This window comes from Lepisosteus oculatus, chromosome 19, assembly GCF_040954835.1.
Source record: "Lepisosteus oculatus isolate fLepOcu1 chromosome 19, fLepOcu1.hap2, whole genome shotgun sequence".
Taxonomy (NCBI): Eukaryota; Metazoa; Chordata; class Actinopteri; order Semionotiformes; family Lepisosteidae; genus Lepisosteus; species Lepisosteus oculatus.
In genome coordinates, this window is record NC_090714.1 from 16,184,640 (window position 1) to 16,729,815 (window position 545,176).

Below are 545,176 nucleotides of genomic sequence, written 5' to 3' on the forward strand. Positions count from 1 at the left end.
CTCTTTGGCCTGGGAGACGAGTGAGGAAAACAGCGAGAATCGGGAGCACCTGTTCCTCAGCATGCCTGCTGCTTTTTGCATTTCACTTGCAAAACTACCCGATAATATGAAGAGTCAATACCCAGTGTGCACAGTTCTCATTTTCCACCTCTTCTGTTTAAAATATGCATGAGCTCAGCCCCGTTTCCTGTACCTTAGCAACACAACAAACAACTGATTCATCATCAGAAGAAGCATTGCAATACACAATACTACACAATGTGTCAGAAACCCAGTGACACAGGCGCGGACATCGCATGCTACATCTTCCGTAATTAATACCAAAGACAGAATGGTCACAGACTTGTTTTAATACTGTAAACAGCAGATGCATCATCCAGTGTTGCAACACAATTTGAAATTAAATTCCTGCTGTTTCTCAAAGAAGGCTGCTGAATCTCAGAATAACACCACCTACTACCTACAGTACATCATCATTAATCAGAAGTCAATCAGCTGTTCCCAGCTGTAACTGTAACAGGACACGGTTGGTTTTCTAACGGTAACACACAAGTACCTGAAAACTCACATCCGCAAATCAATCTCTGCTCAAGTTTCATTATTACGGCTTGTTCTGGGTTTGGTTAATCTAGTTAAAGCTATTTTACGAGTTTCTGAAATCCATCCGATGAGACTTTGCATTCTTTGTGCTGCAAGACAAATTTCTGTCTTGTAACAGATGTGAGGCCACCGAGCCTCTCAGTGCCCGCAGCCCTGAAGTACCAGAGCAGGAGTGTGCAGGAGCCTCTCGTGTGTTTGACATGCTTACCGAGTTATTCTTATTCTTTGTCCACGCTCACTGTTCACACACTGGGACTTCTGTAGCACTTCATAGCACGATTCTTAAATCACATATTCACCCTAAAGGGCTGCTGAGCACTATATTGCAAAACTTCATACATCAACAGTATTAACGAGGGCATTATTACAGGGGGCATTACAGTGTCTTTGATCTTCTTGGGTGAAAAAGGAATAATCTCACCACAGAGAAAGAGGGTGGAGGGCAGTGTTGTGCACAATGTCCTAAAGGTGACATGGTTAAGTGAAGCAAGGACCTGGTGTCTTTCAGACTGGTTTTCTGTACAGATCAAAAGTCCCTAAAATCATCACCTCATACAGAGTTAATGTTAAGAATGGTAGCTGTTGATTGCAGTAGGGGGTTGGGTTAATGCAGATAATCTGTAATGTGAATTTCATCGAGAGGGTTTTGTAGCAACCAGGTTCATCCTGCCGTATATTAACTAAGTTAAGCAGCAGTTTAGTTACTGTATTCACAGCAGTGCAGAACATATAAATTGATGTCCTTCATTTTAATTTCCACAGTTGGCCCATCTTTTTTTAAGATCAGTAAGTGCCAGCAGTGGTCTGTCAAGAGTCTATGATGATTGTCCATGAACAGGCCCCTCCTTTGTGAAGACAGCAAGGCCACGTGGCCTTGTGACGTATCGATTTCTAGATGTTGGCGAGACGAGGACAAAGCCTGCAGGATCTCCTCTTCAGTTTCACCTTTGTGGGTGGAACAGCAAGCCCAGTGCAATCCCATCTCACTCTGGTGCTAGCTGATGGCTATAACTGTGAGGCTGCCTGTCCGCTAGACATCTCTGTCATTTAGGTTCAGTAGCGTTGGTTAACATTCGTTGACCTGAGAAATCTCAGCAGGACACAATTTCCACATCCCTCCAGGAAAGTAGGACTGCCTCTCCCCTGCGCATGTCAGCAATGTCCCCTGTGTCATCACCCTTCCAGCCACAGCGCCGCTAGCAGGCTCCAGCATTGGCAGCCAGGGGTCAGCAAAGGGCAGGGATGTGGGCAGGCTGCTGGCATGACATTCGGGGCGCCGGCTGGCAGAGTCATGGCCACCTCAGTCCAGGGGTGACTGGAACAGGGAGATGATGGGGTCCTCGTGGTTGGTGACCACCAGCACGCTGCGGAACTTGTCGAAGAGGGTCTTGAGCTGGGAGCGCCGCATGTTCTCGTTGTACATGATCTCCTCCAGGTGGTGCCGCCCCCGGAAGTAATGCAGCAGCCTGGGGGGTGGGGGGGACGACATCACAAAATTCATACCGCCGCCGTCCCTCAAACCCAGAACCGCCAACCCCCGGACACAAGCTCACCACCAGCCCCGCGGGCGAGACTCCTTCACCAAGATCTCGATTTCACCCGCTCAACTCTACACCCCCCAAAAATCTCCGAGGTTTCTCTTGGATATGCGCTTGACATAAGAAGATCAGGGTGAAGGAACCAGAAGAGCTAAAGAGCAGTACACACCTTCACCGCTAGTCCTGGAAAAAAACCTGGTGCACCTTTGGCGCTGGCACAGGGTGTAGTGAACGTGCACTCACTGTACATTTTCCTACAGGCTGCCTATAGCACCCATATGGAATTCCTCAGCTGTGTACCACTAAAGTAGACGTTTACAGTTTTCCTACAAGAGGGTTTACGGTTAAGAAACACCAGCGGAGGCTTTGACCACTTTCACTCCAGCAACCCATGAGCCTTTGCTCTCCCAATGTCCTGAACCCCAAGAACGTGCCCCGGAGTTAGGAAGCAGGAACCAAGTGACTAACAAACCCCAGGGAAGCGGCGTCAACCTCTCCAACGCTGGAGGTTCAAGCAGACAGGGCTAGTGCATGAGCGACTTGCACCCTGGGCCGGTGGCCGCGGTGTTGGCAGAGCAGCGAGCGGGCCGGGCGGGTTAGCTCTGCAGCGGCCTGTGCGGTCAGAGGGGGCGGGGGCGGGAGCGGCGCACCTGGCGAACATGCGCAGGTCTTCCGGGCTCTGGGCGGCCGGGATGCTGAGGATGACCTGCCGCTCGTGCTCCGTCAGGCTGGCCAGCAAGGTCTCCGTCATCCTCTTGTTGAGGGGGGAGTCCCCCCCCGGGGCCAGCTCGGCGCTGGAGTTGTCCATGCTGGGGCTCGTCAGGGTCATGTCGTCGCTGCTGGCTGGCGGGGTCGGGGGGGGGAGGCAAGCGACAGTCAGCTCTGAGAAACCACAGACCTACACTGGGGTGTCCAGAGAGGCCACGTCAAACTACCGCTGCCTGAAACCCGAATGCCAGGATGTCACCTAACCCAAAAAAAGAAAATGGGCACAGACTTCCACCTCCACACTTGGCTGAGCAGAACAACCGTATCCCCAGAGGAGACCGCCAGGGGTGGGAGTTCACAGCAGGTGCCAAATCATTTTGTTTCCCCTTCTGGGTCAAGAGCAGAGCTGCGGTCGAGGACTCGCTTTGACGTCCGACAGCGAGCTTCCCTTGAACCCCGTAACTCCTGCCAGCTGAGCTATGTTCTTCCACATTGTCCTATTACACTAAATCAGCCACCACCTGTTACCTCAATAACGCCACTGGCCGGAAGAGCTAAGCTCACAGGACAAACGGGCTAGATGGACCAACCGGCCTCTGCTCGTTTGGAACCATTCCCATGTTTCAGAGGGGGGGGTGCACGCGTTTTCACCGGAGCATCGGAGCTCTGAAAAGCCCGTGTGGGGGCGGCGGCGGCGGCAGCAACGTGACGTACTTGGGGAGCCGAAGCTCAGGGCACTGGGGGTGCTGAGACTGCGCCCCCCCACGCGGGCCGCCAGGGGCAGCTCCTCGTCCCGCGGGCGCTGCTCCTCCTCGCTGGGGGGCACCAGCAGGCAGACATAGGTGTGCAGCTGGATCAGGAGACGATGCTGCAGCATCCAGATCACCATCTGGATCAGGTTGGCCTGCCACCAGGGGGGGACACAGCACAGGAGAGTCAGAGAGCGAAGGAGCAGCAAGGATTTGACCTTTAACCTTAATGTGCGCAAACACCACACGGCTTCACCCCGCATCTCTCACAGATCTCTCCTGATGTGGGTTTGTCGCGGGCCAATTCAAGTATTCGAGATCGTCAAGAGGAAACTATGTGGAAACGCATTTAGGACTAAGACCAGGAGGTATCTTGAAGCAAAAGGGTTTTGCGCGGCTGAAATGAGCTACCCGGCCACGCTTTCAAAGCCAACCCCCTGGCTTCTTTCAAGAAATGGCGATGTGAGATGCTCAGATCAATTACCTGGCTTCATCAGTAATTCTGACTCAGTCCTGGGAATTAAGCCCTGCAAAGCTGGACACTAAATCCTAATATGTTAGGGGAGTTATATTCTTTATCATACTGCGCTGCTGACTCATAAAAACTTATTACAATCCACCCCAGCAGACCTAGTCTCGCTACAGCACTGCAGATAAATCACCTCTATGCTCTGAACGTTAGCCAAGCAAAAATATAATAGAAAATAAGACAGCAAGGGTCTCATAACTCTTTCTTCTCTTCTTATACAGATGGTGGAGTAGCTCTAAAAATACTTCCCCGTTTTTCTTTTATTTAGGTCAGAGACAGGACTCTTCCAGAAGGCCCACTGGGAGCTGAACACCTCTCAGATCCTTCCCTTCTGCTGGGTATCTACGGGAGGAGCCACCGCTGTGTCCCTTCCGACCCTGAGCCTAAGAGCTACATCACCATTCTACCACGTCTTGCGCTTTTAGTTCGTCGGTGCGGCCTTACCGCCATCGTGAGGGTCGGATGCAGGAAAATGCGAGGAAAGGGAGTAAGTGAAGAATGAGATCAGAACCGCCTTTGAGTTCTCGGCAATACACAGCTGCAGTATCGATAAATGCTTCCCGCTTGTCTCTAACCACTTGCCAGGCCTGTGGTGTACTTGTACAGAAGCCCCGAGCAGCTGCCGAGTCGACGAAGCTGGGGCGAGACATGGCAGGCAAGCCAAGGCCACTCGCTATCAGAGAGCCAGAATGAAAAAGACACCCCTCTCTGGCCTTGGTCTGACAAGCGCAGATCCGCTTATTAGCTTTGGAAGGCTCTGCTACTCTCACTTCATCTGCTCTTTAATATACAGGCTGGCCCGGGCCGTTTCATTTCACCATATGTGGGTTTTTGTAAAAAAAAAAAAACAGTTGATGAAATGTTTTCTGATTCACTATATTTTTTCAAAGGCAGACACTGGCTTCAAGACACATAAAAATGATGCCATTTAGTGCAAACGCTGGACTTTAAGGTGCTTTGTGAGCGGTACTTCAGTACAGGTTTCGCGATTCGTTTCCCTTCTGTCCTACTGTACGTGTTCAAGGTGGGTCTGAGCAGTGTTGGCGCAGCAGGAATGCCTGTTTCTCAGCACACCTCTGCAGAGAAGATCCGCAATACTCAGATGGACACAGAACAACACACAAAGGACAAACAAAACGTATCCGGCGTCTCCTAAGGATCCAAAAATACCTAGCACAGAAACTGGAAGAAACCTGAAAGCAAGAAGATATTTTGTTTCAAAGCCGTTTTCTAACGCTCTCCAGAGGTGCAAACAATCAGGCCTCTTTCACGCCAACTCTTACGGAGATCGGAAATTTGCCACTTTCAGATTCTTATGACATGAGGGTAATTAAAGATCTGGCTTTGCTTTTCCGGTGGGTGCGTATCCTGACCTCCTCCACCGGAGGGTCCAGAGGGTTCCGGAACTCCGACAGGGACACAGGCAGGGAAAACTTGGCCAGCATGGAGGGCAGGTCGTGGCCCGGAAACTGCTGTGCAAAGTGTTCAGCCAACGGGGAGTAGCTAGGAGAGGAAACACAGGGAGTGTTACTACCGTCTGTCTGTCCGGCAGGCCTCTGACACAACACCAGACACGCCACTCACCCGACTGTTGAACACTGACTTGACACTGCAACTTCACTTCACTACAGTGCAGCCAGCACCTGGATGGGAGACCTCCTGGGAAAGCTGAGGCTGCTGCTGGAAGAGGTGTTAGTGTGGCCAACAGGGGGCGCTCACCCTGCTGCCTGTGTGGGTCCTAATGCCGCATTATAGTGATGGGGACACTATACCGTTCACTGGCTACATTTTCCTCTGGCCTTTTCTGATCCTGGCCTCCTAATAATCCCCATCTCTGAACTGGCTTAATCACTCTGCTCTCCTCCCCACTGAGAGCTGGTGTGTGGGGAGCGGACTGGTGCATCATCCAGGTGGGGCTGCACACTGGTGGTGGTGGAGGGGATCCCCATTACCTGTACAGCGCTTTGAGCGGAGTGTCCAGAAAAGCGCTATATATAAGTGTAAGGATTATTTATATCTATTTATTACTTTGCCATAACTCGACATAAAGAAAGAAAAAAAAGTTATTATTTTAATGGGGGGAATCAGAAAGGCGAGGAAGCGTTCTGAATAAAAACTGATCCGCGACACAAGGAGAAACCCTGACTAACTGGTGCCAGCAGGGGCCCCTGCATGCCTCCCTGCAAGCGGCTGTGGGCAGAGTGGGCGGGAGGGGGGCCAGACCAGTGGCGACAAGGCGAGCACGCTGCCCCGCCCCCTCCCCTCCGCCTGCCCTGTCCTGCGATAGGACAGCCAAGCCACAGGAGGCCAGCGCGGGACACAGCCAGGCCGGCGCAGCAGCTGCCAGCACGCTCCTCTGGCGCTTCGTCCTTCTGTTTGTCTTGAATTAGTTACAGTCGGGACCCGACTCCCTGCTTCCGAGGGGAGCTTTTCTCCTTTCTGCCTCTGCGCACGAACCTCAGTGCTTTTTCCCCTCTGCCTCCATGGGCGCCCAAATCAATGTGCCTTCTAACTAATTCCCTCTTACTGTGGGGTACCAGCCATCCCCAACAACTGTTTTGTTGCTTTGTTTTTTTTCTAAGATAATTAAAATAGCCAAACATGCAAACAGAGACAATAAAGAAAAGGCTTAGAAAGAAGGGGAAAACACTGTCAGTGAATAATCAACATCCTCCAATCCATCCTGCCAGAGGAAAAAAAAATCAATTCTCCTTCTCTGCTGTAACAGAACCGACTCAAGAACAGTACTTTACTTCACCTCTGTTTGCCATTAAATTCAGCTGGGGGAGAGAAGCTCCGCTGACCGAGGCAGCTGGAAAACCTCTGGCTTTGTGCTCTGTCTCGGAGGGGGGAGTGTGTTCACAGCTGATCCTGCCCGAGCTAATAAAAGGTCTGGCTGAGCAAGGAATTCATTACCTCCCAGGAGGGATGGGCGGCTCACTTTGATGCTTCAGCTCCAATACAATACCTTGGACACAATTACTCTGTCCGCAAAAAAGCCTGTCTTGGTGCAGGAACACACGGGTATAGAAAGCCATGGGGGCCTGACTCTGCAATCTGATTTGGTTCATCTGCAGAAGACTGTTTATTCCCCTACGGCTCAGAGTGCAAATCGAGAGCGTGCCAGTAAATGAGCAAGGGAAGTTGGGCTGGAGAACCTCCTGACAGCTGGACAACATCTCTCCCACTGCGATGAAAGAAACCTACAGCGTTACTGTACACTGTAGAGGCTTGCTAATAACGGCTTAATAAGTTTGCACACATGCTTAACTGCGTACGTCTATGTAAAACCCTAATTATTTAGGCAGCAAAGCTTTTCTAACAATGAAACAGACGGCACAAAGCTGCCCTTTGCATACGTGCACTTAGACCCCACCCTGCGCACAGGGTGTAAACAGTAAAGCGTGCCACAGGACAGCCCAGCCATGGGACTAAGACATGCATCTTTCAGCACACCGGAGATGTCCACCGGGTGAGAACCACAAGGGCGTTTGGCAGGGAAAGGAAAAGTGAATCTTTCTTTTTTTTTTTTTGACGCAAACAAGACTTACAGACAAATGTTGGCATGAGGGGAGAGCATGTATACGTTGTTCTCGCACAGGGGGTAGATGATGATGGCCTTGCCCCAGTACACCAGGTGTGCTGCAAGCTGAAACACCTGCAAGAGAGCAGAGAGGAGGACACTGCAGATGTGTAACAAGACACTTCCTGCCAGACTCCATTATTTCCACTGCAGTGGAGGACGCCTTTTGAATGCTAGAACTCGCCAGTCCCACATGTGGGGTGACCAAAAAGGTTTGGAAAGAACCCCAATCCCCCAGGCCCTCTCCCTTGAGCTGATCATCCCACCCACCAGTCGGGACTCAAATCTGAAACAGGCTTCACTTTGTTAAGCTTAGTTTCTATAGAACAGCCCCCTTTCCTGCTCCAGGACACTCTGTGGTGGCTGGTGTGTATCCTGTTGGTCCCAGATGTTGGCGTGAATAATGCACATTTTTCTGTTTTTCCTGTATGACACAGATTCTTATTTCAAAAAGAGAAGAACTTTTGGTGTGACTGGTTAAGAGGAGGGAGAGAAGAAGAAAAATAGATAGATAGTACTTTATTAATCCCGTAGGGAAATTGATGTAAAGAAGACCAGGGCAAAGCTGGACAAAGAGCTGCTTTTAAAAATAAATCCCCACCAGCTAAGTTCCACAGATGACAGTGAAGTGTCTGAACCCAGTGCAAAAACAATTGCCTTACTCACCAGAGAAAAGGGCATTTCTAGTTCAATGTGCTGAATATCTGCACCCCTGATGTTTAAATGCTAGGAATACAATTTGTAACACATGCAGGAAGATGACGTTATTGTTTGCACTATTCCAATTAGTTTTCCTGTGCCATATATAAATTAGTTAAAAGGAAAATTAAGAAATAAAACCAAAATGATACCGTAGAATAGTTAAAGTGCAGTACTTAGTTTCTCCACGAGGTGTCAGTGTTACCCAACCTAAACCAGCCTTACTAAAGAAGTGATAAATCACCACTAAAATCCAGTTTACAAGTGGGAGTCTTATTCAGTACACATACCAAAACATCTCAATTTTTTTTGAATGATTATAAAAGCAAAGGTGCTCTACTACAATTCAAAAATTGGCAAGTCGGGAGATTTAGGCCCCGGGATAAACTAGGAAGTTTAATTAAAGCTTAAAACTACGTCTGCAGAGTTGAAAAAAGAAGGCAAGATCTAAAAATCGCCATGTGCACTCTCTCCAGAAAGCCACACAGAACTGCAGTTAAAGTATCTCTGCAAGTGTAACTGCTGTGAGCAGGTCTCTCCCTTTTCACCATCCAGAATGAGCAGCGAGTTTCACTCGGCCCGAGTTTCCTGTGAAACTCAAGAGTTTCACGGGAAACTACGCGGAGAACAGGAAGCACATCTTTACCCCGAGGGTGGCGGGAGTCTGGAACAAGCCACCCAGCTGTGCTGCTGAAGCCGAGACCCGTGATTATTTACGTACATGTCTGGTTGGGATCCTTCTATCGATCCGCTTCAGTATTATTCACCAATGAAAGGGCTGGAAGGGCGGAATGGTCTCTCCTGTGTGCATCTGTGCTTTTGTTCCGTTCATTTTACAGCCCTCTCAGAACTGGTGTCCTTAGGGACCCAGGGTTTTCTGCACGGATCAGCTCCCCCTTCTCGAGCCTCTGGGAAGAGCAGGGAAGGGACCACAGCAGCGCTGTGTGTGCGTGCGTGCGTGCGTGCGTGCGCGTGTGCGTGTGCGTGTGCGCGTCCGTGCAGGTGTACCTGCAGCAGAGCCAGGTCCGCGTCCTGAGCCAGCTGCTGCAGGTTCTTGACCGCGGAGCAGGTCTTGATGACGCGCACCAGGGCGGGGGAGCAGTCCAGGGGCAGCTGGCTCAGCAGGGCCCTCTCGCTGTCCAGCAGCAGCAGCGCATGGTAGGGGCTGCAGGGACACACAGGGTCACCTGCAGCTCGCACTCCCAACAGACACTGAACTCTCAAATAAGTCATGTAGGAACAGATATACTGGGGGAGGACTGTGGCCCTGCAAGGCTTAAAACAGTTACTTTTACCCAAGAGCCTGATCTTTCCACTTCCCTGGAGACCTTGGTGAAGAGCTAGTAACTAGGTGACAAACAACAGCAGACCCATAGCCAGGGATGAGAGCTGTGCTACACTAAGTCAATTTCTGGGCCTCGGGGTCTCTTTTTTAAGTGCTATTCATTTTGTTCTTAAGCACTTCGGTGTTCCTTCATTTTTTTTACGCTCTGGTTTCATTTAATATAGAATCTGTCATGATAAAATGTGAAAACAGGGGAGCCTCCTTGTAACGTTATAGACCTGTGCTCAATGAAGCTACAGTGACAAAGAATAATTTACTATAATTTGTTTGCTTATGATTGAGAAGGGGTTCCAAACAGTGGGAAAAAAAGTAGGTCTTCTGACCACTAGGGGGCAGTGAAACCTCATTGGTTGCCAGCGCAAGTTTATCTACTGTAAACCTAAAGGCTAAAGGCTGATTAAGCATGTGCAGGAGAGAAGGGAACAGTTTCTTTCAAGACCCTATGTCCTGAGAATCCCAAGACACTTATGCTTTTCATCAGGCACACCTCACCCAGCCAGTCATATCCTTACAATATGAATGAATATCTTATATTGGGAACATGCTGCCCTTATTCAGTTGAAGGACAGCCAAGACAGCACTGAAACTAAAGGGGAGGGTAAAGTTTCCATAGGCTCACCGGATAGCCTTCAGACTTCGCTCCAGGGCCTCGGGGGGAATGTGGTTGCCCCCAACTCTGTGGATCTTGTGAGGCAGGCAGAAACTCACCTCCAGCCAGTTGTTGATGTGCAGTCGAACTGCTCCGGTGGTACAGAGACTGCAAGACACCAGCAAACACCTTGCATTCCTTTCCGATTCTCCTGCAGCTGCTTGCCAGTGTCATAAACAGTCCTAGAAATAATCTTTCGCATGAGTCTAGTATGTTTCACACACACGTTAACAACACTACACACGCCTCCCGTCTTTTATGGGCAAGGAGACTGCTGTTTTAGTGCAAGGACGCCAAAAGTGTAATGAATTATAAAGCAGGTTTGTGTGTGAGCTGGATGTATTACCTCAACTGGTACCAATTTCACCCTTTAAACCAGTTGAAAAGGCTACCCACCTGTCATAAGCCTCCTTTAAGTCTTGGGCCAGCTTGCATTTGGGCAGGATCTGCCAGAAGGGGGACTGCAGGCCTCCGTCTGCTACACACAATGGGATACATGAAGGGAGAATGCAGATGAAGAGGAAGACGAGGCAGTGGCCATACAGTGACAGGGCATGGACAGACGGCGCTCTTTCCTCCTCTCGGCTCTTGAACAGGCTGAAGTGCGAGAGAATCAGAAGCCCAGCCGGGCTGAAAGAAACATCCCCCCCCCCCCACCGCGAGTTCCACGCGCGCGGGTCACAGCAGCCCCGCCCTCGCTCGGCTCGGCACGGGGGGGAGGGGGAGCACGGGGCGCACTCACCCTCCGCCATGGCGGTGGCCTCGTCCTGCAGGGCCAGCATCAGCTTGGCCTCCCGGGTGAGGTACTGGCAGCGGCGCTCCTCGTGCTGCAGTGCGATGGCCACGCGGCGCGACAGGTTGTGCATGCAGCTGATCACCGAGGGGTCGGCGTTGGCCTGCGGGGAGACAGCGGGGGCTCAGCGCTCCACCTTTTCCCTGGACTTCGCAACGTGCAGCTTAACACTCAGCATAGCTGTGGCCACCATCCCCAACACCCAGGCCACAGCTATGCTGACATCCGTCCCTGGCAGGGCTAACCACGGTGCAAGACCACTGTGGAAGCCACTCTGCTTTTTAAATGGTAACGCTGAACGTACAGTGCTCAGTGTGTGCTGCTTTAAAGTTACATCGCTACAGTGAAGGATAGTTTTTCCCGAGACTCCAAAACTCAAATTACAAGGACGAGAACCTGCACCTAACTCACTGCAATTGGAGACTTTCTTATTCATTGCCTACAGAGTCAGCTGAATTCCAGTTCCTATTTCCTTCAGCCGGCTGGAGGACCAGCTCAGGAGACAAGTGCAGAAAGCTGTACAACCCTCTGGTCTGAAGAGAAACTTAAATGGCAAGACGTCACACAGAATTCCGCGTCAGCTTTAAGTATAAACAGAAAGCTCCAATTTAAGAAAGGAATTAAACACTTTGCACATAACATATACTTATGACTACTGTGGTGAGTATTTGCACAAACATAGCAAAAATATAAGGGGCTTGTATCGCAGAATCCAAATTAAATATGGATTCCCTTGTAAAGTGGAATCAAAATGTTATTAAAAACTAGAGATCAGTTTGCAGAATTTACAATAACACAAATTTCCAGATGCCTGTGTTCATTTTTAAACAGCATTACCTTTATGAAATAATTGCACAGAATTAAGGTCATGTCATGCTGGGCAGCTTATGGGCGGTAGTGAACGCCTGTTTTTTTGCTGACTACACCTTGTGAAGATAAACCTAACAGACACTGAGGCAGATAGGCACCCCTGTCTTATAAACTGTGACTCAGCACTTTGTGAAAATGAGTCCTTTTGCTGAGTCACTTAAAAATACATCATAGCCTAGGGCAGGGCAGGCTGCAGAGGCTGATTACCATGATGTGCAGCCTGCGCGCCTGCCCAGCCCAGTGCATGCACAGGAGAGATGACCTGTCCCATTGCTTATCACAGCAGGCGGGAGCTGCCCCCTCCCTGTTCCATGCCCTGACCCTGCACGCTGACGACCGGGCGGGGGGGGGGCACCTAGTCTCTCGCTGTCTGCTAAAAGTCCCCTTCCATAAAGTCATTTCCTTCATTCCCAATGCAAAAAAACCCCCCAAAAACTCAATGATCTTCGGCATAAATCTATAAAAACAAGCACCTGCAAATATAATTTCTTCAGTTGCTTTTCATTTTGCTGTTAGAAAGGACAGGTACATTTTGTTTTATAATAGCATGCTTGCTTAGGTCAGGTGTCAAGTCCTTTATTTCCTTGACTTGCCATTTATACTGGTCCAGTCATCCAGCAATCAGAATGCCAGCAAGTGTCGTCTGTGTCGAAGAGGCCCAACATTAACTGTGTTATAGACAGCAGACATCTTCATGCCACAACCGTCATACAGAAAAACAATTTTAAAATACAGCTGTATTATTAAAATACCCAGTTCTTTTAAATAACAATAAAAAATCCCTCTTACATCTGAACTGCATTAAGAGGAAGCAAAAGAAAGGAAACATGAAACACTGAGAAAAGACAAACAAACACCTTTCTAAAATACAGTAAAAGCACACAAATCGTACGGATGAAATACCACAAAAAAAACAGTTTGTGCAGCAATGTGCAGGTGTCTTTAAACATGTGGGCCGCTCATTCTTTAGGGCAAGCTATCATACAGCGTGTTCCAGGCTGGGCTCACTCTTCGGGTGCCCATTCCTGAACCGTTCCAGCTCCAGTTCCCTGCCAAGCACAAGCTCGGCTGGAAAAGGACTCGACAAAGTACGGAGGTGGAGTGGGAACAGAGAAAGGACGTCTTAGGGCACCATACTATAAAAACGGGAACTGTCAACAGGACAGGAGCTCGTGCCCTGGGATGTATAGATGGGCAGAGCGGTGGCACTGTGGCTGAGGACCTGCGCCTGTGGCTGGAAGGTTTGCCGGTTCAAATCCCGCGGCCAGCAGAGGAATCCTACTCCGCTGGGCCCCTGAGCAAGGCCCTTCACCCCAGCTGCTCCAGGGGCGCCGTATAAATGTCTGACCCTGCGCTCTGACCCCCAGCTTTTCTCCCTGTCTGTGTGTCTCATGGAGACATGAGAGCAAGCTGGGGTATGCGAAAAGAAAAAGTCCTAATGCAAGAAATTGTATAGGGCCAATAAAGTGATCTTATCCCATCTTAGAGAATTAAACACATTTCCTACCCGCAGAGCAAAGACGACATTGAAGAGAATCATAGTGGGAATCTCCCTCTTGGGCGAAGGGTCCGTTTTCGACACCTGGACAGAGAAGAAAACACACGGGCTGATCTGCAGAGTCACAATACAAACATGGGGAAACGTACACGGCTAGCATTCCTCACAACTGTGAATCAACCACTGTTAAATGCTACAAGCTGCTCTTTAGAACACAGTCTAATACTTTACACAAAAACAAGTGTTGCACTTGAAATTAAAAATTCAAGTGAATGTTATTTTGGGGCACATCATGTTCAAGCTATGGACTATACAGTGACAATGGGCAGCAGGAAATAGCAGTTCATATTAATTAAAAAACAAACATGATTGTATTATTCATTAACTGCCTAAAATACGAGTAACCTAAATGTTCCTCTGGAAGGGGGAAGAAATCAATAGAAAAATAAAAAATAAACTTGAAGCACAAAGCCACACACCGCGGTCATCAAGTATGTGAAAAACAAGGTACTACAGCATCCAGAAGCAAGTAATTACAGACTTGCAGTTCTGTTCGGTATCTATCCAGCCCCTGTGGATTGATTCACTTTGGGAATGTGGTTTCAAGGAAGACTGTAGAGAACAACAGTCCTGTGGGTGCATAGCTAGAAACACCACCGCAGGAAAAAAATGCAGAGATCTGTCTCTGCCCACCATACAGTCTGGCTTGTGTGCTTGGAGAGGGAACGATAATCTTACAGTTAACCACTGACTGAGAAGACAAAACAAACGCCGCCACTAGGTGGAGCTACAGACCTTTGCACAGAAAAGAGCAACAGACCCCACAATACAAAGGATGTTGGGAGCACTGAAGTGCAGGCTATGGCAACTGCCCTGGTTATTATGCAATTGAAAGTTTTCGGATAACAATCACATTCATGTGTGAGCGACAAGCGACAAGGCACTGAGCAGCAGTGCTGGCACTAGGGCCCTGGGGACAGAGAGCCTCACCTGGAGAGTGTGGGTGTGCTGGAGGAGAGTGGGGTGCCCCACGAAGCGCACGTTGTCAATTTTCAGCTCAAACTTCTTCCCGCACATGTCGGACTTGGTGGCCAGGATTGTGGCCAGGATGATGTCGGAAAACCTTTCGGGGGAAAACAGGATGAGGCAGGGAAGCCGTAAGGCTATCAATCCAGGGAAAGGGGGGGGGGGGGAGGGCGGGATTGAGGAGGGAAACATTTTATTCTGGACCTTCAAATTAAGCACTTCGTCTCCGTTTTGCAGAAAGGTTAGAACTGAATTGCATTCCGATCATTTTCATACGACAGGCGTTGGAATGGATGTGTTCTCAAGGAGAAGATGGTGTCAGAGGCAGGTGTGCCGAAGAAGGAAAGCGTCAGGCACGTGTCTGTTTGGATAGCGCATGCTGCAGACTTCAATTAGAAACACAATGACACAGGGAATCAGCACACCCGTGATCAACAGTGTGAGAAGCCATTGGCCTCCTGACACCTTCACCGCGATTTTGAAAGCGTTTTTTCTCTGTGGGGGGGGGGGAAAAGAATGAGGAAAGAAAAGTGTCTGTATGCAGGAGCACTGACAAAACACAAGAACAAAATCAACATCTGTAACGTGCAGGGCAGTCCAGATCACCGTCCTCGGTGGTGTTATCAATGTACAGACAGCTGTTTCACAGACAGACGTTGGTGTCCCACTGCAGGACTTCATCAATTAGCTCAAGTGACTGATTAGCAATTTCTCATTTACACTGACGAATCAAAACTAGTCAGGAAGCTGGGCACCAACAGCAGAACTGATGGCCTGTTGTGACTTACAAAGTAAATGATTACAATTTACTGCCAATATGCGATTAAACACGCAGCTGTGCTTTTAAAACACTCAATACTGTAAAGCTACAGTGTTAAAGTATATGTCATGTGTAATAATGTAAAGTTTAAAGCCAAGTTGCTTGAGTAAATAGTGAAAACCACTGCTCAGCAACATGTGTTTTTGCTTTGCAGCATTATCACACTAAAGTGCGGTACTTTCTGTGTTCTGTGGGGTTGGAGAGGGGAGCTGTATCAGCCTGTGTTGGCTGCAAAGGAACATGTAGAGGTTAGCTCCACAGCCTAAACGTTTGCTCTCCCTACTTTTCAGAGCTGAATTAGCCATTACTCGTTCTTCTGTGTTCTGTTTTTGACATCAGACGTCTCCTCCTCGGTGGCAAAACACTTACAGTTTGTCTGCTCAACCCTCTCACCTGCAACTGCGTAGAGACACGGAGTAACGGCATTACCACCACTGACACTGACACCTGCTGTGTTCAAATCCAATCATTTCACACCAGCAAATCAGATCGAGCATATTTCTACCTACAGTACACTGTCAATGGATGTATATGCATACAGACACAACAGTTAGGGAAAGTAAAAGGTTACAGGGGTGTTCTAGACAGAGGAGAGTGGTTTAGAAGTATTAAGTCTTACCCTGCTACCAACTGTTCATCAGTTAGTGGAGTTTGCTCTCTGAAATGGGAATAGGCATAAAAACCAAAAAGCAAGAGGCAAACAAAAAGAAAGAAAATGCAGCAAACAATCTAAACACAGTGAACGACAGGATAATAAAAAAAAACAAAATCAGCATTACAATGACATAAGAATGACTTAAAAGCAACCAGAGCTTGGAGACAGCTCCTTTTAAAAACATATTAAAAAAACCATACTGCATCGATGACAACCGTAAAGACTCGTGCCACATGAAGGGCTGGCGAATGTGATTTTGGAACTTTTCTCTTTGATTTGCTAATGGCGTGAAATCTGTCCGTCCTGTAATTTCAGCTGCTGTTAACAGCTCAGACACTGGAAACAGGCAGGTGTGGAGGTAACCAAGGCGACGGGTGCCAAGCAGACTGCTGGGAAGGCCAGAGGAGCTCAGCCCACCAGAGGCAGGTGTCAAGGAAGCTGCCAGAGGAACAGGCTGTACAGACAGGCAGCAGGACTGAGCCTCTACCCTCACAGGACAAGTGAAGGGGAATCTCCACAGAAGCCAGTCTTCAACATTTCCAAGGGGGATATCCACAGAATGTTTGAAGACTCCTTTGCTTAAGCACACACTTCTCTATGGAAGTGTAACTGCTGTTTTCCGAGGATACAGGAGCTAAATTAGAGTCTGTCAACCTTTATTGTGTGCACCAAATCAAAACAATGGACTGTTGTCTCCCCTCTGAGGACACGTTAATGAAACAAACGGGACAGATAACACAAATAGTAACTGGGGAAAAAAAAGGAATGGTGTGCAAAATGGCAGTTTTTAAGTCACTCTTAAATAAAAACACAAAAATTAAACACCAAAACCAGACAAACATCTCTCATTGCAATATAAGCAGAAAGCTTAAAAGGTAAATATATGTATTGCTTGGATATACATATATTTGGTGTATTTCATGGCAAATGTTTAAACCGCTGAGCACTGAAAAAAGTTTAAAACAAAGAAAGTGTCTGATGGAATCAATATATATTTGAATTTAAACAACAGCTACTCAATCTAAAAGATGTGCCGAAGTTTGGCCAAACATCAATATACCAGCTTCATAGTTCACAATCTTGTCAGGTTTGTTATAATGTCATTTTATCAAAATGCTGAAATGCTGCCCTTCAGCCCAGACTAAACTGGGCTCTCGTGACAGATGTGACAGTATTCCTGAACTGAGAGTATTACTGGGCAGGAGCAGCCTGAGTTGGCACACAAAGACACACGCAGCGCAGCACAGACGCAGACCAGACCGTCCGTTCCAGGCTCTAAAACCATCACCTGCATCTACTCCCAGCTCAGAGGGATCGTAAAAAAAAGTGTTTTTTTATCCACTACAAAGCAATGGGTTTGAAATTCAAGACTGGAGCCCAGCTTATGGTTTAGGTTTCATCTATCCATCCTTCCATCTTCTGTTTTACCAGTAGAGGGAGGCGGAGCAGCCACCGCCTATCCCAGCAAGCACCAGGCCCGAGGCTGTCCACACTGCAGGCCGAGATTTAATACAGAGCAGGAAACAGAGGTATCACGAGATACCTCGAGAGAGGCACCGTGAAGCAGCTCAGTTCTTGCAACAGGCGCCAGACCACTAACCTTCAACCTGAAAAACCTGAGATGAAATATCCTGTGGTGCCTCGGTGAAATAAAAAAAAATAACTTGGCACTACTCATTTTTTTTAAGTGGGTACGGCTTCAGAGAAAAAAAAAATCCCTGCAAAAAAAATGCTCAGAGGCCTCTTCAAAAAAGAAGGCAGCCTTGCAAATCTCGCGCAAACCTGTTTCACGCAGGAGAACCAGCAGTTACAACAGGGTGGAGCCATGCTCTTTCTGTGGGCATTCTGCCCAACTTATTCACAGGTTATGAATTTGGCAGCTCATTCGCAAAATGGGAACATTAGAGGCTAAATTACATTTTAATATTGCGTTTACTGTATGAAAGGAAATTACAGAGTGAAACATCCGGAGGTGCAGTGAATTGATCCCCATTTGATCAGTGTGATGGGTAACAAAACTACTGCTATCCTGCTGAGTGAGGCTGCCATTGGGCTGAAGCCATTGCAATCATTTTTTTTTTCCTAGAATGGATGTGTTAATGTACTATGTACCATTCTTCTGGAAAAAAGAAGGGCTCTTATTTCCCACATCTTACACACATCATAAGTTTAAAAGCATATGTTTTAAGGGTGCTTTTGACACCTCTGAAAGCCAGAATGAAATATACACAGCAACTCTTCAGCTAAATCTGGGACAACTGGAGTATGATCAAGTTCAATACAGCCCCTAATAAGGATATTCAGTACATTCTGACATGTTACCTGTTCTGTATCTCATGTAATTATCTTTTTCACAATTGTATTTTGGAATTTCAGTGACTGTTTGGCCACTGTTTAACAAATAAATAAAGCTGCGTGTGTTTATTCAGAAACGAATCATGTCTGACATCATTGTGACACTCATGAACAGTGCTTGCTTGCAGTACCTTGAATCTCCATCCTGGTCTTCAGGGAGGTCAGCCACAGTGTTCAGAGCATATGGGTTTCGCTGCTTATCTTAAAGGGATAAAGATAAGACAGTGTTAAAACTGAATAATTCCAATAACCCCCAACTGTAAAATGTCTTGGAGGGTTATGCAGTAGATGTAGTGGGGTCTGCTGCCTCTCAACTCTTGCAGTCCAGGGCCCAGAGACACGTCCCCGTGCGTGCCGGGTGAGGGGTAGGTGTCCAAGCAGGGTGCTTCTGGGATAGACTCCAGATTGCTGTGACTCTTGCCAGCACAAAGCAGCTCTCCGATGATGTACTGTAACTAGCTTGGCAGCTCAAACACAAAACAAGCGTTTGTGTCTTCTGGATTGAATGCATTCTTAGCAACATGGATCACTTATCAGACTGCTACTCTGCTTCACTGTGACTTCAGCCACCAACATTACTTTCATTTACGGTCCCTTCACTCCTGTTCATACTAGCTGTGCTCACAAGGTATCTTGATCAACACCTTCTGGAGCATGACTGTGATCATTATATTGCAGGGCAGTTGCCAGCAAAGCTCACTTACTTGTTTGAGAAGATCTGCTCTCCGCGGCTTTTTGAAAGGGGTATCGGAACAGGAGTTTATTGCCCCGACTGCCAGAGCTCACCAGTATGACACTGATGGGGCTGGTCTTCTCGCTGCTTTTGGCCAGGGTCGTTTCCGACTGCGTGTACATGCTGTAATCTTCTTCAATTCGTTAATCCGCCGACGCAGTTTAAAGAAAGGAAATCTCGTATAAAAACCTGTCGTTCCTCCCACAAGCAGAGACCGCTTGTGACCATTTCCTCCGGCTTTCGTTTTCACTGGACTAAATACCTGCTGCACATTATCAACGCTAAAAAATAAGAAAGCGAGGAAAATAATCATAAACACTGAGAGTGCAAATCAAATTCTCGCGGATTCAAATGTTCTGTACTTATCATTTAACTCGTCATCATCACTCTATTAAAAAAAAGGGTCTAACTACAGTCCCAATTGTTTTAGTTACGTACATAATTTATTTACAATTTACACCTTACAAAAAGCCTGGCAGCCTCCACTTATTTTGTGTAACATTGATAAGGAACCGGCTGTATACAAAGCTCCTGCGTATAAATGGTTCCGTTTGAAAATGTTTTATAATAAAGGAACCTACGAACCTAAGAAAATTTACACATGATGATTCTGTCGATCTGTATTTTCCTCCAAGCACCAGTAACTATTTAAATGGATGCCAGGGCATTGCTTGTATAAAACTCTTTTCTAAAAGCATCTTCTTATTTTCAGTTTCAAACGCAATTCCTCTCAATTTCAACGGTTTCCAAGTGACCTTGTTTGACTTTGTATACTGAAGCAGCCAGTTTAGGGTTTTCACCTGGCAATATCATTTCCCGGACACATTCAACACAAAAGATGTTTTGAAAATTGCCCCGAAAGTGAGTTAATATGTTAATTGAAATCGTATTTTTAATACATTCATATTGTTGCTAATTTGCCATGTGAGAGTTGACATGAGTCTTACATGATTTTTTAAAGAATATAAAAAAAACATCTTTAATATTGTTTTAGTTTCCAAAGAAAAATGACCAGGCACATTTGACACGTATAGGAATGCCCTTCACTTATATGCTAAAGGATATAAATCTTTATCGTCTTGATCAGAGAAAACTATCAGGGGATCAGATTAACATATTTCCAATCTTGATGGAATGGACAAAGAACATAGGTTGACACTAAGCCAAAGTACATTGGAAACTGAGAATAGGAAGCACTTCTTTACACAAAGTGTTGTAGGAGGCAGGAACGGCTGGCACTTTGTTGAAGTCAATACTCTGGTTTTCTCAAGAAATGACTAGAGGGCATTTTCAGATCAATCATCTTCTAGCAATTAGACTATGTTGAATGGCTTGTTGTCATTTGTAGCCTTTCTTTAAGTCTTGTGCTTTGTGCAATTGGCCAGATGAATGTAGTTCTTACAATGACAAAAATCCCTTGCAGGTTTATTGTAAAAAGATACATATTGTCCATTATAGATTTTGGAATTAAATAGCAGAAAGTGCTCCATTTCGTCCTTAATCTAATCCTTAATCCAGTGTGATTACACCGGATCCTATACAAATCTGCAAAACTGTGGGCACTTCAATAGTCTTCTGAAACCCTTTTCTTGTGAATTCAGTATATAGTGTTAGACAGCCTTTTATTATTTCACATAGTGTCATCAGTTAAGCAAATACAAAATAAACCTTTAGAATAGGTCTAGAGAGCCCACTGTTATATAAATGTTTATTCTTTTTAAGCCTAAATATCTCTACCTACCTCATGAAGAATTTAATGCCTGAAGTTGTTGCTTACACAAAAATATTATATTAGCTCTTTATGAATGGCACTTCATAAACTTTAACTGTCTTCAAATCCTTTTAGCTCCTCAGACTGACCTCCTTTATTCTAGCCTGGGGGTGACTTAATATACATTTCCCTGTAGTTGTGATCATAGAGTTTGTCATGAATTGACGGCATAATATTTACACTTCTATTCACGTTCCATATGGTTTATAGGTTATTTTATTTTTAACGAATATATCGAATAATGCTGCAAGTAATCGACCTTCAGAAAAATCAGATATGTGTCTTACTAAGAAATGTATTAGGTCGACTTCTCAAGCTAAAATAATACCCCTTAGACGCTTGACCAAAACTGGGAATCGAGGTTCAAAAGAGATCGTTAATATTACTACTATTCCAAGCGAGGACAACAATGCTTCGGCCACTAAATAAGTACGTAATGCTTTTCTTACAAGAGCAATTTTAACACGACTTAATAGTTGGCGGTTTCACCAGTTACGGGACGCTGTAATCTTCAGCCGAGCAGGGGGACAGCGTCCGAATCCGAGCGGTCAGATAAGACAGGCAAATGAGCCACCGGGCGCCAGTCCCCTGACCAATAAGGTTGGCTTCTTCCCAAGAGTTGGTCCAGTCTGGCTTCTATAAAAACAGCGGCGCTCACAGGGCTAAAGCATCGCAGATCCCAGCGCAGTCCAGCTGTCCAAACGCAGAAACACGCCTGCTCCCAGCTCCAAGATGACCACCGCCAGCGAGAAAGCCCTCGTCTCTTCCATCTGGAAGAAGGCCGCAGACTTTACAGAGGAGTGGGGCGAAGACGCATTGCTAAGGTATCAATCCTTTTGTTGCTAGTTTTTTTTTATGTTACATGTAAAAGCAAAACCTTTTGAAAGCGCCAAGTGCGTTTTGAAGTGTTCTTCCCGACTTGTATTTTAATTTTAACTCACGTTAAACAAGATGCATCAATCAGTACATTTATGATGTACAGTTACGGTTTCTCCTGTGAAAATAAAAGACCTCAGCTTTTTCCACAGTGATGTTTTATTGCATTACAAGAAAACTACTTCAGGATTGTAATGGACCCTGACCTAAAGTAAGCAGGCACCTCAGCGCTGTCAAAGTTCAGTCTGAGCGAGCGGTGTTTCCGATTGTTTCTCCACTGCAGGCTGCTGACGGTCTTCCCTCAGACCAAGACCTACTTCACCAACGTGGACATCACCCCTGGCTCGGCCAAGCTGCGGGCGCACGGAGGCAAGGTGATGACGGCCCTGGCCCAGGCCGCGGCCGACATCGACAACATATCCTCCGTGCTCAGCAGCCTCAGCGACCTGCACGCCTACATCCTCAGGGTCGACCCCGTCAACTTCAAGGTAAGCGCGCCGAGGCGACGGGTCCGAACGACCCATGGCGTCTGTCTGCCATCCGGCCGGGCGTGCCAACGCAGCCCCCCTGAACCTCGAATGAGCCCATCGGCCTTTTCGCTTCGAGTCGGCTCAGGTGTGAAATCGCCGAGCTGCTGAGCTTTCGGAGATGGCCGATTCCAGCGTCCTTTTATTTCATCTGGCCATTGCAAGTCTTGGTGTGCATAGCTCTTCACTAATCCATTATTATTTTTTAAAATCTAAAAGCTCCTCGCAAACGGCCAACTCTTAAGAATCCGTCGCTGAGGCCCAGGGGGGTGGTATCTTCTTCTCTGCAGCGGTCCCGGAGGTGATGCAACATGGCTCATTGTCATCCTTTGCCCCCGCAGCTGCTGGCCCACTGCATCCTGGTCGTCCTCGCCAACCGCCTGCCCGCCGAGTTCACCCCGGAGGCGCACGTGGCCTGCGACAAGTTCCTGGTCCGCGTGGCCGAGGTGCTCTCCCAGAAGTACCGGTGAGCCGCGAGCCACCTGGAGCTCTGAGGGTGCCTGGGGGGACCCCCCCCCCCCCCCCGATTCCGAGCCAGCAGGGGGGGCGAAGCTGGGACACATCACCGCGTCCGAGAGCCTGGACTTTGAATGGTTGATGCCGCTGTTTGATCCTCTTGTGCTGTGCCATCATGTGCAAAAAAAAAAAAACATCCTTTTTTAAAAATGTCTAACTGTTTTCAGGCACCCTGAAACCTAATCTTGGAGCTTTACAATAAAAACATTTTTTTTAAATAATATATACGGTGTACTCGTATTTCTTGTGACCTCTGTGCTCAATACGGAGCGCTCAGTCGGATGATTTCACGGGTTCAACATGTCACACATCTGTACAATAAGCAGACACTGCCGGCATTTTCTTTTTAAAAAAACCTCTATTGGCTTGAAGACGATTGAAAATAATAGTCTTTCCAAATAAAGGTTTTGCGTAACATGCAATATTCATATTCGAATAAAAGTACTTTTAAGACAAGGTGTCACCTGGGTCACCTTTGTGAGCTCCCTCTACGAACTGATTTAATAAATACAAGAGTATGTGCACATTGTCTTCTTTATGAATTGTACTTATATGCTCTTATCAGAAAAGTGCAAAATGTTTTCTCAACTGAAACTGCTCTTGCATTCTCACAGGGGATAAAACACGCTAAAAGCACCGATCTGTAAAAATAAAACCGGGATCAGCACGCAACAAGCTTACGATAAACGCATGTGGGTCATTTACACAGCGCGAAATGGGAAACAATCATACAATTAAGAAATGAAGGCCATTCATAAAAACAAACACCTGGCAGTTCGCTTTGCTGGGATCTCGTTGAAAACATAGACAAAAGAGTCTAAATGAACTGACGTGTATTCGTAGGCATTGAGTTCCAATGCTGAAAAAATAGTTCAGTTATGCTTTTTAAATGTAATATGATCAGTACATGCGCTGCCTCGTCAGGACAGCCCCTTAACATGAAATGAACATAATCCGGGTCGACAAAAAATGCGAGTGAAATAATTAAAAACATTAAGGGAACAGATAAGAATAGACTAAATTCTCATTCTGCTGAATTGTCTATTTGCAAATTTGCATTGTAATATGATGGCCGTGTAATGTCGTTTGTACTTAAAATGGTTTTATATGTTCTCTAAAATAAAACAAAATAGTCTCAAATTACGGAAAATATGTGTTTAACAAGGTTTAGGGCTGTACTCAAAAGACCTTTCCTGGAGCGCTAAGGCTCTCAAGGAAGAGCTCATAAAGCTGCAGATCCATAAAATAATATAAACTTAATCCATATTGCTTTCTGGGTTAGCATCCACAAGACGGATGGAGCACTGGTCAGTTTCCGTGTGTTCTCAGTGATCTCAGCTGCTGAAAACACAGACAGCAGATTATGTGAACAATTTTGAACGAACACCAGCCTTTAGACGGAACAGGGTTAATATCAATAACTTTTCCACATTTTGTTCGACTGCTTACTGTTTAGTAGACAGTGCGTTAATAAGGGTCACTGAAGTGCGTTCTTCACATCTCGCCTTACTTTGCATTTCAGACTAGCAGTAACGTTACTTTCAGCAAAATAAATTGCTGCACATCTTAAGACATTACAGGATAGATTTGCGTCGCATTTATCTTTAACTCGTTTAAAGATGAGGACTTAAAAACCTTTTCTAAATAGCCCGTTCCCACCTCTGAAACATTTGCGCTCTATTTTCGGATAAACGTCTTTGCTGGAATGGTCTTCGTTCTCGTGTTTCTTAGCGGAAATTCCCTCGTGTGTGCCCTTCTTCTGCTTCTGAAGGCTTTCTTCAGAATGTCTTGCGTGACTTCGTTTCTCTTAAACAATTAAATGCATGTTGTACACACACAAACACGATACCGGTTTTTCTTACTGTTTTGCTTTACGGTTTTGTTTTGTCTTTCCTCACAGCAAAAACGAAATTAATAATAGTCAATAATCAATACGATTAAAATCAATTCAACATTCCAAAATTCGAAATACGGTGAAAGGGACCACAGAACTGTGAATTATTTGTGAAATATTGCTGTTCTTTCATATTGCGAAGCTTTATCTTTATTATTTTCTTTATTATTATTATTATGATTATGATTAAGATTATTATTGTATTGTATGTATTGTATTATTGTATAATTTCGTTACACTCTGCTGTGTTGACTGTGTTACGCTGCTGTTGCACTGCAATTTCCCTCACGGGATCAATAAAGTATCTATAATTATAATTATTATTATTATTATTATTATTATTATTATTATTATTATTATTATTATTATTATTATTATTATTATTATTATTATGGCAGTATAAATAATTGCAACACATGTGCAATAGGTATTGGGTACATTTAGAAGATGTGCTATATTCTAGAGTACCAGCCCTGGTCCTGGAAGTAAGCAGAGAGTCCACTTCAACACATTCTCCAAATTACTCATTAAATATATTGATTGACTGAAGGGGAGAAATATTTTCACGTTTTACGGGTGACCTGTCTACCCTCCAAGGTAAGAGCACTTATTGCACCAGTGGTATACCTGTGTCGTTGAAATAGCGGCGTGCATTTCTTGCATTAAATGAAGGCAACAAGAGCCGTTAATGTATTTCTACACCCAGGGAGAATGCAAGTTTAAGCGCAGTTTTACATGTGTAAAAATACGTCTATGAATGTAGAACTGTTGGATGAAGTGCGCTTGGAAGTAAACTACAGATAAGAAGCAAATTTGTCTTTCTAATCTTGAGCACATAGCAGTTTCTGTGGCCGGGCCTGGCCGCGTAGCGCAGTCAAGCCAAGATAAGATGACCTCGATTCCACTGAAGATCCAATTTCCAAGATGTGCCTTCGCCCCTCTGTTTTCTGAGATAATTAGCTTGTCAGTTTTTGGCGTAAACAATTTTACTTTTTTTTTGTTCATTCTTGTTTGATTTGTTTTAATGACAGTTCGACGAGAGACGTGAGATTGGATAAAGTCGTTAAGAGATTCCAATACTATTAATAAATTCTCATTCAACCATAAAAAACAGATTCAGTGCCTTTAGCAGTTTCGTTATTTTTTGTAGATATTTTTACGTGTTCGTGGTTCATGTGAAGCTTTTTCTTTTTTTTGCCAGATGTACAAAACACGCCTGAGATATCGAAATAATTTAATTACAAGATCATGGTATACCAGAACGACAGATTTATTACGCAATGGGGACAAAATAGTTAAAACTGAAAAGCTGCCTTCCCTAATTTCCCACTAAATTGCGCAGTATCCAAAGACAGGTTCCTAAACTCTCTTTCAAAGTTAGTTCACACAAAAATAATTCGTTGCTTATTATTCTTTAGCTTTGATATGACCTGTCAGAGTTATGTTTCTACGTTACACCCCTGTTGTGTGCGTGAAACCCCTCTGAATGATATATTACACATTTCCTAAATATTCCCAGTACGTCGTATATTCGTAGGCAACGATTTTGCAACTGTTTTATGCTGGAAAAGGTATTGTGCTCATTCCATCGTTCAGGGAAAAATAATCGAACGAATAAATATTCAATATAGCTATGTTCCGCCCTTTAGACAAAATGAAACTTTTTAATGACTTTTATACTGTATGTAACGGTATTTATATGCTTTTTTTCCTATTGATCAATATATGTCTGTGCACGATCTTAGCAAAGTATGACGTTATTAATTCAATTCGATTCAATTCAAGGTGCTTTATTAACATGACCGATGGGTACGATCAGTGTTGCCAAAGCAAATACAAATAATGAAATTCACATGAAACAAAACAAAAAATAAACGGAAAATAAAATCTACAGGCATATTACCACATTATGAACTGATTGAACGAACTAACATTTTCGAGTGACTTTCTTGGTAATCTTAGCGACTGCGAGGAGATTACACTTGTCACCAAGCCAAGTTTGCACAACATGACGCGGCAGTTGGCACGAATTCATTAATCAGTGATTTGTCATTGAGAGACTCCTCTGCGAAACTGCGCTCAGGATATCCCCGGACCTCTCCGTGCTCTGAGCTCCGCCCGGGAAACTACGTCCTTTCCAATATTTAACAATATTAAGCTTCGCGATTAAAAAGCGTGCTGGTCTCTCGCGTGCTGTGTCGCCGAGCAGGGCTTTTAAACCAAGTTCGTTTTCACAAGGAGCTCGCTGACTTTGTTTTTAACGCACACACAAAATCCGTTTGGTCAGGCTCAATTACTGGCTGGCTGAAGCTGAATTCACCGAGGATCCAACCATAAAAACCCTTTTAATGAAGTACAAAGTCTCAACCGTTCAAATGCACCGGTAATAAGGTGTATATATATATGCTCTGGGGGGATGTTTTTACATTAGCGTCTGTGTTGAGTTTCAAGGTGCTGACTGTATTTCTGGCATTGTCATTTTGACAATATTACTTCAGACGCTAAAACTGTAGTTGAAAACCTACGAAGAGACTTTATTCAGTCTATAAAAAAAGAGTAAGGTTAAGTACGAGAAAGTCCAAAATAATAAACGTTGCATAATAATATACTACTACTACTACTACTACTAATAATAATAATAATAATTCCCCTTCTTTGGCTAGGCGATAGATACTTACATTTACCCCACTATTAAAAGAGTAATATTATGGAAGTTAAAGGGTTTATAAAATATAACTTTAAAATATTCACTTAATCGATGTTCTGTTTTACATAACGGGGATGCGGGGCGCTCGAGAGAGGGAAAGGGGAGATCCGACCCCCCGATCTCAGGGGCGGGGCCTGTTGGCTCGACCAATGGGGGACGGCCGTCTGTCTCGCCCCGGGACCTGCGCTCTCTTTAAAAAGGGCCCCGAGCCGCTGTCAGGACATGGGCCTTCCTGCTTCCTCCTGAGCAACTCAGAAAGCACCAGCCGCCGCAGCCACCATGTCTCTCTCCACCGCCGATAAGGACAACATCACCAAGACCTGGGCAAAGGTCTCCCCTAAGGCTGCCCAGATCGGCGCCGAAGCCTTCGGCAGGTGAGCGGACAACACTTCAGCTCTCCATGTACCACTGTCAGCTCCTGCATCCTGCAGCTGCAGCTGTTACACCTCCTCGAGCGGTGCGTTTGTTGGCATTGTCCGCTGCAGCATTTCCACAAATGTCTGTTGTGCTTTCTCCCCCCCTGCAGGCTGCTGATCGTCTTCCCCCAGACCAAGATCTACTTCACCCACTTCGCTGACCTGAGCCCCAGCTCTGCCCAGGTCAAGGCACATGGAGCCAAGGTCATGGGGGCGATCGCACAGGCCGTTAGCCACCTCGACAACCTGAGCGAAGCCCTGAGCAAGCTGAGCGAGCTTCACGCCTACAACCTGCGGGTGGATCCAGTCAACTTCAAGGTGACTGCGGCTCTACCGCCCTGCCATCTCCCAGCGGCCAGCTCTCAGTTTCACGGGCCTAGTGCACGCAGGGCAGCGGATGAATATCACTGCACCTGAGTTAGAGTGTAATATGCTTGCAGACAGTTTTACAGATTTAAATCCAGAAACGATTTCCTGCCAGTTCTTCTCCTCTTGCCCTGTTTATTGAAGATGGAGCCTGGTTTTGAGAGCACAGGCCTACAGGCCTGGTGTTTAGTCTCTCTCAGCCTGTGTACTGCTGTACTCCTATTGATTGTCCGGTGATGTTAACCTGTGGCTTTCGGTTCTCAGCTCCTGGGCCACACCCTGCTGGTGTCTCTCTCGGCTAGTCTGGGCGCTGACTTCACACCGGAGGCCCACGTCGCCTGGGACAAGTTCCTGGCCAACATCGCCCTGGTCCTGGCTGAGAAATACCGCTAAGGGACTTGAAGTGGCACAGGAGGGGGGAGAGACAGCTAACCAACCCTGACCACACGCACGATCTGCCTCCTGTGTTTTGCAATTTGTTTAAAGAGAAAATGTGACTGTGTTCCCCCCCTGAATGTTTTGCCAATAAACCGAATTTCAATACATTCCCTTTGTTGTGCCTTTTCAATCCTTGTACCCTTTGCATGCCCGCCTGATCTGTTTATGATCAGACCACGGTGTGGGGGAGGTGGGGTACCTGCTGGCTGGTGCCTACTGTGCCATTCGGTCACCTGGGAGGTGCAGCAGGTACCATCCAGCCTGCTCCAATCATACCACCTCCCACTGACAGCGGCCCATTCAGTGGTCTGACTCCAAACCCGTCAGCAGGTGTGCCACCGGGAAAATTACAAAAGATAGTCTTGACCTGCACCTTGAAGTCCAGGTATTAAAAAATCAATCTCGTTCAATTATTTATGGGTGCCTTTCAATACTCATTTTCTATTGCGCAAGAATATACAGAAAAACAGATGGGTTCCTGAAATATTCTCTAGACCGTAAGGCATATGAACACTTCAGCATGCCAATCACATGTTGCTTTAGTCTGTACACTGAAGAGGTAATATTCCGCTGTCCATTGAGTTCTGGGTATGCGCTTGAGCCTGATCGCGAGTTGCAGAACTTGCAAGCAGTATTTATGATGGTCTCATGATTCAAGCATGGTGATGTTAGTTCAGGTTTCTTCTTAGATTGCAAAACTACCCTATAATATTTCAAGCAAATATGATCATTTAACAGAAGAACAGTCCAAAGGGCTTTGAACACAGCAGACCTTTGCTGTCATTTGTAATTTTCCTTTCATTTAACATTGATGAGCACACTGTGAATACAAACGCCATTTTGAATAATATCTGATGGGCATTCTGTTCCTTTTAGCGAAATAAGGAACTTGAGGGAACGTTTTACTGAATGTAATCTGCGGTTCTGCTCTTTTTGCTTCACATTATCAATCTTTTGGGTTCTCTTTATTTCTTAAAAAACATGAAGCAATGTGCAGTTTCTTTAATATGGCAAGCTAATCGCTGACACCACCATGGAATGGCTGTTCAAAACGGAAACTCATCTCCTTATTAGACTCTAAGGCTCAGGGGGGAAACAATTTTTGTTTTTTACGTGTGGTGTCTGTACAAAGGCGAATTACAGAAGACGCATTGTGAGTCATATCCATCATTTCATTGAAGGGCTCTTCTTGAAGTTCTTTTTAAATGATAAAGGATCCAAGTTACTTTCACGAGCACACCATCGCCACACCAGGGACAACAACACCCAAGACCCGAGAGCCTGGTGAAGGTCTGGAATACTTGGTTAGACAGGTTTGGTTGAACCCGTTTGGTCAATGGGCAGCCCCCTGGCCTGAGGACGAGGAGACTCGAGCCCCCTTCAGACTGAGTGACCCAAGGGGCATCTGCCAGGTGGAGATGGGTTCTTAGAGGGATGCCTGTGACGAATGCGAAGCGAGTCGTTTGTTTTCGACGCCCATTCATTTTAGTAACGATCGGGATTAGGGACAGGGCATGTCATTGCGAACCTCATTTAATCACCTCCACGCCATGAGAAAACGACAACGAGATCGTGGCCGGCCACGCTGACATCACGCCGTGTAGTGGGGCCCCCGGAGAGAGAGCCCAGCTGGCTGCTGGAGAGACAGGCACAGGCAGGGAGTTCCGCGTCCTCGCCTCTTATCGCAGAAAGCAGCGCGCTCGGCAGCGCCGCAGTTTGGCGAGGGACTTTCACCGGTGCAGCCATGCTGAGCCAAGAGGAGAAAGACCTCCTGGTCAGCATCTGGGAAAGCATCGCGCCGGACGCCGAAGAAATTGGCGCCGAGGCTCTGCTAAGGTAAACCGGGAGTGTGTAGGGATTTGCAATAAAAATAGTAGCACTATCCTTGCTGTGGTGCACCTTCGCTCCACCGTCAGGAAAAAAAAGGCATTTCTGATCAACAGAAGAGCTCTTAATGTCCTCGTAGTCCATGCACTGACGTAAATACTTCAACGCATTTAAATAGAGAAAGTTATCATTATGTTAAATGTTTTATTGTGTTAGCTATAGAGGGGCTTCTATTCAACAGCTAACAGGCTATAATCGTGTGCGATATTTCATACGGGTAGGTCTATTTCAAGTTAAAAGAAAAAAGAAACAGCGAAAAATAGAGTCGAGTCTGCCGTGTGGAAAACGATACACACACGCATCATCCCTTTTTGTTTTAAGAAGCGATGGTTAACACCCCCAGACAAATTCCGGCTGTATCCCCAAAAAGAGGAAAAAACAGGATATTCTGTACAGTGTACTATATTGATTCTGTGTAGAAACGTCTTCGAGTTGAGCTATAGATACCCGTTTGCCTTTAAATCGCGCAGCCGAGGCGCAAAGACCTAGCAATGGGACAGCATTTTTTTCCACAACTACACTTACCCCCCCCAAAACAAAAAAAAACAACAACCGGGGGCGCTGTGAAAGGGAATTGCTCTTTTTAATTGCACGGCGGATACGGTTTCCCCACCGCGACAATGTACGGTAACAGGAACTGCAATAACACGGTTTCCCCTGTTGCGTTCTCCGGTAGGATGTTCACGTGCTTTCCTAAAACCAAGACGTACTTTGCCCACCTAGACATCAGCCCCGGATCCGCCCACCTGCGGACCCACGGCAAAAAGATCATCATGGCGGTCGGGGACGGAGTGAAGAACATCAGTACCCTGGCTACCACGCTGGCGCCTCTTAGCCTGCTACACGCCTACCAGCTGATGATACATCCCAGCAACTTCAAGGTGTGTGTGTGTGTGCTGTGCCCCCTGTCTTAACCGTTCCCTCCCTTCTGCCCCCGTCTGCAGAGATGAAATATCTCAGGCGTTGGGAAAATCAATCAATCGACTGATTTTCGATTCTGTTCGGACTTCATCGGGCTCAACATTCAAAAATTCGAAACCCAACTCTTGCCAAGTATGGAGGACGGGATCTCGAAGTGGTGCAATCGCCAATTATTTAAAAACCTGTATATATATATATTCTGCCTGTCAGTGGTGTGTAGTACAAGCTGGCCTGTGTGTAACCACCGGGTCAGACCCTAACCCTTAAACTCTTAGGTGGAAAACGTGCACATCAACAGCCAACTGTCTGGTTGCCATGATCCAAAATCCTTCAGCATCAAGAGCACTTTATTGCCAACCCTGTTAACCGGCACGTGATTATGTATCATTTTGATTTTCTTGTTACACATTCATCCCATTTTCTAAGCTCCTTATCTAACAAAGGGTCGAGGGGAAGTCAGGGCCTGTCCTTCTTAAAATATATCCCTCTTTACAGCGCCACGGTTTTCTTCGGTATAGCACCGAGGGAAGTATCCAAGTATAACGTTATTGAAAATGGCTTGACCTGTGTGACCCCTGGTGTGTTGCAGCTCCTGTCTCACTGTATCCTGGTGACGCTGTCGTGCCGCAGACCGCAGGAGTTCACCCCCGTCGCGCACGGGGCCTGGGACAAGCTGCTGTCGGCCGTGTCCGCCGTGCTGGCTGAGAAATACCGATAACCAGCCCCGTCCAGAGGGTTCTGATTCGCCGACGTGTTGCAGGACTGTTGTGTTGTTTTTGTTGTTGTTGCTCCCCAAATAAAAATGCAATTACGATTCTGCTTCTGCTGCTCTCTCTGTTAGCGCCAGCTGTTGGAAACACAAGCTTGAAGGTCAGCAGTCTTGAACAAAAAGAGGAGTAACGGAAAAGTGACTTTTAAATTCGATTTAAGTAAGCTTGCCACCTGGACTTTTGTTTCCCATAATGCCCTTTGACCGTCAATGTTGACTTCTTTTTCAACCTCCTAAAGGTCGTAGTGGAACAGATAATAATAATAATAATTGCTTACACTTATATAGCGCTTTTCTGGACACTCCACTCAAAGCGCTTTACAGATAATGGGGATCCCCTCCACCACCACCAGTGTGCAGCCCCCATCTGGATGATGCAATGACAGCCATAGTGCCTCAGTACACTCCCCACACACCAGCTCTCAGTGGGGAGGAGAGCAGAGTAATGAAGCCAATTCATAGAGGGGGATTATTAGGAGGCCATGATTGGTAAGGCCCAATGGGAAATCTGGCCAGGACACCGGGGTTACACCCCTACTCTTTTCGAGAAACACCCTGGGATTTTTAATGACCACAGAGAGTCAGGACCTCAGTTTTACATCTCATCCAAAGGACGGCGCCTGTTTACAGTATAGTGTCCCCGTCACTATACTGGGGCATTAGGGACCCACATGGACCGCAGCATGAGCACCCCCTGCTGGCCCCACTAACACCTCTTCAGCTTTCCCAGGAGGTCTCCCATCCAGGTACTGGCCAGGCTCTCACCTGCTGAGCTCCAGTGGGCTGCCAGTTGTGAGTTGCAGAGTGATATGGCTGCTGGTTATGCTGACATGGCAGATGACATTATCATTCATAATTTCTTGGATCCCACTAGTTTAAGTTCCCTTGAATAGATAATTAGGATTAAAACCATATTCCATGATTCTGCAGAGCAGGGGTCCCCAGCTCTGGGCGCGGACAAGAGCAGTATACTTTTTCAGGCCAGCCTAAACGGGCTGTTTCTATCAACACCACCTCCATGTTCACCAAGGGCAGAAGTATATCAATCCCCTTTCTTTCTGCAATTGATCTCTGAGTTGCCTAATGTTGCAGATCGCACGGTGATTTGCTCACGCTTCAGTTAGACTCTTTGAGAGCTGACGATTGATTCCTTTTAAGAACCTGCTGAACTGGAGTTCTCAGGGCTGGTTGATGATTCCTGCTGAAGTCTGCGTAGTCCCAGCTGAGACGTGTGGCCAGTTCAAATTAAACTTCTTCCTCACTTGGCAGGTTGTGTGTTTACGCCGGATTTATTTCTGATCTTTTTACCCTCCAGGAAAAGTACATGAATCAGTGCGTGTGACCTTCCCTCTTCCCAGATACTGAGCTACTGCTGAAAGTATTATAAAGGGAGATTAAGCTTTACATGGCTTGGCACCTCAATACCTGTCTGAACTTTTATCGCCCTACTCCCCACCTCGCAACCTCCGCTCTTCAAATTCTGCCCTCCTTACTGTCCCCCAAGCCCGTCTACATTGTATGGGCGACAGGGCCTTCTCCTGCTATGCCCCCAAGCTCTGGAACTCTTTGCCCAAGGATATTAGAGAGTCACCTTCTCTAAACTCCTTCAAATCCAGACTCAAAACCTTCTTCTTCAGAAAAGCCTTTGCTTAACTGGTTCCATTCTTCACCCCTCTGCTCTTCTTAATACCACCTTCCATGGTCTCCTCTATTGTTATTGTTGTATTGTTGTAATTATAATTGTGTCCTGTCTTGTGAAATTTTCTTATTTATTGTTGTAGTCTTCTTATTTATTGTTATTGTCATCCTGTAAAGCGCTTTGAGAAGCCACCTTTAAAGGCGCTATATAAAATAAAGTTTATTATTATTATTATTATTATTATTTCTTCTGCTCGCTCTTAGGCGAATAGCGTCTATCCCCCTCTACAGGATGAAAGATGCTACTGCAGACCTTTAAAGATTTCAGAACTTGAACCAGCGAACCGGTTCCCCTGCAGCTGCGCCACCATCGCTCTGAAAAGCACAATTCTGTATTTACCATAATGTACTTACTGTAAATCAATTCGTAAAGAAGACACCTGTAATGCTATTTTTTTCCCCTCGGCACAGTTACTTTTAACGTTTATTTTAAGTTAAAATAATTTTATTTTGCGTGAGTGACGCTCTGTGCCAAAAAGAAAATTCATAGAAGACGTACTTGTGCTAAAAAGTACACCAAAAAAACAACAACATCAGTTTCTCCTTTCCGCTTGGAAATGGTTAAAGTAGGAGTTAACACTCGAACCAAGTCCTAATGTTATCTCAGCGAATACACAATCATAGTCTTACATTAAAACAACAACAGCATTGCATTTGCTTAGAATGTACCATGGCACGATCCCAATCCGCAAAGAGTTTAATAGTAATCGGCTAATATTCATCTTTTCTCAAAAAGAAATAAAATACATACGAAAACTAAAAAGCAGAATGACTCGTCACGCTGTGTGAAAGCACCCAGGTGTCCTCTGGGCCTGCTCATCCGGTCATATAGACGTCACACCTTCTAGACTCCGTCCTGTAGATGGCGCTAGAGACCACAATACGAGTCCAGCTCCTAACGGTGGCTGTTGGGCAATGCTTCAGTGGGTTCTATGGCGCACCTGATTTCAATTACGGTTTGAGTTTCCTCGCACAAAGAGTCAATTTATCCCTTTTGGACGTGAAGATGGGTTAAAGGTGGAGGTGTATTTAAAAAAAAAACACACAAGTAAAGTTGTACTTTGAATGAAACGCCAACCCCTCGTTAGGCCTTGTATGTCAACTTGCTGCCTTTCCACACCGTGCCAGATACACCGACAGCGGAGAGGAGATGAAAACACTCGAGTAAACCTTTTTGTGCACGACGAAAAGAAGTCAAAGGCTACCCTTGTCGTTGTTGTTACGGTGAGAAAGTCAGGGGCGCTTATGCTTCCTGGTACAACAACAATGCACAAAACCGTGAAGCACCAAAAGCTTCCGAATAAAAGAAAAACGTCTTATTATACCACCAAGTCAACAACAGTTTTCAACACTAATAACTTTATAGAAATATTATATAAAGAAATCATCTAGAATCTGTTTTAAGTGTTGTTATACTTTTAATAACATTTAAAAAATAAAAACTGCCTTTATATAGCGCCTTTAATTTTGATCCCAAAGCACTTTACATCTGAAAGCCTGCCTCTGAATTGTCATCCCTCCCTGTATATTCAACAACAATACCGGAATTTCACTGAACACGGCCGGACCGGTACGTGCGGGAAGAGAACGGCTGATTCTTGATGAGGGGGGGCGTTGTGCTGTGTTAACTGTGCTCCTGTAATTCAGCGCCTCCTACTCTATCTGCCAGAATGATGTGCGGAATGTCATTGAGCAAACATATTTGCAGTTGTCAAGTCCATATAAAACTATATATTGCTGCTCTGGAATCCGTGATAGACAAGAGCAAATATAAAACCGGGGACAGGAGACACTTCTTTACCTGCAGGGTGGTGGGAGTGGGGAACAAGCCGCCCAGCCGGCCGATACCCTGGCGATTTTCAAGAAACGGACGCGCTTCTCGGATCAATAAGCTCCTGGCTGCCAGACGGGTTGGACTTGGCGAGTGGCCCCCCCCCTGCCCGCTCTTACCCTCTTTCTGTCCCGTGACAAAGGGCTTATTTTCCACCTGCTGCTTCTCCCTCAGCAGAAGCCAAGGCGGCTCCCACGAGTTCCTCCGGCTGCCGATGGCGGTGATGACAATGAAATGCTGCACATCAAGGCGACAGCGATAGCCGCGTGGATTATTGTGTAGCTGCCGGGTATGCACAACAAGCACACTAAGCATTCTGATCACCACTTAGTTCAACACAGCCAGAGAAACCGTGCATAAACCAAGCCTTCTGCTAACACTTCTGTCCCAACTTGAATTTCGCAAAAGTTGCACATTTTTGGAACTTTATCTCCCATTAAACATACTGCACTATCTGGGGAAAATGTATGTTGAGCACAAACTTTCGACGTTGCGGCAAACAAACAAAAAAGACCAAAAATAAGGCTATCTTCCTCTTGTGCAGGTGGCTCTAGAAAAGTCGCAACAGCCCAGCCCCAGCTTGCTTAGCGCTACCAGGTGTGTTCAGGGTGCTCTGGGCTCGGCGCTGCCGAGAGCACGCACTGTTTAATTGCGCCTTGTGTGCTCCGATTCATGACCAGGGTCCTGAAACAGGTCTCAGGATCCTTCACTCAAACGGAAATACATCTCATATCAATTTTTGAGGAATTTACTTGCGGTTTAGCACTCTTATGTCGCAGTGTTTTGCACTCTTTTCGTATTGAGCAATTCAAGTTTACCAGAAAACATGGATTATCACCGCAATCCTCTTCAATAATCTTTTGTATCCTCCCTACTCAGTACACCTCTGTGTATCTCTTACTGTAGACAACCAGGGGGAGGAAAAAAAAAACACAGAAACGCGTCGTAAAGCTTTTGATATTTTATTTGGTTTATTAAATCGTACAAGCGGGTGTTCGGCTCCACAGGTGACCCACAGCGGGTTTAACTTTGGACACGGCTCGGCCGTGCGGCTGTGGTTCCGGCGAGAGTCTGGACCCCCGCGGTCTCGTCTGTGGCTCTAGTGGTACTGCTTGCGCAGGGCGGCGATGACCACGTCCAGGAACTTCTGGAAGGCGGCGTTGAGCTCGACGGTGAAGCCGGTGCCGAGCTGGGCGGCCAGGACAATGGTGATGCAGTCGCCCAGCAGCTGCGAGAGAAACCGACAGGAGAGAAGTTAGAGCCGAAAATACTTGTTAATGCACAAGTCCCGGGAGAGGCGCCAGCCGTCCCGACTCACCCTGAAGTTGTCGGGGTCCACATGCAGTTTGGTGGAGTGCAGCTCGCTCAGGCTGGCGTAGTTCGCCGTGATGTGCTCCGGGTCTTGCACCGCCTTGTCCAGCGCGCCCAGCACGACTTTGCCGTGATGCGCCACCTTGGCGTTCCCGAGGATGGCGGCGGCATTGGTGAGGTTCCCAAAGGCGCCGAAGTAGCGCTGAGTCCAGGGGTACACGATCAGCAGCCTGATGAAAACCATCAATAAATCGATAGGAAAGGAAGACGGCCATTTTCAAATATCGAAAGAGACTTACACCTTTATTACACCCCGGTTAGGCAAAAGGAAACGTACAGGACCACTTGCGCATGCATAAGTAGTTACCAAGCGTATAGTGTTTATGTCCGTCCCCTTAATTACTTCGTTTCCGCGCAAGGCTGTGTATTTAGCGAACACTCTTTAAACTGCATGCACGTAGCAAAGGACATCATGGCGGTTTACCTGGCCAGAGCCTGAGGTCCGACTATGTCGACGTTAACTTTCCCCCAGACGGTCTTGATGGCTTTTGCTTCGGCATCTGTGAAGTGAACCATGGTGGCGGCGTTTTGGGGGGGGTCTCCGGGCTTCTAGCGACAGATTATCCAGACAGAATCCCGTGCTGGCAGGCAGGCGGCACGCGCCGCACCTTTATGGGCACCGAGCGGCCCCGCCCACAGACATGCCGGGCAGTGTGATTGGACGACGGGCGCCTCACCGGAGGCTCCGTGCCAGAACCCGGCACGATCTCACAAACCAGGGGTGCCCCGGCAAACACAGTTACAGCGAAAGAATATAATTACATTCAACGAAAGGAAAAAAACAGGCTGAAAAAAGGGGCTGACCCTTGATGTTTGTATTAGCCTTCGATTAAAAAAAGCGATTGGACCCACCGAGTCCATGAACACATGGTATACTTACTTCAAAATGTTGTGATTCTTAGATATAAAATGCATATATCCGACTGTGAGGCTTTGACATTTCACATCTTTCCACTATTGTGAAGTTTTACCTTCTATACAGAAATGTTATGGTCATCTTCCTACGAGCTTTCTGCTATTTTGTTTTAAGATAACAGGTATCTCTTATAGATCCATATTTTATAGTATCAAAATGAGCCCCGTAGCTAAATGCATTTGTAGAGAGAAACTCTCTTAATGACGAGGAACACCTGAGTCAGTTATGGATTTTATTGGCAACTACGACGGCATATTGACGGATATTCTGATCGATGTGATATAAAACTATTCGTGCGAGTAGTGTACTGTGTACAACGATGAGTATTATTGACTTGCTTTTCTGGCGCCTCTAGGGCACGTCTTTCCTGGGAAGACGCAAATTTTCTTTAACATTATTTAAAATTATTTAAAATAAATAAAATACACCAGTTGACACAAGGTCACTAAGTAGTCGCGATGGCAGATGAATGCGGAAACGCCTTGTACTCCAGATAGTTCATTAATCTTTAGTGTGTTTGACGGGCGTACTTAGTGGAATCGTGCCAGAGACTATCTACACTTCCCGATCAGCTCCACCCGATAATTCTGTCCGTTTCTTTTAAAATATATATATATATTTTGTTATTCATTACCACCCGCAGTGGATGAGTTTAGAGGTTGCCCCTGTTTATTTTTTGTTCAAATTCTAGAGGAAACGGGAAAAACGGCGTGCTTTTATTACGGATTATTAGATTTATTTATTTAATAATTATTATTAATTAATAATTAATCCCTATTAATAATTTTGATGTTATCACTGCTCACACACAAGAACAGCTTTGCACGGCATAGCCCAGCTCAAGCATAGGTTGCATCAATACATTGACATGTGTATATCATTCTATTGGGCATCTGCATAGAGCTATCAGAAACCATTGAGCTCTGAAAAACAGAAAAGACAAGACCTTACGCAAAGGGTTCTGGGAGTCCTGGGCAAGCAGCAAAGCCACGTGTTTGAGGCTAATACGTCGGGCTTCGGGCTCTTTCAAATGAAGTGAAAGGATGAGATCCTTACATTTGTGTTCTTAAAAGGTCTTTAGAGATGCTGAGAACCGCTTTATCTTGCTTATATCTGTCAGTTTTTTATTTATTTTTATTTTGCTCTGGAGAAGAAGTACCTCGGGAGGTTCAAAGTGTCAAAAATAAATAATCGATTTTCACTTGTTTCTGGATTCAAATAAAAAGTGCTGTAAGCAATGTATGTATGTTGCTCAAAAATGGTCTAATGCTGTCCCCTCTTGGTTACTGTAGCTCTTAGTTCTTTAGTTCTGTAAATTCTAGATATGAATACTGCTTGCTGTTTTAATCATGCTAGGATATATTTATTTTGTATTTTCTCATGCATTCAGCTATTAAATATAATTACGTCTCGCATATATATATATATTGGTTTACACCGTAGAAGAGTTACTACTTCGCCTTTGGATGTTCAAACTATTTTTGTGCATTCAGTGTTTGGTGGAATCCGTGGAGTGTAATTCATTCCATTAGATATTTTATCTCTTTTAGTGTCTTTAGTATTTTCCGCGCAAAATGTCTGGCAGCCATTAATTGGTACCGCATTGGTGGGGATATTATTTGACAACTGGATATAACGTCTATTGCTTCTTTTAATACTCATATGATATTTTTAGTGTTTGCTCAAGTACTGAACCATTGTATCCAATACTATTTTGCACAAAGGTAATGTCTTATACCGTAGAGAGTGGATTGAAGAGAGACAGACCATTACGGTTATAACCCGGAACTGTGATTCGTCTGTAAGACGAATTCAGTCTTTGTCATGTTGTCTCCAGTCTTTGCCTAACGATCATCTTTATTTTCACCACTTAAGTTGGGACTTTTGCTGAGAATGAAAACCTTAATACCAGTGCAAAGGCTCCCAACGGAATATACACGTTATGAAACTACCTACGTGTCAGTTGCAGAAAAGTGTTATAAAACTGGGATTTGGTGAGAACCGGGAAAAAAACACACGTAGGCGGAAACTTCATTCACTGCATTGTCTTTATTACTGTTTAGATAACATCTGACTGACAACGTTTGACAGATCCGCAGAATTCTGCCCGATGCTCCTCCGTGTCTGCGCCTTAGCGGTACTTCTCCGCCAGAGCCAGAGACAGAGCGGCCAGGAACTTGTCGAAGGAGACGTGAATCTCGGGGGTGAAGTCCGCAGGGAAGTAAATGGCCAGAGCCACCAGGATGTTGTGGGACAGAATCTGGAAAAAACATTGAGACACACATTTCAGACACGCGGCACACGGGCTTTTCTACGCAGACCGCACAGCATGGACACTTTGGACACTAAAGCATTTTACACGGGCGCACAGCACCTTAAAACGTTAAAACGCGTCCTGCACAGCTGACCTTTACACTTTCAGAAGTATCTGGACACAAGGCACCCAGAAGTGTTAGTATATGAAATCAGACAAAGCCGTCAGACTCACACTTCTCGAGTGTTCCCTCCGTTACGAGCTACAGAAACGGACCCGGCGCTGAGGGGTCACCTACCTTGAAGTTGGCAGGGTCCACACGCAGCTTGTAAGCGTGCAGCTCGCTGAGGTGGCTCAGAAAGCCTTTGAGGTCGCCGAGGTGGCCGACAGCATCGCCGACGGCGGTCATGATGACCTTTCCGTGCTTGCGCACCTGAGCGGACCCGGGGCTCAGGTCACTCCAGTGGGCGAAGTAGGTCTTGGTCTGGGGGTAGACGATGAGCATCCTGGGGAAGAACAGGAGATACACGGTCAGATGCAGTCTACAAAAAGAAAACACTGAAGTGTGTACTTTATCAAAGACAGGAATGAGCCTTACCTGGACAGAGCCTCGTTGCCGATGTCCTCCAGCCTGCCAGAGGCTTTGGACCAAATCGACTGGACATGCTGCTTGTCTTTGTCGGAGAGACTCATGGCTGCGGCTGTTTCGGCTTTTCCACCTGGATCAAAATACGCGGAACGGAACCTGCTGGCCAGGGACCTGCCAGGAGCTCCTTATATTGCGCCAGCAGCGCCGGCTCAACCCCTCTGAGCTAATTTCATTGGCTGCGGGAAGCCTGCCTTGGGCAGGACGCAGGAAAAACCATGACGTGGCGAAATCCGCCAGCTTTTGGGTGATTCCGCCGTCCGCACCAGCACCCCTCGTCCCCTCCACACAAAGAGCACACAAAATGGATGGGGATAGTGTATATATATATATTTCACAAATTGCACACATTTTTTTTCTATTTCCCTAAAGGATCCAAGGTAAAATAAAATTACAGGGCTTTTAATTTACATAATAATAAATATAATTGATGCATGTTCATGGTGGGGGGGTTTAACCGTGAGTTAAACTCCTGTTATGCCCCCAAGCTCTGGAACTCTCTGCCCAAGGATATCAGAGAATCACCTTCTCTAAACTCCTTCAAATCCAGACTCAAAACCCTCTTCTTTAGAAGAGCCTTTACTGAACAGGTTCCATTCTTCACCCCTCTGCTCTTCTTAGTACCACCACCCACGGTCTCCTCTGTATATTGTCATTGTGTTTTATCTTGTGTATTCTTTTTATTTATTGTTGTGGTCATTCTGTAAAGCGCTTTGGGAAGCCACCTTTAAAGGCGCTATTTAAAATAGAGTTTATTATTATTAAGAAGCTTCGAAATTCAGGGCTTCTTATAATAATCCGTACATATACATATACATTCCCTTTATTGTCCACCTAAAGGCGAGAAAGGTACAGTATCCCCAGTGAAGCAGACGGCTGTGAACTACACTGAGATGTAAGGGGAGACCTGGAAGGTTTTCGCGCTGTCAACTGCCACACTCATTGTAAAATAAAATAAAAAATCATGACTTTTTTTTCACAATCCTGTTAACTGTTTTTGCAAGGTTTTGTAGTGCATCAGGGCTACGGTTTATGATACACAGCCCGGTGGAGGGAGGTTTTAGTTTAAATGTACCCTATTGCTTCAGAAAGCTTCGTTTCAAACGGCGCGTCTTCCGTAAAGAGGGTGCGCTACTCTGATTCTGGACAACACCTTTGACACTGGGATTTTTTTTTCCCAGCTGACCTCTCTGACCTTTCTGGACGTCCGGCCCTGCCTTGCGCCCGCGTTTGCCGGGCAGGGTTCCGGCTTTATCCAGCGTGATCAGATCGAGCTTGGAAGGGGGGGTCGCTATCCTGGGGCGAAGGGACGGCAGACCTCATATATCGGTACAGACATAGGCGCCGTGTTCCTGGAGGGCCCGGGTGCGCTCCTCACCCGAACCGCTCCACAGTACGCTATGTACGTGGTTACATGTATACAGGCCTGCTTATTTAAGCAAAGTTGGCTACATCTGTGTTTGTTTTTCACTAAGTTTTAAGGATCAGTTTGTTCTATCATGTTACGGTGCACGGGATTAAAACGTGAAATTCTTCGACATCTCGCACGGACAGGGGCAGATGTTACTTCATACTGACTTCAAGTATTTAAACTTGTATTTCACACAACCAACGTGGCGTTTCCTTCTTATGTTGAAGCTGAAGCTGATTAAAGACTCATTTGCCCCGTATACACTGATTGCATAGTTGCAAAATCTGTAAATGTGTCAAAATGGAGAATGACTGATATATTTCGTACATTAATGTTATTCTTTTCGTTATTATCATTCAGTGGATGGGCGTTACGTAGTGAAATTTGACAAGGCGTTTATCTTCTGTTTCAGATTTGGGTTCCACCCATTTAATCGTTTCACACCCATACAGCGCGCAGGTGCTGGTGTTTCGGAGAGCTACAGTAGATACAGGGGATCATCTCTTCCAGACACGAACTCCAGAGATACACCGGGTTTCTGCTTCATTAGCAGCATCCGAACCTGCCCAAACGTCAGTGCCTTAAAATTCATCCCCCTTCGAATGCTGTGGTATGTTATTGGATGGCAGACGAGGTATACATATTACATATGACATACATGTCTTTAAAGTGAATGTTTCAGTCAAACCTTAAATGCGCAGCCTGAATGGGTGAAATAAATGGGTGAAATAAAGTACATTTGAGCTAAAACTGCGAAGAAATATACTGTACTAAAAAGTGTGTTGACTGAATCCTTAAGTAGCAATTACAGCTCCGAATCCTTTTGGATAAGTTTCAGGCAACTTTGTACGTGGGGAGATTGTAATTTTCACCAATTCTTCTTCCCAGAGTCACTGAAGTTCGTGGTTCCTTGGCTTAGGTGGATGGACAGCAATTTCTTTTTACTGGTTTTCTATCGTGTTCAAGTCACCAGGCCAGATAACACATCCTAGTGAGGGTTGAATACTTTCAGGGGAGTATAAACGACTAAATAAAGACTGAGGGGCAAACGACTGACGTTCACATAGATACATATACAGTATAAGTAGGCTATAAAGGCCCATGGGGGAACAGGGGGCAACGGGGCACCATTTTTCTTGACCATCCGACACTGGAGGTGGAGGTGATGTGGTCAGCATCACGCTCCGGCCGGCCTGTTCCCCCCGGAAGGATCCCCTACCTGGGATTGAACCCGGGACCTTCCAGTCAGGAGCTAGGCACCCTTGCCATCCATAGAGTATAGACACATACGAGTCCAACCGCCATTATAACCCAGATGATAACTCCCGACGATGACAGACAACGGGGTCCCGTCGCGACAGGCCAGTGGGCCCAAACGGCCAGTCGCACTTTAAATGGAGGTGAAAGAAACGAGAAGATGGAATCGAAGATGTGCAGGTCACCTGTCAGCCTGTCCTGTCGTGGAACTCTTTCCCCCTGTGGAGCGGAGAAGATGAGCAGCAGTGTCAGGAGAGCCAATGGCAGGAGGGGCTTGACGGGGCAGTGCTGGCTGTCCTTGTGGAGTTCGCATGTTCTTCTCAGGCTCGCGCAGGTTTCCTGCGGTGCTCCAGCTCGGCTACACAGTCCATAGTGGACATAGTGGGCCGGTGTGTGTGTGTGTCTGACTGTGTGCGTCCTCCAGTCTAGGGTGTACCCCACCTTGCGGCCATGCACCCCAGGGTACACTCTGGGCCGCTGGCACTTGGAATTGGATAAAAACGGGTCCTGAAAACGATGGGGTCTATTAATGAAAGGGCACCAGAGAAGATAAGAACAGAAACGTGTGTTCTATGGGGGCCCAGCGGAAAATATGGCTGAAATATATTTCTTCTAATGTAAAATGTATTATAAAGAGTGTCAGACTCTATAATGTGATTATATGATTTATAACAGGCAATGCAATTGTGTGGGTTACGTACACGGATTCTCAAAACCAAGCATGGAAGCTTGAAAGGCTTCATTTGAAAACCAGTCCTTCACAGTCTTTTAGCAATGAATGCAGAACGCCGCAACTAACAACGGAGCAAATAGATTTTAATTTATTTAAAACATCCCTATTTAGAAATAATGAACAACGAGAGTAATCGTTCTTATATAATATTTGAGTTCACAGAATTGAAACAGTTGGAGCCCTTTGATTACACAGTTGTAATGCTGAGACAAAATGTTTTATAAGTTACACAAGTATTTAAGCAACTAAATATCCTTAGATTTTTGCTTTGAATGATTGAATTTGCTTGGAATAATTTATGTTATTTATACGGAGTTAAAACATGAAACAAGAAAGTTTTTCGAAGAATGCGGTTTATTTTTATTTTTTTTAAATGAAGTACAAGTTATTATTTCCTGTCAAAGTGACAGCGGATTTAAGTTAGTCGGTCGTGCGGCTCCGGCGAGAGTCTGGACCCTCGCGGTATCGTCTGTGGCTCTAGTGGTACTGCTTGCGCAGGGCGGCGATGACCACGTCCAGGAACTTCTGGAATGCGGCGTTGAGCTCGACGGTGAAGCCGGTGCCGAGCTGGGCGGCCAGGACAATGGTGATGCAGTCGCCCAGCACCTGCGAGAGAAACCGACAGGAGAGAAGTTAGAGCCGAAAATACTTGTTAATGCACAAGTCCCGGGAGAGGCGCCAGCCGTCCCGACTCACCCTGAAGTTGTCGGGGTCCACATGCAGTTTGGTGGAGTGCAGCTCGCTCAGGCTGGCGTAGTTCGCCGTGATGTGCTCCGGGTCTTGCACCGCCTTGTCCAGCGCGCCCAGCACGACTTTGCCGTGATGCGCCACCTTGGCGTTCCCGAGGATGGCGGCGGCATTGGTGAGGTTCCCAAAGGCGCCGAAGTAGCGCTGAGTCCAGGGGTACACGATCAGCAGCCTGATGAAAACCATCAATAAATCGATAGGAAAGGAAGACGGCCATTTTCAAATATCGAAAGAGACTTACACCTTTATTACACCCCGGTTAGGCAAAAGGAAACGTACAGGACCACTTGCGCCTGCATAAGTAGTTACCAAGCGTATAGTGTTTATGTCCGTCCCCTTAATTACTTCGTTTCCTCGCAAGGCTGTGTATTTAGCGAACACTCTTTAAACTGCATGCACGTAGCAAAGGACATCATGGCGGTTTACCTGGCCAGAGCCTGAGGTCCGACTATGTCGACGTTAACTTTCCCCCAGACGGTCTTGATGGCTTTTGCTTCGGCATCTGTGAAGTGAACCATGGTGGCGGCGTTTTGGGTCTTTGGGGTTCTACTCCTTCCTCAGAGACTCCCATGCTGCCAGGCTGCGGTGGGGACCTTTTATGGACCGAGAGGCTCCTCCCACCGAACTGCCGAGTTGTGATTGGATGACGGGCGCCAGACTGGCAAGACGGCAGCGCGCCAAAACCTGGCCGAAGCGCACGTGTGAATAGGCTTGGCTGTCGGCCTCTCTGAGAGTAAAGACCGGAATAAAAGCCAGATCAGTCCAGGTGGGCAGCTGCGTCAGCATGCGTAGGCTGCAAAGGAACAAGTAAAGGTCTTTCCCGTGCTGAAAAGAGAAGAAGGGAAACACAACGTTTTCTTCGACACCACGAAGAAGGCTCCACAGCCGAAACGTTGTGGGTTTTTTTCTTCTCTTTTCAGCATGGAATAAACCTATTACTTGTTCCTTAAAAGCCAGAATGCCTAGCAACGCTTGAAACGATTTCTACATGATTGCATTTGAAGAATCTGCCTGTCCTGCAGCTTTCTCTCTGTGAGCGTGTAATGTGCCCCTGGTATTTGTGCGCGACATCCTGCGGCACTGTGTGTGTCGGGTTAGGCTCCAGCTCTCTGCTTCTCTTCACTTGACAAGGGATTTTCGGGTGGATGCCTATGTTCTGACTATTTCAGGGGTTCTGGTCCTGACCCATATACTTGCTGGTTTCTGTTCCAGTCCAGATCTCAGTTACACTGTTGAAACCTCCATTGGCTCAATAATAAGACTGATTTCTGACTGTTTTCAGTTCGTAAACATGCTGCAGGTCGCCCTTTAAATACTGTATGTTGCAAGCAAAGGAAAACCCCACACGTTTGAGTAGAAGACAAACTGTCCCCATCAACCAACTTCTTAGTTCAATTAAGGCTTCAATTAGGCAATTAAGCTGGGTCGGGGTGAAACCCAGGCACTTCAGGAACAGGACTGTGTTCCCCTGATATAGTCAAACACTTATTAAACCAAGCAAATGGGTTGACAGGACTAATCTTACAAAAAGCGTTCAAAAATATACAGGATATTAGACTGTACACTTCTATAGCAAAGGTAGTTTTAAGTATTTCTGACTACAACAGCCTACTAATCTATACTATACTAGCGCCTATGAAAGTGGTTTAACTTTCTGAGTAACGTTACCTGCAATGGTTCGTACACTTGCACGCAATCAATTGAGGGACTTGTTGATTGGGATCGTCCACGTTGACCATCTAACATTCAGAATTAGTCCACCAATGAATCGCTCTCTTCAGTTGAGCATGAAAGTGTTTCGTTGTTGTTTTTTTGGGAGGGGGGTATTTATCTGTTGTGGATGAATCGATCACCGGCTTGTTTAGTTTTAAATATTTAGAATCGGTTTTTATTCTTGTCCGGCTTTCTGGCCACACGGTGCTGACCAACGCCGAGAAAAGAAATTATCACAACACAGTATTGCCGCGCAGTCAGTAAACAGAGCAAAGCGCCGTTTGGACAGCGAGCCTTTCCTGAGCACAAAGCTGTCAGAAATCGGATTTATCTTTAAACCACAGAAGAACGCAAGAGTCCCACTGCACGCGTTATCTGAGCTCGCACCCTTTCTTATCTACCATGCCCTGTTTTTCAAAAGGATTTTACACTTAAGTGTTAACGTGAAACCCCTCCAGTATTAGCCATACGTAAGGAGAGTGTTTTATGAAATTCGTGTAGTGTGTAATTAATTTATTTCGTATTTATATACAATATTTCTGGCAAAATGATATATTAAACTCAACATGTTTTGACCTCTTGATATGTTAAGTGCTGGGTTTACTATAATTATGATCTATGTTTTTATATCTGCTCAAGATACCAATTTTGCACAAGGTTTTACACTGTAAGTAACAAAACACCTGGGCTACCTGTACCTGCACAGTACAGTAAACCTGGAATCGAGTGAAAATGAGCACAAGGATCACACGGTTCTGGAATCTTTATTGTCTGTTTTATTTTGTCATTGTTTAGATAGCATCTTTGTTGATGTTGATGTTTGACAGATCCGCAGAATTCTGCCCGATGCTCCTCCGTGTCTGCGCCTTAGCGGTACTTCTCCGCCAGAGCCAGAGACAGGGCGGCCAGGAACTTGTCGAAGGAGACGTGAATCTCGGGGGTGAAGTCCGCAGGGAAGTACATGGCCAGAGCCACCAGGATGTTGTGGGACAGAATCTGGAAAAAACATTGAGACACACATTTCAGACACGCGGCACACGGGCTTTTCTACGCAGACCGCACAGCATGGACACTTTGGACACTAAAGCATTTTACACAGGTACACAGCAGGAACAATTTAAACGCGTCCTGCACAGCTGACCTTTACACTTTCAGAAGTATCTGGACACAAGACACCCAGAAGTGTTAGTATATGAAATCAGACAAAGCCGTCAGACTCACACTTCTCGAGTGTTCGCTCCGTTACGAGCTACAGAAACGGACCCGGCGCTGAGGGGTCACCTACCTTGAAGTTGGCAGGGTCCACACGCAGCTTGTGGGCGTGCAGGTCGCTGAGGGCGCTCAGAAAGCCTTTGAGGTCGCCGAGGTGGCCGACAGCATCGCCGACGGCGGTCATGATGACCTTTCCGTGCTTGCGCACCTGAGCGGACCCGGGGCTCAGGTCACTCCAGTGGGCGAAGTAGGTCTTGGTCTGGGGGTAGACGACGAGCATTCTGGGGAAGAAAGGAGGTAACACACATAAACACATCAGTTAGCAAATATGTATTTTGATGTAGCTTATACACCAGTATAGATTGCATTAACAGTCAAACTGTTATCCCCCGAGTACGGACTTTATTTATTCCATATCCAATTCAGAGTTTATATCTCGAAAACGATAGCTCTATATACATTTAAGAATAAAGTCTAAACATTAAAAGAGTTCCAATAAAGGTATCTTGCATAGTATTTATTTTTAATCGCACTAATGACAAAATGAGGTCACATTTATATTTCGTTGCAAGTATTTCAATTTTACGCATGTTATTGCGAGCGCGCACGTTATTAAAGAGCGGAACTGAGTTACCTGGACAGAGCCTCATGGCCGATCGTGTCCACCTTAGCAGAGGCTTTGGCCCAGATAGCCTGGACGTGCTTCTTGTCTTTATCGGAGAGACTCATCGCTGCGTCTGTTCGGTCTTTTCCTCCTGTACTGGAACAGAACCTGCGGCGCACAGACAGCGGGGGCTCTTTATACGGTGCCCGCTACGCACACCCACCCCGATAAACACTCCCCCGAACCCCGCCCCCGAATGCAGCTCGCTGGTCGTGTATGCAACAGTTTGGGCTCTCTCCAAAAATACATCTTTCCAATTTTCGGGGCTCTCGACAAACCACAGATAATTTTCTAGGAGGGGTGATTATCAGCCCTGCACATATTAGTCCCCGCTATGTGTGTAATTCTCTGATATGTACTATAAAATATGACATGCAACGTATTGCTACTGTATGTCTCACCGAAATTGTGAATTAGGAATTAACCGCACAAATTAAAGTTAAATTCACTCATGTATAAAGCACAACTTGATTTTTTCCAGCTTAATTAATACATAAGCAAAGCTGAGTGACAGGCATTTTTTAAATTAGTATAAAAGCTGTTTTCCTCCTTAGGTGAGCGTGTCAGATTTAGTAAGCGATTTACTAATAGGGATCGCCTGTTTTCTCGACCACACCGCTACCTTCACCTACGAAATGTTGAAACTTTGACATTGAACTGTCAATTGGAGGGGGGAGTGTTGTTTAATAGTTTATCAACTATAGCTTCAAAAAAAGCTTTTGAAGTCTTCGCAAAAGTCAGGTCCTGTGCGTGAAATATAAACACCTGAAGAAGGCTCCACGGCCGAAACGTTGTGTTCTCTTTCTTCCTTTTTTCAGCAGGAATAAACCTATTACTTGTTCCTTTGTAGCCTACGCATGCTGACGCAGCTCCCCACCTGAACAACTATAAACGCGCAGATGGCGTTTCAGGGTAGTCGGCTCGCGAATTAGAGCACCTTCTCTCGAAACGACCACCTCTAGCTGAAAGGTCCTCAGTTTTAACCAGGGTTACGGTGATCGTTGTCAAGTGCGCGATCGTGGAAAGAGCCGTTGTCGTTTTTGTTGTGGTGGTGGTGCGAACGACAGAAAAAGACGGTGAAATTAAGACGTCCCTAGCTCAGGTGAAAGATTCACAGCAGTACAGAGCCACTTAGGAGGCGCACAGCCTGTTCTGCATAGAGCACTGCCCGGGTTCCTGCGGGCTCTGCTCGGCCACAGGCGATTGCTTTGTGGGGAGGAGATCAAATTCAGCGCGCAGCCTTGTTTCCTCAGCCTGCACAGCTTTCGTGTGGTCTTCCAGACTAGTTGTAGAGCCTACGGACGGTGACCACTAGTGTAAGAGACCCCAGCGAAAACCTCGAGAATGGGTATTGGATCCACTTTAGTGTAATTACAACACACGTTACACCATATCAAATATGAGGTGTGTACCAGTCTCGAAAACGCATTGGGAGTTTGCGAAGAACACGCACCCGAATATGCACCATTTATTGGGCACGTTTTATTATTTTTTCCATCATAATCCATAAATATTCTTACTAAAACCATTACCGACTGAGCATACGGAGGAGCTGGCTGAGAACCAGGTTGAGTTGGAAGGGTGACGGGCGAGACCCGCAAAATGAAGTGGCCCTTCAGCGGAAGAGCTGAAGCTCTTGAATAATCGAGCTGGTTTTGATTTACCCCGGCCTGCTGCTGCAGAGTGTTTCTGCTAATGCAACTGTACAACGATGTCCCCCAAGCATTTTTATAGACTATTCTTTATTTAGAATCACAAAGAAATAATCACCAAAACGTTTTCGTATAATGCTCATAGATTTATTAGATCTTCATTTTATCATACAAGCAGTTATTTCTTCTCACACAGGAGATCCACAGGGAGACGGCTCGGTTTCGCGGCTGTGGTTCCGGCGAGAGTCTGGACCCCCGCGGTCTCGTCTGTGGCTCTAGTGGTACTGCTTGCGCAGGGCGGCGATGACCACGTCCAGGAACTTCTGGAAGGCGGCGTTGACCTCGACGGTGAAGCCGGTGCCGAGCTTGGCGGCCAGGACAATGGTGATGCAGTCGCCCAGCAGCTGCGAGAGAAACCGACGGGAGAGAGGTTAATGGAGCCGAAAACACTTGTTGATGCACAAGTCCCGGGAGAGGCGCCAGCCGTACCGACTCACCCTGAAGTTGTCGGGGTCCACATGCAGTTTGGTGGAGTGCAGCTCGCTCAGGCTGGCGTAGTTCTCAACGATGTGCTCCAGGTCGTGCACCGCCTTGTCCAGCGCGCCCAGCACGACTTTGCCGTGATGCGCCACCTTGGCGTTCCCGAGGATGGCGGCGGCATTGGTGAGGTTCCCAAAGGCGCCGAAGTAGCGCTGAGTCCAGGGGTACACGATCAGAAGCCTAGGGGGAAGCAGAAATGGAAAATAAGCCAATACAATAAAAATAACCTTCAAATGATCATTACCTTTAAAAAATGGGTTACAGAAAATGTCCTGATCCAGACGCTGTTTAATCAAATTCTGGAGAGGTTTAAGCATATTAAAAAAAAGGCTGGTACTGTTCTCTCTGGGTGTGGACCCTGTGGTGTCTGGTATGTTACCTGGCCAGAGCCTGAGGTCCGACTTCATCGACGTGAATCTGGCCCCAGACCTTCTCGATGGCGTGGCGTTCGGCGTCTGTCCAGTGACCCATTGTGAAGGCGAGGTGGTTCTTCTGGATGTTTCAGATAACAATCCTGTGCTCCTGGAGGTCTGAAACCCTGTTTATATCCAAGCGGGACGTCTCCGCCCAAGACGAGAGGTGAGCTGCTATTGGTGGTTTCGTCCCAACCGCCTGCAGACCCAGATCTTCTGCCAAAACGGTTTCAGCCGCGGAAAGAGCTTTCGGAATAGAGTTAATATTTACCACGCGATATTCTGACTTTACCACAAGTGAAGCTGAAACCACACTTCAAATATTGTTGACAAACCAAAATCACGAGTTCAAATTCGCAAGATCCCATTTTCACCATTCCAAATTCAGTCTATTTAATTCATTGGGCACTGCCATTTTTTTTTTCTTCCCAGATGAGCTCTTATCTATGATCATGGTAAATGGTTTATGCCCGTTTCTTACTGACCGCAAGCGTACCTCCGCTGGAACAATTTGCTTTAGAAGTTATAATTCTTGTTTCAGAAGCTCAGTCGCACAAAAAAAAAAAAGTTGGCGAAACAGCATGCCCCTTTACCTGAAAGAAAGTGAAGCGCGTATGTTTCGAGTTTTACATATAGCAATGAACTCCACACGGCAAAATAAGTTACCATTTTCGTCACATAAAAAGGTTGCAAACGAAAACAGGCCGTCAGGATCGGTACGTGTTTCATCCGAGATTCTGACCCCGTCGTGTACCCGCCATAAAACGGCGGGGAGGCTTGTTCCCGATCCCCACAACTCTTTGTGTAAAGACGTGTCTCCTGTTCTTGTTTTTAAATGGATTTCCCCTGCTTCACGTTGTACAGCCCACTCCGAAGAAAGTCATTGAATTGAATTTGTTGATACCTGTGAGGGTTCTGGCTATATCTTAGAAACACATTCGCTTCAATACAATATAGATGAAACACACCCTGGTATATATAATAATTCTCATTATTGCGACTCCGTGTAAACTCTCCGTGGTATATATATATAGAAATTCCCATTATTGCGAAACCACGCAAAAACTCCCTGGTATATATAATAATTATCATTATTGAGGGTGAATATGATGACTTGTTCGATGCAGGCACAACATGAATCGGTAGAAGCAACTTTGGATGCACTTTTTATAATAAAAAGTTAAATGTTGTCAGGTGCAACGGATACATACCGGGTTTTATAACATGCGCAGATGCGCTTTTTAGTTTTTATTTCTCAAACGCAAGTATTCAGTATTCAGTGTTGATTTTACCAGAGGACAGTCATTTGCACGATCACAAAATACTTTTATATAATATAAATGTATTTAAAACACAAAAAAATAAAAAGTGGATATACATTTCTTCACGTGCTATCATCGAGTTACGTTTTCTCAGTTAAATTGTTAAAAAAGATTAATTCCAAACAACTCACTGACGAATGCGTAGTGGTTTCGCGGTTAGGTTAATACAATTTTGAAATTAGAAATTGTAGAAAATGTAGAAATTGCATATATTTTATTGTTGTTTTTCACATGCCGTTGGACAGAAGTTACTGGAACAGCACGGTCTTTATCTTCAATTTCAGACGGGTTCCACCCCTTAATCGCTATGAATTAGTTGTGTTTTTAATTTGATAACCCAGCAGTTGGGGTGCGGGGGCGGCACATTCCTCTGACGTTCTTTTGTGCAAGAGAGAGAGAAAAAAAAATTCTGCTTTGTCGATTTCAAAAATGCATTTGACTCGATTTGGCATGAAGAGTTGTTAAATAAACTACTCCAAAGTGGCATAGGGGGTAAAGTGTATGACACAATTAAATCAATGTATGCAGAGAACAAATGTGCAGTGAAAATTGGAAACAAAAGCACCACATTTTTCACCCAAGGTCGTGAGGTGAGACAGGACTGCAGCCTGGGCCCAACACTGTTCAATATCTAGATCAGCGAATTAGCAGGAATATTGGAAAAGTCTGCAACTCCTGCAACTCACACTACACAACACAGAAATCAAGTTCCTGCTCTGTGCAGATGACTTGGTCCTGCTGTCGCCCACAGAACAGGGGCTGCAGCAGAGCCTGGCACTGCTGGAGCAGGACTGTCAGACCTGGGCACTGCCAGCCCATCTGGACCCAGAACAGGGGCTGCAGCAGAGCCTGGCACTGCTGGAGCAGTACTGTCAGACCTGGGCACTGACAGTCAATCTGGACAAGCCCAGAGTCATGGTTTTCCAGAAGAAAGCTAGACCTCAGGGAAACGGGTACAAATTCACACTTAACTACAACGCATTGAAGAACACATCCAGCTACACATATCTCGGTCTCACCATCAGCTCTTCTGGGAGTTTTCCTCGCCCAGAGAGGACAGGCTGTGCTCCCACTGCCAGCGGAGAGAAATAGAGACAAAGGTCCACATCCTACTGAACTGCGACAAATATTCTGTGATTAGAGAAACATTATTCCCCACATTTACAAATCCCAGAGTTCACACACCTGCCAGAATCACAACAGGTCCCAATCCTACTGGGAGAGGGAAGACAGAACTCAGCTGAACTGGCAGCCCATTATGTGATCTCCCGTCCCAGCCTGAGAAACAGTGAGTGTCCCATAATAATGCTCCATATATCTATATGTTAATGTTTAATGATTGTATCTTTATTGTAAATGTCTGTAGATGTTGTTTTTTTGTTTTATGTTAATTATATGTGTTTTGCTTTGGCAACACTGATTGTACTCATCGGTCATGCCAATAACGCACCTTGAATTGAATTGAGAATTGAAAAGAACTGCCGCCTGAAACGAAGTCTAGTTTTGCGTTTGACACCTCAAAACTGTTGAAAGCCTTATCAAGTCTTTCAGTTCTCTTATCTGCCGAGTATGACTTCAGTTGTCCGGCTTCCACCACACGCTAGGTAGGGGCTGTTTCATTTTCCTTGAAGAAAAGTGAAAATACGCACAATCTCCTCCTGTTGAAGACCTAACTTTCTATTTAGAATTACGAGAACACCGTTTTTTTCACGAGTCGTGTTCAAAATCTGCAGCTCCCCCATTCTTTTGCGGCCGTTTAGTTGGTCGTCGTGTCTGCAATGCACTTGGCGACTCGCGGTTCATAACGCGGGTGTTATCATCGTTATAACCCGATCCGCTTGCGATCAGACGTGGAATGAATTCGCATGCCCGCTTTCACTTCGCACCTGCTCCTCAGGCAGCTGTGTCGTGCGCTGGCTGGGAGGTCTATATACGATACCATTTCAACAGGCCCACGGGCATTGAATTAGGAGAATATTCTCTCCTGCGCCGATGTTAGAATAATGTATGTTGTAAACAATCACCTGATTGCAGTGAATTAAAAATTACACATTAAATTACAATTACAATTAAAAATTACACAGAACTAGTGTTCTGTGCTGCGATCAATCCACAAGGGGGTTCTATTGGAGAGACGTGAGTCTATAGGTTTTTGGTGATTATTGTTGCGGGAGTTTTTTTGCGTTACAGAACATATTCAGTGCTTTGGAACCCGCGTTTCCTGCCGTTGCCTACCAAGCGTTTTCTACGCGAGCTTATGTTCATGCAGGTGAGACACAACAGGGCTTCCTGTTAATGGTGTCACTTACACATTACAGTGAACATTCTCGACGTTCCATGTGAATAAAAAACTTAGGTTGAACTGGACTATTGATGATATAAAATACAGACATAAACTGGGTTTGAGACAAATAACCACACACACGGTTTACTGTAGGTTATTAAATGCAATATTTATTATTGTATTTGTTCATTAGGCAATATTTGGCAAAGCACGTTCGACAGATCCGCAGAATTCTGCCCGATGCTCCTCCGTGTCTGCGCCTTAGCGGTACTTCTCCGCCAGAGCCAGAGACAGAGCGGCCAGGAACTTGTCGAAGGAGACGTGAATCTCGGGGGTGAAGTCCGCAGGGAAGTACATGGCCAGAGCCACCAGGATGTTGTGGGACAGAATCTGGAAAAAACATTGAGACACACATTTCAGACACGCGGCACACGGGCTTTTCTACGCAGACCGCACAGCATGGACACTTTGGACACTAAAGCATTTTACACAGGTACACAGCAGGAACAGTTAAAACGCGTCCTGCACAGCTGACCTTTACACTTTCAGAAGTATCTGGACACATGGCACCCAGAAGTGTTAGTATATGAAATCAGACAAAGCCGTCAGACTCACACTTCTCGAGTGTTCGCTCCGTTACGAGCTACAGAAACGGACCCGGCGCTGAGGGGTCACCTACCTTGAAGTTGGCAGGGTCCACACGCAGCTTGTAAGCGTGCAGCTCGCTGAGGTGGCTCAGAAAGCCTTTGAGGTCGCCGAGGTGGCCGACAGCATCGCCGACGGCGGTCATGATGACCTTTCCGTGCTTGCGCACCTGAGCGGACCCGGGGCTCAGGTCAGCCCAGTGGGAGAAGTAGGTCTTGGTCTGGGGGTAGACGGTGAGCATCCTGGGGAAGAAAGGAGGTAACACACATAAACACATCAGTTAGCAAATATGTATTTTGATGTATCTTATACACCAGTATAGATTGCATTAACAGTCAAACTGTTATCCCCCGAGTACGGACTTTATTTATTCCATATCCAATTCAGAGTTTATATCTCGAAAACGATAGCCTAAACATTAAAAGAGTTCCAATAAAGGTATCCTGCATAGTATTTATTTTTAATCGCACTAATGACAAAATGAGGTCACATTTATATTTCGTTGCAAGTATTTCGATTTTACGCGTGTTATTGCGAGCGCGCACGTTATTAAAGAGCGGAACTGAGTTACCTGGACAGAGCCTCATGGCCGATCGTGTCCACCTTAGCAGAGGCTTTGGCCCAGATAGCCTGGACGTGCTGCTTGTCTTTATCGGAGAGACTCATCGCTGCGTTTGTTCGGTCTTTTCCTCCTGTACTGGAACAGAACCTGCGGCGCACAGACAGCGGGGGCTCTTTATACGGTGCCCGCCACGCACACCCACCCCGATAAACACCCCCCCCTCCCCCGAACCCCGCCCCAGAATTCAGCTCGCTGACTGTGAACTTGACATAGGGAAATGTGCCAAGTTTAACATGTGCCTTTGCTACTGATACTATATCTTACTCCTGCAATAATCGGAGCCCGTTGACGTGTGATGTGTATTACATTCGATAACTGGTAGGTCCTGTCTTGCGCTCACGGTCTGTCGGTTTGGGCTCTGCATTAAAAAACCCGGGCACTGAGAAAGGCTGGATTCTCCGCATCACATGTATATCATGCTCAGTCTACACCAGGGGCAGCTTTAACACGGGGTAAATGGCATGAGTATGCTGCAACGATGAAGTCAATTGAAAACAATACACATTCATTGCCACAAGACAACAGGGGTGCTGTTAATCATGGAGTTAATAGAAATACATCATTCCACATAAAAGACATGATACTTCACACAGGAGTGGATGCATCGGCCCGTGTGTACCTGCAGAAAACAAAAGTGCCTATTGATTATTTGAACTACAGACAGCTAAGGTTTTAATTCAGTGATGAACACACTCCACAATGCTACCAGCTATCACGGATTCTCTGCATGACTGTAACTGCAAGGGGCCCTTGAGTGACTTGCACAATGAGAAGGCTGAATGAGCTCGTTCGTTGACAGAGCTGACTGGACGTGGGGGCTGAGCTGACGCGACCTGCTGAAAAGACCAACCGGGTGGAAGCTCAGACAGAAGCCCAGACGGGAGCCGGTACGCACAGCGCTGACCCAGGGGACGAGGCCTTCGAGCCGCCGGCACGCTGGAGCAGCTCCTCGGGTGGACTGGCCAGCAGTGGGTCCCAGTCCTCCCGAGCAGCGAGCCCAGGCTGCGTGCTGACCGCCCCGATGGGCATCTGCGAGCGTGGGGCTCAAGCGTGGTGCGGAATGGTGGAGTGCTTGTCCAAGCGTGAGAGTCTCACACTCTCCCAACAGAGCACATCAGCCCCCCCCCCCGTCCAGGGTATAATCTCCATATTGGAGAACAACCAGCTGACCACCGCCAGGGTGCCCCTGGACATCACACAGCCGTGGTCCCGGTGATCCCCTGGGAAAGGGCTTGACCCTCGGCACTGCACAGCTCTCGGAAGAGCAGGGTCTGGCCCATCCCCGCTCAGAGATGAGCCCTCTTCACCACCCTGCCTGACGTGATGGGAATGACCACCGCTGCCCACTGTGCCCAGTGTGAGCCAGACCCTTTAGCACAGGTCAGCCAGGCGGTGTCCCTCAAGGACCAGCAAGGTCACACCACCCGTTTCTAAAGCCTTGGTGTCATCAATTACGCAGTGCAATTACATGGCAACAGAAAAGAGATCGGGGAGACTTTTTTTTTGGGAAAAAAAGTGCTTTCAGTGCCAGAAAGTTTTCAAGGACCAGTCTCTGCAACTTTATCAATTCAACATCTTAATGATTTATCATGTATATGACAAATAAGATGATAATTGATCATGCAGAGCAAGAGCAGAGCAAATAAAACGGCTGTCGAGTTAATTTTTGCCATAACAATGTTTAGGTGATGTCAATAATTATGTTATAATTTAATACTGTCAATCGAAATATAGTTTCAATAACAGATTAAACACTACCAAGTACATTTGTCCGTGTTATTCAGAGACTGAATATTCCGAACTCTGTTAACACGGATATTGCGGCTCAATTTTCTTTCGTCTGTGTCACAGATTTTACAGCCTGAGGCTGAGGACTTGCCTTATTCTAAGATATTACAACTGAAATGATATTTCTGGACTTAATTTCTGCATGACGTCACCATATCAGAGGTCTTTTTCTCTGGCGCCACTTCTGCGAAGTGTGTCGCAGAATTATTTGGCGAGGCTCCGATGGGCGGCCTTGTCCATATCAATGAATGTACAATAATGATTTAAATGCAGGCAAGCCTCATTTAATCGGGTGTTAGCGCAATTAGCCGGTTGTAGAGGTGAGGCAGCGGGCTCAATCCTGCTCCTGACACCCCAGAAAGGCGGCGGATCTCGGTGACCAAGGTCAGACGCCGCTGTAGGACACGAAGTGTGTCGCAGAACAAGAAAGAAAATCTCCAAATGTTTCTTTCTTTCCGAGGACAAAGGGGCAGCTAGATTACGTTTGTCATCTCATCCACTCGTCCGCCCAGTGAGAATATCCTACTGGATTTCAAGTTCCCAGCCCTCAGTCCCCCCCTCACAAAGCCGGCAAATACGACCCCCCTGTGAGAGACCCGACGGCCCGCTCGGGGGGACCGGGACCACGCCGTGCTCAGAGCTCTGCTTATTAAAGCGGCCCAGCGTGGTATAATATTAAACACCTTAGTAAAACTGCTTTTAAACTTGCTTTGTATTGCATTGAAAACACATAACAAGCAAGTTAACGTGGTTTTTATATAGAGATTGTATATAGAGATTTTTTATTTATATATACTGCAACCCAAATGGTATAAGATGTCATCCACAAAACAGACCTCCCGAATAAGAGCGCTACCATGCTGCTCGCTTGTGCCAGCGTCTTTGGAGAAGGGACCCGTGTCTCCCTCTTGTGTCTGTTATTTCTAGTGTCTACAGTATTTGAGAATAAACTCCCCGGCAGCGGGCGATGTCACCAGGCTGTGCGGTGTTCCGCTGTGTTGTTCGAATCTCCAGCATCACAGATGTCAGAGCGATTAATACGAACCTCTGAAAATACTATCAATTTTAGCATCGTTTACTTACTGATACAGAATATCGGACAGCGCAGCTTTCTAACCTACATCATATGGGCGCCGGGGGATCTGCGTAAGGCTGACGATTAGTTATACAGAGCTGTTGTTTTCTGTACGATGTTACTTTATCTTTATTACCTGAAAATACGTCAAATCAAGTTCGGCTGCAAATGATGCATATTGAAACATTTAGTAACTTACTCTAAACCAGAGGGGGTTTAGTTAATGGCGTCTCTTCGATTTGATAGTTTTTTATAGAGATTTTATATAAACGCCTGAAGAAGGCTCCACAGGCGAAACGTTGGGTAAAGGGAATAAACCTTTACTCGTTCCTTTGCAGCTACCTACTTGAACTTATCCCTAAAGAATGTCTAAAACGGTCGAAGCTTAATTTCTTTAGGATAATTGTACCACCTAGTGGTAGAATGAGCAAACTACATCCGCCACATCCGCTGAAATTCTACATACTGAATGCTAATTAGTGCTCTCGGCAATGAGAACTTAAAGTTCCCGGCAATGTTTTCTTAAAAGATAACACTTGAAATCGTATTTTTAATGTCTTGTGTTGTATAATTTGTTTCCGTTTGGAAAAAAAAACAAGATGCACAGTCATTACGTCACATTACTGACACGGAAAACAAACCACCCAAGCAGAGTCAACGATTTTTAGCTGCCCGCGTCTGTTCGGGTTTTAGAGTTAGTATCTGCTGCCACCCGGTGGCTAATGTTCCTCGATACCAGTTTCTAGAGCTCGTTATTATTAGAGCCATTATTAGAGACAAATATTACCTCAGAGATCTGGGGAGAGCAGGGAAGGAGGAAGCAGAAAATAGAGGACAGAGGACTGAGTCTCGAAAAACCCAGGGATGTTGATAAATCAAGTTATGAAAAAAATGCTTTGAAAGCAATTCAAAATGTTATGTGAGCTAGTCATAATAATTCCTCACACTTATATACTGCTTTTCTGGACAGTCCACTCAAATCGCTTTACAGGTAATGGGGATCCCCTCCACCACCACCAGTGTGCAGCCCCACCTGGATGATGAGACAGCAGTCACAGTGTGCCAGTCCGCTCCCCACACACCAGCTCAGCTCAGTTTATTGTCAGATGCACAAGTGCAATGAAATGCGTATTTGCATGCATGCTCCAATACAAAGAACAGAAAGACATTAAGGAAACATCACAAACATAAACACAGAACAGTAGTAGCAACAACAACAAGTTAAATAATGTGCGTCTTAGGAAAAAAAACACACCAGTGTGAGTCAGTGGCAGGGGTAGAGTTCAGTAATCTGACAGTTTGTGGGAGGAAATGGTGTCTGAACTTGGACGTATGTGCCTTTATGCTCCTATAACGCTGAGCAGAGGGAAGGGGGTGGAAAGGGAGAAACCAGGATGACTGGTGTCCTTAGCAATACTTCCAGCCTTCCTGAGACAGCGGGTTGTAAAAATGTCTGAAATCAGCTCTCAGTGGGGAGGAGAGCAGAGTGATGAAGCCAGTTCAGAGATGGGGATTATTAGGAGGCCATGACTGGTAAGGGCCAATGGGAAATTTGGCCAGGACACCAGGGTAACTCTTCTCAAGAAACGGCCTGGGATTTTTAATAATCACAGAGAGTCAGGACCTCGGTTTTACATCTCATCCAAAGAACGGCACCTTTTACAGGATAGTGTCCCCATATAGGACCCACACAGACTGCAGGGTGAGCGCCCCCTACTGTTCCCACTAACACCACGTCCAGCAGAAACCTCAGCTCTCCCAGGAGTCTCTCATCCAGCTACTGGCCAGGCTCACACCTGCTGAGCTTCAGTGGGCTGCCAGATGGGAGCTGGAGGGTGATATGGCCGCTGATATAATGGATCAGAACAAATGTAATTATTGTTATGTAACTGTTGTTTTTTTTAAAAAACCTTTATCTAGACGTGTGCACATACAGTATACTGTTTTGTGTATATATATACACGATTGTAAAGTTTTCTTTTTGTGATTCCCCGTATTCGTTTGTGAAAAGAAATGAAGCTCTCAAAAATGGAAATCAGGTTTCTAGAGCTTTATTCATTAGGAAACCGGCGCACCACTGAACGTGAAAAACAAAAGCAGAGCAGCTTATTCATTTCTAAGTTTCAATGTCTGTGTCAGCCTTAGCCCTTCTCATGTCACAGTACTTGCAAGCACCGAAGTCCCCAAATACAGCGAGTATCCCGGAGGATATGGAAGGGACAGCGAGTTTTTGCACTGTGATATAAGAATAAATGTCTGGTTCCTGCAGTGACCATGTCCTCCACTCTGAGGCCTGTGGTGGGGGTTCAATGATGACAGCAGTGTTCCTGCCACTTTCCCCTCCAGGGGAAACCAGGTCGCTGCTGTCAGTGTTGTTGGTGAACCACTAGGTGGCGCTCTTATTCCACAACCAACCCAGAAGTTCCAAGCCCGGGTCCCAGTGAGGTGATCCTGGGGCTCCTGAGGTGTTTACGTAGGGTGAGATATTATTAAACAGAGCTCCTACCTACTCGGGCTTTAAAGGTCCAGGTGAAACAGCTGCCATTACTCCTTGACTTAACAAAGCCTAGACTGTTAGACTGATAGAAAACCTTCCTCCTTACTTTAAGATCTCTTCAGCCTGCAGCTCCCTCGCTGCCGAAAGACACCGGTCTGTAACGTCTGTAATGATTTTGTCCTGCCGCGCGATGCAGGGCCCCTGTTCTTTACTGCTTATTTCGAGAGCGCTGTTGCACAGCACATCGTCCGGTTCTGCTGCCTTTCGCCGTTTCCTTACTTGTGCTTCTGTGGATTGGTTTCGACCCACTCTCGCAGGCCGGGCCCGCTACGTCTCTAAAGAACACCTGGCCGGCTGGACAGCTGCAGTACCGCAGGCGTCCACTAAGGGTCTTATTTACTGGCAGCCCGCTGAAACATCAACACCGAACAGGTGTGGCAGTTCGCTTTTCAGTTCAAGTCTTGGGACAGTTTCAGGTCGACGACAAATTCCACGTGTACGAAACGCTTTTCTGCACGCCGCCAGAGTGTACAGTATTAACAATTTGACTTTTTTCTTTACAAATAAATGGTTGCAATACCCAATTAGGATATGTGAACTACATCTCGGATAAAAACGATCTACTGCTCCAGTGCTGCGGTTTTAATAAGCAATTGCGTTGTACGCGAGCTCGGCTCCTCTATTAGACCAGGTGGGCAGCTGCGTCAGCATGCGTAGGCTGCAAAGGAACAAGTAAGAGGCTGATTCCATGCTGAAAAAAAAAGAAGAAAGAGAACACAACGTTTCGGCCGTGGAGCCTTCTTCAGGTGTCGAAACATAGAAAGGGAAAGGAACATCTTCTCAAGAAGAAGGACACCTGAAGAAGGCTCCACGGCCGAAACGTTGTGTTCTCCTCTATTAGACGACTGGGTGTAAATTCGGGCTCAGGGTTGTATTTTCTGCTCTTGTATAATGTTTTTTTCCCCCACCACCACGGGATTGTTGCGTCCTTCCCAGTTTAAATGCCGACACAGCAGAAACATTCACCGTGGGTCAGCGGGCCTCCGAAACCCAGACTCCAGCTGGTTGAACCTCCCCAGCTCCAGTCTGCTGGACGTCTGGGATTGCAGGGAACGGTGTAATTCAAAGTTTTGCATTGATTAGCACCTGTTGTCTCTCCGGCCTCATCCAATATCACTGAGCACCGCGCCCCATCGCTGCTGCGTATCGCCTTTTGCCGATGTCTCGCTCCCAAATCCATTTCTGCTGTTCGCAACATTTCTGGGTGAAGTCTGGTAACGTCTCTTTACGCACACGGGGCGCAGTGTAAAAAAGTTGAAGTGTAAAAGTAAAACTGGCTACCCGTTTTCCGGAAACATAGAAAGGGAAAGGAACATTTTCTCAAGAAGTTGTTTTAAACGATGATGCACAATTCCGAACAAGGCTCTGCTGAATTTCTCGTGCAGTTCGTCTCGGACACTGACGAGCCGACCGCCAGCGTGGAAGAGCCGAGGAAGAACAGCGTGTCTACCACAATTAAAACACATCAATTAAACTCAAACTATTAAACCACCATCATACTCTCGATATTTGTCTAGAAGTCGAATTCTTTCTGAAATTATAGTTGTCTTTTTCTCGGGTCGTGGCACTGAACCCGAACTGCCGAACAGCGGTGGGGGAATTCAGGTCTGAAGCGTCACTTAACGTCCCGGAGACGCTGACTTCGGGACCCGTCATTCAGACACAGTGGGGAAAGTGGTGTGGACTTCTGCGAAAGGACCCGAAAAAACCCCGATGTTTCGAGTGCACGATCAATACACGACATTTAAAAATAGGAAGTTTCCACAAGGAATGTTCTTAACTGGCGCACAAGTGGGGCCCAATGCGATCTTAATCATACAGCGAATTAGTATTTAAATTATAATTTTATTTATTTTCGACAATAGCCCTTACATATTTGTGCTCCGCAACAACAGCAATATAATATTCCGTGAAAATACGCACGCGCTAAATCCTTTTCTATTGCTATAATCGTGCAGCTTTATTAATTTATTTTTTAATTTAGCGCCTTTCTAAGCGCCGCTGTATCTGGAAAGATTCAGTAGAACTGCGTAATATCTAGATTTTACCATGGAGCAACTCAAATAATAGTTTACAGGCACAATAAACAGGACTGGGTTTAGTATTAATGGGTTTAACATTAATTTTGCTCGTAAAAGATTCATTCGTGTTTTGCGTATTGTGAACTATTTGGAAGAAATCTGAAATCCATGACAAATATTTATTTGTATTACAAGAGGCTGAGCGTCGCAAAAAGCGATCAGTCTAGAAATAAACCTCGGACTTTCTAGATGGTTAGAATTTAAAACTGTTGTTGCATCAGATTTGAAAGGGTCCGACTCAGGACACTGTACAGAAAATCATTCAATGCAACACCTTCCTGCCATTTCATTGCCATTAACGTAAATTTGGAAATTTCCAAATTTCCGGACAGTAAACCTAATTTGGAAGACAGGATTAAAAATCAGTTTCTGGATAATTTGCGGACGCTCTCCGTGAATTATTCTTCACAATTTCGGCATTGCCGCTATTAGTAAATGGCATTTATAATATTGATTTAATTCTTTCGACATTATTGATTCGTACGGTTAAGTTTGGGTTGATGCAGTGTTTCTCATATCGCTGGCACTCTGTGGGCTATCCAAGCCTTGTAGTCTCGATATTGTTATCAGGCATGTAACTCAAAAGCTACTATCTAACGCTTTCGCCTTGAAACGGGCAGAGACGCGCTGCTGCAAGAAAACAGCCCATCAGATTAAAGCGATCGAGCTGTTCAATAAGATCCATTAAGAAATGTTCAAATATTCCTGGATTCATACACCCTAACCCTACAGCTTCCGTTTTGAAATGTGAGTAATTGAGTAAGAACAGGTGATGTCGATGTGGTATGTTTAAATCGTTTTAAGTCTCACTTATAGTCCCTGATGAACTTTTTTGTAATCATTCTAAAATAAAAAGAGACATTTGCAGTGGTTTATTCTAATACACGTGCGGATTTCATGTAATGTACCCTCACCATTGATGCCTTCGAGGTTTTTTTTGTATTTCAGTTGAGTATTTCCTTTTATTACAGATAGAAATGATCAATCGTTTTCATGCGCTTTTAGAATCGAGTAAAACGGCTTTATTCGGTGGTCATTCTGTAAAAGACATTGCCGCTGGCGTTTTGTGTGCTTTGCCAAATACAAATTGGCGAAAATAGTGTACGTTCTTATTGTTTTCTGTTAAACAAGTCTATCAACACGCCGACAAATAACACCCAGTCGCAAAATAAGCATACACCAAAGAATGAAATCAATAATAATTTGATTCCTTTTATATATATTTAAATAAATATATATTTTCTATTTTTACCACAGTAGTATTTCTAAAGATTTACAACGATAACCTTCCTGGGCACATTTCAAATAAATATTTCAATTGACATGCCTCTTCTGAATTAAATAGGAATATCGAGAGTGGTCAATATTGACAAGATGTACTTTCTGTAAATGTTTAGAAGACGTTGTCAAACTTTCCATTAAATCTGCCGCACCTAGCCTGGGTCCAGAGCTTGTGTCTTTTTTGTTTCAAAATCTAATTTTACAGGAATGGAAGTACGGTGTCAAATTAAGACATTCTAAGCCTGGTTTCACAATAGTAATAAGGTTTTAAGGTTGTTGTAGATTAACATTTTCAGGTAGTGTTGGGTGATTTTTAGAAAGTGACTATTCTATTTCTGTAACGGACAGATGCTAACACTTAGTCGGTATTTGTAGAGCAAACGTTTTCATTGATCTGTGGAAAACGATGTAACACTGTTAGTCTCGCAACCTGTCCTTCAAGAGATTCAGTGAAACCACAGATAGGGAAACATTAAATAATGCTGACAGGAAATATCAATATAGTTTATTGCAAGGTGTAGTCCAAGTAGCCAGAGGTCTTGCTCCGTAACCTCAATCATCCTGGAAATATTTAACAGCGAGCCGCCATTAAAAAGCAGACCACACTCCAGTCCACAGTTTTAATAACGCGTTTGGTTTTGATGCGATTTAAAACGGCATCGCTCTTGTTTCATTAGCGCAAGTATCCCTGTCGCAAACCCGCTGCGGCGAATGACGTGTTTCGCTTTGTTACAATGCACCAGGATGGCACGATAACGCGCGGATAAAGTTTATCACTTGGTCAGTCGTTTGGAGAGCCACGGCCCAGAAGTGGACCAATTACCAGCTTGTCGGCCGCAGCTGGAGGTGGAGTCCTGCGGTCACTTTGTCCTTATAAGCCCCGCGGGTGCCGGCGGTGGACATCGCAGTCGAAGCCTCCAGCGCCTCAAGTAGCCCCCCCAGCGATCTCAAAAAAACACTCTCCACAGCCTTCACCATGGTGCACTGGACAGCAGCGGAACGTCAGGCCATCGCCTCCGTCTGGGAGAAAATCAGCCTGGAGTCAGTCGGCAGCCAGGCTCTCGCAAGGTATGCTACACCGCGCCTTCATCTCACGCTTTCCAAAATACATCCCTGTGCTAGAAACACGCGTTGCGCTACAGATGCTGAATATCGCTCGAGGCTCGGCCTCGGTCTAAACGTTAGAATCGCAAGGGTGTTCCGCTCTAAACCGAGTTTGTCTGAAAATTTTACTCAGTTCTACGCAAATGCTATCGTGCAGGGCCCTAAAGGCATTTGGTTCACGTTTTCCCGTTAATCTCTGTGCACCGTAGTCAAGCGAATAAGAATCGGTCTCCTGTGTCTCGGGACACTGGGAAACCTCCTTGTTTCTGCTCAATCGTGTTCACGCGCTTTGCTTCCGCAGGCTCCTGATCGTGTACCCCTGGACCCAGCGGTACTTCAGCTCTTTCGGAAACCTGTCCAGCGCCGCCGCTATCCTGGGCAACCCCAAGGTCAAGCATCACGGCAAGACCGTGCTGACCGCGCTGGGCCAGGCCGTGAAGAACATGGACAACATCAAGGCCACCTTCTCCAAACTGAGCGAGCTGCACTCCGAGAAGCTGCACGTGGACCCCGGCAACTTCCGGGTGGGTGACCCTCCTGTGTCTCGCTCAATAGCTACAAAATGATTTATGGCTACAAACCGTTCTTAAATATATATATATTCATTGAAATATGGTAACTTTTAAGGTTTTGAGAAATAGACCGCATCCCGCTCGCAAAGTGATCCTGATGAGGATAAACGTGTTAACAGGCGCAGAGCGCGGTGGCCCAGGAAATAACTGTCTCTTTCTTCTCCCTCGATGGACAGATGCTGGGAGAGACTCTGATCATTGTCCTGGCCGCGGAGCTCGGCGCTGAATTCACCCCCGAGCTGCAGGCTGCGTGGCAGAAGCTGCTGTCCGTGGTCAGCTCCGCCCTGAGCCGCCAGTACTACTGACCCGGCCCTGGACTGACCGCCCCGGCTCTCCGGCTCGCCGGGCTGCTGCCCACTACTCACCGCCTCAGGGCAACGGCGTGCATACGCGGTTATTCGTAAATACAGTCCCACACTGTCGTGTTTCAGCGATGGAGAGAGGGCGTGTGTCAGAACTTGGAGTTTTCAACTATTGTAATAATAAACATTTACCGTTTCAACCGAAGCTTTGTTGTCTTTCGTCTTTTACATGGTCAAATTAAACAATTAAGGGCTTCTAACTTTAAATACTTTTAAACGTGGGGGGGAGGGCATTCTTAAATGTTTCACTACTGCGATTGCAAATTTTACCAGCATAATTTATATCGCAGCCCTTGACTTGTTATAAGAGCGGTCCACCGACACATGGTTCTCGAGTCGTGCCTACGTGGTCATTAAAAACAGCCCAGGACGTTGCTCTATAGAGTTGGGGTGTGAGCCCCGAAGTCCTGACCAAAGCTCCCTCGGGACTCGGTGCTTGCACAGCCAGGACCTCTTAAAATTCCCCTTTAATCCAACCTCTTTCTCCCTCCCGCATCTAACCTGCTGTGCAGAATAGCTCTGTGTCTCCCAGGTGGGGCTGCAGCTCATGGGTGAATGGAGTGGACCCCCAGTTAGATTTATGGTGCTTTGAGATTTTTTTTTAGAATGAAAAAGCGCTATTAATATACAAATTCATTAAAAGCAAGAAACAGTTCCTAGCGACAGAGCAGATTGTCCTAAATTCCGATGTTATGTCCAGGGATCTCCAGCGGAATTTTGTAGCGCCTGGGTGTACTGATTAAACGCTACACAGTCGAGAGCTGTCTAGAGCGCAAATGAGAATAGCAAACCCGGACCACCTGAGCTAGACTTGAGAACTGACACTTTGAAACAAACGTTTTAATAAACGCCATAGTAGTAATATGCCATTAGTAGTAATATGAATAGGCTTAGTTATCAATGTATCCATACACTTGTTTAGCTCAGTTTCAGAGCACCTTATAATCATCTTCTGTCCTAAGGCAACCTTGTAAGAAAAGCCGTTCCCTGCTTTGGTTGCCAATCGATCCGAATAGCGATACTTGTGAATAGCCTAACCAATGCTGTCTGAAGCAAGAAGCAGTGAAATCCAATCCCAGAATTCCCACACCTGCCAGAATCACACCGCCTCCCACTCCTACTGGGAGAGGGCGGAGGGAACTCAGCTGAACTGGCAGCCAGTGTGTGATCTCCTGTCCCAGCCTGAGGAGCAGTGAGCCTGTCTCTCAATAGTCCCCCATATGTTTGCATGTAACTGAATTATGATGTGCCTGTATTGTAAATGTCTGTAGATTTTTATTCATGTTAATTGTATGTGTTTTGCTTTGGCAACACTGTACTGTACTCATCGGCCATGCCAACAAAGCGTCTTGAATTGAATTGAGTGGAGGTGCCGCGCTCTTGGTACAGCAATGCAAACACAGATATTTTAACAGTCCAACAGAAAACATTATACCGGACCAGCACATCCGCCGGAGCCACCTTAAGAAATAAAAGCTCCAACGAGCCCCATGACCAAGGCGAACGAGCTCTCGCTCGGCTCTAACTCTGCCCGGTAGAGCTCGGTCTCCTTGTCCCTTTAAACTAAGCTGTGAACCAGTGGGTCTTTTCTAGATCCCCACTATTTGCTCATTATAAAACAAGACGAGCTGCTGGTCACTCCACTTCTCACCCTCCTGATTAATTCCTCGAACCCCGTTTCCAGGTGGCGCGGGTCCCTCACCGCTGAGCTCCTTCAGAATTTCAGAGCTGCGGCTGACCAGACGAGGCGTGGGAGTAGGCGTGGGCGTGGGCTGTGGGCTGTGGGTCACATCTGCGTTTCCACAGAGTTTTACCGCTGAATGATGTGCTGTATTTGCTCTACGACGATCGCAGCTCTACTTGTAAAATGCGGTAAATAATTATAAAAACGTCATATGCTGGGATGAGAATCGCCACTTTCCGCTGTATTCGGATCTAAAAGGCAAGCTGGGCTTTAAAGGCAGGGATGGTGTTGTGAAATGTGTCCTACTGATTTGAAAGTATCATAGTTCGATTCTGGAAAATTATTACAGTTATTACAGTTTCTGGTCTGTAAACTACATTTAAAATCTGCTGTGGAGTGGTATCAAATTCTGAATTTCGTACAACAGGCTGCAGAGTGTTGATATATATTATATAGAACAATACAAGATGCAACACTTTTAATTCTAAGCCAGAAAGACAGTGTTAGAATTAAAATATAAACTTATTTTTTTATAAATTCCTTAACATAACGCTGACGTTTGACAATGCATTCATGAAATGCTCACACAAATGGGTAAATTACAAGGCACCCATTAAGACCCGAAACATTTTCAATGATCTCACTTGATACACAGCATGAAATATGCGTATTTTACTCAATTTCTCATTATTGTTTTAAATAATACCATATATATATTCTATATTTTGAGCATTGAAACTGGAATATTGAAAGTGCTATTTCATTTACTATATATCAGCATCCTGGCATAGTTTTAGATGACACGTCCTGAAACAATAAATGTTTTATTCAATAAAACGAGTTTCCCCCCCCTGAAAACCACAGTGTCAGGTTCTAAAACTACGTTTCCTTGTACTTAATACACAGCCGGGAAATATATATTCCAGGATTTGATCCTGTTGCTGCATTTTATACCGCTTTATATTAGGTAGTGCTTCCTGGAAAATATTAAAACAGGAATATAAACAGGAAATTAAAACAAAATAAAAATCTTTTAAAATTATTTAAAGGACGATGCATCTACAGTCTACATATGGACTTTAAGAAAAGATCTTAAAGTTGAAAGAAGAATTTTAAAAACAATTTGATCATAATTTGCTCTCTGTTTCTCTGCGTGAAGGCTTTTATTTTTTATCGTTTTTTTACCGAAGAAACTTTTGCAAGTAAAATAAGAGTAGAACTTTTACATTTTCTTTTTTTTTAACGATTGCACTTTTTTAGAATCGGCCAGCAGAGATAGGGGGTTGGGGGTGAATAGAGAGATATATAAACGTATTCAAGTTTGCATTACAGTAGTTTTGTTATTACGAACAAAACGTTAACATAGAAATATGACTAAATTTCAGAAAGTAAAATAATATTTTAATGATTAACGTTAACGAGGTGAACGACTATTTGCTTATGTAAGTTTCAGGGTAAATGGGACACAATATCAACTCACTGTTCGGACGCAGTTGGCTCTTTAATAAGCTGTTTTATTGTCTTGGTTTCTGTTCTAGTTAGTGAGGGTTTTTCTTCTACACTTTATGTCTTTCTCTGCTGTTTTTAGTGTCCACGACATTTCACATTTCATCAACGAATGTACATTTCGAATCGCATTTATTGATCTATATAGACACAATTAAAAGCTAAAAATAGGGAGGTACGAGAATTTTCATTTTTTAATAACGCTTCGCGGCAAAATTAATACGTTTTGCAGCCTACGCATGCAGCCTACGCATGCTGACGCAGCTACCCACCAAAATTAATACGTACTGGTTATTAGACATCAAATTGGCACCCCTGCTTTCTCGTCGGATGTTCATACGTCATTGCTTCATTCAATTCATTAAATTTGTCAATTAGACTGATTCAAAGCATGAATAAAAAATTAGAACGCACAGTAATGGCTCAGACAAGGATTGTCTTTCATAATGAGCAGGCAAGAAACGTTTCAGTCGGAATGAAATGAAATGATTATAATGCTGCTAATAACAACAATATCAAAACGAATTTTAATTGCAACAGACGTTTCTGGACGCATTGCTCAATGAGTGGTCGGAGCGGTTGATTGAAATCTTTGAGAGTCCGGAATGGTTGCAGGTCTTGAGGACCGTGCTTGCGCCTCTGCCACGGCTCGCGTGGGCACTCCGTGGGTGCGGCTCGCTCCGCCGCAGCCGTGCCAGCCTCGCGCCGGATCCGCGTGGCACATCGCTTCCAGTTGACTCCTCAGACATGATTAAACGCCTATAGATGAAATACCGATTTAATACAGACCTTTAATATCAGTAACCATAATAACCACCGCATGGATTTGTCGGGGTTTCTTTTTTAAATGCTGGCCTTTCGCATGCACTGTGTGACAACTACTATCTTGTCCAAGACATTATAAATATGGGTATACCTGCATATACACAAACTGACGTTTTAAAGTTACTTTTCTTTATGTGAAGTATATTTAACAACGGGGGGATCAAGGCTGAAATATATGTATAATTTGCTCAAATACACGGTTATATGGGAATTTTGGACCTGAGGAAAAAATAACAACTTCGGTTTTTAATAAGTTTTCGTATTTTTTTATAATCAGGCCTGCACTCTTTCAGGGCACAATTTGGGTCATGCAGCCGCAGGGGCTGTATCTGTCCAGACGTCCTCGCCCACGGACGCGTGTTATCAGAGCGAGCCTGGCTCACTTATCTGTCCCGCAAGACGCGGGAGGCCCTGTGTCTCTCGCCCCGTATCAGACCGCACCTGCTCGGCCGAGGACATCCACCCCAACAACTGAATCCCGCTTTCTTTCGACTCCAAATTAAACTCAGACGCAAAATAAAACATTTCCACTATTGCACGGAACACCGCAAGCGGTTCTTTTATACGCTGGTTTAAAAAACATTCACCTTATTTAGAAGAAGAGAAAAGCCTATGAAAAAAAAAACCACACTAAAACAAGACTTGTCAAGTGTCTTTTCAAGACACTATTTACAATGTGGATTAAAGTGTTTCCCTGATCCTCTGCTTAGAAATCCGCCGTCTGCAAAGGACCACACTTTATAATACTCGTTGAGCGAAACGGCAGAGCGGATCAAGAAAGCCACCCGTTCCCTTGTGCTCGGTTATTCAGTGATACAGTTTTGATGCGGCTGACTGAATTAATCCTAGTAAATAAACAAGTAATTAAAGAGTAAACGGCCCCCAAGATTAAAATCAATTTCCGAACATAAAACTGAACAATTCAGTACATTTCCCCGTTAAACACGTCGGGAGCCGATTCTTTGATTTGATGGTCGGAGCATTTCGTGGTTTTCACGCCCGCTGGAGAGATGGATGACTCCAGTGCACAAGGGAACGCCCGAAGGAGCACGATTTCCTTTCTGACAGCTGGCATCGCTCCAATTAAAAAAGGGAGTGAATACAAAACATTGATTTTTTAAAGATTGTATCCCGCTTCGGGCACAAATACTACACCAGCGCAGATTAAAAAAAAAGCTCTGTCGAGTGTAAAAGTATGTGGAAAACATAGGATTAGTGCCCCATATCTATTATTATTATTATTATTATTATTATTATTATTATTATTATTATTATTATTATTATTGTTGTTGTTGTTGTTGTTATTATACTAACAATGATAATACTGTTACAACTAATAATAATAATAATAATAATAATAATAATAATAATAATAATAATAATATGCAGTAGTAGTATCACAATAAATATAACAATAGTACAAACTATTATTAAATGTATACGAATTCTACAAACCTCTAGAATTCTTTAATACCTATAGACAGGCCTAGGGAAGGCAAAATAACGGCACACCATGAGCGGCGGGTACCGTACGGTTTCCAGCAGATGTATTTGTTCTTGTTTTGGCATTAAGACACCGGGGGACACTTCACCCCACGCTCGCGAGTGGATAGCACTGTGTATGTAACACGCGTGCTGCGTCTCGGACAGGTGCAGCGTGGGGTCGGGTCTTTGGCTGCCCAGAAGCCGCAACTTCCCGATTCCGACTTGTGCCGCCGTGTCCTGGGTCAATACCGGGCGGGTGTGAGCCGCAGCTTGATTTCACGTCTGCGGGTTTGGAAACTCTGAGAAACACGCCGCCGGTTTGAGAGGAGGGCGGTGTGGAGCCACTATCACCGCGTCACGATCTCTGTCTCTCCTCTGGGCCTCCGAGCGCGAACGCCCCCCTGCCAGCCGGTTGGCTGCCCGGGAAGGGGGGAGTTCTCTCCCCCGGACTTAAAAACCCCACCGGCACCGCCGAGTGGCACTGAACACCGAACTGCTCGCACAGCTCGTCTCAGCCACCCAGCCACCCAGCTACCCGCCAACGCTCCGAAACCCGTCAGAATGGTCCACTGGTCAGACGAAGAGCGCAAAGCCATCACCTCCATCTGGGGCAAGGTGGACGTGGAGTCCGCCGGCCACCAGGCCCTGGTCAGGTACGGTGCGATTCCGCCTCGAGCTGCACGGGACACCGGATAAATAATTCCTTTTGCTTTAGCAAGTCGGTAAAGCATCGTAAAGGCGTAGTGTAAGTGCGTTTGAAAATCAACGAGGTCATCAACAACTTGCACTGAGTGTTACGTCGTTTTTGTTTTGTTTTTAATTGAGACGCTTAAGGAAATGTCCTACTTATTAACCTGTAAGTCTTCAGCCTACGTGAATGCCTTTGAACGTATAAATCTAGGTCTATGCGTTTACTAGACGTGATTGACGACTTTAAAGCAGCGACCCTCCCTTTAGGGGGCTGGGATAGGGCGTGGTGGCAGCCGTGCCTCGGTACAGGCGTTGAGATTGTGTCTCTCGTTGCTTCTGCAGGCTCCTGATCGTGTACCCCTGGACCCAGCGGTACTTCAGCTCTTTCGGAAACCTGTCCAGCGCCGCCGCTATCCTGGGCAACCCCAAGGTCAAGCATCACGGCAAGACCGTGCTGACCGCGCTGGGCGACGCCGTGAAGAACATGGACAACATCAAGGCCACCTTCTCCAAACTGAGCGAGCTGCACTCCGAGAAGCTGCACGTGGACCCCGAGAACTTCCGGGTACGTGCTGCAAACGCCGCTGGCCAGTGTCCGCCAGAATGAAGCACATAGCCCGAGAAACGCACAGCATGTGTAAATGGGAACAAGTCATAGGTTTGTTCCATGCTGAAAAGAGAAGAAAGAAAACACGTTTCAGCTGTGGAGCCTTCTTCAGGTGTGAAGGCTCCACAGCCGAAACGTTGTGTTTTCTTTTCTTCTCTTTTCAGCAGGAATAAACCTATGACTTGTTCCTTTGCAGCCTACACATGCTGATGCAGTTGACCACCTGCACTACTTCAACATATATATATATAAACTGAGACAAAGCCATGCCATCTGCTAAGCAGATAGAAAAGAACACTTTGGGAGACTAAAGTAAAAACAAGCTTTCTTTTTGGGGACTTTTCCTAACTACCAATTTGACACAGAACCCCCCCACGACAATAGCAATGAGTAGATCAGCTACAGGGGTTTCGGGACGGGCAGCGATCCTGGTCTGAATATGGGTCAGAGCAGCTGCTCGGACGGTGCGGCACCAGATCACACGCCGGGGCCACCCGCCCGGTACCTTTAAACCGCCTCACACCGAGAGTCACGCAGCGAAGAGCCGGGCCTGGCGGCCGCTGTGCTGCGGTGCCCTCCGCCTGAGGACACCCGCAGGCCTCGCTAAACTTCCCGAGCCACTGTCGCGCATTTTAAACGTGCTTCCTACGGCGAGAACGGGCCCTCAGCAGTCGGCTCACCTGCGCTCTTTCCCCTGTTCTTGTCTTCCAGCTCCTGGGCGAGACCCTGGTGATCGTCCTGGCCGGGCAGTTCGGCGCCGAGTTCACGCCGGCCGTGCAGGCGGCCTGGCAGAAGCTGCTGGCCGTGTCCATCTCCGCCCTCAGCAAGCAGTACCACTGAGCACGCGCGCCCCCGCGCGCCCGGCTTGATCCAGCCGCCATGAAATAAAGTGCTTTCTTATTCAGCACGCTCTCTCCCGAGTGATTTTGTTCTTTCAAATGGATTCATGGGGACCGATTGAAAAATCTGCTCTTATTCGAAGTCCATTGCTTGCTGTTCCTATCCTGCCCTTCTAATTAAGAAGCGTCTTACGGGGTTTCTCAAGTCAGGTGATCAGCTTCTGAAATCAGTCCATTCGTGGACAACAGCATCAATTTTTGGTCATGCACTGTAAACACACGTCTGGGACAGGGAACAGGCTAGCCAGTCATGTTGTTGAAGATAATGCCCTGGTTTCTTTCAAGGAGCAGCAGGATGAGATCCCTGGATCAATTAACTACTAAGTACCAAAGAGCCCAGATCTGCTTAATGGCTCCTCTGGTTCGTAACCATTCCTAAGTCTTTTTAGGGCAGTGAATTAAAATCCAGCTGCTTACGTATTGCCCTGACCTGCTAAGTAAACCTCAAACATATTGCCGCAGTGTTAAGAACAGACGTGTTCAAACATCGAGCCTGGCAGCAACATCAGGCCGAGGGATTATGGATTAAAATGTAACTCTCAGGTGTCTGAACACAGCAATGCTGCACACACTGGGTAAAGTGCTGTATGGAGGAATCGGCTACGTCGTGGTGGGGTTACCGGTTCTGCTCCTGGAGAGACCCAATCCAGGTACTGTTACAGGTCACTCTGGGGCGCCCCGGCTTTAAAGAGTAAATCAGTTCGCCGTGTAGTCTGTTTCCTTCAGACAACTCCTGTCTTCGGGATCTGTAGGCTCCTCTTACTTGGGTTTCAAACGATCCCTGAAATAAGCTCTGCAGCGGAGGATGGTTTCATCACGTCTCTCTAAAGGCTGAAGTATGAGTTTATAACCGCAGCACAAGCGTAAAAAACAGTAACAAACGTTATGCTGAGAACAGGTGGCTCAAAATGCACCATACTGTATAGCAAAAGTGTGACTTTTGTTTTTCAGGTGAAAATATGTCATTAATGCAATTAATCACCAAACACTTTTGGAGAAGCCGAGCTTAAAATAACTGTTCTGTTTACTTCAACATTGATAAGCTTAATTGGTCCACAGGTTACAAAAAGCAGAGTGCATTAGTCCTCTCGCTTCCACACAGAGGGTGGAATGAAGGAGTAACTGTTTGGATATGCTGTGTTCTGTCCAGTTTATTACCCAGTGTGAGGAGGGATTGTGTCGGCCCGGTTTGTGTTGGTTAGGCATTGCATGAGTCAGTTGAACTGCCAAGAGAAGCATGCAACGAAACAGGCAGCCTGGGGCACGTTTTAATGTGATGTGATCAAAGATATTCACTGGAGCCCGACTTAGAACTATAAGTGTGTCTTTGAAAAATATGTTTCAGCCCCTGGGACAAAGCATCATCAAGAACAAAGCCAAAGGCACACTATACATTGTTGGGAGACTTCAAATCTTACAAGTATATAAAAATAAATGCTTGATTTTTCCTTTTTAGATTTTCTAACATCCCAGTGACACTACAGGTTAATTACATTCAGATTTCCATGCACATTCGGGGGTTTTATTACAGGTCTACTCATATTACAGCATATTACTACTCATGTGTCAAAGCAAAGCAAAACATTGGGATATATAGTTAGAAGTGTAGCATTCAAATCAAAAGATGCTACCTTAAAAATTAAAGTTGCCCAGTGTGCAAGGAAACCCTTATTTGGAATACTGCATACCTGCTTTTTCACCAAGCTACAAAAACCATAGATCAACAGCAACTACTGTAGATATGTCCCCAGACTCAAATGAGTGTCGTAGAGTGACAGGCTAGAAGAACCGAGTCTTTTTAAGACTACAGATTGACTGGCTTAAACACATAAAAAAGTCTCTAAGTCAACCCTGTGGACTTTTATGGAATCAACAGGTGAAGAGAACCAGAGAACAATAGTGGAAAGTCGGGGAAAATGAGAACAGAAGGAACTTATTTACAACAGCCTGATGTGGGAGTCTGCAACCAGCTGCCCCACCACGCTTTCGAAAGGTTCTTATGGTAAAAGGGCAGATAAAAGAACCAAATGACCACCACTGTTAATCGCATGGATTGCATGGATCCATTTGAATAAGAACGTTAAGATCTAACCAAAACTCCAGAGGCAGGAGGGTAATAAGACACTGACGTGCAATACCACATTCGTCCAGAAGGTGACACTAGAGTGTTTACTCCCAAAACTGACACGGGTACCATTAAGTACTGCGCGCCACATCTATCAGTCTAACCTGGGATCAGATTTCATGGTTTAATTGGTGTTATTTGTGTTGCATTTGCTTGGGTTGTATTCTATCAACATAGATTTGTGTTAATGTTGCATGTAACTTTTGTGATGAGTGATGAGCAGTACAAGAGATGTGGGTAGATCATGCGGTTTGGAGTCCACTTCCTCTGTTTTTGCTGATTTCTATCACTACTGATAGTATGGCCGCGTTCTTAAGGCTGTCCTTGAGTCTAAGCAGTAAAGCATTCACACACATGAAGAGGGTGGGGCTGGAGACAGGCAAATCTAAATTCCAATTGTGAAAAGATCTGGAAGAAAAAATACAAGCAATCCCATTTCATTCTGATGACAGTTTTCAAGCAGCTTCGCCAAGTCCAGTGTTAACTTGTCCAGGTCAAGTTATCCACACGTGTGATAAATGGAGGTTATGAACTGAGGTTTGGGAGGGATAACAATGACATATCAATCTCACACAGCTGTATCTGATCACCACCGTAACAGAAGTTAACTCTGTGGCATTCGTCTAGTGAGCCCCTCTAAGAACCCATCTCCACCTGGCAGCTGCCCCCTGGGTCACTCAGTCTGAAGGGGGTTCGAGTCTGCCCCCCAGTGACCGAGCCAAACCTGTCTCACCAAATATTCCAAACCTTCACCAAGCGCTCCGGTCTCGGGTGTCGTTGTCCACAGTGAAAGAATCTGCTCATAAGAAAGTGATGGGACTTTTTACCCATCGTAGGATTTAAAAAACGCAGCATCTTTGATCATGGGAGTATATAAAAAGGCTGTGTCCTTTCTTGCGGTATTGAATGGAGAATCCTTGCCTATATTCCATTCTTTTAAAGGGGTCTGTCCCAAGTTAGGACTGTTTAATTGTAGGGCATGATCCTGTATAAGAGGACCCAATCCCAGTCCTGGACAGTCGCGGTCCTTCTGGATCTACCAGTCTCTCCAGCCAGCCGCTAAAGACCATCAGCGTATCCGGTCTCAGACTGGGCACTCTGGTCTCATTAGGGCAATCGTGATTCCAATAGGAAACTCCTGAAATAGCCCAGTCGATTACGATAACAAGTTTCACTCTTCTACAGATCTTAGCATATCTAATCCTTCCATAGAGAATGGCTGCGGTCTTGAAAAGCCCTAAATGGGGGGCACACAACAGGACAGCCCCTTTATTACGGGGATTTCGACACCTCCTGGCTTTGCTATTGCCACAGCTGCCCAAACAGTTTGTTTGCAGCAGTCAGCCGATAGCATCAGTGTTGTGCCATGCATGTTGTGGGGTACCGACAGCGCCCAGCGCATCTTGGGTGCACTTGGGTGAGCTCGGGCTGTGACGCCAGGCCCTGAGCCCGGGAAACTATTTCAGGAATTGCCCATTAGAAAACCGGAAGACTGGTTGGTATAAGACCCTGTGGATCTCCAGGACCAGGGCGGGGATACACCTTTTCCAAGACACGGGAGCAAATTCACATCTGCAGATGCTTTGAGCGGCACGGGTGTCCTGCAAGCCTCAGACTATTGAAGTAGAAATTCTGAAAAAACACTGTGCAGGTGCAGGTCCCGCAGTCCTCTTGAGCACGAGGGGCGGTCACGGCTCCGTGCGGCTCGTGTAGACCGACTGCAGGAAGCTGTACAGCAGCTGAAAGACTTTACTCCACGATTCACAGGCCGCATCAGTGAAGGCAGGGCCCAGGGCCTCCCCGTAGACCTTAATGATCACGTCAAACAGCAGCTGTCAGAAAAATCAAACAGGAGCAATTCGTCAGTATTCCTGAGCCAAAAACAACAGTGGGACACTGCACACAGAGAAGGTGAGGTCAAAACCAGTCAATTGCATCATTACAAAAGGACAGTCACAAATTTTATTCAGATAGGACGTATTTACATGGTGCCTCCCAGCCATTAGGTTGCCCTGTTTTCCAATATAATTACCAAGCAGACCTGTGCTTTCTGTTTCCCTGTGCAACAAAGAGCTGCTGCTCACCACGAAACAAAGCAAATGTTAAATGTTGTTTTGTACTACGGTATTGTACTGTTGCTGTATTGCATTACTGTCATATATACATATATGTTTCGAGCTCTTGATGTGCAACACAAATCCCCTCAGGGAAAAGAAAGGTTAATTCAATTCAAGCAATGAGCTGTACATTCAGGGGTGTACAAAAGTTCAAAAGGATCCAGGGCAAATGAAGTGAGTTTTACAAGTTACAAAACAGTTGAGGTCTTTGTATTGCCTTAAAGCTGAAGTTCAGAAAAGTGAAACCAGATTTCAGCTGCTTATTAAAGGCTGTAAAGTGCTCTGTGTTTCTCAGAACAAACCATGCAACCTCTTTGCGGCAATATTTGTCTAGTTCAAAGATCTGTAGGCTTTTATTCTGTGACCCCTACAATACCTCGTTCTGCAGTATAGAATTACTCATAAATACCACATCCTGTCATGCAGGATTTAACCTATCAAGGGAAATTACAGAGGTAGACATTCTCAGACATTTTATGAATTCGAAAGTGCAGATGAAAAACACATCAGTGTTTTCTGTGTGGAAGTGGTTGATTTCTTTAATGAGCGTGCTATTCAGCATTCAGACCTACCTCGCTTGTATGCACTGACTTCACAGTTTTAAAAGACAAAGACAATCCACACTTACTGTCAACAACAGATGCCACTTTCCTGCTGTAGAAATGAACCCTTTTATCCATTTTATCTGCCTTTTTGGGATTAAAAAAAATCATGGCTAAACTGGACACTATTTACCGACTTCTTCAATTTTAGTTTATTTCATTATAGAGGCTTGCTTTAATTGAACAGGCACCTCTGTGGTGGGTGAAGCACTAAAGATAATTAAACACACCAAGCCTTTTTTGCTCTGCAGCCACCGGATTGTGAAAGCTGTGTTTTTTTAGATGTGCCTCAGAATGCATCAGTACACCAGTACTACACATCCTCTCTGTGCGGGTGCTAGCTTGTCTGTGCTCCAGCTCAAACAGCGAGCAGAAGGGCAGCTCAGTCTTGGGAGGGGGAATACCTTGAAGTTGTGGATGTGTATCTTGTGCACGTCTCTGTGCCTCTCAGCCAGCGCGGTGAGAATCTCTTTCACAGCAGCCCAGTCATCCAGGTTGTCTATGACTTGGTTGAGGGTATTCATGACCCTCTTCCCGTGCAGTTTAATCCTTGGGTTTGTCTGCATCTGCTCAAGAGTGTCCAGATTCTTGAACCTTTTGAAGTACTGCTTGGTCTCGGGGTGATCAGTGAACAGCCTGATGATGACAAGAACAAAGTTTCTTTAGACACAGCGCCCTCTTTTTACAGCCCCTGACCTCATTTGACATCGCCATCAAAGAAAATAAACATGCATAAAATGATTGCCATATCACCTTTCTCCCCCCCTTATTGGACCACAAACAGCGGCCACACAGAGACTATATAGTTCCCCCTGGTGTGTAGATAATTACCTGTTTGAGACTTTTTGTGCTGTTTTTGCTCAGACTGACTAACCCATAATTTGGAAAGGAACAGGTAAAGGTTTATTCCTGCTGAAAAGAGAAGAAAGGAAACACAACTTTCCAGCTGTGGAGCCTTCTTCGAGTGTGACTCTTTTCAGCATTTAATAAACCTTTACTTATTCCTCTGCAGAATTCACATGCTGACGCAGGTACCTACTTGAACTAACCCAGAGTTTTGCAGGTAACCCCAGATTGGCATGGGAACATGTCAGTCACAGTCCCAGGCACATCAGAGTTCTGTATATACAAGAGAGATGACTGTGCCTGTTGACATTTAGACAGCAACCCCTAAGGCAAATGCCATTTTCGGATACAAACAAAACCAAGTGGATTTTGCCCCCCCAGAGTCTAGAGTTGAATAACACAGCAGAGTTGGTATGGAGGAACCTGTGTCAGTTTATCTTCATTGTTGACTGTTCTGGTCTCGGACATACTATCTGCAACGACAGATGTTTCTGTCCGCGCTGACACAACACAGTCAGACATCTAATCGAAGGGCTTAAGCAAGGGGCTACAGATTCTCTTTGAACCCAAAGGGTGACTATGGTTTAAACACCAGAGTAAGACAGAGGCAGAAGGAAATTCCACTCATCGACATATACAGCGCAGAACAGTACAAGCTGAGTTTATTGCTACTTTAGCTGAGTCATAGAGCTCACACGCCACGATATTTTAAGATTATACTCGCAGTCTGCGAGGCAAGACGAACCTCGCCCTGTACCGCCCTCTCGCTCACTCACACTCATCGGCCGAGCCCAGTTCAAACTGCGGGTCATTCTTTTCAAAGGGTGCACGGGCAACCGAGGCCATCAAGCGAATCCTAGCTCCGCGGGATTCACAGAAATGAAGTGGTGGCTGGAACATGCTCAAAACAGGCTTCTGTGCTACAGGCTACAGGGTTTGGTAGGCGCTATAAACGACTGATCCCAAGCTGGAACGTTATCAGAAGGTCACGTTCTTATTGCTAAACTGATCAGGTCTAGCAGCCAAGTCACGGCCACGTTGTCCGCAGTTTCAAGAAGACAGCTCGGGTAAAGAGAGAATAGCATCGCGCAAAAAAAAAACACTTTTTGGGGAAAAAAAAATACTGATCTGAAATTGAATACCTTATCACGACCACCGCCCCGTTGCCCTCGGGATCCTTGTACACCATCCCCCAGACGTGCCTGATGTTGTTCTTGTCCTCTGCTGTTAGGGTCACCATAGCTGATGCAGATAAAACCCCCGCCAACTAGAATTAAAAGTAACAGCTCTAAACCTCTCGGCTTAAGCCCGGCAGTCGGAATGACCCCGGAACGCGGTTGCATCCGATTTAATACGAGGACCGCGCAGCTCGGTGCAAACCTGAGCTCCTGAAATGGCCCCTCCCATAACGGGAGGGGTCTTTTTCTCTTCACATTCTGTACACGTTTTTCCCCGGGGACGCGTTGCCACAAGTTGATGTCGTCAGATGTGAACTGAATTGTACAAACTTACAAAGGCGAATTTAAATTGGTTGAAGTCGTGTCGCGTTGCAGCAGGACGGCGGAAAGCCGAGCGAAAAAAAAAGCTTGGCGTAAAAGGTAAAACTCCATACCTTGCGGTAACCCGACTGCACAGAATTACTGCGCGGTTTTCAAGAAGGGCGGAAGGCAGGGACGCGCAGATAAGATCTCTTCTTGTTTTCGCTGTCTTCACGCCGAGTTCGTACATCGTGACCCATTTGCCAGTTTCCTCACTAAAGCTTTGTTTTCCTCACTTTCTTGTGAGAACATGAATAGCGACTGATCCAAACACGCTTCAAGGCTGGAAAGCTTCTGCTGGTGTCATGTCAGTGAAAAAAATCCTCAATCTGTGCGGGTCCTAATGCCCCAGTATAGCGATGGGGACACTTTAATGCAGTAAAGGTGCCGATCTCGACACTCTGGTCTTCAAAAATCCCAGGCCGTTTCTCGAGAAGATTAGGGGTGTTATCCCAGTGTCCCTGCCAGATTCCCCCCTGGCCTTGACCACTCATGGCCTCCTAACAATCCCCCTCTCTGAACTGGCTTCATCACTCTGCTCTCCTCCCCACTGAGAGCTGGAGTGTGGGGAGCGGACTGGCGCATCATCCAGGTGGGGCTGCACACTGGTGGTGGTGGAGGGGATCCCCATTACCTGTACAGCACTTTGAGTGGAGTGTCCAGAAAAGCAGCATACAAGTGTGAGGATATATGTACAGTATATGTAAGTGCTCGTAAATGTGCACTGCCTGCCGACCACGAACTGATAAAATATTAGAAAAAAATAATCTAGTGATCTAGTGAGGCGTAAAAGTGTGAAGGTTTGGGAGTGAAAAACTGTTAAATACTGGTTAAAGTGTTAAATTTAGGAACAGCGTCATTTACATGAACTTGCCTGGCAAGCTGTCTGTCTAGTTTTTGACTATTAAGGAACAGAGATATAATTCCTTAATAAGTCCGGAAACGAAACCCGCTGTGTCATTTACGAGTTAACCCTGTCTTCTGTGTGCTGCAAAGGACGAACTGAACCGGGCAGCCTGAATTGTCCTCTTTTAAAATTGAGCCCTGAGTCAATTATGACGGCAGTCAATAAACCGTGAGATGAGATTAGGTTTATCCGTTTTCTCGCTTTTCGAGGTCTTGAAGTTCGGTTTTGTATTGTTCCGAACAGTCTTTTAAAGTTTTAACAGTCTTTTCTGTTAAAACGGACTTATACCGCACCGCAGGGTGTAGCGTAGTCACGTGTTTTCGAACCGGCCCTTAGGTGGGTAACAGATGTGCTGAGCAGGCAGATGAGGAAGATGAGGAACGGGGCATAGTGTCCGGAAAGAGAAGTCTTGGGGTTTTGCCCCTACACAGTGCGCTGTGGAATTGCCTCGCACAACTCCCGTGATGATCCACAGCGGACATGTGAGTATTTAGGGACAAAATGAACATTGCGCGCCACTGTAGCAACCCGTGACAGACCCTGTTGGTCCTCTGTAGACCGGAAACGTGTGAAACACGTACAGCAAAACACTCATAGACCTCGACGTCTACGGAAAGATGGGTGAAAAATGAAACCAGAGCGCGAATGGAACCTTCCTGTTTCGGGTCCCGGACACTGACAACTGTAACACATCCTCTTCTCCTAAATTCTTCAGAAATTACGGTTCCACTCAGCGTGAACCCAGGTGTCACCAATTCTGGTGGTAAAGCTGAGCTCCTGACTTAAACGAATCCAAAATTGAACTGACAATATACTCAGCTAGAACGCTTGTCATTTTTTTTTATAAGAGAGAGATCACTTTATTACCCATATACGATCTCTTGCATTAGGAATTTGTCTTTTCGCAGACCCCAGCTTGCTCTCCATGAGACACACAGACGGGGAGAGAGAAGCTGGGGTTAAGGGCCTTGCTCAGGGGACCAACGGAGTAGGACTCCTCTGCCGGCCGCAGGATACGAACCAGCAACCTTCCAGCCACAGAGCCACCACTCCGCCCCGGGAATGAGGGATATTTAGAGGATGAGATGGATCTGAAGTTATTTGTGGAATACAGGAGTTAAAAGCCGACAGCCTACTGTACATGTTTAGAAATGGAAAACTAAGGGGGTTCAAATTAAACTTATATGGTCAGTCATCCATTCGATTATTGAATTAAGCGGCCAGGTGGCTCACAGACCTACAGGACCAACAGTGGATGTTAAACCAGGAACATCGCACAGTGGGAGCCACTGCATTTCCAGTACACAAACGATCCTGAAAAAAAGCAACTGCACGTCTTTTCAGCCTGAAAGCTACAAACCCCATCGGGGACAAGAAACCTTTTTATGAAACATAAGCTTCTTGAACTGATTTGATGAAAATAACCCAATCCCTCATGAGAAATTCGAAAAATCTGGGTGTGGCAAAATAACTCCCGTTCTTACATAGGAGGGTACAGATTTATTAACGTACTAGGTAACATGGGGAGATTTTGTCCTTTTTCAGCATGATGTAACAAAAAATGAAAATGTTAGGTTTGCTGCCTGGATGTGTTCTGTGCATTGTTATCTCTATTCCAGTCTCAACTAGATTTGTAAAGCCAGGATGCTGAGTCACCATACATCCGGGAAAACCATTCTAGATCAATCATATAAACTGCCCACAGCTCAGTTCCCCTAACACCCATATCTCTATTTTAAAAAAGAAAGGGAGAATATTGAGACAAATTGCTTCCATTAGAAATACAAGTTTAAACAGATCCTCCAATCTTAACTGGAAACAAAGGGTCTATTAAGAAACACACTCGCAGTAGGAGCCACTGTCTGGTAAATTTCTCAGGTTGTGGAACGCTAAAAACAGTCTTCAGCATGTCAGACTAACAGGTGACAAAATCTACTGAGGTTTTAAAATCCACATTATCCACTTAAACTACATATTACACATAACCGTTGGGTGGGTAAATTAATCAGATGTACCAAGTTAACATTTTTAGGTGCTGTAAAGGCATTTAGAAACTCCTCAAGATCAAAACTCTGAACAGGACACAAAGAAAAAAATCATTTACCGTCTTTGCTTCCTCGGACTCATGCTAAAGTGCAAGATAAAATTACCAGGGATGGTTCAGGGAGGGATAAAGGACTCCAAATGTCAACTTGGGTAACGGAGGACAAGCCAGCTGCCCGAGATCACAGTACATTGAAGTGGGGGCTGAATTAAGGAGAGTACTGTGTCCCATAGACAGCCAAAAGGTTAAGATTCAGATGTTGACTGGCATCATTTAATTTCACACTGATCTGTGCATTGTGAAGTGTTAAGTTTGCTCTTAAAGTCTTCAATAATTAAAGGCTAATGAAGGAAAAGGAACTGTTGTTACCACATGAAAAGCATTAGGTAATATCTCTAAAGGACACCTAAAGGCTGGATTTTAATCCAGAAATAATTGATTTATTTGAAGTGCTTTTAGGAACGTCGGCTATTTAATTTTTTTACAGATAATGACCAAGGTTTGAGAGCATTTTTTAAATTTCCCTTAATTTTTTCCTTACGTTTTCACAGTCCTGAAATTCCTTAACTTGCACCTCTGTTCAGTTCCCATAACGTGAGCCACTCTTGGGACTACATCTGTTTTACGTTTTTCGTGCTTTCTTCAGACCTCAAGGGAGTTCTGCCTTGCCGAGAATAATTTACATTGCGGGGCTAACCGGCAGCCTGACACCACATTCCACTGCAGGAAAGCATTAACAGTTAACACGAGGGACCTCAAAAGGGTAGTCTAACAATTTCTCCAAACCCAAGCGCTGGGAGTCAACCCACATGGATCAAGCAGGGACATGCAAACGCCCTTCAAGTATACGAATCTTTCAAACTTGATTCCAAACAAAGGGAAAAGAGTTTATTAAATAAGTCACGTAACTTTGGAAACAGATTGAGATTTTATTGTGAAATGAGGCACAAAGGAATTAAGTCCAGGAAATGTTGCAAAATTCCTTAGGCATTATTTACAGCAAATCATTTAAGCAAAAAAAAAACTTTGAAGCCACCAATCAGAAGGAGGGAGTGACAATGAACATTTAAACATTTTTGCAATTTCCAAGAAAACCTCAAAATGGCTTGCCTTGATATGCCAATGTTCGCTTAATGCCGAAGTAGCCGGAATCGAAGCCCAGCTGCACCCTTCACTGCAGAAAAACAGATTCTCTGCTGGGTCTGACATGTGCTCCCTGGCTAAACATGTAAATAAATTTAAAAACAGAACAGACATCTTTAAAAAAAGACATTAGTCTCCATTCAAAAGAAGATTGTGCACTGTTAACTCACACTTAACACCATCCATATGCTAATTTGGCAGACCTTAGGAGCACAATACTCCTAAAGCTGCTAAATTAGCCACAGGGAGTATTAATCTTATGCAAATGTGTATTACGAGCATCCACATATCTACCGGTTTATAAGTAAAAAGTCAGCAGTAACCAGCTAGACCTAACAAGAACCCAGTAATTCCATGAGGGCTTAAGAAACAGAGAATGAGAGAAAACCACTGGATACATCTGTAAACTGAATATGTAAAAAAACTACAATGCATTGCAGTGTCTAACTTATTATAGGAGGGATAAACATTCAATGGAAACTGCTGAAGCCGAGTAATATTTTTCTGTAAACTTGTAGGATCATAAAATTGGTTGTTTTAGCGAAAGTCCCCATCGCTGAACTATGTACATTTTCCAAGTGCCGTCCCCTTTAAAGTATAGCTCTTTTGTAACCACCATAAAAATCTAGACCCCAAGCTACACTGTAAACACAGCAAGGAAAGTTAAAAAATCTCTTGCATGAAGTGGGATGGACTGCAGAATTGTTCTCAACCGTACTGCATTTCCAGTATTTATTTTGTTTGCCTTTGTTTACCAGGGGCTGTAGTTGTGAAATAAGCCCCAAAGTACAGGAAACAGAACTCGCATTTCAACAGTCTGAAAAGCTCCCCAGCACGGTCACTTCCGCGAACCGCTGTAGACTTCATAGTGAACCAATTCATTAATTAAAACACCACCACAATACCCTGCAATGGTGTTCTGAAGCTGGTTAAGTTAATTTTAGGATGATACCATTAACATTAAATAATTATACGATTCAAACTGCTACATAATGCTTTCTGAACCTCAGTAGAGCAAAGCAATACTGTACTATTCCGTAGCTTAAAAACTTCCACATTGGGGTTTGGGGTTTCAAAGTGAACTATTCCCAATGTACACTGTGCTAACTGATGCTTAAAATATAGTTGTATAAAGAGAACCAAACTTATAAAGCCGGATGTTTACATGAAGATTGATACAGCTAATGTTTCTAAACACTGCAGTGTTGTTTATACTCCGACATAACATTAGGCAACTTTAATCCAAAATTCCAAAAACCGGACTATATTCTGGCTATTTTGCATTAAATTCCAGAGCTCCCACCCTGAAAATGACATGCCCCCTTGCAAATAACAGATGGAAAACTGCACAAAACAAACTGAGAAGACTCAGGACAGTCTACCTAAAAAAAAACAAAAACCTCACAAAAATACAATTTCCTTTAAAAAAATGCTATATACCCTAGAGAAGCAATAATATCCAGCAGTATTTAATGGGTATGTTAAACTAGGACAGAAAGAGGAGAAAAGGGGTTCTCTTTGAGGGAACGAATGTACAGTGTAACACGGAATAACAGAGGCTCCGTATCCCGTCAGATCTCTCCGGCTTCCCGTTCCTCGGACCTCCGGGAGTCCGATCTTCCATTCATGCTCTCCTGCCTCCGCTCAGAGGAGCTCTTCTCCTTCCGGTCCCGGTCCCGATCCCGCGACCTGTCCCGAGAGGAGCGGTCCCGATCCCTGGAGGACCTGGTGGGGCAGAGCGGGGTTTAAGAAAACGATTCCAACAAAGACTGGCCTGTTTTTAAAACACCTTTGTTGAAGTCCCGAAAGAGGGAGGGGCAGAACAAAAGCAACAAAACGGGTGGTGAAGAAATACTTCTAACAATAATCAGCCAGGTTATTCAACACCGACTGGATCAGAAATTCCAAGGAAGAAATTCTACACTTCTCTGAAAAAGCACGGAGAGAATCATTAATGATATAATCAGGGCTGGTACCTGACGAGAAAACAACACTGGGCGATAAAATTACATCGATGCCGGACAAACGTTGAGACTGGCTCATCGTTTGGATCATCCCTTTTCTGAAAGCCGGCATCGCTGCGCGGCGGACGCAGGCCTTCCCACGACTCCCGGTGGGAAAGGCGCCAGACAGGCAGTTAGCACGCCGAGGTGCTCCCGTGCGTCCCGAGGGGCCTAAGGCCGGGAAGGTGAAAGCCCTCACTTGTGCTTGGCGGCCCTCTCCCGGCTGCGACGGTGGCCCCGGCTGCGCGAGCGGCTCCGGTGCCTGCGCCTCCTGTCGCGGTCCCGGGACCGGGAGCGGGACCTCTTCCTCTCCCGGGAGGACGAGCGGGAGCGGCGCCTCCGGCGTTCCCGGGAGCGGGACCTGCGGGGCACAAGGCAGACAGGGAAGCATGGTGCAGCCGTGGTCACGGCCGCCCGGAGCTCGGAGCAGACGGGGCGACTCATCCTACCCTGCCCTCAGCAGGGAGCAAGGAACCCTGGTTGCAACCAGCTAGTGACAGTACTCAGGCTCGAACCCCCCCCCAATGTGTGGAGCAACTCTGTTCAATCCCAGAGACCCCCTGCAAGGCCAAGAGTTACAGGAAGCGATGCCGATACCCACCTTCGGTGCTCCCTGCTCCGTGACCTGGTCCTGCAAACAAGCAGAACAGCTACATTAACGGAGGGCACAAACAGCCCAAAAGACCAGTCACCTCGCGCATTTGTTCACCAAATGCACTCGTGGGAGATGCAAATATTTAATTTAAAAAAAAAACAAGTGACAGCTACCTTCAGGAGGTCAATTGTAGCTACACTTGTTTCAGTTTTCTTCGAATATCAACTCCCTGCCTGTCTGAACAATACCATTTTTTTTACTGTGAACTTACACGGCAGAAAACTCTGCGGTGTCATTTTGTTTGCGTAACTATGTGTTATCCCTGCAGTGAGAGAGACACTCATGACCTTTAGAAATCCAATTAGGTGGGTGTCCCAGGGGGCACTACGGTCAGGAGTTCAAGCCTGAGTAATATCGCTAGCCGTCTGCAACCGGGCTTCCTTGTGCGCTGCTGAGGGCAGGGTAGGATGAGTCAACCTGTCTGCTCCGAGCTCCGCGCAACAGTGACCGCCGTGAAATCTCGGGCAATCACAGCCATGTAGTGCAGTCAGTGAGGTCAACACCCGTCCTCCAGTCAAGAGCTGAACTGCGGGCACAGGTCTGCCGTATCTCCGACCCCTTAAACATGAGCAAACGCAAAGGCGGAGGGATCGGAGGAGCCTGCTTCTGTGCAGTTGTAGAGATCGAAGCCGCTTGCCAAGACGTGAAAACCAACTGGCGGTTCCTAATCGGAACAGTACCAACTCCTTACATTTAGATAGCGCTTTTCTGGACACTCCACCCAAAGCGCTTTACAGTCCATGGGGATTCCCCTCCACCCACCTGGATAAGACAACGGCAGCCAGAGTGCACCAGTACGCTCACCACACACCAGTTATCATTGGGGAGGACTGCAGAGTGATGAAGCCAGTTCAGAGATGGGGATTATTAGGAGGCCATGACACCAGGGTTACACCCCTACTCTTTTCAAGGAAGCCCTGGGATTTTTAATGACCAGAGTGTCAAGATCTGAGTTTTACATCTCATCCAAAGGATGGCACCTTTATTATATTATAGTGTCCCCATCGCTATACTGGGGCATTAGGACCCAAACAGACTGCAGGGTGAGCTCCCCCTGCTGGTCCCACTAACACCTCTTCCAGCAGCAGCCTCAGCTTTCCCGGGAGGTCTCTCATCCAGGTACTGGCCAGGCTCACACACCTGCTGAGCTCCAGTGGGCTGCCAGCTGTGCGTTGCAAGGTGATAAAGCTGGATAAAGTTTAAAAAACTTCAGAAAACCCTGCTGCCTGGATACCTCAATGAGAGCAACAAAGGTCACTCATGAAGGCAAAGGGAGGTAAGCCCCTCTACAGCCCTCTTGAGAATCGGATCAACAGATGTGTTTAGTAGCATTCCATACCTAGCTACACTTCAGAGGTGTGCACTGCCTGAAGGCCATGTCCTACCTTACCATGCATCTAACAGGAGACGTACAAGAGTAAGAGAGAGTTAGTTACCCTGAGGCAGTTCCCCTAGGCAGTTCTCCTGGGGCATCAGTCAGTGAAGAATCCCCTCTGAAGAGGAGAGTGTAAAAAACAGTTACAATTTAACTGGCGTAAAGGGGCGCGTGCACAAGAGAGACCCCGACACGAAAAAGCCTGCCGGCACAATGACTGCAACGAGTTCCTTTGCTTGCTAGCTGATAAAACATGGAAATGACTTCGCTTGATTATGGCCAATGGCTCATGCATTTGTAAAGCAGTAGACATCTTCACTGTGTTATAATATTTTTTTTTTTTATTTGACAACGAACAAGTGTTTAACATTACAGCTTTCAAAAAGCATAACTTGGAGCCAGCCAAGAGGCCGACTGGAGGTCTCTGGACCCTTTCCAGGATGCATTAAGCTTATCTTCAGTTGCGCCATCACCGTTATGCTCCATTTCGAACAGCCTGCGTTTGATGTAGCCCCGAAGCGAGCTAACTGCAGGCCGGCTCCCTCCCGCTCACCCGCTGGCTGACCGCAGAGAGGCCGGCAATTTCTGCCATTTGCATGAGCAGGCAGCTAACAAGTGAAAAGCAGCTCACCCATCTGGAAATGACCATTCCTGGTGCTGCCTTCAGTTCTCTAAAAAGGAAAAGTTCACCAGCCCAGGAAGGTCCTTCCATCTCCCTGAGCCGAGCCCGAGACAGCTCTCTACGCTCCAAACGTCAAGGTGGACCAAAAGTGCGACCCCCCTTTAAATTAAGCAGGATTTCTCCTTGCGCTTTTTCTACACTTGCTTATGCTGCGCACATATAACCCCAATAAATCCTATAAATTGAGCCATCTATTCATACTATCCTGAAGTGGTGCGCGGGCTGACTCACACCCGCAGGCAGGCGGGTGCGTGTTCGTTTCTCACAACCGCGGGCGGCGCGGATAAAAAAAAAAAAAGCCGACCTGTGCATCACTACTTCCCCGTCTGTTCGAAATAGATGCTCTTTGCTTTTAAAGTTCACCTTCTGTTCACTGCCACAGCCTTACTGCATCTAGACTTGCAAATGAATTCAGAAGATGCAAGAGCTTAAAAAACTCCTCCACATTAAAAGTGCAGCAGAAAGCAACAATCTAAGGGTATTTCATGGGTTTCGGCAGTTCTCCAAGGGAATCAACCAGTCCTGATACAGGGGAGGTGGAAGCAGCAGAGGGTCCCCCTGTTTGCCAGGTATTAACTACAAAGAGACCCAAGGCTGTGTGTACAGCAGACCCTGCCCACTTACAGGGTCTCTCCAGACCCATCTGAGCACCAGTCAGACCCACCTTTTCCTCATTCTCTCCTCCCTCTCTCGTTCTTCTCTCCTCTTCAGACGCTCCTGGTTTCTTTTTTCTTGCTTCTCTGCCACGGTTTTCTAGGGGGCAAAAAAACCCCAAAATCTCAGTAGGTTGCAAAGAAAGATCAGTGAGGCATGGACTACAACTTGCCTACAAAAAAAACTATTTGTGTGGGGAAAAAGCTACTTAGATGTGCCTCCGAATACAAAAAAAAGCTTTCAAATACTGTTAACAAAACCTCCCAGGATATCAGTGCATTCTAATGCTTCAGCTCACAGACTGGTCTTTGTTACCTTTCTTACCGAGTGGTGCCGTGGCTCTGTGGCTCAGGATCTGCGCCTGTGACCGGAAGGCTGCCGATTCGTATCCACTGGCTGTCAGTGGAATCCTACTCTGTTGGGGCCCTGAGCAAGGCCCCTAACCCCAACTGCTCCAGGGGCGCTGTATAAATGGCTGACCCTACGCTCTGACACCAAGCTTCTCTCCCTGTCTGTGTGTCTCATGGAGAGCAAGCTGGGGTATGCGAAAAGACAAAAACCTAATGCAAGAAATTGTATATGGCCAATAAAGTGATCTGATCTTAGTTAACACAGAACTGCACTTCTAAATGAAAGCTCCTTCCTTATGTTGTTATGGTTCGACAAACTGTCAGGACCCAGGGCATGGGGCACTGTGTAGTGGGTAACCACGCTCGAGCCCCACCTTCAGCTGCTCCAGCTTCTCGCGGATCTGGATGAAGCCCAAGTGCAGTTTGCCCCCGAAGTGGTCAGCCAGGCGCCGGTCGTTATCGTGGAGGCCGAGGTAGGCGGAGCAAACCTCGCACACGCGCAGCTTCTGCTGCTGGAAACTGGAGGCGGGCATGGAGTTCCTGTACTCCTCCTGCGAGAGGAACACCACCAGGATGTGTGAGCACTTCAACCTCTTGGGCAATCTTGCACACAACACGCATTCAGCTTTGACAACCAGATTCATACATGATCATACACGATCAGGACTTACTACATCACTGATGCTCAGTCATGGATAAGAGCACACCTAAGAAGTATCCGAAGTTCAATCTTAATGCAAGCCAACTCAAAATTACTTTTGAGCAGATTTCCCTGATTAATATAAGGAATATAAGAATTCCTTTAGTGCAACTTGGCAGCATTTTAAACTTCTCAAACAAAGAATCTGCAAAATGTATAGCAGCCTGAATGATATCACAGTTGACTTAAGCTCAGCTCTGGCACGGGCCGGTGGAGTGCTCTTACCTCTGCTTCACGCTTCCTGCTCCTGACCTTCTCCACCTCCTGCAGGACCTTCTGCGCCTCGTCCACGTTGCCCTCTGCCCCCAGCTGCTCCGCCTTGGCTAGCAGCTTCCCGATCTCCTCATTCAGCTCATGCACCTTCTCGGCCTGAGAACGAGAAGACAGCTGTCTCAATACATGGCCTGTTAACAACAGACGTGCTGATCATGATGCAGTGTCAAGATGCATTGGCACCACTTGGCCCTGTTGAGCAAAAGCAATGTAAATGGTACTGGAATGGATCAAACATATCCTGACTGCATGAACACTGCCATTTACCATTACATTTGGCATAAAAAAAAACTTTCCAGCCTGCAGCACCAGAGAAACATACTAGTAATAATTAATTCCTTACGCTTACACAGTGCTTTTCTGGACACTCCACTCAAAGCGCTTTACAGGTAATGGGGACTCCCCTCCACCACCACCAACGTGCAGCCCCACCTGGATGATGCGACGGCAGCCATAGTGCGCCAGAACGCTCACCACACATCAGCTATCAGAGGGGAGGAGAGCAGAGTGATGAAGCCAATTCATAGATGGGGATTATTAGGAGGCCATGATTGGTAAGGGCCAGGGGGAACTTTGGCCAGGATGCCGGGGTTACACCCCTTCTCTTTTCAAGAAAAGCCCAGGGATTTTTAATGACCAGAGTGACAAGACCTCAGTTTAATGTCTCATCCGAAATGAGGCTGTCGTTAGCAGTTCAAATGCTCATTAAGCCCCCTCACCTTAGCCGCAACCTCCGCGCTGATTTCCTCCTGTGTTTCAGCCAGCCGCTTCTTTGCGAGCTCTGTTCTTCGGTCACAGTCGGCGATGAAAGACTCCAGGTGGTCTACAGCCTAAAAACAGACGCAGAAATGGAAGCACTGTTTCACAATCTTAGGTATGATTTTAAAACCCCCGCAATTCCTGAATGACTGTACTTATTGCACAGAATCAAGCATTTTACAACTGGAAAAAAAATCCCCCTAGCTGTCATAATACTGTTTATAAAGAAATGTGAATAACCAGGGGATTTACGGTTTTTAGTTTCACACACAAGAATTATAAGTGACTTAAACTGTAAAAAAAACAAACTTACTGGCACAAAAAACTGAACCATATTCAATTGTCACCATTAATAAACTACACATCACATTCAACAATACTGTCTGAGAAAGTCCACAGCTTCTTTACAATCACATTTCAAATTATCATAGTGCAAACTCAAGATGGGGGAAGATAAAATTTAATTACCAACTATTATTTAAGAAATATCAGAATATACAATTATGTTTCTCCCATCAAAGATTATTAGACGACATGAGTAAAAAAAATGACAAATCTCATTTACTCACACAACGAGAGGGATCAAATACTCACCCTTATACAATCAACAATGACCACATTCCCTCTTCCTTTGTATACGAATTTAAATTTAGGGCTCTTCCTTTTCGGATTTTTATCCCGACTTTACCTGTTACAATTACGTTGATATGAGATTGCGGCATAATTAGTAGACTTCTAATTTTTCCTACAGTCAGGTGCTTCATGTAATACTTTCAAGTCTACAAAAAAAAATCATGACTTGAGCTCTCGGTAAGGAAGTAATCGAAGAAGTCAAAAAAGTGTTTAGGCTTAATGTCTCAGTCTTACCAGGAGTCAGGGAAAACAATGGATCACAGATAACTGATCCAGTAAGATGATTTTGTGGGTTGAGCTTTTTTTCCCCCCTATTGGCCATCGACCGTTTTTGGAATCTCCAATTCCCTTTACACATCTTTTTCTGATGGAGCCCATGCCTGTGCTCACACGAGCAGAACGAGGAAGTGCAAACAGGTGTCTCACACCTGCCCCACACATCAAGCCATTCACCTTTATGAAGGCGACAGGTAATGCTGAGGCATACAGGTGGTTCAGCGCCAACTGGAGGAGAGGGCCGCCCCTCAGCAGCCGTGCCACAAGCCTGCAGGGGTCCAGAGAGTTACAGGGGACCCCAGAAAGTCACAGAGAACACCCCCAAGCTTGCCCTCAGCCACACTGAGCCAACTGTGCACCGCCTCTAGCCTAAACCGGGTCACACTAGGACAGCGACGCGTCGGTCGTGTTCTAGACTAAATATGCCGTCACGCCAAAAGTGCAGGTTTGACGAATTCCTGAAAAACCCAACTTACATCCAGTTCGAAGAAAAGGTCTCGGTCCTTGGAGGCGATCTCGTAATCCGCCCTGAGGGCCAGGTCGTGTATCTTTGAGCACTCCCCCAGATCCATGCGCTGTGAAGAGAACACGACACTAAACCCAAGGAATACACTCCCACAGTGCTATCCTGAACAATAAGATGTTACTTGACCACAACAACCAAGTCCGATCATACAGGATTGATCAAAGATGCAGGCCGCCAATGATGTTGTTTAAGGAAGAGCTTTGTGCTTGAAAGGCACTGATCTTTGCTGTTTCCTGTATGCACCAAACCATTATTGTGTTCCTTCTGCGGTTTATTTTGCGTTCATCGAGTCTTTCTTCCCTTCTTCCTCACGTGAAGTGGCAAATGTTTTAGGGCCACAGTATTAGTATTAGGCTCCGTCATTTGACTAACATATCTCAAGCATTCACAGCCCATTTTCCATCTCTCTGCGATTGCATACTATTCGTTATTGATGGTTTCTTTTACTCGCGCAAAAAATACACATTAGCTAAAGGAATCGCAAGCCTCCACAACAATTTTAAAATGCTTTGTCCATTACTTCTTTTTTAAAATCAACCTAGACTTTATATAAGTACTTGATATTTTCAGACCAAGGCATGACACTGTGAGATCTGAGAGCTGTGCAATTATGTACCATCTCAGGTGCTGGCTGTTAATTACCTTGTATTGTGTACTACTGCATTACCACAAACAGTATTTCAGAATGGATTCTTGTGTACAATTTTTTTTGGTGCTCACTCATTTGTTTGGCCAGACCACCTGCCTGGTCTGCATACAACTGAGTACAGCTGATTTACCATGAGAATTTCCTAAAATATATTTTAACAAATTGATTTTTATCATGAAAGGCAATACAGCAGAGCAATGTTGTCACGTTTAAATTCACCCCTTTACAAATGCTGGTGTTATGTCTGCGATGGAGCCCAAAATCCAAGGGTTTCTGTATTTAAAATCCAGACCATCGTTACTTACCGTGCCAGCAAGGATGTCATGAGGACAGCAGTTCAGCAGGTGGCTTTTGCAGACGCGTTCGTCTGTGAATTTCACCCTCTGTCGAGTTTCGTCACCTGAAACAGGTTGTAGGAAAAAAAAAAAGAACAAGTCAGAAATGGTCATAGCTCAAACACAGCTTAACATATAGAGAGGATCCAGTGGCAAAAGAGCATAGTTACACTTTTTCTTTTAGGACACTGTGTTAAATTCTATTTTTAGGTGAAATTCACTCAATTTTACGGCAATAAAACTTAACAATAAAAATAAAACTTACAGCAGAAGACATCAGGTAACACCGATGGTGTTCATTATGATTTGCATAAAATCTGGGGAGGGCGATCAGGGCATCCTAACAGCTTACAGAACCAATTTGCTGGAGTGTTAAATCTCCATGTATGTTTGAACAAATTAGTTAGCAGCAGGAAGGCATTTTCAAAGGAGCTTACAGCTGTAAACTCCACTTGACCTTCCTTTGACAATGACATGAGCATGTTTTTGGGGTGCAAGTGGGGAGAGTAGTGGGCAGATCTTAAATTCAGGCACATTACGGTACATACAGAACACAGGTTTTATAACTTGCTGCAGAGATCACACGGGACCTAAAACAACCGATGGATCCACAAACTAATAGACCTCAGGCTCCACAAGCAACAGTGTCGGGGAGATTGTAACACTGTAGACTTGTAGCTTTCAAATCTGGAGTTTATTGTGCAAATGTTTCAGAGAAAAATAACCAAATACTGAAGTGGGATATAAAAGATGGATCTTTCCCAGTAACAGCTGAGACACCAGCATCAGATTAGATTAGATCCAAAAATGTTAAGCACAGTGGGGATGCCGTGTTGAGCCATGTAGTGTCAACCCATTTGAGTTGATATCCCTTAATCTACTGTACATTGGCATCCAGAATGCTGGTTTGATATCAGGGGCATCATTAGAGAAGTGAAGGAGGTGATTCATGGAATGAAAACAATGCATCCTGGTGCTTGATCACTCTGCAGGAGTCAGCCAGTGACTATCCTGGGCACATGGCTGCAAGCTAGGTTTGCCTATGGACTAAGAGCCTCTATCACCCAGGTTGAACTCAGCTGAAACACCGCAAGAGCTGTTAAATTGGCATGGTGTGCGATTCCAAGAGTCTGGACTTTTTGCAAAAAGGCCTGAACTGGGTGCATTTTACTCGGGGAGCGCTTAACAGATGCGACTCAGTAAAAGGTTAAACAAAAAAAAAGGAGGTTAGTTAATACACACTGCGAGCTTCCTCATATACTGTACCCATCTGCATCTTCAAGACCTCAGCTGCAGAATTTTATACCCGCTGTTGAAAAGTATAAAAGGGAAAATCTTTCTTGCCCACACCTGTAGTAAGGAAGTCAGGGGAATGATACACAAAGTACAAAGTGTCAGTTGGTATGTGGCACATTCAGACAGCTCTGCTGTTCTATGACACATGTTGTGCAACTAGTAACACTATACTGCATATACTATTCCATGACTTGCAAGCAACCAGACGAACTCTGTTTATATGCTGCAATAATCCTGAGGTTGGCATTTAACGTTCCTTTTAAATTTACGTTATTAATTTCTTTGACTTAAAAAAAAAGATATTTCTGAAAAGCAAACATGTCTTTCGATATTCATAACAGCTTTAAAAATTATTTGTGACTCACGGCTCGATGAACATGAGGCTTTTCTGCAACTCCCTTGCAGATTGATGTAGGCTGGCAAAGATACACTGAACCTTTATAAATAAAATAAAGGGGCCACAATTGTTCAGTTTGTATGAAACATAGGTATGGGAAGCAATTCAAATTCAGCTTAATTACACATACACACACAGTCTCACTTCACACAAGCAGCACTCATTAAACTGAGGAATGTCAGAACCAACGAGCACGTAAACTTGGTTACCCAGATGTGCTGCTCAACTGACTTTCCACGGTATTACACAAGTAGTTTGCCTTATAATTTTGCGGTCAAGCTCCTTAACTCCTTAAAAAAAGAAAAACGCAGCAGCACCACCAACTACGCATTAACACGTCATCACGTGGTGCTATGAATGAGATGTAATTCTGTTTTCTACCATCCCGCTGCGTTGTCAACAGTCCCTTCTTAACCAAGAAAGAGCGACGTGAAGGAAACTGCCGCTACACAGCTCAACCACGCCAAAAAGCCAAGACTGCACAGCCCTTTACGTCCTTGCAGGTGCGCAGGTTAAACACCGCTGCGAACAGCGGAAAGCAAAAACGCTTAGTCTTTAAAGCGAGGAAGCTCTGCTCCGTCGTGACGATTCGCTTTTCAACAGCGAATCAAAACCGAAAACGCCTCTGGCCCTTAGCAGGTACTGAGCCGCCATTGCTGTCTGAGACGGCACCGTTGTGTCCAGCAGGCCACAGACTGCAATCGACATTTGTAAATAAGGTGGGAATACATCGCGTTTGTTTACTAAATAGCGCTTTCAAGGCGACCTTCCATGTTTTACGTTTCGTTCTGTTCCCTTTAAAATAATTACCGGAGCGGCGTGACATGTCTTATCGTCTCTCTCAAGACAGAAGGCGCCACTTGAGGCCCGTAAATCAGGCCTGGCCTAGAGAGCGCTACCGCCCAGCACACCGCGGCGAAACCCGGATAAACAGTACGAAACCCCCCACCAGATACGACTGACAAAAATCACGATACGACTTCCTATGCGGGGGGGAATGAAAAAAAGAGTAACGTCGGCCTACCAGACAAGGCATTCGTCCGTCCCCTTGGCGGAACACAGGGAGAGACGGCGCGTCCATAATGAAACTGAGCCCCGATACTCACCGTCCCTTGCGGTTCCCATCAGCTGGTCCAGCAAAGCTCTCATCTGAGCCTGGGCCGACATGGCGGTCGCTTATTTGTGTCTTTAACCCCTTATCTAGCCGCACTGTACATAAATCTGCAGCTTCGCTGTTTTTAAAAGAAAACCAGCTTCCTTTTTCCTTGCTCGTCTTCCCGTCTCTCCTCCCTCTCGCAAGCCTGCAGACCCGTGAGAGGCTGGGAGGACGTGACGCGTCCAGAGCGGAAGGCCGCGTCCAATGCATGCCGGGAGTTGCAGTTCCCGAGGTCCCTGCTTGCGAAATGAAATCGCATTTTTACTGGCACAAGTTGGGCAGGTACAGAATGTTTTTTTTTACAAAACGAAACGAAGGGTCCATTGCACACAGATTTCCCCTCAAAGTAAATGTCGTGTAACTACAGATAAAGCTCGATTTGTTTAGCTACAAAAAACCTTTCGCTGGCCCTCGAAAATGAAAGGCAAAGCGGTGTTGTAATTTAAATAAACGACATCTGTTTCTAAACAAACGCAGAGCCGGTGACGTTGGAGGTGATCAGCGTCATGGAAACTTCGGAAACCTGCGATCAGCACAAAATATAGATCATCCCCAAGCGCTTTGCAATAAGAGAGCGCAGTATCCACTCGAGCGATGCGCAGTGGACAGACAACACGCCTGATCAGGTGAAGGTGACAGAAGTGGTTTCGGTTAAATTAAGGGGTGGCAAGGTACCAAGCCTGTTCAGATCAGGAGCGGAATGTAGGCTAAATTTACCCGGAGGTTAACACCCCGTTCTGTCCAGGGTGCTGAGGGGACTGAAGATGAGAATTTGAAGCCGCAAATGTAAACGTCCCGATATCACGGCTCTTCTCTGAGGCGCGCCGATGAAACGCGCAAAGGCTCCGCTAAACTTGGCGGCATCAGATCTTTCACTTTTCTAAAACAATTATCCTTCGTTGTAGGGGTGGTCCGGTGGTTTGCACGGCTGTCTGGCAGCGCTGGGTCCCTGGGGTTAGTCACCGCGGTGCTGTCAGTGTGCAGTGTGCTTGCTCTCCCTGCGCGCGCCAGGATCCCCCCCCCCCCACAGTGGAAAGACCACTGGCTGGCTTCTTTTTTTTAAAAAAAATGTTTTATTTAAACACCAGAAATACAAAAAGAAAAGGAGACAGAATATTAAAATAGATACAGAAATAGACACTTCACAGCCAGGGGAATTCACGACTGTAAAAACTAAAAATGATACTTTTTACATATTCCCATTGCATGTCTTGCCTTTTGATTCTTTAAATTTCTAATAGCATTTAAATAAAAAAAGGAATTCAACTTTAAAAGCATGAATAGAGGGAGCAGTGTTAGACCATTTACTTTTGTGGATGAAGAATTTAGCCAAAACAATTAACAGATTAATAATAAAAACACATCCTTTATCCAAATCAGATCTAACAGAATATAAAATAACATCAAAATCTTTCAATTTAACATTTACCTTAACATGTTTAACGATAACATTTTGCAAATCTATCCAAAACAGTTTTGTAGATATGCAGTCAACAAGCAAATGTTGCAAAGATTCCTTCTCAATATTACAAAACACACAGAAGACATCCTGTTCGTGTTTAAATCAAGAAAGTGTCGATTTAACAGGATAAAATCTATGAACGATCTTATAGGAAATTCTTTAACTTTATCTGTAAGACAGTATCTAGGCTGGCTTGTTTCTGGGGACAGTGGCCCCAAGAGTGACTGTGTCTACCTGTGTCCAGTCATGGGCGCCTGTATCCCGTCCAGGATGTGTCCTGCTCTGCGCCTGTTGCTGGCTGGGATAGGCTCCGGCCCTTTGCTAGATAGAGAGGTTAGTTAGGTACAGTAGGAAATGAGTTATGGAAGATGAGGTAACGCAGGCCTGTAAACTACATCACCCAGGGTACCTCGGGACCGCACCCATGGGCGGGGCTTGAACCTGTAGAAATAAGGCTGTGTTGTTTATCCAGCTGGGTTTGTGTCAGGCAGCCTGGAAACGTCTGCGGGGATCGGAGCCTTTTAACAGTAAGAATCTGTTATTTACGCGTTGAGTCGGTTTAAGTTCCGTTGTTTATCGCGTTCATCGATTGCGAGCTCGTAGCCTTCCGTCGTCTTGTTACCGGTTGCCTTTTTAACTTGTCCTTTCATAATCCGCTGAACAGTAGTTGTAAACGTGTGATTCCTTAGATAACTAGATGTCTAACCAGCTCGGGGTAGGATTGTACACACCGATTTAAAATCTGCTAATATGTCTTTGCTGTCTACGGAAACCACGCGGGTTTTATTTTTATTTTTTTGCACGCTTAGCTGCAATATTTTTTTTTTCATGGCTACTCCGACATCGGAGTCCGGATGCGTGTACAGTTAATCTAAGACAGGAATCACATGCTGAACTTGATCCTTAAATAGCTCGGAACAGAAAACCTGTTTCACACGATTAGTCATTCGAAAGGCTGTGATTGCTCCTCATAAACCTAAAGGAATTCGTTAAAAAACGAACTCATCGGGAACTCTGGTCACACTGTAGGTTTTAAATATGACTTTACGCCCGACAAGAAGTTTATTTTTTTCGCTGGAAACAAAGTTTCTTCATAAAGGCTTCTTAAATTGTAACGATACCTGTCAAGTCAAGCGCGCCCCTATTATTACGCTATTTCTAACGAATAAGACGATAAGTTATAGGTCTAGCTCCTTTTTTGAGTCCTTAGATCACGGCTTTTTTGGATAAGTTTTAATTAAAGTACCCTAGAGAAGTGAGTTCTGGCTTCTGACTTTTTTCATGTTCGATCAATGAAAACACCTGGTATAATGTTATATAATTAAAAAAAATAATAGGTATCCAGATTGAAACCTGCTTTTACACGACTGCTTAAACACAGACAAGCTAGAACTAATTGAGATTTCAAAAAGTAAGGACTTTCAGTTTGATGCCTTGCTATGTAAAAACAATAAAACCGTATGGACCCCCATTTCCACCCCCTGCTAGTTCGATGCACTGTTACAATGAACACGACTTGCATCATTGAGTGATGAAATACCGAACCAAGCACAGCATTAATAAAATCACATGCACATATATATTTAAACTCCCCTCCGCCAGCTGCTTTGGAGTCGTGGTAGCTCAGATGGCAAGGGCGAACCGAGGCCAGCTGTTCCAGAACGGTTCGGGACAGGTCAGCGCCACAGAGATTCAGGGACGGCGGGTCGCCTGGAGAGTGTTGTTTTGCACAAGCGGGCAATGAAGGGGTAGTTCGCTGTCTTGTCTTGCTCCATGACAAGTGCATTGCTGTTAACAGGAGTGTCTGGGGACGTAACCTATTGAGTGTCTCGCAGCAAAGTAAAGCTTAACGTGAAAATTACTGTAGACTAACCAGGGGGGTTGCTTCTGAAAGCGTTCAATACGCAACCTAGTTTACCGTGGACTTAAAATTACTATTAGTCGCCATTCTTATGCTTGGTTCTGCAACGTTTGCAAATTGTGTTGATTTATTTCTGACTGGATAAGTGACGCTCCGATCGGTCAGCGCACACGTCTGTTAGAAACCGATGCAAAACCGGTGCCGTCTGACAGTCCTATCGTGGCTTACAGAATGGGCCGCACGCCAAGTTCTGACACTTCCGCGAAGGTTGATCCCTAGAAAGGGGAAGTGGACTTGACCGGGGTCAGAAAGGCGTTGATAACGACCTGCTTTTCATTGCTCCTATGTTATAAAAAGGTTATAGTGCTATGGCACGCCAGTGTATAGACAGTTTAATATTTATCTGTAGCTTGAATGATTTTTGTAATATTCTCGCCGTCTACTTCGGGAACTGAATCTATAAAAGATGTATACGGTTCGTTTACTTGCCATACATTGGACTGCACATATCTGTGTGAAGCAGGATATAATCTAGTGTTACACAAAATGTGTGTTTTAATTCTCCACTACAGCTCTTATGATGGAATTAAAATCAGGCACAAGCATAGACAGGACGAAATATTTATTAACAAGAAAAGGAAGTACAAGAATATAGCACACGCCTCATACAGATATTTACGATCTGTGGGGTTCCAGAGTCCTATTTACTGCTGACCTAGAGAATTCCTGAATTCAGCTTCTCTGAATACACCACGAAAAACCAGGGCAGGCTGACTAGACAGAACCCACATCCTAAGAAAAATGTTTCTAATCCAGGAGTAAATCGCCCTGTATAAAAAAGACGGGTGCTCAGTAATGAATGAGAGCCAAAATAGGGGAGAACGTTTTTAGCCAGCGGATTCCACAACTTAGGAAATCGGAACTTTCTAAAATAAATAAGACCACAAGCGCTCTTACAATAATGCTCGAGTTGCCTAGATGGATTAGAAAAAGGATTTCTCCCATGGCTCAGCTCCGGAAGAGGAAGAGGAGGATGGCTCCTTCTTTGTTGACTCTTATCTCTTTCTTCATCTTCTCATTTTCTTCCCCTGTGTTTATGCTGTGATCAGTTCTCATGGAGGCTGTCTTCATGACCTCAAAGGGAATGGACCATCACTACTGAATGTTCATTCTGCAGTATGACAGCTTGAATGATTTACAGTTAATTAGCGTAAATCACTTTATCTTTGATTTTCAGGGTCTCTCTCCTCGTTTGCTTGGTACCTGGCCCAAGGACAGCTGGGTAGATGCTGTCAGATGATAGCCATTGTTCTAAACCTTCTGGGTAAGACCATCGAGTCTTACTGGTATGTTAAGATGTTTCCAACTTTCGGTGGAATTCAGCTGACTCCTGCCCCGATCACAACGATATACAAAAAATAGTGCTTAAAATAAAGGCTGCTCTTTGATTGTAGGAAGGGTGATTTAACTTCAGGGCATCTGTTAGGAATATTTCAAGTATTCTCTCAGCACCTAAAGGTTGATATTTAACTACATTATCCATTAGCTGCCTAGGTCCTGTACTGTAGGTGTGAGTAATGTATTCCCCTGTGATAGGAAACTTGCTGTCGCCAGGAGATTTTACAAGGCAATGACCCGTGTGTGCTGCTTCCTTGTGACTCTGGAGAGGAAGCTGGGGGCACCAGTATGAGTCTCGGGCACTGAGGCCGGCGCATGGAAACAGTCACTCAGGCTAATTCAAGGCAATGACTATTCAGCGCCCACTCTCGCCTTCCGTGTTTTCTGCAGTGTCTACAGGGGGGCGACTTGTGAATCCCAAGTGGAAAGCAACCCTCAGGCACATCGTTCGCAGAGACAGACGGTGGAGAAGAATACAAACTGTAGTACCTATCATTACAGCCTCCACAAGCTGAATACTTCCACATGTCATTTGTTCTGGTACTGTAGCGCTTTCCTGAGGTGGGTTAAAAAATTGGTTATGACCAGGGAGACTAAAGTACTAGCTGAGAATAATTGTTGATTTTAGAGCAGAGGTTGGTTGAAATGAAGGGTATTTGTTCTTTACAGGTGATTTCTGTTGACTCAGTAAGCAAAGCTTTATGTAGATACTGTACGAGATGTGATATCGATGTTACTTTCACAGTGGTTTCAGTCTCTGAAGTATTATTTCAAAGTTCTGTTCAGACTCCCCTTTTGGAAGTCTGCTTATTATGTTGGGAATGAGATAATTTAAGGTTGCAGTTGTGTTGATTATGTTGTCGGGAATGAGATAATGTAAAGTTTGAAACTGTGTGTCTGCCAAGTGGCTTGGATTAGCAGCTCACACCACAGCCCTTCTGTTTTGTATAAAGACACAAAGGACATGGGAGGCCCTCACGTTGGTATAAAGGGCAATGCATGGCTTGTAGGGGACTGGAATAGCTGCAGTATTCATCAGGCTTGTCTGGTGTTTTGTTGCCACTCGATCTAAGACTGTGATCCAACCATTTCTTGAAAGAAACCAGGATATATTTTGTAACGTATAAGAAAACAAACACATCTAATGTACTGGATATGTAACAAATATATAATATAAATTGACTATAGATAAATAATATTCTAGATATGCAAGCTTTATTTATGCATCTACTGTATTTCGTAAAATATGTTCTATATGTATAGCAGAATGTACCATAGGAATTAGACAACACATGCTAGGATGTCTGCTATGGCAAATATAGGTGCGTATTTGAATGTTTTCACATTAAAAGAGAGTGAGGATACAGAGCAGGACGTTACCATCCGTGGGGTAGCAATATTCTTGTACTAGCTCGGGTCAGAGTGTGGTGCAGACGAGGTTAATTCTGGGCTGGGTGAAAAGGTGCTGACTGAGGACGAACCAGGCCCTAGCTTCTGTCCTCCAAGCTTTGCTCTTCTCTAGCCATTGCGTCAAGATAACTGTGGACTGTTTATGGGTTGGTGGGGGGGGGAGGGGTCACATTATACCTTATACAGTAGATAAGATGCCTTTGTTTAAGTTGAGGCTAACTGCTGAATCCTAGGGAAACTATGAGGTATCCCTCTCCCCCCCCCCCGGTGTGCGCAGTGGTACAATCCTGTGACTGGGTGGGGATGCCAGCCCCTGCCCACAACATGTGGGAACAATTCAGTAGCAAGTTCACGTCAGGCAAAACGCCTCCGGGACCGCCGGCCGCCGTCTGCTCTGTGGGCAATCTGTTTGTTTGTGTGCTCAGAAGAGTGAGGGAGGCAGGGCGCTCGACTCCAGAGGGCTGAGTGCTGGGTCTCTCTTGTTGCGGTGCCCTGTGCGCTCCGCTGCTCCGCTGCTCCGCTGCTCGGGGCTGGGGGGGATGAAGTACATGTGGTGGTGGGAAGCGAGGAGGAGGCGGATAATTTGGGGTGTCTTGGGGGGGGACGCATTGTGTTTTGCGGCCCGAGCGGCTGCGAGGGTGGAGAATGAGGTCTCGCCATCCCAACAGGGTGGGGAAGGGGAACCCTCGACCCCTAGAGATTCTTTTTCTCCTTACTAAGGAGTTTTTGGTTCCTCTCCTCCATTGTCTTCTGGTCTTTTCTGTTCTGTATCCACATGCTTGGTCACTTGCGTTGTTAAGCCTTGTTGTGAAAGGCACTATATAAAAATCAATTGAATTGAGTTGAAACGTAGCCCTGCTGTGGCTGGTGTCAGCGTCTCTAACAGAGAAAACGGGGGGAGCGTTCGGCACTAACGGCGCAGCCGAGGGCTGGCGAGCTCCTAGCCCCCTGCTAATCGAGGACATCAGTCTTCCTTAGCGCAGGCAGTGCAAGGGTAGGGCCAGACAGACGCGCTGTGACTGAGCCGTGCTGAGAGCTGCAGCCAGTGTTCAAGGAGGCTTTGTTCATCACCCGACCAAGTCTTTTATTCTTATTGGCTGCTTTACTGTTGTGGAAAATTACCAGCTTCGGTCGGCCTCGTCCGTTCCTCGCTGCCTGTGCTCGGGTTTTACGATGTTTTTACTTTTTTTAAAAATAACATCCGCCTGGCAGTTGCATAATTTCCTCCAGCCCAGGGGGCGTGCTGCGTTCCAGGATAGTGGAGGGGCGCAGGAGGGTTTATTGCAGTTTCCAGCTCCCAGGTGCTCTGCGTGCCTGTGCAGTCTTTCTGTTTGCACATTGGTAGGCATGAATGGCTTTGTGCAGAGGCATATTCAGTGTCGGCTTTCTCTTTTCAAGATGGCAAGAGCAATTTGAACCACACCTATCACCTACCTACAGTAATTCCCAGTGGCGCCGCTACCAACAGTAAGCATCTTCTTTCAGCCTCCAGGCCATTTTCCAGCTCTTAAATTGCCAGATCCCCGGGAAGCAAAACCCAGCATCTCCTTTAAAAGGAGATGCAGAACAAGCAGGGCACATGGTTCCTGTCTGCTGCACAAGCTGTCTCTGTCGGCTTTAATCTTAAAGAGCAAGTGTGGAGCTGGAATGTTCCGCCAGCTGGAGACTTGCTCCAGAGCAGAGTGGTGCTCCGGGTGGCTTCAGCCTAGGGAGCTGCAGCTCATTCAGCCCTGAGCTGTGGCACCTGAGGCTGTGCTTTAAATAACACAGGAGCGTCTCGGGCCATCCGACTGAAGAAGGGTAAACAGTACGTATCGGCTGTTCAGTGATAGTCTCAGCACTCCCTTTTCCCCCTTCCACAGACATGCACTGTGGCCGTTTTACCTTTCTAACACCAGGCGTGACGATGAAACACTTTCTCCACTCGAATGCTGTTCAGATCACGCCCTTCCAGCCTTGTGTAATTTTTGTAGGGCAGCTGATTTGCGCTTTGCTGGCCCGGGTTTCAATAAGTGTTGAACGTTATCGCTGCCTGCGCACTTTTGATAGTTCCTGTTGAACTTGATAAAGAACATCATAAAAAAGGGGAGGCACTGTACTTAAAATAGTTGAGCTTGGGAAAACTTAGGTATTGGGGGAAACAGAGATTTTTATTACACGATTATAGATAAAAAATGCTATGACATTGCATCATACAGCCTGAATGCAGAGGGCTCAGTAGCACAGCCTGTGCAGCCTTGATCTGATCTTTACTTATTACGGTAATGATGGGAGATAACACCAGGAGATGCAGTAGTTGGTCACAAGCAGGTTGTAAAACTGTCCGTCATCAACAGCAATCAGTTAATCGGTAAGATCTACATACATTCCTGTCTGATCATTCACCTTACCAGGCTTCAGCTGGAGTAGAAGCTTGTTCTGTTACAGACCTTTGGTTTATACTCAGCTGTATGCGACTGTAGTGATTCCTGGATCAGTTTGTTCAGGCTCTGTTCTGCAAATTTCTGACCTGAAGTTTTCCTTTTTGTGTGTTTCTCATTTGACGACATCTAAAAGACACCAGAGTGCAGTTCCCCTGCCTCAGCTTTCTGTCTGGCACCGGGTTCGGGTCCTGTCTGCCTCACAGGCCGTATTTCGACCCTGATATGGAGAAGGTCCTGTGTTTTTCTTCCTGTGTGCAGGGCTGCTTTCTTTCACACTTGGAAAGGCTGACCTACCACGGACTGGAATTAATCCCTACCTCGCTCAGCTGCCGGGTGTTCTGAGGTGAGTCACAGGGCTGTCTGTGCCAATTCCTCTGCAGGCGTAGGATACTAAACCACCTGACCTGAAATTACACACAGATCCCACAGAGATAATCACTCCTTTGCTGTTTTGCTCCATAATGACAACACGCTGGCTGATCCAAGCATGGCCATGTTCTGGAGTACACAGTAGCTGCACGCTTTAGACAGCAGACACTCTTAAGTACTTCCAGGTGTAAGGAGGAGCATGAAGTGTGATTTCTGCACTGGCGTCCGAATGGGGTCTTCAAGGTGTCTGGAGGTCATGTACAAACGCAGATGCGTCCTGCAAAAGTGGTGCAGGACCTTTGTTTCTTTTCCCCACTGGGAGATATGGGCACACACACCTTAACACCTGCTGTGCCTAGGAATTGTACACAGGGACCAGCAAGGAGGGGTAATGAGGAGACTTTTTTGTGACCATCTTCACAGTTTAAGGGAGGCCGCATCCAGTGGAGAGCAGCCGAGCTGCACACAGGTTGGTCAGGCTGGGGAGAGGGCTGATTTGGCTCTGGATCACAGGACTGAATATTAAAATATTAAAATGAAAAAACAGGGCCGTCAGATCCCAAAGACACTTTCATACATACAGTAGTATTTGTATTCTTGTATACCACCCATGCAGCGGTTTGTCACAAGAAGGAAAATGTGTAATTCCCAAGGCTTGCTGTGTAATTCCCAGCAAGGTGAGGCGGCCTGTACTGTAAGTCCAGCATTTCTGAAGGAGCTCCTGGAATGCAGCTGGGATATGGTACTTCAAAACCTTCTCAGTTACTCCAGGCTCTGTTGAAGCTTAGCTTTGAAAAGTTATTTTTCTGTGTTCTCTGTGCCCGTGTTCCCAGTAGTCCCGTCAAGCACGCGAGGCCGAGACCTGCAGGGGCAGCAGACGGAGCTGTGCCCCCGAGTGCCAGGCTCTCCCCGACGCCCCGCGCGGACCCTGCGGCTGTGATGCGCTGAGAAGATGTCGGACAGCGCCAGCAGCGTGGCCGAGGCCCAGCCCCTGAAGGCGGAGGAGAGGGAGGGCCCGCCAGCCCCCCAGAAGAAGCAGGGGGGCTGCCGGGCCGGCTCGGGCCTCTCGCGCCTGTCCCACTGGCGCACGGCTGCCTTCTTCCTCTCGCTCTTCCTCTGCCTCGCCATCGTCTTCGCCTTCTCCTTCATCATCCCCTGCCCCGTGCGGGCCGTCTCACTGCGGACCTGGAACAGGACCTTCGCCGACGCTGGTGAGCCGCGAGGACAGTGTGCGGATCGCGTGTGCGGATCGCGTGTGCGGATCGCGTGTGCGTGTACGGATCGCGTGTGCGTGTACGGATCGCGTGTGCGGATCGCTGCTGCTCCAGCAGTGGATTCTGCTGGTTGGCATTCTGTGTTGAAAGTGTGCTTGTCCACGTCTGTTGTCTCACTCCTGGTCGTGCATCCCTCAGGTTTCACAGGGGTGTTTAACTGTATATTAAAGATCAAGTGAGCCTAATTGCCTAATTAGGCCACCGATTGGTTCAGTGAGGTCAACATGGCCTGCTGGGACTGAAAGGCTACTCACTGTCGCTCTCCAGAACTGAGCTTAGGTGCTGGTGATTTATGAGAGCCACAGTCTGCTCATGTCATCTTGAGTAGCTTTCTGTGCAAAAGGGGCTTCTTTGTGTTGTTCTCTGTCTGAAACGCATCTTTTTTTTTATCCTTAAACAGGAGCGTACAACTTTCTGGCAATAATGGACGTCAACAGAGACAAAGTTATGGACGTGGTTTTTGCCTACAAGGACTCGACTGGCAGCCTGAATACAACGTGCAGCGATAAGAGTAAGAGAAAAAAAAAACCTTTTCTCTCTCTCTCTGTGAATGTACAACGCAAAACGGGTTGTTTAGATTGGAGCGCTTGCTTGGAATCAGACAGGTCATTTCCGATGTGAGAATGAAGCGAGAGAGGACGCGCAGCCGCTGTGTTTGCAGTCGAATTGTTTAGAACTCTAGTCAATAGAATTGTTCCCACAGCAGTAGACTCCCCGGGGGCCTCCCAGTGCATCAGCAATGTCAGTAAACAGGTGTGTCTGTCTCTGGGCAAAAAAAAAGCACAGTTAAAAATCAGAAAATCAGTAAGCTGTCTTGCCCCCTTTACAAAGTCAGCAGTCATCTGATTCTCCAAGGGATTCCCAGCCGTGGGCATAGAGTATCCCTGTGCCTTCCCTATGCACTGCGAGACCCCAGAATGGAGAGGGCCTGGGTTACTCCAAGCCCAGTACTGTGAGACCCTGTCCTAGAGCCTGGCTCACCCATGAACTCTTTCACTGGCGTATGTACAGTCCATAAGCCACACCACACCAATGCCAGGTGTGGAACAGGAGATGTGGGAAATATCAGTTTCCTCATTTCGCCTCCAAGCTAGCGCCTTCAGCAGGGCGATCGCTAGCCGTGTCAGCTGAGCGGGCGCATCGCGGCTACCGATGTGCCCGCTGCCGGACCGCGCGCTGTCCCTGATCTGTGTTCTGACCACTGCTCCCCTGGTCCTTGTGTGTGTGTGTGTGTGTGTGTGTTGCAGATCTGTCCTCCCCTTGCGTGGTCTTGGCCGCGGCGTCGGGGACAAACGGCAGCCCGCTGTGGGAGCGCCCCCTGGAGGCGGAGCTGCGCTGGGCGCAGTGTGGCGTGGAGGGGCTGGGGGGGCCGGACACGGCAGGCTGCCTGGTTTCGCACTCCAGCTTCCTGACGGCCGTCGACCAGCACCGAGGTAGGGCGCCTGGGCTGCGCTGAGGTCCGCACGGGCAAGGGGGTTCCTCAGTCAGACATTGGACAGCGATGACTTCTCAGTGTAAAAGATTCCTTTTATTTTTCTGGATCGGCTGCTGTCCCTTTCAGCGTAATGTGAGCAGACTGAAACCACACAACCTGCTGATTATGTGATTATTTTGCTTTTAACTCGCTGATCTCGCCTCCTGTGCCCTTCGCGACGCCAGCGGTTCTGTCATTTCCGTCCCGCGGCACGGCGGTCCTGCGCAGCCTTCAACGTGCCCCCGAATGTTTACGCCCGTGCGCCGTTTTCAGCGGGGGGGGTTCACATCATGTTCAAAAGGGTCATAATTTCAGACGCGTCTTTACGCAAAGAGTCCGTGGGGGAGTGTGGAACAAGCTGCCCAGCCAGGTGGTTGAAGTTTCCTCTGGATCCATTTGAGAATCAGCCGTCCGTCGAAGTCGCGAATTAATCCCAGGATCTCAGTGGGAAGGGATCTCCCACTGTGCGCCACTAGAGGTCCCTCTAGCTGTCCCCTCTCTGGCTAATTCCAAGAGAGAAGGTGTATCGGCACCACAACTGCGAGTGGCTACACATGGGCTCTCTACCTCAGCCAGAGGGGCCGAACCTCCGCCGGTGAAAAGGCAGCCAGAACTCCACACTGTTACACTGCCACACAGGCCAGAGGGGCCCCTCGCTTGTAACCTTCGTTTGTGTTCCTAATAAAACCGATGTGTGGGGAGCTCACTGTCCATCGGCATCCGTCTGATCTGTGAGAATAAAGTCAGGAGGACAGACGAGAAGCCTTCCCCTGGCAGCTGTTCCCAGCAGTCTGCAGGGCGCTGAGTGTGCAGGCAGCAGCTCTGGGGCTCAGGGGGGGCCGCGTGAGGAGCAGTGAGCTGCAGGGCAGTGCTGGGGGGGGGACGTGTGGGAGGACGTCGCTGTGTGATGCTGTGTGTTTCTGCTCTCAAGGACAGGTGTTGTGGACCGTGCCCGGGCCTCCAGGGCTGGACCTCCAGCTCCCGGTTCTGACTGCTCCGGACCTGGATGGGGACGCGGTGCAGGACGTGGTCCTGATCGGAGTGACCCAGAACATGGTAATGAAATCGAAGAGAGGCAGGGGATTGGCGAGGGCCAGGAATGAGAGACCAGCAGCTGCTCGGTCCCTCCCTCCTGTTGCTGAAAAGAACCGCGTGGTACCAATAGTGACAAGATTAGCATCCATAGAACAACCGGGCCGGGTCGACACTGTGATAACGTGATCGGTTCTGTTTGCTCAGGGATCGGATGCCCCAGCCAGGGTCTGCAGGTGTCCAATTCAACTGAGCTCTCAGTCATCCGACTCTTCTTCCCCAATGGAACCTGTTAAATTGATTTTGGTCCTGTGGTGTTGGACCTGCGGATTCTTGCAGTTAGTGTAAAATCTCCAGCCGTGTCACAGGTGAAAGCAAGAGTGGTTGTCCCTGCGGTAGCAGAGACGACAGCTGGGGCAACTTGAGTGAGATACTGGGGCTCATGGGGCCCCTGTGAGCAGGGCTGGGGTGTCCTGCCTGAATTGGGCTGACCAGGAGCACGAGTGAAGCCTGGGCACCTCTTGGGGGCGGAGCGATCGTGCTCTGCCCTGTGTGCTGTGTGTTCGGTCTCCAGCTGCCGAGACCTTCTCCTGATTCTCCCTTTCCTTTCCGTGCCCCCGCAGACGAAGGCCATCATTCTGTCGGGTAAAACGGGCAGCGGGATGGGCGCGGAGGTGGTCCTGGAACAGGAAGCAGTATCGGGACACCTCCTACACACGACCGAACGGGGCGCCCCCTACGTGCTTCTCCAGACCGGTGAGCACCCTACTGCGGGGCTGGACTAGTGGCACGGTCACGAGGATCTTGTCACGCCAGCCTTCCTGTTCTCAGACTGAAAAATAAAGCATACCTCGTGTCCGATGATTAGATAAACCACAACCTGGCAGGTATTGATTTAAGGAACAAACACCTTTTGTTTAGGGTTTTTGTATGTGTGTAATTTGTCACCTGTTTCACCCCCTGCTAAAGCTTAGTAGAAAAAAAAAGCTTTGCTTGTGGTGATCAGTTAAAGAATAACCGAGTTATCACAGGCAAGGTGAGTTCTCTCGGCACGACTCCGTGATGATTTCTGACCTTATCGCACGACTGCTTGCTGCCCCGCTCCCTGTGCTGTGTGATAGGATCTGGGGTGCAGGGGTACGCGCTGAGGACCATCGCCGCCCAGGCGGAGGAGGGCAGCGAGACGAGGCTGAAGACGGACTCGCAGTGGGAGGCCAAGGCCGGCCCAGGGGGGCTTGTGCCCGTGGACAGGTGAGGTGTCAGCCAGCGCCGAGGCAGGCTTTCTCCATGATGCTATTTTCCTTTGTGTAGCGGCGTGAAAGGGGCACAGGGAAGGCCGTCTTTGCCCTGATTTATCTGTGTTCCAGTTCCTTTGCCTGCAAAACCTAATACCGTTGTGTGCCTGCATGAAGCCACTGCTTCGTCTTAGATGAAAGAAAGAGAGCAGCAGGATCAAAGCGGACATGACTGCATTGATCTGGGGCGCGGTGATTTGAGAATGCAGTCACTGAAGTGCGAACCTGTGTCGGAGCTCGTCTCCCGCACCCGTTCTGGGGGAGGGGAAATTTCGGAGGCCTCCCCGTACACTGAGCAGCCATTAACGGGCGAAGTGCTGGGTGGCGGATGCATGCTGCTCTATGCATCCTGCTGAGCGGCTCGACACCGCCCCCCTGCAGGTCCAGCTCGGTGCGCTACCTCACGAAGGCGGCGCAGAGGAGTGGGGTCCCGCACTTGCTGGTGGTCACCGCGGAGCAGACCAGGATGATCCACGGGCAGAGCCTGGAGACGCAGTGGACGGTCAACGCCAGCGGCGTGCTGAGGTAGGCGCAGCGCGTGGAACCGGGGAGCCCCTGCTGTTTCGCCCCACCCTCTGCCATGCCTGCGCTGGTGCAGCGCTGCACCCAAGCCACAAAGAGGGACACTGGAGCGCCAGGAACGCCCTTTGCCCTCGGGCGGAGAATATCGGCACTGCACCACCCGCTTGGAGGCCAGGGAGCAAGCCTACCTCGCAGGGAGCTGTTAGTGACACAAGCCTGGCATGTCGGGGCACTGTGGTGTGGTGTGGGGCTTCACTGTGGGCAGCACTGTGGAGCACTGGTCGGGGTCCTGGACTCATAACTGGAGGGTTGTGGGCTCGGCTCCCAGGTGAGACACTGCTGTTGTACCCCTGAGCAAGAATGTGAACCTGAACTGCTCTAGTAAAATACACAGCTGTGTAAACGCATGGATGGGTAATCCTCTTTATAGGTTACTCAGCCAAACACTGTAGGTGGGTAATTAGTAACTAGAAAGTCCGTCCAGCTGGGCACCGTGCTGGGGCTTGGCCACATCGCCTCTGTGAGGGAGTCTCGCATTCATCAGAACAAATTTTCCGCGTCTGCTCCTCCGGATTTCCAGTCTACACATTCCTTTTCTTTTCCTACGTTTCCTTTTTCTAGTGAACCGTCTTTTGGATACTTCAGCCGTGACAGCAGGGATGAGACCCCTGATGTGGTGATTGAAGCGGACGTTGGCCACGGCATGAAGAAGGTCAGTGCCCTGAGACGGAACGAAAGGCGAGGCGATATTGCAAGTCATGCTGAACAGACGTGAATCCGACGGCGCAGGCAGGGCACCTCTTTCGACATCTGCTGGCGAGCTGTGGTATTGCAATCCCTTCCCCCAAACCCCCCCCAGCGCTGCTGGCCTCACCACGGGCCTGTCTCCACCCCTGCCTGTTAAAAATATCCACGCCCGGGCCCTCTGGCGATTTCTGTGGCATGTGATTCTCTGCCAGCTTTTTTTTTCCCATAAAAGGGATTTTTTTGTTGTCGTTATTTGAACCCTTTTTTTTTTGGTCGTCGTGAGAGGTTATTTTTGTCATAACAAACACACTTATATGAGAAGCGAAACGGGAGCCAGTGCGATGAGCTTTCAGATCGTGGGAGGTCTAAAAAGCTTGGAGAAGACACGACAAAGAGACACCTTGTGAGCCAGGTGTGGATTGTGTAGCTGCGGTGTCTTCCGGAAGGACCCGTGTGCCTTGTGCTCGGGCTGCACGCTGGACCCTCAGTCTGACCAGGGCATTGCTGCTGGGCGTGTTCCTGTGTTCCAGGTCCTGATCCTGGATGGGAGTTCAGGGGCCGTGCTGTGGGAAGAGACGATGGTTCACCGGGCCGGCAGCCCCAGACCAGCCTCCGTCAACACGCTCAGCTACAACTCGGTGTTCGTGTTCTGGGGAGCCGCGGCCAGGGGGAACGGCACCTCTGTGAGTACAGCAGCCTGGGCGAGGTGCCCGCCCTGCAGGGGGCAGTACAAACTGACCACTTCCACCTATATAAGAGAGGCTGCCGACAAGAGGAGGCCGTCTTGGAAGAGGTGTTAGTGGGGCCAGCAGGGGGCGCTCACCCTGCGGTCCATGTGGGTCCTAATGCCCCAGTATAGTGACGGGGACACTATACTGTAAACAGGCGCCGTCCTTCGGATGAGACGTAAAACCGAGGTGCTGACTCTCTGTGGTCATTAAAAATCCCAGGGCGTTTCTCGAAAAGAGTAGGGGTGTAACCCCGGCGTCCTGGCCAAATTTCCCGTTGGCCCTTACCAATCATGGCCTCCTAATACTCCCCCTCTATGAACTGGCTTCATCACTCTGCTCTCCTTCCCACTGATAGCTGATGTGTGGGGAGCGTTCTGGCGCACTATGGCTGCCGTCGCACCATCCAGGTGGGGCTGCACATTGGTGGTGGTGGAGGGGAGTCCCCATTACCTGTAAAGTGCTTTGAGTGGAGTGTCCAGAAAAGCGCTATATAAGTGGAAGCAATTAATAATAATAATAATAATTAATAATAATCATATCTTTAAGCCCACCCGCAAGCTCACCCGGATTCTGCTAGGTGGGCCGAGATGAGTCTTAAAAACAAGCCTGTGTGTGAAGGAAGTGGTGGAGAGGGCTTCAGCAGCATGCCAGACGCCTTGTCCCAGACGCCAGCCGCCCTGTGTGTAGAACAGTCGTGTCCTGATCGGAGCAGCTTCCCAGAGGAAGTGTGTCGGCTCCGGCACCCCAGCTGGGTGACTTGTGCCGAGGTCAGGTCAGGGGGCCGTAGGGTCTCATGGCTCTAAGATCCCTTTCCCAGAATCTGCTTCCGGTGCGGAACCTAGTTTGCTCGTTCGCTTTCTGGAAGGGAGCCCCGCCCACAGGGAGCTCATTCTCCGCAGGTGGGCGTGTCCTCTCTCGCGTCCCGGAACGCGACAGCCTCCTTCTTCGGCCCTTGTCTCTCTCTCTCTCTCTCATTCTCACGTGTCACGCTGTGCTCCGTTTCTTTCATCCGACAGGCATCCCCGAAGGAACGCTTCATGTACATGCTACACCCTTCCCAGCCCGACGCGCTCCTGGAGAAGAGCAGCACCCCCGACCCCATCGCGGCCTTCAAGGGTAGGTGTGGCTCCTGGGCCTCTCTCCGCGGTCCGCCTGGCAGCCGCAGATCCGGGCTCCGATCGCGAGGTTTCCCACACACACCCAGCACGTTCATTTAAAAAAAAGAGGCCGGATGGCAGGAATAAGTGTTCCGGAGTATCAAAACATTAGTCGGAGACCAAGGCCAGAGAAACTGGAGAATTACTGAATGCGTGCCTTATCACCCTGGGAAACGTTGCCTGACCCGTATATAAGCTGCTGAAAGACCCATTCAGTACTTCTCTCCTGCAGTGGCTCCTGTGGGTTGTAAACCTGTTAGGTATGAAGACAGCTGGAGGGTGAAAGCCAGCGGAGCTGCCTTTGAGCCAGCTGCTGATAATCAATCCAGATTCGTTCCGTATTCCGATTGTCCCGAGAGTCATCCTTTCACAGCACGTCTACATGTAGTCCCAGAGGTCGCTGCATTTCTGAGTGGCACTGTCTTAACCAATCCTAGACAGCCTTTAGTCTCCTGTCCCCCATTCATCTGCAGTCCTCAGAATACGCACGATACTGAATTCCACTGCCAGTTTGTTTCCTGCGATGGCACGGGCAGGACGTGCCCTGGGTGCCCTGTGAAACTCCCAGACAAAACCGCTTTCCTCACCCGCGATCCCTGGCTCGTTTCAGCGGCGCTGTTCGAGAAGGGCCGGCACGCCTGCCTGGTGCTGCTGACGGGGCCGGAGGGGCAGGGCGCGGCGGGCGAGGTGACGCTGGCCAAGCGCAAGCTGAAGGACGACGTCCCGGAGAGCCGGGTGCTGTGGCTCCGCGGGGGCGGCGGTCCCAGCAGAGACCAGGAAGTCCGGGATTTCTTCAACAACCTGCGCTTCAAGCAAGACCACTGATGAGGAGCGCGGGCCCCCCCAACGCCCATCGCTACCGGGGCCGTCCGAAACACGCCGACGGCCCCCACCGGGGCCAAGCGCAGGTCCCGGGACTTCCCAGCGTCCCCCGATCACAGAGGGCGATGATGTTCAGCTGCCGGGAGCGGCTTTCAATTAACGCTGATTCTTCCTGTCTTCTAGCGAGCTGCAGACGTTTTAAAAGCTGCACGAGCTACTGTGCGTTTTTTTCTTGATGCTGTGTTGTGGACAGGGCGGGGGGCCATCTTGGATCTAAATGGCACAACCGCTGACGGCTGCCGCAAGTCCAGACCTCTGCGGTGGGCTGCGGTGTTGGGAAGTGTGGATATTCTATCCGAGGTGTTGGAAAGGAAACTTTGTAGGAGAAGCATTTGGTGGGGGGAAAAACTAATACCAAAGAAAATTTACCAGCAGAACGAGTTAATCCACTGATTTGCAGATCGGTTGGAGTCTTTTTTTTTTTCAGAACCACAAAGGACTTTTCATCATTTCCTTGGCAATCCTTTTACCTTCACGTTTTTTTTTCCTCTTGAATTTGGATCAAAAAGCTGCTGCGTTGTTTCTAGAGGGAGAGAAATATTCTGCAGTGCTGTTTTCTTGTTGTGTGAGTGTGCTTTGATTGGAGGGGTTTTGTGTGTATGGGCGTGTTGTCTTGGTTTGGCAGATGTACAACCCAGAAACTTGGCGAGGGGATGCAAGGAGCGCTTGGGGTCGCTCTCGGCATGTCTCCTTGAGTCCTGATTCTCCACCCCTGTACCCTGTCAACCAGTCTCTTTCAGACCTGCGTCACTCCAACAGGAATAATCCCAGTGTGGGCCACAGGACATATTGAATGCTATACCCTGCTTATGATGTAGTCAGTCTAACTGTGATTTGTATGGCTGTCTGTACATTAATACAGTACAAAGCTATGAAAATGAAGCAATCTATAAATATTATCTTTGTGCAATACCAAAAAGCTATCAAACAATAAGGATGATGCACAAACTAGCAAAGCCCCCAGCAGATGGGGAATGTGTACTTTTGAAGAAGCAGCGATGGCCTCACAGCAGGTTTTAACTGCATTCCAGAACTGGTTTAGAGAGTACTAGTATGTAAATCCATCTTTAGTCTTTACGGTGTCCTGCTGGCCTCGGACTGTTCCCTGAGCACGGTTCCACTGCATGGCTGTTTGCTGTTATTTATTTTGACATGATGGTTCTGTAAAAGTTTAGAATTTGTTGTAGTCAAGCTGTTGTTTGCTTGATTCAATGAGCAATATAAATACAGCTTTTCAGAGCTGGATTGCTTTAAAATGTATTTAGTTTGCTTCTGAAAATGTCAATATATTGAGTTTCAAAAATGTAGTGGTGTGTAGACTCTGAAAGAGACCAGATGGGGGAATTATATACTGTAAAATTCTTTTTCTGTTTTTTGTTTCCCCCTCTGAAATTGAGAGAAATATTTGTTCTAATAAATTTGAAAAGGGCTTTTTAAAGAGGTGCATTTGCAGTATGTGGCTTGGATGTTATTTCTTTTGTCCTGATGCTTAAAGGTTTTTGTCTAAATATCTAAACTGCACGGTTTCCGGGCCCATCCAGGACTCAGGGGCAGGGTGAATGGTGATGTCTGACCAGCGAACATCAACACTTGGAAGAGTGATTTGTTTTGTACTGTACATCCACCCATTTTCTAACCACTTCTTCCAATTCAGGGTCGAGCAGGCAGTAAGTACAAGGCAGGGTACGCCCTGGATGGGATGCCAGTCCATCAACGGGCACACACAGACATGCTCACCTGAAGGGCCAGTTTTCCCAGATGCCAGTTAACCTACCAGAAAGATTTTGGACCCCCAACCCCATGCAGATAGTACCCCAGGTCTGGAAATGAACCCAGTGCTGCAAGGCAGCACTACTGACCACTGGACCAGTCTTGTACTGTACAGTGCTTTAAAAACAATGCATCTCCGATCTATACATCTGGCACAGGACACTGAATAGGAGAACACTGCATTCTGGAATTCCATTATCCACTCTTTTTCTCCCTCTGCAAATTATCCCAATCTGTAAGGCATTATATTAAAAATTCATAATACTAGAGACCCTTGAGGGCAGCATTTTGAACATAAAACCAATCGATTGATTTTCAGTAAGTAGAATACTGGAGATAACTGTTGGAATTCAGACAGCCAGTTATTCTCAGCATTTACACTGACCTGGTTCTCGGAACATTTTGTCGTACCTACGAAGTCGGACTCTTTGGTTGCTACAGCTGATGAGCTCTTTAGCGACACGGAATTGAGCTTCAGTACTGTGTAGGAATCCGACACGGTACCGATCAGTGGTTCTTCTGCTGTGCCTTGAATCAAAGGCGATAATTCAGGTTGCATATTGAACTTATTTCCTTAGTTATTTGTACTTATATGTAAAGGCTTTGCAGGGTGTTTAAATACAGGTGAATGTTTTTATGAATTTTGAAATAAATCTTAATTTAAGACTTACTGCTTCTATTTTTTTTTCTTCTCATTTGACATTTTTTTAATTGGTTAATATATTTTTTTTTTAGTGCAACACTTGCATTGTATATTTAATCTTCATATGCAGTATATAACTCCTTTTGATCCTGAGCAAGTCACCCCAAGTTCCTTTACAACCCAGTATAACACGGTTAAGGAGGCAGGAGGCACTCAGTTCTAGAGCAGGGCGATCAGGAACCTGCTTGAGAGTCTTGTGTGACTCCTCCTCATGTACAGCACAGACCAGCAGACAGATCAATCATGTTGTAATAAAGGATAAGACAGACAGGGGTTTTGGTACACAATGATCTTGCAAAGTGTTTTGAGACGGGAGCTGTATCCTGTTAGAGCTGAAATGAGAAGGTGGGTACTTGTCAATTGTACACAGAAGTTCAGACAATAATCAATACAGGATCAATTGCAAAAGGATGAATACAGCCTTTAGTAAACGTGTAGAACAAGAGAGAGTTAAAACTGGTCAGGGCCTGAAAGTTACAGCTGGAAAGTGACAGATCTCTGATCCAGATAGATCAATGGACACACGTGTGACAGGCAGGGACACGTTTCTGCAGGAACGTGTGCAATAGGTTTTGACAAAACGTTCTGGACTGTGGCAGCAAAACACAGTTAACAGAATAGTGGCTGAAAGACCTGCACTTAAACTGCTGTGGAAAACACGTTTTTTTCCAGCTGCAGAGCAAGTGTGTCAGAACCAGCAGGTTATTGAGGAAGAATTAAAACTGATCTATATGACATCTACGATGAGAACTTGATGTCAGTCAGTACATTCAAAGCTGGTGAGAATGTCTGTCTGAGACTGGAGTCGGTTGTGTCACTGAGGCTCAGGGCCAGGAGCTGGACTGGATACAGATGGGAATACAATGGAATACGGCTGGAACCTGAAAAGGGCTCCATTGAAACAGCTCTTCATAGACACGTGTAGCAATGTCTCCGCCTGGCGGCCACACTGTGAAATGTCACCGTGAAAACTTGCTTTTGGCATTGCTGCTAGAACTTTACAAACTAAGCTAATTTAGAGGCTCTTAAATTGTTTAATCTTTCGTCATTCAAATAATTACCCTAGAATGTGTGTATGAGATGAATATATGGTAACGTTAAAGACGCTAGTCTTTAGGAGTTTTTCTTGTAAAAAAGTGATTAATATATTTAGGAATCAAAACTGTTATTATTGTTAGCTTTGAATACGTCGATTCCGGAAAAATGTTTGGATATTAAAGTAAAAACGTAAGAAAGCCCGCACGTTAGTGAAATCTTTAGAAACAAAATGAAGCCTATTGATCAAACTACAGTAGGAGGTAACAATTCCGATCAATGTCCGCCAGGCGGCGGTGGTGATACACGAGTCTATGGAGGGCTGGGTTACGGTGCATAAGTGAGGGTCTTGTGTGATGTTAAACACCCAGATCATGTGACTGGGGTCTAAACCCTCTTGTTTATGAATGGGAGGATCCAGAGCCAATCAGATCACTGGGATTGAGTCCAGCGACGTCACGAATGATAATAAACGTTCCAATTTATAGAAGAGTGGGAATTTTAGTTTTGTTGTTGTTCCTCTGCTCCTAAAAACAGAGGGATTTTTAGGAGCAGAGGAACAACAATCGTTGGCATCTTTCATTGTTAAAAATCCGAGGAGGCCGTTTCTCCTGTAGCTGCAAAATGCTGTTTTGTCTCGTACTTGGTCCAACTGGACACGTGAAATCACGGAGGTATTGTACGTTACACGCGTTGCTGTGGAAAATGTAATTCTCCGTTTCAGACACGTCCTGTCTCAATAATCGGGAGCTTTCGTGCAGAAGAAGAAGATGATGATGAAGATGTTAGAAAACGCTGGACCGGTTGCGTTTATTCCACAGCCGAAACGTTGTGTTTCTTTTCCTCAGTTTTCAGCAGGAATAAACCTCTGCTTGTTCCTCTGATTTTACGAGCACGTTGTACTAGCAGAAATCCATCCCTGACAGTTGCACTGTCTCGCAACTGTGACGTGCCTCTAACCTGGATAAGAGATGCTCATGACCGGTATTCTGCGTGGCCGGCCTGGTGGCTCCGCAGGCTGAACCATCGGACACTTCTAAAGTTCGGAGAGCAGATCGACTCCCGGAGAGTCTTGTGAGTTAAAGTCGAGCCCCGAGCCTCCCCGTCAGTCTGAGACCTAAGCCCCGGGTGAAGCTCTCATGCTGTCGGGGTGAGTTTGTAAAGGGGGCTGTTCTCTACCACGCCGGCCGTTTTGGGGGGCTCCATTTTCGGGGCCTTCCAAAACAGGGAAAAAGGGGGGTTTAGGTCCTTTATAAATGCATAGATCGGAATTAAATTCTAAAAAGCAGCCCCTTATACCACTGTGACACCTGCAGGACAGGTGTGGCACTGGCAGTGAAAGAGAGGTGCAGTCCTAACTAGGAGCGACAGGGGTCTCTCTCCAGCACATTTCTCTTGATTCGATCAACCGGCCACAAGCTAAATGAGTCTGGCGAACAGCTTTGTAGGAGAATGTTACTGTATTCGGTTGTCTGAAAATCCTTAGCCGTTATATACTTTATGTACGATTTGGTGAGTTCACGTTTCTATTTATCTTCAGTACCGTGAGTGTTGAGCCCTTGTAACCGAGTGCACAGCTGTCATTCAGGAGCCGAGCCCGCCTCCAGAGTGACCTTCCTCAGCGGACACGCCCCGTCCACCTGTTCCACAGGTGCGCCCGGCAAGATGGCGGCGGGGCGAGTTTCTGCGGCGTGAGGTGCGTTTGCGTTTTATTTCTAATTTTCTTAATTTAAAATACAAAAACTCAATTTTCACTTTGAGGAAAGTTGGACAAAATGAATTGTTGCAACTTTTGTTAATTTAATTTGTTCCTGTTTAATTTGTGTTTTAGGACGCTGAAATGAGTGTACTGTTTGAGCGTGCTCTCGAAGTTTTAGAAGTCTGCGGTCCCATACTATCTTTCATGTAAGTATGTTTTTATAAGATAAGGTTTGTTTCTTTCAACGAAAAAAGGCTGTAGTTAACTTTCAAACATTTGCTTTTTAAAGTTAGTAGCTGTGAAGTCTCCGCTTGTCGGATTCGGGCTATAATAACGGTTTCCGCTCCGAAATAAAACATTGTGAAGGTTTAATTTAATCATTCGTATGTTTTTTTTATTTCTCCAGGTGAGAAAAACATGTCAAGAACGAACCTCCAGTTATGAAAGCGCTTTTCCAAGGTAAGTTCTATTTCTCCCTTGCACTATACTGTTTGAATTTGTGCAACTCGACCAGCGGGTTTATACTAACTATATAACTTCTGCTCCTTTCCTTGTGCTTTTGTTGAATAGAAATTGAAACTCTAAGGCGCTGCTTCTTTTATTTATCTATTGGGTAAAGATGGATAATACCAACATATTTGCACGATAGTTTTCAATGCGTGGAGTTAACTCGAATATGATAAACCCTATGAGTGGTGCTTGATTTAAATTTAGAAGTAGAATTTCAAAAATGGATCTTCTGTAAGGCTGAGCGTATTTTTTTTAATGGAGTAGTGGGACTGGGTTGTATCTGAGATCCACACTAAAAGTTACCTAGTGGCTTGTTAGAGCATTTTAGCATGTTTGTATATTTCTTTATTGGGGCAGTTTATTAAAGTTAATAGACTTCAGAACTTCAAGTGAATCGATTCTCCAAATCCGATATCTTCTTGACTTGATCCTTTTTCTTTTGCCTTCAGTTCTGCGATTCCTGCTGCTCTGCGCTCCGATTATCTCCCTTCCAGCTCCACTCCAGCAACTCGTCGTGCTTTGGCAGGTTCTTCTTGACAATGTGTGCTTTTCCTTGAATTGTATTTTGATACCGATTTATCTTGTTCTTAACCTGCGTATTTCCTGTAGACTGCTGCTATTGTATTTGCTGTGCATTGTGAAATAAGAACTCTTGATTTCACAGGTGCGCCCGGCAAGATGGCGGCGGGATGAGTTTCTGTGGCGTGAGGTGCGTTTGCGTTTTAATGCTACTTTTCTTATTTTAAATGCAAAAAATAAAATTTTACTTTGAGGAAAGTTAGACAAAAATCTATTGTTGTTGCAACTTTTATTAATTGCATTTGTTTCTGTTGAATTTGTGTTTTAGGACGCCGAAATGAGTGTCCTGTCTGTTTGAGCGTGCTCTCGAAGTTTCAAAAGTCTGCATTCAGCGTTCTTATACTACCTTTCATGTAAGTATTTTTTAAAGACATGGTATCTCTAGCTCTATTTCCTTTAACGAAAAAAGCTGTAATTTATATTCAGTCATTTGCTGTATAAAGTTAGTAACTGTCTCTAATTGTAAGTATCTCCGCCTTTCGGAATCGGGCTATAATATCGCTTTCTGTTCCCGAATGATACACCTTAGAAAAGATTAAATGTACTAATTCGTATGTTTTCTTGTTTCTCCAGTTGACAAAGGGATTTCAAAAACCGGCCTCCAGTTAGAAAGTTTTTTTTCCGAGGTACGTTTTATCCTTATCTTACGCTATACTGTTTATATTTGTGTATTAAAGACGACACGTATTTCACAGCTTTTTAACACCAGAACGGTTTTATACTAACGTTATTACTTCTTTTCGTTTAGTTGTGCTTTTGCTGAATACAAATAGGAAACACTAAATCGCTGGTTCTTTTTTATGGATTCCTTTATTCATAATAGGCTGAACCTACTTTCTAAATATTGGAGTAGTGGGACTGGGATGTATCTGTGATTTCTCATGCTGTTACCTATTGGTTTCTTGTTGAATTTGAGCGTGTTTGTATGTTTTTTCATTGGGTCAGTTTATTAAAAATGTTAAGACTTCAGAACTTCAAGTGAATCGATTCTGCAAATCCGGTATCTTGTTAACTTGATCCTTTTTCTTTTGCCTTCAGTTCTGCGGCTCCTGATCCTCTGCGCTCCGTCGATCTCCTTTCCGAAACACTCCAGCAACTCGGCGTGCTTTGGCAGGTTCTTCATGACAATGTGTGATTTTCCTTGAATTGTATTTTGATACCCGTGGCTTGATCTGTAGTGTACCCTTTGTATACCCATTTATGTTATTGTTAACCTGCATGTTTCCTGTTGACTGCTGCTATTGTATGTGCTGCGGCTCCTGGTTCTCTGTGCTCCGACGATCTCCAGCAATTTATTCTCGACAATGTGTGCTTTTTCTTACATTTGATTGTTACCAGTGGCTTGATCTGTAATGTCCCGATTCAGTGCTGTATTTTATTCTTGACCTGCATGTTTTCTGTTGACTGCCGCTAATGTATTTGCTGTGAATTCTGCAATAAAAACTCATTTAATTGTCTGCCTTGTCCTGTATTTTCGAAGGTGTGAAGTGTTGTCTTGCGCGTGCGCCACGCACCGCAAGGCGACACCCCATCGCACTGACCTGGAAAAGTGCGAGGACGCCCGCCTTTTTAGATAGTCTGGGGGGAGGAGAAGGGAGGATAGCTCTAGCCAAGCCCCCTCACTCCCAGCAGGAGGGGAAGGCAGGCTGGAGATGGCCTCGGCCCGAGAGAGAGGAGGCACCCAGGGCGGACTCAGCCTATCAGTCACAGCTTGCAACTGACAGCTTTCTAAGTCCACACACCGGGAGACCTGCCTCTCTGCAGGGACCAAAGCCACCACCAACCTGCCATCCTCTCCTGCCGGGAGCGAGTGGGCTTGGCTAGAGCTGCGGTCAATCAGCCATCCCCCGCCTACCCCTCTCCAATGAGGGGGGGTGGGCGAGGCTCGGCTTGATTGCTACCACACCCCGAGAAAAACCCCAGATACTAAGTTTTTTGGCGGGAAAATCTGGACACGCTTAAAAAGGGGGTAGCCTTTGACCTTTTCAAGTCAAAAAGCGATAGGGTGTCCCCTTGTGGCCACAAACTATTAGCAAAATCTCTCCGCCAAAAAACTCACCACCATCGGGGTTTTTCAGGGCCAAGGGGGGAACAGAACTCTGCACAAGAAATGAAGGAACAAAATCAAGTTTCAATCAACAATTTATTGAACGAATATGGCACACAAAACAAAGCATTACAATACGTCGGATGCACAAGCTTCGAAGTGAAAATTAACACGGATTTCAATTACAAAGTGTCAAAGCACGACAAACATTAACGCCAAATACTGTTACAAGTCAACAGAGTAAGAAAACATTTGCAAGCAACTACATGTTAAAACAGAAACATACAGCACGTTACTGTTTCACCGAGGCTTCTGTCGAGGCAGCGACCGGAATGAAGACTGGAACTTCGTTGCAATTCCTGTAACACAACAGAAATCAGAATTAACTTTCGGTTACAAACAGGATCTCGAAATTATCCCAGACAGATAGATCTTCTGAATCGATTCTTGCGCTCAAAGGATGAAACAGTTTGAAAAGATTTACAGATGCAATAAAGCGATTAGCCTGGTGTAACAGGTACATTTAAAGTGCAAATACTGAAACAATACAGCTAGTGTGGCGATTAGCATATTCGTTTTCTGCAACAATTAATTTAACATACAAAGTTAATCCATATCTTTATAGGCTCCGTTGTTTTAATTGTCGTGATGCAATTTGGAAGCCAAAACGGTTTCTGAATAATCTATTATACACAGCAAAAAACCCGAAATGTATCGTAGTTTAGCAGAAAACGAGTTCTATAAATAGCAGGCCTACAATTTTGTCGGGTCAAAACCATTCCTGCCCGGGAGAAATCTAGTATCTCCTAGTTTGAGTCTTTTTTTGACAAGGTGTATCACATTTCCAACAACAAATGATACGTGTAAACGAATAAAAAGGTTTATACTTACATCGATAATTCCACCAGCTGAGCCAAGTATGTCCTGCCCGCAGACACCGAACTGGAAACACAAGAACACAAGTATTTAGACGATTATTTAAAGATAATTTAAACCAAGGTTGCTTAGTAGCAAACAGCGTTTCACCAGGCTAGATAGCGCAGAAAACATTTCAAAGAAATACGTGTAAAGAAATGAGTAAAACGTTTATACTTACTTGGATAATTGCAGCAGCTGAGCCAAACATGTCCTGCCCGAAGACAAACAAATACAGAATTTAGAGTTTAAAGACCATTAAAACTAACAAGTATTCGTTGCAAGATAGATTTTTATCACTTTTTCCTGCGAGGTTTAGACTACATAATTACATGAGTTAAATTTTATCTATATTCAAATAAAGGAAAAACAGAAAATAATCGTAAAAGACGCGGAACAAACGCACTCAGCTCCGCTCTCTCCAGCAGAACCTGGCGCACAGGTGCGCGGGGCGTGGCCTGCGAGAGATGTCATTCGAGTGGGCGTGGCCACAGTCTGGCGGTGCAGGTCGCTTTTTTTCTTGGCTCCACCTGGAAACTTGTTAAAGAAATCGAGCGTGTTTACAGAAGCCCCCATGAGTTACAAGTTTCAAATCTTTTTTTTTCCCCCATAGCCTACTGGGTAATCACAGTTAGTGCGTTTATTCCTTATTAGTATCTGAAAGCCGCATGATGTGAATGAAACAATGTAGCAATATGCAGGCGAGCTGTGGGCTCTAAAGTTCTCTGCAGGACACTTACTGTTCTATAACCTGATCTGTCTTAACTCTGCACCAAGAAGTCAGATGTTTCATGTGTGAACATTTATCATGCACTCAATTTACCACCTTTCTTCTTCTAATTAGTCATGCAGCGGATCTGTTCATGTAATAAGTTACAAGAACATGAGAAAGGTCAAATGAGAGGACAGTATTTGATCCATGCAGCCCTTTTGGTTACTGCTATCAGTTTGATTGGACAGTCTCATGCAGCCATTGCTTAAAAGTAAAGAGGCTGTTGGCTTCAACAAAATGGCTGGATTGCCTGTGCCACTCTCCCACAACTCTTTGTGTAAATAACCTTTAAATACACTTTCCCATGACATCCCTTCATGCTTATCTTGGGTCATGTCAAAGTTGTGCACACTGTATTACTGCAACTTATTTCTTTTTAACTAGTTAACTGCAGCAACTAATTAAATCATTAGCATAACACTAGTGCACTGTACTGAAGTACGTTATATTCAAATAAACTCAAATTTCTCAGCCTCAGTGCATTCCCATTTCTAAAGTTTCGACCATTCACTAAGCATAATATATGGATAAAAGGTTATACCGCAACCTCAGACACCAGGAGGAGCTGGAGACGATGGCTTCACTCATTAAACCAGTGCTTTTGCAGAGTCAGGACCTACCTGGTGGGAGATGAACCATTTCCTAAGGAGGTCTAGAGCAGGATCAGTGCCAGAGCCAAATGCTGTCCAGTAGAAGACTCCCAAGTACTGTGAGAGCTCAGGCGCAGACTCTGGGAGCTGGTGGTTGCAGCAGGGAGGAAGAACTCAGTCAAGGAAAGCTGGCTGATTGCAAAGAGGTGTATGAGGCCATGGGGGTAGTGGCTGCCACTATGGACATCTCAGGCTCAGAGTCTACAGTTCGCTGATGCCTCTGTCCCCCCTGATCTCCTCTGAGATCATGCCTCAGGTCCCTCACATCACCAGGCTCTTCACTCGTGGTGTCCTGAGCTCAATGAGCTTCACCCCCGGCTCTCACCCTCTGGCTAGTCCTTGTCAGGGAGAAGCAGCGGATCGCCCTCGACTCGACCAATCCAGTTTGACCAGAGCTGCTCTATTGCCTTCTTTGCCTTACTGGCAGGCCGACACGACAGCAACCGAGGCTGCTACTCCTCCAGACCTTCCTGCACCTCAATGACACTTCTCAATCTCTCCAGGAGCCTCCCTGCTCCTCTCCACCCCTCCAGGAGCCTCCTTCTCCCCCCTGTAGCCACTGGTCCTCACATGACCAGCCAGCCCTCGGGCTTCCAGGTCCTCCTCCAGCCCCTGACATCATCTCCTGACACCTCCGGGCCGGGTCTCACACAAACCAGAGTCTCCAGAGTCTCCCTCTCACACTCAGACTCGGCTCACTCATTACACCCAGTCTCCAGCTCCTCACTGTCGGGCTGAGCCTTGACACACTCATGTTAGAACCACACAGCCCCTCAGTGCCTCACTCTCGTGTCCGAGGCTGTGCACACACAGCTTGCCAGCACACCTTTCCTGTGCCCCGTCACCGTCGGGCTTCCAGGTCCTCCTCCAGCCGCTGACATCATCTCCTCCAAAGCAAACTTCTCCTCTGGGACAATAAAGGAAGTGATCTCTTACCGCCCGCGCTGACACAACTGCGGTGGCTTGCAGTCTCCTACAGCCCGGAGATTCAGAACTGTAGCTTGCAGGCACAGCGTGGGCTCTGACCCTATTTGTATGGGACTCTTGTCTTTGAGAGTTTTTTTTCTCGTTAAAAAAGTGATTCATATATTTAGGAATCAAAACTGTTATCATCGTGACTCGCTTCCGGTCACCGTTCCGACAAAAACATAATTTACCTTTGAATATGTCGATTCCGGAAAAATGTTTGGATATTCAAGTAAAAACATAAGAATGCCCGGATTTTATTGAAATCTTTAGAAACAAAATGAAGCCTATTGATCAAACTACCGTAGGAGGTAACAGTTCCGATCAATGTCCGCCAGGCGGCGGTGGTGATACACGAGTCTATGGAGGGCTGGGTTACAGTGCCGTAGTGAGGGTCTTGTGTGACGTTAACACCCGGATCACGTGACTGGGGTCTAAGGCGTTTGGCAAGACAGGACAGAAGTTGTGAGAATTTAGTATTTCACTTCATATTTATTTCACTTTCTCATCATGTATGTTTCTTATTCATGGACTCGTGTTGTATTAAATGTGCAGTGTATTGTGTTGTGTCTTTTATCTGCCTCCAAAGCAAACTTCTCCTCTGGGACAATAAAGGAAGTGATCTCTTACCGCCCGCGCTGACACAACCGCGGTGGCTTGCAGTCTCCTACAGCCCGGAGATTCAGAACTGTAGCTTGCAGGCACAGCGTGGGCTCTGACCCTGTTTGTATGGGTGCTGCTGATGTATGAAACACCTGGGTAATCTGCAGACACACTGACCACTCCAGGACTGGACACCCCCGCTACAGACACACTGACCCATCCAGGACTGGACACCTTACAACGGGAGTAAGGCTTTGATTAAATCACCCAGTTTACTCTTCACCACAGCAGACCCACGAATGCCCTTCCTTGCTCTTTCCCATTTACCTTTTCACTTTCCCGGCACTAATCAGCGTTTCTATCCTTGTACCTGCGACCCCGGGATGATCTCACGGCTATAATGCGCTCTTTTCCCCTCCAGAGGACGCCGGTGACACAGAGCTGCCTGACAGGGGCTCTGCTTGAACACCTGCCTGTAGAACTGCTCGGTCTTGTCGGGGGGTGTGATCTTTTTTTCAGCTGTGCTTATGAATTCTGATTTCCTGCTTCGCCCCAGAGAAGTTGTTGTTGTTTTTTTTCAGTGACAGGGGGGTTAATAAGCGCCACTGCGCTGGATGCCGAGTGTGTCAGAGGAAGGTCTGCATCAGGCCTGCTCTCTGCTCGTGGAGCTGGTCCGCCTCGTGCCGGAGAGCTGCAGATCCGGCTCGCGGCCGGCGGGGGTCACGTAGCGCGTGGCTCATCTCGCCCTCTGCTCCCTGCCTGTGCTTTTACAGAAAGGAAACACACTGCCGAATAAATCCCCTTCTTCCCAAGGGGAATGTAATTAAAAAAAATAGTGATAAAAAAATCAGTCCGTTTCTGTTTCTGACTGTTTATTAAAGCAGGATAGTTGCGCTTCCCGGCTGTCAGTGCAGTGTCCAGTTACCAGTGTCCCCGGACGGTGGACCGTGAACTCTCTGACCGCTCCGGTTTCAGCTATAGGCTGCACTGGGGGGGTCAAACTACTCGAGCAGAGAAATGCAAGCGACGGCACCGCTCTTATCAGGCCCGACACACGGAAAGCAAACATGCAATGAAAAGTTAATAATTATAGAGACACACACACACACAAACACACGCGAGCTGTCAACGTGACCCCCGTCCGCCATGCGACAGCGCCGGAGCCGCACGCCCGCACCCGGCCCGGGCACGAGCACGGGGCACGAGCACGCGCGCGCCCGGGCACCCGCACTGCGTCCGCACGCCCGCCGGCCCGCAGCAGCGAGTAAAAAGCCCGTCTCCCGTCCCGCACTCGGACCATTCAGAGCCTGGCCGGCGCTCACCAGCGAGGTAAGGGCGGCGGGGCGGCCGCTGATCGGCGAGTGGGGGTGGCGGGGGTCGCTGCACAGCCCGCTGGCCGCTGTGTCTGCGGATCGGTGACATTCAGGACCCGAAACAGCGGCGGCCGGATTAATCACCGGCTGCCCGCACTTCCTTGATCGCTCTCTTTCCTTTTAATTGATCCCCCCCCCCGGACCCCCCATGTAACCTCCGTGGTTTTGTTCTGCTGAACAAGGGCAGCACCTGGGCGGCACCTGTTCTGAGCTTCACCTTGCAGTTTGACCTCCACGCCGCAGCTCGGGGCGAGTACCGCCTGAACCCCAGGGGTGCGGGGTGCTGGGGTGGGGGGTGCGGGGGGGGCGGTGTCCGTCAGGGACGGCGTGCGGTGTCCCGGGCGCCTGGGGACGGGTCGTGTCTGCAGGCTCGCCCCAGCCGGCTGTGCGCTACGTGCAGGCGAGGGTAGGAAGCGCCGCGGCACCCTGGCGGAAGGGAGATCGAAACCATTCGTGCGATGGACTACGCGGCAGACCTGTCTGCAGAGATGGCGGCGAGGCCTCTCGGGGCTGGGGCTCACCGGGGGCAGGTGCGCACAGCCAGCGGGGGGAGCTCCCGGCTGGACAGGCCGCCTCGGTGCTTCCCTTCCGACACGGCTTTCCCGAGCTGCCATGAAAGCCTATTAGAAAGCAGTCTGTCTGTATTTCCGTCGCACCAGCGCATTGCTTTGCACCTAATTGTATTCCCGTTGCTCGTCGCCGGAGCCCTCGAGAGTCCAGCCCGGTTTGTTTGAGACGGCCGGGTCCTCCTCCCGGCCCCCCGGTGACCCCATCCCGCCGAGCCGCTCGGTGACTTTCGTTCCCTGTCCCCCCCCCGCAGAACATGGCGGAAGACATCAAGGACAAGCTGGAGCGGTACCGCACGGCGCCGTTCGACGCCCGTTTCCCCAACCAGAACCAGACCAAGAACTGCTGGCAGAACTACCTGGGTAAGCGAGCCGGGTTCGCTGCCCCGCCTGCCTGCAGAGGCGCAGGAGAGGAGGGGTGGTCATGTGTGCTGCCCTGGAGCTGAGCTCTATTAAATTACTGGCTTCTGTCTGCGCGCCTCTCAGCTGCCGCTGGGCTCAGACGATGTACAGTGACACACTGCAGGAATGCCTGTAGCTGCACAGGAGCCGAATACAGCAGGATGGGATGTAGCAAATGGGTGCAAAGGAGCCGCTTCTGAAAAACGTGCCACTTCATTTTTCTGTACCTGCGTAGCTAGATTTAGCTCAACTAGACCGTAATGTTAGCACTAAGTGGAACCAGGGGACACAGGTGGGGAGCTGAGTTTTAGAAACCAAGGACTGGAGGCCCTGCTTCCCACCAAGGGTGGTGGGTGCGTGGAACGACATCGTGGGGTGGGCGACCCTGGCTTCCTTCCTGCGTGAATCCCAGCCGCACGCAAGATGCAAAGCCTGGAGAGAGAGAGAGAGAGAGGATGGGCGCGGCAGCTTCTGCCCGGTTGTGATGCAGGGCTGGGAGGGAGACGTGAGGAAAGGCAGGGTGCCCTCTCCTGCAGACCTGAGCCTCCAGCCTTCGGCCCAGTTTAACCCCGTTTTCTGCCTGTCTCAATTGTAGATTTCCATCGCTGTCAGAAGGCCCTGACGGCCAGAGGGGCTGACATCACTCCATGCGACTGGTACAAGCGAGTGTATAAATCCCTGTGCCCCGTGTCCTGGGTGAGTGCTGTGAGGCTTCCTGGAGTATAACTTCCTCCTAGCAATTACTGACCACCAGTGATTAAGATGTTCATTTTTTTTTAAAGTCTTTCAAGTATTAATTGCCAAGATAATGCTGAGTGGTTCCCCCCCAACCACCTTGCAGGTAACTAAATGGGATGAACAAAGAGAGGAAGGAAACTTCCCAGGAAAGATCTGAGCAGCATTCCATAGGAAGCCGTGTCCAAACCCATCGTGTGGGACAAGGGAATGGGTGCAGACTGGTCCTCCAGAAATTCCGAGCGCCCCTCTTGTGAACGACGGCCATCGAGGATTGTACAGATTCCTTCATTTTTTTGCTTTCCAGCCTTGTAGTCTCAGGCAATAAAATCCTACAGAAATGAAGCTCCGTTTGTTGTGTTGTGCTTTGAACTCTTCAGTTACCATGCAACCGAAAGTCTGGCCCCTTTCCAGAAACCAGCCGTGCAGCAGACAACAAACACGCTGCAGTGGTGTTGGCTAGAACATTTTTATTAACAAAAGTAAAACTACATTTAATATAAATGCTCTTTCGAAGTGATAAACAAAACCTTTTTTTTTTTTACACAAAATGTACAGTTTGTGCAACAAAAATAAAGCTCCCCATTCCTTTCACGCTGCAGGGTTATTCCCAGCAGCCCTCCAGTAAAAACATGCAGAACGACGGCACTTCTCTCAAAAGGGGGTCTGACTTTCCTATATACAGCTAGAAGGATGATTCTCAGATGCTGGGTGTTTTGCAGTCCAGAGAGTAGCTGACAAGAACTGCAAGTTGTTGGCTGTTGACAGAAAACGACCTCCCGTGGGACAAGGAAAAATAAAGCTCTGAAAGATTGGCACGTAAGATTTCTCTCTTCTGGGTGTGTGGATTCTGCAGTAAAATGTTATTTTTTCAGTGAATCTCATTTTAGGACAAACTTTGATAGTACACCTTAAATATGCTAGAATTAACTTCACAAGACTAACCAATGTGTTCATTAATCAGTGATTAGTCTCCCGGTTGTTTTTCTAACTAGTTATTTTTTACCTACCAACTGTCTTATAATATGCATATACTCCACTTGTGTTGAAAGCCTATACATTTTGCTTATGATTTCTGACTTGGTTCCTTATTTAGGGCAAACCCCATTCCAGCACAGTAACCCTGCCTATGGATATTCTAGCTTTAAAAGTACACCGATGGGCTTCACTACTAGTACTGACAGAGCCAGGTCTTCCAACTCTCGTTCCAACAATTCATTCAAACTCGTAGTAAACAGTCTTGCGCTTAAAACAGTGACACTTGTTTCCAGTAAATGAGTTAATTGTAGCAGAGCTTCATGAGAAACTTAATTTGCAGCAAAAGTTTAGATGATTCAGCATTCAGGGACACTCCTCCGTTAAGGCTACTTATTTGCAAATGGAAAGTATTCTAGACCTGCAATAATGAACGCAGCATGTTAGATTTGTTCGCATTAAACCAGGGAATCTCACCAGTTATGTTCGCATAGATAATGTGCAAGCTCTCGTGAATAAACACTCATAATTAAAACATTTCATGGAAATGTATAAACACATGGGGCTGAGTGAAGCTGGCGGAATTTGTATGCGGTTCAAATTTAAGCAGCTCGATTAAGGCTGGCCAATCACAACCAAGCAGGCTTAGGAGGTCATCCTGAAGTAATCCATTTTTAAACACTCTGGATGACCTAGTTCTGATCACTAAATCCAGTGCTTTATCCAATTTGTAGTTTAGAGATCTAGTAAAACAAAAAAACAATGCCTGGTGGCTCTTAAGGAGCACAGCTGTCCGTTCCTGACCCCAGTCAACCAGCCAGTCACGAGTTTCACGTCTTGACGGTTTAGGATCACTTACAAACCCTGATGTAGTGGGAACTGCTGAGCAGCCCTGACAGCTAGAATGGTGATCACTCCCAGTTCAGCCTCAGTTCAAAGCACCTGGAGGATTTCCACTTTCTGGCCAACAAGCTGATGAATTGCAAAGGTCCTTAGAAAGGGCTGTTTTAGGATACAAACAACACTAAAGTATGCAGAGCCAGCTACACATGAGCGCTGTCTGAGCCCCTGAATCAAACCTGATTCTCTGCAGGAGAGACTGCCCGTTTTTGTAAGCGGGTACTCATTTCCCTTAAACTGGCAGTGGTTGCGAATTGAGCTCCACGAGTCCTGCCCTGCACATTTAGTCAAATGGTGCCTCGGACTCTAATCCAGTAACTAAAATCGGAGGAGCTCATAGGGCTGGGGGAGCGTTTACCCTACTCATCTGCACTGGCTCTCCTGCGTCACTGGGCATGATGTCAGGTGTCGCGGGTCACAGGTCACGGAGGCTCTGGTCTGCTGCTGGACGCCGCCCCCGCGGGGTCGCGGTGCCCTTCAGTATCGCCTCTTGCCCATGTGCCCTCGGTCCGTCATGCAGGTCTTCGGCCGCAGTGCTGCAGTCACATTGAAGAACAACGAGGAGGAGAAGACAATATTCAACTGGATGAACACCTCAATCGAAGCACACAGGGGAAAAGGACAGCGTCGATTACAAACAGATAGAACAGTACAGGCGTTGCTAGACACTGGAGCACGCATGCAGTGACGGAAGCAGTCGCCACCCCACTTGTTAAATACCAGATTCAGGATCTTTAGAGCCAAGAGATGCCTTAGCTCCAGGAGCGACATTGAGCAGGAATCAAGAACGATTCCGTCAGGTCTCCCCATGCGTATCTTTTAAGAAGAGCATGTCCTCTGGAGTTTCCCCAAACAGTAAGAGTGTTTGTTCCAAGCACAGGATGAGCTCCGTGATGGAGACGTCTCGGGATCGAGCCCGGGTTACTTCGCTAGCCGAGTGCGACACGGACTCATCCCGCGGCGCTGTGACAGCCAGGACTCTTAAGGAGCAATCCCTGCGACAGCATTTTATATGCTTACAGTTTTGTGAATTTGTCCAAGGACAGAATGTCCTGCAAGGGAGAGTATAAGCAGCTCTCACCTGGATCTGCAGTTGGCTTCTTCTTAGTGTGCTGAACTATTTCATTTTCATTCGTCATCCTCACATCCTGGTCTTCAACATAGTTGCTGCAAAAAAAAAGAAAATAGAGGTTTTACGATTGACCTGATCTCTGAAATTATCTGTGATTACCTAAAACATCAAAGCACAGTTCTACTGACCACTGGGTGGGTGGGGGGGGGGGTGGGTAACAATCAAACTGTGTAAAAAAAAATCACACGATTACAAAGCACATGGAGAGCTAGACTTCAGGCCTCCGCAAGGGGGAAGATGAGGGACATGGGAGCAAGACGAGGTTGATTAGTCTCAGAAAACATTCGGGGGGTGGTGAACATTAGGGAACAGGGCTGGCTGGGACAGAGGGGATTTCAGCTGGCGTAGACTGCGCCCTTTACAAACAGGTCTGCTGCGTTCACTACTTACTCTTCTTCAGTCCTGTTTGGCTGGGGGCTGGAGTGGAGAAAACAGAGCTGATTTCAAGACAGCAGCAAGAAAACAGGCTTTGCCTCAGATGAAGAATCTACAGCAGCTAACCAGCAAAAACACAGCATTACATAGGAGACCCCGTTCGTGGCTGATGAAAGGAAGAAACGGGCTCCGGCCCTCAGTGCAGCCCCATACCTTATGACTGTGTTCCTCTCCCTGTAGGCGATCTTGGCATTGTCAGTGAACAGGATGGTGTGATAGGGGACCACAGGGTCACAGGTGGGTAGGATGCCCCGGGTCACATGGGTCACAGCATCCAGAATGCCATTGTAGACCAGCAAATCATCCACCAGTAACTGGAATAAGAAACTCCAAGTCATCCCATCTCTAGGGAGCAACTTTCAACCTTTGAGAGCTCCTTTCAAACAGGTTTTGTTATTATTCAATCTACTGCTAACTTAAAAAAATACATCTAAATGATAAATCGGCCTACCTACCCCAAATTCTTTCACTCCTCTCTGTGGCGTTTTGGAATAGTTCCACAGTTTTATCATGGATACCGTCACGGGCTTATCAAAAATCACGTACACCCGGTTCACCTGTTCAAAAGAAAATGAAGACGGTCATGAAGATGGCTAGCAGCACATTCCTGGGACTTCCCAAACAAAAACACGCCAACTCTGAGAGTGAGCTACCCGCATTGTGAAAGCAATAACAGCATTTTAGGCCACCGTTTTAAATTATGCAATTTCAAAGAAATGATTCATAAAACAGTGAATGTGCGAGGCAGTAGGTTCTGTGCTCCTCCTTAGGAGGTTGACCCCGAACCACAACACTGGAACAAAATCCAAAAGGCTCCACACCAAGCCAGGCAAGACAGGAGCCAGCCACATGTGTCTCCCGTCGTGAGTGTTGTTCGTCCCATCAATCAGCTTGTCGGGAGTCCGCACGTCTCCGGCAACGCTGTCCAGAACATTCACGCTGTCTGGGAAGGCAGCAATGTCTGAGCATACGAGTCAAGTGTGCTGGCGCAGTTCCGGGCACAGTTTTCCTTCTGATCAGCTTCAATTTCCACACCAACAAGTCTACAGCATCTTAGTTTTTGGAAAACGGCATTGTCTATCACATGTTTGAGGCTTACTCAGAAAGACCAAGGATCAAGGGGAGGTGAAGCCAAGTTTAAAAGCGACAAAGAGTGGAAAGGCAGCACAAAATTCCTCGTCTCTTTTTGGCATCCATAACTAGGCATTCACCTACTGCACACAGACCACACACACGACAGGCTTCCATATTTTCCCATAGGATACTGTTATCTGTGAGAGGAATCCTTTCGTCGCGGTCATTGTAGAACTCCAGGCCGTTCAGGCCAACGTAGTAGGGGTCACCCCAGGTGGTAAGCAACTGCAGCTGGAAAATAACTGGCAGGAATCCGTTAAGGACAGAAACACTTCACACCTGCAAGAGAGGAAACACTGCAGCCCTGAAGTGTGCTCCCTTGGCACCCTGACTGGGTCTGATGGCACGTGGCTTCGGAAAAATGCATTTGCCAAATGGATGAATGGGGAAAAGTGCAGCCATAACTTTCCTAGCTTGTGCCCTCCACAGCAGTTTGGCCAGCATGACACCTGCAGGTCATACAGCAGCGCACCCGTTTCTGATCCCCCAGCTCCAGCCTCAGAGCAGTGAACTCAGCTGCTCCAGGGTGTCCCCCGCATCGTCAAAAGATCCATCTGATGTCAACGGCTTCTTGGATTGTCCACAACTCAGACCCCAGTCAAGACCAGACCGGCTGCGAAGAGCACCGGTGCCAGAATATAAACTCTAAGGCCTGCCTCTAGCCCCCCCTGGTGGGTAGGGCAAGGCGATGCAATCGCATCACTGCACAAAGAGGTTTGAGTAGGGAGCTGCACGCTTAGGCCGTTACGGAACACGGAAAGGTTCATTCCATGCTGAAAGGAAAAGAAACACTGCGTTTCTTTTTTACTTAACAGTATAAGGACGATGGAGGAAACAACAATAAAAAGAACCAAGGGGGTATTAAACCTGTAGACCTCGGTGGACTATGTTAGACCTAACAAGATCACAAGATAGGGGATAGGGGACACCTCTGGTCTTTACCACACGTGCACCGAGACAGTAAAGAGCAGGGGATCGAGCAGGCCTGGGCTCGGGAATGCCACCCCGTATCTGTGATCGGAAAGGAGGCCGTGGGAAGACCTGAAGGATACATCCACAGGGCATCAGGGGAGCTTCATAATCCATGCTGGCCTGTTCCACGGCTTTGGAGCCACTTCTGCGGAAAACAAAACAACAAGGAATGCCACCTGGTCTTTCCGGAAGACGGCCCTACCGTTCCCCACGTATAGCATAGCACTGCTGCTCGCTTCATACCGACACAGCCGAGCAAGGGTCTACTCAAACTACTGTGCACACACGTCTATCCACTCACACGCTTACTGGGCGGTCACCCCAGGCAAGACGCGTGTGACACAACGGAGCATTTTTTCCCCTCTTTTTTTTTTTTTAAACTCCACTGGTCCCCCTTCAGAGAAACCCAAGTGCTATCTAGTTGTTTGAATGCGGCGCTTGCACGGCGGCCTCAGCCGGCGGCCGACACGCCGGGGCTGCGTCAGTGTTCAGGCCCTTTCCTTCTCCTCCGTTCAGTCTGGATCGCGCTTTCAAGTGGCCTTTTCGTTTCCTTTTCTAGTCCCTAGTCTCCCTGTCAAAAGCTGCCTTTTCTTATCCTTGGCCTGGACCTCGCCATAAAGCGGTGAATTTGTTTTCCGTTTTTTTTTTTCCTCCTGGTGCCTCTGCCCCACTCCGACCCCGCGCCGACCCCGCGCCGACCCCGCGCCGACCCCGCGCCGACCCCGCGCCGACCCCGCGCGCGGCCTGCCCTACCCGAGCTGCTGCGAGTGCGGCCGGTCCGCGTGGCCGCCGGCGGGCTGCAGGTAGTCGACGAACAGGATCTCCTGGGCGAAGTCGAAGTGGCAGGTCCCCGGGCCCTTCCGGACCAGGAAGCCCTCGGGGGGCGAGACGCACAGCCCATCCAGGCTCACGTGGATCAGCTTCACCTGCGTTGCAAACGCAAACACACAGGCGAGCTGAGCGGCACGCCATAGCCATCCCAGAAAGAGGAGCAGCCAAAAGACGGTTCACTTCCCACCCGAAGAACAGGCGATACCCTATTAGAGTACATAATGGAAGGCAAAATGGCTCCAAAGATTTGCCTTCCTTTCCCCAAGAGAGCTCAGCAGCCCTCCCGATACCAAAATGTGAGTAGTTTATTGGGCTTCATGCACGAGTGCGATGGGATTGTACCACAGCCCCTGCCGATTATGGAGCAAGCCACTGTGCCAGGCTAAGACTCCATGCAGAGGTTTAATGTGGTCTCATTGACATCCTGCAGCCAGATGTAGGTCACTGCTCTGTGCAGAATCCCGTGGCGACATAACACAGGCTGCCGGCAGCGGGGAAACTCTGGGGCAGGCCTCACCCCTCGGTAGGTGTCCTCCGGCGATTTGTTGTAGTTCCAGATGCGCAGCCCCGCTATCGTCTCGGGCCTCTCGAAGGACACAGTGAGGACGTGCTCGCTCCCACGGGTGAACGGAATCAGCCACATGTGCTCGTCCTCCATCGTGATATTGGTGCCATCAATCAGCCTGCGGGCGGGAAGGGTTCAGAAGCAGGCAAGGCAACCCGCCAGGACGAGCACAGCCAGTGTGTGAAAAGGTGAAAAGGTAGAGTTTGCACAATACTTGTGCCAAACCAACACGAGCAAATGCAATTAAAAACCAGGCACGAACAAGGAATGAGAGCACTTAACGTTACTGAAGACTGATCAGGATTTTCTTCTTCAAATCGTTCCCATTGGAGATTAAAGACCAAAATGGTCCGATTCATGATAAGGGTAAGTGACTAGGCTTACCTTTACAGGGAAAACACACGTTCATACATGTGAGCAGTAGGGCTGAATCATTGAAAGAAAACCACACTTACAATGTGCAATTCTTACACAACAGGGTAAACCTGTGCAGTAGATGTCCGGCACTCACTTGTCTAAGGTCCTGGAGTCCTGGTTGTATTCCGGGAGCTCGTTCAGGTCTCTGGGTCTGGCGTCTATCATGCTCATCGTCAGAGGAAGGCTCTGCCCATCTTTGCCAACCACCTCCAGCCCAGTTACACCCATGTAATGGGAGTCACCCCACGTCATGGCGAAGTTAATTTCAAGGCCTGCAGTATGTTAAACACTCGCATGAGAACAATATGCATTAGCAACAACGCTGTGAGGCATAAACAGTGTTTTAACCATTATAACGATGTGCGGTGCAACAACTGGCTTGCTGGCTTAGCAAAAATACAGAACTGGAATTCATCCCAGTCCCCCCAGAAAGACAGAAGGACGAGATCCTTCAACCCCTTAGCTCCTGCAAGACTAGAGCTGCTGAAGGGCTTCCTCCTGCCGATAGCCTCTGGTGTGTTTCAGGAGCACTTACACTTCCCAGTGTACATCCCTGGAGCCTGCAGCGGGGTCGCTCCAGGCACGCTGCTTGATGGAGAAGGCTGTTCTTCTGGCTGACAAGGAAAACAAACGCGTGCCGATTAACTATGCAACAAGGTGAGGAGCGAAGGCAATTTCTAGAGTGCTCACAAGGTTTAAATGACTAAAGAAAAATTATTTAATATCCCGAAACATTCCCCCCCCTCGCCATCGCTTAAACAGTTTTTGCACACGCTCACGAGGAGCTCCAAACATCGCGAACAAATCCTGCATTAAAAGCGGCGGCCCAACCTGTGGGCTCCCCTCTCTGAAGCCAGCCTGCGTGAAAGGCCTTTCCTCCCCCTCTCCGTCGGCCGTCCTCGGGCGCTTGAGCTCCTCCTCGGACACCAGCGCCTCCGTGCTGTCTCCCTCGCCGGCGAACGTCTCGTCAAAGCGAGACATGGCCTCCAGGATCTCGTCGTCCGTGGTGAACAAGATGGTGTCGCCAAACTGGTCTAGCGCTGGGGGACAGGGGGACGGGGTGGGGATTGTGCAAAGTTATTAAATCTCGGTAACAAAAATAAATACACTGATGGTATCGCAAAATTCAGAATTTAGCACAAAAATGTGAACTTTGTGAAGGTACTGTAAGTCGCCATGTTGTCCGAAACCCCTGGTCCCACCACGGGCGAGAGCAAGAGTTCACAAGAATTGTGACGTGAACCGGCCCTTCCTGCTCACTAGTCACTGTAATGACTAATGTGCTGTGATCTACGAGCGGATAAGTGCAGGTTGGTTTGAAATGAACTCATCAATGCCGATTCTTTCTAACCCTGGAACATAAAAAAAAATCAGCAAACAAGGTTTCGCATTGCAGCCAACTTACTGCAAAAGATTTGCCCTTTTTCGCTTGCGTCTGAACGCCCATACGCGACACAACAGACATAATATAAGTAAAGCCCACTAAAGATATAAATGTAAACCCAAGAACTGGAATCCCAAAGCTCGCACTTGGAAAATGCATCAACAACGCCCGGGGGGGTTACGGAATATCGTACTTCCCACGGGAAGAGCGGATTTACCTCCGGAGAGGGTACCGGACGCCTTGGCGATCTCCCCCCGGAAGATGCACTTCCCGTCCAGGAGCATCTCCACCTCCCTGGCCCCGCGGAAGGAGTGGATGCGGGACTTGTTGTAGTTCCAGATGCGGATCATGGCCACCTGGCAGGGCGAGGGGAAGTCCACGGAGAGGACGTGGGACCTCCCGGGGGTGAAGGGGGCGAGCCAGAGGTGCATGTCGTCCTGGGTGCGGTTGACGCCATCGATGAGGTTGGCGACCACTCGGGGGTCCTTGCCGTAGGCCGGCAGGATGTTGATATCGGGGGGGTCCGCGCGGATGCGGACGGGCACCACCGGCTCCCCGGTGGAGCTGAAGATCTCCAGGCCGTTCAGCCCCACGTAGTGCCTGTCGCCCCAGGTGGACAGGATGTTGATGACCAGGCGCTGCCCCCGGGGCAGGACGGGAATCTCAAACTCCTCGTCCCGCTCCGCCTCGCCCGGGGGCTCGTCCGCCGGCTCCTCGGGGGCAGCCTCCCGCCCGGCCGGCCCGGGGGGCGCGGCCCTGCCGGCCTGGGGGCGCCCCGCCCGCTGCTGCTGCAGGAACTCGTCGAAGACGTCCCCCTCGAAGCCCGTGTTGGAGATGCGCCCGCGCTGCGACTGGTTGAACCGCACCAGCGAGTCCCAGGACTCCAGGAGGGTGTCGTCCTGCTCGCTGCGCCACTTGGCACGAGGGGTACGCTGCGCCCTGCCTCCAACCCCCGAATTCAGGTCATCTGTGCGAGAGTGCAAACATTTTCACTTGATTTCCTTGCTTTCGTACACAGCCATGGGCCGGAAAACAGTCATGTACTGGTCTTATACAAAACATCTGGCCGCAGCATTAGCATCTGGGAGCCCAATCTTCCCAGATCTCAAGAGCAGAGCAGGGCTGTGCCTGGTCAGTACGGGGATAGGAGAGCTTTAAGGAAAACCTGATGATTGCTCCACGGACCAGTAGGGGGTGCTCTTCCCTCTGGCTCACAAATTCTAATCCCATCCCCCTATACGGTGACCGGGGACACCGAGCTGCAGGATGCGCCATCCTTCCAATGACACATTAAACGGAGGTCCTGACTAATTAGACTTTGAAGATCCCATGGATCTGTCTGCAAAACAGATTAAATTCCCAGCTCCAATCCCACTCCGGGATTGCACCATCTGGCCTCACTCAAGCTCCCCTTTAATTCCTCTGGTGAAGCGGCCTCTCTCCGCTCCTCCTGATCTGCAGTATGCGGGCTGCTGGCTCACCACGGCTGCCACATGTCACCCAGCATGGGGCCGCCCTGCGTCACTTACTTGTAATATTTCAGTCACGCAGGGACAGCAGGTTTAAAATGACCGAGTAGCACTCTTATAGAAAAGGACACAATACCTGACAAGATTCCTGCAGAAAAAAAATAGTACAATAAACTCAACGCGCTAAGAGTCTTCCACCTGCAGCAATACTAAAGCAGGATTATTTGGGTGTCTGGGGTGCTCAAGCAGAGCATGATAATCCGATTGCTTTAGACGAAATTGCCTGAGGCTGCCTTAGTCTTGAGGATAAATAGTGCAGAGTGCAGCTGGAGCCCTCAGTCCAATACTGAGCCTTCGCCGGTGTGCAGAGGGCCTGAACTGTACAGTAAATGGGTTCATTCTGAGGGCAGCACATGCAGAACATTACGAAACGTTGACCGTTCGCTTATCGAGAACTCCTGAAATGCGTTCCTGCCGGGCAGTGCCGTGCCTTGAGGAGGAGGCGGTAAATCATTTCAGTGCTGCATGACTGTTTCGAAAAGCAGCGTGGACGATCACTAAACCGCAAATTTATCATCGAGTGCCAAGCTAAGGAGCTCGCTGCCAAACAGAGCAGAAGGGAGCGCGGCCAGAATAACTGCTCTCCGAAAGACGAGTGTGATCTGATGTCAGACTCTTTCTCGAAAGGATGGGGAATTTAAAACTTAACTTAAATTTCAGTTTCTACTCCCACACCCACTGTGATCAGGAACTGGGGGGGGAGGCGTCCAGGGGAGGTCAAATGAGACCGTCAGCAATGGGTCTGCAGTGGCTGACCCTGTGCAAGCCCTTGCAATCACCAGCACATTGCCAGCAGAAGCCCGGGTCCCTGAAGCGAGATCCTCAAACCAACACTGCCTGCGGAAGCAAACGCCTCCTGCGTTCCGGAAACTCGGAATTTCCGGGATTTTAGTTACCTATCGCGGGAAGCCCCGGCTTCCCAGTGCCGTCGCGGGACACCCGCTGCGCCGCCTTTCTTGGGGCACTCCTCCTGCCACTGGCGGGCCGGTCCGGCTTCGGGCCCACGCCGCCGAGCGGCGCCGGGCTCCAGCCCGGCCCCAGGTCGGACGAGTCCGCGTCCGAAAGGAGGCTCGGGTCCCCGTTCCGGGTCTTGCTCCCCCTGGCAACGGCGCTCCTGCGGACTCTCCCCGGATGGCCGGGCAGCTCCAGGAGCTCGGGCTCCGCTGGCAGGTCCGCGGAAAGCCAAGGAGGCTTCCGTCTCTCGTCCTGCCTGGTCCTGTCCGGGGGCTGCAGCCAGGAGGGCGTCCGCGGAGAAGCCCGATCTGCTGTCTTCTTCCCCGCGTTCGGCTCCGGCTGGCGTGTCGACGGCAGCTCATCGGCCAACAGGGAGGCCCAGGTGGAATCCCGAGAGTCCGGCTGCACTGGCGATTCCGGCCGGGAGGCAGGAACACTCGGCATGGTCAGATCCTCAGGGAGGGGCTCTCCCTCTGCCTTGTCCTTGCTCTCCGGCAGCTCTGTCCTTATGTCACCCGGATCATCGTCCGCGCCCACAGAGCTGCTGCTGCTCTCCGGGCTCTTCTTCCGGCTGGCAGAGCTCGGGTCCTGCACAGGGCCTCGGAGAGGGACAGTGGTGCTGTAGTCAAACACCGAATTCCCACAGCCCTTCTCCAGCTCCCCTTCGAACACCAGCGTGCTGTCCAGGTAAATCCTCACGTTCCTGGCGCCAATGTCCAGGTCCTGATGGCAAACGAGAATGCCCTGCATGAATGCGTGATAACAGAAATACACTCACAGACGTTTATATATTGATTAATAGTCAAGCAAAACACCTCAGCTGATTTGACCAACTTTTTCACCCCAGTTCTCAACAGCTCAGAGTTAAAAGAGAGAGCAAATCCTGATCAAGATGCTGCAGAGAGCCTGGAAATGTCTCATTCCTACAGCACTCATCAGTGCTGCAGCACAACGTCAACACAGACACATTCCCAGCTACAAGAAGCAGATCAAAGGACCAGATCACCCCACAGCCACATAACATACCTCATCAGCAAGGGCGGCAGCAGACAAAACAGGAGAACGTGGCCACAGAACACTGTTACAGCCACCAAACACAGCGAAAGTGCCGGCAGCAGCAGAACAGCGTGCAGTGGCTATGTGAAACCAGGAGAGGATGAAGTCCCAGGTCACTCGCCTCTAATCCAATTCCTTAATCCCCCTCTGTTCCACATTCTGTCTCAGGCACAGCAATCACTTCCGGGCAGTGAGTGGCTTGAACCAGACACATCTCAGCTTCCAGAGAAGACACACCCCCCTCCCCCCCCCCCCACACACACAGCTTTGCTCCTGGCCTTCGAGTTCAGGCGAGGGCTCGAACTGGGGTGCTCCGCGGACGCACGCGCCGCGCGAGCGAGCGAGGCGATCTTACAGCCAGGGAGCGGTTGTAGTTCCAGATCTTGATCTTGGAGACGCCGAAGTCGCGCGTGCGCCCCGGGTTGCGCACGATGAAGTACAGCTGGACGGGGGGGTGAAAGGGACAGGTCCACATGTGACGCTCCTTTGTGGTCTTCCCCGGGAGAGCGCGGGTGGGGGGGAAAAAAAAAACCGCACCGGTGAATGACAATTAAACGAGCCGGCAAGTAACACCGTACCAGACTACCGAAGATTTTAAGTACAGCTTGAATCAATCGATTTTGGAATAAGAGAGGCGATTTACTTACAACACATTAAAGCTTGAACACGTTAAACCATTTAGTTATTAAGCATTGTGTAGCAATTTCAATACACGAGAGCTAAAAACGCAACAAATCGAGGACTCATCTCTGCAAGGGAGAACCGCTGCAGGAGTACTCAGAGAAACACCGTGCATCCGCCTGCTCCAGCGGTAACTGCACCGACTCCCGTGGAAAGATGCAGGTTGTATTTTCGGGGGTCCTAGGGAGGGGCAGGTCTCTCCACTTACTTTGGTTTTTCCGTCGACCAGCGCTCCGAGCTCCCCGGGGGAGTTGGCGTTCCTGACGTCCAGGTCGTGTGGGGAGACGTACAGCTTCTGGTTCCTGGGGCAGAAGAACTGCACCTCCGTCAGGCCCACCTCGCTGCAGTGCCCCCAGTTGGACAATATCTCCATTGTGACATAAAGAGCGCCGGGCACCTCTGTGGCCTCCTTCGCCTGCGCTCTCTGCCAGGGAAACAAGAGCAGCATTCATTCCCCCTGCTCTGGGCCCACACAGGCTGGCCAGGCCCCCTGGGACAGGGGTGACAGGCAGCTTGGCAATCCTAAAACAAGAGGCATGCCGATGTACTCTGCATGTACAGCGCACAGGAATTACGGAGTGTTTCAATATCCCCACTCCAGCCCTAGTTGTTTTTTTGTGCATGCATTTTACAGTACTTAACTTTTAAACCACATGCCTCTGAAAAGTTTCATGACTTGGGCAATGTCAAGACCACAAAAAAAAACCCTGAGCAGCCAGCAGGCTCCGCAGACCCTCAGGCCCCCAGTGAGCTGTGGTGAATTCTGGGCAACGCTGTGGAGGTTTATGGGAATCCTCGATCTATACACCTCGAATCACTGTGGAGCACGAAATCGAATTGCCAAACACTTACCTCTGGTTTGTCACTGGACTTTGCTTTCTGCTGGATAGCCACTGCTGAATCAGCTTCAATCCTCTCCAGGGCTTTCAGAATCTTTTTCTGCTGGCTGAAAAGCAGTACCACAATATACAGCGCTAGCCTTTAAGCATTCCACCAGAAGATGAAGAACTGAAACGATCTGGCAAGAGTAACACAGTGTTGCTGCATGAAATACATCAAATCCTGAACATGTTAAACTAAAACACAACATTAGGACAATTTCTAACTGAACAGGCACTATTTACAACAACTAAACACTATATGTCTATAACTATAATGTATAATAAACCTGTTGGCATAGCAGAAAAAGACCTCTGTCAGCACCCCTCCTGCTATGCATCTGATAATTATTTCTTTTGATAGGTGCTCACCCCTGTGTGAGTGGAGTCTTGCACGAAATAACTCGCAGCCTCAATAAATCAATACCTTGGCTCCAGGAGGCAGATCCTGTTCATGGCCTTGGTGACCTCACTCTCCGCATCCTCCTCCTGCCCATTCATCACCTGAGCAGCAATAACAGGAAACAGGACAGCGAGATGCAACGGCGCACTAATCACGACAGGATGAAAGGGTCATACGCAAGGCTGTAAAAGGAGACACAGACACTCGCTTGTTCCCTTGACACCACAGAATAATGGCTTTCCTGGCTCGGCTCTCGTGCTGAACTGAACACCCCTGAATTGTGCCCAACAATCATGCACTCCCCCAACAAGCAGGCCCTTTTCTCACCAGCCAAGCCCCTGAGGGTCCTGCCAACAGCCCTGTCTGGAAACACCGCTCCAATTCCCAATTTCTGTCTCACCAGTCTGTGCTCGGGGAGCTCCTGTCCGGGCTGGGGCCTCCCCTCCCCGCGCAGGGGTCGGTTCTCTCTCCGCACGGCCTCCAGGACCGCGCCCGCCGTCTCCTCGGGGTCCGGGGCCTCCGCTGCCAGCTTCCTGGCAGCCGAAAGGGGCCTCTCCGCGCGGCTCCGGGGCGCTGCGTTTCCAAAAAAACAAGAGCGGATCCTGCATCCCGCTGGGATTTCTAATGCAAGTGGTCGGGCACCAGTAAAACAGAAGAAAAATACTGGCAAGATGCTGAAATGAATTTGTTTAATACAAAGAGGCCTGTGCAGCTTGTGCATAACTTCCTGCAGAAGGTAATGCTTCTGCTGTAAAACACTTAGTCCCGTTTTCTGATTGCTTAACAGGGTTGACATGACAACAGCAACAATACGAGAAAGAACAATTGAAAAAGAGGACTGTAATGTTTAAAGAAAATACCCATTTATTCTTAATATGATCCCCCCCCCCGCCCCGTGGTTACTATGCATCTCAGACAATGACAAACCCGGCTAATTAAAAATATGGTGTCAAGAAAGCAAGCAGGCACAGCCACAGCTAAATCAGCACTTACAGCAAAACTGCATTACTGACCTTACAGACACACTGAAACGTTAACCTACTGCAAAGCACTGTTCAACGCTCTTCTCAGAATCGATTAGACAAGCAGACAAATTAGACAATGGAGCCCCACTCGGGCAGCTGTAAGTACATACTGAGAGATCCGGGGCCCACGTGCATCCATTTAGAAACCAGGTCGCGTCAGGAAGTGCAATGCGACCTCACAGAAATGGACAGAAAACAAACACACCCAGCCTCGCACTGCCTCTGTCCTTCCCCTGTGTGTAGCTCTGCATGTGCTAAACTAACAGGAGAGCTCCCCAAGCACCTGGGGAGAACACACAGCTGATCTTCTGACAGAGAGCCAGGCGGAGGAGCCCCTTACTCGCAGGATCCTGGGCCGGAGAGCGGGGAGGCCTGTCGCAGGCTCTGCCCTTCACCATCAGGGGCTTGGTCGGGATGTACGCGTCGATGTTGTCCCGCCTCTTCGCCGACAGGAGTCGCTCTTTTTTGGTACCTGCAAAGGCAAGGGGGAAGCTGCCCTTGAAAGACACGGATTGGGTGTCATAATTAGACAGGAAGGGACTGGCAAAGTCAGCTCCTGGCCTGTCCTCTGGGCAGCATGATTTCAGCAGCATGCCCTTACAACACCTCCCGTGCAATGCTATTTTGAGGAGCACGGACTCAAAGGCGCAGGCCTGGAACACGTACTTGAGGGCGAGGGCCCGAAGTCGAGGACTATGAGGTCTCCGGGCTCCAGGACGCTCCCCCCCGCCGCGCTCCCCTGCTCCACCCGCGCCGAGCTCCCCTCCCCCTCGATCCGCTCCTCCACCCAGTCCTCCTCGCCGGCGTCCGACTCCTCCCCCGCCGAGTCGCGGCTGCCCCGGCGCACGCACACGCCCGCCTCCAGGCTCTGGCGCAGCACCTGCGGGGCGCAGAACCGACGGGGCAAGACTTAGCAAACCCGCTCCTGAACCGGCCTGGCCCGATACAGGACGAAACAGGGTGGTGGGAGAGTGGAACAAGCTACCCAGCCATGTGGTTGAAGCCGATACCCTGGTTAGTTTCAATAAAATAGCTGGATGAGATCCTGGCATCAATTAGCTACTAACGAAATGGGCTGGATGGACCGAATGGCCTCTTCGCTCTGCAACATGAGATCTGTGACAAATGGGAACTGTAAGTAGAGCAGGTGTTAAGTGGCCTTCATGCTGGGCACCGGATCAAGAAATGCGGCGCTGAGGCTTGATACAGGCGGGCATGTAATACACAGAGCTGATGAGCTGCAAGACGTAAAGACATTTGGTGTGCTTTTCACGCTGTGATTTACTAAAGCTAAGAGAACAGACGCTAAGAAAATCAGAAGAGCTCTATCCAGTGGAAGCAAGCAAGAAGGTACTCCTCGAGCCTGAGGAAAAGACTGGAGGCATCGGCGATAACCCCGATAATACAGCTGAGCTCAAAGTAATGTCACAGGTAGGATCCACCAGTGGCACAGGAGGCGATGTGCTGACCTTGACCTCATCGATGTTGAGCAAGACTTTCTCACTGCATCCGGGCTCGCTCCTGCCCATCCGGGCCTCCGCCTTGGCGCTGAAGGCCCTGGGCACGTTCCAGCTCTCCCGCCGTGGAGACTGGGCACCGGACGTCTGGACAGGAGGAGGAGGAGGAGGAAACCCGGTTACACGCCAAACACAGCGCAAGACGCGTCCCATCACGCAATCCAAGCAGATGACCAAACTGATCACAAAGAAGCACCAGTGTGCTCTCCTGTATTTTCTTTACACACTGCAATTGCCAGAGGAGGAAGACGTACTGTATGGAGATACATCCGTCTACTTCCCCCTTTCATGTAAATGCTATACATCACCTGGCGCAGAATGGAGCGTTCATTACTTTGTAAAATATTCAGAGAGGAAAGGACACTGCACTGCATGTAAACATTTAGTGACATCCCATACCTCTGGGTCATGCAGCATCCAGAGACAGTCCCTCTATTAACTACTGCCCAAAGCCAAGGTCTGGCTAACTTACAGGACTGTGTCTTAGATACCCAGATGTGCAATAAAGCCTCACTTCACATGTCAGACCTCACAGGGCAGACCGTACCTCCATGTTCACACTCTCGTAGGCCTCAAAATCATCAGAGTAACGGGGACCAGGACCGATCCGAATCCGGGATCCCTTCTCCGTCTTAATGTGGATGGAATTCTGTGAGGGAAACGAGCAGCTTTTAGAACCCATCGTGCCCGATAATCCCGCCCTCTACAACTCAATTCAGTGGAGACCGACAGCAGTGACAAAGAGACTCCTCTCTCCGAGCATGACAATGCAATTAGGATAATTTACACTCGGCTGCGTTGCCAAACAATGACAGACAAGCCGGGGAAAACATTGTATCCTGGAAATTTCTAAAGCACTGGACACATTTGATTGAGCTCCCTTCAGCTCCACCTACTCTGCCACAGTAATGAATAGCTGCCAGATAAGCAATTATCCCCCAGAAGCATGTCAGCAGCTGAAAATGATCATTGCTTTGCTCCTCAAAGGCTTATTGTGAAGGAGCTTACTGTAAACGTAAAGTTGATACTCTCCTGCTGAAATTACACCAGTCTTTCCGCACCAACAAAGTCATTCTGTGGAATGATCAAGAATGCTAAATCACACCTCGGCACGCATGTCGACAAGACAGCGCACAAACACGAATGGTGCATCGAAACACAGGGTTTTACGCTTAACTGGATTCACCGTTAAACACACTCGCAGGCTTCTGAATTCACAGACGAAGAAAGGCAGAGAAGAATACAAGGGGACGTCTGTCTCAGATTCAAATGTTCTTTATTCCTTGGCATCACACGAGTCAGGAACAAGCCATAGGAAAATGACATCTGGACCTGGTTCAAGGAATAATAGTCCCGTCCGTCGGCAGAAAGCCACTTAATCCCAAGAACAGGCTGGGGCAATCCGGAGCCTATCCCAGGACCAGCGCAGGCAGGAATACACCCGGGACAGGGGACAGGCTGGCAAGCAAGAGGAGCCCGTGCTACCTTAATCCAACGTATCCATACGAGCCTTTTCACAGACAGGATACTCTACCTGCACCCATTCCTTCCTCTGGACCTTCCCGGGAGCTGTCTGGCTTCTCCGCCTCTGGGTCACTTCCGAATCCTGCAGGTCGTCCTCCAGGAGGAAACGCCCCTGAGATGCATCTGGGGGAACCACGACAAAGCACCCGCTGCAGATTTGCTCTTCCGGCTCCGTACAGGAGAGGTGTCCTTCGGAGAAAGGTCTCCCACCCGGACCCAGCCGATCGGAAAAGCGCGGCATATACCAGGCTTTGAAAGCACGGAGCATGACTGAGGAAGATGATAAAAGTGAAATGCACAAAACCCAAGTGGGCAGAGGAAAACGTGGGCGTCCCTGCTCACCTGCCGTTTGTGTCGTTCTGGAGGCAGACGGGGTGCAGGGCGGGGGGGCCGGGTTCTTCGGCTGCCCCGTCGGTCTGGAATTGGCGCCGTTCACATAAATGGAGAATCCCTGCTCCAAGCGCTCCAGCGCGATCTCCCTGGAGTTCTTGGCCTTCAGGCGCTTCAGGATCCTGGCGGGCAGGAACACAGCACTGCTGAGCAGGAGCAAACCTGCTGGTCACAGACGGGACTCTTGCTTTCCCCACAGGGCTGCAGTCGGCTGGACTGGAGTGGCGGGTGAAAGGGACAACCCAGCGCTACAGATTCAGGCCCACAAAGGGAAATCACATGCTGCCGCACGAATTCTCAGTGTGCTTTACACTGCACTGTAGGAGAGATTTCAGCTCAGGTTTTTCCAAAATCTTAAAATGAACATAAAGTCTCATGAGTATGTCTGAAATGTTATTCCGTAAAGTTGAAAACATTTGTTCGAGTAGACAACGGCGGCTTTCTTCTGGGGTTGTCCCAGACACCCCACATTTTGTGTGCGAGCCTGGCTCTCCGAGGTGTCACCTCAGCCAGCTGGGGGTGTATTTGACAAGCGGCCGCCCTCTGACTCTGTAACAGTAGACTGGGTGGCAAAAGAGTCACAGCACAACCGTCACGCCTCACCTGTTCCTGTGTTGAAGAGCGATTAAATATTCATCGTGTTTTTCTTCAATATCCGAGGCAGCGTGCTTCCCCGCTTCGATTCCATGCCAGCTCTTCACAAACACATCGAATGAAAGCAAAACAGTGCTGATTACTGCATGGCTCGGCCTTTCCTACACACATTTTCAAAAGCAAGAACGTGCCATCGCAGGACACACAACAGGGGAATCAGGCAAGCTCGGCGCATGGCAGGGAACGTAAGTACTGGGTAAAATGCAAAAGTTCTCCAAGAAGCATATTCTTAGAAACTGACAATCAGAAAAGAACAGATAAACTGCTCTCCATTTGAGTCTGCTGGAGCGTGTTTGAATATTGAAAAGCGGTGTATTTGGAAAAATTCCAGCAGCCAGTTTTACGCATTTTATGCGGACTTCACTGTTGTACGTGGAAAACCTGCAGGACAGGAAGATACTGCTTTCAACCGCCAGGAGAGTCATGCAAACACCCTGCAGTCTCGACCAGCAGAGGACTGAACTGCTGACCTCACAGATGAGAAACAAGGGGAATGCTACACCTGGCAGAAGGGACAATACTCTCTGACGCTGAGCAGGAGCTCAATGGCTAGAATGTGCAATTTAATGCCACGGAACTGTTGAAGAATGTGTTCAAATTTACACTGAAGCAACCGTTTTGCTTAGTGGGGTATAAAGCACACGTATGGGGTGAAGCAAGACCTTCTAAACAAATGAAAAAGACGGCAAATATTTCCCCCCCTCGGAGCTTAGCCCAGCTCAGCCCAGGAAAGGACCAGAACATCACACAGGACAAACAGGAGAAGAGAGACCCCCTTACTCAATCCCTGACAGGCAACTACAGCATCTGCAAGACAGAGGAGCAGGGAAGGAGAGAGGAGAGGGAACATGAAGAGAGGCACATCAGATAGCACGCAGCAGAAAACAGAGCAAGCAAGAAAAATGACAAGACAGCCAGACACGTAGTATTCATGCGTGTGTCACCAGCAGAGACCACCCTCTCCCCGGCTGTACATCCTGGAGCCCATACTTGGGCCTAGCTCGCTGGACCAGTGTCCAGTCGGAGGACAGTCATTCCACGCCACCATACCCTTCTCCGACGAGATGCGACCCCAGCTATAATTTGTGATCGACTGAAATCAATACCCCGTGCGCAGCGATAAGCATCAGTAGTCGCATAATCGACCCCCCCATCGCCACCCCCCATTATTTTAACAGCGCTGCTATTTGAGTGGAGCAAGCCCACCTCGACTCACGCTGAAGTATTCGCTGTCAAAAAAAAACACACAAGAAATTACCTCTTCCATCTCCGCCGGGCTGGCGCCGCCCCTGTCGAATTTGCCTGGATTCGTTTAAAACATCAGACAGAGAAAGAAACATTTTTAAACGCATGACTCTGTAAGTGACCAGACAAGAAAAAAAAATCAACATGTAAAACGCAATCTGCGGGTCTGCAAGGCGTCGGTGTTGCCGCCCTCTCCCTCTGCGGCCCCGCCCGGGCGGACGGACACCTCACCCGCAGTGAAAGACAACTCCACCCCGCGGCTACAGCCAGGGCCTACACCAATCTGTGTAGCGACAACGAAAACTGTAGTCTAAGGAAACAAACTACTTTAACACATAGAGCCGTGTGGACGATTAAGACGGAAGTGAACTTTAAAATACAGTTTTTGACCTGCGTTTTTGTTTCTTTAAAACGTTAGCTACACATAGCTTATAAACACACCACACACGCTCAGGTGTCTGCATTCGTGCTCGGATCGCATTTCTCGCAGAAACGAGAAAGATCGAGCAGAAATCGGCGTGTCCAAATGTAAAAGATCAAACTTACAGTCCATGTCATCGCCTTGACGAGGTGATAACAGACTCCAAGTGTGTTTTCAATGGGGACGCGTTCACAGCCCCGTCCGCGTTGTCATGCTGGTAACCAAGAGAGCCGCTAGCCAATCGCCACTCCGCCCCGCCCCCTGGCAATGGCGCGCTGACCAATGAGTCTGCAGGGAGACCCGGGATTCGCCACGCCCCCTTGGTGAAGACCGCTGGCTGACGTCACTGAGATGGGACCCACAACACTTCACCTTTACAGCAAATTATAAGGCCATGTGCGCTGGCAGGGAATTAAAAATCAGCAGCAGTATTTTAAATCTGGAGCCGACGGTGGATCGGGCTCTGTCTTAATTACTTTTGAAGGTTATGTGTTCAAATTCGGATCTTCACTTCCCAGCTGCATGTTGGAAACATGCAGAATCCAATTAAGAAAACAAAACTTTGCTTGCCGTTTCAATACTGGCCGCCAGAGGGCAGTACAGACAGTACATTAACTTCCGTTACAGTGTGTGTTGACATGTTACTCTTGAAGTTATCCTTTGCTTCAGCTGTTTTCCATAGGCATGTCACAGGTGATGGTCCAACTTGGCACCTGGACCCTTGGCCATTAATAATCCATAATTATTTAAGTGGTCCTCAGCTCCTGGGTTAATTGAGCAATTAAGGTCTTGGAAAGTTTAATGTCCTATAATGGCATAAAATTTAAATCCAAGATCCTTCTACTGCGTAAACCACAACACTGGGGTGCCAACACTGGTCCTGGGGAGCCCCACACCAGCAGGTTTTGTAGGTCACTGTTAAATCACCCATTTCCAATTTCCCTTGAACAATGACACAGATTTATTCCAGTGCCCATGTATACCAAGCAGAGTTTGGGATGCTTTACAGAGCAAAAACAAAAACACAAAAAAGAGGAAAAGAAGTATTATAAAAAGAACTAAAGAAAGATAAGAGATGAAAAAACATCTATCAATTCTAAAGTGATCAATTAAACAGGTGATTTGTAATAGAGATAATTCAATACTAAAATCTAAGAACTCACTAATCCTCAAGTACTAGATTTCCTGAGTCATCAATAACCCACAGGTGTGGTGAATCTTTAAAATCAGGTGCCCTAGGAGGAGGAGGAACCGGATTGGGGGCTCCCCTCGATCAGATCTCTTCTCCAGAGGATGACCCCCCCGAATATCGGCAACTGCGCAGCACAACAGGGGCTGTTGAACACCAAGCCTACTTGCAGAAAAACAGACCAGACAGCTCAAGAACAGGTGGCCATTCAGAGCATTTAGCTCATTTGCTTGCTAGATAGTTGATTGATCCTAGAATCTCCTCCAGTGAGTCTTGTGAAAAACGGATATTTCTAGAATATTTATACTCAAGATAAAAAAAAACTCAAAATAGATTTATTACATTACCATGTACTAAAAAAAGAATTTCCACTAAGACTGTATGTCTTTAAGTGGACAGCTCTGGTCATTTTACTGTTGGAAAGCATTTTTACTGCACTTTTAAGTTATTTAACAGCATGAGACTTAATGAAAATTATACAACTGTGGAAGCTGTTTTTAGATCCTATTTTAAAGGCTTATCATATGATGGCACACGTGAAACTGACAGATCTGTGTTGCCTTTTTTTGTTGGCAATTTTGTGCAAAACAACATGCGTTGAAGCTGAGGGTATCAGCACTGACATCCTCTTACAGTTTGTCAAAATACCAATCCATTTACTCTCACGATAATCCAGGAATTTGTCTTGCATGATCTAGGGATACCAGGAAACAGAATTTGTGGGGTTACATAACATCCAAAAGCAGAATAAAGAGGCTTTAAGGTGGTCCCACCTCTCCTGTGCTTCGTCCCTCAGCAGCTAGTGTCCCTGCCCTTCACCAAAGCCAGCCTCCTTGGGCTACACTGATGGCATTTCAGTTTTTGATACTGGCTAATTTATTTTTCTGCAAATACACTCTTACAAACGCTGTGCAAGTCAAGGGGAAAGTACCGTAGAGCCTCTGAAGCCTCCTTCGGTGTTTAATGAAGCTGCTGAGAGGACCTGTACCGATTCTTCAGCGCTGTGCAGGAGCAAATGGAAACAAACCGTTAGTCAAGGTTACACCCATCCAGGTTATCAAAGCGGATTGGAGAACTCTTCATTTAAACCTTGGTTTATTACTTGACATCTAACAAACATGACCTAACCTCCCAGTTCAGCCATTTTCACACTCTTCCACCCAAACGCAAGGACACGGTGTCACCGGGTGTGCTGAACTGGAGCGCTCACCTGGACTAGCGCCAGTGACGTGTACCGCGGCGCTTGTTCCCCTTCATTTCTCAGAAGGAAGAAAAACAACCTCCTGCAGGTGTGTCCCCGCGGCCCGCTCAACCGGCACCAGACAGCTGCAGCGCAGGAGATGGGCAGGCGCAGCAGTAAACAAGTGTGGGGCTCACACACCTGCCCTGATCTCTCCAGAGTGCCACAGCCACTCATTCCAGGAGTGCACACTGTGCTGTTAATGACTGCTGCAAATGGGCATTGGCCTCCAGATGATTTAAAACCAAACTGCACTCGCCTTCTGACAGCCGCCCCCCTATATATAGGCCATCCCTCTCCGGTGCGGATGTGTTTTTCTGTTGGCTTGCTGCCCTCCGGTCTGTCAGTTGTCACGTGCCGAAGCACCGCGGCGTTCCTGCTGTGCGCTGGGTAATTCCCCACCGAGCGCTCCCCTGGGGCCCTGGAGCTGAGCACCGCTGAACACACGCAGGCTCCCCGGGGGACCATACGGAGCGAGGGGCCTCTGTTCGCAGCCCCCTTCGCTGGTTCTTCCTGTGCGGCCACACGTGAGGGACGTGCAGGGGAGAGTGACCACCCCTCCAAGCTGCCCACCCGGACTGTCCAGGCGCACTCTGCAGGCAGCTAGGACAACGGGCTCCCCCCCGCTGGCAAGGGGCGCCCCCACACTGACCGTACCGCCACCCTGCAGGCCAGGGAAGTCGGGGCACCAACACAGCTCTGGCCAAGTGTACTTGCAGCAGTGCTGGCTGGGCCCATCCTCTCAGTGCACTTGGGTTCTCCTGGCTGTTCAGGAGGTGCTGAAGAGGGCCAGCTGGCCATGAAGATCACACACGGTCCGTACAGTGGGCACGAGTACTGGTACTGTGTGTACAGTACAGTCATCTCATGAAAACACAGGCAGTCAGCCATCACCCCTCCGCACTTGCTGAACACCCGCTCACCCCCAGCACACTGCGGCCGGGCTGTCCTTGTGAACCACTTCCTCACACTGGGTCCCCACAAGCTCAGAGGAGCCCAGATATCACCACCCCGCGGCACAAGGTCCAGCACTCAGCTTGGCCCGATCCGGACAAAAAAAGGGACATGCATCCCTAGAACAACCGTCCCGCCACGAGGGCGGTGCCCAGCCTGAAGCCCACTCCCCGGGATTTGCCAGGAAGTCTGGGGACCCCCCTTCCCAGCTCACAGCACGGCAGGTTTAAAAAAAACACGGGGGGCGTGGACAGGCCCGGTGGCGTTTCAGGGTCCAGTTTTTAATTATGCAAGGAACGGCTTTTAAATGATTAACACTGTTTTATTTTTTTTTAATATAAACCACTGCATTTTTTTTTATATTAAAAAAAAAAAGAAACAAAACCCAAAAAACAGAAGACGGGAGCCGCTGTGGCGGGTTGTAAACGGCACTATACCACCAGGTACAGGACTGCCCCCCCCCGCCCCCCCGAAAACACACGAGCTCTGGCACTGTAGTGACCGGAATACCAAACCCTTTCCAGAACGGACACAGGAGGAACAGGACGGGCGAGAGCGGAGGGGAGCCAGGAGGCTGGGCGGTCCGTTGGTCAGTCTGGGCCGGCGAGAGGGGTCTGAGTGACCCGGGAGGGAGAGACGGAGGAGCCAGTGTGGGGGTGGGGGGGGGGATTGGGGGCTGGGGGCGGCGCGTGTCCGATTTTTTTTTTTTAAAACCAAACCCATTAAAAAAAAGAAATTAAATTAATTTTTTAAAAAAAGTGCCTGGGGGGAAAAAAACCATACAGTATTTTTGGAGCCCTTTCGAAAAACACAAGGCATACGCAGGTGCTGGAGAGATTAAAACCCCACCCCTGTCCCTCGAAAATAAAAGAGAGGAAAAAAAAAACAATCATAATAATAATAATAATAATAATAATAATAATAATAACAACAACAACAATAATAATAATAGGAACAATAACGTTAATCTTCATCGGAGTTTTCAGAGATCCAGAGTTTACTAGGCCCCTCTCCCCTCTCCTGCAGGCGGACGGGCTCAGTCGGCGCCCCCCCCCTCGCTCCCCCTGTCCAGCTGCTCCAGCGCCGCTGCGCTCCTCCTCTCCTCCTTCCTCCTCCTCTCCATCTCCCACTCCACGAAGGTGTCGAAGAGGCTGGGCCAGGCCTCGTCCTCGCTGTAGTTGCCGAGGTCGGGCCCGATCACCTGAGTAAAGTTGAGGAACATGTTCCACGTGTCCCGGGAGATGCCCTTCACGCCCGACGGGTTCTCCGTCAGGAAGTCCAGCCAGCGCTCCAGGATGCAGGGCGTGTTCTGGGTGAAGACCAGCCGCCAGAGCGCGATGGCGATGTCGCGGTGCAGTGACCGCTGGCCCTCCTCCGAGTCCAGCCCGAACTGGAAGGTGAAGCGGTACAGGTCCTTGAACTGCTCCTCCGCCTGGGCCTCGCGCAGCAGGCAGGGGAAGCGCGCGTGGATCCCCTCCAGGCTGTCCGCCCTGATGGCCTTGCAGCCCTCCACAAACTCCTTCCTGCCGTCGGGAGCACAGAGGGGCAGAAAGACACACACTGCGTTAAGAAGCCGCACAGCACTCCTGGATCAAGCACTTGACATCCTAGCAGCATCTGAAAATTCCCGCGAGATGTCTGTGACCTTGCAGAGGCTGGTCAAATCCCTCGTCAACAGCTGCAGGACACTAGTGGGCCGGGAAGCCTGTGCTTTCTCAAATCGGACCTGCCGGAGATATACAGCCACTCTCTCCAAAGGCTCTGTAGAGTGACCCATCCGCAGACCACTTATTCTGTGTTTTCAGTGCGGCTGGGAAAGGGAGATTGCTAAGCTTTTAAATACTCCAGATTCGTCTACAACAGATTTCATGTTGGCGATGAGGGAAAAAAAAACAAAACACATTTGTTTCCCTAGACATCCTGACCTCTGCACACACAATGAACTTGCACACTTGTACCGTAAAGGAGAGGCATGCTGCCTACTGAAGAGGCAAAGCCCGCTCCATGGGATTGTGGGATTGGACAGATGAGTGACAGATTCACGCTCACACGGGTGACACTGCTCATTCAAGACTCCCACCGCCCCACATCGCAAACCCAACATGAAAAACAAACTTCACATTTCTCATCCAGTTCTGTGCCGTAACAGCGGCGCCAGCCACACGCGCCGAGACCTTTAAAACCGCGTCTTGAGGTTTCTCGCACAGGAAAACAAGACGACACCCTTCCCAAAACCCGTGTAGCACAACAACCTCTCCAAGATGTATAGATAGATTCCGAGACGCAAGGCGGATGAATACCACCTTCACTGAACATGCATGTAAAAAAAAAAAAAAGATCTCGCCACATCCTGTGTATTGAATACGCGTCTTCTCCCTGAGACTGACGCAGACCAGTTTCGGCTCTTTACCTGAAGTTAGGAGGTGATTAAGTAGGGCAGAGGCAGAACGGCACAGAGTTGTAAAAGCCGCGACTTGATCACGGCTCCCTGAGACACAGGCTGCAAGCTCTAATCAGAGCGAAGCAGGAACCACAGAGCAATTAAAATACCATTGATTCCACAAGCAGATGGTGGGGCTTGGGGGATCAGAGTCACTGCACATTCAAAGAGTGCCGTACCGTTTCATGTGGCAGAGGATCTGCAAGGCAGACAATGCTACACAGAGCCGTTACTGAAGAGGACTGGCTTACAAGAAAACACAGATACCCCCCCCCTACTTTGCACAGCATCAGAAGGAAGAAATTATCTGTGATGTGAACGCCGCTCATTTGTAAATCCGATATATTAGTGGTGCCAGGCTCAGTGATAGCGCCGTTCTGCCCAGGTGCTGTGGTGCACCATGATCTTGCTCTAAAAGATCTGGCTTCTTTGTGTAAAGTGTCGGAGCTAAGAACAGAGTGCTGCACCTGTGGTAAGAAGCAGGACCCCAAGCACAGGTCACCAACAAAAGCTGACAAGAAACCCACTCTGGGCATGAACTACAGTATATTTTCAGCTGTAGCTTCAGGCCAAACTAGGAGAAGACAAAGCACATGAGGTTTCTGTCCTCAGTGGCAGAAAAGTAATGTTGCCATCTGGGAGTTAAAACCACAGGCTGCGCCGCCTCGTCTTCAAAAGTGCTGCATGGGCACTGCACCACAGAATCTGACCACCACCATTATTCACAGAAACCCCTGGCATCTGTCCTTGTCTGCCCTTCGCAAACACACGTGCGCTGATATTTGTGAGCTGCAGGCCAGGGATGAGTGTGTCTTCCATGTGCTCTTGTGAGCTGCAGGCCAGGGATGGGTGTGTCTGCCCTGTGCTCTTGTGAGCTGCAGGCCAGGGATGAACGTGTCTGCCCTGTGCTCTTGTGAGCTGCAGGCCAGGGATGAACGTGTCTGCCCTGTGCTCTTGTGAGCTGCAGGCCAGGGATGAACGTGTCTGCCCTGTGCTCTTGTGAGCTGCAGGCCAGGGATGAACGTGTCTGCCCTGTGCTCTCGTGAGCTGCAGGCCAGGGATGAACGTGTCTGCCCTGTGCTCTTGTGAGCTGCGGGCCAGGGATGAACGTGTCTGCCCTGTGCTCTTGTGAGCTGCAGACCAGGGATGAACGTGTCTGCCCTGTGCTCTTGTGAGCTGCAGGCCAGGGATGAACGTGTCTGCCCTGTGCTCTTGTGAGCTGCAGACCAGGGATGAACGTGTCTGCCCTGTGCTCTTGTGAGCTGCGGGCCAGGGATGAACGTGTCTGCCCTGTGCTCTTGTGAGCTGCAGACCAGGGATGAACGTGTCTGCCCTGTGCTCTTGTGAGCTGCAGGCCAGGGATGAACGTGTCTGCCCTGTGCTCTTGTGAGCTGCAGACCAGGGATGAACGTGTCTGCCCTGTGCTCTTGTGAGCTGCAGACCAGGGATGAACGTGTCTGCCCTGTGCTCTTGTGAGCTGCAGGCCAGGGATGAACGTGTCTGCCCTGTGCTCTTGTGAGCTGCAGGCCAGGGATGAACGTGTCTGCCCTGTGCTCTTGTGAGCTGCAGGCCAGGGATGAACGTGTCTGCCCTGTGCTCTTGTGAGCTGCAGGCCAGGGATGAGTGTGTCTGCCCTGTGCTCTTGTGAGCTGCAGACCAGGGATGAACGTGTCTGCCCTGTGCTCTTGTGAGCTGCAGGCCAGGGATGAACGTGTCTGCCCTGTGCTCTCGTGACTGCAGGCCAGGGATGAACGTGTCTGCCCTGTGCTCTTGTGAGCTGCAGGCCAGGGATGAACGTGTCTGCCCTGTGCTCTTGTGAGCTGCAGGCCAGGGATGAGTGTGTCTGCCCTGTGCTCTCGTGAGCTGCAGGCCAGGGATGTATGGATGACTGTGTCTGCACTGTGCTCTTGTGGCCTCTGTGTCTGGTTCCAAACACCTGTAAGAGCCTCAATAGTGGACAAGCTTTACAATTCACAGCTTTGCGTGCCCTTGGGTACTTGACAGGCGCCAACATCAGAGCCCCCTGCCTGCCAAACCACACTTCCAGAGCTGCGCAAAATCCCATTCCTTTCTAAGAAGACAAAGCCAGCGTTCAAGGAGCAGTCCCACTCCAAGTCCCCAAAACTCCCTCTTCCCATCCCCACCCTCGCTGCAATGAAGCAAACTCTTTACATCTTGCTGGACGAATGCAACAGATTCTATACAAACAGATCAGACTACAGGCGTGTTCATTATTACACTGACGTGCGCTCTGTACCTAAATATACCGGGTTGCTAAGGGCATCTCTTTAACAAGTCTACTGGGGGAAGGTTGTTTTGCTGGCTTTGTGGTTTAATTGGTTGAAGCCCCACAGTGACCAGGTCTCACAATGTTTCACATAATGGGGAAGAAGAGCTTTACCAAACTGGGCAGCTCTCATGAACAAACAGCAGCGATGCCACTTTGTAGCCTGATCTTGTCAGCTCTTGGAAACAGAGCTGGGCGAGGTCAGTACCGAGACAGGAGACCACTACACAAGACCAGGTTGCTGCTGCAGGAGGTGCTAATGGACCAGTAGTTGGCGCTTTTCTTTCTGGGCCCGAAGGAATTTGCAGTTGGCGATTGGGGACAGAGTGCTGTAGGAGGTGTTGACCTTCAGGAGAGACAGTCGCCACTTCCTGGGGTCATTAAAGATCAGTTCGTAAAAGCAGGTTGTTAACCCCACTTCCAGTCTGTCCTTCCAACATGAACAAATTCCTGAATTTCCCCCTTAATTAAAATGAAACCACTTCTCCATCTGATCTGCTATTTAGCGGGCTGGGATTATTGTTTCTTAAACAACGAGAGCTAGGCCCGTGAGTGTGGAGCTGTTGGTGCGTTTGTTGAACCCAGAATGGCATTCAGCACAAACCCACTGTACGAGCCAGTGTGTGCTGGACCCTTTGTGCGAACAGCGTTTGATGAGATTGGTCTGGGGTTTTTAATTGCAGTGCTCTTTCTGTGGAAGCAGTCAGCAGGAGGCCCCTGGCAGAGAGAATTACCGACCCTGTGGGGGACTTACACAGTATAAATATTTCAGCTGGAAAAGCTAATCAAACGGAGCTGCAGTTTCATCCCTGACTGTGCCAGGTCAGCCACCGTCCACCTCTCCCGTCCAGGAATCTCGCCCGTTGAAGAGGAGGAAATGGATATTAGAGGGGTGACCAGCAGGTAAGCGATATCACTGTGAGTCACAACTAGTGGGGCGTCCCTGAAGACTGGGTGGTCTGGGAGCTCCTAGGAGCCTCAACCTGTGTGCAGCTTGACCTTCACAGAGCGGAGATCACTGTTGGGACTGGGGCTCTCCTATGCCTCAGCACAAAGCAAGCAGACAGAAAGAGCTGGGGTCCGAACCGTGAGCCTCTTCAAACGACCCACCCAACTGCATCTACGCATGGCGTCACATGAGAGAGGAGAGAGGAGTACACAGTTCCTGTAAGGATTCCGGGCTGCAGCACTAAGCAGATAACGTGCGGAGCTTTCACGAACCGCAAGACGAGATTTAGAAAAACTGCTACTGTACAGCATCTGTGACGGCTCACACTGGGGGCAGAAAGGACTCCACCTTAACAGCTGGAGGTGAACCTGTGAAGCCCCTGCGTGCCAGCAGGTGTTGTTACAGGGCGGGCCTTGGGTGCCAGGGTGCACACCCCACATCGCTGCAGAAACACTACACAGATAATGCCTCCAGCATTCCAGCAGCAATGACTATAAATACACCTCACAGGACAGAGAAGCGTCTTTGTAGTTCATCTTGAGCCACGGCCAAATATTTTCGTGTAGGCTTGGCAGCAGAGCTGCAGACTGCACTGGCGAATTACAGCGGAATTTCAAAGCATTGCAGAAAAGGAAATTCACAAGTTTACTCATCAGGTTGTGGCCGTGTACTGCTGGAGGAAACCTGGGACAAGAAGATTTTAGAACCTCGTTTCTGCTACTCTTCTCTAGTGTCCTCAGGTATGCATAAACAGCAAACTGTGCTGAACAGTATTAACCGAAAATGAGCCAGAAGAACAAAGAAGAAACCAGTTCTTTGTAAGATGTGGTAAAGATCTGGTTGCACACTGGACGCAGGGAGACTCATGGGGCAAGAAGTACAATCTGTGAGCACCTGACGTAGTTTCCGGTTCCAGCGATTATCCCACATCAGACCCCCTCTAATCCATTCTATTGACTTTGATCCCAGGAGAAAGATGCATTTCCAGTGTCTGGCTGTGCTGGCACAGAGAGACCTCCCAGGCACAACAGGAGCTGTGCTCACCACCTTGTGCCTCACTTTCCCCTTGCCTGATCTCTACTGGTGGAGTGAAACGCATGGCTTGTATTTTAAACTCTTCTCATGCAATACGCCATTTGATTGACTAGAACACTCACCTAAGAAAAAAAACACTGCAGATTTTAAGAGGTGCAAAAAATAATGGCGCCACCTAACTAGCACACAGACATGTTATTTTTCCTAAAAGCATTTATGTCATCACAGACCTCTTCATCCGATACAGGACAGTGGGCAAACAATGTTTCTCCACAGGGGGCCTGTAAGGCAAATTCCCAGAAGTGAGGAGATTGTGGGTTTTGTAAAAACTAAGCAATTTCTGGGAAACTTTGCAAAAATTAAAAGCAAACCCAAATGATCTGAAGCAATGTTTCTTCCCCATTCATCTGCAAAGCACTGCATCTCCATGCGTGTTCAGCGCTCAGCGATGACAGACAATGCCCAGGGATTACAGTCGTGGGCGCACAGCCCCATGATTGCTGGCCCTGCACAGACAAGTCCTGCAGCCTCCTGCTTCTCCCTCTGACACTGTGATTAAACTGCCACACTGCTCCACTTCCCCTTCAGAGCCACAGTGTCCTGGATTTAAACACAGTGCACCTCTCTCCTAGTCAATATTTATCTCTACATTTAATGTGGTTTGACAGCGCAGGCTTTAATCTTCCAATGGCGGGTACCGGAGTCATCGGGAAGCAATTTAAGTGCAAGCATGCAGAAAGCACATCATGCAGTGTCAGCTGTGAAGGACATCAGCATCGTTAAGAAATGCCATTTCGATGAAAAAAAAACAAACAACAATTCTAACCACAGGATGAGCACAAGGTAACATCGGCTTACTTCAAAACTCAAATCCAATGACTCGATCTGTTAGTAAAGGGCGGTGAACTGCCTACAAAGTAGCAAGAATACTGATGTATCTTTGGGCTCAATAATATGTCTGATGGAGCGGGATATTATTAATCTTGCACATTAAACCTTAAGGGACCCCTCTCATCTGCTCCTGTTAGAATATACTCCCCTGCCCACCGGGTGGAGGTTCCAGGTCCCCTGTATAAAGCCTGAGAGAGCATTTACTTCCTTTTACCTAAAAGCATGTAATTGATGAACAATTAAAAAAAGTCACGGTAGGAATATTATTATTGGTTTTTACACTCTTTACGAGCTAACTGTTTTTTTTTATCTTATGGATTATGATTGATATGATGTAATCTTATGGAGTTCTGATTGCTGCTGAATGTGGTTTTGCATCATGGTATTGCACTGTATTACTGTCATACTCTTGCTGTGTAAAACAATCCCTCCAAGGGGAGTAAAAGTTCATTCGAGTTCAAGCGTCTTTCCCTCCAGCGACGGATCCAGGAATGTAAATGAAGTATGGATATACCCCCCCCCTTCCTCAAATCAAGCCTTTCAATCACAGCTGCCATTAAAGTAACAGGAGTGAGCAGGAGAGCGAAAAAGCAGGAAGGAGACCTCCAGCAGGCCTGAAGAACGCTCCACAGCCGAAAACAAAAGTGGGTTTCCTCTTTCCGGTTTCCCGCGGGGAATTAACCTTTACTTGCTCCTTCGCAGCCAACACATGCTGACGCAGCTGCCCACTCGAACCCGAGTCAGAGCGTGGCTGACTCATCTGTTCACTTAAAAAAAAGGAAGAAACAAAAACCAGCCAGAGGGAAAACCGCACGCTCGGGACCGAAGACTAGACGCCTCCCTTAAAGCAGTAAACCCCTTAATATTAGATTTGTAGAAGTTTTCCCTGAGCCAAGGAAGGGGCTTCAATATGTTGAGATTTGTCAACTACATACAAATGTTTTGGGTGGCCGTGTCGCCAGCCCCAGTGGAGGGCCCAACTCCTCCAAGCGCTGCGGTTCAGCACAAGCAGCCGCAGTCCTGCCTGGCTGGAGAAACAGCTTTTCTGCTGGGCACATACGCGACGGGCGCCAGGCTCTCCGTACGGCAGGCCTCCGGGAGGAGTACCGCGGGCTAATGCCCGGATTACAGCTCGTGTTTAACGGAGCTTAGGAGCTGAAGAGCGGAGGAGGCGAGGAGAGGAGACTGCCGGGAGCCCCTCGCTGCAGGCTGGGCCGTTCTCTCTCCTGGCCAGACCCGAAGGGATCTCACGCCAACGGCAAGAAGAAAAATCAATGTAGCTCAGGAAACAATACAGGCTTTTAACGCTGTACGCAGCAGATGGCTTCCAAACCTCTTTCTCTTTGCAACGCACCAACGTTTAAGTGCTTTGTGAAACTGACATCAGAAAAACAAGTGGCACCGTTTCTTTGTGCTTTAAAAGAATTCTGTGGTTTAACAGTTGGCTTTTCTGAAGTGGTGCACTTACCTACACTGAGACAAAGGTGTTTCCTGCTTGTCTTTTGCAGCAGTCAGCAACACTGGGCTATTATTAGCTCACTGCAGCGTACACAAGAAACCCCACAAGCTCCTTCCATCATAGCGATGGGGACAAAAAATATACAGTCAGGAGACGCAAGACTGGGGAGCTCTCACTTCCTGGCATTTCCTGGCAGCGGCGATTGTCTTGTAGACTCCGCAGAGGTCAGCCCATACACTGACCACGCCATTGTCAGAAAAGACAGAACTGTGTTGTTAACCTGTGACACCAGCACACTCACAGCTCCGTCTGCACAATACGGGTGAGTGCTCATGTCAGAACGGGGAAGAGCCTCTGCTGCTCACATGCACTGCGATTACCACCGGTGGCACACGACAACACGCCTGGTCTTCAGCTCCGCAGGCTGCCGGACAGGCTGCCACACACAACTGCTCTTGGAAAGCACTCTCGTGCCGCGACGGGCCACCTCAATCGGTCTCGGGACCGCCCACACCCGGCTGGAGAGCATCGCGGCTGGGCACGAGCGCCGAGGGTCCGGGAAGAGCCGCTCACCTTGTAAACTTGCACATGGTGGCAGCCTGGAACTTCCAGGCCAGCACCAGCACCCTGAACTCCGCGGGGTCCACGCACAGGTCATTGCAGAAGCGCTCCATGCCCTCCTCCAGGATGGCATCGTCCTGCTCGTCCTTGTAGCAGCGGAAGAGCTCCTCGATGCGCGGCAGGGAGAACTCCTCGCCGTTGGAGAGCAGCTCCTCCTGGCGGGTGTCCCCCGAGGGCGCGGGCAGCTGCGTCGGCTCCGCCGCCACTGCCATCTTCTTGGTGCCGTTGGCCAGCAGGTCCCCCGAGGCCTTGCCGCACACGGGCCCGGGCTCCTCCTTGTGCCCGCCCCCTCCGCCCTTCTTGCCCTGCGACTTGCCGCCGGGCTCCTTGTCGCCGCTCTTGCTGCCCAGCGAGGACGACGGGTTCTTGCACTTGGTGACGCACTGACCCATGGTGATGGAGCGGTCTCCCCTCCTTCAGGACCGGCCGCCTCTCGTCCAACACCGCTGCTGCTGAATCAGCACGCACCTCCACATGCCATCGGGTGCTGCTGAGAGAGGAACACAGCACAGGTCAGGGAACAGGCTCCGCCCCCTTCAGGTCAACACCCAGAACTGGCAACTAGGGGACAGGCTCCGCCCCCTTCAGGTCAACACCCAGAACTGGCAACTAGGGGACAGGCTCCGCCCCCTTCAGGTCAACACCCAGAACTGGCAACTAGGGAACTGGCCCCGCCCCCTTCAGGTCAACACCCAGAACTGGCAACTAGGGGACAGGCTCCGCCCCCTTCAGGTCAACACCCAGAACTGGCAACTAGGGAACAGGCTCCGCCCCCTTCAGGTCAACACCCAGAACTGGCAACTAGGAAACAGGCTCCGCCCCCTTCAAGTCAACAGTCAGAAGTGGACCTACTGCCACTCTGACCTTAATGTCCAAATAGCACTAAGAAACCCATTGTGAGCAGCCAAAGCACTATGACCCATGAGTAAATAATATTATAACTAATTCTAAAAGTCACAAATGCTGCGGGTGTCCTGTGTAAAAATCCTGTCTTTCCTCACAGTGCACTCTGTTGCAACCGATTCCACGAGGAGGAGAACTCATTATCAGGGCACCATGAACAGGTACAGTCAAGCTGGGACTAGAGACTTCTGCAGGGCAAAAGATGTGGCCTCATTTGCAGATATACAGCTACTCATGTTTGGCATATCTATTGGACTGTGAATGATTTACCATTTAGGAGTATCTTTGCATATACACAAAGGTACGCACATTTGTATTTTACTACAAGAACATGAAATCCCTGGTTGCACAAAATCTCTAAATATTTAACCGAGCATTGCATGCATGTCAGTCACTGTAACATTTTGTGTGAAACCATGTGTAGTATTAATTCGGCTAATCAGCCTATTGTTTCTAGTGCTGAGATAGCTGTGTTAATACATCTTAATGTATTTTGTTCCTTTACAGACTTCCCAAATGTGATCACAATACCCCCCTGCCTTCAGCACATCCCTATGAATGCAATCAATTCTGTTTTTGACAAAGCTGAAACAGTGTGAGGGGGCGAGACATAACGTACAAGTCAGCGTGCAGATGACACGAGAACTATGATGATTTGACAAGCTGGCGAGACCCCTGCCCGCAGCTCTCTGCATTAACGCATTTTCTCAGACGGTCCCCTCTGCAAACATGCTTCAGACTCGTAACTGAGTGGAATCCATGCGGTCTGGAGGTACGCTGTCAGGTATGTACATGCCTTACTTGTGCGCCACTGGGGGGCGCCTCTGCACCGGCAACAGCTGCACGGACAGGTGGCTGATTTCAGCTCTGCTCCGGGGCCCCTGAACATAACAGCCAACACTGGTCAGGAAGAGCCCTCGCCCAGCAGCAGGTCCAGGCCTCCAGCCTTCATGACCAAACACAAGGGCTGGAATCCCTGCTTCCTGGCCCCACGAAAACACGCTTGGATAAAAATCAAGACGCCAGACAGTCGAGCTGAGAGAAGATTCCTCTCTCGCGGCTGCCCTGCCCCAGGCTGGTGAGCTGAGGTTGATACAGCATAACTTCCGCGTTTCTCAGAATCCTCACTCCGCCCTGCCACAGAGCAGGAGCTGGGAAACACAGGGCAACAGAAGCCCACAGCTTCCTTGCTGAAAAACACACACAGTTTTGCACCATTGAATGCTCGAGTGGAATATTCTTAAAAGCAAAAGGTGGCGAGAAATCCTGCTGTGATCTCATAGCCGCAACCTGCTGTATCAGGAGGAAGTCTGCAGTAACAGGGCAGCACAGGAACTTGGAAAGGTTCAGTTGCTCATATCTTAATGCTGTTTCCCAGATGGACAAAACCAATGTTCCAAGGGGCACAATTCGCAGCAAAGCCAATTCAGCCACAGCCCTGAGCACTTTCTGTACTCTCAAACCCGCTCCAGGCCGCAGCGCCTCCTCCACAGAGTCACCCAGCAGCCAGACAGCTTTCGAGCTCCCCCCCGTCCCTGGCGGGCGAGTGGCTCGTTCACCGTGTTTCAGGATTACTCATTCTTCAAAAGCAGAAACAAAACTATTACTCCATCGCCAAGAAGTCAGCTCGTCACCCCCTCCCCCTGACCCGCGCTGCACTGAAGGCTGTTTAGTTTCTGCTTCACACAAGTGTCTGAAAGTGATCAATCCATGAAAAAAAAACCATTTAGACTCCAAACTCCCCTGTTGAGTACAGCAAATGTTAACCAGGAGATTTTGATTTGTTTTTTTTTATTTTCCTTTAAGAAATTCTCTAAGGAAAAATACAGGATCGGCACGTCCTCACAGAGAAGGCCTGGTGTTTTAAAAAACACTGGTGACCGTGTCCAAGACGGCCAGGGTGTTGATCTTCTGTGCCCCGAGATGCTAACTCTGACTGGGTCACCCGTGTCTCGACAAATTTCCCTGACAGTAATGGGGAAACAGCTCTATAGCAAAGCAGAACTGTGCCCACCGCTGCACAGACACCTGCAGAGTGGGAAATTCCTCCAGTGACCTGCAGCTTCTTCTAATCAGCTTCACCAGCTTTCTGCATCTTTTGAAAAGCAAACGTGTAACCCTCCACTGAGGAAATGAGGTTCTTTTTTTAACCCCTTCCTGTGTGCAACATGCCTCTACAGCAATAACTGCAAATCTTACACAAAAAGGGCTGGAGAGGTGAGATGCCCCCTGAGTTCTTCCAGACAGACAGCAACGCTAACCCATACTGAGCTGCTGCTTGTTCCAGTCCAATGACACCGTGGAAGGCAGACTGGAGAAAAGGCACCCCCTTAAACACAGCTGAACGCCAAAGCAAAGGACAACAGTAGGGTTTAAATCATTTGGGTTTCAATATGGTAGCAGTTAAATAGACACACATGCTGCTGGGCAACCTTCCAGCTTCTGAAAGAGAGCAGCACTTCTCCAGATTTGTGCGTGTGTCTCAGATCTGCAAATGCAGTGTTACAGGATGACTTGCTTTAGTGTTGTTAACAGATTGGGTAACGAGTTGGCTTTTAGTCCGCAAGCTTTGAAGACAAGGAAGAATGAAACAAAAATGAAGCTGTTACTTACAAAAGGGTCTCAGAACGTATCCCTGGCGCGGGTGGGAGAGAACATCAGTGCACACCAGTCAGCTCAGGTTTTCATCCGCAACGCTGAAAGACACAGAACACCTCATCACCATCAGTCTTGGCTTTGATCCACAGTGCTAAACAAGAGGTTTTTTTTTTTTAAATGGCAGGAAATTTGCATTTCTTTTAAGAATCAAATAATCCAGGACTTTCCAGCAACATCTTTTTTTATTCCTGGAAAGGAATAATAAATAGTTCTAATGACACAAAGTGGGAAGTGGTTAAAAAGAAGTACTGTGGCTTGAAATGAACAATGATGTTTTCTCCCCCCTGCTAAGCATAACTCGGAGTTTCTCCTTTCACACACCACACTGAAAAACTGTGTTTGGCAGACTAATGCTTTCATAAATTACACCCTGTATAGTTAAAGAAATTGTATATTATCTTTACAGCCTACTGAACTACTCATTAGAGCACCAAAATTCAGCAGGATGCTCCTGTGCTCAGACTATGCTTAGAGTGCTGATAAAAAACTAAAAATGCACAGTGCAAATGCAATGGGGTGCTGCATTAATGCAAAGGCCACAGAACAGAACTTCTTCTTGATGCATGAGGTGGAATCCTGACCCAAGGACACAAGACTGTGTAATCTCTAGAAGACCCCAGTCTGGCCAACTGTGCAGCCAAAGAGCAGCAATTTGGCAGAAAAAAAGCCCTCTGAAGCTTCTGAAGGTCATCAAAATTGCTTTGAGATTGTTGTTTAAAAGCAGCAATTAAAAATAAACACACATAAAAAAACATAAGAAGCCAAACAGTCTTCACCAAACACAATGAAACCCCACTGGATTTCTTTGCACATGCAATTAGCTTTAGGACATCTCTGTCTCCGTATCTTTTGAGATGTGATCAATCAGGACTGTGCTAAATAATACTAATTCACACTTGGAGAGATCCGCGTTGAATGGCATTTGATCTCAGGAGCTACAGGGAATTCCAGTTGGCTTAATTTGACTCAGGGCTGCTCATGCCTGTTTCTGACGGTCAGCTCGGGCTGTGACCTTTCACCTCTTGGCCACACGTGCTCGTGGCCAGAGTATGAACCCCCAGAAAAGGGGGAGAAAGGAGGTGACTGGGGTGTGGCCAACAAATGGTTCCTGTTCTGACAGATTCCAGAACTTCCCACGCTGTTTCTCCTCCTCTTTTCATTCCCAATCCAGACGCCAGATGCCTCACGTTACCCCCACTCTGATACATAATGTGAAATCCACACAGAATCGAGCTACATCACTTAACAAAGTGGGATTTCAAAACAAAACTCTAGTGCAAAACCTGTTTAAGACCAGGCTGTGCACTGCAAAAAAAAAAATGGGGCAACTTTACACACATCGAACACGCTGAAGTCTCGTGGACACATTTTTTAAGGAAAACCTGCCATATGCTGTGAGGCAAACGATGAGGATGAAGGGAGAAAGAGTGCAGAAACACGGACAGGCGGCAAGATCACTCCGTGGCCAAACGCTCCTGGGGTCTCCCACATTCCCTTACAGTCAGGTGCAAGCTTGCAAGGTTTTCCTGAAGACCCGGAGTTGGGGTTCACTTCCTCTGGGATGTTCTCTCTCTCTCTCTATTTTCACAACCTCCAAAATCACAGCTCACCAGCGTATTCCCTTTACTTCTGGACATAATCGTGCTGCTGCCTCACCTGAAAGGTGCTGTCAGATGAAAACTGCTTCTGACGGTTATGTGCCGTTAGGCGTGTTCAGGGAGCAGCAGGGAGCTGTATACAGAAATTCCAAGCACCTCCCATCACTTAACGTTCTGGGAAATTTCAAGCTACTGTATTTTCGACACACTTCGACTTGCAGGCCCCTCTTTGTCCTAGCTTTCCCCTCCTTGAAGAAGATTCCAAAAGCGACCTGAACTCTCAGTCAAGACGAATCTTGCCTGATGGGCTAAAGCCTGCTTGGAAAAGCTACGAGGGTCCGAGAAGATCCTGGAACATCCTGTCGTCAGCTGCAGCTGCACCGCTGTGCCGGTGACGTTCCTACAGAGCAGTGAACAGCCAGACTGCAGCGAGCTGTGGCCTCAATGCCCTCCCTCTCGGCTCCTGTTTCCCCTTGTGGTGTGCCTGTTTTATTATTAGCAGGTCTGTGGACAGGCCCAAGAAACCGCGAGGTTTCTGCGAAGGACTCCGCCACACCCCCCAAACAAAGCACCTCGACTCCAGATGACTCCAGCTCACCTCACAGCAAGTCAAACGCCAGACCGGAGGCAGGAGCTCGGACTGGGAAACTGAGAACGCCTGCTGCCGGAGTCCTGAAGTCCCCAGCAGTTCCCATTACGTCACTGCTGAGGGCAAGAGGTCAGAGGTCATCACGGTGGTGCCCTGAAGCACTCCGGCAGCCCACTCCACACCTCCACAAGGCTGCCACCCAGCTGGTGGCCCTGGCAGGAGGCTGGCACAGCCCTTAACATCCAGGGCCTGATCTGCTAAACCACAGCACAGCCACTCTGTCCAACACCTCCTCTGGCACTCCGCTGCAGCCGCAAACTTCAATGCATCTTTTCCCGGGAGATAGTATCGGCAAAGCCTTGTGCCCTGCACTGGACAGTGACCGGAGGGACAAACCAACCACCTACTTGTCTGGCCAGGAACCAGGTCAGCGCTGGAAAACCAAAAAGAAAGTCAAGCTGCACTCGCAAGGCATAGCTTCGCTAGAAGAATTCAGAAATGGCAACAGGGATATCTCCAGTCTTGTTTCAGGAAGATACATGCCGAGAGGTGGGGTATCCTAAACTTGTGGTCAGTCCCTAGAAGCAGTTCCAATCCCTTCCTTGGCTGCTCAGTCAATTATATTCACAATAAATGAAATCCCGGGAACAGGTCTGACTGGCTATGGCTCAAGGTGTATCAGGGAGCCCAGCGCCCTTGCATTCACTATAACTACAGCCCACACGAATCCCAGCATCACATCAGCTCTGCAATGGTCCCGTCCTGTTCCCCAGTCTATACATCTGACATTTCTGTGGAGAAAAAGCCATGCTACAAATCAGACTGCAGCTAAGGCCAACCTGAACGGCCACCCACCGACGACTTACAGACCTGGACACCTGGGTCCTGTTTTCTCGTTTTCATACCAGCCAGGCTCTCACCTGCTGCGCGGAACCGATCGCTCGTCAAGACTGAAGCGGTCTCGGGTGGCAGGCCGGGCGCAGCGGGGCTCTCCGTGTAGGAACCGTGCGCACAAGATCACAAAGTTCTGCCAGCTCAGAAAGAATACCAGCTCGCCTGTGCCGAGCTCCCTAGCAGTTCCACAGAGGACTTCTCAAAACAGACACCTCCACGCTCCCCCAACCCTCCTTTTGTTCTTCTGCAGCAGAAGGCAGCAACGACAGGTGTGAAATCTCACCCCGCGCAGCTGAATTTCGCACGCAGCTCCCAACTTCAGAAAACCTCATTAGTCTCAACGGCAATGGGGCCATTTTTTTACCTGGATTCCTGCGAGTCACATCGAAGACGAGCTCCCAAACTTCGCACCAACCTGCACGGCCAGGAACCAAACCCCAGCGCTGAACAAAACGGGGAAGAGAACGGAAAACAAGCCCACCGGCACAACGAAGAAGGAGAGGAGACCTAACAGCGCTCAGACAGCAAGCAGAGCAAAGCAACGCATGAAGCCACTGGGCTGAACGCAGACCAGCGACACATATGTCACCTCTTAAGAATCACAGGAAAACGAGAGGGAATTTCACTTCATGTATGGCTAACGAGCCCTACAGCCCTAGTCCCCGTATAACTAAACAGCACAGTCAATCCTCTAACCCCGACGGATTAGTCAGAAACTGCAAATCGAACACCTCATGGTGGGTTTCCACTGGTTGGGCATACAAACAGAAAGCTGTTCTGAAGGTCAAAGGTTTAGAATCAGTGACCGACAAGCCCAGCGGATGGATATGATTGAGCCTCAGAGCTTTCCGATTCCTTTAGCCTATGAGCAGGGCTCTCAGACTGAGCCCCTGGAGGGCCTGGTGTCTTCTGGCATGTGTTCCACCCACGTTCTCAGTTAAAGAGCTGGTCTAATTACTTAATTAGCTAGCACTTCTAAGCAGGAGGCAGGCTCTGAGGTGATCTATAGGCAGTGAATTTGCAATCAACAGCAAAATTCCTTAAGAAGAAGTCTACATGTGCATAATTTAGATGATAATGAGGTTAACAGTTTAATCGACTGCTCAGGCTGGGGTAAAAGCTAGAGGAGAGCAGGGCTTTCAGGATGTGACTTTGAAACCCCTGTTTACGAGTGTCTGTGTACGTTCGTCCCCAAACACCACTTTCGGCACCTACTCCTCACCACAAAACAGGCGTTCCACCAGTCCTGCAGAGCTGGAGTCCTGTTTCTTCTTTGTCCAGGCTGCAATTCTAGTATTACTAAATCACGACACTGAGCCATTCTCCTCCGGTCCCACGAGCGGGACGTCTGACGTGTTAGCAAGGGGCCTCACCGTGCCGGGGGTGACGAAATGACGAGAGAAGGACCGGGTCGCCACGTTCTGGTCGGTGTGACACCGAGAAACTGGGACTCGCTGTTGACACAATACCTCGTATATAAAGTTTCTGGCTCATTTAAAGGGGACCTGCAGCCCCAGTTTTTAAGAATAGTTATTAAACCTTGGCAACAAAAAATAAATTAACTTACGGTATCGCTAAATTTGACAGATTCTGAATTCAGCACACAATTAGTGAACTTGGTGAATGTACTGTCAGTTGCCATGTTGGTGCAAAGTCCTGGCCTTGCCACGGGCGAGTGCGAGAGTTCACAACAACTGCCCTTCCTGGTCACTAGTCACCATAATGACTGACGCAAGACGATGTACGAGTGAATAAGCACAGGTTGTGCAGCAGACATTTCACTGCAGGAATGTTCCACCGTGATCTGCATGCAGAGTTAACAAGAAAGAAGTATTTGTAGGCTGTCTCAAAGTCGGATTTGGATTAAAAGATGTGGAACCAGAAGCCTGCTTGTTTACAAGGTAATGGGGCCACTTCACACCACCGGCATTTCTGTTGCCTTGTTCTGAATGCAGACAATGACAGTAATATGGTGCTCTGCATACCTGGAAATTCTGCCCGTTTTGTGATGTAAATTGGAGTTTTTACACATCACCATGCACATTTTTACTTTCTTTGTGGTTTGAAACGTACGCATCGGTGCCAATTCTGTCCGACCCTCGAAAAATAAAAAAAACAGAGTTGCGTCTCCCAACCTCTGCATCCGAACCGCAGACCAGAATTTTCACCCATCTCGCATCACAGCTTACTGCCACGAAGAGCTGTCGCAAAAGTCTCTGGCGCTGGGTTTTTGTTTGCAGTGCGAATCACTGAACTGGAAGGCGGTCAGCAGGGCCAACCTTGCGCCTGGGGGTGTCTGGGCCCTGGGGTGATCTCTATGAGATTTAGCAGGCTGGCCTGGCCCGGCCTGGCCGCTGCCTCTGGCTGGTTTCCCACCAGCCACTGGAAGCAAGACGACACTCGGTCCGCAATCCCAACCTGCTGGCCACGTCCCCCGAGACCCTCCGAGACCTGACGGCATCTCGCAGAGAGAGAGAGAGTCGGAGCTCCGGGCTGACAGAACCGAGCCCCGCCAGTCACTCCTGGGGAGGAGGCCGCATTCCCTTCTCAGACGGAGCCTGCTTTTTGTCCAAGCACCGCTGTTTCAGATAAAGACAAGAAGTCAAACTAAAACCAGCGATGTTTTCGCCGGACTGACACCACAGCAGCAGCCTACAGATGAAAAGACGACAGCTGGCGAGCTCCACCTCAGTGCCAGAGGGGTAGAAAAGTGCGCCCAACCTAATCCCATTAAAGGCCAGTTCCCTTTCGTGGATGTGTCAAAAACAGCCGAGACAGGGCGACACGATGGAACAGGAATATCCCCTTCTAGAGCCGTTTCTGGAACCTCCAACAGCCTGTGAACGGCCCACCTCGCGACACGCAGTTCTTAAAAAAACGAGGATAACCAGATCGTGAAGAACAGCAAGCCGGCCGTCACGCTGTGTGGAGCTTAGCGGTGCTCACCTCCTGTTAATCTACAGCACCTCAGGGAGACGGACCGCGGCGCCCAGCTGTGCGGCGATCAAACTCACACGACACAAGACGCTGCTCATCTTCGCTTCTGTCAGCTTCCCGCAAAGCTTAAGATTTCGGCCAGTGTGGCTCAAAGCCTCATCAAGGCTCTCCAACAAACATTCTGCACTGGTCCATCGCAATTTATCACCTCCACACACCTGAACAAGACTCCCCAGCTGGAATTCTGCCTTTCCTCTTGTAACTTCTCAGTGTGGAATGAACCTCAGCCAGATGCTGATGTGGCTCCCAATTCCAACCTCCTTGGAATATGATAATCACTACAGCTTCACACTCACTGCAAACATCAGCATCAGTACACATAAAGACGGCTAACTTTAACACACCAGATGTTCATCCACTGCTGCACACAAACCATGTGTCAAAGCTGCTCTCTGAGCTGTGAACATCAGACAAATGTCACGGAGGAACAAGTTAAGGTTTATTCCACACCGAAAGGAGAAGAAAAGAAACACAACGTTTCGGCTGTGGAGCCTTCTCCAAATTTCCCCCCAAAGGTTTCCAACAGAAAGCAGCTGGCTGGTGAACCGTAGCTCCTGAGGGGCGGACGTGTCCATCATGACACAGGCATGCTGCTGCTCCCTGCCCTGTGTATCGGTATCCCTGACCTCTGCTAAAGGAGATCCTCCACAGGACAGGCAGAATGGATCAGATACAGGTCTTCGCAGCTGTGGAAATGTCAGCCCCTGATCAGTACAGTTTGCAACAAACTGAAGCCACATCCCCATCCCTGCTGTAATGCAGCTTTCTCCATTCAGCAAGCTGGCTGAACACGATCCCATCTCTCTCTCCCTGCCGAGCGGCTGGGCCGGACCCAGAGACACATCCTACCCTACAGAGCTCAACTGTGCAGGATCGGATCTGATCTACGCCTCGTGCTCGGATAAAAGACAGGCACAGCTACTGAGGCCCTGAAGACAACACCAAGACAGGACCCCCGTGAATCTGTCTGGCTGACATTTCTTTCCGAAGTGACCGAGTCTTGTGCCTGTGTACAGTGTATACAGCACGTTCACTGGACCCTTACGCGTGAAGAGCCCTGTCCAGGGTACAACAGCAGTGCCCACACAGACTCAAACCCTAACCACTGCTGTGCTCATACTCCAGTATTCTTCACTGCGGGCTACACACTATCCTTTCATCACATGCATATATATTTGGGATATATATTGGGAGCGTATCAGTCCTGCCCCCAGAACGCATTAGAGTGTTTTTTTGCCTAAGCAGATTTAGCCTGGTTTGCAGTCTAGTGCCACCCTCACGGGTTTAAAAGCCCACCTCGGTTAAACACTCCATTTACACAGCGTCCATGTACGCGTTACTGATAGCTTCAATTCAGATTGCAGATACTGTAGCTGCAGTAAGGGTTATCACAAGACCTGTCTTCGGTTGCTCACTAGCCAGAAAGTGCAGCTCGGTTGTCAGAGAGACCGCTACACAGCCAGAGGCAGGGACTAGCCTCTTATGGTGTAGCCTTACTCTGTGGGCTCAGCTCTCGGACACAGCGTGTGAAAGCCCACGCTGACCACACGGCGGTGAGCAGACTAATTAAAACTTCACTACAGGGCTCCCAGAGGTAGGTGTAATCGGAGCCCTCCCCCACCGAGAGAGACTTTTCTGCATCTAGCGCCCCACAACACGCTAGACAAGCAATCCTAACAGCTGCCGGGACTCGACTTCAAATCAACAATAAATTAAAGATCGGACTCCTACTAGAAATGAATGCACGGACAAAAATGAGTATCTATCCGACTACTCACAGCACAGTCGTTCATGTAAATGCGGTATAATCACCGCACACTGCTACAGATCTCCAAGCCGTAACGATAACACAATCGATCTCTCTCTGTTCGGTTACTCTTTAATTAGTTTACTTGTTTGTTCGAGATTTTTTAGGGGGGGCAGGTGAGGGACAAGAGCATCGCGCTGAGTCGAGTCTATTGTCATGAAGATAAACGTTATTCTTCGACACAGCGGGGACATGAAGCAGCTGATGAACTTACCTGGTGCTGAACTCCCCGGCAGGCTCGGTTCACAAACTCCACCGATCGGCGCAGCTGGGTGGCAGGAACCGCAAACGGCTGCTAACGCCGGTCCGGGTCCTCTGTCACAACGTGATCTCAAAAGAAAACCAATAAATAAATAATCCGAAACAAAATCCCTTGACCATATTCGATCGCGGTCGCTCCGTAAAAAAAAAACACACACACACACCAACAAAACAAAACCACGCAATTTCCTTTCGATCGCACTGAATAAAAACTCCCGAAAAAAAGTACACACAACAACAACACGGTAGGACTGAAATTGTTGCACGATCTCCTCACCTTTTAAACAGACAGTGAAATTATTGTGAAACAGGCAATCATCACTTCCTATAATAAAGGAAGGTTTAACAGCCCCACACAGGCAAAAACCAACGACACACAACAGCTCTCCTCGATTTGATAATCCCCTTTCGACTTTTTAAACAACACCCCAACTCTCGGATGTTTTAACCTTTCGCTGGTGTTGTCCAGGCGATAACTTGGAAAAGCCTGTCCGTGATTAAGGACTTTCTTTACGTTTTTTTTTTTACCCCTCTCTCTCTCTATTGAGTGGATATTAATGGGAATTTTCCCTGCATCACTTCCTGCAGCCCATCGCTGCGGCCAAGGGGCTCAGCTGCCTGCGCACTACGTCACAAAAGCGTGAGCGCACAAACCGCTGTCGTCATCATGGGAGCGACGGGAGTGGGTACGTCGCCTGTGTTTTGCCTTGAATGAGGACAGCTAAGGTTGGTGGACATGGGAAGCTAATACTATCCCTTTCAAATTAATATTTTGTTTCGTTACGAACGCATCGATAACTTCTTCATGTGGCTCGTTTTAAAGTTGTTCATTTTTCTCGTTTATCCTTGTTGCTCTTGCCTTAGCCTTATGTAAGTCTTGATAAAATACTCCTCTTTAAAGAGGTGGGTGTTCTTGCTGTTAAGCAATACTTAATTGAACTGCTGTGCCCCAACGCTTATTGTATGTAATTCTCTTTTAGGTGTAACCTGTTGATGACGCATCACTGCTTCTACCAGAAAATATATTTCGGGGTTGAAGAGTTCCCTTTAGGATTGTATGTAGAAAGTTAATAATCAGTTGTCAATCATCAGGGTGTGCTCTGGAGTCATCGAAAGGTATCAGGAATATTTGTTACTTTTGGGATTCTTACGAAAATTTGACCCTGATTTCTGTTGCTCTGCTAACTTCTTATCGGCCTGTGCAGTTGAAGACGAGATAGCTAAATGGCAAGTGTTCATAGCTGTGTTTCAGCAATTTATTTTGATTTTTCATGCCCCCTCCCCCCATATTCCAGTTGTCAAATCAAACCGTCCGATTTATTCTTTCTCCTCGAGAGCAGTTTCTCTCGCAGAGTTCCCAGAATACCCGGAAGTGCTGATTAATAACAGATCCGACACGCTGTGAGGGAACTAGTGAAAGCACCGCAGGCAATCATGACACATCACCCTTTCTCGTTATCGAGTGTCGCTTCGCCCTTTCCGGCCGACCGTGGCTTTCTGTCCTCTCCCACCATGTTTTATCACTGGGATTCAAAATATCTCACGGGTCTGCGCACACTAATGTTGTCATTAAGAGACTCTGAGAAATTCAGCTTTTCTTGTCCCACTTGCTGGTGTATTTATGTTTGCGTTTAGTACAGTGAAACTGCCAGTTCGACAGAAAGTCAGCAGACTTTCCTCTGGGACTGAATTTCCCAGTCCTGTTTCTGGAGCCAAACTGTGTCTTCTGGTTTCATTCCAACAGAGATCTTCATGAAATAAGGTGACTGAATCCTTAATTGGTCTAAATTGATTGATTTTTGAAAGTGTGATGTACTTAGAATTTACAAATAACTTCCTTTATGTACACAACTTCCCCAGAAATCCATTTTGGATTGAAATGGCTCCTCTGTAGGTGTTTTTAAAACATCTCTTGTTGTTTATCAGTGAAAGGCGTGGGGATGAGGCTTTTAAACACTCATGGTGAGTTCTTGGTGCTCCACTGGCCCACAGGTGAGATTCAGCCACATCAGTGAAACAACAACCCTGAAAGAGAGAAGTTCTGAAACCCAGTGCCTGCCACAGGTTCCGTGCTGATTCCTAACCTCATTCCACTGTTTAAGGGTGTAAACTGTTTAAAAAATACAAGCAAATAGTTCAGTTCACTTCAATGGAAGAGCTGGAAGAGCCAAACTAACAAATTCTCTGGTGGGTTATAATCCAGGTGACACAGGGGTAACCCAGGACTGGGATTGGGAATCACTGTTATGGGATATTGGGTCTCAACACTGCGGCTGCAAGACCTGTGTCTCCCGGTTTTCATTCCAGTTTATTAGACTATATGATCAGTAGTCAATTAATACTGTTTTTTTGTGTGGAAATGTAAGTTGGATGGGGCTGCTAATTATCAGCTCTGAAGTAATTTCCACACACCTACATGTGAAATGGTAGCAGCTAATCTTCTGCAGGGCACAGTTGCTCTTTTGTGGGTGTGTGAGACAGTGTTATTCACACCTGTGTCTGGACATAATTAAGTGGCTGTTGATATGTCAATAATTGATCAGATGCTTAATATGCAACTTTAGGAGAGAGTGCAAGGAGCTTTGTTTGCTAAGGCAGTATTTCTGCAGCACGGTGTTTCTGAAATGAAAAGCAAGCAAGAAGCTGAATGCAAGGTTGAGTTAGCTTCACTAATGGAGAGCTCAGCTGGAATAAAACCCAGAATGCAGAGCGAGGAAATGAATGTTAATTCTGGGTTCCCGACTAAATTCAGTTCGTGGCTTGGAACAGTCTGGCCTCCCTAAATTCCCCCTTACCTCCGCTGGTGAAGAGATTTCTCCCATTCTCCCCTACAATGCAGTGGGATTGCTGGTTCACTATGGCGGCTGCTCTGTTGTGTGTAACAATGTGTCGCCCCAGGGATGAATATATACTAATGGCATGAATTTCTGAGGCTTCGTGTCTCTGACCGGTCCAGGCGATGGCCGCAGCGAGGCAGGAGGTGCTGTCTCTGTACCGCCGGGTGCTCCGGATCGCGCGCAGCTGGCAGGCTCAGTCCGGCTTGTCCCAGGACACCAGCACCGAGAGGAGCTACATCACCCAGGAGGCCAGGACACTGTTCAGGCAGAACAAGCAGGTAAGAGCAAAGGGGCACTGGTGTCCTCAGGGGCCGCTGTCCAGTGGGATCAACCTGCAGCTCACCGAGCACGAGGAAAGGCTTCAGCTTGTCCCATTAAGCAAATAAGTTCAATTATGTAATTAAGGGCTCAGGTGGGGTATAAACCAGAACTGGAATTGTCCACTCCAGATGTTCAGGGTCCACAGACCCGACTTCGGCGCCCCTGTCTCCCACGGGGCGTGGGCGTGTGGTTGGATGAAAACCACTGACCTCCAGCTGGAACCTAGAAATCCAGCAGGATTTCTGAAGCTGCTTAAATCGACATTTTGTGGCTGCGAAGGTGGCGCAGATTGGGCCAGGTCAACCTCAGTTTATCAATTAAATACTTCTCCCCTGTGAAGAGCTATTTCTCATTTAAATTAAACTGACGTAGAAAACCTAAAGAGCAGGACTGGGAACCCCTGACCTCGTTGCCTGTTGCCAGCTCATTACTTGGGCTTCTCCTTCAAAATCGCTTTTGAATTCAATGGTTAATTAACCAATTAAGGGGATATTTCAGATGCTCTGAGCTTCCAGAGCTCATCTGCTTCAGTGACAGTAGGGTACAGGCAGGGATCTGTGTCTCTGTACCTTCAGTTTCCGAATGTCCACAGTGGAAACACATGGACTGATGGAGAGTTAGCATCCCGCTGGACCCAGTTCACAGACTGCCAGCTTGCTGAGTAAAGAAGAAGGCTGGGAAAGGAGGAAGTGACACGGATGACATGGAAAATCGTTTTTCTTAGATTACAGATGGCGAGTCAATTAAGAAGTGTATAGAAGAATGCCACGCAAGAATTGAAATGGGTAAGTGATTCGTAAAATGTAGTTTCGGCTTAAGTGTTGCAATCGCAGATGAAGTATGAGAATAATGGTTTGGCTGTTTCGTCCAATGTGCAGGATTTTGTTTTCTGTTGCAAGTAACCGCAGCTCTGCTCTGCCCCCTTTCTGGGCTCATTCGTTTGAAGCTTGTGGAATAGCGCCCTCTGGTGGCTCTGACTAGATACTTGTCCTGTCACTTCTGGTTAAATTGGACGTTGTTTTACCATGTGGTTTAAAGGATTCGGTTTTGGCTTATACGCTACGTTTTTGTACATTATTGCAGTTTCTGTAAATACAGAAATAATTGACTGGCCACCCTTCACCCCATTTAGTTCAGAGTAAGCACTAAATAATTAAAGCACCTCTGGCCAGAGCCCACCAGTGCTCTGCGGTAAGATTATACTGTACGTGGACTGAATGTAGTTTTGTTTCCGCAGGTCTTCATTACAGGATTCCTTATCCCAGGCCGGTGAGTGATGATAAACCGAAACCCTTTTCACTGCCTTTTCAAGGCTGCTGCTTGTGAAAAACATGAGTAACCCTAATTCCCATGCATTCCTTACAAAAAACGAAAAAGCTGATACCGCAGTTTTCATGAAAGAAACAGCAGGTTGAGAACTACTTAGTACCAGAGGGGCTGAATGGCCCCCTCGCCTGTGACTCTTATTATGTTCTAAAAATACATTCAGGAGAGTTAAGCACATGTGTTAGAGGGACATTACCTGGATGTCTTTCTTCAGTATAATCCCACGACATCAGTAGTACCTAGTACTGGCCCGGAGACAGGGCCGGTGTCTCTGCAGGTTTTCTTGCACTCTTCAAAGGAACTGTGCCTGGAGAACTGGAACGAACTGTTACACCGAAAAAAAAAACACAGTCCTCCAGATCTCTAGCCTTGATCGTAATCAGTTATTGGATTATGGTTAAACATTTTCCATGTTTGTTTGGTATTGCTATTGCCATTAAACAGATGCTTTCTAGACAGATCTTTAGCTCTGTGGATTACATACTTGTCATGACTTGTCACTTGTCATGTGATTACATACTTGATTACATACAGTTTGTACCCTATGCTGCTGTGACAGACTTACCTGCCCCCCATGGGCCTGGCCACACAGAGGGGGAGAAGGCTCCGAGCCCAGGAAAGACGGAGGAAGCAGGCACAGCCCATCTACTTGCAGTCACACGATGAAACGTCCTGAGCTCTTCTCTTGGTGTGTGGCCGCGGGCGCAGCCTGGGTGGGGGGCGGTGCTGGGAGAACCGCAGCATAGGGGCTTTGGGTGAGGGGTCACTGGACTTGGCTCTGGCCAGTGCCTGCTGGGGTCCAGAGGAAGGTGCCCCAGAGCTCACCTCCGCAGGAAATGACAGCAACAGTTTGGTGAAATGAATACAAATCAAGAGGCTCCATTTGTCTTTCTTCTGGAGCAGGAGGCACAAATGTCTTTTTTATTTGCTTCCTGATTTTTTGCAGAGGATCTCTCTTATTTCTCTGTGCAGACAGTTGTCTGTGGAAATCTGGAATGATGCACTATTATTAGTCCTTTATCTGATTCAAGGCCAGATGTGCATGTGTGCTTAAGCCAGGGGGTACTCTATTCTTTAATGGGGGTATCTTTAATGGAATACCATCGTCCTTTTCATTTGTGTACTGTCAGTTTACACTTGTGTTGTTCCCTAAAACTAAAACATGGTATAACCTGCTGCTGTTTTCAGTCTTGCAAAGAGACAAGAAACTATATTGGCACAGGGAAACATACCACCTTAACCAAAAATGAAAACTTTATTGTAATTAAGGGCATCTGGGATAGCATGAGACAACTGCCATACCTGCTTGTGTATAAGTGATCAAATCTACTTGCTTTACACAGGCATGTGCAGTCTTCCAAGGCTGTAACCCACTGAATCATAGCTCTGTAATATAACTAATAAAAACTAAAGTAGAACATTTCCAGAGATAGTATACATCTACAGTCCATGTTTGGCCTATTTGACATGTAGCTCAGCAAAGGTGTTTGTAAAGTAATCAGTCTAAAGTTTGGTCAATTTCCTGTCCTTAATTTGTTCTCTTATTAAAAGAGTTGAAGAGCACCTGGTGTATGGACTCCTTAATTACTGCATCAGAAAGAGCTTGTGACAATCCCCAACGTGATATCAGGATTTACGTTCTCTCATATCGGGAATGTCATTTTACTTTCCATTTTTAAAAACGTGTTCATGCCACATGTGTCCTCGTCCTTAATGAAACATGTCTGGTGTATCAAACACATGGAAGTGATTGTGCTGGACAGGGGAGTGGCTGAACGTATGCAGATGCCTCACTCTCCTCGAGTTTCCATCATCCAGAACTCCATTTTCTAACTGCTTTATCCGATACAGGCGTAGGGAAGTCGGAGCCTATTCCCAGCAAGCAATGTGCACACCCAGGACAGGACGCCAGTCCATCCCAGAGCACCCATAGACACAGATATGCACACACTCACGGCAGGGACAGTTTTCTCAGAAGCCAATTAACCTACCGGTACATCTCTGGACTCGGGGAGGAATCCGGAGCACCTGAAGGAAACCCACACAAACTCCAGGAGAACATTCAGATTCCATGCAGAGAGCACTCCAGATCCGGAACTGAACCCAGGGCCCCAGCATTGGTTACCATTGTGGCACCATGCTGCTCTTGTTTTCTGATATTAGACATATTTAAAAACTGCACTGAATGTGCTGTGACTACTTGCATCCCTAAACTAAAACCAAAGTATTATAAAGTGCTTTGCTGGGCTGTAAAATTGAGCATCAATAAAATATTAAATAACTCGGTTATATAAAAAAAACTTTGATAGAGGTCATATCTGAAACCCTGAAGGAACGTTCCACTGGGTAGTCATAGTAGAGTAAGCAGATCGCACAAATCGTGATGAAAACTCAGCCCCTTCACAATGCTATACCAACTGATCTCCAGCTGCCCTCCTTCCACCCCAACAAATGCACAGCGTGTTTCTGCAGCGCCCCGGTTTCTTCCCGCAGGGCTTTATTGATCGCGGTTGGGTTGCTGTGGGGCCGCGCGGCCCTCGAAAGGCCCGTCAGTCATCGAGCTGGCAGAGACAGGCCACGCCCCTGTTGATCCAGTGCTGCTGGGGCCGGTCAGAGGGCAGCTCGATGGGCAGCACGTAGTTAGTGGAGTGGCCGGTGGTGGACAGCGTGCCCCTGCGGGCGCTGGTCTTGTACACCGGGCAGAAGTACACGTTCTCGTGCAGGAATTTGGAGCTTTCCCCCGGCTTCAGCCAGATGATGGGCAGCGGGTCGAAGAGGATTTTGGGGAGGGACTCGCCGATCACCCTCTTTTCCCTGTCCCAGCGAGCGCCCTCCAGGAACAGGCCTTTAATGTAGGCACCATCCTCCGGCTTCGCCGGCATGTCCGTCTCCTGCGTGGTGACCTGAGGACAGTAGATGCCACATCATGACAGAGGTGGGGGCACATCGAGACAAAAATGCAGGTTGCGTCTCTTTCCTGTGTACAATGTTTGAACACGGCAACATAAACATTTGTCATATTCCGTAAAGATAACGTTTAAATAAGAGTGTACAACTAGGAAGAGGGCCCATGACCTGTTAAAGCTGAGAAGTAGTGAAACCAGGACTGCGGGTTCAGATATGCTGTGTCTGTGCCACAACTAGGATTTGAAGCCAAAACGCAGTCACAAGCCTAGAGTCCTAATCTACTTTTCTTCCTCCTCACTGTTGCCTGGCTCAGCTGGCCTCTTTTTAACACCTCCTACTCAAGCGCAATCTAAGCTCTAATGTCTAGAGGATCTCTCCAAGGTGGAACTGTCCTCCGTTTGTGATCACAATTTAGTTAATTTTTTTTCGGCTCATGGGTAATGCTAAAGACAGTAAGAACTTCTCAAGGTTTAGCAGCAGACCAGCTGTCTGAAGGCCCAGGAGACAGTGGCTGTGTGGATCTCCTGCACAAACAGCACAGGGGCCTCTTGATGGGATGAAAGCCCTCCCAGACGTGATACAGGACATCATTCAGGACCAAAAGATATTCACGAAGACAGGACAACTAAACACATTCACAAGACTGAAAAAATATCACAAAGACTCCCAGTCCTACACTGAAGAAAGCAGGATATCAGGGTTAAGAAATAGAAATAGGGTGTTTTGCCACCTGGAGTTTTTCTGTGGCAATCTTACCTCAAATTCGAAGCCAACGTGATCGATCGGTATAGTGTACTTCCTGGCAAAGTTCTGTGACACACCAGTGAGGAAGGACTGGGTGAAGTAGAACCCTGATATCCAGAACACATTGGGGGGTCCATTATCTATCCAGTCCTGTGGGGAGCAATGAGACTGTCAGTGGATACTGAGACAAAGAGCACGGCTATGAAGCGTCTGTGCTGTTATGTTTAGTTTCCACCTCCTCATCCTGCAAAAAAAGACGCAGGTTAATGTGTTGCTCCTTGAAAAACACAGTATTATATCAACATGGAACGTCTGGCAGTACCTGGAGAAAGTGCAGCCTGGCGAGGAAGTCGGCCACATAGCTCCCCAGGGGCTTCAGCGAGGGGTAAGATTTTGATGCCCACATGGCGGGCACCTTTCCCACCAGCATGCTGTTGAAGACATTCTCCAGCTCAGCCGACATCACCACCTGGCCTTTCAGAGCCTTGCGTATGTTCACCAGGCTGCTCCGCACGACCTGGGTCAGCCTGGCAGAGAGAAAGCAGGCACCGGGGCTTTAGGGAAGGGCGGGGGTTTGGGGGGGGAGTTCTGCAGGGACCTGGGCTTTGGATGCTGCGCATCAGAGACGAGCTCCCTGCTGCTGCACTGTCTCGCAGAGAGGCAGGAGAGGCCGAGCCAGAGCGGCAAAAGATGGGCGTGGCGCTGCGAAAGCCACGTCTCTGAAGGTTTACTGTGGTGCCCCGGTGAGCAGCCAGGGGAAAGTGTAGCGACACTGGGCAGAAACGCCGTGAGAGCAAAGCAGGCAGATGTACTGTGACGCATGATATAAACCGCGGAAAAAAATCGCACCGCAGATGAAGTAAACTCTGTACGCTGTCTTAAAGGAAAGGAAAGTTGCCGAAGCAAAACTGCGGAGACAGAAAAAGAGATGAGCCAAAAGAACCCGAGCTACACTGAGTACGCTCTTTTAGATGGATCACACGTTCAGACTGTGCAGTTACCGGAAAAAATCAGTTAGCTATTTGATTTGCATGACTGCTCCATGTTTGCAAGTTCATATAAAAATGTGCTTATATAACAGTTTAACATTAACATCATTAACCTCTGAGCCACTAACAGCATATGTCTCACTGGTTAGCTGCTTTGCATCATTAATCAGGTGTCCCTTCTGCTCTCCTCCAGCTCAGCAGCGTGCCCAGTGCTGTACCTGTTGAAGCGAATTAGTTCCTGTCTCAGCACGGTGTTCATGGACTCCTCGTAGATCACTGGGTACTTCTCTATCACCTTCTCCAAGTCAAAGTCGGCAGGGAGTTTGGATAAGATGTCCACAGCCAGCTCTTCAACCACTTCCTGAAAACCATTAAACAAAAACTGGTGATGGGCTGTCACAGATGTGTGGTGCTTTTAGAGTCTCCATTTCTGCATTATTTGCCTCAGACCTGCTGAGAAGGAATCAAGCCTTCCACTCTTCAATGTCCCTAGGCACATTGTTCCAGAGGCGCTCTCATGAACACTAAGAGATCGGACATTTTGTGACCTGCAGTTCTTCATGCTGCCCTGAGAGCAGGAGTCTTACTTGATGCTGTCACACGAGCCAGTTTTAGAGAAAAAAAACTTGACGCTGGCCCCAGAGAATCAAAATAATCCTGACCAGTGTTGGTACCATGTGCACTTGCGAAGAACTCTGGACGTTTGAAAGGTGTATTAATTTTGGGAATGACGGACAGGTGGACAGCTTGAAAGAAAAGCCCTAAGCTAAACGGATGTGTGTAAGACGGCTACACTGTCATGTTGCTGTCAGACATGTTGCAGTGTGTTGTGCTGATCAAACCCAGCCATCCCCCAGCACTGCCCTCCAGGGAGGGGCTCTCACCTGCGGAGATTTAGCCCCACCCCCAGACTGCCTGGGCAAGGTGAGCAGCACCCCGTCGAGCAGCTGATTGGTCTCCTGGTTGTCCTTTGTGATGTCGGCATTTTCGTGCAGCCCGAACACCCCGGGGTCGGCGCTGATGGGCAGGTTCCGGACGTAATCGATGTAGCACTAGAACGCAGCAGGCAGAAGCGCATGAGCAAACATCTCCAGATCCCAGTCAGACAACAGTCAGCAAGAGCACGGCTCCTCATTTAAAATCCCCGACTCGCTGGGCTTGTCGTGGTCACTCGTGCTCAGCCCGGTCTGTCTGTAACAGCTGAGGAACTGGTGCCATTGCACGTTGTGATTTGATAAGGATTGATAAGGGAAATGACCTCGTTATTTTCACATCTCTGGATGAGTGAAATATCCTTCAGTGCTCGCTCAGATACACACTGATGCCGCGTGCCCCTGCGGTCCCATTTGAGCGGCGCCCCCCCCCCCCCCGGCCCACCTGGTAGGTGCCGTGAGCTGGCACGTAGTAGACGTCCCCGGGAGACAAGCGGTACTGCTCCTGCTCCACCAGCTCGCGGCTGTAGAAGATGGAGAGCAGGGACAGGAGCAGCCGTCTGTCCTTGTCGTCCGTCACGCGCCCCCCGTAGTTACACTCCCCTGTCGGGCAGAGAAGGCCACAGACAGCCAGAGCCAGTTAGAGCGTCGGGTTCTCCCGTGGGTGTAGCGGTTATTCCTGCTGTTCTGGCAGAGCCGGCCATAGGCAGTATTCGATGAAGTATTTCGGTGTGGTTTTTTAAAGTGTAAATGTGCCGCATCGAGCACCGGACTTCCTGCTTGACACATTCGTCAAGCATCGGAAAGAAGGCAAAACAAAACTAAACCTGCCGCTGCAGCAGGCCTTGAAATTTTAGTCAAACGTATTTCCTTTTGGTTGGGCCGAAATGGAGACAATGTTGAAACGCTGCGCGTGGACTGCTCTGTGGCCGCTGCTGGTCTGAGACTGGTGCAGGGGAGGATGACCTGCGCTCTGCTGCCCACAAAAAAAAAAAAACTCTGCTAGCTACACAAAGCAATGCAGCACCTGCTTCTGGGGATATGGGTTTTCTTTTGGACTCTCTGCAGCACATCTGAATCCGGAAGTCATTCCCAGACTGCGGGTAAAGCCACAGCCCTTACCTGTCAGGTATGTGAGGGCCTCCAGGGGAACTTCATCATACTCGTTCAGGAACATCTGGATCTGCCTCATGCTGATGCGCAGGTCTGACTCGTTAAATTCATAAGGGATATTCCAGCCTGGAGAAGAACAGAGCGTGCCGATCAACCTGGAACAGCTTGCAGAGGTTCTTTCAATATGCAGGTAGGAGGCTTTTTAACTTGCTCGCCTTTGTTTCATTTGAATACAAACACACAATACACACCAGCCGGGCCCCTGTGGAAACAACCACAGTGGACAGGCTCCTGAGGTGGAGGCACTCTGAGCTCTTCAAGACTCGCTCGAATCACATCCACTCCTTTAGAACACACTTTCCCAAACCACGTCTTCGTTTTCGCCTCCTATTCCTGTAAATACCTGTGGGAGTTTTACCTCCCACCCAGCAGATGGGGCCTGAGCTCTAATCCTGTGAGCTGAGACTGTAACAGCAGGCAGTGGATCTCCATGCTGCCTGTCTGGGATTTGGAACTGGCAGGATCTGTGTTTACAGGGCTGAAGTACTAAAGACTTCAATCCCCCGGCAAACTCGCAACTAAAGCAATTTCTGAATCTCTGCCTGTTCTTAGGCTCCACTCTTACATTCGGTAATTGCAAGGAAAACAGATATAAAACATTTATTTTCAGAATTACAACGTCTCTCTCCAAGGGCGATTGAAGAATGGTGAACACAATGAAGAACACAAGGAAAACACAGAAAGTGATTAGGGACCATTCTCAGCCGGCAAAATGTCTAAACTTCTCTAAGCAGTTTGTGTGCTTCCACAAAGCACCCAGTTAAGCTCTTCTGCATCTCCTATGCACAAAAACATGAAGCTACAGCTGTATATAAAACAAAGGATGTGGCTGTCATCTGGAAGTTGACTTAATCCATTCTTTCTAATTGCTTTATCCCCTTCAAGAACAGAGCAAAAACTCAGACACAGTATGGGATTTTTGTGGAACAAATGGAGTTCTCATCTCTATCCTTGGACACGCACGGAGAAACCTACAGGACAAGCACAAGCAGCTTGGATTGTAATGAGGGGAGAAACCATGCAGGCAGTGGGCAAGGGAAGCAATGCGGACCACAGCCGGGTCTCACCCAGGGGTCCGAAGTTCCTCCGCTCCTGGACGAGGGCGTGGAAGAAGCACAGGCCGAAGAGCAGCTTCTGCCACACTTCCTGCTTCCGGGAGCTGTTGAAGAAGGCGGGGTCCGAAATGGGGTCGTTGAGGTAGGAGCGCAACAGGTTCGCTCTCAGGCCCTTCGGGGGCTCGTTGGTCATCTTCACCCCGTTCTGCAGAATACTGACGGGGAACTTGTCCGAAGGGTAGCTGGTCAGCCACAACCTACGTGGGTCGAGGAGGAAGGTATAAAGCAGATTGATATTGTGCTCAGCTCAACAAGACTACCTTTGCCTTCATACTAACTAGACAACTGTAGGGATCTGGATTATCTGAGTTATATATATTTCTATATGGAAAAAATGCCATTACTATTATCTGACGTAAAACTATACATTTGCCAAAATAGCTTTTCTGATATTCTGAAATCCAAACTTGTCATAATACGCCACACAAAGAAAAACAAATATTTATGAATAAACTTATTTCACGCTCACTGTTGCAAACCCGTTGGCTCATACACTACCTGCCTACCTTCTCAGGCATTCAGAGGCTGTACGTGTGCAGGACATGTGCTGACCTGAAGGAGGGCTGGGTGTCCTCAGGTGTGATCACTTCCTCGCAGATCTTCTCAAGACTGGGCATCCAACTGGTGGCCAAGTGGCAATTCTGTAGGACGATCCAGGTGCCAGCTTTGATGGCACTCTCAATCATCTTGGCGGCTATGGGGCCCTGGCCCTGGCCCAGGGAGATGCTCTGGATCTTGGTGCCGCCCATTCCCAGGTCATCAGCAAACTTCAGGAGACCTGGGAGAAGAAAAAGAGATAATTAGCACACAAGACCATTGGAGGATATTAAACAGCAAAGCCTACAAACAAGCATGGGTGTAATGAATGAGACGAAACTGCTGTACATGGCTTTACACATCAGGCAGATATTATTAACATTTGCATTTAATGCTGATTTAAGACAGTATATTCAAATTAGAACAATAAAAGATCATTGAAATTGAAGTTATTCCTCATTTCTTTAAAGACCTGCAAAACTTATACCGAGAGCAATCTGTGACAGACGGGATAAGCTTGCATTCCTTTCTGTGCTTCATCAAGTTTCAGGAGCTCTAGACACATATGGATCGGTTACCTACTTTATTTGTGGACTGAAAGTCCCACAAAGCCTCAAAGGCAAATCTGCCCGTGGTGATTTTTCCACCAAGTGTCTGACCTCGTTTTGCACACGAGTTACCTGCCATAGGGTCGGCACCAGGAGAGAGAACGAATATCAGAGGAGCGCAACAGCTGGAATCGTTGTAACTTCCTGCCAAGTCAAAGGTGGGAGGTTCAATGTAAGTCTTCCCCATGTTGTCAGTGATGAACTCCTGGACTGCGGGCACGATCTTGTCAGGCCTGAAGCACCGCAGCACAATCATGCGGTACATTCCCTCCAGGAGCTTCCACTCATCCGGGAGCTGCTCCTCGTGGGGTCTGGCGGAGTCGTAGATCTTCTTCCACTTGGGTAGGTTACGCCTTACGTGCTCCATGAGCCCCTGCAGGTTGTCCAAGCCAGACGCCCGCACAATTTCAGACCAGGACTTCTCCGAGAGCCACTCGGGAGCCGGGTTGGGGTGAGGATTGTCGAGGGCCACGCCCCCCGTCAGGAGGAACCTCCAAACCGCGTCATTCACTTTGCCCTTGCCCTTCATGATCCCAACGGTGAGCAGGAGAGAGAAGAGGAGCTTGTCCTTCTCAAAGAGGGAGCGGCACACATTGTTATATATACTGACGGTGAAATGTTCAATGATGTTCTCTATTCTGGTCTGTAGATCCTCACTTTTTAGGCTCTGGGCAATGGACTGGACATAGAGATTGATAAACCAGGTCAGGGAGTACTGGTACATGGGCTCTATGTTGGCCAGATCGGAAATGCAGAAAAAGAGAATGGAGGAATGCTCGGCCACTGGACGGTAGCCCAAGCGGGTGTCATCAATCTCCTTCTCTGTGACGGATGCGATTTGCTGCTTCTCCGAAATCTCCATGGACAGCACCTTAGAAGAGGACAGGATTTTGATTGCAGTCTCATCTTCTAGGATGTTTCCTTCAGACGAAGACAGGACCTCCAGGATTTTATCCTCAATCTCCTTCAGCTGCTTGTTGTTAGCAGCGCTCTCCAAGATCAGCTTGTTCTTTTTCTCTTCCAGCTCCGGTTTTTCCTTGGCGGCCACAATTCCGAGAAGCTGGTCCTCCAGCCCCAAGGGTGTGATCATGAAGTTGAGCAGGCAGACTTTGACCGCGACCTCGGGCAGGTAGTGGGGGTTCCTGAGGCGAGTCGTGATGTAGAATCGAAAGTCCTTGGAATACTCAATTATGTTCTCCCCTAGCCTCATGTACTCCACACCCTGTTGCTTAAAGGTCTGCTTGAGAAGAATAGGCTCCAACACAGCATCTAGCTCTTCCCCAATGCTCTCCAGCAAGACAGGGGTTCCAAACTGTATGGAATTTTCCAGGATTCTCACATAATTGCTGTCTGACAGTTTGATCACAGAAAGCTTGCTGGCCTTCTCCATGTTCTTGATCCACTTGTTGGCCTGCCCCTGTGGGTCTATCATCAAGGGCCAGCGCCTCGAGTTGGACACGATGATCCCATTGTCCGTGGAGAAAGAGTCCACTGGCAGCCCCGCAATTTGCCAAGCTCGTATCATCACGGGGTTCCCCAGGGTGCTGCTGAGCAAGAACTCCTCTGAGCACGGAATCTTCTTTTCCTGGCAGAGGGTGTGCCACTGCTTCTGGCACTCTTGGCGGTAGTCAACAGTGAAAGCCCCCAGGTAAGCTACCATCCCAGAAGACAGGAGGACGTCCCCAGTGAGGTTAGCGTATCTGATCCCCAACAGCCTGGCCGCCTCTGTCCACCGGTCCTTCTCCCCGCCTAAGCCACCAATCAGCTTCTCGGCTCTCACCAGCTTCTGGGAGCAGAGCACAATGTTGTCCTCCAGCTCTTTCTTCTTGTTGTTCATGGCCTCAAACTGGTCGTTCAGGGCCTGCAGACGGTCCTCCACTTCCTTCAGCTCCGCCCGCTTGATGCTGAGCTTCTCCATCTGGACCGAGAGCTCTGCCTCAGCCTCCTTCAGCCGCTCCTTCTTGGGTGCCACCACCTTGGCCACACGCTCGTACACCTCCATGGCTCGCACCCACTTGCACAGCCCCTCGCAGGCCGAGGACACGTTTTTGATGATGGAGGGCAGGAAGTCCGGGTGATCGATGAACTTCTCCCTGATCTTCTTGATGTTGGCTGCTGGGATGTTGTCCTTGTCGAATGTCTTAAGGTTCTCCAGGAATTTCATGTCTCCAAGGAGTTTCTTGGAGGAGCCCCAGTAGTCTTCGATCATCTTGCCTGCAGGGAAATAAATGTTATTGAACATATTGGAGAATGGTGAGATGTGCTGAGTCTCAATGTTTTAAGAATCTAATCCTTATTAAACAGGTAAAGCACATGCGTATTCATCACTAAAGGGGAGCTGAACTGGGAAAGGAAAACCTTTTTAGACTTGTAGCTTTACCGTCGCTAGCAGAATTAAACAATCTAAGTAGGTGAGCCTTTCCCATCTCTTTCATATTATTAGAGATTATCATGCGACTATCAATTCAGTGATTTTTAAAAACATGACTATCCCATGGAATGGGACTGCAGTTCGTCCTGTATTTTGGCCATTTCCTGTAGCCTTGCCTGAGCCTCCAGGGTCTGGTTTCCTCTCGGGCTTAATCCCCTTCATGACACAGATGCTCTCCATGACCAGCTTGACTGGGCCAGGTGGATTCTGCATGGACTTGACCACAGTGATATCGGCTGGTTTCAGGGTGTCCAGGGCGGACAGGGCAGCCTCCAGAGCAGGCATTGCCTCAGCCAGGTCCCCCTCACACTCATCCTGCAGAGGGACGCAAGAACATAAGCACACGGACAAGCAAAAAGAGGCCAATCTGCCCTTAAGCCCTTTGATCCCAAGATCTCATCCAGCCCTTTCTTGAAAGATGTCAGGATATCGGCTTCAATAACAAGGCTGGGCCACTGGTTTCATACCCTTCAGGTAATGCTGTGGCTCGTAACGTCACATAATGGCAACGCTATCCATTTTTATAAAGTAAGCAAATAAGTAAGAAATAAGTGAAATTGTTACTTTTAATGGATTTGTCAGTCTTGCCTGTTTTTTGTATTTTTGTACAATCTAGATTGAACTGATCAGCTTTATCATTATCCTGAGGCTCAAGTCCTGAGGCTTTAGTTTCCCTACTAAAGGCTTCTTCAGCCATACCTTGATAGCTTTGGCTGCAGCAGCTGCCTCATTGGCCACCTTCTCGTCAGCGGAGACCAGCTCTTTCTTGGCATCGACATCCACAGTCTCCTGCTCTATCTTCACCATCATCTTCTCCGTCTCGGCAGAGGTCTGGATGAGCTCCGGCTGTAGGGCGGTCAGCTCCTTCTGCATCACAGATACCTGGCGCCAGAGGACAGGGGATCACAGGACACTGGCCAGAGATCTTGGTCAACGAGCAAGGCAGGGAGGAGGGGGGCAATTTTATAGCAGATGTGTTGTCAATCTTTTTGGCCAGGTTTCAATTTCTGCTCAGCACAGCCAAGGTCCTGATGAAGTAACAGTGAAGTGGGAGACACCCACCTGCGAAGCAGCAAACTCCAGTTTCTCCAGACCGACCAAGTAGCGGCTCCTCATGGTGTCCACCTCCTGCCTCTTGGAGCCGAGTAACGCCTTGAAGGTCAGGATGAGCTCCAGATAAGAGGTGGGAGTGACGTAGTTGTGTCTCCTCAGAGTGGTGTAGTACCTCTCCGAGAGCTCTCTCACACTCTCCTGGAAGTATTTGCACAATGACACCACCCTGCAATTCAAGACAGGCCATGGGAAACTGTGGAAGTGCCATGCAAGTGGACTGTGGTAAACTTTCAGAAATGTAGATAAAGATTTTAGCCAATTGTTTTTTAGCTTTTCAACGAATGCCCTGAAAGCAGACATTCTGCTCTTAGCAGAACTCACGCCTTCCTGATGTTGTCCTCCAGTTCCACGTCTTCCAGGAACTTGTTGGCCACCATCTCCAGGGCGTCAGTGGGCCAGGCCTGGAACCAGTCGATGGTACAGCAGTTAATGAGGGAGGGGAACATGCGCAGGCGGTTACGGAAAGCATCTCCGATGGGGCTCATGGCTGCAAAACAGAAAGAAACCACAAAGAATAAACCTTGCTGACATCTGCAAAATTCCTACAAACGCATCCGCAAAGGATGCCACATCGCAATGCTGGTATGTCATTGGGTTTAAAAGCCTAGGCGATTCAACATCAAGCCCTAATTCATTTTACAATTCCAAGAGCGATAGGCAGCATGTGCATGAGAGCAATAGAGATGACAGGCTGAGACTCTTCGACCCTTAGAACAGAAGCTACGCTCATCAAGAATCCATTTGTTGATGTAAAAATGAAAGCGTGTAAAATCTCAGACCTAGGACGATGTGCAGATTGGCTTTCACCCTGTCGATGAAGAAGTTGTACATGGAGAGGGGGCTGGCGTCGATCTTCCTGCCCTCCACTCGTGCGACGGCCTGCATCTTCTCCATGATCTCGGCGCGCTCGTCGGAAGCAAAGATGTTGGGCACGTCGCCCGTGTTGAGCAGCATGTTGATGTCCTCCACGAAGGCCTCGTCCTTGATCTGACTGTCGCTGAACAGGAACACGGTGCTCTTGCCCTCCGCTCCAGCCTTCAGCATCACCCTCTTCAAGTCGTCCCTCCAGTCTGAGGTGCCGTAGTTCTTCGTCAGCTCGATCTGGAAGAGCTCAAAGTCATTGATGAAGGTGGCCAGCTTGGTGGCGCTCTGCCGGCCTGACCCTCCGATGCCCACCAGCAGCAGGTGCCCATTGTCCTGCTTCAACACCCGACAGATGCGGGAAATGTGTTCAATGGCAAACTTGAACATGACCAGGGACATGGGCGCCTTGCTGACGTTGTTGAACTCCTCCAGGTAATACTCCATCACCCCCGTCAGCTGCTTCAGGTCTGTGATCTCATCGTAGGCCTTCGTGTCAGCGTCCGGCTTCAAGTAGTCCCCAAAGAACAGGCTGCGGATGTGATCGTCTGTTACCTTCCCCGAGGGCGTCAGGTGGCTCAGCAGCTGCACGGGGGTAAACATAGTGAAATAACTCATTCAGACTACTGCAGTCTCGAACCCTGGAGCATTGCAGATCCTGGAAGAGACCCCGATTCTGTGTAATTCTCAGGTCATAAAAAGAAAAGACCTTTTTTGTTGCGAGCGCCAATTTGATCACATATATTGACACACCGCCTTTAAGAATTTGCAAGGCTAGCTTGTGACTGGACTTTCTGACAGAGTTTCTCAGACCAGGTGTGTCGCCACCCTACCTTGTCGATGCTCTGTTTGAAGTAGCCTGACGTCCTCTCCTTGACAATGCCGAAGAAAGTCTGCCTGTCATCGTTATCAATGAGCCGGTCATAAAACACCCGGTACACCTCATGGATCCAGAGCCGGATGAGCTTGTCTCCTTCCTATCCGAACCAAAGGAAACCGTAAGGTTTACCTTTCCGGAAATGATTTCTAAAACAACTGAAGATAAACTGAATAGCGCAAGCTCAGACTTTGGGTTAGAAAAAAAATAAAAATTAATGTCTTTAAATGTGGCCTCCCACATAAAGAGAAGGAACGGCACACACAGCTTTCACATCTTCACCCTTGCGATGGTATTGGAAAGCAGAAACCCGTGGACCTGCTGAGCAACATTAAAGCAGGTAGACGCAGGTATTGGATTTCCTTTCCTGGCCGGGCCGGACGTGGCAGGAAGCAGGTGGGTACCTGCAGGTGGGTGTGTGGGCACAGCAGCACTCCCCGGATGACTCGGGCGAAGTCCCGCAGGTTGAAGATGTAGTGGGACTTGGAGGGCGTGGGCAGGAAGCTCTCCATGGTGTCCTTGTAGACCGCCATTGTGGCCTGCACCATGATCTTCCCCAGCCTGCGACACAGAGCACACCACCCCGGAGGGGCTCACTCAACACACGCTGAGACACCGCAGTGCGCACCCCCACCCCCGCCACCCACGGGCACGGTGCAGCATTAGAGCAGGACGGGGCAGTCCTGGTCCTGCAGGGCCGGTGTGCCTGTGGCTTTTACATTCCAACTCAGCCATTAACGGGCTACACCACCGGGCTACTGCCTTCACTGGACCAGCTCGGCAGGAGAGACCTGCAGACGGGACCGGCCCTCCTGGATCAGGACGGGACTCCCTCGCGTTCAAGGGGGCAGTCCGGGAAACTCACACTCTCAGGCTACGCTCTCACGTAGCCTTACTCCCACTGGGAGGAAGGAAGAAGAAGCCGGGACCTTACTCCATCTTCTCCAAAAAGAGTTTGGCATTGTTTTAAGATTGGGTCGGGTGGGCCCACACTTACTCCAAAACGAAACATAAAGAAGAAATGGTGAACTGTGCTCTAAATCTCCTGCGCAGTCATGAACGTTACATTTTCACAGCTTGAGTAGACATATAGTAAAGGAAAAGCTCTCTCTCGCTTTTTCAGTAAGCATTGCATTACCTCTGGTGCTGCAATTTCGACTACAGAGTTATTATTGCATTATGCCTGTTTGACTTCAGCAGCCCCTGCACGCATGTTTACAGACCTGGAGAAGGAGGCCTCAAAGCCCTTCCCAAAGTGCCAGTCAGCAATGGAGGTGAAAATCTTGCTCAACGTCTCGTCATCAAAGGAGTCGATGGAAACGATATTCAAATGTCTGGTAAAACGGCCTGCGGTTTTAAAAGAAAAAAAAAGAAAAAAAAGATTTTCCTTGTGTGTTTATTCAGTTCTCTAGCTACCCCCCACAAAAAAGTGGAAAGCTTTCAATGCATGAAAGAAAAAAGGTAAATCTGAAGCATAATTTCTTCCTTACCTGTAATGTCGTTTCTGCCACCACCAGGGGGCCCCATTGCTGAGACAAACAACACATCCACAATATCCAGTCTGGACGTGTCCTTCTTGTCATACCAGTGCCCGTGGTCTATCCATTGCCGGAGCAGCTCAATAGGGGGCTGGGCTCCATAGACTTCCTTAGCGGGCATGTTCAGGTCATCTAATGCAATTGCAATCATAACGAGAACAGTGATAAAGGCTTACTGAACAAAATGTAGCTGCCTGCACACAATTGTTCTCTGTCGATGCTCCAGTGTTGTGGAAGGACCTTCCTCAGACTTTACAAGAGACAACTTTTGTAACTGACTTCAAATCTAAACTTTAAACTCCCCTTTTTACCAAGGTCTATGTCTGATTGCCTACAGTCGTTTTGTAAAAACCTGTATGATTTGTTCTGTCTTTTGCATTCACTCTTATTGTACTTCTATTGTCTTTTTCTTTATTTCAAGATGTACAGCGTCCTTGGGTTTCAAAAGGCGATTTATAAATAAAAGTTATTATTCTTGATGTTGTTGCTTTTATGGTATTCTTGTTTTGTACAAGTGTTATGTAAAAATTGCATGACATATTCTTCTGTTTGCTTATGTGTGCCTAGCATGCTTTAATCTGTCTCTTGAAGGCCCTTCACTCGCCTTGATTTCTGTGAGAGTCTGAACTGCAGAGTGCACTCTGGGGGCATAAACTACAAAGGCACTCCCCCTCTGCCCACTCCTGACCCCCTCCTGCCATCCCAAAATTCGGGGTCCTCAGCCTGTTTTTCGGAAACCGGGGAAGCTGTTTTAAAGAAGTGAGGGGAGAAAGACAGGGAGGCTAGCCAGACGCGGCAGTTCGATCAGCGAACGAGCCCGGCCCTTACCGACGTACACCACACACTTCTTCCCCACGGGGGGGCCGAACACGCCCTTGCGGCGCCGGTCCAGCTTGGCCATGATGATGTCCTGGGTCTGGTTGGCGGAGGTGCGGGCGGAGAAGTTGATGCCGTTGGGGGTGTAGCTCTCCTTCGGCAGCCGCAGCAGGAAGCTGTTGTTGATGACGGACTTGCCCGTGCCCGTGGGGCCCACGAAGAGCACGGGCACCTCGTGGGACAGGTAGGTGCCGAGGAAGAAGGACTGGCGGGCCGTCTCCATGGTGGGAATGATGAGGTCGGACACCTGTAAAGAAGGCCCGGGAAGGGGGAAGGGAGGGGATTGGGATGTAGAAACATCTCTAACTTCGCTTGTTCAGCCATCACATCCTCACCGCAATCAGGAGTATGGGGGACCCCACCACGATCGTAACAGTCAACACGTAAAATTTATTAATAGAATTTGCATTACCTGAAAACAGAGGTTTTAGGTCTCATGGATGGATGGATGTTTGGTCGTTATGCCTTCCAGCATGTAGGGGCAGCAACATCCTGTTGCTGTTTCCATAACATTAGTTTTTTATGGGACAGGGTTGTTTTCCTTGTGCCCAACCTCCAACAGGGTGGACCTGGCGCCCGATGTGGGACACAAACCCACTACCCTGAGATTACGAGTCTCATGCTCTACCAACAGAGCTAGTCAGGGGCCCTTTTAGGTCTCATAAGAACTGCTTTTTCCCCCCCGGAGGAGCCCAGGTCTGACTCCCCGGGAGTCCTGTCTCATTCTGGGCTGCACTACTGGGGTGAGTGTGTATGTGTGGCTTTGTCACCTCCGAACCGGCACCCTGAGAGGCTCCCGAGGCCCCTGTGTTCATCACCCCTCCTTATCACTGACCTTCACCCCAGATGGGATGGTAGACTCTTCCTTCGAGATGGAGTCAGTCCAGATGTTCCACTGCCCAGACGCTTGCTTGTGGAAATAATAATCATACACACTCCCTGTGGGTTTTACGAAAAAAAGGCCAAATAAATAATGCAGGAGGGTGCAGGAAATACAGCGGTTTGAATCCTGAGTTTGCTCTATATGTTTGAAAATAAACTGTGCCGACTGTAATACAACAACGCCATTTCGTTATTAAACACAGTGTCGTCGGTGTGAGGGGTGTGCTCTTCAGTTCACTGCGTCTAATATGAAGGCATCACCCCGCTGCCTCGTGACATTTAGAGAGGACGGCGGCTGCAGGGGCCCTGTCGAGCGGCGGGCCGTTACCTCGCTCGGGGAAGACGTTGTTTTTAGTGAGCTTGACGCTCTTCGGCCGCGGGTGGCTGTCGTCCATGCCCATGATGAGGTTGCGGTAGAAGGCGTCGAACTTCCTGCGGCTCTCCCCGTTGATGGTGCCGCCGATGCTCCACACCACGGCGAACAGGAAGAGGCCCTGCAGCCACAGCGTGATCTGCTGGCTGGACATGGGCTCTCGGCCGTCCCTCCCTGACTCGGCGATCTCATCTGGAGAACCAGACACAGCCACCCTGCTGACTCATCATTACACCGACGCAGCCGCTGTTTATATGTAATGCTAATGAGAACAGGTATTCTTTTCTACTTCCTGAATTGCTTTGTTAACTCCCCAGTGCTTTCTCTCAGAAAATAAGCAACCACTTGCACTTGCACCAAGGCCTCAGTGGTCTCAGGTTTACTTGCATAAACAATAGCATAATTAACTGAGAATTAAATGCAGAATTAAAAGCTTAGACTATCCCAGGGTGCTCTCGGTGCCCATTATTCAAACATCCTGACTTGTTTAATTTTCACTTGCATGATCTGACTCTGATGCCCAGCTATACAAACCTGTACAGGGGTAATTTCAATGTGCTCTAAGCCAACAGTCAGGCTCTGGGGCTTCTTGTGTAAAAAATCAGAAAGTATGAATAGACAACAAGATTAGTCTAAGTACTGTTGCTTGAACACATCTAATGGGTTCACCATCGGGTTGCTTAACTAGGGTAACTTACTGACTTGTCACTTTCTCATTTAAGCATCAGAACATGAGCCACAGTCAAAGCTACTCAAGCTGTCCCTGAAGAACAGTCATTCACACCTACCACAGAGACCTACAGTTTCCTGCATACCTAGAAGACAGGTGTACAGCCGCATTAAGCTGTAGGCCAGGTGGATAGGAGATGTCTGCACCAGGAATCTGCACTCGTGACGAACGAAATCCAAACAGGGCTGGACCAGCCAGTTAAACATGTCATTGACCTGCAGAGACAGGCACATGTAAGCCTCACACACGTCAGGAGTAGGACCCCAAACACCAGCTTACACAACTTGGGGCTGTGCCTGCTGTTGGCTTTACCTCGTTATGCATCGTTATAACGATCACATTATAAAAATGACAATCTCAACAGATACACGTAATGAAGTTACAGGTTGTAATAAGAAACAGCTTAAGGGGCTCTGGGGGCTGCATTTGAAAGCTTTGAAAAAGCTGTAATTGGAACAGCTGCTGCTCTGCTTTATCTGTTTTTATAAAAAACGATATACCTGTCAACAAGATGGTTACAGCACCCCAGATCAGCTGTTCGTGTTAACTAGAACACCCACGTTTGAACCCGTGTTCTCACCAGCTCTATGTGCTCCTCACTCATCGTCTCTGGTAGGGTGTCCATATAGGAGTCTTTCAACGGGCTCCAGCCCAGCTGATGGGGCTCCATGTAGATCATGCCACAGCTGAAGAAGAGGAAACGAAGAAGAGAAAAAGGGGGCGCAATGTGTCTTTACAGTGAACGCATGCCTGCGTAGCTCAGACCCCCCACTGCACACTGACTGCACGCGTCTCACCGGCTCACTGTCGCCGGGGAAGCCTGCTCCAGGTCAGCCGGCTCAAAGATGAGGCTCATCTTGGAGCTCATCTGGATGATCTCTCCACTCATTAGGCACAGCTGAAAAGGACAGAAAGCAAAGGTGGCCGCTGTACAATCAGAGACAGCTAAAAAGTATTGTCATTCTGTTAAACCTGCATGCCAACAACCCACAGTGTCTTATTTTTTGCAGCGATGACATCTGCAAATTTGACACATAAACCAACCCACTAACCCATGAAGAAGGACCACAGAAATGGTGACAATCATCACTGAGCCCTAGCAACCAAACCTGGTTACAAAGTTTGCTGTCCGCTTGACATATGTTGCCAAGGGTACAGCCTTTGGAGAGATCAAAAGGAAGGGCACCTTCTTGTTGTCGTCCAGCACAGTGTTCATATTTTCAATCCATACGGCATCTACCGGCCCATCGAAAATGATCCACTGCCGGTCCTCGGAAATGGACACAGCCTGCTCGCGGAAGGTGGTGGCCAGGACGCCGTCGGTCCACTCGTGGCTGACCGGGTCGAAGCAGCCGTACAGCTGGCCCATGGTGATCGCCTTGGGGTTGATGATCCTGTAGTCCACTGCCGACTCGTCCATTAGCTTGGCTTGGGGGAAAGAGCCGGCACGTGGTCAGAGAACAAGGCTGGGCGCTTGTGCACTTCAAAGCCTGTGATTTACTTCATGAAACTTTAGCAGATATGTTGTTGTTGGTCAATCTAAACACGAGGTTCAGCAGAACATATGAACATTTCTGAGCCTATATGAACCTGTGAGACAACTGCTGCAAAATAACACTGAGAATGAGCTAGATTCCTGCAACAACTCTGTCCTAAGGGTAAGGTACTGTAGACAGAATAGCCTCCCCTACATTTGGCTGCAGGCAGGAGTCATAGGTCTTTAGACCATAGTGAACAATCTTTACTTTTGTGTTTTTCACATATATTCCAAACATAACAGCAGTACGATCAATAAGACAGGACAATTCCTGAGGTTTAAAATCACCAACCTGAATAAAGGTCGCTCAGGGCTCCGGCTAAAACTTTATAAGCACAGGTCTTTCCACCCAGCGGATCTCCGACAATCATGAAACCATGGCGAACCAGCATCATCTCGTAGATCTAACAGGACAGGAAAGGCAATTGCCCGGGACTGAGTTTTCAGAATATGCCAGGTCGACTGCTGACCATGTGAAGCTTATCTCTGCTTTTAAATGTACATTCCCAAGCATCTAGGAAGCTTTAAAATTTCCAGAGCATGTACAAAAATCGTTTGAGGCAGAAACAGTAATTGTGAGCTCAAGACAATTTAACTTGCAAATATTTTGTAGACACAATGGTCATTTTTCAATTATTACAAAACACAACACAAAACAGTTGTAAAAACAATGGACTGTTGTATTGATCACATCCCTTGCTTTTAGAAAGCTCTCTTGAAATACAGTTGCAGTATTCAAGGAGATTCAGACACCTATTTTACATGAACAATCAATTCATAATTGTCTTAACATAATTGCATCTTGCAGTTTATCTTATAATTAGTTATGCATGTATCATCAAGTCCCAAACACAGAAGAACAAACATCACAACGCCTTATATGTATCAGAACATTCACCCTTGAGAAAGTCATACAAATTGAACACAAATCATCAGTCATGCAAATTGTCCAACTGCAAGCCCGTGGATCACAAAGTCTGCTGATTTGTAAACGGTTACCTGGATAATCTTCCCAATAAACCAAGGCACAGGCTGTAGCTTCATCTTCTTGATGTTGTCATTGAGAGCCTGCAGGAAGAGCTCGTAGTCTGACTGAGGGAGCACGACTCCAGGGAACAGGTCAGAGATTATACCCTGCAGTGGGAGAGAACACCATTCTCTTTGGGACTGCTCCAAAAATGTCTGAAAGAGCTTCTTTGCTTTTCTTCGCACACACATTACCAATATTTCCACAATAACTCTTTGGGTGAGGTTTTACAGCAAGGTAAAAAGGAAAAATAGTGCGCTATGACTTGTTGATTAATCTCTGAGGCAGATGCAAGTGTGGACTGCTGGAGGGCAAAGGAAACAAGTCGAGGAGGTAAAACGGCCACTAGGCAGAGTTGATTGGAATGTACAAAATTCATATGCATACAGACCAGACACACAGGAGGCTTCCTCAGTAGTTTTGAAACGTGAAATGTTTGAAATATACTGTTTTTGCAGCACAGCTGCAAAGCGGAAAAGAGGAAATCCAGATGAAACTTTTCATCTTGGGAGCCACTGACTAAGGGCTGAACAGGCACGGTACATACACTCAGGAACAGTCCGAGCATCTGACCTGAAACAGAGGCACATCCTGAGCCAGGAACTTTGCCATGTTGACATCAAGCAGGGCTCGCAGGAGCAGCACACTCTCGTTTTCCTCTGGGTACTTTAGTTTCAGATTTCCTGCTGCTGTCAGGACCGATTTTACTGCGCGCATTCCGTAGTCGTAGTGGTGCTGGGAAGACAGCTGTTCGGAGCACAGACGATAAGTGGCCACAATCTTCTGGGCAAGGCTAGGGGGAAAGTTTACAAATTACATTTTAAAAATCCCAATGACGATTTTCCAGAATGGTTCTAGCATAACTATATATTTTTTTACGAGTAAAGGGCTATACCGTCGACCCCTGTAGCCTGATCTCATCAGATTTTTAAAAGCTCCCCAAGCCTGGGTCTGGTCAGTCGTGGGGTAGGAGACCCCTAAAAATAACAGGCTGCTGTTGTAAGTAGAGGTGCAAAAGGTTTCACTCTTTCCTGTGGTCCAAAATTCCCAGTTCACTGCCGCAGTATGGAAACTGGGGGAAACTGTGCTGTGGGAGATACTTTCCTTCAGATAAGAACTTAAATTAAGTCTTGACTAACTGAGTTATGAACACTTAACACGCTTTTTCAGAGTAGGGGGTCTTAACCTACAGTCCTAGTGCCCTGGATAATTCCATTATGGGCTGGGACAGTCTGACCTCCCTAAATTTCCACTTGAATTCAACTGATGATGCAATTTCTCCGTTTTCTCACTCCTGCCCCTGATGGCTGCTGCACGCCACTCAGAAAAGGGCTTTGGGACCCTTTGGAATGAATGAAAATTCCTCTACAAATACACAGCCTTATTATTGTTGTCATTGTTATTTCTTATTAATATTGGATTGTTTTTTCTCCACTCAGAACACACAAAATCAAATACAAATTAACGACAAGATAAAAAAAATGAATAGCAGAAAAGGTATCCCTGTAGAGTATTGTAATAATTGCCTGACCTTTGAAGTGGCTTTGCTTAGAAGAGGGAAAAAATATAAATTGAGGTCTCCATCAATTCAGAAGCAGAGCAACATTTTAATATCTGTAAATGGAAATTCAAGCAAGTTTAATATTTTCTGCTTTCTGCTTTTTCTTCCAACAGTGAAGTGTGAGGTGTAAAGGTGAAAACATATTTAAAAAAAAAACACAGTACGAAAAAAGGACACAGACAGAAGATAAGGCACCTTCGGGAATCGATGAATCCCATGGAATAGAGTGAAATCTCTCCAATCAGTGCATAGTCGGGCACCATCATAGCCACAGTGCGAAAAAGAGCCTGCCAAACAAAATCACACTCATCAGTATTTCTGTGACAAGTGATTAAATACTTTTTAAGTGACTGTATATGAAAAAAGGCTGGTTTTGGCACCTAGAACTAAGCACAGAGTACCTTGAGGTTGTCTGGAAGTTCGGCCCGGCCGGCGTAGCCAGGGTTCATGGTGATGAAAACACAGCAGGTGGGGTTCAGTGACAGCTCCGTGCCCTCAAACAGGAAGCGCTTCAGCTTGCGGGCGATGGCTTGCTGGATACTCAGGATCTGCTGCGCCACCACTGACAGCACCTCCACCTGTCCAGTGACATACGGCTCACTGCCCGATCACACACAGAGCAACATGTGCACACTGCCCTCTCGCACACCCAGCAACACGTGCACACTGCCCTCTCGCACACCCAGCAACACGTGCACACTGCCCTCTCGCACACCCAGCAACACGTGCACACTCTCCAGGTACTCCTGGGAAGCTGGGTCTCCAGTGATATTCCAGTTCAGCATGCAGGCAGCGGTGGAAGCACTCACCTCAATGCGGTTGAACTCGTCAAAGCAGGCCCAGGCCCCGGACTGCGCCAGGCCCTTGAAGAACTTACTCATGGCCTTGTAGTCCAGGCCGTCAGAGCAGTTGAACACCACGCACTGCAAACGAAGAAAAGAAGCGAAGGCAGGAGACAGCCCACGGTTACAAACCACATGGGCAGGTAGAGCAGGCGTCTCGTCAGGAAGGAAATGCACCAGATAAAGGCTGATTTTGTGTCAGAGGGGCGTTCCAATATCAGGATAACATAAAGGGGGGTCTTAATCACTAAAGAGAAACAAGACGCAGGATTTTATTTAAGAGCCTTTACTAAATGTTTTAACCTAAGCTCACAGCTTCTGCCCGTGTGGTGAGGGGGGCGCCAGTGGCAGTGAGTGAAGGAGGAAGAGTCTCAGTGTAAAGCCCCACCCCGGCGGCACTGTGCAGAGGAGGGGCGGGCGCGTACCTGCTTGGCCAGGGCCTTGGCCAGATCCTTGGTGGTCTCGGTTTTCCCCGTGCCCGCGGGACCCTCGGGGGCCCCGCCCAGGTTCAGCTTGAGGGCTCCCATCAGCGTTCTGCGTGCGTCCAGGCACAGCCACCCCCCAGCCCCAGGGGGAAACCGTTGAACACAACATTTCAGCAAACAAGATCGGTCCATGTACAGTATATATATACGCCTTTGTAAGCATCCAAATATTTAATTTAAGCTTCATGGCACATCTGTGCTTTACGGAGTTAACAGCTGCTATCTAAGACAGGCGCATTGTTTCTTGTTTTGCTTTATTGTTCCAGCTTTTTGTTCCTTTCCTCCCCTTTTTCCTCTCACTGTACTCCCGCCGTGGGCTCTCTACAGCCAGGTTTAAGGTGGCTTTTCCACCTGAGTGCAATGCAGCACACAACTGAATATTTAATGGGTTCTCTCTCCTGCAGAAATTGTTTTATTCATTTCCCTGAAAAGCTCAATCATGAGTTAAGCCTGTTGGATCTTGGGTCTCCTAAACTGATAAATGTGAAGCTGCACAGAAAACAAAATCACAGTATTCCTTAAACTAATGGAATATCACGGGAACCCTTTGTAAAAAATCTAGGAAGACATTTCCGGCATGGCTATATTACTGTGCTGAGCACAAAAAAGACAGCTTGGGCCCTTCCTATTTTGTTGCTCTGTATGCATCCCTGGACAAAAATACTTTCAGGTAATTGAAGGAGGCCTCTGGCAAACATTTAACTTAGTTTAATAACAAATGTGCACAGAAGAGACCTTACACACCTGTGTATAAATAATTTTAATTAGCCTGTTACGCCCTGGGTTGTTTGTGAGCACCAGCTTCCAAGAGAGAAAACCCTCACTTAGGAACCGAATAAATCAAAACGTCAGCACACCTGCTAATTGCATATTTTTCAATGAATCATTTTGAATCAAATAGAGGCTTTTTGCTTCTATCCAATGCAAGACCCACCAAAAAGGAATGAATATATAATTTGTCGTTGTTGGGTGACATGATTTACAGACTTTAGGCTTTAATGCTGTGTATCTCAGAAATACAAAAAACATAATACTCCTTTCTAAAGTCACACCACACATGAAGAGAAATGCTTCATTTAAATAATGGATAACAAGTGATTTACAAAGCTTGTTTTATTACATCTTTCGCCCCTCTTGGAATTTTGCCAAATGGTAATTAAAAAAATATGCATATTGGTATAAGGGAACGGGAAAAACTGTCCAGAACATTTTCCCTCTGATGCAACTGTTCACAGGCTTTCCTTGTTAAAGCTGCAAGAGCCCATATAAACACTGCCTCTGCATTCAGTTACTGCCATCGCTGACACTGCGCAGGAGTGCTCTCACACAGGGCTGAACCGGCCGCACACACACGGATGTGACAGAGGGCAGACTCACCTGTAGCACCTGTCGGTGAGGGGGGTGATGACCAGGCGGGGGGAGTTCCCCAGGTACTCGTATCCGTACTTCACCTCTGTGGTGATCATGCGTACCAAGACATCGCTCTCTTCCCAGTAGTATCTCAGCTGGGAGATCCACTGGAAGTCGCTGAGGGAGGAGACTTTATCCTGCGCTATCTTGGCCACCACATCTCGGGCTGGAGAGGCAGGGAGAGCATTGCCATATACTGACAGGACTTAACGGTCCTTTGTATTACCAGACATATACTATTCAAAATAGCCATTATAATTTTAAGATACTAGGGCTATCTCTCGGTCTCTCATTGAATAAGGTTTTAAAGCAGTTTATCTTAGAATTTAATAACAAAAAATAAAGTTTCAGTTTAGTTGTCACATTAAATATAAATTAATGTTACAGTACATATTTTAGCCATTTCCAGAGAGCTGCACTATAGAGTGTTGTTATAATCTGAAACAGATCAAATCTTAATGGGAATTCCAGGACTTTATTTTCCTTTATATTTAACGTGCTGGTTTGTTAACTGCTCCGACTGCACTATACTTATTATATTTAATTATTTCCCTGCTTTTCTTTTTTAAAACACGTCTGTTGAGAGCACATGGTTTCGAACACGGGGGCACATGCTGTACATTCTGTTTCCTAAGAGCTCTTCACAGTTGTAACGTCATTACTGAAGGTCCTGAGGCTCCTTCATTCCCCTGGCTCCTGACATTGACATCTGCATCAATAATGAGCCTCTGGCATGGAGAGAGAAGCCAGTCTCTGTTCCACGCTGCTAATCAACACCGGGCTGTTACATTTAAGAAAAATCTCCTCCTGACCCTGAACTGGAAGCTCAATGCAATGACAGTGAGAAAGGCATCGACCTTAGTCTGATGTAAGAAGTCAGTGCATGAGGATGGGGATCGCTCGTTATTTCTCTTTTCAGCCAATGGGAGGGATAAAGCACATCCAGAGCGAGTTTTGGCAATCTGCATTTTTAATTTGCCTGCATGGGCAACATGCCCAAGGATACTGTGATTAGGCTCTAAGTCATTAAAGCCACAGGCATTTTATAGATTTCTGCCTGTACAGCATTCTATCCAACCACTGGCTTTACACAACTATTTAATAAGTGAAGTTCTTCCCTCAGCTCTAGCTGATCTCAGTGAAGATTTCAAAGCTCTGGATGAGGCTGGAGAAGGTGAAAGGGAAATGGCTGTCTTCGGGCCATTTCAACAGACTGAAGCCTCTCCGAATGAAAAGAGGTCGAGAGAACACAGAGTCGTGTGCGCTGGCCATGAGAGAACACTGAAGCCATTACCATGCACATCAATGACGGTGAGGGCCCCCAGCGTCATGCGCGCTCCGCCTGACAGCTTGCCTCGGACCAGTTCCACAATTTCACTGATCTGCTCGTTGCTCTTCACCAAGTATGCCTTTATTTTACAAAGAACAGAACAATGAGACACCTGAAATCCAGTGTTATCTCCTTATGGCAATTTTCGTGTCACTCCTAAGTTAAAAACGGCCTAGAACAGAAAGCTTCTAGGAAATGTTATATATTTCTTTTCACTTATATTGCAGTGTAACGTGTTCTGTAGGAAACACATGTCAAAATACTAGCTGCTTTCTAGTTTTGTTTAGATTCCTTAATCTTAATTCCTTACTTTACAGCAGGTCTTCTTGCGTTTTGCAGTGTCAAGACAGTGGAAAATTCGAAACCATAATTTGTCCGAAAGGCATAATAAAGTCGTAAAGAGACAGATTTGACCAATACAGTTACCTACTCACCAATCACAACCAGAAAAACATTGCCTGATGGTTAGCTCTGTGCACAGCACAGGCTTTTTCTTTTTAGTTTATAAAAATCCATCGCCATGTATTGGTTTGCAAATAGCAGGTGGGTCAAAGTTTCTATTTTATCTGCATCTTCATGAAAAGTGTTTTGAAGTGAGAGTCTTTTTTTTTATTAATAAGAACTCCCGTTACTAGCGAGAGGAGGCAACTATTCCTATCCAGCCCATTTTTACTACCACAACCCTTTAGGGTGAAGAAGTGCCTCCTGATCTGCGAAGTTTCCACTGTGTGCTCTGGTTCATGGTTTGCTGTTTATTCTGAAGAAGTCAGCTGAGTTGACTTTGTCAGTGCCAGAACGGCGACATGATTGATGCACATGGGGTTAAAGGCGTTGTGACATGCACACAAGGCACTGAGCCACGCATGCATGGTTGTGGCGTGTGCGCAGGCACAGGCGGAGCTCATACTCACGGGGAGCGTGTTCCGCTGAATGGCTTCTGACACCTCACTGGTCCAATAGATGGAAGATGCACAGATGACAACCTGCCCTGGCCACTGCAGAACCCATTTCCTCCGAGGCACCTGGAAAAGCAACGCCAGCTGAGAGAAACTCTTGCCGAACTTTCGCTTTAAACGCTGTCCTACACTTTACTCAGTGGTTGACAGACTAATTAGCTGTAGTACTTAATGGTACTATTCCAGCTAAGTTTAGGTCCAGGACTATTGCTAATCAAGGTCTGTGAAACCATGTTCTCATGTTGAGTATTAATGTCTCTCCACCAACAATTGGCTAATTTAACATTTCCCAGTACGGGAGTGTCAGTCTGTTCCCGCTGCAGCACTGCTAACTGATCGTAACGTGCCTTTATTTTACCTGGACATACTCCTTGACCCCCTCTTGTATGACTTGTCTCACACTGCCCAGCATCATCTCTTCCACTTGCAGGAGCCACTTCTCCACCATTCCCTGCGCACGCCGAGAAAGCGAACACGAGTTCCGTTATTAAAGACCGGGGAGAGCAGAATTCAGCTTGGGCCGCACTCCTAAAACCGCACATTTCTCCCTTGTTCTTGCGTGACTCGGACACACTGTGACAAAAAGCTAACAAGCTGGAAACCTTGCAGGCTCTACTCCTCTATTTAAACGGAAAGCTCCTCATCATCAAAATGAGGCAGATCAATGAACAAGGGGCAGAGCGGTGGCTCTGTGGCTCAGGATCCGCGCCTGTGGCTATAAAGTTGCCGGTTCAAATCCCGCGGCTGGCAGAGGAATCAGGTGGGATCCTGAGCAAGGCCCTTCACCCCGACTGCTCCAGGGGCGCTGTACAATGGCTGACCCTGCGCTCTGACCCCAGGCTTCTCTCTCCCTCTCTGTGTGTCTCATGGACAGCAAGCTGGGGTATGCGAAAAGACAAATTCTTTGTATAGGGCTAATAAAGTGATCTGATCTTTAGGTGACATCTGGAAGTGTGCTGCATCTCTGGCACCTTGGCTTTGGCTGGGTATATCTTCTGTATGAAGGGGACAGTCTCCTTCTCAGAGCTGATCATGCCGGTGATCTCCATCTCCTCGCTGAACTCCAGCTTGGCGATCCCTTCGAAACACTTCTTCAGGTGTGGCTGAACTCGCAGGGGGTCTTTGGTCTCCGACAGGATCTCCAGGAGTTCGTCATTGGAGAGGAAGAAAAACCTACCGGACCAAGACAGAGCTGATGACCAAAGACACCTTTCACATCACCACTCTGTGCGTCTCCCTTAAATGGAGCGTCGCTAGAATGTGCTTAAAAATGCAAAATGCAAAACTGCATAATTTATAACACTATCAAGACATAGCGCCTCAATGTACAAACAACAACAAGGTGTTTCTGTGGGAATCGAACACTCTTCACTCAAAATGAAGAGGTATTTGTTGCCTCTGCAAAAAAGTGCTTGATTATTTGTCAATTAATGTATTCTTCCTTTGGATATAAAACATCAGGATTTGTAGATTGTCAGAGATGACACAATTATCATTTTTAATGCTGCCCCTTGCCTTGTTTAATCCAAGAAAATACACTGAGGGAAGGTGTCCTAGAAGAAGGAGCTGTAGTCTAGTCACACCACAGCACTGACCTTAATTTTGCATCTAAATTATGATTTGGGCTTTATGCGGTGTTTCATAAAAGAAAAGTTAAAGCTGCAAGCCCTACATTCCTAATAATCAAATTGGATTTAATAATTAAAGAACAAAAGATGGAAATAAAATCAGTCTTGGAGAGCAGCAATTAATTGCATTCACAGATCTGCTGATTTTCCTGGCCTTTACAGGGGGGTCCATACAGCTATGGGTAGCCTTTAATTAAAGGGGTAAGAAAAGCACTTCCCTTGTAGATGCTTTTTGAAGATGTGCTGCCAAGACATCTTAAGCTCTTGTCTGGACAGTTGTGCACAATTACGCATTTAGCCTGGGTGCAGATCTCAACAAACAGATTATAAGCATTGGGAACACTGTTCATGAAGAAGACTTCCTTTTTGAAAATCAGTACTGTTTTCCTAAAAGAGTCTGCATTATAGTGCCACGTGATTTATGTTGATGTTCGTTCTCATTAAGAAAACAAACCCCTCAACGTACCGTTCTTCTAATATCTTCAGGTTTAATTTAATTGCTTCTGACTGATGCTGTAGTATCATGACATTTTCCCTAAATTCTACCACTTACCAGAAAGACAGATTATTGCTTTGAATGTGCAGAGTCATCCTTGGTAGTGCATTCAAAATGTCCTTCTTTCTGCATCAAGGCGTGATTAGACTTCAGATGAAAACACATCAGTACCTGCAGTTTAAACCAGCCCATCCGCATTGCTCACAGTACCTGGGGAAGTAGAGTCGTTTCATTTCAAGGTAAGTGTTTAGTCCCTTCTGAATGTCCTCCAAAAGGATGTTGGATTCCTGCAGCCTCCCCAGCATGTTGGGCTGTGCTGTAGCCACCAGCACTCTGGTGTCTTTCAGCTGGAAAAGCCAAGCAACAGCACAGGTATGTACATGGATGCATGATCAGACTCCTGTACAGCTTTGTGAGGCCTTTCTCCATTAGTTTAAGCAGTTTTAATTATGATGTTAGTTAAAAATGAAGCCATACAAAAACATGTAAAATTATAAAGCTAAGAAGACAAGTGCCTGCCTTAAGCTAAATTAGCCTAAGAAGGACTGCCCACAACTTGTCGTCTGTGGATTTAAAAGAGTTTCTTCAAATGTCTTCTGCAACAGCATGGATGCTAACAGTAGTAACGGACAAATGTCCTTAAGACTAAAGCCCTGGGTCACTGTTCAATGGCCATTCAACCCAGGGAGTAGGTGTGCTGGGAAGGGCTGTGCTACAATGATCATGGTACGATGTGTGTGACACATTGCTAGGACTATATCTGAGATCTTTCCTTCTTACCGATTCTGCAATGATGTCCTTCCAGTAGCTGTCCACAATGCCAAATTTCCTGCCCTCCTCTGGCATCTGTGCAATGATGTCCTCAGAGCTGAAGATGGGCTCCAGGTACAGCCAGGTAGCCTGGCACTTCAGCATGGCATCCAGTATGTCCTGCATCAAGAGCAGCTTCTCCTCCCATTGCTGGAAAAAGGCAGAAGAGTCACACTTGTAAATTTAGCCAAGTATTTTGCACTCCACCGGATAACCTGTCTTTCTCAGTTATCAAGTCAAGGTCCTTTGAGTATATGGTAGGTTTCAAAGTAAGTTTACATAATACAAACAATCTGAGCATTTCTATAACTTTCTTCTTTTTTTTTTAGACAGGCTGGCCTACAATGACTCAGTTCTCTAAGGATTGCTTTTTAGCTAAGCTTCCATGAGAAAGCTTCACATCAATAGAGCAGCAAATTGTATTGCCCTTCTGTGGCTAACCAGGGGTGACTGACCCTTACCATTATCAAGCCTGAATTATTTCATGAGATTGAATACCTTGCAATGGAATGACTTATTTTACCTTGCACTCTGCCTCAATGGGCTTGATGAATGGAGACCCACGCATTGTCTGTGCTTTGATAATGTGATCGTCTAGCAGTACTTGGATGTCATCAACTGCAGACAGGATGCTTGTACCCTACCAATATAAGTGCGGGAGAATGTGTCTAGGCATTAGAAAACTGCATTACAGTTTGTTCATATACACAGAGGCAGACACACACATCTTAACCTTTTGTGAGAACCAGGACAAGTCAAAACTTGTCCTGCATGTTTGTCCTGCAAAACGTTTATCCATGATAAAAAATAAAAGCACACATAAATAATGCCTGAATTGATGTTTGTTTGGAAAAGTGACAAATACCGCCCCAACATTATCTTCCACAATTTTGCATTAGCCTCAGCAACCCAGGTTAACATCTCTAAATATCTCTTGTATAACAGAATGGAAAGCTACACACATATTCCCTGTCAAAACTTGATTTAAAGAAATGAATCGTTATCTTCACTCCCCATAATACAGGTCAAATTAATACATTTACTCAATAAACTAAGAAAATACATATAGTAATATAGTAAAAACGGAACTTCAAAAAAGAACAATTATTTGTAGAAATGATTTTATGAAGCAGCTTTGATGAAATTGCAGAGACCTGCAACCTGAAACTGCCACAAGCTTTCACAGAGAAAAAAAATAAGTGGGACAACAAAGCTGTCGTGGCCACAATACAAAGAACAGACAAGAGCCCTTGAAGTAAAGTGCTTGATTAATCACTCTGAGGTTTGGAGTTTGAATGAAAGAAGTGTGAGTCTTTTAAGGAGTAGCGGTGCCAACAGCTCTGGTAGAGTGGGCTGTTATAATGTTCAGCTGACGTGCAGTGTTGTTTAGTTAAGGAGAATTAATAAGAGAGAGAACCGAAGAGCTTGTTTGTTGTTCGTTCCATTAAGACAGAATAAGTGGTAAAGGGCTTGTTCACTGGCAAAGAGACAGCAGGATATATTTCCTGACATTTCATTTCCTTCAGCGCCATGGGAGTTTGCCTGGATTCAAATCCAGACACTGGGAGAAATTTATTAGAAAAGAGCAGTGATTTGGTCATTTAATCCCAAAGCCACAAGCACAATAACCTAACTTCTTTGCTGAGGTCTCCCTCCCAATGCAGTGGAACACGAAAATAAATAACCTAAGTCTAAAACTTCCCAGAAGTTTTATATTCAACCTTTCTTAAAACACAATGGGGATATTTATATAGTGGGGGTCCATTTTTTTCTCAAATTGAGTTTTGGATGGCAAGTGTTCCTCCTTTCCATTTAATAAGATAATACAGTATATGTGTATACAGTTTTATACACACATAAGCTGTGTATAGTCCATATTAATATGTTTACATTTCTCAGTGAGGACTATGGCAATATCTGCATTGAAATACTGTATATTTATGTAGAGTTATTGCAAATGCACAAAACCTTTTTTTCTATTTAAAAGGCAGGATCAGTATACCATAAAGTATATATATACACTTTTCTGACCGTATGTGAAATTGGATTTAATTCAGTTTATGTACGTTTACCTTGTTTTCTGCATAACTAATCCATAACTCTGATTGTAAAATATGAAAAGACCGTACACTATCATTTAACAAACATATAAATAGCATTATCTAAACGCAATTCACAGCTCCATTTGAACTTGCTGCAGTTCCAGGCCAGTCCCCTGCAGTTCAGCAATGGGGCTGCAGGTGCAGAATGGCTGCTGTGTGTCACCCAGGCAGGGGGCATGAACGTGGGCCTCCTCCTATATGTAATGCTTTTTGGTTTCCACATAAAAGCACTACAGAAATGCAATTCATTTCAAACAGACAATTGCCATATCGACATACTGGGGAGGAGCAGAAGAGAAAACGAGATAAAAGCAAAGGAGGAATGAGCAGGGTGTTGAGCTGCTGTACCGTGTCTCTGTATAAACTGAAAGCAAAACGAGCTTCTGCCCATTCAATTTTCATCTTCTCCATTGCTTTCTCCAAGGAGTACTCCTTACTCGCAGTCGCTCCTATTTCTTCCAGCCTAAGAACATGAACAACGAGATGGGTCAAGCAAAACAACATTTATAATAAATAACAAGTAATAAATAATAAAACATCCGTCCATCAATTTTCAATAACTGCTTAGTCCAGACAGTGGGCTAGGATCCGTTGAATTGAATTCATAGGGACACAGACAATAAATGCAAGGGAATATGCACCCATGCATCACAGAGCACATTCACACAGGACACAATCAAAAGACGACACCCTAGACATCTGTCCAGGAAAGCAGCACCTAGTAAAAACCGCACAGCCCCAGGGAGAAGTCATTCAAAACACACTGCCATGGGCTTTTAGAAGAATCCATCCAGGTGAGTCAATATGGTGTAAAATCCATGAATGATTGGAAAGGCAAAAAATGTATGCAGTATACCTTTCTGGTGGTCCTACTGTAGCATATTATATATTTCAACTATGCAATCATTGGGTATTTTTGCCTCCATTACAGGTTTTCGACGTCATTAAAGAGTCTTTTGAGGGCTTTCAATTATGTCTCTTTTAAAAGGGCAATGCCCTAACGAGAGTCCCTGGTTACAGTTCAAGAGCAAAAGAACTGAAGCACAACAGAACTACAGTGTTACAGGCCAACTACTTAGATTACCATTAGTTGACTGGGTGTTCTAGGATTACCAGATCACCTCATTTGAACCACCTCCAAATCTCTCCCTAATCCAAATGACATCAGATAAAAACTGGATACAGAAGTGCTGAGCCTATTTTGGATAAGATTTAGAATGCTGAATGCATTGCACATAACAGGTTGTTTAAGAGATTTCTGTCTAGATGTCACACTGACTACACACAACGATTGTGATAAGAATCATTACCTTCAATGCAGAAAATGTTCATTTGTTGTTGTACATAATCTTCTTAATTGAACAGAGGTTTCCTGAACAGATCCATGCAAAAAAAAGGTGAATCTAAGATGCCAATGAGCTGTGATAGATTCTTACTTGTCAATATACTTGTTCAGCCCAAGCTCCACCATGTTCAGTAATGATGTTTCGGCCTCAGGTTTCACATCAAACCCCACGATGGCACTGATCTGAAAGGAAAATTGCCCATTGATTACTCAGCGGTCACTCCAGAATACCAGACTTGCCGAACTTCTGCATGCTCTTGCGGCTTCAAACCACAAAAGTTAAACACCCTTCAGAGGAGAGGGGAGGAAAACAGAGCTCACAGACAGAACTGTAACAGAACTGTTGAACACTTAAATTATTTCAGAACCCATTGCCAAATAATGTGGGGCCCAACACAAAAACAAACTACGGTGCACTTCAAAACATGACTAAAAACATGATTATTAGGAGGAATCAGTACAGATCGCTGTTGAATTGACCTTCTCCCAGTGCCTTTCTTTAATCCCAGGGTTGCATATTGTGGAGACGATGGGGAGGTGTTGCTTGAACTTGTCTATCTTTATCTTGAGGCTGTCTGCCACGCGGCGTGGGCCGGGCAGGTCTGAGAAGGTTTTGGTCAGCTTGTACACCGTCCTCCACATGTTCCCAATCTCCTCTGTGATCTGCTCTGCGTTCAGAGGCAGGAACGGGCCTAGAAAGATGGGTCACACAGGCAGTGATTACACCCTCAGGAAGCATCCCCACCTGGGATTCTCACAGCAGCTGTTCTGCTTTGAAGACAGTGGTAAAGAGGAAAATAAACCACAGTGACACTGAGCTACACTGACAAATCAAAGACCTTCCATTTCAAATTTAATTTAAAGGAAGACAATATTAATTACTTTAAGAAGATTAATAGAGAGCGTGGGAGCTGGAGAGGTAGGTAAATTTAATTAAAAATTCTAATATGGTTTCATATAAAAATTGGATTAAAAGATATTTCCGCTTTACAAAACATACATGAGTCAACAAGATTTTTTATTTAAAAATTAAAAAAATTACAGCGGGTATTAATGACAACAGGAATTAAAGCAGGAATAATTAAGTTTTTTTTTCCAGAGTTTCACAAAAATCACAGGCAAATCAAAAAAGCCACTAATCATGGCGAAGTGACATCTGGTCAGTGGACAGATGTATGATCCTCTCAGAGGAGAAATTCTCACCATTCATCCAGATCTCCGACTTGTTGTGGAAGTTGAAGAATGTTGTCCAGAGCTGGTCAAAGGGCTGTTTGTTGGTCATCAAAGTCTGAAGCAGAGGGAACTGACTCTGCTGTCTCTCCAGGAGACTCTCTTCCTTATTAATCGCCTTCAAAAATGCACACAGAAAAACTGCAACATGACAGACTGCATTTGCAATTATACATTTTGAGCAATTATTTTGTTCTGCATCGTTGCAATATGTGCAAAGAATATTGCTCCCTCACACAGTAGTGTATATCCACTGTAAATGGACCTTTCCATAGCCAAATATCCAACATCTAGTGTGGGAAAACAGAAACTAACAAAAATAAAAAGATTTTAAATTCCATGGGATAAAGGTGACAGCTGATGATTCTGATCTTCAGGATACCTACATACATACATAATTCTACCTCTGGAGCCCCGTAGCGTGGAAAGAGCTTTGTGATAAAATCTTGATGTCGGCATGATGAAGCATGATCTGCCTGCTTCTCATGGGATCCCGCTCCATGACACAAGCACAAGCCAAGCTCTACCTCCAGCTCCCCAAGGGCAGCCTCCAGGCTGGCCGCCAGCTCGGTCAGCTTCTCCACATTGTTCTTCGTCTCCTCTAGGCTCATGAGGTCGCGCTTCTTGAAGCCCTCCACTTCCTTGTTATAGCCTTGCAGCTTCTGTTCAAACTCCGAAATCCTGTGACAGGAAAGTTGGAGGATGGCATGCGGTCAAACAAAACATGACACAGGAAGAACTTGTTTCTTGAATAAATGGCCTGGTGTTGCTTCAAAACTCAAATCTGCATAGACAGAGATATGAGAAACAACACAATCTAAGATATACTGCAAATAGGCATTTACATGCAAATTCAACGCGGTCCAGCCTAAGATTTGGTCTATAGCAGGTATTCTAATTATAGTTGTCAGAATGTTTCCCATTTGTTTTCCCATCAGCTGGGATGCAGCAGGGTGACAAACAGGCCCACTGCCCTTACTTCTTCTGAAGGCTGTCCTCGGCATGCTCTCTCCTCATGGCCAGCCGGCTCCTGCTCAGCTCAAACACGGCCTGGATCTGCTCCGGCCAGTGGAACACACTGCTGTTCAACTTCACATCCTCCTCTGGAGGGAAGGGATAGAAGATTACTAACCTGGATGCCCACTGCATTATCACTTAATACACGGCATTACTGTGACGTGTCCTAAATGTTATTTTTTAAACAACGTTATCATGATACACGCAATAGGCAGAACCTAGACGCCCTGTAGGCTGAGAAAATGAAGCGTGAAGAGCAAAAGACAGAAGAAAAGGAGAACCTGGGAGGTTAGAAGCATACCAGTGAAGTAAAGCCCCTGTTGCTTAGAAACTGTGAACGCCAAACAACAGAAATAACAGAAGCAAGGCACAAAAAAGTAAACATTCAAACACGCTGAAAGGTTTTGGCAAAAGGGATTTCTCAGCACATCTTCACGGACCCTTTCCAGTTCAACGACAGGCTGCCCAGCCATGTTTTAAAGTCAATACCTTGGCTTCTTCCATGTACTGTAATAGCAGGAGGAGAGCTTTGGATCACTTAGCAACTAACGATACTGCTAACTGGCATAGATGGCTGAATAGTCTCCTCTTGCTGGTCAACCTTCTTGTATTCTTATGACTTTTTTATCACGTTCCCTGATTAACTGGAGGGATTAACTTAGCAAACTCCTGCAACTGGAATGGAGGGAAAAGAGTGGAGAACGGAACTTTCTCTGCTGTCTCCACGTACGAGGCAAGGTGGCGTAGTCGAGCAGGAACTGGAGCCGGCTGCCTGCCTCCGAGATTTCATCCTTCAGCTTGTGCACGGTCACCTCGCTGGTGCGTCTCAGGAAGTCATTGAGGGACACCAGCTCCTCCGTGGTGCTCGGCACGCTGCTGACGGTCTCCGCTATCTCGTCATACCGCTGACAAATGCTGAGATACAGCAGGGTGTGAGTCTGACCCTCTCCAAAGAAAATCACATTTTGTAACAAAATAATCTGGCAACCTTTCATTGGCATTCTTGATAACAGGACTTAACATTCAGCTAATGCATTCAACTATACTTCTTAAATACATTGATAATATTTTCAATAATGCACAAAATTAATCCCTTAATTTTAGAAGAGATATCTTATCTTATTTGCCGTTCTTAATCCTTAAAGCTGTTAGATATTTTGTCTGAGCTTTCTCTACACTCTCACTTGTACTTGCAACTGGGGGGGGCTAGTTAGGCACCCACCTCTTGTTAAGCTCTCTGTTTTCCTCCACCTCGAACAAGATCAATCTTTCCTTCAGCTCCTCTGCTCGGCCACACAGCTCCTCGTTTAATCTCACAGCATCCAGACAGAACACTGCCAGGGGCACAGTGATGTGCAGAGAGGCAATTTCTTTCCACACTTGCTGGATGCCTTCGATTTTCTGTTAAATGAGATTGAAAGGGAAATTCCTACGGGCAACAGTGGCACCTACCCACCCCCTCAGCCTTCACATGTCAGGTTGCAAATCCTTGGTTTACAGCCGGCAACTCACAAACATTTTTTTTTTCATAAAAAAAAAATTCTGTTTAACAGAAGACTTTGCACATAGTTAATTTTGTACAAAAAGTGGGCTTTAGCAATTTGTTGTTTCATTCGAAGAATGAGCATAACGTGACATTACGGCTTCAAAAATGTATAACATACATTCCATTTGTGCAAAGCTCTGATACAATGTTGCTTTGCCAAAATGATCTCTCACTCTACATTACCCACCAGCAGGGTCATAGCCAGGGGTGGCATGAGTTGGTAGTTACCACCCCTCAATGTGGCTTCGAAACCCCAGGTGCTGGTCCGTTTAGGCTAAAAAACCCACATTGTCCCAAACTGACCAGCTAAAGAAAACATAAATGTAGGATACGATTATTAGGTCTGCACAAATCCACTCTGCTGTGCGTCAGCTGCACCTCACCAGTGGTTAAAACAGGGGTCACCAGTGTAACTGGTGCACTGAATAGTAGGACACCTTTTAGTACAGCATCCTATTTTAGAAGGCAAATAATATCACTTAAAAAGCCACCCTCATAGGTGTCCCTGCCACCCCAAATATAAAATCCTGCCTATGTCACAGTCCACTAGGTTTTGTATCTAAAAGCATAGAAATAAAAATACAACTCAAGTATGAGGCATGTGGTAGGTGTGAAATATGAACTAAGGATGACCTTGGTTACTTTGTGAAGTACCTTGGTAAAAGCTTGTAATGAGTGCTTTTCTTTCAGGAATGCGTTAATGTCCTGCGCTGCTTTGTTGTTCAAGAGGTCGCTGAATTTCTTGTATGTATTCAGATACCTGAAAGAAAAAAGTGAGCTGAAAAAATACAAGGCTGTAAAAAAAAATCTCATTTCAACCCGATAGAATTTTCTATATAATGGAACTCACACACTCTGCAGAAATTATGACTCCTATTATGTATTAATTAATAGAGTGGCACAGCCCTCCTGTGCAAGATAAGAAAATGGGCAGAGGAGGCAGAGGCAGTGTTTGAACTAGGAACGATCTTGCATTTCCTCAGAAGAAATTACCTCTGAGGGCCAACCGTGTTCTTCTTGAAAACCTCCATGGCCGTGTTGACCAAGTCAGTGACAAGAGTCTCGTCCGGCCTCACTGTGAGAAGGGTCAGTCCCTCACTCTGGATCTCTGGAAACAGGTCACACTCAACCTGGGCAAAAGAAGGTTAGGAGGTTGCGTTCTCTCTGTGTGCTTGTTTTATGATAACCCGATCTTCCTACCCTTCGGGGAGTCCAGAGAAAACCCACAGGCATGCCCATCCAGATTAAGCCTTTCACATCCTCATTGCTGCAGCTGCTCCTAGCCTTATTCCACATATCCGAGGACGTTTCCATGGCCTTGTCCCCAGGAACAGGCGGACATTCCCCAAGCCCAGCAGGCTAAAACCCGGCTAAACTGTTCGCCCGCTCAATGTGATGTGTTGGTGTGAAGCTACTGGATTCTCCAATATCCTGAAAGGGGAGACACACCCGTCGTAGCCCTTCAGAGCTCCGGATGACCGTCATGAATCCACGGTGGATGAGGTCCCAGCACTCCCTCAGGCTGGGCTCGAACACGATCCGGGGCTCCTCCACCTTCAGCTTCAGGATCAGGACCTGAGGCTGGACAAACTGCATCTCCTGGTACACCTCTCCAAAATCATTCCCGTCCTGGAATACAAACTCAGTCGCTACAAAGCTAACAGCGCAACAGCAGACGTTTAATTTACGTGCCCTCTTATGAGTGATCATAATATAGTGCTGTATAAACCTGAATGTTTTTCATGCTTTCATGGCAGTCAGGCTGACAGCAGATACTGTACAGGAGTAGATTGATATTAGACAGAAATGTCACTAAATACGCATTTCAGGGTCATGGGGTCTTTTTAAGTGCATACAGTTGGCTTTGAATTATGAGAATGTGAATATTGATTAGTTCCGGCCATTTCACAACACTTGACAGCAGAACCATCTATAATGATTTCTAATGATATGATAAATACTTATAAAAAATACTGGGTACCAATTAGGATATAACTCTAACACATCCTAATAAATCCCACTTCTAAACGCCCAAATCAAGATATTAGTTGTGGCTGAAGCAGAACATGCGTGAATCAGAACTAGAAGTCTCATTAGCTGCTTCTGTTTTCCAGCACTGCGAGACTGTCAGGGCTAATTAATATTCATACACCCCTATGACTGACAGGGGGACGGGCAGAGAGGCACACAGGCGAGGAAAGACAGACAGTACCTGGTGCACCATGAAGAAGGCCAGCAGGTCCTGCAGGGAGGCAGTGACCAGGCCCCGGAGCTGCAGAGACATCAGGGCCGCAGCACACGAGAAGAACTCCTGCACGCGGCAGGGCACGTCCTCGTCACTCTGCGGCACCAGGGGCAGCCAGCAGTCCTTGTGCGTGATGAACAGGGACGCACACTTGGGAATCCATCTACAGTGGAACAGCGGACAGTGGAACACGCCTGGTCAGGCTACTGGTATGTGGAAACTTCAAGACACGGGGTGACAGCATCATGCAGCAAACACAAAACACAAAAAAATGACATAAAAAAGTTGTCGGTGTAAACAGCTCTGTTTGTCGATGCCAGAAAATTGAGCAAGACAGCCTCTCTATGTCTGACTCACAGTTTATTATGTCAGTGGTGTATCTAGACATTCCTAAGACAAAGCTATTCCTAGTATAACTTTTTTAATTCCATAGGCTATATTAAGGAGTTATTGCAGTTGTAATGTATTTTTTGGTTACTGTGGCTACTTGTAGAACCATCTGCTTATCTGATATAAAATGGCAAGTGGAAGTCAATGCACTCCTTTCGAACACAAGCTATTGGCTCTTGTGTAATGAAGAGCTTTGCAAATTTTCAGAAAAAGGGACACTCTTTAAAGGTGAACAGAAATGCATTAAGCATGAAAGTTTTTCAGCATCAAAGAGAATTCCCGAATCCCTCAATAGCTCACCAGCAAGAGCAGCTCCTGCAGCTTTGGAGATACTGGGATATATTTACCACTGTGAGCAAACACAATCTAAATTTCCACTTCATAGCAAAGGCACGTTGTCGGCATCATGCCTGGGATGGACTTGGGTCAATAAACTGCATGATGGCATACAAACCCAAAGGTATTTGACGCTCAGAATGGAAAAGAAGAGCAGGGCTTGAAAGGAATAAAATGAGAACACAGTCTCTGATTATGATGCCTGTTATCATGCCCTTCACAATAAGGGCAGGACTGCAGTACACCAAAACAGTCTGCAATCAGCACATTATTCTTCTTCTCACAGGTGTGTCACTTAAAAATGTAAAAAAAAACTATTTTTGTATCGCAGAGCTGGACATTTCCCAGTAAGAACTGTCTCTTTAATGATAACAATGAGTGATGACGTACTGGAATACTGAGTTCTGAGTTTCATGTGAAGTTCAGCCTGGTAATCAGCAAGCCACAGGGTTTTCACTGAACAATGGAAAATGGTTGGTGCCAAAAGTGTATTTCAGGATTTACACAGTCAGTCACAAAACAGAAGAGAGAAGGGGAGCCTGACAATTGCCTACCTGTTGCACAGAATAGCCTGGGTTTCCTGACATTGCTTCTGAAGCAAATCTTCAAACTCCGCGGGCAGAAGAGGCAGATTTGCAGAAAACAGTGCCTGTAGTCTGACAAACCTGAGGCTGGCAAACCTGAGGAGACACAGGGGGGGCTTTATATTGTGAGAGCTTTGCCAGACTGGCAAAGGCACATAGTTGTCATCAGCAAAGTTCAGCATTTTTTGCACATTTACTTCACTTACCTGCAAATTGCTGTAGAAGTTTGAACATAAACAATCACAGCAGAAGTACAACAATTTCTTTTTGCTGTGGCAGGTCAAGATTTCCTCAGTATTGCTGGAAAGGTAATTTGACGTGCTAGAGAATGTTGCTTTAGGTATAGAAGAGGAATGGAGTTTCTTATTCATATTTTAGTTTCTTGTTATATTTATATTTCTCAAATGTCTAGCATTTACAGACCAACCAAGTGAGCAAACGGGGCTTAATGTCATCCTCCAATATATTCTTTTGTTTTGCCCTATGCAAGTAAATTTCCCTTTATTAATGTTACAAAACACCACAGAAAACCAAACTTATGTTTGCACGTAAAAGCAAAACAGACATTTCACTATGAGACTCTGAGACTGTGAACTATCCACATGATGTTTTTGCAGTATAATCTCTGTAACTTGCAAGCCCACGGGAGGAGTCCTTACTCAGTGTACCACAGCTGCTGCAGCTGTAGCATCATGGGGTTGACGGTAAAGAGGTGCTCGGTGATCCAGGAGTGTGCCTCTCTGTAGCCGCTGCTCCACGGCACCGGGGCACGGATTGTTCTCGGACTAAACGGGCACGGGGTGCTCGCAATAAACAGCCGCTGTTTCTCCGAGGGGTCTCTCAGAATGTAGTCCACTGACACCCAGGATGAAAAGGAAGGAGAGGAGGAGAGAGAGAGAGAGAGAGGAGGGAGATCAGAACAGAAAAACATACTTTTACAGTGCTTCTGACAAATCCAACACAAAACTTCATTACAGCACAGAAGAGAGGTATTTAAAATTTTAGATCTCTGGAAATATTTATTCAGGGACTAAAATGAGGTTTCGCAATGCAATGAGCTACACTTCACGATATCTCATAAAATATACTGACATATATATATATATTATTTATAGGCTTCATATGAGGACTATGTGTCCTCTTAAAGCAGAATAGAATGGAACATTGTGGGTTTGAGAATACAAAGAATATGAATGGTATAATAATAATCCCTTCTATTTATACAGCACTTTTCATCTTATAGGATCTCTTCCAGTTGACACACGGGGGGGACCCACATCATCCCCCACCAGCAGCCCCGCTGCACTGCCGTTCAGGCAGAGAAGTGAGAAATGGATTCACTCATTGAATTATGGGGGAGATTTGGGGGGGGGGGGGCGGATTAGTCCGGCCCGGAGGGGAATTTAGCCGTGACACTGCAGACACTGCAGTTAACATCCCTAATTTTACGGTCTGTGACGCGGGATCTGTCATGATCCCGGTTTAACGTCTCATGCAAGAGAACGGCACCTCCTACAGTGTCCCCAGTCAACAATACTGGAGCAGAGGTATGAAAATCCAGGTCCAGAGGAAAGAGCACCACTTACTCGTCCATCTAAGCAGTAATCTGCTGCTTGCAGGTCTCCCACCCCAGTATTGACCACGTATGTAGTTTTACTTAGATTCTGAGCTCTGACCATTGTCTACAGGGAGGTACCGCTGCTGACACTTAAGGTAACCGTGTCATTTGGGCTTGCAATGATGAAAAAAGGAAATCATCTGGTACAGTTTTCAGCCTAAATATTAATATAATTTAAACAGCATAAAACTAGAACAACAGATTAGCCTTTTCTGACATCACAACCCTCTTTGGTTATGGCTGCAAAGCACAGCATCTGCAGACGAATCGCCTTCGTTTGAACTGCAGGGCACGTCAAATCTCTTAGCTCAGGCAACAGTTTTAAGCAGCTGCAGTAAACACCTTCGATAGAGGGTTCATGGCAAGGAAATGCATAGCACAAGGGCTACGCATAGCGTGACCAGTCAGAACTGAGATACGGCAAACAGTATCCTGTAACTTATCCCTGTGAATTAATTACCACAGCTTACAAAACAAGGCTAGCATAAAAATCGATCTCTCTGTCTTGTCTGTAAGCTGAATCATGCCAGTTGTCATTCAGATAAAAAAAAACATGCAGTTTTTCTGACAAACTATTTTTTTTTAAATTTGTACTTCGACAATTACAGTGAGAAAAAATGATAAAAGAGAAAATACATATGACTTTCAGGAAATAAAAAGCCTATCAGAGCCACCCCTTAAATAAAAATCAAAATGAATAAATACATGATTCACAATTATTTAAAAAATCTGTTTATATGAATGATCAAACTGAATGAGCAGTAATTTGTTTAATATCTAATATTAATACTAATAATTATTATTCATTAGAATTACTAATATTCTCTACTTTTGTCTTCAACGTCCATCCACTGTGAGATTGGTACTGGAAATTATCCACAGCTGAACAATTTTCATCTAGTTATGAGATTTCATTTCTGTATTAATGCTAAATTAAAGCTAATGCTACTGCCACTACTACTACTATTAACAGTACGACTCATACTGCTACTACTAATAATAAAATACAGAGCCTGTCTCACCAATGGCTTTCCTCAGACTGAAATCATAGTCTTTGCGAATCTCCTCAGTAAGCCTTGCTTGTAAATGTTCCAGCTCAGGATTGGTTTCTAGTTGACTTGGCAAAAGCTGCAGAATGCGCATCATCTGTTGTGGGTCTTGGGCAGCCAACATGTGACTGTGCACACCATGGTGGATATAGTAGAGATACCGCTGGGGACAGAATGAAGAAAACAATAACAGCCGCATTCAATTACTGTTACAATAAACGCTGGGCAAGGCATTCAAATCACCGCTGACTTACACATTGAAGAGAAATCTTCCGATCTGCACCTTTATCTTTCAAATAACATAATACCACATATATGTACACCTTATACTGCACAAAGCTTTCAGAAGAATTTCTGAAGATAAGCCATATAGTTCTTTTTACTGGACTCAGAAAAGGGTGAATATAAATGTTCATGAGAAATATGTTTAATTAAAAATGAACACTTGGAAACCTGCTTCTTGGAATCCAACATTTTTTTTGCCGGCAGAAGACGGAAACAGTAGCTCCGTTTGGGTGAAGAAAAGGGTGTTTTGTCAGGACAGGTACACAGTGTGTGTGACAACATTGCAACTGAAAAATGGTCAAAAAAGCAGGCCGTTCACCTCATATGGCATCAGACCACCGGGGAATTAGTACAGTAACTTTCTCTTTTGAGTCTTTCAGAAATGCTGTAACATTTGCTGTTACAGAGGTGAATTTTATTTTCTAGCCTTGTATAAACAGTTGCTCTTTCTATATTCATGGTACAATGTCCCTTTCAATTGTAGAACATGATCATTTAAAGATGTCTGTGTCTTGCTAGGGTGTGCTTCCACCAGAAGGCAAAACTATGGATTAATCAGCAAAGTCAAAGTCAAAGCCAAGACGGAAAAGGTATTGGCAGTTTTATGGTTTATGATTTGGAGCATACATCATGCCAGCTGCAGATTAAGCTCTGGACCATCTTCTGGCATTACTATGAATTAACATACACAAAGCGACACAGATTGGACTTCTGTCACGGGAAGCTGGAAGAGTTTTACTATTGCAACATGAGCCAGACAGACATAATTAGGTAAATTATTTTCCTAAAGAGATTTGCACAGATCTTATATGCTGCTGCTGAAAGATACTAAAAAATAATAATAATGGCGATGGCCCTGAAAAATTAGGCTGATGAGCAACGCACAATCATTATTCTGCATCTCCCTTAAGAACAGTTTGCATTAAAGCCAAAAATACTTTCACATTACCCTTCTGCACTGCTATTATTTGCATAGCAATGGCAAAGCATTAATTTATCAATAATTTCAGTTAGAAAAAATGCTTGATCTCCGCATGAAAATCAGCCTGTGGAGTTTTTCCTTGCTTGCTTATAGAGGGGGAAAAAAAGCCATTTAGGAAAGTCAGATCTTCTCAACATCAAATGACTTCTCTCTTCACAGAGCCCTTAAGAGTATAGCAAATTGAAACAATGCCAAAAATGGAAGATTTAAGCATTAGGTACACAGCATGATCCTCAGGATTTGTCCCACACTGAGAGCCTGCATGACAATTTGTGTGTGATTAGTAACCCCCAATCCCTAATATAATCAAAATCAAAATATAAATTTCATTGCTCCTTTCTGCTATAGCACAGCTCATGAAGACCTATAATTTAATTAGATAAAACTCTTATGACAAGGTTTTATGTCCCAGTGCAAAATGGGTGGCAAAAAGATCTGGATCACGTCTGGAACAAACACCAAGATTTTTAGATTTAAACCCAGGAAAAAGAAGAAAAAAATCTGTGCTTTTGAAAACTGCCCACAACTAACAGCATAAGCAGAATGAAACAAGGTGAAGGTCTGTTAAAGCAGTAATCTTTTTGTCCACTCAAAATAAATTTAAAATAAAAATGTTAAGAAATAATATATTAAAAAAAGATATGACTCATGCAAGGAAGAAAATATTGTAAAAAGAAAAGAGCGGTTTTTGACAAAGCAACAAAAAATCTTCAACAGACTGACATGACATTTGCTGTGATATGGAACGCTTCTGATAGATGAAAAGTAACACTCAGTAAGACTGCGGGTCATCTGGCATCTTGTATTTTCTAAACCAATCACGCTGCCATGGATGGAACAGCCTTTAAACACAGGCATCCACATTAAAGAGAAACATACACCTCCAAAAGCCAGCATATCAAACATACTTTCAGATTTTTTAACACAAAGCACGGGCTTTATCTAACAGCTGGTCCAACTTTTTCATTTGAACTTCTTAAGTAAACTCCAACTGTCTAACTAATCTAATGTACGCAGGGATACTGAAGCACGCTGCCGGAATACAGCAGCAGAAAAGAATGACCATGAATTCCTAAGCCGAGACAGGAGCTAACGTGACTGCTGCATGATCACCATGAATCATTCAGCGGATCGGAATCATGAGATTTTTATTGGGTGTGATATTAAAAAAATGCATGACTTATTTCTGCCTTAAGAACTATGTACGGTCCAGTAGGAAATGTATTAATTAAGCGGATGAAGAAGAACATACTTCTAGGTCCCTCTGTGACGGCTCTCCTTCCTTCTGGGACGTCTCCACCTCCCGACCTCGTATGATGTGGAGCTGCTGGGTGGGAGTGAGGGGGCGGCTCCCGGGAGGAGCAGGAGACCTGCGTTGAAGCCTCTGCCTCGTAGAATCGGGCACAAGGGAGACCCTCTTCTCGCTGGATTCCCTGTGAAGTTGCAAAGGGGCAGAGGTACAGTACCAGGACAGGGCTGCCCAAAAACCGCCATGTGAAGTTAAACATATGTCATGATCACAAAGCAACCAAGATCGATGCCCAACACGTGCCCCATCCCTCCACCACCACCAGCTGCAGCAGAAGCTTGCTTTCATACTCTGGGTTCGATTAAAATACTTTTATATCTAAATTCAACAATGCATGCAGTGAAACAGCACTTCCATGCCACCAAGAAGTGGTGCCGGACGACGCACTGTCAGAGGAAAGTGATGGGATTTGAGAGTAATGACTACTGCTGTTTTAAATGCAGCTCAGCCACCTGCAGAACCTCTACCTGCCAGCTGAAGCCCTGCATTGTGACGTAAGCTTCAGTTTCTTCTCCACGGGTGGAGACACTTTTAAAGCTAGAATGGGCACATTAAGGAGCAAAAATGACTGCAGCAAATGCACACAAATACACTCAATTGGATTTAACTGCTCTCTTCCCTTATGAACGATCTTCAGCTCTCACTCTTTGGCAGGGGGGAAAAACAGCAAAAGTTCATTTTGATTGCAAATGGGTTTCTGAATCCAAATGCATGTCTGTATTTTCTTCTCAGTGATAATCAGTGTTATAAACACAGCTATACAGAGCGTAAGCAAAGCACAGAGTATTACAGTCAAGGACAAAGACTAGTGATAATTTATGGAAGGATGGAACGGGCTTGATACAATTCTCAAGCTTGTTTCCACATAGAAAGAACTTTGCCAAATATGCTGCTTTCAGTGCATGATAATTTTGATGTTATGCTGTTAATGCGCACGATATCTGCTCAGAGTAAAGAATCTCTAAAGAGGTCCCTATGCCCGACAGGCATTCTGTTTTATGAAGCTGGATCAGAAGGATACGTGACAAGGGTCTGGCCCTGGGAGAGCTCTGCGAGGTGCTGCGAGGGGAACTGGGGGGTCTCTTATGCAGCTTTCTGATCTTGAGGTGGCAGGCTGTGGGGGTGTAGTTGCTCCCTATCGATTCACTGGGCGTCCTGTGGTGCCATTGCTCCTTGAAAGGAACAGCCAGGGTCCAGGATGTGTTCTGGAGGATCGGAGGATGGTGGCTGTGCCTGAGAACAATCTGAGGAAGAGAAGAAAGAAACGGTCAACCACCATCGTAAAAAAACTGCACTGTAACATCTGTGTGCAATCATATTTGGTGTAAATCTGCAGCAGGCAAGACTCCAGTCATGGAATTTGTAGGTGTATTACTTTCCCTAGAATTCTTACATGCAAACTGATGGCTATCTTTCATGTGGCAGATTGTCATCTTAAATTCTGAAATTTGTCATCAGATTCTGACACTGTATTATATATATTATTTATATTTACATTATATTTGTATTAAAGGGCGTAGACAGTGTACAAAGAGTGGTGCTGTTTCTATTGCCCGCATTGCTTAAAGTAATTAATTGATTGCAGTTTTCCATCCATCAATTTTCCAATAATTGCTTAATCCAAAACCGGATCACGGAGATCCAGAGCCTATCCTGGCAAACAATAGGTACGCGGCAGGTTATACTAGCGTACACTCAGGACACGCCACCTCTCACTCAGCCACAATCCGTTACACACAATCTGGAAGGTCTAGACTCTCTGTCAAGGATCTGTACGTTTTCTTTTGGTTCAGTATTCACTACCACAAAACATTTGATAATGTGCTATTAGTAGCTACAATCACAGTGGTCATTGGAGGTTATGCCTAGTCTCACAGCTTCCAGAACTACTTTCATATTCATAGTCTGTTTCGGAATAATTACAACATGCTACACTAATAAATACTACTTTAAGCTTTGGTGGTGTGGAAAATGACTTATTAATAATATGGGACATCATTTCCATTTAATTGATCATAATTCAGTACCAGAGTGGAGCTAAAGTGCCCTAGTAATGAAGTACTTCTATCAGTATGCACCAGAGCTTGCTAGAAGAAAGTTTGCTGTATATATTATTCAGATTTCAACTCTTCATTCACTGAACTTTAAAACAAACAAATCTGCAGTCACAGAACGAACAGAAGCTGATACTGTGGTGCTGGCAGGAGTACTAAACTCACAGCTTTTTCACATGCCATAGATGGACTGAGGTGCACAATTAAGCCTAACTCAAATTATTGCTGTATGGAAAGCATGGCAATTTGTGTATCTAACATTAACTACCCCATTTCGGTAGAGAAAGACAAAAAATACATAAAGCCATAAAGGACACAGGAGAAAATTAGCTAAGTTTAATTAAATGGGTTATCTCTTTAGTCGACCACAACACTTTTTTCATCCCAATGCTGTTTTTTTTTTCACGAATGACTCTACAACAATATCTGCAGAATGACAAAATACCATCAGCAGACAAAGTGTGGGGGCTGTATTTACCTTTTGTACACAGTGAAAACACCTAATGCAATACACAATGCATAATACGGTCTGCTGACCTTCCAAAATGAGCCTCTCTGAAGATAATTCTCGGGTTTATGTTTTCACTGCTGCAAATCTGTTCCTTCAGGTATCCAATGGAGTACAGGAAGTGACCAGTGTAGGCTATTATTTTTAGTGTTTCCTGAGAAACAAATTAAGACCACCTACAAATGTTGCACCACCATGCCAGTGTGATTTAGAGGGCTCACTTGCTTACAGAATCACTTCCAAGCTAAATTTGTCTCTTTAAAGAAAAGCTCAATGCCAGTATCACATCACGATGGAGGTTGATAACAAAGACATTGCTGTAGGTTTGTCTTTATTTACTACTGCATGTTCATTTCCCTTCATACACAGTACAAGACTGTATTTCCGTTGTTTTCTGATTGGATGCCTGTATCTCTCCTCATTTATCTTTGTGCATTTCCAAAAAATACTGTAAAACGTGCTGTCAGAAATGCTCTTTCTTGCCATAACCTTTTATCCGGTTTGGAATCCCAAATCAACTCAGTTTAAAATTTCAGGAATTTTCTTCCGGAAAGCAGACTTTGTAGGATTCAGACAGCCAAAGAGAAACAGAAGAGGGCAGAAGGGGTGGAGGCTGTTTTACAGGTACACACAAATTGGAGCATGTTTTAGGATGCTGCCTTCATAATTTCTCTTCCAGGGCTTCTTCCCGCCTGCAACGAGCTTCCTGATACGATTTACTGGCAAGTCAGAACAAAGGGAACAAATGAAACAGGGCCTGATAACAGCCTGCTTCCAATGCAGATTGCTCCTGCTTGGCGTAAGCCCGCTTACAAAGGCAAATTAAGTTGGGCATTCAGCCTAAGCTCACAGAGTCGAGTGTTAATTAATTTCTTTGAAAATGTGGAAGACATGGCCCTCCAGTGTCTGCAATTCAGTGCACGGAAATGCACATCCAGTCGACTAATTAATTAAAAGTTAGCAATTACAAAAATTAACAGCAACAAAAGAGAACTAAGACAGAGGGGTGGAGGCAGGGCTGTCAGGCTTTACATCTAGGACTATTCCAATTTCTTTATCATATAATTCCTTCTTTTGAAGCATATAAATTACCATCTGACGCACCCACCATGCTACTATTCAGCACATTAAAGTCCCATTAATGTGATTCCTCCTTTGCAGCACCCAATACCGTGCTGCCACATTTCACATAAAAAGGCTTAGCACATCTGAAAAGATGGCTTATTATTAACATTCTCAGGCTATTCTACAGCGCGAGAGTCACACTGGAGCTCCTACAGCCTGCTAAAACGCTTATTTTGAATTACAAAAAGAGTTTTGCACAGATTTTATTTGAACCGTTTTTCTTTCCCATTCATCAAAGATGCACCTCTTCTTTGAAGCGCACATCACCGAAAGCTCACCCCCTCGAATGCAACGAAGGCTTATGTTGTGGTAGAGCCATCGTTACCAACATTTCTGACAGTGTTACACACCTCTATTTTCATACTTTTGACTATTTTGTGCTATGTAAAGGATGGCAGAAGCCAGGGCTGTCCCAATAAAGTTACCAATTACTGCTGCAAACATAATGATTCGCTAAAATAAATGTTATTCAGTGTTTTACGGTGTACTGTGCACGCTCCAACAATCACGTGGGTTAGCGTTAGAATAGTTTAAAGTGCATCATGTCAATTGACGTCATTCAGTTGGCGTTTACTCCTCTTTCTGCACATTTCGGAGTGAAAGTGCCGAGGGCCTACGCACACCACAATCCGGCCCTGGCACCATGAGCTGGTCAGCTCCTGCAGCTCACCTGGTAGAGCTCAGAGGGCTCTGCGGGAGAGGACACGGGCAGCGGGGGCAGTCCAGGTAATCCCCGCGAATGGCTCATGTTGTGGATGGAGTCATCTTCCATCTGTAATCAAACGAGAAGGTCGCTGAAACACAGTGGGGTCTGTTTTTCTCCCGAGCGGGAATGGAAGTTTGAGGAACATGAACGCAGAATGGTTGCAACCTGGGTGAGGGTGTTCTCGGTCCCTAGTTAGAATAACGCATTAAGTTATCATTTTATCAAGCTGCATTGGTTTACCCCTGCATATATAAGGGACCCTTCTGGAACCATAGGCATCATACATTATAAAGACTTGTGTTGTTGTTTTGCATATTACGGCCTTGCAATTTCAGGATATTTGCAAGGGCAAAATTGTCAGAATCAAAGACTGAATCTCGAGAGCCAGTCTTGAAGAGCCTGGTTTCGGAAAAGTGTTTCACATAAAATTGCTTTCTGCACAAATTTACATGAGTGGCACAGCTGTATTCATTTCAATGGTCTTCTTCATTTCCCGCTTGTTCCTCCACAAACTAATTTTTGAGGTGGGCCTGAGTGTCGGTGCCTGCAGTACCGCAGATCCTTAAAACCTTTCATGAAAAGAAAAACACCAACAAACAAACAGAAGTGTCATCTGGTTCTTTGTCATACTGGAATTGTAATAGTGGTCACCCTCTCTTGGGAAGTGCTTACGAGACACCACTTCAGAATCACAGAATATTGATCAGTACCAACACTTTTCAGTGACTTTTTCTAATTTTTTGGAGTGATCTTGAGATTTCTGTTTAGCAATATTGTGTATAGAGTCACGACATATTGTATATTGAATCAAATAACAAAATTGTATTCCAGAGAGCAACCTCTTCATGGCTGACTGAACACCATCTCTGCTGTAAAATCATGGTAAAGTAATAGAAGGTGGCACATAAAGTACAAAACAAGTAAACATAATGCTTATAAATGTGGTTGGACAGACAGCAGATGCAAAAATGGAATAAGGAAGGACAGCAAAAGAGGAATTAAAATCCATACTGATCTGAAAAGGGCACTCATATCAGAGGAAAACAGATATGACAGTGGCCTGTACAGATGTACGTGAACATGAAAAATATACAGAGAGAACAAACTGGCTTCACTCTAAATCCAGACATTAAGGTTATCAGGACATTAAACCTGATGGCCTCCTTTCAAATCCAGATCTTAGGATTTTTAGTTTAGTTTCAGCTCCAAATACAATGGTTTGTGGCACAGGATGTTGTTAACAGCTCAAATGCAGCATGTGTCTTAAACACCACGCCAAACCTCCCAACTTGGAAACCTCAACTCTGAAATAAAAATGTCATCACGCTTTTAAATAAATCCTTACGTGCTTCAAACGAGTTAATTCCATTACTGAAGATGGAAACTTTAAAAACAAACTTAATGTTGTCAATTCTTTCGGACCATTCTTTAAAAAAATAGATCACTTCCTTGAATCCTACCTGCTTTAAGCGCTCCATTTGGTAAGGCAATCCAGAAGGATAAACAGAAATTACATTTGTTAACTTATTTCAGGAACTTGAAGTTTGATTCCTCGACGCTAAGACCGTTCTCTTGAAAACCGAGATCGGCTGCCCTCACAAAGGTGAGTTTACCTGTAACTCGTAGCGCCGTGGCGACAGTGACATCTCCATTGTGCGCTGTCCTGTTTCAGGAGTAGTATTCCAGGTCAGGTTTAAAATATTAACAATCACACTTTTGGCAGGAAACAACTGTTTTTGCGGTTACCGCTTTTAAAGAATCGATCCATACTTGTATATTCAGAACCTACTGTCGTGTAACATTCTTAGACAACGGCAAAATTTTACAGCAAAAGTTTTTTTTTAACTTTTAAGACAATATTATAGCAAGAAAATAATACTAGGTATTATTGATAGTAGTATTTTTTTTACTTTTCAAAAGAAATATCCGTCCCCCCAAAAATATATTGAAATGCGTCTGTATAAAATAAAACTTTCTACCTGTCATACATGTAAAGGCTGTATTAAGAATTTAAACCTACAGTTTCAATTTATAGGAGCCCACCTAGCTCGAATAGTACTTTGTACTAGAAAGAAAATATTGCTCATTATTAAGAATTTCAAAGTTTATTAATAGTCTGCATGCCTTAACTCAGAGCTGTAAAAGTTACCTACAGCTATCTGTTGAACTTCACTGTAAACATCCGGGACCAAGGTTGCCCGTGGTTACTGCATACTAGTTGCCGGGATACAGATTCTCCGGCCTTCCTGTTTTGAGATTGTTTAAGCACCACCGAAACCCTTAAGACTAAAGGTATATTAAATATACATATGATTAATTTGGAAGAAGAGGCATATTTTAAAACAATGTTCGTACAGAGCCGTCATCATCGTTCCTTATTCTCAATTAAATCCTACAATATTTCTCGATGGGAAAAACAGACGGTTAATAAATCACACACAAATTGGTACTTTGTAAGTCTCGTCCCCTTAAAAAGGCATAATTATGCTTAATTGATTACTAATATGCTTAATTGTGCATCAACTTAATAATAAAAACATCATTACTACTACTTGCAAAAGCTGAAATCAACAATAGATCAAGATGTTGAGGGTTTTTGCGGATATGACAGGAATACATTAAGTAGGTTTTGTCAAAGTTGTGCACAGCCTAGGCACATTTTCGCTGCTTTAGCTGCTATGACCCCTGTTGTAGATCATATCGTGTGTTCTTAAAATGCATTTTGAAAAGCCAAATCTGTTCGTTATTTTGCCCTTGTGTTAAAGGCAGGTGTGGAGTGGATTGGCAGATCCTTAAAACAGGCAGAATCCGTTCAAATCAAGGCTTCCTTTAAGATGGACACACCGGTTATCTTTGATCTAAAAACCCAATTCACTTCAATATCTCCGCGTGTTCTACTGTGACACAGCAGAAAGTACGTCTGAGACTATAATATAGCACAAAGGACGTGGATCACAATCTTCTTAGGGTTTTGACAACAGTGAAATCACCAAAGGTATGTGCCAGTAAAGATCCGCTCCACTAATTGAAGACTCGTCATTTAGTTCTCCGTTACCGTCCCGAATCAATAAAGGCTAATCAATAAGACTCGGAATCCACACAAGTTGCATTATGTATTAATAATTCGTATCCTATCCAGACACCACATAAATCACAGACGACGTCTGATTGGATGTGCAGTACATTACATATAACAACCAGCTATACGGACTATTTACTTGTTAGTAGTAACTAGTAACTGCGCCAAATGAGCAAGAATTTAAATTAGTTTTTTTTTTCAAAACATTAAAAACCTATGCCACTTTTCTTTACAGCTTTCTTGATCTTTTCTTTAGCTGCTATACGAGCTAAATGCCTTTGCTTAAACTGCTGCTCGTAACGATCACATTTAATCTTTTAGTTAAGTGAGCATTTCTGCACTGATGTATTATTACAATCATTATTCGTTTTAGTCAATACGGTGGGGGCAGGCGTGCCCCCTCGAAGGACGTTGCAATATAAATGATTATTTGCCGACCTCCAGAAACGAAGAGGTTAAAAAGGATCTGCCTTGGTCTCCTGTTTAAATTATGCGGTAGCTCTAGTTTCAGGGAGGCGGAAACTATGACGTTTAGACACAAAATAGACATTTAAAGCGGATACATGGGAGGTGTGTAGGTCTTAATTGCAGCAGAAATACGGTGGGAAACGGGAGGAAATAGGGTTTATGTTAAAGTCGGGGTAAGTCAAAAATTCATTCGGCTTTGAATAAATCTAGTTCGCTTGTAGAATGACAGACAGGCAGCTAACTGCGGTAGTCTGGGTTAATGACTCAAGGAACCGGAAATATCCGATAAACCGAGGACCCGAATGGCGAATTGGTACAGACTAACCCTTCGCATACAGCGATGAATTGGGAAAACACGTTTTATCGATCTCCTCTGAACGGTGATAAAGGCATCTGCCGCAAGATGATAGGGGCCTTCGCTCTCTTAATATACATTTCGCGCTTCTGAGCTGCGTTTGGAGGAGGCCCCGTTCTGGTGTAAAATCTGCAAAGCAGTAAAAGGTCTTTTTAAAAGCACTTTAATTAGCTAGGTACTTTAGATTTATTATACCTCTCGTGGAAGATCAAGGGCGGCTTGTAGTTTCGGGTGTACGCCGTAATGAGTGTTTTTTTTTTCCAAATCAATGTCAGATTTAATTAACTGTCCAGTGATCAAAACTGGGCAAGTGGACATCAAAGATGTATCTCTCTAAACTACAAGAATATTTTCTTGCCTGAACAGAAGTAGTGGCACAGCACTGCACCATACGTACTGTAATTTATACTGTGATATAAAGGGAATAACTATAGGATGTTGTCAGTGTCCATATGCGATGGCTGAGCCGTGCTTGGGCGGTTTTTTGAGGCGGCATGGTGAAAGCTGATCTTTTTGTTTTCAATTTATTTTCACGGTTAAAACAACAATAGGTTCTAACATATTACAGTATGACATATAATTGTCTTATAAGTGTCCCTTTTTCTTCACTTTGCTTCAGGTAATCCAGAAAGTTGGGGAAATCCTTTTCTCAGCAGGCAGCTGTGTCTTTCTCCTGCAGCAGATAACCCTTTTCTAGGAAATGTGGCCAAGCCAGGGCGTTTCACTACCGAAGGAGATGCAGCTGCTACAGAACCGTTTTAGTGCCATTTTGTACACCCTGAACAGCAACCCCAAGGTAAGGCTCTGTGTTAAGCTGGGGTGAAATAAGAGCACACCTGATTTCAGCAGGAGTAATAAAGGTTCCTGTGCACCAGGGCTGCCCAGCTCTGGTTCTGGAGGGGCTGGGTTCTTGGCAGGTTTGAGCTGATTTAACTGGCCGACAGCTGAACTGGAATGCAGTTCAACTGTCGGCCAGTTAAATCAGCTCATTCCTGCCTTAACTGGACAGATTTAGCAGCTTCTCCCAGCTCTCCAGGTGCCGGAGCTGTCAAGACCCTGTGAAAGAGATGATTATACTGTGCGATTTTCACAGTCTCGGGCAGTTAGCGCTGTGATGGGCCACATTTTGCCTACTTTCTCCCCTTATGAGAAGTTAATTGTGTAGAGATGTGGACTTGGACAGATCTCGTGGTGCAGTTTGCGCTACATGCCTCTTTGAATTTGATACAGACGTGGCTTCTGATGAATGTGTGCGTCTGAACCGTATCGATTTGTTCACGGCCTCTCAGAAGCTCAAGTGCGTTTTTTGTTTGCAGCCTGAAACCGATTAGAGCTACACTAACTAGTGGGAGTCTAGATGTTTTTCTATCATATGAACTTGAAAGAAAATTTAGGTTGGCAGCCTTCAATGTGCTTTATCGTGTTACCGTCTGTAACAAATTTGGCTAATTATGCTGCTGCAGAGGAATTTTATTTACATTTATTTACAAAAAGTTTCCACTTTGGTAGATGGTCTATCACCCCCCCCAGAAAGAAAGTACTTCTTAATTGGGGGGGTAGTTGAAACTGAATTGTTGTCCAGCTGGGACCTTTTAATAGGTTTAAGCCTCCTTCGCTCTCCTTATATCTGAAGTGTCGCATTAACTCCTGCTCTCCTGTTGTTACTTCTTATTTTTGCTTTCTGTGGGCTCTGTCTTACTAGAACCCGGCACGTGACCTCATTATCCCTCCTCAGGTGGCACAGTTCATGGAGACCCCTGTGGGCCGGTATCTGGACGGCCACCCTTTCTTCGTCCTGGTGCTGCTGGTGTTTGGTGCCATGGCGACGGTGCCCATTGGCCTCTTCATGACATTTGCCATCACCACCTTCATTACCGCGTCCATCGGCTTCGTCTTCTTGGAAGGTGAGTCGCTGACCTCAACCGTACAGCTCGACACCTGGCCGTTCTGGTCCATTCAGTGTGATTTACAGGCCTGTATCAAAATCACACTCTTGCATTGAGGACTCGGATCTTATGGTGCAATGCACCCATTACAAGGCTAATGCACATCAGCCGGAGTATTGAGCAAAACGGAAATGAACTTAGGAATGTCAGGGCACAAACGGTTCTGTGCTTACCTGTCTATGTAAAGTTTTTCAACTGTTGAGCAAAATAGCAACCCATGTTTTTAATGCAGCATCATAAGAACAAAATCTTTTTGTTTTTGTTTTGCTGTAGTAACCCTGGATCTCTTTGCACATGGCTATGAGGAACACAGTTGACATGAGTCTTGCTTAGTGTTCCATAGACTGCAAAACCTTTTAACGTGTCTGCTGCAGTACAAAAGGTTGGATTGGATTGCAGTGGAATTAGGTGCATGGCACTGGAACTGCACTGTACATATCATTCAATAAGTAATAGCATGTACTTGTGCAGTAAAACAGACCAAAGTTCAAGTCCTTTCTTGAGTAAATTGACATCGTTTTCTTTGGGTTGTGTTTTTGCCTTTTTAATGGAATGTCGGTGCAAGTGCAATATTTTGTTGTTAACATTTGGTCTTTGTTTTATGCATGTTTGAAATGCAGAGAAGGAATGGATACCTACAAGGCATTATGGCTCCCCAGGACTGGAGATGTGCACCCCTATATTAGGCGATAGTTTAACGATAGTGTGTTTCACGGTGACTGAACAGGGGAAATAAGAATGACCGACTAGTGCAGCACCTGTAGTAACCTGTGCATTGTTCCTGCCAGGGTTCCTGCTGTCTCTCGGGGGAATTGCACTGCTGTGTGTCCTCTGTGGCCTGGCTATCATTGCCTTTGCTGTGTCTGCCATCCTCGGTGCCTTCTACATCACTGCCACCAATGTGCTCAACTACTACTACAGCCAACGGTACGATACCCCTTAGGCACTGCCAGCTGTCTGCATGAGGACAGCTCTCCCTGTTCTTTACAGGTCTGTCGGGCGAGAGAGCATAAAAGCTCCATTTCTGTCTGCCAACAAGTGCAAAAGGCTAAAGATGTGCTGGAGCTCGAAATTAAAATGGTTTCTGCTTATTTATTTGTAGTTGCTAATTATGTTAATGGTTTATGCTGGTGGCTGTCCGATCTTGGTCCTGCATGGCCGGTGTTAAGTTATCTAATGGATGTCCATCTCTTTAAAGCGGCAGCACCTGAAGATCTGGGAGAAGCTGTTAAAACTGTCCAGTTGAGCCAGCAGCTCATTGATTTAGCTTGTTAAGAGTTGGAATGAAAACCTGCCGATACACGGTTCTACCAGGACCAGGGTTAGACAGTCATGGTATTACATGCAAACATAGTTGGCAAGTGCAAATAAAAAAAAACAAAACATTTTTATTTACAAGGCTTGCTAAGTGAGTCCTTACTTCCGCGGAAGAAAGACTAAGAGCACAAAGTGTGCTTTCACTTCTACGTTTAAATGTGCTTCATCATGCCCATGCTATTCTCCGTACTCCTGATTCTGCAGCTCGATGTACTTCTTGACATCTACTGACATTTCCTCAAGCACTGTTCCATCACCTGGGAATAATCCCTGCTCATTCTTCTGTCGGCAACAGTAATGTCGCACAGCTGCGATTCCACTAATGCCTTTAAGTGTGCTGTACAGATGTTTCCCGCAGACCCCCAACGCTAATTGAAAGGGCAGCAATTACACTCGTTTTCTGACGGATCACAGAGGCTGTTTGAAGCCTCTCAGAACACACAATTTTAGAGATGAAGCTCGGTAGTATGACAGATTATAAATTCAGCATGATTTTAATTGCTTTTCTTTTTTGTTCTGTGTAATCTATAGAGAATTTTCAAGAGATCAGAGAACTTTAAGGAGATAAGTAGTTGCAAATAAGAGGAGGCCATGTGGCCTGTCTGACTCTCTTGGGCTCCTCGTGACTAATTGATCCAAGCATATCTGCTTCAGTGAGTGATCCTTGTGCTTCTCCACTATTCCATCATCCCAGCTGGAGTATTCGGAAAGACACTGAGCCCCTCATTGTATGAGTTGCATGGGTGGAGGGAAAAAATATCTGGAAGTGTATCGTAATTGCTGATTACATAGAAATTCAATGATCACGTTGAAAAACTAAGAATTAATAACGGGGTGACTCAAATTGTTTATCTTCCAGTCCATTCCATTTAATTTCTTTTGCATTTTGAGCCGCTTCCTTATTTTATCATGTATGAATTCTATTAAGCAAAAGAAGGAGTCGTAAGAGTAAACCTGTCGACCTCGTATGCAGAGCTTAAGTGTCGGTTTATTGAGTGTGGCCCTGTGGCAGATTGAACCTGTGGCTGCTGGAGAGGCGCGCTGCGATTGCTGTCGGCGTTTCTTTTCCTCCCGATATGCCCACTGAGTGAGATTGGGAAAACTCACAAGCACAGAGAGGTAAATAGATGCAGCCTCACTTAGCTGGCGCAGACGTTTCATTGCAAAACAAAAGTCAATGAGGCGGGAGGTGGTGAAGAATCTCTTTGGGAGAATTAATTTCTCCCTGTCTGGAAAGGAAAATTACACTTCCCACACACAAACAGGCTGCCTTTCGGCTGCAGCAGGGGTGCATAACCCTGTCTTGGAGTGTCGGGAGGTTTGTGGTTCTTCTTCCAGCTGATGCCTGACTGAATTTTTTTTATCTGCTTAATTGGACAAGTTGAAGCCTTTCCTTGTTCTTGAAAAGCTGGAGATTGAAAGAGACCTATAAACCATCCTGGGCAGCAGGCCCTAAGGAGCTGGTCTGGGCTCCCCTGCTCTGCAGTATCATTGTTCTTTGGCCAGCTTGAATATGCCTAACGTACTTTTTCTGACTCTGAGGGGACAGGAGCACACAAGATATCATCTTGGGTTCTGACAGTGCCTTTGTTTGATGAGCCACCCCTGTAATTTAAAGCCGACATCTGGGGGAAAAAAAAACGTTTAAGCCCACGTTTCTGTGGATTTTGCTCAAGACAAATAAACAGCTCATGTGTGCTGCTGATTTCGGTAAGGGGAAGGTACGGCAAGCGATCCGTTTGTCTGGGCGTGTTACCAAAACGGAGTACGAGAGTTCGACACCCCTGCGCTAGAGGATGGAAGAGATTCATTGGTGCATTTTTGTTTGTTTGTTTCTTCTCGTGAAGCTCTTCCACCACCAAGCAGGACCCTGCGGGCAGTCCCTCAAGGCCAGACCCGGACTCCTCACCCGTAAGCCCCGAGCCCCAGAAACCGAAGGGGCAGTAGACCAGCGAAGGAGAGCGGAACCACCAAGCCCGCTACCCCAACACCGGCCCACGCCCGGTCTCCGGCCCCGTCCTCCATGCGCCCGCGGAGTCCGCCCCCAAAACGTTCCAGCTCGCAGCTCTCGCACTTTCCCTTCCCCTTCCAGCTCTGAGAAAATGAGACTAATACTGTCCTAGCGTCTCGCTTATAACCTGGTTGGAGTGAGCCCGAGTAGGAGTGGTATTCCCTGTGAGGACAAATGGAAAAACGAGCTCCAGTAGCGGGAAAGGGAGTCTTACCCCTGCGCGCCGCGGGAGACATGGACGAGCATGTTGTTGAAAGCTCTGTAGTATGTTTCTGGAGATGTTGTTTTTTTTTTCCCTCCTTTCATAGGCAGTCTTTATTTATCAGAGCAACTGACTTTCTATTTTATTTGTAATCTACTGCAAGGAAGTGCCCCTGTTTCTTGGGTTGCTCTATGTTATTTACACTTACGCAAGCATAGTACTTAATGTTCATTTACCCATTAGTACACATGAGTTCACATTAGAAGTGGAAATAATTTCACTTCCAGTTTTAATTGAATGTTTTGTCCTTGACGAAATGGTACTAATGCAGATCTAACATCATTAATCAACAGCACTTTATAACTCTCTAAAATGAAAACTTCTATATTGTTACTGCTGAATCAGTATTTTTGTACGGTTTTTATTCACCAGCATACTATGAGTATAAATTGAGAAAATATTATTGTAACTCTCCAGTGACTGTGGGGAAAAAATATATTTCACATTTAATGAAGTGAACATTTGTCATGCACAAACCTAGTATTCATCACTACACGCATAGAATGAAATGCCTCTTTTTAACTCCTGCACAGCAAGACTATAATGTACGTGTTCACCTAAAAAAAAACTGCTCTTGCCTTCAAGGATACTCTTAATTGTTTATCGCAGTATTCCAACTACTTCAGTACACATAAGGCGAGGTTTTTCTCAACTTGCTAATTAAGAATTTGCTCCCTTATTCCTGACTAAACTGCTTTTTAATAGGTGGTCATTTGCTGATGAAGAAACACAGGTGGGAAGGATACTGAATCAAATATTTCCCAGAGCGCGTCAGTGCATTTTGTTAAGGTATCTTTTACTTTTACTTAAGTCCATTTTGTTAAGGTATCTGTTCGCGAGGTGTGCTGTCAGCTTGCATACCTGAATGAGGGCAGTCCTGCAGCTCCCTAATTACCACTAGGCTACTTTTTCTCTTTAACCTCTCTCCTATCTAAATAAAAGAAAGCAATCTTGCACAATCACAGTTTTCTCTTTTTGTGCGAACTGAACATATCTATTTACATGTAGTACGAGTGTGGCTCTGTCACAGACTTCATTTTGTTTCCATTGCAAATTGTTTCCACTCTTTTTTTTTACAAAGGGTGAAAGCTAATTTAAAAAAAGGTCCCCCAGTAAAAAATTGATATAAATAAGAGCCAAACTTGAACAAAAACTAGAAGAAAGGTTTACTGCAGCACTTAAATCAATGATTCTGGAGTAAATACCAGATTACATATTCTGCAGAAAACTAGTAGTTTTTATGTTGGAAAACAGACTGCCCCTGCAGAGTTTAATACATCCCTACTTGTGTCAGAAAGCCCCTTGATCTCTAGAGATGCTCAGAGAGAAATTTGTTTCCAAATGCCAGCTGTAATAATACAACTAAAAATAAAACATTATTCGCGTTTTCAATTGTTTTTTGTCTTCACTGTTTGGTCAGTTATTTCTGATTCCCTTCTGCTAAGGAAGAGAACCTCACCTGGATGAAAGCTTTTCTACTATTCCGTGTGATTCACAGCCATGATAGCTGGTTTGTAGTCTCTCAGCATTCTGTCCAGCTTGTGCTCATGATACAAGAAGGTCAAATTAAATATGTGACCTGCCTGTATATGCTGGTGTGTCTGGGCATAGGGCACAGACTTCAAGGAGTGCTCAGTGTGGTCTGGCACATTCTCTCAAGTAACGAATGTATTCTGCAGTCCTTACCTTTATTCCTGGATCTTTCTTTTTAAGAATTCTCTTGGTTGATCACTAAAACTGCTAACTGTACAACACTCTCACCTTGCTGTAGTCTTCCCAATGCTGGTTTATGATTTATGAAGAGTCACCGACAGCAAAGGACAATAGAACAAGCAAAAAAATTGTGATTTGGCAAGCTGACATTACTATGTGAATTTTCTTTATCTGTACTTTTTGTCCTGTGCTATGAGCAAACAAAAAGACTTCACGTTGAATTGCTGGTTTTCACTCTTCCGGAAGATATGAGTCACCGTATAGCTTGTAATTTATTTCTAAGGAAATACTTATCGCAAAACATGTCTTTGAAGTAATATTTAAAGGGACACCGATTCCAAGTTTTTTTAGGAGGTTACAATTGACATTGCAGGCCAGTACAGAAGTTCTATTTACCAGTGTTGGTATCTCACTGGAGCAAAGCTGTCCAAGAAATACTATCCCAGACACACACATTGGCATATCAAGAAGGCTTCAAAACTGAGCTGTTGGATATACAGTATACACGACAAACCACAGACTCACTGCCTTCCTTATTTGACAGGTACAATACCAAGATCAGTCATAAGCAGTTAAGGTGGGCAGCTGCGTCAGCATGTGTAGGCTGCAAAGGAACAGGTAACTGCTGAAAAGAGAAGAAGGGAAACGCAACGTTTGGGCTGTGGAGCCTTCTTCAGGTGTACAGAATGGAATAAACCTACTGTTCCATGATCAGAGATGGTATTTTTGAAGAGTGTATATATATATATTGTTTAACACAGAGAAGTGCATTTAAAGAATATTCTTGCTTGACATTGTTGCTTGTAGTGCAACAAACTTTCATATCACTGGTTTGTAATGAAAATGATAGGGGCTCCATTGGAAATATCTGTAATATGTTGCACATGCTTCTTGCATAGTATATAGGTTTTTCAATTCAAAACCAAGTCGTGTTTATAGAGAAGGAATCGGATTACTGCAAAATAAATACCTGTTTAAATCTTCTTGAGGTTTTTCTGTGGGCCTTTCCTGTTCAAAGACAAGGCGGTGTATCCCCACTGGAACCTGCACTTCAGTCCTCAGATCGGCGGCTCCAAAATACTTCCCTATTACTGTATCCTCAGTTTCATTTCTTAGCGGGTATACTGTGCTGCTTGAAACATGTACTAAGGAACTGCACGCAGGTGACATCATCATACGGGAGATAAGCATCGCCTGATCTCTGTTACTTTAACATTAAACACAAAAGGCTAATAAAGACAGGCAGCCCTTTGAGTGAGCTGTGAGATAGTGATGAAACTTAGCGCTTTCGAATGCAGTGGCTTGATCAAATGTGATCGCGCAGTCGCTAGTGAACTAGAGCCTGTTTCTTGGGACACCCGCTTATTGGTTCCTTAAACGTGCGATTACAGGCTCAAAACTCGCCATTCGAAGAAGGAATGTACCTATACGGATCACTTCTATTCAGACAGGAATTGTCTTACCAATGGCACGGCCGAAATCGTCACCGCATTGTTTTCCTTCGATCGCATAGTAAGACACGAATAAAGGCGCCATGTATTGTTACACTACAAACCATTCAAGTGCGGTCTATTCTCGTTCTCTATTCCATTCCACTCATCCTACTGATCGGCTCTAGGAGTGAATCACAGTCATTGATTATATCTGTATTAACCCAGAGTATAGTAGTCTTTAACTCAAGCGAATCCAGCGGTGGTGTTTAATAACGCATTTCGTTGCCAGAATGTGTCACCGGTATGCTTGGAAATGGAGCTGGAGAAGGCTGTTCTGTTTTGTTTGAAGAGCAGGTCCCAGGGATCTCACGCACTCTATTACGCGGTGTGACATAAATGCTTCGCTCCTCACCAAGTTTGCTGGAGCTGCTGGAGGTGCTCTTCCAGTGAAGAGCTGCAGACGCCCAGCCCCGCCGAGCGAGCGGGCTGGTTAGGGACAGTTCCACCGCCGAGCACAGCGACCAGTGTTGTTCCGGCAGAAGGATTTCTGATTTGCACTGGGGAGGAAAAGACATTTACTGCAGTTATGGATTTCACCGATAGTTTGAATGACACCGAGAACAACACTTCATTCGTCACACAGAATATGTCAAATCCAGGTGATTTACAGTAATCTTTAAAATATAAAGAATGTTATTATTCTTATTCTTATTCTTATTCTTATTAAAATTATAAAGTATTATTTATGCTTGAATTATGTAATTATAAATGTTAATTATTTGCACCATTACTAGCTAGCATTGCAAAGTTTTATGTGCAGTGCTCTGTGTATGTTTTTAAATTTGAGATGGGCTTCTCCATATTAGATCATTTAAGATTCAGTGCTGGATATTTTGCCTGACAACCTGTTGAAATACATTAGTACTGAATATTTTTCCATCTTTGATATATTTTTATCTTTCAAATGAGGTATAGTTATATATTTGTGTTGCTGCAGACACCTGTGCTCATAACGGCTGCTGTGCATTGTTTTTTAAATGCATGGTTATCCAAACAGATTTCTAAGCTTATCTAATGTCTTACAGATGCAATTAAATATGTCGCTTACAGCAGTGTGTTCATGCCCACGGTATTTGGCATCATCTGCCTGCTGGGCACTGCAGGCAACATCGTCGTGATCGTCACGGTCTTTAAGAAGTCCAAGTTCCGGTGCCGGAGCAGCGTGCCGGACATCTTCATCGTCAACCTGTCGGTGGTGGACCTGCTCTTCCTGCTGGGCATGCCGCTGCTCATCCACCAGCTGCTGGGCAACGGAGTGTGGCGCTTCGGCGAGTCCCTGTGCACCATCATCACCGCGCTGGACTCCAACAGCCAGTTCACCAGCACCTACATCCTGACCGCCATGACGCTGGACCGCTACCTGGCCACCGTCTACCCGCTGGCCTCCGCCCGTTTCCGCACCCCGGCCGTGGCCGTGCGGGTCATCTGCCTGGTGTGGCTCCTGTCCTTCCTGAGCATCACCCCCGTGTGGATGTACGCCCGGCTCATCCCCTTGCCGGGGGGCGTGCTGGGCTGCGGCATCCGCCTGCCGCGGCCGGAGACGGACATCTACTGGTACACCCTGTACCAGTTCTTCCTGGCCTTCGCCGTGCCCTTCGCCATCATCTCCGTGGCCTACCGGAGGATCCTGCTGCGGATGTCGTCCTCGGAGGCGCTGACCACCCAGAGGAGCGCCAGGCGGAAGACCAAGAGAGTCACCCGGATCGCCATAACCATCTGCCTGGTCTTCTTCTGCTGCTGGGCGCCCTTCTACGTGCTGCAGCTCGTCCAGCTGGCCCTGGAGCAGCCCACCCTCCCCTTCTACTACGCCTACCGGTTCGTCATCAGCCTGGGCTACGCCAACAGCTGCCTCAACCCCTTCATCTACATCGTGCTGTGCGAGTCCTTCAGGAGGAGGCTGATCGTGTCCGTCCGGCCCGTGGACGAGGAGCCGCGGAGCCCGGCCAGAGGCCGGAGGCAGCGCTCCTCGGACAACCACCCACAGCTGCTGCACCTGGTGTCGGTGACCGGGCGGTAGCCGCAGCTCTGCCGGAGGAACCGAGAGCTCTGGAGGGTCGGCCAGGGCACTCTCAGCCTGGGGGGAAGATGAACTCACGCCTAAGCAGACACCTGATTATGCAAAGTCCGAGAGCATCGCTGCACGTTTTCGTTTTGGACGCCAACCATTGCTGGTGCATTGCTTTGAAAGCATCTTATACTGTCTAATGTATTTTCCTCTGTTCTATTCTTCTCACTGCAAGGTTTTTCCAATCTTTATGCCGCTACAGTTTTACAGCAGTCTAACCATCTATCCATTTTCTAACTGCTTTAGAAAATGCAGTTGGGGGAGGAGCTGGAGTCTGTTCCAGCAAGCTACAGGCCCGTGGCAGGGTACACCCTGGACAGGACACCAATCCTGTGTGGCAGGGCACACACAGACACCAACAAGCACACCTTGTTGTTTAATATCGGAGAATCAAGAGTGAAGGCTTTAGATACATTATCAATACTCAAAAAATACATCTGTTTTGTAATATTGTGTCTGTAATGCCTAATACTGTTCCACAGTCAGGACCTTAAAGTAACAATTATTATAGTAACAGTTAAAAGATTAAGTCTCTGTTTAAACGTAAGTGTTCTGTGACTCTTTTCTGCAGTATTCCATTTGAAAGCTTTTTATGCCCTATGTAAAGGTGTACACAGTGTCTTTGATGTTTCCGCTGTGAAATGTACCGTCTCAGAAATGTAATTATCCTTAAGGATGTTGCATGCTTTGTGCTGTAGTGTGACCAGCGAAACTGGACTAGATTTCCTTAAAACACTTCAACAAAATGAATAAGTTCTTTATTTCAGCAAATGATTGTTTCTAAAGCAAGGAAAGGTTATTTATTATCTTAACTGTTAAAGGGATTTTTAAAACATTGTTATCTTATCCTGCTTAATCTGAATTTCAGTCTTAAATCATTCACGCCACTCACCCCTCTGTACTGTATTCTTGCTTTATGAAACAGGTGTGAATTCATTATGCAAATAAAAAAATGAAACAGCTCTGTGAAGTAGCATTGTACTGACAGTAAGCGGGGACGTTTTACAAGGCAAACATCAGCACCACGGACAGCATTGCCCGGCAGGGATTGAGCTGCCTCCTTGCCAAGAGCAGGCCATGAAATATGTGATTCAAAACAGTTTCTCCTTCTGCAGATCTTTAATGAGAACTTCTGTCTTTGCAGCGCAGGAATAGACAAGAACAGTCAGGGAGAGCCCAGCTTGTGGCAAATCAATAACAGGGAGTCATGGAAATCAAAGAAGGTAACAGTGTCTGAGGGGGTGGTGTGGGGTGCTCCGAAGAAAGCTGGTCATGATAAAAATAGTCTGATTGAAAGGAAACTGACTTTTTGCTGAGAAGATCCTTCCCACCAGCTGTTTCTGAGGAGAGCAGGCAGATGTGCGTCTGTTAGTTACTGGGGCTAACCAATGAAGAAGAGAATTAAGATGGGGTGTTTGCCCAGCAGGGAACTGCAGCTCTCTTTCTCTCTTTTATTACACAGACAGGCATCACAAACAGTGCAAAGGCTACAAATCCATCACTGGAGGCTGAGATAATCCATCCATCTATTTTCAGCCTGCTTGTTCTGATCCTGTTACCATCCGAGAAGCTGGAGGCAACAGGATCAGTTCACTTTTCTCTTCATGTGCTGCTTGTTATTAGCAGTTGTAGTAGTGGCCAAACAGACTTATCAAAATGTGCTAAAATACGGTCAGAAACAATCTAGGTCTATAGGAGGTCACTACATTTCAATGCACGGACAATGCATTTCTTTTGTCCTTTTGCTAAGACATAGGAAATGTGTCTTTCTAATTTACAAGCTCAGAAAGTGTCCAGAAATAGTTAATGGCAGGGAGCAGCTCTCAGTGTTAAACTATGGGTTTAACAAAACACTGGTTATAGAGCTACTGACTGATTCGCACACTCGAAGGTTTCTCCTTAATTAACTCCACCCTTTGAAATTCTAATAGTCCCTTTCTTTCCTTTTCTATACTGTGTTAACCCAAGACACCTGCAGTGACCTCATTCATAAAGGAAAGCCATCTGATTGTTTGTTCAGCTCCTGAAATAAACGTGCGGCTCATGTAAATGCATTCCTCGGACCGAACTCTGTGTGCCTGTAGCTCTCATACAGGGGGAAGGTCTTCCATCCTCGAGCTTTGAAATGCATTTTTATTATGCTAAAATCCAAGGGCTGAATGTGGTCATGTGTAGCAAAAGAGCAATTAGGAGAACAATAGCAGACCTAAAAACCTCTTGCAGGTAGTTGAATGCGTGCTAGAACTCAATTCATCAATTAAATCCAACAGAGGGGCTCGTAGTGGGGTTTTTCATTCACAAAACTGTGACACAGAACTGCCAATCAAAGCACTGCCATTGTGTGAAAAGATATCAGGCTGTTATGCAAACTACTACTAAAAAAAGCTACAGCCAACATTATTACCATTGAAGATAACAGTAGCAGGTGAAGAAGCATTTTATGCAGTTTATTCTAACAGCTAGAAAGAGAAATATGCCAAAGCTTTTCATTTTATTGCTGATTTAATCACTTTCAATAAAATGCTTTCTGCTATCTTTATTATTATCATTACAGCATTGCCACCTCATGGCCTGATCCAAAGAGGGGATAAGATTTAATTGAAGTCAATTTTGTTCAATTTGAAAATATTTGCAGGTGGGGAAGGCAAACCACACAGTTAAATTAATTTTCTAAATAGTATTTCTTTACATCATTTGTAATTAAATAGTATGCCCTGTGCTTGCCGCAGAGAGGATGAGAGAGCATTTTTCTGGATCATTTAGAAATGTCCGGAGTCACTCTGCTGCGGCTAACGAGACTCGCCGTGCATCCGCTGGTGACGCTGGTGGAGGCCGGGGAAGGAGTCGACCGGCGCACAGAGCAGGCTGATTTGAGATGTAGCACCGCAGCGCCGAGGTGAGTCATGCCCTTCTAGATCCCCACTCAGGCTGAGGCTGTCTGCCTCATGACTCAGTGTGTCCCTTACCGTCCCTTACAGCTCAGACTCGTTATACCAGGAATCTGAGGGGGGGGGTTGGTGAGGTGCTGCTAAAATCCAGCCATATAGATGAGCCATGACCTCTCTTATTCATTGTCACAGCACCACTTATTCCCAAAGGCTTAACCAACATAAGATTAGATGGGAGGTCAGCCCATCATAGACCACAAGCCCAAGGACAGTTTACAAATACCAATGGTCCTAGTCACTGTAAGTCGGGGGGGGGCTCATACAGGCCTGAGGAGAGCATGCAAACTCCACACAGAAGGTGCTCCAGTCTGAACTCGACCCTAGCTTGCAGGAGCTGTGAGGCGGGAGTCCCCCCCCCACAATGCCACACTGGTTCGGCGGATCAAACACAAAGCCAATATTTCAGTCCCGTCTTGACTGAATCCGTTCTTTGCAACCTGGATCACTTATCGGACAGCTGCTCGTTATGACTTCACCTACCAACATCGTTCTAGTTGCGGTCCCTTCACTCTTATTTAGAATAGCGGCGTTATATCGCAAGGTATTGTGGGGGACATTTTCTATAGGCTGAATGCAATCATTAAAAGGTCAAGTCAGTCACAAGCAAAACCTGTAACAGCAGCTCACTTACTTGTTTGAGAGGACCTGCTGTCTGCAGCTTTTTGAAAGGGGTGTGGGAATTGTACCCCCGCACCAGAGCTGTGGTCCTGACAGCCAGGGCTGAAACTGCTGTAGGGGTTATCCATTCCTGCTTTCAAAAACAGCACGAAAAAATACATGCAAATCTAAAAATCCTGTTGTGAATGTGGTTCTACAGATAGGGAGACCATACAATTATTTTTGAATGGATCCAATTTTGTCCATAATGCTGACTGATTCTATGCAAGCATGAGGTTATTGTTAAAAGTCTCTGACTTATTCATGAAATCCCAGGTGTGTAGAAAGGTTCCAGTCAAGAGCAACCTCTCTCTGAAAAGCAGTTAATCATAGTTATTCATTATGGCCCCTAGAGCATCCTGCTATTCATTAAAACAGCCTGCATCAATGACTACGTGAAAAAAAAAACCTTTAATAACGCCTATCATCTGCCACTTACGGGAGCGCATTGATGCCACCAAGGGGGAAAAAATCGCCCCCTTGTCTCGAAGTTTCGAGAAATATCTCGTAATTACGAGACAGCAATGATTACTTCAGTGTTTGTACAACCTGTTACGCTGTGCGCTGAACGCATCTAGAAGCCTCCGTGAGCTTGGCAGGCACTTTCGGTTTAATGACCGTGTCAGTGTCCACCGCTGCAGAATTTGTGCGGATTTACTTTCTACCGGGGTTTAGTCATAATGAAATCTGGCAATTATGAACCGAATCATTGTAAGCATGAGGGCCCGTTTTGTGGGATTTAGAGATCAAAGCAATGATGGTGCCGTTATGAACAGTTATCAGTTGCACTGCTTAAAACTGTAGTCCGCACGTAGCGATATAGGTATCACTTGACAACTGTGCTCTAAGCGTGATCACCTGAAGTAGGCGAGAACTCATTTTCTCGTAATTACGAGATAAGGCCAGGGCTTTTTTTTCCCTTGGTGGCTGGTAGCAATGCGCTTCCGTAGTGACTTTATTGCGACGGGGACAAATTCTGTTGAGGCCGCTTGTCTCCCTTACAGGTTTGACAGTTACAGCCGTCAGTCCTGGGAACCGTGTCTTCAGAGAAGCGATCGATGAACGGGCTTTGAAAACCACAGCTTTCGGGAGTGACTACGCAGGGTCAGATCTCTCCTTACCTAGGACATACTTTCAGCTTTTGTAGCTGAGGGTTGGGCTTAAGGCTACAGAACCCCGGGGGACCCCTTGGCCCACTGAGCCGCTGTGGTTCCGGCATGGAGTCCGTCATCGCCACACTGTAGTGTCGCCGTTCTGGGGAGCTATGAAGCACCACGTTCTGTAGCCCTTTTCAGTGAAAGCGTTTCCAGCAGTTTCGTTATTCAATTCAATTGAATTCAGAATACTTTATTCACCACGAGAGGCCGGGGGCAATTTGAGCAGCGAGCGGTGCCACATACAACACAAGACAAATACAAACAAAAACACGCTAAGAAGAAGTATACACGGGTACTGCATAATAACAAACGGACCATAGAAGTGATTGGAAGTAGCAGTGTGTCGCATTAGGAAGGAACAAGTAAACTTTATTCCATGCTGAAAAGAGAAGAGGAAACACAACGTTTCGCCTGTGGAGCCTTCGGGTGTATTAGTACCTGCAGATTTGTGGGGGTAGGTTTTCGTGGGCTCTGTCCAACAGACTCCGTTTACAGTCGCCGTTTGCAAGGCTGATGGCTTCGGGAACGAAGCTAAAATTTCCTTTTATTTGTCGGGGTTGCTGCGGAAGCCAGTATCGCGAAAGACAGTAAAATAAAAGCACATCCCGTTCAGCCCAGGTTAAGTAAGACACGTGGGGGGCGGCGACGACGACAAGTAAAGCCTTCTGTTTTGGCGGAGACGAAACAGCTTTATTGAAGCAGGGGAGGATAAGAAAAGACTTGGAGGCGCGCAGCAGTAAGCAGCATTGTGCACTGCAAGGGGGGGGGGTCGGCTCGTGTTAAGACGGCGATGCCCGGCGGTTGTGCTATCGGCAGCCCCAGGGTGAGCAAACACGCGAGCGGGTGGGTGCCGGAGACAATTTCATGCCTGAGAGCACATTCCGATCTGTTCAAATCCGAGGCTCACCGGCACAAGCCACGCTGCAGATACGGGTGGAAGATAAATTATTGGAGGTAATTCTTAGATGAAATCCCCAAAATACACAATACAACGGCAGCCGCCTGCAAACTGACACGGACCTGTCGGGGGGGAGGGGTGTGTGTAAGAGAAATACAAACTAGAAAATATCTAACAGGGACGCGAGGGAGAAGCGTTTTCTGAGTAATATAGGTTAGAGGGAAGAGATTAAATAGCTCCTCTTTTCATCCTGCATAGGGTATACAGTTTTCAACAACACGAGAGGGCGTCGAATCTGAGGTTGAAGTCAGATCCAGCCCGCTTCCACAATGTGATCTTTTACAACAAGAAAAAACAAACAAACAGACAACGCAGATCCCTTATTTTTTGTTGAATGGCTTCAACAAAAAATCGGAAGGCAGGACTGCCTGGCTCAAACGAGAAAGCAACAGCAGAAGACATCCAGTAGGAAGAAACAAAAAAAAACTCCGGGTAGAAAAGCAGTCCTAAGCAGTCAGCAATGAACGTCGAGGTCATTTCACACAGCGAGGGGAATCGATTTCGTCCCGATCGCTTTTGAGTGCGTCACTTGCGCTGGTGTGGTTGCGTCCCGGGCGGTTGAACTTCTCCGAGGGGGTAGCTGTGTAGATCGACGACGGGAGCTGGGGTCTGGCTGACAGGCGTGACTGTCCTACAGTTCAACTCGGGGAGGAAAGCGCATCCCGCGTGTGGGGCACTGACAGCACAGACAGCAGCCCGGCTGAGCTCCCGGGGAACACCTGCGAGTCGGACTCGCTCGCTGGGTCTTCAGAGGAGCCGTTGTGTTTTCACACGTGAAACCAGCCCCTCTCATCTCCAAATGGGGGGGTCGGAGCGCCCCCTGGAGAGAAAAGAGAATCATGTCAATTTGTATCAATGTTGCAATCGGATAACAACCAGCACAGGCGAATGAAACTACGTGCCAGTTTTTTTTTTAGTTTAAACTCTTTGAAGAGGCGTTACTGCATTTTTATTCAAGGCTGATTTCATTGGGGGAAAAAAAGATCTAAACGGTACGGTGGCCGGTATCAGAGCGAATGGTAGTTGTTAAAAAGAGCCAATGAAGTGTCTTTGACGCAGGTGAAGACAACTTTGAGTTAATTAAGGCTTGTAGTAGCCGATTGGTGGATAAACTGATCTGGCAACCTAACGGCCATAAAGACTGCGGAGACTTCCCCCTATCAACAGGTGTTCGTGTTATCAAGCAGTTTTCCGAGGAAGGAATTAGGCTTGATTCCGGCACAGCTCTTGTGTTTGTCAGGATGAGGTAAGACGTAATTGCATAAAGTGGCTATAAACCGTTATCTTCCTTCTGATCCCTTTGCGGCAGTCGCTCGGTGTTGTGTGTTTTTACAGGTGCATCCAGGTGGTCTGGTTGATGATGACCGTTTTCCGGCGGATGGGTTTGGGCGTCAAGCCAGGTGAACCTGCGCTCAAGGACGTGCGCGGCGGTCTGCGTTCTGCGTGCTCCTTTCCCCACGTGTCGTGTTTTTGTTTTCGTGTGTCACAGGTCCCTCTGCTGTACCGGCAGAAGCCGGCCATTCTCGCTGTACCGAAGAGTACATGGAGGTATCGATGCACGATGCGTCACGTAGCGCTTATTGATTTGTAGGTTTGGGATAACTGCGCTGTTCTTTCTTTCACTCAGGTGTCCGTTTCCCAGAAACTTCCCCTTGATCAAGTAAGTTCTGTTTTCTAAATCTTTAAGGTGAGCCTGCCCGTTAGCTCGGTTTTCGCCTGCAGTGAGCCCCGGCCTTGCCCGCAGGTCGCGAACAGCTCGCAGTGGTCGCTTGAAGTCCACGACGGCCGCCGCACCCGGACTCTGACCCTCAGCCAGGCCCGAGCGCAGGGCTACGAGCTGAGCACGGGGAAGAGGCAGACCGTGATCAGAGCTTATTACAGCGCAAAGGGCCTTCGCGTCTTCTCGGTGAGTTTGTGTGTATCTTGCAGTTGACGGGCTACTCTATCGGCCCGTAGGCCTATGCTCTTTATTTTTTCTTCCCAAACTAGAGACCCCAGAAAAAGAAGAGCTTGTATCTTGCGGATTTGCTGCTAAGATGTGATCTTGGTTATACAAAACTTCAAATGCCCATCTTGTTTCTCTGCGTACCAGGTTGGCAATTATTTTAAAAACCTAGTTGCTAATGGTCAGAAGCTTTAGGTCTTTCCTGATCGCTTGGAAGCTATTTTGTTTTAAATCTCTTCCAGAGCCAGTGACCTGCCGAGAGACTGATATCAGGATTGAAGTTCCAGCCTTCAATGGGACGTTCCTCAGCATGGCTGTTGAGGACCGGACCTACTTGGCCACTCGGAAGCATCTGGATGTTCAAGTACAGCGTCTATGGGACACCCTGCGCCTGACCGTTCCAGCCTCCAGTCAGCTGGTACGGAGGAGGGTAAGGTCAAGTGGTCTGGCCCGTCGGACAACGGATTTTCAGCTGCAGGTCTAGATGGTGGCAACCCAATGCTCAAGTCTCTTGAGATTAACGCCTTTTAATCTTTTCTGGGGTCAGAAAGAATCGGCATTGATTGCGTTTCAAACTATAATAAAAGTAAAATGTACACAGTGACTTGTAAATTTTGGAGGTTTTGCATTCCAAAAAAACGACTGCATTTCCGGGTACGCACGGCACCATATTCTCCAATTCGGAACAAGGCAGTGAACGGCCGTTGGCGTGTTGTGGCCCTGTGACCCTGTAAACAAGCAGGCTTGTGAGGACATCTCTTTTAAACCAATTGAAATATTGCTATCAACTTTGAGATGGTTTTGCAGACATACCACTGATATATGAGCTCTACATGCAAATCACGTTGGAAGGTTTGTGGTGGAATGTCTGCTGCACAACCTGCACTTATGTAATGCAAACTTACTCGGTGCAGTGACTAGTGAGCAGGAAGGGCTGCTTCACATCCCATTCTTGTGAACCCTTGCTCTCGCCCGTGGTGAGACCAGTGGTTTGAGACAACATGGGGGATTTGCAGTACTTCCACAAAGCTCGTGATTTTGTGCAGCTTTCCTTTAAGAGCTGGGAGGTGGAGAGGGTTAAGCTGGTCAGCTGAGGCCCCAGCCGACTCCTGCACTGTTTCCTTGGTGCTTCGGACGATCCTGTTAGTGTGGTGTGGTCCAAGAGACACACCCCCTCCTGCTGCCCGTCTTGCAGGACTGTGTGGATGCTACCAGAAGAGGACAGCAGGTCTTTCTGCCAGCCGTCCAGCTTTCCTTTGCAGTGAGAGAGGAGGAGGCCACCATGATGGTCGAGCCTGTCTGCCCATGCAAGAGGAAAGAGCCCTGTCCTGCAGGTAGCCGATGGCAGAAGATGGGCTGACCTTGCGGTCCATCAGGGCTTCCGGAGTTGGGTTGGGCTGAACTTGGCAATGGTGCTGTAACTAATGATCAGGGTTGCTACAGGCCTGCTCTGCACGGATGGCCACAGGGTCCAGGAAGTGTCTGCTAATGGGAGTGATCTTGCTCTGGACCTGCCTGCTGCTGCTGCTGCCCCCCCTGGTGATCACCTTCGGGACAATGCCACAGTTGGCAGCTCTGGAGACTCTATACAAGTAACGTATTCACCTTTTTAGATGCCATTTTGCCTTGTGGGCCTGCAGTGCATTGTTTTTCTGTCCCTAGATGGTGAAGGTCCAGCTTTTCTTCTGGACTCTTCCTTTGGAGTTGGTCCTGGTGGGCACAATCTGCATGGTGCACCTCCTGTTGCATCTGTGGGTAGGAAGGTGATGTGACTGTCCAGTTGCATCCTGCAACACTGATCTTCATCGCGGAAGGGAGCCAGCTGAGAAACCCGGTAAGTTCTTGAGATGAGCTTTCTGCCTGTGTGTTGCAAACACACCAGTCTGATTCCTCCTCCTCTGTGACTGCCAGCCCCAGATGATGCTGTGATCCAGGAGGATCTGGGGCAGGATGAGGTGAGACTGGGCAGTGCACAGTGGTCATGGAGTTCTGACCTCCGCCTCCTCGCCTGGAGGGCAGTGTTTTAAATTAAGTACTGTAGATTCCCAGCTATTAAATCTGAGCTGCATACTGTACCCAGTCCATTTTTATTTAATCCCCCCCTGCCAAGATCCTTCACTGGAATATCTAGGTGAAGCCATTATAGGTACTCTTTTGGGTAGGTGGGTTGTGCACTTGGACCAAAAGATTCCCAGTTTGTCTGGATTTAATGATCTAGTTGCCAGGCTTAAGTCTATCACTGTATTCTTGACTTACCCTCCTACACGATGGTCACCTGGTGTGACTACAGAGATGTATAGCACACTGACCTTGGCCACAGCCCTCATCTGTGGCATGATGGTTGTAGCCATGAGTCAAATAATTCCCAGCTTTAGGAAAAGCCAAGCAAGACTCCAAAAACAAACTGTCTTCTCCTTGCCTGCCCCTGTGTGAGTGGCTCATCCTTTTCATAATCCTGTGTTATTTAATGTTTTGTCTCTTAGATTTGGAAACTGTTCACTGCTCTGATTGCTGCAAAGGTGGAGAGTACAGACTGCTGCTATGCTGTATGTAAAGTATAATGTATAATAAAGTGTTTTTATAATTTTCTCTTTGTGTAAGGTGTTTTTTTTTTTTAATCTCCCTTCTAACCATTCAGTTTTTGTCATGCACAAGTACAACGAAATGCTTATTTACATCTATGCTCCATTACAACTACATAAAACCAGAACAGCAACAATGAACTTAAATAAAAGTCACCACAGGGGGGGCATTCCCTACTGGAAGCTGAGAAGATGTGTGAAACTCAAAAGTCTAGCTTGCTGCTTATTGGGTAAGGCAGGGCTGTCCTGACTGAAAATCTGTGACTCCCTTCTAGAACAACAGGCTCTGTGCTATGTCAACTCTGTTCTGACAAGTGGGCTTTAATGCATTAACCTATTTTCCAACAGATTTGCTTTGCTAAATGAGAACCTGAAAAAAGAATGTTCTGATACAAGATGTAATCCTATACTTCATGCCACATTTTTAAAGACCCCCCCCCACCCTTTTCTGAATTGATTTTTAATTTAATTCTATACAAACAGTAGAAGCCTTTGATGCAAGCTTTCCAAGTGGTGGTGTGCACCATGCTTGGCCTCAGTTATGGCTTGATGTGATCATCCTGTGAGCAGGACCACTGGTGTTGGAGGTAAAACTGTATTTGTAAGTATGTTCCCTTCCTGCCAGCAGCTGTATCATCCTATAACTTGCACCTGCCAGCCCACTGCAGTGTGGCAGGTATGAGCCTGGCCAGTAGCTGGAGGGGAGATTCCTGGGAGAGATGGTAGTGGGGGCAGTAATAAGGTGCCGTCTTCTGGATGAGATGTAAAAGTGAGGACCTGACTCTGTGTGGTCATTAAACTTCCCAGGGCATTTCTCAAAAAGAGTAGGGGTGTAATGCTGGTGTCCTGGCCAAATTTCCCATTGGCCTTTACCAATCCTGGCCTCCTAATAACCCCCATTTCTGAACTGGCTTCATCACTCTGCTCTCCCCACTGAGAGCTGGTGTGTGGGGAGCATACTGGTGCACACTGGCTGCTGTCACATCATCCAGGTGGGGCTGCACACTAGTGGTGGTGAAGGGGATTACCTGTACAGTAAGCTTTGAGTGGGGTGTCCAGAAAAGTGTATATATAGTTGTAAGCAATTATTCCAAAAGCACCTGTGTTGAATAAGGTATAGCAAATATTCTTGTTCATTGTCTAGTGTAATATGCACAGAAGGAGTTCTCATTCTTAACTATCTGAATAAAACTAAAGGTATCCAGCTGCTATGATGACAAAAGGAGTGGAAGTTGTTTTTTACTGTATGGCTTAACCATGAGCAAACTTACTTTGTGTAGTGTCTTGAGCATAAAATGTCAAACTGTTCAAAAACTAAACCCATTACCATTAAAACCAAATTGAAAAGCTGGATGGGCCAGTAAGGGGGTTGTATGAGTTTGAGCTGTAGTGTGAAAGCAATTAAGCTGTCATGGGCTCCATTAAATGTAAGGTCAGGCTATTGCCTCTTAAATGCAGAAGGCAAAGCCCCAGAAATGTACACTTAGCATAATGGTCACAAATGAGAGGAAGCAACATTTGTACACTAGTACCTTACTGACCTCAGACTTTTGTGCAGCTGCTGCATGAAAGAGATCAGGGGACCTTTGACCAGTTGTCTGGGCAGCTTGCTATAATGTGTAAAATAAGGCCACTGGTTCTCAGGGTTAAATGCACTTGCCGGTAGTTTCCTCTCCTGCTTTTGACCTGGAGTGTAGAAATGGTCAGATCTCACTCTCTCCCTTTAAAATTTCTCTTGCATCCCAGAAACCAGATCAGCTTAACTCCTGGTAAAAGATAAGTAGAGGGTAGACCATATACCTAATGGGATGTTTTGGTCACATGTAGTTTGGGCTGCAACAGCTGTTCAGCTCCTGCACTAAAAGGGAATTTTTAGATGAGTACTTACAGTATAGGCAATAGATGCAACAGAGTGATTGGAGAGTAAATTAAACTGATTAAGGCCACCCTGTAGTGCAAGTTTTGTCACTCACTGTATAATGAGGACCTTGCCTGGATTGGTGGTTTGGCTTCACTAGAGATCTTTAAAGAAAAACTACCTACAGAACTGGATACAGAGAAAAAGCAGACATGCAAATGACATGGAGATGAAGATACAGGCTCTTGGTGCAAATGATTGAAAACTGAAGGAGAGTTGGACTGGAACAGTCACTTCTGATCCCATACCCAGGGAAGTGGAGCACACTGTGTTGCACATAACCAGCACTACACTGTGGAAGGCAATTAAGTAAGTGCAGGGAGCAGTTAATTTAGCCCTTACCCAAAGGGGCATGAAGACAAAAACTTTCCCTTCTGGGCAGCATTAACACTAGAAGTAATCTAATGGCATAACTTAGACACACAGTGTAAAAAACTCTTGTCCTAGACAAAAGCAGGACAAACATTCCGCATGAATAAAACCTCACTCTGAGCCCATGTAAAAGAGCAGGAAAACTCAGACCCAGGCAAAGATTTCTTTAGCATCTCCAGCAGCTGTATTTAGCATCGGCCATTTCAAAAGGAAGGGAAAGGCCTTCTTGTGGCCCAGGAAGGAAGACCAAGTCCTAACCTATAGCTTATCTTGTACAGGGGAGACATGCTGTACTGAGCTCACCTGGGGTTAGGCAAGTTGCAATGATGCCCCCTATGCCACAATCAATTCTACATCTAAAAATGGAGATAGTGCAGTTTAGCAGACAATCCAATGCCCTTCTGGATAACTTACAGTCCTGCTGCCATTTAAGTGTGGACTCATCACCAAACTTTTAGAGAAGAGAAGTTCTAGCAACCTCTAGTTTCTATCAAAAGGTGACCAAGAAGCCATATTGCAATACACTTAAAATGCAGATGGGTATTTCCATCTAGGAAACTACAGAGACCCCATTGTAACTCAGCTCTTATGCTGATCTGTCCAGCTCCTGCCATGCTTGAAATGCCAAGAACCTTTAAACAGGATCAAGATGGTGTTTAAAGAAAGAGACCAAAGAATGATTTTTCCCTCAATTTATTATTCCAAAACAATAAGTATTTCAGCAATTGCAAGAGCATTCAACTTCAGTTGAGACAAAGGCACTGCTGGATTCAACCTACAGTGAGGGGAAAAAAAAAAAAACACATCTAAATGTGGTAACAAGAGACCAAGGCAATTGTCGATTTAAGCAATGTCACATTAAGTTTTTATAGCCTCCACATTGCAAGACAACCGGACAGTTTGAGATCTTGTAAAGTTCAGGGAATACATTAGTCTGAGACAGTCCTTTAGTTAGGGCTACTGTAAGACTTGAACTTTGCCACAAAGTAAAGGAAGCCGATACATCCAACTCTTATTCTGAAGCAATCACTACCTTCTGAAAGTGAAGCAAAAAAAAACCTTTATAAGCCTAGAAAAGGAAGATTGAAAACTTGATTAGGGAAATGTAATAAATTCAGGATCTTACCAGTCTAGTGGAGAGTCTTCTGAACAGCTACAGCTCCTGGCAAACTGGTTACTGGGGGTGTAGTAATGTATTGAGAGGGAACCCTGTTCAGGCCTATAGGGAGACAAACCAGTTTAAAAGTCACGTTGAGGGGCAGATGCTGGGTTTCCATCACCCCACAGAAGAGCCTCACCTCGTCTCCTCCTCCCTTGAAATCCACTGGGGCAGCTTCTGGAGCACAAGGCAGAGTCCGGCCTCTGGGAGGCACAGATCAAGGTGCTGCAGTGGAAGTACACCTGCAGAGGAATAGGGGGAGTCAGGGGGGTCCAGACAGCTCTCCAGTGTCCAGTCCAACAGCCCTTCTCAAAGCCTACCGAGTCCGTCAGCTGGTGGCCCTCGGAGACAAAGGTGAACATCTTCACCTCAAACCTCCTGTAGTGGTTTGGGAACTGGACAGTCGGGAAGCGAGACATGGGGTGCTGCACAGTCTTGTAGTTGTCCTCCTCATACTCACAGCTGGAAGACAGGCAGCCTGTGAGACACTGGATGATGGGTAGAGGAGTTTTGGTCATTGTAGGATTTCTCACCCATCCACAATGATGTCCCAGCGAGGAGCAGTGCTGGGATCAGGGGACGCAGTAGCCCAGCAGTCATTCAGAGCCAGCTTGATGTTGGGGTCCTGTCTGTTGAGCACCTGCACCTCCAGGTACACTGGCTCCTGCAGGTATTTCAGGATGGGGTAGTCCCGGGTGCCATAGGGCCTGCTGTACTGAACATCTAGGAGAGATGTTAGTAAAACTCTGCACTACTGACCTTCCAGCTAGATCTTCCCCTCTAATCTGCTAAAGGGGAAATTGAAACATTTACCTGGATAAGCAAGAAGAACCACAACAATGTTGCCTTGTTCTCGCACAGGCAGAGGTGGGGCCTTTGTATTCACATTGACACCCAATGATGTGTCAACACTTCCATTGTAGTAGCACCTCAGGGTCAGCCTGGAATAAAAACCCTTGGCATGAGATGGACGGGTAGACGGGGTGGGTGTAGGTTAATACCTCATAGAACTTACTTGAATTCACTGTCTCTCGTGATTATACCCATAGTCCGATCTCTCAGCAGGGAGCGGACCTCATTTTCATAAATGAGTTTGCCACCTACCACCTGAAAGCAGAAGAGGTGCCATCACCATCCAGTTCAGCAACATGGACTAGTCTGGAATTGGGGAAGACAATAGAGTGGAGATCCCCTTACTGTTAGGGTTGTGCCACAGCTCAGGAGAGGGATGCTGTACACAAGGCGGCCTGCAGAGGAGGAAGTTGGCCCACATGAGGAATCCCTCAGCCTCACAGTAGACAGGTCCAAGGGAGGCACAGTAATAGTGCTGAGGACTTCAAAGTTCATTTTGCCACCTATGCATAATGCCGTAGGGCCTAAATGAGAAGAGTCCAAAGTACAGAAGTTGAAAGAGCAGCCTTTACAAGGAGGCATTTGGGACTGGAGCACAATCCCTGCGAGAGAAGGGATTCTTTACCTCCTGTGGTGTTCCGACAGGGGCATGTAGGATTGAGCAACATCGTGACTGGTTTTCCCCCCATATTGAAGGAGAGGCTGGTCTCTGGCAGGAAGGACTGTATGCCAGACCCATCTGGGCCACAGCGCTACAAAGGGAGGAGAGTGCCAGGTGTGCATTCATTCATGCTGGAGGCATATCATTCCAGCAGAAGCTTTGGCTACCTACCTTGGTACCAACTACAGAGAGACGTCTCGACACCGTTATTTGTAAAGCACCTTTTGTCGAGATGGAAATATCAGGGACTGCTCTAGATGAGGTGTACCAGGCTGTTCCAATGGCCATACCCAAAAAAGTACCAGAGAATTTAGGGACAGAGATGTTCATGCTGGTGGCATCACAAGTGACTGGATCTAAAGGACAGAAGAATGGTTTTGTCATTGACCTTTGCATTCACCTCCCCCACACCAAAAAAAAAAAAAAACAAACTCACCAGGCACACAGATCATCAATATGTTAATTCTAAAGCCAGGCGTGTAGATCAAGGTGAGACGTGCAAGATAGAGTCTCCTCTCAGGTGCACCCAGCTGGAACGGACGTTATAGGAAACAAGTCAACATGGAGTTCACACTGGGCACTTTGACCCATGTTGCAATGCAATCTCCACTTACCCCAAACACCTGGATTGCATCAGCGGTGAATGAAGCACCAATGATCATGTTGCCCCGGACGTTCGTGAAGGAGTAGCCTTTCTGCATGGCAGCGGCCAGGGTCATGGGCCAGCTTCCAGCAATGGACACGGACCACACTGAAGCTACAGAAGGCTACCAGGACAGAGAGCACTTAGGCCAAGAGCCTTTCCAATCAAAAAGGGGAAAGAAAAAAAGACTTACCTCATCAAGGGGCGGAAGAGTTTGCATGATAGGTACCTGTGGGAGAGGAAGGGGCTATAGTGAAGCTGCTATGGTCTTTTCTGCAGCCTCCTGAAAATGCAAGGAGGTTCCAAGTTGAGTTCAAGCTATTATCTCAGCTCTCAGTGGCCAAATGCTGGGCAACCCCTGCCGACTCCCCCCCCCCCAAACTGAGTCATGCAGCACCAGATCACATATCATGCACACTAGGAGCAATTCCCTCCCCAAGAAACCAAATATATTACTAGGGCATCTTCAGACTGGAGGAGGAAATCCATTAACACTGAGAAACTCCGCATCCCAGAAATTGAACCCAGGACCCAGCAAGGATAACCATTGTACTACCCCAAGGGGGAGCTTTTGACTTGGGATTAGTCATCCATGGCATTTGGCATCACTTGTTGCCATATACAAGCCAAATGGCAAGTTAGGGTAGTGCTGTGGTTTTAAACAGCACCCTTTTAGATCATAGGTTCACCCAATGAAAGCACTCCAGCAGCAGGAGTATCATTCCAGAGCCAGGCTGGGGTAGAAGACCCAGAAGTTTGGATCGAGTCTATTCTAGAAGAAACATGAAGGAAAATGCAGCAAGGCAATACAACTTTCCAAGTCTTAATAGCAAAGGCTCTTAACTAGACAGCTGAAGCACAGTTGGCTTTTTACCTCCATTCCAGTTTGTGTGCATTTAGTGGCTCCTACTTGGATTCCAGGAACATTATCTGACTGGGGCTGCTCACACACCATCATGTAGGTTTCGCCTGCAGGAGCCCCCTCAGAAGTATAGTTGAGCTGCACAGCCAGGGAGAAGCTGCCATTCTGAAACAAGAGTGATCATTAACCCACCAGGTCTCCTGGACACAGGAGTGCTCATTTAAGTAACTCACCTCTGCCTTCACTTCACAGGCCTTATAGGCAGCATAGAAGTACTGGCCATCATCTCCCAGAGTGTAGTGACACTTCTCCGCGTAGTCTTTATCAATCACATGAACACCAAAGCCATCTGAGAAAAAGTTCAAGTGACCTCCTAGTCAGTACAGCTTCATGAAGAGGCTACTTGAGGTTCAGGGACAAAAACCAGCATATTCCATTACCTGTTGTCAGTAGTTTAGCACCTTCTCTGGCTTCAGAAGGCAGATAAAGAGTCATCCCCTCATCTCCACATAGAACACCCCCTAGAATAAGAAATAAGAGCTTAGAAACATCAAGTTGATCTGCAATAAGACTTAAGACAATCAACACATTTCTTACCTTCCTGCAGCACAGAACAGAAGGACTCACTGAAGAACCTCAACAGCCACACCATTAGACACGGGATACTGAAGAACCACCTGCAGAAAGATCATCATCAAGTAAGAGGCATAGACAGAGCCTTAAAAGAGTGATAAAAAAAACTAGCCTTATTTACCCCATGGCCTATGCTTGATAGAGATATTCCAGGAAAGAGAAAGGCTACTCAAGTCCAACACCAACTCTAACTGTTTCTCCAAGAACAACTAGATAGCCTTGTAGGCATCCACTGCGGCTTAAATAGCTGGTCTCCAACAGGTGCGGCCACCGCCGCCTCCTGCGCTCAATAATGCGCTGATCACAGGTGGGAGGAGCACTTCAATCAGGCAAGCCTGGCGTCGGGGGTCCGGAATACAGGTGTGGTCGTTGACGCGACCTATAAAGTACTTCGATGTGTCGATTGATATTATAGTTACTTTGCTCTTTGAAATCATTTTGGTATGTTAAGCGCGTGAAACATTTGTTGGTTTATGAAAGTATGGCTCAACTCCGACACAATTTTAGCGCACATACTACTGTATAACTGCAAACCATAACGCAATAATTGATTACTAATTGCAAATTGTCTGCATTTCGGTAATATTGTCAATAACGAAATTAAGCACTTCAGTAATATGGAAAATAATTATTATTTTGTTCTCGGATGGTCATCCGCTCTCCTGTTTTTAATCTGGCGCTGAAGCAGCACAGGAAGAAAACGCGTGAGAATATCCCCGATTTGGGATCAACTGGAACGGATTCACGGTCGTTCGCGATTTAGGAATAAACTCTGTGCAGCCGACAGTGAGCTGGTTGGCTACACGCAGTATCTATCACGATGTGATTGCTTTGCGCGTCTCATTGGCCCGTGGGGAAAATAAAGTAACTTGTGACACGCTATATATACATCAGCCTACCGGTGGCTTGGTTATAAGACTTTTTTCGTGCTTTTATTTTTTAGGCGTGGAGGTGGTTAAGACAAACAGTTTCAATGGGGTAAGCGTTTTCACCCGAGCACACTTTATAAATTTTTTTTGTTACGTGGTATTAAATTCTTTTTTTTTTGTTTGTTTTTGTGAAGGTGGTGTGATATGTTATCGCCTTCGTCGTCGTTGATTCTTCGCCTTATGGCTATGTACGTCTTGGCCAGTGCTCAAACGGGTAAAGGCTTCTGAGCAAACGGCTTTCGTTTTTTTTACTGAAGCGTGTGAACTGCCGTTTGTATTCACGGTCTCGTTGGTCTTTAGGCCCCGGGTCCGTCATACCTATAGAAGTGGACAATACCAACTGTGGGAAAACATACATGGAGGTACAGACTCGATAAAAGAACAGAGCCACTAAAATGCTTCTTGTCTTTGCAAACTTGACTTTTTTTTTGCCTTTCCACAGGCTTTGGTTCCTCAAATATTTCCAGACTTTGGCAGAGTAAGTTCAGCTTATTACCGATAAACCATCCTTTCTGCAGATCTTCATGGGTCTGTGTTGGATATTTAATTCACAAAGCATTATGTTGATCTCCTGGAATCACTGGTGTACTAAAACATCTCCTCTCCTTGATTTTCTTCACCATCTTTGTGTGTTTTCAAACTGGCTGGGTGGGGCTGTTTTCTTTCAGGCCATGATGAAGGGACCTCAGTGGTCTTTTGTGGTGAATGACGGGGGGGAGCAAATCTCTATGGCTCTTGACCAGGCCAGTGAAAATGGCTACGAACTGAGAAAAGTGGATGGCAAGCTGGTGATCAGAGCCTACTTCACTGCGAAGGGACTTCAGATCTTTGAGGCCAGTGGTGTTTGTCGTTTCTGCTTTCTTTGGCTGGTGGACTAGAATTCTGACTCTGTAGTTTTCTCACCAGAAGCCCTTGAAAACGCAGTCCCTCTACCTGGCAGATCTCCAGCTGAAGAATGACCTTTCGAGCGTGGCGATTTTAATCCACGTCGTAATGATCTGTGTGCCCGGTAAGCATCTTGTTCTCGCTTTCTAGCCGACATATCAAAAGTCCCATCATGCCATGCAGGTGATGGCAGACCGCTTCTTGCGCCTCCAACTGCAGATCCGGTGGTGTGCAGCAAGACCGAACTGGTCATCCACATCCCGAAGTTCACTGGCAGCCTTGTCCGCATGACTGTCGGAACACGGACCTATCTGCCCTCCCGGCACTACCCCGATCTGGAAATCCAGCAAGGTTTTGATGAGACTCGGATTTCAGTCTTGTTCTCGAGCCCCCTGGTGGAGGAGAAGGTAAGACAACAGCTGTTACACAAGAGAGATCCACATCCTTCCACTCGGTTTGGATTTTTTTTTTTAAATCCAATGTTTGGTCAATGCTAGTGCGAGATGAATGTGAGATCTAAAGACGTTGAAGTGAAATCTTGTCTTCCTCTTGCAGTACTGTGAGGATGTCCACAATGCATCTTCCAGGCAGAATGCCTTGCCAGAAACTAAGATGACTTTTGATGTGAGGGGAGCAGAGTTCTCTATGACTATTGAACCTGTCTGCCAGTGCAACATGGGTATTTTCTCCTCTAAGCAAATCCTACAGTTGTTGCTTGTTTGTACTCTCTACACTCTCTTGGCCACTCCTGTGCTCTTCTCTGCAGTGCCGCTGTGCAAGGATGGCTACATGGATGTAGACGTATCGGCGGGATCCACCGTTCCTGTGCTGAACCTGTCCACTGTCCAGCTGAGGGATCCCTCCTGCAGGCCGGCCGGTGTGTCTGCGGGGGGCCTCCAGTATCGCATCCCCCTGGACAGCTGTGGGACCACGGTCAAGGTGGAGTCCTGCTCTCGACTGACCTGCTGTTCCTCCCGTCTTGCACTGTAGCACTTCAACTTGTCGCTGTTCTGCAGATGCTGAATGGCCAACTCGTTTATGAAAATGAGATTGTTGCTGTGAAGAGAATTCAAGGGGGAATCACAAGAGATGCTGAATTCAGGCAAGTCTGCTTTCCCATATGGGGTTTGTGGACCTTGTTTTAAACATGTGGCCTAAAGGACCATTGTTTGTGGTTTACTAACACGAATGACCAAGTAACTCCCCTTTATAGTGTTCACTCATCTGAGTACAGGCATGTTCAAACCTGGTCCTGCCAGTGTGTCTGCAGGTAATTAAGGTCTCTTTTAAAGATGTAGTGCCTGAAGACCTGGGAGATGGGCATAACCAGCTGATTATTGTCTTAAGAGTGGAGTTGAAATTCAAACCTGCCAACACTGACCCTCCAGGAGAAGGTTAAGACACCAGTGTACTAATAAATTCTGAGGCTTTATTATTCCTGCATTTCTTGGGGGGGCAAGGGGAACCATCCCACCTTTCTACAAATAGGGGCCCTCCGTTTGGAAATGTAAATTATGCTATACATGCGTTGTCCTGACCAACTTTGTGAAACATCTAAAGTTGGGAATAGGTGTATAAACATTGCTACAACTAATATAAAATGTGATGCCTTTTGAAATTGTACATATCCCTCTTTCATAAGTAGAAATTGAATGCCTACAGGTATATAGAAATATACTGCAGTAAGTATATTTGCATCCACTTTAAAGGTCTTGATTAAGCCAAACAAGTGAAATTCTGTTTGGCAGAGCAAGGCTCCTACAGATTGTTCATTCTATTGACTGGAGAATGTAATGTGCAGTTTGTGGACATTTACAAACCTGTATGTGGTCTCTTCCGTTACTTCCTGAAAGTGGATCCATCAGCTCTGCTCACAGTCCTCTCTTGCAGGTTGACAGTGGTGTGCTACTTCAATGGCAGTGCTGATCCCTTGCTAACCATCCAGATGAATACCAAAGCCCCACCTCCTCCTGTTCTGGAGCAGGGAGAGATTCAGGTGGTGCTTCTTGCCTATCCAGGTATACTGCAGTCACAGAGCTGTCTGTGAGGCTGCTCGTACTGGGCTGGTTTCAATGCTCCTGGTTTCCTGTATTGTAGATGTTCAGTACAGCAGGCCCTATGGCACCCAGGACTACCCCATCCTGAAATACCTGCAGGAGCCACTGTACCTGGAGGTGCAGGTGCTCAACAGACAGGATCCCAACATCAAGCTGGCTCTGAATGACTGCTGGGCTACTGCGTCCCCTGATCCCAGCACTGCTCCTCGCTGGGACGTCATTGTGGATGGGTGAGAAATCCTACAATGACCAAAACTCCTCTACCCATCATCCAGTGTCTCACAGGCCACCTGTCTTCCAGCTGTGAGTATGAGGAGGACAACTACAAGACTGTGCAGCACCCCATGTCTCGCTTCCCGACTGTCCAGTTCCTAAACCACTACAGGAGGTTTGAGGTGAAGATGTTCACCTTTGTCTCCGAGGGCAACCAGTTGACGGACTCGGTAGGCTTTGAGAAGGGCTGTTGGACTGGACACTGGAGAGCTGTCTGGACCCGCCTGACTCTCCCTGTTCCTCTGCAGGTGTACTTCCACTGCAGCACCTTGATCTGTGCCTCCCAGAGGCCGGACTCTGCCTTGTGCTCCAGGAGCTGCCCCAGTGGATTTCAAGGGAGGAGGAGACGAGGTGAGGCTTTTCTGTGGGGTGATGGACAAGCACTGTCCATCTTGCAGAGCAACTCTAAACACTTCTCCCTGTGTAGGTCTGAGGGATCAGTCCTCCCCCTTTGTGAGTGAGGTGTTAATGAGCTTGCCAGGACCAGTAACTGTTCAGAATGCTCTCCACTGAACTGGTAAGAGTCCTGACAATTGGCTTTGTGTATTTCAATCATGAAAAGCGGACTTGCGCTTCTGGTTTCCTGAAAAATAATTCTAATTTCTGTTCTCCTTAGGTTTGAAACTTAACACCCCTGCCTATTGGACTTGCAGAAGTTAAGACTTATTGCCACTGTAATCTTGGTGCAGCAATAAAGGTTGTTTTGCAAACTGATTTTAATTCCCTTTATTGCTCTTAACTCCCAGTGACCCAGGAATGACTACTAGTCTAATTGTATGAAATGTTTCCTTATGTGCCACATGGGCTTACATGCTCATTATATCCTCAGTCATATGCAGCACATTAAGCCCACAGGGTGGGGAGTCTTCCAAAGCACACAAATCATGACCACATGGATGGAAAGTGACGCGCTCCACAGGTCAGTCATGAGCTGGAGATCTGTCGGGTACAGAGGCTTTGTTTAGGGTCTCTAAAGAGAAGTAGAACACGCACGCCAGTAGCTGCCAGGAGGCAGGAAGTGGAGAAAATGGGCACCAGACCTGAAGCCCCACTGCGGTGTGGTACGCTCGGATGACCAGGCTGCCCACCACACTGCTCAGCCTGTAGCCATTTTGCTCGGCTTGGTCGAGCATCATGGTGACTCGCTCCCTTCCATCATTCATCGCCACTGACCACTCAGGAGCACTTTTCAAGACCTAGAGGGGAGGAAACGGGAAGCACCGCCCCCACTGGCATCAAGGATGAGCCAATCGGGACCCTACAGAGACTACACTGAACTGGAGCTCCCAGGAACACTTCTCAACCTTGGCTCCAGTCCCGGACTGTTCTGCACAGATGGCAGCGATGGCAAATACTGCAGCCGTTTCTCTTTCATGCCCATTATGGAAAAGTACAGGGTTTACCTTGCCAGAAATGGGGCACTTGAAACAGGATCATGGCACTGATGTAACCATACACTGTCCATGTTGAAACCCCTTCCCATGCCCCAAGACCTCCCCTGCTTGCCATCTGAAGGCCAACAGCAGCACAGAAATTGATATTAAAACCACCAACAAACAAAAAAAAAAACCCACTCAAGAAAGTCTATCCTCTCACCTCCTAAAACCGCTTCAGTGTGATTTGAACACTCACCCCCGTGACAGACACTGCCTCTGCGATGGGGAGACTGCAGCAGCAGCAGCAATTAAGTATTTTTTTTTTTAAATCAGTGTTGAAATACATAACAGCTCAATCTGTTCTTAGACCAATAGGAGCCAGAGACCAATTAACTTAACCTGGAAATCGTGGGATGATGTCGTGGAGGCTATTGGCGTGAGCTAACCCGAACATCTGCGGTACTAATGGCCAAAAACACTCAACAGTCATTACTCTTGATGGTAAAAAAACATTTGTCATTTTTTCATAATGACACTTCTCATGTATGTGTTTTTGATGTCTCTTGAGGAAGAGTATTGTCTTCTGGCGGTGGGTGCTGGCAGCTCAGTCTGAATTTGAAACGGCTTGGTCTTCGCTATCCTCTAGAGTGAAAGCTCTGACAGCCACGGGCACCTTTTCCTAGTGTTGCAAACGGTTTTAGTTTGTAACAAAGTTTTATTTCACGTTCCATTAAGTTTCAGTGTTATTTTGTTTGCCCAATAACATAAGGCTCTATCTAGGATTAACAGGCAATGTTGGTATTTTTCCTATTCCGCTGCAGTGATTGGAATCGGCACTCTCTGAAGAGCACTTTCCGAGTTGGCTTTTCCATACCTAACCCATGCCGTCCAACTGTCTGAAGATGAGCAAAGAAAGGTGTTGGTCTTGCCGAGGAGGAGAACGCATGGGCTGTGCAGCATGCAGAGATGCAGTCAGGATGGAGACAGTGCGAAGCATACAGTCCATCACTTTTATTTAAGCAGCATTTAAATCATAATCAAATTTAGATAAGACATACACATAAGGTTACATAATTAACTCTGTGCAGTACCAAATTAATTCAAACAGACAACCATGTCCTCTGCCTCTTCCCAGATGGATGTGAAACAGGATGCGTTTGTGTCTCCATTAAGGGAACGTGGTTTTCACGTGTCTGCAAACCGGAGTAACGTTCCTGATGTAGTAGGTATGCTGGAGGGGAGGAATAGGGTATAATTACTTCAAGATTAAAGACCAACATTTCCCATTATATGACAGGTTATTGAGCATAAATGTTTTTTCATGCCGTCAGTCCACCGCTGTCTTACCATTCCACCAGCTCTGCGCCGATGATGTCATGGATGTGGTACTGAATCCCAAACTTCACCTGGGAGGTGACCTTCCTGTTCTCCAGGCTGGACTGCAGGACTTCGCCGTACCTGGATTTTTTAATCATGCCAAGCACAGCTTTGCGACCTGTGGAAGCCACCCAAGGACATCGGCTTTACAAAGCAGGGACATCTCACTTGATCTCTGCTGTAGTGAGCTTGCGTAGTTTAGATCATTCTTACAGTGTTCTGAGCACGCTTCTAAGAATGAGTTACACCTGCACCGCAACACCCTTCTCCCCAAGAGGGTACAGCGGTGCTGCCCTGTCTTCACCCACCTTGAAGGAAATACTTGGTGAAGCGGCCAGTGTTGGGGATGGACAGCCACCAGCTTCCTGCGTCTCGGACCGTCAGGACTCCAGCCTTCACAAGTTGTCTGTTTTTTTTTAAAAAAAAAGGTATGACAAGTGAAAGAGGTCTGAAACCCGAACCATACCCCCCTCATCCATCTATCTTCTAACTGCTTGATCCAGTTCGGGGGGGCGGCGGAGCCAGAGCCCATCCTGCAAGCAAAGAGCACAAGGTGGGATACACTCTGGACGGGATGCCTGTCCATCGCAGGGCAAACACAAACACACAGACACACACGCACACAATCACTCACACCAGGGACAATTTTCCCAGAAGTCAATTAACCTATCAGCATGTCTTTGGACTGCCGGAAGAAAACAGCACCCAGAGGACACCCACATGATCACGGGACGCACGTACAAACTCCAGGCAGACAGCATCCCAAGAATTGAACCCAGAGCCCTGTTGCCGAGAGGCAACAATGCTAACCACTATACCACACTACCTATAAAACAAAAAGCACCTTACAACAACCAGCAAATGCTGTACAAAAACTGCCAGCTCGCTAAAGGGAATGAGGGAAGAGAGATGAGTGTAAGGCCGTCTCGTACGTGATCTCCTGGTCTGTGAAGAGGAACTCCTTGAGCATCTTCTCTTTGTTGAAACTCAGGTCAGAGCACACGGGCAGCACGTTCTCGAGGAACCTCTCCACGGTCCCAGACGTCTCCCTCCCGGCTTCTCCCGCAAGCACTTTGGCTTTGTATTCGTCCGCAAAGACCACCGCAGCCGTGTCCGAGTCGAAGCCGAGCTGGAACATCAGCAGTTTCCCCTGGTCCTTCAGTTCACTCTGGGAGAACGGAGGGATAAACCAGAAAGAATAGAAAAACAGGTCATGAAGGTGCAGCTGCAAAGAAAATTCTGATGTCAGTATTGAGGCTCAGAAAACATGCTCTCAAGAAGGCAGAAATTAAACTTTACCTTCTTCGGCACCTTTCCACGACATCAAACCATGAAACGTTTATGCTATAATGCTGGAAGAGAGAGCTTTCTGGACTCTGATCTATCCTAAACTCACCTGCACTTCCAGCAAGCTTTTACCTGCCAGGGTATCTTGGCGTAGCAAGAATCAACTATTGCATATATCCAGGCTCGTTAGAATGATATCACATCACAATATCTGAAGAAAAAGTACAAACACAACTTTCCTCTGACAAAATACTACCCTGTTTTTTTTAGTTCTTACAAATCACATTTCTTTTATTCTTAGAAGTCTCTTTTGAGTGAGGGAAGTGTTACCAGCTGCCGGTCCACAAGTGTCCTGTCTCTATGAATACTGTAGAGCTGGTGTTTCATCACTATGGGCGGCAGGGTGTCATTAAACAGCTTTCGAGGAAACAGAGACATCAAGTTCTCCAGGGCTGCCATAATGTCCAGAGGTCCCTCTGCAGCTGGAATAACACAATCAAGGAGCTGATAGGATCCCACTTAATCTTGGCAAAATAATGTAATATAGCTTTGTTTTCAGTTTGTCACCACTCACACAAGCCAATTTAAAACACCTACAAGCCTTTCTATCCCCATCTACAAATCTAAGAAGCACTGACAATGTGATCACAACTTCTATAAGGAAGTTGCAATGGAAATCTGCAGTCTAGGAAAGAGAAAGCTGAACTGTTGCAGAAAAGTCCCCAAAACGGAGTTACCTGGGGTCTGGAGTATAAAGGGCTAGTCCAATAACTATCCATCATTTTGCACTCTCTGTCATTTTGTTTTATCAAACTTGTGTCATTTGTCACTTCTGTTTCAGAAAGAAATAATTTACTGGATTTAATTATTCAGTCATGGTACAAAAGAGTATCATTTGGCAACCATAAAGTCTTTTAAAAAAAAGTTTAAAAAAAAGTTAAAAAAAGCTCAGACTAATAAAATTGAAATAATTCGTAATTCAATACCTTGGGATATTGACGTTTTGCCATTTTCTTGTAGTCCACGCTCTGTCTCGGATCTCCTCTTCTTAGCTCTGAAGGTGTCCGATATCAATGTCCTTTTTCTGTTCATCGCTGCGGAACGGACACATCAATATCGACAACCTCTCCGATGCTCGCCTTTATTAATGCACCGCAATCAGGTCGAGGAAGTCTTGTGCTCACTTATTTTACGCAGAGATACATCAGTGCATAACCTGTAATTTACTTATTCCAATAATGAAGGGGTTCCTGGACTGGAGTAAAAACGTATACATTAGAACTGTTTTATTCAAAACGGTGGTGCAGAAGCCAGGACTCCATACAAGACGCCTACGCTTGAGGTGAAATCGGTTTATTTTCTTGGGAGGAAGTTAGTTATCGAAATCGGTTTATAAACATAAACCTGGTAATTTAAATCCCAGATCAATTCAGTAAACTAACCGTCAGCAACCTAAAGCCAAATATCAGAGGGTAATGTCTAATTTTATCTTTCAATAACACAACAAAAACAACCACTATTCCAAAACTACAAAAAAAAAGTTATTTCTTTGCCAGCTGGGCACTCTGTGTCGACTGGTTGTGACGCAATGTTTCGTCGCAGGACAATGACGTAGAACAAAGCCGCCATTTGAACACTGTGTACGCAGGTATGGCGGCTCAGTTGCTGAATTTAAAATAAGGTACTGCAATTCCTTTTTCACATTCTACATTGAACTGTACACCTGGTGTGACTGCTTTGGGTGCCTGGGAGTATCCATGTATGTTTTTGTAATGTCTGTTTTCTCTTGCAAAGAATTGAATTGCGCCATTGCGTTCGTGGATCAGGTTATAATGATTTGAACATGTAAGAGATGGGGGTCGCAGGAGTGATAATATAGCTGTCTTATAACAGTGCGTAATGTGTGTACGTAGTGGGACAACAATGAAACGCTCCTACAGATGATTAACTATTGGAATTTACGGACGTTGGCGAGTGAACGTTGCTCTACTTGTTAGTCCCTCTCTAACGTGCGCAAGGAAGCTCCTGGCATGCGATCTGAATGTGGGCGAGCCTGGAGATTTTACACTTTGTCACCGCAGCAGAAAAGAATCGAAACCAGCAGGTTCGTGTGCCGATAGGAAACAGGCTACAGGTCTTTTAGCCGCAAAGGCATGACAGGAGATACGTTTATTCAAAGTTAAAGCCTTGCGGGGAAAAAAAATACGTGTTAATATGTAGCTTGTTTTTTTTTTTTGGGATCGAAGCAGAAGACGATGGACCGTCGCCACAGCCCGTGTGGCCACCGGGGGTCAGCCGGTGTCCGGTCTGAGCACAAGCGCAGCAGGGAAGAGAGGAGCGGGGGCGGCGAGGACAGCAAGAGAGGCAGTTCCAGCCGCGGAGAGAGAAGCTCCCCCGGCTCCCCTCCTCCCCGGGTGCTGAGCGTGCGGAGGCAGCTGTACGACAGAGACTTCCCGCTGTACAAGCAGCCGGTGGAGGTGGGGCATTTCTCCCTGGACGCCAAGCGCAGGTTTTTCAGCGACGCCAGGCAGCTGAGGTATTACGTGCAGCCGGAGCGCTGCCCCAACTTCGACCTGAGAGACGGCTACCGGGACCGCTACGTGAAGAGGGACGAGGCCGTTAAAGAGGGACTGGATCACCTTCTCCGGTGGATCCTGGCGAACAGATCGAAGCTCCGGGGGACCCCGGACCAAGGTGGCACGGCGTCGCCTGCTTTCAATAGGTAGGGCTGGCCGGACGCCTGAGCACGCTGTGCTTTTGCATGTTTCCCGCCCCTCTGTCAAAGCGAGCTGCGCTTCCTGTTGCAAGTACATGAAGAGCAGGGGTATGACGGGGAGGGGTGAATTCTGCTGCTCTTGCACATCACTAGGGGCAGATACTCCAGGACTGGTGTACTGGAGGCTGCCGCTGAGGTAGTTAACAGCACTCGTTTCTTGACCTTGTGAGAAATTAATGCAGATTCCAAACCCCAGCAACCCAATAGCAGGAGCATCAGGAGTTCCCTATCCTAGTCCTGGTGGCCCACATGCCTGCTGGGATTCATTCCAGCCCAACCTAATCACCTCATTGCAGCCTGAATTGAATAAAAGCAGTAAGTTGCTTGAGTGGAATATTTGCCAAGTTTTTTTTCCCCCTCAATCACAAGTGTGTATGTTGCTTCTGCAGCACCGTAGGTAAAAGGTCACTTCCAAAAGATCGAAGAGCTGAAAGCAGCCGAACAGTGCGAACGCTCTCATGAAGTGAATTGCGTGTTCAGTTTGTGTGACAGAGCTCTCTTGGAACAACAGTCAGCAAGCGTGTGTTCCTCCAGGACCAGACCTGGGACCCTCACATGGGTCATGCTTGTGTGTCTTGCAGACTGTTGAGGATGGAGTCATTCCTTTTAATACTGTGCTTTTCCCAGCAGAAGCCCAAAGCTGCATACCTTGGTTTAAAGACAAGTGTTTTTTTTAACACTGCCTTCCCAGTGATCTCAGAAACCAGTCAAGTCACTTAAATGAAATAATGTGACATAATAAAACAGCTTAACACGGGGTCTCCCGCACCTGCTGGTCTCTGTTCCATCTGAGCTCTCAGTTCAATTATTCACCTCTAGATGAAGCCAATCAGAGGTGTAAATTGAACTGTGTTGGTTCAATGAAAGAGCTCCAGGGTGAAGGCCAGCCGGAGGCGAGGGGTTAACGGCGGTGTCATTCCTCTCCTTCTGGGGTTGCGGTTCTGCCGGCGCCAGCAGGCTGGACGTGGACTTCGTCACGTGGCGCGGTCACCTGACCAAGCTGCTCACCACGCCGTACGAGACGAGGGAGGGCTGGCTGCTGGCGGTGTCGCAGCTCAGCGGCACGCTCTACGTGAGCGAGGTGGAGACGGAGGCCGCGCGCCAGAGCCGCGAGAGCCGCACGGAGAGGCACGAGGAGATGATGTTCTGGGGCTACAGGTTCGAGCAGTACTGCTGCGCAGGTAGGCAGGCCCGTGGGAGAGCTGCAAGACCTAACTCCTGCTGTCCCGAAACCCAAAACGGCACCGCTGCCTATCCTCAGCCAAGCACCCAGGCCTGACAGGCCTCGTTTTTGTTCTTTTTCTGTGTGGCATGAATGCTGACTTGGAGGATGGGTCTCCCTGTGGGAAACGGGACCGGTGTCGCGGTGCGATCCCAAGTCTGCGAGCTCCTGTCACTTCCTGATCCTTTTTTTCTGTGCTTTCTGCCCTGGCAAGCTCTGTGAGACGCAAGGATCACAGCTCGAGGCTGGTGTCCCGCGCCACATTCGATTTCAGCCAGAGCCCACGGTGCGGTGCTCCAGTCAAACGTTATGCAGTACACAGTCCCCCTGCAGCCAGCGTGCCCTCGGCTCTGCCTCCCTAGCCTCTTGCCCTCTTGCCCCCATGTTGCAGACAAGCCCGGGGGCAGGCCTGCCCCCCGCGGGGTGGTGAACACCAACGAGGCCTACTGCACCGTCGTCCGGACGCGGCTGGCCGGCCACAGGCTGCTCTTCTCCGGAGAGGTGGACTGTCGGGACGAGAGCCCCCTCTCGCCCCCCGCCCCGGGCTGTTACATAGAGCTGAAGACCTCCGCCGAGATCTGCACCCCGAAACAGCGCAGCAACTTCCACAGGTGCGGAAGAAAACCGAGGGGCCTGTTATTTGTCTTCCTGAGGAGGGCTGGTCTGGAGCTCTGTACCGTCTGTAGTTCAGTATCGCGTCTTGCACGTCGCGCTGATAGAGCCAGGAGTTACAGGCAGAACGGAAACCGCCTTCCCTGCTGGGAGCTGTTTAGTCAGAGAAGTGTCATTCTTGGACGAGCTCAAAGCTGTATCGCTCTGCAGTTCCCAGCCGGCAGCCCAGTGAAGCGCCGCAGGTGTGAGCCTGGCCAGTAACAGGGAGACCTCCTGGGAAGCCTAAGGCTGCTGCTGGAAGAGGTGTGAGTGGAACCGGTAGGGGGCGCTCACCCTGCAGTCTCTGTGGGTCCTAATGCCCCAGTATAGTGATGGGGACACTATATGTAAAAAAAAAAAAAAGGCGCTGTCTTGACCAAGGATCTGACTTTCTGTGGTCATTAAAAATCTTAGGCACTTCTCAAAAAAGAGTAGGGGTGTTACCCCAGTGTCCTGGCCACATTTTCCTCTGGCCTTTTCTGATCCTGGCCTCCTAATAATCCCCATCTCTGAACTGGCTTCATCACTCTGCTCTCCTCCCCACTGAGAGCTGGTGTGTGGGGAGTGTACTGGCACATCATCCAGGTGGGGCTGCACACTGGTGGTGGTGGAGGGGATCCCCATTACATGTACAGCGCTTTGAGCGGAGTGTCCAGAAAAACGCTACTTTACATAAGTGTAAGGAATTATTATTAGTAGTAGTGTTATTTTATTATTAGAGACACAGTTCAGCAGGGCCTGCTTACAAGATGATGTCTGGTAATATGTCCTGAAGGCTCAGTTAAGCATTTATTATAAAATCTCAAGCCTTTTGATTTTTGTCTAGTGTGCAAAGCATAATGGGTATAAACAGGTGTGGTACAGTTCAGCCTCCACTGCACCAGAATAGTTTTAAGCATGCTGTACTGGATACACAGTCCTCACACAGCACTGGCACGTCGGCAAGGTGCATATATTTAATCCCAGTCACTGTTTTTCTTTCTGCTGCCTTGTGATGCCTCTTGATTCCTGGTTCAGGTTCAAGCTGTTGAAGTGGTGGGCTCAGTCCTTCCTCCCGGCTGTCCCAAGAATTGTCGCTGGATTCCGCGACGATAATGGTGTCGTCGTCTCCGTGGAAACGTTTCACACCTCTAAGATCTCCCAGCTCATCAAGGTAGGCGCTGCGGGCCCTCACCTTTGGATCTCGTAGAGTGTGTTTCCTTTTATATTGAGTGTCATTGGTCTGTAGTAAGTCTTTAAGGAAATAGTGTAACACTCAGTCAGTGGATGAAAGGATATAGGAGCTGTTTACAGTTTTTGTACCCTTTGATCCAGTGAGAGAGTGTCACACTTTTTGTATTTGGGTGTTTCCTTGGTTTATCTACAGCTGGTTTTGGTTTTGTTCCAGCTCTTTTGACTCTTTTTACGTTAGGTGAGCTCGTTACCCATTTACTTATCATGCTTACTTGCGACATTGCTGTTTGAAAGTGTGTTTATGTTGGAGAAACACTGGCCCGGGGGGTTGTGACGTAAAAATCGATTGTTTCTCTCCCCCCCCCCCTTCTGTAGAGTGAGCCGAACTGCTGGAAGCCAACAGTTTGTATGAATTTCTGCTGCGACTTCCTGTCCTTCGTCAAGACTGTGGTTGCAGAGGACGACCCCAGGTGAGGTCGGGAGTGTGGACTGTCAGCATCGAGGTCAGGGGTCACCAGGGCCACGGTCCTGGGGAGTCCCTGCCCAGTCCATTTAGTATTAAAGGTCACACAAGAGAAAAGCCGGTCTGCCCATCAAGCTCGTCTGATAGATGGTAGTTAATTGGTTCAAGGACCTCATCCAGCCCGGTTCCTGAAAGAGGCCTGGACGTTGACCTTGACCGCATGGCCGGGCAGCTTGTTCCACACTCCCCACAGCCCTAGGAGCAGCTGGGTTGGCTTATTATTGTATCATTGCGAGATTTTATGGGTTTGTTTCTGCTACTGTATGTAGGTGGCAGCCACAGCTGGAAAAATCCGGAGCGGATCTCCAGATAAAAAGGTTTCAGGATGGCAAGGTTACACATAGACTGACTGTTACTACTGCAAATGTTTTTCTCTGCAGCCATCTAATAAGACTGATGTTCTGATGTGGTGGTTCAGGAAGGCAGCGCGTGGTGGCTTTAATGCTCATGGTTGTCTTTCCTGTGCCTTAGGGTGGTGTACCTGTTCTCCTGGGAACCTTACCGAGATGTCACCTACTCCGTTCACAGGGACTCTGAGTACAGCTTCCTGCCGGACTGGTATGTGAAGGAAATGACAAACACGGACCTCCTGTAGGCCCACCGCAGCTGAGCGCTGTAGTTTTCCCCACTGAGGGCCCGATGGCTCTAAGGAATCCAGCCGGATCCCACTGGAGAACAGTACAGCCAAGGAAATCTTGAGCGGCACTCAGACAGGGAAGTAAAGACACGGAAGCGCTTTGGTTTCCCCCGGGACCTGGTGGGAACTGTGAGTGGAGGGTCAAGCTGAACAGGAGGGAAGAGGCAGAGAGACGCAGGTACAGAAAGGAGAGCTGCTGTTCGGCGTCGAGTCCGTCTCGCGGGATATTCAAATCAGTGAACCCTCAGGCCCTGACTGGCTGGGAGAGGCATCCATACAGGGTCACGTTCTCAAGGCCTCAGTGCTGATTCGGATCTAGGGTGTGCCGGTAGCCAGCTGTGACCATGGTTTCCCTGGCGGCACAGCACAACTGGCATTGTCCTTGGCTGGGCACGGAGGAGTGACCCTGCCCCTTTCCTCCTGGCTCAGGCTGGCAGAGAGCGCGCCACTGTTCTCGATCCCGACTCCTCGTGCAAGTACTCGCTGCCCGGAGTGCGTGTCGCCAGGACTGAAATAAACCGATTTCAGCGCGAATCGCGCATTGAGAGTGAGAGGCGGCCTTCGTCCATAAGTCTCGCAACAGCAACGTCTCCCTTTTCCAGTCTCCGTGAAATACGAGCCCGGATTCGCAGTTGTTTCAGCGCTGATGAGACGAGGCTCTGTGTTATCATAGGATGTGTAGTTCAGGTACAGGCCTGGGTTAAACCAAAGATAAGTCAGTGCATTAAATAAATCCAGATTTCTGTACTATATTGTGTAAAGTGTTAGAAACTTAATGTCTAAATCAGGAGTGCCCAACCTTTTAATGTAAGATCTACCTTTTCATTTGCCAGTCCAAGGCAATCTACCAGTGTGAATCTGAAGCTCTTATATAGGAAAAACAGACTGTGGGCACATTGGTACAATAACGATACCCATCACTAAAATGACAGCAATTAAATGACAAATGACATTCAAGTCTGTGAGGAAGGCTAAATCCAGAAGCCACTGGTCATCCTGTATTTGGGCATATTCATCATGTTTGGGCATCTTGAGAAACTCTTTGATTTCAGGCAACAGCTGTCGGAACCTCACCAAAAATGTCTGTTTTTTAAATCTCTCAGTCTCAGTCAGACAGCAAGTCAGCAGCCTCGGCAAACGCTTTTTTTATGACTTCTCGATCCCTGAATGACTTGTGTTGAGCCTGGACGTGGCTCACACGGAGCGATGAGACGATTGCCGCTTTCCCTCTTGTATTAGGCCTTGTGAAAACCGACTGCTGCTTGATGAGATTTTAATTTTTCCATTTTTCTTTTCTGTAACTCACTTTTATTGAAGGTTATTGAAAAAAGAAAATAGTCAAATAGCCCGTTTATTTTTTGTCACACTTTCTTGCGATCGATCGACTGGTTGGGCACCCCTGGTCTAAATCATATAAACGAAAACATGACACTTGTTTGGATTTTTCTCGTCAGTGGGGGCTGTGGAGCACGGTGTTGTTTTGGATTAGAAGCAGGTGATCACGACAGATGCAGCTTTCACTTGCGAGGGTTTTGGCGATTTTTGGCTGCTCTCTGTCATGTTAACAATTGGCTCTGAGCTGCAGCTTGATAAGCCAGTCATACCTGTTCAGCCCTGGTACCAGCAGCCTAAGATAAATCAATGCATTAAATAATTCCAGAATTCTGTAGTAGATCTTGTAAATTGTTTGAAACGTAATGTCTAAATCAGCTAGCCAGGACAGGGCTGCATCCAATGACAAAAGCTGGACAGCAGACTGCTCTCGTTTTTCACTTTCGATTCTTAAAAACTGAAACTTAGTGACGGTCACGTCATATCACAGCTTCTTAACCGTTTCATCCCTGAAATTGCATTTTGTTCGAAATATGTCACAGGAGAGACGACGAGTAAGGTAAGCATGTTCAAGTGTGAAATTTGATCAAATTGGGTGTATGTACGTTCAGATACGGGGACTTGCAAATGTATTCATCCCTCTTACAAATTAATAACAAACGATGCTTGAATGTTCAAACTGGACACTTCTGTGGGTGACCAGTTCTAATTCAGCATGCAAAATCGTCATTAAAAGGCAAGTGTGCCCACTCATTTAAAATTAAAGAGAATTTTTTAATTATCCATTCATCACAAGTCAAAATGTATATCTATAACTTAATTTAATTAAGTTTTCAATCTTTTTCAATACTGTTAATGTGGCCTCAGGGCCTGCAGTACTTACTGCAATTGTACCTTAAGATACCAAGCCCAGCTGTTCCTGGATGGTACATTTGTGATGTGGAGCTGCCTGTGTTTTTCTGCAGCTCGCTGGTTCCAACTATTGTGTGAAGTGAGTATTCTAGATGTGGGTGATTTCTCCTTTTATCTTTGTACCCCGAAACTGCACAGTTTCGATTCTGCTCTGCCTGTGACGCAGATAGTTTGAAAAGGGTGAACAGAACTTAACTCGTGTTGCATGAAAAAAGGTGTTTGGTAGGAATTGGATTTTAATTATTGGGGTGGGTAAGGGATTAAATCTTTTTATATAATTAGGATAGTATATTAAAATGTGTAACTTGTCTACTTGTTTCTTTACTGTCCTATGCAATATGATGTATATTGTTTCACAGCTTTTGGGATTGAAAATGAGTTAATGAATCTGAAGAATCTAAGATTCCTCAGTCTTGTAGATATCGAAATTCTTTTTAAATTCTGTTCCAGATCTGCTAAACCGTACATCAGGAATAAAGTTTATTTTTGTCTGTAACTTGAGATTTTTGTCAATTAGTTTGTTTAACAAAATACCTAAAGAGCGCAACTCGGCTCGACAGATATCAAAGTTGCCAAACTAAATCTCACACAACGGGTTGGCGAATAAGTGCCAAATTCTTCTGAAGATTGTATTTGCCCCACATAGGCATGAATGTTGCACCCAAAACTATTGAAAAGCGACACGGTGGTCCTATCCTGTTTGCAAAATGATCTTACTTCAGTGCCAAGAACAGTTAGTCTTGGGGGATTCCCAATAACCTGAGCTGCTGCCACGCCTTCTAATGCCGGTGGTTTTCCTTCCTTGTCCGTTACCCTGTTAGACGTAAGCGATGGGCCGCAAGCTGAACGTGAAAAGAGTCAAGGATCCCGAATCCTTGGAGATGCGAAAGTACAGGGCTGTCAAAAGGGGCAGTTTCTCCTTAGAGCTCAGTCGGGAAGATCCCAGGTCGAGGAAGTTTTCCGAGCGCTCGAAGCTGCGGTACTTCGTCTCGGCCTCCACGCCGGTCTGCTTCAACCTGAACCTCGGGTACCCGGAGAAATACAAGCCCAAGAGCAAGAAAGTCATGGACGGGGTCGACCACGTGCTGGGCTGGATCCGCCACGAGCGATACGACCTCAGGCAGGGGTGTGGCTTCGGACGCACGTCCCGCAATCCGCCAGCAGCCTTATCACCCTGCAGCTCCCAGCTGGCAGCCCAATGGAGCGCAGCGGTGTGGGCCTGGCCAGTACCTGGAGGGGAGACTCCTGGGAGAGCTGAGGCTGCTGCTGGGAGATGTGTTAAAGGGACCAGTAGGGGGCGCTCACCCTGTGGTCTGTGTGGGTCCTAATGCCCCAGTACAGTGACGGGGACACTCTACTGTAAAAAGGCGCCGCCCTTCCGATGAGACGTAAAACCAACGTCCTGACTCTCTGTGGTCATTAAAAATCCCAGGGTGTTTCTTGAAAGCAGGAGGGGTGTAACCCCGGCGTCCTGGCCAAATTTCCCATTGGCCCTTACCAATCATGGCCTCCTAATAATCCCCAACTCTGAACTGGCTCCATCACTCTGTTCTCCTTCAGTCTGCCACTTCAGAGACAGTAGCCCATAACATTGAAAAAATGAAATAACACGACAGTTAGACATGTTGGAGTACAGCTAGAGCTGTATAGGGTTTTTTAATGACAACTCACAAGGCACTGCAAATGTGGTCACAGCAGTAAGCCTGCCTCAGAATCGCAAATCATACTGACCTGCAATATTACTTATCAACACTTCACTAGATTTGATCAGGAAGGACAACGTCTCACACAAATTATTGTGTTAACAATTCAGTAGTACAGCATATTTAATGCAAATCTGTAAAACTATACAAAAATTCCAAGCAAGACAATACAGCCTGGCTCAGTAACCTAACAACGCTTCCACGCCAAGCGCAGTTTTATTTAAGGAACCGGAGCTCTCTCTGCTGGCCAGAGTGGAGGATGCACGAGTGTCTGTCGTTCTGTTCCACGGCTAACGGGCTAAATTAAATTTTAAGCGAAATAAGCAACAGCACGTACAGTGATAACCCCCTTACAACGCAGAGTCCGCATTGGAAAACGATCTTGTTTTCTTCACTGCGGGGAAAACAAAAACTAGACACAGTGGCACTTAATGACGGTAGTGTCTGAAATTATTGACTTCCCTTGGCCCACCAGAGTTCAGTACCGTTTCTGTGTCACTCAATTCACAGATCCCCATCCATCTGTTCTTTAAAAATATAAAGCATTCTGCTACAGTGCACTTAAGGCAGGACAGTACTGGCACTTCAAATGAAGCCTTGTTTCCTTCAGAAACAGCTGGGTGAGGTTCTCAAATCAATACACTACTAACGGTCAACTGAACTAGATGGAGTGAATGGCCTCCTCTGGTTTATACTGTAACCTGCGCGTTCTTCTGCCCGAGATCGCCTGCTGCTAGCTGTGTCTCAGACCACACCCCTCCTAACTCCTCAGTACTAGACCACATTTTTGCAAGACGCAAACGCATGCACGAGAGCTCTCTTCCACTGTGTGAACCCATCTTATCAGTTTTTACCATCGTACCAGAAATAAAAAAGAGAATCAGACCACAAAAAATAAGATTTTCTACCAAAGCCAACTTCTGTTTTTAACTACACATTCTGTACATGGGAGTTCAAACTGCTTTCCTTTTACAGAATGCCCTCCTCCATTCTAAAATCACCGCTGGAAATCTAAGGCCAGTTAATATGTTATCGACAGTTAACTGCTCAGGCTTAACTCAGGAGTGACAACGGTTCACTCTGTAATACAATTACAGATTTGTAACCTACAGTAGCAACAGCATCACTGCCAAGTCTCCTCAGCCTGTGTGTCTGGGGGTCAGTCTGATTATAACAAACTCGTTACAGGAGCTCTCTAACCAAGCTGGTTTTCCTCAGACTGATGCTGAGCCCCGCTGACGCAGAATAAACAGCCACATAAGCACGTCGTGTTTTGTCTTTGCAGTAACCAGGTTTAGAAACACAGCCGCCAATCTTGTGGACAGGAGGGCTTTTCTTCAAGGACTTGTCTTGAGATAAAGAGACTTGGTGCAGCAGGACTCTTGTTACAGTGTGTGAGGCTTCAACGTGTCATGCCTGTGCTAACCCCTTCCTTTCTGCTCTTCCCGTGCCTGAGAAAGATGCAGCAAATCACTGCAAACTCCCGGCACGAGTCTCTTTCCTTTTCACAGTTTAGGATCCGTATTCTGCCAGTTCTCCGTGTTCTCGCAGAGCTCAGAGCGCAGACACAGGAGGTCTCGGCCCCCGCAGGGTCTCTCAGGGCTTCAGTAACAGCAGGAGGCAGATGAGGATCGATCAGGGGGGGACTGTGGGAAGGCGTCGGGGCAGGTTCTCCTGTCGGTGCTGCAGCGGGCGGGCTGGGCCCGGCCCGCGGGTCAGCGCCTGACCTTCCGGGACAGCCCCATGACCTTGAAGGTGACGGCGGTGATCTTCTCGTAGACCACAAACATGAGGGCGGCCGTCAGCACGGTCTGCAGCAGCTTGGCCTCCAGCCCTTTGTACAGGCCGGCAACCCCCTGCTTGCTGGAGAGGCGACGAGGAAGAGGAGGAAGAGGAAGGTAAGGCAAGGCGGGAGGAACACCCCGGATCGACTCTCGTCAGCCCCAACTTCCACATTCATGAGACTTTTGTCCTGTGTGAGGATTATTATTTATCTAATACTTTCCTCTAAAGCGACTTAACATTTATACAGCTGGACACTGTCAGAGCCGTCCACATTCAGCAGCGACTCCCCCAGGGATCTGAACCCGCAACCTCCCAGCTGCCCACTCCCCCACACTGCTGCCAGGCTCTGTCTGTCCATGGACCTGCAGAGCACCTGTACTGGTTCCACCCTTCCGGCTCATACCTACCTGATGCGCTCCATGAGGAGGTGGACCACATTCTGGATGCTGCCAAGGAGGCTCTTCCCAGCCTCGGATTTGTACTGTCCGAACTAGGGAGAGAGCGAGACGGACCTGAAATGCCACATCTTTGACCAGGAGAAGGTGCACAGAATCTGCGTCCATCTTACTATCAGGTCACGCCCTTATTTATCTTTAAATTTACTTTACTTTTAAAAATGAAATGGACACAGGCTTCTCTGAGCCAAGCAGGACAAGGAAGAGGAAAAAGTATATTATTAGGTGTACATTTAAAAAAAAAAGTCCCCAATTATTTTGGTGTGCTCTATACCCCCGTGCCCTCTCTCGTTCTCCAAACCTCGAGAGCTTAAAAGGGTTTCGTCTGCGTTTTGCTTCGGCTTTCTCTCTGTCACTTAGAAACCAGATGCCCTCTCCCTCAGAATTCCTCCCGGAGCCATCTGGAGGACGGTCCACACAAAGAGCGACAAGCAGGCGATTGTTTACCCTCAGTATGGCCTGCACGGTCTGCAGCGGGTACGTTGCGGTGGTTGCGATGGCTTTGGCGAGGGCTCCCATGAGGAAGATCTCCAGCGATGAGATCTGAAGGGGGAGGAGAAACACACTCAAGCCGTGTTCGCAGCTTACCGCCCGGCAGGGGCATCTGGAAATGGAGAGGTCACACACGAGGGTGGCCCTCAGTCCCGCCGGCTTTGTGGCTGCCCTCCTTAAAACCCTGATTTTGTTTTGGGGCCCTGGAACTGCCCTTCGATGAAGTGGCTCCGAGATCACGGGAGCTAAACATACCAGCAGCTGCTAGGCTCCCAGGGACCGTGGCTGGTCCTCACCCTCGTCTTCATACCAGCTGCGTTCCCAAGTGGATCAAAGCTCCCGCTCTTTCCCCGTCGGGCCTGGGGCTCGGGATCGAGTGGCAGGGCCTGCAGCTGACAGGGGCGGGCGAGGGGCCCTCTCACCTTCCTGCGGCCGCGGCCGGCCCTCCTCTTCATCGCTTCGTAGAACATGAACTGCACCGCGGGGTTGAAGACCAGGAGGAGGGAGGGCAGCGTGCCGTTCCACAGGGCCCCCAGCCCCTCCCGGGCTGCGATCTGGGAGAAGGCATCTAGAGAGACAGGGGGGGGGCTGTGTTACGCAGTGCCTGCAGGACAGGAGTTGACTCATGTGGTCTCATGTCAGGCCCAGCTTTAAAAGCCAAGGCAACACGCGGCGTGGTCTGACAGGGTGGCTCACCGAAAATGCCCTTATAGTGAGTCTGCTGAAGCTCCTCGTTCCTGAACCTGGCTCCCTGCAGCTTCAGCCTGGTGTTGACGACCCACATGGGGGTAGTCAGGAGGACATTGACGGCCCCTGAAAGACACCGTGAGCTCAGCCGGGCTGGGAGTTCAGCCTGCAGAAACCAACGCCTCACACGTTGGCTTCAGTACAACCTCTTCTCGGCTCACGCGAGTTCTGTCTAGACTGTGGGCGGCGCCCTCTCACCCGAGATGAAGCCCATGAGCAGGTCTCTGCCCGGCCGGGACCGGCCCCTCTCCAGCGCCCACAGGGCCTTCAGGGTGTTGAAGGTGTAGAAATACACGAAGTTGGAGCAGCAGAGGCTGGAGATCACGGGAAACCAGCCGCGATACAGAGCCGGGCTGCAGGAAGAAGAGGGAAAGCCCGCTCCCAGGCGTCACACATCCGCGGCGGCTCAGGCCCCCCCGAGCCGCGACAAAGCGGCCCCCGACCAACTACCCTCTCCGCCATGGCCGACCTGCGCTGCTGTGGGCAAACGCAGTCCCTGGCCAGAGCGCAGCAGCTGCTCACTAGCGCCTCCTCCCCCTGGGGGAGGCAGGGGACCATGCGCCCTGCGGCAGGTCCGGCTCGTCACGAGACCCCCCCCCAGCCGCCCCGGACGCCGACCCCGGCTGTACTTACACCCCCTCCTCCTTCGCGATCTCGGCCAGGATGACGGGAGTGGACCTGGACTTCCGGTGCTCGTCCACTGAAAGTGACCAGCCACACAAAACCGTCACCGCGGCGGCCGGAACTTGACCATCAGTGTGCAGTCCCTCAGAGCTCAGAGCAGAGCCTCAGCGCTGGGGGACTCTTCGAATAAAGACCGACACAGTGCCCATTCTTTCACCCTCCCGAAGTCAAATTGTTTTTAATAAAAAATCACCCTCAGTTAACATCAGAGCCGCCTTTTAACCCTTTCAGAACAATAACGAGAACAAAGCAAAATAAACACTGCCCTCAAACAGAACAGACATGGCCCCAGTGGGCGCTGTGCCCAGTTAGACCCAGGTTCATGAGGTCAGGAGGTCATGTGATCACGGGGCACCTGCAGCACAGTGCAGCTGTCCCGCGGCGGGTCTGGGTCTTGTGCTGGTCAAGAGTTTGGTCTGAACCGAAAGCGTTGCTGGTACCCCTGCCCGTCTCACCTTGCAGCCGGATCCTGGCCGTGTCCAGCGGGAAGAACACGCTCATGGCCGTCGCGCTGCCCTGCGGAGGCACGGAGCGGCGGGGGGTTAGCGCCGACACGGAACAGCCCGCACTTTCAACCCGCCCCTCGACGGGGCTTTTTCCGCTCGGGGGCGGAAAGAAGAAAGAAAAAAAGGTCCTGAACGATCAGACCTTGGCACGGTTACTTTTTGCAATGAGACGCTTGTCATCTGCGTTGACGTATTTAGCAATGCGGTAGTTTGTATTTTGTGTTACCGTGAAGCACGCTGGCCGGGGCTCTGTCTCGGTCCGCAGACCGGATACAGAACCCGCAGCTAGGCGCCGGTCAGATAAAAACTCGCACTAAAACATGACTTTCCGAGACTTCTGGCACCAGCGCGATGGCGTTGAAGTGAAAAGTACATAAAGACGCGTTGAGACCCTGAAATCCGAGCTCAGCTCGTCCAGTTTGCCCCGAGTCTCCTACCACAGCCCCAGCGACGGCGTGTACGAGGGTCTCATAAGACAGCAGGCCGACGGCGGCCACCGGGGGCTCCGACATTTCCTCCTGCTGAGGCGGGGGCGACATCTCGGCGCGGTCCTGGCCAGGGCGCATGTATAACACCACCGGCTCCAACTCCTCTCCGCTCCCGGGCTGACTGCGGCAAACGGCCCTCCCTCCTCGCTTCCTCCTGCGTGCAGAGGAGGAGCTACGCCGGAGATGGCTCTCTGTGTCCTGTAGGGCGGGGAGGAGGGGGGAGGGATCCCCGACATACAGGTGTTTCGGGTCCGACTTGCGGGAGTCCAGGAGAAACTGAGCAGGAGGCAGCGGGTTTGCGCGAGTTCCGTTCAGTTTAGTTGTCACCTGCCCCAGCGCAGTGAAATGCTTATTTGCACTTAGGCTCCGATACAAAGGCAGTAAAAGAAATCAACAGAAACAGAAACACAGAACAGCTGCAGCAACAACAACAACAAGAAGTTAAAAAAAAAACATGCAACTTAAAAAAAAAAGTCAGACAAGTAGTGTAGGTTGGGAACATCAGGGTGAGCCATTAGGCGAGGTATTGGGGTGCTGTTAAGGGGTTTTCTTGGGGTCTTTTGAGGGTGCGGGTCTGTCTGGGTTTCTGCGGGCAGCCTCGAGTCACGTGGGTTTTAGCGAGCGCCCCCCAGAGGAGAGTCCCGGTACTGATTCGGGCCCGGGCTGTCCCGCAGGCAGGCGAGGGAGCCCAGACAGGGCCGGCTTTTCCACAAGTAAGGGCTGAAGAATTCACACCTCACTAGCCACGACTGGCTCGGCGGAAGAAAAAAACAAGAGGAGCCGAATTCGCGGCGAATATTTTAATTAGAATCAGCTCCGTCAAATCTCTTTATGTTTAATATCCCCTGCTCTTTTTTTTTGCGTTTGTCAAAAGAAAATTTTAAATATTTCGTTTTGGGAGTTTTTTTTAAAGAAACTTTGGTTTACCCTAGATCATTTCACTTCCACTGTCTTCCATACTAATGGAGATACTAGTACTGTCTAAAGGGGTTGGTTGGTGCTGAATTCATGTTGCACGAATTATATTTTGTTGTGGGTAACTTTATTACTTATGTCTATTGCACCATTGTGTAGTTTGCTTTTATATTGCTGTAGGGCGACTCGTTGATTGCGAAATAAAAGTATTTCGTGAATAGCAATGTTTTCCGTTGTGTTAAAGCCAGGCTCTTAACGGTGTAATCCTACAATGATCTCGGCTAGCCGACAGTGTAACAATGGCGGCACTGTAGGCTCATCTGTAGGAGTGGTACAATAATAACAAGAGAATTAACTGACCTACCGAAAAGAGCTCCTCCTTTGACCTCACGTCTTTAATGAGCACATTGAGCAGACAGAACAAACTGTTCCCACAACCCGGAGGAATTAAGACCCCCTGGTTCCAGATCTGCGTGCGTGTCGGAGCGGAGGCGCATCATCTTAATTACAGCAGCTACTTATTTCAGGGCGAGCCTGTTCAACTCAACTATTAATATATTTAAAATAGAATTTTAAAACCCATACAGCAATTTTGTTGTTATGAAAGATATGACTGTGTGCATAGTTGAATCATGGGTTATTAAGACGTACGGTATTAAGTAATATGTATATATTTCTAACATAGTTCAGGTGGGTAGCTGTGTCACCATGCGTAGGCTGGAAAGGAACAAGTAATAGGTTTATTCCTATTCAGGTGTGGAATTTGTTTTCGGCACGGACTAAACCTATTATTTCTAACATATACATGTTAGAAAACAAGCCTTATTAAGTCATATGTAGTTACAGCCTTAACTAGAACATTATTAAATTATTTTTTTAGTTTTTCTCGTTCAAAAAGTGACTTTAGTCAAAGAAACAAAATAGATATCTTATTTTATTGTAATGTCTCCTTGGATATAACACAGATCAAGTCACTCCATGTCTCGATATGTGATACAATTATATTTTGATTTTTGTCGAAGAGGAGGGAGAGGGTGAATTTCATTCTCCTTCTTGTAACACACCGCAAAGAGCGGATCGATGAAGTCCTCGCCGTACAAACTGGCGTCTCCCCATTTGCGCCACCTTCAATGCACACCGAGCCAGGAGAGATGGACTTTGCCTGCGATTTATGGCCCAGCAGGTGGAGGTGGCGACTCGGCCTTTATCTTCAGCCCTTGGTGTTGAAGAGACTCTTGTTTTCCAGGCTGGCGGGGGCGATCATGCGAGGCGTCCTGCGGTAGAGGCGCTGGTCTGTGTCCCGAGGTCTCGCCATCAAGCTGAGAAAGAGAGAGGAGCGGCACCGGTCATCATGTCTACGAGGTACCATAAAGCGGCCATCGATGGCTATCTGGACCTGCTGAAAGAGGGTACCAGGAAGGATCTGAACACCCCGGATGAGGACGGCATGACCCCGACCCTCTGGGCGGCTTTCCACGGACATCTCGAGGCGCTGCAGCTGATCTGCAGCAGGGGGTGAGTAAGGCGAGGAGCCGGCATCCGTTTCGTCGAGCGGCCGGTGAGGCGACTCACCGGGGCGAAACCCCAGAGAAAACCTGACCGTAGAGGACAGACAGGATTAAAAAGTACACTTCTGTAGACCACGAATGGCAAAACCTACCCTTATTTTTTTAAACTAATATTTTGTGTGCAAAATGCTTGAAAGTCCCATTTCCATGTATGAATACAACGTAGTTTTAACTTTTTTTTCCCTTTTGCGTAGTGTCAAAAAGCTTTTAGTTTTCTCAAAAACAAAAAAAAATCCATCAAGAGATTTTTTTAATTAAAAATATTCACGATGTGAATTCTGTTCTCCAGCAAATAGAGATCACATAAATGGTATTTTTCCTCCTACTTATGCTTCAATAATATGTCAAATGTACTTATATTCACCCCCTCCTTACTTTTTAATGTTCTCTAAAATATTCCGTATGTATTCGGACGTTGATTTTGTCGCACAGCGTCTTAACGATGTACAGGATATTATTACGGGATACTTTACAATATTATATCGGCCGGTTTCCCCTTCATCGATCTCTTCCGCCTGTGATCTCTTTGATCTGTTTGACTTCAATCTAACGGTATCTCAGCAGGTGCTGAAAGAGTTTTTCGATCAGAAAGCGGATGGCGCGAGTGACTTAACGTTAATTTAAACGCCTTGAACATCGTGTAGCTGGTGCTTTCATTTTCCGTTCGCCAAACGACCCGACAAGAATGATGCCGGAGTTATACTGCGATCAGCGACCATCAAACCAGCCTCCCCCAAGTGCTGTAAACAAGCGCTTCCCATTTTAATGAAAAAAAAGGGAATACACTCAGAAACAAAAGCCTACAAACAGAAGGCAGAACAAAAACAGAACGGAGTTGCTCACGTCGGCTTCCTCAAAGGTGGGTGGGGTGGGTGGTATTGCACATACCTGCAAAGTCTCTTCATGGGATGAGACCTTTATACCCTGCAAGAAGACACTTCCTCAGTGCTCTAACACAGACATAACGTCACCACAGAGAGTTCTAGACACTTAGCTAGCAAGGTCAGCTGAGCTCTTTGTTTTTGCATTGCACGGTTTTTCTTTTTGTTCACCAGTTCCTCCAGTTTTCAACTCCACTCAGTTCAGTCTCCAAACACCCGGAACTTCCAACAGCAGGTCAAGCAATCCGGACCCCAAGACAAGAGCTGGGCTCTTCCTTCCTCGCGCTTTCTCCCAGGGAATCCACTGATCTCTGGGAAGGTGGCGATGGTACAGCCGCACGCGGCTCTCGTGAGGCCCAGACCAGTGAACGCGTGGGGGAACTGATCTGGGGACCGTGCAGCCGGTGTCACTTGTACTTGTGGGTTTGTCAAAGCTTGAGAAACGCGAAAGGACACCACGGGCAGGTATCAAAGGTTGCTGTGAGATTATCACCTGCTGTATATAACAGCTTTCAGCAGTTATCAGTGCAGCTTTTTAATCACACGGGCAAAGTGATCAAACATCGTTTTTTTCTGAAACAACAGAATATCATTTCAACAAACATACTTTTCTCCTGGGATTTTGTTGCAGGACCACATCAGCCTGTTGAAGCCTTGACATATTTTACAATGGCTTTTTTTTTTGCTGCGTTTGTATCGTGAAATATCGTTTAAAAACTCTCGCCCCAGTTTGCGTCACTTGCAAAGCTTTTTGGGAGCTGAAGCTTTTTAGGAGCTGAATGATGCCAGAGATCTAATCAAGCAAAACAGAATAATGCTCAAACAACACAAAGGGCTCTTTCAGTTCAGAGAGGTTTGAGACTTTACTCTGCAGCTTTTCAATCGCATGTGTTCACACTGTAGCAGGAGAGAGCCAGAGAGAATTTTAGTCATTATAACAGAAAAGATCTTACATTGTTTAAAAAGTATTTTAGTGAACATTAATGTAATGAGGGTGAAAGAACAATAAATGATGTGTAACAGCTAATTACTTTATTTTATGTTTTTATTCTTCTCTTTAAAATTGGAAAAAGTTGTCAGTTTGTTGATGTGTCTTTCCAAAACATAGTTAACAAGAATCATCACTATCATCACCATCATCATCATCATCAATTTCAATGAAGGCCAGTTCAGGGTCACGCTGGCCCAGAGCCTATCCCAGGAAGCACTGGTCGCAAATCAGGATACGCCCTGGATGGGACACCTGTCCATGGCAGGACTCACACAGACATTTGTGTAGTTGCTAAGCGACTATCACCTAGCGGGCATTTTACAAGCCAGTAGATAATATACATGAGGACTTTATTCTTAATACCTCACCAGTTAAGTATTCGGCGGTTGTCACATGCAAACATACTGTAACAACCCTGATCTCCTTACCGTGATAAAAGCTGTTTCCATTGGAAAATCAGTAGGATAATCAATTGCTTTCGGATATTTATCTTTTGTATAACCCTTTCCAAAAGCCCCCAAAGCCCTTCACATACTGCATATAGGAGGGGGGCCTCTTTGACCCCCACAGGCGTCCTGCAGCCCCACTGCACAGCAGATCAGGGGGATGGGTGAGAAACTGCTCCTCCGGCTGCATTCTGAGGAAATGTAGGGAAGCTGCATTGAGTAAGCTTGTCCCCTGGTCAGCACACTGGGCAAACTCTGGGATAGAGGGAAGAGCTCCCTTCTCCCCTGCTGTCAGGCCGACAGAACGACATCGTTCTGTGAGCTATATAAAAGTGCATCAATGCACGGCCGTTGATCCAACTAAACATCCAATAATTTTCATTACTGTCTTGCAGAACCAAAATTAAACCTTATTACGGCGAAAATGTCAGTGACAATTTCCTGTTTCCCTTTTCCTGTTGCCCAATTTCCCGTTTCCTCTTCCCTGTTTTCCATTGCTCCATTGGCGTTGCTTACTGTGGTGTGACGCTGATGATGGCGCATCGTTGGAGTGGCGTTAGCTGGGTGGTGCAGTAGGCTGCAGTAGAAACAGTGGCAATCCGTCGTTTTCGCTGTTTCCTTGTGTGATTCCAGGGGAGACCCGGACAGGAGCGACATCTGGGGCAATACACCTCTGCACCACGCCGCCTCCAACGGCCACCTGTACATCCTCAACTTCCTGGCGAACTTCGGGGCCAACCTCTTCGCCCTGGACAATGACTTCCACACCGCCATGGACGTGGCGGCCTCCAAGGACCGCATGGAGTGCGTGCGCTTCCTGGACAGCGCGGCCTCCCAGCAGAGCTCGCAGAACCCCAGGAAGGTGGCCAAGCTGAAGGAGCAGGCGGCGAGGGACGCGGAGAGGAGGGTCAAGTTGTGTGAGAAGGTCAAGAAGAGGCACGAGAGCAGGATGAGCAAGAGGCAGGAGCGCGACTGGGGGACCGTGTCCGAATCCTCCTCATCCTCGCTCTCGGGGGCGGGCAGCGTCGGCAGGGCCGGCGAGCAGTTCTCCAGGCTCATCGCCGCCGACGCCTCGGGCTCCCTCACGGCCCGCCTGAAGGGGACGCTGCAGCGCAAGTTCGGGAGGAAGGACAGCAGGACGGCCCCAGCGGAGCGGCCGGGGGACGGCAACGTCATCTTCGTCAAGCAGGAGAACGGCTCGGCCGGGCGCCCCGGCTTCCTCGAGGTCTTCAACGAGCAGGACGAGAGCGAGGAAGAAGAGGAGGAGGGGGCCGGGAGAGGATGGAGGCAGGAGGGGGAAGAGGAGTCTGGGGAGGAGCCCAAGCCCATAAAGGAGTCCATCTTCAAGAGGCCCGGCCTGGGGAACATGGTCTTCAGGAAACACTTCTCCCTGGACATGGACACGGAGCCTGAGGAGATCTCTTACGGAGGAGACCTGGAGGACATGGGCTTCAGGATCCGCGAAGAGCTGTTCCAGTCGGATACCGATGGGCTGGCGGACGAGGGCGACAGAGACGAGCTGCCCTGGAACGAGGAGGACATCGGGCTGGATGAGGAAGACGAGGAGACGTCCCCGCTGGCCGCCTTCCTGGCCTCCCTCGGCCTGGTGGAGTTCACGCCGGTCTTCAGCCGGGAGCAGCTGGACCTGGAGGCCCTCATGCTCTGCTCCGACGACGACCTGAAAAGCATCCGCGTGCAGCTGGGGCCCCGCAAGAAGATCCTGGACGCCGCCGTCCGCAGGAAGCAGGCCCTGCGGCAGCCCGGCGCGCTCGCGGACCGCCCGCTGTGAGGGGCAGGGGGACAGGCGAGAGGTCTGCATCAGCTCCGTGTCCTGGGGAGCCGCGAGGGGGTCCCCTCGCGTGCCAGCAGCGACTGCGGCCGCTCGGCGGTTGGACTTTGGCACCCTGGGAGAGTGAGAGCCGACGCTCCTGGCTGGAAACATCAAGAAGGGACTGGGAATGCACTATAGAAACTCAGACCCCCAGCGGGACAGCGTGTGGGGGTCACGGCGAGGTGCTGTTCCCTCTTGCCCAGCTGAAGACCTCCTGCTGCTGCTGCTCCAGCAGTTAGCCATTAGCGCCAAATCTTTATTTTCTGAAAAAATGCCAGATTAAAAATAATTCATATCTATAGTCCGTATCTTGAAACTTCCATAATAAAACAGATATGCCAGCAGGTTACCTTATTGTAGTTATTATGTTTTAGGTAACCTCACCTTAAAGACTGAAAATGGCTTTATTCTTTTGTTGGATGATATCCTTTTTTTGACAAGCAAGCAGAAGCCAAAGTAGTTTATTTTTTAAATAACGTTAAAAAAAACATCTCAGAATGAGTGCTGATGACATCGAATGATGGTGTCTGGTTTTCTCCAGTTGTTGCACAGGACGAGTGGCTTTATGGTGATGGACCTTTACAGGAACCCAACTGAATTAAAAACAGCTCCTTCTTTCTGTCCTCAAGACAGGTATTCAGTGAATTTTGTGCATCACCCAAGATGATAAACGGGAGTGCTCAGCTTCTGTGTGACTGTTTCTAACATTTGCGTAAGATGAACCTATTTTCATTCAAAGCTGATGCTTTGATTTATATATTTTATCATTTTCACTTTCGGTGAATCTGATCTGAATTACACATCAACAGAAATTGAGGGAAAAGCACATTCTCACATTCTGATTCACTTTATTCATTAATTAAAATAGGGAAGAAAAGTGTTTCAATATTTTTAAAAGCACTGTTTTTTTAATCATTTCGAGTGGTGGTATAGCCATCACTATTGGTGAGAAGATTAAATTGTGGTGCACTTACAAACTTCGAACATTTCTCATTTTAGACTGGATGCACCCATAGTGATTTATAGCAATCACTGAATGTCACCATTTTCCCATGTTGCTGAGTGTTCCCCAGATTAGCGCTGATAAACACCCTCCGATAAGGCCACTTGCATCTTAATCTGAGTTTACAGTCCCACATCCTTCACTGATCTCTCATAAAGAGTAGGCAAAGTACAAGATTCAACCATGATTAGCTAGTACTTTAGACTGACAATATAAACTCATGTATTATTCATATTACGTAGTTTAGCCTAAGTATGGACTTCTTGTTACATCTTTTCTATCCATGTTTAATAATTAATCTTTCTAGAAGCAATAAATCCAGCTGATGAATCAGGTTTTGTCAAATAAAAGCCACCCCAGTGCCATTCACACTTGTAAATTCTGCTATATCTGAGATTCGTGACTGGTCTTCGGCGTGCAAATGACAGCAGACAGACACGTTTTTAGAAGATGATTTTTTTGCAGTCTTGCACTGCGGAGGGCAGCGTTGTGAGAAGTGAATGAACAGATGCAAACAGGCAACCTATTCAAGTTAAATCACATTGAGTTACAGCCATCTGAGTTTCCGCTATTCAAGCAATAAGCGCCGGAAAAGAAAGACTGTGATTCCGCTAATGAAGAGGGTTATAATTTAAACTTAACAGGATTTTATCCTTTAATAGGCTTCAGCGCTTCTGAATTAAATCTGATGTGCGCGCGCTGGTGGAGAACACAGCTCCCGAGGGATTCGACAGAGCGTGTGGTGTCGGCCGCCAGCTCTCCTCCTGGCCAGTGCTCTCCAGCTGCTGGAGTCTCGCTGGGGCTCTGCAGTCCGCTCAGTGCCGGGCCTTCCAGCCGTCAAACACCAGCTTTGCCGAAACAGCATCCTGAACCCCCATCCCTGCAACACAGAGCACAGCGGGGCCCTGACTGAGACACCCTAGAGCAGCTTCAACGGGATATTTGTTCATCTGACAGTGTGAGAGCGATTCTGCTGTACAGACATCCAGAGCCCTTACAGCCTAATCGCGGATCAATAAGAACAAGCCTCTGCCCACAGCTACAGAGTCTGTCATTTACCCAGCGTGCCCGTTCTCACCCAGGGATTTAAAGACGGTGGTCTGCTCACGCAGGGCTGGTTTTGCTCCGTTCAGAACCTCCCCCAGCTCAGCAAACACCTCAGCCTGGGAAAACAATCGTGACGTCAGGGCCAGAGCAGAGACAGTCTGGGGACACAATCATGACGTCAGGACCAGAGCAGAGACAGACTGGGGACACAATCATGACATCAGGACCAGAGCAGAGACAGACTGGGAAAACAATCGTGATGTCAGGGCCAGAGCAGAGACAGACTGGGGACACAATCGTGACGTGAAGGCCAGAGCAGAGACAGACTGGGGGGACAATCGTGACGTCAAGGCCAGAGCAGAGACAGACTGGGGGGACAATCGTGACGTCAAGGCCAGAGCAGAGACAGACTGGGGGGACAATCGTGACGTCAGGGCCAGAGCAGAGACAGACTGGGGACACAATCGTGACGTGAAGGCCAGAGCAGAGACAGACTGGGGGGACAATCGTGACGTCAGGGCCAGAGCAGAGACAGACTGGGGGGACAATCGTGACGTCAGGGCCAGAGCAGAGACAGACTGGGGACACAATCGTGACGTAAAGGCTAGAGCACAGACAGACTGGGGACACAATCGTGACGTGAAGGCCAGAGCAGAGACAGACTGGGGGACAATCGTGACGTCAGGGCCAGAGCAGAGACAGAGTGGAGGAAAGGTAAGACAATTGGAGCTGCAATCGTCTGCCGTAGTGGGAAAGTATTACAGCACCAGGCGCATGCATGATTGAAACAGCTCTGCCCGCTGGTTAGCAGGGGAAGGCCGAAGTCGGGTGCTGTACCGTACCCCGGAGAGGATGATGTCCCCGGACTCCTGGGCCGCCCCCTCGCGACTGTCCACGTACACCACCGCGCTGCGCATCAGGGCGTCGTCCAGCTCCCTCCAGTCCGGCCGGCACGCCCCCACCGCTGCACAGCGACACAGCTGAGCGTCCCGCGGTCAGGCCCCAGCTACCGCCCTCCTCCAGGGGCTCCGGGCCCCGGCTACCACCCTCCTCCAGGGGCTCCGGGCCCCAGTTACCCGCCCTCCTCCAGGGGCTCCGGGCCCCGGCTACCACCCTCCTCCAGGGGCTCCGGGCCCCGGCTACCGCCCTCCTCCAGGGGCTCCGGGCCCCAGTTACCCGCCCTCCTCCAGGGGCTCCGGGCCCCAGTTACCCGCCCTCCTCCAGGGGCTCCGGGCCCCAGCTACCCGCCCTCCTCCAGGGGCTCCGGGCCCCAGTTGCCCGCTCTCCTCCAGGGGGTTCTAACGAAACGCCCCCAGTCCGGCCCTCCCGGCCTCTCCTTTTCCTCCGGCCCCTCGTCCTGCTGTTTTGTCCTGATCCATCGTACCTACTAACCGGTACGATGCGGCCAAGTGGCATTACGTTCGTTTCCGAAGGCTGTGCTCCCATTCTGGGGAAAGCCCCGATAGCTGTAGCTCAGGACCACACGGGGAAGGAAAACAGGAACTGCTCTCAAACCAGCCAAAACACTGAACCGAGAAAAAGGTTTTGAGCTTGTTTCAGTAATGTATTTGAAGGTTTTTCATGACTCCTGTAAAATACATAACCATGAAAAAAATCTAAATATTCCGTATTTTCACACGTGCTGACGGCGGCACCTGTCCTTGAACAGGAAAGGCAATGCAGAAAGGTCCACCCCCCCCCCCCCCCGGCCCCAGGGCGACCACTGACCGTTCACGTGAGCCCCCGGCTTCACCCACTCCCCCCGGAGCACGGGCTGCGTCGCCATGGTGACGGTGACGATGACGTCCGCGCCCCTCACGGCCTCCCGCGCCGAGCCGCAGACCGCGACGGGGCCCCGCGCCGCGCCGGCGAGCGCCTGCGCCCTCTCCCTCGTCCTGCTCCACACCCGCACCTAGGGCCGCCCGCACACGCCCGCGTCACCAGGGCGCCCGGGGCGACGGCGCTGGTCCGCGCGGCGCGGCGCCCGTCCCGCCTCACCTCTTTGAAGGGGAACATCTGGGTGAGGGCCTCGTAGTGGCTGAGCGCCTGGTCCCCCGCGCCCAGCAGGCACAGCACGTCGGCCCGGGCCGGCTTCAGGAGCTGCGGGGACACGGGCGAGAGGGGCCGACTCAGGACGGGGGGCGAGCTCGAGGGAGGGTCCCGAGCCGCCTGGACCAACGGGCCCGGGGGCCATCGGACGCGGCAACCCTGCCGGCGGGGCGTTTCAGGAGCCAAGCGGGCCCCCCGAGCGGCCGTCTGCCCCACCGGCCCTCCCCGGGCCCGGGTTCCGGAACCGCAGCCGGGCGAGCGGGCCCCTTACCTTGGTCGCGATCGCGGAAACGGCCGCCGTCCTCTTGTCCGTGATGGCCTTCCCATCCAGGACCTGCGGGACACGCGGGAATGAGTCTCCGCTCCCGCCCTCCGGGGCGCAGCAGGCCGCACCCCGAGAGGCGGAAAGGGGTACGGGGGGGGGGGGACCCGTGTCAGGGTGGGAGAAGAGTGCCTGGGGACGGGCTGAGCCTCGCTGCCCTCGCTCCGGTTTCATCCAGGCCGGCCCCGAGCCCAGCACAGCGGAGCACTGGGAAGGCCGAACTCAGACACGCGCTCACCGCCTGCAGGGCGCCCCGCTCCGGGTCGAGCAGCAGCACTGTGGCCTGGTGGTTGGGCATGGAGGAGCCCTCACCCCGCTGGTAGAACGACACCATCTTGGTGGCCAAAACATCATCCTGCGGGATGTAGGCGGGCATCACCCCTAAATACCTGCACGCCGGGAGATAAAGACGTTTTATAGAACAGATCCGCACGCAGCTTTTGGACGAGGTCGGCAGCAGGTTGTAAAGATGCAGAGGGGGTCGCTATTGTTACTGTCCTGATTTTTGTTGAAAGACGTTTTGAAAAAAAAAATACAAATGTGGGTCTGACTTTGAGGCGACATTCATAATTGTTAAGTCGCGCGTTTCTTCGCTTCAAGTTACTCCCTTCAAAAAACTTTTTTTTGTTGTTGTTGGCTCATCCTGCGTTATCAGGATTACAATAACACCCCGAGATGAAATGCTGGCTATGAATAAAGTAAGAAATAAACAGGTGCGATGGCCGAGGTTACCCGCTGTACTTCTCCAGGGGAAGAATAGTGCGCACCGGCTGCACCACCTCCCCGGTGCGGCTGGAAAACTGGCCCAGAGCCGCCTCCAGACGCGGCACCAGGTCCTGGTACCGCAGCAGCTCATCCACCTCCGAACCGCCGATCAGCACGGGGAGCCCCGACATTTCAACAGGAAAGCGGCGCTCAGACACTATGGGAGTCCGTCCGGCGCGCTAGGATCCCGATACTCGACCGGGCACGCTCCACAGAAGTAAATGTTCTCCTATACTGGCATTCGAGGGAAAATGAATACCAAAAACGGGATCAAAGTGCAGTAACCGTAAAGCTTTTCTTACGCTTAAGGAAAAGGCGTAAAACTTTTCACACGCCGACTCGAAAGCACGCTGCGCACTATCTTTAGGGAAGTACAGTAGTTAGCACTACCGACTTGAATTTCGGGTTTCTGAAAGAGCTTTTCAGCAGTGGGAGGTTTCACACCGAAGGAGAGAACAGGCAACAGAACAGTTGACTTTCCGGAAATGCACAGAACTTTACCTAAAACATAAAACTGAGTGCGTCACAGTTGTGTTTCAGACTTCCAGAGTTGTTAGTACTACAACGAGGGTATATGACGAAACTAATCACGAAAGTACGAATAAAGACGCACGACCCCATCGGCTGCATTCACAGTAAATAGCAATGAAATGTTCTTTTCTTTTTTGGTTTTGTTAGGTTTACGAAATTCACACACACCAGCCGGGCGAATTGTCTGGATCTGTTTCGATAGCCCTCGTACAACGTGTAACTTGAGCGTTAAACGTAAGCAGCCGCCCTAGTGCTTGAGGGCGCCCTCTGTCAGGAATACTGTAGATTTCTCATCCCGAAGGAACACGGCAGCGCTCAGTCGTCTCCGGGAGAAGCTGTTAAACGTCCCCCAGATAAGGGACGAAAAAGAGGCGACGCGCGTCTTAGTCACATGTATTTGAGTACGTTGGAGTTTAATGTGTAAGGAAAGAAAATCTTGGTTTGTGCAACGGGCCGCTGTTGGTATTTAATTTTTAATGTAATTGTGCAAAACGCAGCATTCAGATAGCCCTCCACTTGCTCGTCTATGGACAGCATGTTGCTCCATTGTACTTTATTTTGGACACTCAATCTGTATATACCTATGCACATTTTGCATATATTGTTTTTACAGTGACAATGAGCATATTTTGCACACACCTATGTATTTATCTTATTTATTTTGTATTGTTGTACGTATTTTAATTTTTCGTTTATTCTGATATCTGTTTTTTTTTTTTGCTCGTCTTGGGCTGGACTGCTGTAATCCATCAATTTCCCTTCGGGATCAATAAAGTCTCATCTATCGATTCCTAAAAAAACAGGCGCAGGAGTCCGGCCCACCTCGGGGTGCGCCTACTCCTCCCGCTCAGCAGAGGGCGCTGTTACCTTTCCCTTCACCCGTGCGTCCCGTTTGCTTTCCTGACGCCAGCTGACGTGCGTGGTACTAAGGAGATGGCGTGACGGCGTTCAGTCCACATTTGTGGAGTCTGATTTGCATTGTTTATGTGCGAATACTAGGCTGTCAGATGGCCATGCCTTGGGACGACAGGTAATGGTAACCCCCCCTAATAAATAAGTTCTAAATTAATTTTCTTTCTCTAAATTAGCAGTGTCGGTGCAATCGAGGAATAACTTGATAGGGGCTAGCACGTATGTTTATATATATATATTTTGCTCCAAGTGATGTTAACGCTAGTTGTATGTGATGGGTGAATAATTTCCGTCCGTGTGCACAGGAGCGGGGTGAGGTGGCCTCAGTGCACTGGTTTTGAAAACATGTTCTTTCTGGACCCGACACTGTGGGCATCTCTCGTTGTCACTGTGTTCTTACTCCTTCAAACCTTCAAGAACGGTGGGGGCAGAATCCGCTTTTTAGCCAAAATAACTTGTAAACTGTGTTTTGAAAAGGCGTGATGCCGTGATGACCTGCAGCGGCGCTAGTTTGTTTCTGGTCCGTGTTGGCGATTTGCGGGTTCACCTCCCTCCCTCCGTGAGCCGATTGCGCTCTTATTGATCTTTTATTGAGAGCAGGAAAAAGAGCACCCCCCCCATAAGATCATGGCTGCAGATATCTGTCCTGTCCTATCCCTGGGGGGATTCGCGTTGAAAAAGACTGCCTAGGGTCTAATGCATCAGGGATCGATGGAGGAGTAATTGAATACCATATAGTATTATCATGTGCAGGTTTTGAGAAACCGTCAAGTGGGCTGTCACGTACTGTACTCAGTTTTTTCAGCCGTTTTTGGTCCTATATCACCAGAGGTGTAATCTCCATCCCCGTTTTAGTGGCTGCTCCGGGCTTATAAAACGGTGTCGAAAGACTGAGGTTTATTACTGTAATTATCTTTATTTTATGTAGCATCTTCACCGTCACAAGGCGCTTAACAATAAAACAGTGGCCAAAAGAGACGGCTGACATATGCACAGCTGCAGTAATTCTGGCGAATGTTCCACACGAAGAAGTAGATGTTCAGTTGTGTCTGTATTTCCAGGAGAGATTGCCTGTGAATCACAGTTTTTGTGTGAATTAATTAACCTATAATCTCCCTTCACCCCTGTCTTGGACATACCTGCTCCTAATGAAGACAAGTGTGATTCAGCTGGGAGCCCTGTGGTGTTATTACCCAACCCGATTAGCCACACAAGCTGCAGGCCCTGAGCTCTCGGGGCCCTTAAGGGTGGGGCTCGGCTCAGGCGGTCTCTGCCTGCCGTTCCCCGGGAACTGAATCTGCCCCGGCCCGGCGGTGCCCCTTCTTCCTGCCTTGCTCCCAGGCGGCCCTCCTGTTTCCCTGGTGCGGCGCGGGGGCAGGCTGGAGTGGCCGGACCCCTGACCGGTTATCTCTCCCCTCCGTTCCGCAGCCCGCGGTCTCCTTAGGCGGGAGTGTCGTGGGAAGATGGACGCCATGGCCGCCCCCTCGTCCGTCACCGCCCCGCAGGCCCCCGCCCCCGCCGCGACGCCCTCCAGCCCCTCCCCCGAGGACCCCGGCTCCGCGCTGGCGCCGCTGGACAGCGAGGACTACGTGTTCGTGGAGGCGCGGCACCCCAACAGGGTGCTGGAGGGCCTGAACAGCCTGCGCCTCAACAACGCCTTCTGCGACGTCGTCCTGTGCTGCGGCGGCCAGGAGTTTCCCTGCCACCGCATCGTGCTGGCCTCCTTCAGCTCCTACTTCCAGGTGGCTCAGCGGGCTGACGGGCACGTTCGGCACGCTCGTGTGGGTGTGTGGGTGTGTGGGTGTGTGGGTGTGTGGGTGTGTGGGTGTGTCTTGGTGTGTGTGGGTGTGTGAGGGGCCTGTTAAGATGAGACATCCATCAGTGACAGGAGACACAGTATTCTAGACCCTAAATAGGCTTAATGTGTACAGTGTATACTTGTTTTGAGCTTGTGTGTGTGTGTGTGTGTGTGTGAGTGTGAGTGTGTGAGCACACCTTCCCCAGCCAGACAGTAGGACAGAATGCCTGAATCACTGAATCACAGCCCAGAGTCTTTTCAGACGGAAACTGAGGTGGGCTCGGGGGAGACAAGCAAACGGAACAGAAGTCACCCCTCTGGAGAAAGGGAAACAGCACAGTCCCTCCCCTCTAATCAGCTGGGGACCCCAGTTAGAGACCCTGGAGGCCAGCCATGCCCTTCCATTCTCTATCCAGTTTCCCTAGTTACCTAGAAACCTTTTTAAACGTATAGTCTGTCGCTTATTTTAGCGTGTGCAACCTAGTCTGAATCTCACGGAGCTGTTTTGGCTGTGAAGTCACTTCAAGGGGGGGGCAGTTCTGCCGAGGGGTGGCGTTTGCATTTAGCTCTCCTGTCTCTGAGCAGGGTCAAGGGTGCGATCCCTGTCCCCTTTATTATTTTGTGTGTGCTCAGGAGATTCTCGCCCAGGGCCCCCTGGTGTTTTCCCAGAGTCTGCGTCGAGAGCTGTGCCCGTGCAGTGAGGTAGACGCCCTGCTGGTCCCTCTCTCCCTTTCCCCCAGGCCATGTTCTCCACGGACCTGATGGAGTCCCGGCAGGAGAGGGTGTCCATCAGCGGGGTGGAGCCGCAGATGATCGGCGTGCTGGTGAGCTACGCCTACACCGCGGAGGTGGTCATCACCAGGGCCAACGTGCAGGCCCTGCTGGCGGCCGCCAACCTGCTGGACATCATGGCCGTGCGGGAGGCCTGCTGCACCTTCATGGAGCGGCAGATGGACGAGATGAACTGCGTGGGGATCCACTGCTTCGCCGAGGCGCACTCCTGCCGGGAGCTGGAGCGCCGGAGCCTGGAGTACATCCTGCAGCACTTCAGCACCGTCTGCCGCCAGGTGGCCACTGCCCTCAGCCTCCTCCCCGTTGTTTTATTCGTGTTATACCTGACGATTTGGAAGAGCCGACCGCGTTTCAAGTTGCTGTGAAACCCATGCCCGCACATGGGGGAGATTCAGGAAGAGTAGGCACTCCCCTGGCCCCGCCCACCATTAAGACACTCCCCCTTTAGCGTGGCACAGGCACCGCCCCCCCTGCAGGAGGATCGGCTCTGATTGGAGGAGAGGCGTGTCCCTCAGCGACATCACCTAAGGCCAGCCCAGCAAACTCCCACCCCCAAGGGCTTTAAGTGGTCCTGTTCAGAGCTGTGTCATCGTTGTGTTCTGTGTTCTGTGTCCCAGTGTATGTGCTGATGGTGATGCTCTGTTTCCCCCTGGCAGGAGGAGTTTTTGTCGCTGTCTGCCGACAAGCTGACGGAGATAATCGCCAGCGATCACCTCAACGTGCCCAAGGAGGAGACTGTCTTTGAGGCGGTCATGCTGTGGCTGGAGAAGAGCGCCTCCCGCAGGCAGAGCTTTGAAAAGGTATCCAGGGTGTCTCGTCGCCGAACTTTGCCGCGGCCTTTATTGAATAGACGTTTCCCGGGATAAGTGCATCGGCTACGGTGCTGGTTATAACAAAGTGCTTGGTGTGCTGCTCATTGCATCAGTTAAACTGTCTCTGAGCTTGAACGCCGTGGTCTCGGGGGCAAGTGCAGGGCCTGCTGGACCTCTGAGCTCAGCAGTAGCTCAGTGTGGCTCAGAGCAGCAGGAGTGTTGTGAGTTCACGCCACTGAAGGCTGCTGCCAGGGCCCAGGCAGGGACAGACACCTCCGCCGGGTCTCTACAATTGGATTATTAAAGCTCTCGGATCGGGGCTCGTTTTATTCAATAGGTTTTAACACTGATCCTCCGGAGGAGGCGGATTTGTCGGGCAACTGTCCCTTAAGTGCCGCCCTGGCCTGCAGGCGATCACTGAATCCTGCTGGGCTTGTAAGCAATTTAGCGCCCAGAGCTGTAGCTCTGTCTTGGATTTTGCAAACAGCAGTCTGACCCCTGGGCAGCGCAGTGAAAGCTGCGGCGAGTTTGGAAGGCCGCGAGGCTGGTCCATCGTGGGGCCCCGGTGTGGAACGTGCCTGCCGTCGGGATGTGTGGGAACAGTACGCCGTCTGCGAGTTTGTCCGGATGATCGCGGGGGGCCGAGAGGGGGTTCCCCTTGCCTCGGTGTAGCGCGGAGTATTCCAGCCTGCTCCCGGCCCGTGCGCGCGGAACTGAGCCTGGGCTGTCCCGCAGGTGCTGGAGCACGTCCGCCTCCCCCTCATCAGCCCCTACTACATCCACGACGTCATCGAGTCCCTGGGCGTGGTCCGGGAGTCCCTGCAGTGCCAGAGGCTCATCTCCGAGGCCAAGGACTACATGCTGCTGCAGGACCGGCGCGGGGAGCTCTTCGGCCCACGGACCCGGCCCCGCAGGTCCACCGGTACGCCGCCCCCCTCCCCTGGGGCACTTCCTGCCGGCGTGTGAGCGGACGCGGGGGAGTGACCTCATCCTTGTCTGGTTTTACCTTCAAGCCGAATAGTGCAAGCCTGTTGTTCATTTTGTGTGTGTGTGTGTGATTAAAAGAGGTGAGTGGATAAAGCAGCCGGTGCGAGTGTATTACTTCTGTGGCATGTTGCCTTCAGACCTTCAGAGCCCTGTGACTTTCCTGCAGGTGCCAGTGGTTTTCTTCCTTCGTCTTGACACATGTCCCCCATGTACCCCGTGGCCAGTGTCTCATTCTGGGTGTGGCAGGGCGGACAGTGTCAAGTCTAGCCCTGTGTCCTGGTGCCGAGTTCGTGATTAGGCTCCGGATCGCCGTGACTGTCTTGCGGGTGAAGAGGCTGTGGTTTGATGGATGGAGGTCTCGGGGTTCGGTGGGGCCAGCCAAGGGAAACCCCTGCAGCTCGGAATGACCGCGCGTCTCTCCGCAGGCACAGCCGAGGTGATTGTGACGGTCGGGGGGGAAGACGACAAGGTGGTCCTGCGCAGCGTGGAGAGCTTTGACCCCGTCACTGCCCAGTGGAAGTCGCTCGCCTGCCTGCCCTTCGCCGTGAGCAAACACGGCCTGGTAGTGTCAGGTACCACCGCAGAGACCTGCCCGGGCTGCGTTTCGTCCTCCGGGCTCACGGCATGAGAGGAGGAGAGGCAAAACACAGCATGGGGTTTTCTTCTCTCTCCTTTCCAGCATGGGATAAACGTTAACTTGTTCCTTTGTCGGCTACGCATGCTGACGCAGCTCCCTACTTGAATGTGTAACCATGACCACTGAAATCAATCGGCGGTACCGTTTTCAACATCGATAATGAGGTGGCTTTCGGTGTCCCACGGTGACTTATTTCGCTTACCAAGGATCAGATGGGTGTCCCCCTGCAAGCTGAAATGAGTTGTTGTCCGGATGAAGTGTCCCCGCAGTGTGGAGGGAGACCCGGCCGTCCTGAGCGCGCTCTCCGCTCTTCCCCCAGGCTCCACGCTGTACCTGGCCGGGGGCGAGTTCCCCGACGGCTCCGCCAGCCGCGAGATGTGGCGCTACGATCCCTGCTTCGACTCCTGGCTGGAGATGGCGCCCATGAACGTGGCTCGGTCCGAGCTGGGTGGGCACCCGGGGGTCTTCCAGGGGGGGCCCCAACGCGGCACGTTTGACGTCGTCTCGGCACGGGCCGTAGGGATGCGTTGGGTGACTCCTGCAGCCCAGCAAAAGCACGACTCTGGGCATCTTCCTAGTACTCAGTTGTACAGTATGTTTGACCGGGTCTGTGTGGGTGTTGAATCACTGCAGGTCTGTCGTGACCCGTCCTCCTGTTGTTGGGATTTTACGTGAGGGTAGGGTTCTGGAAGGGTTCTTCAAAGCGTTAGTGAATGATTGAATGATTGAGTGAGAGAGTGAATTCGTGCACGAGTCCGTGCCGGGAGTGAGAGAGAGAATTCGTGCACGAGGCCGCGCCGGGAGTGAGAGAGTGAATTTGTGCACGAGGCCGTGCCAGGAGTGAGAGAGTGAATTTGTGCACGAGTCTGCGCCGGGAGTGAGAGAGTGAACTGGTGCACGAGGCCGCGCCGGGAGTGAGAGAGTGAATTCGTGCACGAGGCCGCGCCGGGAGCGAGAGAGTGAATTCGTGCACGAGTCTGCGTCGGGAGTGAGAGAGTGAATTCGTGCACGAGTCTGCGTCGGGAGCAAGAGAGTGAACTGGTGAATCTGTGGGTGACAGGAGCTCGGCGTGCCTGTTCCTCCCGCAGGGCTGGCCATGCTGGACGGCTTCGTGTTTGCGGTCGGGGGCTGGGAGGGCCACTCCAGGCTGGACTCGGTGGAGTGCTACGACCCCCACACCAACACCTGGTACTTCGTGGAGTCCATGAAGATGGCGGTGACCAGCCCGGCGGTGGTGGCCCTGGATGGGCTGCTGTATGTCACGGGTACGAGAGGCCGGCGCCCTGCTGAGAAGCACCCAGAAGCCCAGGGTGCGGGCCAGCAATGTCCTGAGCACATTGAGACCGCATCATCGTTCACTTCTACAGTCTTTTCTAAAGTTTGCAGTGCCCTTGAGATGTGGCCATGTTTTTCTTAAGGCCCATCTCGCCAGATAAGTATTTTCACAAGCGTTTGAATTCCCCTTCTGGGGAACGACGGGGGAATGTACACAGGACTCCGTCCTGCCTTCCTCTCTCCTCTGAACGGGCAGTAAGTGCCGTGGCACATTAACGGCCAGGGATTGCGTACGTCTCCTCTTGCCCTGTAGGGGGAGCTGTTCTGGAGGATGGCGATGGCATGGACTTGGCCCAGGTGTACAACCCCAAGCTCTGCAGCTGGACCGAGGTGGCGCCCATGCAGATTGCCCGCTCTGGCTCCGCAGCCTGCATCCTGAAGGGCAAGATTTACGTCATCGGTGAGAATAACGTTCAGTGTCATCGCTGTTCTGTTCAGCATGTCTTCGGTGATTATTGAGGGAATTATAGTAAAACCCCACACTGTGCAAAAAAAGGCGGGTCTATGCTGGTAGAAGACAAGTTTTTTTTCTTTTTACTTAATGCTTTGATTGAATACGGACGTCTGATCTAGTTATTTTAACAAGCGGGTGGTGGCTGGGACTTTGGTTGGGCCGAGTTTGTTCTCTCGTGCCTCTGTACTTCCTGCTTCCCTGACAGGGGGCTGGCACGCCTCTACGGAGAACACGGATAAGGTGGAGTGCTACGACCCCAAAACCAACCAGTGGACCATGTGCGCCCCCATGAAGGAGAGGCGGTACCGGCCCGGCGTGGCCGTCGTGGACGGCCGGATCTATGTGCTGGGAGGGGAGGAGGGCTGGGACAGGTGGGTGACCCCGCCGTGCGCACCGGCGGGCACAGCGCTCTGACGCTGCGCGGAGTCTGACCCCCGCCCGTGCCCCCCAGGTACCACGACACCATCGAGCGGTACTGCGAGGAGGCGGACGCCTGGGAGATCGTCGGCGAGATGCCCACCAGCCGCAGCTGGCTGAGCTGCGTGTCCCTGCAGGTGAGGAAGGACGCCCGCGGCGCCTGCCGGCCTGGCATGGCCTCGGACCGAGAGTTCCCTGCGAACTGAGTGCCCTCCTGGCCGGAGGCCAGGTGAAGCCCAGACTCCAGACTCCGCCAAAGAGCCGGCTCCCGCTCGGCAGGAAGTTCAACTCGCACAGGGGAGCTGGAGCATTGCATGCTGGGACCCTCAGAGCAGACCAGCTCTGCCTGGTGTGGGGGTCAGGTGGACGGCTTGGACTGGAAAAGACTGCTGTTGGTAGGTCCCAGAAGCTGATCGAAGTGTTACTGTGGTTTTTTTTTTTTTATTTGTATTTTTCCTAGTTGCCATGTTGCCACGCACTGTTCAGTCTGTCAAGGAGTTAAGCTCCCCGGGATGATCCATGGGATCGGATCGGCTTAATGGAAAACTCCCCCCGGAGGAGTGCTTGGTTTTGCCCGCGGAGCCGGCACTGCGTTGCTGCCATGTGTGGCCAGCGGGCGGGGAGGCTAGGAGCTCTCAGCCGCACTTGGATAATTGAATCTGTGACCACAGCGGGGAGCGGCAGGGACAGGAAATCGCACACGAGCTCAACAGCACGCTGGAAATCCATCACGCGGGGTTTTTTCAGCGGCAAGACAACCTTTAGGAGCCTGCTTTTTTTTAAGTGCAAAGACGGCCAAAATAAGTCATGTAGGTGGTTTCAGTGATGTCATTCTTGAAGTTACCCTCCTTTTGTGTTTTTGTGCGGTGCCGAAATTTTTTAAAGGTGAACGCTAAACCAAGCCTGTTTGGTTTGATTCCTTACCTTAAACAAACTAGCCAGGTTCACCTGTCTGCAGCTGCCTTGCTCATCGATGTGACTTGTTTTAGACGTTATGTGATCAGGACTCATAAGTGCCACTACATGTTGTAAAATAGTCTTTCTGTATCCTGATTTACGGGGAAGCGTTCCCTAACTTCGGTCACTCCCTATCCTGATGCAAACAGTACGGTTTTAATCAATAACTTCAATGATCATAAACTCTTTGCCACAATGGCATGGGTTTGTGCATTACAGTAATAAATCATAGTAATTCTTTTTATCAGGTTAATTAAAGACTGGTTGCCCTGGACAGAAGCTCATAGTTTTAGATCTTAATCTTAATAGTTGATATTCCTAACATGGCTTTGGTTGTCAGTACATTTCAATTTTCAATAAACAGCATGCCTTCTAGTGTTAAGAATGATCTCAGAATTACTTTAATATAACTGTAATATTATGAGACTAAAATTAGTGATGCTTATTTCAGGGCAATTTATGTATTTCCAGTTACAAATTCCAGTGTAACATAAAACAGTTTGTCACTATTGGATGTCAATATGATGCTTCTCATATGGTATTAACAGAAGACTTTACAATCAGTGAGGTTTGTGCTGTGTTGTCAGATCTACAGTTTTAGTATCGAAGGTGAACTGTGAACTCTTATCTAGGGACAGATTTATGTTGTTTAAAACACCAGTAAAAAGGGGAATTTGATATGCAAATTATTTCAAGGCAGGATTCTTTGCTCTTTTTCTTGTATTTGAAGTCCTTAAACCAAGCGCATGGAATACAGCTGTTCTCAATGGTTTTGATCAGCACCCATTTGCAGGAAAAAAGCTGAAGTACCTCAGTGCTCATGACACTTTCAGATTAAATGACATCTTTGCTGCTCCTGTAACCCCTATGTCACTGTGAAATTATATTAATACTTATTACTGTATTGTTTTGTTTTTTTTAAAACCCACTGTCCTGAGCCATGACCTTTGGAATTTTTCATTGCCAAGTGAAGACATTGTGTACGTGCTGAGCTTTCCTTACATGGATGTTTTGCGTTAAGTATACTTAGTAAGGTGCTTCAGTTAAAGGGCATATCAGTGACTTAATGAGGTGTGGCATGAGTGTTAATACTGTCATTTAGTAATGACATCTCTACTTTCTAATCTAGCTGGCTGGTGAGTAACTGTTATTTTTGATTGGGTATTTAAAATGTTTTGGTGAAGCTGTTGCTGTTGGTTCACTGGTGTGTGTGTTTTCTCTGAAGAATTGTGCCAATTGTTCTGCTCAATCCTGCATTCTGAGTGGCCTGTTTGTTAGTGATTGTGAAATTAGTGGGCAGGGAGCACAAAGTATGCAACATGTAGCTTTTTTGCCTTTCAGAGTGGTTTCATATAGCACACCTAAAATAATTGTGCTTTAGGGATCATTCTTTTGGGCTTTTTGTGATGATCCTGAAGTAGCTGCTCTTAAGTTAAGGCAGTACGGTGAAATCCTGGTAAAGTAAGTACTGCAGAACCAACAACCCTCTATGGTCAGGTCTGTTTGCCTCTTACTGCTCCCTTACACTTTGTCTCACGGTTCCTTCTGTTAATGTTTATTTCTGCTGTGCCTGAACAAAGGGTGACCAATGCCACTGCAGGCAAGGAGCTGCCTCAGACCAGAGTGGTTTTATTGGGTCGAGCTTGTGCTGCGAGTTCTTCCTTTATGTCTTGGTAGTCAGATGAAATATTGTATTGCCACAACCCCGCTGAACCTTTCACTTACGGTAGTCTTTTTCTTCTAAAACGTGGCGAGTTAACACTGTGCTTTTGTTACTATTTCAGTGCGGTTACCTAAACCTCACTCATTTTTTGTAAGAGATAACGTTTCTGTGGAATAAAGTGCTATTGAAGGTTTAGATGGCTTTACTGCTTCATTAATGGATTTGTAATGGCATGGAGTGTGTAAATCCTGCAAGACTTCATACCCGTTCATCCACATATAAGCCACACTTGGTATTGAAATACTTCCGCAGGATTTAAACTAGGTATTACGGCACAAAACTGTCAGCTAATTTAAACATTGCTGCCCTTTCCCCTGCTTCCTTCATCACCTCTGCGTGTAACAGAGTGGAGCCAGCAGTCCAGCAGAGCGGCACACGAGACTCGTCTTCCTGATGCAAGATGAGATTAGTAGGAAATGCATGGTCCACTTTGGAACTGGACAGATTCCAGTCATTAAAGGCATTGTTCACTTATACCCCAATCCACTGCAATCCATCTGCCAAACTTACCTTCCAGATGTGGCTTTAGATTTTCCCCCAAGTTGAAGGTCCATTGGTCATCAGGTACCTTTCAGAGCTGCATTGCTACTGAATCTTTAGTTTGAATCTCGAAATGTCATACCCTCTAAAACTTGATCATTTTTGTTTTAAATTCACTGCAACACTGAAACTTAAATTTTATTTTTAATAGTCTAAAAAAAAAACAGCATCCAATTTTTTTTTTCCCCAAGTTACACTTATTCCATTGACAAATACTGTAAACAGATTGGAATGACAGGACAACAGCCAAGTCCATTCACTCTGGGAACCAGGGGCAGAGGATAATTCACTTCATCCCTCCCCAACTATATACATACTTTCAAGAACATCGTTTCTCACCCTCGTCTTGTGGGCCAAGCTAAAGTAAATCAACAGTGCTACTCTGCCCTCTCAGACCAGGAGTCTCTCGATCGCCATCTGCACAGACTGGATCTGGGGCTTGAGCTGGGAGCCCTCCTTGATGGTGACGGAGGTGGCGATGACGGGCCGGGAGACGCCACAGGCGCGGCCCAGGGCCTGCTTGGAGCGCACGAAGACGTAGGGCACGTTCTTGTCCTCGCACAGCAGCGGCAGGTGGAGGATGATCTCGAGGGGCTCGGCGTCGGCGGCCATCACGATGAACTCCGCGATGCCGCGGTTCAGGGTTTTAGTGGCTGGTGGGGGGAAAAACAAGTCAGAAATTTAAGCACAACAGGTTGTTTTCATTTAAATGTACCCAATTCCTTGCACTTGCAGTATAATGAAGTGGGAAGTTAAAAAAAAACATCAAATTTATGATGCACAATGCCAGGAGCTCCTGAAAGTCTGGATGTGCTTAATGTGATTTAAAGGCTCATTTGAAGGACGCTTCAAAATACTGCTGCTGCTGCTGGCTATGTGAACGCAGCAACAACATACGTCCTTAAGACAGACGCAGGCAGTTTTATCGTCTATTCCTGTTCTCCGACATTGTCCAGTTGTCTTTGTGGACCATGCATGAAAGGAGATGCATTTTCCACTTTTATCATACCAGCTGACCTGCTAGGGCCATGCACTTTCCACAGCTCAAAGACCCACAGTCAGGCCCCTGAAGAGAGTGGTTGTGGTACTAAACCAAACTTTTATTCCCCTCTGTTCATGCAAGTTAAAAAAAAAGAGAGCCAAAGAACCATCTAGCAGTCAAGCTAGATCAAAGCACGGGCCTCCTGACCTTCATTGGCTCCCTTCCTCAGCTGCTTGTAGTTGGCTGCCTGCTGCACCAGGTCCAGGATGGTTTTAGTCAGTGTGGCATCAGCCAGGGGGTAGGCCTTGGGGTTCACTTCCGGGTCAGTCTGAGGAGACAGGAAGCGGGTGTCAGAACCCTCGATTAAGAATTCTCCTCGTGCACTCACGGCTCATCCTGTCCAACACTAATGAACACTACTGGGACAACATTCTCACACACTTATAATCACACGCTTTCACTATCTCTTACTTATTCCATAAAAGTAGACTAGATCGCTGCAGAACCGTAAACCCAATCCTAGTCTGGATTAGTGATGAGACAAATAAACACCGCATTAATAAACTGAACCACCCCTCGTTTTTCGAATCAACAAGATTCGTAATAAACCCCAGCCTATTTCAAAACGCCTTTAAAAGGCACGTGATGGAGAGCGCTATAAACCAAGATCCACCGCATACAACCCCACCAGTCCGATTTTAGTGCGCTGTGAAAAACCAAGCCATTCGTTAGCACACAAAAAAAAGCATCGCCTGTACTTAGCCGACAATTCAAGCACGACCATCCAGTCAGCACCGAGACACGTGGTTCGGAGCTCCAGCAGCCCGCACAAACACGCCACCTCTCCCGTCCCCGGCTGCCCCACGGTTCACGGCCACGCAGGCCCGATCCGAGGCGGTGGACGAGCAGGGTGGACCGGAGTCCGGAAGGGCTCGGCCAAGAGAGAGCCACGGCTACACGCCGTGCGAGAGACGGGCTGGGAGTCTGGTTGTCGGCCGCCTCTCCGCGCCGGGAGGGATCATAATTAACCGCCCGGGTCGCTTGCTTACCATCGCTACAGCAGGAGATCAGACAAACGGACAATCTGGGTTAATTCTTGTGTCCTCTCGGCGTGTGCTTCACAGAGGACCTTTCACAAATATGTTGTTTTTCGGTGGTGGTCACAACAGCACTAAGCAGCCCGTCAACGTCCCGCCAGCGTTTATTGACCCCCACAATGCCACAGGAGAGACATGTGCGCGCACATTAATACACTCGGAAGCGGAAGTACGCCAGGAGATTTCTGCGTACCCTTGAAAAGGAACGGCGAGGAAACATGAGCGCATTGACGTTGGTTCTGCTATTGTAATGAAAATATCTATTGGGACCAAGAAATGAATAATCGAATTCTTTTTGCTTAAGATGTATGGAGTCACATTTTAAATTATTTGTTTTACAGTATTGAAAGTATGCACGGAAAACGTCCGAATAAGACTACCTCGGGTAGACACAGTTGAAACTAATATATTATATGGAAAAAACATTGCTTTAAAATGCATCAGAAGTTTTAGAAATCACATCATCATGTGCTAGAGAGGTATATACATTTAAGTCTTGCTGTTTTGTTGAGTGCAGTTGCATCGGGACAGTTAGTGCACAGAGATGAACACTATCATTCTACTCATCGGTCATGTCAATAAAGCATGTTGAATTGAATTGATGAGGAAACTATGCGCTTCGTAACTCAATCTATCCCACCATTCCCCGGGCAAACACATAAGACATTGTTTAAAGTGAATATCGACTGAACATTTCGAAGAAGACTTTAGGAAACTGATCATCATTGTGATTTAATACAGACAAGACGAGCGACAGAAAAGCGGACAAGCTGGGTCGGTCGAGCCAGGATGGCGGGATACGGAGCCCAGTTTCAGAGCCGTACATTAAGCCCCGCAGTGATACCGTGCCACGCTATCTGTCTTCTGATTGGCTAAAAGGAGCGCGGTGGCGCCTGGGTAGGACGTCCGGCGGCCATATTGTGTTCTTGCAGCGGCTGAAGGAGAGACAGTCAGTCATGAAGGGGATTCGGTGTCTAAATCACATTTCAGTAAGAGTCTGCTTATGTCCGACAATTGCCGATTTAAATGAAATTGTTTGGGTCCATTGCATCTGTCCTGAGAATCAGCTTGATTTGTGGCGGAAGAAAACTAGCTGTGTCGTTGAAACCCGGCCTGTGTTGAGCGACATTGCACGGAGTACAGCACCTCAGAGAGGTGTCATTAGCTGTAAATGAAATTAAAAAAGTATTTAAGAAATGTATTCCATCATGACCCAGGCTAACTAAACAGAGTTGTTTAAAATTGCGTTGCCAAATCGTACATGTTCACAAGAAGCGGTTTGCCTTGAAGGGATACGGTGGGCTGGAGTGTCGGAAGTACTGGTTTGTGGATTCTCTAAGAAAGCTGTAGTGAAGGTCATTTATGTATTCCCGTTTTAGCCATCTGACTCGTATCTCCACCTGAGGTCTCGCTGTAACGTGGATGGTCTCCATGAACAGCGTCCACAGAGCACCGGTCGAATTCAGACGGGCAGATCTGGTGTGTCTAAGACAGTGTCCATGTCTGACTCACAACTAGGTTTTGCTTTGTGTGTCTTACAGCCCCGAAATGCAGTAATACTGCTAAACTATGTGTTGTCATGAAGGTTTTTTTTGGGGGATTTGAAAACAGCCTTTTTTTTTAACCAGGCTCAATCTTCTGGAGTCAGAACAGTTCTTTCGCTAAAGGTGCTGTGGATTAGTCAGGTGGCGATCTGGGAGGCCAAGAGGGAAACAAGTGTGATGTCTCTAAAACACGGTGCATTGTCCTGTGTCATTGGCTAGTACCCAAACAGCACGCATGTGGGGGGTAGACTGGGCAGGTGAAGTGGGAGTTCCTTGCTGAAAAGCTAAAGGAAGGAGAAGTTTTGGCTGTGCACCCTTCTTCATCTTGTGCACGCTTGGCAGCTCCTGATGATGTACGCAAGGATTTGCCCCCGTTTTCTAGTTTCACTCCAGGGCAACAGGCCTGTTAATCAGCTTGTGCATCAGTGAGGTGGAAGTGAAGGTGAAGGGGTTTGGTTTTGAGGTTCGGGCGCATTGCTGGGGGGGGTTGATGAGCGCTCCACCTCCGTGACTCTCGTCTCGCCCGCACACGCTGTCTGAGGGTCGGGCGCGGATCTAAACCTGTCGGTTCCCTCTCCGGTTTGCAGAGGAGGCTTTTCTCCGCCCAGGCTGCCCCCAAGCCCGACGCCGCGGCGGCAGTGGAGCGAGCTAGCCTCCCCCGGCAGGACGTGCAGGTCAGTGGGTGTTAACGACTCTCTCTCTCCCGCAGAGACGCTTCTATGCGGCGGCGGCCGCCCGGGGCCACCAGTCTCTGAGCGAGCCGCTCCCGGGCCTCCGGGCTCCAGTGGGGACACCCCTTCCCCCCCAAGACATCCATGTACGTGCGGAATCCCCAGTGGCACAGGTGGCTGTGTGTGTGTCCGCGTGTGTGCGCCTGGTGCTGCCGAGTAACTGCTGGGGCTGTTGTTAAAATAAGGAATCAGCCCAGCGGGGCGTCTCCACTGAGGTGACGTCTTCCTGGGTTTTGTTTTGCTGGAAGAGTGTCTGTGTGCTCGGCGCGAGTCCTGGGAGTCTGCTGGCAAGGTGTATTTACACACTGTAGGTTGTCCTCAGGGCGTAACAGGAAAACACCTACATGCGTTCACAGTCCTCATCCTGTGTCTTCTATGGATGGCGGCCTCTCCGCCTTGTAGCCTTTTCTGGTGGGATCCCAGACGCTCAGCAGGCTGGGCTCTGGTCAGCACTGGGTCAGGAGACCTCCTGTGGAAAACCAGGCTGCTGCTGTCAGTGGCGTTGGTGGGCCAGCAGGTGGAGCTCCTTCCTCCTGACCAGAATTTCCAAACCAATGATGTCCCCAGTTGGTGACTGTACCCATCGTGCTGTAGGTAGTTGGTAAGAGTAGTGTTACCCCAGAGTCCTGGCTGTATTCCTCTCTGGGTTTATACAGTCCTGCCTGCCTGAACTTCCCCTCTAATTCAGTTGGAGGAGCAATATCTCCCTTGATCACCCTGATTCTCGCAGCTGCTCTGCTGTGCTGGATGAAATAGGTCTCCCCTTGAATGCATTTGATGCAGTATGATGGCTAACCCTTCTGGTTTGAGTAGAATGGTCTCTGTGAGGCTGTTTGGCAGAACCAGTCTTTAAGCCATCTGAATGCCGAGTCTTGCTGGTGTCTGCCAGTATGGGCTCTCTTGGACTATAGTTACATACAGTATGCAGATTGTAAATACACACAGTTTCTGCAATAAATGTCCTAGGTTTGAGCAGAGCAGTGTCTTTTGGTCTCATTACTGATAAAGTTATAGCTGAATAAGAACTCTGCAAAATGTTTCCTGAGACAAATGCGTTTTGCTTTCATTGTACTCATTTCTGGGACACGACCTCTCCTTGTCGACTTCCGTTATTTTAAAATTGCGTTTTCACCCGCCTCCTGAGTTCCCTTCTAACGGATGATCTGCCTAACTGTCCCTTTGCACAAGCAGTGGAATCTGCCGTATTAATGCAAGGTGAGGTTTTGTCTCTAACTCCATTTCAGTGGCACCATCATCATCGTCATCACCATCGGCGTCGTGATGCAGTCCCGTGTCAAGGGGCAGTCTTTGTCTGATCCGCTCGTGCCTTTGCGTCCGCAGGTCACCAAGCTGCCCAGCGGCCTGGTGATCGCCTCCCTGGAGAACTACTCCCCCTCCACCAAGATCGGCGTGTTTGTGAAAGCCGGCAGCCGGTACGAGACTGTGGAGAGTCTGGGGGTCACCCACCTCCTCCGTCTCGCTGCCAACCTGGTAGGTGCGGCCAAAGGCCCCCCTTCCTCTGCTGCAGACTGACCAGTAAAGCCTTAAAGCAGCCTTTGACCTCTGTCCTCGTGTGTTGAAGAGCATAAGAAGGGTGGCGAACAAGGGGCTGTTTATGTTTGGTAGTTAATAGACAATTGATCCAAGGATCTCATCCAGCTGTTTTAGCATGTTCCAGTCTTCCACCAGAAGTGCCTCCTGTTCCTTATTTTAAACGCACATTCACTTGTGCGAATGCGGATATGCACTCACGTGTGCGCAGATCATCAGAAGGGATGTGTATTAGGGACAGAGGTGGGGGGGGGGGGGGTGAGCCGGTGGGAGATATCACTTCCCTGCCTCCTTACCAGCTGGTGGCAACTGGTTTACTTCTCCTGAGGTCATCCAGAGGATCTTTTGAATTGGAAAGGTGACATCATAAAAAAAGAAGCGTCGATTGGCCTGCTGCAAGGCGGTCCTGTCAACAATATTAATCTTTTCCAGACCACCAAGGGCGCCTCTGCGTTTAAGATCACTCGAGGGATTGAGGCAGTGGGAGGCACCCTGAGGTCAGTGACGGCATGAGAGAAGTGCTGCTGTGTGTTCACAGTTTCTGGAATCCTGTTCTTATGCAATACGCAGATAAACCTAAAAACTAATCAGTTGTTGCAGAAAGCCGTTGTGTTAATCTTACTTGCTGCATATGTATCCGTGCAGCTTTGTGTTTCACTGATTCTGTGCTCTGTGTATGCTTGTATTGTCCACAGTGTGACCTCCACAAGGGAGAACATGATCTACTCGGTGGAGTGCCTGAGAGATCACATGTGAGTCCTGACAGCTGCTCCAGAGTGCCTGTCCTTTTCCCGCCGCAGGGAACTGGAGTGAATTCAAACTCGGCTGCAGGGAGACTCAAGTCTGGTGTTCAGCCTGTGAATCGAAAGTTTTTATTAGTGATGGGTGACCGTATAAAAAAAAAATACATTGATATGATTATACTGACTAAAAAAAAATAATGTGAAATTATTGCCAAACTGAAAAGCCAAAGAGTTTAGGAACAAGTAAAGGTTTATTCCATGCTGCAAAGAGAAGCAAGGAAACAACGTTTTGGCTGAAGCGAGCTATGCATGCTGACGCAGCTACCTACAGTACTTGAACCAAATAACAGTTTAGCACAATACAATAATTTGACACATTTCAAAAAGGGTGTTTCTACCTGGAATCAGTCCATCTCAAACTATCTTGGTGGTGATTACTAGTGAGGCAAAGGAAACGTTCTGTTATGGAAGCAGCGATCAAAGCGTTGATGCACTCCCTGGCCGTGCTGTCCTGTTCTAGTAGGTGTTCGAGTGTAGGTGAGCTGTGCGGTGCAGTGACGTGGGGTGTTCGTCTTGCAGAGACACGGTTATGGAGTATCTCATCAATGTCACCACGGCGCCCGAGTTCAGGCCCTGGGAGTTAGCTGATCTCACCCCCAGGATAGAGGTGGACAAAGCTCTGGCCCATCAGAACCCCCAGATCGGTGAGTCACAGCTTCCAGAAGACCACCTCGCTCCTTCATCTGTTGGTCCTTGGCAGCCACTGTCTGTGACACCCGGTATCTGAGCACGACTCTTCTAAATTACTGTGCACTTTGATCAGTCTGACTGATTTTGTTGTTTTATGTATGGAAAAAAAATGTCTTTTTTCTGTTATACTGACCCTGTTATACTGAGTGATATGATGAATATGCCTTCATCATATTCCTCTGAGGTTGGCCAAGTCTTCAGCTCTTTTTAATGCTTGTGTAGGCTCTGCTGTGACCGATTTCTGAATGTTATTTGAATATTGTCTTTTGCCAGTTCTATGTGCAAATATTGGATTTGTTTAAATAAGCATTCTGTAAAAAGTTACTTTTCATACTAATCATTATAACAGTTTGCGTAGTGCTGTACATTTAGAAAGGTTAAAGAAGTGTGCAGATATGATAGTGCACACATTAAAACCTTCAGGTTACTCCTCTGTCTCATGCCTGTCATTTTAACCCAGCTTCTGTTTTCTACATCAGTAGCACAAGAATGGATTGTTGCAGAAAGCGTTTTTTAAATGGCATTGTTATACTTGTTTAAGAGATCTCTCTGTAACTTCCTGGCCTGTTGTGTCTTGTAGGTGTTCTTGAAAACCTCCATGCAGCTGCTTACAAGACCGCCTTGTGTAACTCCTTGTACTGCCCCGACTACATGGTGGGCAAGATCACTTCGGAACAGGTGAGACAGTCGCACCCTGATTGCTTCGTGAACGCTGTCTGGCAGTGCCGTGTTACAGTTGTCAAGATGGGTCTCTAATACGATTATTCTGCCTCCTTTTATTTCACAGCTGCATTCCTTTGTCCAGAACAATTTCACCAGTGCACGAATGGCTCTGGTAGGCCTCGGTGAGTGGTGGTGTTTTTCAGAGAGGAATCCGCTTTCCTTGCGGCGCGGTAGCACACAGTGGCAGAGCGGCCAGTATTGCCGCCTCGCAGCGCTGGAGTCCTGGGTTCTGTGCCGGGCCCGGGGGTGCCGCCTGCGTGGGTGAAACCGGTGTCCTCCGGGCGCTCCGGTTTCCTCCCGCAGTCCAGAGGCATTCTGGAAGGTCAGTTGACTCCTGGGGAAAGTCGTGTGCGTCTGTGCCCCTGCCTGCCTCGTGCCCGTTGCTTGCTGGGATAGGCTCCGGCGGCCCCGCGACCCCGAAGCGGGAAGGAGGTTGGGGAAATGGCCGGGGCGGGTGGCATCTGCCTCCCGTGAGCCGGTGCGCTGTAGGGCGGCGCAGGCGCGGGGTGCTCCGGTCCCCGCTGGAGGAGCTGCTTTCGCCGGGGCGCTGACGGGTGTGTGACTGGCCCTCAGGTGTGGACCACGCCCAGCTGAAGCAGGTGGGGGAGCAGTTTCTCAACATCCGCGGCGGAGGAGGGGCGGCCGGGGCCAAGGCGGCGTACCGCGGAGGTAAGGCCGCCGAGCGTGCGGGTTCGTCCGGTCCAGTCCGAGCCGCGCGGACGCTGACGCTGACGCGCGTGTCCTGCGTGCCCCGTCGGCAGGGGAGGTCCGGGAGCAGACGGGAGACAGCCTGGTCCACGCCGCCGTGGTGTGCGAGGGGGCAGGGCTGGGCAGCCCCGAGGCCAGCGCCTTCAGCGTCCTGCAGCACGTGCTGGGCGCCGGGCCCTACGTCAAGAGGGGCGCCAACGCCACCAGCAAGCTCAGCCAGGGCATCGCCAAGGCAACCACGCAGCCCTTCGATGTGAGTCCTGCCAGTGCTCTGCATGGCACCCGCACAGCACGGGCCTGGGATGACTGCACACATGACACACATCCATAAGAGGAAGCCAGCCTTGAACAGTAGAAAGAACATCGTATTTTTACAGTCATTTCTTTCCTCAGACCAGTTTTCCACCCATGCTGCTGGTTGACGCAAACCTAATGTATGAAGTACAATAGGTAGCTAATGTAACTAGTACAGGCCTGGCGTTAGTGATGATGTAAACACCTTTTCTTACGCACCTCCACCTTTCTAATTCTCCTTCTTCTGCAGGCTTCTGCCTTCAACGCCAGCTACACTGACTCTGGGCTCTTCGGGATCTACACTATCTCCCAGGCCAGCCAGGCTGCAGATGTGAGTGTCAGACCAATAAATTACCCGGAGCAAGTGTAGGAATGTCTTTGTAGGCCATGCAGCTTCCCTGGACATAACTCGAAACCAGAAAATTCTGATATTGCATCACCGTAACAAGGTTTACAGAATGTTGCTGTCTGAGAATAACCAGTAAACACTGTTAGGACACAAGGATGGCCACTTATGGCCATGGAGAAAAACAGACCATCTGTTTTTTTTGCTCACCTAACGTCCTAGAGATGAAACAGTTTTGTTTTGATCATTTGAGCTGTTGTTTTGTGAGATGAAGCAGTTTAGGCATCATCTGAAATGTAAGCTGGCCATTCCTGCACAGGTTTACTGGCTAAACTGATCAAAACTCGCGTCTGTTCCAAGTCTTTACAAACTGACGATTTTGGGGTGATATAGAAGATCAGCTGGACTCTGGGTCTCCAGGACCAGGGCTGGCCGTCCCTCTTGCTGGTATTTCACTTGAACAGGCTAGTGCAGCAACAGTCAGCCTCGAATTGTGCATTCTGTGCAGAGTCAGGGCTTTAAACCTTCCAGAGAATGAATTGCTGAATGCCCCAGGTTTATACAGATTGCTCTGATAGCTAAGGATTAGCTGGAGCAAAGAGCTTGAAACAGGATGGTAGTAGTACACCTGCGCTGGCATGCTGGAGTTCACGATAACACTGTACCGACTGTATATATTGAGCCTCTTTAACTGTTCTCCACCCCACAGGTCATCAAGGCTGCAGTGGCTCAAGTCAAAGCTGTGTCTCAGGGGCAGCTCACTGCTGCGGACGTTACCAGGGCCAAGTATGTTTGCAAGGGGCAGCCCTAAATATATCCGCGCCAGTTCCTGATTATCCTGATATACAGTTGTGTCAAAACGGAAAGCACTGTCCTGTCCGTGTTTGTTTTACGGGATTTTAACGAAAGGGGGGCAGTAAAAGTTGAAGGGCTAAACGAATGTGCTGGGCTCCGGCTGGCGTGGTGATGTGGCAGCTGGCAGTGCTGCCTCCCCAGGCCCGAGTCCTGGGTTCGATCCCAGACTGGGAAAGCCTTCTGGGTGGAGTTTGCGTGTCCTGTTTGGTCCTTTGTGGGCTTACGCTGGGTGCATCTAGATTACTAGGTGTAATGTGTGGGCGCACATATGCACACGTGGCTGGTGGGTGACCCAACCAGAGTGTGGGCCCGTCTTCTGCCCTGTGCGCCCTGGACAATTGTCATGAAGCTGCTTTCTGTTAATGGGTGGAGGTGCGTTTTTGCCGTAAATGAAGCAAATCTATAGATCAGTACGTGTTACAGTGCTTTCTTCACTAGTTTTATGTCATTCTTGATTATAGTTAATTCGCACAGCTAACGATGTGCTCCTGATGCATCATCTGTAAAAAGCCCACATGATATTGAGTGTGTTTGAGGTTAGGGTAAGGCGCCGAGCTCGCCGCTCACTTTGCGCTGGTTTTGCGCGGCAGGAACCAGCTGAAGGCGCGGTGCCTGATGGCGGCGGAGAGCTCCGAGGGCATGCTGGAGGAGATGGGAGCCCAGGCGCTGGCCGGGGGCGGCTACGTCCCCGCCGAGGCCGTGGCGCAGAAGATCGACTCCGTGTCCGCCAGCGACGTCGTCAACGTGAGTTCGGCTGCCCGCCGGCGTACCGGCTCGCCGAGGGGCACGAGGAGCCTGGCGGCGCTCTGGAAGGCGTTAGCCTGTACCTCGGGGGCGCTGTCTTTCCTCGGGCATAACGACATCTGTCAGCTCTGACTCCCATTACAGTGTCTACTACCTGGGTTGGATTGAGGCCCATTAAAAAAATCAACTGCAAGTCCACAGTAGAAGCACAGCAGTTTGTCCAAGTATAATCTGGAAAGGAGGAGTGAATTTCAGACAGTTTCAGGATTTCTAATAAACTCATTTCAGGAATATGGTTACATTTTTCTTGCTAGCCTTAACGGGGGCCTTTAAAAACATTGCGCCCGGTCACGATGTCGGGGGTGGTTTTATCATGTAGTCTTTATTTTGTTTGCTGTTTTTACCGACTTTTTTTTTTTCTTCCCATTTTTCAGGCGGCGAAAAAGTTTGTGTCGGGCAAGAAGTCCATGGCGGCCAGCGGGAACCTGGGAAACACCCCGTTTGTGGATGAATTATGAATTTAATCGAACCGGGAATTTTCAGATCAAAAGAGCAAGCGTTTTTTTTTTCCCTGCTGCACATTCAGCAAACCTAGAAATGGTTCTAATCCCGTAATGACTCTGTGCACAGAACGTGCTGCATTCTGTCGATCACACAATATTTATCCTTTTTGAAGAAGGTTTTCTGTCCACATCTGTACGGGCGTCGGAAATGGTTTTACCTTTGGGCCGCCATTCTGTATATCTTCTGTAAATTCATTAAAAACGTCTCTATCTGAAGGCTCTGTGGAGGTTTATAATAATTCTAGAAGTGGAAATGGGGAGGCTAATGGTAATAAGAGCAGTTGTACGAAGCAGCTGTGCTTTTTTTTTTACTTCGTTTTCCTGTTGTGCTTCCATGCTCCATATTGAATTGCAATCTTCAGTGAACAAAAACACATTAAGACATACGGGAAGTGGTCAAAATATTTAATTGTGCATTGGGTAGAAAATGAAATGACAAACACTTCCCAAACTGGTGTTTTTCACCGACGTTTTTAGCCTAGGTCAGGAATGAATTGCTCCCCCCTTTTCCCAATAACATTCCAGTGTGTGAGCTCTTTTTCAAGAGCTATTCCTCATCTGATTTTCAGGTACTCCGACTAAAGGTTACACGGTTTTTCTGGCTGCGGGAGAGTGTGCCATCACCACGTCGGGCATCGGAAACGGCACATTTCCCCTCCTTCCTCAGTCTCGGTCGCCCCCTGAGGAATCTGAACCGGAGACGCTGAAGTCGGGAAGAGAGAGCTGTGCCGTCAGGTGAACACGTACGCGTCGCGGAGAGACATGGACGTCCTGGTTGTCTGAGGATGAAGAGGACAACGCGCCAGAAGAAAAACCGGCTGGCAGCGAATCGGGTGGATGTGAGGAAGGTGAAGAAGAGGGTGTGAGATCAGAGGTGCAGGAGGAGGAGTAGGATGAGTGAGGGGGTGATGAGGAAAGGCTCCTGTAGGAAGAGGGAGAGGAAGAACAGCAGGGTGCCGGCTGGAGAGGGGGGGGTGGTTCGGGACAGGGAGGTGAGTGGGCAGGAGGGCGGGAGAGCTGGGCAAGGTCGGAGGTCACGGGGGGTCCGGCCTGCCTGTGCACCATCACATCGCAGGTGGGGCCGGCGCCCACCGTCAGCTCCACTGTGCTGGAGGCAGGAGGGGCCGCGGACGTGCCCGCCTGCCGGTCCGAGAGGCGCGCCGGACAGTGCCCCCGCTGGGCCAGCGCCGCCTCGCCCACGAGCCTTTCTATACTGCTGGGACAGGATCTGGGGAAGAGGAACAACAGGGTTTCGCACGGCCTGAGAAGGCCTTCTCCGTGGACTCGGCACTTGGCCCCGAGAAACGAAAGGCGTCACGCAGGCCGCCTGTGAAGAATACCCCAAAACAGTTCCTAGACCAACGGCACTAAAGACCAGGGTTTCCATGCTTCTGGGTTCACTAGGTTACTCGAGCAAATCTGTCCCCCAAATACCCCTTCAGTGCTGTAAATGCCTTCGTTTACAGTAAGAGAGCCGAATTGTGCATGAAGGCCGCTGCCTAAATCTTTGTAGCGTGAGACAGAAGTCACCACCCTCGGTCTCGGGCTCCGGCCAGCAGCGAGAAGTGGCCGTACTCCGGACCCCCGCGACTTGAAACAAGGCCCTGCCTGGCCACCAGCTGCAGACCTGTCAGTCCGGTGTCCTGCTGCGCCGCCGGTGTCCCATCCCGGAGGGAGCTGGAGGACGTCTCGGTACGCCAGGACTCGCAGCAGGGTCCCGGGGGCGACGTCCCGGAGGGCCTTCCCGAGCTCCCTCAGCCCCAGCCCCCGAATGTCCCGTCCTCCCACTGCCACCAGCACGTCGCCTGCAGGGACAGTGGGGCCTGAGGGCGGCTGGAGCACCGGGCTGCCGAATCCGGGTGGGTTTGTCTAACAACGCGCCAGCAACCTTAGTAGGGTGATTCTGGGGTTACACAGAGAGCAGCCAGAGCAAGACGCACACTGCTGCAATATTATTAATAATAAGAATTCATCACATTTCTATAGCGCTTTTCTGGACACTCCACTTAAAAGCACTTTACAGGTCATGGGGATCCCCTCCACCACCACCAGTGTGCAGCCCCACCTGGATGATGCGCCAGTCCGCTCCCCACACTCCAGCTCTCAGTGGGGAGGAGAGCAGAGTGATGAAGCCAGTTCAGAGAGGGGGATTATTAGGAGGCCATAACTGGTAAAGGCCAGGGGGACATTTGGCCAGGACGCTGGGATAACACCCCTAATCTTCTCGAGAAATGCCCTGGGATTCTTAATGACCACAGAGAGTCAGGATCTCGGTTTTAAGTCTCATCGGAAGGATCCGATACAGTATCGATTTTTACAGTATCGTGTCCCCGTCGTTATTAGCCGTCGAGCAGGAACATAGCTGTTAATAGAGGGCTTGTACCCAACGACCAAGCGACCTCCCTGACCTGCCGCCGCTCCTCCCCCATCCTCCTCCTCCTCCTCTTCCTCCACCGGCCGGTAGCTACCTGGCTGCAGCCGCGCGCTCTGCCCGGCGGGTCCCGGGCGGCTCAGCCCGCAGACCTGCAGGAAGGGCCCGTTCCTAAGCAGACTCAGGCCCAAGCCCTGCGGCCCCACCCTCACCTGCGCCTGCACCACCTGCCCCAAGGTGTGAGCGGGGGGCGCCTCCGGGCCTCGGGGACACCACCGAAAAAAAAAGAGAGAGACCCGTTAGCAGGCGCAGGCAGCACCGCCGGGCGCACGGTCGTGCATGGGGTGGCGGCGCTTCGGCTGCCTCGACAGAAAATGGAGAAGCAGCGTGTGTAAAGCTACCTTTGGCTTCGGGGTACGGCGGCGTGCCCCTCAGCAGTGCCAGCGCTTCTCTCAGCCAGTTCATGACGGCCCCCTGCGCGCCCCGAGCCTCGCCCGCTTACCAATCGACCGACTTGGAGGTGACGACAGCACCGCACGCGAAGAGTTTTTGAACGAAAACCTCGATCGAACCCGTCGCCGCCCGGGGGCCCGTAAGACCCGATGCCGCGTGTTTCCCCCAGCTGCAGCGAAGGCGGAAAGGATCCCCGGTGAACGCAGTGATTCAAGCACACGGGGGCGCGAAGAAACGGCTAGTTTCGGATGGAGCCGCTGGAGGTCGCTAGTGGCTCACAATTTCCGCAGGCTGAGGGTAGTTCTCCTTCGGTGCAGTACAGCTGGTAGTTGCCTGGAGTATATATTTACACAATTGTCCACGTTTGAGAACTGAACGAACACGAATGTCACAATTGCCCCTCACCCGAGCACTGCATACAAATGTCTGGCAGTTAAACGGGCAAAGTCGCCCCCAGTGGGTTTCTTCAGGTTCAGCTGTGAAACCTATGCCGGAGCACTCGAGTGGGAAGCAAGAAGAAATGCGGTGAAGAGGCCAAGCATTACACAAAGAGTTGTGGGGGTCTGGAACAGATCGCCGAGCTGACATGTCGGCCACCTACAGAAAGACAGGAATCTTATATTCGTTGCTTCAGGTGAACATGTTTTCACACTTGTGGGTTCTGTGATTCTCCATTGTGGCTTTCGTTGATCTGAAAATTGCATATCTGAGTGTCATAAATCCTGCAATATATATATATAATCTTGCAATCTTTCATACGACTTCTTAGAGAATATATCCTGTGCGTGTGTTTGTCACACACTCCGGGTAGCTTTCGTTATGGAACAGTTACATCAAATGTTTCATACGAAGAACGATCGAGCAAGGGCATAAATCAAAAATAAATTTCACTCGCACAGGCTGGAAGACCAAGATATGGTTCAAAACCCCAAGACAGCGCGCAGAGTGTGAACACACAGCAGGCCGATAAACGACCAGCCGGTTCTTGTTCCTTGTTTGCAGTGAATAGGAGCAAATTAGCAGGCTACACTCCCAGTGGGACACCGCTGTGGTACTGTAGAGCAGGGTCCTTCACTCAGATTGATTAAAATACCCATCTGTATACAACAATAACAATAATGACGATGGCGATGATGGGGATGGTGAGAGTAAGCTCTTTGGATAAGAGCATCGGCGGAATTAAATCGGTGATATGACCGGTCAGAGCAGTACAAGCAGTTCCTAGCAGGCTGGAGCTGGGAGATTAAAGTGTTTGACAGCACGTTTTCCCCGACAGGGTGTCGCCAGACACTCCGGGCAGCGCTGAGTGTGTGTGTGTGGGGGGGGCGGAGATCGCTCTAGGCCAGGGGGCGAGGGCGGGCCGTGATCGGGGGGGAGGTGAGGGACAGGTTGAGACAAGGGTGCGAGGTAGCCGCCCGAGGGAAGCCTTTAACGGACAGCAGAGCGGTGGAGGGCTGACATGATCATAAGTATTTTTTCACACCAACCCTCTACAAAAAAAACGTGCGTTTTACTGCAAAACCCTTCGTCTACAGCAACCGCAACACGCCCAGCGGCCGGCCACTGTAGTACCTCCACTTGAGGCTGCACAGGGGGGCTTTCAAGCCCTAATTTAGTCTCTATCCCAAAACTGAGCATATGAACCCCCCCCAAAATCATGGTCTAATGCTGTGAAAAGGGTTAATGGCCGGTGCTGTGTGGGGAGGGCTGACGGTGAAGCAGCCCTGTGCAATCACACCTCCGTCTGTCCGGCCCCTCTCCCCGCTCCCCCCCGGTCCGGCGCCGCAGCTCTCGCGATACCGGCTGTCCCCCGGACGGGATGTTGGAGGGCCGTCGTGTGCCTGGGGAACGCGCTGCGTGCAGCCGCTGGATGTCAATGGGCTCGAGCCTGGCTCGGCGGAGCGCGGCGGGCGAGCGAGACGACGACGACGACGGCGACGGCCGGGCCGGAGAGCGAGAGCCGGGGCGCGAGGGGAATCTGACGGCGGTCGCGAGCCCGGGGGAGACGCCGCCTCTGCCTCGCGCAGCCGAGCAGCCGGAGCTGCTGGAGGGGAGTGTGTTTCATTAGATCGGATTTCAGGGAAGGAGAGAGGAAAAAAAAAAGGGGGCAACACACGGAGGGGGGAAAAAAAAGCCCAGAGGAGACGCAGAGGGAGAGCACAAGGATGGACGCTCGCTCCGCAGCGGGCTAAGGGATCGGTCGTGTTTATTGTCTTCGATCCCTCTCCCAGATAGATCGACAGTCGGGCTTGTGCGTTGTCCTCGCTGCTCTCTCCCCTGTCCCGGCTGCTCTCGGGTGAAGCGTTGCGCGCAGCTGTGTGTGGATGCGGGAGAGCCGGGCCGCTCTCCCAGGCGCGGAGCTGCGGAGCTGCGGAGCCCGGCTCTGCGGACCCGGGCAGCCGGGCTGAGCGGGCTGCTGCGCGGCCAGGGCAGCGGAGACAGGCTGGCGGGGCTCGCCCGGGCCTCCTCCTCCGCCTGAACGCCGGCTTCCACCCCGCTGCAGGAGCAGGGGGCGAGCGGCACAGGGGGAGATGTGATTGTTTCCCCCTTTAAAAAAAAAACAACAACAACAACGCAAAAAGACTTTCCTGCGGGTTTTTTTATTTTGGGGTCTCATCTACATGGATGGTAAATTTGGGGAGGCAGCCGTCGGGAGAGGACAACATCTGCGGCGATGAAGATAATGGAAGGTTGAGGCTCTAACCCAGTCTCCTTCTGCTGGGGGAGGTGGAGAGAGAGACTTCACAGACAGCGAGTGGTCATTCCGCTTTATGCTGGGGGAGAGACCTGCTTAAAGACACGGGGTGCAGACGGGGATCCCCTCTTTCTTGCCTGGCTCTATTTATTGACCCCCCACGCGGCTCTCTGACGGCCCCGGGGCTCGTACGTGCGATATGGATAAACTCACCATCATTTCAGGATGCCTCTTCCTGGCTGCCGACATTTTTGCCATCGCCAGCATCGCGAATCCGGATTGGATTAACACTGGAGAATCCGCAGGTGAGGATCTGCGTGTCGATGCAGTCAGAAACCGCCGCTATCGGGGGGCGTCTGACCGACTGCTGGTGCAGGCGGAGGATCCCGGTTTTCCCGGTGCTCCTGTCCCCTTCACCCCCCTGTCCTAGCTCCGAGGTCAGCTGGACCCACCGGTTTGCGCTTTTCCTGTCTGGGGTGATTGTCTGTAACCGTTCGGACCGCAGCGGCGTCACTAAAGCGCCCTGCTGCTGAAACGCGCTTTTTAAACCGCCGCTGTAAGTCAGTGTTCGGGAATGGGAAGACATGGGTCCGTGTTTATGGCGACACCGGGACTTCTGCTGCTTTGCACCGAAGGGAAACTTTTCCTGGGCTGTTTTGTTTTGGTGGGAACGCCGGGCAGTGCCGTGCGCGTCTGCACTGGTGCGTGTAGGCGATGCACCCTCTGCGCTCGCCGTGAAACAGAGGTGGAGGGTGACGCGCTGGTGTGTGCCGCCGGGACCGTGCGGAGCGCATCCGAGGCACATCCCGGTGTGTCCCGGTGCCTTCAGGCGCACACGCGTGCACAGGTAGCTCCCGAACCAAGCTCGTTTGCTTTACGTGACCTTTGGTCCTCCGGTGGTACAGTTGCGCCGCGCAATCTCTCGGTCAGTGGCTTTATTATATAAGGTAGCGAAACCAAACGTCACGGAGCCTGGAAATAATGCTACATAACTCGCGGAATGCAGCATAAACCGACTGGGTTTTTCAATGACCTCGTGATGAGGGGGGTGACGAATTCTCTTCTCCCCCGGCTCTGTTCCTGACTGAACCTTGTCTTGTCTTGAGACAGACTTGTGGGGTCGTCTCGTCCCACTTTTGTCGGCTAACGCAAGATGCGGAGAGGCGAGGAAATGGGCTTCAGGAAGTGTAGTTGTAGCACTTGCGTGTATCTGGGCGTCCGGCGTCTGCCGTTATGTACTGTAGCTCTTCCTGCCCAGCAAGGGAAACGACTTCTCCTCGCCGCCCGAACTCTTTTTCTTTTCTAAGACCTTTTTATCTTATTCTGTTTTTTTTTTTTAGCTGTTTAGAGTGACTCCTCTGCTATGTCATTTATTCAGGATATTTTTGTTAATTGTGTAGTCAACATCATTTGCACAAATCCCCCAGATCTCCAGTCACCAGCAATTACAGTATCCCCGCGTTTGGCATTCAGAAACAAATATCATTAAGAAGGAAGGGTCAACTTTCCCCTTCAGAAGGAGAAACACCTGAACACTGTATGTCCCTTGCTCTGATTTCTGCGTGTCTTTATTTGTCTGTTCTGCGCTGTTGTTTACATCTCCACAGTCCGGAAAAGACAGTAGCTATACTTGAAACATCGAGTGATAATGTGCAAACATGCCTGTGTTGTCTTTAGCGTTCAATCGCGAAGCGCTCATTACCAGACATCAGCCACCGTCACCGGCTCTCGCGTCCTCCGATGTCGGATTTTGTAGCCTGTCACACTGGAGTTGCACCGATCTGCCTTGATTCCCGTTTGCACCACTATTGACCTCAAGTCATAGAAAAGGAAAAGCAATTTACAACGTCATTACCTTTAATCAAAGGAATTGTTCGCGGGAGTCAAAGGTGATATTTAAAACGGTTTGTTAGTGAGGGAAATGACAACGATTTCTCTGCGTGTGTATACTCCCAGTGTGTTTATTTACAGTACGGCATACACGACGAATGCGTGGCTGATTTATGAATAGGGTTAACCCACTCGTTTGATGTTAATGAACAATGTGTTCATTTTAAAGCAGATTATGACTTCTGGTTTAGGCCCATGTCGTTGAGGAACAGGTAAAGCTAACTTCTCACTGGCGTGGAGGTTCGGATGTGGCAAGAGGTTTTATTCCTCGAGCTAAAACAAAAGTTTTCGAGAAACTTCAGCCTACCCCCAGTGGAAATAATATTAGCATTGATTTAGTTGCAGTAACGTTACTGAGGCTTTGCACATTTGTCTCTGGCTGCCTCTGTATTTCTGTCAGACCGGGCAGCTTTTTCTCGCAAAATATTTCAGGAGCAGTGAAGCAACCACGTTGTACTATAGGGAATAACATTTGCCATAGCAACGAGCTACACACATTGGAAGCTTTTGCCAAACACAACTACACATTCAGTTCATTGCTGTAGCAGGAAGATGCATGGCTATCGTTTCAAAAGAACAGCCACCACCGCATCTGGATATATGCAGCTTATAAATACATTTCAGAACACATCACGTACAGGAGGGTTTAAAGAGTTAGGCAGACAAGGGTTTCAATGGCAGCACCATCATCCCCACAGCAGAAATGTCTAGTCGCAGCTCTCGTGGTGTTTTCATGACCTGCAGAGCAGCGATGTTATTTAAGGCACCAGTGTTTGCAAACGGAACGTCGTTCTAAAAGAATGATGGCGTCATTATTGATACACGGCCCATTTGCTGCAACTTTCTAACCTTCCAGACAGTGGCGATGTGTCAGTCTAAACTCCTTGTCTCGGAGTGTATCCAGTGAAACCGACCAGACATTCTGAAAAATAAGCATGCTTTCCGGAAGTCAGAGATCCCCTCGGTGTGATTTAGTCCACAGTCTTTCTTTAGGACTGTTCATGAGGTGGTGTGATGGACTAAATAGTGGTCTCTATTTGTAGAGCGTGAGCAGATCACGGATTCTGTCATTGCTGGTGACTGGAGACATTGGGTCCGCTCCTGTGTGCGGAGTTTGTAATATTCAGTGAGGTCTCGAGTGACTATACTCTTTTGTGGGGGCTATTTACATTTTGTTTAAAACAAAAAATAAAAAACCACAACAACAACAACATGATTAGTAGCGCTAACCACGTGTCTTCTTTATATAGCTCTCTCCAGTGTGCTACTTCCGGTTGTCTCTTTACGCGGCGACTACATTCTCACCAAGGGCAGAGAGGAAGGCTTGCGTGGGTCATCGGGTCACGTAATGAGCGTTACAAGACAGTCCGAGTGGGCTGCCTCCGACGCTGCTTGTGGCGATAATACTTTATTTGTTCACATTATTTCAGATCCTTGAAATAGTGGCTAGTGTTTCTCTTGTGCATTCCAAGACTGTGCTTTATGGATCAGGAGCTCCTGAATGCCCGATCCCTTCTCTGGCTTACGTGTCTGAGCTAAGAGGGTTGTCACTATCAGCCCGCTTTGAAAACAATCTAAAACGGGTTGTTTTCTTCGGTGCCCAGGGGCGGTAAGGAAGGGACTCCCGGTGTTGTCCTCACCTCCGTCCTGCGGCACTTTGAGGGTTATTTATAACGGCTTCATTTCCTGTCTTGGTCCAACACAAAAGCACGACGTTAAAGCATGTTTGCCACTAGTTCGTTTTACACGCCTTCCTGTATTCCAGCCTGAATCGTGCCTCAAAAGATGTATAAAGCCGTTTTAAAAAGGTAGAAAAGTGAATTAATTTGTTGTGTAATCACGAAGCTGTGTGCCGGCGCTGGGATATTATCTGCAGTGCAGCTCCTGGAAAGGTCCCATGTGCTGTTTTCACAGGAGAGTCCAGCCTTATTCCTGTTAGCAAAGTCTTCAATCATGTTTAAATACATTTATAACAATAACTACGTGAGCGTCATATAAATAATTTTAAAAATGATTAAACATTTTGGTTGGTAATTGTAAAACACTGAAGGATGTTTTTTTTGTAATTCACATTAATAGTATATTCACTAATATACTGTAGTATGGCACAATTCTTTAGGAATGAAGTTATTGCCAAAAAAGACCCTTGTATAACTGTTCTTGTGTTCAGTTGCTAGGGGTTTCCTACCATGTAACGCTTGTCCAGTTATTTACCTTCATAGTGTTGAGGACGGTAACCTGATTGGTAGGATAATCTGGATGAGAGCACGGGTTTATTGAGAGACAGGTAGGTAATATGATCAGTCACCCTCAAGTTATTTCCCGTATTTGCATAGCTGAGCGCTATTGGTAAAATTTAAAAACATGCAAACGCTGCGATTGAATCAAGCGTTCTGATTCCTCTCTGGGCTTTGGTGTCTCACGGCTCCAGCCAGGCTGCCGTTTGGTTTGAGGATTTCGGCACAGCGATCGTGAATCTAACGGTGTTCTGCACACGGACGTCCCGTTAGGATTTGAAGTGAAACGCAATGTGGTTTTAAGCCACGCAAGGTCAAACTGCAGGATAGTTAGACTGCTATTTTCATTCAAGTGTTCTGCACGTCGGTGTTTCACATTACAGAAACACAAACCTGACATGCAGTGCGCCTGTGACAGCCTGCGTGCGTTTTGTAGCATCAGCTTGTGCGTCAGATTTCTGAAGTAGGCCTGGTCATCTCTTTGTCTTAATATGGTATTTACCAGGTGCCTACTGCGTGGGAGCTGGAAAAAAAAGTGTTCGTTCTTCCTCTTTATGCAATAATAAGGCTTATTAGTCTCAGTGACTCATCAAAGTGCAGACAATTTACTCTCGGTGAACACTGGGGGGGACAAACACAGGGATTCCAGGTAGAATTTCTGCTGTCGGGGATGTAAAATGGATTTCTGTGAAGATTTCGGTGGCTGCTATGAGGAAGTTTATTATTCTGCTGCGAAAAATGACTGTAATAGAAACAGTAGTCAGATCTAGGAGTAAAACAAGGACAAAAGAATTTACTATCAAAATAAATATTTCCGTGAATTAACCTTCCATAGCCGAAACAAAATGCTCAGTGCCACCCTGAAGTTCAGCTTCCCTGAAAATGTATGATTGGTTGATGGGTAGTAGAATTCTTTGACTTTCCAAAATCATGTCATGAAAAGTGTCACTTATGTGTTCAAGCATTTGAACTTTTGGACAGGTGGAGGTAAGGGTATTTGGAGATGTAGGATATTCAGAATAGTTCCTGACTGCTGTGTTCATTTGAAACCTGTATGCTATCTGTGGTTCTGTTAGCTGTTTGTGATGTGGTAAGATATCCATGCTCGTGTACGGTTGTTTTATTCAGTTCCAGATAGATTTAACGAGTTTAAATGCAGGCAAACTTCAAACAATTAGAAAACCAGTTGTATAGAACCCCCGACTGGTTTACTTAAGAGAAGAATTTCACGTTCTCTGTAAGCATGATGCAGAGCTTTCTTCAGCACAGGTTTTTAATGCGTTAACATTTTCTGCTGATTTCTGCTGCTTACGGCAGAAACTTCAACATGCAGAAAAATAGAACGGAAAAGCGTGTCTGTAGTGGTGACTGTTAACTTGTTTTCTGTGCGAGACATTGGCGAATGTCTATGAAGAGACCGTGACATCGAGGCTGCACTCTGGCCCTTTCTGAGTTGGTGTGGGGCTCTGTGTGATTCCCGAAGCAGTGCAAGTGTAGTCTATTTTGTAATACTGCCACGGTGAACCTTCTCAGAGACCTAGATATCGGCTTCAGAGAAGGACACGCAGTGCAAAAGTGCAGCAAAAACTGTTTTGCCAGCCTGCCTCAAGCATGCTTGCATGAACAGAAACCTTATATCTTCAAAACAAACATCTTTAAGCACAGTCCTGTAGATTTGGAGATGGGCTCAGGTCAGGAGCTCAGTGTGAAATTTAATTGACGTTGCTTAAGGTTTGCATGTTTTTACTCCATATCAGTTAGACCATGAAGCATATACTGTTGCGGCACAGTGGCCTAAAGATCAAGAAGTGATTAATCAAGTTCTTCTTTTCTTTTTCAAAATATTTATTTTTATATGGCACAGTATTTTGTAAAAATATCAATGCAGTAGTTAATTTGGTAGCCATTGTCTGCACCTAAACAAACCTCTGTCAGTTAAGAATGATCATCTTATTTAATTCCCTCTTTCAGCAATAAAAAATATTTTAAAAAGCAATTAGAAAAGACAATATGCAAACAGCTGATATGAGAACAATTGGTTCTTGTAAGGGCCATGATTTAAAATGATTTAATTATTGTTAATGATTGTTAATTTACAATTTAATTTAGAATAAAAAAGTTTTTTTGCTTTTGTTTTGCGGCCCGTGGTGTATTTAAAAGTAACACTGTGGTGTGTTGTTGACATGTCCCATCAATTTATGTCTAGTTCGCAGTAACACAGATTAAGGTTTTAAATGTAGAAGTGATGTTTACTGACTGGGCGTTGCTCTAGAATGTAAGGAGATACAGTTCAGTTGTGGATATGGCGGACAGCCCAAAAGCCTTCTGCTACCCTAAAAAATGTCTGACCGCTTAAAGTGACCTTCTTTCAAGGTTAACAATCATCACTGGCACACTCCTAAATTAATAGAGCTACCAGTTATCATCCTGTTTGTTTTCTCTGGCCACATGCACAGTAATGGACTTCTTAAATAGTATTTTTTGTCTGGGAAATTGTGCATAATGCAAAGAAGAACATTAATACATTCTAATGTAGCAAAAACAATTCTAAATTGTAGAATCACTCTAAAAAATGTGCCTTTAACTTAATTAGTCCAGTAAGGTACCTAATGGGAAAACATTACTTTGAGGATGAGCTGGATTGCCTTTACTAATTAGGTCTTGTGGGTAAAAGCCTCTCAGTGGAGACTTCCTTGTATTAAAGGCTAAATGAACAAAATGGATGTGGCAGTCGAAAACGTCGCTCTAGTTGTTTAGCTCGTTCTGAATGCAAAGTTTTTATGTGCAATCTGAACACAATTGATTTTAGTTATTTTTAGTTGTTTTAAAATTGGATTGCATATTAATCTCCACTTTATAGTGAATCTTCAGTTCTTAGAGCGTATATTTTTAGAATATTGAGTATTTCAAATGCCTAAAACATCTGTTCCTGTAAATCTTTTATCTTTGTCAGGGCAAATGTTCATGTGTAATTGATAAATCTCGGAAGTTTAGGGGAAGAAGACAGTTGTGTCTGATATTTGAAGGATTAAATTTAGCTGAATGTTTCTCGAGCAATCTTCCTTAGTTATCTGGGATTTTATTGATGCTCCTGAAGAATTGAATGTTCTTTCGTCTTTTTCAGAGGAAGCTTCTTGTGGGGAAGGTTTTTCGCGAGCATTTCTTTTTGTTAGATTGAACATAAATCACTGAAACTACCAAGCGTTTTCAGATGGCATTTTCATTAAGCAGCTATAATAATGAGCACATGATTTATGAGGCTTTTCTTGCACTGAAGATGGGCAGTTGTGATTCAGAATGTGCACACTCCCATGATGACACCCACTTCATTCGGATCCCAGGGGTTATTTTGATTAAAAGTTAACTGTATTGGGCTGGAGGGCGACAGGCTTCTCTTAGCTCTTGTAGTTAATATTTTCCAAATGCTCATTGAACGTTGAAAAGCATTGATGTGAAGTATTTTGGGTGGCTGAAGATCACAGACAGCTGTACTTATTTACTCACTTATTGGACATTATTTATGCACTATAACTCCAGGTTGTAAATGTGACTTTGAAATACTTCAGTAGTTTGGGTGTCAAGGAAGCAGTATGGTATAACGGACTTCTCCTGGAACCCTCGTATAGTCTCAGCACATTTATCCAACCATCACCTTTGTATAAATTCTTTGTTTTGTTGTTTTGTTACTGTGAGATCCTTTGTAATCAGAATTTAAACATGGTAGGATATGAACATATCCTTTTTGCAAGCAATATCCGTGATTGCAGTGCTTTCTTCTACACTGAAGCAGGTTTTTAACGCAAATAGCCAAAAGTGTGTTTCTGTTAATAAATCATTTAACATTTGTGGTGGTTGAACGTCATTCATTCAGATGATGATAATTGAGGTAATATTTATCTAAACTGCAGTGATGTAAAAATATTTTCTCTGTTCAGAAGCCTCTACAAATATTTATTTTTCCTGTGGTAAGGATTCAACATTTTGCTAAACTAGGAGCAGATCATTTTTACTGCACATTTCCATTGAATTTGCAGAACAAAAGTTTCAGGTTAGAACACTGAACTCAGTTTTAAAATCTCCATTTGTTTATTGACACAGAGCAGTGTATTTATCCATTTAGTAGTAAAAACATCAACTGTAAATACAAAACAGGAAGCACTGAGCTGCTAGGGACTGCCTGCCGTTTGAAAAAGATAGTTGTTTGTTGACAGCAGTTGTATTAGTTGTGGGGAAACAATAAAAAAGAAAATAAAACAATACAGTATACAGTCCAACATGTAGACTTTAAATAAGCGAAGTACAGCTTTATAATGCACTAGTAAGGCCTTGTGTGAAGTATTGTGCTTAGTCTTGGTCACTGCATTGGTCACAGAAGAGGCGCTGGGATCAATCCAGAAAAGAGCAACCGGTGCATTCTGGGATTTAACAGAATGGTCTACACAGTGACGGGCAAGCAGAAGGAAACCAGGCGTGACACGGGAGCGAGAGGACACCAGTGGCAATGAGAACAGGAGGCAGTTCTTTACCCAAAGGGTGGCGGGAGTGTGTAACAAGCAACTGCGTTGTGATGTTGAAGTTGATACCCTGCTTTTTTTTTGTTTGTTTTTTTTTTTCCCACGATGAGATCCCTGGATTGGCTAACTGGCAAGACAGACCAAATGCCCTCCTCTCGTTTATAATTACCATCATTTCTCACCGTCCTCAGAACCGGATCTGGTGTGTTATCATTTTATCTTGACGCTTTCCAGATTGACAGTGTTTGTGACCCATGTTTTTGTCGAGGGGTTCTTCTACACAGTTCACGGTCAGAGCTGCCCCTCAGTGTCTCTGCCTGGGTGGCTCTTCACCTGGGGGCAGCTCCTGGTGTGGTGTCACATCTGGCCAGAGCTGCAAACCCCAGGCACAGATCGGGCTGTTAATCTGGTCTCTATGGGAGCCATAGGGGTAAGTCGAGAAGCAACTCCTCCATTATTTATTACAAAAAGCAGGCAACACCTCTACCCTTTTCGTGGATTAAATCATGTTTGTCATGAAGTGAAAACATAAGCAAGGAATCACAATGAAGTCTCTTCCTCCGACAGAATGCCATGCATTGTTTTCATACTAAGGCCAATCCCATGCTTTTTTAGGTTAAAACTACTTTTGGATAATGAATACATTTAGAAATAATTCTGAATGTTCTCTTCCTCTACATTTTCCGGTAGCAACACAATAGCTTTTTACAGTGAAATCAGCGACGTCTAAACTGTATGCGAGGTAGGATCCTGTAATTAATGTCCTGCCGAGAGAGTTTATCTTCACCTTCTCCTCTGCTGAAAGGAAGCTCAGGAGTGGCTGTGTAGGCTGTCCTCTGGGTTACATTTAGTCCTTATATACACACCCCTTCTGTCAGTGGGTCTGTTGTCTTCCATTCACTCACTCTTCTGAAAAGCATAACAGTGGCTCATTTTGGTCAGTCTTTATTATACTTTAAAATCATTGCTTTTTAAAAAAAAATCTGAAAAACATTCTTGGTATATTCTATGACGATGATCCGTATAAGGACTCTCATTTTTGGAGGTCAGAGTCTTGCAGATGTCGACTGTCTCATGAACAGTAACAGACTTGAACTTAAGCGTTTCGTGTTGCGGGGGCGGAGGCGTGAATTAAGATTTTCAGCTCGAAAACTGCAGCAGGTGAAGCCTGGAGCTAAGGACTTCCAGGGTCTAGAAAGTGTCTGCCTAGAGGCCTGGTCCCCGATCCCCCCAGACCCTGTGTGTTCTCCAGCCTTAGTAAACGGCACAGGAAGGGGCTGTGCGCTGTTAGCCATGCCAGTGGAGGTTGCACCAAGCATGAGAAACCAGGGATCCAACAGAGGTTTTAAAATAATTGTATTGGAATAAAAGCCTGTAGTTTTCCCCGTTTTATGTGCACAAAATCTAGCTCATTAACTGTGTTGTTAATTTTATACGGCTTTTTTTGTTCATGTTTATTAAGGGTGCCAATAGCTCTCGAGCCCACTCGACTCTGAAAGCAGGCATGCCTTGGTTTTGTAGCCACCAACAGGAACTGTTAAGATGACAGCTGGCAAAACAATGCCACAAGCTACGGGATCTGCAGCAAGCAGTACTTTGAAAACACGCTTCTGAAGTCAGTGTTGGGCTGTTTTTAAAAAAGCTTTATTTTCTTTCAAATGATTCCTTTGGCAGTACCCGTGTGTGCAGTGGGTTTAACCCAGTTTTCCTACCTTCGTCTTGGGTGTTTGTACCTTGTCAGAAACACAAGGTCAGCAGTGTGATCTGTGCCCTGGTGAAACCCGTAAACCTTTCTGCTTAACTCACATCTCATGCATGTTTTTTTGTCATGACAGCATATTTCAAATCGTTCCAAATGTTGTAATCATCATATATCAGACGACTAGCACACTGTATTCTGTGTTAAATGAAAAAAAATGCTTTTAAAAAGGGTACAATGAATTATGTGCTCATTTTGCAACCTATTTTCTTTATCTGTCAATAAATCGCAGTCGCCCGAACTGTCTGTGATTCAGCGTAAACTCAAACAATATTCCTTTTAAGAAACTCTTTTGTGCTTTCCAGGTTCAGTGCTTCGTTTCTTTGGAACACTCAGTGGGTATTTAAATGTGAGAGTAATGGGCAATACTTTTAAGAAGGTTGTGCTGTTTTGTTTTTTTTGGGAACAGGGTGGCTGGTCTGTTTCACTTCTAAAAAGCCCTTCTGATATGTTGTTTGACAAAGCAGTGTGAGAAAGTCATTGTACAGTTTAGCTCTGTAACATTAAACAGGGCTCACAGAGACGATAAATACTACAGTATAGATGGGTAAAGATCCAGAATAGCTGTCTGTATTTAGAGAGTAGCGCTTAACTCTGCAATTGCTAGAAATGCATTTCATCATGGCAGGGTGTGCTCTGGGAAGCAGTATGCTATTGTTAAATTGCAAGCGTAAATAAATCATTTCCTTTGTAAGGAGGTGGTTTCCTTTTTGAAGTTCCAAAAATACGGTTTTAAACTGCTTTCTGTTTTACTGTGACATTTCACCTCGTTTTTATGTGACTGATTACGTTGATTAACAGGGGTTTAAGAGGACAAGTAAGTGTTTCTGGGGTCGTTCTGGCAGGAACAAGGGTGAAAGCTTCTCCTTTGCTGTGTGTTTTGTCAGAAGATGCGATGCTGAAGACAAGAGAAAAGAAACGGGCGACCAAACTCACGCCAGCGTTTGCTGTTGTATCTCGGAGTCATAGGTTGTTTTATAACTTGTATGATTAGACTCCCTGGTGTGTCTGGGAGAAATCCAGAGGACTTGCGACTCAGCGGGGTACCTCTGACAGTTTCCAGCAAGGAGAGTGGCACTGTGAGGCCTTTTCCCTAAATCTGCTGCTCGGTGCCTCCAGTTTTGCCTTGTTTGACATCCTGCATAGCTTTTAAAGTGTACAGGTGAGCACGCAATATATACAGTCTGTGTTTATGCATATGAGATAGTTGAAAAGAATACTTCGTCCACTGTTTTCCTTTTTTTAATTTCACTTCTTGGAAAAATAAGCGCCTTTGGGGGTTATTAGGCAGGAGTGTTTTAATACGTTTGCTAATTGCAAGGCTGACGTGTAGCTCAGGAGCTTAGGCCAAGTGCTGTTTGTCTTCTTGAATTTCAGGGGGAGGACCTGTCTTCCTTACACTGCATTTTCCATTCTTCTCCCAATAGGTGCTGTTGTGTAACAGAACAATATTTTTCCATCTCGCTGCCTAGTCAGTTGAGTGACCTAGCCACAGGGTGTTTTGCCATTTTGTTTCCTAGCAAAGCAGGTTAGGTTTGGCTTTGAATACAACAGATAAATGTAGCAGTAAAAGAAACAATACCTGGTTTAATGTCCTAGACATTAGCCTGTGTTTGATGTCAAATTCAGGGGGGAAAAAACAACTGGCAGTTTTGTTCAAAGTGAAATACAGAAAAAGACCGCAGTGGAATTCTGCTGTGAATCTGCTTTGTTGTGGTTTAAAAATCAGCTGGAGCAAACACGGAAAAAAATTAGGCTTTCTGTTCAAGAGACGTGCAGCTGATTGATACAGTAGAGCTGCAACCTGTCAGACCTTTTGTGTCTGTAGGCTGGGCTGACTTGATTATCCGCAGAGCTTCTTTTCTCAGCTGTGTTCCTCCAGCTTGTGTTGTGAGTGGCCGTGTCTCCTGGAGCAGATGAGCGGGGCTGTGGGGGACTGCAGAAGTCATGCTTACCCAAGAGCTCCCCGTGGATGAGGACAGCACTGAACTCTTCCTCCTGTACTCTCGCCAGGCAGCGAGCCGGAGAGCTTGTGTGTGCAAGGCAAAGCCCGGACCGAAATAAGGAGGTGCTTCTGTCTCCCCTTTTGCAGTTCATTGTGCTTGAAGCCCTCATTCCAGAATAAATGTTTATTGATGTGCGTTTGTTTTATGTGGGTCAATAAAAAGATACGTTTTCCATACGTGTAGTCGAGGGTCATGATTGCTGTGTCTCCGTCTGGATAATGTGAGTAGACGGCGGATCCTCCATACCGCGTCCATCGGACTGCGGTTTGTGAGGTTCAGAACACAATTCAGCACGGACAAGGGGATGCAAGCTGTCATGTCATGTGTTGTTAAAGGTGAATCAGGTTTCTGTTTTTACAACAGTACTGTGCAGGTTTCCTTCATGAGTGTTTTAACCTGTTGCCTTGTTTAAAAGTGTCATCACCAAGTCGAAAGTTCAAATGCAGGAAAGGGTGTGTATTTGTGCTTTTGTTTCGTTCTTTATTGCAGTTCTTCCCTAAGCATGTTGTGGATGGTCTAGCACCTTCACAGGCTGTAATTCAAGTGCAAGGAGCAAGCAGTGATGAATTAATGAGAATCCTTAGTTCTGTAAACATGTTAATAGCCGCTGCACCATCCTGTAGGATGTTTAAACTTTTACCAAAAATATTTTTAGTAAGCCATCTGTGATTTTAAACATTAGCCCCCAGCAAATGGAGTTGTTTTACAATAGGTGCCTTTGTTGTGGTAAACACTGAACGTTTTGCAGACAGAGCCCTTCCTATAGAGAGGGACTTGATTACATCACCTCAGCAGAAACAAATGTAGCTTTTATTCAAAACAGCTTCATTTAAACTAATAGGATTTGACAGTAAATTTCTGAACAGCAGTTCGGGTAAGTGGATTAGTTTGACAATTTCATGCAGGTTTAAATCCCTGCTTTTCAGTTGCTCTGCCGTTCTTCTCAATGGAGCCCCTGCTAATGTGTCCGTTGGGATCACCCGGTAGTTTCTCTGCAGTGGTAAATCAAAACAATGAGGCTGCGGAATGAGACCGTTTCAGAATGCATTCCTATAGGCGCTGAAGAAAGGCATTGAGATTGTGCAGTTGTCTGCATCCTCAAGTTAATCTCTCTGCTGGCTCAGAAAGGCCTAACTAGGGGTTGAGGTGCACTTGAGGAGGAGAGAGCCATCTTTTGTGAGCATTTGACTACACTCCAGTAACATTCCCTTATTTCTGGTGATCCCTGAGAATACGAGAAGATGTTAGTGCACAATAGTAGTGTCATTTTGTTACATGGATTTGTGTGGGGTTTGGAGAGTCTGCAGAAGGCAAGATAACACACTCTTCACTCCTCTGGGCAGAGGCTGCCAGGTATTCCTGTTTCTAGTGTACGAATAAGTGATGTGTGAAAGTGAAGCATGTGTTTGTGGTCTTGCGCTGATGGGCTAGTGCAGTGAGTGGCTGTAAACGTACTTGATAGCGTGCCTGCTTGTTGTAATGGAGATATTCAGATGTGAACTTGGAAGCAGCAGGGGACTGACTGGTGTTGGGGAAATATTTCTAAAATACAGACATTAGCCTCTATTAAACCCTGTAAACACTCTTCTAATTCACTCTAAATACTTTGGCTGTTGCACAAATCCCTGTGTCGCACAAAAGCAGCTGGCAAACACCCATTTCAACTTTTTAATAGTCTAAAGGGAGAAAACAATCGCCCTTTCTGAGTGTTTTCGATGTTTACGGTGCCCTTTATTGTAAGCTGCAATAGTTTAACAGTGCAGTATGAAGAAGTAAAACAGCAGAAAACCCTTCTACTGCCTTAAAACAGAAGTCAAACATTAGCTAACAATGAAATGTTGACTTGTACTTCTTTAGAAATATTTTTTATTGCTGGTGATTCCAAAATAAGTGACGTAATAAATTGTGCTTTTCCGACTTGAGCCGAATGTTGCTTTTACATGAAATGAAAGTAGGCGTGTAGTACAGTCTGTTGTTGATCGCTAAGGAATGCCAGGACTGTGATAGCCCTTGTGTTGTGAAGTTTGTGCTGCTGAAAGTGAACAGGAGTGGTATTGCTCATCAAAGAGAATACCTCTTCTGCATTTCCTTTTTACTAAGTATGTAGTACTTCCCAGGCCGATGGCTGTTTTACTGCGGGGTGAGAGGCAGACCCCCTCTGGATTGAGCTTCCTTGTTATGAGCTTGCAGCCTGTTTCAGTGCAGGGTTACCCCTTACAGATGGTGTTCAGAATCAGGATTGTAGGCCTGGTGTGTCTGAAACTCTGAAATTATTTACCCCATCAAGAATTTTGGAGCATCCATTATGTTCTCATTTTCTTCCTGATTGAATGCTTAAATAATAAGCTGCCTTATGATGCGCTGTGCGTCACGTAATGTGCTACTGTCTTCTTGTATTACAGGCAAGGCCTGGAATGTCATGAGATGCGCTTTGCTTTTCATTTGGTCTGACGGAGTGGTGCGGCCGAAGGGAAGGACTGCGGTGTTAAAATAATGTTCATCCCGAACTCCGGAGAGTAGGGGAACGGCAAAATCAAATACGCCTCTTTCTTCTCCGTTGTGGAAAAAATGAGTCACTCTACAAATGTTGCTGTGCGGCTTTTATCCTGCTTTTTTAGTACCTCGCCATCAAACCTTTCAGCGGTGCCCAGTTTTGCACCTCGTGCACTCGCTGGCTAGGTTGTTTATAGACGTCTGGTTGTGGCCAATGCCCTGGTGCACACTTCCTGTGCTGCCGACTGGGGTCGGGGCTCTGTTTGCGCTTTCTTTGAAAGACATCACATGGCACGGGCCTGGGATCATGGGTTATTAGGCCCCTTTAAAACACACAGGCTTCAGAAATTGATGGTATATTAACTAATGGCCAGAACCCTTAAGAGCTAAGTTCTAAAACACCTTGTTAAGAAAAGTATGCTTTATATATATGTGTGTGTGTCATGTTTTATATGCAATAAGATACAGGTAGTCATTTGTGTTTTTCTGAAAAGTAGCTAAAGCTCTTTTTATTCTTTGAAAAAGGATTTGGCTTATGTAATGCCTTCAGAGTCTAAATGTACTGTTGTTTTCCATAGCTGTCTTGTGTGCTCTACGATTAGACCACTAAAAGTTGATTTGAGAACAGACTAACGACATTCAAGTACAGGGCTGAGTCTTTTCTGCAAACTGATTTTCTCAGCCAGTATCCACCGGATTTTATTGCTCAGCTTTTCCTGTCCTCGCAATCAAGCAATCACTTCACTTCTCAGTAAGTGCAAGCCCGTTAGACAGCTCCATTTTAGGGCTGAATCTTTCCGTGAAGGGTATCTCCCGGAGAATCCTCTAATCGTCTAGAGTTTGATTTCTTTATTCGTTATTAGGGTTATGGTAGCTGGAGAAACGGTGGTGGACCCGTTGTGCTTCAGATTAAAGGATCAGGTGTTGTACGCTGGTTTGTAAACTCCAGTGTCGAGCACGAGCTGGGTGCTGGGAGGTGGGAGGAAGAAATGTCAAAGAGTGGTGCACATAGGCTTCTCACGTTTCCCTTGTCTTCATGATCCTGGTGCGTTTCCACTGCAGCGTTACCGCATCCCAGAAGGAATCCAAGATCAAGCCACATGCTAGCATCAGAAACCGTTCTTTTCAAGGAATCAAAATGATCTTCAGTCACAAACGACGGGGGTACATTTGAACCCACCCAGCCAGTTTGACAGCAGCTAATGAGTCCAGGGATCTCGTCCAGCTGTTTTTTGAAAGAATCCAGGGTATTGCATCCACGAAGTTAATTACTTCAACGGGAACTAATAGAAGATCTATTCCATCTTTAAAGAGTTTTTCGTTCGGCTTTTGTAGTCTACAGTATATAAATCTTGTCTTCATTTCGCTAAACACGTTAAGAGTTAAACAGAAAAAATTCTGCAGTATAAAGCAGAATGCAAGTGTTTTTCCAAGTTTCCAATCAGGAAATTGATTTCTTCAGGCTGTAGCCTTGATAGAGAAGCCCAGTGAAAAGCAAGCTTAATCAGTCATAGACAGTTGTTCTTGTAGGGTTTACGGTCTGAGCTCAGAACTGACTTGTATAAAACTGTTGGGCCCAACAGGCAACTAAGTCAAAATCTGATCTTGGACAAGTCATCTGTGTGTCCCCTATGGAGGTGGGCAGAGTGTCATACATGCTGTGCGAGTTATTCCTTTCAGCCGAGCTACATATGAATTACTAAAGCACCAGAGACCTCATTCATTTTTTTTTTTGCTGCTTTTTAATGTCTTCATTCGCCAGGCTTGTTTCCATGCCAACCACTGTACATTTTTCTAAAGGTGAAACAGAAATGAATCAAGAGGTCACCACTGCTGGCAGTTCTGCGGTTTCATTAAAAATGAAACCATCATTAAAAAGCCCAAATACGTAACGGGCTTCAGCTGAATAACTTTGTCAGCTGTTAATGTTTTTTATCATGTCCTGCCTGACCACATTAAACAGGAGCAGCCTTGCTCAGAGTGTCAGCGCACAAGAGGAGATGCACACTGGCCTCTGTTTCTCCTGCTGGCACGCTAGTACTGGAGCAGAACTAGACACAGTGAACGAGCTGGTTTTCATGCGATTGACCTGCAGGCAGATTTGTGTGTGTGTGTGTGTGTGGCTTAGCTAGCCCTAGCTTTGTGATTAACCCGTTTATATTCAGAGTGCTGAGCCCCAGGGAGTGTTTTGGACAAAGCTTTAAAGACCCCCAGCTGTGATAATTCATTTTCCAAAATGTATTCCCCACTACGCTAAACATGCGTTTCTTGCCCTTTGATTCCTGCCTTGTTCATGTTTCGTCCCCAAAGGCAACTTGTCAGGGAAGACTCCTAAGTCAGGAGAGTCTTTTTTGAGGTTAATTGATTACAAAAGGGGCTAATGGACGCTCTCTGTGTCGGCCTTGTGATCATTTCTAGCCCATTGACAAGAGACTAGGAAAGAATGCCAAAGGTCAGGAGAGTCGGCGCGTACAGTCATCTCACGGGTTGGATCTGCTCAGGAGAAGTGTCGTGACAGAAGATTGCGCTTTTCCGTTTTGGTTTTTCGCTTGGCCGTCCAGTCCTTCCAAGTGTCCGCACAAAGACATCCCCACTTAGCCTCCTGTGTGAAGTGAGCCCCGAAGAGAACTTGCCTCCTGCCCTGTTTTCGTGGTTGGACATCCCCACCCCTGGGGTCTGAAGAGTGTGGGGACCGGCTGTACGAGCCCTTCACTGTTTGCATGGCCTTTCAGTGCCTGCGGGTCCATGCAGCGTGGTGCGAGCTCCATTGGCACCACGGTAAAACACGTTGGCTTTGGAAGACCGGCTGGCCGCAGAGTACAGTCTCGGAGTGTCACAGTACATCGAACTTTTGTCTTTGTCGACCAGTGCTGTTATTACTGTTGCTTTCTAGGCTAGTAATGTTCTTTAACATCACTTCAATAAATAATCAAGGTAAAAAAACGGCAGGCACGGTAAGGTCATTCCCGTTTCTTTGTCTGCCCTTCGGACAGATTCTGATTTGTCGTCTTAATCTGAGTTTGAAATGCTGTTGCATTCCTTCCACTCAGGTCAGGTAATCGTTTTCTCTTACTGAAAATATAAGAACAGCCTTTGAAAAGAATCTGCTGTATAGTCGTCTTGTTACAGGCATTCTGTACAAGCCCTGGTTAAAAGGCATGACGCATCAGAAGCTCAATGGGAAATATGTCATCCTTTTTCTGGTGTGCGGTTTTTAGATATTTCTAAGTACCTGTAAATTTACTAACACTGAATAAGAAGAGAGATTTTGAATTGCTTTAATGGTAGCTCTTATGCAGTGCTCATTTCAGCTTTTTTTTTCCTGCTTGCTTGTATAGTTCATTGTAGCACACTTCAGTTAATTATTGATCCACTGTGGACAGATTCAGGTTTTTCTGCCAGCGCTGGTGATCTTCTGTGCTTTAATTCCGGTGTGGTGAGCAGCCTGCCTGGCTCTCCCGTAAGGCCGTGTCCTCCTGTCCTCCGTGCGTCCGCCCCTCGCTGCGAGGCGGGCCCTGCTCCCGGTGCCGAATGGCGTCTCAGGCCTGTGCTCTGTGTTGCAGGTGCTCTTACCGTGGGCCTGGTCAGACAGTGTCAGACTATCCATGGACGGGACAGGACCTGCATCCCCCCGCGGCTGCCTCCGGAATGGGTCACCACGCTGTTTTTCATCATCATGGGGATCATATCCTTGACTGTCACGTGCGGCTTGTTAGTGGCGTCACACTGGCGCAGGGAAGCCACGAAGTACGCACGCTGGATAGCCTTCACTGGAAGTAAGTTTCTTTTGGGTTCCTCCCAACACGCCACCTGTGGCTAATCTGTACTCCTCATTTTCAGTTTCAGGATGAGCGTTCTTCGCTCTGCCCGTACCTGCACTGCACACTGTCCTGGGGATTTGGGAAACTATTTCCATACTTTGTGGGGTCTGGCAGAGGATCCTGTAAAAAAATACTTCCTGCTCTTGATAGGGGAAAAATAACCTAAGAACAGAAAATAATAAGCAGTGTGATTGATCAAAAATCCGTAGGAAACTAAAGCCATTTCTTTAATATTATACAGAAGGGTTTTGGTCATTTCTCCAGTTTTAAAATAGCTCTACGGTCTGCCTGTGAAAACCGTTTTGGAAGGGGACCTGAGTCTCGTTAGGGCTCATGTCTCCCATCCAAGTTGATAATCTTGATTCCTTGAGCAGTGCAGGCCTGAGGATATCCATCCGCACAGCAGTGCCAGGAGCAGGTGGTTCTGGTCTCTGGGAGATGGTGGTTGATGCTGACATACCCATCTGCCGGGCTAATCCTGCACATGTAGAGAACTGTAAGGCCAGGCTTCCTAAAGAGCTGAAGGAAAACAATGGGTCTGCTCTTCTGTGCAGGGACTTGGCAGCCGGCATCGCTGGTAGAAGTTTCGTTTTCTGGCTGATTAGTGTTGACCTCTCCGAGCACCAGCCTTGCACCAGCATCAGAACATACGTCTAATTACTTCCAGCTCCACCAGTTTCCAATTATGAACACTGCTTCCTGCATAAATCTCACCGATTCAGTGTTCAATTATAACAATGCCGTCTGACCATTAGAGAAGAATTCATTGTTTACGAGCTAAGGAGAAAGTTCCCAAGCCACTAGGGATCGGCCTGTATTCACACAGCAATTACATGTGCTCTGATTTCCCCTTGAGAAGAACAAAGAGGACATTAAACCCCAGCGCTTATAAACTCTTCTTTAAAAACTAACACGCATTCTGCCAGTTATTCTCTCTGCAATCTTTAGGATTCTGATATGAACAAGTTGCGGTCTGCTTCAGTCAGGGGAAAAAAAGCCCGTTGCCGCCCTAGGTTGAGTTAGAGGAAGAAAAAACAGATTAATTCCTAACATCATTCATGTCAAATGCAGACAAAGTAAAGGAACTAAATATCTTTAGTATTGACCAGATGCTTGCAACAGTATTTGATGTTTTAAAAAACAAGATATAAAGGTGATATATATATATAAAGATATAGACAACACAATGCAAAGAACGTCTCCTCTCAGTCACCAACAACATTCAGAGGAAATGCCTTTCAAACCTGAAATGTGAGGCACTTCTGTCCTTAAGGAGCTGGAGCTGGCTTGATTGAAGAGCTACTTAGCCGTTCAAAGCAACACTTTGGCACCCTGCTGGAGGCACCTGGACAAGAGTTTCGATTGAGATCAGTGGGTCCTGTCCTACTTCTCTCTCCTTAATAATCCTTTTTAATATTCTTATGTACAAATTGAAATTTGGAAAAAATTATTTTATGCTAATTCACCTTTAATATTTACGTGGGCTGCCGCCGTGCGTCAGCATGTGTTGGCTGTACAGGAACAAGTAAAGCTTAATTCAATGCTGAAACATTTTCTTCCTTCTATCTTTCCAGTGTGGATTTAACTTTCATTGATATTGTTGTATGTCAGATATTAAAGTTCAGGCAAGGGTTGTAGCAAATTATTTTCCTGCTATTTATTGTGGGTACATCCCTGAATGTCATCTTAATTATCTGCTAAACTGTGAGCACACTCCACTGGGCTGTTAATGTTGCTAACAAATACAGTGATTAAAATAGTGCGAAATGGCTGCTTTGATTTCTCTGTGGGAGTTTTCTGCAATAGTCTTAAAGTGCTCTGTCATCATTTCTGTGCTGACTTTGCATCTGTCTGTCCAGAAGTTTAAAGTGCCAATTACTACCTAAAAAGAAAAATCTGTATTAAACTATCTTGAAATCTTAAAAGTTAATATATGCCAGGAAGAGATTTATTTCATGAGCCTTAAAATGTGACTCATTTTAATAAATAGTTTCTAATACATAAATATCAGGCATTGCTAATTGAGAATTTATAACACTTTTTTGTCGATGCGTCCCATGTTTTTTATTAATAGGGATTTTTAATTGCTGTTTCACAGTTTAAATCAAGATCATTGGATAGCTCATCCTAGTTAAATGCTGATGAGCTGGCATTGGAGTCTTCACAGGAATCTCAGTTGTATATCCAGCCCAGTTTTTATCTCTGTATTTGGTGTAAACCTAATTTGTATGGGGAAACAGTAGGGAAGAGAATTAAGAGCAATTTTCTTGAAAGCACTAGAGTATAAAGTATACCAGCTGATGAAAATCTGTTGAATGTGCACGCTTTAAATGTAATATTAATGCATCAAATGGGGAATGAATCAAAGAGAAATGGCTCAAAATTGTTCTTAGCTCTTTTTGAGATTGTGATTGTCACACTTTTTTGGGAAATGAGTCATTTTTTGCGGAGGCGGTGAAATCATAAAGTAGGACATAGATAAAGGGAGATCTCTGCTTGAAAAAACAGTCTGGATGCACTGTTCTGTACAGTGTGTTCTTTGGTTTAAAAGGTATAAAGAGGAAATGCTGTGTGATTACGTTTAACTCTTATGATCCTGTAAGCTCTTGGTTTGTGCATATCAGACGTACAACTGGCAATATCTTTCAAAATCTCTTAAAGCCGTGAAATGAAAGTCAAGATGTGACATTATGTGTACATGCTGATTTCTTGTGCACAAGGCAGAGGCAAGCAATGCATCTGTCCCCAATACCCTGCTGTTTACCAATAACTTACAAGGCCTGTCATTCATAGATTCATTTAGAAATGTTTGCTTTGGGTGGGTGTTTCTCAGTGTGCCAGCTTTGTTTTTAATCTTCCACATAAGGGCGACTGGTATGCATTTTCAAGCCTTACACAGGTGCTTGGTAGTAGTGGGTTGGCTTCAGGCCACTGTAGATGAAAGGGGGCTTTGTGCCATGTGCACAAGACCCTACTATCCACAGAGGAGATGCTCAGGCCTCTGAACAGGTTCCTTATTTCTGTTCCAGGTCAAGGAAGCCCCTGCTCTGCAACGCAGTCTGGACTAGCATATGGGCTGTCAGCAGGGGCAGACATAAATATTAGCCACTGTCTGCCTGGCTTAGTGGGTTAGCCGCCACACTCCCTCAGCTGGTCTCGCAGAGTCGGCGAGCAGCACCATGTGCTCTTCAGGCTGTCTGCAAAGGGAGGCCGCTGTGCTGGTTGCGCAGTTCAGCGTTAGAGGGAAGGGTCGCGACCCACATTTAAAAAGAGTTTCCTTGATTTCCTGCTGTAGGAAGTCCAGCACCAACTTGTTGAATGACTGCTTTTGGCACCTTTTCAACACTGTTTTGTTTAAATCCACTTTTCATTTCATTTCAGAATAAAAGTTCTAGTAGCCGAATGTGAGATGACGCACAGCCTATGGAACTTCATCTGACTAATTTCAATTTCAGTCTAAAACAGCAGGTTTTGCTGATGCATTTTGTGAGTTTGGCCAGTACTTTAACAACTTAGATATAATGGCATCCAAGGCCTTTATATAGCTAAATCAGATGTTCTGTATTTACATTTGTATATTAAAGAATAAAAATGTTTCATTTGGATCATTTCAAATGTACTGTATCGAGAGTAAATAAGAAAATGACCAAAGTAACCCGATACAAATAAAAACTCACTTACATAAATATGTAAAACACACGGGATGTTATTGATAATAAATGTCACAGATAAAGTGAGTAAGCAATAAAATTCAAATAAAGGCTGAGGGAAACCAGGCTCTTCTGAAAATACAGTCAGTACTGCAATATTGTACTGTATATATGTGTAACTATAGGTTCATAAAATAACACCGAAATGGTGTTCTTTTTATCGGTTTTAATGTTAATTATGAGTTTAATTCATGGATTTAATTTTGCAAATGTTTGTAGACTAATGATTCAGTGTGTAGCCATGACACCCATGCATGACAATGGCAGTGCAGTGCAGACACAGGCATCTTCTGTTGCTCCTGTTCTGCTTAGTAAAACCTCTGTAATGGTTAAATAGCCTTGAGGTTCTCATTCCGAATACAGTACAGTGTTTTATCTTGCCATTCGTAAGCTGTGGGAAAGAGCCCTTCAGGGCTTGTTTTGACTACGCTGGAGCAGAATTGCCCGACAGATGTTAGCAAACACGTTACAGTACTTAATCTGTGTGTTTTCATAATCCGATCATGGCCTTGATGCATGTCTGCATTTGCATTATACAGTTTAAAACTTTATTCACAGAGCTGTAAAAGTGACTGATTTTGAAATGTGATTTCAATGCCTGATTTGTAAACCACTAATTGAATTTTGCTATATCCTTTCTGTCATTCCCCCCTTACTTGTGCTTCAGTGAGCTCGACTTTCTGAAATATTCTACACTGTGGGAGTAGCAACAGAAGCCAGATTGTCCAGTAATACACGGAGCAGCTGCTGTCCATCACAGTAGTCTGAACGCTTGTGAAATATTTATGACTTCCATTAACATCAAAAACTGTTGAGAGGGTGGATTTAAAAATAGGTTTTCTTCTAGAGAACTGTTACATGTATAATGTGGGTAAAACTGGATTCCCATGAAAGTTATTGGGATGTTCTTGTTTATTGTTGCTTCTGCAGCCCTAAATACTTAAGGGGGTTGATCTGCAAGTTGACCTTTTTGTGGAATTAACAGATACAGTGGGTCTGACTCACAGTGTCCCTTGTTTGAATTTTCATGAAGGCAGTATTAAACTCATTTCCAGTTACTGTATCTCTACTATTTGGTCGATCAGACATGAAATGGGATATTGAGGCATACAGTATGAGGCAGCAACATTTTTTAAGTTATAAAATTGCAAATCGTTTTGATTGCACAAAAGCATCAGTGAAATACATTTATATAGTAGTGGATATACAATGCAATATAATATTATTAAAGACCGTTATCACCTACAGTCGTTTCCCTTTTTAACAGAATCAAGAAATTGCATAAACATATAAAAAAAAAACTGGTGGTACACTATGCCAGGTTGTAAATAAGTTATTTCAGTTATTGCTGTGCAAGGATACTCAGTCCGGTTATTATAAGGGGCCACTGTGCCACTTGTTGCCTGCATGAAAAAATGTTGATGTAAAAATCTTTTTCATCTTCACAGACGTGTACTTGATCTCATGTATTGCTAGGATCCCAGGCATCTGCAACTTTCTTCCACATGTTTTTCCCCTGTTCTCCGAGGTTTGAATGTGCATGAGGAGGAGGAACCCATTTCAGACTGGACCCTCTGGATAGATATCGCTGTGCAAGTAGTAACTTGGCAGTGGCCTACAGCTGGTTTGTACCAGTAAATTATACACACCACACCTGTAAAAGGATTGTCATCACATGTTATCAAAGGCTGCTGCTCCGTCTCTTAATCAGCAGCCCCTGGCTGTATTGCTTGTTCCTTCAGTCTGTCTGGCTGTGCCAAGCTCATGAACTCTTTGGCATGTTTAAAAGTATGCAGGGGACCAGGCCACCTGCTTAACCTAATTAATTCTGTCCAGCTTTCTTGTCTTTTTCTTCTCGAAACAGTGGTGTAGTTCTTTGAAACCCCCTGATAAAATTAGTGGAAAGCTGTCAGATGTCTTTCACAGTTTGGAAGCAACAAGGTTTTATCTCACACACCCCTTCCCTCCAGGTGCTGGAACAAAACACTCTGACCTCCAGTGATCACATCCTGAACATTCCTGCGAGCAGATTAATTACCGCTGTGGATTAAGAGTGAATTTTACATTTTGCAAAGTGCTTTTTGGAATTCCATCTGTAGATGGCTCCAGTTTTGTGAGGGTAAAACCTGTTTGCAGGGATGAATTAATAAAGAAAGTTGCATTCTGTTTTGTGTTGGCATTATCCTGTGGACTAGCAATCTGCAGGATTCAGCAGTACTTTAGTAGGGGCCTAATGTTTAATCCCTTTTTTCTTCAAAGCAATACTTTTTCTTTTAGCAAGCATGGTTTCTTTTATTGTACCTGTCTACACTGGGCACAGTCCCCTTGCAGAAAGCAAGTACTTTTTTCCCTTTGTTTTTAAAAATGAAAACAAGGGTGGTTTAGGAAATTGTCACGTTTGGCTTTTGTGATTAGTTCGGTATTGTCATTTCAGAAATTCTTTCAGTGACCCAGAAAGCAGAGACAGAAATGGGAACAAGAAGCGTTCGGCCCATTGCTTGTTAAGTTGCCAAATAGAAGGGTGTTTTGCAGCCACAGATCTGATGTTATAAAACGACTTACTTTTCTGCTGTCTCCAAGCTTTATGCTTTCCAAACTCCTGTAAGGTTAATTGCACTGTAGCTTGGGAGCATCCAGAGACCCTGTTATCCTCCTAATGGTTCTACAAAAGTGATGTTAATGTGCTGAGATGTACGTTGTGATTTATCCCTATTAGAGCTCTTTGAAAATAGATTTTCTTGCATAGTGTGTGGCTGACTGGGAAGAGTGAGCCCTTCCCCTGTCACATGTGCAGAGCTGCACCACCCTTGGAACAGGTGCTTCTGAAATCCGTCTGGAAATGGAACGCTTAATTCTGATGTCATTGGGGCAAGTTATGTCAAGATTGGAATTTCGGATCAAAGACAGCTTCAGTGTTTTTAGATTTCAGTCTCAGCAAATGAACTGGGGCATCAGTGTATTCACTGCATCAGATGCATTTATGTCAAATACATTTGCAATTCTCTTTCTCTTGTCACAGCGTGAAGAGCTTAGCCACAGTTATCGGCTCCATTGCGCAGCCCCTCCCCTTTAATGGTGGTGTTAAGCTGTCTGGTGAAAGACAAAAAATCAAAAGCTAGACAAGGTACCCTGTGTAAAAGTTAGTTTTTTTTTTCCGTTTACAGATACAATGCTTCAATAACGCAGACACTGCGATTTAAAACATTGGTCAATCAGGCATCAGCCAGTGGCAGTACAGTCCCAGATTACCTCTCACCATCTCCTGTTTGACAACCATTGTCTCTAAAACTCTTCTGAAGTGTTTTTCCAGATTTGGACAACAGTGATGTATATCCTTGCTTCCTTTACTATGGACTGAGATCCATTCCCAATCATTGCATGATAAAATAACCCATTTTAAGTTATTATGGCATTAACATACTGTACCATGTCAAGAGATATCCTGATATTTCCTTTCTCGTCTTCTTTTGCAGTGGTCCTGTTCTGCATGGCAGCTCTCATCTTCCCCATAGGATTCTACATCAATGAAGTGGGAGGACAGCCATATAAGTTACCTAACAACACAGTGGTGGGGTCTTCATATGTACTGTTTGTCTTATCCATTTTTTTCACGATAGTGGGACTGCTGTTCGCTGGGAAAGTCTGCCTGCCTGGCTGACAGCTCGTGCCCGCCGTCGTCTTCGAGCTTGGAAATTGCACCTGCAGAGGGGTACTTGAAAAAAATACCGAAATGGACTAATAATGAGCTGTCTTTGTGAAGGGGGGGGATCTTATTTAAAACTCTCAGCTTGTTCTCACTATGCACTTTGGATAAACTGAAGAGCCTTTTTTCCGGATGAGACGCAGACAATGAGCAGCATGCCTGCAGCCACTGACGTAGCTGCGCCCGCACTGTGACGCGTAGTCGTTCAGAGGGTCTTCGTTGATGACAAGAACATCACCCTTTACTGTACATGTTGTTGTTTTGTTTTTTGTTCTCGATTGGTGACAGTTTCATCATGCAGGAGTGTTTTACCAATTTCGAAAAGCAGGAGTATGGAAAGGTGGGCTTCGTGCTGGCTTGTGTAGTCAAAGCCTTCACTCGAGAGTCTGGGGGGTGCCCTGTAGCCGGGAGGTTGCCAGTTCAGATCCTGGCTTTGCCACGCGCTGACTGGTTTGGAGCTCCCAGGGACTGGGACACTATGGGCTGAATAGGGTAGAGTTGAATGGGGCACCGTGGGCCTGCTGCTTCTCAGGCATCTGAGTTTCGGTTCAGGCTGGCACGGAGGCCCTGTCAGGGCGGAAGGGAAGAAGGGGCGGCCCGAGGCGAGTGACCCCGATACTCGTGCTCCATTCTCCTGTCCCAGGCAGGTTTCGTGTGTGGCGGTGGAGGGCGGGGTTGGGTAGGCACCTCTGCTCGCTAGCAGGGAAGAAGAAAACCCCTCTGGTTCTAAATTTTAAGAAACAGGATGAAAATCTGAAACTCGTCAGTACTTAGGCCAGTGGATTGCGGGACAAGTCCAGGTGAGGCAGGCCTCACGGTTTAAAATGTCGGCTGTGAAAATTATTTTTCACGGTCATGTTTCAGTACCTGATGATAAACCAAATAAAACTTAAATCCTTAATTATGTGTTGGATCAGTTCATCAATAAGCCTGTAATTTTATTTCAATCAGTAAACGTTGGTGTGTCACCCCTCTCTTATGTTGTTTGTAATTTACGTGGCCTAACTTGTTACATACTGTATATAAATACAATGCCAGAAATGCTGTTTGGTTTGCTAAGAGAGCACTGTGATATGCACCAACAATCAAATCCAATAACAAGAGAAGCTGTTGTCCTGAAGGTGTTGGGTAAAAGCTCTTTGGGTTCCTCATTCTCGGTAATTCACCCCGATTTCTTAGTCCCAGAAATCGTCCCATCCCCACTTGCTCCCTCTTGGTGCAGTTTAATAATAGATAAAAATGTCCACAGTTCAATCAGATTTCTGTATATCGAAGGGCAAAAAATGTCATTTAAAGCTAAATCTGGAATGTAAAAAAATACACTGTTGGTAACATCTTCCCGGTGTAAGCAAATACTGTACAGGCTTTTTGCTTGCTTATCTCTGCTCAAGAGTACAGGAGCATGCCCCTTGCACAGGACAGAGGCACGGCTGCACATGTAATAGCTGAACTTTAAGGTAATGAAGCCTTGTCTGCATTCGAACAAAATCCGTATTTGCAGAAAATAAACCTAGGTCAGAATGTCGCTGCTCTTTTAGTGCAAGATTTAAAGGGTTTCTTCAGTTCAGAACTAGATTAGTGGGGGAAGATGTTCTGTTTTGGTTACTCATAGATTTTTTTTTAGTGTCTAAGTGTTTTGAGTTCCATACTTGTAATTATGCACGCTTATTTTGGGAATACTCTGTAGTCACGGGTTATAAAGGGATTGATTTATTTTTCAGAATCCAATGTGTGTTTTATTTGATTACTTCAGAAAGATCATAAGAGCTAACCCAAGCTATGTTCTAAGGGCTTGAAAGGGACAAAGACACACAGAGCTGAAAGGAAAGGTGCTTGTGGCACCTAAATGTCTGTTTGCTTAGGAAAGCGAGTGATGTTTTCTGTTATTTGGCACAAAATATTTAACCTTAAAATCTGATGCCATATCTTTTTGGGGGAAATATGTACGACATAAAACTGTCTTTTTGAACATCAACTTCTGTTTGAAAACAAAACAAGCAAAACACTATGAATACAAAATTAAATGTAATGCACTACTTGAACTTAGTAGCCATAGTTCTGAACAAATTCAGTGATTTAATTCTATACATAATGTTGGGAAATCATGAGAAACTAGGTTTAGTATCTTTGGGGATTAGTGCGGAACAATTAGAATCAGAGCTGTTTTTTTTGCATTTCTGGTAAATGCTAGAAAAAGCAATCACACAATAATACCATCTATACTGCTTAGACTAAAATACGATTAATGACTTGTAAACACATAAGGCTGTGGTTAATCGGTTTATAGAAAAAAAGTCTCAACTTCTACCAAAGTTGCTCAGAATTCACTAATCTGAAACAAAGATGCAAAACCATTGTTCTGAAAGCAGGGTGCTCGAATACGTCACGGCCTTTATGTAAGCATGGAAAGAATTACAAATCTTAGGCTGAGATACAGTAGCTGAGTGAGGTTACCCCATTTATAAATACCCATATCAGATAAAAATCGTTCTCCTTTTTTCTGCAAGCTAAGCCATATGAGCACTGACACAAATTATGGTGCATTGTGGACCATAGCCTTTTCACAGTTCATCGATTAGTCAACTTATTTTCTGTTTAAAATGAAATGATTCAAAGACAATGAGAGGGAATATACCACAGGTGAATTCAGAACTAGCACTAGGAAGGAGCTCCACTGTGTTCCATCTTCGTTCCTTGGAGAGCTCTGCATAAAACAAAAACTGGGAGAAAAGCATCCTGCTAATCTGCCTGTATCCATACTCTACAAGAAACCCTATACAACATGAGTGCAGGACTGAAAGACCACATACTGTTGTGCGCCACCTGAATTGCTAACTCGAGCAGCTGCAGTTTCTGGAGCAGCTGTTTTTGCCTCTGGTATTTCTGTTTTAAAATATGAGCATTTTTGTAAGTCACGTCTGAATTTGAAAAAGTCAGTAAAATGCTGTGGTAGGGGAGTGGACAACGAAGCAGTCGCAGTCTCATGTGGAACTGGCATAAGGATCACACGCCCAGATATCCACAGCCACCTGCTGCCTAGTTCCATGGTTTGCTCTCCTTAGAGTTTAGTGTTTCCGTTCAGTTTGGAACATTCGGCTGTGCCTGTGATGCTCGCAGTGCCCTAGGAAGAGCTCTGAAGCCACGTTTGACATCAGAAAGTGAATCGGATATGTCGAGAGTTCATGTTGTACGCTGTAGCTTGCAGAGGAGTGCACTGGAGTGGTGCAGTCCTTGTGAGGCCTTCTTCCTCAATATATATGTTCGGCTTTACTTACAGACTCGAGCATAGCGCTACCAAAAGTAAAAATACCCATATTTTGCCTAATTTATTGACATTCCCAAAATGTTTTCATCTTATCTGAACACAGTGTGACACTACACAATTTGTTTTGCTCCCCCGAAGCTATCTAACGTTTCAGTGTTTACATTCGTTTATTTTTAAAATGATTTTTTTCTCAATTAATAGATCGGCAGCGAAGTGCTTATTAGCCCATGTACATATTTTGTGTTTTTTTTGTGTTCTGGTATTTGACTCCCGAAGCTTGCGGTCTTGATGAGCTGGTGCTGGGAAGCCCTTGCTTCAGAGAGCTGGGTGCAGTGTTATTTCTGTTGGACTGCAGAGATCCAGGTTTCTTGGCAACTTACCAAGCACTGAGAATCAGAATCTGAGGCTGCTGCTTCATGGACACTGGCCACACGTTACTGGTCTTAAAATATTTGTCTTCACTTCACATGCTTCTGGATGAACTTGTGCATCTCGGAGGAAATGCTCCAGTGCTCTCAGAAGAAACAATCTCGATCTTAACTTATTTTTTAATGTCTCTTTGCAGTAGATTATTTAAAGCACAATAAATACTGGTGGGATTTATTGTTACCATTGCTTTTTTTTTACATTTCTCCTCGTCCAGAGCTGCCTCTAACACTACATTGGACAGTATTAGGATTTTTACAGTCTCTGCGTATTAATGTGTTTGGGAGAAAGGGCTGCAACAGCTGGTAATTGGATGTACTTGTGTTGTATTTATGCAGCATGATTGATGTGGGAGAAAAAATGCACTCCTTATGTTTTCTCTGGGTTCAAATGTGTACGTTTGGTAAGATGAGGGGGGAGGGTGTGTAATGGATTTGTTAATTTATGCCAATATTTTCGTATAAATAGAATCAGCCACTTGACCAAAGTGATACTTTTTAACCCTGTTGTAGCTGGCTGTGTTTAAGTTAATAAGGTTACCTTTTTACCAGTGGAAAAGAAAAGTCTGACGCGCTTCTGGATTCTAAAATACACCACAACCAACCACCTGCATGGGGCTGGCAGACAGAGCAGAGCTCACTGGGAAGGGTTGCTGAAGGATACACTTGATTTCTGTACCTTAGCCAGGCCGAACTGCCTCTATCGTAACCTGCTTTTTTTTTTTTGCTTTGAGATAATAGCAGCTGAAATCAACATGCAATTTTGCCCTTCAGGAAGACCTTTGAAGGATAACAGTAATGAAGGATATCAAATTTTCTTTAACTTATTGGCATTTCTTACAAGAAATATGAGCTAGTTATTATATAACCACATTTAAGGAAATTTATGGTTTTGTGGCATGGTCTGTACAGTATTCCAGGCTATATTATTGATGTTTTCTATTGGTTGTGACATTTTTAAAACCAGTTATTTCAAAACTGAAATTATTAATATAACTGTAAAAAATGGACATAATTTTTTCTTCACCTGTATTTTTGTTATTGAGACTCTTTATGAGAATAAATCGTCTACTAAATGACAGTGGATGCCTCGTCTCATTGTATCTTTACACCTGTCTCTAAACGGTATGATGAAAGGGGAGCAGTGTTTGATTCTTCATTATGTATATGCAAATGTTTTATGAAGTCATTTGTGTGCATCTCAGCCTCTTAAATCTTCTCCCATTTTGTATGTGCAGAGCAAAACGTCTTTATACACTGGGCTGCTCCTTTCACCCACCTTCAACTTTTGATCTCTGCTGTAATCGAATTAGCTTCCTTTGTCTTATCCAGCTGGCAGACTGCACTGCTCTGCTTTTAATATTTAATTGCTTTAAGGATTTCCACGTATGGGGAAAGTTATCGATCTCCTGGTACCCCTCTGTGCTTCTCTGCATGTTGTGAGCTCTGCCGATTTCCCACTCCTTTTAGCGGGTGGCTCAGGTGGATGGTGAGACAGCAAATTAAAGTTGATCGAGTGCAGTCCGGCACGTTTGTGACTGAGACGCCTGGCCCCGTCCAATCAGGAAGACCTGCAGGGGAAGCCAGTCTTAAACCTGCTCTGTTCAACGGCAAGTACTGGTGTGATGGTTCCGACAAGTACTACAGACATCTACACTGTAGACATCTTGAATTCAGGAGTCGCACAATATCTGGTCATTAATTTCTGGTCATCTTCCCTTTACCTTTGCTTGGAATTATTAGACCCCGGTATTCAGATATTTAAAGGAGCTATTCCATACTGTGTGTATATCAGAAGGGCTCTGTCTTCTCAATTGTACCTTTAACCGTTGTTAAACTGTTGGAGTTATGCTTGCTTCGCATGTTGCTTCTCAGCGCTTGTGATGTAACTCGGTTGTGCGGTGTTGAACAGACCTTCCCCAGCCACAGGAGCAGCTGTGCCCGAAGACTGGCTTGTGGCTGTAGTGCAATATGACAGAAATAGACCAAAAGACACATTCGGCTTCAGTGTCCCTTTAAAACTGCTAATCGGCGTGACAGAGTTTCCTCAAGGCACCGGCGTCTCTCTTGCAGGGCTGCTGTTTCAGACAAGGAAGCAGGTTGTAAAATAGACCAGTGGGCACCATGTTTAATACTAGCTCAGAAGAACCCGAGATGATTTTCAAGCGCAGGGAGCGCCTTCTGCCTGCCTCTCACCTGGCTCCAGTTGCGCTTGTGTTTCCTCTGCGTCTCTGCCTGCCTGTATACCTTCTCTGCCCTTGATCCAATTCAGGCTGCTCTCCCAGTCACTGTGGGCCCTCCGCCCTTGTGGCTCATGGCGCCCTACTTCTCCTTCTTCTTCCTGTGAGCTACCACACATTCAGTCAAGAGCAAAGCATGGGCTGACCCAATGAGATCACGAGTCAAACTGTATGATGCGTTGAGGGATGTGGTGTAAGACCTTTAAATGAGTTGTAAAAAAAAAAAACGGCTGCAGAATCTCAGGTGCTGAACATGGAGAGGTTCTGTCACCCACTGGCTGGGGTCTTCAACAGAATCAGAAGACCTGAATCAACACAGGTCAGACAGAGAGCAGGACTATGTTCTTAAGACAACATGGGGTATGGCCATTAGATGCTTGATATCTGAGCAGGAGATCCCAACTTCATCATTCCCAGGAAGCCAGTGTCATGTGTACATCAGGCAGGTGTCGTATGGTGATACAGTGCTGTTTGTGAGCACACAAGCCACAGTAGTTTAATCTTTATTAAATAAACACATCAATCATTTCGGCTTCAGATAGGTAAAGCGAGGGGCTGAACTGAGCACTGTTATGCATGTGGAGGAAAGATACCCTTGTGATGTTCCTAACATGCACCTCACATACAGGGTCAAAAGTAACACCGGGAACTCCAACTTCTCCCAAAGGTCTGATTTCAGCACCACCAACAATGCTCAGACCTTCAGAAAGAAAACTCATCTCTTTTTCCGTCACTTGGAAAATATTTTTCATATTCCAGGCAATGCGGGGAAGTAAAAAAAGGGGCAAACTGTCAGGGCACCGAGTTAACGGTTTAAATTTAAATCATGGGACGTTGCGCTTCAGCTCTACAATGTTCTAGCTGAATCTAATTTAAAATAATGTGTACAATTTTGTTCACCGCATTATAAAAAAGATGCTGGATTCTGGCCAGAGAAATGCGACCAGATACATTCCTGGGCTCGAAGGAATGCCCAACTCTGACAGACTCAAAGAACAAGAACAGAGCTGTTTTCCTCCTGAACTAGACAACTTCTTCGGACTCAGTGGTGAAACGCGGCCCGGAGGACACCAGTGGACACTGCTGAAGTGTATTCAGAGCTAGGATAGGGAGGGAAGCATCCTTTCTGTTCAACGGCAAGTACTGGTGTGATGGTTCCGACAAGTACTACAGACATCTACACTGTAGACATCTTGAATTCAGGAGTCGCACAATATCTGGTCATTAATTTCTGGTCATCTTCCCTTTACCTTTGCTTGGAATTATTAGACCCCGGTATTCAGATATTTAAAGGAGCTATTCCATACTGTGTGTATATCAGAAGGGCTCTGTCTTCTCAATTGTACCTTTAACCGTTGTTAAACTGTTGGAGTTATGCTTGCTTCGCATGTTGCTTCTCAGCGCTTGTGATGTAACTCGGTTGTGCGGTGTTGAACAGACCTTCCCCAGCCACAGGAGCAGCTGTGCCCGAAGACTGGCTTGTGGCTGTAGTGCAATATGACAGAAATAGACCAAAAGACACATTCGGCTTCAGTGTCCCTTTAAAACTGCTAATCGGCGTGACAGAGTTTCCTCAAGGCACCGGCGTCTCTCTTGCAGGGCTGCTGTTTCAGACAAGGAAGCAGGTTGTAAAATAGACCAGTGGGCACCATGTTTAATACTAGCTCAGAAGAACCCGAGATGATTTTCAAGCGCAGGGAGCGCCTTCTGCCTGCCTCTCACCTGGCTCCAGTTGCGCTTGTGTTTCCTCTGCGTCTCTGCCTGCCTGTATACCTTCTCTGCCCTTGATCCAATTCAGGCTGCTCTCCCAGTCACTGTGGGCCCTCCGCCCTTGTGGCTCATGGCGCCCTACTTCTCCTTCTTCTTCCTGTGAGCTACCACACATTCAGTCAAGAGCAAAGCATGGGCTGACCCAATGAGATCACGAGTCAAACTGTATGATGCGTTGAGGGATGTGGTGTAAGACCTTTAAATGAGTTGTAAAAAAAAAAAACGGCTGCAGAATCTCAGGTGCTGAACATGGAGAGGTTCTGTCACCCACTGGCTGGGGTCTTCAACAGAATCAGAAGACCTGAATCAACACAGGTCAGACAGAGAGCAGGACTATGTTCTTAAGACAACATGGGGTATGGCCATTAGATGCTTGATATCTGAGCAGGAGATCCCAACTTCATCATTCCCAGGAAGCCAGTGTCATGTGTACATCAGGCAGGTGTCGTATGGTGATACAGTGCTGTTTGTGAGCACACAAGCCACAGTAGTTTAATCTTTATTAAATAAACACATCAATCATTTCGGCTTCAGATAGGTAAAGCGAGGGGCTGAACTGAGCACTGTTATGCATGTGGAGGAAAGATACCCTTGTGATGTTCCTAACATGCACCTCACATACAGGGTCAAAAGTAACACCGGGAACTCCAACTTCTCCCAAAGGTCTGATTTCAGCACCACCAACAATGCTCAGACCTTCAGAAAGAAAACTCATCTCTTTTTCCGTCACTTGGAAAATATTTTTCATATTCCAGGCAATGCGGGGAAGTAAAAAAAGGGGCAAACTGTCAGGGCACCGAGTTAACGGTTTAAATTTAAATCATGGGACGTTGCGCTTCAGCTCTACAATGTTCTAGCTGAATCTAATTTAAAATAATGTGTACAATTTTGTTCACCGCATTATAAAAAAGATGCTGGATTCTGGCCAGAGAAATGCGACCAGATACATTCCTGGGCTCGAAGGAATGCCCAACTCTGACAGACTCAAAGAACAAGAACAGAGCTGTTTTCCTCCTGAACTAGACAACTTCTTCGGACTCAGTGGTGAAACGCGGCCCGGAGGACACCAGTGGACACTGCTGAAGTGTATTCAGAGCTAGGATAGGGAGGGAAGCATCCTTTCCCCTAGGGGGCGCTCCACATGCCCGAGTCCTAGTTGGATTGCTGTATTATTCCCAGGTGTTCAGAATCGGTGTTGATCTATAAGCGCAGAGCTGCTCGGAGCTCGGCGTTGGGACACGGATGTCCAGGGGCCTGCGAGTCATCTGAGGGCACAGGCCTTGCCAGAGGCATCACGCCCCCCGAGCCCGGGGGTCCGGAGGACGGCGTCCCGCGTGTTCTCGGGACTGTTCCCGATTTCCCTGTGTCCGTCTGGCTGGACGGATTACTGGACTGCGCCCTGACGTACCCCCATCATGGCTTCGCTGGCACCTGGCTGCCTGGTTTTCCCCTGTCCGCCGGAGCAGCTGTTGTCACTGAGCGCTGCCTTCGCGGGTGAACCCCTGTGTGTTGCCCCTCATGTCCGCCCCCTGTTGGTCCCGGGTTGCACCGCACCGCATAGGGTCTCATCAGCAGCCCCCCGCAGAAGGCTGAGCCCCGTTCGTGACAGAGGCACTTTTTACACAAAGAGTTGCGGGTGTCTGGAACCCTCTACCCAACCCTCTTACCATGTTGTGAAAGCTGACACTGACAGAAGCTGGACAAGATCCCCAGATCACTTCACTGAGAGCAAACGAATGAGCTGGAGGGTCCAGGTGGGCTCTTTTTCTTGAAACTTCACAGGTTGTGTCGGTTGTTGTTCCCCTACAATAGTGTTTTTATGCTGTATCCTGGAATTTGTTAAACCACTCTACTCGCCTGTTGCTCTGCTAAGCAGACATAAGTAAATTAACATAGCTGCTTCCTTTTTAACAACCTGTGAGTTAATAATATTCATATCTATATATTCTAATTCACTTAAAATATAGGTCACTCAGTAATGAACTTTTCTTGTGGCACAGAAACAAAACGCAAGACTCAGCAGACATCTGCATGATTTTCAACTGTATTTCTTCATTCATCTAACAATTTCCCAATAGTGTGTGCCCCCCCCCCCCCCCAAAAAATAACATTTTTTATTCTGGACTGATGCTGTTTTGCCCGCACAGGAAATTATACTGTGAATTTCGGCTCGTAGTCCTGTTCTCAGCTTCTGCGTTTAAAATTAGATGTTCAGTTTCTCAGGGACAAAGCGGAGAGTAAGAAGAACAAGTCTTTAAAGTGCATTTTCTGGCTGTCGGCTCAGACGCCTCACCCCCTGCTTGAGTTGCTTCCTGTGTTGTCCGGGTTTCAGGCTGCCTTTGAAACCCCGCGTCAGTGCCTGCGCACAGGGAGACAGGACACTGCGCTGGCCTTCAATGGGAGCGAGAGTCCGCTTTAATTGAAAGGATAAATAATGGTGTCAGTAAGAACAATCAGTCTGCTCCTGCTGAGACCATGTGCGGCTCTTGGCTATAAATACACCCAGCCCCTCCTCTTCCTCCCAGGACTCCAGCGAGTGAGCAGCAGTGTGCAGCTCCCCACAGGGCAACAACAGGATACGAGTCTGCAGAGCTCCATGGAAAGGGAACAAACTTTTCCTAGTTTCTCCCAGGGGGCACAAGGGTATTGCACAATACATGATGGAGCCCGGGGTTCACACACAGCAGAACTGCAGTGTAGGGTCAGGGCTATTTGACCACGGCTCGGTCAGCCTGGTTCGGAGAGGGTGGCCATGCCGGTGGGGATCAGGCAGGCGCGACGCAGCTCCTGCCCCGGCAGCTGGCAGCCCGCAGAGGAGCTCCAGTGTGGGGCTGGAGGGGGACAGAGGGGTGCCGGTGAGCACAGGCAGCACCGGGAGAGTGAATGAGCAATACGCTAATGAATAAACGAGGAGCACAGACACACTAATTAACACAGCCATCATGTCTTTGGCAGGTGGAGGAAAGCTGGAGTACTGTACTTGGAGAAAGCCCATGCCAACTCCACTCAGAAGGTGCTCCTGTCTGGACTCAGATCCATGACTTAAGAGCTGGGAGGCAGGAACACAAATTATTACGTCACCGTGTCTCCCCATGCAGAGCCCACTGCTTGCTTTACTTGCATAAGATCCAAGCTATCAACGTCACTGGAGCTGTATTAGAGCATCCCCAAGCCTGTATTACACACAACATAAAGGATGCAGCACGACTGCACGAATAACAGTCAGAGGCCTGCAGCGCACGCTAGTTTGAGAGATTTGGGATAAAGAACCAGCCTCGTGCCTGTCTGTCAGCCCCATCCCCAGTCGTTACAGCTGTCCACCGCGGGCGGCGATGAGACAGAATCAATAAGAAGTCCGGACATCTCAGTCTGGTCATTTCCTCGCTGCTCCGGGGCCGCAGCCAGGCCGTGAGGCGGGTGATCCATGTCTCTAAGACCGGTCCTGCTCTGGAAGTGCGGGACCTGTCCTACACTGGAGGAGGAGGTTAGAAACCGAAGGATGTTGTTGGGTTAGCTGTAGAAAATCGGGGAGACAAACGTCCTTTTTGCATAACTCTGGTTTCTGGTTGTATAATAATGAGTCTTATGATATTGTCATTCCTCAACACAACGATCGGACTCCGGAGGAAAAAAACACCCCCAGGCGTCACACAACCTTTATTTTACACGGCTCCTCATTGCGGACAGAAACCCTTTTGTCCGGGGGTGCGCGGACGGCTTTTCCGAGCCTCCGCGAGTCAGATTGCCACTCCGAGACGACGCGTCACGCTCCCAGACAACACCGCCCTTTGTGATCGAGTCACGCCAGGGGCCTGACCTCATCTGCACAGGCAACAAGCGGCCTCATTCATTGCACCTCCGCCAGATAGACGAATGAGCTCGCCTGGCCTTCTGTTCTACAGTATCTGTGCAGAACTGGGTCTGAGACTTCAACATGCATGACAGATGCCCATCACTGTGGGTTAAGTTGCTCTCCTGATAATCGCATCCCCACACCGACCATGAGCCGCCCTTCCTCGCTACTGCCTCACACACTGGAGTTACAACCTGCAGCGCACTGTTAGACGTCTGTTTTCAACACAGACTTTGGTTTCTTTTGTGTTTGTGTGTGACCATCTGTACCTCCTTTAAAATGCTGCAGACGATAATCGCCTAGGTGTCAAATGACCACAGACCAGGCTGGTTGCATTGTTTATCCTCACCATATTGCCCTCTTCTTTCTGGGGGGCTACTTCATTGTTTTCAGAAGGAATACAGACACATACACGAGCTTCTGAATTAAAAAGCATTTTTTTTCTTTTGAATTAAAAAAGAATAAAGCCAGAGTCCGCAAAGGAAATAGTCTGCTTGTTTGAAGAACCGGACGCCTGATCTCGGCCCTGGAGCGGCGCTCAGTCAAGCAGACAGCAGACACGGTCCTTACAGCCAGGATCCAAGCTGAGCTGAAGGATCTGTGTCTCCGCAGGGTGGGTGAGGCTGCGCGGTTCACACATGTGATTAACGGAGGGAAGTTCTCTCAAGATCTCAAGCCAATACTGAGATACCGTCCAAACCTCCATCCACGATCCACGATCCGCTTCTTCCAGTCCTGGGCTGCTAGAGAGCTGGAGGGTACACCCGAGACAGGACACCAGTCCATCACAGGGCACACACACTCACACACCCGGGACAGGACACCAGTCCATCATACACTCACACACCCTGGACAGGACATCAGTCCATTACAGGGCACACACACTCACACACCCTGCACAGGACACCAGTCCATCACAGTGAAAACACAGAGACACACACTCACACCAGAGCCACTTAACCCACCAGCATGTCTTTGGACTGTGGGAGGAAACCAGAGCTCCCAGTGGAAACACACACAAACTTGAGGAGAACATGCACACTCCACACAGACAGCACCTCAGAACCAGAATTGAACCCAGGGCTCCCATGCTGCAAGGCAGAAGTGCTGACCACTGTCCCACCATGCCACCCTCACAGAGAGTAATTTTTAAATAATTTCTCAGCTGGGATACAAATCCAGCTCAACATAATATGATGATTTCTGTTAAGATATATCTAATACACGTTTCTTTGCAACGCGGAAAGATAAGAGAATAAGGGGGTGTGTAGGAATTTATTTCTTGCTTAAAAAACATAGGTATCGTAAACTCCTTGGTATTTAACTTCTATCACTGACAAAAGAATCAGTTCTGGAAAACGAAAAGCGCTATTCTGAATAAGTATGATGATTATCTGCTCTCAAAATGACCAACACCTCTTCGGTCGGCCTCCGGGGTCAGAAATATGTACTCAGACCGCTCCATTGCAAGACGCCGCAGGTAGATTCACCATCCGGATGTTGTTCACCAAACACGCTGTCTGGGCTAAATTTACCGATCTTTGTCATTGCTTTATGTGTGTATCTTACTCCAGATCAAGCTGCATTTCTTAAGGCGGTTTTCTCCGTGATCATTATGAATCTGTTACGCCGTGTTTGTGCGTGTGAAAGTGGACCATTCCGTCGCCTTGGTGACGGGAAGCGCGCTTGGGCTCCGGTGAGTGACGAAGAGGTGGCTGAGCCAACTCACCTACAGGCTTTATTAGGAAAAATACTTTTTAAAAAAAAAAAATATAAAACAAACTCGATCGTGTTACGCTCTTTGTCTCTTCTCCAAAGAGGTTTATGGGGGAAACACGCTTTTAATGGGAAGGAAGGGTTAAAGGCGACATCCGAACATACTGACAGCAGGGCCGGTAAGGCTGGTTCTCTGTGTTATTAACTTAACTGTCGTGAAACTTTCAAACTTTGCTGTTATTTTGCAGTTGCATTTTAGATATTCTATAAATATACGTTGTTGCAAATGGAAGGTCCTTCACTAAGCCCATTAATAGGTGGCGTGATTCTACCACATAATGACGGATGTGTCTCCTCTTGACCCATGAATACATTTAAAGGAGAAATCTCTTCGTGTGTGTCAGGGTTTCAGAGCTCCGGGCTGTTCCCAGAAAGGCCTGTGTTACTGTTCAAGCGCATTGTTAACAGTCATCCACAGACTTCAGCGGGTGTCTCATTTTTCTTTCAGCTTCAGCAAAACCATACAGTGCAGTATTGCTACTGTGCTGTATAGCTGAGCCCTCCCTCAAGCAGAGTTCCTCTGTCTCAGATCCTCCTAGCAGCAAACACAGAGTAAGCTGCCTGCTGTTTACATGTTAAAGAAAGGTCCTGCAGGGGTGCTGGTTTAATTACAGATGTGATTGTGGAGGTGGAGGCTTTGAACGGCCGGGATCACCTGCACTAGCGCAATGAAATGCTTACTTGCACGTAGGCTCCCATACAAAGACATTAAGGAAACACCAAAAACAGAAACACAGAACAGCTGCAGCAGCAACAACAACAACAACAACAACAACAAGTTAAATAACATTCAAGTGGAAAAAAAAAAAGCAGTTCTGACTTTGAGAAGAGGGAAAAATCATCGGGATTCTGGAAGATTGTCCAGACTGTCTGGATGAAAAGCTTCCCGACTGTAAGGAACACGATATAGTCTGAAACAGGTGATGCAGGGAAGAAAAACAGTGGGATAACGGACCTACAGGCTGTGACAGCTGCTTGGCACCTGGAACTGCTGGTGTGTCTGCCTGCAGTGAGGTGGCTCATTGCGTGATTCACTCCATTGAAAGCCCTGCTGCACTCATCCGGTGTATTTCCACCCTGCGTTATCCGTGTTCGCCCTAACTGTGGTCGGTGCTCTGGCGGTGCTGTCATGGTGACACGCGGCGGCCCGCCTGACCAGCCGGGTGGCGGGGATGTTCCTGGCGGGACTTGTCTCGGATCTTCATTCCTCCCTGACCCGTGTGCTGCTCTGGGACGCCTGAGTTTTTCATGATATGGATACGGCTTTCCGGCGTCTGTTTATGACATCGCGCCGCAAGTGGGATGGGGGGGTCTTGACCTGCTTTCTCTAAGCTCTCTCATGAATTATTTCCAGTTCTCCAGCCCGCCTGCAACACCTTTGCCTGCTGATATGCTGTGGGCATTGATGGATTGTGGGTGGGCAGCCGTTAATCTGTTCAAAATCAATATATATTCATTACACAAAAGCAGAAGTCAATAACCTGCATGGGTTTGCTATTTCTTCTCTGACTGTAGCTCTGCTCAGGCCACTGGCAGGCCCCATCGCCATGAACAACCAGGGCAGCTCCAGCATGGCCGAGATCCTGGGCGATGAGCGCTTCCTGACCGGCGCGCTGTAAGTGTCCGCCTGTTGAAGTTGAAGGCTCGCAAGTTTGACTGGTAACCGCATGCAGTGGTCCAGCTGGTTTTCATTGTTTTGTTCTTCCAATAAATTCCTTCACCATCCAACCCTAGGTAGTGCTAGACTAATAAAACCAATCCCAGTTAGTTAGTTCTCTTCCAGTAATTTATTCTGTATTCCATATGCATGCTCAGATTGATTTTTTTGTTGGTAGCGGTTGGTAGCTCTGTTATAGTTTTGCATTTTCTAGCTGGGCTTTTTCTTTGTAGCTTGTTTCTTTTTTTTTTCACCAGACTTGGGAAACTGGATGCTTCCCTGAACTGTGGACGGCGTCATGCTCGATTGAATTGTGTTGTTGTGCTTGGCGTGTGTGAGAGGGCATGGGGATAAATTTCATTCTTAACAAGGAGGGGTACAGGAGGAGACACAGGGTGAGGTGTCTGCTTAGTAACAACTGTCGGCCCGCAGTTCAGAGCCCAGCTCCGACAGAGAGCCCCTGAAGAGCCGGCCATCCTGGCAGGACAGTGTCCTTCCTCACAGTGAGCCAGATAGCGGCCTGCTGGTCACCCACGTCAACCAGACCCTGGACCTGCTGGTAAGTCCTTATCGCACTGACGTCCAGGCACTGACGTCAGTGACTGTGAACTGTTTTGTGTGCTTTGTTCCGCTTGGTTATGGAGGAAGACAGAAGAGAGTGCTGGAAGTGCTTTTTTTCATTGATTCAATTACCTAAAAAGTGATTTGAGATGATTCAACATTTGTATTCTGTTTCAGCACGGCATTTGCTGTCAGATTCCCTGCATTCTGAAGCTGTTTAGACTGAGTGCTGTGAAGTAAGCAGGAATCCTGGGCAGCAGATTCATTTTCTGGCAAGAAAAAACAGCAGTGGCAGGTTTTAAAGTTTTTTTTTTTTTTTAGTTTTTTTGCTTGGTTATTTTTTTTAGAACAGATATTGGGACAATAGTCTGTTCCATTATCTTCTTCTGTTTTCGGTTAGAATCACTGGTTAGAGAGCCCTGTTGCAGAGGCAGTCGAATTATACTGAAAACAGCAAGCACAAGACAGAGGAGACACAAACACATCCGTGCCTGATAACCTAGGCTCAGCCATCACACGGTCAGCCATGCCTCCAGCTGATGCAAACTGGGGTGCAAGTATTGGTCTGTTTTTAATGGGACAGGGCTGTGTGCTGAGTAGCCCAATGCCAACGGCTTCCACTCTTCCCAAACCTGGTAGAGGTCAGGGCACATGCACACAGCTCACACAGCTCAAGGTGACAGTGTCCACTCCCACAAGTGTCTGAATGGGGTCACTGGGGTCGCAGAGAGCTGAACAGCCTGCAGCTGGCTCCACCCCACCCCTGCCACAGTCACAGTCAGTCACTAGCACACCCTGGCTGTGAACCAGAAACCCTGGCCAACAGGGCACTCCCACATTACCAGCAGATATATCACCCTGCAGCTTACAGCGTACAGCTGGCAGCCCACTTGAGCTCAGCAAGTGTGAGCCTGGCCAGTACCTGGATGGGAGACTCCTGGGAAAGCCCCGGAATGGCCGGAAGAGTGTGAGTGGGGCCAGTAGGGGGCGCTCACCCCACGGTCTGTGTAGATCCTAATGCCTCAGTACAGTGACAGGGACACTATGTTGTAAAAAAGGCCCTGTCCTGCAGATGAGTTTTAAAACCGAGGTCCTGACTCTCCGTGGTCAATTAAAATCCCAGGGTGTTTCTCAAGAAGAGCAGGGGTGCTACCCCAGAGGGAAATCCTGGCCGGATTTCCCTCTGGCCTTTACCAGTCATGCCCTTCTATATGATTTCCTTCTCTGAACTGGCTTCATCACTCTGCTCTCCTCCCCACTGGTGTGTGGACTGGCGCTGTTGCACACTGGTGGTGGTGGAGGGGAGTCCTGTTACTTGTGAAGTGCTTTGAGTGGAGTGTCCAGAAAAGTGCTGTAGAAGTGTAAGGATTATTTACTTACATTCCCAAGGGGACTTTGCCATGCCGGAGACAGTAGGGTGCTCCCCTCTGCTCTGGGCAGATTGAGCTGCATTTTCTGTCAAAGGTAATAACTTGCAGTGACCCTGCCTTTAATCAGTGCAGGTGATACAGCCGAGATTTGATTTCTCTCTGCCCTGAAAATGAAAAGAACAGCAAACTGGCATGTAAGCTAGCGCTGATGCCTCACAGCTGTTGGGTCCTGGGTTCCTGCCTGATGCCCCTTCTGTGCGAGGGCATGTGTGCTCTGTGATAGACTGACTTCCAGACTCAGATATGTCCTGTCTTATGCACATTGTCAGCTGGGGTTAAAGTCTGGTTTAGTGCTGCTCTCTCTTAGACTAAGTGGTTATTGCAAACAGCTGAATGAGGAAAAAATATCCATCAGATTTTTTTCTTTTTAATTCTTGTTTATATAGCTACACACCTCATTCCTTCATTTATACCTTTAAGCTCCTTTCCTTTTCACTGAAATATTGTTTTAGCTGAAATCGTCTGTGTGTGTGTGTGCGCATGTGTGTGTGCTGCTAGTTTTTTTTTTCTCCTGGTTGACCTTCAAAGCTCTTTTGTGAGGCGCTAGTGCTCTGTCACAGAACCTGGAGAGACACTCCAGGTCAGACTCTGCTGCAGTGTTTCTTTGTCAGCTCAGTGTCTGTTCAATGAAGCAGTGGAGGAAATTGCAACACGATAAAGACACATTATTCCATTTTATCAGCCGTGCCTCTGATGGGAATTTGTACACTATCCTTGCAAAATTACTTATCTGACACCCTAAGGAGATGATAAACTGCGTGAAAAATGTAAGAAAAGAAATGTCTTTGAACAAAATAAGTATTTATTGTTTTCTGCTAGGTGAGGTTTGTGTAGTTGTACATATAAGTCCCTGTGCAGCAGGTGAACACTGCGCCTGAGCTTCCTGACAGGCTGCTGATCACGACTGCCTACTGCTTAACTCCAGAGAGTCCAAGGGCGGAGAGCCGGCGCCAGCGAGGGGCAGGCGTCCGAGGAGTGGCTTAGCAACCACAGTCTGGAGAGCGCAGGGCTGACGATTTCACACCTCCTCACTCAAGGCAAAACCGTTGTGTAAGTGTCACGCTCGCCAGCGTGTTCCTGTTCGTTCAGCAGCTTACGTAAAAGCTTTTGTTTTGGGGTTGTTGGTTTTTTTTTTCCTTCTGGAAATGCTCGGCATGTGTGAAGCCTTCCTTCCCAGCGTCAGGTGCCCCACGGTCCGTGCGTGCCTCGCCACTGGAGTGTGCTGGCCTGCTTTCCCAAGGAGATCTGTCATTGCTCACCCGACAGTGATAAATGGGGTAGAGGAGGAATGGGGTTCCTGTGGTTTTTCTTGTTATTCCCTTTGAAAGAAATCTGTACGTAAAAAAATCTATACTGTATATGTAAAATACATTTCCTTAATGATAAGGAAGTAAAAGGGGCTCAGTTTTTAGAATCACCCCAGCGTTTGAATTCCCGTTCCTCTCAATGATGCTCTGCGCCCCCGCCTGCTTCCCCCAGTGACCTGCGTTGGCACATGCTGCTTGTGTGTTGTCTGCAGGGCCGCCGGGCGAGGCGCGAGGAGCCAGATGGAGTTCAGCGCCAGCACGATCGAGGCGTTCGAGTCCAGGCTGTTCAAGTGAGTGCAGATTTCTCCAGCGACAGACTAGGAGCGCTTACCTTGTGCCAGTGGAGGGTGTGTGTGTTGTGGGCCGTAAGACAAGAGGAGACTTTCCTGTCCCATCCCAGGGCTAAAGACGGACATCTCTGACCCTTTACACTGGGCGCTGGGGTCGCAGGGGCCGAACTGACGAACCGTTCTGCTTTATTCTGCTCTGCTCTGACCCTGATACAGATCGCGGATTATTACATACAGTTGTGTTGTTTTCTTTCCTTTCTTTTCCCTGTCAAGAAATGTGAAAGTTTTCCCTGTCCTGCCCCTGTTTCTTCCAGAATGATTGAGCTGTACCACCGCAGGATGAGCTGGCTCATGGAAGGCAGTCGAAAGGTAATTTAAACCTTTGCATGAAGCCCAGGGCTTCGTCTACAGCGGCAGTTTAGCTCTGCAAGTGCTGCGTGACATTGGACCCCAGACCGGAGTGAGAGCAGGAGCAAGAGTGCTTTCCTGGCTCCCTGCAGGAGCTTTTAAACCCTTCAGAGCACAAGCACCACGTTGGGGGTTTAATAACACAGTGCAACAGGGGATGAGCCTCACAACTTAGTTCTGAAACCGAAGGTGCGAATTGCATGCTGTTTTGCTTTCTCCGTGATCCATTTTCACATTATCTGCCGATAGCGTGTGGCTGGTAAAATAGGAGTGCTGACAGGCGCAGTTAAAAGAGATAAGCTGTTAACCTCCTCCTGCAGGGCGACAGCTGCGGCAGAGTGCTGTGCGCGTATCGCTCGGCGCACACAGGAGGGGCAGGGTGCTGTCAGCGGCCGTTGTGACGGCAGGAGCACTCTGCGTCTCCCTCCCTCTGGTGGGCTCAGCTCTTCATTACCACCCTCACACCGGTTATCTGGCATTTTCTTTCCATAGTCTGTTTTCATGACGGGCTGTATCTTCACATTGGAAATGCAGGGCTTGAGGCACTTGAGGCTCTTATGCAGCCGGGATGTCTGGTTTAAAAGGGAGCGCCGCGGCGTATCGGTTTGACTCAAGTGGCGGGCTGGGCGAAAGCCAGCCTGGGGATGCCAGTGGAGCCCTGCAACCCCTGCAGGCTACCAGTTGGTCGCCACACGACACACCGAGACAACCCAGGAGGAACAGTCGCTGTCCAAGCACTCCGGGTGGTTGCCAGCCTCTTTCCTCTTGATTTTCCACTCGCCTCCCCGGAATGGCATTAGCTTTTTCCCAGTTTCTCCTTCATTTGTGAACGCCCCCCCCCCCCCCCAACCAGGGTCTGCATCTGTGGGCTCATATTTGCACGCTTCAGGTTTCCGGTTTGTGGGTGATTTTCGGGTGCCCCCCTCCGCGGGCGTCACCGTGTGCTCTTGATTCGGCAGGTGTTTGGGCTGGTGAAGGGATCCCGGGTGGGTGTGCTCATCGACGCGTCTGATGCCAACTGCGAGTCGGGACGCCTGCAGGAGTTTCAGAAGCACCTCTTGGTAAGTGGGGCAGGTCTCCCTGCCAGCCGCAGGGGTGGCATTGCTGGACAGCCCTGCTGTTGGGCGGAGCGGTGGATCTGCGCCTGTGGCTGGAGGGCTGCCGGTTCGAATATGGGAAATATAAGGGAAGTGCATATGTGTAGGGAAATATGTTGTTAGCTTCCCGCAGTGTTACACTCTTCAATGGCTAACAAACATTGCACATTTCTTCCTTAAAAATTAGACATACAATTACAGAAATGTTATTCGGTCTGGTGGTGATTCTCTCGGGCTTCTTCCCAGTGTCTCCTGGATGAGCAGCTGTGCTACAAGAAACAGCTGTATTTGCTCTCCTTCGGCACCCAGGAGAGCCTGCTGTGGGACAGCCCGAGAGACGTCAACCTGCGCAGGTGGGTGGGCTCGCCTTTTTGGTCATCCTGGGGCTCTGGGGAGATGGGAAGAACAATTCCCAGATCTTCTATACAAAGAGAGCTCTCTCAGTGTGGCTGTGTGCAGTCCCAGGCTCTCTATGGACTGTAGTTCATTCTTACATTCTTACAAACACTGGGCTGTAATCTGTGGTGTCTATATCTCTGCTTTATGGTAGTGATTCACTGTTATTTATTAATAATAGTAATAATAATCACCGTTATCATCTTTATTTGTATAGTGCCTTTCAGTCCTAAAGCAGCTCACATTGCATTACATAAAAATAAATTCACATTAACAATGGATGTAAGGTCTGCAAAAAACATAATGAAACAGAAAACAATAAATAAAACAATCAAATACAAATTAGCTAAAAATCAAATAAAACTATCGGGTGATTTTAACGGTCCAATTGAAGGTGAGTCTGTGATGAAAGAGATACTTGTTGGCTTGATTTCCTTTTGCAGAAGAGTTGTTGATTTGATTTGGAAAATCAAAAAGCCCGGAAAAAAAAAGTTTTAAACTGCTCAGGCCGGAGATTAATAAATGGTTTCAGAACATCGCAAATCCCCTCTTCTTGCATTCGTTCATCTCCCTGTCCTCTGACTCTGACTGGGGTTGGCAAATTTATTTTGTATCATGCGTGCGCTGTTGAGCAGATCAGCCCTCGGTGTTTGTGTGGGTGTGTGTGGGTCTCTGCTTCTGTGTTCTGTGTTCTTTTCCAGAGCCAAAAGACAAAACTTGTAAGACAGGAGCAAAGTTCAGCAGGTGCTGCTGTACTCCAAGAAGAAAAAGCCCCATAGGCATGAATCAGCCAGAGGCAATTTTTTGCATCTTAGTCCAGCTAAACTCTCAGGGGTTCCCTACACTTAACCCACAGTCTGACCAGTACAGACTGTCCACCTTCTGTCTCATTCTTCCCCTTAATTCACTAAGGTGAAGTTCTCACTTCTCCGGCTGATCTGCTGTGCAGCGGGGCTGAATTGGCTGCTGTTGTCTCCCAGGGGAGACTGCTGGTGCAGAAGGGCCATCGTACTGTGAAGTGCCTTGAGATCATTGGAGATGAAAAGCGGTGCTCAAATGCATGTATTATTGTTGTTGTTTAAAGTACCAAACTATATCAGTATTCTTTGTTTCACCAGGATACCACACTAAGAATCTTTTACTGAAAATGCACAGCTCCAAATATAGTATTTTAGACAGTGTTGGTGTGTCTTGATGCCCTTGCTATTAAAAATCACGACTGTAAAACAGAACTGTTGGAGATGCTGTCCAGTTGGAACAATGTTCAGTTCCTCTCAGTGTCTTTTCCACAGTTATGTAAGTATGGAGGGGGGGGGTGTCCACTTCCAGATAACCAAAATTATTTGAAACGATTCTTGAATGATAACAAACAAATGCACTATCCGTGCATCAGAAATCAAGGCACTAAGTGTGTGTGTGCGTGTTTGAACTGTGTGTGTGCACGTGTTTCACCAGTGCTCTGTGTCGGCGGGTGGTTTCACTGTTCTCATCCCCGTGTGTCGCAGGCTCCACCAGGCCCGGCAGTGGGTGCAGCAGCTGGGGGGCAGCGGGGGCTGCAATCTTCTGGGCGCGGTGAAGAAGGCCCTGGGCCGCAGAGACCTCAGCTCACTGCTCGTCGTCCTCGGCTCCTGGTAATGACCGTCCCTGCGCTGAGCTCTGAGCTCTGAGCGCTGGTCGAGGGGCCTGTTACTGCCCCGCCACTGATCACCGAGTGACGGGAAGGTCACTCAGCTCGTCGATCTCCTCACAGTGGGCCACTTCCCCTTTCCTCAGCATCCAGTACAGCGTGACTGTGGCCCTGTGCGAGGCACAAGGAATTCGCTCGCTGTGAGGCAGGTTGTAGTACGTGTTCCCTGCCTGCGACAGATTCTCCTTTGACATCATGCACTATATTACCATCTGTGTGCGCTCCAGTAAGGGCACCTCCTTGTGCCCCGTAAAACATTCTGACATCCCCAGGGATGGAAAACCGGCAGGTGTGGACGCCTGTTTCCCACAGATAACCTTCAGATTGCGTTGCAGTCCAGGGTCACGCCGCGCTTTCCTAATGCTTCTGGTCTCACGCCCCGGCTCTGTCGCACTCGGGCCTGCGCGAGCTGAACGCGTTCTGTGTCCGTTTGCCCGTTCCAGCCCCGACCAGCCGGCTGATGTCCTGCTTGCTTACGTCGAGCAGTGCCTGCTGGGAAGGACCTTGCCCGTCCATGCAGTCGCATACGACAACGGCCACCCCATGACCCACGTGAGTAAATCACACGGCCCCTGATAGAACAGGCGGTTCTGAAACTGTTTTAAAGTGGAATCACTGTTTCTTCTATTTTACATCTCTGTCTCGGGGAGTAGTTATTCCCAGCTTTGTTTCTTGCTTTGCTCAGAGAGCACGTGCAACTTGCCTACCCTCCCACTCATCCATATTCATCTCATCTATATTACCGATCAGAGCTACATCTGATCTCTCACTGATAACGCTGCACACGTGCAGGCACCAGGTCGGTCCCAGAAGTCACTGTTGCTTGGCAATGTGAGGAGGCCCATGCAGATCCTATTGCTCCCAGCCACCAGTGTCAGTTTTACCACTGTGCTTTCTGCTGGGGGGAGACCCCTGGTCAGAGACAGCTTCCAACATGAGCAATCAAATGCAGATTTTAATTTAAAAAAGTCACCAGGTACGATGTGTAGATATGTGCACACAGGACAGAGGTCTGTGATTGCTGGCTGGAAATATTTGCCCTGCATGGTGTTGGCTTATTACATACGAGACGTGCCTGTGTGCTTCCTCCCTGTTTCAGATGGCATTGAAGAACCTTGCCGAAGCCTCTGGGGGGCGTTTTCACTGCTACTCGTCTGACAGGCAGGTAACGACTTCCACCCTCCAACAGGGGACTCATTATCCACAAGGTCTGGCACACACAGGCTCAAAGCAGGGAGATTACAAGACACAACCCTGCACGACACACCAAGAGCCTGTCAGAAATCTCGGGAGGATTTGTCCCCAAGTACGCTAGTCGTCTCCTATCCCGAAACGTGAAGGAGATGTTTTTTTGAAGGGGTATTCCACCTCTTTTCTGACGGCTGCGTCGCCTGTGTTTTGTCACCAGGCCCTTCTGCTAACACTGTCTTTCCAGGAGCTGGGCTGGCAAAGGGGAATTAGCACTAAAATCCCGAAACCCCTTCTTATCTGAGCAAGAGACGTGCCCGGAAGAAACATCTGAGCCCCTCACTTGCCCCAGGGATTTCCGCTGGTTCCCAGAGGATCCGTGGGAATCTGAGATCTCTGAGATGTGGGGTGTATGGAAACGGAGAAAAGGGCAGGACAGCTGCTGCTGCTGATGATGATTATAATAAAACTTTATTTTATATAGCTCCTTTAAAGGTGGCTGTTCAAAGCGCTTAAAAGCACTGATGTCGGAGGCAGGTGGAGTAGCACCCCTCGTGCAGGGCCTAGCCTTTCCTGTTGACCTGAATGTCTTGCAAGATCATGGAAGAGAGGCTTGGTATTCCAATAATCCATCACAGAATCCAGGAAACACGGAATGACAGCTCGTAAGAACGGTTGTTTATCTGCCATTAGATTTCTGGGAGTAAAGTCCGTACTTAAGATGCTTTTTTCTCATGAAGCTGATGTACGGTAAAGTGACTCGAGGTCTGTGAAGGCGTATGCTACTCTGGCAGGCCCTTGACAGCATCAAAGAGCTTTCTGCTCAAGCACCCTGGAGCTAATATTTCTCCGCCCTTTGGAATGAATTGTAAATTGAAAGGTTATTTGTTTAAAAAGCGCGGGGGTATCAGAGTGTGAAGTGTCCAGGGACTGGCGGCAGGCAGGGGAGAGCGTGCAGGGCTGCCCGGACCCCTAGACACGGACTGTGCATGGCTCTGCCCGCGGGGCGGCACCGGTCTTGCCCGATCCGATCCAGCCGCGGCAGCAGGAGCACTTCAGAGTGCAGTTTAGTTCAGAGCAGTTTAGTTGTCGTTCTGTGGAACAGCGCTCATGGCTTCCATGTCCCTTTCTCCACATGAGTCAGGGTGCGATCTACAGCAGCTCTGACATCGCCCTCCTGCAGAGAGAGACCCAGAAAGCCATGGATCTGCTGAGCAAGATAAAGGAAATGCGTCAAGGCCTACTGGGAGACATGTTCGTCTCCGTTATGCAGAAGGTAAGAGACGTCACCATTATCGGAAGAACTCGTTCGTTGGTTCGGTCACGTATTTTTGAGGCCCGCGACTTTCTTTGTAATTTGTTTTATTCTACATTTGAAAAATGATTGATAGTTGTGAGTGTTATTTTCAACAAGGAATGCAGTCCCAGTTTAACTCCTTCCATTTTCATCATTAAAGGTTTTTAAATCGAATTATACTGTAAATAACAGGGATATTGTAATTCTTTTTCTACTGAAGTCTGAATCCAGAAAATGAAACATTTTCCTAATTTATTTCTTTCTGGGATGCAATGCGCTGATTTATTTTTCTGGTAGATTTCTTTAGAGGTAGCAGAGTTGCCTCCTTCTCACTTCCTCCCCAAACCGCCCAATCACTGTGGGCCGCTCAGCATCGAGAGGCAGAACTTCCTGCCTAAGACCTCTGCTGATTGGCTGAAGAGCAATGGGCTGAAAGGTAGGCAATATCTGCACACTCAAATTATGAAATAAATCAAATTTCAATTTGTGTCTTTGCAAACTGTGTTTTTTTTCCCCCTACTAATACAAACTGACAGCAAAGAAACTCAGCCTGTACCAGGTTCTTGCGCCGAATGCTTATTCGCTGCTGGAGGAGTTTGTGCCCGTTCTGAGGAAGACTGTCACCTCCACACTGCACGAGGTGAGAAACCCAAAACAGAAATATTTTATATAAAATCTGCATGTTTTTATGTGTATTGTATTTTGCTGTTGTAGTATCTGAACAGGATGTTAATAAAGTATCTCCCCAGAGACGAATCTGTCTGCTTGTCTGTCAGTTTGCCAAATTACCATTCTTCTGCGATGAGAAAAATGCAGCACATTTGTTCTGTCCCTGACCAAACACCTCTGCTTTTTTCTGCATGTGTATTTTTCAAGAACGAACAACGACTGATATTAAACTAATCCAAAACTGGAAAACACAGGCTGCTTCTCAAACAGCATTGTAGTATCCTGTTAATATAAAAACAGTTTGTGCTTTATTGTTGCTGCAAGCGAATATTTGTTCTCCATTCACTCTTTTGATTAAAACACTTTCAGCGTTTTTCCAGTGGGTTTAATTCTTTTTTGCTGTGCACAGTGTGATTTTTGTTTATAAATCAGGTTTAGTCTTCTGTTGTTGTGGCAGCTGAAATTTGTCTCTGCCAGGATATCTTGCTCCTCTGTCTGGAAGGGCCGTCTTGAGGCTGTTCAGTGAGCATGCGGTAGTGTCCTGAAGTACTCAGCATGTTTCCTGATACATTAGTAGGAGGGAGTTTTAATGCATTCCTGACATAATTACCCTTTTTGTGTTGTGCTAAAGCATCCTGTCTAATTCAGACACACAGGCCTCCAGCATCTCAGTGCCACGCATATGACTCATCCTGTTATTACTGCTCAGTACCCTGTCAGTGAGGGTCGTGAGGTTTCAACTCGTTTCTCACATTTAAATATCACCTTTTCCATAAAACACGACATCAAGCCTGTTTTCCAAAAGTGATAAAATGTTCACAAGTCTCCCTCAAAATGATTCAATTTTTTTCAGCCTGTAATCCAGAAACATCCTGTCTAGTAGCCCAGAGCCTGATTACTTTATCACACAACTTAAATGTTTTAGGGATATTTTGTCTGCTTAGCGACTAACGCTGGCGGTTCTCTCTAGAAAGCCATGGTGCAGTTTGAGTGGCATGATGGGACGGTGAAAAACGTGCATGTGGACCCGCCTTTGTTGTACAACTACCAGGTAGGAAGGCGAGAGAGGTGACAGAGCAGAGGAGGCCATTCGTCACGATTAGCCCCTTGGGAAGTTAGTAACTGATCCAAGGATCTAATCCGGCTGTGTCTTGATAGAAACCAGGGTATCAGCTACATCAGCAGCTAGGTAGCCACACTCCCAAACCCCTACGCATAAGGAAGTGCCTCCTGTTTTCCCTTTTAAATGCCCTTGCACTGTTTTCATTGTTAATATAAAGGTTCACTGAGTAATATGGTACACAGACGGCATGGTAGTGCAGCGGTGAGCATTGCTTCCTCGCAGCGCCGGGGCCCTGGGTTCAGTTCCTGGGGTGCCGTCTGTGGGGAGTTTGCATGTTCTCCCTGGGTTCTCATGGGTTTTCCTCTGGATGCTCCTGTTTCCTCCCACAGTCCAAAGGGATGATGGTGGGTTCATCGGCTTCTGGGGAAACTGGTCCTGGTGTGTGTGTGGGTTTTGTCTGTGTGTGCCCTGCGATGGACTGGCATCCCATCCAGGCTGTACCCTGCCTTGGGTCTGTTGACTGCTGGGATAGGCTCCAGCTCCCCCGTGACCCTGTGTTGGATAAAGAGGTGGATGCTGCACACTGGTGGTGGTGGAGGGGAGTCCCCATTACCTGTAAGGAGCTAGTGGTCTTTTGGCCGTGACCCTGAAGATTGCTCTTGCTTTCTCTCTCTCCCTCTTCTCTTTCCTTTTTCCCCCCGATTCCCTCTGTGCAGAGGCAGCTTGCCAGTGCGGTGCTGATGCTGGAACGCAGGGTGGAGTGGCTGACCACAGGAAGCAGGCAGATCTGGGGCAACGTGTGTGAGCAGAGGCAAGAGCTCTGGTTTGCAAACGCTGCGGCGATCGGCAGCGAGGAAGCGTGTGACTGGGAGTCGCTGGGTTGTCTTTTCTTCCTTTTGAAGCACACCCGCCAGGTTTCCCGCTGCTAGGCCCCTCGGTGCCCTGCAGCAGGGCGCGCTAGCTGAGCCACACAAGAGCCCTGATTAACTTGATCTTAGTGTCACGTTTTTCTTTTTGCTGTGTGGAAGCAATAGAAGACAAAGGAGAACTGGTGCATTGAATTTTCCTCGCTGCTTTGAATAGTTGCAATCGCACTGACCTTGGTACACACACCATCCACACAAAAAAAGCTGTTTTAATGCTTATTTGTTTGTGATGTTCAGCTCCCTCCCCATATCTCTCGAGGCTGAAAGCTTCTGGAGGAATCTCTTGCTTTGTTTCCCAGGAGGATGATCCTGTGTCAGGAAATGTTTCCTGAGTTAATTTTCCTCGGTGCAGACCTTGTTGTTTTTCTTTTCAGTGAAACACCCCCGCCCACACAAGGCACTAATTAGTCTCTGGATACTGACTCATTAGTCCTGAAGGCTCACCTCTCTCCCCAGAGTGACTGTCCTGGTGGATGTCTCCCTGATGAACTCGCTGTACCTTGTCCATATCCAGCATTCCCTGCGCCTGCTGCTGGAGCAACAGATGGCCGACAAGGAGAGCTTCAACATCATCACGTACGGGCCTCCTCTGTTTGCATAAAGCTCAAAGTCTTTTTATATGTCATCCCATCCCAAAAGGCCTGGCTTTGTCCCTTCACCTAGAAAACCAGTGGCAGACATGAACACCAGTCTGCTGGATTTTAGAATTGCTACTTCACTAGAGTTCTGCAGACTTACTAGGATGAGTGAAGAGTGCGACAGCTTGGAGCAGCTGTCAGATAAATGCACTTTAACAAGCAATGTTTATCACTCTTCAGCGCAGTTGTGTACAGATGCAGTCTGTGAATATTGGTTAATACTGAAAGTAACGTACTTGCCTTGCCTTTTTATTCCCATTGCGGTGCTAGCATTTGTGTGTCCCAAGCCCATCCCAGACAGGGACAGGGCTGTGCCCTAGGAACTGCTCACTGCTCACTGATTCACTGTAGTGAATAGAAAGGGCAGATGTTGCTGGCTTAAGAACAAAGCTCATTCTCTACATACATCAAATCCTGATAATGGCCAGTGTGTCAGGGCTTTGTGAATGGTGGCATTGTAAAACTGAATTCCATTTACAGGGGGCTGTAAAAGGATTGCCTTATATTTTTCCGCATCCCACAGTCCTGGCCATGGTACCTCTCCCAAGCTCCACAGCGCTGTAGTGTGGGGGAGCCATAGGCTGGCCTGGAGACACGCAGCGGAACCCCATGAAACTCACAGGGCAGAGAGAGAGAGAGCAAACACAGTGACACAGGCAGCATGTCCGGACCAAAACACCGAAATCCCGACTGATCGTTTCCAATCTCCTTCTGTCGAGCCCCACGTCTGAAACCCAGGGACCCCAGACACTGATGTACAGTAGACACAGGAAAAAAAGACTCTTTTCAGATGGAGCCCACCGTAGGGAAAGAATGTGCCTGCCGTGTGTGTGTTTTATTTTTAAGAAGGCTGTTTCTTCCTGACTCAGTTGCTGAGAATCTATTCATAGCACTGCTGATCTGGGCATTTATCCCAGTTACACAGCTGTAATGTCGCAGTCCTGGTACTCTCTGCACTTGCTGCTCAAACGAGTCAGAAGCGCGAAAACGGGGCGAGGGAAATGTATGGATCCCGTCCAGTACAGGGACCGTGCACATTAATAAAGCCATCTTGTCCTGAGTGCGGATGAAACGGTAAGACTTAATTATGGGAGTTGCAAGGATGTGCAAATCTCACCATAATTTATTATTTTAATACATACACGCATCTATATATATATATGCAGTACCTGAGAGGGCACAGTGCCAGAGTGCAAATTTGTCATCTGTCCACCTCGAAGTATTCTTTAATCCAGGGAGGGATCTGTGAGAGGTTATCTTTTGTAGTTCTTTCAAGGAGAAGCAGATATATGTGCAAAAGGATCCATGCCTTTTAACAAGGGGAATTCAGTGCAAGCACGGGATATATGCGTGCATGCGTGAATCAATGTTGTGCCTTTCCTGTTACACATCACATGCCTTTCTTCTTATTTAAACCATTCGTTTCTCTGACAGGTTTGGCACAGAGGTGCAACCTTGGAATAATGAGATGGCCGCACCAACCCTGGAGAATCTCCAGGACGCTTGGAAGTAAGAGTTAAATGTCTGTGCGTGTTATTGACTCTCAAGAGCACAGATCACAGTGCAGCTGAAGAACAGGGCCCACCTCTTAATTGTATATATTTTCCCGAGCTTTTGAGCTAAACACAGTGTTGTGAGCACTGGTTGAAGAAGTGAGTCTTCTCAGAGACGCCCCGAGCCCTGTCTATCCAGCTGATGAGAGGTCTGAAACTCTCAATCAAGATGAAGAGTTCATACATGTGTCCTGTTGGTCTGAGTTGACTTTTTAAACTTCTTCAACGTGGTACCGACAGGCCGGTTGGCTCTCGCAGTAGCAGGTGTGTCACCTCTGCGAGTTCTGATCCGTTTCTTTCCTGTGTCCCGATCGCTTTAGTGGTTGTTTCTCGCAGGTGGGTGTTGGGCTTGAAGTGCACAGGAAGCCGCAATGTGCTGGGCGCCCTGAGACGTGCCGTCGAAGCGGACCTGCAGGGGTCGCTAGACGAGCCCCAGGGAATCTACCTGTTCACCAGCGGAGTGCCTGACCAGGAGAGGGTGAGTGTGGTGAGGAAGATCCTGGAGGAGGTGTGGGTGAAAGGACAAGGGAAGACTTCCCTTAGTCTAATATAATAGGGCTCACAACCGAGAGGAGAACAGTCTGCCCTCTCTCGCTGGTTTGATTGCTACTGGCTAATGGATGCCGAATTCTTGTCCTGCCCCCTTTTAAAGAATACTAGAGACTCTGGTATCCAGCAGTGTGGTTGTACAGATCGTTCCAGATGTCTGTCGGCCTCTGAGGGAAGAATTGCCGCCTGTTGGAAATCATAATGCCTCTCCACTGCCATTCTGCACGGCTAAGCTTCCCTTGTGTTGACTTTTCCAGTTTTAGCTTTGCGTGGCTTTAACTTCTTGCTTCATCCAGGAAGGGAGAAGCGTTGAAACGGGAAGGCAGCCCTGGATTCGGAACCACGTCCCCCGAGGGACGCGTCGCCTTCACAGGGGGACGCCTCCGCCTGTGAGCTCGCTGTGTTCTGTGGAGGTGCGAGGGGCTGTGGGAGTCCCAGGCAGCAGAGCGCAGGCCGTGTGTCCCAGAGGAGCTGACGCTCGCTCTCTCTGTGCCGCAGGCAGCGGTGTGTGGCTACGTGTCTGAGTGCTGTGCCGGCGGTGCCCTGCGGCTCCACGTCTGTCTGTTCAGCGGCGGGGGGTCCCCGCTGCCGGCGTGCGTGCCCCCCCGCTTCGCCACGCCCCCCGAGACGGCGGACACGCTGCGAGACCTGGCGCACAGCGGGCAGGGGCGCTTCCACTGGTTCAGGGAAACGGGTGAGCGCCAGGACCCCTCGGAGTTCCTGCCCCTCGGCTTGGCTTTCCTCTCCGCACTAGCGGGGCGTTTCTCGCTCACGGGCCCCTCGATCAGGACACTCGGCCCCCCACTTCCACACAAGGGCCTCCACATTCCCCTGAACCTCGTGCCAAGTGAAACAACAGAGGCTCATTCCTGGCTCTTTTGTCTTGGCCTGCATGTTTTTGTTGAACAATGGCATGGCGTCCCTAAAATTTTCACCTGTATTCCAAAATTCAGATAACTTGACCCCACCGAGCTGGAGATTCGTTTCAAATCAAAATCACGTCCTTTACTGAAACCCCTGTAGGCCGACTTCCTGATTGTATTTCACAAATTGAGTGCCATGTCCGTTTATTCCTCCCAGCCAAATATATGGCCCTTCATCTGATAGAACTTCATGCTGGAGCGCCTGTCAGAGTCCCGAAGTCTCTGCACCACCCCTGTGTCCCCCCTGGATCGGGGCCTCTAACTGCTTTCCCTGCTTTTCTGGGCTGCCGGATCCCGCGCTGCCTCAGTCCCAGCACATTCCCCATGTCCCCTTCCGCTTGCAGGCATTGTGGAGAGCGACGACATCGCCGCCCTGCTGGCCGAGACGGAGAGAGCTGTCAATTACTCGCAGAAGGTGCGTGGTCCACGACTGTCCTGTGGGTCACGCAGAGACGCTTCAGGGGCTCTGGGGGTCTGAGTTGTGGTTCTTTTTCTGGTGCCAGTTCTGGAAAGGCCGTCAATACTGTAAATAACTGCAGGACGGAGAGGGCCTTGTGTTTGGGGCTGCCTCCTTTCAGCTCGATTCCCGCCGTTGACTCTAGAACTGTCAGGACTCATTGATTAAGTTGGCTTAAATGTACCTGATTTAACTCCATGCTGAAAAGAGAGGGCTTGGTATTGCATTGCTGTGACAGGTGCATCTCTCGATGGCTGACAAGTACAATTAGTCAGCATCCTTCTTAACAAAAATGGTCTCTTAATCCTCCCAGGTGTTTATCTGCGATTCCTGTGTTTTCTTTCCTGGATCAGACAATATGTGTTTTCAGCTAAAATAACTTTGTTTTATTAAGTGGGTGGCAAGGAGCCACTTGCAGCTTCTTACACCCGCAGAGCTGAATACTGCAGAAGGAACCACTGACAATGCAAATGGTTTCAGAGCTCATGTGACACAAAAAAACGAATTAACATTGTTAATCGAAATACAGACATGGTATAAAAGACAAATCAAGGTGGGTAAGAGAAGAGCTGAAAGCTGACAAAACCTGCTGGTGGTCTGGAAGTTGAGCGAGAGACCCAGCCTGGTTTTCTCTGCTGCCTGTGGGCCCGAGGGCCTGAGGAGTCTCTCAGCAGGCCTTCTCCTCCGCTCACCTGCGGCACAGAGGTGCTCTTCCGCCGGAGAGGAGCAGAGGTGAATTTGTCGCTCTGGAGACAAGGGGTTACCTCTCCACCTCTTGTTGGTATCTTCCCGAATCCGTGATTTTATCAAGCACTTTAGAAAGGGGGCCCATCCAGAAAAGCTTCCTCATATTTGGCCATCAGCTCGCCCCCTCCTTTGTCTGAGCGACGTGCTGCTCTGCGGCCTTGCTTTTGATTTCAGATTTAGGTTGCAAATCTTTCAGCCTTTCCCAGTCGCTTTTCGGTGTGTAAAAAGGAGTGGTTGTGTGCTAGGCCATTTGCTTTGGCCTTTTGTGCGTGAAATGACTTGCGTGAATTGCACTCTGCGGGGCAGACCTCGTCGGGCCTCGTCGGGCCGCGTCCCGCGTGCGCGGCTGGCGACGTTGTCGGGGCTCTGCGGGGAGCCTGGCGCAAGAGCGGGCCTCACGCCGGGAAGCATCCGGGCTGCCCCGCGGGGCTGGCGCTGCAGCTGCCGAGGCCCGGCTGACGCGCATGCCTCTCTCTCTCTCTCTCGCAGTGTGCCCTGCTGGTGGAGTCCCTGACGCAGAGGGCTGGCAGGAAGCAGCTCGCCGGCGCGCCCGAGGGCCAGCCCCAGCAGAGAGGGAGAGGCGGCCCTCGGCGCCCGGCGCCACCCACACCTGCAACACTCTCGCTCAGCAGGACGGTCAGGCTGCTCGCGGGGACCTCTCGTGTTCGTGATCGCCGAGGGCTTTTAGCTGATGGCCTGGTTCAGACTCGAGCACCGGGGCCGCGGGGTGGAGGTGGGCGTCGCTGGGCTGCCGCGTCACAGCAGAGCTCTGGATCCGCGTCTCGTTTGGGAGATCCCAGCTGGGGATCAGAACTGATGCCTGTTGAAGAGGGTGGCCCAGTGACGGGTGGGACAAATTCACTCATCTGGGCATCTAGCCTCCAGGGTCATTAACCCAGTGCATTCTGCTAATTAGGTTTGGGCAGCCACGAAAGTCATGGCCAGTTAGCAATTAGTGTGATTGCGTATGTGTGGGATATAAACACTATAAATAGGCTATAAATGTGAGAGGAGGGAAAAAAAAGCAAGGGCAAATTTTGTCCTGCAACTGTTTCCTTGTATCATATCTAGGGGACGTGGGGAAGAAAACTCAAGCGTCTGATTCTCGGGGAAGGAGGAGGTCGTCGGAAGTATGTTTCGATGGGTCTAGAAAAAACAGGCTGTATGTGGGGGTCAGGAAGGGGGTGGTGGAATGCGAGTTAGCACGGTAAATTTGGGTACTTCATTTATGGGAACCCCCTTTGAAGGGGGAGTATAATTGGAGTTTAAAGGTTGTAACAGCAACAGAGAAATCCTCAAAGGACTGTCTGCCAAGGTTATTTAAGAGTTTATGCAAGAGTGGCTTAAAAGATTTCAGCTCTCGGTGTTTTAATCAGTGATGAAATATGTACCAGCGCAGGGCTGCCGCTGTGACTTTCGGGATTTAAGAACTGTCGGGGCGGGTCCTCTCATCGCTGGCCCCCGGCAAACGCCCCGGCTTTGCAGTCCTTTAAAAGTCACCCCGCAAAACTTCAGATGAGACGAGAGTGGAGGATTTGGCTTACACAGCAGCAGCGACTGGAGAGAGATGTTGTGAGCGAGAGACATGCTTGGCTGGCTTTTTTTTAATTTAATGAAACACTCTCGCAGGAAAATTGATGAGCGTGCTGTCCAAATGTTGGAGAAATATACTACAGAGATTAGTCAGCAACGCCAAAGGGAAGAGGGATACATCTTGTGACTCAGAATCCTGATTATTACTTAAGCTGACCTTTAATTTCTTTAATTTACCTGATTTGTTTGTGATATTTTTTTTAAAAAGCACTGTTGTTAATCGACAAGGCTCACAGGATCTTTTTTCCAGCTTTGGAGGGATGAGAAATACACAAGCATGCTCCCATTCCAGTATGGATCCCTCCACCAGTTTTCATTCTGAAGGCGTTTATGAGTCAATATAATAGCCCGTTTGGGATCAGTAGTGTCTGCACTTTTGGGGTCAACCTGCACTCGTAACAGATGCCTTCACTGAGCTCCTGGAGACCCCAGTTGTAGTTCTTTAGAGATGCTGTCCTTTGGCTTCAGTGAGGTTAGTGGGACGTGATCCAAGCCTGTTGTGTGTTCTGTCCCTGCAGCAGGCAAAGGAGGGATCTCCAGATGACAGCGCTTTCTCCCAGAAAGCTCTCACCTGGCGTCCAACCAGCGCGAAAGCAGGCGTCCCGCCAGGTGAGGAGGAGTGCAGTTTTAATAAGAGCAGGGGAAATTTAATCGCAATGGACAAATCTACACAGAATAGTCTGAAACGAGGGGGAAAACACAGCAAAAGGAGTTCCTGTTTACTTCTCCCACTCTGTGATTACAAGTGTCTCTCTACAAGTGAAATCTCCTGTCATGCTCTCCTGGATTCGTCGCTTAAAAGCAAGGAAGGAGTTTGTGTGGCACAAGATGTCAAGGTTACTCTGCTTAGTCTCTTAAATAAAACATGACTACCATGCCATGCTGCATTCTGAAATCCCAGGTTATTGTAAATTCATCTTTTTTGTTTGCCTTTCTCTCCTGTGTTGCCCTGTCCTTGCTTTGCTTTTATAAGTTGTGAAAAAGCTTTGTTCTTTTTCCTGTTATGTGGCAGTTCTCTGCACCCTTTTGAGTTCTGGTGTGCTGACAGTACGAGACTGCGGCTGAGACACAAGCCCCCACCAGCCTGCCCTTTGATCGCAAACTGAGCCCCTAAAAAAATATGTGTATGCAAATGCCCAGGACAATGGAGTCCAGTCCTTGTGAGTGCGTCTTGTTTTGTGCTGCAGCAGAGCCAGGGAAGAGCCGTACACTAGTGGACACTGAGGCTAAGCAGAAAAAGAGGTCCAAGGTCTCTCAGTCCGTGTTTTACACTGAAGATGGCAACAGCGTGGGTAAGCGTCTCTGAGGGCCCCCCCTGTCCTGTGGAGGCTACAGTTTGGCCCCTGGGATCACAGAACACTTCTTCAGTTACTAAGATAAGTTTTGTCTCTCTGTGTGCAGGTGCTTATTTTATTTTTTTTTGTTACCTTTAGGCATGGTTTTTAAGAAGTATCCGAAATCAAAGAGTGTCAGGAAGTATATCCCTTTTGTTTCTCTCCCGAAAGAAGAAGAGATTTGCTCAACCAAGCAGGTGTAGTATTGGAAAGCGTGATTTTTCATTGTAGAGAAGCTGTGTGAATCGCGTCACTTCCTGCAGACTCTACCTTTCAGCATAAGAGCAGCCCATCCCTCCCCATGATGTCTTAACATCACCTAGGAAACCCTGAAGAAAGCCGTTTCAGATCAGTAACAACAAACATTTGGATGAACCAAAAGCTTCCTTCAGCACTTACACGAGATCTCCAAATTTTACTTTCTTACATATCTTAAATACACAGTTCTGTAGAGCATAGATTTTTTTAGATTATTCTTTTATTTCCATCATTGTAGGAAAGTTCCAGTTATTATATGCCTTGAACCATGATGTTTGTCCGTTCCCGTTTTCTTTGTATATTTATCAGCTGATGGGCTTGTTCATGCTTCGTCTGTGTCTGACCGCCTGACCAGACCCGGCTTGCCAAAATATTTCTCACGGTCTCCTTCTTTTGACGTGCAGTGGCTGAGAAGGTTCGGTATCAGGAAGCTGAAGCTGGACCTTCACCAGCTGGTCTCCGGGCCCGACTGCACACACCAGAAGAAACTGGTACCGGCGGTTCAGAAGAGGGTCTCTGCAAAGTACTGCGCCATCTTCCCCAGCGTCCAGGTCAATGTAAGTCCTGTTAAGGTGCCGAAACCTTGCTCTGGCGGAAGACTACTGGCCTGTTTCTCTAGGGTATGCAGCTGCTGCACTGCCTTGAAGTGACCAGCTGTCAAAAATGCTTTTCCCTGCCTTTACCATATATAGCTCACATTTTGCTACGGGTTGCTATAGCACGGCTTGGTAACATGCATTAACCATGAATCCATATACTCTGCTTTGCTTTGATTGTGACTGGGTCACTTTATAATACCTGACTGTGCTTTTATCAGCACTGGATCGATTCACTGTGCTTTTGCAATGGGATACCACTGCACGCTGGGAATCATTGATCCATCAGCCCAGCCCGAAGCTTGCCCTTGAGCGAACAACCCGTGACACTGAGGGATTCTCATGAACAAGCCCGCCTCCTGCTAGAGAGATCTGTCTGAATGTGGGCGGGGGGCTGTCCGCACAGGTCCTCCACCTGGGCGCACACGTAGGGCGCAAGGCCCTGGGGCCTCCCCGGGTGGTGGCTCTGGGGAGTTGTGCTCTTGAACCCGTGGCCGTGCCGTCGCAGGGCGTCGTGCGGCACCTGCAGTTCACGGCGCGGGAGCTGGAGGAGTACAGCGCGCAGCTGGAGAGGGTGCTCCGCCGCTACGTGCAGAGGATGCAGTGGCTGCTCGCAGGTGAGCCGCCGGGCTGACCGAGGACCTGTCGCTGGCCGGAGGCCTCCGCTCAGCGGTAGCTGGTGATGGGAGGTAATGAGAAAGACTGGTGAGATGCCGATGGAAGAGCTGTTGCCCCCTGCTTTGGGAGTCAGAGTCAGCAGAGCTCTCGGGGCACTGGAAAGGCTGGAAGTTGTTTGCCAAGGATGCCCTGCCATTTTCAAAGTAGTGAGGGACCGTAAGCTGTATGCAATCAGCTGTCAGGCTGGGTAATTCAACTGGTATAACTGCTCACTAGCGGACCACCAGAGCATATTAAACTCTTAACCCGTCACCTTGGTTTCGCACAACTCGGGTATTGCACACCTTCATCTTTCTGCATTATCAATATTGTATTGCTTAAGATGTCCCCATCTGCAGGGCTGGGAAAGTGCCTTTCCTTGTTGTTTGCTGCTGATGCAATGCACAGAAATACTGGCTGGAGCTTTTACAGACGCAAGCCTTTTTGCAGCTTTTATCCCAGCTCCTGGTTTTGATCCCCACGGCCCGCAGAATAAAAATCCTCTTCATGTAGTTACCGATATAGGACACTAGGGCGCGCTGTTGTTCTTGAACTAGCTTTGAACGGTGAGGTTCAAAAACCTCCGTTTACTCCTCCTGCCAGACAGGTTTAATTATTTAAAAATGCCAAGCTCTTTTTTTTTGTTGTTATTAAACCACGCAAAGAACAAAATATAGAAGGCGGGCCACCCAGTTGCAGAAAACAAACCACAGAACAGTCAACACCAGCCTAGTAAAGCTCAGGACAGGGGCATAAAAAAGGCTGTAGAAAATGTTGAAGACAAGCACAGAGGCTGCAGAATATTTTTTTTTAATAATAATATTTCCTTATATTTATATAACCCTTTTCTGGACACTCCACTCAGAGGGTTTTGTAGGTAATGGGGACTCCCCTCCACCACCACCAGTGTGCAGCACCAGTATGCTCTCCACACCCCAGCTCACAGTGGGGAGGAGAGCCAGTTCAGAGATGGGGATTATTAGGAGGCCATGACTGGTAAAGGCCAGGGGGAAATTTAGCCAGAACACAGGGGTAGGACTTCTACTCTTTCCAAGAAACGCCCTGGGATTGTTAATGACCACAGAGAGTCAGGACCTCGCTTTTACGTCTCATCCAAAGGACGGCGCCTGTTTACAGTAGAGTGTCCAGTAGAGTCCAGTACAGTAGAGTGTATACTGGGGCATTAGGACCCACACAGACCGCAGGGTGAGCGCCCCCTACTGGTCCCACTAACACCTCTTCCAGCAGCAGCCCCAGCTCTCCCCTCCAGGTACTGGCCAGGCTCACACCTACGGGCTTCAGAGGGCTGCCAGGTGTGAGCAGCAGGTTGACGGAGCTGCGGCCTCATCAAAGCGCTGAACCCCCCGGTTTCGCTTGCTCGCCCCACAGGTAGCCGGCGTCTGTTCGGGGCCGTGCTGGAGGGCAGGGTGTGCATCCTGGTGGACACGTCGGGCTCGATGGAGCCCTGCCTGCCGGAGGTCAAGCAGGAGCTGGCCTCGCTGATCTGGGAGCAGCTGCACCGGGGTGGAGTGAGGTGAGGCCTCCTCGGCCCTGTCCTGCCACAGGCCAGCAGGCGGGCGGGGGCGGGGGCGAGGGTCATTCCGCCAGCGGCCGGCTGGGGCAGGTGCTGATCCTGGGCTCCTGTGGCTCCTGGGCTCTCCTCCAGCTCTGTTCCCACGCCATCCTCCCCTGCACGCCCCTGCTGGCTGTGCGCTGCTCCCCAGTGTCTGCGGATGTGGAGCGCGGGGGTGGGGGGGTTCAGTCTGTGCTCTTCGCTGCGGTGGTGACTGCCTCCCCCCCCCCCCATGGTCTGACCCGCAGCTTCGCCCTGCTGGGATTCTCGGACCGGGTGGCCATGTGGCGGCCGGCGCTGGCAGAGCCCACCGAGGAGGCGTGCCACGATGCCGTGCAGTGGGCCTCTCAGCTCGTCGCCCACGGGAGCACCTGCACCCTGGAAGCAATCCAGGTGGGAGCCTTCAAGAGGTGTTGCTGTATGTGACGAGAGGGTTCGTTTTTTTTAACCTCCTCCTCCCCATCTTGCAGCAAAGAGCCTGCAGTCCTGTTTCATGTTTCACGGGAGTAACTGCCTCTTTGGGTAAACCAGCACTTTTGCTGAGACTGATGGCATTTCTAATTCCTAGACGAAAGTGAAGATTATCAAAGTAAAGCCTTTGATGAGAGAATGCAAAAAACACACATTACTGTCAGTGTTTAGCTGGTATTAGCTGGATCGTAGAATCATTTGATTAGGAATAGCAGTTCGTGCGATCAAGTATTATGCCGAAGACGATACTTTGGCTTCTTTCAAGAAACAGCTGGATGAGATCCTGGGATCAGTTAACAATCACACGGACCAGGTAGTCCCCTCTAGTTTATTCTCCTTTCTCCTGTTCTTACGATTCCACTGGCAAGTGAAGAGTACATGAGGTCCAGTGCAATAATTTAAGTGATCTGGTGACAAGGGGGGTGCACTTGGACCTGCTGAAGTCAGAAGCCCTCGACCATACCGAGTCTACGACAGGTAATATCACAGAACAGGAGATAAGCTGTCTGAAATAAGAGGAGAAAATAACCAGGACTCACTGTAAAAATAAAAACCGAGGAGTCTGTGCTTCCATGTCGGCTGTTGAGTGCCGAGGCCGAATGTGAGTGTGTTTGAGATTTGCTGCTTGGTCACCAGTGGCCACAGCCTCCAGTGCAGTGTAGGCAGGGCCTGTGTGCTGACGAGGGTCTGTGTGTCGATGAGCCAGGCGGCCTGTGAGCTCGGGGACACCCTGGGGATCTACCTGCTCAGCGACGGGAAGCCAGACTCCAGCTGCAGCCTGGTGCTGAGGGAGACCGCCAGGCGGACGGCAGGGAAAGACATCGCAGTCCACACCATCTCCTTCAACTGCTGCGACAGGTGCCTGCAGGACAGACACGGGCAAAAACGCACACTCTCTCACACATGCACAGGCACACACACGCACACACTCACATATAGACACATTCAAACACGCACGCACGCATGCGCACACTCCTTTTAAGAGCCTGCAGGTGAACCTGTCCACTAGCCGAGCTCCTTGTATTCAACTCAATGAGTCAAATGAGAGCAGAGTCTCTTTCTCAATGGCAATCCAAGGAAGGAGATACACCTCACCGGAGCCGACAACATGACACTAAGAGCACTCAGAAAGTGTGCTTGAACTCAGTTCAAGTATAAATACCAGACCTTAAGTTCCCTTGTGTGTAAGGATCTTATCATAGAGTGCAGTAAAATGGCCTGTGATCTGTGGTCTATCCTGCTGCGCTGGGTTTTCCTGCAGCTCCCCTAAGAACCTGTGCTGATTGTTGATTGGCTCTGCTTGTGACAGCGCGGCCAATGCCTTTCTGAGGAAGCTGGCCCAGCAGACCGGTGGGCGATTCCACCGTTGCCACGGTGACGTGGACGCACATTGTGTGGCTCACAGGATGCTGACGGAAGGCTTCACTGACGAGGATGTAAGCGCATAACTGATTAGTTTCTGATCTGACTGATCTGATCTGATTCTGAACAGTTTTTCTGGGGGCAGAGGGGGGGGGGGGGGCGGTCCGCCTCAATTTCTACCCATGACAGATCGCACCCTTTTCAGGATCAAGCTTTCCGGGGCACGTTTGCTACACTGCCTGCAGATTGTGGGGGGTCTTCTCCTTGATCCTGAACTGCTGTTTCCTTGTGTTCCCTTTGGGTTCAGGACCCAGTTCTTCCAGCCTTTGAAGGGGACGATCTGAGGATGCTGATGGAGGAAATAGGAAAAGCCAGGCGATTCCTGACACAGGCCAGGGCATTTCGGTTAGTGTGCTTGGGATCTTCTCTGCAGTGCTTCTCCAACAGTTTGCTTATTAGGAGGTGATCGTGTGACCATAGACAGATGAGCAATAAGACGTTTCTTAAGCGGACCTTGTGAAAGGCCTAGAAGGTAAATGTAGTCTAATATCAAGGCAGTTTGACTGGATGTATGACAGTGATGAACCGGCCTTCCGTTCGCTTTCATTGCCTTCGTAAAATAAGGTTTTTTGTTTGTCTCACTGAGCATAGAACTGGGGAAGAATCTGATCAAACCGTGACATCGCTCCCACTGAACACAATGTATTTTTTTCACAAGCAACGCTTTGGTTTCCTCTGTCAGGGCCTTGCTATTGGAGAAGCAGAAGACGCCAGACAGCCAGGATGACATTCCTGCAAGCTCTCAGCCCCAGGTGTATGTCAAGCAAGAAAGTAGAGTTGATTTATAACGCAAAAATGTATAACCATGTTTATTAAGACAAGAGGTAATCCTTAAAAGTTCATATATTTAGCTTGCTTACCAATAGCTATCAGTGGAACTATGTAAAATACTGGAAATGCATATTATTCTAAATTTAAAAGAAGTAGGTTGGGTTTTCTTACTTTTGCATTTTATTGTTGTTTTTTTTTCTCAGAAAAACCTAGCATGTTTATATCCAGCAGCACAGAGAACTTTGTCAGTTATGCAACAACCTGTGCATCTGTATCTCTGTTCATTGTACAGCTACAACTTTGTATTTGTATTGAGGTAGATGTCTTGAGCCGTTGATCCAGATGTACAGTGTGAACTGTGATCTTGGGACATGAACGGGTGATCCTGGAATTATGGACATTTTGTATGGAGTTTTCATGGCTGTAAGTGAGACATGTGAAGGGACACAAGTTGCTTTTCTACAGGCGAAGACATTGACTGACATTGTGGGATCTTAACGCTTCTTGATGGACCAGAACTGAGGCTCGCTGAGGGAAGTGAAGGCGTTGTGGACACTAGAAAGAAATCAAGTCACCCTGCCCTACGGGTGCCTGGTGCTCATTGAGAGCAGGGATCTCCAGCACTGATCCTGCAGAGCCCTAACCCAGCAGGTTTTACAGGCACCTGGCCTGTAGAAAATTATCGGTTTCCTGGTGAATTTTGATTAGTTGAAATCATCAGTTTCTAAAAGTCAGGAACACTTTCACTATCACAAATTACACAGGCAGTCGACTCAATTGAGCCACTTAGTGATCATTTGTAACAGAAACTAGAATATGCTTCAGCCCTGCAGGAGAAGTACATCTCTTGCTTAATTGTTCAAGTTTTTGAGACGTGCATCTCTAATCTTTAAATAGGAGTTGATTTAGGGCGGCCTGCTGGAATCACAGGATTGGAGGTTTCAAGGACCAGGCCTGGAGATCTTGGATTTCGAGCTTTCCAGCTGCTGTCCTGGACAGGTGGCTGGGAGCCTTGGTCTTCTTCTGTATTGAAAATGACTGGGACAATATGAAAAGAAGGAACATTTCAGTGGTTTTGGATGAGAGTAAAGGTCAATAGTCAATAGTCCAGACTCTGCAGAACAGCCAGCTACAGTGGCTGTTTTTAATCTCCAGCTTGTTAAGAATAAGAAGCAGCCCCACCATCTCCTCTGGCTGATGATCATTAAACCAAAGCAATCAATGTGTGAGACGATCTAGTGCTTTTGATATTTTTTTATAATTACTGGATTAGAATAAATACTATTTTGACAAACTCCCTGCAGCTCTTTGAATGATTTCTGCTGTTACCTAAAATGTCATCATTTCAGTGCACTGGACTCTAATACAATATCCTGTGTCTGTATTTATGTTTCTAATACATGTATGTACTTTGGCCAACGGTAGAAGCTCATGCAGTGACTCCTGTGCTGTTTTGAAGCCTGACAGTCTTGCACGTCAAGTATAGACTTTACCGTTGAGGCTCTGGCTGCAGGAAGCGTGCGTGGGCATCGTCTGAACACTACGGCCAGGGCAGTAGTCTCCACTGACTGACCGCCTAGGGCTCTGAAGGAGACCTCAGGGTGGCCCTTCAGGCGGGCCCCTTCAGTGAAAGGTGGGTGTCCTACAGTACATGTTGGGGAGAACAGCATCAGCTTCAAAGGATTCTCAAGGAAGGTGCGGTTTTCCTTTATTCCCTCTTTTGCAAACGGTACCTGGTGGTTTATTGATCGCTAGTGATCACACTTGTTTCAGCGTGCATTGATGTGAGAGGATACACAAAACAGTTTTGTGAGAACTTTAAAAACGATCCTCAAAAAAAAAATACCCTCTTTGTAAGAGACTGGGTGTTTAAAAATAGACGGTTCTTTTATGAACTGGGTAACATAACTAGTTCGCCCGTTTTGTTTGCACATAAACCCCACAATGCATTCTAAAGTAAACCTCACCCTCCGTACATGAGTATTTTGGTGCAGAACACGTACAGTATTTTGGTGTTGACCGCCTCAGTCCCGGCGTCATCCATGCCATCAGCCTGGTTTTGCCAGTTTGAGTTGCAGAGTATATATAATAAGTGTTTGTTTTTTTTTCCCGTGGCGTGTGCTTCGTGTTTCGTGCTTCGGAGGAAAAAAAACGACAACCAGTAAGACTCCGCGAGCTGCCGTGGAGTCGCGCGGTGCCCGGTTTCACCCGCCGCGGCGGGCGGCGCGAGACGGCAGCCTGCCGACGGCGGTCACTCCGGAGCGCGCTGCTCGGCGCGCGCACCTGCTCGCGGACCCGGCACACATTATTGCTGCGGCTCCTTCTTCTGTTTTGTTTGTTTGTTTGTTTTGGAAATGCATGAGTACAAATTAAATTGGTTTAGTAACGGATTACGACCTCGGTAGCACCTTAAAAATAGGTGTTTTTTTTTAAGGATTACCCCCAAAGCTCATAAAGTGCCGGGAGTGCTGACTGCACGGATTACGCTAATTACTGTATATAATGAAGCCGCTCGGCGAGGCGGCCAGAGCAGCGGGCGCGGGGAGAGATCTCTCGCACGGGGCTCCGCGGTGCTGCCGGGACAGGTGAGAGAGCCTTTGGGCCGGGGGGCGGGTGTCGCTGCTCTGCTCTGCGACCCTACCTGCGTCCTGTGGTGGGGTGACTGTGACAGGACAGGGGCATCGCCCCGAGGGGTCACTCCGCTCTCGCTCCGCAGGTGCTGGTGCGCCGCGCGGCAGAGGATGGTGCTGTGCCGGACCAAGGGCCCCCCCGCGAGGCCGGGCCAGCCTGCCGGCACCAAGCGCCGGTCCAACGGCGTGGTGCCGCACCGGAGCAGGGGCCCGGGCTGGCAGGCGGCCCCGGCCGGCGGCAGGGCGCTGGTGACTGGGGGCGCCGGCTACTTCGGGCGCAGCCTGGGTCGCGCCCTGGCCAGCTCAGGTGTGTCCGTCGTCCTCCTGGACCTGCACGAGCCCAGGTGGGAGATCCCCGAGGGAGCCGTGTTCCAGCAGGTACTGTACGCGGGCAGGAGGCGGGGGTTTTCTGTTTGTCTGCACGGCTTTGCCCTTCGTGGTGTTTTAGGAGGCGGCGATTCTCCATCGTTTTGCCTCGTTGTACATTGTCTGCGGCTCTAATGTCAGTCTGAGAGGGGTGCATCATGTGAAGAGGCACATAAAAGAAAGCAGGGAGTGTCCGTCACACTCAAAGCGGGCGCGCTGGCGAGGAGGGGTGAACTGGAGTTTATCGTGCGGACCTCTCCTGGTGTGCACTAGGCCAGTGTGTTCATGCAGGATACAGCGGACATTCTGGACTCCCTCCCGAACTCACCGCCAGTCGCTGTGACACCCAGTGTTGTAGTGATGAACCCAAAGCAATCGGCCCAGGGAGCGCTGGACCTGTATCGTTTACTCCTAATGAACGTCGATCATCGTGCAAACCCTCCACAAGTCTGGGAACTGTGTCAGAAACAACGTGTTGAATGTTTGTTCAAAATGTGAATTGCAGATGCAATTTCTCACTTCTTGTATTTTGATCTGTTTTTCAAACCGATCTGCAGAGTGACATCCGAGACTATGATGCTCTTTATAAAGCCTGTGAGGGTGTTGACTGTGTGTTCCACACAGCTTCGTACGGGATGTCAGGACCAGAGCAGGTGAGTTTAACTGGTTGTTCATTCTGATCTTGCTCTGGTGAGAAGAACCAGAAACATTCAGTCAACCAACGAGGTTATTTCATTTTATGTGTCAGAAATCCTTATCCAGGTGAGCACTGTCACAAAGCCCTCTAAAAAGATGTATTCGTCTAAGACAAGATGAATATAGGACAAAAACATAGCATCGAAACCACAGCCATGCAGTTAATAAACAAAAAAAGTAACACCAGTCTCATTTGTCATAGGTGTAGTGCTCACCTAGAAGTCCTTTAGAGTTTCCGGTGTTACACTAAAGTGTATCAGTTCCGTAAAAGTCTTGTGAATTCGATTTGCTTGTTCTTCAGTCAGTTTGTCTGTTCTCACATGGGGTCTCACCAGAGCTGCCTGCAGCGCTTCGCCCTCTCACTGACATGAGCTGAGTCAGGGAGAGCAGTTCTCTGGAAAGGCCCGTCTGCAGGACTGTGCGAGTTAGACCTCGCGGTGCAGGCTGTAGCTGTCTGGGTCTGCACAGCATCTGTCCACACGCCCAGTCATCTAATCCCTCTAATTCCATTCTGAATCTTCATGCTTTCCAAACAGCTCATCGCAGTGAGGAGGGTTGCGTAATCAATGAATCCTTTAAAGCAATTATTTAAGAGGTTCATTAAACAATTAGCAAGCCTAAGGGGAAAACTAATCCCACAGCTGTTAGAATTATTGTTATTCCTTGGTGACACAGTTTAATGTCTACATCCATTTAAAAAAAAAAGCTTATTTGCATGAGGCTTGTGTTATGGTGGCAAAATGTGTTTCTATTAAACACCTTCTACAGGACACCTTCCTGGAGACTGCGTGTGACCCACAGCAGTAAAATCCATTTTCTAATTTTTTAATGTCCGCCTCTGCATCCCGACACTTAAGAGTCTCATTTGTTAATATTTGATTACATATCAATGAACAATAAGCATGACACAGGAACAGAGATGAGGCATGATACAGTAAGTGCACAATATCCACACATTATCCAAAAACGCATGATAGATCCGCTGTAAATTTGTCTCCATTTGGTTATATTACATGATAACTGAAAAATATTCCATTTTAAAACAGCCAGTCTTACTATACTCGATATTCAGAAGCAACTGAAATTGGGCACAAATCTGGAGCTATGGCAAGAAAGCATTCTCTGGGTTTACAGTTGGACAAAGGTCTTAAGAGCTGTTTGTAACCTCCTGCCCTGTGCTTTGCAGCTGAAGAAGGAGCAGATTGAGTCAGTCAATGTTGGGGGGACAAACAATGTCATCAACGGTAAGCAGCTTCTTCAGACCAGCGCAGGGCAAACTCCAGCTTGTTAGAGGACAGCTGGCCTCTGCACCATGTGGGCCCTGACATCCAATCACTGTAAAAACGGTCTCTTGCACTCCATGGAGAGCAGGAGTTCAGTGCAGCAGCAGAAATGTTATTTTTCTCAGTCCTTACTGCATGTGTGTTATACAGGTACTGTAAAAGTACTTAACCTGCGAGTCCAGAAAGCTTTGGCACTGCTATTAATGGGGTTAAACCCCAGAACGCAGAGCTTGCTAATGATACACTATAATCTGTAGTGTGAATCAGTTTCTCAGCCTAGGATTTCGGGGAACACGCCTCTCTGGACGAATGTGAAGAAAGATGGTAAGAGGTTTTAATATTGTAAAACGATATTACACCCCCTGCCCCACCACAGCTGGCGTTGTACAAGGAGAGTGATCAATAGAGATCAGCGCCTGTACGTTCGGGTCACTTGATGAACTAGGGCCCTCCGATTGACATCAGGACCTTCTGTAAATACCCTCCGGGGTTCAGTCTAGTAGAAATCACTGCTCAGCTAAAGCCGTTTGAACGACTATGAAATTGTAAGACGTGGGAAAGACTCCCAGGACTGTCGGATTTTCGGAATAGGGACGGAGCATTGCTTTATAATAAAGAGCGTACTGGTGCGCCTCGTTGTTGAGGTCCTCTGTCCTCTGTGTCTTGCCCTGTGTGCCACACAGTTTGTCTCCAGAGGAGCATCCCCAGACTGGTCTACACCAGCAGTGTCAACGTGGTGTTCGCAGGGAGCCCCATCGAGCAGGGCGATGAGGAAACAGTGCCGTGTGTCCCTCTGGACAGGGTGAGTCGGACAGCGCAGCCCCGGGATTCGGCCCGGAGGCAAAATCCTCAGTGCCAGTGAGCGATCTCGGCGTGGGGAGCCTTCGCGCCGAGATGGGAGCTAATCGTCCACTGCCTGGAGAACAGAATGGGAGAAGTGGCTAATCTGCGCGAACAGGGGGAGGCTGCACTTGTCATCTTGCATTCTGCAGCGCCCCGCGATTACTGTCTTAAAGCAGCCGGCGATACTGCTGATCCCCTCGGCTCTGGGCTGCTGCTGCTGTTCCCATTCTCTTGAGCACCGCCCCCTCCCCGCCACGGGGCAATGTGATGGTGCCGGAGAAGAGCGTGGACAATAAAAACGACCACCGAGCAGTTCGTTGGTTAGAGTGAGATCAGGGTTTTGTGTGCGTCTGTGTTAAGGGAGCTGTAGTGCAGAGGGTCTCTTGGATGTGTTAATGATACCGGAGAAGAACTGAACTTTGAGTTGCACTGGTGTTATTAACTCACGGCACCGCTGTGTCCAGAGCTTGTCCGGCCGAGTGCAGAGTGATGTGTTCTTTAGACGTCCAGTGCATTAGCTGGGCAAGTGAGAAATGGCTGCTCCTCTGTCACTGCTTCCCAGTCACTGCACTTCTCAGTCCCTTGGAGAGTCTTACCCGCTGGAGTAGGGAGGAACACCCCCTACAGGTCCCCCTATTCCTCTCACAGCAGCAGCCCAGTGTTCCTCAGAGGCCGGTACTGACGAGCCCAGCCTTGCTCAGCTGCTGAGATCTGATGAGGTCAGGCCACAGGGTGGGAGCCCTGCAGCTGGTTTCGAGAGTGTCTGAGAGCATGGCCATCCAGAGTAGACAGCCTGTGCATTCAAGAGCAAAACGGAGTTATCTGACCTCACCAGAAAAAGCAGATGAGTTACACAAAACTGACACATTTTTCTTTTTGAAAGTTGGAACCATCCCCTTTGTGTGTTTTCTAGCCCCTGTGTTTGGAGTTGAGCTAGTTAATTGATTACGCAGCCCCGGGTCGATTGTCCTGTGCGCTGTGGCCCTGGCTGGCACTGGAGAGACAGTTTACACCTCCACTGCGCTTGTCTCTGCAGCATGTGGACCACTACTCCAAGACCAAAGCCATCGCAGACCAGGCGGTGCTGGCGGCCAACGGGAGGACTCTGAGAGGTAGGTGCTCCTCCGCCGGAGCCTGTCCCAGCAGGCAGCAGGCACAGGGCAGGGTACAGCCTGGGCAGGACGTCAGTCCACCCGGCCACACACAGATACACACACTCACACCAGGGCCACTTTTCCCACATGCCAATTAACCTACCAGCATGTCTTTGGACTATGGGAGAAAATGGGAGCGCCCAGAGGAAACCCAGGTGAACAGTTTGAGAACATACAGACTCCACACAGACAGCACCACTCGTCCAGGACAGAACTCAGGGCCCAGCACTGAGAGGCAGCAATGCTAAAGACCAAAACACACCACAGAGATCAGAAACAGCAGGTAGGAGTAGTCAAGAAGAGACTTAACTACGGTCTATTTGGGAATTATAGTCATTTGAGGTCACTGGTGCTGAATCGAAGCCAGTTTGGGAGTGAAGTAATGGTTGCCTTTGAGTGCTGCAACTGAATACCACCGAACCCACTGACACCAGTTTAAATTTAGCTCCGCACAATAGAATAAAGTGATGAACTATACAGTTTGAATTTGACACCTCTTGTGTGCATTGACTTACAAAGGAGTTCAGGTGTACGTACACAGTATAGTGGTAGCATACAAAGGAAGAAAGCATTTGCAATTTCTTCTGCAGCTCTTGACACTTACAGTACATGTGCCTGCCTTTGTCACGCTGAGAGAAAGGTAAGTAGAGAAATTAAAATAGATGCGGTAGATTCTGACAGTGGGAGGCCCACTGGCTTGGGTCTCCGTTCTGCTTCCTCACAGTCATGGGATTCCCACCTCGATTCTGACCCGGGGCTCCTTCTGTGCGGAGTTTGCACGTTCTCCTCCTGGCGAGAGCGATGTAACAGTGGGGAGTGGGGAGCTCTGCAGCTCTGTGTGGGTTTTCTCAGGCTCTGTCTCTCCCACACCCACGGCTGTTGCCACCCCTGCTTTGTCAGTGTTTTTGATTTTTCTGGGGGCTGCAGAGGTGGCTGCTTCTCATTCCACAGCCACCAAAAAAACCCCCGATATATTTCACGTTAAAAACAAAAGCCCTGCATCCTGAGGCCCGGCTGGGTGCACTTTCTAAGCCTTTGCCTGACTGTCTTGCAACAGTGCGGAGGAGTGTTCGGGGGCTCTGGGCGTGGGTTCAAACCCTGGGCGAGACCCTGCTGTTGACCACTTGGAGCTCTTGACTCAGTAAAATGCCCAGGTATAGGGAAGCCTCAGTCAAACACATCAACAGCACTATGTTCTTCACCAGGTGGGGGTCTCCTGCGCACCTGTGTGCTTCGACCCCCGGGGATCTACGGGCCTGAGGAGAGAAGGCACTTGCAGAGAGTGGCGGTGAGCAAGCCGGCTCTCCGACGGTACCTGATCCACTGTCCCTGCTGGAGCTGCTTCTCCGTGCCATTGACTGACCCACTCCGTCCGCCTGCCTCCTCACACTGGGGAACAGGGCTGGCGGGAGCCCAGCCCACCCCACACGGAGACACGGTGTAGCTCCAGCCCGAGGGTTTCACCCTGCGCCTAAAACATGCAATATTAATATCTCATTACAGCACCTTCTCCTGATTCTAACAGGACCTCCTTGGTAGGGGTTACTATAGGGCAAGCCACTAAGAGGCTCTCGTAGATTATAATTGGTATCTTGCTTAACCTAATTCGTAGTACATGCTTTCTGTAATTATGCACATGTATGCTGCCATATGTATGTGTTCACACCTGTCAGAAGAGCTTAACCTCTTTAGTAAGTATTTTGTCCGAGAATCCAGCAGGGATTAGCATGTTTGTTTTGTGCCGCGGGCTGAAGGAGCTCACCCTTTAGAGAAGCGACCTGCATTTTAATTGAAATCTTTTTTTGAGGTAAGATTCTCCCTTCGGTTACTGAGATAACACCACCCTGGTGTGTGTGTGTGTGTGTGTGTGTGTGTGTTTGCTCCCCAGGTGAATATCGAGAGAAGGCTCTTCAGCTTCAGTTTTGGGGACCGTGAAGCCAAGATGAACTGGGTGCACGTTGATAACCTGGTGATGGCCCACGTGCTGGCCGCGGAGGGGCTGACCGCGGGCAAGGGGTTCGTCGCGGTGAGTGACCCGCCCGCCGATGCCCGGCTCTGCGCCCCTGCAGCGTCCCGGGATCGCTGCTGCTGACCGTTCTTCTGTCCTTCCACTTCCTTCATTCTCTGGGTTTCTTCGGGATGTACTCCACGCTGGGGGCAACTTGATTTAGTTCAACACCGGTAACCGTCACGTGGTAAAGAAATTCCTCACATTTCTCCGCCAAAATGTCGACCAGCCTGCCGGTGTTTCGACACCAGCGCGCGGATCTCACTGAAGGACAGTCTTCCCTCCAGCTGGCCGGTCTGTGACCACGGCTCTCTGTGTTGCAGAGTGGACAGGCCTATTACATTAACGATGGCGAGTCCGTCAACCTGTTTGAATGGTTAACACCCTTGGTGAGTGACTCCTGCTGTGCTCTTTTCCTGTAGTAGGAAATGCAACAGAAATGTCTTGATTCATGAATAGTGAACAAGTCAGGCATGAAGTAACACTAGGATTATTGTAGGCGTTTTAGCGACGACATCGCTGTCGGAACTCTGAAGGATATTCATCCACCTTTATTAAACAAGGGTTCCACTCTGAAACATACTAGGGATCAACAAAGCTGTTGTGACAGGTATTATACGATCAGTAGTTCAAATATAGTGTTTATGACCTCATTGTGAGGTGACCAAATAACAATCTCTTTTTAATAATAACATTTATTTTACATACAGTAGCACGTTCAAAGGGAATCATTTCTAAGGGATTCACAATCCATAAAAGATTTCTGTCTCCGAGAGCTTGGCTCCTGGATGCACTTCTAGACCGGGGAACCTTCTGAGTGGAGTCTGCATGTTCTCCCAAGTGACACACACACCCCCCCCCCATGTGTCCACCTGCATATAGAATAATATGAATTGGCGATTATGTTTTTTTAAAAATGGTCATTAGCCAAGCAGTATTCCCTCATGTAGAAATGTTCTTGATATAGCACGAACTCCTCTTGAATGCCTGTGCATTTCAATCGGTAGTTTCACAATAGGAATTTTAATGTCTGGGTTTTGTATTGTTGGATGTATAGATGTCCCGCTGTGCAGTGAGGGCTCCCTGTGTTACTGAAGGTAATCTGTGAATGACCTTGCTATGCCAAGGAACACCCCCTAAAATGAGCCTTTATTCTCAATATTCAACCCCTCCTCCAGGCTAATTTCTTCTCATTTCAAAATCTATAGCATCAGTTCAATGCTATGTACTGTTAAGAAAATCTATCAATGTAATGCTGTGTGTGATGTGGTTAACCTTTATTTGAAATGTCATTTCTGATAGGAGGACATAGCCCTAATGCTAACATGTCCTCCTGCCTTGGTTTCCCTTCAGTTTGAGAAGCTGGGCTACAGCCGACCTCTGATACACCTGCCCGTCTCCCTGGTGTACACAGCAGGTACCCCGCCCTTCCCTGCAGCGCCGCACCTGGCAGTGAGGGGGCACCTCCGGGGCTGGCTTCGGTTCCGGTGCCGAGCCTGCACAGCTCAGTGCGCCCTCTGGCTGCACCACACCTAGCTGCCCAGCAGGCTCGGCCTGTGAGCATGCCGTCCCAGGGCCTCCAGCAGGCTCAGCACTTCCTGCCTTGCTCTGTGTTTTTGGTTATGAGATTTCACCCCATGGGTAAATAAGTAATGTCTTCGTTGTTGATCTTACCCTACTGAAAGTTTGCCACTCCATATTTGCACATCCGTTTTGCCCTCTCCCTGTGATTTTACCGTCCAGAAATTACACTTTTACCTTGCTTTTACCTACGCGCCCCCCTCTACCGTGATGTCCTTCTGTCCCCGGCCTGTCCGCGGTCTCACGGGGCTGAGCTGCCTTTGCCCTGCCCCCCCCGCGGCACGCGCGCCCAGGTGCGGTCCTTTAGCGCGTGCGTGGCAGGAAAGGGGATGAGCACCCGAGACTGAAGCGCCTCTGCCGCTGCTGTGTTTCAGCCATCCTGATGGAGTGCCTGCACGTCGCTCTGAGGCCGGTGGTTGGGATCCCTCTGCTCTTCACCAGAAACGAGGTACCGCCCCCCGCCAGCCCTCTCCCCAAAACAGGCTGACCCAGGGGTGCCTGTCTCCTGTCCTGGGGGCCTCCTCAGCTGCCACCCCCACGTCATTAAAGAACACCCCAGGCCTGGGAAAATAATGACGCTCATCTAATTGGGCAAAATAATTAGTCTTATTAAGGCAATGAGAGCTCGGGTGGGAAGAAATAACAACACAGGAGAAGACTCTCGAGGACTGGATCTTTCATCACACATGGTATCTTATATCTCTTTTATTTCAGATAACATTTTTATAACTTTTTACAGTGCACTTGTATGCCCACAGGTGCTCAGACTTGCCATACTCTGGTATGCAGTGTGCATTACGCAATATGCCCCACACCTGACTGTCACTGTGTGGAGATTTCTGTCACTAATTAATCTCCTCGTTAAAAGGACATCTGTGGGCAGCAAAAGGCTGTTTTGAAGTGGTCCTTATGAGGGAACTGCCGATAACTCTCACTCGGGGATCTCAGTCTTTCTCACTCTGCGAAGACTTGCTTCTCTTACTGGAAACTAATTAAGAACGAGCAGAGGTTTTTAATTAGTGGCACTTAAACAGGCTCTTAAACAGAGGCACGAACAGGAGAGGTTGTCAGTGTTCTAGGGACATCCAGTCCAGTCCACAGCCTCATCAAAGCTGTTTGTAACGATTAAGCAGATGTAGTTACATTCCTTCATTCTTTCCATCCGAGGTTCGAGCAGAGGGAGAAAACCAAGCATCCTAGCCAGCACTGCGCTGATGCGCCGGACAGCTGAGGACAAGGGGCCACACTTACAAACTGCTGTGGTTATTAGCAGAGCCTTCCTAGATCTCCGTATTGATAAGAAACGAAAAGGCTTGAGGATTCTTTTTTTCGACGATCAGAAACTCCTTCATTAATCCCTAATGAGAAACTCAAGACATGGTCAAAGGGGCAAGTCTAGCGAGGCGGCTGTAAAATTGATGATTGTGTTTAAATAAAATATGAGGCCTCATTCATCGCTGCCAAAAGCCGGCCGAGACGCAGGCAGCCCTCTGTGTTTTCACAAGGTGATACTTTCCTAGCGAGAGGCTGTAATTTCCTTGAGGTTTTTCACCTGACGAGCTGCAGCGCTTCTGCAGGTTGTGAAAGCTGTCTGTATCAGCTGGCGGCAGAGTCAGTCGTGTCTCATGGCGAGGGTGTATTATACCAGCCCTTTACTGCAACAGCATTACGTGCGTGCAGAACAGAATGTAGAGATAACCAGGCTTAATTATTCATGCTTTAAGCAAATACCTTCATCTTCTGTTCTTGTGAAGCTGAAAGCGAGGAAAGCTTTTAGAGGGATGTATTGACATTTTTAGGACTGTAATAGGCTATTAAAATCGAAATTGCTCACAGAGAAGTTATGAAACAGTGGGTCAGACTGACACGCTGATGCTAAGTGTTTTAAGAACTCCACACTGTCCCTTTCCAGAGCTCAGTCAGCTCTGGAGCTCCTGGTTATTGAGCAGGGTCCCAGACGGAGGGCTCTAGGGACAGCTGGAATGCTTTTTCTACCAAGAGAAAACAGGCAGCTAATTGTACCCTGGAACCTGTTAAAATACACGGATACAAGGGATTCACTTAACAAGGAAGCGGAGGAATGCCACAGGATTTTAACAAAGAATTGGGCTTTTTTTTTCCAGCTGTCATGTCAGTGGCCTCCCCTTTCACCTTCTCCTGCCCGGATTGTTTGTTTTAAATAAGAGCATAATGTCCAAACACCCCAGGTTTCCTCCAGTGATGTCTTTGATTTGTTTGAGTTGCCTCTTGCAATACTCCAAAACTCGAGGGGCAGACAGGAGGGGTAGAAAACAGGGGCGGGTTGTACTGCAGGTGCCTTTCTCTGTCTGCCAGGGACCTCAGAATCTCTCCGTCTCTCCCAGGATTAAACATGCAGCAGGTGCCCCAGGTGTCTGACTTGCCAGAGCCCTGCCTGCCTGCATTATCGGTGTAGATTTCCATACAGACACGCAATCCGCTGTGCAGTAAGGGGATATCGGAGTTCCGATGGCGTTCATAAGTCAGCCACTGCCACGCTTTTTTTTAATGTTCTTAAAACAAGCCGAGCCACGGTTTTCTGATCTTTTGGGGTGCCGCGATTTCTCCTGCCAGTGCCCCCGACCCGGCCAGTGACGGCACGCTGGGCAGCAGGGGGCGCTGTTTGAATTTGGAAAAGAGTTGAGAAACAACTCGGTTGTCAGCGCAGCAAGTTTGGAATCGTTGAAAAGAGACTGTTGTCATTGCTGATTATCCTTTAAAACATGTACTGTACCTTAACAGTCGTAGCTATTCATTTAGAAACTTTTCCTGTGTTTGTTGCAGTAAAATCTGTTTCTAGTGCGTTCGGAACTGAGACACGTCTTTACACAAAGGGTTGTGGGTGCATGGAGTAAGCTACTCAGCCATGCCGAGGAAGCACGACAACATTGTTCTTTCAAGAAACAGCTGGAAAGAGATCAGCTGGGCCACTTTGCAAATAAAAACCTAATGAATCTGATCCGCAACTCTGACGCTCGTTTTCAAGCTTTGTGTGTTTTCAAGGGGGGGGGGGTTTAACCTTTAAAACCAGGCACTACAATATAGATATGAACAAAAGCAGGGACTTAACGAGGCCTTTGGTAACCCAGTGAAAATGTTGGCGCAGGCTGCCCTCTGGCGGTGACACAGTGTTTCCCGAGCCGTGCACGGGGCTTGACGGTGTGACCCCCCGTCAAAGAGGTATGGTGTCACCTTCGAAAGACAGTGTTCCCCGAATATTATGGGGGTGTTCGCTGTGCGGAGTCGGATCTGCAGTTTTATGGGATAGTACTCATAGTACTAGTACCTAGCACCTGGGCTGGTTTCATACCCTAGTGCGCGCCCTCGGCCCGAGTGTGAGGTCTCAGCAGCAGAGCGCCTGACCTGCCCCCCTTCACCCGCAGGTGAGAAACATCGCCGTCACCCACACCTTCAGGATCGACAAGGCGCGCCGGCAGCTGGGGTTCACGCCGCAGCGCCGCGACCTGGCGGAGGCCGTGGACGGCTACCTGAAGACCCGGGCCCGGAGCCCCCGCCGGCTGCCCGCCTGCCTCCGGGCGGCCCTGCTCCTGGGCGGCGCCCTGGCGCTGCTGCTGCTGCTCTCCTGCGCCTGGGGCGACCTGGCGGCGCCGAGGAGTCTCAACTCGACCCGCCCCTGAGCGGCGCCCACTTCAGATAGGAGCTCTTCACCAGTCCGAGCTAACTGTGGAGAGGTTTTGTTTCCGAGTGGGCCGGCAGCCCGTCTCGCATTCTCTGACGGACCTCGACGCTGCATCAGACACCAGCAGTATTCAGAATCTTAATGACTGAATAAGCCGATACTTCCCCATAGCTAATGTATTGACCAGTGCGCTCAGGGACTTTACAAAGCGCCCTGACTTGAGGGACACGCTAAGTGGAAAATTGGGGGAAGATCTAGGGTGTTTTATGATTCTGGTCACAGGATATGATGACGGTGGGGGTTAAAACGGTGCTGTACTTTATTCTCTTTTTGCCCAGTTTCACCACGATATTAAAGTTTGCAGTGCATTCTGTATGCACGTTTTCTGCAACTTAGGAGCATTGCAGTGGGGTGCCCGTTTAGTCCTGATGCAGAATGTTGTGGGCAGTAACACCGATTTTATAACAGTGAAACTGGACAGGCTGCCATCATACCTCAGTTGAGTTTTGACCTCTTAACCTCAGTTAGCGCTCTACCTGAGGGTATCTAATCTTATTTTAGACGCAGAAATGAGTAGAGTACTGCACGGCACATGCTGGCTCTCGGAGGCCCTCTGGCGTTCATTCCGCGGTACAGCACCGCTCGGTCTGCATGATAAGGACGCCGCGGACCTGCTGAAGTTCAGTTCGCTCGATCTTGTCTATGAGCCCAGAGCCAGTGAAGAGCGCTAGAATGTTGTGGCAGGACCTGTAACAGCAAATGCAGTTTATAAATGCAATGTATGCAATTTTTATGTCCTTTAAATTAGTGACGGAGAATTTGTAGACTTAAAGAAAAAATTGAAAACTTGTCTTGCACAATTTTATAAAGGGTTTCTAAGCAGGGGTGGCTCCAGAAATAATTATTAGGGGGTGCAGTGTTAGCCAGTTAGGAGCGGAGCCACAGTGAATATTTAGTTTGAATGTGCTCTGGTGTTTGCTGTTATAGTAGTTTATCTCTGAAGGCACTAATGTAGCCAGTCCTGCTTATTGAACAGTGTTTTATGCACGCAATAACAAGGGTTTCTGGGGAATTATTGAAGTCCGCACAGACTGTCACAGGTGATTCTGAAGTCCTTCCAACTGATGTAAAGCTCCTTGAGCTCATCTGTAGGCCTAATGTCTCAATTTGCCCAAGTTTCTACCCTGTCAGTAGAAAGAAAACATCTCCGCAGTCTGTTGCTGTGAGGAGACCAGGAGTGCTGCCGTTTTTAGCTCCCTAAACTTCTCTAGTCTGCAGAAAGTAAGACGTTTGTTAGATTTAAATCTATTTTACAAAATGCTTTGTATGAAACACTTGTAACTAGCCCGGATGCCAATGCTGTCTTTGTAATGGAATGGTAATCCACGCGCTTGCTTTTTTTACTGAGACACATTATTTATGGTAAAATGGGTTTGTTTTCTTTGTTGCATCGTGCAGTTTCAGCCTAGTACACTTTGTTTCCCAATTTGGCACAAAGATACTGTATTTTCTGAAATATAATTTGTCTAAAAGAGTGCTTTGCATCTAGACATTTCTAGACCCTGTAGCACCAGGGATATCAGATGCTCACGGGCTGTTTAACCTGAGCCTTCCTTTTCTAACAGCACTGTTGCAAGTTACAAGCACAAGATACACCTGACCTCATGTATAACTAATCAGCAATAATTGTGAAGGCATTTTATATGTGGAGATTGTTTGTAAATGACAGTATACATTAAATGAAGGATTCGAGTGGACAGCGCTGTGCCAGTTCAATGTGTTTCATAAGGAAAGGTGGTGGTGAGCTGACACCTGTTTGTACACTGTGAAGGACAGACTTTGAAGCAGGCAAGTCCCACTGTGCTCCAAGTCCTGTATACTGTGCTTTACACGGATCAGCCAAAGCACTCCGAGGTTATAGAGGCCTCGTATAGAAGGTGATCCGCAGTAACAACAACGACCCTGACCCTGTCACCTCAAAATCAAGCATTACACGACCACTCGCTCCTGTGGTGATATTCAGCATGTAGTTTTTACCCGCTGTTCAACATCAAATTTTAACCTTCTTTTTCTGAACGCTGGTTGACCATTTTGGCTCTGTTAGCCTTGGTAGGAGTCTTGAGCCAAGATGGCGGCCAGCCAGAGACGCCTTCCGACGACGGGAAGTATAGATTTCATCACGGACACCTATATAAATATTATTTGGATGCTGAAAATACATTTATGAAACTTTTAATTTTGGCTTTAGATAATAAAACAATTAACTTTTTGACTGCATTAAACGACAGACTTTTTTAAAAGCGCTATGAAGCGAGAGCCACCTTGTGTCTCAAAAAAATAGCAACGAGAAAAGCAGGAGCACAGTTTGCACTTTCTTTGTGAAAGAAAGTGTCATATATACTGACAGACGCGTCAGCATATATGATGTTTTGTGAGATTGTGGATATGTACTTGGATTTATCGTGAATTTAAAGGTGACCGTGTATTGTAAAATATTTCAGGAAAAGGCCGTTAGACGGTATAAAGCCATAATTCTATGATAAAATGCGATTTTGCAGGGCTGAATAAATACTAACGGGGTATAGGCAGTGTTTGACGGGAAATTCAGAGATGAGCTGAATAAAATATACTGATTACTCTAATTTCTGTCTCCCCCTTCAATCGTGGTGTTTTAAACCTGCTTTGCAAGTTCGGTAGCTTTGTGCGGTTCCCATCACGTAAAAAATGAAATTTGACAATGAATTTCATTCCTATCATTTTATGTTATTATATATGATTTTTTATTTATTATTCGTCAAAACCAAAAGACGGAAAAGAAACTCTCATGTGGCAGCGGTGGGATTCGAACCCACGCCATCGAAATGACTGGAGCCTAAATCCAGCGCCTTAGACCACTCGGCCACGCTACCCCGGTAGCAGTTTCTCTGCGGTATCACTGACAAACCTGCAGCAACATTCCGGCCCGCTGACGCAATGTGCAACACGGCGCTCGGAGGACGTGTGTATTTAGACATGTACAATTACACACGAATCCCCTGCGCGAAACTGAAGCGCTCCCACCTCCCGAGAGGTAAGGTTTGAGCGCCGCATCAAAGGCAACGCTGCATGAAGAACGCAAATCTAGAGCGCCGAGGAACAGAAATGTCCTGTGCCCCTCCCAAAAAAAAATAAATAAACACCCGTACTGACAAACGGACAGACGAGGGGAGGTCACATCTGCTCTTTGAATCGTCCGGCGAGAGCGACCTGTTTGTCAAGACTTCACACCCCCCGGGGGGGGCGGCTGTTGCGCCCGGTGGCCACCAGGAGGCGCTCTGCAGGCTGGCGGCGTGAGAGTCTACGTGCGCCGGGGCGCTGCAGCAGTGGAGGACTGGGAACAGAAACCTGAATCCCCTCCCGTCGAGGATACACCCCCCCCCCGTCTCCCCCCACGGGCTCTGTCTGCAGGACAGCTTCGGGTTCGGGGAGCCGTGTTGTGGAAAAACTCTTGCAAGAGCGCAGCAACAGGGCGGCGAGCAAGACGCGGAGTGAGAGACACGGACAGGCTCCCAGCCTTCCTCCACACAGAAGCACACTCATCGGCGCGTCTATGCATCGGAGGCCAGCTCGCATTGTGCTCAGTAAGGTGGGCTCTTTTACAGTCATTTCCCTGAGCGCTTGTTTATACCAAATCCGTCTGCACGGCTGTGGCCCGGCGAGACGCGCTGCGTGTTTTTTTCTGTCTTGTGACGGATAAGGCGAATCGCTGACAGGAAGCCTTGCGCTTCTCCAGCGTGGTTATGCCCGTTTCGTGAAGAACACTGGTGTGTGTGTGTTTTTTTTACAAATATATCATTCTGAACCGTTTCATTGCGGCCAGTCTGGGCTCTGCGAGGGGGGTATTTCAACAACATCAACACACAAGCATGGAAACGCGTCTTGGCCTGTAATATACTAATCATTGCTAAACTTGTGGCGATCGAAGCGGGGGTACCCAGTTGTTGTTTCCCGCTGTGTGGGGTCGTGCATTTTGTGTTTTGGCTCTCGGTGACTGCGCCCGTATGGGAGCCCAACACTTGGTAAACACCCAGTCCCGCTGGCTGATCCAGCAGACGGGCTGTTTCCTCTCGGCTCCGAGACCCCAACACGCTGGGGTGTGAGCTGCTGCTCACTCAAACCTGGCGATGCGGTCTGGGACGTTTTATCTTCTCCCTGTCCGGTGTGGCGATTCAAAATAATTCAAAGTAGTTCAGGTAGGGGGCTGCGTCAGCATGCAAAGAGACACAAGGTTTCGGCTGTGGAGCCTTCTTCAGTGACACCTGTGGATTAAACCCCTCACAGTCTCTTTCTGGTGTGGCCCCGAGTGTGCTTTGCATGAGGGCTTTCCTCTCCCCAGACAAGGGGTTCGCGACAAATGGATCGGAGAGTTCGGCCCCAGGGCAGCTGGAGTTTCTGCTTGGCATTGCACAGACGGGCTTGATGGCAGTAGAGTATGGATTAAGCGTCCCGCGTTTCACGCTGAGCGCCAATGTGGTGGCGTTTTATATCGGGGCTGATCCGAGCTCTGGCTGAGAGGAAAGTCGAACCCCTGTCCCTTGACAGGCTGACCCGGCCGTCGTGCGGAATAACGTGCCCACGCCTCACCTCTGGGGTGACAGTGAGAGAAATTCATGGGGTTTTACAGGGCTGTAAACTGCTCAAGTGTCTGTGTGGTCCCTGCTGGCCCAGGCAAACACTGAGAGCAGCACCTGGTGGCTGCTTGTCTTGGGAAAGGGGCTGGACTTGACCCCAGGGGTCACTGTGCCATGTGCTCTCATGAGACAGCTCTCCTCTTTCTGAGGTGCCGGTTCCCAGTGAGAGCCTGCAACCTCAGCTGCTGGCGTGTTCAAACCTCACCTCTGTACGGCCGTAGTGTGTAATTGAGCGTCCTGCTGTGTTTGACTGGGTCAGTTCACTGCGCGCTTTCTGCTCCTTCTTTTTGCTCCGGTGCGTATTACACCAGTGCTGCTGTAAAGCGCTTTTGAGTTGCTTTTCAAAGAGATCGGAAATAAATTGAACCGTTGTGGTGTGCGTTGGTTGGCCCGTCCGCAGTGGAGCATGCAGTCCAGAGCAGAGTCCCGGCTACTCTTAACCCAGGCTGGAAGTCCAGGCACGAACCTCTCTGTGTCTTGATATCAGCAGAAGAGCAGGGGGAGCCTTCAGTCAGGCCTCTGTGGCATGGCGCTGTGGGGGAGACAGGAGCTGAGTTCACGGGAGGTCCTTTAGTGTCGAACTGGAGGCTTTCTTAAAGAAGTGCTTCTTGGAAGAAGGTTGTCTGCAGAGCTCGGAATGTGCGCTGTGCTGTCACGTGGGGCTCTGTGGGCATTTCCATATCCTGCCCAGTCCTGCTGTGCCAGGGCGCCACTGGTGTGTGTTAATGCTGTACGCTAGTGTGTGCTTGACAGCCCAGGGGCCCCCTCCTCTCGCTCTGAGCGGAGCCCAGGGCCGGACAGCAGAGTGACGGAGCCAGAGGTCTCCCAGCTCGCAGACCAAGCCTGATGTGCAGAACGGCAGCCTGCGTGTGTGTGTGTGTGAAGGGGGGGCGGGGGGTGTCCCTCTCCAGGCTCTATCACAGCAGCAGACCTGTTTAAACTTCACTTACGGCTCTTGCAGCCTTATCAGCTTCTGGAACCGGGTTCAGGCTTTTTATTAACCTGAAAGAAGCTGCTCCAGGAGGCAGCTGAAAAACAGCTGTCAAAAGTCTTGTTTTGAAAGCCCTTTGCAGCTGTGTCGGCTGCTTCATTGAGATAGCGTGTGTTTGTCTTAAGAAACGAACCTGCTGAGGAAACGTGAACGTCTGCTTCATGCCTGACCAGGTTGAGGAAGGTTTTTTGTGTTGTTTTGCTTGGATATTCGTACGCTGAGCCCGAAACTGTGCAGCGGGAGTCTCCCAAGCTCCTGGGAGGTGTAGCTGTGGGGGAGGACCTCACTGGGGGTCGCTGGGGGTCGCTGTGCTGGCCGCTGTCCCTGAGGAGGCGGTGTGGGGCCGCGCCGGTGACCCCATCTCTGCTCTGTCCTTCTGTCCCCGCAGCTGTGGCCAGCGTGTGGAGAGCCCTGCAGAAGCGGAGAGGAACCCAGGGGTGCAGCCGGTGACCAGCCGTGATGGAGGAGGAGATGATCTTCAGCATGGAGGAGGTGGACAGCGCCCGCAGGGGGGGCAGGCACGCCGGCTCGCTGGAGGACCCCGACAGCGACGAGGAGGACAACTTCTACATCTGCCCCATCACCGATGACCCGTCGGAGAGCCAGGCCAAGAACATCTGCAACTACCTGAAGAACCTCATCCACAACGAGCAGTACTCCTCCAGCGCGTCGCCCAAGAAGTCCTTCAGCTTCAAGGTGAGCTCTGGGCAGGACAGAGGCCTGCCTTCTCCCTCCTAGCATGAGCTCAGAGGCACCCTGCTGAAGCCTCACGTGTCTGCAGCTTTGAGCTGGTTCCCTGTTCTCTGTAAAGGAGAGACTCCACTCCTGGCTGAATTAAAGCCAGATCCCCTTTCAAGCACACTGATACTGTGGTGAGAAAGTTTTGCAGGGGAGAACTAGAGAACTGATTGAACTCTGTAATCTACTAAATTACATGCAACAGCACTGTCTGCAGACATGTCTTGTTTGTTTTTGTTTGTTTTTAGCTGCTAATTGTTTTTGCTTTGTAAAAAAACTGGCTGTTGTACTGTGAGGTCCTGCTGGGTGTCTGACCTGCTAAAACCACATGCACGCTCGCTCTCAGAAACCAAGCCCCTTTCATGCTAAAAGACATTATCTGCTTCATGCTTGGGTTTTTGCTTTCAGCATGAAAAAAAAAACAAACTTTAACCTGTCTCTAACATTCCACAGAGTGTTGTCTTATTCATAGTCAGGGCACTGACTAGAGTATAGCTCCCTGACTCTTTATTTACATCGCTGTAGGCATGTGCTCGTCCAGTCTCAGAGACAGGCTGCAGCCTCCTGTCACAGTCACAGACAGACGCTGCCTTATAAGGCACTGAAACGGACAGATGGCTATGCTGAGTGTGTCAAGGGCTGGGCCTCTCTGGCTCCTGCCCTGGGCTGCTTCGAGCCCTGAAGAGGAAAAGGAACAGAAATAAAAACAAATAATAAACTGCTTCCTCTATCTCCAGTGTTGTGCAAACAAGATCTGTTATTCTTTTTTGTTTGTTCATGTTGAGGGTAAGGGAAGTTTATGTGTGAGGTGCTGTGTTTTTTTTAAAACAAACATACAGTGCAAGAGCTGTGCATGTTCAGTTTTGCTACATTTCTCACAAGTGTAAATTCCAAACAAAAAGCTTTAAACTGTGCACCTGTAGTTCAGAGCTGTAAGACTTGCCTTCTCATGCTGCATTTCCTGCAGGAAGTGATGTCATAATGCTCCCTTCCCCCGGTGACCTCAGAGCAGGGTCAGGGGGCGATCAGCCAGTGTGACAAAGGGGGTTGTTCAGTGTCAGATATCCCAGATCACGCCTCCAAAATACATGCTCTTGGCATTGGCCCATGTGCCTGACCAGGAGGGGGAACCCACCTAGAGGATTGTGATTATATCATTTCCTCTCCTTTGAGTTAGATTAATCTCTTTTAGCCGTTTATGTTGAGCCACCAGGTAAGTCAGTTGAGAGCAGACTCTCATTTATCCGACACCCTGGAGGCCCATTCATACAGGAGGATCCTGCTCAGGAGAATCATAGCAGAGTCCCAGGATTAGAAGCCGTACCAATCCAGTTCAGAGCCCTGACCAGTCCTCTGCCCGGCTACCTTAACCTATCTTTGCTTTTTTCAGATTAGAAAAAAAAGTCATAAAAAGACAATTTACATCTGAATCCCTCTACTGGGGGGCCCAGAGGTAGCAAAGGTGTTTTTGATAATATATGTGAATTTATTTAAGCAGATGTTCTGTAAAACAAGGCAACAGGACAAGGAGTTTGGAAAGATGCAGAAGACTTTCTCCTGAGCTAACTGTTCTTAAAGTGCTGTTTTCCTCTGTAGCTCATTAACCCCCACACTGCCTCTGCCTCACTCTTTCCCATGTGTCCTGTAGAAAGAACCAGAGGCGCGATCTGTCAGTTTTGGGGTGTTGTCTGAACGAGGTCGGGTAGGTTCCGCCTTCACATCGAAATCCACCTTCCCGCCATCGCTCCCATCCCTCTCCTCATTCTCCGTCCTCTCCTGATCCGTTCTCCTCCTCGTCTCTCCTCTTCACAGGCTTCCCCCCACACACTGCACCCAATTCTGTGCAAGCTAACTCTCACAGCCCATCAGACGGGCTGGGCCTCCCCCCTCTCCTCTCTGTTTCTTTCCTGCACAGTCTTCCTGTCTTCCCGAAACCAGGCCAGCTGTACTGTGTATTGCATGGCTGCAGGGTACAGCCAGAGCAGAGCTTCCTGATCCCATTGACTTTTCTTCTATCGATTGCTTTCCCTTTCATCTAATGAAGACAGTACTGATCAACTGCCGTGCTCAATCAACACAAGTGCTCCCTCGTGCTTCTCTTAATTAAGTGTGGCCTTTTAAGACTGTTCCATTGACGGGAGCTGCTGAACTGTAGACGTCCTTTACTGCCGTAGCCTTATGGCTTGTGCTTCTGCCAAGTTCTCCCCTGTGCCCATCTTTCTCCCCCCCGCCCCCTTCGATTATGGCTTGGTACTTCCGTGGAAGAGAACAAGTTGGCTTTCCTGCTGGTCACAGAGTTCTGCGACGCCCCGATTCCTGATTGGGCGTCTGTTCCGTTTGTGTGCAGGCGGCGGACTGACCAGTCAGTGCTGCGACAGTCAGCTGATTGTGTTCAGGATGATTTTGTTGTTGACGGGGTTACAAAATCAGACAGGCTGGGGGCTGTGGAGGTACGAGTGCAGAGTCCAGTGGCAGTGGAGGCAGGACTGTGAGAGTCAATATTATGAAGTGGGTGTGTTGGTTGGACACAGAAGTTACTCTGCACTCCTGATCTCTGTGCTCTGGATGAGCAGGTGGTTAGGTTGTCTGTCAAGTAGACCCAGGTAGGGTACCTTCTCCCCAGTGAGAGGACGAGGTTCTTCTGCAAACTTCACACCTGGTTAAGCCCTTTCCGTTTTCTGTGTCTTCTTAAGTATTGCATTATTGCATGCCGATTCCATCTCTAATGTACACTTCTGTTTTAGAGCAGCAGGCGATCACAAGGATATGCTTGGTGTTTCTGCAAAGCTTGTCTTTTCATTGCCTTCTAAGCCTGTCCAGAACTTTGAATTATCATATCCCTGTGAAGTGAGCATTCAGGCTGTGTATCGCCACCAGTGGTAGGATATAGCCTCCTGCTCCAATAGTTATTTTAATATTTTGAATACAATCGAAAAAAATCTCAAGACCTACTCTAAAAGTACATCTTATTCCATGTTTGAACATTTCTGCGTCCTGATAACGGCCAGACTTTGAGGTGTTGGGGGTTGTACAGTACTTGGCTGTTGCCCACACAGTGACTGCCATTCTGGGTGTCCTGGGAGGTGGAGCACAGTGAGGTGGGCACTTCACCTTGGCCCTGCGCCCAGACTAGTGTGGACAGAACTGTATCTGAGAAGGAAGAGCTTCTGAACGAAGCTGCTGTTGAACAGATTCCACTGTGGTCACTCGAGTCTGATTGCAGTGTGTTTACAGGGAGAGAGCTAGCAGTAAACAGCAGATGCTAATCTGTAAAGCCTGAGCCAATCAAATAAACGCAAGGAGTTTGCTTCTCTTAATGCATCAGTTTGCCTATGTAATGTGCCTTAGATATTGTCAGATTAGGTTTGTGTGGCAGTTACATTTAAAATCCTTATAATTTAAAATCTGTGTGGAAAATGAGACAGGAAAATACTAACGGATGAAAATTATTGAGTTGTTATTTATAAAAGAAGTGTCATGTTTTTGTATCGTGTGTTTTGTATCCTGTTTGCATAAGCGCAGTAGAAATTAGACAAAGCAGGGGTGGGTCTGATCCTCTGCAGTTTCTAAAACGTGAAACGGAGTAGACTGCTGTGAGCCAGGAGTCTGCGTTGTGTGTGTTCATCCAGATGGTTAAGGACCGGAGCTGCTGGTGAATGACAAATGTGTCCCTGGTAATGACCCAGCGATTTTGTGGTGCCACGCTGTGCCAGCCAGTCCTTGGAGGCAGGGCACTGGGCATCAAAACAGATGCAGATGGGCCCCTCTTTACAATAAGAGGGTGTCAGAAAACAATGGCACTGTATCTTGCCTGGATACTTGTGTTTTGTGTGCATTATGGTCTGCATTCTAAATGTCCAGCTTCTTTGGATGTAAAACCACACAAAAGCATACCTCAGTGGACACAGTCCCTGTAGTCCTCTTTAATCTGTATATGTTGCCCTGGCCACCCTTGCACACGGGCTCTTCTGTGCTGTAGATAAGTGTTTTACTTATCAAGTGCTGCGCGTGTTTATGTAAACATCTTTAACAGCTTTATCCCCTGAAGTGTTTACCCCTTCTGAGCTCTGGAGTCCTCTTGCCTCTCGGTAAACCTGTGGCCTGCTGTGTGTCGTAGCTCTCAGCTGTTTGTGTGTGTGTTTCTGCTGAAGCTGTGGAAAAAATGATCAGTCTCGTCGGCAGCCGGACTCGGGGGGGGTGGAGAGACTGCCGCTGCTGTAAATCCTGGCTGTCGCAGGGGCTGAAAGCGCCTGGGCTTGTGGTCATGATTTCTTCAGGTTCTAGGTGTGCCTGGGCTGTAGCCTGGCCTTTTTTTGTCCTTGTACCCTGCACGCCAAGCAGACCCCATGTCGTGCCTGAACATTGACCCAGCGTGATGTGAGCGCTCAGCCATGCCTGTCGGTGTCGGGGAGGCTCTGAAGCCGATGAGAACGAAAGCACGTGTCAGTGTCAAAAAAGACGTTCTGATTGCAAAAAGGCAACCTGAAACATCCGTTGGTCGCGCTGCTGGCCGAGTGGCGGAGGCCGATTGGCTGGAATGTAAAGCCCAGCTCCCCGCAGAGCTCGACACCCCTGCTGCCTGTGCTTTCGGCCTCTTCTTCCTTCTGCGCTTCCGCATCCCTGTGCGTCTGACTGACTGGGGGGCTCTGCACCCTTGTGGTGATTTTGACGTATTTTCCATGTCTGCGCCCCGCCACAGGAGGCTTGGAAGCATGCCATCCGGAAGGCCAAGGCCATGCCCGATCCCTGGGCGGAGTTCCACCTGGAGGACATCGAGACGGAGCCCTGTGTGCGATACAGGTCCGTGCCTCCGGCTGTCTTGTCTGTCCCTCGGTCACACGGAGCATCGGTGAGGCGTCGGCCAGAACGTGCTCGGACACGGACCCTCGTTCTGCTGCAGTAGTCCCCTGTGATAGTCAGACATGAAACTGACCAGATCGAGCTCTGTACGTCTTTGTTCCGTGTTCCAAGGTTTCAGATCTAACAAAGCACTCCTCTAGCTATCCCTCCCCCCTGCTCAGATTGCTTTCTCTTTATTAATCCCCGTCTGTGGCCCTTGTAATGACTGATGCCACTGGCTCGAGTGGCCTCTTCAGGCTGTTCCCCAGCCCTGACAGATGTGCTGCTCTTGCTAATCGGGTGATGCCTGTGGCCCCCCTGTCCCCTCTGTGCTGGGCTCACACGGACTGGGCTGAGGCTGGGCCGCCGTCGAGGAGCACAGAGAGGGCAGCCGCGTTGAGGTTTCAGAGTACTGGAAGACGGGGGACTTCTGAACGGGTGTGTGGTGTCACGGCTCTGGGCCTGTACAACGCACACTGCGGCAGGCAGCTGGTCAGTGATGGGGCTCTCGGCTTCTGTTTGAACCTGCTGCTCTTCCCAGAGAGCTGATGAGGTCAGTCGGAGTGGAGCTGGAGTGCTTGTGAAGTACAGAAACGGGCCGGGGACCTGTTAAACCCCTCAGCTGGGAGGTTTCAGTCGCACCAAGTCTGCCGAAGAGAGTGTGAACAGTACGCACCCACCGTAGCCCTGTCTGGGTGTGTTAGTAATCAGAGGGCAACATGTGGCCTGATCCCTGTTGGAGGCTGTCCAGGAAGCGTGCACACACACACACACTGCTCCCTTGTGCACACTCTGCAGGGACCAGGAATCTAATAATACTGGAGGCGCTGAGCCGTGTTACACAAGTCTGCGATATTATTAACCTCATTTGTACCTCATTATTTGCCAAGAAGCCCTTGTAGGCCTCCTGTCCTTACGATTCCAGATATTCGGGGACTCACTGAGTTGCCTTTGTGCAGCTCCTTATAACGCGGTCCTTTATAGTTCCTGAGCAGGGATGAGAACTCTTCTGTTTCGGGCTTTAATCTGTCCCTCCAATTTAACATTCAGCCCGTATTAACGACCTTAAAGTTAAGTGACACTGTCATTTCAGCGGTTCTTTCAATGAATGTCTTGAGGTCCACAGTTCACATACTGTCAATAACGTCTCTGCTCCATGGTACCCAGGGAAGCTAGGGTACACAGAGCATGTGTCCGATCCCCTCAATCACTCCTAGCGTGATCCTTTCGTCAATGTGTGTGTGTTGTGCCCGCAGGTACAATGCTGTGACTGGGGAGTGGGCACAGGATCAGGTCTATATAAAGATGGCCACCCAGGTGAGCTCTCGGAACAAACAGAACGTCATTCCAGTTTTCATTAAGGCTGAGCAGCTGTTGTCATTTTTTTAAATTACAGCAGGCTGGGCCACAGTGGACCTGTAACTCGTTTTAATGTGTTTAAGTGTTGGCAAATAAGCAGCTGGTTAGATACTAAACAGCTCTCTGTGTGTTGCCGGGATGGATGTTTCTGAGGGTGAACAGCCACTAATTAATCTCTGCTTGGGTTTGTCTCCCCAGCCCTTCGGAAGGGGAGCCATGAGGGAGTGCTACAGAACGTGAGTAGGCAAATTCTGTCGGCGTCGCCTTCCGCTTCAGGGAAAAATAACCGCTCTGCGCAGGTCTTTCTTCCCTGCTTGCTCCCTCGGTGGAAAAGAATTTGGTTTGCCGTTTGTCCGCTGGACGGGCCCGATAGTAGCTTTCTGAATCACGGCACCGTGACCCCATCTTGCATCGGGCTCTTTTCTAGTTGTTTGTTTGATCAGATTCGACGAAGTGGCGTCAGCGAGGTCCAGAGAGCACGTGCTAGGCTCCTCGTTTGCCGGAGCGGGGATCAATTGGTTAAACGAGGTTAGAAACAGGAGGGCAGCTGGTTTTGAAATTGTGGGAAGCAAAACACAAGAGCTGGACTTTGTCACTGTGTTTTCTCATGAACAGGATAAGGCCGGGCAGACAGCTGAGGATGTGAGCTTAACATACTGCCTCACCACATCTGGCACAGCTGTCACCTTCACCAGTCTCACCCTTTCAACAGCAGTGTGTTAGTGTGGTGCAGTGCAGGCGCTCAGTTAAATGCCAGAGACAGAAATAGAAGTGGATCCAATTAGACACCCAAGTCTGGGCAGTGGTCACTACCTTGAAGATGACCGAGGGACTGCAGTGTCCATTCCCTGCAAAGACTGCAGAACATGATATATTTAGCAGCCCATCCAGGAACTAGCTTAGTGCAGAGATAATGTTTAGTACAAAAGCACGTGGAAGTATTGCCCAGATGTTATCGTTTTTTTTTTTATTTTGGGGCATTTTATCAAAACAACAGCAAGTGCAAAAAACAGCCTAGCAGTGTTCCTTTTTAAAAATGTCTAATGCAGACTCTCGGTGAAATTGCTGATGAAGAAACCCAGTACAAACTTAACTGGCCTGAGTTGCTCGTTCATGCCCCTGGGGACTGTGGGCCCGGAAGAGCCGTGACTGGGATCTCTACCCACTCTTCAGCACAGATCCTTCCAGCAGTTCAGATTTTACATAGACGTTTAATCGGTCAAGTTTTTGCAAGAATGCAAAGTTATTTTAATGAAAAATGAAAAAAAAAGTCTGTTTTTGCACTGAAAGTGCAACCTTAGGCCATATTTAAACCGCAGACAAGTCACCCAGGGACCTCCAATCTTATAATAATAATAATAATAATAATAATAATAATAATAATAAACTTTATTTTATATAGCGCCTTTAAAGGTGGCTTCTCAAAGCGCTTTACAGGATGACAAAGAAGAAAGAAGAAACGTGGAAGGACAGTTTTTATCTGAAAAGAGGCCGTTCGCTGAGAGCAGCTCATTTGCAGATTGAAGAGCCGTGAATGTGAATGTGCAGAGCTGAGCACGTCTCGCAGTCTGTTTGCTGAGCAGGATGGGGGATGGGGAGGAGGTGGGCGTGTCTGCTGCGCTGGCAGGGAGTTTCTGGCCTTCTCTGCCAAGACACGAGGAAATGCAAACCGTATGTCTCCCGATGCAAGATAAAACACTGCCAGAGGAGGCCAGCCTGCACGGACAGGGGGAGCTGGAGCTGTTTTTAGCTTTAGCTGTGTTCAGTTTTTATTCTGTTTGTTTGTGTTTTCACTTGGGGAAAGGGCATTTAGAACCCAGAACAGGAGGCACTTCTTTACACAAAGTGTTGTGGGGGCATGAAACAAGCTACCCAGCCCATGGTTTTGAAGTCATTGCCTTTGCTCCTTTCACCAAAACACCCTGAGTAACAGTAACAACCAAGACAGTTTTCCTCCTTGATTTGTAAAATGCCAGATGTCATTTTTCAACCCTACTGTGCTGTCTGCCTCCCCCCCAGGAAGAAGCTGTCCAACTTCTCTCACAGCCACAACTGGAAATCGGCCTCCAACTACGTGGCGAAGCGCTACATCGAACCCGTGGCCAGGGACGTGTACTTCGAGGACGTCCGGCTGCAGATGGAGGCCAAGCTCTGGGGGGAGGAGTACAACCGCCACCGGCCGCCCAAGCAGGTACCGCAGGGCTGGGGGCGGGGACAGGGGCGGGGACAGGGGTGGGGCACGGCCAGGGGGCGGGGCTGCAGGGCTGGGCGGGGCAGGGCAGGGGGCACGCGGACACAGGCACGGGCCTGGGCTTTGACTGGCAATTGTTTGGGTTACCTGGCAGAACACCGCCCGTCTCTCCTTGTTGAACGGGTTTTCCAAACGCGGACAGACTGGGCAGAGATCATTTTTTAAAATTCCTGATTTCTGCGTTTGGCTCCTACAGTTTTGTTTCCTCGCGAGTGGCCTCCTCCATTGCAGGTGGTACGTCGTGATACGGGTGGAGTTCTTTTTGTCCGGCACTGTCCAGTCCAGCCCCCCCCCCCAGAACACGGTTAATGGAGCAAAACGCCCAGAACAAAACCGACCTGCGGGTGCGAAACAAACCAGACTCCCCTTTTCTGAGAAGCGACTCCTTGTGCGTTTTGATGTTGACTTGACACTGCGCGGTCCCTGGCTCGCGTAGGGACAGCCCATCTGATTCCAGCTGGCCCGTGTTTTCTGCTGCTCTCCAGCTTTCTTCTCTTCCCTGCGTTTGGCTTTTTCCCCTCCGAGACCTTGTCTTTGAGCGCTGGGGCACCCGACTGGACCACTGGGGGGGGGGGCGCTACTGGCGGCTCATGGCGGCATTTGTTTTCGGTGTCTCAGCTGTGCGGGCTCGTGGAGCAGATCTGCAGCTACAGTACGTGAGCAGCAGGAGTACAGTGTGTTCTGCGAGCGAGTGGACATGTGTGTGTGTGTTTGGGAACTGGGATCCTGCCAGGCTGTGTAGCTCACTGGCGTTCCATCACTGACACTGACACAGGCACATACCATACATGCCTTCCCCTGCACTTGCGCCGGTACTGCCTCACACTGCAGCTAAACACTCACACTACTGGAAGCTACTTCAGCCAGTCAGACCTGCCCTTTCATTCATGCATGTTTTGAGATATACAGTATTAATCACCAGGAAGTGGGATTTGTATCTGGAAAGATACAGTGCGTATTGTCTGTGCAGTGCTGTCCAGGAGGCCCCACCCCCTGACCCTGTGAGCACTGGCCATCTCCCTGATGTTGACCTGGGCCCCTGAGGTCATCTTCTCTGTCACGGCTAATGTCAGGGCCAGGTCACCGCCCCCTGCCTCGTGACCGCGGGCTGTGGTAACTGAAGACAGCTGGTGACGGAGGCGTTGGCTAAGTACTGTAAAATGAAACCAGGCACCCTGGGATACCCTGTGTGTATGTGCGAGACAAGACAGACGTGCCGATCATCTCCTTTCAAGACAGGAGCTGGGATCTCTCAGCCTGCAGGGAATGATGTCAAGTGGCCGGTTTGGGTTTTCAGCGTGCTTGACGCTCCTGCGCGGTGTTGCTCCTGATGGCACTGTGGAGTAGCAGTGTTAACGCGGCTTCGGATCCGCTCTCTCTCCCAGGTGGACATCATGCAGATGTGTATCCTGGAGATGACGGGACGTCCCGGGAAGCCCCTGTACCACCTGGAGCACTACATCGAGGGCAAGTACATCAAGTACAACTCCAACTCCGGCTTCGTTCGGGACGACAACATCCGCCTCACCCCCCAGGTCAGCGCCTCTCCCCTTCGTCCGGGCTGTAGGGTCTCACTCCCCCTCTCCGTTTCTGCTCACTCCCCTCTCACACTCCTCTCACACTCCCCTCTCACTCCCCTCACTGGTTCCCCTTTGCCTTACTGCTCTCTGACTCTGTCCTGTCCCCCTGCGCCCCTCCTCTTCGTCACACTGTTTCCCCCTGCTCCCCTGCAGGCCTTCAGCCACTTCACCTTCGAGCGCTCCGGCCACCAGATGATCGTGGTGGACATCCAGGGGGTGGGGGACCTCTACACTGACCCCCAGATCCACACCGAGAAGGGCACCGACTTTGGAGACGGAAATCTGGGTACGACGGCGGGGCCAGGGGATCTGTTAGCCCGGTGTGTGTATTTCCATCGGCTGACAGGGGTTAAAGACGTGCATCGGTTCCAGTTTTTATCTGTTGCATGTTCAATGCCTGTGAGCACACATGCTGCCCTCCCTTTCCAGTTGCGCTCTGCAGAGCCTTGTGGGTGAAGTGGCTTATTCTGTTTCTTACCCCACGCTTATCCTACAAAAAGAAGATAGCAGCTGTGGTCTGTGTGTTGCAAGCGAGACAGTACGTGGGCACGAAAGTGTTCACTGCTTCTTAGGTACACTGTTCATGCACCAGGCACCGACTTGCTTACTGGGACGAGATGATAGCCCCTCCCCGCCCTGTCCTGACTGGCCGCTGTGTTTTCTGCTGCAGGGGTGCGAGGCATGGCCCTGTTCTTCCACTCCCACCTGTGCAATAAGATCTGTAAGAGCATGGGCCTGACCGCCTTTGACCTCTCCCCGCAGGAGCGGGCCCAGCTGGATTGTACCAACAAGCTGCTGGTGAGTGGGGCCAGCCCCCGAGCCGCTGCCAGCCCCGTCCGACTCTCCGGTCTGACCCCCGTGTTTCCCTGCCCCGCAGCAGTCCGCCCAGACGGTGCTCCGGGGCTGTGAGGAGCTGTGCGGCAGCCCCCGCGTGCGAACCATCTCGGGCAGCCTCCCCCCGCCGCTGCTGTCCCGCCTGTCCGAGACCTCCTCCGCCGACGACAACATGAGCGACGGCCCCTTCGACTCCCCGCCCTGCTCCCCGGCCACCCCCCACCTGGACTCGCTGGGCAAATCCCCTCTGGGTGAGCCTGAGCCGCTGGCGGAGAGCTGGCCCGCGGGGCTCTGGGGGTCCGGCAAGCCTGGCAGCGCGGAGACCGGCGCTGTGTCTGTGGGTCTGCGTTTGGGTTTGGGAGGGACTGGGTCGGGACGCGTTAAGGGATGATTGTTTTTCCCCGCCCGCCACCAAGCGTTCTGGTTTCTGTCCCGTGTCCGGCAGGCTGGTCGGTGCTGAACGACATGGACATCCTGGCCAACGAGACCAACAACAACAGCATGGAGCCCAGGGTCAGTGTCCGGCGGCCTGTGTCTGTCTCCCTTTACCGCCGGTTGTTCCTTGGCTCTGCCTCATGCACGTCTCCTCTTCCTCCCCCTCCCACAGGACTCGGAGAGCGGGGGTGACAGTGGGTACCCCAGCGAGAGACGCAGCGAGGGGGATGACCTGGAACACAGAGAGAGGGTAAGACTCCCTTAAAACGGGGCCCGCCGTCGCGCACACGCGTGTGCACACGCACGCAAGCACGCCCTCCTTCCTGAAGAAGAGCTGAAGCCTTCTGTCAGATCCGGGTTCGGCCACCGCCTCCGAATCCTGACCGCTGACCGCCGGTCCGAGGGCTCTTAGCCTCCCTTTCTCAGCTGGGCCGAAAGACGACCTTTTTCTGCCGCTTCGCCGTTCCGAAGGGGGAGGAAATCGCGAGCAGAGGAAGAGTGACCCGTCCGTGTTGCCCGAAGTGCACCGAGGTGGCGATGGTCTCGGGGCGCGAGGCGGGCGGGGAGAGATCCTGGCGTTCCCATTCCTGCTCCTCCTCCTCCACGGGCTTCCCTCCTGTGGCCTGCGGGGGCTTTTTTCAGCCGAGAAGGAGTTTCTGATGTCGAGGTCGTGTTCGCAGGCCACGGCTCTTTTTTTATTTCCCAATTTGGATCTGCCAGTTCTCTTACACGGTCGGCCAGTGACGTGAGCCGGACTCGAACCGGCGACCTTAGACCTCGACCTCAGCGCCCCCCCCGCCTGCGGGCAGTTGAGCCCTTTTGAGCCCCACGCCGTGGTGCGATTGGCCTGACAGGCAGCTCCGCTGAAACCCCCGGACCTAAGCCCCACCTCCGCCACTTCTTCAGAAAATCATCACATTGCCTCAGCTGGGTGATCCAGGGCATCATTTTCAGTCACTGAGTCCTCAGCGCTGTGGCTGTGCTTCCTCGTGGGCACGCGCCCTTGGGGAAGCCACACCCCTGCCTGTGTCACCTTGCACGGTCGCTATCTGGACACGTGAGGGAGCGGCTTGGCGGGGGAGCGTGCAGTACTGCAGCGGTATCCTCTGCACGGGGCTGGAACGAGGGCTGCTGCAGGAGCTCTGATCGGTGACGCCATGTCCTTTTACGTCACCACATAGGCCAGCTGGCTGGGTAGCAGGAGGCCGTACGAATCGGACGAGGACAGTATCCGAAGGGTAAATACGGACATCCCCTCCCAAAGTCATCATCATCACCACCGCCTAACACCCCCTGCCCCCCTCCCTCCCTGTCTTCTTCAGAACCTCACCTGGCACCCCTGGTACCTGTTGGGCTTCTCTAGACTTAGTCACTGTGGCTCACAGCTTTTCCCTGGTGTTTTTCTTTCTTTCTCCTAACCAGAAAAGAGTGGCGCTCCTCAACAAGCCCTCCTTATCTCCCAAACACAACCCCCTGAACAGACCGGTGACTCTTCAGTGTGCATGGTGCTGGCCTTGTGTCTGAGAGCACTGTCCTCTCCCTGTGCCCCCTGAGACCCCGGGCTCTGTGCGTCTGCACTGTGGTGTGGATACACTGTTGTCATAAACGGAGACCTTGCACCATAGTTAAAGCCAGCCTTTGTGGTTATATCACGCTTTTTTAAATTCAGAGCATAAAGAAAGGAATTATTTTAGGAAAGATGTACTTAGTGGTGCTATAAAATGAGGGGCTGGTGTTGCCTGCAGATGCGTTGAGGATATCTGTGCATTCCAAACTGGGGGATATCCGGGTGAATTGCTAGCTGTTTTATGACAACGTGTTTTCCAGGCATGCGGTAACTGACGATTGGTGTTTCTGTGCCCGAATCGGCGCCCGTATTCCCTCAGGACCTGTCAGTTTTGATAGGTTGCTGATAGTTCTGATATTTGAGCCTGTTGATCAGCACTGATAACCTGTGCATGACACAGTGCAAGTCACATCTGAACCACCTGATCGCACTGTTTCCCAGCTCGTTTTGGCACGTGTCCAACTGAGAGCACAGATAAATTGAACTGAAGATGTCTTGTGGTATTTCCTGTTAAGTTACGACGCACACCAAAAACGTGTAAATTGTATTTGTGTGTTTTTTCCTCTAACGGAGACAGGCCCACAAAATAGCCTGAATCTCAGCACCTCTATTATGCTTCTTGAAACAGCAGTAGACGATGATTATATTGTAATAACCAGATCATTATTCATCTGACAGTGTTTTGGTTACCCCTTTCCTTACTGCCTGACTCAGAGGTGACCAAGGGTTTTGAGTAAAACACTCAGTCAGTGTGTTTTTTATAAAGAGGTCTAAATTTCTTTAATCTTTCATCTAAAATTGCATTTTAGAAATTAGTACTTCTGAATTGTGGGAAGTTCCTGTAAATCAGGAGCCCCAGTTAGTGACTCTACAGGCTATAGGAAGTGATTAAATGAAGGAAGTACTTGGAAATGAAAGTGTCTTAGTGTAGATCAGCAAGATGCAGCCCACTGTTCAGCCTTGCTGTCGTTGAGCAGTGCCCTTCTGTCGGCTGACAGAATTAAAAATGGGCAGATCAGATTTCCACGGGGCTGTTGCAGTGTTTTATCCCACTTGACAGGACACGCCAGACGTCTTTGTTAAGCGCCGGTCTGGTTTTTCCGGTCCCGGTCTTTCTAAACGTGTCTAATAAATCCCAGTCACGAGGAAGCCGGGGTGGTGCTGGGAGCTGCTTTCAACTCCAGACCCAGAGGAGTGAGCCGCGCTGATCTGGGTTATTAACCGCACGTGGGGGGGGTCACTAACGCCGAGCTGCATGAGTGTCACTCTCGTCCTGTGGGTCCCGCATGCGCGCCGCTGTCCTCCTCGTGTCCCGCTCGTCGTGCCGGGATGTGTTCCCCTGACTTGCGGTGTCGTTGGTTTTAAGCGCGGTCCCCAGCCGCTTGCTGGGCGCCTGCGATGGGAGCGGGGCTGGGCCGGGGGCGGGGGGCTGGCACTGTGCACCGCCGCGCGCGCGCCTGCGCGGTTCTCCCGCCTGCTGACCGCTCTCGCCCCGGGTCCCCCCTAGCTGACGGAGGAGAAGTGGAGCTTCTTCCACGCCTCGCGCTCCCACGTTCACCGGCCCTCCTGCGTGGCCGTGGAAGTGGAGCGGCTCAACGCCCTGCAGCTGGAGAAGAAGATCGGGAAGTCGAACCTCGGGAAGGTAGGGAGCCGCCGGACAGCAGGCCGAGTCTCGCGGTGGGGTTGGTCAGTCATGCGGGCGCAGACACAGCTGGTTTGAGTCAGTCTCATCATCTGACAGGCTCAGAAGCAGAATGTTTTATCCACCCCATTGCCGCTCGGTACCGACGTGAGCTGAGGACTCAGAAGCAGCTCCCCCAGTAGCTCTCCTCCTGGCCGAAGACAGAGAACCGAGCAAAGTTAAAGGTTCGCGTCTCCAGCGGTCTCAGTTTGACTGTGGATGATTGGGGGAAATCCATTAACAAGAATTTCCACCCCGAAAAACTCGGTTTGGGACACCAGCCCGCCTCCGAGGTGCAGCCGCCAGGGAAATGCCTGGCGTCATCAGGATGCTGTGTTTCCACGGCAACCTCGAGGCTGGCCTCCAGGAGAACAGGCAGTGAAAGTCAGGGAGCGACTTTCAGCCTGCCAGCACAGACGGGACCACTGGAGGTTGCTAGATAAAACCTGAACTAAGTTTCTGAGCAGGCTCACCAGTGCAAGAGAATCCTGACTTGCAGCCTGTGCACAGTGCTTGTCATTTAGGTCATCGTGTAATTTTATGTGCGGCTTGTTAACTGTTTTGTTCCACAGAAGCAGTTGCCACATGTTTCTCTGTGACCCCTGACCCCTGACCCCTGTGCGCTGCCTGCAGGTCCACCTGGCCATGGTGCGGTACCACGAGGCGGGGCGGTTCTGCGAGAAGGACGAGGAGTGGGACCGGGACTCGGCGCTGTTCCACCTGGAGCACGCCGCGCTGTGCGGGGAGCTGGAGGCCATCGCTGCCCTGGGCCTCTGCCACCTGCAGCTGCCCCATCACATCCTGCCCGAGGTCACCCTGGAGGTACGGGCGCTGAAACAGCCCGGGGGCTCAGGGCTGACGACAGCTGGACAGTTACGCACCCTGTCATCTGCGATCACACACTTGAATTTGTGCCGTTCAAACCAAACGGAATTATTAAAAACAGAGTGCTCCTCCGGGTGCAATTTAAATAATAACACACATTCATTCCCAGATTTTAATTTCGGGTACCTTTCTTGGCAACTACATAGATTGTATTTTCTGTTTACTTTTGTTTCTTATCTTTTTTTTTGGTTATGATATTTGTGTTGTATTGTGTTTTATTTTTTGTATATGGGTTCTTAACAGGACCCCCCTGAAAACAGACTTTTACCCTGTCTGTAAACTCTGAGGGGAAAAAACCCGAAGTCTGTCCTAGTAAAGTTCCCTGAATGATTACTCATGGAGCCAAAACAGCCGAGGTTATCCATCTCCGGAGGTGTTTGTGGTGACAAAACCATTGTTTCTGCAGCCATAAAAAGCTGAATCTTTAACCTTCCAGGCAGGATAGGTGCTTCAGCTGAAGCTACTTGGCGCCTGGCTTTTTTCAGTGAAGTTTCCTGAGGCCCCAGAAGTGTCCCTGCCTGTCAGTCGGAGCTGAAGGCGTGCGCGGGGCCGAACCGTGTGCTGATCCAGCCCTGACTCAGTCCCCTGCGGCTTGCGACAGTCCCCATGTGAAGACGGGCTGGGTCTGCAGGCAGCCTGTGACCTGCTGCTTGAGTGCGGGGGTGCAGTAAGGTGGGGTGCCCCAAGATGTTATTTTATCCCTTTTTCCTCCTCTCCCGAAGGACACCGAGGAGAACAGGAAGAAGGGGTTCCGGTTCCTCCTGGAGGCTGCTGAGGCGGGGGACCGGCCCTCCATGATCCTGGTGGCCAGAGCCTTTGACTCCGGGGCCAACCTGGCCCCCGACAGGTAGGCAATAATAATTACTGATGATAATCTTGCGTTTATACAGCGCTCTCCGGGACACTCCGCTCAGAGCGCTTGTGGGGACTGTGGGAGAGGGATGAAGCCAGTTCAGAGACTGGGATTATTAGGAGGCCATGATGGGTAAAGGCCAGGGGGAAATCGGGCCAGGACACCGGGGCAACACCCCTACTCTTTTTGAGAAATGCCCTGGGATTTTTATTGACCACGGAGAGTCAGGACCTCGGTTTTACATCTCATCCAAAGGACGGCACCTTTTTACAGTAGTGTCCCCGTCACTACACTGGGGCATTAGGACCCACACAGACTGCAGGATTAGTGCCCTCTGCTGGTCCTACTAACACATCTCCCAGCAGCAGCCTAGCTCTCCCAGTAGGTCTCCCATCCAGGTACTGGCCAGGCTCACACCTGCTGAGCTGCAGTGGGCTGCCAGCTCTCCACTCACCAGTGCCTCCCTGTGCCCCGCAGGCCGCAGAACTGGGAGGAGGCCGTTGGCTGGTACAACAAAGCGCTCAACATGACGGACTACGATGAGGGTGGCGAGTACGACGGCATGCAGGACGAGCCCCGCTACCTGCTCCTGGCCCGGGAGGCCGAGATGTACCTGAGCGGGGGGTTTGGGCTGGATGCAGACCCACAGAGGTCAGGTATGTCGGGGGACAAGCAGAGAGAGAGAGGGGGGGCGCCCTCTAGAGGCTGGTCTTGTGCTCACAGCCAAGGGGTACACCTCTCTGACCAGATAGCCGATAGCTGCCCAGACTAGTCTCAGCTGTGCAGAGATGTGTAGGCCCCCCGTTCGGCACCTGCAGTTCATCACCCCCATGAGGAGCTGTTCCCTCACCCCGCCTCTCTTCCTGCAGGGGACCTGTTCACGGAGGCCGCGGATGCCGCCATGGAGGCCATGAAGGGCAGGCTGGCCAACCAGTACTACATGAAGGCGGAGGAGGCGTGGGGCATGGTGGGAGAGTGAGGCCACGCCTAGCGAGAGCTTCGAATTAAATTTCAACATCGGCGCGACTGTTAACCCATCACCACTGGGAAGCCAAAACTGTTTACAAACGTTCAGCACCATAGTTTTCGATTGATTCTCTTTTTTTTCATGTAATTGCCCCTCGTGGGGAGAGCTATAGACTCTATACAGTAATGCTGTGTGCTACAGCTGGGTTGCTTTTTACAATTGCAGAGCAAATAAACTTTTAGCAAGACAGAAGAATTGTTGTCGCAGAAAGTCTAGGACGCCGCCATGCCTTTTTACTGTGCTATACTCCCAGCGGATCTGCACCTTGTATCTACTCACCCCACTGTGCTGCGACTTGATTTGTTTTTATGTTTTATGTGCTTTTTAAAATGTAACTGAATATAATTCCTTTAATGGCAGCATAAAGCATAAAGTTGTTTCTTTTGGTGCATGGGAAAAAAAATAACTGAAAAAGCTTTGTTTACAAGATATTAATATAATTTTTTTTTTTAAAGCATTTAAATTTATATCTACACATAACAGGTTACTGTGTGAAGGTGAAGGAGCAGAAGTGGCAGGGTTTTTTTTTTTTTTGCTAATCGAAGCTCCGAACCTTGTAATTCTGTGGGAGAAGGAGGCGTTTTCCTAAGTCTTGCGGTGGGGTTGTGCAGCTATCTCAGCCTCGCGCACAAAAGTGTACAGTGCTGTGTTGTTGCGGCTTGCGTGTGCTTAGGCCTCCTGGGAATACGCACTCTGTATGATGATGGTGTCGTTTCTGAGCATGTCTGACCCGAGATGTGGGCCTTTTGTGAGCACTTCAGAAAATAAAAAGCATCAGTTCCTTTTGAAACTTGACTTTGATGCATTTTTGTTTTCTCCTCCTTGTGGGATTGCTTGTTTCCTGTATTTCTTACCTGATAGCAAACACTTCGGGGGGGGAGAAAAACTAACTTGATGTCAATGCCGATGATTAAAGTGACAATTGCTGGAAGACAGGCTGAAGATGAGAATCCTTACATACATGAAAACTGCCTGTGAAAGAAGAACCATTTCCTTCCTCCATTTCTCCTTCAACCTTGATTTACCAGGTGAGCCCACTGAAGAAACTCGTTGCCCTGGCAACACATCCTGACGTATCCCAAGTTCTTAGCCGTTTGACTCCTCAGCCATAGTGAACTAACCAAAGCTACAGGACCAGCTTTGGGCATTTTTGAGACTAAAATAACTCTTCATTACTCAATTCCTAAAGTTTCTCGCGAAGAAACCTCTCTTAAGCCCTTCAAGATGTGAAGCTTCAATAAAAATGCTTTGGAAAATGTTCTGCAAAAAGAATGAATTTATATCTCCTAATTGGAAAGCGTACAGAAGTGTCGTATTGGATAAGTTCCATCAGCACAGAAGCCCATAATTGTTCATCTTATTTCTTACACTTAGCAGAGTGCTTCTCAGGTGCACATCACCTCTAATATACTTTTAAAACAGAGCAGTGCATATGGAAAACTTGGGAAAAGATGGGGCTGAGATGGGAGTTTAAACAACGCACGGACAAGCCATTTCATAGACTTTCTAAATGAGGACAGAGACATCCACTGCAGATGCAAAGTGAGTATACTGTGGGTCTGGTCAGAGTTCTAAACAGGAAACGGAAACTTGTTCTGAAGCTCTTATTCTGAGTGGGCGGGGCTGCCTGTACCCCGCCCACACAGTTTTCTGCGGTTACTGAATGTGATATCTTAGATTGACACTTCCCTTTAACAGAAATACCATAATTTATTTTACAAAGAAACTAATTTAATGCAAAGTTATCAAATGAATACAACAGCGGCGCTCTGCGGTGCAAAGTCTCATATTCAGAATTCAGCAAAAAAAAAAATGTTCTTTAAACAATGAAATGCACAGTGAAAATTATTTCATATAATTGTAAAATAAATACCGGATTAATTTTATTTTAAGAAAAGCCGGCACATTTTTCGTAACTGACATCGCTTCTACGGCGTAATCATCCTTTTTTTTAAAGAAAACTGAACGCATCAAGCTAATTACGTTCCTAAAACTAATTGCCCCTTCAGTACGTATTAAAACGTAAATACAGTGTACAGTCGGCTATGAAAGCAGATCCTTGCGTTTTTCCTGCAAGCGCATATGTAACAACAGCGATTGAAACACGTCTCCCATTTCCACGGTGTAGAAATGCTATAACATCACATCTTTACAAAAAAAAAGTATTTTTGTAATTGCAGAGCAGCAGAGCAGAGGGTTGTGACTTCACTGCGATACCGAGGGGTGAGCCCGCAGAGGTAGCGTGGCCGAGCGGTCTAAGGCGCTGGATTAAGGCTCCAGTCTCTTCGGGGGCGTGGGTTCGAATCCCACCGCTGCCAGGCACAGGCTTTTTTTGTTACGCCTGCCTGCGCTGCGCCCGCCCAAGCGCTTTCCGCGGCTACTGCCTGCAGCGCCTCCTGCTGGCTCCAGACGGCATGTGAGCCAGCGAGAGCGCCCTCTGCTGTCCGGAGCACGACAGTGCCCCCCCCGCCGCTGTCTCACGGCATTGTGGGAAGGGACCCTGAGCTCCTCCCCACGTGTCTGGGAAGCTGCAACATGGCAGCCGCCTGAACTCGCAGCCGCCGCAGAGGAAACACACCGGGCTGGGGTACAGGGGCCACCCGCCGTGAGCTGCCTGCCTGAAGGGAGACCACTCGCCGGGGGACTGTCTGTGTCCGTGCAGGTGAGGCGGCCAGCTCCGGACGGTCCGGTCTGTTCGAACGACGGACGGGAAGAACCGTGGCACTTTTTGTCCATCGTGGGCCTTTTAAAAATAATAAAAGGCGTTTCATCTCTTCCGCGGCACGACAGAAGAGGCGTTCGGGAGGAGACGTTTCGGTCTTGTGAGCGAAACTCGTTGCCCCCGCTGCGCCATCTCACGGGCTGTAACGAAACTTGAATGACCCGGCTGTCGAAATATTGGAGCGGCCGAGATAACTTTCTGTCTCACAAACGCCTGAACGTGACACGGACGGCAGGGGAGACGGATCACTCGCCACCGAGCGTGTTGTTGTGTACGGGGCTCGCTAGCTGTGATAGCGGTCTGGGTGTGAATTGCGACCCGTTGCATCATGTTTGTTTAAGAGCCCAGAGTCGGAGGACGCGACTGGGCATGCGCTGTCTGTGGTCCAGAGTGTTGTGACTTGGCGAATCTGGCTTGGCACCCTAAAATCGTTCGTGAACGGGTGTGTGCGGGTCTCAAGTTGAGGGCGATACCTCAGCGTTGTGGGTATTATGTGCATTAACAGTCTTGCAAAAGACCGGGTGCTGAATGTGACCTGTCCAGCAAACCCGGTTCTAAAGCAAGGTGTGTTCCAGAATCTAAGGTGTGCTCAGTGAGACAACACCTGCCTCGGCTGTCTCACTGCGGGCGCAGGCGGCAGGCTGTCTTCCAGTGCAGGGGGACAGTGGTTTGTGTGCTGCAGTGACGGGCTCTCTCTCTTCCCCAGGTGTGGGCACTGAGCCAGCCCCTCCACCCCTCCAGAGCACAGCTGCCAGTCCCAGCCCTCGCCATGGCCAGTGAGGATGACGACCCCATCGTACAAGAGGTAGGCGCCCCACAGCTCACCGGCCAGCCATGCAGTGGGATTAGGGAGCTGTCTCCACCTGTAGGTTTGGGGTGTAATGTAACCGAGCGCAGACTCAGGGCGAAACCCTCCCAAGCCTGGACACAGCGATGACGGAGTGACGCAGTTTTAGGTATAAGAACAAGAGGAGAGCTGCTGACTAGAGCCCATCTTGGCTAGTGCATTGCTAGTCTTTTTGTGTTCCTAACAGCTGGAGCTAGTAGCTTATTTCTCCAAGGATCCTCTTCCTCACTTCCCTGAATGATCCCAGGGAATCTGCTCAACAGCATGACTGGGAACGTTCTTCCAGGGCCCCACAGCACATGAAGAAGAGCCCTGTGGTACCCCCTCTGTTTCCACTCGTGCCTGTGTTGATCTTGTATCGCTGCGGGCCCTGATGTAGTCCTCTGGGGCGGCTTTGTCAGTGCCTTCCAGAATTTCACACACTTTTAATACTCCCAAGAGCTGGTGAAGTTTCCAGTTAAAGTGCTGTGCAAGTCGAAGCTTTGAAATTAAGAAAATCACGACGGGTATAAGGATTTGAAGGGATGCCGGACACAGATCAGAAGTGTAGTGTTTTGTGACGCGTGCATGATGTGATTGTTCCTGTGCTGTGTGACTGAAGATCAGAGTCTACTCTGTGCCTGCTGGTTTCAGCCCAGTCTGCCCTGTTTGTTTCCTCAGATTGATGTTTATCTGGCCAAAAGCCTTGCTGACAAGCTCTACTTATTCCAGGTAAGCAAGACCATGGGAACGAACCAGCTGCAGTAACTCGGCCTGTTATGAGCACTTACATTCGATTAACAGACTAGACACACTCGTGTAAACGTTGTTTTAACTTGACCTAGTTTGCAGAACACTCACCAAGTAGTCAGTGTTTCTTGTCAGATGTTTTCAAGTTAAGAATGTTGTGTCATGGGCTGTGGAAGTCTAACTGGTTGAGGTTTTCAGTTAGCTTCAGTGTCTCTAGTGGAGCTGCTGTGAGTTTCCAGGCTTGGCCGTGCAGGGGTGAGTAGGCTGAAGCCTAGGGAGGGGCTTTCTCTGTGTGTTAGTTCGCAGAGCTCGGGGGACAGCCATGCTGATTCAGCAGAGGCGAGTGGGCCGCAGGTGATCCATTTCCTGACTGTTGCGTTTATTTTCCATCAGTATCCAGTGCGCCCTGCTACAATGACCTACGATGACGTTGCTCATTTATCTGCAAAAATCAAGCCCAAACAGCAGAAGGTAAGAAGGAATCTGAGCTTGTTAAATGGCTGGTTCCTGAATAAAGGCTGTGAGCTGTGGTCAGACTGGTTTTGTAGCAGCTAGCCGTTGCCAGACGGGTAGTCCCGGGGAGATGCACCGGGGAGTCGTTTGTGTCGTCGGTGACGGTCACGGCCGTGTCTCACCTGCGCAGGTGGAGCTGGTGATGGCGATGGACACGCTCAGCCCCAACTACTGCCGCAGCAAAGGGGAGCAGATCGCCCTGAACGTGGACGGCACCACCTCCGAGGACTCCAACACCTACTCCACGTAAGGCCCGGTCCTGACCCAGAGGAGCCAGGTCCGTGTGGCCACGTGTGTAGTCTTGTGCGCCGGGCTCTGTGGTCTCCAGGCTGCAGACAGAGAGGGGCTCACAGGGTTGTAGTCAATCCCCTGGGTTAACAAGGTGGTTTTGAGTGCCTGTGACTAAGCTGGCTTTTGCGAGTGGAGGCAGTGTTGCTGTGTGTGTGTGTGTGTGTGTGTGTGTGTAAGGTTGTCCTGGTGGCTGAATACAGCACTTCTTCTCTCCCCCTGTGTCTTGCAATGCCTGTGCAGGAAGCTCATGGACAGGCAGACGTTCTCCTCCATCCAGGCCACTAACGGCACCTCCCGCTACGCCGCAGCTGTCTTCCACAGAGGTGAGGTTGGAGAGCGAGCTCTTACGCAGCAGGCCAGAGGAGAGAGCTGGCCTGGTCTGCACCCACCTGCCCCCCGGGACTCCTGATCCTCGGACCCTAGAGGCTTTTGGGAAGTGTTGTGCTTTCTGATGATGTAGAGCAGGTGTAAGTCGGCCTGCCTGCTTACAACTTACAACTTAAGCTGCCTTCTTAAAATGTCATTGCTTACACGTGCTCACGCCCCAGTGCCCTGGGAAAACGGCACTCAGGGCCGTGCTGCAGACTGATCCAGGGAATGTCAGTGGCAGTCAAAGCATGGTGTGTCTCTGCCCCTCAGGGGCTAGTTTCCACAGCAGGTGTGGCCGACCTGTGGGGACTGCCTGACGGGTTTGTCGTCCTGGTTTCAGGGGAGCTGCATCTAACACCCCTTCACGGGATCCTTCAGCTGCGCCCCAGCTTCTCCTACCTGGACAAGGCCGACAGCAAGCACCGCGAGAGAGAGGCGGCCAACGAAGGTGTGGGCCTGGGGTCTCTTGGAGTCTCTGCTGGGTCGACGCCTTCTGATTCAGACAGGCTCGTGGTGCCTGAGCTCTGGGATTGCATGCGTGTCTTCCTGGTGTACTTAGCGGTGCTGCTTTTATCCATTAATTAACGAACAGTGGAGGAAAAGGGATGAATCGGCAAGGGAGCTGAAGTGGGATAGGGCTGTTATCGGTGGAGTGACTGGCAGTGAGGTCTCCTGGGCACAGTGAGCTGATGCCATCTGTCTTCACAGGCGGAGACTCGTCCCAGGATGAAGCCGAGGAGGATATCAAGCAGATTACGGTGAGACTTTGATATCCGTCCTGTTCTATGACACATGCAGCAAGAGCTACCCTATCAGAGAAGATAGGGGTCAGAGCAAATGGAGCCACAAAGAAGAGCAGGAGTCCCTGTGATTTCTTTGTGATGACAGTGGACGTGTGTGTGTGGGTCTCTGGCAGGTCCGGTTCTCCCGGCCCGAGTCCGAGCAGGCCCGCCAGCGTCGCATTCAGTCCTACGAGTTCCTGCAGAAGAGGCAGGCCGAGGAGCCCTGGGTGCATCTGCACTACTACGGCCTGAAGGTGAGGGCAGGGAGGCGGCGTGGGGGGAGGGAGGGAGGTGTGGAGCGGGGCGGCGCCGGGACAAGGGGAACAGCACAGGAAGGAAAGCTGGGAAAGGAGAGGACGCTGGGGTTGAGGCTGGAGGGTCTTGGGGGGAGAGAGAGAGTCCAGCAACAGCCCCTCACTGCGTCCTGTGTCCCACTACAGGACGGGCGCTCGGAACACGAGAGACAGTACCTGTTCTGCCAGTGCATGGGCACGACGGAGAACACCGAGCTGGTGAAGACGCCCAGGTGGGTCGAGCCGCGCCGCCGGTGCCTGTCTGAAGGGTGGGGCAGTGGCCCTGGGCGCGCTCTTCCTCCTGCAGCTAAAGTCGAGGCCTGGGAAGGGCTTGTCAGGAATTGTCTAGACGGAATGTGGGGTCTCCCTAGTGACGCCCTTTCACCTTCGTGCTGCTGCACCCTCAGTGCCGGCTGGTATTCCTGGGGTTTTTCCTGGACAATGTTGGGGATGTTGGGTGTCGGAGCCGTTGGAATTAAGCCGGAGCGTAATTCTGATGCGTCTGTGTCTCCCCTTCTCTCCCAGTGAGTACCTGGCCATGCTCATGCCCCCAGCTGTGGAAGCAGAAGTGTGAGTACAGCAAAGCCCTCTCCGCGTTTCCCTGCTTGTGTAACAGGCCGGCTCGTGTTGGCAAGTAATCCAGCGGGCGGAGTGGGAAGGGTGGGATTCTGCCCAGGGGCTGCCTGATTGCTGTCTCTCCCTCTGTCCCGGTGTGCAGGGCGCAGCCGGTCACTCCCAGCAACGTGCTGTCCATGGCCCAGCTGAGGACCCTGCCGCTGGTGGAGCAGGTGAAGACTCTCATGAAGAATGGTGAGGAAACGTCTCCGCGCGGTTTGACTGAAGCCACAGCGGCTTTTAATTTTGGTCGGTTTAGTCGTCACTCGAAAGCAGACTTCACCGCGATGAAATATCCCTTTTTTTTTTTAATGAGCGGGTGGGTTTGTGTGTTGCCCTCACGGCAGGTCAGAGGAACCATGTCCCTAATCTGCGTTTTGTTGTGCTCCCTGCAGTGAAGGTCATGCCCTTTGCTAACCTGATGGGGCTGTTGACCCCCGGCACAGACTCCACCGCAGTGCTGCGCTGTGTCCAGCAGGTGGCAATGTTGGTCCAGGGGAACTGGGTTGTGAAGAGGTGAGCTCAGCACAAGCCGTCCTGATCATACTCCTTTTTAATCTTTCACTTGGCATGACTCTGCGGCAGTGCGCGGCGTGCTGCCCCCCGGTGGTGGGTCTGTGTGTGTAACGGCGTGCCCTGTCTGTGCCCACAGCGATGTGTTATACCCCAAGGACACCTGCAGCCCCCACAGCGGTGTGCCGGCGGATGTGTTGTGCCGCGGCCGGGACTTTGTGGTGAGTAACGGCAGTCCCAGTGGAAAGGCTTTACCTGTCCTGTACACACCGGGGGCTCGAACTCCCAAACCAGCAGCTGGAGCAGCCTGCAACTCCCAGCTGGCAGCCCACTGGAGCTCAGCAGGTGTGGGCCTGGCCAGTACCTGGAGGGGAGACTCCTGGGAGAGCTGGGGCTGCTGCTGGGAGATGTGTTAGTGGGACCAGCAGGGGGGCGCTCACCCTGCGGTCTGTGTGAGTCCTAATGCCCCAGTATAGTGACAGGGGCACTCTACTGTGAAAGGGCGTCCCGTGGGGAAAATGCCTCAGTTCGTGTGATCCGTGTTCCTTTATTCCCTTTGCCTCGCAGCTGTGGAAGTTCACGCAGGAACGCTGTGTGGTGCGGAAGGAGATTGCGGCCATTGTGAAGGTGCGTGACCCCGGAGATGAATCCTGAATTTGCCTTTTGAGCAGAATAGGAGCGTTAGTGCTTCACTGATATTCTGTGGAGGTCTGTTGTTAAGCTGCTTGGACCGTAATGTATTTGAATAGGTATTAGCATGTTATGCGTTGGGAAATGGTCCCTCTAGTTGTTAATGGATAATATTTCTCCTTAAGGGAGCATGGTTATGCTACACAGTTCTTGCATTCACTGTCTTAGTGCTGTACTGCCTGCAGGGCTGTAGGACAACTGCCCAGAAGGGGACAGCAAGAAGCTACAGTACTCCAGTAGCTTGGGACAGGGGAGTGTAGTGGATTTTTAATAAGGGGAGGAAGACAGACAGCTTGTTACTCATGCTGACAACCTGGAATTCGTGTAGAGTAAAGCAACACCACGGGGTGAAATTAAAGCATGCACTGCTTCCCGATTTCCTATATTTGCAGCCATCTTTGATTTATTGTGGTACCTTGCAATAGGTTTTTAGAAACTGAATCTGCGGCACGTGTCTTGAACATTCGTGTGGGTTTTGCCCGTGTGCCTGGGAGTTTCGTCCGGCTGCCCCCGTTTTCCTCTCGCAGCCCAAAGACGAGCTGTCCTGTCGGCTCTGAATAGTCTCCCCCCTGCCTTGTGCACGTGTGGCCAGGATGTAGTCCAGCCTTTCTCCCGGTGTCTGCTGGGATAGGTGTCAGGTGCCCTGTTGAAAAACGTCGGGGTGCCAGTTGGCAGCAGGCTGTGGGCGGAAGAGCTGCCCGGTGGTGCCCGGAGCCGGCGCCAGGCAGCGTGCGCTGTGCCCTGACTCCGGCTCCCTCCCCTCTCAGCTGCCCCCGGAGGACGTGAAGGACTTCCTGGAGCAGATGGCGGTGGCGCGCGTGAACCGCGGCTGGGAGTTCCTGCTGCCCAGCGACGCCGAGTTCGTCAGGAAGCACCCCGACGTGGCTCAGCGGCAGCACATGCTCTGGCTGGGCATCCAGGCCAAGTGAGTCCCGCCGTTCGATCGGCCGGACCCGGTCGGCGGCTCGTCCCAGCTCGGGGGTCGCAGGCTGCTGTCCAGCAGGTTCTGTACATCTGTTCAGCCCTCCAGCTTGGCAGGAGCACAGCGTTGCTCAGCATGTGCAAGTAAGCCAGTCCCGAGTCCAGTTAGTTCATTAAAGACTCAAGTGGAAGCAAAGCCAGGAGCCTTCCGATCCTCTGGAAAATTGTGCCTCTCATAGAGATTTTAAAATGAGTTATCAAGGCCTGGATGTGCCAGAAGACTGCAGTCCGTGTTTGATCGTCTCTTTCACTGACCCACGATTCCTCTAGAAATGTTTGTCTAGCAGTCGTGAAAGAGTGGGGTGTTTCCGTTGTGCCGCTGGGGTCAGTGAAAGGCTAAACGTTAAACGCGTGAAAAAAGTTTTTCTCTGTGTTCGACAGGTTGGAGAAGGTTTTCCAGCTCCCGAAGGAAAGCATGATGCCAAAGAAGCCAGATTCCCAGCCAGGTGAGACACGTTTGCAGCAAGTGCCTGTGGCTGTGGCTGTGCAGCGAGCACTGCTGGGCTCCTGGTGCCTCTCAGACTGGGCCTGAGCGGTGAAGACCTTTCCATGGCTGGCCCATGGCCGTCAGGAGAGGAGCTTGGCGTGGATGGGCGCGCTGCCGATGCTGTGTGTGTGCGTGTGGACCGGTGCCAACGCCGTGTACGCGTGTGTGTGCGTGTTGCGGTGCTGACGCTGTGTGTGTGTGCGCGTGTGTTGCGGTGCTGACGCAGTGTGCGCGTGTGTTGCGGGGCTGACGCAGTGTGCGCGTGTGTTGCGGGGCTGACGCAGTGTGCGCGTGTGTTGCGGGGCTGACGCAGTGTGCGCGTGTGTTGCGGGGCTGACGCAGTGTGTGTGTGTGTGTTGCGGGGCTGACGCAGTGTGTGTGTGTTGCGGGGCTGACGCAGTGTGTGTGTGTGTTGCGGGGCTGACGCAGTGTGTGTGTGTGTGTTGCGGGGCTGACGCAGTGTGTGTGTGTGTGTTGCGGGGCTGACGCAGTGTGTGTGTGTGTGTTGCGGGGCTGACGCAGTGTGTGTGTGCGTGTTGCGGGGCTGACGCTGTGCGAGTGTGTGCGTGTGCGTGTTGCGGGGCTGACGCTGCGTGTGTGTGTGTTGCGGGGCTGACGCAGTTTGTGCGCGTGTTGCGGGGCTGACCCAGTGTGTGTGAGTGTGTTGCGGGGCTGACGCTGCGTGTGTGAGTGTGTTGCGGGGCTGACGCTGCGCGAGTGTGTTGCGGGGCTGACGCAGTGTGTGCGAGTGTGTTGCGGGGCTGACGCTGTGTGTGTGTGCGCGCGCGTGTTGCGGGGCTGACGCAGTGTGTGTGTGCGTGTGTGTTGCGGCGCTGACGCTGCGTGTCTGTGTGGGGCAGGAGCGGTGCTGCTGAGCGGGGAGCAGCGGGTGCGCGCGGCGAGGGAGCGGGCGCAGGAGTGCCAGCCGGCGCTGGAGCGGGAGCTGGAGCGCCAGCGTGCCGCCGGGGCCGTGCGCGTCAAGGAGGAGCCGCTGAGCGACGGCGAGGAGCCCATGGACACCTCCCCGCCGGCCGCGCTCAGCAACGGCACGCCCAACGGCCTGCCGCGCCCGGACGAGGGCCCGCGGGACACGGCGAACGGGCCCGGCCCGTCCCGGGAGCTCAGGGACTTTGTGAGCGCGACCTTCCGCAAGCACTTTGTCCTGACCCTCAGCGAGCTGAAGCGCCTCTTCAACCTGCACCTGGCCAGCCTGCCCCCCGGGCACAGCCTGTTCGCGGGCATCTCGGACCGCCTGCTGCAGGACGCCATCCTGCACAGCCGCTGCCGGCAGATCCAGGTGCCTGTGAGTACTCCTGCCCTGGGCCCCCCGGGCTCCGGGCCTTGGGCCAGCTCGGCCCTCCCGCTCCTGGGTGATCAGGCGCAGGGACGGCACAAAGCTGGAGTGTGTGGGCAGCTGTCACTGTGCCGGGTGGGGAGCAGCTGAACCTGAACTCAAACCCGGGAGAGCTCTCGTTGAGGCCAGTCGACAAGAGCTTGCGTCTGATAGCAGTTTCTGACGACCTGGGCAATGCCCTTAGAGATGGTAGTCCGATCCAGTCCCAGGGCTTGGCAGTGCTTTAAGATGCCCATTCATGGCCCGATTGCTTGCAGCATTTTTTTTTTTTTAAGTCTCCCCTCAGCCAGCAAGCAGAAGCTTGAGAGCACAGAAGCAGCTCTGTGTGCGGAGCTGGGAACAGTACCTGACCTGTGGCACCTGGCTCTGACTGCCCTTCTCGGCTTGCCTGGGCGGACACGGCTCAGGGGTTTCTCAGGGGGGGCTGGCGGGGGTGATGGGGAGAGCTGGTAGATGAGGACTTGTACTCTTCTTCGAGTCTGAAGGACAGAGCCTGACAGTCTCTTTGTGGCCACTGGGAGTCGTTTTGTATCAAAGATGAAAAAGTGGGCTGGTTAAAGTTTAACAAACAAACGGCAGGGTGTGTTTCGGCATTCCTCTGCGCACTCGAGTCTTAAAGTGCTCGGGACACACGAGATGATTGAGTGGCCCTGAAGATGAAGGCAGACTTGGGAGCTTTCCTGGCCTCCTGACTCAATTCGTCAGTGTGCGGTGCAGACATTAAAACTGGGCTAGCACGTGAACACCAGCGTTCCCTCCTTAACCAGACTGCTCCCTTAGTTGTGTGTCAAGGGATTGGGTTGAGCCGTAGAACAGCAGAAACGGACTGCTGGTGACATCATGGGGGTGTAGGAGTCTCGTGCACAGTGTGGTGTGTCTGTGGAATTTGTTTTGTGTACGTCGAAGGATTGGAATGCATTCAGCTCCTCTGCTCTGTACGTTCAGCTGTGACCATCCTGACATTCTTAAAGGGGAACTGGGAAGCACTGGAATTCCAGGCCTACATGTACAGAGCCTAACAGCTCGGTGGTCAGTCATGGCTTCTTGAACAGCAGTCGATTCTTTAAGCAAGGCGGCATTATGTGATTAGTTATTAATGCAGTGCTGCGTGTTTAGCTTAATGGTTTTACAAAGGTCTTACAAAATAAAAAAACTGGGCAAGTGTTGTGAATATGTAGGGTTTGCACAACTATATTTAATTGCTACAATAAAGCTGGGGAGAACAATAGACCTTTTACTGCAGAGCAGCCGGTCATCATCTAATCTCTGTGCATGCAAACTACTTATCAAGACTGTCCTGCTGGGGGGGAAAAGCTAACAGTTTAATCCTTTTAGTACCAGGCTATAGGATTTGCAGTGCAGAAGGTTTGGAGAAACGTGGTCTTATATAATGTATTAGACCCTCAAGGCCCTCCTTCTGATGGCAGTGCTACCAGCCCAAGGTCTTGGTGCATTTACAGGACTGCAACTATATTTTTTGTGAACACAGGTTTTATTTTTTTCCCCCTGCTAACATGCAATTCAAGAAAAAAAACTTTATCCAGCCCCCCCAGAATGTGCAGTCAAGGACTCCGAAATATACTCACAAGGCTGCAGCAGCCCCTGCAATAAGGACTAGACTGTGCCAAGAGCAGCACCCCCGTTTCCACAGTCCCCCACTGGCACCATAGACCCAGACAGGAGAGAACCCCGTGGAAGCGATATCCAGACAGGTCAGGATTGCCCATCGCTTACCTGCAGTCAGGTGAGAGCAGGGCTCTCCCAGTGCAAGAGACGTTTGCTGAAAGGTGACAGAAGGGGCCAGTTAAATCCGGTGGTTTCAGTGTTCAAGATAAATAATATTCCATTTTATTATTATATGTTATTTTCATGTGTGGAATTATAACTTGGATTCTGTAATGTTTAATGGAGAAATCTGCATGTGATGTTAGCCACTGATAAGTGTAACACAGTCTGTGGGAACCTAACCCCCAGTTTTCAATATATTCGAGTATTTACCAGCCATGGTTTTGTCAGCTGCAGTGGTTTTTGCACGGCCTGTTGGGGAAATATGTGTTGTGCACCATAGCAAATATCAAACCCAGTGTGCTTCTTAAGTCTTCTTTATAAATGTCTTTGGTTTTACAGCAGTGAGGCTTGAATTATCCGTTAACTCCAGAGGAGCAAGCAAGATCCTGGCACCTTGATCCTGTATTGATGGATGCATTTCTAATGCTTTGACTTGAATTGTGAATATTATAAAGAAATGTTTTATGGAAAGAGCTGCACTTTTGGCTCCAGTTAGCAGGAAGCCACTCTGCCTGTGTTGCAGTCTCTCCTGTCCCTCCGCACTCACTGGCTCCTCTCTCTTCAGTTCCCCCCTCAGAGCTCCGCGGCGGCAGATGAGCAGAAGGTGTTTGCGGTGTGGGAGATGGGGGACTCCTTCGACAAGGTGAGAGGGGGGGGTGGTCTGTGCTGACCCAGCTGGGGTGGGGGTGAGCTCATCATGTCGGTTTAATTCTGTAACCGCTGGTGACCGAGCTTTTATAGCGTCAGGAAGTTAACAAGCAAGAGGAGGCCTTTGCAGCCATCTAGCCCATTCGTTAGTAGCTAATTGATCCGAAGGATCTCCTCTGGCCTTTAAGAGGGATTCTGATTGAGAGGCGCCGAGTTGTAATCGCACAGATGGGAGCTTCGCACCACTGGCTCCTCCGCCAAGCACAGGCACCACATGTCTGTCCCCCTGATCCCTCTCGCCCTGAGCAGGATTACCGGTGCAGCAGCCCGCCGTCAGTGGTGCGGAAAGCCAGGGTGTTGTCTACACTGGCATGGCCGAGTGGCTTGTTTGTGAGCCCCCCCCCACACCCTTTGGGTGGAGGAGCGCCTCCCGCTGGTCTCGGTTTTAAATGCTCCGAGTTTAGCTTGGGCAGCCCCGGCACCAGGGCAGGCGAGCTCCCCCTCGTTCGCCCCTTCCACGGAACGTTCTCGGCCGAGGCGTGTGCCCGCTCTGCGCGGGCTCTGGACCCGTGGCGCCTGTGAGCGCCCCCGATTGAGCCGGTGCTCATGCTGCTCCCTCTCCCTGTCCCCCCAGCACCGGCAGCTCCTGCTGGAGCTCTTCTCCAAGAACTTCCGCGTGCGGAGGAACGCCATCCAGACGCGGCTGGCCCAGGAGCTCGGGGACGGCGTCACCAAGGCGGACATCGACAGGCTGCTCAAGGTGACCTCCGGCTTTCAAACCCCTCCCCATCTCCCCCCCCCCGAGGGGCAGCTCCAGCCCACGCTGCGCGCCTGCTTGTGGTAAAAAGTGCACGTGCACATAGGGAAAACCTGAATCCACACGCCTTCCTTTTGGATCGACTTGGGGAAATCTACGTAAAAGAGTTGGGTTTAACAAAACAGTGCATTGTTCTGATGCCTGCTGCTGCTGTGTCATCAGAGGGTGGAAAATTTCCCTACGCAGATACTAGCACACTGGACAAACCTGCGCTCTCGTCTCGCGATGCCAGCGGCCTCTGTCCTTTCCTGTGTGGGGAAACAGGACAACGGGGTGTTTTTCAGGACCTGGGACTTTCACATTCAGTTGTGCACGATGAGCCCCTTCAGTCGCAACAAATATTTGAAGCCCTGGAGCTCCTCCTCCAGCTCGGTCATCGCTGTGCTTGGAGCTGCCCCGGACATGCCAGACCGGGTAAGCGGGGCTGCAGACTGACGGCTGTGTGTTGTTGTGTCCTTGCAGGAGTGCTGCATGAGCCACGGAGGGATGTGGTACCTAAAGGGCACAGTGCCGTCCTGACAGCAGAGCCCAGAGGGGTGGGGGGGAGGGTCCATCGGCCAATCGCCTTCTGCGCAGCTTGGTGGGAGGATCTCACTGGGACACACGGACCAATCGCTGCCCTTCGACCCACAGCCTGCAGGGCGGGAGCTGGGGGAGCCTTGTGCCGGTCATCCGCTCAGATCATTTCCATTGTTGACGTGTTGAGTTCCTGGTGCGGACGCGCACCGCGCAAAGCAAGACCGCCGAGGCCCGGGGCGGGCCTTCGCCGTTGAGGGCGGTGGGCGTTGTTAGCGAAGAGCGACGGGCGTTTGTAACTGCGGCGGTATCGACGGTTTATAACGGGTTTTTTTGTTTTGGAGGAGGGCAGGGGAAGGTTTTTGTTTTGCGCTATAACATTTGACTTTTTCTAGATTTTTTTTTTTCTAAATGAAAGAAGTGAATAAAGTAGAGCCCATGAAAGAGAAGCCATGCATAGACTACCTGGGGTAGGGCCTTCAGGGAGACTCGGAGAGGCCAGAGTTGGGGTGATAGTGTGTTACAGGAACGTTGTCCAAGTAGTGATCTGGGGTTTTGCGATGAGCCAGCTGGTTTGTACTTCAGCTGTTAATTATTGCTAATTTTGAACTGAAAGTGAGAAAAGTTGGTCTTCCTTTTGAGAACGTTATGCATCTCCTTAGCTGTGAGCTCACATGGGCTGGATTTTGGTTTCGCCAGAGAGTACTGTAAGTCAGCCTGTCAGCTAACTGCGGATCATTATTGCTCATTGGTTAATCACATCTCCCTAGAGGCTGGAAATGCCAAAACAAAATCCAATGTTTAAAAAAAATAAATAATTCAACCACTCGGAGGACTACCGCAAAACTTGGAAAGATATAGGGGGATTTTATTTTATTTTTTGTTTTAGTAGTATTTATATAATCGCATCCCCCTCTTGTAGAAATTTGAGATTTATGTTTAAAGCGAGGTTCTTAAAAGCTGCTATCATAGGAGCTGTTCACGGCCTGAACAGGTGGCCGGACTCCGCGCTCGGTCCATTCGGGCTGAGGTTACAGTCGCGGCCTGGAGGTGGCGCTGTGGAGCAGGAGAGCCGAATATGGTTTCCGCTTGTCCCTGGGGACAGTGTTGTGCCAGCCTGGCCCTTTCCACTGAAATGAAATCCGTTGTTGAGAGGCAGGAGCCACACTCCCGGGACAAGAGACCAGAGGGCGGTCATCCGTAGTTTTCCCAGACTTTTCGCTCGGGGGCAGGGCAGACTCCGCCGGTCGGGGGATCTCCGGGGGTTTTCCAGTCGCTGGTTCTGTTCGAGCCCACGCCACCTCGTTTGGTCAACGAGGACGCGCTTGACGTGATTTAACCCGTTGTGTGCCTCCGAGCTCTGCAGGGCTACATCCTCTGAACCTCCGACGTTCTCCGAATCACATCTCCCGGAATCGTGACACGTGTGCCGTGCGGGAGACGCTGGAAAATACTGTTATATCACCAGGAGTAGGATCAAGGCAAGAAAAAGGAGGTGGCCCAACAGCTGCTGGGTGAGAAGTTGCCTTCGCCCCTCAGTGTGGAAAGTGAGACAGGTTTCCTCTCTCAGCTCAGTCATCTCCTGCAGCTGGTCCTGAACTGCAGTCTTGGCGCGGGCTCTGCACACTGACTCTTGAGCACAGAGCTGTAGCAGTGAGATGAGCGCTGATCTGTAGGAACACCAGGTTTGGACACACCTGTTACTGTGGACATTTCTTATTGTATGTTTTTACAAAGAGTTTTTTTTGTGGAATCTGACATTTGATTTTTTTTATCAGCTCTGATTAACTCTGTTATGTATTAATTCCCAGGTGACATTACTTTTCGTGAACCATTTTAGGATTAATTTCTGCAGTTTCATTGCAGGGGAAAAAATCGATATCAACTTAAAAAAAAACACTTTGAAGTTTGTCAGATGGCATACGCAACACTCACAAGCTTACGTTTTTGTATGCAAGGTCTGTAGAGTGTCCTGTAATAAAACTCTTACTGTACTACATGCAGTTGCATTTGGGCCTCAAAGAGTGGCTGTTCCAGACTCACATGTCTTCAAATAAAACACCTGTTAACAGAAAGAGCCGCTTGGGTGTGCACTTCTTCAGTGATGCTTTATTAAATAATCCCATGAAGTACTGCAGTATTTTAATAGTTGACATGGATTTCTATCGCTTAATGCTTCACTCCAGGAAGGTGAACGGGGATGCAGAGATGAGCTCCTGGGAAGTCTGCATGGTTTCTATGGCAGAAAGTAGAAAAAAACGAAGGTACCGATGTTCTCAAGTGTTGAGGAGGCCCATGTTTGTTAAGTCTAATTATTGATAGCAGAAACAAATTTGAAAAGAGGCATTTCTAGTGTGTCTTTTATGACCAATTAATTGACCGTAATCTCCACTGGATAGGTGGGAAGCATCAAGCTGTAGGGATGCTTTTAAGGTAACAGCAGTTATAGGGGGGTGGTTCTGTTTGTTAAAATGCTCCAAAAACAAGTTCTCTAACTTTTTATTTTGTTTGGTTCTGTGCCAGTGCAGATCCTAGCTAATCTGTTCAGCTTCTGGCATTCCTTGGTGCCCTTATCCCCGTGTTGCATAACTTAATTGCATGACTTAAAGCTGCTTTTCTTTTAATGAACAAGACGGTCTCGGATGTCCAGCAGCCCCACGTCTCCCCGCAGCTCTGATGAGCTGCTTGAATTGCACTGCGAAGCCCCGTGTGCAGGAGCATGAATTGGCTCCTTGTTCACGGTCTTGGGAAGGGCTGAAGAGGATGATTGAAGCATGCCCATGGGTTTAATTGTTGCGCACGTCTCTGAAGGAATTTCAGAGGTGCGGAGGGGTTTGCACAGAAGGCATGCTGGCTGTGGAGCAGTTTCAGGTGTCCCTCATGTGTCCCTCTCCCAGTAACTGCAGTGGACCTCCAGTGAGTGGGCATGTAGGATAGAACAACAGGAACTGCTGTCTAGCTGGGTTTATATCTCCCTTAAACCCCCCTTGTGCCCCTTAAGAACAAGGAAAGGTTTTAACTTTGTCTAATTAGGCAACTAATGAGTTCATTTAGGTAATTAAGGGCTCTAGTGGGAAGAAAAACTTTCTGATCCTCCAGGAGTGGGGTTGTGTCCACCCATGTATAGAGAAAGCATTCAGGGGCAAAGCTGGTGTGATTTTTTTTCCTTTACGTGACTGGTTTCCTGCACATCGGAGGCCTAATGTTAACCCTTTTGCTCAAGATCTGATCCAACAGTGACCTCAGGAGAAGTGTGCGGGCTCCAGGGTACTTCCTGCTTACCATGGCGAAGAGGGTCTTGGAATTGCTTTACTGGATGGGTTTTAAAAGCTATGTGTATTGGAATACTTAATAAAAACCTGCACCTGACTGTGAAACACAGCTCTTGGTCTAGTCACTGGGCACACACAGACATTGGACTGTTTCACAAGAAACTTTATTGGTTATGTGACATGTAAAGAATCTATATTAGTAGAACATACTAATAACCTTAAATTGTTAAATAATTGCTTTGGAGTCACTAATGTCACCTGGTGGTGTCATCCGTGTGGTTTTTCTGCAGGTGCCGGAAAGCAACTGTAGAGGGAAAAAAAGCCACTTACTGCTGTTCTTTTTTTTAAAAAGTTAAAAAAAATAAATTACTAAAAATAAAAATACATTAAAGCCTCTGTGCTTAAAAAAATCTAGTTTCAGCAATAAAATATATTCAAGTCTCATTTTAGAACAGACAAATAAAAAGTTTAAAAAGAGCCGTTTCCGCTCAGGCGGGTCCACGCTGGTGGCCTGGCCCTGGCAGTACAAGAGTGGCCAAGCTGGTGTGGTCAGAGACCGCTGCAGCGCTGGGGGCCGGGTACTGGACCCCCCTGGAGCTGGCGTCTCGGCCCCTGGGGCAGATATTTTGCTACACAACCACTTGCGGAGAATGTAAACCTGCTGGGCTTTTTCCTCCTCCCCCCCACCACACACCCATGGCTTAACATGTCAAGAACGTTTTAAGAAAGCTCTTCTGCTTTTTCTCAGGCAGCGTTGCGCAGCAGGCAGTTTGGGTCACCCCTCCTTTCCTGCCAGGACAGGGGCAGAGAGCTGCAAGGGCAGAGCAGTGCACCCACTCATCTTCCCCGGTTGGAAGCAGCAGCAGCAGAGGCAGCGGGGGGGTCAGGACAGTTTTATAAAGTGGCGGTGGCCGCTGCCGGGGTCCTGGGAATTTCCCTGGGGGGGTGTCAACTCCAGACTCTCCCCCCCCATGTTCAGTGCCTGTGAGCTTTCGAACCCCTGTCCTGCTGCCTCTTTAAGCGCCTTAACCAACTCGATCAACTGCTGACCTCTGCACGGGTCTGGGGTTTGGGATGACAGTGTAGAGCAGCACGCTGGCCTCCGGCCTGGAAGGTTGCAGGTTCGAATGCTAGCTGAGGACACGGCTGCGGTGCCCCTCAGCAAAGTACATTGATTGCAAACCTCCTTCTATAAATAGGTACCAGCTTTGGATTGTATGAATGTTATTGCAAGTTGCTTTGGACAAAAGCATCGTCCAAATAAACGAATAAAGCAGCACCTTTCCAACAGTCCTGGGCCTCAGGACGTTCTGAGCTTCTGCCGCTCCGCGTGGCGAAGTCTTTGGTCAGCGAGCGAACGCTGCACTCCGGCCAATCAGACCCGGCCGTGCTGGACTTGACGACGCTCTCGGACACACCTGAATACTGTTGTACCTGCATGAGAAGCAGCGCGTAAAAGGGGGGAGAAAAAAATCCTCTTTCCCCGAATTAATTATGCCAAGAAGACCCAGCTCGCAGGACAGCAAATCCTGCCAGGTTTTTCTTCTTTGTAGATTCTGAACACTCAGCCTGCAGCGTGACTGTGAGACCGTTTCATCTCCTCTCGTCACACCTCTATGCCAGAGCCCCCCCATCCCTCCTAGTACAGCGGTCAGCGGCCTGAATTTCCCTGGAACTCTGCCCGGCCCTGCCACACTTGCTCAGCGTTCACGCAGGTATGTCTCCGCAAACTGCTGCACTGAGTCCAACCCATCTCCTGTCCTTCCCTGTTTTAGGTTGATTAATTGTTGCTAAAGGTGCAATTGCTTTGACCTGCACGTTGGTCTTCAATACGCAAGGCTGGAGGCTGCTCTGTGGTTTCCACAAGAGTGCAATTGGAGTCTGACTGCAGTCTGCACTGGCTGCCGGCGCCCAGCAGGAGATTGCTCTTCCTGTGGTGACCACAGATGGGCAGGCGCTTGAATAACAACGCACGTACTTGATCTGTTTATGCCAATCAGCTACTCCCCTTGCACTTTTGAAGACTAAATCCTAATTCTGCAACTGCCCAGACCGTTTCGATGTAAAACCAGCTTTTCCTGAAGGAGGCAGCCGTGCCCTTGCAGTGACTGAACCAGCTAGTGAAAACATCAGTAGTTAAATAGGACAGGCGTCAAGTGGAGATAAATGCTGAGTTTGTTGCCTTCCGAGTGGCGTGTGTTGAAGGACAGTTTACTTCAGCTCTGCCCCGCCAAGCTGGTCAGAGAGCCAGCAGGTAGTCTGATCTCTGCTCTTCACTCTTAGTGTGCTGGCACCACATTTTTAGGCAGTGGAGAAGGTTGTTTTTCCGATGCATCACTACAATCACTCGAAACAGCCACGCAAATAACAAAGACCGCAATTAGGGCAAAAAAAAAAGCAACAGCCACTTTCCATTGAACTCCTGTGCCCGAATATCACTTTTTGGACACTTGAGTTTTGGGCTTGGCTTATGCGGTTTTTAGGGTTGTTGTTTTTTTTAGTTCCAGGGAAAACAAATGCCACCACCTGCTCTAATCCTGTTCTCCTTTGCTCAACACAGTCTCCTTTATCATTCTGTTCCCTTATCCCTCTCTCTGTTCCATCTTCAACGTGACAGTTACGTTCCACAAATGTGCCTTTTTCGCGTCAGGAGTGCGCAGAAAGAAAAAGTGTCCAACATTTCTCAGCAAGACCGACTAAGTCATGACCAAGTAATGCAGCTGTGCATGCCAGACCAGCAGCTGCGATAGCGATCGCATTTCACATTGGAGTGCAGAAGCTCCCCCCACTCACCATGTTTCTGCTAAACAAGGTGTTAAAATACAAGAGAAACCCTGCATCACCCTAAAGTGCAAAGCACTACAGTATATTCTGCTATGTATACACAGGCCCAGATACAGGACACTTCATAAGCCTAAGGTTAGTAATTCAAACTACGGAATCTACAAGACTAGCAAAACAGACTAGATCAGGGAGGTCCACAGTCCAGCTCGTTATCTTCATTTCTTTAGATCAGAAGCCATAGGAACAGTAATTAGTTCTATGGGGGTATTAGAAGCCAAGCTGCTATGAAAACTCACTGGACTGTGCACCATCAGGACTGGACTCGGGCACCCCTGGACTGACTACAGCCCAGCTTCATGCTGCTGACGTGGCCCTGAGCTTTCGTTTTTTTCCTTTTCAAAAGCTGCTGTGCAGTACACTCTTGAGGGAGCTACAAAAAGACATGCAAGCACAGACTTCAACACATGCTATACTAGTACCTCAGCTCTGCTACCTACCATTGGTTAAGAATATCCTTCCAAATTGACACTCCAAGCCTGATCCTGGAGAGCCCCAGTCCAGGTTTTCGAAGCCACTATTGCAACACCAGGTTCGGTCAAACTCCATTCCTGGAGGGTCTGGTTGTCTCCAGGTTACAAACTTGGTCTTATTAATTAATTGCATAATTCTAAGATTGCCTTGGGTGATTAATTGTTTAATTGACTCCTGGCTTTGGAACGAAACCCAGAAGGCACCAGGCCCTGCTGGACCTGGAACCCTACAGTCTAAAGCCTTGTCGTCAATTAAACAGCCGAGGACCTCTAACCTGAACAAATTATTTCATCAATAACTTCCAGGTTTTCCCAAACTTTAGAAATTGGTAACCTACAATACGGACTGGGGTTCTCTGGGAGCGGGGTCGGACACCTTGGATCTAGCTGGAATCGGGCTGAATCACTGGATTTCAGGAGAAACATTTAACCTCCGTGTAGGTTGAAATCGAACTGGCTTTTGCACATTTCTGATTGCCTTTGTCCTGTGGTAATAATAAATATCTACATATACATGGCTGTTCATTAGTACAAGACAGCCAAGCGTAAAGTTTCAGGAAATCACATTTGTTACATCACTGTTCAGAATGTCAACGCACAGTTGTTGTCTCTTTATAATACAGTGCTTGCCTATTCTCGTTTAACATTCGCAAACCACACATTTCTCAGAAAGTCTCCTCTTCCCTGCGAGGTTTTTTTTTTATCAAATTGGAAGTTGTTGAAAATAGCCCAAAGTCTTAATTTTGTCCCCGGTGGTTTAAAAACAGCTCCCACTCCTAGATGCAACAGAAGTGGTGACCAATAGCTGCATCTGGAAAGCTTTATGGCTATAGAGAGGACTGAGGGCCCAGGTGCTCCCTGAAGAGAAAAGGGCTTGTTTGTCCTCGGTAGAAACGTGTGCAGGACAGGCGGATCCTGATCAGCCGTTGTGGCTGAAACGCGACACGAGCTCGCGCGGGGCGGCCATCGTCCCGCGGAGAAGCGCCGCGGGGGAAACGTCTCGAAAAGACTTGGAGGAAACAAGCTGCCCCGGAAGAGAGAGGAAAAAAACTAAGAAAAAGCTTTTTGAGATTTGTTTTGACAAAAAATGAACATATAACAGGAAAATAATCCAAACTGGTGGATTTCTGGCTCTCGTCTGCGTTCTGGGGAGCACAACTGGAACGGCCCCGGAGAGACGCATGTCTGCCCACCAGGCCCCGGGCCCCCAGCTCCACCAGGCCCCGGGCCCCCAGCACGAAAGCGGGCCCTGCCTGGCGGCGTGGCGGCTCACAGCGCCTGGCCGGCGCGGTTCTCACTCAGGTCCTCTTTGGTCTTCTGGATGCAGCTGAAGATCTCCTGAAACAAGGCCTTGTACTCGGGCTGCTGGCCGTCGGGCGAGGCCAGCGGCTCGTCGGCGCCGGGCGAGGGCAGGGGCAGGGCGCCCCGCGAGGGCCGGCGGGCCGTCTGCACGGCCTTGTGGCTGAGCCCGTCCTCGCCCAGCTGGCAGCGGCGCAGCAGCTCCTCGTACTTGACCTGCAGGGCGCTGTACTGCGCGTCCACCTCGTTCAGGAGGGAGATGCCCCGCTGCTTGACCGCCTCCGAGCGGCGCGCGCAGGTACGCTCGTGGCCCCTGCGGATCTCCTCCGCGCTGCTGCAGCGCTTCAGCGGGCGCCTCTCCGGGGCTGGGCCCTCCGCCCGCTCCTCCTCCTCCTCCTCCTCCGCCAGCGGCTCGGGGAAGAAGGCCGCCTCGGGCAGCAGCCTCTCCACGCGGCTCAGGAAGGCGGCGTCGGCGCGGCCGGCCTGCCGCAGCTCGTCCACGTCGGCCTCCAGCTCGCGCACGCGGCCGCGGCAGGCCTCCAGCTCGCCCAGCCGCTGCTCCAGCTCGCCGTTCTCCCGCGCGATCAGCGCCGCCTCCTGCTCCGCCGCCCGGCGCCGCCCGCGCTCCGCCCCCAGCTGGGCCCGCAGGGCCGCCACCGCGCGCCGCAGGCCGCCGTTCTCCTCCTCGGCCGCGCTGCGCTCGCTGCAGCCCGACACGATCCTCTCCGCGAACACGTGGTCGTACACGAAGTACCTGCGCGGGCAGAGGGGAAGAGCGGTCAGAGAGGCCAGAGACAGCGGCTCCTGGGCGTGATGACCTGCCGGCCGGCCAGCCTGGTGAGTATTCACGCCAAGTCCACGGACTCAAAAGCCCTGGAAACTCACAGGCCCAGATCTTTGCAATCACCCCCCGGATTTCACCAGCAGCCGGTGCGCTCGGTCAGCGCGTGGCTGCTCCGAGCCAAGATGAGCCCTAGGCTGAAGGAAAGGAAAACAAAGCCCAGGTGCACTCAGCCCAGCCCTGGTGTGTCTTTGTCTGGCTGCGGTGAAAAGGCCACAGGGGATTCTGCCGCGAGACTGTGAATGACTGTCCAGAGGAGATCAGACAGTCTGGGCTCACGTGCGCTCAGACCTCTGAGTCAGCTAGCAGGCGCTCAGACAGTGGCGGGGGTCAGCGCCGTGTTTAGGGTGTTAAGGGTGGCTGTACAGGGATCCTTTAGAACCAGTCTGTCGGCCGGGGCAATCTCCGGCCACTGCTCTCCTACCACCTTCGCTTGAACTTGAACTTTAGCGCAGCCTCTAGCTCCGCGTTTCATCCTTCATGCGCGCGGGACTTCACTTGGCTAAATTACCCCCGTCTGCCAGCCTTTCATTATTAGGGATTTCAGGAGCCAAGCCCTCATTATTAAAGCCACTGACTGGGACTGGGGCTGTGCTGTAACAGCCTGCGTGCCACGGGACTGCTCTGCTGTGTGGTTTGCCAGAGCAGCTCTGCGTTGCCCCCCCCGGCGAGTGGCTCACTTGCGCATGTCATAGAGCTCCTTGAGGCAGGACACACTCTGCGTGGTGGTGGAGCGGCACTGCTCGGCCAGGTCTCGGCTCAGGCGGTCTTCGCGCCGAGGCGCCCGCAGCTCCTCCGCCTGCCGCTGCAGCTCCTCCACCTGAGCCTGCAGGCTCTCGATGGTCTCCGTCAGCCTGGGCAGGGCGAGACAGGAGGCTTACCCTCTGGACAGCTGCCCCCGCCGCCCCGTCCCCGAGCCCGAGCCCCGGCAGAGCCTCACCCCTGGATCCGGTGCTGCGAGCTGCGGTTCTCCACCACCAGCCTCTGATTGGTCAGCTCCAGCTCGCGCGCGCTCACGTCCAGCTGCTCGTAGAGCTTGGCGTGCTGCTCGTTCATCTGGCGGAGGAGGTCCACCTGCTTGGACAGGTGCTGGCGGAGAGAGGGAGGGGGAGGCGGGTCAACCACGGGTCAACCACACAGCGCCACAGGTTGATACCGGCACAGAACGCGCAGGGGGAGACGGCAGTCCTGGCTCCACCTGCAGCGCCCCCCAGTATGCAAGTGTGAGTGTGGACGGGCACTGGTGTCCCTGTGCCATGTGTCAGGACAGGCTCCACCGGCGAGCCGTGAACAGGAGAGCAGTTATCGAAGCTGGGGGGGGATGAATGGCACGTTAAGACACCCTGGACAGAACCAGCAGCAGCAGGAGACATGCTGATCTTTCAGTGGGTCAGGGATGAGCCTCGGCTCAAGAAAACTTCTTCGAACAGCGAAACGCCCGCCCCCCCCCACGAGGAAACTCCCTCTCGGGCGCGAGGAGGCGTTCCTCCAGCTCCCGGGCCTCCCCGGTGTCACCGCAAGCCCGCGGGACGATGGGACAGGGACCTCGGGGTCACCCTGAGCACGGGAGGGAGTGGAGGGGGGGGGCTGCACCCCACTTCCCACATCAATTCCCTGCAGCTGCTAGTGTGAGGAACCCCGATTCTGTCCCACGGGATGGGGTTTTAGCGACGGATCCATGACCGTGATCCATGCCCCATGTGCAGAGCGCTCTCGTCTCCCCAGCCTGCTGCAGCAGCGCAGCGCAATAGGAGCTGCGCCTCATTAAAGATCCCAATCCGCTCGCCTGGGAGAAAGGACAAAGTCAGGTTTCACCTCGTAATGGGTTTAGTGTAATCAGTTTTTTTTTATAACTAGGGAGCTCTGCAATCCTGAGTGGAAATTATCTGCGGATTATCAGTAATCGCGATTAAAAAAAAACCACGTTGCGTCAGCTTTCTAATAATACATAAAGCAAACATACATCAACATCATAGCCCTGTCAAGCACGGCGGCACAGCGAGCCAGGTCTGACCTCTAAAGCAGTGTTAGATCCGATTCCCTTGCCTGTTCTCATTGCTCCCTGTAACAGTGTTCCATCGTTTCACAGAGAAAGTCTCTCACACACACACCACTATCTAGATCTCCTCTCTGGGTATAACAGTCTTCTAACCCTACAACGAGGTCAGACATCGGGGGTCTTGTCCACATGTATTCGTAACATTAACTGCTACTTTCCAAAAAAAACTGACAAAAGCTAAATGCTGGACATCTTAATCTATTATCTTCATTCTAGTTGTCTTAAACCAAAGCAAAGTGCAAGGGAGAAGTTATTTTATTGCTATTAATGCGAATGGATCTAAAGCGGCCTGTCAGAGTGATTTTATTCCAAGTCTACTGACAGCTACCCCCTCCTGCACATGGAATAGGTTAAGATTTGTTAGGGTACCGCCGAAGAACCTTTCATGTACAATGGAAAAAGCAGTTGTAGAAACCTAAATTGAAAACTGTGGAGTTATTTGGATTTCAATAAGGTTTATGACTTGCAGCAGGCACCTTTCAGGTGTAAGATTAGTGGGCTTTTTTCAATGCAGTGCAGAGGGGATGCTTATAATGTAAAGGGCTCCCATGAGCCACAGGGAGGCCGGTGGGTGGTTTGGTCATTGACAGCCTGACTGAAGGCTGCCTTGCATTCTGCTCTTTTGTTAACTCAATCAGCTTTTGAATTTTATAGTTTAAATGAACTCATAATTATATTTCTTTATTTCAAAAACGATACTGAAGAGCTCTTGCTTTTTTTTTTTTAATCCAGAACATTTTGCTCAGAGGAGACCCACTGTGGTAAATGTATATAAACAAGACAGGAGAAGCTGTGTGCTCAGCACTACGTCTGCTCAACACGATGGGTGGTTTCTAATCAGGCATGAGCCTCAAACAGAGTCAAGCTAGCCTTTGTTGCATGTGAATCGCTATCAGCCACTGAGGCCATAAAACACTTATTAAAATAACTCCCTAGTAGAACAGTAATAAAAAAACACAAACTGCACTTGTAGGACGCACAAATGGTGTGGTTTTTTGCAAGTGTTCAGAGAACAGTCTCCTTCGGGGCATGGCCCAGGGGAAGCAGAAATCCCAATGCACTCAGCGTGCTGCATGCAAGTGTAGCGGATCACAGGGAACAGGAGCATAACAATGCAGGACTCAGCCACTTAACGTGCTACAAAGAGAATCTGGGAAGAGCGGGAGATCATATTCAGACTTGGCAGAGATGATAGTGTGGCATGATGTGGGAATATTATATTCCGTGTGCTCTCAACGTTCGGGTCACTCGGCTGAGCCGCAGGTGCCTGCCCTGCTGCTTCATCGGAAACCAGCACAGGCGTCTCCCAGCCGACATCCGACTGAAAACCGGCCAGCACAGGGCATTCAGAGGCAAGACTCCCGCCGCTGGGGAGCTGAAATCAGACATGCCCTGCTCCCAGGGCCTCCGTCAAGCTGGAGTCGAGCTGGCAGAAGAAGCCAGCGGGAGCTCGAGTGAAGCAGAGAGGAAGTGGCCGGAGACGCACGCTCGCTCGCTGATGATGAGCACAGAAGAAGATGGAGCGCTCTGCAGCAGCCTCACCCCAAGCAGTCTCACGTATCCACGAGAGCGCGAACTGAATTGCGCCGCCTTCCTGCTCCCGCCAGATCCTCAGAAGGAGAGGCAGCAATATCCTCATCGACAGGGTTATATCACGCTGCTGTGGAACGTAATGAGGATTCTGAGATTTATCTTGGAGAAGATAAGAAAGGGGGGGGAAAATAAATCCAAGTGCCTGCTCTGCTGACGCAGCTAAGAGTAGCCAAGGCTGCCCGACCGATAAGCTGATTAGTCAGGAAACGAAGACCTGAGAACTCTCTGCGTAACGACCATCCAGTCAGAGCGCTGATTCATTGAGGAACCCGCAGGTTTTAATCCAATTACCTGCCAGAGCCCAGGATGATTTATTAAAACCGCTAAATTAAATTCAAGTTAAAAAAAAAAGGGACTTCGTACTGATGGCCTGGCACGGTCGGGTGACGAACACAGGACGCACGAGCGCTCAGGGCAGCCGAGGCATCGCCCACGTCAGGGCTGAGCGCCGCGGGCGCAGGCCAGCGGCACAGGAAGCAGGAAGAGCCAGGCAGGAGGGGACTCCCGGCTCCCTCCTCTGCTGGCACGGCTCCAGGACGACCCAGCGCGAGAGGCTGGGCCTCGGGAGCCGGGAGCAGGCGGCGCAGAGGACTCCCGGGGCCAATCGCGGACGTCGGAGGATCACCCCCCTCGCGGGGGGCCCCGGACAGACAGGTGATCACGGACGGGTTCAAGAGCTCAACGCCACTCTGACCTCCCGCTGGATAAAGGATATCAGGGCGCCAGGCAGGACGTTCCCCAGGGACGCCCAGAGTAAAAGAGCCCTGTGTATAAGTGCACATCAACAGCGCTGCGAAGGGTATCTCAATGGTGCTTAAAATACACAATGTACCAGTCAGGAGCAGCGGTTTTTCAACCCCACGCCCCGGGGTTAATGCCTAACCTGTTTTCATTCCAGCCCAGTCCCGGCGGCCCACCGAGAGAAAAGGCGAAACCCGCTCCTCGCCCCCAGTACCTCGATCTCCTGCAGCTGCTCCTGATTGGTGGAGTACATCTGCTGGAGCCCCTCCTCCAGCTCGCGGTTGCGGTCCAGCAGGGTCTTGCCCAGCTCGGCGGCCAGGTGCAGGTCTGGAACACACAGGAGAGAGAGGCGGGACGACTGAGGAGGGGACAAGGCTTTCTACACGCTGCAGAGCCAGGGCAACCCCGAGCATCGTGGTGGGTATCTGGGACAGCTCTGGGTGTCAGGTGGAGGGCATCGATGTACTGACAATCCCCTTAATTAGTCTGCTGTTATAGAAGAATCAGGTCAAGTCCCACGGGACCCCTTAAGACTTAACAGTTATCTCAGTGACAGAGCCGGAAAACGTGTTTTTAAGCACCAACAAAAATCCCGGGGAGTTTCAGACTGTGCCCAGGTGTTAATGACTGATGCACTGAAATTTAGATGCTTGGCAATATTTTCTCCATGTGAAATAGTTTCAGTTCAAATCTGAAACACTAAGGCTGGGGGTTCTGGGGGCTCGTATCACAGATGGCAGATTCCTTCCTTGTGAACATGTCCTTTCCTGCCTGCGTTTCCTTACGCCTTGAAAACCCTTCTCACTGCTCATCTGCTTTGGGATTCATGACCTGCAGCAGTATAAACCTGCACTTTCTCTGTGCAAAAGGTTATTAGATACATGAAGCAAATCCTGCAATTCTGATTTCTGCAGACTATCTGTGCCGGCGGCACACAGCGCCTGTTACATTGCAAATGGAGAAAAATCTATATTTAAAATAAGTGTCATAGCTAGGGAACCTGTCCACACTTCGTTTGCATTGTCCATTTAAGTGACCTCAAGTTCTTTTTCCACTGGGTGTTGTATTCATAAGGTGTGGAGAAATATACCTCCAGAGTGTGAAAGCAGGGTACTCTCCGTCTTACAACTAAGTAGTAGCTGACGTCTATAATGCCTATTTATGGTCTCTCTCTTTAATTCTAGGTTGTGTCTTACTTTTTTATTTTTGGTAGTTAAATCATCTTGGGGTGTTAGTCCAGTAGGGTCGCTACAGAGCCAGCCAGACCTGACAATTAAGAAATGCGGTTTTGCAGTTACACAGTGTTGAGAGGGAAACTGGCCTGTGTCTAGTTTGCCCATCTTCCTAAGTAGAGGTGCAATATCTTGCATTGCTCAGGACCTGCAATCCGTTTTCTGCCAGCTCATCGTTTCACAAAGAGCCTCGTTTAAGTGGCGCTGGCTCACACACAGGGGTCTGCCTGAGGCTCGAAAACTCAACCGTCTGATCGCCTTTGCCTTGAGCATCCACCATTGACACTCAGGAGAAACGCACTCGGAAATTCACCCTCTACAATTTACTTCTCGAGTCAGAATCCCAGAGGTGCAAACAATATCTGTGAGGCATTTTAGAGACAAAGCCACATTTCTACTTATTGAATGTGGAAGCATAAAGTGAGCAACAATGGTTAGCCCAGGTCTTCTGAAGTCTGACGGAACTAGTATCAGGCAGACAAAAGTGAATGTATTGAGATGAAGTGGCAAACAGAATTGTTGCTGAGGTTTTTAGTGGTCTGGAAGTGACTTGCAGTTCGATACTGTTTTACACCCTAAACTGGAAAAGGTGAGAGAGCAGCTTCTCCTTGCGTTAAAAAAACCCAACACTGCAAATGATTACAGCCTACAGCACAAAAACACCGATTTCATTACCTCCCAGCAAAATAACTTGGAAACACAGTGAGACGTTTGAAGCCGAACATGTCAAGAACCCAGAACTGTGCTGCCCAAGTAACTGTAACGTAAAGAGAAGGTCACGAATCTATAATATTTCCTTGCACTTGTATAGTGCTCTTCAAAGGATCCCCGAGCGCTTTGTATACAGGAGGGGACCCACTTCGCTGCTCGTGAGGTGCAGCACACAGCACCCTCACCGCACAGCAGGTCAGGGGGAGCACAGAGAAATATATCCTCAATTATTTTTGCATGTCGTGAGGTTATAAATTAGTTCATTAAATGGGTGCACATTGGTCGTAAACATTCTTATCTCGGGGGATGCTAAAAGCTGCATCTGCGTCAGAAAGCTGCCTTGTTTCCAATGGGTTAATTTCTTGATCCAGGAAATGCGAGCGCAAATTCACAGGGAAACCGCAGCTATCTCAACTGGGAGCCGAGCGACACATCGATGCAACACTTGTGTTTGCGGTGAATTTCTGTTCATCGAAAAGCCTTAAACTCGGTTATATTTTGAAGAGCTCTGACCATTTCTCGCGGCTAGTCAACGACATCCTTCCTTACAAAAACAACGTGCAAGGAAGAAGTCACTGCTCTCGGCAGCTCAGTGCATGCTCCTATTAATGCCTTCCGAGCATGTCATTGCTTTTTCGAGCACTTGGGCGGTCCAGTCTAGCTTGGCTTTGCTGCTGTTGAAATCGCGATGACAAAGGAGTCAGATAAGGCTGCTTCCTCTCTGAGCTGCAGTAGCTGCGGGGAAGAAGTGACCAGGCGAACAGCTCCCACTTCTCACGGGAGACGAGCGGCTTGCGAATGTGGCCGAATTTATCGACAAAAAGGGCTTTGTGCGAGATCCGCCGACGCGACTCAGCGTTTCCCAGATTATGCTGCAATTCACATTCAATTCTAAATCACACCCCCGGCAACGAACATTTTCACGCCGGGTCGGAAAAAAATAGCAGAACATTACTGCTAAAACACAACACTGTCGTGGAGTTTTTAAACCCCCGACCGTCCGCAGCACTGCGGTTTAACCGCGTTAGGTTAAAGCAAGCATGACATGTATATATATACTTGCTTTTAACATCTTCTTTTACATCGATCTGTAACTAAAAATCAGTGTTCATTTCTTACAAGGGAAATGCATCCCCGGGAACGCAAAACAAAAACGTGAGGACAGTTTTACGAAACAATGTAGACGCTGCATGAGATTTTTTGGGGATGGGGACTCGCTTTCAAATGGGCGGCTCGGTTGTAAACCAACGTTTTGACAGGCGACACTAATCATACAACAGAAACGCGCACGTCGCCCTTAGAGGCTTGTTTCTGGGACGCATCTCCCCCGCTGCCCGCTGAGCGCACAGCCCCGGGCGATGGGTGAGCCCCGGCGCCGCTACCTGGCTCGGCTCTCTTCAGCACCACTGAAGAGGAGTTTAAATGCCCCAGCCCTACCGTGCTCCAGGTCCCGGTGGTCATACCACGGCTCCTCCTCCTTGATCTCGAACTCTTCCTCCACCATCATATCGGTCAGCATGTTCGCGGCCGGGGTGGGGAGGACGACGACTCTGGGGACTCTTGTCCTCCGCTGGGCAGTTCTGTCCCGTCCTTTTTTCCTCTGTCTCGGAAGAGCGGGCAGCTCCTGCTCCTGGGTGCAACACACACACACACACCAGCACGCTCGCCGGCGACTGAGCTCGCGACGCTCTGGAGCCTCCAGCGGCTCGCACGGGCTGCAGCAACGTGGCACCCAACCCCTGCGCCGCGGCGACGTCAGGAGCGGGCGTGTCAATGGGAGCCGACGTCACTTGATCGCTTGGAGGGGGCGCATTGAAACGCCGGGGAGGCGGGTCCGGAACGCCGGGCAGCGTCCAATCACCGCAGGCAGGGGGAGGGTCTCAGGTGGTGGGGGGTGCCCCGCCCACTTCCGCGATACGCGGGCTCCGCGCGCGCACACAGCTGAGCTGGCTGCGAGGATATCGAGAAATCGTAGGTTCAGTTTTAACTCATTCATTTTTAATTAACCTTTGATCAAAGAGGAGAAAATAGGAGTGTGCGCAAGAGAGCCACTGCAGGAGTCGCCATTGCTAGAACCTTAGACTTTACGACCCATGAAACTGCATGTTTTTTTTCTGAAAACAATAGCAGTGGTTTGAAAGTCTTTTTGTGAAGAACTTCCGTTGTAGTTGTTTTGTGTCTTTTCACAACTAATGAGTTATAACCGTCGACGCAAAGGAAGCTCGGTTTCAGAAATTGTGGTTTTTTTCTTAAATATTTGTCATAAAAACGCAGAAATGTATCAAAGGAATCGATTGACAAGAGGGGCGGGGTTTCAAAGTGCCAGTTACTGTTTACTGCTAGTGTTTGTTGGTTTGTAAAATGCTTTTAAACCTCGTTTATGTTAGAGAAATATATATTTGTTATATATGTTAGAGAAAAATACACTGACAAACCACAGCCCAGGGAAAATCTGTTTATATGTAGCCGAGGGAGTACAGTGACAATAATTTACTGTGGTGTTTACCGTGATTCGCACCTCTCAATGAGGTGAATGCAATGGGGTTTTTATATTGTGCATGATAGTATATTCTTAAGAGTAGGAGTGCCGGATCTTTCAGTTTTATACAGCTCATTTCACAGCTTCTGGGGCACAGCATGTTGTGTTGTCAGCCTGGCTTTAATGGCAAAACTGACAATTCCTGCAATGCCCACAAACCAGCCTGACTTGTTTCGGGAATCCTGTTCCTTGAACTTAATGACTGGTTGTGCTTAACTAAAACCCTATCACTCTTTCCCTGTTTCGTTAGCTGTATTATGAGATCGCACTTAAATACCCCCGTATTAATTCATTGTTTGTCTGTTATTAGCCGCGCTAGCCCTCGATAGCTCACGGTCCGGCGTGCGGGAAGGCGTCACGCGTGGATGAGCACCCGCGCCAGGGCGCGCGCCGCTCCGGGGAACCCCGCTCAGGGCTCTCGCGGGGGCGGAAGGGCGGCCGGTATGCGGCTCCTGGCGAGACTCGGGGTCCACCCGGGCGCGCTGGCCTACTCCATGACCACGCTGGGCGCCGGCATGATGAACAGCATCTTCAGCTTCTACTACGTCAAGCTGTTCCTGGACAAGTTCCAGATCTCGGAGTCGGCGTTTCACCAGGCGCAGGCGAGTGCTGACCCACGGGGCTTTTCCACGCAAGTCGCACCCCCAGAGCAGGGTAGCGTGCTGTAGCCCTTTAGCCCTCGCTGACCTCGAGTTGTCTTCTTGCATGAAAAAATCAGTACTCACATATGCTGTACTGTAGGCTAGCATTGTCACCTGGCTGGTGGGGAGATGAACTCTGAGTCTGCAGTGTGAGGTCACTGCCCCTGCTCTTCAAAGCCCCGATTCAGAGTTTATAGATGTTTTCTGCTGGCGGGATCTTCAAGTCCCTGCAGGACATAAGGGGTGGAAGGTAAATGCCCTGCCAGTCCGAGCGACGAGGCACCTGCTTGAAGGAGATGAAACATCTCTGTGACCATCTCCGTTTACTACAACTAAAGGGTTTAGGAAAAAACTACTACAACTAAACAGGATTTGGAAAAATGGAACTATATATGTTTATAGTAGTATAATATGGAAGTTTTGGTTTTAAAAAAAAACACTCTGTAGTTGAACAGTCTGAACCTATAGGTTAATTATACCATGGGAATTTGTGCCTGGGGGTTCTGAACAAGGAAAGAGAGAACACAGAGATTGAAAGTTATGAATTCATGCAACTCCTTATGTCTTCCTGGGCTGTTTCCTCCTTTAGCATTCCTTCTGATTGTTTGTCTGTTTGTCTGTGTCTCTCTGAACATCCTGCTTGTGGCCTTCGGGAGCAGCTGATCAGATCCCTGTGGTGTCAGGTTTGTGTATTCCCTAGACACAGAGGTCTGTCCGTACTCTCCCCACTGAGGAAGTGCGAGATGCTACAGATACCCTTATTCATGTAACTCTCCTCCTCCTGAGACTCGTCCCCATGAGTCTTACTGGCATGGTGGGTGTTTTGTGCCTCACGACAGCAGAGAATCGGCCTCCCATGGATTAGAAACATGACATCAAAGGTGATTAGGTTAGTTCAGTGTTGTGCTATGTAGGTCCTTAGCTGTTGGCGTCCTTAAAATAGCTCCTGCGCTTTTTCAGTGAGTGCTGAGAGGATTTCATTGTGTGCTGTATCCAGGGCAGCAGAGAAGGAACACAAGGCACCTTTAGGTTAATTAACAAGCCAGGGCAGAACTTAAACTTGTTCCTCTGCCTCAGGAAACAGAGTGCGCTTTTGAGAAAATAAAGAGCACGGCGTGCCAGTCTGCCCAGTCTCCTGTTCCAGAACAGTCCGCTCTTTTTTCTCAGTGCGCGTCTCCAAACGCGCATGATGAAGACCCACCCCATTCGAGTAAGAGCTGCAGGATTTAGCCGCCTGTGTACCACCTTTCCCCAGCGTAACATTTCTTAATAAAAATCACATCACAGCTCATACTGTCTAATTCCGGTCTGCTGTTCGTCCCATCAGCCCATCTACCCTCTTTGGGTGACAGGGCCTTCTCCTGCTGCATCCCAAAGCTCTGGAAATCTGTCCCAAAGGACATCCGAGAGTCACCTTCCCTGAACACTCAGATCAAGACTCAAAGCCTTCTTCAGAAGGGCTTTTATTGAACTGGCTCTCTGTCTGCCCCTTTGCTTCCCTGCTGTATTCCAAACCCTTAGTGCAGTTGTGTAATTCTGCACATTGAGAAGCCACTTTTAAAGGTGCTATACAGTATAAAGTTTATTGTTATTATTATCACTAGATGAAGGCTCATAGTTATTGTGGATTCTGCTGTGTTTTCTGAAGAGGGCGAGGGAACTGAGAGGGGATGGTCTGGCCCATCTCGTTGGTCTGAGTGTGAGTAATGTAGTGACTGACTCTCCTCCTGCGCGCAGCTTGAAGTGTCCCTTCCTCGTCCCGTGCGCTCTGCTGCAGGTGATCTACATGGTCTGGAACGCCGTGAACGACCCCCTGTTCGGTTACGTCCAGGACAACTCCGGGATGCCCTGCTGCTCCCGCCGCCGGCTGGCCGTCCTGTATGGGGCGCCCTTCTACGCCCTGGCCTTCCTGCTGGCCTGGTTCCCGTGGCGCCCCTACGCGGCGGGGGACTGGCTGAGCGGTGTGCACCTGATCGTGGCGCTGTGTGCCTTTGACGGCATGCTGACCTTCGTGCTCCTGGCCCAGTGCGCCCTCTTTGCCGAAATATCTGTCCAGCACGAGAGCAGGCTGAAGCTCATCAAGTACAACCAGGTGGCGTCCCTGCTGGGCTCCTCCAGCGTGCTGTTCTGTGGGCTGATGTCTGGGAACATGGATAACTTCCCTGCGTTCCAGGCCTTCACCGTCGCAGCCGCGGCGCTGGCGTGCGGCTGCATGCTCTACACGGGCCTCCACAGCGAGAGCCGCTACGCGGGGCGGGGGGGCCAAGCGGAGGAGCAGCCTCCGGGGGGCGCCGCCCTGTCCCTGGCCTCGGTCTGCTCCCTGACCTGGCAGATCCTGAACCAGAGGGACTTCCAGCTCTTCGTGACCATGAACTTCTTCCAGGTCTTCATGGTGGCGTTCTGCAACAACTTCGCCATGATCTTTGCAGAGCACCTCATTCCCAGGGAGGTCTTGCCCTCGCTGGCCAAGAGCATCATGTATGGAGTCGGCTTCATCTGCCCACAGGTACCGCAGACCAGCGCTTGGTAACGGGCATCGGGAACTGGGGGATATTTTGACTGGTCAGGGGGGCATGCAGTCATACAAGACAGTTTTCCTGATGAAAAGCACTATTACTGTGGTGCAAATCCAAAATCAAAACTTCATGCTATACTCTATTACTCTACCCTATACCCTTATTCCTGGCCTATCCCCTAATTCTACATGGTCCATGTGTAGATGTAATATAGCCTCCCTTATTAACCCATATGCCCCAGCCTTCAAAACCGTCTGCCTGATCCGCAGTGCTTCTCCTTCTAAGCCCCGTGTGTTTTCAGGTGCTGGTCCTGGGCTGTCAGCGCCTGCTGCGCACACTGGGTTACTACAGGCTCGTCTTGTTCACCTTCTACCTGGAGGTGGGAGCCGGAGCTGTCATGCTGCTGCTGGGCTCGCAGCACTACTACGTGTTGGCCCTGTTCCTAACGGGAAACATGTGAGTGGCGCGGCTTATGTAGCCTCATACAGAGAGCCCCCTACAGGTAGGACGCCATGTGGAGGGCCCAGTGAGACTCCCACATGCAGGGGTGCAAGGTTAACAACAATGTTGCATTGACCATGCTGCTAGAAGCCAGCAGACTGTTGCAATGTCCTGTGTTCTAGCAATATTGCTTTTTTTTCAGGGTGTTGGTTCAGGCTGCTTTTAGCCTCTTCAACTTGCCTTTGGCCGACATCATTGATGCCGACTTTAACAAGCACAAACGCAGGTAAACCTCTTCCCTTTCCCCAGACACATTCTCCGCTCCTCTATGTCCAGCAGAGTGAAGCATCATTGCTGGGTTCAGTCAATTGAGGAGTCTGATTACTGAAGCTGAGGTTAAATTGAAGAAACCTCAAGAGCCAAAAACATTTGCATTTTATTCCTTTTAAATCTCAAGCATGGGTTTAACACCTCCAGTGTGCTTTAGAGGTTTAACTCACAAACGTCTTATGTGTTCCGAGAAATTAAATCTCTTTTTGGCCTTTAAATGAAAAGATCCAAACTGTGGAGCTTTTGGCATGTCATAGAGTATTTTTTATTAATTTAATGATGTCATTTTTTGTGTTTTAAATTAGAAACATAATTCAAAACGGCCTGCCAAAGTAGGCATGGCAGACCACTCCATACAATATCTGTGCAGGGCAAGGTCATCCAGAAACAAGGGCATAGGCATCAAAGGTGTCAGAGCTTTTGTTACTTCAGAGTCAATAAAAACATAGCTTTGTAAATGAAGCTTCCCAACAGAGGAGCAAATACTAGAATTTGTCAAATCACTTCAATTGTGGAAATTAGGGTGGTCTGTATACATGAATGGTATATATTCACAATATAGGTTGTAGATTTATAACAGATATAGGAAATAACAGGATGTACAGTTTTACATTATTGGGATGCTTGATAGTGTTGCACATTGTCTCACTAATTCCTCACTACTGCCGGGGCCAGTAGGAGCTGGATCTCTCCGTGTGTGACACGTGTTGGTTCTGTCTCTGCCGGGCCCAGCTCTCCGCTGTCCTCCATGGTGTTTGGTACCAACGCTTTCTTCACCAAGCCTGCCCAGTCCCTGGCGCCCATGGTGGTGGTCACCATTCTCAACCAGTTTGGCTACAAGGAGCTGAAGGAGGCGGGCGCGGCTGTGGACCCCAGGTACTGTACAACAGCTGCAGCCTCCCAGAGACCTTTGAGCCCGTGTGATTTGGACCTTCTGGAGCAACGAGCAGTCCCTATCTTTTTATGGCCAGCAGCCTTTGGACAGCGCGTTAATCAGCTGTTTTATAAAGGCTGTAGTTGTTATGTAACTGGGGGAGCGATTGTCCTGAAGAGAAGCCAGTGTCCTGTGTGGAGTGCCAGCCAGAGCTCGGGCTCGGTGACTTTGCGCAATCCTTCCGTTGATGGTGCACACGTGACGCTGCCTTTCCTGCAGGCCACTCAAGGACACGTCCTCACCTCCTGCTCCCCTTAAATAAAGAAGCAGAACTGAAAAAATATAGAAGTTGGTGGCGGTCTGCAGCAGGGAGGTTATATTCGAAAGTAAGAATCCAGTGTCTTGATTCTTCTTTCAGTAAACGCAGCCTCTCGTCTCTTTTGTATATCTTCATTTTCCTTCAGTGTTCTAAGCAGCGCTGGGGGAATGGCGGGTCTCTGGAGCTTGGCGTGCTGGGGCTTTGTCTGGGCAGCGTGTGACTGGTGCATTTTCACTGCGGATATGAAATCTTACGCCATGCGAGTGGCCTTTTTTTTCCAGAGGCAGACAGGCAGTGGGATTGTGCAGTGCCTCTCCTTAAGACGCCATCTGAGCTTAATTTGACGGAGTCAGGGTTATACCGAATTCAAAATAAAGCCCGCAGATGCGCACAGAATTTGAAAGCTCCACGAGAGGATGTTGCAGAAGACATTTTCTGTCGGAGGGAGCCAGGACAGCCGCCCCCCATCTGTCTCGGCAGCAGGGAGCTCTGAGATGTGTGGCAGTGTGACAGCTCCCACCAAAACAGGATTCTGCCTGCTCTCTCTCAGCCAGGCACTGTCTGAATCCACACATGCCCCAGTCCTTCCCGAATCTTAATGCCTCTTTTCCAATGCATTGCTTTTTTCATGGCAAGTCGAAAGGGAATTATTCTTTTCCCAAGTGCACATGAACAAGAAACTGGCAGGCAGATTTATAGAAGACTGCGTGTTCATTTAAAATAAGATCCACGCCACTGCGCTGAGAGAGCTGAGCAGGCTCGAAACACAGCAGTAGAATTGCCGGCATGACGCGTTCAGCAAAGGTGAAAGTGACAATCTGTCTTGCCTGTTAATTATTGCACCGCAGCACTTTATAAGGGAATAATTCCTTGCCAGCTCACGACTCTTAAGACATGATGGCGTGCTGCCCGAGACATTTAAGAACACAATGCAGTCTGGAGAGCGTCCCGCGTTCGGAATTGCTTACGTGCTCCCTCTCGTGGCCAGAAATGTGTACTGCTATATTTCTCACAGTGGTTCCGCACTAGGGAAATCTTTGGGGTTCATTTCGGGTTTTTATTTCTTTCCCAACTTAATTACTTAACTGAGCCAGTTAATGGCAAATAATAATGTCAAATGTCTATTCTGTTCCCCACGGACTAAATCATTCTTCTAAATCCAGTCAGAAGCAATGCACAAAGACCAGGACTGCTTACTTCACTGTTCTATAAAGGTTTTTGAACATAAGAATGTGAGGTGTAAGACCCACCTGTCCCATTTAGTGAAGTTTGTAAAGCAAAGTAATTTACATGTTCATTGGTGTATTCTATGTCACCCTCAATTATATTTATACAAACAGACAGTTTAGAAGATAGAGATATTGTTTTTGAGAATCCCAGTAAGTTACAGACTGCCAGACAGGATATTATGCGGGCAGCCCCGTTGGAATAGATTAGAAATCCCTCCTGCTACAAACAGACATTAGCAGTGGACCCCTCTGCGGCTGTGCTTAAGTCCCCTTGAGGTGCTTGCCCTGTGCTTTTATTTCTGAAACTTTTGTAGAACCGTAAAGAGTTGTTACGCGTGTCGACGATTCTGAAGTAGATTACTGCAGCCCTGTGGGCGGGGAAACTCCTTGATCCCCGTGCACAACCGTTCTAGATTTGGATCTTCTTTCCTGTGTCACTTTTGTTTCTGTAGATATCTGGAATGTTTGAAGTGCTGATTGTTTCATTAGAAAGTGTGCCGACGGACATGTCTCATGTGTCCCGCGTGGTACTTTTCATGCTGCGAAAAACCTGACCCCGCTGGAATGACCAATAAGGCCCAGTGAGCAGTACGTGTTCAGCTCCAGTTGTTGGGAGTGAACAGGCCGCCTCACTTGAAAACCCTGGATCGTTGGCGTGCTGTTTCACACCCCTCTGTTCTGTCTCATCCCAGTTCTCTGCAGGCTCTCCACGGCGCCATGTTCTACCTGGTCTGCCTGGTGCCGATGTTCGTTGCCGCCTTGCAGATCGCAGCCTGGACTCCATTCTCCATCAGAGAGAGCCACACGCTGGACGCTAAATACCTTGAGACTTAGGGAGCCACAGCCTTTGACGAAGGAAGGAGGAGGCGTGTGCAATCACATGAGGTCAATGGACGACATCCAGCTTCGAACTGGTGTCCCTGTACACGCCGTTTCCTCTTTTCTCACGGGTGTGTAATAGGACAGGCGGGAGCCGTCTCCCCCTGGACTGCCATATTAAAAAAAACTGGTGAAAATGGTTTTGCTAAGGTGGCATATCTGGGATTTCTGATCAGCAGAAGCTCGACGTTGATGGATTGGGCTCCTCCAATGAAAGTAATGCAGTGTGTAGCATACCATAAGAATGTACAAAAAGTTACAGAAGCCTAGAGGCTGTTGGGTCCATCTAGCCCTTTTGATAGTAGCTAACTGATCTGAAGATCTCTTCCAGCTGTTTCTTGGAAGAAGTCAGGGTACTGCCTTCAACAAGATGGCTGGGGTGGCTGGCACCACACTCCTACAACCCTTTGAGTAAAGAAGTGATGCCTGTTCTAATTGGAGGATCATGTCTACCCACTTCTTGAGAGGTGCCAGGGTACCGGCCTCAACAGCACAGCTGGCTGGCCTGTTCCAGACTCCCACCACCTTTTGGGTAAAGAGGTGGCTCCTGTTCTCTGTTTTAAACTAGTTTGCACAGCTTCCACTTGCCTGCTCTGCTTGGTGACTGCTGGGGAATGCTTTGTCGATGCCCTTGAGGATTCTGAATGCTGGTGTCTGGTCCCATCGTGTCCCCATGAACTCTGTGGGCTGTGTGGCACTAAAGCACAAGAAGCCCGTGGAAGAGTCAAGTGCTTCTCCACACAGCTCTTGACTGCGCGGTCACAAGCAGCCTGTCCTCCAGTAGTTTTGAGGGCTGTGGCTGCACCTGCACTGTGCCTTTTCCGTCCCTGCTGGGGGGGGGGCCGCGCAGTCGTGGCCGGGCCCCAGGTTACAGAGTCGTCTCGAGCGAACGAACAGTGAGACCAGTGTGTCGAGCGAGGCCAGGGGCAGCGGATCAGCGCTCAGCAGTGTGTGAAGAGCAGGGAGCCATGCGATCCCTGAGAAAAACACCAGCCAGGAGAAACAGCCAAGCAGTCCGGTGCCGTGAAAGCAACCTCTGGGAAAGGAAACGACTCAAAACCAAGAATGGAGCAGTGAGAGATGCCATTGAAGAACCTGTTTAAAAAGGGGAAAAAGAGCTGCTTTGAATACAGAACATCGCATTGCCTGACAAATTCACACAGCACTGCATCATTACAGGGTTATTGTATTACAAATAATAGATAAATATTCATTTTATTTGCAGTATAATTGCAGAAAATAGGGGTAAACTTTTAAGAATTTGATTAGATTTTATGATGACCTTCCATTCCTTTGTACCAAGTAAGGACAATAACATGAATTCTAGTGTTCATTCTGTGAGCTGTGAATACATGCAGAAGACATATACCTATATTCATTATGAATTCTGCAGGAAATGTTTAATTTTGTGTCGCTCGCTATATAATTGCCTTGGGATTTTGGGAGCTAACCTGCAGTGGGTGCTGCAGAAAATATTTAATTAAAAAAAAACACACAGACGTTGGTGACATAAGATGACCACCAAAATGTAAGATCCTGACGAGACAAACTCGGGTGGAGTTTTGGAGGCCCAGCCTGCTCTGCGTGTGTAGTGTGTGCAATGAGGAGTTTCAAGGTGTAGGTTTATCGCAGAGAAAAACAAGGTGTTCTGCAACACCACAGGGGGGCTCATTGTAGTCATTGCAGAGCGATCATTGCATTGTACTGTATTCTCCTGCCCACACTGTGCTTCATATTTTTAAAGCCGTAATCTTAATTCGGGGTTGAGATTTTCAGTGTAATACGGCTTGAAATAAAACAAGATAAACGTGACCGGTATATACCTGTACTAACCCGAAGCCGGATGTTCCTCTTACTACCTCTGTCGGTGAAAGTCTATGTTAAATACAGTTTGTTGTTGGGGCTGCTGTACAAAGGTCATTCTGCAATCAAACCAATACTCCTGCAGAAATGATAGAAGTATAACTCATGAAATGGACAATAAAAAGCATTTATTTACTGTTTTTTAGCCGTAAGTGTTTCATGGTTTTGTATTTTAATTGTATTCATGAATGTTTGAAAGATTTAAAAATAAAATTCTATAAAAAAACTCGATCTGAAATGACGCTTTCGGTTCTAGGATTCGTGGAAACGTGATTTAATTACATGTGATTTAATGGGAACTGAATTATTTAGGTCTTTATTAATATTGTAAAGATGTAGGAACGCAATCTATTCAAGTCGAAGTTTTTGTCAAGTGAAATTAAATCTCCAGTTATAACATGAACATACCTAAGTGGTAGTAATTAAAATGCCAGCTGAGACTAAACTTGTTTATTCTTTAAATGCTGTTCTGCAAAAACAAAATCGCTGAAAATGCGTGCAAAACGTTTAATGCTCATGCAGTGAGTGCATAAGACTTGAAACTTTAAAGGGTGGGGACGCAATTAAGTGTGACACAGGAAGTAAACGTGGAACAGATTCACCGGCTTACTTGTTGAAAGAAGGTTTATTCGAGCAAGTTAGTTTACGGTTGAAGTGGAGGGTCCAGTAACAACATGTCACCTTTCAAAGCCAACAGCATGTACAGGTCGGTACGCTTTGCTTGCTCGGAAGGTCTGGCAGGAGTCGAGGACTCTAGTTTTTGAGTCTCGGTCTGCTTTCTGTCTGCAGATGAGGCGGCTGCTGTTTGCGGTCTGGGTGCTCTTTTACTTCGTCTCGCTGCTGGTTATACGGGAAATGTGGACCGGGAGATACCTGAGGAGTCCACTGGCCAGGGCGCTGCTGGTCAACATGGCCAGCGAAACGGGACCGCACGGCTCTCAGGAGGTACCGGGGTGACAGTGGGCTACATGTGGGGCTGGGGACGGGGGCAGAGAGTTGTTTGCTAATTTAAGCAAATTAAGCTTTGCGTGAAGTTGTGCATGTTGTTGTACTTTTGTTTTCCTTAGTTTATCCACACCCTGGGCGTTTCCTTGTAAAGTTTCATTTTACTCCTATTTTTTTTTTTAGCTTTATTTTAACAGTAGATGCCAGTAGGGCGGCGTTGGGCTTCAACCAGTGTTGTTGGCAGATTTTTAAATCGCCCCCTTGAGCAGGTTTGAGAGGGATTGGGAATGTAGGAGTTGCAGTGATTCATTATATATTCATTATTATGCATTTATTGGAAGAAAGTGTTCGAATGAGCAGGCTGAGGGAGGCACAACCACCAAGTGTGGTTGAATGTTTACACCTCTCCTCCAAACGCAAAAGACAAGCCTTGCGTTACGGGCAGTAATGAGACTGAAGCCTGGCTGTGAGGCCTGTGCCTGTGTCACCCCTGGGGACTTCTGAAAAGCTGTGATTTTTCAGGCTCTGCAGGAGGCTTCATCAGGCCACAGGACCTGTTCACAAGGGTCATGCCAGGTGCCAAATAAGGCACACCGGCGGTAATTTCGAATCTTGCAAGTGTTAAAACTCGCAGGGTTTCGTGCTTGACGTGTTTCCACGGCGCCAGCTGCACTGGTGCTGGGAAGCGAGGCAGACGCAGTGACCCGAGCTGTTGCTCTCCGAGGCCCGCAGGCCGGGTTCTGGGGTGTCGTGCCCGGCACGAGAGCGGGCCCTGTGAGAGCCAGCGCCGTGTTGGTGATGTCTGGGCCCGGGTGTCTCCGCAGTGGTACCGGTGCTGCCCGGAGCTGCTGGGCGAGCCCCTCCGGCCCGCCTTCGTTCAGAGCCGCCTGGATGAGGACACGCGCGCCTTCCTGAGCCGCAGCGAGGAGAAGTCCAGCTGGCTCCTGATGCAGCTCTACCACTCCTTCATGTCCACCCTCTTCAGCCCCTTCCTCTCCCGCACCTCCATCAACGGGTACGTCTGCCCTCCTGCCAGCCGGGCTTCTGTCTCCCCCGCCCCCCATCTCCCTGTCGCCCTCCTGGCCAGGCGCGGTGTCTGTGCTGGGCTGAGGGTTCCAGTGTTGTGAAGCTGCCGTGTGTAGGATCATGTCTGCACGCCCCCTCTACCCCGGCCATGCCCACCCTGCCCGGCTCGCTGTCTCCTCGCCGTTAAGGACGTGAGAAAGGCCTCTAGACGAGAGGAGCCCCTCTAGCCCTCCCAGAGGACCCACGATCTCGCCAGCTTGAGCCGTGTGGCTCGTTACACCACCCCTCCCCCCCCTCCACCTCCCCTGGGGTGAAGAAGTGCCTCCCGCTCCGTTTCAGTTCAATCCAACCAGCTTTATTGGCACGACCGATGAATGACAGTGTCGCCAGACCGGACACGATCGGCACAGACCTTTTTACGACACGAACGCATCGCAGGGCATTTTCATACAACACAATCAGCACACAGCTTTGTTGAGGCATCAGGTCCCCTTGCAGTCTTCTCTGGTCAAGACGACAGAGGTTCAGCTCGTCTCTCTCGCTCTCTCTCGCTCTCTCTCGCTCTCTCTCGCTCTCTCTCGCTCTCTCTCGCTGGCCAGGTTCCTGGGCCGCGGCTCCATGTTTGTGTTCTCCGCCGAGCAGTTCCGCAGCCTCCTCCGGATCCCCCCGGAGTGGAGGGCCCGCAGGCTGCTGGACCTGGGGGCGGGGGACGGTGGGGTCACCGAGGTCATGAGCCCCCACTTCCAGGAGGTCTACGCCACCGAGGTGTCGGCCCCCATGGCCTGGCAGCTGCAGCGGAGGAACTACACGTAAGAGCAGGTGGCCGTCCGCGCGGCAGCTCGGGCTGTGGTCGGCCGTGAGGCGAGCAGTGGGAGGAGCTGGTTCAGGAACAGAGCGGTGCAGTCACCATGGCGGGTCCCCGAGCCTCGACCCGAGCTGTACAGAGCCAGCTGGAGAGGTCCGGTGACTGAAACGGCAGCTCAGGAATAATGCAGAAAGAGATGGAAGGAAGAGGCGTGTGTACACTTCAAGCTGGACTGTTGGGTGACAAGTCTGTAGAGGCAGGATGTCGCTCTAACATCTCTAGGATGTTCTCTGAAAGCCTAACAACTTACTTCGCTGTACCTCCGGAGAGAGTGTGTTCTGTTTAGGAGGCTAGTTTATATGGGGAGTCCGGGTGGGGTTTTGCGTCCGCGGGCGTTGGCTACAAAGGAATAAGCAGGGATGCCCGCCGCTCTGAAAAATTAAAAAGGAGGAACGCGAGGTATCTGCTGCTGGGCCTTGTGGGGGTGTTGCAGTCTCTCCCGCACCCTGTGCAGAGCTCTGCTCGGCCCTACGTGGACTAGACAGAGGGCCCAGCTGATCTCTCCTGCCCCCTCCCGCAGGCTGCTGGGCATCGACGAGTGGCAGACCACGGGCTTCAGGTACGACGTGATCAGCTGCTTGAACCTGCTGGACCGCTGTGACCAGCCCCTCACCCTTCTGCGGGACGTCCGCCACGCGCTGGAGCCCGCCACGGGCAGGCTGGTGCTGGCCGCCGCGCTGCCCTTTCACCCCTCCATAGAAGTGGGTGAGTGAACGAGTGAACGAGAGCCGGGCCTCGCCGTCTCGCTCCGTTTCCCATCATGCCTCGCCGGCGCCACCTCTTGTCTCCTTCGGTCCGTCCATTTCGGTGCTCTGCGCGTCTCCCCGCCGTCTTCCAGCGCGCCCGCGCCCCTCTCCTCCTCCAGCGTGTGCTTAGCCACTTCCTCTCCTTTTAGGGCCTGTCCGCTTCCTGGGTAGAGTGGCCTTCGCTCCTCTGTAGCTTGTGTTGTGTAACAGCAGCAGATTTACAACATAACAGCACCACTCTGAGTGTTTCATTCACTGGCGTTTGGGCTCTTGATACTTGAGGGTATGCAGACCGAAATTTAAAAATCGCCGATCTATCCAGTCTGAGGTCAGTGCTGCCGGACTCCAGCCTGTGTGTCGGGGGGGTCAGGGTCTGTCCCTGCATGATGTGAGCCGGCGGTCATGTTGCGTGTCACATGTTCTGATAAATGTCGTCCATAATTGGGGGAGTCTGAGGGTCCTCAGGCTAAAACCATTAGATAGAGAAGAGCAGACTGAGTCACAAAGCACTTTTATTTTACTAAACATGTATTAGCAGAATGTATTCCTCTGTTTGATGGGTTTTTTAATATTGCCGGACTGGATGCGTGGTGGTTTGGATAAAAGATATGTCTCTCCTCTGGCAGACCTGCAATAGCTCAGACTCTTTAGTAGTTAGAGGTGATACCACACGTTGTGTTTCCAGAAATCTTCTTTAAAAACAGAGTAATAATAATCTATGTCTAAAATAAGAGTTTCAAAATAATAATAGTAAGGGAGCAGACCTGAGGTTATCACAGAGAAAATTCTAAAACAACCTTCCTTCACACAATTCAGGCTGTGCGGTTTAGAACTTGTCTCAGGTTTGGTACAGGCCTGGCTCCAGAGACAAGAACTGAATCTATTTAGTCTTGGACAGAGAAGACTAGGAGACCATCTGATCTGGGCATTGAAATGCTCAAAGGCATTGACACAGCCAATCCAGTGGACATCTACAAAATCCAACAGTAAATCGCAAATCTCTTTACACCACTTGTGGGAGTGTGGGACTTCTTTCAGGAATCATCTGGATGAGTTTCTCTGATCAATTAGCTGCTGTCGTCTCAACTAACTCATCTGGCTGGGCGCCCTCCTCTCATTTCGAACCTTTCTTACACTCCTGTGTTTTAGGAGTGTCCTTGTCGCAGAACGCCTCTCGCAAAGAGAGGAATGTCTTGCCCGTCTTCCGTTGTGAACTCACCTGTGCCAGAGGGGGGTTTTCTTCGCTTGCACCCTTGGTGTCCCTGTGCATCTCTCCCCCCCTGTACATCTCCTGCACCACGGCACGGAAGTTGTTCCTCCAGGTGGAGTTATTCTGTGGAAATCGGAAAAACGGACAACGTTTCCGCACGGAAGAGCTTTATCACGGAGCTTCTCCTTTCAAGACGGCGTTCAATACAGAACTGCATCCGGTAGCCGCAGGTCTGCTAACGAAGCTAAGTGAATGCAGGTGTTCTGCCCAAAGATGTAACCCTACCGGAAAGTCATGTGGGGGTTGAAAAGGAGCCATTTGCAGCTCCGTGCGTAATCGAAATGTACCTCAGGGGGTGGTGCAGTCAGGCCAGTGTCTGTTGAAAGAGGCTGTGCCAGATGTGACTTATCTATTCTGACAAACCCGTCTCCGAGGGGCTCTTGCTATTGCGTCAGCTGGTGGTTCCCCGGAGGTGTTGAGAGAAAGGGGGTGAGCGCTGGCCGTGCACTGGGCTCCCAGCTTACCTTCCTAGAGGAGTCGTCCTTCGCCCGCCAGCAGAGAATTTTGCTTCGCCCGCCCTGGGAGGAGGGGGGAGACGAAGGAGGTTAGTCCATCGGTGATAATGCAGCGTCTGGGGTCAGTGCATCGGTAGAAGCGTCAGTATAATTTCAGATTTTATTGCATGTTACCCGGTGATGCAAAAATCAGAAATTCGCAAGGAAAAAACAGCACGCCTGGATGAGATCTCCTCGGGAACACCGGAGAGAAAACAGGGATAAAATTGCCTCTTTTTTTTTTGCGGCTTTTCCCCAAAGACATCCTTCCCGAGCAGGATCTCGGAGGGGGGAACTGACCTTCTTGTGGATCAGCAGGATGATGATCGCAAGGTTGTAGAGGAACAGGAGCACGATGACCGTGGACAGCAGCGCCTTCCCCTGCGGATTGGCGACGTGGAGTCTACCTGTCGAGGCGGGAGAGAGACACAAGGGTGTGATCGCAGCCGTGTCCCCTACAGGGGCGGCAGGGACTCCACGTGACAGTGAAAAGCTGACCATCGGTCTGAAGCTCAGGATCTCTTTAACCCTGTGCAAGCCTTGTGGAGGAGGAGGAGGCTGGACTGACCTCTCACGAGCAGGACGGTCCCTTTCCCAGTACTCCTGGCTCCAGGTGCTGTTGATCCCGAGAAGGCGATGCCGCAGTAGTACACCCCGCTGTCGTTCGCGTGGACGGGGCTGATGTCCAGGGAGTCCCCTTGCGGGGCGTACTTGCCGTGGGTATGGAGCTGCAGCTGCTCGTGGGAGCTCGCCCGGAACACGAACCAGTAGACGGACCGGTGCCCAGGGCAGCCGGGGGCGGTGACGGCGCAGGGGATGGTGACGGAGGAGGTGTCCTCCACCACAGACATCTCCCCCGGCTGGGAGACCTGCACGGAGCACCCGTCGGCGGGGCAGGCTTCTGAAAGACAGTCGAGATGCACGCCCGGCGTCTTTAGTTTTGGTGGATTTAAAAACAGTACTTGTACAGCGGAGATGGGAGGGCAAAATAGTGTGGCGGGTTTTAGTCTGGTCTCATAGCCGACAGGTTGTGGGTTTGTGGGTTGGGGTCCCTGCTGTTGCACCTGGGTGGCAACAAATGTTGATTTGCATAAGTGGTGTTCATGAGGCTTTAATCCATTCATCAGAGATGTCTTCTATTGACCTCTGATTCATCAGGAAATTCATGCATTTGTTTAAATATTATAATGCTGAATAACTTGATTGATTAGCCATAGCATCTTTTATATATGACATTAAGTCAGTTTGTGGAAAACGTTGTTTAAAAAGTCAGGGGATCAACACTTGCGTCAGTGACTACAGGTGTAAACGTGATATATCCCCAACAGAGGAAACTGGCTGACAAAGAGGCATCTGTCTGGAAACTGGACCAAACCTCCTGTAATTTCCAGAAGGTGCAGAGCACAAGGGCTAAATTGCTTGTGACTGGATCCCACCCTTCCCCACACTCGCCCTCCCTGAGCCAGGAGACCACATTTTGAGGAGCACAGAGCTGAGCCTCTTCTGTCCCTGTTTTCAGTTTCATGCATTGAAATCAGTGGAGGCAAGGAAACGTTGTGGAACCACTGAAATATACTGGCACGCCATTAAATGGCAAGGAAAGCACACGTACCTCTAGAGGTCTTCTTTTTTTATTCTGCCACTTCAGATTAGCAAAACATAGCGTGAGCACAAGGGAGAAACAGACGAGTCTCGTCCCCCCCGGTCCTGCTCCAGGATGACCTGTGACTTACCTTGTACAATGGACAGAGCCAGGAGGAGTCCCGCGATGCACAGTCTGTCCAGCGAGTTGCTGGAAACTCTCGCCATTATCAGTTATTGTACAATGTCCGCAGCTCTTAATAGGAGGGAAACTCCTCAGGTTCGGTCCTTACAGAACATCTCGGTCATCGTGGATCAGCTGCTTCGAGTTCCATCTGGCCTTCTCTGTGCTCCTGTCCAGCTTTATAGCGAGTAGACTGGGGTGAGGCTTTGTCACCTCACTGACTGTGCTGAAACTCAAGTTGGCTGTCAGGAGTTCGGTGCAGAAGGACTGAAAAGGGAAGTGAAATCAGAAGAGAGTTGCATTTTATTTTTTTTTTGCATTGTGGTGAGAGCAGTTTCCCATTGCAAACGGATTGGGTCAGTAGAAGCCTCTGTTACATGTCACGTGAGCATATTAGAGTATTGCGCTCACCGTATTGTTTTCCAATATTGCGTAGCAAGAGCGAGCCAGAAGGAAATTTGGTACTTTTTGGAAAAATTGTGTAGTCAATCGCCAAACTCAACCAAACGGCCGGGCCCATGTTAACAACTTCGGCATGAATCTCGCAATTTCCCTACGGGATTAATAAAGTATTATCTATCTATCTAACAAACCGATCCTTATGGAAGAAATTCTGGCCCAGAGGATCCTGCGGCGTTGTCTTGTGTAAGAGACCAACTTGTCAGGGTCTTCGTAAATCCTAAATGACTCCGCAAACCAAACATGGTTTCATATGCGATAGAAAGTGTAGATTTTTGGTCACACCAGGGAGTTTAATTGTGCTATAAAAATGACCGTGTGGTTGTGAAACCATTATTAGCTCATAAAAAAAGAGAAGTATCTTGCGTAACGGCACTACAGACGGCAGCAGTTTTTGCCACTTGACTGAAGGAGAGCCAGAGGTGATGTCATGACCCCCGCTGCTTTGTGTCCACAGGTGGAAAGTGGGAGCGGCCTTCAGAATACTTGAAGATTAAGGGAGAAACGTGGGAGGAGCAAGTTACCTGTCTGGCCAATGAGGTATTCCAAGAGGCGGGGTTTGCTGTGGAGGCGGTGACAAGGCTGCCCTATCTCTGCGAGGGGGATATGTACAATGACTACTATGTGCTGGACGATGCTGTGTTTGTACTGAGGCCACTGGACTGACCCCTCAGCCTCTCGCACGTTACAGCAGACTCGGCCCTTTCCGTACGGTACAGGCGTTGATATCTAAGAGTCCGTTTTGGTAACCACAGAGTGGATTATTCCAGTCTGAGGACTAAGGACATCATCAGACCTGAAATCTGAGACTACAGGTGGGATTTTTGGTTTTAGGAAAAGTAGTTGTTTTTTTTTGTCTATGGGATGGGTTTGTTTTTAAAGATCTGGACTAAGGTACACGGCCTGGACCACCCTGCCAGCAGCACAGTCGGTGCTGGTGGAGCAGAAGGAAAGCCAGAGTCATGCCGACTGTCTCCTGTATCCTTGTTACAGGCGTCAGTGCAACATAAACGGCAGTGTGACATCATCACCGGGGGACGGGGTTCACCGCTAACACTGTGCAGCAAATCGACCCCCTCGCCTTCGGTACGAATAGCTGTTCATTTCAGCCAGGCGCTGTGACGTTAAGGCTTCTACATCACAAAAACAGCATTCCTTTAAAAAACAGCGATCTGGAGGAACTGTAATTTTCTTTTTTTTTCCTCTGTAGTATGTGATGTATAATCATCATTGCCCAGTTTATGTCCTTAGGGTAGGCAGGTTACATAAGACCATAAACTGTTTTATTTCAACAGTAATTTTCCCCATTGTTCATTGCAGTAATACTCTACCAAACTGAGGAAACCTCCGTGGAGGTTAGCCCTCTGTTAAGACTCTTATCAGCCATACTTCTCGGTAAGGGGATAGGAGACCGAGGAAGACCAGGTTGCGGTTGTAAGTGGTGTTGGCAGACCAGTAGGTGGCGCTCTTACTTAAGAACCATTACCAGCTTCCTGCATGTAACGGGGTGCTCAATGTGAGGTGTAGTGACAGGAGGCAGAAATCACCAGCTAAGCGCCGCATGTAACGAGAGATGTGGAGTCACTAAAGTGTTCTTGGACTAACATTTCTTCATCATTTTATGTACTGATCCCTGCTTCCCCAGTCCTGACATGCATGGCATGTTGGTTTGATGTGTGTATACATTCCACGCTGTTCGCCGGCTCCAGACCTCCGCGACGACGGGTTTTCAAAGTGCCATCCATCTTTTTAAAGATCGGCTCGGATGCGGTCACGCATAGCGGTAAATCGCGGAGAAGGAACGGGGTGGTCGCGAGGTCTGTGATCGAGCCCCGAGGGAGGGTGGCCAGTCCTTCCGCCCGGTTGCGTGGGACCTCGGAGACGGTCACCCCTGCGCGGGCACACGGCAGTGGACTCGGGTTCCGGACCGGCGGCCGTTTCCGTGGTCCCCGCGTACACGAACAGCGAGTGTCCTCCTGCTGGCCGTTCAGGACTGCTGGTCAGGGGACATCGGCGACGGGCCTGCGCGCAGGGGGGCGTTTCACGCAGATCGGTGTGGTACCTGGCTAGTCTTCCTCTCGCCTCGGGGAACTGCAGCGCTCGTGACGACGGTGCTGGGCGATCTGATGACCCCAATATGTTTCCAGTGGAACATTACTCTGCCGAAGCCTGACCTTTGACATGTCTTATGTGGAGTGTGGGGGGCACAAAGTTTGTAATCGTTTGCTTTCATGTTAGTACAAGATCCATCACTTATTTCTGGGCTACTGTTCGCTGTGATTTTTTAAATCTCAGGGTGTTTTCTGTGCATCGTTCAGTTTTTAATCACCACAAGAGAAGTATGGCCTGTATGAACTCTGGTGTCAATAAACACTTGTCCTCTACAGCTAGGTATTGTCTCCATCTGTTGCTTCAGCTGCTGGGCTGCAATTCCTCGTCCGCCTGTTTGTGATTCTGGTCTTGATCTGGTCTTAACAGTGCCGCCAAACTCACTTGATCGACCTGAAGTTTTGTTTTCATCAGCCGTGGATAAAATATCCACCTCTTCTCTCATTGCACGGGGGGAAAAAAATAAAAATAAAAATAAAAACCTTATCCTTTTTTGTGAAGGCGGGGGGTGGGCTGGACTTTTTAAAGTTCAATGCATGTCCTGGGTGGGAGAGAAAGCGGCTAGCGCGGTTTTCCCCTGCAGGGGCTGTGCGCGCAGGCCAGTAACAGGGCCCTCAGAGTAACAGTAGCCGAGGGCTGAACGTGGAGAAGCCGGCAGCGCGCTCTCGGAGGTGCCAGCGCGAGCCCGGCACGGCGGGTGCCCCTCGAGGTGCCCTCACTGTACCTGATAGCCTGATGACGTCACTGACCTCATTAGGTGCAGAATCTTAGGTTCCTTGTTCGTGGGATGGGATGGGGGGGTTGTTGGTGGAAGGGAGAGTTCTAGCACGGTCCAGATTCTCCAGGAGTCTCGGCAACGTGAAGGAAAACACAGCAGCAGCAGCAGCAACAACAACAGCATCGCAGTCCAGAGAAAAAGGTAAGTCGCGGAGACGGAGATACTCTTCCCAGGTTCCATTAGCGTGAAGCAAAGTGTTTTCATTTGAGGCTGTAAACGACACCCTGCGCTACCTTTGGGTAAAGTGGGGCCGATCGGGTTTCTGCGGGCGCGCCGGGCGAGCTCTGCCTCCGGGGAAGGTCCCGCATGAATGCAGATGCGTCCCTTTCAATTCGGATGAATGGCTTTGTGGAGAGCCTTAGGGGGGGTGACCGCTGTTCCCATGCCCGTGTTTCGCTCAGTTCTTCTGGACTCCGCCCGTTGACTTCTCGAGAGCACGGACGCCTTTCGGATCCGTTTCTCCGGCGCCAAGGAAGAGGCTCGCGAGGCGGCGCCCGGAATGCTGCGGTGCGCGCGGGTCCCTTAATCGCCACCGACCGCCCGGGTTCACACGTGCTGGGGCCACGTTTCACAGGTGGGGGTTTTGCATGATTGACCCGTAAGAAACTTTTTTGTTTTTTTCCTTGACTAACCTGTATTTGTCTTCCACTTTTATTTGTATGCTATACTTTGTTACTTTATTTTGTGCAATCAGTCCGCAGTTGAGTCTCCCTTTTGGCAAGAATGTCTTATGAGGGCATGTTTAACACACCCTAGCGAGATACTGCTTCATTGAATTAAATTTCATTTCATTTGGGGAAAAAATGTCGCCAGTTCCGCAGGGAGGCCCTTATTCAAATGTTATATAATGTACAGTAACTCACAGATATCGCCATCGCAGATGTCCAAACTAATCTCTTCTTCTACTAAGACGCAAAATGAGAGCTCTGTCAGCCTCACGTACATTTTTATCAATAAGCCGGAATCGCTAGTTGATCAGTCCGGTTTTCAATATGAAGTCGATGCTCGAAGAATATCCGTGCGCTGCGCAGGAAGCTGAGCCCTGCCGCTGTCCCGCAGGCTCGGAGCGCACGGCGACAGGTCGGGATGGACTGGAGCCCGTCGCTGTGTCTGCTGTGTCTCCTGCTGCCGCTGTCCGGCCCGCAACAGCCGCAGCCAGGTGAGCCACAGACCCCCCCGGACACGCAGGGAAGCGGAGCGGGACAGGGCCGTCCCTGAAAATAACCCATCGCACGTTCTGTCCACCTCTTCCGATCGCATCAGCTGGTGGTGGTTGGGAGGGGGGGATTGTTAATTAAGCAAGTTATTACAATTAGGTATTAAGAAACTGTCTTTGTCTCCTTGGGTCCTGGAGTGGGGCACCCCTGAATTCAAGATATTTTATAGGCTACAGTACATCCAGTTAATGCCAGGTGCACTAGGAGCTTAAGTCTGGTGTGTTGTTTAATACAGATAACACAGGAGGAACCAATCCCGGTTCTAGGGACCCTGGATCTCCTGGCTCTCAGTCCAGCTCAGCTCCTCACTTCAGTGAATCTTAGCCGAACGGACAAGTTGCGTGTCTGGCCCCTTGGCGAGATGTCTTTAGTACCCAGAGGTTGTTGATTGTAAGCTTCTCGCGAGACGCCACATGCTTAGGAACTGGACACAAAGGAATTGTCAGTCGCACCCGTTACTGAGTCTGCTGTGGGTCTGCTTATTTCATGGAGTGTCCAAGAGGGACAGAAACCAGCAGGTGCTGGGAACCCCGGGGCGACACCAGTAAGAAACGGTATGGTACAGAAAGGTCTGAACAGGGGTTGCTGAGTGTTTATGACTGTAGTGAATGTTTAGGTCTCTGTGCTTCTATTCCCACAGAACTGCCAACTCTGGTGAAAAAAGCTCTGGTGAGTTTTCCGTCTTTTATTGGATTTCACACACATAAAAGTTTTATACGCGCCTCATCGTCGTGTCATTTTATGAATTTATGAACAGTTCCAAACTAGAGAGTAAGAGGAGGCCTTCCAGTCCATCTGGTAGTAAGTATTGATCCCAGGGTCTCACCCAGCTGTTTCGTAAGAGAAACCAAAGTTTTGTCTTGACTGGGCTGCTTGTTCAAACACTCATGATCTATCTGTGTGAAAAGACGTGCCTCCTGTTCTCGGTTTTAGATACCCTTAAATGTTTTTGTTATAGCTACAGTGGATATAAAAAGTCTACACACCCTTATTGAAATTGCAGGTTTTTGTGATGTAAAGCCAGAAATCCAGATAAATATATCAGACATTTTTCCATCTTTAATGTGACCTTGCAACCAACACAGTTCAAGAGAAAAACAGATAGAGAATCATTAGGAAAAATAATTAAAATGAAAAAACCTGCAACACCTGTATAGCGTCTGTATATAGGGAAGATTTATTTAAAATCAAAGGCTGCTTCAAAAAATGATGGAACAAAGTTGGAAATTACTGATTTTTTGTTTTTAAAGTCTGAATAGAAAAAGTAATTTCTGGAATCCAGATGGAACAGGTGAAGTACTTGTCTGCTGTGGTTATAGAATCACAGTTTTTAAGGTTTACAGTATATGAGACAAATGTCATTTACTGGAACTGCAGATTGAAATTTTCCTTTTTTCACCGTTTAGGATGAATTCTTGGCCGGAAAATACCTTCAAGGTAACGTCACCGAACGCCTAAGCATTCCCAAATCTAACGAGGCTGGTCTGCGTCTGGCTGCAATCAACATCCTCGTCTTTCTTCTTTTCAGCTCTTGTTGATGCCTTCCTGTTCGCAAGGTACCGGTGTCTGCAGTGTGCTGACGTGACCTGCATCACAGGGACACGACAAGCCCCGGGCTTAATGCAGTGTTAAAGCCGTGTCTCTTAATGGCCAAGAGCTCTGGTGTGGAACCGGGGCCTGCGTGTTTTGGCGCTGTCGAGTTCGGCGGGGTCTGTTGAGCACAGAGGAGGGGACGTGGGCTCTCTGCTCGTGTGCTGCCTTCACAGCGCCTACAAGCATCACTGCAGAGCCGAGGGGCTGCCTGAGCCCGCGGGGGGTTTCTAGAATGGCGTTCAGAGGGTGGGTGAGTTGCTGGCGAGTGGCGCTGCGGTGCCTCAGTGCTGTTACTTTGCCCTGTGTTGTGCCCACAGCAAACAGCAGCCCTGGAGCCCTCTAGACGCCCTGCAGTATCTGCTCCTCAGGAACTCCTCCCTCAACATGGAGAGGATAACGGTGAGTGGTCCTCCTCTCTCCACCCCTCTCCTCTCCGCACTCGCCCTCCAACACAGATCAACCAGACTGGCCGGTTCATGCCCCTCCAGGGATGCCACTCAGAGCCTGCAATGACCCAGGCTAGTGGTCACTAACAATTCATCACTAATTATTCCCTGAGGTTGGCAGCAATACCCTCTTCCCAGGTCTTAAGATGATTTTAAGAGACTCGCCCAGGACTACAAGGACACTTGTGGGATTTCAGTCCTCTAGGACTGAGCTCCGCAGGTGTGCAGTCAGCACAACTAAGTGCACATGGATTTGCAGCAGGCCAGATGTGAGGCACTAATAACACACAAGGGCAGTTCCAGTTTTGTGACATTCCTGCTCTCCCACCACCTCCCAGACCATCCTGAGGGACTACCAGAATGTTCTGATCCAGGAGCCCCAGCGGCTGGTCTCCGACCTCGGCACCCTGGACACCCAGCAGTTCACCACCGCCCTGCGGCTGCTCTTCTTGGGCAGGAAGGAGCAGGTCAGTCCGGCGGCTGCTCTCCCAGTGACCGAGTGTCCATCCACAGAAGGAAACACAAGCAGCTGCCCAGGTTGCTGTTGGCCTCAAGCAAGCTAAGATATCAAAGCAAGGTCAGGGCTTGTGCAAACAAACTGGATGGTTTGCAAGTAGAAAAAATCAAACTGATCTACATGAGGCAGTTGAGCTGCTTGAGCTCGTTCAGGGACAAACCAGAGAGAGCAGATGTGTCTTCAGTATGGACTGAGACAGGAGCAAGGTACAGGGAGGGCAAGGAGGCGTCTCTGAGCGTATGTGTCAGTAAACGCCAGAGTAAGGAGGATGAATTGTTGCCGAAGGAGTATCCTCAGGTGTTGCTTGATGTACGTGAGGATTTAGACCTGTTCAGGTTGGGCGAGTGCAGAGACACAGAAACCAAACTGAAGGGAATTGCATTCTGCATTTTTCAATGGGAGTTTCCCCACGATGCTCAAAAGAGAGAATAGTGAAATGCAGGGAGACCGTGTCTCCTCCAGGCAGTGCAGGCACAGGGCTCAGCTAGAGTCAGGTGCCACCACAGTGCTCCCCTGTGCTGGTAAAGCAGAGCTGCACAGTTTACCCCAGGCCCCTCTGCCCCGCGCTGCTGCAGACCTCGCTGATCGATGTTGACTTTGACGTGATGAAGTCGGCGCTGGAGCGCAGCCCCGGGGGGAACCGCTCGCTGTTCGCGGTGGCCCGGGAGCGCTGCGTGCCGGCTCTGAGGAGAGGGACATGTGTGGACCTCCTGGGCGCCATACTGAGCCTGTCCGCTGGGGAGTTTGTACAGGACGACTTCATCGCCCAGCTGCCCGCTGACCTGCCTGAGGACATCTTCAGGAACCTGTGAGTGTCGGCCATGGCGCCTCTCTGGAGGAGCCAGAACTGTGTCCTCTGGGGCGGAGACGGAGGATGTCTTGTGTCCCATTTCAGTCCCAGTCTTAGCTCTTTGGAGAATGGGTCCGCAGGTGGACTGTGGTTTGCTTCGTTAGTTAGAACACTTACATTTCCAAAGCCTGGATTCCAGGGTTTGATCCCATCTTAACAGTATTCCTTTTATCCTGGAAAGACAAGATTCCACAGTCTTATGTAGAAACAGGTCTTCTCTAATTCCCCTCTAACCTACCTTTCCTGCTCTGTCTCTCTGCCACACAGGACCGCTGTGTTTAAGGACCTGTATGACATGTTTTCAGCTGCCACTCAGAGATCCATCTACAAGTGGATCATACAGGGGCTCCAGAAGACCTCCAAATCAAACCGTAAACCGGCGTTCTAGCTCGCTTTCACTGCTTTTGAGCTGACTCGGGCGCTTTGTGCATTTAGCCACATGAAAAAAACATAGGTGTTTTTATTCCTTAAAGTTTAGCAGCAACTTAGAAATGCATGTGGTTATGGATGTTGACAAAAATGGTCAGTTTTGGAGTTATTTTTCTTGCATGCTTTTTGCATTTTCTCAAAAATGCTCAAGAAAAACCAAACTTCAGGTAGTTTCTGGAGGTGGGGAGTGTAAAACCATCGTTGATTAATTTTGCCTTAATGAGGAAATTTGGCAACAAAGGTTTTTAGAAAAGATCAAAGACGGGTGGCCTGACTCTGCTTGTATTACTAATACTACAGAGCCACACCAGAACGTATGTCTCACCACTGAGTACAACACGATCCAGGGTCACACGAAAGGTGTCTGTAGCAGAGCTGGGGTGTGAACTGAGAGCATGATTGCAGGTTTACTGAGTAGAGCTCGCTTGTGCGGGAAGCTCCCATGAGGAAGTCAGCCTGAATGCTCGTGTCAATGTACATATTGCATCTGACATTGGCCTTCTCACCTGTGATCAGAGGGGTCGCAGTTCTGGGTCACTGCGGAGAACCTGTGGTTCCTGGGCAGGTACATCGTTCACCTGGCTGTGCACAACATCAACGGGATCAGCCTGAGTGAGGTGAGTGCACTTCTGTCTGCAGGTGCTGAAGTCCGCCTGGCCCCTCTCATCCTGTGTGCCTTCCCTTCTGAGAGTGTCTTGCAGTTATGTCACTTAAGCTGCAAAGTGAAGTAAATGGATACAAGATTTGGTCACAGAAAGTCTCATTTCTGAATCCTTCTTACAGTTGATATTAGAGAGTGCGTATATCTTGCTTGATATATGATACTGATGGGGTTTTTTGTTGCTATAAATAAATTCAACGCAATGTACTTGTAAGCCATTGATGAAACAGCAGGTCTTTGGTGACAGCATTTTCAGTAGAACTAGACTACCTGTCTGTCTTGTGTCCGTTACCTGAAGTATCGCCAGTAAGGTGTTAAAAATCTAAAGTACCACTAAATGCATCAGTTTGACTGCCTCATTAAACTAGTTATTGGTAGTGCCATAAATATTGATTTGTGTCATATGGGTATTGGTCTCAATCAGTAATAGTGCTGTTACTGTCAGTGACATTGATGTGAAAGGTGGAGAGACCTGCCACAGTCCGGGTGTTTAAACCCTGTCTCATCTTCCAGATGCGCATGTTCATTAACTACGATAACGCCACCAAGCAGCTGGACTCCGTGTACGACATCAAACACGCCACTGCCAAGGCCTTCCTGCGGCGCGTCGGCGCGTGTGGGTTCGACATGGCCAACACCTCCATCGCTTACAGGTCTGCCCCCCTCCGCCCGGCCTGCGCTCCCCGCACGAGGAGGGGAGATCCCTGTTTGCCCCCTAGACCCCTGGCGTGGGCTGCATGTGGTCTGTCTGCACAACCTTTTTAGCACACGTTACAGAAGTCTTGGTCTGTTTTGAAACACGATTGCGTTTTCTTCTGAAGAAAGCCAGATGGGTTTTGTAAGGGTCTGTAATGCCATGTGACGCCTTTCGTTTTCCAAGTGTCGCAACACATTTTTTTTTACAAGATGAAATGTGGGTGTCTTTACATTCAAGCGTGAAGGAGGTGCTTTTAGAACTCCGTTTAAATGATTTACTCTTGCCATTCTTTTTTAAAATCCAGCCTTTCTAACATGTGTTGTGGATTACTAGTAGAATAAAGAAATAATGATAAGAAAGCAGCGACATCATATTTTCCCACATGAGAGCTCCAGCTGCTCCGTTTCTTTTCCGGACCTGTTTTGGAGTTTGCCATGTGGTCAGTCTGTGGCTCAGCCGTCCCGGGCAGTGTGTTTATGAGATGAGTGGTGGAACAGGGCTCAGATCTCGGCCCTGCGGTGTCTCCACTCCAGGCTGGGCCTGCTGGTGTGTTTCTATGACAACGCCCAGCAGCTGGACGTCGCTGATGCCCGCAGCCTCCTGCACCAGCTCATCAAATGCAACCAGCTGCGAGGAAACCAGGCGGATGTCCAGAAGGTGAGGGGCAACGCTGGGGGGGCAGCGCACTGGGGGTGTCTTCGGGGAGCGCAGACCAGACACACTGAAAAGAGAGGCTGAGTAGATTCGTGCAGGGAGGAAAGTAACAGTCATGAGAGCCTGCAGAGGCACCTGGGAAAGACCTTGCTTGTCAGGCTGACAGACCGCAAGCGTAAGAACAGAGAAGAAATACACCACAGAGCATGCAGTTTAAAGCCATTTAATCTCAGCACAAACCCAAGTGTGCACATTATATTTTTATATTAGCCATTCCTTCACTGCTTCATTCTATATTTCTTTCTGTTAACTCTTCTCTTGTCTTTCTGTCTCTCTTCTCACTTCTCCTGACCTCCAATCCTTTCCCTCCTCTTTCCATCCCTTCCTTTCTCATGACCTCTGCCTTTCCCTCCTCCCTCCTGTCTCTCCCCACTCCTGCAGCTCAAGTCTCAGCTGCTGGCGATCGTGATGAGGAACCAGACCCTGAACGAGTCTCTGGGCTCGGTGTCGGATGCCGTGGTGGGCCTGACGCCCAGCCAGCTGGAGTCCCTCTCAGCCCAGGCGGTGCAGAGCTCCATCGCGGTGCTGCAGCAGGTCTCCGGCTGGACGCGCAGCCAGACCATCGTGCTGGTGCACAAGTACATCGGCACCAGCAAGGTGAGCCGGGATTGGCCACACATTCAGGGGAATGTAGTCTGGAAAAGCCCTTCCTCCCCCCAACACTCCAGGGAGCAGTTCTCTACATACACATCCCAGAATCTGTCCCATTCGCATCAGAGCAACAGCTTAATCCTATTGGAATAAATGGGCCCTGGTGTTATCTTCTGCTAATGCTCACCTCTCCTCACTCCAGCGCTGAGTGTCTGAGTCTTTTAAGCGGAGCAGGAATGTTGGCTGGCATTACAGGTCGCGTGGGCCTGGGCTGCTCCCAGTCGTCTTCAATCGTTTCTCTCCCCTCCTCTCTTCCCTCCCCTCTCTCCGTCTGCCCGCAGTTCCTGTCTTTCAGTAACATCAGCCAGCTGGGCTCCCTGATCTCGGGAGTGGATGCCAATCTGTTCTACAGCGTGACCACGGAGGAGCTGTCGCGGGCGCTGGAGAGCACCCTGTCCCAGTACTCTGCTCAGCTCAACCCCGCGCAGCAGCACGCCATCGTCAGCCAGGTGCGCCCCGGCGGAGGCCGTACTGTCCATCTACAGCACGTGCGCCCCATGCCCGCCATAAGTGATGATGTGCTCGCCATTTAACGAGCTGTTGTCTGCAAGCCACGAACAAGAAACACTGCGCTAAAGGGAGATCTCCTGCGGCTCGGGCTGCGTCCTGTTTCCGGGCAGATGCTGACGGCCGCGGACGTGGGGGCTGTAGTGAGGCGGATCCCGGGCCTGTTCTTCCTGGAGGTGTCGCTGTCCACCCTGCTGAGGCTGCCGAGCCTGGAGACTGAGGAGCTGGAGCAGAAGCAGCTGACTCGCAGCCAGGTAGGGGCGCCCACCCCTGGCACCGGACAGGAACACTCTCCGAGGTCCCCAGACCCTCTCGGGAAGTTCCTTCTCCATGCTGATGCTTGACCGGTGGTTCCTCAGAGCAGTGCATCAGCTGACCGAGCCTTTCTGTGGTTCTCTCTCTGCCTAGGCCTTCTTCTTGTACGGTTCACTCTCCAGAAGGACTTCCACCACGGACTTGATCAGGTGAGTGTCTGGGAGCAGATGTGTCGATCTCGGTGGACGTTCACTGTCGCAGCTCCGTCACAGGGCAACCTGGTCTTGTCGTCTCTCGAGCAGGTCTGGTTAGCCCCAGGCGCGACTCCAGCGTTGGGTCTCATGTTCTTATCCCTTTAAAAATCTGATGTAGATGAAACCCCACTACCTTCGTTGGATTAAGGTTTGCTCCCCCACTCTCTTTCCTGGGGGCTTTATTGAGTTGGTCTTCTCAATTAACAGAAGGGCTGATTGAAGAGCTCAGCAGTAGGGTAATGCCGGCCTTGTACAGGTGTGTCTGGGAGAGGTGAGGCTGAACACCTACTGGGCTGCCACCCAGCCGGTGACTCCCTGTCTGTGTGCCTCTGTGACTCACAGCACTGGACAGCTCCTGAAAGGCATCTCCTGCGAGGACATCCAGAGAATGAACAGCAGCTCCTTCGTCACCAACTTCACCCTCTTCGAGAAGAACTTCCACCTCCTCTCACCTTTCCAGGTACTGAGCTCCACGGAGTCAGGGTGGGTGAGAGGGGGGGTGCAGGGGGTGTGCCTGGCTCTTCGGCTAGATTGTTTTTAAACTGGGTATGTACAGGTGCACTCAGGAATATCTCATAGCAATGAATGTGGTTTTATTGGTTATGTGCAGCGCTGGCTTCAGTTTCAATACTGGTGCTGTGTGCCATGTAGCTTATACATTCCAGAGAGTGCAGTGTTTGGGATTTGAGCAGGGGACTGAGCGAGGCTTGGTGAGGTTAGGGGGTCAGTGTGAGTTTAGCCACAGGGCGAGACCTGGAGTTGGAGCAGGGAGTAAATATGTGCTGCAGACTCGAATCGCTGATGCGTTAATGCTGGAAGAATAACGCCTCTCCTCTGCTGGCTGTGTCAGATGAACTGCCTGGCCTGGAAGTACTGGGAGGTACTACACACCACCAACACGACGATCCCCCCGCTACTGCTGTCTGTGCTCCCGTGAGTGTCGCCGAAGTGCCCACCTTCGTGTTGCACGCGGGATACGTTTGTACAGTTTGAGCACATGTGTGCCTCGTCAGCTCAGTGGGGTGGGGATGCAGTCCATCGGTGCAGTGCCCTCGCCAGCCTCTGTCTCTCCCTGCAGTGTGGAGTACCTGGACAACATGCCCACCTCCTCCTGCAAGAGTTTCCTGGGGGCTCTGGGCCGGGTCAGCCTGGACCTGCTGACCGTCTACGAGGAGAAACAGGAGGCCGTCATCAAGAAAGTGCTGCAGTGTCTGGTGAGTGCTTGGACCCCGAGCCCTGCCAGCCTCGCTCCCTGGGAGAGTCTCTGGGCAGTGGAGGAGTCAAAGGTCACAGCAGAAGAGCTCAGGGTCTGCAGCCATCCTGCTCCCAGTTGCAAATGCACTTGAGCTTCCTGTTCTCGTGGAATTGCATGACTAACCAAGAACCACCAAGTGGTTGTAGGAGTAAGGCACTAGCTGCCCAGCCATGTGGTTGGAGCCGATACTCAGGCTTCTTTCAAAAGATGGCTGGATACTGTCCTTGGATCAGTTAACTACTAGCTACAAAACGTGCTAGATGGGCTCTGTAAGGTCAGAGCAGGTTCTGTTGTGCCCCTCCAGGTCAGGCACAAACTAGTTTTCTGCTAGTCTGCAGCCTGTGGGGTGTGCAGCTGGTTACATATTGGGTTATTTTTCAGAATGTACTACTGATCTGCTCGAAACAGTCCAGCAGTGATGATGTCACTTCCTCTGCTCACCACTACTTCCCATTAGAGAATAAGACATCCTGACCTCCTGTGGTACTGCTGGATACTTTGACATTGTTGCACCCTTGACAGATCCTGCACACATTCAGCCTCACGTGGGCTCCTCTGTACAGTGCAGGGGAAGCCACAAGCCAGGGTGATCAACCCCTTTAGCCCCCTACGTGTAGCACGAGCCTGCAGTGAAAAAGCGAGAGTCTGTGTGTCTCTCTGCCCCCTGGAGGAGGAGGAGGAGGCTCGAGCCGCGTGTGTCTGCCGTTGCAGGGCGAAGGGGTCAGGGATGAGTACGACGTGGACGTCATGGGGCAGCTCCTGTGCCACCTGCCCGCCAACACCATCCGCGCGCGCATCGCCCCCCCAGCCCTGCCAGCCGCCCTGCGCCAGTTCCGGAGCTGCCCGAAGCTCAGCCAGGAGCAGAAGGACGCGGTCAAGAGCAAGATGGCACAGCTATATGGGTGAGCTCCTTCCTCACCACCGATCGACAGCGTGGCTAGGGGTGACAGCAGGGGTGACTGTGTTAGTGCTCGTTTCTGTAATGCAGTTAAGGGGACTAGCAGGGACACTGCTATTACTCAGTCATTTTGGACAACAGCAATCTGATCTGGTGGGCACCACAATTAAGCCCTCTATATTGAATAAAATGAAATATAATTATAGTAGCTGTAGTAACATCATTAGTTGCAAGTGGTATTTCTATACCAAAGGTGGGTAGCTGCGTCAGCATGCGTAGGCTGCAAAGGAACAAGTAATAGGTTTATTCCATGCTGAAAAAAAGAAGAAGAAAGAGAACACAACGTTTCGGCCGTGGAGCCTTCTTCAGGTGTGAACGTTTTTCGACCTCACATTTTCTTGTCTGTGATGAATGTTGGGCTCCGCATTTAATGGGTGCTGTGCTGGCTGTATGTTGGACCCTGGTCTGCTGTATGCACAATTGCTCCCATTCCTTTCTTCACTGGTGTGAACTGTGCAGGAGCCCGCAGGGCTGGAGCGCAGAGCTGGCGCAGGACCTGGGGCCGCTGGTCACCCTGCTGTCCAGGGAGGAGATCACCGCCATCGCCAACAAGGTGCTTTCAGACCGTAGCCACTCTTGAGTTGTTACTTACTGTAGGCACTGTTCTTATTCACAAATGAAACGTTCTAGGCCTTGTGGATCAGTGAAACGTTGGTAAGACATGGAACTAATGAAGAATGTGCTCATCTGGATGCTGCACGCGTCTCTCTTTCTTCAGTCCTGAACCAATGTCCACTCATTGCTCCCTTCCAATAAAGGTACTGATTTCACTCCTTGACCTTTTCTCTCCCCCGCCTCCTCCTGTCATTCCCTTCTCCTCGCTGCCTCTCCCTCGCACAGTACCCAGAGGAGGTGCTGCCGTTGGCCGCGAGTGGAGCAGGAGGCTCTCTGCCAGAGGAGTTTCTAGCTGCCCTGTTTGACTCTGTGCGTGGGACTGGCGCCGGAGAAATCACAGCCACCGATCCAGAGTCAGGTAAGAGATACAGCGCCCAGTCTCAGCCACACACCGCAGCACACCTGTGACCTGTGACGGTGCCGCATTTCCACAAAATACTTCTGTATTGGAGCCCCACATTGGGAGTATGGTACGTGTGTGGAAATTGCAGCAGGTTTTGCAGACATTGAGAATTCCTGACATTGCAACACCGGTTTACAGTTACGTGGTTATGAAACTCTTTTTGTGCTGTTTTCTTCATTGGTCTGAGACATCAGAGCCCCACAGTAGTCAAAAAAGGCTTTGGCATTGCTCTCCCAGCACAGTGCGATGCAGTCAGAGCGCCATCTGTTGACGAGATCAGGAAGCTGCTGGAGGCCAATGTTTATTGGTCAGACGTGGAGCTGCAGTGCATGAGCGATGACACCTTCACTCAGACTGTGGAGCTGCTGGGGTCTGTGAGCCGGTACAACATGTCCCAGCTCAGCACGCTCAAGACCCGGGCCATGCAGGTGTGTCCTGTCTTCTCTGCTGCTCTCCACTGACCTTTGAGCGCTGATTGTGTATTATTGTGGTAACATTATAAAATACACCATAATTAGCTTTTCTGCATATCTGTATCATGATAACTCTTCTTTAATTGAACTGATTATTGACATTGCCTCCTTGGACTAAATTAGCACAGGTTCTAGGTGAGGGGCAGGAGTGATCTCTGTCCTTCCTCTTCCTGAGCCAGGCATGGGGCGCCCTATCCACCTGGAAGAGTTACCACGTGATCTCTCTGGGTGCGATTGCACTGGCCTTAACAGTGGAGGACATCCAGGAGCTGGACCTGAGCTCCATCGACACGCTGACTGCGCTGAGCCAGCAGACAGCCTGGAGTCCACAGCAGGTCTCTTGCTGATGTCCTCACACGCTACACACAGCTAGTGCACATTTCATCTAGAAATCGTATGACACGTTTCCCTGAATGCACAAGAAAATTAAGAATTTAAACAAGGTCTTGTTGCTTTGATGCATTGAGAATGGCTTGTGAATGAGAAATGCGGATGATTGGAGAGTGTCAGTTTAGAGGACACATTTTGCCTTGATGGTCAGATAAGATAATAAATTCATGGAAGGGGAAAGTGATATTCCTCGGTCTAAATATGAAATCCTATTGTCCTGTTGTCCTGCTGTAAGTGATTCTACAGCTGGTGTTCTGAATGCATGGTCTAGCCCCTTGGCTTAAAATGAGAATTTAGCCTGATGATGACAATGATGATGACGATTATTATTATTATATCATTTCAGTTATAATAATTGAATGCATTGGGCCTCTGTTTAATTGAGAGTTAAGAGATACTGTAAACTGAGTGTGTGAACAGCAAGAGCCTCATGGTGTCTGCACTGTGCTCAGAGCGCAGGAGTACAGGTTCTCCAGCTCTGTATGGGACAAAGAGGAGCTACATAGAGACACTGATATTAATAGGCCTTAACTGTATTGGTTGTAACACACCGTGTCAGTGTCCTTCTTATATTATGAACTGTATGTGACTGTACCTCTGTCTCTCTGTCCGTGGCCTCCCAGCTGTCCAGCCTGCTGTCCCGGTTCCTGGAGACATCTGGCTTGACCTTGGCGACCCTGCGGGGGTCTGACCTTGCTGGGCTGGGGGTGATCCTGTGCGGGGTGGAGCCCAGCCAGGTGCACCTCATCGGCCCTGCGGCGTACAGGTGAGTCTGGGGGGTGGTGTTGAGCAGCAGGGGTGGTACTGGGGGAGCTGTGCATTCACGCTGTGCCCACTGTGCCTGGCAGTGCTACGGCGGCCCGCATCGGCACGCTGCCCTGTGCCCAGCCCGTGCTGCGGGAGCTGAAGAAGACCGCGGAGAGGGTGTTTGGGGCCGTCGGCACCTGGAACAGCTCCGTGCTGCAGGAGGTGGGGGCTGTGGCAGGTGGGCGTCCTTTAAAACTGGCTCACGTCTCCGGTTCAGTCTCTCCGTCTCGCCAGATTATTGTGTGAAGATTTATCACAGACGTCTGGATGGGGTGCTGTCCTTTTGTTTATACCGAGAAGGAGTTGGGCCAATTTGTCTGTACACATGATGTCTCTTTAGCATGCGGTGCCACAGCAGCATGCACGACATGCAGCACAAGACCTCCACAAGTAGTTCTTTCTGCCCTTACTGCAGCTGGGATGACTGTGGAGGAGCTCAGGGCCCTGCGTGCAGAGCTGATGCCCTATCTGCAGCCAGGGGCCCTCGCTGCCATCCCCCCCGAGCACTTCAGGGTGAGTGGAGCTGGGAAGCTGCGCCCTGCGGTACACTCAGCTAATAACCCCGCATGCGCACGTTTCCTGTCATCTGTCCTTCTTGCATGTCCTTGAGACGTTGCGAGACAATCTCTTGGGACCTGAGCCCGGGATGGCTTGACGCTGAAGGAGCGAGTGGTGCGGCGTGCTTGCGTGTCCTGCGGTGCGTGTGCGGTGCTCTTGCCTGGCCAGTGCACGCCTGACAGTGTGTCTGCCCCTGTGATCCCCCGGGGCAGGAGCTCTCCCGGGAGCAGATTCAGAGCCTGGGCCCGGAGAACGCGGCGGCAGTGACTCCTTCCCAGTGTGCCCACCTGAGCCAGGAGCAGCTGCAGGGCCTGCAGGCGGCACGAGACGGGCTGAGAGACAGCCATGTCAGTGCCAACCAGAGCCCGGGCACCGTCAACTCCGGTACAGGCCAGACTCTTCCTTCCTTCCTCTTCCTAAACAGCGCCGCCTCTCTACTTCAACACAATCGCATCACGCGGTTTCTAAAACTCAGAATCTGTACTTTTTATAGAAGAGCAATGTGCCCTTCCCTGTAGGACTTTCCACAAACAGGCTTCCATAATCCCGAGCTCCATGCTGCCCTGACCCCAGTACAGTTCTGCATTTCCCAGACATGTTTTCTTGATGTAATCGACTCGCATATGTTGCTGAGCCGAGCTCGACAGGCTCTGCTCCATGTGACTGCAGCTCCAGCAGCAGCACGATGAAGCTCAGCATGTGAGATAGAGCTCCTTCTGCTTTCCTGGTGTAGCATTGCTCCTTGTTTACTACCCAGCCCGAGGGAGGGCCACAGGTGCGGGCTCTCTCCACAACGCCGTCTCTGTTCACGGCCGCTCTTTGTGTTCCTGTGCAGGGGCCCGCCTTCGTTTCGGCTCTCCGCTGTGGCTCTGGACAGCGTGCTCCTGCGGATGCCTCCTCGGGGAGAGACTGCTATAGCAGCTCCTGGACGCCCGAGGAGCTGCAGAGACGAGCGCTCTTGTTCAACCTGCTGCCAAAAGTGATGCCAACGATTTTGTAAAAAAAAAAAAAAGACATCTTTGACCATTGTGTTTTGCTTGTGAAACGTACAAAAGAATGTGTAGGCCTAGGTTACTGTAGAGCAGATAGCACAGGGTCTGTGTGCTTGAGCAGCAGGCTAAAAGGAGTTGAGGTGTAGACCTTGCACATTGTTTCATTCCATAATTTAGTACATTTTCTGCCTGCGAGAACTTTTGTGCTATTTACACTTTGTATCTGAATATTGGCTTCTTGCCTTAAAAGAATGTTTTTAACTAGTTATGCAGGTAGCGTTTGAGTTAGAGCTCGGAAACTCCACAGGAGAGCTGTGGGATTCCATGTGGAGAGGTGGCAATGGCGAATGCATCTTCTAAGCACTGCAGTGATGGAGCGGTTTGCCCCCTCTTGTCTGAATACCTCTCCTTTCACACTTGGGGTTCAGGTATCCCCAACAACAACAGACACAGTATCTGTCTCACATAAGTTCTGATTTAATTCTCTCATTCTGATCACAGCTTCTTGAGAGAACTGGAGGGCTTTTCGAGACCTTGAAAGAAAGCCCACCATGATGTCACATATTTCACAGAGGAGCTGAGAGTGATATAATTTGCTATGTGCGAAGGCAAGCCTAGTGAGTAACGTTTTGGACAAGTGTTAATAAGCGCTGGTGTAAATTAGTGTCTGTTAGGGTCCTAGAGTTTCAGTACAGAGTAGGTACATGGGATTGTCTGATTACAAACTCCCTGTGACTTTGTAGCATCTGCAATTGCTTGCCAAGGAGTATTTAAAAGTACTGGGTTATGTTGCATGTTGAAAATGTAAAAGCGTAGTGCAGTATGAGTCCAAGTTAATGACATCACATTCTGTATAAAACTCTATATGAAATACTGGATTGCTTCTGTTCTACTTCTAACGACCTTTTTGGAAATTAGCAGGTTAATGACCATGCAGCAATACCCATAGTGGATGTGAGCCAACAGGAGTACATGCTTAGTGTAGGAACTGATGTTTAGAGTAATGAAGTAGTATCCTTGCAGGAGGAGACCACAGACACAGTTCTTATTTGCAACACGTGTAAAGCTGCCACTTTCTTTAATTTTATATGCTTCAACTTACTGTTCTCTTTTTACAATGTGAAATTCACTGTGAGGGTCTTCACAACAAATTAATGATATATTTGATAACCAATAAACAGATTTTATTGTAACACATCATTTATTGTGGTTTCACAGCTGTAACGCCGAGTGACTTCGAAACATTCTCCTTCCGGCTCACAGCTCTCACGCCCAGTCGTCTCCCAGACTGGCCGCTGTGATCAGTCCGTTTGCTCTGGGCTTTAATTACACCCCCTGTCAGAAAGGCAAGTTCTCAGCCCGGTGCTTGTGCCAGACTCCAGTAGGGTAGTTTGAATTATGCCAGTTGTATAAATGGGTGCAAATTAACATAGGAGTGTAGGTCAAATAAACTGACAATAATAAGGTCTTGGGGCCATGAATGGCCCATGTTGCAAACACTGGAAAGACTAAAAGAGCACTTGTAACCTACTGTATCTGTGTTGCCTGCAGTGTTAGGGCTCCCATCAGGCTTGTAGAGTTTTTAGTTTTATCTCCGACTTGCACCATTTGCTCTGTGCTTCAGTATCGGAATGCATTGCAGGAAATGCATCCTTTATTCAGCAAACCCCAAACATTCAGCCCCTAGATGCATCAAGGGAGAGATTAATTTAAAAATGACTTTTAGACACAATATTGGATAAAACGCTTAGAAGATGGACAGACGTAATTGAAATAACTCTTTAAATAGAACATTTTTCTATGTGTTTCGGACGCACTGTCTCTAATGTGATTCGTACTTTCCGTTAAACGGACTGCTTTATTCTTAATAAAGCAATAATTTTTGATATGGTGCTCCGACATCCTTGACAGATGTTGCTAGGCGCTGCTCGGGTTCAGGATACACATCCGGTTGCATTGGGTGTGCTCAGCTGACTCACAGCCACAGGCCCCGCCCCCACGCCGGCCCCTGGACGTGGCGATTGGACAGAAGGGGTGGTGATGGTGTGGTTGCGTCATCAACAATTTAAAGGCATATCTGCGGCCGTCTGGTGGTGTGCGCCGACAAAAAAAAGGCTTAAACGGGACAGTTTGGAGTGTCTTATGAATGAGAGCCCCTCTGTGTTGTTATTTTGTAAAAGTAAATACAAAATAACTCTAGCACTATAAATACGATAAGGTCAACTATAATCACTGCACTCAATCACTTTAACGGGTTGATGTTCATAAAACTTTTCTCGAAACAATGCAATGTATTGGCAAAGCAAGTCTTCTATGCAAACTTTCATTTTGCTGTGAAAGAGCAGGACTGAAATCAACGCGCGACCTTGTGCATCAAAGGAAGTGCCGTCAGTCCTGCGGAGTGTTGATCTGGGCACTCCGGGCCATTGCATTGATCACAGGGGTTGGGGGTGAGAAGTTCGCCTTTGTCCGTAGGTGGGGTCACCAAGAAGGACTTCTGAGCACGTTTAGAAAAACAAACTCTTCTCATTGTGAAAGAGTCCTGGAAGCATTTTTAAAAACGTTTTTATTTCAACAACAAGAGAAAATACAATTCAAACAAGTGAACACATAGCACATCAATAACACCGTCAGGGGTACGTATTGCAATATAAATTCACATTATGAAAGTTTGAACAGAGTAAATATTCACTTTGTGTATATAATAACGTGCCAGTATAACAATTAAGCAAATTACACAAGATAGTTTAGTAATTTATCCAATGGGATTGAAGTTTCACATGACGTCTATTTCTATATGATATATCATAAAAAATAATATCAATATACTTTTTTAAAATAAATTTGCAGATCAATCCGGAAGGTTCTTTTACAACAGGACAAAATAAATGTTGAATGGTTTCAGTGCTACTTCACGCAGTTGTCATCTCTATCGGTTTTCAATCTCCGGACTGTCCAGAACACGTCACGGTGTTCTCCATGCTGAAGAGACACCGGAGCCCTCTTCGGGGGTGAGAAAGAAGAAAGTCGCAGCAGGAAAGTAGACTCACCTGTCCCATGGTAAAAACTTTCTGGACTGAGCTGCAAACTTATTTTTAAAAAAGAGACCAATACTGATATTTGTTTCGAAGAAAACGATGTTATGTTAAGTTTCAGCCCCATCGAAAACAACACTAAAATACCATTCATCATAAATGTAATTATTATAATGGCACGTTATTATATACACAACATCAAGCGGTCTGGGAAGAATCCTATGTTTGGGCATTTTAAAACGGATGTAAAGGAATATGTACAGACTATTTCAAAATGTTTAAAAAACTATGAAAGCGGACTTTTCTTTTTTTTCAGAATGTGAACTGATCTTGGACTATGGACCCCTGACGATGTTTTGCTCTTGAAATGTTATATATATACTCCTGCTGGTAATGTTTGTTGTTGTTTATACGCCAGGCACCTGTGCAATACATTTATATTTATATTTATATTGTGCAATATGACTTTTTTGAGTGCTGTTCTGTGCTGGTTTGCTCTTTGTGTGTTCTGGACTGTGAGCATCTCTTCTTAGTGCAGTCCTCACTGTACTGATTGTATTGTATTAAATTGTTATTATTATTGTATCATTCGTTACACTGTGGCTGTGTTAAGCTGCTGTTGCATTGCACTGTCCCTCACGGGATTATTAAAGTATCTATCTTCTGCACGAATGAAGAGAGGAGCCCCCACACGCTCCTCCCCTTTAACAGGCGTGCTCGGCGGAGCTGGCGGGTTCCGCCGCTGTCCCAGCCTGCTTTGAGAGTTCGTATTTTTGGCCACGTCCCCAGGCCACGTCGCTCCTCGCTCGCCATTTTTCTCGCACTCCGGCTCGCTGGGAAGGCAGCGGGGCTCTGACAAGCGCTTCGGCACAGGCTGAGAGACGCCCTCCACCCACCCACCCATCCACCCATCCGCTCCCGCTCCCGCTCCCGACTGACCGCGCCGGCCGCCGCGTCCGCCACACCGCCACCCGCCATGAACGTGTTCAGGCTCACCGGGGACCTGTCCCACTTGGCCGCCATCATCATCCTGCTGCTCAAGATATGGAAAACCAGGTCTTGCGCCGGTAGGTCCGGGTGCCTCTTTCCTGCCCGCGTACACCTACAGCCCCGCACCGACGCATGCAGGTGCTCGGAACCGCGGGCCGTCTTGCGTTTTCGGGTTCGGGGTCCGAAGTCCATCGGGTTTTTTCCGAGTTTCATTTTTTTTTTTGTGCGTGTGTGTGCACGCTGAATGATCTCTTTTTTTTGTGGTGGTGGTGGTGGTGGTGGTGGGGGGGAGGGTTAAGTTTCTTTTTTATTTGTGTGTGTGTGCATGGTAACTCCGTGATCGCAGGCGAGTAAACTCGCACAGTCGCCTTTGCAGGAACGCAGGTGTGAGAGTGGGGATGTAGCCCCCCCAGTCGTCTGGGGCTGTTGAAGGAGCAGGTCTGATCTGCCTGAGCTAATCCCACTCGCTTTGCTCGTATTCGGTGGTGCTTCTGACGTTTTGCAAAACTTCAGCGCCAGTTAGTGTGTCTGAACGTTTAATGAAGCGTCCCTCTTTTTTCTTTCTTTCTTTTTAAATGGGCGTGCAGGCATGTTGTGAGTCTCTCTGTAAACAGCAGCTTGAGAGCCGATCTGTGGCGAAGTCGGTTGAAGAGTGGCAGGACTTGTTTTGAGACGTGTCTGATCGTTGAGTTTCAGTACCGCAGGGAGAGAGCGCACCAGTTCCCCTGACTTCATTCATTCCGCTCGCTGCGGTGGTGCGACACGTTTGTTGTTGTCTCTTTGCACGACCAGCAACGTGTACGTCCACAGGAATGCGCTGGAGATGTGCCCTGGCTGGGCAGTAGACAGTAGCCCAGAGATGGTCTTTGCAAAGTCGGGAGGGAATACGTGACCCTAGATGCCAAATACCCGAACTTTCTTGAAACCCAAAGTTTCTGGAGCTGAGCTTCCAGATCACCGACTTCACTCCGGTCGGCAGGAGTCTCATCTCGGGAAGAGCCGGGCGAGTGCAGGGGGAGGAGGTCTCCATCTTGCAATCCCCAAGTGGGCTCCGCGGGAGAGGACGCCTTTAATTCAGGCTTTGGGAGTTTATTCTCCTTCCTAAAGTCGTGGGGCCAAGTTCGGCGCTCGATTGCCTGGCCTGGGGTCTGACGTGGCAGCCCGCTGGAAAAAGCCTGAGCTCTTGAGAGGAGAGGGAGGCTGGGACGTGTAGTGTAAAGTCTAGCTATGTAAAACTTGTCGGGGTGATAACCATCCCCGGGTTGCCCATTAGCAGTCCATAGCGAGAAATTAAGTGCTTTGAAACGTTTGGTCTTTTTTTGGTGGTGGTGGTGGTGGGGTATAGTATCTGGAATGATTCCCAAGTTGCTGAAAGTAGAGTAGACGGGTTTTTTTTTTGAGGGGGAGGTGGCTTGCGTTTAGCAACCTAAAAAACAGAGACGATAACATCAGCTGGTGCTAAATGCATCCCTGTTGTGCGAGTTCTGCTGCGAGATACACGTCGTCCTGTTATCCGAGTTCCACGTGGCTGTGAGACGTGTGAGGGGCTTGTCGTCACTCCTTCGCGGAGAGCCCTGATCCTCATGTCCGCAGTCAGGAAGGCACTCCTCATGTGCGTTTGCCAAACGCCTGCTTTGAAAATAACGGGGTTTTTAATGCTCAGAGCTGAGGTTTGTGAATATTTTGTATTGTTTAGTGTGCAGTTGGGGTCCTTAGGAACTCCACAAGTGAGCGCCACCACGCCTTCGAGTGTGGAGATGAGCCAGGGTGCTCGTCAGGGGTTTCACCTTACCGTGCTGCGCCTTTGCAAGTGAAAGGAGGATCTGCGCGATGGGGATGCTGTAACCTGCTGTGCTGTTGTGCTGGTCGTTCCCCAAACTCCAGCAGTTTTCGATCTCGTCTCTCTAACCTCCTCCGTTTGTGGAGAGGAGGGTCTCCGTGCTGCTGCTCGTAACCTTCGGATTCCAGCCCTCCGCTGCAGTGTTTCTTCCCGTCCGGCTTCCGAGAGAGAGGCTTCTCTCTCCCCGCCTCGCTGACGGGCTGTCCGGAGGGGAGGCGGAGAGTCTGGGAGTCCCTGTGCTGCCGTGTACCCCAGGGGGAAGAGTCCTGTCTCGTCCGGGGACATGTTGCCACCTGTCTGCCTGTCTCTGGAAGGGAGCGGAGCGGCCAGGGAAGATAGGGTCCTGAACAGGGGCAGTGCTGTTGGGGCTGCTCCCCCTGTTTCACTCTGGGGACACAGCGCCCGGGACCAGTCGAGTGTGCAGACCCTTAGCGTGGTGCCGCTGTCGGGTTTTGGGGCTTCAGTTTGTGGGCGCTGTTGTGTCGCCTGTTTAGAGGAAGGGTAGCCCAGGACGGACCTTGACCGGGGAGGACAGTGTGTAAAAACTACTCCAGCTGCTGCAGGGCCCCCTTTTTGTCTCTGGATCGCATGCTTCGATTTTCTACGGTTTTGGCTGCTGTGATTTCTACTGACTCCTAATTTCCAGGTGGTTAGGGAGCACACAGGGATCACTCTGTACAGGGCTGAGACCCAGGCCTGTTTTTTGTTTTCTGAAAGTGTTTTCATCCAGTATCTCATCCACTTCCCTGTGAAATTTCATGCGAACTTGCGTTCTGTTCAGTTTTTGCCAGCCTACATCAGCACTAAGAGGTAAGTTTTTGTTTTCAGCCTATTTGCCTTGATTTGAGTATGTTTGCATAGAGAGACGTGGCGTTTAAACATTTTGAAACTGATTGCTTTTCTGCTTCGTCCGCGCAAGAGCCTGCAGTCTCTGAAACCTGTAAGGATTCAGTGAGAGTAGGAGCCGGCTGTCTCCTCGGCTTCGCGATTGATTGGCTGACTCCTGCTGTAGTCTGCTCTAGAGGAACTGCTGTGCATCTCACTCCTGTGAGCGTCATCTCTCTGTCAGATCACAGGCTAGCCAGTTGTACCCTCAGAGCTTAGCCCAGCATCGCTTTAGTGATTTTCCCCGGTATATTGCCCCTAATGGTTTGGTGAACAGAACCCTTGCAAGCAAAATTCAGTTGTTTTTCTGTGGGGAAGCCGAAGGTAAATTTCCTTTTAGGTCTCTGTGATCTGCAGGTTTTCTTTGGGTCATTGATGCACTCGGCAACATTTTCACGAACAGAAGTGTTCAGATGACTGCGTCAGCACACATGGGCACATTGTGGCCTGGGAGTCTGAAGATGTAAATCCTTCATTTAACCATGTCTGTGGAAGGACCAGTCCAGTCCACTCTGTCCACAAAAGCACACCTCTGTTTGTTAATCTCGAATCTTCAGATGCCTTGTGACCAGCTGTAGGCGTCGTTCTAAACAGGTGTCGAGTTGTTCCGATGATGAGCTCCGTTGGAGGTTTGTGTGGCACAGTTTCCTTCCACCTCTGTGCATCTAACCTCCCGACGCAGGAGGGGAGACAGTGGCCGTAATCGATTGTGTTCCCTCTCTCCTGCAGGCATATCGGGGAAGAGTCAGATCCTCTTCGCACTGGTTTTCACCACTCGGTATCTGGATCTCTTTACGTCCTTCATCTCCCTCTACAACACCAGCATGAAGGTGAGCGCTCATCGCCATCCGCTGCCTCCCACCTCGAGCTGCAGCGCCAGCCAGCCGGCCCTCGGCCCTGCACCCTGGCCGCTTCCTCTGGGACCCCGTCGCAGGCACTTTGCAGAAGCAGGGGCCTTGATTTGCAAGCCCTGTGTAGTAGCGGCCATCAGTGAAGATGCACAGTGGTCCAGCTTGTCTGCGGCAGGGGCTCCCAGTCCTGGTGGTGTTCCAGCTGGGCTCTGTCACTCAGCTGGACCCTTGATTGAATACACAGTAGGGGACTGGTTTTCGGCTCTTAAACGTGCTGGAGTCCACCTTTTAACTATTTCATTTCATAAGTAAAAATAAAAAAGTTAAATTCCGCTTTTGGTGATAAAGAGATGTGCAAGCGTCTTGTCGGGCAACTTGTTGATCCAGTTAAGGGTTCAAGTATGTAATGAAGTTCGGCTGATCTGAAAGCCACCAGGATTGGGGTCCCCTGGTGATGTGTGGTGAGTGTGTTTAAAGCAGATAGACGATACCTTGGTGTGGCTGGTGCGCTTCCTCTCCGTGCGGCTGGCCGGGCTGATTTTGAAGTCCAGTATGGAGGACCGCATGGCAGTAACCTGTTGCAAACCCGGCTGATGGCCCTCTGTCTGTCTGTCTGCCTGCCTTTCAGGTCATCTACATCGGCTGTGCGTACGCCACGGTCTACCTGATCTACGTCAAGTTCAAGGCCACCTATGATGGGAACCACGACACCTTCCGGGTGGAGTTCCTGGTGGTGCCAGTGGGGGGGCTGTCCTTCCTGGTCAACCACGACTTCTCTCCCCTGGAGGTGAGCCGAGGGGGGCGGCCGGTGCTGCGAGGGTGTGTTCGAGCAGCCCTGTTCTCCGCTGGTCAGTCGGCGTTCCGCCGTGGGCGTGTGGGGGCGGCCGCACCGAGCCTGGTCGGCCTTTAGGGGGTTCGAGTGCCTGCTGCCGATGCTGCTGTTGGACCCCTGAGGGGGCGGGGAGCTGGGCTGGTGTCCTCTTGGCACTCCGGATGAGCCAGGTGAGCTGCTGTGGCTCCAGTGTGGAATTCACCATGACCTTTTTTAACACAGCATAATAAGAACGTGAAGGTGATCTCCAAGCGTCCCCCCTGTGGAGGTTTTTCAGAGGCCTGGCAGGGCTACACTGGGTTGAGCATCGCCGGCGGCTCGGCTCGGGGTTGCAGCTCGGTCAGCTGCCCTGATGTGACCTCCGGGGGGGGGGCAGGTTTCTCTTCATTTCAGGCAGTCTTAATGTCTCTTCCTGCAGTGTCCCTAAACCCGGCCTTCTGAAAAGCCCATGCTGCTCTCCCGTTTTGTTGCGGTTGCCTTTTCGAGTTGGGGCACGAACGCCGACGCTTTGTCTGGCCCTCGGACGTGTCCTCTTTGCGTACTTGCCCAGGCCTGGTCTCCCCTGGCTCCTAACCGTCACTGCCCCCCCCGCAGATCCTGTGGACCTTCTCCATCTACCTGGAGTCGGTGGCCATCCTGCCGCAGCTCTTCATGATCAGCAAGACGGGCGAGGCCGAGACCATCACCACGCACTACCTGTTCTTCCTGGGCCTGTACCGCGCCCTCTACCTCATCAACTGGATCTGGCGCTTCTACTTCGAGGGCTTCTTCGACATGATCGCCATCGTGGCCGGCGTGGTGCAGACCATCCTCTACTGCGACTTCTTCTACCTTTACGTCACAAAGGGTGAGTGGGGGTTTCATGGCCCCGGCAGGCTTATCTCCTGTTCTGTGGAGTCGGAGGGTTTTCTTACAATCTCGGACATGTTGCAATATCAGAGCTTTACCACCAAGCCCAAAGTCCTTCCATGTGAATGTTAGTGTCCCACACAGGTGTTGGATGGGCCGTGTTTAAACAAAGTGTGGCGTGGGCTGCTGATTGAAAAGTGATCAGATATTGAGGTGCTGTTTAAGGGGCAAACTGCACACTCTGTAGACGCCGAAGGCACGCTGTGGAAATTCTGTTCCAGCTCCTGCGCTGTAGTTTTCCCGCATGCGAAGCCCCGCGGGTATGAAACTTCAGAGTGTGGCTGAGGAGATAGACCTGTTGGGGCTAAAACCCAAGCGAGCCGGATGTCAGCAGGGTCGTGCTCCAGCCCGGACTCGTCTGCGCCGGTGACAGTGTTGAAGTAACCGTGTCTTTGTTTCCCCTCCCCTAGTGCTGAAAGGGAAGAAGCTGAGCCTGCCGGCCTAATTGCCAAAGACCAACAGCCGCGTCTGTCCGCCGTATCGCAGGGGCAGAAGCCATCTTTGCCACAAGCTAGCGTAAGATGCCTGAGACAGAGAGCGAAAGGGAAACACTACTGTTTTTTGTATCTCGAGTTTTCCCGTCAACAGCTCCAGAACAAGATGGAGACACGCCCCCCTCCCCCCCCCCCTCCTCCTCCCTTCCCTGGTCTTCACAGCCTTCGGATTTCTGTTTTACGCATCTTGCCTTACCTTTTTTATTACTATGTATAAAGGAAAAAAAAAATGTTTTCTACATATGTAATGTACTCTTCCTGATCGAAACGCATTTCAATGGGAAAAATTAAATGAAATAGTCGAGAGGACATTCTTAACGACCTCATGATAAATATCTTAAAATCGGTTTGGATCAGAATAAAGTGCAGATTTGTTTCCTAATTGGTGGAAGAATAGTTTCAGTTCTCCAGTCGCCCCCCTTCCTGTGCTATTTATTTGTAAATGACCAGTACTGAACGGCTTCTCTTTGAAACGCGTATTTCCCCGTAGTGTTCACAAACAAGTCATACTGATGTACACTGAGGGGTAGGTGGCTTGGCCCAGCTGGCCCCCAGATAAAGCTGCAACAGTTTTCTCTTTGAATCCTCTTTTTTTTCCCCCTCTTTTCCGAGCAACGAAGGAAGCCCCTCCTGCTCCCTGGGATCCAAGGAGAGAGACGGGTCTGGGCTTGGAGGGTCCGGTGGGCTCTATGAATGCAGGTTTCCAAAGCTTCCAGCTCCAAACTCGGAATGGAAGTTCTGCGGATGGGTTTCCCAAGGGAGCAGATTTCCGCATCGGTTTTAGAATTTTGTACCCTCTCTGATGGGTAGTAACCCCGACCACTTTCCCCTCCACACACGCGCATTCGGTTTTTCGGTTTCGGCCTCTGCGGTAGTGTACTGTTTTTTTGATTGGTGCTACTCTCGGCTCGGAAGCTCCAGTCTTTGCCGTTTCTTCCACTGCAGTCTTAACTCCTCAATGTGGGATCTGCACAGCGAGTTCTTTCTGCTGCGTTGCTGGATGTGACTTTTGCGGTTCGATCCAGCGTCGTGCCCCTTTTGGCGTCGATGCGCTGTAGCTGCGCGAGAGGGCGGCCGTGATTTCGACTGGTCCTTGCCGCTTGAGATGAATCGCACCCGGTGCGCGGTTCTCGGACTTCTCAGCGAATGTAGTTTGGGAACGGGCTGGGTGAGGTATTTGTCTCTTGGCTTCAAAAAAACACTTCTCCCAATTTTTCTGTTCTTGCCTCTGGGGGGGGGGTTTATTGGGGACCAGACCTTTCCTTGCACCCTGCACTTGGACAGCTGTGCCTGTGGTGTCCCCTCGCTCAGAGGCGTGACGGGTGGCAGGCAGTGTCCCTCTGGCTTGCTGACCAGTGTGGGGGCTCTCCCCGCCCTGGGGCGATTCTCCCTGGAGTGCCTGATGGCCACTGATGGAAACGAACCTGATGCGCCAGGCATTTTTCACGATCAGCATTTTTACTTCAGTTTTACTTCTCGTGTGAAATGGCGACCTGTTGTTTCTGTTCAGGTGCAGCCCAAGTCCCCTCTCTAGCCCTGCCAGCTCTGGGCTCGGAGAGCCCTACTTGACCTGTTTTTTTTTTGTTTTTTTTTACCACTGGTGAGTTCCTAGAGCTCTGACCACTCTCCCTCTGCTGCTTTCACCCTTCTGCTCTCCCTCTGTGGATCCCCCAGGTCAGTGTTGCGCGAAGCGGTATTAAAAAGGGGAGCAGGTTCCTTCAGACCCCTCCTTCTCCTGCGGGTGTGGGAGCCCCCCACCCATCAATCGAAGAGAGAGGTCACCTACCCTGAAACGACGGCTCTACCGAAACGCAGCATTCTAAGTAAATTGCCTTACTGCTATACAAAGATTTCATGCTGTAGATAGCTTCATTCAGTTCATCATCGTATCCTACCTATGTTTGAATATGTAAGAGCACCCGGTTCGGTCGGGGGTACAGACGAGCGTCGCCCAGGTCTCGTGCCGGAATATGAAGGAGTTGAGGCCTGGTCTGTACAGCATGTTGGCGCCTGGAGACACTTCTGCAAGGTGGTGTTGTGTAGATGCCCCCCTGAAAGTCTGGAACACTTTTTCCACCTGTAGTGTCTCGTGAGGTGGGGATGTCGGGAGCTGTGCTGTCCCGATGCTGCCACGGCGTTCCTTTGGCGTTGAAGCCCCGCGGTTCTGGCGTTCCAGGTTCGCCTGCGATCGGCCCACTCTTTCATTTTCCTCGGCGCCGCGGGCAACGGCCCCTGAGGCTTAAGATCATCACGCCGACGGAGATTGAACTCGCTTGGTTTCAAGGGCCGGTTTGCCCGCTGTCTCGGAAGCACGTGATGACAAACGTCGGCCATGTCCCCCACCCCCCCCTCGCTGACCTCCTCGATTTCCAGCTGCATGAGTGACCGCAGGTGCGTCTCGGCTGCTGCCTCCGGGGTCTGTCCCCGAGGGGCCGCTTTCATTTAGAAACACGGCGAACGCACTTGAATGGAAGATGCTGAAGGTGGCTTGATTAGGTGGGTTAAAGGACAGGCTGTCCAGGTGTGATGGTGGATTAATTTGTCGGCCAGGTGAATTGCACGGAGAAGCCGACTCCCTCTTCTCCTTCAAGTTAAGGCAGATTGCTTAGTGACCCTGGTGTGCGTGTGGTGTGTTGTGGCGCGGGGGGGGTCTCCTCTGCTCGTCCCCCGTGTCGAGAGCGGCCCTTGCTCCAGCCGTGCGTCCCCTGAGGAAGGCTGAGCAGTGTGCGGCAGAAAGCATTAACCCTTTGTGTCCCGGAACGCTGGCTCTGACCGCAGAATTTGGCCCCCGGCATCAGTACGTTTTCAGTCTGTAAAAACACCGTTGCAGTAATTAGCTGAACATGCTTTCATGGAAGTGGAAAAATTACAGCAATGCCCTTAGGTTTTGCCTACTTGATGTGCAAGTTGTTGAACTCCTATTTTTTTTATCTTAGAGAAGTGTGACGCTCTGGGCATTGTTGTGCTGTATAGGGGAATATCGTGGTTTTGTTATCAGTAGTTATTTTTATTTCCTTAGACTCAGCAGCATTTGGCTCCTTCTCATTCAAGTCATTCCTGTAGTTTTTTTTAATTTTCATTTCTTTTTTTTTAACTGAGCTGTTGCATGATGTTTAAACCCTGTGATATCATCCCCAATAAAGATTTTATGGGAAATCCTTTTTTCCAGTCTTCTTTTGTTCCTCCCTCCCTCCCTCCCTCCACCATGGTTTTTCCCAGTGCAGGGGGAGCGAGGGGACCGGGACCCAGAGACGAGGGAATTTCGGGGAGTAATACTAACATCATGGTTGTGTAACACTGAAAATGTTCAGTTGTGCGTTTCTGAAAAATGTAGATTTCACAAGTGCAGGCTGTTTATTTGGGACATTCTGAATCGTCATAAACTTTTTTTTCCCTGTTTCGTCTTGTCATATTTGTTTTGGTTTTGTGTGTCTCTTATTTACTTACAAACGTCCTGTGTGTCCTGATGTGCGGGGGATAAGGGTTCTTCTAGGTGGACAGAGGCTTCAGCTGCTGTAATCTCATCAGCCTCTGTAAAACCAAGGTTTGCAACTCCGGACATCAGGGTCTAGATGCGACTTAAGTCCGTGACACATGGGAAAAATCAGTCTGGTTCAACCTGGGATTGATCCCATTAACACATTTCTTAGGTTTATAAATTGAGACCTTGGAACACCTCCTGGATTCCAGCTCTGAGGATGGAAATGGTGGGAGCCCCCTATCTAAACAAAACACCTCATGGGCTGACCATGAACTACTGTGGTTGCAAACCAAAAACTTCAAATCCTCTGGCCCTCTGAGCGAGCTTCTGTACTTTGTAGGTGTGACCTCATTCTTGTGAACTTTACCCCGTTGGATCTGACTGCCTCTCCTTCTTTCTCTGTAGGCAAACAGTGGGTGTGGTTAATCTAAAGGTGATAAGCTGATGTGTTGATTTCTGCGATTTTTTTTTGCTGATCTGTGTGAAATGAAATGGGAGATGAGGATTAATCTCGGTTTCAGGAAGGTAAGCGGTATTAAACGTGCATCTTACGGGGAAAAATGCCGGTCTCACAGAGCCTGTCTTCTTCAAGTGGGCTGCTTGGCGATACGAGAAGCAGTTTGTGTCAAATGGGGAATTTAACAAAAAAACATCTTTGAATTTGGTAACCACAGGTATCTTGTAACGATTCAAGTCCTGTCTGTGAAAGATACAGTCCTCTGTGATGGGGTGCTATGCCAGATCTTATAATGATAATAACTGCTTAAGGTTCAGCTTTTGTAGTGCTGACCCCACCATTGTTAGAAGTGATGTCATGTTTGCTATTAGCTGTTGACTTGGTCTCTGTTCTCCACTCTAAGATAATTCCTTCAAGCCGGCAACATGGATTCAAGGTTAAAGGTGCAAATGAAGAGGAGATGCATTATAACTCAATACCTGGTGCACTCATCGATGCCGACGTGTAGAGTCTTGAGAGAACTGTTGGGCCAGACATCGAGAGCTGCCTGGTTTGTGTTGAGAAATTAACTAGTAACAAACAATTCAGCCTTGGAGGGTTCTGGCCTGATGTGAATATGTAACCTGCCGGCAATCGAACAGAGATTTGGCGGTGCAGTTCAGCCCTAGTCCTCGAAAGGTTGGAAGTATGTATGTCTGCAATCTACTGATGAAACCGAAATAAACTTGTCATTTGAGAAGCACTTACATGTTGTTTTCCACTGCAAAATGCCTTTGTACCTTAAGGATATCTTCATACCAAATTAAAATAAAAAAACAGCCAGAGATCAGGTCCTTAGGAATAGCTCCAGGGAGCCAGTTCAAAAGTTAAAAGCCTTTAGAAGTTCAAATGTCTGAATTTTCAACGTTGCAAAGCTAGGCCAGTTTCCACACTTATCCAAATTATTCTACAGATGACCTTCAACCCAATAGAAGGTGGTGCTGTTACTTTAAAAAATGTTTGCAATGTGCTGTTTGTGGAGCTTTTTTACATTGCAGTTATTCGGATAAACCACAATATGAAGTCGGCAATGAAACAAATGGTAACTGAATTTAAAGAGCGCAGTTAAAAACGGACGACCCTAACCAGGTCGTCGACAGAAAAAAAAAATATTTACCATGAACCATAGTTTCTCACATGATTTCCTTGATTCTCATCACAGTTAAATTCAAATGAGCACAATGCAAGATAAATGCAAAATTGGACAAAACGATTGTCAGTCAGCGAATATAGTCTAACTAACGCAATGTACAAACAATACATTCAGGCAACGGTGTGCTAATTTAACACGTGGAGTTTTACGTTTTGCATCCGAACTTACATAACATCGTTGTTTTATATCAACCTGTTTTTTTTTTCTTTCATGTCAGCTAATAATAATTAATTCTAAAGATACTGTACATATGATTTATGTCAAGTATTTTTTTAAGGAGCTACTGTCTGTAACTTCCGCCTGCTTTGGATCGTGCGCACTGCGGAACTATTAGAAAAAGCTCTTGTTTCCATGTTCTGTCCGGGACAATAATACCGATGCGCACATTCCGGACAAGAGATCGCTGGATGGAAGCAAAGACATTAGCGACTTGGACTCCGAAGCTCTACTAAAATGCATTAAAACCTATATGTATTTCATGTTTATAGCTTATTAAAGTTTAGCCTTATCAGTAAAGATAAAAAAAAAATTGAAAATGAACTTGCCGCTTACCTGTTTAGCAGTGCATATGGTCATTTAGAGACCTATCATGCAATACCTTCCGAGGAAATTATATCTTTACTAGCTGACCAAAGGCTGTCAGTTCCTTAGTTGCTTAAGAACGGTTGTAAATCCTGCAAAGACTGCGTCGTCTTTTCAACAATCATTGAAATTAACGTGAATGTTAGAAGAAATCGTCTTTAAATATAACGTCAGTGCTCCATTGCAACATCCGACAAGTGTGCTGGCGTTATGAATATACTATAGAAGCAGAGTCCACTGTATCTGTAACCAGGTCTTTGTGGGAAACGCCTGCGTCTGGTCTGGAGTTCAGTCTTCGACCTCCAGCATGCCGGGCATGGTAGTTTGTGGCCGGCGATGGGGAATCGCTAGCGACGACTTGGTGTTTCCCGGGGCGTTTGAATTGTTCATCAGGATCATATGGTAAGAAATGAATTGTTGTTACAAACCGAGGTGCCTTTTTTTTTAAAAAAAATCTGTAATTGTTTTAAAAAGAGTAAACCGCGACAGTTTGCTGGGGCTCCACTGGTGACGTGATCGGTATCGGCTGTGATGTGACGCTTGGTGATTGCGGATGATGGACGCCCCTCTCGGGACAGTGGCCTTGTTCAGACCACCTGAGCCTATAGGGGGATAAAAACGTGCCAGACGAGGCTTTGTACTCGCAGGCTGAAACGGAACATGTACAGCAGCTGAGGTCTGTGATGAAGTGGATATGGGTTGTCAGCCTTGCTTCCTTGGAAAGGGAAGCTGTTTTTAATTTAAACATCAGAAATACAAAAAAAAGGAGACAAAATATTAAAACAGATACAAAAATAGACACACTTCGCAGCCAGAGGAATTCACAATTATAAAAGCTGAAAATTAAACTTTTTACATAATTCCATTGCGTGCCTTGACTTTTGATTCTTTAACTTTCTAATAGAATTTAAATTAAAAAAGGAATTCTACCTTAAAAGCATTAATAGAGGGTGCAGTATTAGACCATGTACTTTGGTGGATGAAGTATTTCCTTGGAGAGGAAAGCTGTCCTCACAGATGCTGAAGTGCTGAGGTCATGCTGAGACCTTGTAACAGATTAGTCCCTTAGACACTCAGCTCCCACATCCCGAGAGCACGGCCTCTTCTCCTGAAGTTAGGAAAGTAAATCAGCTGAACGTGAGCACATGAGAGAGGATACAGATGAGAGGAAGTAATTCAGTCCCTATAGCCCGTTTGGTGGCTGGTTGTTAATTTATCCACGGATTTCATCCAGCTGTTTCTTGAAACCCGGGTGTTGACTTGAACCACATAGCTGGGTGCATCACTGCAGACTCCCACCACCCTTTGTGTAAATGCGTGCCCCTGTTCTCGATTTTCATGTTGTTTCCGCTTGTGTGCACGGGCTTGTGTTTCAGTGTTCATTCTACAATGAGCAGTGAAATTCATTCTGTGTCATTCTGTGTCTGTGTCATTTTTTTACGTCTCATCCGTCCTTCGGATGAGACGTAAAACCGAGGTCCTGACTCTCTGTGGTCATTAAAAATCCCAGGGCGCTTCTCGAAAAGAGTAGGGGTATAACCCCGGTGTCCTGGCCAAATTTCCCCCTTGGCCTTTACCCCATCATGGCCTCCTAATAATCCCCCTCTATGAATTGGCTATATTATTCTGCTCTCCTCCCCACTGATAGCTGATGTGTGGTGAGCGTTCTGGCGCACTATGGCTGCCGTCGCATCATCCAGGTGGATGCTGCACATTGGTGGTGGTGGAGGGGATCCCCATTACCTGTAAAGCGCTTTGAGTGGAGTGTCCAGAAAAGCGCTATATAAGTGTAAGCAATTATTATTATTATTATTATTTTGGCCTCAGTGCTGATGAAACCTCTTTGCAGGTGGACAGGAACGCTGGTGCTGTACTCGGTACACAAGGGCCGGTTCGATTGTAAGGGCGGCGGGACGCTGCACAGTTACCTCATCGTGCTGCTGGTCCTGCTGGCTGCCATCATCCTGTCTCTCTGCGCCCTTGTCTACGCCAGCATGCAGGGTGAGTCCACTCAGCCCAGAGTGAAGTGTAGCTCTGCCGTCCGTGTGTCTGAGTGCTAAGGGGAGGAAGCAGGTCTGATATATATCTCTTCTCCATGTTGCAGTGACCCCTATATATTCATATATAATGTAATTGTATATATGAATTTATGCATTTGGATTTGGAGTAAATCTCCTTAAAGTAAACTCATGTCAAATAGTACATAAGCAATAAATACTGTATGAAGAGGGGCTGAATAAGCTCAACACTCTCTGTAGCTATTCTTTACTTTTTACCCTTGACAAATATTTAAAAAAAGGAATATTCTATTTTAGCAGGATCATTTACAGTAGTCAGGCTGCGTGTGTGAGGCTAATGTAGCGTTTCTAATGAGCTTGTGAGCGTGCCGCCTGTTCGCTGTAACAGGGAGCCGCTGTCTCCACAGGTACCATCATGAACGCCAGGCCGCGGCGCTCTGTGCCCGCGCTGTTGTGTGTGCGCGCCGTGCTGTGCGCCCCGGAGCTGGTCTGGGCGTGTCTGGGGGCCGTCTGGGTGTCTGACGAGAGCCTGGGCTGCGAGAGGGCAGTGGTCAGGGCTGTGACTAGCGCAGTGGTGGCCAGGTGAGTGGACACTAGTCAGGGGGCTGTGCGCGACGTCCGACGTCCGTCAGCTTACAGACGAGGGGAGCTCTGGCATCTGGCTGCTCTTCGCCCATTGATCAGAGGATCTCATCCGGCCGGGATATTTCGCTGCCTGATCCTGAAGAAGGCACCTTGGAGGTTTGGACTCTGGTCCGTTTGTAGTCTTTGCTGTTCAAGATTGAAGAGGTTCATCCTGCCGGAATGGGGTCTTGTGCTGTGGTTGGGAGAGCATGGAGTCATTCTGCTCTGCACTGGGAAGAGCTGGGGTGCGCCGTGTGGGGGTGTGGCCTCCTCAGGATTGCGAGGGGGCAAAGCCTGCGTGCAGGCATGACCGAGGAGAGGTGGTGGTCCTGCGGAGGTATTTTGAGGGGTGGAGGCCATGAGGGTGGTGACGGTTGGGCTGAATCTTTGTGGCTCTTCCTTCATGACTGCAGTAGCCTGAAGTCTGAGCTGTAAGGAACACGGCAAGAGACGGTTCATCCCCGTCCTTCCTCTTTGCTTTGCCCAGGTCCTTGCAAAATCGCAGGGCAGTTAGAACAATGAATGTTGTGGTTCCATATTCGGGTCATTCTTTTTTTTCGGCCCGTTTGACCAGACGAAACGCCTTTGTAAGGCTTTGGGTGGTGGGTGGCTTTGCTGTAGATGGGTGCAGGTTGTGTGAACGAAGATGGGTTTGTCACTCCAGTACAGCTGGAAGGGTTCTGTGACGCTGGCGCGGTCGTGATCACAGCCATCATGGCCGCACACATCTGGACACGTCTGCGTTTGCGCGGCAGGCCGGTGCCGTGACCGCGGTCTCCTCGTGTGCGCAGCTGGATCCTGCTGTTCTTCACGGGGGTGGCCGTGCTCCTGGTGCTGGACCCGCTGGGCGGCTGCCGGCCGGCGCGCCCGGACCCGGGCGCGGAGCGGGACCTGGAGAGCAGCGGCTCGGCCCAGCTCCTGTCCGGGGCGCGCTCCGTGGCCGCGCGGGTGTGGGAGAGCCGCCTCCGCCTGCTGAGCTGCTGCCTCCCGCGGGACGACAGCCACCACGCGGCCTTCTCCAGCATCGCACAGCTGCTGGGAGACTTCTTCTGGGTGAGGAGCCCCGCCGGGTCCCGCACACTCGCACACACACCCGCGGACTCGCACGCAGACACACTCACACTCATACACACACACAGACAAACGCACACTCACCCGCGGACTCGCACACAGACACACTCACACTCACACTCATACACACACACAGACAAACGCACACTCACCCGCGGACTCGCACACAGACACACTCACTCACACACACAGATACACATGCACACACTAACTGGGGCACAGACACACAGTCTCCCTCCACACAAAGGGACAGGTCCACGGATGCGGCATTGATTCGCACGGCCTGTCTTCGCTTGGCAAGGCGCTGAATTGCTGGTTATTTGAGGCGAGGAGAGAAATCCTCACCGGCACGCCGATGCCACACACCGCGTGTCTCCGAGCTTGTGGGCGAGCGGCGGGCCTGACTGCGTCTCTCTGTCCAGGACACGGACCTGGTGGCCAGCGACATCGCCGCTGGGCTTTCTCTCCTCCACCAGGAGCAGGACAAGATGGAGCAGTACCGCGACCCCGAGGAGGTGGTAGCGCACAGCCCCCCCTCCCTCCCTGTGAGTCCTGGGGCAGTGGGGGGCTGTAGAAGCAGGGTACTCACCAGCACAGCCGGGTCTGCACTGTCTCTCTTGAACTTTAAGATGGACGCAACCCCTGAAACGACTACGTTTCGGCGTGATTCAGTGTCCCAGGGACTGTGGGAGCAGTGAGAGTGTGTGTGTGTGAGCTGTGTAGCCCTCTTGCTCTCGGGAGAAAAGCAAGCAAGAGCTGTTACTGTGAAGGGCACCCATTGTCTGACGGGCGCCTTAAATTACACCATGAAGGATTTGACTCGAGTATCTGTAAAACAGGGCAACAGAGTCCTTCATTCATAAAGTGAGTAAAGAAGCTGCCTGAGCCGGTAAGATAGGATCCCTTAAGGATCTGCGTGTGGCCTGTCAGCATACTGCACTGGTAGAGGTTAGGGATGTGAGGCAGGGGAAGGTTAGGGATGTTCTGGGTTGTGCTCTGCGGTCCCGCTGTTTCTCCGGCCCACATCTGACCCTAGCCCCTGTCCCGTTCGCAGCAGGAGGACCTGCAGGGGGAGCTGGAGAGGGCGGCTCACTGGATGCCGTTCGCCATGGCTGCCTATGGCTGGCCCTTGTTCGTCTACTCCAACCCGGCGACCGGGCTGTGCAAGCTCAGCGGGGACTGGTCAGTACATCTGGTGTTTGTGTTGGCTCGGGTTTGTGCTTGGTGGTGTGCCACCCGCGTCCTGCCTGGGCCAGAGCTGCGAATTTCAGGGTGTCGGGCCTCTGCGAACACAAATAATCAAAAACAAAACCTCCCTTGATTGTCAGTTAAGGGAAAGTGGGGAAAAATGAACAATCTGAATTTATTTGATAACTGGTAAACTGTCACCGAATACCTTGATCAGTTTCAAGCACTGCACTTTTGTTGTGAAAATATATTTTTTTAAATTACACGTTTCTTTTTCTCCCGATTATATATTTTATTTTCCCTTTTCGCCGTGTATTCTGGGGTTTGGATCCTGTGCTTCCTCCGCTCTGTGAGGGAGGGGGGTGGGTCTGGTGCTCTGATAGTGTGTCTGTCTGCCCCAGCTGCCGGAGTCGCAGCCCGGAGTACGACATTGTGGACGCCGATCACCTGGGCTGCCACTTCACCTCCATGCTGCACACTACAGGCCTGCAGTACCGGGACTTCATCTACATTAGCTTCCACAACAAGGTACCCTGCGCCCCTGACCACACCGGGCACACCGCTCGGCACATCCGGAGGAGGAATTCATTCAGTCATGAACCAGTGTCGCTATTAAGAGCTTAGGCTTAGTAATGCCAGCCAAACCAAAACAGCACTAGGAAAGGAAAGTACTGAGGCTCTAAAACGCGTGGAATTAAGGTTATCGGTACCTGCATATCAGCAGATCATCAGCATCTACATACCCCTGAGCTCGTTACCTTGTTTAACCAGAACCGTGGGCTTGTTAATGAAACTATAGACCAGACTGGTGTGTCAGTGGGACGAGATGCTGACCTGCTTGTTTCTTACGTCTCCTCTCCCAGATCTACGAGATCCCCTTCTTCGTGGCCCTGGATCACAAGAAGGAGGCCGTGCTGGTGGCCGTGAGGGGGACACTGTCTCTCAGGGTGAGGTCAGGGGTCATTGGGTTTCATAGGTTCGGAGGTCAGCGGGGGCTGTTCTGCCCCTGCAGTCACTGGTCATTGTCTGCTTTTAAATATAGGTGTGTGTTTACATATGTATGCATCAAACATGAGCTTGGAAAAAAATCAGATTTGACTTGTACATCTGTTCTGGATGGGAGTGGCTTTCTTTCAGTGAAGCTGAGCTGTGCATCCAAACTGCTGTTTATCAGACAGGAGGTCAGGCGTATGTTAGTAGAAAACTGGCATCTGAAAGGGAAAAGAGTTAAAGGTTGCCGGGGTCACCAGAGGTCAGATTACACACCCGGACACACACTCTGTGCCTCTCACTGTGAGCGGACCACAGCCTGCTCTACAACGTCCACTTGAGGTTAAAAACATAAGACTCATTACGAAGTGGAGGCCATCCAAACTATTTGCCATTGTTGGGTAGTTAGTAGTGAATGGATCAGAGGATCTCCTCCAGCCATGGAGATCTTGGAATAATCCAGGAAGAATCCATGGCTGGGCAGCTTGTTCCACACTCCCACCACTCTTTAGGTAAAGATGTGCCTCCTGTTGTCAGTCTGAATGGACGGGTAGTTTGCCCTTGTGCCCTCTGGTTCGTGTTTCACTGGTGGTTCTGACGAACGTGCTGACCTGACGAAGGTCTCAGCAAGACCATCTCGAGAGAAGCGAGCCCAGAGCCGCCCGTGTCTCCCCTCACTGTGTCTCCATCCCTGTCCCTGTCCAGGACGTCCTGACCGACCTCTCGGCCGATTCCGAGAGCCTGCCCGTCGATGGCGTGTCGGGGGCCTGCTACGCGCACAAGGTGAGAACCGCTTTCTTCATTCTCCTGTCTGGTGGTGAAGACACTGAAGTGTGACTATATGACCTTCAGCTGATAGCTGATACCTGTTTACATAAAAAAGCCTTCCTCTCTTCGTTGTTGCAGGAGGTAAAAACTGTACTTCGTTCTTTAGGACTCAGTCGGCTTGATACGGGATTCTGCACAGGGAATTGTGGCCAGGATTTCAGACCAGATGAGCCCCCCAGAACTGCACTCTTGTCTTTATTAGGGGTGTTCTGATATTCATTTGTCTCCTCTTCCACTCCAAAGGGCATCATGCAGGCAGCCAGCTACATCCACAGGAAGCTCATAAACGATGGGATCCTTAACCAGGCCTTCACTATCGCTCCAGTGAGTTCGCACCGACTCCTGTCTCCTTTCATTTCCGTGAACTCCACAGTTCGTGTCATGTCCCGGAGCTGCTCATAGTCACATCACTGGTGATACCTGGAGCACAGTCGAGGGGTTGCTGGTTATGCAGGCAATGTTACCAGAAAACCAACAGGCTTTGGAAATAAGTAAGATGATTTTAACAGTCGATAGGCAAAGGACCTAATATAGAGCCGTTTCAAGCCTTTTACAGGAAGCCTGTTTCAAAGCAAAGGTGAAAATATTTTTTTTCTGTATAAATGAGCTTGTTGTAAATCAGCCAGCATGTTGTTGTGCTTTACGGTGTTACTGTGCTGTTATGGGTGAACTGTTGCTTAGGTGCACGTGTGAGTAAAGAGCTGACTGCCGCAGTGAGCCTGGTCTGCCCTGCTGTTAGTGCTGAGGTTCCGTCTGCGTGCAGCTCGTGCTGTCTGCGTGCAGCTCGTGCTGTCTGCGTGCAGCTCGTGCTGTCTGCCTGCAGCTCGTGCTGTCTCAGTGAGTAACATGCTGGCCTGTGTGTGTAAGGAGTACCAGCTGGTGATCACGGGGCACAGCCTGGGCGCTGGCGCGGCCGCGGTGCTGGCAGTCCTCCTCCGCAGCTCCTTCCCTGGGCTCAAGTGTTACGCCTTCTCGCCACCAGGGGGCCTCCTCAGGTAAAGCCACAGTCGGCGGTCCTGAATCACTGCTGGTACGGGGGGGTGGGTGGGGTGGCGGGAGGAGTCGATCACTTCAGACGGGAAAAGAAAATTGCATGACTCATTATGCAAGTTAAGGTTTGACATGAATACATTTTGATGAGAAGTAATTTTGTATTTCCCAATCTTTCTGAAGCAAATCCCTCGCCAACTACTCCAAGGACTTCACGGTTTCTGTGGTGGTCGGGAAGGACCTGGTTCCCCGGTGAGTCGCTCAGTCCCTGTGCCGCGCCCTGCCCCGTGTGCAGGGGGCGCCACACACGAGTACCACGAGCCATCTGAGAGCAGGACAATGGGCCCGGATGGCCAGGGGCCATGTTGTTTCACAAGGGACAAAATCAATCAATCAGTGTGTCCATGTAGCCATTACGGGTGATTTGTGTTTTTATGTGTTTTTTTGTTACTCTGCTGAAGGAGAAGCAAAAATGTTTGTCAAGAAGTCAGCACTGACTGTTTACCCTTTCCTTTACTCAGACTGAGCATCCCCAACATGGAGGACCTGAAGAGGAGGATATTAAGGATGGTATCCAACTGCAATAAGCCAAAGGTACTGTGTGCTCTTCCCGGCAAGAACAATTGTTTCATTTCTTCTCCGTGTCTTCCACCTGTGTCTATTTTCTCTGCTGTGTGGGATGATCTGCTGTTATCAGACTATTGTGGAATCAACAGCCCCAGCAGTCCTCTCTTCAGTGACAGGAAGTGCCGGGAGGAGTTATATCTGTGTTGCACTATTGACTTTGCAGATCAGCCTTTTCATACTCTGGAATAAGAACGTGAAAGATGATGCCGCTAGTCAATATGCAAAGGTGTATTGCGAAATTGAGAAGAGATGAACTAACCAGATAACTTGTCCGTTCCAATGTACAATTGTCTACACGTTTTTTCTAACCCAGCCGGTGTCTTGAATAAAATTTCAGAGTGTTCTGGTGTAAAAAGTAATTTCCTTTTTTTCCCCCATCGGTGTGTGGATTGTGGTGGATTCAAATCCACCTTTAAACGTTTCTTTAAACGTTCCCGATTGCTTTCAGAGGAGTGATAAAGCTCCTTCAGAGCAGCTCTGATTTATGTCACTTTGTTATGAGCTGGACACTGCTGGCAAGAGGCTTGTGCAGCAGGTGTCTCGTGTCACAGTATGTAATGATCAAAAGCAAATCAAAACTCAATACAAATGGAGAACAAGTGAAAATAAAAGCAGAAGGCTTGTTTGATTGCTTGATTCCCTGTCTTGTTGAGATAATGCAATAATAAAAGTCAGTATACCACTGTTAAGCAATGGGGACTGCTCATCTGTGCTCGTTAGCTCACAGACAGCAGCTGCACAACCTCAGAAACCAGTGTCTCATACCTGTCTGCAGATCTATTAGGACAAAAGGAGCTCCAGTGCTCCATTATGCTAGATAATTCAAGAAGATTGCACCAGCCTGGGTGTTTATGTCTGTTGCTGTGTGAGCTGAGCTCATAGTCTTCTCTCTCTCTCTTTCCCAGTATCAGATCCTGCTGCATGCCTGCTGGTATGAGGTATTTGGGGGCGACCCTGACGACTCCCCGACTGAGCTGGAGAACCGGCGGCAGGAGGAGCTGAGTCGCCCCCTGCTGGGGGAGGAGAGCCTGCTGCTGCACCGCTCGTCCTCGTACCAGAGTCTGGCGTCCGAGGACTCTCCAGGGCACGGCTCCCAGCCCCCACTTTACCTGCCTGGGAGAATCCTGCACGTCACCGAGGAGGGGCCTGCCCGCAGGTCAGCATGCGCACACCTGCACACAGCTGCTCACACTTGCACACACCTGTGCACACCTGCAGACAGCTCACGTACACTAGGGCCTTTTAGCCTTGTCCTTGGGGGCCCTGCACTTTCTGGATTTTGTTTCGGCTGAGCTCTCGGCTATCCAGTAGATCGATATCCAGTAGACAGGCCCAGACCTTGTGCCTTGCTTCTGCCCGAACAATTAAAGGGGAGCTGCTGTCCCAATGTCTTAGACCGGTTATTGAATCTCTGTAACAAAATAAATGTATTTATGGTATAAAAAGATTTTAAAAATTCCAAATGAAGCACAAAGTTGTGAACTTTGTGAACATACTGTAAGTTACTTTGTTGATGCATTTGAAGTTCCCACAAATTGTGACGTGATGCTCACTAGTCACTGTAATGATTGATGAGATGTGACAAGCGAATAATCAGCATGCAGAGTTAACAAGTAAGTAGTATTTGTCTGCAAAACTGTCTCAAAGGCGAGAGCAATATTTTTATTGGATTAAAAGAGATGTATTCACATGCCTGGCTGTTTACGAGGTGATAGGGCCACCTCATGTTACTGGAAGTTCTGTTGCCTTGTTCTGAGTTGTAGTATATGGCGCTTCTCATTCCTGGAAATTCAGGCTGTTTTGTGATGTAAATTGGAGGTTTTACACATCTTTGCGCACATTTTGCTTTTATTATGGTTAGAAAAGGCACTCATCAACACCGATTATTTCTAATCTGTAAAAATAGCTTTCCAGTTCCCCTTGAATTCAGATCAAGCAAGTCAGGAAGTTGAGCAACTTGGCTGTAGGCCTCCAAGACCAGGGTTTATAGTAAAGTACCCCGACCTCAAGTCGTGTTTTAGGGATCTCAAAACAACACGGCTGAAGGTCCTTGTGCTGCTAGGACTAATTTTAGGTAAGCACAGAGTCCAATGCATTATCTCTTCATGGTTTCTATAGAGAAACACAAGCCCTTGACAGTAATGAAACCCACGACTTCTGCTGTTTCTGCCTGGCAATGTGCTGTGCATTGTCATTGGGGAAATGGAATAAGGTGCCCACTTCCACGATCCACAGATTCATTGAAAACGAAGAACACGCTCACACCTGTAGCTGTACACAAAACCACAGGTTTCACAATACGTGTTATCTAACGATCTCTTCTCTCCCCTCCGGCAGGGCGTGTTTCTCCCAGGTGAAGTACCGGGCCGAGTGGTCCAGTGAGATGGCCTTCTGCAGCGTCTTCATCAGCCCCCGTATGCTCACCGACCACATGCCGGACGTGGTGCTCCGGGCTCTGCAGAGCCTGACCCAGGACAGCGCCTTCTCCCTCTGCCCCACGCCACACAGCGACACGAACCACCTGAACGTGATCTGAGCGTGAGCCGAGCATGATCCGAGCGCCCACAGCGGGGCCCCCGGCCTCGGGAGGGGGAGAGGCAGGCAGGACTCTGAACGACCTCATCTTCACCCTTTACGTTGTCTCAGTGTAGGTGTGAGTTTATGATTTGTGAAAATAACTTAAAAGGGCTCCAGAAGTTATTTGACCTGTCAGGCTTAACTGCGCAATGTGGTGATTTGAGAATCCCCAGCTGTTGTCAGGACTGGCTTGTGTTTGTCTCCTGTTTTTAGCTGTTTGTTTAACTGGCACTATAAATCACACCTTGTTAATGAAAAACAATGGAAGATAGATATTCAGAGAAAGAACTGTGGCACTACCTTGCATGAATACTGAGCTTGGAGTCTCTCCAACCATTTAGATAGAGGAAGATGTCAGCTCCTGCGGTGTGTGCTGATATAAAGACAAGGTGTCAGTGTTGGAGTGGTGCTAGAGAGAGGTTGTGCAAAATAAGCACCTACCCCTGACATCTTTTGGGTTTACATTTGGGATGAAAAGAGATTTCTATTTATTTAATCTTTTTAATTTAAGAATTTTGCATCGTATAATCTACATTCTCCAGGTTGTAATTCTTAATTTTTTAAAAAAAACTATCATATTGAAGCAAGAATTTAAATTCATGCACTTTCTAAAAAAATCATGGATTTTGACAGAATGGTACTAGAATAATACCTGTTTAGTTCTAAAGATCATTTTAACATATATTGCCAGTCAGGCCCAGTTTCATTTTACTTGTACCAGAAAGCTCTTTGGAAAGTATACTTATCCTGTACAATGTGGTATCCAGGTGTTAAGTATAAGACATTGTGAAAATTGTCTGACTGATGACTAGTCTACTTTTTTTAAAATAATGACTCCAGAGGTATGTCTGGCTGTGTCAATGGAATCCACTCCTTCAGACCATTCTACTTAAAGCAGATTTGAATAAAGATTGCATGACTGCTGAGTGCAAAAGAGCTGTGATTTTTTTTCCCCTCCTCCTACTACTGTGCTTGCTTTGCCATTAAAGGCTTTATTAAACAAAACTGGTCATGTTCCTGCCTGAGAAGTAACAATGATGCACTGGTCACATTAGAGCAATTCATCCTGATGTCCTACTAAGTTGAGAGCAGGATAACTGGGGCAGGTAATGTCGCTAAAGAAATGACCAAATCAATGCCTGTGTACCATCTATTGGTTTCATACACCCCATTCTTCTAAAAATAAAGATTAAGTATTTTTTTCCATTAAAAAAGTGGGAGGCCTATAGTTCTGTTTACAAATGCATATGGTAATGCTCACAATGCAATCTGCATTATAATAAATACCCACACCAAAATGCCCCATGTATTTGTAGTGTCACTGAACTATGAGTAACAGCTCTATTATAGGCTGTTTAACTCTGGTCGTAAAAAGTTCAGAACTACTTGTTTCATTACTCAATAAATGCAGAGGAGTCTTAAAGCCCTGTTCCTGAAGAGCTGCAGTGACTGGTTTTCTTACATTCAAGCCCTTGGCCCAGTCAAGAACAGATTCTCAAGCACAGAGTGAAGACCCTTCAATACTGTCAATACTCTCTTGTCACATCTTAAACATGTGCATATAGAGTACCCATATTATTGTCTGCATGACACTAGCACGTAACACCATAGAACACAATGAACCATGGTTTACATGCAAGCTGAGCCTAAAGGTGCCTGTTGAGATCACGTAGGCCTACATTCCATCTCCTGAGGAAACATCAGGAAGTTTAATTTGTCAAAATAACATGACTGGATATTTTTAACACTGGACAAACTAGTTTTAAATTTGAGTGTGGTAAAGAGGGGTGTTGTGACCAAGGGTATAGTACATGGTGCACAAATGTTTTTTTTCTTAAAGGTGCTCGCCTTCACAACTCACCCTTTCCCAACTGCAAAAAAACAGCCCTTTCCTCAACTATCTAAAACAAACGGCATACTTTTGTAATGTGTAAGTTTGGGGCTTAAAAGCTGTAAGACAAACAAGAGGCAAAAGGTACGTCACAAGTACAGTAGGTATACAAGGAATAAGTCTTGTAATTTTTATAAAGTGCAAAGAACTCCCATTTAAGGAACCCTACTACACAAAAGAGAAAAGCAAGTTCAACCTGCTCCTTTCTGGAAATGAAAGAAGCCTTGTATTTAAGAGTTTTAATTAAATTTATTGGCTTTTTTAAAGTCGGCAAAAAAGATTGCTATATATTTCATGATGTGAAAAATAAAATCACCTTCTTTAATGAAAAAAAACCATAGAAAGCTCAAACTAATAAATCAATTTTTCTTTGTATTCCTTACCCTTTGCTAGAATGCTTCAGTAAAGATGCACTTTTAACTGTTTTCACCTAGTGGTTCAAAGTTGAAAAAAAATACAATACATATAAACATTGCAATTCTAATACAGGTCACTCAGTAATTGCAGTAAATTGCATAATAGCTGCAGCGTTTATAAAAGCTATAGCTGTAAGGGAATATGGTAACAATTAGAATGTGCTTTAGCGGAGGTAATGAACAATAGATAATGCTTACAGTGTTAATTTAAAAATACAGTGATGTGTAGCCTCAATGGAGAAAACAGGAATTGTTAAAAAAATTACAGCCAATTCACAGGATTAAAACACCAAACGATTATATTTAATTCTGTCATCACCAGCAAAGCCAAGCTGTCAAGTATTTAATTGAAAACCCTAATTCACCTAACCTCTATTATTACAGTATTCAAAGAAGGAAAAAAAGTGTTACAAGATGCAAATGGACTTTTAAGAAAATGACGGGCTTAATACGGTTTATTTTAAACAAGGGAATGGCTTAAAATGCGATTATAAATGCCCCAATACCAATAAAGGTACAGAAACCCTGAATGTATATCCCAGGCTTAGAGCTTCACAACACAATACCCTGGCAATCCAGTCTCAGAACACGGTCATTAGTAAGCAGCTCCCTATTTAACAGTGGGGGTTTTCAGACCATTAAATCAAGTGACGAGCCTTCGGCAACGGAAGGGACTAGAAGGGCAGGTCAAGCTAAAACAGAGAGATGACGTTCTACCAGTTGAGTTTCAACACTCCTACTGAAGCACAAGATATTGAAAATACTGCAACTTCCCTTCAAATACCACAAAGAAGACAATTTAGGTTCACTACTTTTCAAATAAGCATGTGGACAAAATACCCTTCCCAATAAACACGTTTTTATTTTGTTTAGAAACTGCAGTAAGAGATGGATTCTTATACAACCTATTCTTATACCAATAAAGCCATTTATTGGGAATCAACTCCATTCTGATGATCACAGCAAAAATCTTCTATTAGCATTATTCTCTGACTTGCTTTGCATGGCTATATAGTAAACAGGCTAGCATTCGGGAACAAGGCGTACTAATTACTGGAGCAGATACGCTCCTCTTTTTAATTTATTTTTTTCCCCCATCGTGAACCATTTCTTTTTCCGAAGACCCCTTTAAACAAGCCTGGACTTCATCTTCACTTTGCAAAGAAGCGAAACTGTAAAATAGCAAACACTCGGTTTGCCTGTGTAGTGTTTGCAACCCCACTTCCAAAGACCCACAATTAATTGTAGTCGGCATTTTGGCAACTTGTCAATTCAATACGGCTGAAGACTGTAAACACTATGCACTCTACAGAGGAAGGGAAGAAAGGGGAAAAGAGCCCAGCTGTTTACCTTTACCGAAAGATTATAAAAAGTAATTTTTAAAAAGGCAGCAGTTATTTTTCTTTTTTTGGGGGGAGGGGATTTGGGTGAGGGTAAGAGTCTTCCCCTCTCCCCGAGAGCTAACGATAAAAACCTGACTAAGATTTTATTTATAACACCAAAGGATTATAAGAAGTACTAATTACAATAGAAGAGAAACAAAATGGCATATCTGAATGCATACGCTCCGTGTTATCTGCTCTTCCCCCAGGTGAGCTCAGACTGCAGTGGTGTTTTTCTCTCGTCAGTGTGTGGGTTTAGAACAGCCTGCACTTCCTCCTCCTCTTCTTCACGGGAGGTGGGCACAGGACTGCCCGGATGGCTTCGTCGAACACTGTCTTAAGGCCTCGTTGTGTGAGAGCTGAGCACTCCAGGTACTTCACCGCACCTGTACAACAGGATCAAAACACACACGAAAGGCTGTTTCTATTTCTTTGTGATAAAGCACTGCCAAGAAATCTGATCCTTCCAAATGAAAACGCGAAGTACTTGAATGGGACAAAAGACAAGAGAACGTTCATTTCACAGGTGCACTACACAGTTACTTTTCAGGGTGCTGTAAATTTCTTACAGCACCTCAATCATTCATGAACTACTACACCTCTTACACAGTGCTACTACACTGACAGCTCCCAACTGATGCTGTTACTGTTCAGGCACCAAGACAACACCTTTCAGAAAAAGTGACTTAGTGCTTAGAGACAATCCTGCCACACTGATTTAATATAGTAGATAGTTTGATCCAAAAGGATGGAGGTATCCACTCCTCTCGTGGTCCAAGTCATAGGGATCTTTAAATGAACACCCCTTGGAACATTAAATTAATTCACCTGGTGATTAAAAAGGTCATGTGGACTAAAAACTAGCAGAGCCCCTGGGTGCTGAAGAAAATAAGCTAGCACACCCAGCTCAAAAGGTGCCATACCGATCTCTTTGGCCATGGCCAGGCCCTGGGGGTAGGTGATGGGAGTGAGCTTCTTCTCCTTCAGCTTCTCAATGGTGTCCTTGTCGTCTCTCAGATCAAGCTTGGTGCCCACAAGGATGATGGGAGTGTTTGGGCAATGGTGTCTCACTTCAGGATACCACTATAACACAAACAGAACAGTCAGCACAGCAACTACAGATAAATGACAATGATAAGGATAAATATGGTTTAACTTTTGACCAGACTTTTTTATAAGCCTACAGCAAAGGACTACAAGAAGCTCCCCCTCCTTCATATTTATATGCAATGATGTGCTTTATTCTTAAGTATTAAACAAGGCCTGAGGCTACGAGGAAAGCTGCGTTTAATCAACTCTGATACAGCATAATTCTGTCAAACTGATTACAACAACATTCGAAGTAAAGATAGTTAAGAAGACACCTCATCTGAAAATGTAACTGACTGGTCTCAGAATCTGTTTGCATATGCCCCCTGTGTAGGTGAGAGTCTGACTCATGTCACACAGCTTGCAATCACACCAAAACTGCAAACCGATTATGGTGCTAATAAAAAATTACTTTTAACAATGTAAATCTGTTCAATATTGGCCCAACTGGGCAAAGTTAAAAGCTTCTGCTGCTTTAAAGGGACCCAAAAAACCTGCACAGACCTTTCTAGATACCAGCTGGCAGTTTCCAGGAGAGAGAAGCTAAGCTGTACACCACAGACTGCCCTGGCACACAACCAGCCAGCGTGCTGCTAAGGGCTGATGCTCTGTAAGTTTTTAAGCGTACAATCTCCAAGTGTATGACATTTTGCCAATTTTCAACTACAAAAATACACTGAAATATAGCTGAAAATGAAACCAATTTACCAATACAGCTACACGTTTAGCTCTTATAGGCTCTACCCATCACAAAGGAACCTGAAGAAGAACACAAGCACTCAGGAAATTTACAGCAGGCAGCCTCCTCCTCCGAGAGGAGCTGTGACCTCCAGGAAGCCGAGCCAGAGCGATCGGAAAACTCGAACACCGCCACGATCTTACTCACCTTGGCGCGGACATTTTCAAAAGACGCAGGGCTCACAAGGGAGAAGCAGATCAAGAACACATCCTAACAGGTGAAAAGGAAATAAAGAGCTCCATTATAGCAAACTGTTTTTTGGTGTTTTACCACCTGACAGCCATGGACAACTGCCTTTTCATCACTGTACAAGGTGTCTGCCACACACATTCATTTTTAAATCGTTTTGACTAAGTGGGACTAATGTGCTTAGGAACTTCAGATTTCTTTTTGCTTTCAGAACCTTATATAACTTTTTTTTTAATTACTTCCCTTTCAAAGACTCCAGTGATCTTCTCAGACTTATGTGAATTACTTCACAGCTGGATCTGTTCTGAAAACTCAACAGCGCTTGCTAATCAGTTCTCAATACTCCTCTAATTAAATCTACTGCCCTGGCAGAATGCTGACCCAAACACATGCCAGCCTCACTCTGCTGATTCTGTTCAAAATAACAAGAGTTCAGTCTGTATTTTAGGAATCGTGAGGAAACAAAAACCCCTTTCACTTCCTCCCAGCCCTGTCATATTGCTTTGCAAGATTAAATTTGGCTGTGCTGAGAACAGCACCAGGCTTTGTTTGCCTCAAAACATACAAAAAAGGCATTACTGATGTGCCAGCGACTAATAGCTCTGGATGGTAAAACTATCAGGGAAGCCGGATAAGGAGCAGAACAAACAAGGCAATAACAGTGAACCACCCCCTCCCTATTTGTAGGGCATTGGCACTGCTTCGAAACCGCTTTACAGGGGATGAGGCATCCTGGCACTTTTGTGGAACAGAGTAGAAGTGGTCTTAAATGTACCGTCTGTGGGTAGGACAGAGGACGCAGCCTGTCATAATCCTCCTGTCCCGCAGTATCCCACAGTCCCAGGTTGACAGGCTTCCCATCAACCATCACATTGGCAGAGTAATTGTCGAACCTGAAAGGAAGAGGAATAATCAGAGCAGAGAGACACGGGCGAGAGCGGAGACTATGGGACTGCGCTGAACACCCAAGAACAGGAGGCACTTCTTTGCCTAAAGGGTGGAACAAGCTGCCCGGCCATGTTGTTGAAGCCGAGACCCTGCCTTCTTCCTACAAACAGCTGGATGAGACTCCCGTGTCAATTAATAATTACCTATCTAAATGGACCCAACGGCTTTCTCCCGTTTTTGTAACTTTTCTTATGTGCTCATGTCCAGAGCACGTTCAGCTGATTTACCTTCCTAACTTCAGGAGAAGAGTCCGAGCTCTTGGGATGTGGAAGCTGAGTGCCTAAGGGACTAATCTGTAACAAGGTCACAGCATGACCTCAGCACTTCAGCATCCATGACATATGTTCTTAAAGACTCGGGTATTGCAAATTTAGATTCGGCCATCTTCGCAAGGCTCTAATGAGAAAGAGATTTAAAGAGTTGGGTCATTGGACTGTGTATAGAATGTTAATTCTAATCACACGCCGAAAGTGCTGGAGGACAGATTTCAACAGGCTCGGAGTGTAGCTCCTGCGTGGCACACTGTACTTCATGAATGCGGCATTGACCTCAATTCTGGAAGCAAACCCTCAACCCCACCCCATTTCAGAGAAAGACCATTAAATCATTCAAGATTAGGAACATCAGAATGAAACCTTTGAATTAAGCCCTTTAATAACAACTGAAAGATATACAGGACAGTCGAAGAGCAAAGACTTACACTGTTGGGATGTACTCTCCAGGGAATGCATTGGTGGTATAGCTGATAAGCAGGCATGTTTTACCAACAGCCCTGGAAAAGAAAAGAGGGGAAAACTGTGAACGGACTTCAAAACATGTCGATCTTCAGATCGGCAAAGAAGAGGAGATCAAAGACTTTTCGACCTCTCTTCAGCCGATCAAGAACTGTGAATATTTCGACAGGCATTCCTTTAAATCCCAGAAGGGCTCCAGGGTTGCAGTAAGAGGATTCTAATGGTACCTCTGCTGGAAATGCACTAATAAAGCTCCTTCCCAAGCCAGAAAACTTGCATCAAATCGATGGCGCAACCCACGGTGGCCCATATAGAAAAGGAGAAGCAGCACTGCTGCATTTAGTTTAAGGAAAATTAGTCAACTGATGTGCAGCCAATTGGATGAGAGAGGTATGAGGAACATGCACTTTCCTGGTAACATTACCCCTGTCCCGTAGAAATATTGCAACAACTTCCTTGTCTGGTAGTCTGCATTCAGTAATTCAGTGACATAATCTGCTTACTCCTGTGTGTGCGCTTCTGCAGGACAAAGTGTCCTAGAGTGCCAACAACATAACAGACGGTCTGAACCGGTGTAGTTAACGCCGTCCAAATTTACCTGCGCGTCCACATAAAAACTGCAGGGCAACAGATGAACAAACACAAGCATTGCAGACATACGCCGGGTGGGAACCGGAGGATCAGTGATTCAAGCCACCCTCATGCTCAGATTGCTCTGTTACATTCCAGCGTCCCTCAACCTTCTGGAATTCGAAGGGGTGTTAACCTGAATTAAGACGGTTTTAGTCAGCTGCGTTCATCATCTCTCTCGCCTATCCAGAAGCAGGTAGAAGAGCACCATACAAGGTGACACAACCTTTACAAATGAAGGTTTCATCCCACTGTCCCGGTGAAGCTCATCTGCTGAGTAAATGGGTTGATTGCCAGTACTGCAAAGGCGTAATCCCAGTTCGGCTGGGCAAACAAGGGCAGATGGACCTGCTGAGTCACTAAAAGCCAGAGCAGTACAGCACGCCAAACACCGTTGACCTCATTTTCACTTTATTTTCACAGAAAGAGCGAACTACAAATTCTGCAATGGATTAGCACTGTCCAAGGGATTACTGAGCTAATCCTTGCAGTAATCTAGCCTTTTCTCCAGCATGCAGTGGTTCCAATCACACCGCACTCTAAACCCAGCCCAGCTGCACAGCAGTTTCAATTCCTCCAGCTGAATGCTACTATAACAGCTCATTGTTTTATTTATAAAAATTAGGGTGTGCCCTTTTCCCTCTTCCAATCCAGAAATCTCTTTTCAGCTGGAAAAAAAAAAACGGGGGGAGGATAGTTAAACCGCTGATCTATGAACAAGTACATTAAACCAACCTGCAAACTTAGGTGCACACAGACTTTGAAACATCTTGAAAAGTTCTACCAAATCATCACAGAGACCAAACAGAAGTATACTACTTTTTCTTGTAGATCTCTGGACCTTTAAAACCCATGAAAGTGAATCATTCAGGGGGACAAAAGAGCAAAAAAAAAATGCCGCCCAGCCCACCTGGGAGTAACTGATCAGAAGTCCAAAGTACACCTCTCTCATGACAGTGCTGTTGAAGCCAGAAGCTCCTGACCTTACACTGTACAATGGTTCGTTATGCGGTTCATCATGCCTTTGAGAGTTTGTTCCAGTTCTCTCACTTATTTTTTTTGGTGTTCCACTCTCACACAAGTCCCCTTCCCTAAACAATTGCTCCCACCCCTGAACTGCAGGACGGACCTGACAAGAATGCAATCAGGCTGTCCATATTAAATCCTACAGGAAAGGGGCTGACCCTTCCCACAAAGTCCTGTGTCCACAAACGTTCAAAGTTGTTGGGGGGCAGGGGAATGCTTAAAACAAGGTAAAACGAAAATATTAGTGCCATGTTTAAAAATGCATTAAGACTAATATTTTTTAGTTCACATGAGAACAGAATAGATTGTGAGAAACAGCAGAGCAGGAGAGCTTAAAACAGTTTTTATTTTGCACTTTCAATTGAGATTAAAACGAAAAAAACGGGCTAGAAGGCTGCAAGGTCTTTCCACTTGCGGACTGAGAATGCGCACAAACACTCCTCCTTAAAAGGAGCTCAAGAGGAGCGCTGTTTGCCTTCGTCCTCTGAACTGCGCCAAGAACTCCAACAGACTTTTTTTTTTTTAAGTGGAGGGAGAACAACTGCAAGAGCCTTTCAAGCAGAGCTCCTGTCTGGACGAGGCCGGCGGTGCTGCACTGCGGCTCCCCTACTATCACACAGATCACACTGCAGACGCACGGCCTCACGATGTCAATTACTCAGACCGCATGAGCTACAGTGGCAGGGTTTTGTCAGGATGGCTGGGGGCTGTTTGCAGAAATGGCAGGCCAGGCTCTGGCAGCAGCGGGTGGGAGGCAGGGGAGATATAAACATGTCGGGTGGGGATAAGATTGCTGGCACAGATGATGTCGCAGGGAGCAAGCAGGGACCTGCCCGGTCCCCAGCCCCCTCCCACACCTCCACACACAGGAGCTGCTCTCCAGTCAGAGCCAGCAGATAAAAGACACTCCAGTCCCACAAACAACTACGCAGCTTCTGCTGCCATAAACTAACATCTGGAAAAATGCTCTTGTTGCAACGATGCTTTTTCTTTCAGTCTTTATCAGACCCATTTTACGGGGGGGGGGGGTACTTTGCTTTCTTTGTCGGACGAAGGGAATTATTAAAATGTGAAACATGCAGCAAGCCAAAAAGAAGACTAAAAACATGAAGGAAAGATATGATAACACGGTACATTGATCCTGTAATTCAGGCATAATCCGGAAAAACTGAAAAGAAAGAGCAAAACTTCCCCATGTTCAAAAAGGCTACTAGTCCCATTGATGCTGACAGCACAGGGAGAGGTAGGCAATACTCTTGAGGACTTTATGCCGTTTAAATAAAAAAATAAAAATAAAATAAATAAAATAATTCCCAATTTTTAAACTCTAAAACCTGACTATTGGAGAAGCTGTGAAAAGTGTTAATCCTTCCCGCCCAACTTCTGTTTTTGTTGAAGCGACCGCAACAGCAGCAGTAGCACAAACAGCCTTCAAATAAAAATGATAAAACGACAAAACTGGGTTTGGGACGGTTAGGAATGTTGGTGACCCTTTTCATCACTGACCCCGACCCGGAAAAGAGGAGAGCGCTGTTCTGGTTCAAAACAAAAAGAGAGAAGAGTGCCTAACAAGCACAGGGGAAGGGGAGACTCCTTTCCTACATGACACAGATGTTCATGCAGGGGGCAGTGCTGAGGGGAGGCTGGGGTGTGCTGTGCAATGACATCCTCTCTGCCCCAAGGCACAGGAGTGACCTCAGCGCTGTTTAGTCAGAACTCCAGCAATCCCTCCCCACTGTATCACAAATTCCACACGCCCACTCTCTCGGCAGGAGGAGGCCAGTTGCGCAATGCCAGAGACCGGGAGAGCTGGAGACCTGCGCTGCTCGCGCGCGCACACACACTGAGCTCGCCTGACGTATTTCCTGACAGCTTCTTGCTGTGAGGGGGAATAAAAAACTTCAAGAAACAAATCCTCAAAGGCGTTTGAAAATTCCAGAAGGACTTCTTTCCCCCCGACCAAGAAAACAGCAAAACTACAACAGGACAATGTATATTTATCATTATAATGTCTGAAACACCCCTACGTAACAGTTCAAAAAAAGCACTGAGGTTAATGAAGATTGCAGGCTTTCGACAACTTATGAAAACCAATAAAAAACGTGTATAAAAAACACTAAGATTTTGTTCTCCTCAATCTTAAGAGACAGCTATGATTTGAGACTTTGACACAGGACAAGAGGAATGAATCAAAATAATGCCAATTCTTAAAAATGCCAACAAAAAAAAGTGCAGAAGTATAAGAGCCATTCAGAATAAAAATAAAAACCACACAAGTAAAAAGCTGATTGAAATGTTCACATAGCTGTCCGTTTGCATTTTTTTATATTTTAAGAAGCTTTTTATTCTAATCCTGCTTTTCCCAGAAGACTACAAGCAAGATTTAGAGACTCAAACGTAACCTTCCATATCAGTGCAACCATCTATCACTGCTTTATTTTGCAAAGCCACAGAAATCAAGAACTTTTGATGTTATAGGCATGTTTCTCATCTTCATCCTGTATTATGTCAGTTTAGTACTGCAGCTTCTCAGTTAAGAAAGTGCAATATGTAAATGGGCATCATCTTCTCAAAGGCAACTACAAACATCTTCCCACAATATTAACATCTAGGAAATCCCAAAACATCACTCCCATGTTGTGACTGGACTTCTGCAGTATCCCCCTCCCCTCAGTATGGATAGAAGAACTAAGCTTCTATTGCTACTTCCAGCTAAACCCGTTTAACTAAAGAAAATAAATAAATCCTCAACAAAATGGGATTGTTTTGTGAAAGAAGAAAAAAGGCCCATTTCAGAAAGGTGCACCTAAGATTTAAATAGGATTTATTGTACATTTATTGGTATTGGACCCAATAAAAGGCGTTTCACCTGCCTTACAAAGTGATATAAACCCATTAACCTGCTGATCCAGCAAGTATGTAAAAGTGCTGTGTTGCACAGAAAACACCTCAGAAACATGCACTTGCTGCGATTAGTTAAAAGCCTGCTTTACAGGTAAGAGGGAGACTTCACAACAGTATAGTCCGTTAGGATGAAGGAACTCGACCATCTCTCACCTGACTCAAATTCTAAAACAGCGGACAGTCTAAATGACAAAAGAATTACACCGCAACACAAACACGCGAGACCCAACAATTACACACAGGAAACTGAAAAGCCTGTGGTCAAGACTTATTTTTGTCCACTGATGGTTAAAATGGACAAGAGGGCCCTGATCACTCCTCACTGTTTTCACAACATGGCCTGTTTAAAAAAGAATTGGGAATACATTTGAAGCTTGGCATGATCTGGACACATGGTGTCAGTAAACCTACAAATAATGCCACCAAATGGCATTATTATACTGATGCTTCTGAAATCCTACACCACTCTCAACCAGCAATGACCTGACCTAGTTTACTGCTCGAGAAGGAACAATAGTGAGAATATGGGAGGTACTTTAGAAATCCTCACTGTTCAAACCAAATGTCAACGCAAACTGCAAAACATTAAGCCTCTCCAAATTCAAGTTGGGAAACACACAGAAGTCTGATATTTCTAAGAAAATCCAGATGAGAAGAATGGTCATTCCCAGTCTTCAATCACCAATGGTACAGAGAATCTACTGCAGGCACTCCCAGTCCAATACATCTCTAAATATGTATTCCCAAAAACCTCTGTTTCTAAGCACTGGGAATGCTTTTAAGTTGCTGGGCAATAAATAAAGAAATGTATTCAATTAACAGAGCTTGGTTCCTTGAAGACTGACAATTTCCATTTCAGATGATTTCTAAATTACTTAAATCTAACAAAATTGCCTCAAAATGGTTCCATGTCCTCAGAATGTGATTTGAGGGAGACCCACAAACTGGTGGACAGGGGCTCCCCTGAAGCAGGGCAGGAGATTCCTGACCTCTGGGACCCTTATTATACCTATTTCCTGTAAAACCCACATCAGAGACACAGGCCACAATTAGATAAAGGAGACCAATGAGCTGCATTACTCAATTACCTTATACAAGGAAGGCTCTGGAAAGTTGTTGCCTGTGATCTGACGAGCTACCGAAAGTATAATCTCACCAGCATTGGGGCCCATTTTGTGACTCCAAATCATACCAGCTTTGATAGAAACTTATCTAAATCCAACAGGCGACCTGAAACAGTTGTAGTTGTAAGCAGTCCACACACGGTTAAGTTTAGAAATCTATACAGTCTTGCCGTTTTCCATGTTTGGCTTCTAGTGCTTATACTGCACACAGGGCACACCATGCCTAGATCAAGAGAGGCAAAAATGGTAAGATTTCTGATTTAGCTCCCCATCAATATCAAAACCTGCGGCTGGAGTTAGTTTAAACAGTTTTTGCTTTGATCCAAGATGACAAAGTGCCCTGCTTTGCGCTGCTGTGCTTGTGCCTTCAGGGTTAAGACAAAGGGAATGCCGACAGCAAGGATCTGAAACAGTTCATGAAGGGTCTCCTGCCTGTTGCCCTGCATGAGGGCTCCACCTCTATGGCTGATCTAATTAACAGCGTGACTAACGCTCCGACCAGGCTCCAAGTATTTCACAGGTAAGCGCCTCTCCAATCATGTCAAAAATGGGGCAAACTGTAAAAGCCTTTAGAACAAACTCGGCTACGAGGATAAAGTTAATAAGCTTCACTGACTGCTCGGGCTGGAACAGAAAAGGCAATCAGGACCTTCAAGACTGAAGATCCCAAGACATGAAGAACTACACCACACAGTCCCTGTGTTTTTGATGCATTGCAAGCACAGACAGGACAACTTCTAGCCCAGTTGCAAACTCCAGTACGCCGAACGACCCACCATTAAACTCCTCCTTTCAACTAACACTAAGAGTCTTAAACAACCAGCAGCCGCACGGTGAGCTTATACAAGAGCAAAAGACAGCATGAACTGATGCAACACACACCGAAAGACTTCAGAAAAAACTTCAAAGATTCTTTCTAAAGGCGTGTTCGATGTCATAAGTCACCTGTATCTGACAAACTGCAGTGTGAAAACGGCTATCGGTAGAGACGAAAAATACTTTGCCCATAAGTAGCAACCAGAAACTATTACACGCTGATCTACTGAAACACTAACAGGAATGCATGAAACCCCTAAAGGTAGTTTTTAAATTGCAAAATACAATTGCGCTCCCATCTATAATCGCCCGGTAACTTAACATATTTTAAACAGAGCAACTTCTGCCATGCATGTTTAAAAACCCTTCGGTAGTAAACAAGTACAGTCGGATCGCCGTTCTCATAACTTCGATACAACGTTTAACTGGCCAGATGAAGCCCGAACCGTCTTTTCATTTAAGATTAAATGACCGGCAAACGAGATTAATCATCAAAACGCAAACCAAGCGAAGAAAACGGACGCAATCGCAAACGGATCGACATGAGCGAACTCGACAATACAAAAGAAAAAAAAAACACCGATCAGTTAAAAGATTTGTTTTTTTTGGCCACTCGGTAAACTTTAGCCGGCCTCCACGGAAGTTTGATAAGCTCGTAAGCCACGGCTTCAAAGAGCGCTCCGGAGGGAAAGACCAGTTAATTATAGGTAACTTCCCAGCAGCCAGGTTACTTTCCGACACGGCTCAGGGCTGGAAAGCACGGGCAAGCCCAAAATAATTGAGAGAGACTTTAAAACGCGGCCCCCCGGCCTAGAAACCGAGCAGGAATACGGGTCGGGAGCGGGTGTGGGAGAGTTTTCCAACATTTTCCAAACAAGGAGAAGTTGGAGGCGGGGGGGGAGAGAAGAGGACAAACATCGCAGATAAACTCACCCGTCCCCGACAACCACACACTTGATGGCCTGCATCGGTCCGGTCCGGTCCGGTCCGTCTCCGGGTCACGTCAGCTGCCGGTTCGGGTGCAAGAACAGACCCGTCTTTGTTCCCGCGAAGTTGCTTTTCCTCCCCTTTCCAAAAGCAAAACAACCCCCCCCCACAAAAAAAAGGGAGGGAGGGAGGAAGAGGGGGGAAAAAAAAGGAGAGAAAACCGAACAGAAAGCTTCTCCCCACTTCAGTCACGACACCGAGGCAAGCCCGACCGGGTCCTGGAAGTGTGTGTGTGTGGGAGGGGGAGAAGATCAAATTAAGACAAGCCAAACGCAAAACCGCCACTGAAGCGCGAACAGCAACACGCAACACGCCGACTCCCTGTGTCGCGTCCGACTGGAACTTGAGCAAACAGCCACCACCCCAAAGGAAGGAAAAAAAAAGTCGGAGCTGAAGCTTTAAGCGGGGAAAAAAAAAACTCCGGCCCTAGACAACAGAAACTGTAGCTCCCAGCTCCCTGCGAGTCACTTCCGGCCTCTCCTGTTGTCCCGTGGATCCAGGGGACGAGCGCCGGCCCTCCAGCGGCGTGAGCGCGCACGCCTCCTGGCTTCCCGAGGACCGCCGGCTCGGCGACGGGAGCGCAGAGCCACAAGCGGGGCGGGGCGGGGCAGCCGGGCGCGCACGCTGCTCTCTTCGCGGGGGCGAGGAGGGCTCTTGGAGCTGGGGGCGCGGGGGCGCGCGTTCAAGAGGAGGGGGGAGTTTGTCCCGACACGTGTGGGAGGCGATTCGCCCGGAGCACCAGGCTGAGCGGTTTCAGTAGTTTCGAGATCCCGAGAGTCTCATCTTTGTTGTGTTTTTCTCCTCATACGGGCTGTTTCAAGTGGGAGACC

General features: G+C 48.3%; 47 protein-coding genes, 1 long non-coding RNA gene and 2 other non-coding genes across 120 annotated transcripts; 28 read left to right on the forward strand and 22 right to left on the reverse strand.

The window, feature by feature from the left end:
• Positions 1-329: 329 nt before the first annotated feature.
• On the reverse strand, positions 330-19,655 carry nprl3 (NPR3-like, GATOR1 complex subunit). 3 transcript variants are annotated; one of them, XM_015360380.2, is made up of 14 exons: positions 19,122-19,655; positions 18,549-18,618; positions 16,027-16,065; positions 14,552-14,684; positions 13,571-13,645; positions 11,143-11,296; positions 10,797-10,875; positions 10,371-10,508; positions 9,415-9,571; positions 7,676-7,782; positions 5,498-5,627; positions 3,561-3,750; positions 2,789-2,981; positions 330-2,066 (listed from the first exon to the last, which is right to left on the reverse strand). In XM_015360380.2, the coding sequence occupies exons 1-14, from the start codon at positions 19,270-19,272 to the stop codon at positions 1,901-1,903; spliced, it is 1,782 nt and encodes a 593-aa protein (XP_015215866.1). In that variant the 5' UTR covers positions 19,273-19,655; the 3' UTR covers positions 330-1,900. The 3 variants fall into 3 exon arrangements, with proteins under 3 accessions (XP_015215866.1, XP_015215865.1, XP_006637255.1); XM_015360379.2 differs by having other exon boundaries at positions 10,797-10,878; positions 19,122-19,654; XM_006637192.3 differs by lacking the exon at positions 16,027-16,065 and having other exon boundaries at positions 10,797-10,878; positions 19,122-19,654.
• Positions 19,656-21,580: 1,925 nt separating this feature from the next.
• LOC102692770 (hemoglobin subunit alpha-like) lies at positions 21,581-23,063 on the forward strand. Its single transcript, XM_069180961.1, has 3 exons — positions 21,581-21,745; positions 22,081-22,285; positions 22,666-23,063. The coding sequence occupies exons 1-3, from the start codon at positions 21,654-21,656 to the stop codon at positions 22,792-22,794; spliced, it is 426 nt and encodes a 141-aa protein (XP_069037062.1). The 5' UTR covers positions 21,581-21,653; the 3' UTR covers positions 22,795-23,063.
• A 4,589-nt stretch (positions 23,064-27,652) lies between these two features.
• Positions 27,653-28,768, forward strand: LOC102693166 (hemoglobin embryonic subunit alpha-like). The gene is made up of 3 exons (XM_069180872.1): positions 27,653-27,815; positions 27,968-28,175; positions 28,488-28,768. The coding sequence occupies exons 1-3, from the start codon at positions 27,721-27,723 to the stop codon at positions 28,614-28,616; spliced, it is 432 nt and encodes a 143-aa protein (XP_069036973.1). The 5' UTR covers positions 27,653-27,720; the 3' UTR covers positions 28,617-28,768.
• Positions 28,769-30,222: 1,454 nt separating this feature from the next.
• On the forward strand, positions 30,223-32,283 carry LOC102692967 (hemoglobin subunit zeta-like). The gene is made up of 3 exons (XM_006637194.3): positions 30,223-30,497; positions 31,225-31,429; positions 32,059-32,283. The coding sequence occupies exons 1-3, from the start codon at positions 30,406-30,408 to the stop codon at positions 32,185-32,187; spliced, it is 426 nt and encodes a 141-aa protein (XP_006637257.1). The 5' UTR covers positions 30,223-30,405; the 3' UTR covers positions 32,188-32,283.
• A 4,430-nt stretch (positions 32,284-36,713) lies between these two features.
• LOC102693370 (hemoglobin cathodic subunit beta-like) lies at positions 36,714-37,731 on the reverse strand. The gene is made up of 3 exons (XM_006637196.3): positions 37,563-37,731; positions 37,086-37,308; positions 36,714-36,995 (listed from the first exon to the last, which is right to left on the reverse strand). The coding sequence occupies exons 1-3, from the start codon at positions 37,652-37,654 to the stop codon at positions 36,867-36,869; spliced, it is 444 nt and encodes a 147-aa protein (XP_006637259.2). The 5' UTR covers positions 37,655-37,731; the 3' UTR covers positions 36,714-36,866.
• A 2,353-nt stretch (positions 37,732-40,084) lies between these two features.
• LOC102693769 (hemoglobin subunit alpha-2-like) lies at positions 40,085-41,073 on the reverse strand. The gene is made up of 3 exons (XM_006637198.3): positions 40,907-41,073; positions 40,607-40,814; positions 40,085-40,314 (listed from the first exon to the last, which is right to left on the reverse strand). The coding sequence occupies exons 1-3, from the start codon at positions 40,999-41,001 to the stop codon at positions 40,186-40,188; spliced, it is 432 nt and encodes a 143-aa protein (XP_006637261.2). The 5' UTR covers positions 41,002-41,073; the 3' UTR covers positions 40,085-40,185.
• A 3,618-nt stretch (positions 41,074-44,691) lies between these two features.
• LOC102693569 (hemoglobin cathodic subunit beta-like) lies at positions 44,692-45,675 on the reverse strand. The gene is made up of 3 exons (XM_006637197.3): positions 45,529-45,675; positions 45,052-45,274; positions 44,692-44,961 (listed from the first exon to the last, which is right to left on the reverse strand). The coding sequence occupies exons 1-3, from the start codon at positions 45,618-45,620 to the stop codon at positions 44,833-44,835; spliced, it is 444 nt and encodes a 147-aa protein (XP_006637260.2). The 5' UTR covers positions 45,621-45,675; the 3' UTR covers positions 44,692-44,832.
• Positions 45,676-47,568: 1,893 nt separating this feature from the next.
• On the reverse strand, positions 47,569-48,812 carry LOC138216045 (hemoglobin subunit alpha-like). Its single transcript, XM_069180797.1, has 3 exons — positions 48,662-48,812; positions 48,101-48,308; positions 47,569-47,811 (listed from the first exon to the last, which is right to left on the reverse strand). The coding sequence occupies exons 1-3, from the start codon at positions 48,754-48,756 to the stop codon at positions 47,683-47,685; spliced, it is 432 nt and encodes a 143-aa protein (XP_069036898.1). The 5' UTR covers positions 48,757-48,812; the 3' UTR covers positions 47,569-47,682.
• A 1,656-nt stretch (positions 48,813-50,468) lies between these two features.
• Positions 50,469-51,412, reverse strand: LOC138224247 (hemoglobin cathodic subunit beta-like). The gene is made up of 3 exons (XM_069180798.1): positions 51,263-51,412; positions 50,841-51,063; positions 50,469-50,747 (listed from the first exon to the last, which is right to left on the reverse strand). Exons 1-3 carry the CDS (start codon positions 51,352-51,354, stop codon positions 50,619-50,621), a joined length of 444 nt encoding a protein of 147 aa, XP_069036899.1. The 5' UTR covers positions 51,355-51,412; the 3' UTR covers positions 50,469-50,618.
• A 3,633-nt stretch (positions 51,413-55,045) lies between these two features.
• Positions 55,046-56,263, reverse strand: LOC138224248 (hemoglobin subunit alpha-like). Its single transcript, XM_069180800.1, has 3 exons — positions 56,119-56,263; positions 55,582-55,789; positions 55,046-55,292 (listed from the first exon to the last, which is right to left on the reverse strand). Exons 1-3 carry the CDS (start codon positions 56,211-56,213, stop codon positions 55,164-55,166), a joined length of 432 nt encoding a protein of 143 aa, XP_069036901.1. The 5' UTR covers positions 56,214-56,263; the 3' UTR covers positions 55,046-55,163.
• A 9,572-nt stretch (positions 56,264-65,835) lies between these two features.
• LOC102693964 (hemoglobin subunit epsilon-like) lies at positions 65,836-67,134 on the forward strand. Its single transcript, XM_006637199.3, has 3 exons — positions 65,836-66,019; positions 66,357-66,579; positions 66,804-67,134. The coding sequence occupies exons 1-3, from the start codon at positions 65,928-65,930 to the stop codon at positions 66,930-66,932; spliced, it is 444 nt and encodes a 147-aa protein (XP_006637262.1). The 5' UTR covers positions 65,836-65,927; the 3' UTR covers positions 66,933-67,134.
• Positions 67,135-72,956: 5,822 nt separating this feature from the next.
• LOC102694168 (hemoglobin subunit epsilon-like) lies at positions 72,957-74,693 on the forward strand. Its single transcript, XM_006637200.3, has 3 exons — positions 72,957-73,142; positions 73,522-73,744; positions 74,498-74,693. Exons 1-3 carry the CDS (start codon positions 73,051-73,053, stop codon positions 74,624-74,626), a joined length of 444 nt encoding a protein of 147 aa, XP_006637263.1. The 5' UTR covers positions 72,957-73,050; the 3' UTR covers positions 74,627-74,693.
• Positions 74,694-75,691: 998 nt separating this feature from the next.
• Positions 75,692-81,837, reverse strand: LOC102686436 (cytoglobin-2-like). Its single transcript, XM_006637329.3, has 3 exons — positions 81,518-81,837; positions 79,934-80,165; positions 75,692-78,642 (listed from the first exon to the last, which is right to left on the reverse strand). Exons 1-3 carry the CDS (start codon positions 81,613-81,615, stop codon positions 78,499-78,501), a joined length of 474 nt encoding a protein of 157 aa, XP_006637392.1. The 5' UTR covers positions 81,616-81,837; the 3' UTR covers positions 75,692-78,498.
• A 3,936-nt stretch (positions 81,838-85,773) lies between these two features.
• Positions 85,774-98,951, reverse strand: luc7l (LUC7-like (S. cerevisiae)). 4 transcript variants are annotated; one of them, XM_015360329.2, is made up of 12 exons: positions 98,677-98,951; positions 97,539-97,609; positions 95,848-95,942; positions 94,844-94,942; positions 93,419-93,529; positions 92,652-92,795; positions 92,101-92,277; positions 91,387-91,475; positions 90,102-90,158; positions 88,612-88,641; positions 88,210-88,371; positions 85,774-87,732 (listed from the first exon to the last, which is right to left on the reverse strand). In XM_015360329.2, exons 1-12 carry the CDS (start codon positions 98,934-98,936, stop codon positions 87,579-87,581), a joined length of 1,449 nt encoding a protein of 482 aa, XP_015215815.2. In that variant the 5' UTR covers positions 98,937-98,951; the 3' UTR covers positions 85,774-87,578. The 4 variants fall into 4 exon arrangements, with proteins under 4 accessions (XP_015215815.2, XP_015215816.2, XP_006637264.2 ...); XM_015360330.2 differs by lacking the exon at positions 88,612-88,641; XM_006637201.3 differs by lacking the exon at positions 97,539-97,609 and having other exon boundaries at positions 98,677-98,833.
• fam234a (family with sequence similarity 234 member A) lies at positions 97,985-119,203 on the forward strand. Of its 9 annotated transcripts, XM_015360325.2 has the most exons (14): positions 100,613-100,715; positions 103,287-103,373; positions 107,539-107,623; positions 108,483-108,860; positions 109,324-109,434; positions 110,171-110,356; positions 111,329-111,453; positions 112,053-112,185; positions 112,551-112,680; positions 113,106-113,249; positions 113,868-113,958; positions 114,524-114,676; positions 115,741-115,840; positions 116,492-119,203. In XM_015360325.2, the coding sequence occupies exons 4-14, from the start codon at positions 108,602-108,604 to the stop codon at positions 116,704-116,706; spliced, it is 1,647 nt and encodes a 548-aa protein (XP_015215811.2). In that variant the 5' UTR covers positions 100,613-100,715; positions 103,287-103,373; positions 107,539-107,623; positions 108,483-108,601; the 3' UTR covers positions 116,707-119,203. The 9 variants fall into 9 exon arrangements, with proteins under 9 accessions (XP_015215810.2, XP_015215809.2, XP_015215808.2 ...); XM_015360324.2 differs by lacking the exons at positions 100,613-100,715; positions 103,287-103,373 and adding an exon at positions 97,985-98,073; XM_015360323.2 differs by lacking the exons at positions 100,613-100,715; positions 103,287-103,373 and adding an exon at positions 97,988-98,289.
• Positions 119,204-121,817: 2,614 nt separating this feature from the next.
• LOC107079002 (uncharacterized) lies at positions 121,818-124,516 on the forward strand. Of its 3 annotated transcripts, none has more exons than XR_011182643.1 (8): positions 121,818-121,967; positions 122,103-122,176; positions 122,377-122,429; positions 122,930-123,021; positions 123,145-123,189; positions 123,328-123,412; positions 123,633-123,685; positions 124,098-124,516. It is a non-coding gene; the product is annotated as an uncharacterized lncRNA (long non-coding RNA). The 3 variants fall into 3 exon arrangements; XR_011182644.1 differs by having other exon boundaries at positions 121,819-121,967; positions 122,930-123,002; XR_011182645.1 differs by lacking the exon at positions 122,930-123,021 and having other exon boundaries at positions 121,821-121,967.
• Positions 124,517-130,212: 5,696 nt separating this feature from the next.
• cox6b1 (cytochrome c oxidase subunit 6B1) lies at positions 130,213-132,433 on the forward strand. The gene is made up of 4 exons (XM_069180717.1): positions 130,213-130,341; positions 131,206-131,314; positions 131,949-132,049; positions 132,195-132,433. The coding sequence occupies exons 2-4, from the start codon at positions 131,209-131,211 to the stop codon at positions 132,246-132,248; spliced, it is 261 nt and encodes an 86-aa protein (XP_069036818.1). The 5' UTR covers positions 130,213-130,341; positions 131,206-131,208; the 3' UTR covers positions 132,249-132,433.
• Positions 132,434-132,538: 105 nt separating this feature from the next.
• Positions 132,539-155,302, reverse strand: katnip (katanin interacting protein). 4 transcript variants are annotated; one of them, XM_015360212.2, is made up of 29 exons: positions 155,231-155,302; positions 152,703-152,746; positions 151,394-151,485; positions 150,743-150,912; positions 150,411-150,523; positions 149,424-149,525; positions 148,829-148,963; positions 148,026-148,239; positions 147,700-147,831; positions 146,735-146,907; positions 146,359-146,435; positions 145,906-145,999; positions 145,262-145,477; positions 144,728-144,865; positions 143,259-144,039; positions 141,051-141,800; positions 140,281-140,489; positions 139,985-140,063; positions 139,544-139,721; positions 138,985-139,150; positions 138,390-138,562; positions 137,717-137,781; positions 136,796-136,906; positions 136,352-136,491; positions 135,986-136,087; positions 135,684-135,844; positions 135,486-135,512; positions 135,045-135,130; positions 132,539-134,499 (listed from the first exon to the last, which is right to left on the reverse strand). In XM_015360212.2, the coding sequence occupies exons 2-29, from the start codon at positions 152,709-152,711 to the stop codon at positions 134,441-134,443; spliced, it is 4,752 nt and encodes a 1,583-aa protein (XP_015215698.2). In that variant the 5' UTR covers positions 152,712-152,746; positions 155,231-155,302; the 3' UTR covers positions 132,539-134,440. The 4 variants fall into 4 exon arrangements, with proteins under 4 accessions (XP_015215698.2, XP_015215696.2, XP_015215700.2 ...); XM_015360210.2 differs by lacking the exon at positions 155,231-155,302 and adding an exon at positions 153,236-153,898; XM_015360214.2 differs by lacking the exon at positions 155,231-155,302 and adding an exon at positions 152,921-153,216.
• Positions 155,303-156,794: 1,492 nt separating this feature from the next.
• Positions 156,795-178,501, reverse strand: dcun1d3 (defective in cullin neddylation 1 domain containing 3). 4 transcript variants are annotated; one of them, XM_069180713.1, is made up of 5 exons: positions 178,160-178,501; positions 177,836-177,951; positions 169,692-169,774; positions 166,128-166,662; positions 156,795-158,016 (listed from the first exon to the last, which is right to left on the reverse strand). In XM_069180713.1, exons 4-5 carry the CDS (start codon positions 166,565-166,567, stop codon positions 157,530-157,532), a joined length of 927 nt encoding a protein of 308 aa, XP_069036814.1. In that variant the 5' UTR covers positions 166,568-166,662; positions 169,692-169,774; positions 177,836-177,951; positions 178,160-178,501; the 3' UTR covers positions 156,795-157,529. The 4 variants fall into 4 exon arrangements, with proteins under 4 accessions (XP_069036814.1, XP_069036815.1, XP_069036816.1 ...); XM_069180714.1 differs by having other exon boundaries at positions 166,128-166,665; XM_069180715.1 differs by lacking the exons at positions 177,836-177,951; positions 178,160-178,501 and adding an exon at positions 173,182-173,681.
• lyrm1 (LYR motif containing 1) lies at positions 178,501-187,286 on the forward strand. Of its 9 annotated transcripts, none has more exons than XM_015360219.2 (7): positions 178,501-178,608; positions 178,863-179,109; positions 180,839-180,997; positions 181,765-181,825; positions 182,278-182,309; positions 182,926-183,054; positions 187,200-187,286. In XM_015360219.2, the coding sequence occupies exons 2-6, from the start codon at positions 179,107-179,109 to the stop codon at positions 183,040-183,042; spliced, it is 372 nt and encodes a 123-aa protein (XP_015215705.1). In that variant the 5' UTR covers positions 178,501-178,608; positions 178,863-179,106; the 3' UTR covers positions 183,043-183,054; positions 187,200-187,286. The 9 variants fall into 9 exon arrangements, with proteins under 9 accessions (XP_015215705.1, XP_006637396.2, XP_015215702.1 ...); XM_006637333.3 differs by lacking the exon at positions 187,200-187,286 and adding an exon at positions 185,090-185,174; XM_015360216.2 differs by lacking the exon at positions 187,200-187,286 and having other exon boundaries at positions 182,926-183,929.
• dnah3 (dynein axonemal heavy chain 3) lies at positions 183,603-235,737 on the reverse strand. Of its 4 annotated transcripts, XM_069180710.1 has the most exons (62): positions 235,719-235,737; positions 235,179-235,228; positions 233,530-233,631; positions 230,194-230,416; positions 229,640-229,709; positions 229,116-229,296; positions 226,570-226,759; positions 224,589-224,784; positions 223,900-224,025; positions 222,587-222,782; positions 221,824-222,003; positions 221,368-221,504; positions 221,029-221,134; positions 220,051-220,229; positions 219,559-219,743; positions 218,791-218,914; positions 218,339-218,492; positions 217,785-217,929; positions 217,062-217,273; positions 216,673-216,764; positions 215,585-215,699; positions 213,658-213,774; positions 213,105-213,284; positions 212,535-212,671; positions 211,172-211,373; positions 210,559-210,651; positions 210,156-210,266; positions 209,209-209,323; positions 207,882-208,080; positions 206,445-206,553; positions 205,987-206,100; positions 205,579-205,755; positions 205,373-205,464; positions 204,190-204,409; positions 203,589-203,723; positions 202,882-202,993; positions 202,239-202,480; positions 201,850-201,950; positions 201,633-201,738; positions 201,138-201,267; positions 200,278-200,514; positions 199,903-200,006; positions 199,020-199,314; positions 198,144-198,323; positions 197,877-198,000; positions 197,058-197,214; positions 196,610-196,753; positions 195,695-196,361; positions 195,237-195,402; positions 194,865-195,081; positions 194,502-194,684; positions 193,914-194,117; positions 191,444-193,580; positions 190,779-191,004; positions 190,179-190,423; positions 189,061-189,177; positions 188,384-188,541; positions 187,891-188,058; positions 187,225-187,367; positions 186,340-186,544; positions 186,030-186,167; positions 183,603-185,269 (listed from the first exon to the last, which is right to left on the reverse strand). In XM_069180710.1, exons 2-62 carry the CDS (start codon positions 235,215-235,217, stop codon positions 184,916-184,918), a joined length of 12,213 nt encoding a protein of 4,070 aa, XP_069036811.1. In that variant the 5' UTR covers positions 235,218-235,228; positions 235,719-235,737; the 3' UTR covers positions 183,603-184,915. The 4 variants fall into 4 exon arrangements, with proteins under 4 accessions (XP_069036811.1, XP_069036810.1, XP_069036812.1 ...); XM_069180709.1 differs by lacking the exon at positions 235,719-235,737 and having other exon boundaries at positions 235,179-235,340; XM_069180711.1 differs by lacking the exons at positions 235,179-235,228; positions 235,719-235,737 and adding an exon at positions 235,026-235,150.
• Positions 235,738-237,108: 1,371 nt separating this feature from the next.
• On the forward strand, positions 237,109-244,395 carry LOC102687655 (lipid droplet assembly factor 1-A). Of its 4 annotated transcripts, none has more exons than XM_006637335.3 (5): positions 237,109-237,285; positions 238,087-238,263; positions 239,203-239,371; positions 240,202-240,340; positions 242,578-244,395. In XM_006637335.3, exons 2-5 carry the CDS (start codon positions 238,168-238,170, stop codon positions 242,675-242,677), a joined length of 504 nt encoding a protein of 167 aa, XP_006637398.3. In that variant the 5' UTR covers positions 237,109-237,285; positions 238,087-238,167; the 3' UTR covers positions 242,678-244,395. The 4 variants fall into 4 exon arrangements, with proteins under 4 accessions (XP_006637398.3, XP_015215551.2, XP_015215549.2 ...); XM_015360065.2 differs by having other exon boundaries at positions 237,124-237,214; XM_015360063.2 differs by lacking the exon at positions 237,109-237,285 and adding an exon at positions 237,334-237,425.
• Positions 244,396-246,419: 2,024 nt separating this feature from the next.
• LOC102687853 (melanin-concentrating hormone receptor 1-like) lies at positions 246,420-249,230 on the forward strand. 2 transcript variants are annotated; one of them, XM_015360154.2, is made up of 2 exons: positions 246,420-246,808; positions 247,235-249,230. In XM_015360154.2, the coding sequence occupies exons 1-2, from the start codon at positions 246,736-246,738 to the stop codon at positions 248,224-248,226; spliced, it is 1,065 nt and encodes a 354-aa protein (XP_015215640.2). In that variant the 5' UTR covers positions 246,420-246,735; the 3' UTR covers positions 248,227-249,230. The 2 variants fall into 2 exon arrangements, with proteins under 2 accessions (XP_015215640.2, XP_006637399.2); XM_006637336.3 differs by having other exon boundaries at positions 246,724-246,808; positions 247,260-249,230.
• A 4,621-nt stretch (positions 249,231-253,851) lies between these two features.
• Positions 253,852-258,528, forward strand: LOC107078992 (zona pellucida sperm-binding protein 2-like). 2 transcript variants are annotated; one of them, XM_015360105.2, is made up of 11 exons: positions 253,852-255,240; positions 255,330-255,394; positions 255,484-255,542; positions 255,622-255,654; positions 255,739-255,900; positions 255,984-256,086; positions 256,182-256,369; positions 257,135-257,273; positions 257,383-257,531; positions 257,602-257,773; positions 258,423-258,528. In XM_015360105.2, the coding sequence occupies exons 1-10, from the start codon at positions 255,236-255,238 to the stop codon at positions 257,704-257,706; spliced, it is 1,008 nt and encodes a 335-aa protein (XP_015215591.2). In that variant the 5' UTR covers positions 253,852-255,235; the 3' UTR covers positions 257,707-257,773; positions 258,423-258,528. The 2 variants fall into 2 exon arrangements, with proteins under 2 accessions (XP_015215591.2, XP_015215592.2); XM_015360106.2 differs by lacking the exon at positions 255,330-255,394 and having other exon boundaries at positions 253,853-255,240.
• A 2,960-nt stretch (positions 258,529-261,488) lies between these two features.
• LOC102688060 (zona pellucida sperm-binding protein 2-like) lies at positions 261,489-265,850 on the reverse strand. Its single transcript, XM_015360102.2, has 18 exons — positions 265,743-265,850; positions 265,586-265,665; positions 265,429-265,509; positions 265,222-265,337; positions 265,001-265,153; positions 264,320-264,355; positions 264,098-264,250; positions 263,920-264,013; positions 263,655-263,839; positions 263,448-263,574; positions 263,168-263,346; positions 262,986-263,077; positions 262,784-262,911; positions 262,504-262,693; positions 262,291-262,432; positions 262,110-262,212; positions 261,938-262,030; positions 261,489-261,586 (listed from the first exon to the last, which is right to left on the reverse strand). Exons 1-17 carry the CDS (start codon positions 265,745-265,747, stop codon positions 261,942-261,944), a joined length of 1,953 nt encoding a protein of 650 aa, XP_015215588.2. The 5' UTR covers positions 265,748-265,850; the 3' UTR covers positions 261,489-261,586; positions 261,938-261,941.
• Positions 265,851-266,497: 647 nt separating this feature from the next.
• On the forward strand, positions 266,498-270,479 carry LOC107078991 (zona pellucida sperm-binding protein 2-like). The gene is made up of 16 exons (XM_015360103.2): positions 266,498-266,599; positions 266,685-266,764; positions 266,851-266,912; positions 266,993-267,028; positions 267,219-267,383; positions 267,457-267,559; positions 267,655-267,842; positions 267,991-268,114; positions 268,202-268,374; positions 268,452-268,537; positions 269,326-269,453; positions 269,533-269,722; positions 269,794-269,935; positions 270,014-270,116; positions 270,193-270,282; positions 270,382-270,479. Exons 1-15 carry the CDS (start codon positions 266,595-266,597, stop codon positions 270,276-270,278), a joined length of 1,671 nt encoding a protein of 556 aa, XP_015215589.2. The 5' UTR covers positions 266,498-266,594; the 3' UTR covers positions 270,279-270,282; positions 270,382-270,479.
• Positions 270,480-272,132: 1,653 nt separating this feature from the next.
• Positions 272,133-275,393, reverse strand: LOC102694889 (inactive serine/threonine-protein kinase 19). Its single transcript, XM_015360542.2, has 6 exons — positions 274,792-275,393; positions 274,136-274,287; positions 273,451-273,686; positions 272,827-272,924; positions 272,489-272,636; positions 272,133-272,372 (listed from the first exon to the last, which is right to left on the reverse strand). The coding sequence occupies exons 1-6, from the start codon at positions 274,895-274,897 to the stop codon at positions 272,327-272,329; spliced, it is 786 nt and encodes a 261-aa protein (XP_015216028.1). The 5' UTR covers positions 274,898-275,393; the 3' UTR covers positions 272,133-272,326.
• A 10-nt stretch (positions 275,394-275,403) lies between these two features.
• dxo (decapping exoribonuclease) lies at positions 275,404-283,532 on the forward strand. Of its 7 annotated transcripts, none has more exons than XM_015360538.2 (7): positions 275,404-275,486; positions 276,052-276,527; positions 277,536-277,762; positions 278,195-278,414; positions 279,472-279,607; positions 280,003-280,097; positions 280,622-283,532. In XM_015360538.2, exons 2-7 carry the CDS (start codon positions 276,061-276,063, stop codon positions 280,743-280,745), a joined length of 1,269 nt encoding a protein of 422 aa, XP_015216024.2. In that variant the 5' UTR covers positions 275,404-275,486; positions 276,052-276,060; the 3' UTR covers positions 280,746-283,532. The 7 variants fall into 7 exon arrangements, with proteins under 7 accessions (XP_015216024.2, XP_015216025.2, XP_015216027.2 ...); XM_015360539.2 differs by having other exon boundaries at positions 275,406-275,486; positions 276,055-276,527; XM_015360541.2 differs by lacking the exon at positions 275,404-275,486 and adding an exon at positions 275,491-275,564 and having other exon boundaries at positions 276,055-276,527.
• Positions 283,533-284,656: 1,124 nt separating this feature from the next.
• Positions 284,657-290,104, reverse strand: slc25a17l (solute carrier family 25 member 17-like). The gene is made up of 9 exons (XM_069180787.1): positions 289,841-290,104; positions 289,353-289,413; positions 288,847-288,913; positions 288,412-288,566; positions 288,163-288,279; positions 287,889-288,034; positions 287,422-287,517; positions 286,927-287,009; positions 284,657-286,597 (listed from the first exon to the last, which is right to left on the reverse strand). Exons 1-9 carry the CDS (start codon positions 289,967-289,969, stop codon positions 286,450-286,452), a joined length of 1,002 nt encoding a protein of 333 aa, XP_069036888.1. The 5' UTR covers positions 289,970-290,104; the 3' UTR covers positions 284,657-286,449.
• Positions 290,105-291,717: 1,613 nt separating this feature from the next.
• On the forward strand, positions 291,718-297,151 carry anks4b (ankyrin repeat and sterile alpha motif domain containing 4B). The gene is made up of 2 exons (XM_006637340.3): positions 291,718-292,321; positions 295,326-297,151. Exons 1-2 carry the CDS (start codon positions 291,978-291,980, stop codon positions 296,479-296,481), a joined length of 1,500 nt encoding a protein of 499 aa, XP_006637403.2. The 5' UTR covers positions 291,718-291,977; the 3' UTR covers positions 296,482-297,151.
• A 1,102-nt stretch (positions 297,152-298,253) lies between these two features.
• On the reverse strand, positions 298,254-302,462 carry crym (crystallin, mu). The gene is made up of 8 exons (XM_069180788.1): positions 301,677-302,462; positions 301,183-301,333; positions 300,894-300,956; positions 300,572-300,673; positions 300,302-300,485; positions 299,416-299,537; positions 298,605-298,689; positions 298,254-298,406 (listed from the first exon to the last, which is right to left on the reverse strand). Exons 1-8 carry the CDS (start codon positions 301,838-301,840, stop codon positions 298,342-298,344), a joined length of 936 nt encoding a protein of 311 aa, XP_069036889.1. The 5' UTR covers positions 301,841-302,462; the 3' UTR covers positions 298,254-298,341.
• Positions 302,463-303,120: 658 nt separating this feature from the next.
• Positions 303,121-313,199, forward strand: LOC102689076 (kelch-like protein diablo). Of its 2 annotated transcripts, XM_069180786.1 has the most exons (12): positions 303,134-303,270; positions 304,581-304,894; positions 305,691-306,017; positions 306,399-306,542; positions 307,290-307,476; positions 307,967-308,113; positions 308,498-308,626; positions 309,267-309,443; positions 309,767-309,913; positions 310,173-310,338; positions 310,419-310,521; positions 310,845-313,199. In XM_069180786.1, exons 2-12 carry the CDS (start codon positions 304,616-304,618, stop codon positions 310,884-310,886), a joined length of 1,848 nt encoding a protein of 615 aa, XP_069036887.1. In that variant the 5' UTR covers positions 303,134-303,270; positions 304,581-304,615; the 3' UTR covers positions 310,887-313,199. The 2 variants fall into 2 exon arrangements, with proteins under 2 accessions (XP_069036885.1, XP_069036887.1); XM_069180784.1 differs by having other exon boundaries at positions 303,121-303,270; positions 310,419-313,199.
• Positions 313,200-313,735: 536 nt separating this feature from the next.
• On the reverse strand, positions 313,736-315,831 carry snu13b (SNU13 homolog, small nuclear ribonucleoprotein b (U4/U6.U5)). Its single transcript, XM_015360146.2, has 3 exons — positions 315,636-315,831; positions 314,794-314,914; positions 313,736-314,257 (listed from the first exon to the last, which is right to left on the reverse strand). The coding sequence occupies exons 1-3, from the start codon at positions 315,636-315,638 to the stop codon at positions 313,995-313,997; spliced, it is 387 nt and encodes a 128-aa protein (XP_015215632.1). The 5' UTR covers positions 315,639-315,831; the 3' UTR covers positions 313,736-313,994.
• A 735-nt stretch (positions 315,832-316,566) lies between these two features.
• LOC102695218 (cytochrome b-c1 complex subunit 2, mitochondrial) lies at positions 316,567-325,451 on the forward strand. Of its 3 annotated transcripts, none has more exons than XM_006637208.3 (14): positions 316,567-316,672; positions 317,815-317,901; positions 319,300-319,449; positions 319,942-320,006; positions 320,205-320,261; positions 320,832-320,956; positions 321,583-321,680; positions 321,790-321,847; positions 322,299-322,394; positions 322,487-322,686; positions 322,978-323,058; positions 323,783-323,859; positions 324,519-324,672; positions 325,107-325,451. In XM_006637208.3, exons 1-14 carry the CDS (start codon positions 316,640-316,642, stop codon positions 325,188-325,190), a joined length of 1,365 nt encoding a protein of 454 aa, XP_006637271.2. In that variant the 5' UTR covers positions 316,567-316,639; the 3' UTR covers positions 325,191-325,451. The 3 variants fall into 3 exon arrangements, with proteins under 3 accessions (XP_006637271.2, XP_015216051.1, XP_006637269.1); XM_015360565.2 differs by lacking the exon at positions 317,815-317,901 and adding an exon at positions 317,937-318,071; XM_006637206.3 differs by lacking the exon at positions 317,815-317,901 and adding an exon at positions 317,937-318,044.
• A 174-nt stretch (positions 325,452-325,625) lies between these two features.
• On the reverse strand, positions 325,626-328,780 carry LOC107079052 (PDZ domain-containing protein 9). Of its 2 annotated transcripts, none has more exons than XM_015360566.2 (4): positions 328,008-328,780; positions 327,644-327,868; positions 326,863-327,040; positions 325,626-326,463 (listed from the first exon to the last, which is right to left on the reverse strand). In XM_015360566.2, exons 1-4 carry the CDS (start codon positions 328,069-328,071, stop codon positions 325,899-325,901), a joined length of 1,032 nt encoding a protein of 343 aa, XP_015216052.2. In that variant the 5' UTR covers positions 328,072-328,780; the 3' UTR covers positions 325,626-325,898. The 2 variants fall into 2 exon arrangements, with proteins under 2 accessions (XP_015216052.2, XP_015216053.2); XM_015360567.2 differs by having other exon boundaries at positions 327,704-327,868; positions 328,008-328,777.
• A 2,080-nt stretch (positions 328,781-330,860) lies between these two features.
• mosmoa (modulator of smoothened a) lies at positions 330,861-357,788 on the forward strand. The gene is made up of 3 exons (XM_006637209.3): positions 330,861-331,059; positions 349,217-349,429; positions 356,658-357,788. Exons 1-3 carry the CDS (start codon positions 330,954-330,956, stop codon positions 356,840-356,842), a joined length of 504 nt encoding a protein of 167 aa, XP_006637272.1. The 5' UTR covers positions 330,861-330,953; the 3' UTR covers positions 356,843-357,788.
• A 12,295-nt stretch (positions 357,789-370,083) lies between these two features.
• On the forward strand, positions 370,084-399,029 carry vwa3a (von Willebrand factor A domain containing 3A). Of its 9 annotated transcripts, none has more exons than XM_015360568.2 (34): positions 370,121-370,136; positions 370,259-370,335; positions 371,732-371,831; positions 372,306-372,432; positions 374,790-374,914; positions 375,384-375,461; positions 375,776-375,830; positions 376,829-376,930; positions 377,213-377,319; positions 378,868-378,993; positions 379,493-379,601; positions 380,149-380,214; positions 381,382-381,513; positions 381,832-381,970; positions 382,071-382,174; positions 383,174-383,254; positions 383,983-384,077; positions 384,649-384,768; positions 386,265-386,339; positions 386,720-386,861; positions 387,431-387,626; positions 388,200-388,270; positions 389,549-389,695; positions 391,171-391,261; positions 391,840-391,944; positions 392,086-392,183; positions 392,649-392,801; positions 393,349-393,457; positions 394,887-395,031; positions 395,319-395,463; positions 396,248-396,399; positions 396,851-396,977; positions 397,211-397,308; positions 397,646-399,029. In XM_015360568.2, the coding sequence occupies exons 3-34, from the start codon at positions 371,764-371,766 to the stop codon at positions 397,749-397,751; spliced, it is 3,594 nt and encodes a 1,197-aa protein (XP_015216054.2). In that variant the 5' UTR covers positions 370,121-370,136; positions 370,259-370,335; positions 371,732-371,763; the 3' UTR covers positions 397,752-399,029. The 9 variants fall into 9 exon arrangements, with proteins under 9 accessions (XP_069036902.1, XP_015216054.2, XP_015216055.2 ...); XM_015360569.2 differs by lacking the exon at positions 370,121-370,136 and adding an exon at positions 370,665-370,768 and having other exon boundaries at positions 370,148-370,335; XM_015360570.2 differs by lacking the exon at positions 370,121-370,136 and adding an exon at positions 371,571-371,632 and having other exon boundaries at positions 370,148-370,335.
• A 158-nt stretch (positions 399,030-399,187) lies between these two features.
• Positions 399,188-413,710, forward strand: sdr42e2 (short chain dehydrogenase/reductase family 42E, member 2). Of its 5 annotated transcripts, XM_006637345.3 has the most exons (13): positions 399,188-399,367; positions 400,169-400,319; positions 400,451-400,742; positions 401,288-401,383; positions 402,613-402,670; positions 403,393-403,511; positions 404,589-404,664; positions 405,912-405,994; positions 406,595-406,732; positions 407,038-407,103; positions 408,068-408,131; positions 408,670-408,743; positions 411,697-413,710. In XM_006637345.3, exons 2-13 carry the CDS (start codon positions 400,237-400,239, stop codon positions 411,949-411,951), a joined length of 1,404 nt encoding a protein of 467 aa, XP_006637408.2. In that variant the 5' UTR covers positions 399,188-399,367; positions 400,169-400,236; the 3' UTR covers positions 411,952-413,710. The 5 variants fall into 5 exon arrangements, 4 of the variants coding, with proteins under 4 accessions (XP_006637408.2, XP_015215884.2, XP_069036985.1 ...); XM_015360398.2 differs by lacking the exon at positions 399,188-399,367 and having other exon boundaries at positions 399,999-400,319; positions 409,463-411,790; XM_069180884.1 differs by lacking the exon at positions 399,188-399,367 and having other exon boundaries at positions 400,005-400,319.
• A 1,070-nt stretch (positions 413,711-414,780) lies between these two features.
• On the reverse strand, positions 414,781-414,862 carry trnal-uag (transfer RNA leucine (anticodon UAG)). Its single transcript has one exon. It is a non-coding gene; the product is annotated as a tRNA-Leu (tRNA).
• Positions 414,863-415,054: 192 nt separating this feature from the next.
• On the forward strand, positions 415,055-436,453 carry eef2k (eukaryotic elongation factor 2 kinase). Of its 7 annotated transcripts, none has more exons than XM_015360391.2 (20): positions 415,055-415,578; positions 418,003-418,310; positions 420,001-420,054; positions 423,052-423,152; positions 424,448-424,508; positions 424,749-424,786; positions 426,570-426,741; positions 428,187-428,336; positions 428,535-428,667; positions 429,052-429,179; positions 429,262-429,466; positions 429,661-429,728; positions 429,823-429,900; positions 430,832-430,888; positions 431,073-431,135; positions 432,725-432,859; positions 433,532-433,720; positions 434,506-434,630; positions 435,114-435,292; positions 435,506-436,453. In XM_015360391.2, exons 2-20 carry the CDS (start codon positions 418,074-418,076, stop codon positions 435,613-435,615), a joined length of 2,283 nt encoding a protein of 760 aa, XP_015215877.2. In that variant the 5' UTR covers positions 415,055-415,578; positions 418,003-418,073; the 3' UTR covers positions 435,616-436,453. The 7 variants fall into 7 exon arrangements, with proteins under 7 accessions (XP_015215877.2, XP_015215876.2, XP_015215879.2 ...); XM_015360390.2 differs by having other exon boundaries at positions 415,069-415,578; positions 429,259-429,466; XM_015360393.2 differs by lacking the exon at positions 431,073-431,135 and having other exon boundaries at positions 415,136-415,578; positions 429,259-429,466.
• Positions 436,454-437,899: 1,446 nt separating this feature from the next.
• Positions 437,900-437,981, forward strand: trnal-aag (transfer RNA leucine (anticodon AAG)). The gene has a single exon. It is a non-coding gene; the product is annotated as a tRNA-Leu (tRNA).
• A 161-nt stretch (positions 437,982-438,142) lies between these two features.
• Positions 438,143-452,693, forward strand: polr3e (polymerase (RNA) III (DNA directed) polypeptide E). 2 transcript variants are annotated; one of them, XM_069180842.1, is made up of 21 exons: positions 438,143-438,325; positions 439,092-439,190; positions 439,893-439,943; positions 440,355-440,432; positions 440,605-440,720; positions 441,006-441,088; positions 441,475-441,582; positions 441,843-441,892; positions 442,051-442,170; positions 442,357-442,442; positions 442,735-442,779; positions 442,928-443,019; positions 443,220-443,340; positions 443,477-443,558; positions 443,905-443,964; positions 444,795-444,952; positions 445,390-445,454; positions 446,356-446,798; positions 449,203-449,280; positions 449,920-450,045; positions 450,565-452,693. In XM_069180842.1, exons 2-21 carry the CDS (start codon positions 439,155-439,157, stop codon positions 450,619-450,621), a joined length of 2,055 nt encoding a protein of 684 aa, XP_069036943.1. In that variant the 5' UTR covers positions 438,143-438,325; positions 439,092-439,154; the 3' UTR covers positions 450,622-452,693. The 2 variants fall into 2 exon arrangements, with proteins under 2 accessions (XP_069036943.1, XP_069036944.1); XM_069180843.1 differs by lacking the exons at positions 438,143-438,325; positions 439,092-439,190; positions 440,605-440,720 and having other exon boundaries at positions 439,891-439,943.
• A 1,339-nt stretch (positions 452,694-454,032) lies between these two features.
• Positions 454,033-467,450, reverse strand: LOC102690287 (cerebellar degeneration-related protein 2). The gene is made up of 5 exons (XM_069180845.1): positions 467,118-467,450; positions 463,952-464,064; positions 460,285-460,433; positions 460,025-460,198; positions 454,033-459,257 (listed from the first exon to the last, which is right to left on the reverse strand). Exons 1-5 carry the CDS (start codon positions 467,197-467,199, stop codon positions 458,474-458,476), a joined length of 1,302 nt encoding a protein of 433 aa, XP_069036946.1. The 5' UTR covers positions 467,200-467,450; the 3' UTR covers positions 454,033-458,473.
• Positions 467,451-467,537: 87 nt separating this feature from the next.
• Positions 467,538-475,587, forward strand: mfsd13al (major facilitator superfamily domain containing 13a-like). Its single transcript, XM_006637210.3, has 7 exons — positions 467,538-467,651; positions 468,530-468,821; positions 470,638-471,366; positions 471,678-471,832; positions 472,020-472,103; positions 472,880-473,023; positions 475,262-475,587. Exons 2-7 carry the CDS (start codon positions 468,585-468,587, stop codon positions 475,401-475,403), a joined length of 1,491 nt encoding a protein of 496 aa, XP_006637273.3. The 5' UTR covers positions 467,538-467,651; positions 468,530-468,584; the 3' UTR covers positions 475,404-475,587.
• A 1,781-nt stretch (positions 475,588-477,368) lies between these two features.
• On the forward strand, positions 477,369-487,267 carry mettl9 (methyltransferase 9, His-X-His N1-histidine). Of its 3 annotated transcripts, none has more exons than XM_015360404.2 (7): positions 477,369-477,459; positions 478,101-478,256; positions 479,081-479,271; positions 479,882-480,091; positions 480,668-480,852; positions 485,339-485,421; positions 486,637-487,267. In XM_015360404.2, the coding sequence occupies exons 2-7, from the start codon at positions 478,101-478,103 to the stop codon at positions 486,949-486,951; spliced, it is 1,140 nt and encodes a 379-aa protein (XP_015215890.2). In that variant the 5' UTR covers positions 477,369-477,459; the 3' UTR covers positions 486,952-487,267. The 3 variants fall into 3 exon arrangements, with proteins under 3 accessions (XP_015215890.2, XP_015215891.1, XP_006637274.3); XM_006637211.3 differs by lacking the exon at positions 477,369-477,459 and adding an exon at positions 477,870-478,017; XM_015360405.2 differs by lacking the exons at positions 477,369-477,459; positions 486,637-487,267 and adding an exon at positions 477,869-478,017 and having other exon boundaries at positions 485,339-486,179.
• si:ch211-139g16.8 (immunoglobulin superfamily member 6) lies at positions 479,616-484,681 on the reverse strand. The gene is made up of 6 exons (XM_006637230.3): positions 484,391-484,681; positions 483,226-483,558; positions 482,958-483,064; positions 482,628-482,681; positions 482,113-482,226; positions 479,616-481,359 (listed from the first exon to the last, which is right to left on the reverse strand). The coding sequence occupies exons 1-6, from the start codon at positions 484,464-484,466 to the stop codon at positions 481,306-481,308; spliced, it is 738 nt and encodes a 245-aa protein (XP_006637293.2). The 5' UTR covers positions 484,467-484,681; the 3' UTR covers positions 479,616-481,305.
• Positions 487,268-487,790: 523 nt separating the features above from the next.
• LOC102690494 (otoancorin) lies at positions 487,791-504,367 on the forward strand. 3 transcript variants are annotated; one of them, XM_015360094.2, is made up of 30 exons: positions 487,791-487,909; positions 488,170-488,342; positions 488,828-488,927; positions 489,626-489,654; positions 490,392-490,422; positions 490,514-490,541; positions 490,896-490,977; positions 491,363-491,491; positions 492,117-492,349; positions 492,659-492,762; positions 493,337-493,437; positions 493,995-494,134; positions 494,712-494,835; positions 495,274-495,489; positions 495,825-495,992; positions 496,164-496,304; positions 496,459-496,514; positions 496,902-497,019; positions 497,410-497,492; positions 497,638-497,773; positions 498,526-498,716; positions 499,232-499,325; positions 499,613-499,745; positions 500,028-500,218; positions 500,443-500,598; positions 501,277-501,419; positions 501,502-501,638; positions 501,876-501,973; positions 502,231-502,402; positions 502,854-504,367. In XM_015360094.2, exons 3-30 carry the CDS (start codon positions 488,855-488,857, stop codon positions 502,934-502,936), a joined length of 3,390 nt encoding a protein of 1,129 aa, XP_015215580.2. In that variant the 5' UTR covers positions 487,791-487,909; positions 488,170-488,342; positions 488,828-488,854; the 3' UTR covers positions 502,937-504,367. The 3 variants fall into 3 exon arrangements, with proteins under 3 accessions (XP_015215580.2, XP_015215578.2, XP_015215579.2); XM_015360092.2 differs by lacking the exon at positions 502,854-504,367 and having other exon boundaries at positions 502,231-502,826; XM_015360093.2 differs by lacking the exons at positions 487,791-487,909; positions 502,854-504,367 and having other exon boundaries at positions 487,930-488,342; positions 502,231-502,826.
• A 2,405-nt stretch (positions 504,368-506,772) lies between these two features.
• kdelr2b (KDEL endoplasmic reticulum protein retention receptor 2b) lies at positions 506,773-516,002 on the forward strand. The gene is made up of 5 exons (XM_006637212.3): positions 506,773-507,112; positions 510,490-510,590; positions 511,240-511,398; positions 512,038-512,290; positions 512,763-516,002. Exons 1-5 carry the CDS (start codon positions 507,022-507,024, stop codon positions 512,795-512,797), a joined length of 639 nt encoding a protein of 212 aa, XP_006637275.1. The 5' UTR covers positions 506,773-507,021; the 3' UTR covers positions 512,798-516,002.
• Positions 516,003-518,332: 2,330 nt separating this feature from the next.
• Positions 518,333-530,405, forward strand: daglb (diacylglycerol lipase, beta). The gene is made up of 15 exons (XM_006637350.3): positions 518,333-518,960; positions 520,408-520,559; positions 520,984-521,158; positions 521,992-522,253; positions 522,694-522,816; positions 523,326-523,453; positions 523,861-523,987; positions 524,323-524,406; positions 525,155-525,232; positions 525,521-525,601; positions 526,145-526,272; positions 526,451-526,519; positions 526,789-526,861; positions 527,800-528,050; positions 529,232-530,405. Exons 1-15 carry the CDS (start codon positions 518,866-518,868, stop codon positions 529,428-529,430), a joined length of 2,025 nt encoding a protein of 674 aa, XP_006637413.1. The 5' UTR covers positions 518,333-518,865; the 3' UTR covers positions 529,431-530,405.
• Positions 530,406-531,662: 1,257 nt separating this feature from the next.
• On the reverse strand, positions 531,663-544,846 carry rac1a (Rac family small GTPase 1a). The gene is made up of 6 exons (XM_006637213.3): positions 544,293-544,846; positions 536,826-536,897; positions 535,953-536,070; positions 535,136-535,198; positions 534,084-534,243; positions 531,663-533,546 (listed from the first exon to the last, which is right to left on the reverse strand). Exons 1-6 carry the CDS (start codon positions 544,325-544,327, stop codon positions 533,416-533,418), a joined length of 579 nt encoding a protein of 192 aa, XP_006637276.1. The 5' UTR covers positions 544,328-544,846; the 3' UTR covers positions 531,663-533,415.
• Between the last annotated feature and the right edge of the window lie 330 nt (positions 544,847-545,176).

Excerpts from the sequence above, each read along its gene's own strand:
- nprl3 (XM_015360379.2), bottom strand. The coding sequence starts at position 19,272 with ATGTACACGCAGTCGGAAACGACCCTGGCCAAAAGCAGCGAGAAGACC. Across the intron at positions 11,297-13,570 it reads ATGTCGTCTTTGCTCTGCGG|GCCAACGCCGACCCCTCGGT; the intron begins GTAGGAAATGTG and ends GTCTCCCCGCAG. Across the intron at positions 7,783-9,414 it reads CGGACCTGGCTCTGCTGCAG|GTGTTTCAGCTTGCAGCACA; the intron begins GTACACCTGCAC and ends GCTCTCTTGCAG.
- LOC102692770 (XM_069180961.1), top strand. The coding sequence starts at position 21,654 with ATGACCACCGCCAGCGAGAAAGCCCTCGTCTCTTCCATCTGGAAGAAG. Across the intron at positions 21,746-22,080 it reads GGCGAAGACGCATTGCTAAG|GCTGCTGACGGTCTTCCCTC; the intron begins GTATCAATCCTT and ends TCTCCACTGCAG. Across the intron at positions 22,286-22,665 it reads TCGACCCCGTCAACTTCAAG|CTGCTGGCCCACTGCATCCT; the intron begins GTAAGCGCGCCG and ends TTGCCCCCGCAG.
- LOC102693166 (XM_069180872.1), top strand. The coding sequence starts at position 27,721 with ATGTCTCTCTCCACCGCCGATAAGGACAACATCACCAAGACCTGGGCA. Across the intron at positions 27,816-27,967 it reads GGCGCCGAAGCCTTCGGCAG|GCTGCTGATCGTCTTCCCCC; the intron begins GTGAGCGGACAA and ends CCCCCCCTGCAG. Across the intron at positions 28,176-28,487 it reads TGGATCCAGTCAACTTCAAG|CTCCTGGGCCACACCCTGCT; the intron begins GTGACTGCGGCT and ends TTCGGTTCTCAG.
- LOC102692967 (XM_006637194.3), top strand. The coding sequence starts at position 30,406 with ATGCTGAGCCAAGAGGAGAAAGACCTCCTGGTCAGCATCTGGGAAAGC. Across the intron at positions 30,498-31,224 it reads GGCGCCGAGGCTCTGCTAAG|GATGTTCACGTGCTTTCCTA; the intron begins GTAAACCGGGAG and ends GTTCTCCGGTAG. Across the intron at positions 31,430-32,058 it reads TACATCCCAGCAACTTCAAG|CTCCTGTCTCACTGTATCCT; the intron begins GTGTGTGTGTGT and ends GGTGTGTTGCAG.
- LOC102693370 (XM_006637196.3), bottom strand. The coding sequence starts at position 37,654 with ATGGTTCACTTCACAGATGCCGAAGCAAAAGCCATCAAGACCGTCTGG. Across the intron at positions 37,309-37,562 it reads GGACCTCAGGCTCTGGCCAG|GCTGCTGATCGTGTACCCCT; the intron begins GTAAACCGCCAT and ends GGTTTTCATCAG. Across the intron at positions 36,996-37,085 it reads TGGACCCCGACAACTTCAGG|CTGCTGGGCGACTGCATCAC; the intron begins GTGAGTCGGGAC and ends TTTCTCTCGCAG.
- LOC102693769 (XM_006637198.3), bottom strand. The coding sequence starts at position 41,001 with ATGAGTCTCTCCGACAAAGACAAGCAGCATGTCCAGTCGATTTGGTCC. Across the intron at positions 40,815-40,906 it reads GGCAACGAGGCTCTGTCCAG|GATGCTCATCGTCTACCCCC; the intron begins GTAAGGCTCATT and ends GTTCTTCCCCAG. Across the intron at positions 40,315-40,606 it reads TGGACCCTGCCAACTTCAAG|ATTCTGTCCCACAACATCCT; the intron begins GTAGGTGACCCC and ends TGTTTTTTCCAG.
- LOC102693569 (XM_006637197.3), bottom strand. The coding sequence starts at position 45,620 with ATGGTTCACTTCACAGATGCCGAAGCAAAAGCCATCAAGACCGTCTGG. Across the intron at positions 45,275-45,528 it reads GGACCTCAGGCTCTGGCCAG|GCTGCTGATCGTGTACCCCT; the intron begins GTAAACCGCCAT and ends GGTTTTCATCAG. Across the intron at positions 44,962-45,051 it reads TGGACCCCGACAACTTCAGG|GTGCTGGGCGACTGCATCAC; the intron begins GTGAGTCGGGAC and ends TTTCTCTCGCAG.
- LOC138216045 (XM_069180797.1), bottom strand. The coding sequence starts at position 48,756 with ATGAGTCTCTCCGATAAAGACAAGAAGCACGTCCAGGCTATCTGGGCC. Across the intron at positions 48,309-48,661 it reads GGCCATGAGGCTCTGTCCAG|AATGCTCGTCGTCTACCCCC; the intron begins GTAACTCAGTTC and ends TTTCTTCCCCAG. Across the intron at positions 47,812-48,100 it reads TGGACCCTGCCAACTTCAAG|ATTCTGTCCCACAACATCCT; the intron begins GTAGGTGACCCC and ends TGTTTTTTCCAG.
- LOC138224247 (XM_069180798.1), bottom strand. The coding sequence starts at position 51,354 with ATGGGTCACTGGACAGACGCCGAACGCCACGCCATCGAGAAGGTCTGG. Across the intron at positions 51,064-51,262 it reads GGACCTCAGGCTCTGGCCAG|GCTTCTGATCGTGTACCCCT; the intron begins GTAACATACCAG and ends GCTTCCCCCTAG. Across the intron at positions 50,748-50,840 it reads TGGACCCCGACAACTTCAGG|CTGCTGGGCGACTGCATCAC; the intron begins GTGAGTCGGTAC and ends TTTCTCTCGCAG.
- LOC138224248 (XM_069180800.1), bottom strand. The coding sequence starts at position 56,213 with ATGAGTCTCTCCGATAAAGACAAGCAGCACGTCCAGGCTATCTGGGCC. Across the intron at positions 55,790-56,118 it reads GGCCATGAGGCTCTGTCCAG|GATGCTCACCGTCTACCCCC; the intron begins GTAACTCAGTTC and ends TTTCTTCCCCAG. Across the intron at positions 55,293-55,581 it reads TGGACCCTGCCAACTTCAAG|ATTCTGTCCCACAACATCCT; the intron begins GTAGGTGACCCC and ends TGTTTTTTCCAG.
- LOC102693964 (XM_006637199.3), top strand. The coding sequence starts at position 65,928 with ATGGTGCACTGGACAGCAGCGGAACGTCAGGCCATCGCCTCCGTCTGG. Across the intron at positions 66,020-66,356 it reads GGCAGCCAGGCTCTCGCAAG|GCTCCTGATCGTGTACCCCT; the intron begins GTATGCTACACC and ends TTGCTTCCGCAG. Across the intron at positions 66,580-66,803 it reads TGGACCCCGGCAACTTCCGG|ATGCTGGGAGAGACTCTGAT; the intron begins GTGGGTGACCCT and ends CTCGATGGACAG.
- LOC102694168 (XM_006637200.3), top strand. The coding sequence starts at position 73,051 with ATGGTCCACTGGTCAGACGAAGAGCGCAAAGCCATCACCTCCATCTGG. Across the intron at positions 73,143-73,521 it reads GGCCACCAGGCCCTGGTCAG|GCTCCTGATCGTGTACCCCT; the intron begins GTACGGTGCGAT and ends TTGCTTCTGCAG. Across the intron at positions 73,745-74,497 it reads TGGACCCCGAGAACTTCCGG|CTCCTGGGCGAGACCCTGGT; the intron begins GTACGTGCTGCA and ends CTTGTCTTCCAG.
- LOC102686436 (XM_006637329.3), bottom strand. The coding sequence starts at position 81,615 with ATGGTGACCCTAACAGCAGAGGACAAGAACAACATCAGGCACGTCTGG. Across the intron at positions 80,166-81,517 it reads GGGGCGGTGGTCGTGATAAG|GCTGTTCACTGATCACCCCG; the intron begins GTATTCAATTTC and ends TGTCATCATCAG. Across the intron at positions 78,643-79,933 it reads TACACATCCACAACTTCAAG|CTGCTGTTTGACGTGATCAT; the intron begins GTATTCCCCCTC and ends TTTTTCTGACAG.
- luc7l (XM_015360329.2), bottom strand. The coding sequence starts at position 98,936 with ATGCATTGGACGCGGCCTTCCGCTCTGGACGCGTCACGTCCTCCCAGC. Across the intron at positions 95,943-97,538 it reads AGCCTCATGTTCATCGAGCC|GTGACGAAACTCGACAGAGG; the intron begins GTGAGTCACAAA and ends AACCTGTTTCAG. Across the intron at positions 92,278-92,651 it reads GCAGGAAGCGTGAAGCAGAG|GAGGAGTACAGGAACTCCAT; the intron begins GTAAGAGCACTC and ends TTCCTCTCGCAG.
- fam234a (XM_015360324.2), top strand. The coding sequence starts at position 108,602 with ATGTCGGACAGCGCCAGCAGCGTGGCCGAGGCCCAGCCCCTGAAGGCG. Across the intron at positions 111,454-112,052 it reads TCGGAGTGACCCAGAACATG|ACGAAGGCCATCATTCTGTC; the intron begins GTAATGAAATCG and ends GTGCCCCCGCAG. Across the intron at positions 112,681-113,105 it reads GGGCTTGTGCCCGTGGACAG|GTCCAGCTCGGTGCGCTACC; the intron begins GTGAGGTGTCAG and ends GCCCCCCTGCAG.
- cox6b1 (XM_069180717.1), top strand. The coding sequence starts at position 131,209 with ATGGCGGAAGACATCAAGGACAAGCTGGAGCGGTACCGCACGGCGCCG. Across the intron at positions 131,315-131,948 it reads CTGCTGGCAGAACTACCTGG|ATTTCCATCGCTGTCAGAAG; the intron begins GTAAGCGAGCCG and ends TCTCAATTGTAG. Across the intron at positions 132,050-132,194 it reads CCCTGTGCCCCGTGTCCTGG|GTAACTAAATGGGATGAACA; the intron begins GTGAGTGCTGTG and ends ACCACCTTGCAG.
- katnip (XM_015360210.2), bottom strand. Across the intron at positions 136,088-136,351 it reads CTCCTGTCTTGCCTGGCTTG|GTGAACCGGGTGTACGTGAT; the intron begins GTGTGGAGCCTT and ends TCTTTTGAACAG. Across the intron at positions 134,500-135,044 it reads GAAGCCAACTGCAGATCCAG|CACTGCGGCCGAAGACCTGC; the intron begins GTGAGAGCTGCT and ends ATGTGACTGCAG.
- dcun1d3 (XM_069180713.1), bottom strand. The coding sequence starts at position 166,567 with ATGGGTCAGTGCGTCACCAAGTGCAAGAACCCGTCGTCCTCGCTGGGC. Across the intron at positions 158,017-166,127 it reads ACCATGTGCAAGTTTACAAG|GAAGGAGTTTGTGGAGGGCT; the intron begins GTGAGCGGCTCT and ends TCCCGACGGCAG.
- lyrm1 (XM_015360219.2), top strand. Across the intron at positions 180,998-181,764 it reads TGTTCAGGCAGAACAAGCAG|ATTACAGATGGCGAGTCAAT; the intron begins GTAAGAGCAAAG and ends CGTTTTTCTTAG. Across the intron at positions 181,826-182,277 it reads CCACGCAAGAATTGAAATGG|GTCTTCATTACAGGATTCCT; the intron begins GTAAGTGATTCG and ends TTGTTTCCGCAG.
- dnah3 (XM_069180710.1), bottom strand. The coding sequence starts at position 235,217 with ATGGAGATGTCACTGTCGCCACGGCGCTACGAGTTACAG. Across the intron at positions 229,297-229,639 it reads TGCAGGGCTTCAGCTGGCAG|GGAATCCAGCGAGAAGAGGG; the intron begins GTAGAGGTTCTG and ends GCAACTTCACAG. Across the intron at positions 190,424-190,778 it reads GACACCCAGCCCTCCTTCAG|GTTGTGGCTGACCAGCTACC; the intron begins GTCAGCACATGT and ends CGACCCACGTAG.
- LOC102687655 (XM_006637335.3), top strand. The coding sequence starts at position 238,168 with ATGTGGCCAAGCCAGGGCGTTTCACTACCGAAGGAGATGCAGCTGCTA. Across the intron at positions 239,372-240,201 it reads CGGCTTCGTCTTCTTGGAAG|GGTTCCTGCTGTCTCTCGGG; the intron begins GTGAGTCGCTGA and ends TGTTCCTGCCAG. Across the intron at positions 240,341-242,577 it reads AACTACTACTACAGCCAACG|CTCTTCCACCACCAAGCAGG; the intron begins GTACGATACCCC and ends CTTCTCGTGAAG.
- LOC102687853 (XM_015360154.2), top strand. The coding sequence starts at position 246,736 with ATGGATTTCACCGATAGTTTGAATGACACCGAGAACAACACTTCATTC. Across the intron at positions 246,809-247,234 it reads ACAGAATATGTCAAATCCAG|ATGCAATTAAATATGTCGCT; the intron begins GTGATTTACAGT and ends AATGTCTTACAG.
- LOC107078992 (XM_015360105.2), top strand. Across the intron at positions 255,655-255,738 it reads AGAAACTTCCCCTTGATCAA|GTCGCGAACAGCTCGCAGTG; the intron begins GTAAGTTCTGTT and ends CCTTGCCCGCAG. Across the intron at positions 256,370-257,134 it reads GTCAGCTGGTACGGAGGAGG|GACTGTGTGGATGCTACCAG; the intron begins GTAAGGTCAAGT and ends CCCGTCTTGCAG.
- LOC102688060 (XM_015360102.2), bottom strand. Across the intron at positions 263,347-263,447 it reads CTGTCGGAACACCACAGGAG|GCCCTACGGCATTATGCATA; the intron begins GTAAAGAATCCC and ends CTTCTCATTTAG. Across the intron at positions 262,031-262,109 it reads TCAAGGGAGGAGGAGACGAG|GCCTGAACAGGGTTCCCTCT; the intron begins GTGAGGCTCTTC and ends GTCTCCCTATAG.
- LOC107078991 (XM_015360103.2), top strand. Across the intron at positions 266,913-266,992 it reads GTGGGAAAACATACATGGAG|GCTTTGGTTCCTCAAATATT; the intron begins GTACAGACTCGA and ends GCCTTTCCACAG. Across the intron at positions 269,454-269,532 it reads GGTGCTTCTTGCCTATCCAG|ATGTTCAGTACAGCAGGCCC; the intron begins GTATACTGCAGT and ends CCTGTATTGTAG.
- LOC102694889 (XM_015360542.2), bottom strand. The coding sequence starts at position 274,897 with ATGAACAGAAAAAGGACATTGATATCGGACACCTTCAGAGCTAAGAAG. Across the intron at positions 274,288-274,791 it reads CAAAACGTCAATATCCCAAG|CTGCAGAGGGACCTCTGGAC; the intron begins GTATTGAATTAC and ends GTGTTATTCCAG. Across the intron at positions 272,925-273,450 it reads TTCACAGACCAGGAGATCAC|ACAACTTGTGAAGGCTGGAG; the intron begins GTACGAGACGGC and ends AAAAAAAAACAG.
- dxo (XM_015360535.2), top strand. The coding sequence starts at position 275,847 with ATGTGGGCGAGCCTGGAGATTTTACACTTTGTCACCGCAGCAGAAAAG. Across the intron at positions 279,608-280,002 it reads AGATCTCCCAGCTCATCAAG|AGTGAGCCGAACTGCTGGAA; the intron begins GTAGGCGCTGCG and ends CCCCTTCTGTAG. Across the intron at positions 280,098-280,621 it reads GTTGCAGAGGACGACCCCAG|GGTGGTGTACCTGTTCTCCT; the intron begins GTGAGGTCGGGA and ends CCTGTGCCTTAG.
- slc25a17l (XM_069180787.1), bottom strand. The coding sequence starts at position 289,969 with ATGCGCCCTGGCCAGGACCGCGCCGAGATGTCGCCCCCGCCTCAGCAG. Across the intron at positions 287,518-287,888 it reads CCGGCCGCGGCCGCAGGAAG|ATCTCATCGCTGGAGATCTT; the intron begins GTGAGAGGGCCC and ends CTCCCCCTTCAG. Across the intron at positions 287,010-287,421 it reads CCGTGCAGGCCATACTGAGG|TTCGGACAGTACAAATCCGA; the intron begins GTAAACAATCGC and ends CTCTCTCCCTAG.
- anks4b (XM_006637340.3), top strand. The coding sequence starts at position 291,978 with ATGGCCCAGCAGGTGGAGGTGGCGACTCGGCCTTTATCTTCAGCCCTT. Across the intron at positions 292,322-295,325 it reads CAGCTGATCTGCAGCAGGGG|GGGAGACCCGGACAGGAGCG; the intron begins GTGAGTAAGGCG and ends GTGTGATTCCAG.
- crym (XM_069180788.1), bottom strand. The coding sequence starts at position 301,840 with ATGTCGGGGCTCCCCGTGCTGATCGGCGGTTCGGAGGTGGATGAGCTG. Across the intron at positions 301,334-301,676 it reads CCCCTGGAGAAGTACAGCGG|GTATTTAGGGGTGATGCCCG; the intron begins GTAACCTCGGCC and ends CCCGGCGTGCAG. Across the intron at positions 299,538-300,301 it reads GCCGGGGGCTCACGTGAACG|CGGTGGGGGCGTGCCGGCCG; the intron begins GTCAGTGGTCGC and ends GTCGCTGTGCAG.
- LOC102689076 (XM_069180784.1), top strand. The coding sequence starts at position 304,616 with ATGGACGCCATGGCCGCCCCCTCGTCCGTCACCGCCCCGCAGGCCCCC. Across the intron at positions 308,114-308,497 it reads ACACGGCCTGGTAGTGTCAG|GCTCCACGCTGTACCTGGCC; the intron begins GTACCACCGCAG and ends CTCTTCCCCCAG. Across the intron at positions 310,339-310,418 it reads GGGGAGGAGGGCTGGGACAG|GTACCACGACACCATCGAGC; the intron begins GTGGGTGACCCC and ends CGTGCCCCCCAG.
- snu13b (XM_015360146.2), bottom strand. Across the intron at positions 314,258-314,793 it reads GAGGAAGGGAGCCAATGAAG|CCACTAAAACCCTGAACCGC; the intron begins GTCAGGAGGCCC and ends TCCCCCCACCAG.
- LOC102695218 (XM_015360565.2), top strand. The coding sequence starts at position 316,640 with ATGAAGGGGATTCGGTGTCTAAATCACATTTCA. Across the intron at positions 318,072-319,299 it reads CGGAATCCCCAGTGGCACAG|GTCACCAAGCTGCCCAGCGG; the intron begins GTGGCTGTGTGT and ends TTGCGTCCGCAG. Across the intron at positions 320,957-321,582 it reads CCATCAGAACCCCCAGATCG|GTGTTCTTGAAAACCTCCAT; the intron begins GTGAGTCACAGC and ends TGTGTCTTGTAG.
- LOC107079052 (XM_015360566.2), bottom strand. The coding sequence starts at position 328,071 with ATGAACTGGCTGAGAGAAGCGCTGGCACTGCTGAGGGGCACGCCGCCG. Across the intron at positions 327,041-327,643 it reads TGGGGGAGGAGCGGCGGCAG|GCGACGTGCTGGTGGCAGTG; the intron begins GTCAGGGAGGTC and ends CTGTCCCTGCAG. Across the intron at positions 326,464-326,862 it reads GCAGGACACCGGACTGACAG|ATCCTGTCCCAGCAGTATAG; the intron begins GTCTGCAGCTGG and ends CCTCTTCCCCAG.
- mosmoa (XM_006637209.3), top strand. The coding sequence starts at position 330,954 with ATGGATAAACTCACCATCATTTCAGGATGCCTCTTCCTGGCTGCCGAC. Across the intron at positions 331,060-349,216 it reads TAACACTGGAGAATCCGCAG|GTGCTCTTACCGTGGGCCTG; the intron begins GTGAGGATCTGC and ends TCTGTGTTGCAG. Across the intron at positions 349,430-356,657 it reads CTGGATAGCCTTCACTGGAA|TGGTCCTGTTCTGCATGGCA; the intron begins GTAAGTTTCTTT and ends CTTCTTTTGCAG.
- vwa3a (XM_069180801.1), top strand. The coding sequence starts at position 371,764 with ATGAACAACCAGGGCAGCTCCAGCATGGCCGAGATCCTGGGCGATGAG. Across the intron at positions 374,915-375,383 it reads ACTCAAGGCAAAACCGTTGT|GGCCGCCGGGCGAGGCGCGA; the intron begins GTAAGTGTCACG and ends TGTTGTCTGCAG. Across the intron at positions 395,032-395,318 it reads CTGCACCGGGGTGGAGTGAG|CTTCGCCCTGCTGGGATTCT; the intron begins GTGAGGCCTCCT and ends TCTGACCCGCAG.
- sdr42e2 (XM_006637345.3), top strand. The coding sequence starts at position 400,237 with ATGAAGCCGCTCGGCGAGGCGGCCAGAGCAGCGGGCGCGGGGAGAGAT. Across the intron at positions 400,743-401,287 it reads AGGGAGCCGTGTTCCAGCAG|AGTGACATCCGAGACTATGA; the intron begins GTACTGTACGCG and ends ACCGATCTGCAG. Across the intron at positions 408,132-408,669 it reads CTCCCTGGTGTACACAGCAG|CCATCCTGATGGAGTGCCTG; the intron begins GTACCCCGCCCT and ends GCTGTGTTTCAG.
- eef2k (XM_015360390.2), top strand. The coding sequence starts at position 418,074 with ATGGAGGAGGAGATGATCTTCAGCATGGAGGAGGTGGACAGCGCCCGC. Across the intron at positions 424,787-426,569 it reads ATGAGGGAGTGCTACAGAAC|GAAGAAGCTGTCCAACTTCT; the intron begins GTGAGTAGGCAA and ends CCTCCCCCCCAG. Across the intron at positions 432,860-433,531 it reads GGAAGTCGAACCTCGGGAAG|GTCCACCTGGCCATGGTGCG; the intron begins GTAGGGAGCCGC and ends CGCTGCCTGCAG.
- polr3e (XM_069180842.1), top strand. The coding sequence starts at position 439,155 with ATGGCCAGTGAGGATGACGACCCCATCGTACAAGAG. Across the intron at positions 441,089-441,474 it reads CGCAGCTGTCTTCCACAGAG|GGGAGCTGCATCTAACACCC; the intron begins GTGAGGTTGGAG and ends TCCTGGTTTCAG. Across the intron at positions 445,455-446,355 it reads GAAGCCAGATTCCCAGCCAG|GAGCGGTGCTGCTGAGCGGG; the intron begins GTGAGACACGTT and ends TGTGTGGGGCAG.
- LOC102690287 (XM_069180845.1), bottom strand. The coding sequence starts at position 467,199 with ATGCTGACCGATATGATGGTGGAGGAAGAGTTCGAGATCAAGGAGGAG. Across the intron at positions 464,065-467,117 it reads CCACCGGGACCTGGAGCACG|ACCTGCACCTGGCCGCCGAG; the intron begins GTAGGGCTGGGG and ends TGTGTGTTCCAG. Across the intron at positions 460,434-463,951 it reads AGCAGCTGCAGGAGATCGAG|CACCTGTCCAAGCAGGTGGA; the intron begins GTACTGGGGGCG and ends TCTCTCCGCCAG.
- mfsd13al (XM_006637210.3), top strand. The coding sequence starts at position 468,585 with ATGAGCACCCGCGCCAGGGCGCGCGCCGCTCCGGGGAACCCCGCTCAG. Across the intron at positions 468,822-470,637 it reads CGGCGTTTCACCAGGCGCAG|GTGATCTACATGGTCTGGAA; the intron begins GCGAGTGCTGAC and ends GCTCTGCTGCAG. Across the intron at positions 472,104-472,879 it reads TTTAACAAGCACAAACGCAG|CTCTCCGCTGTCCTCCATGG; the intron begins GTAAACCTCTTC and ends TGCCGGGCCCAG.
- mettl9 (XM_015360404.2), top strand. The coding sequence starts at position 478,101 with ATGAGGCGGCTGCTGTTTGCGGTCTGGGTGCTCTTTTACTTCGTCTCG. Across the intron at positions 480,853-485,338 it reads TCACCCCTCCATAGAAGTGG|GTGGAAAGTGGGAGCGGCCT; the intron begins GTGAGTGAACGA and ends TTGTGTCCACAG. Across the intron at positions 485,422-486,636 it reads TTACCTGTCTGGCCAATGAG|ATCGGCTCGGATGCGGTCAC; the intron begins GTATTCCAAGAG and ends ATCTTTTTAAAG.
- si:ch211-139g16.8 (XM_006637230.3), bottom strand. The coding sequence starts at position 484,466 with ATGGCGAGAGTTTCCAGCAACTCGCTGGACAGACTGTGCATCGCGGGA. Across the intron at positions 483,559-484,390 it reads GGCTCTGTCCATTGTACAAG|AAGCCTGCCCCGCCGACGGG; the intron begins GTAAGTCACAGG and ends ACTGTCTTTCAG. Across the intron at positions 483,065-483,225 it reads GACCGTCCTGCTCGTGAGAG|GTAGACTCCACGTCGCCAAT; the intron begins GTCAGTCCAGCC and ends CCGCCTCGACAG.
- LOC102690494 (XM_015360092.2), top strand. The coding sequence starts at position 488,855 with ATGGACTGGAGCCCGTCGCTGTGTCTGCTGTGTCTCCTGCTGCCGCTG. Across the intron at positions 490,542-490,895 it reads GATGCCTTCCTGTTCGCAAG|CAAACAGCAGCCCTGGAGCC; the intron begins GTACCGGTGTCT and ends TTGTGCCCACAG. Across the intron at positions 493,438-493,994 it reads ACGGGATCAGCCTGAGTGAG|ATGCGCATGTTCATTAACTA; the intron begins GTGAGTGCACTT and ends CTCATCTTCCAG.
- kdelr2b (XM_006637212.3), top strand. The coding sequence starts at position 507,022 with ATGAACGTGTTCAGGCTCACCGGGGACCTGTCCCACTTGGCCGCCATC. Across the intron at positions 507,113-510,489 it reads GAAAACCAGGTCTTGCGCCG|GCATATCGGGGAAGAGTCAG; the intron begins GTAGGTCCGGGT and ends TCTCTCCTGCAG. Across the intron at positions 511,399-512,037 it reads ACGACTTCTCTCCCCTGGAG|ATCCTGTGGACCTTCTCCAT; the intron begins GTGAGCCGAGGG and ends CCCCCCCCGCAG.
- daglb (XM_006637350.3), top strand. The coding sequence starts at position 518,866 with ATGCCGGGCATGGTAGTTTGTGGCCGGCGATGGGGAATCGCTAGCGAC. Across the intron at positions 522,817-523,325 it reads ACAGCCCCCCCTCCCTCCCT|CAGGAGGACCTGCAGGGGGA; the intron begins GTGAGTCCTGGG and ends TCCCGTTCGCAG. Across the intron at positions 523,988-524,322 it reads ACATTAGCTTCCACAACAAG|ATCTACGAGATCCCCTTCTT; the intron begins GTACCCTGCGCC and ends CTCCTCTCCCAG.
- rac1a (XM_006637213.3), bottom strand. The coding sequence starts at position 544,327 with ATGCAGGCCATCAAGTGTGTGGTTGTCGGGGACGG. Across the intron at positions 536,898-544,292 it reads TGTGTGGTTGTCGGGGACGG|GGCTGTTGGTAAAACATGCC; the intron begins GTGAGTTTATCT and ends TTTCTTTTCCAG. Across the intron at positions 535,199-535,952 it reads CTCTGTCCTACCCACAGACG|GATGTGTTCTTGATCTGCTT; the intron begins GTACATTTAAGA and ends TTCACCTGTTAG.